This window comes from Battus philenor, unplaced genomic scaffold (assembly GCF_028537555.1).
Source record: "Battus philenor isolate CCGP_79_NKW_IND1 unplaced genomic scaffold, ilBatPhil1.0.hap1 SCAF_27, whole genome shotgun sequence".
Lineage (NCBI taxonomy): Eukaryota > Metazoa > Arthropoda > Insecta > Lepidoptera > Papilionidae > Battus > Battus philenor.
Window position 1 is genome coordinate 4,197,990 of NW_027181690.1, and position 513,447 is coordinate 4,711,436.

Sequence of the window (513,447 nt, forward strand, 5' to 3'; positions counted from 1 at the left end):
AATATTATTTTTGAATTTGGAATCTGTAATTTTTTTTATTATTGTTCACTGTGCACATATGTTGTAAAATGTTTTGTGACATTAAAATTGAGTTTGGTTATAAAGAGAACCGATACGTGATTGCATTACATAAAGTGGGTATGGTGCCAAATACAAGTTTTAAAATCCTCCTTAAGCATGGTATTAGTCAAATGTTTGTGTACCGGGCTATTGATATGTGCAATGAAACATCCCCTGTTTGTGTCAGAAAAAGATCTGGCCGTCCACATATTTTGTACGAAAATGGCGGTTAAAGCAGTAAGGAAGAGAATTCGAAAAAATCCTGTCCGAAAGCAAAAGGTTTTACCTCGGAAGCTGAAGATTGCTCCTCGAACCTTGTTGGGTATTGAAAAGGATAATTCAGGACTTGCAGCCTGTAAAAGAAGCACTGATGGGTACGCAAAGGGCGGTCTAAGAAAAATTTAGTTAACAGATGAATTTTTTTTTACAATTGAGCAATATTTGAAGAAATGTTCGTATTTATGCTGAAACTTCTAATTGTAACTTTCTAATTTGTCAACAGACTACAACGTGGGCATTATTTTATTTCAGAGATGGTTTGGTGCGGTGTTCGCTATGAAAGAGTGACTAAGCCATATTTTTGGGAAAAATGTATTAAAATATCAACATAAGTGGGTCAAGATACCACTTGTGAGAAGGTAATAAAACCCCTTAACAACAACATGTTCAATAACAAGCATCCTTCCAACAAGACCTGGTCATAAAACTCGATCCACCGGAACTTAGTTAAAAACGAATGTTCCAGAATTTACGAGAGCTTAAGACTTGCCGTCATCTAATCCTGATTTTAATCCTCTGAATTATGATTTATGGTCAGTTTAATAAAATAAGGCATGCTCTAAACGCCATAATAATTTGGAGTCCCTAAAATAATGCATGCGAATATATGAATAATGCGGCCGTGAAGAATTATCTCGTAGAAAGGGTGCGTGCTGCTATTAATTACTAATCTCAGCGTTTATGGGACTGTATGGCAGCCAACGTAGACCACTTCGAATAGGCTTTATACATGTTACAAAAATAGAGTAGTAAAACAGTGTAACAGAGTAAGCATAAAACTGTAAATAAAAATGTGAAATAATGTAAACAAAATTGTAAAGTAGAGAAATAAGAAGGTGATGTATGAACGAGAATTAGAACGAAAGTGAAGGATAGAATGAATTGTGGAAAGAAAGAATGGAACGATAGATTATGTGAAGCATGACAGTAGAGAATGAAATTAAAAAGACTGGAAAAAATTTACCACCCTGTCCTTACCAAAGATATATTGTTATAAGTTTTTTTTTTAAAAGGCCGGAAAGATTAATTTTTCATACTACTTTTTGTGTGAGTGCATTTTCTGGCGCATTTTGAGTCTTTTCACACTGTTTAAAAGGTGCTGTTGTAACAGATACTATTTAAAATAAAGCGCACTAACTGTTTTTATTACTTATTTAAAAAAATAAACTGTGAAATAAGATATGAAGCTGATACGTTTGTTTGCACACGTATGAACGGCTGCCAGCGGCATGCAGCGCTCCATTTTTGGCCAATTTCGCATACAAAATGTAGTTTCATCCTTTGGCTTGTGTCGATATTTCTTTTATGTACCAATTAAATTGTAGGAATAGTACTGAAATTCGTTTTATACAACAGTTTACGCCCTACTCATTACAATTTGCTGCCAAATCTACGTCTCTTAATGGAATATAGATTATATTTTATGTTTTTCGAGCGAGTACATTGCACCAGGGCGCTTAGGGATGATGCCGCCTCTGTTGATCAGCCTTAACATTTAACGGGAACGTAGTCAATAAAAAGAAACAAACTTTTGTTAAAGCTTTTTATTTTGTAATTTTTAGTATATTATCTATTACACTTTTATGACAATTAATATTGACAAATGTTTGTATTATAATAGTGTTAACGACTGCGTCACAGACAATCAAATTAAAATACATGCGCCTAAAGAAAATTAAAAAAAAAAATTTTTGTCTTCATATTATCATGTTAGTCTGTTATTAGAGCTCATATTTGGTATGTGTACCACCAAGAGTTGACGTTTCACCCGAATCTGTTGATAGAAACATAATCAGATTTATTAAATTTATGTCAGTTTTCAACATTGAAATTGCGAGTAAACATAACATGACATTATTTGAAAATAACGTGCAATACTAACTGTGGGTAAATATGTCTACAATAATGACATGACAATCTAATGTTCAAATTGACTTTTGACAGCAAACGTCACCTGTCAACTCTCAACCGGTTTTTCGGCTTTGCATACAGTTGGGCCAATTTGAATAATTTATAAAAAATTATAAAAACGCATTATACAATGGTCTTCTACCTTTACGTCTAAATAGACTTTGACCAGTTATCATAAAGACGCAGGTCCTGTGTGTGTGGATCACCCCCAAACCTTTGCCAAGTTCTAAATATGGGGGTTGGAGGGTATTGGAGGGGGCTAGGTATAACCTACTCTAATAACCAGATCTCTCAGGAGTACTTTCGCTGGTCTCATCTATTAACCACACACTCTAAGTTTTTTATTAACACATACCTAACCTTAGACATCTTTCATGTATCTTTTGACTTGTACTCTTTTTATTCCTGTTCCTATATCTTCATGATTATAAGACAAAATTAAAAATGGTTTATTACCATTCTCTTGGACGTCCTCCTGGTCCGGCCATTGTTCGATGTGAGGCATGAATACGGCCTCCTTGTAATTACCGTACCCGTCGCACTCCACGTCGGAACCGGTACGGCATTTCTCGCGAGCGCAATCTGATAATATAGTTATCATACTAATTAATGCAAACAAGAAAATGTTAGTTGAAAATTTTGGTTACATAAAAGTTACACAAACTTTTCGCCTTTTTAATGTATCTAAGAAGTATAAATCAAAATTAATCACAATACAAAGTGTTTTTTTCTCACATTACTTGTTCTTGGAACAGTAAAAGTTATAGTGTCTCAAAACAAACAGGAAACACACTGTTTGCATTAAAAACTGTTTATTTTAAATTAATACTGACAAATATTTATGTCATGTAGATATTATATTAAAAGATTGTTCTAGAAAAAGATATTATAGATTGAATTAAGATAAACCACGTCCGGTGACGTGATCTATCTGCGTGTGTTTTTGTTGAAGATTATTTTAAAGCGTTTTAACAAAGTTATGAATATTTATACATAAAGAAGCAGAAGTCGATTGACTATTTTACTGGTATCATTGATCGCCTCATAATTTCAGCATCTGGACGTCCACTGGTGGGCATAGGCCTCCCCCATATGAAGAACCGGCTCAAAGCTGCCAGAATCCGGCGTCTTCTGATGACATTTACAAGTCCATGTCGTCCATGTCGTCTTTCCACCTGGTGGCTGTCCTACAGTACTCTACAGTACTCTTGCCGGTCCATAGACTCTATTCAACAATCCGAAGGTCCCACCGGCCACCTGTTCCACACGTTGTATGACAATTGCTATTTCAGCTTGCACATCAGCACGACTATGCTAGTAACTTTAGTACAATGTGGTCCAAAATGAGAGACTACATTTCACTGCTGCAGGTCATTATGGAATATCGTCTTCCGCTTTGGTGCAATGAAACTAGGATAATTGACGATGACTTGTATAATGTTACATAGATCCACATTAAAAATCAGCTTGATATATCCAATACGTGTCTAGTATTTACAAGTAGTGTACGTGAAGAAGTGACGACAAAGATGTTTAGGAACGTTGATTGTGAAGGAGTCGAGAGAGTGGCCATAATTTTCAAACTTATTTGTATAATATGATTGTATATAGATGTAAAACCTCTGAAGGGGTAAATTTATAGGTCATTTAATAATAAAGCCCTTTATTTAAATCTTTCATAAGTAATATTTCACGTGCCTATTAAAATAAAAATATATTGTAACATATAATTTCTTGTTTATTAATTTTTTGTTGGTCTGGTTGCTAGAGCAAAGGCCGGTCCAACCGCTCCATTCCATTCTATTTTGAATCACCCTGTTCCAGGAACATGCGCCACATGCTTGATGTCATTAATGATGATGTTGTATAGGTCTTTTGCTACCTTTTTCTACGGTACACCGTATTAATAAATGGTTTCTAATAATCAAATCCTAATGATAATACAGTAAGTAGGGGTTACTGCGTGTTAAAATTAATTAAAACTTACTAGGTTCTTCCTAGTTCAATCGAGAGATCAATTTATACAGGGGAGCTATATATAGCTGAAGTTGTAAAAGCATTAAAGCTTTTTCGCTGACAATTAAGCTATACGTTAATTCCTTTAAAGCGTGTAACAAAGTAAACAATACATAACAAAGACATACAGATACATCTTGAACTATTAGGAAACTAAAAATAAAACATATGATCGTCATGTTGATACCTCTTTATCATCATCATCGTATTAGCCAATGGAGGCCTATCACAAGGCATAATCCCCTACCAAAGATCGCCACTATTTTTGATCCTTCATACCCACCGAAAATTTTATGAATAGCATGAAGTAACATTATTTAATAGCCTACATTTTATGACCACCATTGTCTTTACTACTTTTAATATTTTGTACCTAGATTATTCTATTTCTTTTAGTACTGTAAAAATATCACACTGATATAAACTGTTAACTTATTCGCAATCCACTCTACGAGACAAGAAGTGTCTAGTATGTTGTTCTGTTGTTATGAAAATAAAAACATATATTATAATAAATATAATTACTAGCCTTATAGATTTACCCGTTTATATGCCATCACGTTACACGTACGACAAAGTAAGCCTGATCGTGTGTTTTTAGTACTTTCCACATTCACGATGAAAGTTTACATATAACAAAAGTTTTAATACGGGCATTATCTCCATTAATCGTTAAGCGCGACCGCCATTTGGATGACGTCACATTAGTTTAACAATTAGTACAGATAGTAAAAATAAAAATCGGTAAAAAAACTTTTAAGTTAAACGGTTTTTTAAACGGTTTTATTTGATACCCATATTGTGGTGGTTGTGGAAAATTATGTACCTAGTCCGCCATATTGGAACGGCGTCCATCTTAAATTTTAAATTTTGACATAATCATCGTGTTTTACTAGTGTAGCCCTTTTATTTGATACCCATATTGAGGGGGTTAAGGAAAAATATGTAATCCGCCATTTTGTATCGGCGGCCATCTTAGATTTATAATGTTATTTATTTTATTATATTGTATTGTCATCTAAATTAAATGTGTGTACCAAAATTCAGGTCAATCTGACAACGGGAAAGTGCTTAAATTTCAATTTCTAATTTTGACCCAAACAAATTCCGTACGGGTCGAACTAAATAAAACCGTTTAAAAATACACAAAACATTGTTTTTTATTTATCTGGCTATGTCATAAGAAATTAAAACTGAAAGATCAAACTATTAAATTCAATTAAAAACTATAATTGTAACTTAACTTAAAAAGAATACAGCGACGTTCAAAACGCAATAAAACTGGTTTCTGTTAGTTGTCGACGCTGTTACAGTTTCGCTGGTCACAAGGATCACAGATCCACGAGCTATTATTGAGCTATGATATGATATGATTGCACTACCACTTCTACTGCCCGTAGTAGGTACATCTAAACTCTGTACTGTCCTACAGTTGATATGTGACAGATGTAGTTATGTAATTTTGTCAAGACAAGCATTTTGTATGGAAAAGCTATAAGATTTGATTCACATATCAGAGCTTTATTCCAGTTAGCTTAAAGGACTACCTCTCGACTCTTAAATGAATATTATAATAAGAAAATAACGAACCACAGTTCATATTGGACACCTCAACGCGCGGTACCTTGATACCTTCTATCTTACTGCCATCTTCCAACGCGCAGTAGCAGACGAAACGACGGCACTGTGAATTAAATATGATAAATGAATGAATTTATAGCAGTTTGGCTATTTGGAACCCACGTCCCACTGATGAGCAATATAATTGTTAAGGAAGGCATTTCGAAAGTGGACTCGACACGAGTTTAACCCTTTCACTTTAATATAATAAATATATATGTTACATAGGGGTGAGTAAAAATTTTAGAAAGGCTATAATGGGCTATGGTACATATAAGGTTGAAAAATACTAATTTATAGGCTAGTTATAGAAATATTATTCGTATATTTCAGGAAAACACATAAAATATATAAGTTTAACACCGATCTAATCTGTATTCATGTCGTGAATAAATTAATAATAAAAGGATTTTTTAAATTAATAAAATAATGTACCTGCACAGGTGCATACAACCACAGGGGCGTACACTGCGGTGCTTCGTAATGCAGATGGCCTCTATCGCCGTATTTCTTCTTAAAGTATTTCATCTCTTGTTTACATGGTTCTGTTTAAGCAATAGATTAATTATTTACAATACGATATTGAGATATTTCTTTTAATGCTCTCATTTGTACCAAATTAAATTCATAAAATTTGCGATTCGACGTAAACGAAAAAAAATTAGGTTGCGTTTCTTATAACGTCATATATTTGGCTGTTTACCCATACACATCCATAATCGTACTCTTTCAAATTGTAAAATAAAGTATAAACAGGTAGACAATCACACACGAATACGCAAAATCACACTCGCTCTCATACACAGATACACTTCTCAGCAATGTATAGACTTGTTAATTTTCTGTAATATACAGTACAGATAAAATATTTTTTAAAAAATACGTAATTATAACCATCCTGAACGCAGCGATACAGACGTTCGTGCCTAATGCAAAAATACATTAATGATACATCACCTACAGATAACACTACATTTTTACACTCCTTAGGTGCAAAATATAATATTGCTATTGCAGCAATAGGCCGTCCCATTGCTATTAACCATCTTTTCCAGAGAATCACAAAGAAATCAAGTAGAGGTAAGTGGGAGTTCAGATGTACCTACTAATATTTATTAAATATCAGTGACATCAGAAATATTGGAAATAAAGTAAATAATTAAAAAAGTTACAAAATGATAATGTAGCGTAATGCTCTGTCCCATAAATAGGGGTGAACAAGAGGCCCAAACAGCGGAAGACAATATAAAAAAACGGTATATTCCTGCATGTATTTGTGCATGATTTAGAAACATTAAATTGCCATATCGTATAAACTTGATTAATTGTTAAAAAGAATGCAAGGGAAGAATTTGCTCAGGATATCATTAAATAACTATTAGTTCCACGACCGGTCAAGTCACTGGTGATGTCCAAATTGACGTTACTTGATGATTTCCTTACCATATGCATCAGCGTAGACCTGATCCCTCTTTGACCGAGAAGCAGCAGTAAGTAGTGTGTGTATATCCTGGCAGAAGCCTTCCCGGCACACTAGTCCATCATCACATCCGGGCTCCAGGAACTCCTCTTCGATCTGCGATAGAATATAAAAATAAATAATTGCTTCCAAGAAATTCAACTGTAAATTACATATAACTTTTAATAACTGCTCTATCAAACAACATCAACATGTAATTAAATTTTAGAATATAGCAACAAATAACATATTTAATCACTGTTAAATTATATACTCGTAGTATTGAAAAACGTTGATAAAATAAAATTATTGTCGAAAATGTACATATTATTTTATTTTATCGTATTTCTCATATGGTTTAGAGATATAGTCGCGTATAATAGGTCTTATAAATAAAGGTTCAAGTTCATCAAGAGTACAGTGGAATATGCACTGATATTTGCTGCGAGATCTAAACAGAAATTAGAAGTTTTGCAGACGGACCAAAATTGTCGTGAAAGCTAAATTTCTCGTCTGAAGTAACAATCAGCGAAGCATATCGCTCATGCAACCGACGCCTGTTGGGAATTGAGGGAGCTCGGGAGAGAGCCACGCGCGGTAAACGCAGTATGGGTAGGCAGGCCATTCACTCAGTTATTAGGTGGACTAGGTGGTGGTTGCGGGCAGCGCAAAACCGATCATCGAGGCAGTCCTTGCAGGTAGCCTTTATGCCTGGTAGTGGAAGTCTACCGACTGATATGATGGTGATGAAAACCAAAAAAGGCATGTTAAATTATAATCAAACAAAAATGAAGTAATTACAAGAGAAATAAAAAGAGAAAGTTAAAGATAACGCTTTTGTATCCTAACAAACTAAAGAGAAAATTAAACCAATCAGTTAAAAACATTTTTACTAAAGTCGTGCATTGTACGAAATTAAAAAAAATAGTTTTTTAAACAAACCCTGTTCATTACTAAGTTATTAAACCTATATATACTAAGCCTATTGCTCTTTAAAAGGTTTTGTTGTTTCTTTTGTATTGCGACAGGCCTTTTCACTTACTAGTATAAGGTAAGTTGGTACGATCTACGTTACATTTATAACGTATAGATACAATGCTTAAACACCTATATCATTTACTATAACATGACGGTAACCAAAGTATAAAAGCTTGGCTATAAATAATTTAATTTACAAAAGATTGTTTGTGTCTCTTTTATTAATATGATTGCCTATTAATTCTGCTTTCTGTTCTATTCATTCCTTAACGTTTAGATATAATCTAGCATAATTATTGAATGGCCTGTGAAAGCCTTTCGATAATACGAAACTTATGCAAACATATATTATATTTTAATGTTGCACAGCTTGTTCAGAATAAACAAATTACCTAAATTAATAATAATAATAATAAATTACTTCAATTTCTTCGCTTCCATTCACGTAGTGCAACGTCTTCTTAAATTCAGCACATTTTTGATTCAGTTCTGTGAAACAAACAAAGCACTGAATTACCGATACCACAGACAAGCCTAATTTTCTAAATACTTTACGTAAAAACACCACCACGTAATAGGTTTTTCTGTTATTAATTAGAATTAGTAGTTAGGTATTTTTTATATAAATCAGTGTTGTATGAAGTAGATGAAATTAACAAAATTCCCTTGTTCACAATTAAATTTAGGAAATAGATTTGACATAGTTTCACCGCAGCCGAGTGCAAGCAGGTCCGTACATATCTGGTCAGTCCCGTGACTGACTTTCTCAATGATCATTATTCGACATCTTAACTAAAAATGGTATTTCTTCTTCACTGGCTACTTACACAACCGCGTGAATAATACCACTAAGCGTTCCAACAGACGCGCGGGCATATCAAGAAAGCACACCGTCTGCTGTTATGGCGTTAGTTAAAGCGCGGTGTAAGTTACGGCGGTGTTCCTCGAATCTTAGTGACTTTATTCAATACCAATTGTAATTAATACAAGATGATTCCGATCATTCTAGATATCTATCTAGAATCGCATCTGCGTTGCTGAACTTCTTCCACCCTCACTTCTTCTCCAAGAGCTAACGCTTTCCGAAGTAATAGTAATGTTTATCAGGTAATCAACCGACCAAGTCGTAATTCCGTCCTTTCGGTCAATTCTATGTCGGAATTTCGGTTCGGTTCAGTCGGAGATTACATAAAGGAGGCCTTTGTGTGTCTGCCTAGGCGATCTAAGAGTTTTGCGTCGAGCAGCATGTAGCGGAGCCCGCGAGCTTCGGTTTTAGGCAAAGTGCCCACTGCATCTACGAACCGGGGAAATTTGCAATTGCCACTTAGACAGCAATCTAAATAATATAATAATAAACAAGTTGTTTGCGACAAAGCGAGTCGACTTCTCTCACAGCAAGCCATCACTCAGGGTCCGCGGGTTAATAATTGGAAGATAAGTGTATAAATATAGTGTTTTATGAGAAACTTGATAATTAATATTATAACGAAACGAGATATCTAAAAAAAATCCAGAAACGTGTTGGATGTAGGGATACGAAACTTACGGAAATAGGCACTGCATTTTCCGCAGCAATTGCATAGGTTCTTATCGGGAAGGAAGGCTCCCGGGGGGCACTGATCTTCATGCACCATACCCTGGCACTCGAAGCCCCTGCATGACACCGGACACTCCTCAGCTGTCGGTGGTTCATATCGGAAACTTCGACGTCTATCGCAAGAATTAAACAATCATTTTTTTTAATTTTAAATTGGTTAATTATATAGTAAATTCATTCTATTATATTTGTAACAAAAGGATACAAAAAGGTAAATAAGAAATATAAAATTATTTAGAAATTAAAATATAAATTAATCATATTTATATTACATACAGGCTCTCCACTAGATGGACTGATGGCATAACCAAGTTCGCAGGAAGTCGCTGGATTCGAACAGCGCTAGACCCGTCACTGCAGTATTTGGGGGAGGCCTATGGTTTGCAGTGAGCGTCTGTCGGGTGACTTGAATGAATATATCTGTACATACAAAGCAATGCTCAAAACAAGGTAGTGAAGTCGCGTGGGAATAATTATGATTTAGGAGTGATTCTGATATCATAAACATAAATGTAACGAGTTATCTCGTGGTATCGATTATAAAAAAAAATGATAGTAACTCCTTACAGAATACAAATTACATTAGACTTTTGAAATGATGTAATATAATAATTTACTATATTTGTTTTCTTCTTCGAGTATCAGTAATTTTAAAGCATATGTAAACATTTTCAGGCCATTGAGGCTCACTGCAACGTCCTCCATGGTCTTCTAAACAAATGTTTATGGGAGGACATACCATAATCACCACGCACAGGGTGGTAAGCAGAGGATGCTGCTGCCCATCCTCTGGAAACTTGTTTGGGAGCATTCCCATACAATTAATGCACGACGTGTGAATTATATAAGAATGTGTTCTGAGAATCGAACCCGCGATTTTACGGTCGTAAATCTCACTCCTCTACCGTTGGGCACGACTGCTTAAAGTTTTTATAGTAAAAATGAATAGAAAAAAGGCTTACACATTCAACGAATCATTTGGCAGAGTCGGTATTGTAACAGGTACACCTGTTTTAGCAAAGTTCAAACATATTAATTTTATGGTAGATATATAAATGCCTTTTGTAGGTGTGATGTCATAAAATTCTTTTAATTCTTGGTAATTTTTAACATGTGATATAAAATATTATGGCCAAGTTTTATAGCTATAACAGCAATACCGTTCTCTGAAACCGTTCTTGTAGGAGCTTGGTTTCGGTTGAAGTTGATGCTGTTAGTCTAGTGGCTTTTACAGCTTCAACGGAACTGAGTTCACGGAGCGGAAGGGTCCGTGAACTTAAAAATAAACCGGAAGCTCGACAGACGCATTCAAGTCATACGATGACAACAAAATTAAGTTACGCTGGTTGTCAAATTCGCTTCTAGGAAACTGTTCTATTGGAAGTTTCGTATTATCACCAAAATTATGTCAGTGATTTTGGAATAGCTGACAAGCTTTCTAAAAACTCTTCTCAAATATATCTGACGTCGACGTCTTTCGCGGATATTAAAGAATCTGAAAACCATCTTAATAATTTACTGTGTCCATAACAGATTATTATGTATTTGAGTACTTATAGGTATACAGCCTTGAAGAAAATTGTGCGCCTGAAGAAACACTTTAAAAATTGGAGCTCTTTTGGTGTCTAAAGTCGTAAGCCAGATGTTTCTTCTTATGTGCGATCACTTTTTTATTTGTGTATTTAATATTTAAGGGACTTTTTCTCATAGTGGTCATATCTTAAATTTCGACGAAAATGTGATAATGATCTAACAATGGAAATTTGCATTGTGACTGAGTTACAAACACGGATGAAGAGTTTTCCTAAAATTTCAACGTTTTCCGGCATACCTAATATGGAATGTGCGCATCTGTATTTTATAAGTAAGTTTCTGAGCTTCTCAATAAATTATCTGTCTATATTGACAGGAGAAGCTGAACCGACATTCATCACAATACTTACATCTACGCAACACTTGGTCACATCGTAATGCCTTCACCTCTTGCTCCGGATGCCCCCAGTACGGATTGCAGCCGGCTCTGAAATCTATTCATACAAATATAATTTATTAATAATTATTATAGTGTCAGCCGATAGACGCTCTCACAAGGCACGGGCCGCCCCTAAAAAGCGTCGAGGATAGATTTATAGTCTCAATACAAGCCGGTCACAGTTTGTGGGCAGTGTGATGTTATTTTATCACTGAATCGCATTCTAAGAATTACCCCTCCTTTTTTGTCTGTTTTTGTCCAGCGGAGAAATTTGGCCTAGGATACTTCTGGCGATTAAATCCCATGGTATTTTTTGTCCCTTTTTATTATCGCATATTATAGTAGTTTCAATGGCGCTGGCCTAGTTCTTTAGCGTCGTAGAGTAGAGCTGCAGCGTCTCACCAATTATTTTAAGACGTGGACAGAATTAGCCCAAGCGCTTCCGCAGGACCTGGACATAAGTTCGATGGATCACTCCGAAACCGTCGCCAAGATCTCGTTATATCCCCAACCCCCCTTTTGAAAATTCTATTGATTCGTGGAGAAATTTACTGGATTTTCAGGATACCCTTTGCAGAGAAGACAGGATTATGTGGGATTTCTCTGTAGTAAAACTCTCTCTACAGTCGCCCTTTGCTCTTTTTGAGGTTCTCTGGTATCACCATAAGGAATACCCACAGTCCCTCGTGTCACGTCAGTTCTATTCTGGATAGCCTGTGGTGCTATAACGATGGTTCGACACTACGCTGATGCATCATCCGTCTCAGATTCGCTAAAGTTATTTGGAGTTTAAGTCTTCCCCCACCTTTATCCAACCTACTAGTGTCAATCACTCGAATTGATTACTTCATCATTATCATCATCATTTCAAGTCCCTGTGATCAGTTCCAGCCCTAAGATGGCAACTGCTGGACAGGCCTCTCCCTGAAATTTCTAATGGGACTGGCTGGAAGTGGTCCCGTTGTCTTCCAACTGTTGGCAATAGTACCAACCAAAAATGTTTTAGGTAAGATCTTGTCTATGGTTTGGCGAATTTGTAAAATATGTTTTTATCTGTGCTCTCTCTCTGCTCCCTGCCGCCACCGAGCACAAGTGTTTTCGCTTCCTTGTGAAATTAAGTCTTAATAAATTAATTCATTCTCTGGACCAAGGCCTTTTACAGTCCACTATAGTCAATCCCAATCTTATACACCAACAACCTTAACAGATCAACCTATTAGCGATAAAAAAAATTAAAAGCTTACCTATGGTAGTAACAGGAAGAAATTCTTCGGTATCAAAACTATACTCATCTTCCATACACGACTGGTCTAATTCTGAAACATGGTTTTTGGACCTTAATATCGATATAAAGATAGATGAGTATCTTTAAAAGAAAATTTAGCGGTTATTTTCTTTTGTTGGTGACAGTAGTGTAAATTTTCATTCATGTCATGTATTGCATGTCATGTAATGCGGGGCAATATCGTAGCCATGATTTAGGTGAAGTTGGAAAACGTTTCTTAAAATTTTTATTTGTTTGGAACATAATGCGCATTATTAGTATTAGAAATAGGTTTACCTTGTGACGAATATTCATCAGCAAGCCGTGTTGGTAAGTGCTTTTTGAAATTTAAAAAAAAATATTGCAGGATCAATAAAATTAAATAATTGTATTTGAAACAATGTTATTGAATTAATAAATAGAAGACGCCCAATGTTAATTACATGGCACCGTGAGAAACTGCCTGTACCAAAATTTCGACTGTGGAATTAGATTTTTTAATAAAATTATTGGATTATAGTTATTTGACAGATACTAATCAAATAATGAATATTTAAAAGACAATAATCCTTGACTATGATGTCGCTTGATTATTTTGTTTTCATTTAGGCTATATCTGATAGAAATGTGCAAAAATCGTACTAAATAAAATATAGTTAAGCATATAGTTACACATTATAAAAATATGTGTTGTTGTAGAATTTATTCCTGCTTTTTCTCCAAGGCTATATACACATAACATATATACACATTTCGTAGAAGGATCAAAGCAAATTTGATGGAAAAAAAGTTGACGATCAATAAGAGTCCCTGAAAGTTTCAATAGTGAATAAATAAACTTTATATTTTTATTTTTTAAATCACAAAAATTACATATAGTAATTTTGGTGATTTAATTTTATCACGCATGTACCCAGAATACTGAAAGATCTCTATACTATGTCCATAGGATCGTCAAAGTTTTGTCACTACAACCAAATAAATATTTAATATACATACATTATATGACATTTGTTATTTTTATAAAACTTTGAAACGGCAAAATGTACTTAAGTTTAAATTATATATAACTATTCGATGTTTCCTAATATACCTTCCAGCCCACAGTTTATTTGAACCACTACTTCAAGTGACTTTCTTATTTAAAAGTTGCTATAGACTAAATCAATCTGATAAGTATGTAATACCTTGTATACACTTACATACATAATGACTAGTGAATATATAAAAAATATTTTCTTTCTACATTTCATTCATATTGTTGTACTATGTGAATCATAATTCCGTAGCAAGTGTTTAACTGTCGATTAAATAATATCTATTTTTATTAGATCGCAACAGATTGCAAAATATTCTAGAAATTTAAGGTCTAAATTTTGGCTTTAAATTTTACAATATCTCATAACTTATACTTTAAAAATTTGGTGTCATTATATCCAGCCGCACCATACCATCTCAGCCGCAGAATATCCACTGATGAACATATCCTACCCCAAAGATTCCCAATAGGACCCATTGGAAGCGGCTTGCATTCATCGTCGCCCGATAACAATTATAAGGTCGTTTATCCAATCTGTGAGTGGACGTCCTTACTGCTCGTGAAAGTCTTTGGTCTCCATTCCAGAACCTGTCTTCCTACAACCAGGTCAATCGACAACCTTAAGCCCCCAGACCCCAGCGATCATTTGTTCTACGCGCTGTCGCCTGCACATTGCCACTTACATTTCCCCACCTATAATAAAGAAATATGTACCTCTGTAAAATATACATTCGTCGCAGCATCTACATTGCGTATAATCAGCCGGTAGGAACATTGTCCGCCATTTTCCGTATTTATTGTCACAGTAAGTGCGATATTCGTTCGGGTGCACTCTTCTCTCACTGCGGATAGATTTCAGTATGATTTTCACTTGAAATATGTTCATGATATAATGGATCTTACAAAGCATTAATTTCAGACGATATTCATGGAACGAGCTGCGCTTAAAATTTATCTACAAGATTGAATGAGGAATAAGAATATCCGTAATCGAAAGAAAGTAACAGGCAGCTCAGCGGATAAGAAAATTGTAGAGGAAGTGGGCTAGCAACATAGCGCGAAGAATTGATGAAAGCTGAAATACAGACTGGCAAAAGCAACGTAGTGCCTCCAATCTCCAACTGGTTTACCGCTGTCGTTTGTTATTTATATGATCAATCACCTAAAGGACAAACTTTCAAACACAAGAAAACAGTTTTACCTGCACGAGTCTCGAAATAATTCGCATTCCGTTCTATTGTTGAACCGCGGACATTGCGGGCAGAGTTGGTAATCTGAAACGGCAAGTTATTCTAATGTATCCTAACCAAAACTGTATTTGATAAATGTCCATATTGGCATGAACATCTTTCAATATGAAATTGTTTTTTTTTTTTGGCATTGGAAAATGTAATTTGCCTGTTGGTTATTGCTTTACCGCAATTAAAACGATATTTAGTCATAGTATGGGTTATAGTAAAAACTCATGGGCATTTTACATCTTACACGCAAGAGGGGTCCTTGGTTGAAACTGTCATTTGAAATATCAGTTCAACCGCAGTGAATTGGCGCAAATTGTATACTTGCATTTATATACGAATATATGTATACTTATTTCCCATTGCTGGTACGCCTAGTTATATATCGCGTCTGCAATAATATTAAGGTAAGTTTTCCTTTAATTTTCTTTCTTTTTTAAAAAGGCAATAGGTATTACGATAACACAGTGCCCATGACGGCATACGGACAAGCTGAAGACTGCAGACTATTTGACGTACTTTTAAATTGATTTCTATCCTAATATTGCAACAAGTTGTTAGTACGGAGCTCGTATAATCCAAAATGGAACGCTGTGACCTAAACCTAGAAAAAATTACAGAAACTTTTCAATATTGATACAAGAAACCTAAACACTGCCAGCGTATAAGAAAGAATTTTTAGTATTTTATATTTTTTTCTGAAAACAATTGAATAACGTATTGACAAAAACAATCGTCTGTCTCTCTCACATGCTTACAAACTACGAACGCGATAAGAGCACAGCAACAGATACAATGAAATGTAACAAACATGAAGAGTAGGATAAATGTAAAAGGATATTAAAAAGCTCTTAGTCTTACCTTACCTCTGTACATATTATAAATGATTTAAATCAAGTTTCAAGTTACACAGTTGTCTGTTGTTACTTGTAAACTATGAATTATTTTATCATTATCATCATCATCGTTTTAGTCAGTGGACGTCTACAGCAAGGCATAGGTCTCCATCGAAGTTCAGTATAGCGCTACCCGCATCCAGCGATTTCGTGCGACCCTGTATAACTCATCGGTGCACTTCGCGAGGGGCCGCGGCTAGTAATTGTTTTTAATTATTATCAAAATAACGCAAGGCAACATATATCTCCTACTTCTTGAGTCCTATCCCTCATTACTAAGAATCGTGATCCTTAAATAACACAAACTTAATCATTCTGCAAATTTCTATTGGTGCCTTGTTGTAACAGAGGAATTCCATAGTCATGTACTATGCTTTGTACACCTAATTAATTATCGTCTACTATCAGCTTTAATATGATACATTGTCAAGAAAAGTTTAACGTAATAACTAACGAAGTCCTTACCGTACTGAGTTCTACAGATAGGCCTTATAGCTCTCATGCTTGGTATGTTAACGAGGGATGCTTCTGGAATGGTCTGTTCACACTTCTCGTAGTCAATTCCCTCTTCATCATTTTGGACCAGAGTTAATATCTCCGTTTCGCGCCAGTATTCACTTGTATCTTTGTCGCGGTCCACTAGCATTATGAATGGGAGGTACTAGAAAATGTTTGTCATATATTTAAATGAAGAAACATTTGTGGGCGAGAATAATTTTTTATTACAACTCTTTTTAATATTATCGTCATCATTTCAGCCGATAGATACCCAATTCCAGGTATAGGCCTTTCCAACGATCGCCGTAATAACCAGTAATGCGATGTCCGTCGCGTCAACAGTCGCCTTTGGTTGTAATGGACGTCGATTGCACGGGCGATGTACTCTGTACATTGTTATTTCATACAAACAATTCCTCGGACTACGCCGGTGACCTTGATTCTCTTACGGATCTCCTCGTTTCTAATCCGATCTTGCAGAATAAACCTCAGAGCATACCTTTCTCAATTATTATCTGAGCAACCTTGAACTTTCTCATAAAGTCCATAGTAAATAACGACGTCTTAGATCCTTTAATCATCACCATACCGGTGAAAAACTATATTCAACATTAATTATAATTTCTTAGGCTTGCCAGAATGTGATGAATCTTGCCAAGCTGTTACAGAAGTTTATGATACCGGCCCATAAAATGGCCATCACACTCGCCTGGTTGCTATAAGAGGATTTACAGCATTTCCTGAACACATTTCAGATATAAATTGCACTCCGTATGCCAAACGTAGCGAGGGTTCGTAAATAATGTTTATATACGAATATACCCGTATTCGTATATACCCTCCATATGAAATTGACACGGCAATGGAAGATGATATCTCTCTTCGGGCCTCATTACGAAGCTTAAGACGTCCAAAGTGGACAGAAGACACTGTTTACTACGGTCAAATTGACTATGATGATCACTAGATAGTGTGTGATGTGCCTGTATCCATAAAGACGTGTAAAGTTTGTAGTGAACGACTTGAGTTATAAGGTATCAATCAAGCTTTATTTCAAAATGAAAGACATAAGTTTAATTGAATTTTTCATTTAACTGTACGTGAAAAACTTAAATACTTGTTGAATAAAAATGACTTACTCTTCGTGTCCTATTGTCTGTTACATTTGCCAATGTTCTAGCCTTTGGATCGATTGAGAATAGCGGCAGTTGACTTTTGGAGCCAGCATTGCACGACGTATATACACACAGAAATACAAGATGCACCAACAATGTTGTAGTTATTCCCATATTTTTATTTCGTTTTGTAAAATTTATAAAATTAGACAGTTGATTGACAGCTGTTTATTCATCTAGAATACTATGTCTTGCAAGCGTAAAATGTACAATACTCTATTGTCTCAAATTATCTTGTTAAAAATTATTTCAGTATCGTGAACCTTACCTTATACCTTGTTTTATTATTATATAAACTGTCGCCATATAACTATTAAAGGGACCGGAAAGTAGTGTCTCTTTCTTAAGTTAAATTCACACGATTACATTTACATTACGTAATTCAGATTACATTAACAATATATTCACCTTCGTTATCAACAACCTTTTGCCATCTAGTATACAAATTTTCTATGCCGAGGCGGTAAAAAATAATCGGTTTGTCTGTAAAAAATGTCGACAGAAACGACATTACTTTTCAGTCCCCCTAATATTATTTATTAATTTATCCAAAATGCCGGCCTTTTCTTCTTCGTTTATGGCCAAATCTTTTACCACACAGGCCGCACGATTGAGAAATGTTTTACCGCTGAATATAAGACGTGCTAACCCACTTCCTATTTTTAAGAAAATGGCTAAGAACTATTTACTAGACCTATGATTGTTTATCCGTTAATTAATTTCTTTTGCTTCCTGTTTCTTTATTCTTTCTGGGGCTAGTGCAATCCAAATCAGTTTGATGTTATAATTTATTATTGTATTATACCTTATTTATTATAAGTATATATGTATGTTTTGTACACGTTAGTTACCCATATTACTACCTTACCTTTTCACTACTATAGTTGTCTGTAAGAGAACGCCTTGTGTGATAAGACTGCCTATTATACTTTCTTGTTTAAGAAACTATTTAAATGTATCCTAGCGTGTACAATAAAATATAATAAAGTAAATAAATAAAAATGTTATAACATGGCTTCATCATGTAACTTGTCATAAACAAATTGTTTCGGTTTAGTATGTACTACCAATTTATTACAATTTTTTGGCGATATATTGATGGGCGAAAGTCGTACAAAAATTTGGAGATGCTCCCATGGCTCGTTGAGCGAATGTGAGCTTGCCAACGAGCCTCAAGGCTGAAATTCAATAAAAGACGGAAATGCTTTGAAATATTTATTACGTCACCACACTTAATTATGACACATACGGGTGTATTTCTTATGTTACAGTCATATCTATAACTAATCAGCTTACTGGAAAGAGCGGGCGTACAGTCACTGGTGCTGCGGCCGTGTGTCACACCGTCCGGCTATCGAGAACTTATCTATTAAATATGTTATTGCGTATAAAAAAATAAATAAAAAAAAACTTGCCTACGTCCGCGCATTTTAAATTATTAAGCAAATATTACGCGAATTACGTTACGGTGTGACAAGTGGCCGCGTTCAGAAAACCAGTACTGTACATTGAAAAATTGTTCGACACGTTAAAGCAAAATTCGGATTTATTGCTACAACTAAGATCTATAAAAATTAAAACATTTAAAAAATCGCATCGACCCACACTAGTCCATCACAACCACCTAATCTGATCACAGGTTCACTTACCACAATGTACTTTACACTTACGAAATACCAAATCACCAAACGTCGGGCCGCGAGCGACGTGCCGAAGGCCTGACTACCTACACGTCCGCACAACCTGCGAACTTGTACCTAATCTAATACAATTAAAACAAAATAAGTTAAAAAAAAAAAACAATATTTTCATTTTAATTCTCGGTTATAGATATATAATTGTCATCATATAAATTCATTACGTATTGAAAGACTAAAATTTTTTATTTTGAATACTCATTGTAAATTTTTATTCTTAATTTGAAACAAAAGTTCCTATTACCGCGGTGTTTAAATTAATAGTCTTAACCCTTTCCTTACCGCAGTCCGTTCCGACGAAGTGACGCCACTGAACCGAGCACGTGTGTTTCTTATAATATATTTTTTTAATTTTGAATTTTAGTTTCCAAATACGCACTTCAATTCCAAAGAATTGTTTTCGATTGAAGGCGCATTCAATAACAAAATTGATTTTACTCTTAGAGGAATCAATTCAATAACAATGCAATATAAGTAACGGCAAATGGACGCCGACTACCTCCGGCGCTGGTTACGGAAAGGTTAATAACTAATGCAAATCAGAAATTCTTTCTTTGTGAATATTATGAAAATACCCCATAGTGATTAAAACCGATTTTGCTTATCGCGGTAATAGGAGCTTTTACATTGTTTTATATAAAGTCACATTATCTAACGTCACATACGGTCGCGAATTCTTTTTTATTTCAACACATGTGACATATATTTTATACACTGAGTTCTAATTGATTTGATATCACTAAATATTCTTTGTAAATTGCGAAAATATTTATGATTTAAATTTTTGAAATATCGATAAAGTCGACAGTACTGTATCACCTGTACAAATACCACAATACATACCGGTATGAATTACCACTAAGATTTTTTAAAATACGGTACGGTATATGGTTTGATTTATAGTTATATGTCGATAATATCAATTAAAAAATGAGGTAAACATAATTTCAGAAATTGAAATATACCTCTCATTCCATCAACCAGATGTTTAATCTTGTAACCATGGGATGTCGATTTCGAACAAGACTTGTTCAAGTGGCTTCCATTGAGCGTTTTCGACCTTAAAGTCTGAACTTTTTGGATAGTCATCCTAACCTGCGCTTCTGTCGGCCCATGGTCTCAATACGAGTACCTTGTGGTTCCAGCATCCAGTGACAATGTCTTTAGAATTAACAACGATTAATCCAAGTCATCTACAAAATCAATTTTAAAGTATGATGACTAGTAAAATACAATAAAGTGTGTCCCATAAATTAACGTCAAACAGAGGTAAGAATCAGTATGTAATACAAGAAATTAATTTAAAAAAAAATTCATATAACATATTTAAACTAGCTAGCAGTAGCTGTCTTTTCCATTACTATGACTCCAAAATTTTCTTTTTCTTCCAAAATTTAATTTTCCTATTGTTTTTTACTCTCACTCTACTGTAATTAACCGACCTATAAACGAGACAAAAATTCAAACAGCAATAGCCTTTTTAAACTATTGTCGTGGCAGTAAAAAACCTGCGTCCTACCTAGCCACACAATTTCAGCTTGACTTTGATTAATGGGAAACTTAGATTATTACGTGATGTTAAAAAGTGACCGAATTGTTCACTTTCCTCAATGTATGTGCCGTGTGAAAAATAGTTAAAATAGTAAAAGAATATTTAAGAGATTTCTGTGCGAAAGATCAGCCACACTTATGCCACAATGCTAGTGGGCCGTTAACAATTTAAAATAAAAATGTAAAGATGAGTTCACGCATGGCTATTTTCACAAAAGATGTGTTTTGTTGTAAAACGTTTCATTTTTTTTGGTTGCTCGGTTTTACGATGTAATTGGCATCAAAACAGTAAAAAAATTAATCCCAGAATACGAAAAACGAAGGCAAAAGAACCTTCCCGCACCACGCAGAAAACAGATACATGTAAACGTATCCTTAGTTCGTGCGATTTTTACATGGAAAAACAGAATAATTTTTGTTTAAATAACAAAATTTCTTTTTTTTTATTTTTGTTTATTTTAAAATTTTATTTTTAATACTATTGATGCCATGGCTAAAGTACAGGAAATTTTTGTTCCGCTTGAAATGTACATTAGAATTTCTATTTATCATCTCGAAGGCCATTGTAAAAATGTAAATAAAATGGAATGATCAATTTAAATTATTTAGTCTTATAACAGGTAATACGCCGAAATTTTCATGATTGTAAAGCCTTAAACAATAGAAATACGTCATAAATTGATAATTGCGCCTTTATAGTGCTACCGAAACCGCTGTACCGCGCCTTAGGTATGCGCACGGCGAGACGGGGAGAGGTATCGACCGCTCCGTTTCGTGAACCCGTTGTCAAAGATCACTTTCTTTTTCTCCTCCCCCCCCCCCCCCACTTAACCCACGGTTTCGATAGCACAACAACAACAATATACATTCATAATTACAATATATCGTCAATAGTAAATCAAGTTGTACTCAAATGGTATATTAATATAATTGTCATAAAAAGTTATTAAAGCGTTTTAACATAAATAACTTGTAGTAATAGATTAAGATAAAGTAAATATTACTTTGCTGCACATATAAAAAAACTGGGGCTTGGAATGGGCGAGTGAGATGAGAAACACCTGCTTGTGCACAAGTATATCCTACGAAAGTAATTACTTTTAATACATCCATAGTTATATTTCATATATAGGTATTTGAATATTGGAATTTTGTTTAAGTTTTCGTGACATTGATAAGCCATATATATATATATATATATATATATATTTGTTATATATATATATATATATATATATATATCAAATAGGATCAAAAAGTAAGATAAGTTTAAAAGAGGTAAAATTGTCACGTATAACTTGTAGACATTAAGGCAGTTAATTTTTTTTACGTAAGTTGGTCGGACTATCTATAACATTTAGGAAGCTTCTTGTTATATGTGTTCTTATACGCGTAAAATCCCGATTGGTGACAAAATCGCTTAGTTTTTGGTTTACCAAAAAGCGTCAAATACTCGACTAATACCCGCAACCTCCATGTTAGTCTGAATCGGCTCCGTGCGACACGAGTGGACATGATTGAGGAGAAAAAACCTAATTGAAGGTCTTGAAGGCTATACCAGAAAAAGACTATTGACTGTTTCAAAAACACAAAACAACGTCGGCATAAGTGCCTTTAATCGTACGAGGATTATTAGAAAGGAAATGACTTTGATTTGGAAAAATAAATAAAGAATTTGCATTTTATAAACTAATTCACATTACTTTTGGATCACAATAGTAAATAGTACAGGCGTTCTATATCAATAAGGAGGTAAATATAAGTATCCTTCAAGCTCTATTAGTATAATCATAACAGGTGAGGCAATAGATAATATTAACAAGTTTTATCAACACTATGAATGAATGGAGGTTTGTTTACAAAATAAATTTAGATATACTGCAGTGATATTCAAAATAAAAATAGATTACTCTTTTAATGTCTCTACGGTCTTAGTTTCCATGCGAAAATCAGTTCTTAAAAACGTGTTTTATAAAATTAAAATATTATATCAGACAGACTAAAATATTTTTCTTGTTATTATAGCGCAAATAAATTTTAAGAATGAGGGCAATGTTCCGGATTCCACTATGAGACCGAATAAAGAATGAATCGGTAGATAAACGAAAGTAACCACCACAGACCAGCGGAATGGCAAGTAGAAGTGGTAGCGGGCAGAACTTATAGCCGCAGGGACCTTAGGGTTCTGGAATGAAGACCACAATGTATTCAAGGTGGACAGACCTAGTGAAGGTCTCCATAAGATGCTAGATATAAGCCACTTCCAACCACTTTTATTGTAAATCTATGGGGAAGACCTATGTGCAGTGGTGGGCTTCCTCCGGCTAAAATTATAATGAAGCATTAATATAAATAAGGCTGCAAGTTGGTAAGCAAAGATTAGTTGTGTTGGAATTTTTACATGCAAAGGGAGCGGTAGTCTATAAACTTGGAAAAATATGACATAAAAATTTAATTATTTTAATTTTTTGAAGCAAAATAATTGTTAATAACCCTTTATAAGAAACTGTATAGGTAGGTTTTCTGAAGTTTATATTGGTCGAATCAACTTAACAGGACAATGTCTTAGGAAACTTGGAAAGCCCATTTAGTGCCACAAATTTTTATTTCTATTAAGTGACTGGCCCATCAATGATACCTCTGAATAATAATGTGAACTTCAGAAGTTAAAACAAAAACTATATAAAGATATTCTATCATAGTGTTATGAATTTTTAAATGATAATAGAACTTGAAGGAAGTCGAGGAATAAAAATAAACTTTCTGTACCAGCTATTAAGCCACATAGTTTCGCACTCATTCGTAGGTCAATTAATTAATACGATTTACCAAACGGCGCATTTAATTTACCTCTTTGTGAGTTTAATAATTTTATATTACACAGGTTCTGTCAAAAGGCATATTACTCTATTTCGGAATATGTCCACGATAAAATTTGTTAATGAATTGTTCTAATTTTAAGGGAATTTTTTTTTGTATCCAAAAATAATTAAGAACTAACTTAGACATAATTTTAAGCTGACGATTATAAATGATTGTAATGTCCTCATATAATATATAGCTTTGATTTTGACCACAAAAGACACCAAACTGAGTTTGTTGTAAGTTCCTTTTAGGACAGAATGTCATATGGCAGTATCTCTTAATTATCATGTAATAAATTAAAAAAAAAAAAATTAGACAGAAACTTATAAAAAATCCTATTACAGTAAAGGGAAGTGTTGTGATAGGATAATAGTTTAAAGTTATATATAACAGTCTAATATATATATATTGTACATTTACAAAAAGAGCTTTACGTGAAGTTTGGCAACTGAAACTAGATCTTTCTAGCGGGCGTTTGAGCTCTTAATCGGTGTTGTAAGCTGTCCAAAGAAAAATCCGGTATGGAATACCAATATTTTCGTGAAGAAAAAACTTTACTTGGGCGTTTGATTGATAATAAACGTATAAAATTAGAATATTTAACTATTTCGTAAAAGTAATAAAATTGTTTTCTTGGAAGGGGCCGGGTAGTCCAAGGTTAGGAGCTTATGATCTAGATAATTGTATGACGTTTATTTATTAGATAAGTGAAATCGAAACTATGAATATTTAAAAGAAACATGACTTAGGCCGCATTTACATTATGTTTTTTCATAAACAATAGATGAAACAAATATTAAGCTTCTATACCAGTATATAGAGACACGCCTATAGCAAGAACAGAGATCGAGGTAGAAAGAAATATATACATGAAAACCTCCATAATTATGGACATTGGAAATACATCATTTTCTTTGGAGCGAGTATAAAATTAAAGGCTTATTAACACCAATATATATTTAGACGTATTTTCTATGTGATAACTGTAAAGTGTTCGGAAGTAATGATTCTGGAAATGAATGAAGAATGTGGTCTAATTTTCCGCCGCTAGATGGAGTTAAGCATTGCAGGCTAAAATTATTTTCATTAAAACCTAATCCAACGATATAAATATATTTTTAAGTTTTTATTTACATATATCTACGTTTCTTTCGTACTGCGTCAATGGGTTTAACAATCGTACATTGAAAAATTGAAAGTAAAAAATGTAATTTACAAGTTCAAAGCTCAAGCATAAGATGAATTTTCTCTTCTTTTAAAACTCTACACTCAATGGTTTAAGTCTATATAATCTATGGCAACAGTGGTTTACACAAATCGAATTCCACATAATCACGAGCGATTCTTACAATGGAGTCGACGAGAAGACCCTGGGTCAGCCAACCCATCGCTTCTCACATCTGCATCTGTCGATAAAAAATACTTAAATAAAGTATATTCTAGTCCATGAATTATCATCATTATTATTTTAGCTGTAGAAAGTCTACTACTGGATTTAGGCTTCGCTCATAGATTTGCATCTTATGCAAAGCATCTTATGACCTTAAGAAAGTCGTCCGTCCACCAAGTGGGGGACGTCTTCCGCTACGCTTGTCTTCATTCCAGACCCTTGTGGCCCCAGAGGCCATCTGCATGCCTTGTGGCTTGCCTGCTATATGGATTACTTTTTATGTTCGTCTAGAATTCCCGAGCATAGCTCTTCGTGGCCTATTGAGTGACTGGGGGTTTACCAATAAGGCTCCAAGTGAGAGACCACGTTTCTGTGTAGTAAGTTATCACTGGTAACTCACATTGGTCGTAGATGTTCGTTTCAAAACTTTTCCTAACCCGATTGGGCAAAGTATAAAAATTTAAAGATGAGATTACCAATGCGGCTTGAGGTGAACATGAATGAACTACAGTACTATCACGCAACCCGTTATGGTACAAAAAGTAAGACGACCTGCTACTACCTTCTTATGTAATGGGTAAAGTAAAAAGTTTTGAGCGATTTTCGTTAGATAGCTTCCGTGAAGTTTTTCAGGAAGTTTAGGAAGTCATTACATTGCATATTGTCTAACTATACGACATGTTGACATAAAGTTTTAAAGAAAAAAACTGACATTTCAAGGCAAGCAAGGAAATTTAATAATATAATAATATATTCTTAGTTTCAAAACCAAAATAATATATTGAGAAGGTAATAAAAAATTGTAGTCTAAGGACAACCAACAACCAACATGGTATAGTGAACAACAGCAATGCAAAGTTTGCAATGTTTCCAACTCTTCCATGCACATGAAAGAACATATAGAATACATAGATCAAAAAAGCTTATTCTAATTATATTGTGACCGTTGCTTATCATTTTTAAGTACTGGGCGTTAACGGGAGTCTATATACATGTACCCTCTAACACAGACACTCATGCAATCCATCTCTGCACATAAACTCACTCACCTACAGACACCCATGCAACCCATCCCTGCACATAAACTCACTCACCTACAGACACACATGCAATCCATCCTCGCACATAAACGCTTACCCACAGACACACATGCAATCCACCTCAGCACAAAGACGCCCTCACCCACAGACACATGTGACTCACCCACGCACACATACGCACTTACCTATTGATAATATCGACGAAGCCAGTTCAGCGGCCGGTGTGGAACTCGTTGATACATAGCGCGCACGACCACGAGCCCTCGGGCGGAGTGTCGAGCGGCGGCGCCAGGCAGTACATGTGGTAGCCGCGGTCGCAGTCATCGCAGAACAGCAGTTGGTCCTGTTCACACGTTTGTAATAAGACCATCATTTTACCCAAAACGTGTACTGGCCATAAGCCTCAAAATGTCCTACGGCTGAAGTTCATCTTGTGAACATAGATCTCCAATCAAAATCTGTCCTGATTGGAAGCGATCCTGCGTCTTCCGATAACCTTAACAAGGTCGCCGGTCCAGCTTATGGGTGGAAAGATTTACGCTGCACTTGCAGGTTAATGGTCTAGACTTCAGAACAGTAGGACCCTAGCGGCTATTCTTTCTCCGCGCTTCGTGACCTGCATTTTGCAAAATTGCCTTCGTTTTCGTTCACTATGAGTAAAAAAAAACTGTTTCACTTACGTCATTATCGCTGGTACCACAGACGGAGCAGCACTTGCACTCGATGCACTGCCAGCGGTATTTGCGCACCGACACAATCATGTTCACGGTGAACTGCAGGCAGGTGGGGTGACCTGCATGCATAGACACGTTAACCAATTGTTATAGTGTACATATATCAGATGGCACTAAATGAGACATTTTGATATATAAAGGGATATTCAACAAGAATTTTGTTTCTCAAATCGAAATTTAACAAAAGACTTTACATGTTAAACTAGGTTCCCAAAATATTTTCTCATTGACCACTTTCAAAATTTAGCTGGTCCAACAGATACAGCTATGTTTTTATTATATTCTTTTCATATCTTTATACCATATACATAATATTTAAAGAAATGATAAATACCATACCATTACAAAAAATAATATCAGTGTACATTAATAGGCGAAGTCAAACTAACATTTTAGTCAGACAAATTTGCGCGAACCTCAAAATTTGTAAACCACTATTTTTTGCTACCGAAGACACCTAGAGGTCGACCTAGACAGCTATGAGAACTAAGGAGTTAAACTTTTCATTTTTATTACAAATAAGATTTTGGAAATAAATACCAAAATTTTTCAGACATCTTCCATGATTACAATTGCTAACCACTTAACCGGTTTTCAGTTTTAAGGCTTCGATCTATTCGATAGGCTCTATAGACTCTAATGTAGTTCTACAATATAATAATCCGATGGTGTTAAATAGCATTATCATGATTATCAACCAATTAATAATAATACGTGAATTTTGAAAAGTTTTAGAATTTATACGTTATAAAATAAATTCTCTGTTTCAATGATTGCTTTGTTGGAAACAAGCGTAAGTAATATATTATCTGTTGGAAGCCAAACAGCCAGCAAACTTTTTGTTTAAAAAACCTAAAATAATTACAAAATACATTTTTGAATATTTTCTAACAATGTTTTATAAAAATAATTAGGAATATCATTTAATGCCATCCGTATTAAGTATTTTCACGTATTGTAAGGCACATTTCTTACCTGTATTGAATCACATCTTCTCCCGTCTCGTATAAAAAGTATCAATCAATCACACAAAGGTACATTACTGGTAAGGGACGTATGTGCCGAACAATAGTGAAAATAAAGAAAAGAAAAACTTGCAACGACGCAACGCACACGCTCCTGTTTATTATTCAAAGTATCACAATATTTGTAAGGAAGTGCACTATTCACTATTCTTCAGCACAACACAATGAAAGGCCAGAGACTTTCAACATTTCGTTTTAATGTTTATAAAATTCACGGTGTACAAAATTAGAACAGCGCTATAACGGACCTTAAACTATACGTACAGTCTGCAAAAACATCTTAACTTTTACAACATCAAACTGTATACCGATATTTCTCTGAACTAACGTATTTGCAAACAGTAAGCAAAGTGTCAAAAGCTAAGATCATTTTACAGACTACACGAGGTTCTCTTCGAAAATAAAACTTCAAACTATAACATATCTTTGGGCGTCGCTACAAATGCACTTCCGTACTAACATTTTTGATACTTTGGAATATTTCTAATAATGATCTAAGTATAATTGTGGGAGACATCAGTTACATGAGACCATCGGATATATAGCTTATATTTAATATATATTTAACGCTACATTTACTACTCTACTAATTTTAATCCTTTAACATAAATTTAATAAACAATTAAAGAAAAAACATATAACGCCACAATAAAGAGAGAATTGACATAAACTAGAGAACTGTTACATAACAAAAATACACATTTTGTGAAAAATGGCTCTTCTCAGCAGTACTGTCTTCCGAGCCGGTGGTAGTTTCCTGTAGGGCTAACATTGCCGACATTTTATGGCGATTAGCGATTCGAAAGTGCTTGTAACAGCCTATTCAAAAAAAAAAGATTGTTTTGATTGTAAACCAAAATCAAATAAAAATGTTAAATCCTGGAGAGGCACTCCCTTTTTACACATGTACTAAATAATATATTTATTTCCTCTTAATATCTTTCATACTATAACATTCTTATATTTAAACCAAAAGATAATATTTTAAAAGATTATCAAATTATTTCAATAATGGTCCTTCAACATCCCTCGAATGTAATAACCAATACTTTCACATTTATCTATTATACCTTTGATATATTAAACAAAAATTCAAATGAATCACCACATTATTAAATAAAGCAACACCGACATTATTAAGCCAACGACTAAAGCATGGCAACATTGTGACAATAGAATAAAATAGGTAATCAAGCAAAAACTTAATGCAACATAAGTCAAACATCAAGTGATGGGAAATATCACAAGGCTTCCAATGCATATATTTTATTATTAAACTATTTTAACATCAATGCAAGCGGCATACATTGGTAACTAACTAACATTCAACCTTATGCATATATAGATAGAGATATATTTCGAATTGTCATTGTATAGACTTTAAATATAAACATATAACATAATTAAAAACTAAAATTAACATATATTTAATTAAAATAGAGAATATAGGTTAAACTTTGAGAAACAAAAACATTATAAACTATAGGAATGATAAAATTCAATATTAATCAAACAACGACATACATTTTTATTAATTTTGTCTACTTTTTGATTCATGTTTAGGATCATAGCACATTAAAATACTCTTCGACTGACATCATTTATATCTTCTTATAATGTAAATAAATGATAATGTACTTCCAAAAGTAAAATGACAATATATTCTTACAAATTTGTTGGTAAAATTTTAAAACTGTCTGTCTAATGTACACAATGTGAGCACAGAATCTAGAATCTATTTCAAAAAGATTTCAAAAAGTCTATGATAAATCATAATTTATCTTTGGATTAGCTTCAATAATTCTCGAGAATAAATAACAATAATCGATAATTAAAAAGAGATAAATGATTTTCTTAAAATTGAATCATTATTTCTTTCCTTGGAAGTCAAATTTAAAAACGTCGATCACACTCGAAGATCCACTCGCACAGAACTCATAAAGGCACTTCACAAGCTCTCCTTTTCTTTTAATAATCAATATTGCTTTACTCATGAATACCTTTGGTTTTCGATATGTTTTTTAAACGATATGAAAAAGTTTCAAAAAGCATAACTACATTAAATTTATGTAAGTGATAAACATCGAAATAATTCTATAAATATGTATCTAACATATTTTGTTTATGGTAACAATTTTTTATCGAGTTGCCAGTAAAATAATTTATGAAATAAAAACCCTACGTTACTAAGTCATGTATGCAAAATGAAAATATATTTAGTTGTTCTATCAAATAACGAAATATAAGGTGAACCTATTATAGAAATTCAGTGCGTGCTTGTTGAAATTTGGTGAGTTGTGACTAGAAAAGCTAGGATTATACAATTGGTACATGATAAAATCGTATAAACACGACAATATTGCTACATTATTTTGTCTCTGATTTGAATCTCCAACATTTATATATTGTAAATCAATTAGCTTCATTTGCATATAGGGGAAACCCCTAGAGCCAGCCTTTTCATAAATTGTTACAATAAAACTAGATGATTGGAGATTAGATTGATGTCCACCAACCGCTTAAACTAACCAAGGATTAATACTACAAAAGTTAACATCCATATTTGGACTTTCCCTTCCCAGAATAAGTTTTCACAAATCGAAGGCACATTTCCACTCAAGGGAAGACAAAGGAACGTCTAAACAGACAATTATCTTAAACATTACAGTGTATAACATAATAGTTTATTATTTGGCATTTGATTTCACCATTGTTTAAATTATTTTTCCACCATGGCATCACTTTTTTTATTTAACCAAGGTAAATTTTAATATATTTAATTTAATTTAGACCTAAACAATTTGTTAATTTTTGGCAGTCAATAGGATTAATTTAAAATTCAAAAAGAGTGATAAAATTTAAGTTTAAATCCACCATAATTTGGATATAGTCTTGTAAATCAAAAATAAATATTTGTATTGAAAATAACAATGTTTTTTTACTTTACGACGATTCTGATACCAATGTATGTTGTATACACATATCCCTTTTTGGATATATACATACAAGAAAATGATTAACATTTAGAATGGTCAGATTGTAAATGAAAACGTGTATATTACATACCTAATACTATTTCTATCTTATGATAAATGGAATGTTCTTTGAATGTATGTTTGTCAAATGAGATGTCAATAAATTATTTTTAATGCATAGGTTTACGACCAATTTGAATTGAAGGTGTCTATAAAGCTCCGTAACATTTTAATTTGTCATATTGTAAGTTGCTATCATTTTCAATTTAGGATTTTTTACTAAATAGGAAATGTACAACTAAATTTTCTATATGATTAATAACGTCAAATGAAGTAATTTTTTTGAGACTCGTTTCTTTTGCTTCTATTAAAAACGAAGAAAACCTTAATTTTTCAAATAATATCTTTGGTAAAATGGAAAGGTCATTCTTCAATTTCATAGCCATTTTAATAATTAATAAGATTGATCTCTGAAAATATAATTTGTTAATAGCAACTTACGTTACAATAGTGACTGTCACGGAAAATACTGTCACAAAAGGATTATGATATGGATTTCGTAAACTGAATTTAACTGCCTTTAGTGAGACAATGTATGGATTGTGGGATCATTTTAAATACAATTAAATTTAAATATTTTTCCCAAGCATATATACGTTTAGTTTATGGTCATAATATTCGAGTATACATAGAGTAAATATATCAAAGATAAAACTCGATCATAGCCGATTCGCTTGGAAACGACATTTTACAATTGTGAATAAAATTCACAATATGGTTTCAGTTAAAATGGTATATTAGTGCCATTGATTGGACAACTGTCATAGGCGGGGCTCTGGCGTGAAGACGGGGGTGAAACGGGATACTCTCCATACTCATGATTCTGGAGGAGCTTGGTCTGGCTCGCGAAGGTATCAAAATCGTCAGCCGAATAGGACATTGAACTGACAATGTCTACGACCCCGTTGAACTTTACGTTGTCCTGCAAATGCCTGTGGCGTTCACAGACGCGATTCACGATGTGGTAACAGGGTATGGGCCTGCGGACTTCATTCCGCGGTGGCCGCCCGCGCCGCTTACCTGACCGACCGCAATCGGAGCAGCTGACCAGTTCTTCGGGCGTTCCTGTCTTCTTATTTTCTCGATCATCTCCGAGGCAGAAATCGCAGTATGGCGACGGTGAAGCCTGGAATTCAATTAAAATGTAAGAATTTTGGAAATTTATAGATAGATTATTCGCTAGTAGTTTGGCAAAAAAAAAATTATTATTAAATTGTATTAATAGACAGATTCATACTCTAAAAGTAATGCCAACAGATTATTAAGTCTTTACTATTTATAAGTGTATCAAGAAACATGAAAATGTTAACAAAGGGGCTACATCGTTTATTGATTTAATTTTTAAGACAAAAGTCGCCTTTTATCTACAAAAAGTAACTGACGGTAAATTAAAAAAACATTAGGTTGACAACCTTAATAATTCTATTCTGTATATATTTATTTTATTCTATATTGTTGAATATTAACTAAGTGTAGTCTACTCACAGGTTTTGATAACAACACAGTTAAAGCTAATATATATATTTTCAGGTGTTCAATTGATATGAGACAATTGAGCAATTTACTTATTTTGAAGTAATCTTCACGATGTTTCTTCATTAAAATTCTAGTTTTTTAAAAAAAAAAAAAGATTGTTCTAATTGAGAAATTCAGGTAAAGTACATGTCGACAGCCTTTTCTAACATGTCCAAACCTAAGCTATGAAGAATTAAAGAATGAATACCTTAGTCTCAGGTTCTTTGAGTTCGGGCATAATAGGGACTGACACCGACGTGGAACTGGAAGCAGCGGTGGCGGCCGTGGCAGGTAGGGTCACGGAGGCTGCGGCTGCGGCAGCCGCGGCAGTTCCTGGTGGCACGAGCGGTGCGTGAGCAGAGTCCGACGACGATGTGTCTGCCGACGCGGGCCGAGGCGGGGGCGAAGGCTTACGGGCTACTGGGGTTGGAACGCCAGCTGATAACAAAAATATTTCACATTGATAGCTTGCATATATTTGATCACATATATTTTTAAACAGGTCCAAAGCAATAACAGCCAAATAGTGCCAAACACACAACAAAATATATCTCGTGGGTAGTATGCCAACGAGTTTAAGCTCATTTGCCATTATGATATAAGCTGGTGAATGGTTATATATCATGTCATAAAAAGGAACTAATAAGTGGTCTGCAGATGAATACTAGTGATAATTTACTCAGGTATCTGGGTAAACCATCATCATCATTTCAGCCGTTGGCCGTCCATTGCCGGTCATAGGCCTCTCCCATATTTCCAAAAGGACTGTTAGGAATTGGCCATCCAGGTACTTCTGATGACCTGAAAAAGGTCGTATGATGTCGTCCGTCTAAGATGGACATTCTAAGCTGCGCTTACTATTCCTTCATCACCACTCCGGAACATTCCTATTCCGTCCGCTATGTGACCTGCTCTTTGACACATGTTGTTAATTAGCTTGGCTAGATTGGAGACTAGTTTTATTCGTTTACGGATCACCACAATCCCGATTTGATCTCATGTTAAAAACTCTTTCCATGGCTCGTTGAACGATTGTGAGCTGACAAGTGTATTTTGTTAGTTTGGCCGACCTCGGATCATAAGTAATCAAGTTACGTAGCATTAGTGCGATTGCTATCTATTAAAAAGTTCTCGGTCGTCGTTAGTACAATAAAGGGATACCGGCACCCTTCAATCAGTCCCAAAGGGAGGTTTAAAGTCTCTTGACGCCGTTGTGTCAAAGAAACACGGGGAAGTGTGAAATGCGTGCGTCGATGACACTAAATAGTGAAGAAACAACTCACAAGTGCCAACGGCGGGGTTATTCAGAAACGTCACGTAACTGTCTTGGTACTCGGTAGCGGGCTGTGGCGGCGCCGCGGGGGGTGTGTGGGCGCCCGGCCGGCTGTCTCTCGAGTCGCCGTCACTGCAGGCGGCGCCTACGCCTCCGCTGCCGGCGCCTGCGCCTCCTCCGCCGGCACCGGCCTCCTTGTGCGTGTGCGTGAAGTGGTACGTCAAACCAGGCCGTGTTTTATATTTCGCCCCGCATACTGAAAATTATCAGATATTACAAAGCTATACGTAAAGGTCGACAATGAACAAAAAATTATTTTGACTACTCACCGTTCGCGGTGCCTCCGTCTGCTTTGCTCACTCGTTTACCCGACAAAACGTAACGCGACCCGATCAGAACAAATATTTATATTTAGTTTAAGGGGACGGTAAGAGGCCTTCGTCATCAGAACAGAGCATAGAGGAGGCACCACGACGGCAACACATGTATGGACAAAGGAACGCAGTTTTTCCATAATTATCCGTCATCAATCAATACCTTACTTTTAATCATTTAAGAGCGAAAAACGAGAATTTAAGACCTAGCTTATAACATCGGACTAAATCCATTTAAATTTTGCCTGACAACTACAAGCCAATGATTAAATTTTAAGTTGTCCAGAGATTTATAACTGCATTGATGGCCCGTCGTGATAGATCTATGTTCAGTTCTAAGGACGCAGTCCCCCGGGAAAAAGTTTGATTGATGACTTCAAATCAATGGATCTGTGCTGTGCTAGAAACACAAACATACAAAAAAATACATTGCAATATCTTTTTTTATTTTTAGAATAGACAATAGATCCAAACTTTAAAGTCCAATCAAATTGCTCAGTAGCTATATATTTCATCTAATAAATATTTTCTTCAAAAGAAATATATGCCAAAGAGCCACTAAAACTATAGGAATAACGCACATTTTACACCTTGAATAGTTTTATTTCTTATTCAACATAAATATTTTTGTATAAATTCATAACAATCTTTGGGCGCTAATAATAGTTTGGATCTAAGAACAATATCAAATCCCTAATACTTCGCTGCTTCTTCGTTAATACAATAAATTATTACTTTTAGCCAAACTCATTAACATTATAATGCAATGACTAAAATTTCACCACAAATGTATGCCGACCATATTTGTACAGACAATTCCATTGTAACTTCAATCCAAGTACTAAAAAGCATTATACAAAATTATAATATTCGCAAAGTGCTGGTCACCTTCTGAGGTATGTGAATGTGCGGGAACGGACACACACGGCACAGACAACAAGCTGTCTGCTTTTAAAAATCACTTGTGGGTCTTGTCAAACGCGTTTGAATAACAAAAGATCGCAGTCAATACAAACGACAAAGTGTCTGTTCTCAAAATCTGGTGTGCGTCTAGTTAAACTCGCCCTTTCCAACATCACCACTGACATACCTCAGAATGACCACCACTACCGCACACACTATATTCCCACCTTTAACGTGTATATAGAAACATATTTCTCGATTATATAAACGTTATATTCAAATTTTCAATACTCCTCCAACCCATGACTTATAAAATGGAAGACAAACATTCTTTAACATTCCAAAAGATTATTCACATCAAAACCAGAATTTCATAAGCAGCAAACACAAAACGTGAGGGACATGGGAGAACTTTAGCCATTGCGATGATGAAAACCTAACAACTAGATCTTAAAATAGAATTAAAAAGTGAAATAAATAGGCTATCACAGACACATGAGTCAAACACATTCAAACCAATCAGTGCAAAGAGATTTAATTAACATTGTGATAAGAATTGTGATTACTTCATAAGACTTCGTTTAGAATAAAGTTCATGTAGGATCTGCGAGTGAGCATAATATAACGTACAAAACAATTTCATCAAAATTTACAAACGCTTACGTTATGATCATGTAATGTCAATGTAACCCTTTATGTACAATTGCGACCTTCCTAATTACCTTTATTTTTGAATATACATTATTTCTTTTTCCAAATACGATATAACAATTAAGGCGCACATTTTGGTCAGTCGTAGATCCTAATTATATTATATTTAAGCTATATTGAAATGTTTAATAAACATGCATTATGAATAAACGACCTCATCTTTCTTATTTATCTCCAAAACAATTGAAAATATTTACAGTAATTTACTATTGGCCACAAAAAATAACCGCATGTAAAACTTGGAAGACTCCAGACATATTATTTTATAGATTTACCAAAACCGCTGTACCGCGCCTTAGGAAACTAACGGCGAGGTGGGAGCCGAGGAATAGTGTCGCAAGCATTGACGGCGGAATAATGAGAGCAACCGATACTTCTCTCCCCCCTCCCCTTACACCGTGCGAGCCTATACCTAAGAAGCGGTACAGCGGTAACAGATACAAAATATTTTTTTATTATTCCTCAAGGGTACCCCGTTTCCGAGGAGCTTTACAATGTGATTTTTTTCTATACATCCAAAATGTTTATATTGTTATTATGGCGTTAATAAACAGTGAAACATTAAAACTGTTTTGTTTGATGAGTTTTTATGATTCTTTTCTAGTAAAGAGGAACGAAACGTATAATTGAATTAAAGGGATTTCATAAAAATAGATATAATGCATGCCTATTAAACATTTTCAACACAGCACTTATTACTATTAAACCTACTTTAGCCTATAAAAAAATTAAACAACAAAGTTCTATTCTAAGCTTGTCCTAAATTGGTACGTTGTGGCAGTGTTTCGTATCATACATTTCCCTTTAAAAATTACTCTACAATAATATACATTGGTGTTTTGATTAAACTTCATCCACTTATAAAGATAATCTTCATCATAGCTATAATATAAATTTAATCATACAATTTAGAACTTTTTTAATTGACTACTGTTTTTATTGGCAAATTGTATACGATACAAATCTAACAGTTTTTGTATTACAATTATTATTCATTACAAAATTGGCGACAATGTGCTTTACTATAAAGTACATATTTTAGGTTTGCAATTATTTTAACAAATGTTACGTATAAAAATAGCGTAACAATATTTATACTTCACACCATTGAATTCTAAAGCACATTGGACGATAACCATTCTGTTCGCTATTCATAAATGCATCAACAGACATTGGTTAATCAGATGGATTTTGCCTAGATATTCTATGATTAAGAAATTATGGAGTCAGCTTCAATGAGTAAGTCATAGATAATTAACCAAAGGAACTATTATCTGTGCCATAAGACCAATTCTACCAGTGATGACTTACGTCAGTAAAACTTGATATCACTCTGGACCTCATTGGAAAACTGTTGCTCAAGGAGATATGGCGAGGGCTAAGTTCGGGATTTCGATATGAGATCATATCAAGGTGGAGGGCAGATCCATAGACGAATGAATGTAACCATAACCATATCGCCCGCAAAACAGATCGCAACTAGAACATGGTTCTGGAAACCACAGATCGACCCATCCTGTGAAGGTACATCCTCTACAGCAGATATACAACCTGGTTGAAGTCGTTTGAGGACGTTAGACGTAGGCGGTTTCCAACCAAACAGTCATTGAACACCGATGGGGGAGGTCTATGTCCAGCAGGGAATATCCTACGACTGTAATGATGATGATCTGCGCTCGGACAGGAGTATATTTATTTATTCGATTCACTGACCCATAAGCATCTAGATTTTCAGAAGTGCTTTCCATATTAAACAAACTATACTTTAACTAAATATGCACCTGAAAATCTAATCTCCGAGAATCATATATTAGAATAACTTAAAAAAGATGTATTTATGATCCAATTCAAATTACACACCGATAGCTTCTAAGAGTATCGGTCAGATGTTAGGATTTTAGGAACTGTAAAATGTTATAACAGAGATTAAAATTAATTCTAATTTCATCTCTTGCAAAGATAAAGTAAAATAAATTGGAGATGTGAAAGAGAATAAAAATAAGCAATTTACTTTAATTTGCCCATATCTGGACTATATTACTGGACAATATCCTGACATCCGTAAATTAAACAAAAATATATTTAATTGAATTGAAATGAACTTAAGAGAATACATATAAAACGGTTCACAAGTGTTTTATGGTAATTATTGAAAGCTTAATTTCAATATAAGTCAATGTCTTTAGACCCATTCGCTACTAGTATCACCTAGTGAAAATCATCACCGATGATGATTTTTCTTGACCTTTTTCGTGATAACAAACTTTTTTAAAAAGAAACTGGCATCATAAAATGAAGCGGGCTACATATAAAAATTAAGGTAGCTAACCAGTTATATGTAAAATTAGTCATAAATATTATCAAATACGAATGATGGGGCTTGCAGTAGCTCTAGCCCCGGAAAACTAATTTAAACAATATGTTATTAAAAAAAGTTGACGCAAATTAATATTTTTTTCACTTTTATGTTATCACAAGAATCCCTTCATAAAATGACAGACAAAAATATTAATTTTATTAATTGTAGACTCTCTCTGGAATTAGAGAATTGATCTTGAATGATGAATACTTTTAATCAAACCATGTAACTAAAGTTTTTACTATTCAACCTTACTTCTTTTCAGCTGATAGACCGTCCACTGCAAGATATAGGCCTCCCCTAAGATCGTCACTATGCTGACTGCACATCCAGCAACTTTCCACGACCTCAACGGTCCACTTAGAGATGGGCTCCACCTACACTGCGTCTACCTGCTTGTGGTCGGCAAACGTAAACCTTTCGGCTCTAACGGCAATGCAATCGGTTTGCACGAGCGATATAGCGAAACGAGCAATTCTTCGAGCTACGTCGGTGACTTTAGTTTGTCTGCGAGTCTTCACATTTCGGATTGGATCCTAGCTTTCTGGGTAACCTTCGAAGTTCAACAGACTACTTTTCACCATGATAGGTTATATAAATTATTTAGCTATTAAACTAAATTATTTAAAATCAAATGTTGAATTCGAATCGATGTTTATTTATGGGACAGCTCCTATATATACTTGGGTAAGTATATATATGAAACTGATTCAGATATAAAATCGAATTTGCAAAATTTTCCTAAAATTATTTTAAAATTAACATATTACATAGAAAAAGCTATCCAGAAGGATATGCTAAACTATTCTTTCTAATAACTTACATTAGAAGTGCACATCTTTCGCTAGTGTTAGTTCTGCTACACACTATCTTTATACTAACTGCTAAAAAGACCAATCAAGTCATCCTTCTCACCCCATAGTCAGCTGTTTCAAAAATATAGGGGCATCTCTGACGAATGATTTATACATTCATAGCCTTAAACTGCCAACAAAATGTAGATAACAAAAACATACCACGTTTTTTTAATTCACATAGTACACAGTTAAACATTTTAGTACTAAATAAGTCTGATATTTCCAAAAGAATCTTGAAATATGCTTAAATTCTTCAAAACGTTTTCATTTATGTCCCAATAACAATGATCAATTTTAATAAAATAAATATTGACATGTATAAATAGCATTCGTGCTAAAATAATATTAAATGTTATCATTTTTTTCTATTTAAAAAATGAAGTTCCTTCATAGACTCACAGTGGGTACTCTGACATTATGAAAACTGATATCTGGGCTACAGACAAACCGACGGATAATAGATTGAATACCTATGTCAAAGATTTCTTTTTATTTATAAAAACAATATCGTATACATACAGGTTGAAAAGTCATAAATTCGGTTATATGGATTTTCAACTTGTCTGTAGACAAAATTTCACTCAGGTTACATGCCTATTGACCAAGTATCCTTTAATTATGTCCAGGCACCATACAGCGATGGGCTTTAGTTAATTTGAAATTGTTTTTCAATATTGTGAGAATCATAGAGGTAACTAAGTATACAGTAGTATATCAGGGGTGGCCAACCCGTGGCTCGCGAGCCACATATAGATGGCTCTGTGAAGGATTATTTGTGGCTTGTTAAATTTACTCGAGTTCGCTTTACTTTTCGTTATTATATTGTAAATTACTGAGAATAAATAATTATCAACCAAATTTTAGGGAGACACATTTTATACTTTTATTTATATTTTCAAAAAAAATAAATACGTTTTTAATTGCTGGTGAAAAATATCAAATATTTATAAAATGGCTCCAACATTAAAGAGCTTAGGCTCCCCTGCTGCATATCAGGAACCTTTCCTATCTTATAATGGTTTCTTTAATTATTTCCTGAATATTATTACATCGGGCATTATCCCTTGCTCTTTGTTTGTTTGTAAAAAATGTTGTTTGTATCGCTATTTAAATATTCTATTGTAGTAGAGCAATACAAATGTTTACATCAGTCCAATACTTCAGTTATAATGAATTGAACAGTTACTGTAAAGAACTAATTTTATACCAAGTTCTTTTAAAACATGGCAGAGAACATCTATGTTCTACGCTTCATGCTATAACCAAAGTCCTTCAATTATTACATAATGCATATATACTTAAAATCCTATTAAAAAATCAATTTATACATATTTATGTTCTCAAAACTCAAAAATCAATTTATAGTTAAGTCAGAGAACATAACATTCAATTACAAATTTTCCTAAAACCTTATCAAAAGCAATTTTTTTATTTATTTTTTTTATTTTTTATATCAAACCTAGTTTCTTTCAGCACTACCGGCCAGAATTTTTAACTAAACTATTTAAATGAAGTTTAACTATTTACAAGAGTAATAGTAAACTCCTTTGAAATGACGTCACCGAAGGAGATTTATCAATTTGGGAATTAATAACCAAAGTGTTAATAAAGATTAGTAGTACTTAAATTCTCTTCAGAGTTTTTTGCATTATCTGTGAATTTTTTTTTATTTTATATAATCTGTAACATGGGTATCGCATGTTATTTTATAGAGACAAATTATAAATACATCCAAATGTATGTTTTCAATTGATAAGAAAATAAACTTAAAAGTCATAGGAAACTTTAATTCCTAACAAAAGGCAATTTCCTTATGATGAATTAAGTTTTCCAAAATATCCTCTGTATAGAGGTAAAATAGTGTGATATTATTTTAGGGTAGTCATTATGAGATAAATTGAATAAATCTAAACTACATGTTTTGGTATGTATGCACACCTGGCGTTGAGAGTGAAACATGATCATACACATTAAACCCAGGTCCTATCAGAGCTAGTAACTATTGAGCAAATTTATTACTATTTTCATAGGAGGTATAAATTCCTTTTAAATATAAATACAAGAACAATTTTCTATGGATTCAACAACCATTCAGTTTCATACTTTTTCAATTTCATAACTAAGGCTTCCCAATGTTATATTACTACCCACAATGATACTATTTGGCAACAAAATTCAATAGAAAATTGCTCTGGCAACGACTAATAACAGCAAACACAGTAAGTCTCAATTAATTTTTATATATTTTCAATCAGGGACTATAAACATCAAGTTTAATACGAGGCATTTGGTTTGGCACATTTGGCAGAGCAAGACAAATTACATGTGGGTTCCATTTTGAAGACATTGAATTTGAATGGGTCTTTATTGTACAGTGCTCAGAAAACTTGATCGGCATATGTAATTAAGGTGGTGTTTTTTATGATTAAAAGATACTAATGTCATGAATTAACTCTTCGTGTGCCGCAACATGTGCATGTCAGTGTCGGGAACGAATTTTTTTAAATGATAAATGAAATATTGTTGTTTCTGATCCTGCAGTCTGTATTTTAAACTGTAATTTAAGGTGGTTCGATATAATGTAGCCTGCTTTATTTCAGTCAGACTTGATTTGTATGCACCCGGGGAATTCGGACAGATATGTCCATAGGCAGTTGACAGGTTAAAATTGTTATACAATATTACTGTATATTTTTATCCTTTATCCCAAATTACCAACTTTAATTGAATTTATAAATCTTTTAATAAATTTCTTAAACTAACATTCAAATCCCAATGCTAAAAAGTAATTATTTTAACAATTCATATTATTGAAGGCTCCTATATTCCCTAATGATCTAGGAGGGAATGACTGATAAGATAAGTGCAGTGGACAAACAATGGTTTACAATAGCTTCTGACGTGCCAAATCTAATGCCGAGTACTACATAAGAAACAGCAAGGAAATGTATCTGGCAATAATTACAGTAATATAAACACAATGTTATTTAAAAAGGAGAAACATTTCATTATCCTTTCCATAGAAGCCATGTTTTCCACATATATTTCTTTTAAGGCACTACAAACATTCTCAAACAGTGAAAATAGGTTTAATACTCCGCGAGTATATCATATGAAGTGAGACTACTGTGTAAACTGTCAGACATAATATTGCACACTAGGTAAGACTTTTATAAAAACTAGCGGAACTTTAAGCTCTTGATATGGTCACTAATTCTTACAGACAATATGAGGTCAGTCTATGCATGTATTTGGTATTACAGTGACTGTCTTGTGGTACTGTTCATTTACTTCATAAAGCTAAATGCCTAAAAATTACTTAATATTCTCACATTTTAACTATGGGTAGTTATTATTTGAAAGCATTGCATCCTGCTTAAGTATTGCAGCAATTAAACATGTTCAAATAATATTTTTTGGAAAGAATGTCCCTGGATAGCTAGAAAATCATTTGTAAATTTTAAAAGACATTTTTAACTAAGATTTTATCAATCTATTATATTTGAAGATTTTCTTCTCATTTAATTGTTTAAACAAAAACAACATTATGAATGTTTGTAAATTTAGACATTTAGCTATGACTTGTCAGACAATAAGGCAGACAAAATAGTGAATAATTCCTAGGAAAAAGGACCTGTGGGTGGGGGCTGGGAGCTAGTGTTTCCTCCTGGAGGACTTACGTTCACATCCGTACGGCTTCTCGCTGTCGCCTGGCACCTCATAGGGCAAAGTGCCTTGTCCAGCTCGCTTTCGGCCACGACCCTGATAAAATACAAAATGTACATTAAATGACATGTTCATGGGTGACTTTATGGGGGTTCACATTAGGGTGCACAAAAAAATTGAGAAAGATACTAAAATGTTGGCTTGACTTCACCTGTTAATAGGGGAAAATAATATTTAAAGACTGCTACTCATAGTTGTAAAACTTACTTATTTCATATTTGTGTTGAGACTTGCAAAGCATAACCAGAACTTTACTGCAATGCAAATTTCATAGTTAAAACTAATAGCTCTAAATTTCTAAAGTAAGATAAAACTTTTTGTAGAATATTAGGAATATGGGAGAAATATAGTAGCAGGGGACTAGTCGAAAAATTTTCAGTGTTTTATGAAAAAATCTGGGAACCTCTGGCCTAACATGACATATTGTTATATGTATATTGCATCTGAAAAATTCTTTTAACTTACTGCACGGCCTCGCTTGGCAGGTGTGTCATCTGGCTGCTTATTGCCTCTCCGTCCGCCACGTGAACCTGGACCTGTTGGCGCTACACCCCGTCGCTTGCGTCGGTTCGCATATGTATCATCATAATAATCCTCATCTGACTCTGCTTCTGGTTCCTCACCAGTTTCCATTTCTTCTATCGCCAGATCATCATAAAACCATTCCTGGTAATCCAGGTTTAGCTATTATTAATTTAACAATAAACTGTGTTTAAAAATGGTACCAAACTATAATAGTACAGAACTTAAAAGCTAACAAAGGGATAATCCATGGAATTCCTACAATTTGTCACATTTTCAGATTATACAACTAATGGCTGACCCGGCGAATTTCGTTCCGCCTAATAGTCAATGAAAGAGCAGATTTAGGATACTCAAGTTTATACAAAAAAACTCAGTTTAATTTTGATGGTTTTGATTGACATCTGTTAAGTTACAAAATCTTGCAAATTCCGATACTTGTAATTTATACAGGTTTGCAAAATGTTGTAGTCAATCTGATAGAGACGGCTTGTTGTCACAAATTAAAGTAAATTTGTTTGCCATCAGAACATTCACTTGCAAGTGTGTCGTTTGAAAAATAGACCCAAAATCTTTTACAGTTCAAAAGTTTGCAGCCAGTTACAAGCTTAGGCATAGAATTTCATATTAATAATGGTTTAAATTTTTTTTAGTTTAAGAATAATAATAAGCAACGCAATTTTGATTTATATGTAAATATGGATAAGTGTAAAGTAAAAAATAAATACTTTTGGATCATCTTTGGCAGCAGTCTGTGAGCCATCTCGGCTATCATCTCCTGCTAATGCATCTCCTGGTATTCCAGAACTGTTTTCACCATCTCCAGCATTTTCAGCCGCATCTAAGGCACTCCAACCCCAACGTGTTGATGACATTGTTAGGTACTGACGTCGGGCTTTGCGCCATCTATCAATATCAAAAATAATGAGGTGTCAAAACTGTCCAACATCAATACTAAATAGCCACTGCTGTAATTTTAAATGAAAAGAACAGAATCATTGATTAGAATTGATCAATTGAACATACCTTTGTGAAGGGTATGTGTACACCTGCCCTTCCCTTGCACCAGGCATACGCTGCTTTCTTGTCATAAACAGATTGCAGTGACTTTGGGCAACACCTAAAAAGTAAATACTTTAGATTTATAAAAGGAAAAGTTTGTAACAAAATGGATATGTTTTTTTTTTGTGCAGTTCTTATATTTAGGTCATATTTACAAATATTATTTAGTGTGATTTTGTTAAACTAAAAAACATTTGATTGATTACAAGGCATGGCTACAACAACATACAATTATGATTTACTGCATTTTAATGCAAATTGGCTATTCTGCTTTTTAGCCATTTTAGCTCCCAACAGTTAATAGGTAATGAATGCACCTAAATTTATAATGGTAAACATTTTCAATCCAAAAAACATAAAAAAGTTTCATAAGACTGTTTTACTGTAGTTTATATGCAGTGATAAGATATTTAGATGCATATTTACCTAATTTACAATTAAAAAATACATGAATAGATATGGTTTCAATGAGTTCTTATATACAGAATGATTGATTATATGTATTCATAAATAATGTAATTATTGGATTACTGTCTATTAAATTAAATAGTTTTATATCTGCCCTACAAACTTTATACTGCCAGATGTTATTGGCCGCCTATCACATTACTATAGGTAAAATTAATTGATGTAACATATTTCAATGTGATACTTTAATACAAGGTGATTGGAATTAGTTGTAAAAGCTTAAGGTTTTTCCTAAAAATGAGCTATACATTCACCACTTAAACACATACACCCAAAACCAATGATATATAAAAAGACATTTCACAGAATCAGGTATAGTTATGCAATTATTACCCATTCACATCCAGGAAGTTTTTCAATTCACTCTAGCGAGTGATTTCGATATGCATCTGAATAAGTGATCTTTATTTATAATTTATTACTCCAAAATAAATTACTACTATTTTTATGTATATTTTAATTCAGAGACATAATAGACATTTTTTCAAAATACATTCCTGCAATAAATACTTACAAAACAAATGAAAAGTATATCTCATTTGGGCTTAAGCAGTTTGTAGTATATAATTGTAGGGATTGGAGCAACATTTTTTCTTTAAAAGAACAAAATGCAGAAACTTTCAGAAGAGTTATTCATATTTTATTGTCTCCTTAGGATCAATTACATATGGGTACATTACAATAAGAATGTCAGACATGTGCGATTTGATGGAATCTAGAACTACATTGAGCTTAATGGTCTATGTGTATATGTGTATATGTATATATGTATATAGTCTTCACATATAATGGCTTCCTTCAACTAAAGCTATAAGAATCCTTAATGCACTCTACTCTGAGAGTAGTCCTTAATGAATCCAAAAAAATCTTTATTTGAAAAAAAAAACCTTTACAATAATACTATACAGTTGTGGAAGAATTTTTTCCAGAACCTTAATCATTTTCAACTAAACTAAATAAAGTTCTTCCTGTTTAAAAAGTCACAGGTTTAAAATCACAATGATCAGCTGAAGGCCTACCTCCAAACACATCTGCTATTCAGGAAGGATTTGATTAGTTTCAAGGTGTGACTTGAGATTAATTATCTATGAATTCTTAAAACAAGTGGACTGTAAGACATTTTACATTGAGATGATAATTATATATACAATGCATCTGAAATTGCTATCTTGAATTTCAGATATCAAATACACTTCAGGATACATTAGGACAATTGGATATTTTACACTGTTTGATGATTATTGTATATAACAAAGAGATTTTATTTTGTTATAATTCAGTTTAAATTTACTATTATTTATAAAAAGCAATAAAATAAAATCATTAATTCCTTTTGCAAAGTTTTTGTTTACAAACTAGACCCTGGAGGCTCTTTTTGAGCATTTGTATTAGGAGACCATGCTCTTTCATACAGGTATAGGTAGATAGGTATAAAACTAAGACAACTTTTTAAGCTCTATATGCTATTCGCATGTTACGTTTTCATTGTGGTTATAGGCTATGACCAGTAAGGACAGCATGAAAATTCTATGTGGACAGAAAACCTTGTAAAAGTTATTAAGAGACGCTGATTATGGTCGGCTAGTCCTTTCAGAAATCTGTGGGGTAGGCCAATGTCCATCACTGATGTCTTTCTGCTGAATCAGGATAATTGCAAATTTACCAAAACAATAATATTTAAACATTAATATAAATGTATATATATACTTATATATATACATTTATATTAATGTATTAAGAAAAAGCACTATTTACAAAGTGTCTAAATGTACACATGCAGGTGCATCTATCACTCACACAAGACATTCTGCGAATTTTTAAAGGCCCAAGTGGTTTTTGAATTTAATATTTTTTTAGCAGAACAAGAAAATTAATACAAAGAAAACATTCCTACAATAGACACTAACTTAAATAGATAAAAAGTATAACAAGATAAATAATAGATATTTGACCAACCATAACAAAACAAAAGTCGAAAAGGAATGGGCACTCAAACATCCAAAATGTAGAACCGCCCCCTCAGGGGTGGACCCTTATTGACCGTACCAGAAAAATTGTTAATGAATTTTTGTCTGAATTGTTTACACAAAATTTTAAAGAAATTAAATGTGGGAATACATCTATACCGGCTATACTGCCGCAACATGCGGAAATAGCAAAAAAGAAACATCAAACACTAATTAGAACTATTTCATACAACTTACCAGTTTGTGTGTCGATAAAAGGCATGCGCATTCTTCTTTCCGCACATAGTCGTGAATTAAACGTAGACGAGTTTTCAATTATCTCTTTATAGCTAGGATCGTTGAGGAAGCTAGAAAAGAAAATTCGGAACATAAACAAAACAAACCATTGCGCTTCGTGGAAGTACACAAACAAATTATCATTATACACATATCAATGGTAAAATTAATATATACAATACGTTTTTTAGAATAACAATATATAGAACCTTTCTATTTTTGCTAAATTTGATGGATTAACGACTTGAATCTCCGCGGCCGCCATTTTATAAAGCAGACCGCAACGCTATGTTGTCGACGTCACTACGCTTGACATTACGCTGTTATACATATCCTCTATTGTAGATGCTAACTCCATCTCGACACACCTTCATTTTGAAATTAATTATGCAATCCAATCTTGCCATTATATGTCTTTGTAAACAAATTCGCTAGTCTGTATGCAAAATACATTGAAAAATAATATTTATCTAGTTACTTTATCGCCTATAGGTTTTTGTATCAGTGAATATTAAAGAAAAGTCAAGATAAATGTAAGTTTAAAATTTATTATTTTTAATCTTGTTGTATATTGTTGATACAGGAAATAAGATATTAATACTGAATAATATTTTAACACCTAAATACTGCGGTTACAGGCAATTTCATGAAATAATTTTAACATGGGAAACGTTAGCGACTCGTAATTATGTTGTTTAAATTATAAAACATACTCATTTTTCATTTCAATTTCCTTCTAGATTTTGATTCTGGTGTTATAAATTATCGTAAGTGATGTATAGACTAGTGTCAATAAAAATGTTAATCAAGTGACAATTTTTTACGAATTCAATTCCAACTTAAAAAAACTTAACTTGTTAAAACCTCATAAATCGTTTAATTTCAATTAGGAAAGTTAAAAATGGATAAGACGCTAGGTAAAGCAACTGTGTATCGGCATAGTTTAAATGTGATCCGGATATTTGAAGGAAGAAAAAAGATGTTTATTATATTATTGCTATAACTGAAAACTTGCGCAAAGTGGAAACAAAAATTTAAGTCAACAAAATCAACGAAACGTTTCAGGAGAAAATAGGATTGAGAAGTGTTCATGATATTTTTTATGAATAAGAAGGATTGTTCACGCTAGGTAAAAATTAGTAGTTTCCTAGAAAATAAACCGACCATCTGTCGTATAACCCTGGTTTGGGACCATCACACTCTATCTTAACTCAAAAAAGTAAAAAAAAAACAGCTTAACACATATATTGTATCTGTTACAGGCTGAAAATTGTATTAAGAAGACTGGTTCGGAGGCATAAAATTTTGTACGAATGGAGATAAAGCGTTCTTTCAAAATTGTAATTAAACGATGTATGCTGATTATATTTTTTTATTTCATTACTTGTCTGTCTTACGTAAAACATTACTTTCCTCGTTTAATTTAAATTAAACTTAATCCATGATCACATCATTCACTAGAAAATTTTATAGGCAAATACTATTGTACAACCTTTTATCAATCTTTTATTATTAAAATGTTCTATTTTTTTCTTATAGGAAGGCATCATGACTGTTAATATCAATACTTTTTATTTTTAGGCCAATTATTATGGCCAGTTATAATGATTGATGACAGTGTCTTCCATATTGGTACGAGGCTTGACTAGCAGCATAAGGAGAGGCCGCCGGAGAGGTCGTAAAAGTACACTTAAATTAAATTTCGACAATATATCGGGATAGTGCTGTTACTTAATTTTAAATTATTATTTATTTAAAATTATGTCAACACCTAAATAAAAAGGAAAATTAAATGCTCATCGTAATAGAAGACACTACACACGAATTTTATATTTATCTGTCAACACTGAAATATGTAATATGTACTGGTAACATTGATCTTACGTCAAGCTTGTGACTGGTCATCGGTGGACGAATCGTGGATCTGGCGCATTTTCAGTTATTGGTGATTGGAGATCTCCAAATATTTCACTCATTATTGGTTACCCTGTTCTAATAAGTTTAGCCGGGGACTAGTTCTTAACTCCAGCGTATAAATTATTATTTTGTAAATAAACAAATAATCAAAAGAAATATTTTCGTATCTAAGGACAGATTGGGTGCTAACAATTCAAGATGTCGGTATGCTTCTTTGTGCCAGCGTAAGTTATCGTTCTGTGTTATTTTATCGCGTTGTTAAATTTTATTATTATATTGTGTACCGTTGTTAAATTTTATCATTATATTGTGTATTTATATGTTTTCGCTGTGACATGAGGTGGCAGACCAACTTAAGAACAATTAAGAATGAATCTATGCTAGAAATATACTTTTATTTAACTTTTGAATAAAGATACAGTATTGGATATGTTGTAAATACTGCGTAGTTATATTTTTTAATCGCAGTGTGCTGGTTATTAACTCTGAATATGTTAATACATTTAAATACAGCGATTTAAATATAGTTTTTAACTTTTTTTATCTACTATATCCGTATGTAAATATCACGAATCATGGTCTGAATTATGCGCTCGTCATATTGGTGCCATTACTATTTGTAAGCATATTTGTATATAGTACCATCCATTTGATTTGGCACGTTGGTAAATAATTTTGCGGGAAATATTATTCTTTTATAAACACTTATGTACGCACGCGGCTACACACGAGAGGGGAGGGCAATTGGTCGCTCTGTTCTGTCAGTCTGTCGTCGATTGCGAAGGTGGCACTCAAATTTTTTTCTCTCACCTTACCGTCCTTTATTCAGGCGCAGTACATTAATTTCAGTAGCATTATGCAAAACGATTTTTTTTACTAATTTAATATCTATATGTGATTGCGAGAGCTATGCCAGACATTTTTTTAAAGACGAAACGGATTAAAATCTTAGTAGTAGCGTTCAAAATAAATAGTTGTTATATATTTGTCAAAACATATGGAGGAAACATGTTTGGGGTCAAATGCCTCATAAGATGAAAGAGTTAGTGGGGCACTGATAGACCGACTGATAAGTATAAATAATGCACTTAAGGCCTTATATAAATCCGTACGTCTGGAAAGAGAACTAGATTTTTTTTAATAATTGAGGCGAAGGTAGACTTTCTCGAATACCTTCGAATAGAAACTGTTAGCTCCAAAGACTTCCGATTCCGCCCCCAATATTGTAATCGTTCACAGTAAGGGCGATAGAAATTTGTATCCATCTTCCACTTCGTTCGAGTTCGAGTAGAGCATGACGTCACGTAGTTATAAATAAGTTACATTGGTTTAGTAATCGCGGCTAGAGATCGTGTATTTTTAGTTCGGTTTGTTAAAAATCAATTGGAAACCTCGGTGTTGCAAGTTCGTTAATTATAAAGCTATAAGGGCCGCAAAGGGTAATAGCATTTGCTTCATCCGAAAACATATAAGTTTAGAAGAACTGGGTTAAAGTGGGTAGCCCAAACTGAAGTTTCCTCTCGGGGATCCTTACGTCCAGTGATTAAGGATAGTCCGTCGAGAGCTTTGTGGTCCATTCCGGTGTAATAAATAATAAACCCCTTTAAGTTAGTTACTGTTTAGAAGTCTAGGCTAAGCGCTTTCGACGCTATAATACCTGACACGGCGAAGCTGTAAATGTCAATTTTCAAACAGTATTTATATTTAAAACATAGTAGTGAATAGATATGGAATAGTTATTAAATCAAATGCATTCGATTATTTATATAGTAGGGCGCCCACTGCTTTACTTTACAGCATAGATTTCTAGTAAGATCCGTTGATAGTGTGGTATACAGCGTCTTTCGACGAACTTAACAAAGTCATCTATCATCCACCTTGTGGATGGACGTCCTTCGCTGCGCTTGTAGGTCAGAGGTCTTTACTGCAGAACCTTTACTTTTTAACGCCTTTACTTTAAGATTTAATTTCTTTCCAACTTTACCGTAAATAGGAAACCAGTATACGCTGATGATAAGCAGCAAAGACATTGGTTCGCAATGGTTATGTAATCATTTGATAATATCAGATAACAGCCGACTGTGGTTGGTACCGAAACGTTCTTGACTTGCGATGATGAGGTGATACTCAACCGCGGGAAGTCGCTGGATACGGGCAGCGCATGATGGTTCATAGTGGCGATCTTTATAGGAGGCCCTTGCCTTTTAATTGGCGGCCTATCAGCAAACGTAATAGGGATCAGATTGAACGTTCTGAGGTTTTCTTTATTACGCTGGTTATTGACAATATGTATATATTACGTATTATATGTTATATATACCTGACACTCGTCTTTATCGTGTTACTAAATCTTCTACGAGAAAGCTCAAAAATTGTTTATGTGCTAAGGTAGAAGTACACTGTAAATGACATAAAGATAGCACACCTTGGGAATGGTTTTTTTGATAAATATTTCAATGGTAACTAAATATATAGTGTTATATTCTTATGAACAAAATTATAGTGTCACATAATTTCTTTCGTCTGTTATTCTAAGGTTTAGGGTATTTATCATATGAATAGGCGATAGACTCGATAAGAGATAATATCAATGTGTAAATTTTGAATTTGATACATGAATTGAATGAAATCTATAAACTAAACATTAACTTAACTAGGAATAAAACGGTTGACTGAATCAAGGAAAAAGTGGACAATCCACCGTGGGATACACATATATATATACACACAAAAAATTAAGTTGTGTAGTTATCCGACACCGATCTGCCCATTGACGTATTATTCAATGACAAAAAATTATGTAAAAACAGTATTCTGTTTCGTCATTTCAACCCCTAGATACCCAATACAAGGTTTAGGCCTCCCCTAAAGAAATCTATGGAGGATATACCATAATCGCCACGCCAGAGTTGGCGATCTCACCGCGTTTCGAGATAACAGCTCTGAAGGCGCATAGTCTAGACTTCCTTACAGTAACATACCTCGGGGATTCCCGATTACGCACCGTGTATAAGAAGTTCTGAAATGGAGTTGATAAATATTTATGTATAAATGTTTACGTCACCAGCGATCAGGCCGGTACGTCCACGGTGTCGGAGGAGGGTGAGAACGAGGATACGGGGGAGGAGGGATCTTCTTCAGATAACATCCAGCACAGTTTGCAGGTGTTCTGGAGCAAAATTTCGGAAGATATAAAAAAAGTTACAGCTGTAAGTATAAACTTAAAACTACCTTCATTTATTTATTAATTCATGTAAGACTATAGATGACCATAACGACCAGTATTGCATTGATCGTAACCAGCGACTTCCCGCGACCTTGGTCATGTCGTTGGTGCACCCAATGTAGGAGGGGGGAGCTACCCACGCACACCCTACTGGTTCTTAGTCGCCAATCGAGAACCTTTCAGCCCAACGTCGTTACCTCAGTCCGTCTCTGCTTTATGACCACACTTCTTTCCCTATGTGATTCCATCTATACAGTGGAAGCAGAGACAGACGTTCTCATCTCAACTTAAAAACGAACAGGCCAGCAGGGGCTTCACAGAACACATTCAGAGTGGCCGCTTTGGGCCCGCCGCGTAGGTTCCCCATAGTTGAGCAGTAGGTGACCAGGACTGGGGTTTGTGATAACCTACGTATGTTCACCCTTTCATACTATCTCAGTACTTTGTTGATTTCTGGCACATTCTGTATTCCTATAGCAACCTTGAATGCCGTGTGCATGTAAAGAAAATAATTATGTTAGAGAAAACTTTAATTCAGAATGACGTTATATAAAAACTTGGAAGAGGCTCATGCCAGCAGTTTAAAAAAAAATGTATTACTTATATTTCGCTATAAGCAGTTCGCTTAAAACTCCGTGTTTACAATTTAAATGATTATATCGTTTATCTGCTGCAGTCAATTTTTATCGATCACCAAATGGATTTATTTATTTTATATTTAATCATATAATATATGACTATTGTCAATATGTTACATTTACTTATTTTTTCTCTTAGAATATGATAGGCCATAATTTCCTCGCCGTACAAAAGACTGTCGGAACATCTAGTAGGATATAGTTCGTCATTATCATCATGTTATGCTGAAAGATGTCCACTGTATGGCATAGGTTCCCCCAAAGATTGCCAATGACTTCTCTCGACTATATCATCAGTCCTAGTAGGAGCCTACCCACGTGTCTACTGCCTTTTAGTCTTTTGTAATAGCGTATGAATTATATATCACCAGGAAGATTTCAAAACACAAGCGCTGCCGCTCGCTAGGATAAAGAAAATAATGAAACTGGATGAGGAGGTGAAGATGATATCCGCGGAGGCGCCTGTGCTATTTGCAAAGGCTGCGGAGATCTTCATCCACGAGCTTACCCTGCGCGCCTGGTCGCACACCAAAGACAACAAAAGGCGGACGTTACAGGTATAGTGTTTTAGTATTTGATAGCGGAATGCTTAAGGGTTACCCATGGAACAATGGAGATGGGTATGCTTGTTGAAGTTTTGCTGCGAGATCGAATCAGAAATGAGAAGATCCGCAGAAGAACTAAGGACAGCAGCTCCTTCATCGCTCAGCTGACGACCTTTGGGGCCGAAGGCATCTCAAGTGCTGGTCACAAGCTGGAAGATGCGCTACTGACAGCTGCCCTCAATAGTTGGACCGACGACATGGTCAAGATCAAGAGATTTAGATGTATACGGGCAGCGCTAGATTAGTCATCATTGAGATCTTTGAGGAGAGGCTTATGCCTTGCAGTAGGCGTCTATCAGCTTACATTATGACAATGATGAACGGTAGCGCACCATATTATTATTAATAATAAAACTGTTTTTACGATTAGTGGGGTTCTATATCCTAAATGCAGTAAAAAATTGTTGTGTTAAGTAAACCGCATGGCTGTTCCATGCATGCAGAATGCTTGTATTAACAAAGTGATCTTAATATAATAAAGGGTTCTGAGAGTCGCACGGCGTGTCGAATGACACGTTGTAACGATATTTGTTAACGCGCCGCCCTGTTACGGCGGTATTCCTCAAAACGGGATCCGTTGTACTAGCGATCTTGAAGACGAGTCGTTTGTCAAACAAGACGGCTGTTCTCTCTTTGATCAGTGTACCGTCGGTAAGTGTAATAAATAATCTAGCAGTCCATGAATAGGTTTTAGCTGGAGCTTAATCATTGTAAAAAGGATCGAGAGCTCTAGTCAGTAGCATTTGTCAGTAATAACATACTGTAGGATACGAGGGTTCAGTGTATTCACTAGGTCTACACGGCTATGGGAGATGGAATGAAAGCTTTTGTAATAGTTAAATTATCTTAAATTAACATACGAATATGTAAGTTACGCAAGACGCGACGGGAATGTGCGACACAGTCTGTCCGCCGCCCACGCGCTGCTAAGTATGCGGACTTCATAAAATGTATGTGTCCCTGCAGGACATTAAAAAATAAAAAGATTTTATAAATGATGTAAAATCATATGTTGTAATAATCGTGAAGCCCATAGACAAAGAAATGGACAATGTTAATACTTTTTGCTGAGTATTGGCGAATTGATTTTATTGATTATCTTCTTTAACGATGGTTTGATCATAGAAAAAGCTCTCAAGGCAGCCATTTTTAGTATAGCTATTTTTAGAGCAAACATAAAAAGAACTACAGCTGATCTCATATTAACAAATAGAATATTTTAAGTTAATCGATTGTCCACTATTGGTTAGTAATTAAAATAAAATATTTCCAGCGTAACGACATAGCAATGGCGATTTCGAAATCGGACCAGTTCGACTTCTTAATAGACATAGTGCCACGCCACGAAGTGAAACCCAACAAGCCAAGAGAGGAACCTCCGCGGCCCAGTCCCAACACTGAACAGGTGAATATAATTTTTCAACTACCGAGTAATAAGTAATGAAAGGAAAGACATCTATATGATGAACTGATAATGTTGTTAAGTCCGGAAGACACTGGATGCAGCTCGTCCTTCGTTAGAGGCCTATGTCCAGTTCTGGACGTTCTGTGGCTGAAATGATGGTGATGAAGAAGACAAACAAGGTGTTGGGCAAGTGAAGGGTAATAACAGCGCAGTGGTACATAAAATTATGTAATTTAAAATCTAATATATCGGAAATAGCTTCCGTTCGAACCAAAGTAGCTAAGTAAGATAGTAAGCTCTTTTTCGGGCACTAACGATTTAGAAACTCTCCTAGTCATTTAACACGTGTTCTATCAAAAGAGAACTATTAGGCATAAAGCATCGCCTGGTTATCGATATAAGAGGGGATATATTCACCTCCCAAGAGCAGAGCGCCAAAATGAGTCACCACACGGACTAGATACACATGGAAAAAAAAGAAGAAACTCGAGAAAGAACAACACTTGCAAAATGTCATTAACAGATTGCGGAACTAGTACTGCTTCCCCCAACAACAGCCGGAGGGACAATGGAACAGTGCACCAGAGTCACACAGACTGTTAGTCACAGAGACTATTAGTAGGAGAAATTTATTTTAAGCTCGTGAACTGAAGACCATTGTGACCGAAGAAACTGTTTCAGCTTCACAAGGTTAACAGCGCCTACATCTAACAGAAACAAGATGGGGTAAATAGAAGTACATCCCCCAGTAATGTTTCCCACTACTTACATTTACCATTAGTGTTCTTCGTCTATGACCCGTAAGATCCTTGTTAAGTAAGAGGGTGGTGGTACAGGACGTGCGTTTGACTGTGGTTAACGTGTACAGTACTACCTGCAGTTGGCGCAACAGCATCAGGGCGCTCTGCAGGGCGCCTCGCAGCCGCAGTATGTCCTGCAACCCTGCGCACAGCTTGTGCAGGTATGCCCCCACCTCACACCAATGCAGATAAAGTGCTTGTAGTAACCCCTCTCTCTCTCTATATATATAAGTAGTATATAATATATGTGTATATATATATAAATATATATGTATGAGGGGACACGGAAGGTAATGTCGTTTCTGTCGACATATTTTACAGACAACCGTTACCGCTCTGGCATTGAAAATTTGTTTACTAGATGGCAAAAGGTTGTTGGAAGGTGAATATATTGTTGATAAGAAATAAAAACTTAAGAATGTATTCGTGTGATTTTAACTTGAAAAAGCGACATTATTTTCTGGTCCTTCTAGTATAATAATATAACAAAAATTATTAAATAAACAACACACTTCTCAAGGTAGAAAAATTGTTGAAAAATGTTAAAAAGGAAATATAACATATAAAGAAAAAAACATATTAAAAGTATGTGTGTAGTATAATATATATTGTGGAGGGGGATTTCTATAAAGTAACGAATCAGGAATGGGATGAACCGTAGACCATAGGTGTCAAATTCAAACACTAAATTGGGTCAAATATTTAATTTTAGGTGGCCCCAAAAAATTAATGCTTAAAGAAAAAATATTTTTAATTTGACTAATACATTGTAATAAACATACAAAAATATTATATCTCTATTGTGGTACTACCTTTTCTATTTAAGGAGTAATTTTATTGGCCGATCATACTTTAAAATAGATCCAAGAGATATATAACCGTGCCGACGGACTTGATACCCCTGTCGTAGACGAACCAAAATGGTCATAAATTGACAGCGGATTACATAAGTTGAATTGTTAAAACCTCCGTCGGAGTGTCTAATGTAAGTTCTGAAACACGAATGCTTTAGTTTTTAGTATAGTTAACGCAAAAACATCTTCGAAACAGGACAATACAAGTTGAATTGATATCGGGGCCTTATGGTTCTGGAATAGAGACCACGGACCTGCAAGCGCAGGATATCCGTAAAGAAGGTTGACAGACGAACTTGTTAATGTCCTCTGATGATGTTGTAGATGCTAGTCGATTCCATCCATTATTAAAGATCTATGGGGAGAGGCGTTGCTTATGTGCAACAGTGAACGTTCTACAGCTGATGCGTGAATGAGATACTAATAAACTAGTATCCTAAGTAAACGTGGTGTGGTGGGGTTTGCAGCAATCTTCCAACGCTGGGACCTCAACAGCTGGTGGGCAGCAACCGATGACCATCGTCCAGCAGGTGGTCACCTCCTCCGGTGATCTCCAGCAGTTATCGGTAATCCATACTGACACCAACATATTTATAATTTTTACCAATTATACGATTTAAGATTCTGTCGACGTATGTTTCTAAATAAAATCTCAGATTTTGTTAGAAAAAAATAAGCTTATTTCCACTGTATTTGAGAAAACCTTTTTCAGTGCAAAATCTTATTTACATACCTCTAGGTGATCAGTGTAGATTAACTGTTATCCATTTTGTTTTAAATGTTTGTATTTTCACACATTCACGTACCTTGGTTTTCTATCGCTAGATGTCGCTATAAAGAATTGAATGGCGTTAGTAATGACTTTAATTTTAATTGAGTGATGTATTGATATTCTGAAAATGATGATAACTAGCAAAGTAGAAGGCAAAAGATCCTCTCCATTAGAAATGAGGAACAGGTCATCTAGTAGTGATTTTAGTGTCAATTGAAAAATCGAAAAATATTCTGATATCTTCATTCGACAGATCCAGCTCACACAAGCGCAATTGAATATGGTTCGGCCGCAGCTGCAAAACAATCCGGGCCAGCTGATCGTGATCCAGGCGCAACCGCAACAGTCACCGCAGATCATCCAGGTGATGAACATTTATTAATCAAGACTCCAGCTTATACTGGATTAGTCAGTGGCGTAGCTAGGGGGTGGCGAGCGGGGCGGCCGCACCAGGCACCACAAGCAGGGGGAGCACCAAAGTTGAAAATATTTTTTTTTATTTTATTTTTTTTGAATGATGAATAATGAAATGTTAAAAGAAAAATGAAAACCATAATTTAAAGTAAATAACATAAAAAGAATATCGAATTTTCCTGTTTTTGTGCTAAAAAGTTGTTAAATAATATCAACATTAAAAAAAGGAAACCATTACAAAAATATAATATACACAGTGTTTAAGCTTTTAATTCGCAAAACACATAAAGTGTTTTTTAAAAGGGCCCTAAATGACATAAAAATAAATTATTACAATATTGCAAGATTATTTAATGATAAATAGATTAAATAATCTTGCAATAATGTCAATAGAACATGAACTAGTCGACACTATTTATTTTGAAAATGTGATTAATGACTTTGCAGGCCAAAAAGCGAGGAATGTTCGTTTTAAATTTTTCCAATAAATTTTATTATGATTTTATGTTATTTTATATATATTTATTATTATTTTGAACCAAAAAAATATATATTAACTACATTCTGTTCTGAATTTTGAAATTATTTAGACTCTTCAGGGGGGGGGGGGGGGGCACCAAGCCCCAATCTGTCCCAGGCCCCAAATACCATAGCTACGCCACTGGGATTAGTGTGACTCTTCAATCTAAGGCGTAGGTCTGGTATACATATGAATAACAGTGGTGTTTTTATTGCAGGTGTCGTCGCATGCGGGGCAAGGGCAACCGCAGCAGGTGTTCCTGGCGCAGGTGGCGAACAGCCAGGAGGAGTCGTAGCGGCGTGCCCCCTCCACAGTCTCTCTCCCCCCGTCCTTTCTGTATAAGAACGGTGTAACACGAACCGCGTGCGATGGATAATTGTTGATATAAGAATTTGTACATAAATTAGTTAAATTAAATAAATTTTATGTGATGTTTTTATTATTTTACCTAACGTTGATGGACAAACAGACGTCGTGGGTTTTGTTAAACATCGCTCTCATAAACTTGTACTATTTTGTTTCTGGTTAGTTTTAATTACATTTATAAAGTTACATTGAAAAAGGGAATAGGCAAAATTTTATTCAGAATATTTCATTTGTTTTATTATAATTTGTTTAAATATTAATCTAATAAAGAAATTAGATTCATTTTAAATTCCTTAATAAATAAGAAAACTGGAGAATGAGCCGCCAATTTTTTGACGTTTATGGATCTACGTTACAAATAAAAGATAAGATAAAGTTCATTTATTCAACATCGGAGCTTTTATGGACATTATGGCTGTGGAGACAAAGCAGGAAAAACCCCACAACATATCTTTTAATAAAGTTTAGCGATACAGATATATGCATGTACACTTCCTGTCAGGTATAGCCTAAACACAAATAAATTAATCAAGCGACGATATTTCGTCGCTTGATTATTTAGTTTGCATTTGCCAAGAATTGTTATTGTTTAAATATTCGTTTATTGTAATGACAGTGTTTCGGATCCGGAAGTTTTAATATCAAAGATTGACTTCACTCTGGTCACCCAGTTACGTATAAGAAGGACGCCATTTTTGAAAAAGTTGATTATCCCGAGTTAACGAATGGCCTAGCTTACTAGGCCATTCGCTAACTCGGGATAATCAACTTACGCTATTTTTTTGAACCGGACTTATAATGCTGCCCTAGTTGTATTTGCAAATTCCGCGAGGCGAGCGGGCGCCTAGCCAAAAGCCTCTTTTAAGATATTAAAACTCAAGTTTTGCGGCTCCTAGGTTTCTGCATTTCAACGACAAACGGTTGTGCGCTGGCGTTTGTTTTATTTTCTGTTAAATAAAAGAAAATATACATTTATTAATGAACGCCTCCCTCGCAACCTCAGTAGCGGCTTCTGTGAACCGGGCGTGGACCAGACCGTGAAAAATCTGATAGCCGACTGTACCGCATTCGGAGGAACATGGCTTAAGATCGATATGTCAATTTTGATGTAGCTGAAGAATTGAAAACTGACTACAAAACAGTTTTAATAAGAAAAATCTGGGTGAAAATATCTATAAATTTGTGTACCAAACGATACTTATTTGTAATTTTGTATGAAACTTATATGATGCGGTGTTGTCATTTAAAGTAATGGGAGTACCGCTCACGTAAGAACACTTAGTGTTGCCAGCAACTATGGTCACAGTTATTGTTGTTCTAAATTATTTATTATGTAGATGTTGTACCACAAACAAAATACTTTAGTTATTAAATAAACTGTATTTTAAAGCGGAAAATCCTCTTACCTTGGGTATATGTACAATATCTGTTCGTTTCACAGGCCTTTTCATACAATTGTGGGATCTCAAAAAGATCAAAATATTGATTAATAAACTTTTAATTACTTTGGTAAATATAAATACTTTGAAAAAAATATTTTTAATAACACTGCAACAATTTCATTTTTATTAATCACTTTTAAATATTAATGTTACTCTTTACATAAAGTTACTTAAAAATATTGGGACTACATTATAGTCAGTAAGTTTTTGAATAAAAGAAAATATTTTGAAAAATAAAGGATTGAGTAATAAAATTATGTTGATTAATTATTAGCTTAATTGTAGAAGTTTAAATTATCACACGAACCGCTGTTTCGAATGATAAGAGGAGCTTCATTGGGGCTCTGTCGTGAACACACGTTCGGATTCAGATTCGAAAGTCATTTTTTAGTGATACCGTCCGTAATGTTACTGCTATTTTTGCATTTGAGTTGATTTAGATGAATAAATATGCTATCGGATGTTAATTCATCTGTACCCCCTACACGTGTTCGTCTCCAGGCAATCTTATTTTTCTTCTTTCCACCCCACAGAGGCCCAACATATCTTCTCACCAAACATCGCCTCGACGATCGGTCTTGCGCTGCCCGCCTCCAGCGAATTCCCGCGACCTAAACTATGTCCTCAGTCTTCCTAGTGGAAGGCCGACCCATGCTACGACTACCAACTTGTGGCCGACACGCAAGAACCTTTCGGCCCCAACGGTTGCGCTTCAGACGAACAACTCTCCGAGCTACATCGGTCACCTTGGTTCTTCTGAGGATATCATCATTTTGCATTCAAACTAGCAGCAAAACTTCGAGCAAAGTCCTGTCCAATGCTCTCTGGGTTACCTTGAGCGTTTCTATGAGGTCCATCGTAAGTAGCCTATTTTAATGTTAAATATGTAATTAAGGTTCAGTTCGTTTCGTTCTAAGGGATTTTCCATCCAGAACAGATCATCAAATTTTTAATACACAATTATTGAAATTTAAGGTGTACTACTTAAATAGGTTTGTATGATAGGGTAGTAAATAAAAAGACATTTAATTAATCTATATTATATTAAAACAATTTACTACTTTGTATATTGCGATACCGAAGTGATACGGCTTTCGCAACAGAACTTAAACTAAACATTGCACATTTCTAATTCTCCTAAACTAAGTCAAATACATTTATATACCGCATGGAGCGGGCATTTCTTTCAACAGATCGTATCGTTTCTATAACGTATATATATTCAGATATATAATATAACAGGACACCACATAACAATAAAAATCATTTCGTAGCATTATTTAACCGTTTGTTATAAAAGTAACAAAAACATGAATCTAATTCAACGTATATATTAGGAAACAATTTATAGAAATTATTGCAATAAACTCCGATTCAAGTATTTTTATTTTTATTTACATAATTTAAAGTCCTTCCTTACGCACGATATTTTTTTTTTGGTTTTATTTCTAAAATATGTAAATTTTATTTTTTATTACCTTATATGGTAACATTTAATTTTTCTAAAAACATAATTCCTTTACATTCATTATGTAATTATTCCTATTGTGATCAGAATGTTAAAATGAATAAACATATTTAAAATGATTTTTCACTAAACACAGTATTGCTTAAAAGTAAGTCATGGATAATGCATTGTAGACAATGTGATGAATAATACCGCGGCATGGCTAAAACATCCGACACCGCAGCAGAAATGATCTCAAATAACCTAGACATTTATTTACTATCACTGACCGTAGTAACTTAACATATTTATTGCCTGAAATTCAACACATAATCTAAATTTTATTTAAGAAAAACTTATCACACTTTTGTGATATTCCTAAATAAATAACATTTATTTTACAAAATTGGAAGACAAATTGATTTTGTTGCTTCAAAATATAGATTTTTTATTTTTACTTAAATATTATGCCAATATCATAAAACTATATTAAACTCTTAATTAACTTCAAAACAACATGTATCCCCTGTAAGAGCTAGCTATAGGGCACGATTATCGCGTTAGTTACCGATTGGTCTCTACTTTTATAAATATATTAATTATGATAAACCTTAACACACAAATCAGGCATGATTTGAGTGAAAAGTAATATTTTTTTAATTAGCAAAATAAAAATAACTATTAAGGTATTTTATTATTTTTATAAATATTTTTTTTTGCATCTGGCAATACATCTAAGTAACATCTAATCCATATCAATTAACTTAGTTTATTGCTCGTTAAAATTCCGGCAAGAATTGTTAACTTAATCTAAATAACATAAATTTACTTTTTCCTAAATTATACATTTCGTTGGACATTTTTATTTGAGCACTTCGCGTATTAATGACCTTATATGTCATTGAGACCTTAATAACGTCGGTATATTAAAAAAATCTTGTGCATCAGCTTTGGTAAGATACATAATTGTTGCGGTGATTCGAAGAGGCTTGGGTCTAAACCCTTGCTTACATTTACGGACTATTCTTAAATTATGGCGATAAAATTTTCTGGTTGTTATTTGCTATTTAATCTAGTTGAGCTTTATCTTATTCTAACGAAATAGTCAATAGCGTAATATATTTGGTTTATTCTCTAAAAAAATAATTAACAAACAGCACCCTCATATCACTGTGTGTACGTTTGATTTTTAGGTAAACAAGAGACAAGTACTTCTTTTTATTAAAATAAATTAATGAAATTCTATCTGAAGGAACTTTGCACGCTTCGTAGTTCGAAGGTACCATTAAATATTGCGACATCTTCGTTAATAACATTTGTCTTCAGTGGTATTTGTTTATATTTTTATAAATGTCATTTTTGTGTTGTCAAAACAAAGAATGAATTTTTTTGTTAGACAAGATTGCTTTTGACGTTTATCAATAGTCGATAAAACTACGTACACATTTTCTAAATAAAAATAGAAATTTTAACGTCTTCGTTCTAGAGAATAAATATCAACATATCTGCCGAGGGACAGCCATCGATATTTTATAGCTTAAATATAAACATAGTTTATAAAATGTTATTCGATAGAATTTTGGACAAAATATTCCTGTTTGACTGTACTTCAAATTTTTAGTTTGGATTTAGTGGGATTCAAAAAATAACCGTGTTATTTTGAAGATATATCTAAAAACTAAAAAAACTATTGTCTAATTCAACTTCAACAACAGGCAAAACAAAATATATTGAAACTTTCATTAGATATTTAATTTATCGGATTAAACATTCGGCGAAAACCTGAAGACGTACGATGTCGCAATATTAGCGGTTAGTCGTTTGACATATTTACCTAATATTAAAACGGGCCCAATCCCTCTTTGGAGAGGTCAATAATTAAAACATACACATTTCTAGCCTAATGAAATCTTTAACCTCTTTGGGCCGCGTCAGGCTATAAGTAGATCATTTAATTGTCTCTAAAATAATATTTTATAGATTAACAAAGTAGACAATAGTAAAATGTATAACAATTTATATGAATAAAATATTTAAGCTTTCAAAAATATAATTATCTGTGGCAATATCAAATTTATAATATGAACAATAGATGTTTTAGTTTAAATTATATTTATATTCTGTTACTATAATATCACTAAATTGTTTGAGCCATTTCATTACGCGTTTATTTCGTTATAAGAGGTAAGCGGTGGTTACGACTAACAATATATTTTTTTTAGTTTTAAATACATTTTAAGCTGCGTGGTGGAGCTGAGTGAAGTTTTTTGTTAGAGGAGACTTCATTGTTTGTATTTGTACATGAGAGCGTAATAATCCACCGCTTGCCTTTGTAGTAGGCTGTTAGGTTCTTAATTCACCATGAAGATCGGCCACTCGTGGCACGCGGGTGGCGGGATAGGCAGAGGTGATCCGCCCCCCACTGACACCACCTCCGGGATCTGATGCCGAAGAACCAAAATGTTACATTATTGAATTTAATGACAAACAGAAGTTATGTTCTGTGTTATTCTCTCCTTATCAGCATATGCTTGGAAAACATAATATCAAAAAGGAATTGTTCGACCATTAAATCGTTTAATTTAGTTTCACCCTTGCACGTTATACGAGGGTGGATTGAAAAGTACTCGGCCTAACCAAGAAAATAAACACATACTAAATCAGTTATATTTTTATTTTACTACACAATCACCATCAAGTTCAATACACTTTTGCCACCTCCACTTCCAAGCATTTAGACCGTTGAAAAAAATGATTCTTCCTTAGAGTCAAAATATGCATCTACAGCTGCTTTGATCTCGTCGTTTGTCGAAAATCTTTGACCTCCCAAGTGCTTTTTTAGGTTAGGGAACAGAAAGAAGTCTGATGGTGCCAGATCAGGTGAATACGGCGGATGCGGTAACAGTTCAAGGCCACAGTTGTGAATTTCAGCCATTGACTGTACTGACGTGTGAACACGGGCGTTATCTTGATGAAATAGGACTTTTCTTCTGAGCATTCCTCGACGTTTTTCTTTTATTTCCTCTCGTAAACGACGTAGTAAGGTGCAGTAGTAATCATAGTTTATAGTATGACCCCTTTCAAGATAATCAATCATAATCACACCTTTCGAGTCCCAGAATATTGAAGCCATCACCTTATTTGCCGACAAAATCGACTTAGCCTTTTTAGGGGGTGGTGAACCAGGTCTTCTCCACGGTTTTGATTGTTGTTTTGTTTCTGGTGTACAATAATGAACCCATGTTTTGTCCATAGTAACAAAACGATTCAAAAAATCATCTGCATCGGCTTCAAATAACTCCGAACAGTCGCGTGAAATAGTCAATCGCGTCCTTTTTTGTTCAACTGAAAGCAGTCGCGGAACCCACCTTGCAGACACCTTGTGGAAACCCAACTCGTTGACAATTATGTTTTGAGTTCGTTCATAAGAGATGCCTATAATCTCGGCTATCTCTCTAATTTTTAATCTGCGGTCTCCCATTATTAAATCAAGTACTTTTTTAATATTTTCGTCAGTAGTTGACGTCGAAGGCCTTCCAGAGCGGGGTTCATCTTTCACACTCTCTCTACCACGCTTAAATTCTGCTATCCATTTGTTGACGGATGAATATGACAGAGCACAATCGCCTAATGTACTAACCATGTCATCATGGATGGCTTTTGATGACAGCCCCTTCTTATGGAGGTACTTAATGACGGCACGCTGCTCGATTTGCTCCATTCGCGGAAATTATGTCCGATTACTTTGTTAATAAATTTATAAAATCACAACTAATTATCGCACACGTTTCGAACTTCACACAATGAACTAGTCTGAACTGAACTAAATAATGTGTGTAGATTTGATTTTTAGAATTGAATGGATCTGTGTTAGGCCGAGTACTTTTCAATCCACCCTCGTACCTGAGTAATGATCGCAGGTCGTTTAATTTCGAAATCAGTTATAAATAAAAGTCACAGGGATGCCACGTATGGTATTTACTATTCTAGTCTATTTCTGTCTATACTTTGCTTTAAATAAAGTTACGATTGAGTTTTTATTTTCCATAGATAAATACTGTATGTCTTTGGAATTCACATCTTTACTGGCAAAAAGAGAGTTAAGTCTAAACCAAAATTGCATTACTACGTCTTAGATACGTGCGAAACGTAAGGAAGTATAGGCCACTCCCTTCTAACAGTTTGACTTTGCTAAATCTCGGTATAGCATTTCCGGTAGCATTATAAACTCTTGGGTTTCTTGAGCATGTCAGATAAATATATCAGATATCTCATTGGATGTGTAAGTCGCATACGTGGCAATGACAGATCCCAAAGACTCGTAGGAGAGATCCTCGGTTTAGTCAGTCAGCCGAGGCTAATTTTGCATTACGATTCTAGGTTTCCCCTGGTCTAACTTTGTTCATCAATTGAATACTATTAATAAAACAGATTATGTTTTGAGCGGTGTAACCTAAAACTACTGAAAAGTTGTCTTACCAAGGTCTGGGGATGATGAGGTGGGTGGTAGTAATGAGCGGGAGAAACCGGTGGCGTTGGGTAACCCCAGTACACGAGCGGCGGCAACGTCGGCCCCATCGCTGGATAGTAATACGTCAGCGGACCTAATAAAAAAAATCAATTACTCTGTGTTTCACATCGCACACGTACATTTTTCGTGTGCATTGCAGCAAGAATGATTCAAAACTCGATATATGGTTCTCGGAGACCTCAACGTTTCCGTATCTTCTCTGATAGTGACGTGGATCCAAGTTTTTTCATGCATGTTAGTCACGGTACAACACTAGCGCCGTCTGTTGTTACTCTAACTAAACTCCAGCTTTATTAGGCTAATCGACACCGAATACTTTTATTAGTTCAATTTTAATTTGCCAGTTTATTAATTTTTTGTGCAACATACATTTTATAACGATTAAACAAACATATAACGGGTACTGTGTATAGCAATGAATGATATAATTTATTGACCCACCTTTCCCTTGCGCCGATTATATAAAAAATGCTTTATATTCCCAAAAGATACTTAGTTTAATTAATTTGCGAAAATGTTTTCTCTGAATCAACGAAAAATTAGTAATAGATAATTTTGTCAAATGAATAAATTACCGCCGAAATGTTTGCAGCCACAGGTAATGTACAGATTCGTCAAAACATTCTCCCGCAATCGGTGAAACTAAATTATGCGTACACAGATAATGTATGTAAAGAGAATATATAGTATGTAATTAAAATCATGATAAACACTCACCAGGGTTTCAGAACGCATTAACAGTCCACCAAAGCAGTGCGCAACTTACACCAATACTCTGATATCGTTTGTTACACACGTCGCCGTTGCCGCCAACCACCAAGCTAGTCTGCGGACTTTACCAAACTTATGCTCGCCTAGTACCCTGGTACTGCACCGTTTGCTGCGATCTCAACTGAATTTGTTTTACTTTCTTTCTTTCTTTTTATTAGATAGGTTTTTTAATTGTTATTTTATGTTATTGTTATTTCATTTATTATCAGAAAATCATCGGGAATATTAAGACAAGATATGAATGGTATTTAAATTAAAATCTTAAATCTAAACAATCTTTGTCTTAAATTCTGTATGTACTGTGTAATCTTTTGTTTAATTAAATTACTATAAAATCAGTTGCGGCCAAAATTTAGTTTTGATAAAGATATGCATATAATTTTTGTCATTAAAATTATCAGTGCACCGCATGTTATAAAAGACAAGTCATTTATTATTATTATTATTTTAATAATCTGCATTTTTATAAAAATTATAAACATTATTTTAATAAATCGCGAAATTAAATCCAAAAAAAAAAGATTTAATGTGACCGTTCTTTCGAGTTGAGATCGCAAGTAAATATATAAGAATAAGAAGGATTTTTTTTATTATTTCACATGATCCCACAAGAAATGATAGATAAGTACTTACTGGCTCCTTGTTACATGATGATTACCGGTACACTAGACATTCAACCAGCCACTAATAGGGCGTTTAAACCTTGCACCCATGAAATCTTATTAATAATCTCTAAAGCACAAAAACATTTCGTCTACGACACACTTAAGCGCTGAAATTTGCCCATTGTACAAGACTTCTGTAACACTGTCACCGGAGATTCCATGCATTTTGAAGCAGAACTTAATATAAGATACATTTAGGATGGGGCAGAGCTTTTGATCGACACCCTACGTTACCCTGTTTTGCGATAATCTCTTTTATATGTATAACAGTAATTATGTATTTTGTTTATTTGTATATCTAGAATTCTTTGACAGCGTTTCGCTTTTTGTCGCATCGTTTAGACGCATTTAATTAAATGTATGAAAAATATTGTTTTCTTGTCTTATGCTCAATTCTTTCTTTATTGCTGCACAAAGCTTTCAAATACCTGACGTCTACAGTTCACTGATATTTATTTAATATTTTAAATAAATTAAAAAGAAATATGAGCGAAAATATGTAGCTGTAGATATGATTGATTAATTATTTAATTCCATTTTTTGTCTTAACCAAATAGGTCCAATGGTGGATTAGGAGTGCTCTTACAATAGTCCACTATTTACGATGTGTATAGTTTTTTTTTAAATAGAATATGCTCTGCCTCATCCCTAGTTATTGTAATGGATCCAAATAAAGCCCAAAATTGTGCTTTCCTTGAAGAAACCACTAGGTTTTAACCACTCGTGTACCCCATACTTAGAGACCCTCTGGTTCGATACCGTCTTCGATCACGATACGTGCTGTACGTATACATTAGTTGAAGCCAGGTTAGGAGGCGGGAAATGGGAAATGATTGTGCTATCGATGATTGTTAATATCCACTTGTGAAGGAAAGCTTTTCTGGCATGAAAATTACAAAAGTCATGAAACATTATACACTTGTTGCATTCCTCTTAAAACATATTAATGTTTAAAGAAAAAAAGTTGCAAATTAATTTAAAAAATATCAATTAGTTGTTTGCTTGCAAGAAAATTGTGAATTTTTTATGAATTTATTTAAATGGAAAGATATATATATATACATACAAAATGATTATTTTAAAAGTGTACATGTAAAGAGGTGCTAGTTGTCGAAGTGTTTTAAATAGGTTAGTAAAACATTGATACAGACATAACACGTCATAGACAACGCAAGCCATATTGTTAGCTCTCCTTCACAAGTATACCATAAATAAATCAGCTGTATCTACGTCAAATATGTAAAAAAAATAGCACAACCAACCATAAACCATAGAAACTCGCAATAATTATGTTTCTAATACGGAAACTTGTTTTTTTTATTTAATCTATAAACTATAATTAGGCAACTAAAATAACTATGATTAAAAAAAAAACTCGTAAAGAACAAATTAGCAAAACTTAATAGAGCTATTGGATAGTCCTCGGTTCTGTCGTAAGTCGTTATCAAACGATGACGTTTCTCACAACAGCGAAATATATGAGCAACCAGATAATTTAGTTCCAGGAATTGCCAAAAATGCCTACCACCGCATGTGTAGTTTACTGGCACTGAAATCGAAAAAGGAATACCGAAAATTTCAGTCTTTGATATTACCGCATGTAAAAGTTTTAACTTGTTGTCAATTACTTGTCTGATAACTTTTTTTCTGCCCCGGCATCGTTAGCTATTCCCCAAAAATTGTGTAAGATACGATTATGCGATATCCTCACACCACCTCCCCCAGTCACTACACATGTACGAGATATTTTAACTTCAGTGCATTCCCATACAGTTGTAAACACAATTTTTCGTTCCAGCAAACATTTGGTAAGAAATATCCTGAACAATATGCGCATGCGCTAAAAGTTAAGATATCCCATAGACAGTGAATATTAAAATATAAGAATTAAGCGAATAGTAGGCTCAAACAGCAGGAAAAGAAGAAGCTGTGACAGAAAAATAAAATAAAACAATGTGTTAATGACTGAGGGTAGATTTAAACTAATGGGTTCGGACAGGGTATAAGACAATTATTTTTTTAAAGCAAAGGTGGGTAGTTTTACTATTTAGTTGATAATTTTACGCTTGACGTGGGTAAACAGAGAAAATTCTTTCTTAATACGTTTAATATATATATAGATAACGTGATTTTGCATGAAGAATTTTCACTGTCTAACAAAACCATAGTACCAAAGTATAAAGCTTTTTACCGTGTACAGTTGGTATTAAACATAAAAGTAGAGCATGGCTGCGGGTACAGTATCCGTACGCGCTGTGCTTTGGAAACCATAGACATAACCGATAGCCGAACTGAAACCATGCAGTCGCCGTTAAATCATTACAGTAAGCTCATGCCAAACCCATATATCGTGATCAGTAATTATAACACTATAGTATATTCGCGTTAAGGAAATAATGTCTCATCGTTTTCAGTCAGCTTGGCCACGCCTTCTGATTAAATAAATTAGAAAGCCGAGTTGTAGTGAGCGCTTTAGTACAAACGCTTCTCTCTAATTTACTTTGATCTAATTGGCGAGTAAACAGACTAGCAACAATGCTTGTAAAGATCATAGACTATAGCTTTGCATTTCCAAATAAAGGTGCAACACTTACCGACGGCTTACACGTTTTCCACAAACACAACCCGTTCGGATACACCACATTACACTTCATATTAATAAACACAATATTGCATTGTAAACTAGACTAGTTTGAGTTGCAGCTGTGTTATTATATTATCACAGTTACAACTCCATCGTTATATTAAAGAGATGATAGAACAAAAGATTAGCCATTAAACCATGTACTTGTGACTCAAGCCCCCAATACCTATTTTTGTGAATATCGAAACAATGGCGACACCATAAACGATGACTTTAACCTTTTGTTTATCTATACAGAACCATAAATAACCGTCTTATATTTTTTGCGCAATAACCGATATTAAAATAGAAAGAAATGTCATAAAAATGGCGCGAACGCCATCTTGTCTGTCAAGTTTATTTTAAATTATGCGCAAAAAATATTTCAAGTTATAATTTTTATATGACTACATTGTATGGTGTGAGGTAACGCAGACGATGATTTTGATGGTTGCATTTAGATTGTTAGAGTTGTGTACATACGACAATTCACTAAAAGGTGCTGGGAAAGGATGGAATAGGATCATGGAAGACACGTTCGATATAATTCCGCACACGATTTCATTACATCTCATTTAGAAGTATATAATTATCAACGATTTTGTATACAGCAAAAAGCGCGTAATATAGACGTGTGGCAAAACCTATAAATAATTCATATTACATATAATTACAAAAAACTAACATAAAACACGTATCTAATCTAAAAAAACGGTGTATATAAAACGCAAAAAGTGCATTGTACGTAAAAATTGATTTAAGTACAGATGAAAAACACTTCTCATGAGACAATACATTAACACTTTCTTTTCTCAGACTTTATATCAGCCTTGAAACGATTGGCCAAAAGGTTTGTCTTTTCTTAAATGGAATGTCTTAATCATAATCACAACTAAAAACTCTCGAAAAACATTAAAAATAACAACCATAACTACTTGTCAATCATTAACAACCTCGGGTTCACTTATTTACGTAATTATAACAAAGTTAAAGGTTGGTGTAAATTCAACAAAGACACGATATGATTACGACTACTTTACAAATACGTAGCTGCAGCAGAAGCGCCGATTTCGCGCCTTCAACTCTCTATCATAGATTTATTTATATCAAACACTACAACGAAGGCACATTTCGGTTCAAATGATTTTTTGAGCTTATTGTCATTTTTATATACCCTGTTAATAGGTACGCCTCGAAGCGCGAATTAATAGCAATTCTTTAAAACTTTCATGTTTATATAATTAGAAAACACGATCTCTATACCTAATAATTAACCGTACTAATAAATTTGCACACAAACGGTCACGTGATTGCATTAAAAGTGTCAACCGTGCGGTTGGTTATAATGTCGGCAAACGTGCGAATTGGCGGGAAATTACTCTTGTATTTTTTCCTAAACGCCCGGGTAGTATTGATAAGTGGGGAACATTGATAACGTGGCCGGGAATGGCGAGGTGATCGACGGAGGGAGCGCAGCTGAGAGGGGCGTGCTGTAGCCCGCCGGGAGGGCCGTCGGTATCGCGGTCGGGAGAGCGTTTGCGTACGACAACATGGGACTAGTGTTCGCGTATGAAAATATTGGCGTCGAGCTTCCGTACGAGAACACTGGCAACGAGAGAGGCGTGATCTGTGGCGCGGTGTACTGCCTCTTATTGGGCGGGCCCTCTGCCTGGCTAAATGCGCGCTCGTACGTGCGTTTGGTTGGGAGCATCTGTTGTTGCGTGGGGAGCATTGGTAGGGGGTAGGAAGGGGCGGTCTGCCGGTAGGGCAGAATGGGCAGGATGGGAGGGCGGAGTGAGGCGAGCAGGAGGTTCTCGTGCTGACGCGCGAGGAGGGTCTGGTGAGCGATGTGGTGGGCGAGCAACCTCGGCGCAGGGGCCGGAGGAGGCAGCAACGTACCGGGAGACAGCACTTTGGGGGACGTGGACGGCGTCACGCCGCCGGTCAGCACTAGGTTCATATCGTCACCAGAGCACTGGAACACCTGCATCAAATAAACAAAGTTTTTAATATACTATTTTTAATTTATGTGTTCTTTTAGCCACCTGAAGTCTACTTTCATCATTAGGAAGTGACCTTTAAAAGCTTTTTATAATTAAAATATTTACTAAAAGTACATGAAGTATATTTAAGCCTAAAATTATATCGAAAAGCCTTATCTACGACTACAATTACATTTTATGTATTAAGTACCACGTTGAACTGATGCAGCAGGTTTATGGGTTGGTAGTATTTTTTCGCACTGTGGCGTTAACAAATATCAAAATTATATTATCCACATATGAGATTTTTTGGATATTTACAATATTTAATAAATGTCTTTTTATTACAGGACAGTGACATTTAGTATAGAATTTAAAAGTAGTAGTCGTCGTCTTTATAAAAGCATATTACACCCACTGTGCGGCCTCCCTTAAAGATATTTATGGGATGATGTACCATAATCGCCACGCTTGACCCGCAATTTGGCGGTCGCAGTGTTATAATTGCGATATACTATTTATTGGCGGGTGCTTCGTAAAATCCTTATTTATATATTTATACGTTATTGTACATTAAGATATCAAAGAGAAAATCAAAGATATCAAAGAGAGTAGAAGTCGATTTCTATCAGACAAACAATGAATGACTTTGGTTTGTTTTTGTTGTTTCAGCCTTGGTATATACCAAAATCGCCACGCTTGGCAGGAGGGTTAGCGATTGTAGGGTGGTATTATAATACGCAGAGGACGCTGCAGTTCATCCTCTTGAAACTTGTGAGCAGTAGCGAGCCTTTATAATTAATGCACATAGTGTGAATTACATAAGATTTTATTTCCCGGATCGCACCCGCGACCTATGAGTGCAAGACTCGGCCCATACAACTCGGCTACCACTGCTTAGTTATATTAAATATAAATGAATACATAACAATACCGTTATATTTAAGATGTGACATAAATAATGTTTTTGGTGAATCTTGCTTGTGGCAGTTATATTTATTGCGATCGACTTATGAGTCGGATATCGATTCCCACAAAGCAATGCTAAGACGATGAGCCTTATTGTATGTATCATTTGCAACTTACAACTATAGACGCAATGCTTTTATGTTACTTATTGTAGGTAAACTCAATGAGGTTTTATGCCATTCAGACGTTAATTTATCCTGCCCTAGTATAGCTTGACAGTGAGGCGCAAAATGTGCACATTATCTTTTGATATATACTGGGTATGATGTTAATGACACTATGCTGAGCAAACTGTAGGCTTATTTATGTCTTCATTTAAGTTTCAATCGGTTTAATTTTTTCCATTCTCAATCGTTCTGTTCAATCTTTACCTATGTTAGTTTTAAGATAAGAATAAGTGGAAATTTGTAATCAGTAAACAAGTAGCTAACTATTTTTATCATTATTAGTCAACGCTTTTATTAAATAGTAAAATTAAAAGTAATTTTAACTTATCAGTATTGCAGGTAAATAATGAAATAAAGAAAATAATTAAACCGTATTTAAAATTGAATATTAAAAACGTTTACCTTCTGTAGATAAACGATTTGTTAGAATATATGCCATGTTATGAATATGGCCATGATTTTGAAGCACAAAATTGCTACATTCCTTTAAACCGAAATATTAATGTATTATTATATATTATATTAATATTTTATTTTAGGACATATTTACAAATAACCAAGCTAAAAACGTTGGCAGAGGCTGGATGCAGGCTGGTAGAAACCAGTCTTATTGGAAATCTGACGACCTCTTTCTAGCAGAGGGTGAGTATAGGCGCGGTGGTATCTGCCCAGACTTGAAAAGAAGATCTGATACCAGTATACCGTTCATCACGACTACGTATTACACAGGTGGTGACTTGGATACCACAGCATATGAGCACTTACCTCAATGTAGCGCTGTTTCTTGCCAAAGGTCATGTAGCGGTGGTGTTTCTGCTGAGCGCAAAGATAAGCGCTGGTCTCGCTGTCCATCTGTATAAAAGCTTCACCGCTAGGGTGACCCTGATGTAAAAAAATTGATCATCTATGTACATGTTGAAGTAAAAATTGTATTTATATTAACATATTAGATTACTATTTACAATAAAGCAACTAATTATAAATACACAAATAAACAACTTCCCCTGCCCGCTTCGTGTAGCCCGATCTGCTGTTTGTAGGTGTAAATTTTTGGTTGTTTTTTAAAAATGTCAATAAAACATTCTAACCATGTTTTATACCTGCAAGAGCTATCATTTCAAAATATGCATTATTATTATTATTTTAAGTGAATTTCGTAATAATGTTCTTAGCTGATTTTTACTTGGCAAAAGGTACATTTTTTCTGAATTTCAAGCCTTTAAGCCTTTTTGTTTCAGGGATATCGTGATGAGCCAGTACAAAGGTGGATATTTCTTATATGGACAAAAATCAAAATTAAGATTTTCAACCTTATTTCAACTATTATTTAGTTTCAGTGTTTTTGGGAAAGCATAAATTACTTATTTATTTAAATTGGCAAAATATTTACCATGTGAGTTTGTCAGAAGTATCTAGGTTTGTTTATCGCAAAATAAGGGATTTTGTATGGAGTAATTAATTTTGTAATTGCTAAAATAAGTGGGTCAGTAATTAAGTTTATAGTATCGTATAATTTTTATCTTAATTTCTTCATCTTCTTAACATAAATTAACTTAAAATTACCTGTGCATTATAAACCATATGTACTCCTTGAACAACTATGTTCTTCGCGAAGTCGTCCAAGAATGTCAGAATGTGTTCCACCTGTTGAACATGTTAAAATATTTATCGCATTCAGTTTGTTAATATTTTGGGTTAAACATAATGACAGATTAAGAAATGTAGTAGAATAAATGACTGTACTAAAACTAGAAATAGCGAGAGACTGAAATGAATCGATGCAAATCGATATTTGTACTACTTTCTTACATGCAAAAGGCTAATATTAGCGCCATCTAGTGCTGAATAGAGTAGCTTCGCATGTCTTAAATTAAATGTGTCCTTAGCAAAGATGTTCAAAGAATATTTAACGAAAATAAAGATAAATTGAAAAAAAAAATGATAATAAATATTAAGTGTTTTTACCTGAGCTTCATAGGGCAGTCCACGAAGCCTAACGCAATCTTTAGCTGTACCCGAAGTGATGACGTGTTGAGGCACTAGGGCAACTGGGAGTAGGCCTTCGGCCGGTGCGCTCGCGGTGGACGGAGTGCTGGCAGTGCTGGTACGGGTCTCCAGAGACCGGTTCAATACCTGTAGATACGCTTCTTATTGGAGGGTACTTCAAAAATTTATATATTTTGACTATATTGTACGATATCACAATATAAAAAGTCAGACGAAATAGGCAAAATAATAAAGTAGAAAGAGCGGTCTTATCGTAAAGCTATATATACACGCACACTAATTGATTGGGCATAAGTTTAAAAGTTTTTGAAGTCTTGAATGTATAGTTCATTTGTCAGTAAAAAACCCTCAAACATTGAACACTTTTAACCAATCAACCAGTATTTTCAAATATATTTTGTTTATATTTATGTCTCGTGTTTAGAACGTTATATACGAAAACTTAAATATAATTTGTCATAAAAAATAATAAATATTTATACAAAAAAAATCAAATCATTGTTTGCGTAAGGGAAGGTCATAAAACATTTACCCAACGACTCACCGTTTCACAAAGGCAGGCTGCGGACATAAGAGGGTAATTTACTTGGAATAAGTTGTCATACTTCACGGTCAAATGATTTACGTCATGTACAGTTAAGTTTATATTTACAATTCGCGTGATAAATCCAGAAATATTGTTTAAGTTAATAATAGTACATGATATTTATTAAAAATTCATAGACCACGTAGTGAACCAGACGTTTTCTTGCTTGTTAATTATCATCAACATTTCAGCCGATAGATGCCTACTCCTAGGCACATGCGTAACGCTTCGTGGTCACCATTCATTATACTTTCGCCCCTCACAGCCGTCAGTTTTCCGAGCACAATTGAGCGCGCTTTAATACCATAAGTTATCTTCACTAATTCTATTTAAACGTAGTGATATATGATTATCCGTTTAAAGACGTAAATGTTAATGTATCGCTGCACCATCTAGTGACGGGCTACAGCAATAGGAAAAACATATAAATCTGCCCCGTGAAAAACTACATGAACATATTTATAGTGTTCAGTAAAAGCGATTTCGTGTATTAAGTATCTTTTATATTGATTGATATATTATGATATTTTAATTGTTTACAGATTAAATAATCACAATCAGTTCATATTGCACTCGTAGAATGTAAATATAGACATCATACAAATGGACGATATATAAAACTGTTAGCAACTTCTGTACTGTAAACCATTGTTAATAAGTCTACATATACAAAGGCTTTTTTTTATATCCAATATAACAATGTCACAATTTTATCAAGTATTTTCTGGTGATATAGTTTACTGCCGGTTTACGTGGGATCACTCAGAGACCATTTCTCTTGTTAATTACCAAATATCTGTCAAATTGATAACAATTTATCAGAAGGATATAAGAATTTATCCATCGTGACAGCCGAGAATAGAGCATGCGATCGATGAATATAATACCATTGTCCCCACATAGTAGTCTGCCCATCATTGTTAGAAGAGTTATGACACAAATACGCAATATAATGTAGACAAAACCAAGAAAAATGAGTATATATAAAACTAGTGTTCATAAGACGAGGCAAGGTTAAGTTACGCAGCAATTTATGTCCGACATTACGTTATTTTACTGCCAGAGATAACATTGTTCCCTCCGCACGATTATTGGTAATAAAAACTTTAAACTATGGATTTCAATAGCCAATACTAATTTTTGTTATCTTAATACGTGTTTAATTAACTGTTTATTGTTAGCATTTTGACTTTAACTGATGACAGAGATACACAAGACGAGATATAAAAAGAGAAATTATACTTTTCTTAACTATTTGTGAGGTGACATTATTAATGCTCATAGCATGCGATGCATAAGACACAGTCTAATACAACCAGTGGGATACTGGTTCTCTTTTTAATTCTTTCGTAGATAATTCGAATTTAACTGCATTTTTCTCAAAAGTCAAAGATTTTTGCACTGGGTTTACTAAGATATAATTTAAGTAGAAAATTATGAAATAACTTCTTTTAAAAAGACTATTGTAAGAAATTTAGGGGTGCCCTTTTATTTTCTACAACTCTAAAAGTATAATACAAAATCTTTCGCTATTTAAACTTGTTGTCAATGTCTGCATGAGTAAAGTTCTATTGAGAGGAGAACCATTTATGCTTAAAAGAATAGATATATGTTGTATATATAAATAATATTAAAAAGAATTATGCCCAGTTGTTTATAAGTTGTGATTAGTCTGTGTATGTTAAGGTATTTTCACACCTGTTGCACCTCCGCTGTCGTCGACCTGAACAGTTCGATGTATCTCGCGCCGATCAACTTGCGGTGTCTGGAGAGAGCCTTAGGCGAGTCTTCCTCTTTGGCGAACAGGACGAATGCGTCACCCGTTGCTCTGCCATCTGCGCGCCGCACGAACAAGACCCCTTCCAATCCGTCCAGCACTTGTACTGGATCGTCGCCGGTTGAGAAGAAGTCCAGCTGAATTAGTAATGACACAATTACATTTTATTAGAATAGAGAATGTAGTCAGTATTTATTCAACTATTGTTACTATATACACGAGTGTATACGATAAAATAATATCATATACCATTTTATTTGTCATAGGGAGTAGCCCACGAATAAATGAGTTTCGTGTTCGTGTGTAATTTTTCGAAATTCAACTGGTGGTTGACCGCTATGGTCATGTAAATTAAAGTTACTGATTGTATTTTTATAGAGCTTTGTTAAAAATGTATCTATACAGACGACAGCAGTCTTAAAACTCAATATCGGTGATAACAGAACAGGTTTTGCATTTTTGCAAAACGTAGACATTCACTTAGGTAGAAATGTCGACGTCTGTAAAAATCATTGTGACAAACGTAAGTCCACTATTTTTACAGATATAATTTGGCCAAATCTTACTCCTTCCATTACAACAAATACTTTTATGTTTTTCATGTAGTACTTTAGTTTATGTTGATTTGAAAAATAAAGTTGTTATTGAAAAATTTGCTGATAGGCAATAAATTAATACTGACGACTTGTTGCGGCGTTGCATCGTAAGGTAGTCCGCGCATGCGCACTATGACCTGCGCGCCCCGCGACAGAAATGCGGCCGCCTCGCAAGTGGCGCCCCCGGCAACAGACAGGAAGTCTTCACCGCTCGCCCGATACACCTGAGACAATAAAGAACATTTGAATATTTGAAATTTTGTGGGAGGTCGGAAACAAACATGTCACGTCGGATACATCCTTCTGGGAGACTTAAAAAGGATGACTCGAAGCTATTCCAGCTCTTCAGCCAATCCAAAATAAGCCCCTGAAATATCCCTAGGAGTCAAAAGTAGGTGTATGTAAGTTTGTCATTTGTTAGAATATTCAAGAAGTAAGTTTTAAGTTTGTTTATAATGCCAAACAACATTTATAACATAAATTTAAGAATCTTGGAATTTCGTAGGTAATCCGCAGAGCAATGGCGGTTAAAAAATGGAATGTATTTTTATATATTATGTCTTACGATATTAAAGCTATATTTACCTCTATGTATCGGGGGCCGATGTGGTGCTTATGTCGTTTGAGCGCCATGTCCCTGTGCTCCTGTGACACGAATCGCACCAGGGCTTCGCCGTTACGTCTCCCCTGTGGCGAAAGGCACAACGCTACGCCGCCTCTGTCACAACAACAAAAAAAAAATCTTGTATCTATTGCGGAAAGTTATCCTAGATTAAAATTTAACGTACAACTTTGGTTAAAAGTATAAGGCACATTTATGAATTACGTGCACCATAAAAATTATTTATTTATTACATTTATTTATGTAATAATAAATACTCAACAGCTTCTTGTAACCCACACTGAGTAAAAACATGTAACAATTTTCCAAAAACAACGAAATAGAGTGTGTGGAACAAATTTTTTATGAATCCCTTATAACTTACGTATTCTTAAAATTGTATTTCATCGTCGCTAATTGTATAGTTAAACAAATAAGTAATTTTTAATAAGTGTTTTTTAATACTTTTGACCAAGGCTTGGATATCACAGTAATAATTTTTTTTGTTATATGTTAGTACTTAATTACGCTGGCTAAAATCAGGAAACATGTCCAATAAAACTAAAAATTGCTCAATTATTATCACAATCACAGGCGTCATAAATATGTCTCCATTTAGTCCTGTTTTAAACGCTTGGATGGATCTTTTTTGCCGGGTTATGTCAAATCTAGCACTAAGTCAAATTATTAAGTTCACATGAATACATAATCGTTATATTTTCATTAAATCTATAATTATATGTAGGTGAATATAACTTATCTAAATCTTCTTCTAAATTAAGCCCCTCTCACTTCACCCTCTCACTCTCACTCACTTGTATCCATAAATTTTCGTGTGTTTTTATATGTTTGCTAAATAGTTGTGTAAATAAATATTTTTCATTACATTGTTCACTTACTTAGCGACATTTAGACCTCTGAAGAATTTAGCGATATCTTGGTCGGAAGACTGCCACGGAAGACCTCGTGCGCGCACGATGCAGTTCCCGTCTATTTCATCGTCTTTTGAGCTGAAACAAAATAACAATTAGAAATCACGTAGAAAAAGTTTAGCTAAAAAGGTCTCCTTTACCTCAATGAATGTCATTCATGTTATTAAAACAAGCGTCGTGGGTCCATTCGTATTTCATGGGTATTACTCGCATTCGACAGATACGTTTTGAAGTCATCAGGTGCATTCATTATAAAGGGTAGTTTCATCATTTGTTCATAAGTTAACTAGTCTACCAAGAAAACAACTTGAGATTTATCTTAAGACTATATTTAAATAGCTGACGTATAAAACATGATTTCCTATTACTAGAATTTAATTACGAATTGTGACAATCGCCAATCTCCCCTGAAATTTATAGATCAGGGGTGGCAAAACTGCGGCTCCTGAGGCATATCTCTATGAACGATCATTTTTGGCTCAGATTGGTTATCGGATTATTTCATTATTTAAATTTATATAACCTATGTCAGCTCCTGGGAAATTGCAACAAATCACTGGTGTGAATAAAAATTATTATTATTCCACCATAAAATTAACGAAATCCGAACACCGATCATAATTAACTAACCGGCATCTTGAGTGTTATTAGGAGAGCTGTCATACACGTGTGCTATTATATCTAACTTCAATACACATATTTTGTACTTTTGTTTAAATTAATATAATTTTTGAAAAACAAAACATTCTTTTACGTGTTTTAAATGAATATTCAATTGCGGCTGGCAAAAAAAAAAATAGAATTTCGAAAAGGCTTCACTATCAAAAAGCTTTGCAACCTCTGGTATAGATCCGCTTTAAGTTTTCCTTCGGGCAATGTCGATAATTTTCGTTCATTTACAGAGCTACTTATTTCTAACTCGATTTTGTAAAGAAATCGCGTGCATAGCCCTCTCCATGTATTTTTGAGCATCTTTGAGCTTAACATTAGAGCAAACAATGAGAGATTGATGCGTTTCTATGATAAATGTTTTAAAATGTCGCAATCTTTAAATGAATAATAATAACTACGATATAGTGATTCAGTCTAATAACGTAGTAGTTATTAAGTTTATGCAAAATCTTGTCAAATCATAAATGAACATCCTTTAACAAGATGATGATGATTTTATATTTAGCCAGGCAATTACAGCCGGTCAAGTTGAGGATCCGGACCTCTTGGGCGCCCGTTTGTTGGAATAGTAAGCGGGTGTTGTTGATGAGAGACAGCCTTAGCTGATGACCCGTCGTGGGGGCCTTTAAGTTTACTCACTACATGGAGCGTTCAACGAAGGGATCTAAGAGGTCAGTGATCTCCCAATCTGGTAAAATAGTAGGAAGTAATGGCCCGAGTCGGGACTCTTGAGTCTTCGAGCTTCGATACTTTAATAGATGTCTTAAGTTAGGCACTGTCTGTGCGCTGTCACTTCAAACCCGCCCAAAGTGCAAATGCCACTTGGACAACAGTGAGAGTCCGGTAAAAAATGAAAAGAAATTTCAAAAGATGCTATTAAACCTGCATTATTAATAATAATATGACGTTACGTATGTCACTGAAGATATATAATCTAAGACAAACAAAAACAAACGAGGTTCAGATAGTGAGTGAAGGTAAATAACGTTTGTACCAATTATGATAAAACAATTATCGATTTACCTTTATCGAAGAATTGTACCGATTGTGCGCTAACAATGGCCTATAACTAGGCGATATGGTCGGCTAGGGCAGGTATGCACGACTTCAACAACGATAAATTTTTATATTCCATTAAGTAAAGTATTCACAGCCTTATATTTTGTTGGAATGACCTTTTGGAGGTTACAATTTGTGGTTAAGCAGAATGCATTCGATTTTATCAATTCGATTGTGATAGCGTTTAAACTTTAACTGGACCTTAAATAAAATGGATCAAAATGACTAATCATCGTCATCACCCCAGCCGCAAGACTTCAATCACCAGACATAGACCTAGAATGATGAGATTCATAGACGATCCAAACTACCCATAAAGCAAAACTAATTGGCAAGTTCGAAAAAGAACTGGCAATAGGACAGCCACATAGCGATTATAAATGCCCTGTGGTGTCCAAAAGGATCTGGAAATCTTTATACTTAAGTCAATTTTTGTCATGAGTTACGGCTCGTTCAGAGTTAGAGAGAAAGAGATGGGCTTATATAGCAATTTACAGGTAAAAAGAGAGAGAGACAGATTGCTATTGTATTTTTATATTAAAAATGTAAACTACGGATTTTCGAAACTACATCACACGCGCAGGCGTTTAGCTTTTTTTGTGATTTATGACAAAGACATAAAATGCTTAATAGGAAACAAATGCAACTGAAAAAGCTCACTAATTCGCCATAATTTATAAAATTCTATTATTTCAATTTCATCGTTTTATTCCGCCTTACTGAGTTCTAAGTCTGTGCTAAAAGTGTCGAAGATATAAAGGATATATTTTCAGTCTTAGCTGCCGTATTCTCTTTCTGAGCCGTACTGAGCTAAATGAGTTAAAAATATAAAAGAGTGATATATATCCCAAGATCGAAATGACTTAAATCACTCTTTACTTGTCAAGGATATATTCTGCCAAACTCTCCTGCTGAAGAAATACTCAAACTTACTGTAAAAAGATTTAGGCTATACGCACTCTGCGATAAATATATTCAAACCTGTTAAAGTTGTAAATGTTTTAGTGTACAACTTTGTCAGGCACTAGTCGTGTTCAATGCAATATTCAGCAATAATATTAACCCTAAACTGACCTCTTTATCATGTTTTACATCTCCTCTTAAGGTTATTACTTACTTCTCTAGGTTATTACTTAAGGTTGATACCAGACGGTAGAGATCGCCTCGAGGGAGGCGAGGAGAGATAAATACCTCTCCTCTACTGCGCCTCTTATACCTCTTTATAAATTATTTCTTTCTTTAGTTAATATCTATGATGTACAATAACTTGTAAATAAACAAATCAATATATTAACAATAATGATTTCAACCGTAAGACGCCGTTTTATGAATTTTTAGGTGTCCTAAGCAGCGCATGTCCTAGCCGCCATTCGTTCTGCAATCTATGTGGCTTGCCCACTGCTCCTTCAATTTCCCAACTCGCTTGGCTGCATCCGTTTATGGATCTCATCTTTCTAACAAATGCATTTAATTATGTAACCCTAGATGAGACATACCTTATCAATAAGAAACAAAGTAATGACATTTATAATTACATGGTTATATCTTTATCCGTTATCAATACTAAGATAAGGAAAGTGTAAGACGACAAAGTAACACAGCATTCAATACTTAAAGATCTCCTCCCAGCAACACAATGGAATGTTTTGAAATGTTCAAGAATATAGTGTGTCGTAAATACTGCGAGTTTAGTCGGCAAACCGCGCATTGAGTAGATTTTTTATAAGGAAAGTGGGTAAACGACCACGCCATTCATTTGTCATCTGAGAACGAGCACTCAAAATCATGTTTACCTAAATTTTCTTCATCATCATCTTTGAACCTAGGCCTCCCTCATACATTTCGAATAAGACAGGTTGAAAGCAACACATTCATTTATGATTAGAAATGGAAGTCTAGTCAGTTTATGTTTAACTAGAAAAACAAAAGTCAGCAGCTAGTAGGTAAGTATGTTTTTAAGCATATGTTTACTAAGAACATAATAATGCGATCTCAATGATTCATTAAGGGTAATTATACACCACACCGGAAAGAGCGGTGACTTGAGAATGTTCCGCACCTACTTCGCATCTCTATTTGCAAAATCATTGCACCGGTGCGGTGTGCAAACAGCGTATGTTGTGACGTCATCGTACGAAGGAATTTCATAATATTCAATGGCAAATTTGTATTTATATGTTCATTACAAAGTATGCAATGCTTAATTAAATACTTCAGATAATGGACATGAAGTCGAGTATTGATTCAGGCGTATTCGCAACTGGGTCTGGTTAGTTTTACACCAGTGATTTGTTAATGATTTTTAATATTCTGATTCATGGGTTTCCGAAAGGATCAAATCTTGACTTGAGTGAATGTTGTTGTCGGGTTATTTATACCATTTTGTAAAGACTAGGGCTTGTGGACGAAATGGCGGTACTCCAGTTAGGTCTCAAACTATGGTGGGAGAAAACCGGGTTCATGGTGGTATCTCATGTAAGTTTATGGACGTTCCTTCTTATGAAGACGGTAGTCTTGTTTGCCTGCGACATGTTTATATTATTTAGGAGCATCGCTGCGAGATCAGAACCAGAAATGTGAAGATCCGTAGAACAAAAGTCACCGCCATGGCTCGAATTGCTCATTTCTCATCCGTTGGGCCTTAAAAAGGCTCTCTAGTGGTGACCCAGAAAGGTGGTCAAAGACATAGTCAAGACTGAGGGGAGTCGCTGGATGCAGCGCAAGATACATCGTGGCGAGCTATGGCGGAGCCCTATGCCTTGTGGCGGCTATCGGCTGACATGATGATAATGGCATCAGAAAATTTCTGAAATTTTTTTTCTTTTAAAACTACTACATGTGTATTTCTGATATTAATTTCACTACCATAGTAACGATTATTAATAATATTATGTTATATTCCACGTGTTACGTAAGTGTCGTCGCATAATTTTTATACTCACGATATTTTTATAGGCCATGTTTACGATCAAGACACGACCACTACAATTATGTCGCTAAACTGTTAAATCATATCAATTTTATTACAATTTACGTACGGAATAAGTATCTTATATTAAATCATACATATATCTGCATTTGAAATTGATTTAAAAGGGAATACGAGATCGTGCGATAGTGATATACCAATGCTAGTTTGTACAGCTATCAAGGTTGTTTAAATGGGTATTATAGCGTTACCAAAATCGCTGTGCTGCGCCTTAGGTATGTACCCTGCGCGACGGAGGGGAGTATAGCACTGTATCCTATTGCTTTCAGTCTGTCGCGCTTATGCTCTTTTCCCTCGCATCGTTTTTCTAAAGCGCGATATAGCTTTTTTGCTATTACTATAATGCATATACTTTTACTGTTCGGAACATCTAACTGTTGGGACAAGGATCTCTTTTCCGAGACGTGGACCTGCCCGAATAGCACACGGTTCTAGTGCGAATTGGTTATTGGTATATTGCTCACGAAGAGTGCGTTCTCAGGAATCGAATACGCGAAGAACGATTGTTATAAAAAAAACGAATATCAATAAATTACGGAATCAATGAACGATTGATGTAATTGATGGAATCAATGATGATTTAAATAAAAAAGTAGAAATAATTATATGTAAAAATAATATGTAAATATAATAAAATATGATATGTAATAAATGAACAAATGAAATCAAATATTAATAGTTACCTTCATAATTGTATATTATATATGGTACACTTTCCATAAATTATTTGCTTTACACGTATAATCAATCACACTGTATACTATACTTAGTTTAAACACTTTTGTAACAAAATATAAGTGACTAAATAAAGGATCAATGTCCATAGACGTGAGTCAATTTTATCGACCAATCCGACGTTCAGTAGTCAGCGTGCTTGGTTCAAAGTAATGAAGAAGTTTAGACGTAATATTAGTCATAAATGTGTTAAAATTGACGTATTTATATTATCTAAATTCTGCTGAGATATTACTTAGTAATGGAAATCTAGAAAGAATAAGGAATGAATGAAGGATGTCATGCAAATCACGCATACTGCAATATCATTGCAATATTGCATGAATGTTTATAAATCTTACGACCGGGCCGTGAATGCAAGATAACATAAATACTACCTTTCAGTGTATTGTAGGTTCGATTTTCGGAAACGGCAAATGTGTATTACCTCCTTAATGAATGTTTATATAAAAGTACGTGTCGCTTCAAGGTTAGATTGTACCAGAAATATGGTATAATAAAATTTAGTATTTTAAATTTTAATCATATTCCGTATTTGATTTACACTTGTAGATCACGCGCATACGTTTGGGCCTTATTAAATATACATTTTATTGTAAGAAGATTTTTGGTTTAACTTTTGCCACCCGTCATATTAGGGGAACCGGAAGTAGTGTCGTTTCTGTCAACACATTTACCAAAAAAAAAAAAAAACAGATTGATTTTTATCGCTCCGGCATTGAAAATTTGTACACTAGAAGGCGAAATGTTGTTGATAACGAAGGTGAATATATTGTTGATTAGAAATAATAATTTGTTAAAAATGTAGTCGTGTGAATTTAACTTAAGAAAGCGACGTTACTTTCCGGTTCCCCTAATATGACGGGCGGCAAAAGTTAAACCAAAAATTTGCTTACAATAATATGTATATTTAATAAATATACAAAACTGAAAAAATATTTTACTCGAATTTGTAATATCTTTGCACAAAGGATGAGAATAAGAGGCGACCAAAAACGGGGGCCATTAAAGAAAAAACAAATTACGTATTTTTTTGTATATACAATATAAAAAAAGGATGTGCAAAATTAGTGCTATACTCTCTAAAAGGAAAGTTTCGTGACGAAATTAATCCGTGAATTGTGATAGTGGTCGACCTTTATGATATTCTAGTCAATTTGTATAATTTCTTCTCTGTTAACGCGTCCCATTATAGGACAACATGAAGCCTCAGATGTGATTACTTTGTTTATTTTCGGGCATTGTTTAACCCTTTCGCTGCGGAGCGCCTAAAACTGAATTACTCTCTCAGCAGCCGGCACGATAGTAGATTGTCTCTACGAACGACACGTATTTGGTTATGTGACAAAATATCCGCACAGGAAGTTTATGTAGCTATCGCGTTGGTTACAAACAAATTAATGACCGTTACCATGACCAATTATTGACACAATTATGGACATAAAATTAACCGTGCCACAAGGCGATGTTCGCTGTGAGAAAGCGTTTAAAGCAGAGTGCCAGGCGCTATTCGCTGAGAAAAAGTGTCTAGTCGAGCACTAAAATGCGCTGTTCGCAGCGAAAGCGTTAACGTTTATATAGTTTTAACTCCTTTGTAAAAATGATAATTGGTAGAAGAATTAACTGGCGAAGAGTCACATGTCACATAAATCAGTTACGATAAAAGTTGAAATGTTTTATTTATAACCGGGTTCAGTTAGCGATTACCGCAATTCGTTGTTCCTGCTTTTAAAATAAATAATTTAATTGTACAGCTTGTATTTTGGTATTTTCTACGGAAAAAACACAGAACAGTACGATACGAAGATTGTGTAAAAAATATAATATTACATTCAGCAATCATTTTATTTAATATATATCAGAAAATAAAAGCTAAGTTTTAGATAACCTAGGTTATTACTCATAGAAACTTAGCAATTTAAAGTTCAGTGTGGTGTAAGAAATTAAAAAAAAATATGTTAATGATAAATCTATGTGGAATTGTACAAATTACGTATTATAGTAGCTTGGGAATTAATTACTATTACTGTATTAAGGATAACGTTAATTTGACAATAAAAACAACGTAAGAGTTTGTTATGGCCACATCTTAGATCATATGGCATTTTTAATTCTCGTGTTATAATGATATGCAATTATAGTGACCTTTAAAACTTGTAGAACCTCAATCTTCTTCCAAGCTTTAATAAATCAGACTTCGCTGTTCTTTTCATGACGTACAGAAAGAAACGATCGGTATAATTGGAGTGTAGATGGATAATAGAATGGCTAAATTCTTCTTATTCTTATTTTCAGTCGCTAGACGCCCACTGCGACGCATAGGCTTCCTCCAAAGACGACGGCCAATCTCGCCCGCATCTAGTGACTTCCTAAAACCTTAACTATGTCATACGTCTACTTAGTGGGGAGCCTACCCAGGCCTCATCTACCGGGTGGTAATCGTCACTCGAGAACCTCTCTGCCTCAACTGCCATCGGTTGCATGAGCGATGTGTCGTGCACACTGCCTATCCCATTGTTACTGACAACACACATTGGTGAAAGACCTTCGTCTCCAGACATTGCGTTATTTGGGACGTGAAGATGTTTTGAAAATAATAAACGAATAAATTAATTAACCTAAAGTATTTTATAAATTTTATAAAGATTATTTTTAATAACACAATAATTGACTCTTTACATTGAAAAAAAATGGTGTAAGTTGGTAACTAACTATGCGGATATAAACTATATCAAAAATAAATATAGCTCGTAAATAATTATATTTATAGAAAGATATCAATACGAAGTCAAAAGAGCAAAGAGTTAGCAAATCAAGTAATTGCAGGCAAGTCTTAGAAAAGTTCCACTAAGGTCACATTGGCGTCTTCGATAACGCAATCAGTGTCTCTTTGACATTGAGTTGCTGACGACAGCCCAACGCGATGACGCCGCAAGGGGATTAATGCAAGAATAGGTCATTGGGAGACGAAGCGAGCTACTGGTGGAATGTGGTAGAAAGTATTCAGAAGGTTTGAACTGGCTTTAAATGCTATAATTGCCACAGGAGACGATTTAGAGTTGTAGAAGTCATTGTCGGTCGAAAGCACCGATGGTAATCTTATTTGTATTTAAAATGTGAATTTTCACGGGAAAGCAAAGAGTGGATAATACGTTTAACGCATTGTCTTGCGCTGCCCGAATCTAGCGGACTTCCCGCGATCGTAACCTATGTAAGCTATATGATCTACACTTAAAGTTAAATATGTACAACCTGTACCGGTCCTATTGGAATTTTTTGTAGGGAACACATGTCCAGTAGTTGACGTTCTAAGGCTGAAATGATGAACCTATACCTATTACATGACATTAAATTTCTCACGGTCACTAAAATCATTATAGAACACAAGCTGCACTTGTCTTGGTAGAGTGATCAAATCATGCAATTTGAAATCCACGTAGCACGCCGCTGCAGCGCGTCTTATCGATTATCGCTCGCAAGTACATTCGTAAGGTTGTTTCGTTGTACATTGTTGATTGATACGCAGTGTGGAAATTTGTTGAGTATTGCGCGTAGATTGTGGGTTCTAAAGTACAGAATATATATCAATGCGATGTACATTAAACATACAATATAAATACAAGAAGCATAAATAAATATATACGCATATATATATACGCATATATAATAAATATATAAGCATAAATAAATACGTGTGTGACGTGGAGTGGAATTTGTAGATTCCGAGAGATCGAGATGGTAGAGTGCAGAAAAATTCTAGTCTAAGACATCTTTTAAAGTGACAAAGCTTGAGGGTTCTAGGAAGAGTTTCGGCTCCGGCCGCAACATACCGCTTCGGTAGAAGCTTTATAGTGTGACTTGGCTCTGGATAATAGGACCGGTTGGTTTCGACTTGCCCTGATCTTCTTAAGTTCGGAAGACGCGGGAGTTCACTTAGTAGATGGCAGTCGTACGTTGCGCTTGCTGGTCAGTGGTCTCTTTTCCAAAAGTTACTCTGTGTGTGTGGCTCTGCCCACTGCGACTTTAATTTGTCATTCCACTGGCCAATGTACACTTTGGTTCATAAAGACTTATGGGCTGGTTTTGTCGCCTCTGTTAATTATCAGTTTCTGGGAATTTAAAGAGGAAGGGTGCTACACCTAGTTTAATTACTATGCTTACTCTTTTAGTACATAGATTTTTCAATCATAGGACAATAAAATTGCTCTTCTGATATAATCTCATAAGGACCTGTAAGTTAACTAAATCTTGTGTGATCAGTGCTGCGAAGCTTATATTTAGCAGTGGACGTTCTGCGACTGAAGCGACGATGATGAAGAAATACAAAGATAAATTGCATACGCAATTTACATTCGTAAATGATGTAAATATTTACAAAAGACGTCACTTTAAATATTACGCCATTCACTAAACTTTGACACACATATAGAAGTAGATCGAGAACAAAATAAGTTTATCAAAATATTTGTCATGACCCGATTGATCCCGTTCCAAAACGTTATAAACGCAGAACGACTGATGATCGCGTGAATATGTCACTAGTTCAGTTTTTATGGAGACGATACATTCAAGAGTGAAATAAGTCATTAAAGATTTTTATCGGTATGGATCCATATTGCTTGTTTATCGACATTAAAGATTCTGCTTTTTATTTCTGCTTCTGTTTTTTTTTATTTATCAACATTGGAAGATTGGCTTGGGAGGGTAGAGCGCGGAAGATTTTAACTTAAACCTTCTGTTTCCTTCTTCTTCTGGGTTGTTACAACACATGTCGATTATTAAAATTAATAAACGATCGGGTAAGACCAAAGGAATGCAAAAATATTAAAGAATAGAAAAACAAGTACCAAAAGTGAATTACAGTAAATAAGTTGTAGAATATAACAAGATGTAAGATACAAAAGTCAAAATACAAAACTAGGAAACAATAATTTGATAAATAATCTGTGATACTTAGGAAATGGAGAAGAAGGATGAAACGCGATGGTTGAATGATGTTTACGGAGTGAAAAATTTTATGATGGATGAAAGAAAGAAAAATCATAAAAGGTACTGTGGAGGAAGAAAGAAGTCAAAAGTTAATAAAAAATTTATCTGAAAAATTATTAACCGAAATTGTATCGTCCCACAGGTGAATAGAAAAAAAAAACACAAGCCGATTTCAAATATTATCGATTAGGGAGGCCATCAAGTTCTGAGATCGCTTAGGTGGGTGTGTTAGTGAAGGGACTTCGACTTGTATTGTCATATAATACTCGTTTAGCATTCAGAGTCAAGATCGCACGAGGAGTCCGGACCTCGATTTGGTTGGTTGTTATTGTCTGATTAACATTATTAGCTTCGAAAAGCATTAGCGCTAGTAGAGGTAGCAAAACAAACTTCAGCAACGCTTCTATTTAGGATGATCACTAAAAGATATGCAAATTACGACGGTATGAACAGTATAAATAAATAAAACATTTGCATAACGCTAACTGATACATACACTTTAACATTGCAATGTTGTCAATTTAATTGATTTGAAACATTGCGTTTATTCTATTTTTATAGATATATAATATTTGCCAATTAGAAGTGTTGGCTTCTCCGGGTTCGCGGTGCAGTGCTGAAGACACAACGAAAACGTCATTTTTGTGACTGCGCTTGAGATCTCCTCGTAAGGTTTTGGAGAGGACCACAGATCGACAAGTGCAGTAGGGTGTCCATTCACACGGTAGACAGTCGACCTTGTTCAGGTCGTCGGACGACATTGGATGCAAGCTTATACCGTATTCTTTTGGAAATTTATGGGCATATGTCCAGCAGTGGAGCTGCAGCTGAAATGGTAATGATGCTAACATAACAGAACGCCACGGTGCATAGTACATACATTTTAAAATTATGAAATCACGTACAATTATAATTAAGGCCATCGATGACTATCGGATTGTACTAACGAAATTACATGATAACGTGGTATCTACATAGTATTAATTGATAGACAATCATAGAATGTTTTAACAAGGCTACTGACTAGCTTTAATAACAGCTAAGGTGATTATAGAAATGACTAGATATTCTTAAATAATTATTTTTTGGCTTAGATTTTTTTACATACATCCTTTTTTAATCGGATATTTGTTAACAACGCCATCTAGTAGACAAACGAAGACGAAAAAACCTAAACCAAAACCTTCACCGTTCTGTGTATTGAAATGAAGATTATTAGGAAATTACCATACAGTTAGTATATGTATTTTAAATATACAGTTTAGCGATATCGACTTTGTCAATACATTTTTTGACATTTTGACAATTTTTTATATTCTTGTAATTCTTCAATATATGTATATTCGATAAGAAATATAAGTGCGTAACGTTTCTTTCTACCGACAAGGATAAAGATATAATTATAATCATTTAAATATGTAGAAATTAAGGGTAGGAAGATTTAAATGCTTTTGAATAATCCTCATCATTATTATCCCATTGCTGAGACACGATCCTTCATTCCACATGTGCCTTCCACATGTGCACACTGCCCGTCTGCTCACCTGCTCACTTTTGGATGAAAACTAAACTTAAGTGCGCAAACTTGCGAAAGAAGGCAGCCTTCGTTCCCAGCCTCTATCCGTCATCAAGCAACCGGAGTAAAAAGTCATTGTCAAATAAAATGACACTGTAAAGCTGGAACCGGCCCTCACATACACGAATCCGTGCAGTTGGGCTGTGAATCCACTGTTATTAACAAGTTATCCGGTCAACCTGACGTAAGTAGCAGCACGAGCCGAGGTTTCGTGGGAACCCACGAGCTATGCTATTTTAATAGATTTTTTGACCTGTTGAACCTGTGGAATCGACTGATGCTACCTGGGTAGCAGTGTAAGCTAAGTAAAATAAACAATATGGTCAGTACATTGTCAGTTCAGTATTCCGATTTTAAAAACAATATCGACAATTTGTAGTACACTTCCAAATTTTGATTAAAGTTAAAATCAAGAAATAAATGAAAACAGTTTTCAAAAAATACTTCATTATTTGAATATGCCATAGACAATGCAGTACGGCGGCGGTGGTGAATCAAAACAGGGGTCAGAACAATAGCGCGTTTCTCCCATCAATGCGCGCTTCTCGCCACATATTTTTTAAATATGGACGCTGAATATAAAAACTGAACAATCATTTATAATTGGCTATTACTTTAAAACAATCAGCGTGTACGCCCGCGGCACTACAAAGGGCTGTAAAGTCAAAACATATTTCAAACAATTCGTTAAAGTTTTTTACCTTTTTAAAATATCTATAATGAGAAAATGTTAAATTTAAAAATTACTAAATGACGTCATGCACTAAATGGTTCACCTCATAGTTTTACAGCAATTTTGATTCAGGAGAAGGTATTAAATACGAGAATTTAATTAAAACAAACATTTATGGTTGACATTAAAAAGAAATTGACAGATTGTCTATATTAACTAGACAGATGCATTGATATTTGCAATATTACGTCAAAACGTGTAATTTGTTAGTCATAGTCATCATGTCAGTCGGTAGTCACTCTATCAGGTATAGGCATGCACTGCAGATAGTCATAATAACCAATAGCGACGTTATGCGATCTCAACTACGTCATTGGTGCACCCATTGATCTGCTGCCATCTGTACCACGTCTACCGGCTCGTGGTCATCGGGCTTCAAGCTATTCGGTAATATTACAACGCTACATGTAATTTTTTGCTCCTTTGTATCTTTATTTTAGTAATTCATCAAACGTTAAAGTCTGGTTTTTTGTTGTATTGAACGTTGTTATTGGAAATGTTACTGAACTAATAATTTCAATATATATATTGACCTGTTGCTTAAAGTGCTATAAACTTTTCATTTAAAAATCAATAATATAGTCACATATTGTAGTATAGTTCGAATATACAGGTGATTTGTGATTTGTTATAGCTTTAACATAGTGAATGTTTACCTTATTTACTGTTAATTAATGCTATATACACCTTATCTAAAAATGAAAGGATTTAAAAATATTAAATAACATACATTACCTAAAATACATTATTATTTATTTGTGTCTCTGCAGTTTGTATTGTCAGAAGTCATTGGACTGTCGCCTTCCAATAGAAAAAAATAATGTTAACATATTTCAGAGTGATGACATTATACAGGTTGATCAGAAATGGGTGTAAAAGTTGACAAATGTAAAACACACCAGACTGACATCTTAATGTTTGAAAAATGCATCTGATATATTTAATTTAAAATTAGTTCAACATATTTTACGTATTCGTTATACATATATAAATTTATAACAAACATTGGCAACAGATGAAAGTTATTTATTTAGATTTGATACGGCGGTAGAACCTAATGTGTGAAATATACAAGGCGGTGTGAATGATAATCCAACAATTTGTTTTTTTTTTTTATGGATACATATTTGTTTTGCTATTGATATACGTTTATTAAGCAAAGGTTGTAAGTGGGTCTTCATGGCACTATCAAGCAGTAGTATTCAAACATTGCAGTAATAAGGAAAAGTATAATAATATGAACAATTGTTTCAGCCCATAGACGCCTTCTGCAAGACAAAGGATTCCCCCAAAGATATGTATAGGGGATATAGCACAATCGCCTCGCTCGGCAGGCGGGTTAGCGATCGCAGTGTGGTGTTATGGTACGTAAAAAATGCTGCTGCCCATCCTCTGGAAACTTGCTTGTGAGCAGTGACAATCCTATGATCGTAAGTTCAGCCCACGTTCGAACGAGAGCGGTCTGGAGAGGCCCGTGTCGCTCCCGACCGCTGAGTAGATAACACACTATACCTCATTCACTACACTGTACACCTACACAGGTATAGTCACTCTTCGTGCGTGTGTCTTCGATGTAACTGGGATACGATCACCCAGCGTAAATATTTAGTCCGCGGACTCAATTTCGATGAAGCTGTACAAAGCCTAAATCGGCTAGCAGTATAAATTCAAACACATCAAACGCAATATGATTGTAAGTTTCAATCTTCTGTTAAATCTACGTCTGCTCAAAATTATCAATGGTACTGCTTAGTATTTAAATGACAAATCAAAAGCTTTTTTACTTCTGCTTATCTGCAATCAGTTTCAGACCATAACCAGATTTGTTCCATGTCTTATATCATGTTTAAATCGCTTCTCAATAGGAGGTACCTATCCCTCGTTCACCATCTGTCACCAAGTTTTTGTATGTTTCAGTCGTTATAGCTGATAGTTACTAATGCGGTAAATAGGTCGTTTGAATAATATTCTAGCCGCTATATTATTCCATATATTTAACTTATCTTTAACAGTTCTTATGAATGTGAAAAAAGTTAATAAAAGAGAAATAAGAACCCTGTTCTAAACAAATTAAGGCTACGAGAGGATCCCAATAGCTGGGTTATAAAAAAATAGTTCTTATCTTCAGTGCTTTGTGGATCCCTGTAATAAACCATAGCGCGCTTGACATTTCTTACGATACAATTTTGCAGCCATTAAATAATGTTAAGGTTGGAGGCACTAGCACTTCCGCAGTTGTTCACCATACATTCATATTGGTTTCAGAATGGTTTTATATATTAACAGTTTATTGTCCATTTAAAGATACTAATAATGATTGAATAATACTTATATTTGTCGACGAAATAGAAACAGGAGCGTTTTAAAAAGCATAGGCGATGTTAGTCTTGTCACTTATTGCAACTTGCAAGTTCGGAGATCTAACTAACCGTGTTTTGTGCCGACAGTGCCTCAGTATAGACGCCATCAATAACAAATATACGTCCAGCCTCAATAAATTATTTTGTAATTATCACGTGTTTAAAATATATGAAAACTAACCTATAAAAATTAATTTTCAAGAATAACGCGGTTTTATTGACAGCTCATAAAGAAAGTTATAGAGAAATTTTGCTTTATGGCATAAAAAGAAATGTAATTCATTCTATAATGATTAAAGAATTTTTGATTTGTAGTTAATCTCGAATTAGATTTATAAAGAACGATAAGTGCTGGCTATTACATCACTGCTTTTACTGCAAAATCTTAATGGATTTATTCTGTCGTGCACAATTCCCTGAATAGCCTTATATAGTTTCGCATCTCCTGTCTATTCATACTCTTATAAATAATAGTCTGTACCTATGAGAATAGATTATTCATTTACGAAGGTTATACTTGAATTACACAACCGATAGCTAAGAGGGTTTGCGCAGCTACTGCATTTGTCATATTAAGTCTAGTTGATATTATGGCTTCATAGTTTACTTCTCTCATTTATATAGTCCTTTCGTTCCTGGATTGCGGCTTAGTATGACGGCAACGGCGGAGATGAGGCGTGATTATGCAAGAATAGTCAAAAAGACCAGAGATTAATATTATATAGGAGTCTTAAGTCAATTAGGAAGACCTTTAAAGTTCAAGATTTTTATGTTGATAGATGAGCGCTGGTGTCTTAAGTTTCTGGAGTGGAGACCACGGATTGGCAAGCATAGCGTATGGCGTCCACCCACAAGGTCATCACTTCTTATCGCCGCTATTGGGGAAAGCCTATATCCAGTATTGTACTTCCTATGGCCGAATGTATAATGAATGTAACGTCAAGTACTATACACTTCAACACCGTGCCAAGGACATGAGTAAATTTTTTTCGTGACCGTATGTCAATGTTTACGTTATCGGCATTGTACCGTAAAGAATAAAATATGTATAAAAATGGTTAGAATTAGTAATCTCATCATGGCATCAAAAGGCAGGCGCTAGTGTTGGTAATTTTGTTTTAATTTAGTAAATAGATTAACAATATAATACAAAGAAAAGATATATACAATAAATGTACGGGTTTCCCATATATCAACGTCAAGATGACGTCTAGTGAAAGGATGACTAACCCTAGAGATATATTTTAAAAAAACACCTGACTTATCACCACGTTCCAGTTGACGTTGATTAATGGGACATGAACCTTACATATAAGATAGCTTTTTGGAAAGTCAACAAATGACACCAACCAATAGAATTGTAGCACAAACTTTTGATATAAAAAGACATTAAACGTTTATTGTTAACATATTTCCTTCATTGCACCTGAAAAAAATATGTTTTCATACTAATTTCTGAATTCTTTTTTCATTGCAGTTTTATTATCCGTCATTCAACAAAAGTTAGTAAAAAGCATTTTAACATATTTGTTTTAAAATTATTATCAGAAATTATCTTTTAAATTTGAATACATATATAGTAAAAAAAGGGATGTAGATAAATATGTAAGTAATAAACGAATAACTAGCATAAATGTTTTCAAATAATTCAGAACGATGAAATTAGTTGAAGTTATTTTTCAACGTGTTATTCAAACGGATTGGTGTCGCATGCGCGGTTGATTATTTAAGCACATGTTTCGTATAACGTGGAGTCAGCATTGGACGGCGATGTTTGTTGAATGTAGCGATTCCGTTGGAAGTTTTGTTTGAGTGTGCGGAACGTGGTAACAGAAGCGAGCGGTGGCAGAGTCAAATTACAAGCTACGCTTAAAAATTCAATACGCTGAAAGTCGAAATATGATTTCGAGAATTGGACTTCTGTACATTCAGCATATTGCTTTGTACACGTTTCACAAGACACTGACCTTAATAAAATTCTTAAAATTAAACAATTATTTATTTGTATTATCATATTCGTGTAATAATGTAAATTGCGTTATCTGAATAACTATTTGATATTATTTTAGTCGAAAAAAGCTCAGGAGTATAAAAGTACATTTTGTTATTAATCAACTATAAATGATATAACTGCGCATGTTTTCAGTGTTAAAAGATATAACAAAGTAATAAATCATAACTACCCAATGTTAGTTTTCTAAATCAGTAGTCTGTAAGAATGTTATTGGCAAGAAGTCATTATCGGTCGTAAGGCGAACTAATTATCTAAAGCTATCAGTATAACTCACCTCCTTATCTTAAGTTGTCGTGGAGCAGCGATAAAAGCGCCAGAGTCCCGAAAGCGTACGGTATTATCACAGAACAAACACTCGGCGGTGAGACTCAGGAACACATAATCGAGTTACGGCGATTTTTATTAGCAGAACGGTCGAAGCGTTTCAAAACATAAAACGCGTGATAAGCGTTTGTTGCTTTATAGCTGAAACGCGAGAGACGTCCGCACCGTGCAGCCGTTTGAGTAAGAATGCGCTCAGGCGAAGGCGCGCGAGTCGATTCGCCTTTACCAAGGAACTCATCGGTATATTCCGATGTACGGTGTGATTTGTTTCATAATATTCACTAGTTGCATTTTATGCTCAACTGAAATAAACAGCTCCTTCTCTTTTTATTTGACCGTAGTTTAATTTTTTTATGTTCTCATTACGCTTGATTGGCTTATTTCAGAAAAACGTATTATCCATGATAAAACACAGTCTTTCAAAAAGTCTTTCAAAACATATTTTATCATTGTTTAAATAAATTATAAATATTTCCACAAGTATATTTCTACCGTTCCAAGTCCACAAGCTTATCTGTCGGTGTATATTAATTTGGTAATTGCCGATATCGCGACGCTTCGAGTCCTAATTTGCTGGACGATAAGTGGAATAATTGAGAAACAATAAAAATTAGATTAATACGATCATTACATTAATTACTCGAAAGTACGTAAATGAATAATATCATCATTGCCTTTAATACTCAGATACACATTTATTTTAATGATAATTGTACGTTTTAATATAAAAGATGTTAGGATCTTTTTAATGAAATTTTATGTATTATATTTCTTTTTAGATCCATAGAAGCAAATATGACGTAGTTATATCGATATGTAAACGATATATTAGCCGCGGCGTCTCATGGTAAGGGCTCAGTTTAGTTAGGTCAGCACTTCGCTGAGGTCGTATCAAGTGGCATGGGGTTGCACACTTTTTGTCCACGTAGGAAAAAAACAATTGCGCATATAAAAACGAACAGCGGGACAACGAAGTCGTTTTCTTGGTAATTTTGGCCATTTGCCGATGTTTTTGTCAAAACGCATTAGTAGTTTGAAGTGTATTCGAACAATTTCATTTCTTTGCGTATGGTATTTCATCGACCCAGCTTCTGAATATCTGATTGGGTAAATAATTCTTGATTGACTTTTATTTAACGTTTTAAAGGTCATGTTATAATATATTAAATATCTTTTGAGAAAATTAGGTCTAACAATACTATGTATTAATTAATACGAGGTAATGAAAAACTTTATATGACCTGTCTCATGAAATTCTAGAAAGTTTCGCGAAGTAATGGAAGGTAATAGCCATTTATTGCAGAGCAGGAGTAGCTCCGCGGTAGAGGACTGAGACTTACGATTGGAGTTCGTGGATTCGATTTCTGGAATACAGTTTTATATAATACACACTTTGGGAATTAATAACATATGATTGCCACTGCTCACACAAAAAGTATCCAGAGAGGCAGCGCTATCTATGTAACATAATACCACACCGCAATCATGCCAAGCAGGATGGCAAGTGTGGCGATTGTGTTATATCTCTCCTAGATATCTTTGGGAGAGGTCTATTCCTTGAAACGACGTTGAACCATGTATTGTTTGCACTCTTAGGTCTTTCACTTCCTACCTACTCTTTCATTCCTTCCTACTTTTTCATTCCTTCCTACTCTTTCACTTCTTCCTACTCTTTCACTCTTTCACTCCTTCCTACTCTTTCACTTTCTTTCAAAGAAGAAGAAGAAGCGTATGGTTCTTGCGGAGAGCTGATATTTTGGTTTTAATATATTTTCCTTACATAATTTACACTTAATGTATTCCTTATGGGGTTCGAACCCGAATTTCACAAACTTAAGTCGCTTCGTTCGTAACCACTAAGCCACCTTCTAATGCTCGCTATAGTATTGACACAAAAGATACACTGAGCAGTATTAAGGCTTGCCTCTTGTGGTATGTATGCATTTCATAGTAAGTATAGTAATTTCACCAAATAGAAGACAGTGATACCTATTTTAGATAAATAAGATTATGCCTCTGTTAAAGAAATATTCAACTAACAAACTGTTAAGAGTTGCCTGATTTTATGGAGCCACCCAAACAAGTTGAAAAGAGCCACCCAAAGAACTTGATGGATTGTTACAGAAACCAGTGTACCGCGCCTTATTTATGTGTTAATAGACGAAGGGGATTATCGGTTGTTTCATTCCGAAAGTCCGCCGTCAATGTTTGCGGCGGCGGCGTTGAAGATCTCTTCTTCCTCGGTCTCCACCTCACCGTTATTTTTTGTGACGCGGCACAGCGTTTCCAGTAGCACTATGGCATTAGGTATATGCAACTGTTCCAGCCGAGGCTCCCAAGGTAGCCTACGAGCTTAGACATTATAATCGTGACATACATATATATATATATTTATATATATTATAGCATTAGGCTTATTTGTCTCATGTATTAATGTAACTCTTTTTAAACGCAAAATGTTATAATTGTATGCTGTAAATATAAAGTCATTTCTGATTCTAGTTTCTATGAAATTTACATAATTCCTCTTTTGGCATTTTTCTCTTGATGCACATAATCATTGAAGATTCAAAGTGAGAGAAATTACTTGTGTTTTTTGAATTATACATGAGCATAAATAAAAAATATACATATTGATGATTGTTTATGATGTTAATTTAAACCTTTAAATACCTTTTCGAGCAATTTCTGTTTATTAAATTTATACTACGAATCAGCCCACACTTTCGCTGCAAATTAATATTTATTAGCTTTGCAATTATCTCGTTATAATTAACATCCGAGTTCGTTTTTTTTTTACTTTTGCACAGAAATTGCCAAGTTGAATGAATAAAGTTTTGCTGCTATTATTTCAACAGGCGCTTAGTTTCTTGTGGTTTAATGTAAAACGTTACGAGCGCCTGTATAACCAGTATTGTGCTATTGCGGGCTTGTTCCACTTCGGTCAAATTCAGTATCTACAGGTAATATTACACCTTGTGATTTTTTTAATGTAAAATGAAGAAGATTTTTGTAGCAGTTAATGTGTCAGTCCATTATTATTTTCACGGTAAAAACAGTATCAGTATTTTACGAAAATAGTTTAATGAAGCTCAAACGGTAAACCACTATTACGATATACTCGTAATTTGCAAGTAGAATTGTTAGAGCGAATACGATATTATTCGCAGGAAAAATGTTCGATAGGTTTCGAGTCTGGGTATTACTTACTATTTTGTACTTATTTGTGAATAGAAAAAAGAACTATTGCAGTGAAGGAGTTAGTAGAAATGTACATATGAATAATATCATATTGTGACTTTACTGATGACGGTCATTATAAAATTTCGCACGAATAACATCGTAAAAGATATTACTCTCAAAAACGTTGAAAACTAATTTAAGTAAAAACTATTTTCCGAAAAAACTCAGATAATTACAATATACATGGATGCAGAAAAAATAGCTTTAATGTGGTATATTATCCTTTTAGGTTGAATATAGCGGTAGTTATTAAGGAAATTCGGTTTTTTGTTTCTCTTTGATATCTTGATTTTTGCGATTACCAGTTTATTCGGTGGGGGACGAGGATATTTAGTTCTTTTTTGAAAGTCAGTTTTTAAACAATTTTTTTATTATTTGAAGATATATCAAATAACATATGTATGAATGTATGTTCTACTATAACTGAAAAAAATGAGAAAAAAATTTTTTTGGCCCAATAATTATTCTATTTTGGATCCTCTCAAATACGTATCGCCTAGAAACAATATAGATGTTGAATTAGATGGCTTCTGGCATGATAGACTATCAGTAAATCTCCGAGTGAAGTATCGCATCATCTAATGAAACGTAGAAATAATGAAAATGTTGTGATTTTAGCCTATACTTTACGGTCATCTCTTCAAATGTTTAAATAAGGCAATGAATTTTTAAATTATTTTTACTACTCACCAAATCCCTGTCTCTAAAATTAGATCAATTGTTTCGGGCAGCTCCAGCCGGAAACCTGGAATCAAAAATAAAATGATATTATGGTTCATCATCATTTCAGCTAAGGGACGTCCGGGGGCATACATATGTATTTATAGATTAGATTATACTGTAGATTATGTCGGTTTTATTTTGTGATTTTTCTAGATTATTAATAATCACCAGACATTATTACATCATGAATCGGAATTCGTGATTATGAAAAATAATAAAAAATATCAACTCACCGTCCGCAATTATCCTCTGTATTATGCTGGCCATATCTTTCACTTCTGCTGTGTAGAAATTGTCTCCGGTGTATGGTGTTATTCCTAAATCTGTTTAAATAGCTAAGGATCTATATGGTATTATTACAATTGAGACTTATGTTAGAAATAATTAAAATTACACAGTAGAATGTTCTGGATGGAAGTCTACTTAAATATTATAAGCTAGCACCGATCAATCGAGCAATATGTCTATCTACATTTTCATTTTCTACGTCTTCACCCAGCGCTAACGTTTTTCGAAGTAGTAGTATTGATATTAGCCAGACAATAGCAACTAATCAAGCCGAGATTCTCCGCTCACGGGTGCCCTTATGTTGGAATGGTTAGCGGCTATTATCGACGAATGAGGCGAGGCCGAGGTTCCTTCCTGGGAGTCTTAAACAGTAGTCACTCCATCGAGAGTCCACCGAAGCAATCTAAGTACTCGGCGACCTCCCCATCTGGTAAAGTAATTCTATCTAGCGGCCCGAGCTCTTTAGCTTCACTAGCAAAAGTAAAAAACATAAAACGACGCGTCATTCTATATTTAAATTCATTTCAGCCCGTAGACGTCCACTGCAAGGCAAAAGCCAAGATATTTCAAGGGGGAATATACCATAATCGTCACTCTTGGCAGGAATATTGACGATCGCAGTGTAGTATTTTGGTACGCAGGGGACGCTGCTGTCTATACTCAGGAAACTTGTTTGTAAACAGCGGCAATTCTTCATAATTAATTTTCAAAGTGTAAATTATATAAGATTTTATTCTGGGAAGAGAACCCGCAACCTACAATCGCAAGTCTCAGATCTCTACCGCGGAAGTGTTGCACACGTTTTAAAACACTGTTTTAATACATCGACTTTTAATGCCCAGCTCCAAACACTTGAAGTTTAATCACCATCATAAACTAGGTTATGTCGTATCCCCCTGATCTTCGAGTGATTAGACACATTATTTATAGTTAAGTGTGTTATTACAAAATCTAAATTTAATCATTGATAACAAATCGATTATTTACCGCTAAATTGCCTCAATCTACGTTTTACTATCTCTTTTTAAAATTATGTTTCACAACTACACTCATGCGATACTTATCCAAACAAAAACACCAGACAGTATTTTTAAAGAATTACTATTTTTTTTTAAAGAATACTTTTGAATAATATTTGACATGATCCTTCACAACAAACTTCTTAATAAATTATGAATATTAATATGCCTTATTACGAAATAATTAATAACTTTATCTTCCTAATAACATTGAAATTGTAAAGCGTGTCTGAATATACTTAAGCCCTTTTTTTCGATCGAAAAGCCTTGAATTGGACAAAATTAAAGTTGTTAAGGTCAACAGCCTTTTGAACATCTCTCAATTTAGGAAGAAGAGCCAAAAAATAAAGAGATACACTTAACGCGATACAATATTTGTCTATACAAGGCAGGACAATTAATATAAGTACATTAATTAATATTAAATTTTTTAAATTTGCTATGGCCAAAGTAAGTTGTTAAATATATGAAATAAATACTCGAATAGATACTTTTTAATTTTATTTTTGATATCTACTAATAGTTGATTTAGGTCTGTGAAGAACGACAAAATTTTTTATGGAAACAAGCTCTTTTATGGAGCGAAATTTCAAAGCGGCATTGGGTAGGATTATTTTAAATTTGGTTGGAAGACAAGTGTGATAGGTGAAAGTGAAAGCCTATCCAGGAACGACTTCTAAAAGCTGCAATTCGGACGTCAGGCCCAAGCATCGTGACCGACCCCTGTCACTACTACGCTATGGACTCGGAACCAAATCCTTGGAATGTTGAAAAGTTACCTCTCGCAAGGCTACAATAGTTTCTACCAAAAATGCTTATATTTACAGCAAAAGGCCTTTAGAGCTATTAATGTGGTCACCATTAATAGCTCTAAAAAGTACAGCGCAAGAATTAAGTTTAGTTATTAAGAAAGACGATTTTTGCCGTTACAGCTTATATACGTTTTTTTATTCTTTTTCTCTGACAAATTGCATTTGCCAATATGTATTTACAGATTTATTAAGTTTGAAACAGTGCTAAAGGAATTGGCTACGAACTCTATGTTTGCGGCCCCCTTCGGTAACCTTTTGGCCCTTACATTAATTATTCAAACAGCTTGGAAGAACGTAAAAGCCTTAGATCGTTTAGGCCGATATTCTAATGAACGCTGAACTAAGGGTTTTAGTTGTAAATACGTGTTTAACATTCCTATCCGATGGCGCCCGAAAAGGGCTATAATCGGAATCCGATTTGTTTGTATTTATGTCATTTTTACTTAACTTACACTGCTACATAAATAAAATTGTTAATTCCGCACGTTCAATGAGCTAGAGCGTAGGGGGCGATCAACCTAGGACCTCTTTTAAGGCAGCTAAGCTTTATGGATCTCTGGGAGCTTCGACTCGCAACATGATACAACTTCATTGGATTGAGAGACTATTGAGGTCTTAGATTGCTTAAGCGAACGCTCGATGAAGTGACTGGATTCAAAGACTCATATAGTAAACCTCAGATAGAGGTGTCACTTGTCCAAAACTTTAGCGTTCCGACCAGCTTGATTGCTATTACTACAACTTCGAAAAGCATTACCGAGAAGAAGTAGCGGACGAAATTTTGGCAATACTTCTTTCTAGAATGATCTAGGGTTGGCAAGCTCTGTGATACACAAGCTGTCCAAGATTTTTACGAGACCGGTGGTATATGTATGTAGACGTAAAGGATACAGTTGAGCATGTCGAGCAGGCTGGAGGGGTGGTCTGGCGGCGGGGGCGGCGGCGCTTGTGGCCGCGGCGTGGCGACCGCCCGCAGGGTGTAGGCGCGCACGTACTCCTTGCGCAGGTCGTGGAACCGCGCGTAGTACGTGGGTAGGGAGATGTCTTTGCTGCACGCCTCCGGGTGAAGACATTGTCTGAAAACACCACATGATCTGTTTAATTTGCATATATTTTTCATTATACATATTAAAATAATGTTACATAAATCATACATTAACTCTTTACTACATCGTATCTCTCGTCAGGGTCTTAACCCTTATATAACACATATACTGAATCATTGAGCAAATGTCTATTTGGAAATATAAATGTATCCTCAATATATCAAACAGGTTCTGCCTAGTTCTAGCAGAAGGGTCAAATAGTCGAGGTTTTCCACAGCAAACCTAAAAGGTGATGGGTAGCCTTTTGTTTCGGGTCGGCTACGACTGACTTAAATATCTGTGCTATAAATAGACGCATCTCTTCTTCAGAAAAAAAGAGGATATTAAATTCCTTCTGATATAAAGTGACGTTGGGAGTAGTCGCTAATGTGCCTGAATATGTGCAAGATATAACACGTCCGGGATACGGGATGGGTTATATCTCGTATATAAGCGTCATTTCGTTAGCCTTATAGGGATATCAACATATTTTCAGAAGCGTCACTCTTTCATAAAATGAAGACAGAATTACTTGTCACTATTTTATTCTAAAATATGTATATAATTTTTTATACTAACTTAGTGGAATTATGTCTACATTAAAAATAACAACCAGTATTCGTACGTAATGGAACATGAGTAACTATATGAAAAATTTATGACAAAATTCGACACAAATTTTCCCGTTATAAATACATATAAATATATGTAAATAAAAATGTAACTAGCTAACGTTCCATGATTCAGTTGTGCATCTATTTAATATCTTAGGTAAAAGAAATGTTGTTGAAAATTGGATCTATTTATATTGTTATTACGTCAAATTTATTTTAAACGTCTCCTTGTTGATTAAACCGTATTTTTTTGAATATTTTAATGTAACATGCACACAGCACTATTACAGCAAATAATTTCAATTTGTGTGTTGTAAAATTGAACATAAACCTCAATAGTTTCATACAGCCTCTTGCAAAAGAAGCCTATATTCCGCGAATGCCAACCAATAAAATAGAATGATAAATTTTACAACTCGACTGTACATTTACGAGTATAATTATAAAGATAATTGATAATGATTAATTACATGGGCAATGTCGGATTGACCGGCCAACGAGGTTCTTGGGCAACAGAGCAAGACGTTAAAGTGATTATTGCGTTACCCTGAACGTTTATATGCTAATTAATACGGTATAGCAAATGATCGTTCTATCCTCCTAACTGCAAAGTAAGCATTATGCTCTGACGATGTAAGAAAATAGAGACTCAACTTTGTGCATCAGTTTAGTTATTTCCATTATCGAATCAGATCATAGCAAATTAGCAGTGTTCAAATTATAATAAATCTTTTAATTATAAATTGAATACATCGACTGAAAATTTACAAAAATTTTCAAAGTAATTTTTCTGTAACTCCGAAGTTCATTATTAATATTACATCATCATCATCATCATATCAGCCGATAGCCCATAGAGATCGCCATGATGACGGGTATATCGCTCCCGAGTCCATCAACTTCTCAATATTGTTTTTTATGGTCACACCATAACGATCGATTTCATTAAAATTTTATTTATTAATTTCCTAATAATTAATGGAAGGTTCTTATGAATTACAAAAATAAAAAAATTGCGCTAGAAATTTTTTTTGGAAGTTTAATATCGTAAATCTTTGCGCATATGGAAGTCAACGCGTTTGTCCTGTTCACTGCAACTTCAACTGGCCAATCCGCTGGGCTATATTACTTTCATTCTATTCTCCTCATATACTAGTCATATATATAAAAATTATAATTCGCTATTAGTACTCTTTACAGAACTTACATAAAATAATATTGTTATGAAATAATTTTCAGTCATCACGGCCAAAAGTTCACTGCTGCGTTCACATAATTTTCATTTATTACACTGTATAATTTTGTTAAAACAATAAAGTAAATGCGCAGTGGTCCAGTGGTAGTGGACTAAAACTCACGATCGAAGACGTCGAGTTCGATTCCCGGAATACAATCTCATATTATTCACACTGTGCATTAATTATATAGGATTGCCACTGCTCCCAATAAAGCCTCAAAGTCTCTAAGTCAGAGAATGGGCGGCAGCATCCACAGTTTACAATAATACCATACTGTGATCGCCAACTCACTTGCCAAATATGGTGATTATTGTACGGGATATATGGTATATTCCTCTATAGATATCTTCGAGGAAGGCCTATGCTATATATATTCCTACATATATTTAAGAAAAAATGTTTATTTTTTACATGAAGTTCATTGTGTTTTTTTACTTGTATTGATATAATTTTGCATTACTGTCAATACAAGTGCTCAGTCGATTCGGTCATAATTTAAAATGTTAAATTTATGTTCAATGATTGTTATGCAAAAAATATGTAATAACATGTTTGCAAATATAAACCAAAATTCACTGAATGAGCTTAAAGTGTATTTTCCATTGATCACGCCTCTTTGAAGGTTTTATATAAGAAATCAGGTTGTTGTTTCTCATATGAATTACTCAGTGACACTGCTTTTATCGTGTTCAAAATGAATGTACATGTTTGATTGCAGGACGACCTTCGACACATGTAGACGTAAAATGTGCAATTTGTTGAATTTTTACTTCCCCTTCATCGTTCTGAATAAATTATGAATTTACATATACAAGTAATAAAATTAAATGATCTAAAGATAAATGTAACAATTCTATCGGGGTCATGGTGATAAAATAACATTTATTTGAGGCTGCTTGCTCCATAAATACATAAAGATATAAATAATATTTCGTCAATTGTATCAACAAAACAATTGTCAATATGTTTTCGTAGATGTGCAATATTTTTGTTAATACTGTTTTCTTAGTGTAACAAGAGGTAACCCTAGGAAACGTTGGGATCTTCGAAAATGTGACGAGTATTGTTAAAAAGCTTTAGAGCTTATAATAGATATGTGAGAATACTTAAAAAAAACCCTTGGACGTCTGTAATAAATAAATGATTATTATTTAATGGAATCAGGCGTTATATTGCGGAATGCAGTGGTAGTCGTGCAACAAAGTGCATATATATATATAAAATTGCTCTGTTTTTTGTTGCTTAATATGGAGTTTCAGATCTGTTTTGTAGACATTTCTTTGGTTTCACGGCACCACTGTACCTCTTTATTGTCAGAAACATAAACTCTATTTTAAGAAGATTAAAAAGTTATCTTTTCTAAATCTCTAATTTGAATAGAGAAATGTTTGAAGTCATGACCAATGTATGACGTATGTGAAAATTTTACGACTGTGTGTTCTATGTATTAAAAACTTTTGACATCATCATATTAAAGTCGATTTTACATTGTATTTAAAATATTACATATTTAATGGATGTGCGGAAGTGGCTATATATTGGTCTTTTTCTTACTTAAAATATTACGTCAAAGTAATCGACATTAAAAATTTTTATTGATATGATTTCTTTTATTTTATGATTTTTATATTGATATTATTTGTAAACTTTTATTATTAGTATTATAAATTGATTTAATTTTTAGTTTACTTAATAAATTTGATGGTATTCATATTCCTTGGTTATATGGTATATTTCAGGTTTACTCGTAATATTTTTTAAGTGTCACTGTTGGAACTAAATAAATAAATAGAATCATTGCAAGTAGGCTGTCTTATTTCGAAGTTTCCTTTCTCTCCTTTTTCCTAATGGTAAATAGCTATGATGTTATAATACACTAAGGGCTTATTTACTTTTAGATGATCGCCACATTCACTACACTCTACACTGAAACTTGTAAAGTCTTCTACCTTCGTTCGATCGCTGTTGTTCAAATGGCATGCGATCGGGCTAGTTTATTTTGTTAAGTTCGCGGACCATTCCTGTTTGGCAAACTCAATTCTGATGAAGCTGCAAACCCTTCCGGGATATTGAGGATTACGATGGAATTCAGTAGACAATCTAGAGCAATGTAATGAAAACAACACATAAGAATTTGTGCCCCGTATTATATCTTTGTTTCCTGTTCTAGTATAATAAAGGTGGTATTTAAAGTTTATAAAAAAATTGAGGTTGACATTTGATCTCTTTGGTCGTACAGAGAATTAGATTCTTCCTTCCCGATTCGATTTTGAATAAATTACGTAAGCAAGCAAAATAAAAATTTCGTACAAGATCCTATACAATATTAAGTGAGCTAAAGGCTCGATGTATGCAGACCTTCTGTTCGATTGATAAAAAAAGTCACGAATTACGCGGTAGTTTTAATAAACATTTCATTAATACCAATGACACGCGTTGAGGACATTTCGTTTAACTGCTATGTCACGATGCGGTAACGCCAACCGCGGGGAGATCCGGAGTGTTTTTTTTTTTAATTTTGTCGTGTGGCAAAGGTCTTGCGACCTTTCTGCCTCTCAACGACGTTTAATGCTATTTTTAGGTTATCCTTTCCGGTTCGCGCTAAGTTACAATCGAATCGACGTCGATGTTTACATCTTGAAGTCTGATTTAAGAAATAAAGATCACTAAACAGTTTTGTGTATCGCGTGTCGAGTATAGCAATGTAAAAATAAAACGCTTGATCCATTACTGTCAAATACAACATGAAAGAACAAGCTAACAGTAAAATTCTCGTTCTGTTCATTGCTGTTGAACACAGCAGGGAATTGAAGGCTAATGATAAGATTAACATTAAAAGAAGTAAAAGGTTCGTTTTATAAATGGTTGTTAAATAAAAAAGGGAATAGCGAGGTAACAGTAAAAAATAATTAATAAACAATTTTAAAAAAGTAAAAAGTTAAAAAATAATTAATTATCACACACATACAGTGACAGACACACCCTTTCGTTTTAATGTTGTAAAATAGTGGAGGTAATGCCTTCGCACGCTACTGTCTTTGGGGATAAGGAAAACGTGGTTAATTTTGTAGCTATATATGATAGGTCGTTAAAACGCAAGAGGAACCGTTGGTTAACGGATGTAGCTGTTATTTAGCTTGGTCGGAGTTTCTCACAAAGTTATTACAAATACAAATGATGCGAATTATAATTTTTTAAATATTAAAAGTAACGTAACATACTTTCACTTATGATAAGTACGGCCTATACATAATAATGCGACCTTTATATTGGTGGCTATAAGTATACTAATAAATCTAAGAAAAATAGCGATGTATATAGCATTAGTATTACAAATAAAGATAAGCTTGTTATACATTTCAGCAATGATAAAGAATCCTGTGATATACGTTATTAAATTCAAATTAGCTGAGCATATTTGTATCCTATTATGATAAAGATTCAGTTGGTTCTTTATGTCAATGGACAGATGAATAGTTCGAGTAAATCGCGGAACAGCCACAGTAAGAGGGCTCCCCTGATAGAATTTACTTTTTTAAGTTTTATTTTTAAAGTATAGAGATTACATTCATTAATAAATACTAACAAGTATGATCTGTGAACAAATTTATTTTATTAAAACATTTACCATTTGTGATGTTTATTAGCACTTTGTTTTATTCCAGAGAACGTCAAAAACAATAGAGGGACTAAGGAAAAAAATAAAAGCATAATTTGTGGTCTCGCCGAATCTATAAATTTTTACTTTCATACTAACTCGGTCTGCGATTTTGAACGGACAGTAATTTTTTTTTACTATTAATATTTATTGATATACTTGTAAGTGTATTTATCAAACAATTTATGTTTATAACAGTGAACGGGTGAATTTTAAATTACCGGAACCAATAGGTAGTAAATACATTGGGCCTCGTATTAAGTTTACCGTGTCGGTCAAATTTCTTCTTTCTAATTTCGACCATATATCGTTCTGATAAATAATTCTGGACCGTCGACATGTATGGTAATTTGATATTTATAGTTGATCGTTATTATAATATGAAACGGTATCGTATAAACAGTTACTTATTTGCTAATTATGAAATTTTTCTGTCTGTGGTCAATATGGTTGTTTATAAGTTGTAAGTTAGGATATTGACCTCGATAATACGATACCGAAAAGTTCAAATCTCCGAAATATTTTAGTAAACATTGTTTCTCGTCTTTAGCTGCCTTTGACTATTTATTTTTTAGGAGCTTAGAGCGCTAGTTTAATGCGTTTAGATAAATAATCTTGAGGACATCCTGGCGTACTTCAGCTTTGCTCATTACACAGATATCTTACTCTTGAGAGACCGCAGAACTCGCTAGTTCTTTTAGCAAAATTTCAGCGTTTAAGGCTGGCTCAGGGCCTGTAACTGAGCCCACTTGCTATTATAGATCTAAAATCACGTGAGGATGTACTTTTTTTACCGCTCTACGTCTTTTTATGTTTTTTACTTTTCCTCTGTTACCTTATATTTGCCACAAAAAATGGACTTCCTGTCGTTTAAATACATTACCGGTAATATGTTTTTTTCTCTTAATATTTCATAGTTCTTTGATTTCTTCCTTATTCGTTCCGATTGCAATACATCAAAACTAAGTTAGTATTTATATCAAAACATTTAATAATTACATTTTAAACGCATTACCAGTAATATTTCTGTCTAGTGAATTCATGACACTTGAATCATAGAACCCCTCGTAAAGATCGGGTACCTCAAAGTCGCTTAAATTATTTGATATACCATATTCAAGTATAATATTAATTTAAAAATTAATAAAATTATTTGCATAAAATATACGGTATTTTACATATTAATTGCGACACCGTATGTCTAAAACCATATAGGATCGAACGCAAATGCGAGGAGCTTTCAAAATTTATGAGACTATTAGATTAAAAATAATGAATGCGAATATATTTTTTTTAAATTTGGAATATCGTACGTATATTGAAATGGTTGTTTTATAAGAACCAGTAGTAAATGTATGATATATTGATGTTATTGAAACTACGTCAAGTTGGACAATAATAACAATCTTCTTTCTTCTTTTCGGCCGATAGATGGCACCTGCGAGGTCTAGGCCTTATATCGTCGGTCAACTTTGTGGGGGTCTGCCCACTTTTGGCCCTAACAGCCATCGGTTGCACGAGCGATATGCACCGCTCACTGCCACTTAGGAGGAGCAATTGTTAGAACTACGCCGGAGACCCCGATTTTTCCTATTAGATCTCGAAGTGAACCTTCGAACATAACTCTCTCTATTGCTCTCTCGGTAACTGTAAGCGTTCTTATGAGCTCTGGCACCACACATTGGTCAAAGACCTTCGTCTTCAGACATTGCGGTATTTTGGACAAGAAGATATTTCGGAGTTTTCCGAACACTGTTCATCCGAGTTGGTAATACTTAATATTATTTTAAATTTAAAAATACCAGTAATGACCATTACAAACAGATAACATATTTTTGAAATTCAAAGTGATTTTTATATACAATGTATCATCACATGATGGTCGGGTTAAAATTATTATTATACTTCCAATACATTTCTTTATTTTGTACAATAACAAATAAAACATATTTTAACGCATAATTAAATGGAAGGCTTAATGCGTTTGATTACGTCTAGTAAATAAGGCGCTGTTACGTACAGGAAATGGTTTGAAACATATTTACTCGAAGAAGAGAACAGTTTTTGCGTATAGCACCAAAATCGCCACGTTTGGCATGCGGGCTAGCGATCGCAGTGTAGTATTATTATATTATATTGAGGACGCTACAGCCCATCCTCTGGAAACCTATTTGTGAGCAGTGGCAATCCTATATAATTAATGCATTAATGCGCAAAGTGTTAATTTGTACAATTCACATTATATATTATTATATAAACAGATTAAATATTACTATATAAATCAGATTGTATTCCAGGAATCTAAATATCAAGAATTCCAAGTATCAAGAAGTCGATGTGTAGAAAGATTAGTGCACGTTACAAGAGAGCATCGAGGTGTCAATGACATTTGTAATGCAAATATGGGTTTTAAGCCCGGAGTTCCCTCTGTGAATAGATATTTAATATTTACACTAGCTATTTTTAAACTACGACCAACGCTAATCGTCACAAAGAGACGGATGTTAAAGATGCAAATCGATTAATTCTATACAAATGTATACATTGTGAGGACTTGACTTATGATCCTGAATAGTCGGGCAGAGGTAATTCATGGCTCGTATTTTACTTTCAAGTACACGACTTCATTTTAACTCGGAATCTTTTAACTTTTTTTCATTTTAGTAGATTTCCCAGAAAAAAATACTTTTCTTTCTTATAATCTGTAAAACTAAGTATATATGTATATGTGTTTAAAAATTAGCAAATACCATCTTAAAAACTCATCAGATGTTTCAAATACGATTAGGCTCGGCTATATATAATCAAAAGTAGAAACATTTACATCAAATAAATGCTTTGTCTCGGGGGGCAGTGGATGTCGTACGGTTGAAATGATCATGAGATGTTTTATTTATTTAATGCAATGCACTTTGCGTTGACCTCTATTTAGTATTTACTTACGTTTATATTTTTAGCTCTGTACACATTGGAGATATTTCATTGGCACCTATGTCATTTGACGGGCTGTAGATATGATTGGAAAACCCCGAAATGTGCACTGCTCCACGTTTTACGAAGCGTAGACGGTTCTTAATGTATTTATTATATGTTATTGAAATAAAATGTTACACGTCAAGTTATTGTTATATTTGTATTACATCAAAGAGGCTTGGGTTCAATTTACGCTAATTACGAGCGCAGCAATTACAAACAAACACATTCACTCTTAATTTTTTTTTATTTTTATTAGCTACTTTCAAACCTCTTTGTTAGATTAATTTTTTTATTAAATTATTATTTATTTCTCTTTTTATTATCTGTAGCATCGATGCCTGTCTTACATTTTGTTTAATTTTGTTCCTTCAGTTGCTTATAGTTGATTTCTTACCATATTCACTTTGCTAATTTTCTACATCACTCTATCTATTTGTAATTATTTTTATTTTCTGTCCTATGCTTTCTCCAATTATTTAATTAATTCTATTAATGTGCCATCCATTTTTTTAATGGCCTCCGTGATTGGGGAACTGTCGTACACCCTATCTAATTTTTGGAAATAGAACGGACTTTTTTGTCTTTTCCACATTCCTTTTTATTGTCATTCTCTTTTATCGCTCTTTATAATACTATTCATTCATTCTCTATCATACATCACAAAATCTTACATTCTCATTTGTTCTTAATTTCTTTCTTTGCATCGCCTCTCATTTTCTTCTCAAATATCACAGTGCAGGGTTTTTATCACAGTTTATTACAATATTTATTATTCTAATCATTTAATTTCTTTTTTAATCACAGATGTTACATTTATCACAATACATTGTTTTCCTTTTGCTTTTTAATTTATTATCCTATTTTTGATACAGTTATACTTTATTTTTTTTCTTTACGTAAATCTGCTTACTTGACTCTATAGTAAATCTAATTTTTATTCCTCCAATTTACATTTTCAATGAATCTCCTGCAGTAGCTGAGCAAGGTTACTTTGTATCCTTCTTATATTATTATGGAGGCGATACATCCATTATTAAAATAGATGACATTGACACAAACTGTTACTCTCTAATTTTTTATTGTCTATTTCAATCAGCTCTAGATAAGGAAATTCAAGCGTCACACCGACAGCAGTTGATGCCAAAAGCATCTCAACTGATTCTAAGCCGGTAGACGTGGCGTGGATAGTCCCTCCACTGGATGAACAGTCTATATAGGTATTTTTCAACCTTTTATATGCCATGCTGCAACTAAACCTTTCTAAAACCCTTACCTCTTTTTAAATTAAAGCAAAATGGTAAAACTAGTTTCGAGTCCACTTTCGAATTACCCCTCTTAATAATTTTATTGCCCCCCTGTCAGACGTGGGCCCAATATTTGGAAACACTAGTCTATATAGTCAGAGTGATTAAAAACAGTTACCTACTAAGGAGGTTAGATAAAGGTCTATATTTTAATGAGCAGAGGTTGCTTAGCGGTAGAGGACTGAGACTTGCAATCTTAGATCACGGGTTCGATTACCCTGATAGAATCTTACATAATTCACACTTTGGGAAATAAATATATATACTTGCCTCTGCTCACAAATAAGTTTTCAGATAATGGGCAGCAGCGATCTCTGCTTACGATAATATTAAAACGAGCGCCGATCCCCCTACTAAGCGTGGCGATTATGATATATCCCTCTATCGTTTTTCTAATGCTTTCCAAAGTGGTAGTAATGGAAGTTTTAGAAGTTATTGAATAGGACCGAATTTGAGTCCTTTACAAATTAAAATGGATACGTAATATACGAAGGTTATAAAAAGCAAAAGTTAATATCTGTGGCACACGGCTTCAATAAAGCGGATCGGCGCAGGTTGCCTAGTTAGTGATACAGTATGTCGATGTACCTTAGCGGCGGCTGGCCATCCGTGACGAGCCTGAAGAGAGGCGAGTGCGGGTCCACCTGCAGCGAGCGCACGTACTCATCGAACTGAAACACAAGAATATTTTTTTTTAATTTAAAGATAATAGTCAATTGCCAGTCGCATTTTTAGGAATTCAGTAGTTAAAAATAGTTATTTAAATTGTAATATCTCTAAAAATAGTTTATATATGTTTAATGTGCATAAAATTTGTTCGAGATACGCGAGCGATAGACCTAATTATTTGTAAATTAGTTTTTGTGAAATATTGTTTTAATAAGAATAAGGAAGATTATATTATAGAGACTACAAGAGATGGGTCAAGTAATAAATTTGTTATTTTTTTTTAAATTAAGTCGTTAAAAAATTGTTTTATATGAGAAATGATGATTCGATCATTTTAGCGTGTACAAAATTCTAGAAAATTCATATGAAAACTCTACGTGAAATTTTGTTTTAAAATTGTCGTATTCAGATAAATTTTAAGCAATTTTTCATTTGAAAATAATATCTTGAAAATTGTTGAAAAGCTTTTAAGTCCTTGGTTCCGAAAGTCGACCTCCTTAGTCGTATCTTAGAGATTTCATGTACTAATTCAATATTGTAGAAGTTTAACATTAGGTTTTACGGAAAACGATGTGATGGTAATCTACGCACTCTTAAAAATAGTGCAAAAATTGAAATGCTCTATTATAAAAAACCTTCTAGCTCTACCGCTATTCATGTCCGCAAGGATTGCTGTTTTGATTTGTGAGGAGTTATATCTAGGGAATTCGGTAGAATAAGAAATTTATTATAGACTTGTTATTTGAAAGCGAGTCGCGGCAAACGCGCTTTTAAAGTTTCAGATTCCGCATCTACTACGACCCAAGTTTTTTTGAACGAATACGAGTAAGTAGTAACAGTGTGATGCGCAGTATTGTCAATTTCTAAACTTTGTAGCGTTGCATTGCCATAAATGAAAGCGTGTTGCTCTCGTTTTGATAAAGAAAATGTTGTCACATATTTGCCAATTTACACACTGTATTATTTAAAAGTATTATGCTGAAGAATCTGGACACAAATTGCTTTAATATCGTTTAATATTCGTTTCGACTCTAAGATCAAAATTGTACAAATTTTATAACGATATATGTTCTATTATATATTGTATTGAAATAAAAATTCAAAATATGGTTATTTAAATAGGCACTACATGCATTTTTAAATAGTAATAGTGAGTAAGCTTCTGTCGGAGCTAAGTAAGCGACCTTGAAATGTAATTTGACAATGCTCCATGTGATAATATGTTTAATCTAAGAGAATAAAGGTTTAGGATATCTAGTAAAGATTTTTCTATACGCTCAGACCCTTGAAATATTTGAAATCTTTTTGATGATAAGTCTGTGATATATAAACGAACCCGGCAGTAAAAGTGAGTGTTGGATAATTATTTCTCTCGGCGCTCGAAATCAAATTCAAATGCATTACCATAAATCGATAATCACATGCAGAAGTAATAAAAACTCACGGAACCAAGGGCAATAATATCACAAGCGTTTGCTGACCTTCTAACAAAAACCTAAATTATTTTGCTTCGCTCGACGGGATGGCGTTACAAACAAGATCGCTGCTTCGCGCATAATAGATATATCCACGCGGTAATTTTAGGTTCTTTTTCTGACGGACGGCCCGTCTCGTTTTTTGGTCGATGCGATAAATCAATTTGAGTGTGATGTGTTATTAGTTGGCGTATTACGTGCTTAATTGGACAAAATAATAAACATGGACGGGTTTTTGTAACGCTTCTGTGGCTTGTGGGGAACGTAAAGGTTGACCCCTTGCTATGTTAAAACAATAAATAAAATTAATCTTTTCATTTTTTACACCTATTGGGTTAACCCTGAATTTTTCAAATACAAATCTTACACAGTAGTTCATGTTTTTAATTATTTTTTTATGTAAAAACCAGACCAGGTAGAATAACGAAGTAAGCGAATTTTCCTCTGGTATTCTTCCATATGGTACCTTGTGAATCGAAAAAAAAATTCTTGGTTCACAACCGTTGAGGACCCCCTTCATCATCTCACTAGAAGCAAACCCGGAGAGAGTACACAGCGAGACAGATAGAGAAGGTTTGTAGAGTTCGGTGCGTAAGAGCTCTTTGTACCCTTCTAAAGATACCGAGACCAAACATCGAGTAACTCCGTCCTTCCCTGAGGGTAAGGTATCTTATACAAAAGATTTCCCCACGAAACAATAAGAGAAAATGTTTTTACTTCCTTCCTTTAGATTTAATCATTATTTAATCAACGGTTAAAATTTAAAAAGTTGCATTAATGTTAGCACAAACTGAATTAATATCAATAAAACGTCATAAAAATGTCTGTCCAAATGTCACTTTGGTCTCGTGTGTTTTGTCCACTATTTTATAGGCCAAATATCTGTTGGTAATAAGTGTTAGTGTAAGTTAACATGAATAGTGAAACAAATCGTCAAAACAGTAACAAGGACTTTATTACTACATATTATTATAACTATACAAAGATACGATAAAGTAAAATAAAAAATAAAAACTCACAGGAAATGTCATTGAATTTTTTCTAATATTTTGATTTACTATTCAATCAATAAATAAATAAAAATGTGTTCCTAAAGTAGCAATTTTCTGTGATTAGTTTTAATAATTATGAACCCAATGCAGTTAGTCGAAAGAAATAATTTCAATCACATGATATTACGAACACCTTCCTTGTAATTTCGTCAGAAATCTATCTTAACGTTTGTGCAAAAAATTATGTATTTCCTTATTGTATACAGCTTTAGCTCCAATGGACTCCTTGTCCTTTTTTAATTAAAACAAGACTCGAAGAGGAGTTACAATGTTTATTAATTTATTTACCTTCCTATCTACTTAAGATTATATACATTGATCCCCAGTGTACGTCATAACATAACGTCATCAAGTGTTATATATAAAATAATCAGAAAACAAAAACGACATACACACGTGCACTAATCATAACAAAATTTCATAATTAGATTGTTTTGAAATATTTTATCTATGACCAAATATTTGTAAACGATCTAAACACGTGTTTTAGTTATTAAAGAATATAGAGTTTTCTAACATGGGCGTTTACACGTAAAAGAAGGTGCTAGTCACTACTAGTTTCTTAACAAAAATTTTATAAAATAATAAATAAATTATTTTATTAAAAAAAGCTCTCAGGTGGTAATTGTTGAAATAGGGACTGTAATATAATCTAGTCATTTGAATAACAGGTAACGATATAGGTATTCTCTGTAGATAAGGACTGGTTGAACAGAACTGGTAACAGCTGGGACACCATGGTTCTGTAATAGTAACCACACCGTAAGATTATAGAGAAGTTTCCAAACGTTCCTATTGTAAATCTATGGGAGGGGGTTATGTCTAGCAGTAAACGTCCTGGGGATAAAATAATGAAATATTATCTCTTGTTTCAGTATCTTTAAATTTTACGTACTAATTTTTGGTGAAACACATGAACCAAAACAATTTTGGCCTCTCAAAAAAGAGTTTAGTACTTATATTAAATAAAAGCATGGGACAAGGGAATAGTAATTTATTTAGTTCAGCTTCACAGCGGTGCGAACAATCTATCGTCTTCCGGAGATAACCATGCACTTATGGAACCCGACGACGCAGTTCACTCTAATGCCGCGTGCATCAATCTTGTTTCCCAATCGATTGTCTCTTCGACTTTTTTGACAATTCGTTTCTGTCACTTTCGATCACGAAACCGCGATAAAGCCCGCCATTTTTACAAATTATTTTGTCCACTTTACAAATTGCCTTTACATCTTTTATTACTTTTAATTCGGCGAAGGCATCGGTTAAAGCCAGATGTTGCTTAATGCATATTTTAAGTTTTTTTTTTATTTTACATTCGATTTATTTTATCTTGAAAACAACTAGAAGTGGAGTAATGATGTACTTAATGTGTACACAATTTGTTTATTTTACTTTTGTTGTATGTTTTTATGCATTCAATTCTAAGAACACTGGCGACGCGCGTGATCGTCTTTGTAACAACATGGCGTCTAAAGAAATGAATGTTAATGATGTGCCCGTCTGTTATATTTAATAAAGTTTTTTTTTTAAATTTTATGTTATTTAGCCAGTATGTCTGTTTGTTAAAACTTAGCGGAATTATTGTAAATATTGCAATGGACTTTCATATTTATTTAACTCTTTATTTTAAAACAATACGGAAAGTTAAAATTAATCGTACTGATTGATTGTTTATAGTTATTAAAGCTCTAAGTTCGCAATGATAAAGCTTATTTATCAGCAAAAAGCTTTAAAGTTTTTGCATCTATTAGCGGACACCCTTTAATATAGAGAGTAAACTTATTATCTTTTAATCAATAGCTAAATAAAAGTAGTAACGCAGCCAGTGGATAAAAACTTGGTATGCACATCTGAGACCTCAATACTTATCTATTTTGACTGCGGTCACATGATACAGAAGGTCTTGTATTTAACTAGTTTGGAGCTGAAAATCACGAGCGGAGGCCTGGTAATTTTTTTGTATCGTTATGTTCTCCGAAAAGTCTAGAAATTTAAAAAAAAAATCACTATTTTTCGAATATCAGCCGAACCCAAAAATGCAAAATATACATGAAATGAATTGGCATTGAGCTATTCTATTCACGGGAAAAGTTTAATCCACCGTTTTTGGTCATGAACATCCGTCATGTTTACGATTCATATATACTTTGGAAGCTAGCGTCATGTATGCTTTTTTTGTAATATTTATAACTATATATCAATGTAATTGATTAAGTTATTTATGATGTATAAGAATTTATTTTTTAACAAAAATAAGAAGTGAACGGACACGGGGGAATAACCTAGGCTCAAACTAAATACAATTATAAACTAATTTACTCGTTTGTTGTTGTATAAAATAGTTGAAACGACATCTTGATATTACGAGTGTTATAAAAAATCGTTCCGGTCATTATATAATCATTTCATGTGAATGATTTATTATCATTATCGTTATATGCAATCCGCTAACGCTTTCCGAAGTGTAAATGCTGTACAAGTAATCTCGATACTGTGATAATAGCAAGCGGTCGAGATTCGCCTATCTCGGGCATCTTTCTTTCCATGCATGTGCTTTCAAAGCAGCCCCTAAGTTTATGTAAAGAGATCTAAGCTAAACAACTTTAGCGTTCTGCGCATTTAAACCTTGTAAAATTGATACGGAGTAGTAGTATTTGTCAGTGAAAAGTAACAAACTCATCATAATAAATCACGGATGGCCAGTTAAAATTTTCAAGCAGTTTTTAGATCTACGGCTTTAGTAAAGAATAAATCATAACAATAATAGAAATCTTTCGCAATGTAGTATTTTGTTAGATGAAAGATTATAGAAATAATCAGTTTAAAAGCAATAGTTAATTTTTTTGAAACACAGTGGAAGCTTTCATTAAAGAAGTGGGCCCAGAACTTTTAATAGTGATTTTAAAGAAAAAATGCACGGAATATCGATGAGACTTTGTTTTGATAAATTGTAAATAATGTTTAAAATAAATTAGTTTAGTCTTAGTACAATTTTTCGTATTCTAATAACTTAGAGTCACTCTCGTGTTTGCTATTTCAGTTTATATATCACCATATTATATTGTGTAATTAAGCAATAAACATGTTCGATATATATTCAGAAATAATATTTTTAATAAATTTTCGTATGAATATGGAAATAATGGAAAACGAACAGCGGTGAAAAATATGGCCCTCGCTATTGTGGGCCTCTCTTACCTCTAACTTTTTGGGATTAGGGAGTTTATTATCCAATAATTTTTTTTCAGTCTTTTCTTTATTTATCACTCTCTTTCACGCATCACAATATCTTTCGTTTTGCTCTTTTATACCTTCTGTTTTTACTCGCCTTTCTTCCATCATCTTTTTACTCTAAGGTGGCTAGGTACATTTTATTTTATTTATTTTTATTCTTTAAGAAAGATATCTTTGGGAGAGGCTTAGGCCTTGGAGTAAGGCTCTATAGGTTGAAACGTCTATATAGATAATACATAAACACTGCACTATGTTGTATATGTGTCTATTAATTTTACTAATTAATTAAATGTGTATAAGTATGTGCAATGGACGTCCTAATAATGTAATGTAAAGAAATATTAACATTACAAATACAAGTACAGGTACTGCTTTTACAGTAATTATATTCTTTAGGCAATGAAGCAGATTTTGGATCTTTAAATGTTATTAGATTCAGGTATTTAACTTCGTCTGTAAGAACTTTTTTGTTTATAAAAAAGTAACTGGCAGCTAAGAATAAAGTTAAAAGAAACGTAAAGAAATATAAAAGTCCGATGGCGACGTTCCCTGCCCATTCGCGCTTGTCGGCCGTCGAACCCGCACAGTCGGTTATGCAAGCAGCATCCGGGATACAGTTAAGAACTGGTTCCCGGTTCCGGCACGATGCCGCGGACCGTTCACCTGACAGTATTACATATTTGTCGAGACATTCTTAGATGCGCGCGTATTTCACGGATAGCACCTGCTCTAATGCCGTTAGCACGTCTTTTATTCATTATATTGATAAAAATCCATAATCAAATAGTAATTGGGGATCTAAGAAATACTATTCTTACATCTTTGGTATGTTCTACGCAATATAACATAACGAAAAGCTTCTATTCAAATTAAACTACGATTAATAATAATAGTACTATAGATAGATAGTAAATAGTAAAACATTTCAATTAACCAAAAAATATTATTACAGGTTTTTTAAACAACATCGATGTCATCAATTTATAGAGATTTTGCATCGATTAAAATATCAAAACACAAATGTTACATTAAAAAGTACACTGTAATATTAAATTTTTTGTGGCATTTCCAAAGTTTTTATGTATTTATAATTACTTATGCTTTCATAAAAATCTTGATGGGTCGTAAATCAAAGTGTCGTATGGTCAAGTTAGTTTTAATATTTTAATTCGTTTTATTATTCTGTTAAATCTAATTGATAACTAATTGTGTACATGTGCAACAAATTACAACTATCATCATGGTCGTATATTTTCAATGAAGGTTGCGTCCTTCTTGGAAAGTTTTGGTCCAGGAATGGACAATTTGCCGCCTTAAATATCTATATCTTATGTTGGTGGTGGTCGCTCACTTGGTCTTTTTTCCGCTACTTTTCCTTCGACAATCAGCTTATCTATACTCGTTTGTTGCTCCCGAGATTTATGACCGAAGTAACCAGAATCCGCTTGTAGCAGATGGTAAAGAGAGTGATCTTAATACGGAGTGATCGAGAACAGATCAGTTGGTAAAAACTATCAAATAAATAACAACGGTACAGAATGTTTGGCAATAGTTATAAAAGCTTTAAAGGCGTAAATGAATAGCATATTTGCTGTTAAAAAGCATATATACTGTACACCCTATCCAAGAATCAATAGTTTCAGAAATAATAAACAATATAACGATAATAAAGTAAGAGATGCAGATTTATTACAACTAAAGTGATTGGCATGTCGCATTCCAATAGAAATATTTTGTATCTGAGTAATCGCTTTACACAAGTTGATTGAAAATAAATACTTTAAAGCTTTTTGTTGACAAATGAGCTGTGACTTATTTATCAACGAAATACATTTGCAGTGTCCATACTTACATCCAATCACCCTGAATAACTCAATTACCAAAAATTTATATTACGAGTACATGGTTGACTTTGTGATCAATTCCCAGATATTCTCACCAAGTCTATTTAATATATAGAACTTTAAAGAAATAAATACGAAATAAATATGTCATACAGCCAAATTAACAACGTATTAATATTTGGTGAAAAGTTATTTAAAAAAAAATTATTTAAAAATTACAGTAACAAATATAATGAAACAGTGTTTAAAATATTCTACTTATTTATTAAGTTTTTTTTTACGGAAATTTGACAAGTGAAGTTTCAAATATCGAAGTAACTAATATAAATCATTAATTAATAAAATGAAATGAAGAAACCAATGGACCGAAGCATTTTTAACCACGAAAACCAAAATCTAATAGTTTTTTATAATTATTTTGCCCAACCGCTTTAATTTGGTTTTATTCCATCTTCATTAACAGGCATCGTCGTAATGCGCTTTGATACTTTTACTTAATGTATGCCAATAAATCAAATAATTAGAAAAAAAAAACGAAGGATTTTTTTTTCAATGACTACACGTTTTTATTAGGATTTAATTAAAATTTAAAATCCGAACGCTTACCAGTATTTATAATGTAACGTCAATTCTTAAATTGAAAAATGAGTTGTAGTTACCTCATCAGTGTTTGGTGCAAAAGTGCAAGTTGATATTTTTGTGCTACAAAGCCAATTTAAAAAGATAACTAAGCGAGGCATCAATAGTGTGTTTGTGGAACAGAGTTTTCATGAATAATTTTGTAAGCAATAAAAACTAATGTAAAAGCATTAGCAAAAAAATCTTCGCTTTCAATTTTGTGAATGATAATTGGTTTCAAGTGCTATAAGTTAAACACTTGGTTTCTTTTTACCTTCTCTTGTACAAATTTGTCTTGGTCGTATAACATCGTCTGAATAAATTGAAGGTTCTTCACAATAGCGACACGTCGAAAATAAAGAAGTCATTCCACAGTCCAATAACCAAAATTTTCTCTATTTATTAAAATGATTATCTCAAACCAAACGAACTTAGTAAAACCTAGCTTTAAAGTTTTGAAGCTTATTTGCTGTCAATTAATATATGGTACACGCTGTCTAAAAATCAGTGATTTTAGAGATACATTATGATAGTAATAAGAAGTTCATAAATAACATTAAGTATTTTTAATATGTGTTCCTCCAGACTTTGTATAACCCGAAGTAATTGTCATGTCGTATTCCAACAAGAATAAATTAACCTAACATGTTTCAGAGTGTATACTCGATGTATCGCTTCGCCGCCTCGTCAGGATAGGCTTCACATTTTCAACATCTTCCACAAATGCCTTCATTATTACCATAATGAATACGTTACTTTTTTCTTATTCATCGCTCTATCTTTTAAAATGTTTTAACATCTTTTATGTACGAATTTTAAAATTTACGAATAGATCATCGTCATCATAAATTTCTAATAGGATATATTTGAAGCCAGGATCTTCTGCGGACATTTATGAAACAATAAAATAGTTAATTTGACATTACAACATGTCTCAATACGGAAGAAAAGTATAAATCTGTAGCAAAAAAAAATAATAATTGAAGGAATTATTGTAACCAAGCGGTTCATTGTGACACTGAAATTATAATAATCCTATCAAAGTCAGCTTACATGTTCATGTTCAATTACCTGCATGAATTTAAATATAATTAGCATACAAACTTTACCCTTCTATGTGTCGAACAAAAAAAAAACAATACGTATATGTAATGTGCTTATATCCAGATAATTATAATAAAACTCATAATTAAGATTTTATTATAATGAACCAGTGATAAGTACGGTGGAGGTCGCCTCAATGTTAACAAGGCTGTGTAACAAAAAAAGTCCTTATAAATTGAATAAATAATTTCTTAGATTCCAAATTGAATCCCTAACGTAAGTACGTAAATAGTTACGAAAAAAAATTTGTTTTATTTGTTACATAATAACATCAAAAAATAAATCGTACGATCTTTTCACTAGAGACACTTTTTTACAGACAAACTTAGTATGGAAACAAAAGACGGACGTGTATATTGTACAAGATAGTTAATAATATGACGTATATATATACATACATACATTTATACATGTGTGTATATATATAACATTATATAAATAAATATAATGCACTCAAAAATACAATACAGGTACAAACGTTTACTTTACATATAAACTAGATGAAAGGTTATAATTAATATAATGACGTGATAAATGATAATATAGAGGGAAAAAGTATTTTCAAAATTCAGGTAACAAAACATTAAAATTAATTGTCGTTTACTACTTGCACCTGCAGATTTTGTATCGTAAAAATATTGTTTTGTCAGATTTCGATAGAAAACATTATGAATGTACTAGAAATATGTGTTAACAAAAACTTTTTGCTAACAAATGAGCTATACATTCATCCCTTAATAGCTTATACATCTATAGCTATATAACCTGCATGAAAGTATCCTAATGGTGTTCGTCATGTACTTAAAATACTCCTGTCCTCCGTGTCTTCTCTTGTTACACTAAGCGATCCTCTAACGAACGTATTTTATAAACTACCCTTTAGCTTACTACCCAAAAATTACAATATATCGTTCATCGTCACCATACCAGCCGATAGACGCCAACTGCAAGGCATAGGCCTCCGTCGCTTCATCTAGCGGGGGATTTATCCCAGCAGCGTGTTCCTGCTCATGGTTGTCACCCGGTTTGTGGAGCCACGCTCATTGACATTTCTGATGAGCAATTCTTCAAGCTACATCGGTGATCTAGTTTCTAAGATTTTCTCATTTCTAATGCGATCTCTCAGTAAGACTCGAAGCATAACCCTCTCCATTTTTTCTAGGTGGTATACCATTACCAGAATATATATAAGTCCCCTTACACGTCTGACAAAGAAAGGTAGAGTTATATAAAAATTACTTCCTATATTCGATCCTCACTTATACAATGTCTCATTACGTTATTGAGGTTTATTTTTAAGATGAATTATAGTGAACCAAGATAGTTCATAGATATGCTGTAATTATTTATATTTATAAGATTATGAAATAAGGAATAATGATTACGGTTTATTATAACCCCTTAGCCTCTATAAATTTAATTCAAGAATGTCTGTCTCTTTCATAACCGATCACAGATGTAGATAAAGCAAAAAATATTTTATATTAATGAATAACCAATTAATTTTAAACAAAAGAATTATACGTACATTTTATTTGCGTTTTCAAAACAGCGAATAATTAATATGTTGCAAACATCAAGGTAATGCAGATGAAAAAGATGTAAAGACGTAAGTAATGGACGCCTTTGCCCCTAAGATTGACAGTTATTAGTTAAAATTCATAATGAATGATAATCGAGAATCATTGAAATTGTACAAAGAGATTTTTTTTGTTTTTATCGGTGATGCAATTTCCGCTTGTCAATTCAAAATGCAAGGCGAACTGCTTCAGAGTTCCGTTGGCTCAATTATTCTTATATACTCGTATGACTATGTAGTCATTTACGCTATTTATATTTAGGGGGCGCGAGGATGTAACAAAACAAATCTTTATCTTGTTAAGGTTGACTCAGGCGGCAGGCTGCTTAAAATCGATGTTTTTGGAAATCAATGGGAGTAGCCTTTATCCATTTGTGGACGTTCTGATGAGAATTTTTAGCAGCCTCGTAATATTCCAACTGGAACAGCCTTCTCACTGTGAAAAAGTGGACACGTAATCTATCACGCGGGTCCAGTTCAGATAAGTGTATCACCCACCACTTTTGCTACATTTCAAAGTTACTTTCAACTTCTGAAGCACATAAAGTGCAAAAAGTTGCAACCTAACTAAACTGTACACTTTCCAGACTTTATTTATTGCAAAAAACTGTGAAGTTTCTATGTTTCTCAGGAGTCTTTTCATTTTTGATCGTCCTCACCGTCTTGAAAAGCTCTTTTTGAATTCATCGAATCCTCTGTCATTATTAATTATAGATACATTAAAAAGAAAGTAAAACATATAAGAAAGAAAAATAAAAATGAATCATTATTAATTAGATCACGGAACCGAAAATATAATTTGACTTCGCCGCGCTGCGTGCCATATACAGTTAGTTGAAACCTGTACCCACTTTTGGCGGCACGAAGGGCGAAACGAAACCGGAGAAAAGTGGACCCGTTCGACTTATTTGCATTTCGGTCGAGCGATATTTTCAAGAATCAAAAGTTGAATACTGAGATCTTGGATGATAAAATGCTTCAAATGTCCGCGGATATCTTATTATAAACATACAGTAATTAACGAAATCCACAACGTAATATATTCTTTTCACTTTGTATATAAACGTTTTTAACTTTTTATATGGGATCACATGAAAAGATTGTTTTCACTAAATCGATGTAATGCGTTATGGACTTTTTAGTTAAGGCTTACACTGTTACTCAAGCGATATTTAAAATTCCGCGGGTTCAAGTTGACAGAGCTTAGAGGGTGTGTAACCTATAACATTAGTTAAGGTAGCAATCCACCAAAATTACCTGAGGAGCCTTAGCTCGAGCCACTTCCCACTACAAAGAATTAGATTGTCCTTTATGTTAAGACCTTAAAGAAGGTTTCTACCCACAAAATCATCTTCAATCCTAGAGATAGACTAAAAAGTTCTCCGAGGAACGCAATCGCAACCCGTCTAGTGCTGTGCTGTTTTATTTATTTATTCAATTTATTTTCCTCCTTGGATTACAAATATCACTTATGTACATACAAATAAGAATACCAGAAGAGACTGATTTGGTAAAAACTAGGAACCAATTGAACTCCCCTCGTAAAACACTTTTCGAGTTATGATATAGCTGAGAGGGTTCCGTAAACGTACTCATGTAAGAAATTCATCAAATTTTTGTTATACCTTTTATAGCGGGTAGAGTAATTTATTTTTCGCTATATTTTAATTAAAAATCATTTATACTAGCTGTAATTTATATATGTTTTCAAATATCACTTGCAGCGGGTTTTCCGATATATGTATAACTTTGTTCATTGTGTAACTTACACTTGTGAACGTTTGGTTTAAAACAACTTTTTTTATTAAGGTTGAGGTAATTCTTTTGATATTTACTTAAATCAGATTTATTTAATTTTCATTTAAAACTACATAGAAGTACAGTTGGGCAATGGTATCTCAGCGGAGACTTATATAGTTAATTCACACTGTGCATTAATTATACAGGATTGCCACTGCTCACAATCAAGTTTCCAGAGGATGGACAACGTCATCTGCGTATATAATACCACAATGCGATCGCTTATCTGCCTGCTAAGCTTGGCATATATGGTATATAGCCCCATTTAGGGGAAGGCCTATGTCTCGCAGTGGGCATCTATGGGTTGAAATCACGAAATTAGGGAATCCTATAATCGGCCAATGTTAAAGTTGAATTTGTTCTAGTATTTTTATTAATTAACACAGTTTTTTTTAAATATAGAGAAAAAAACTATGAATCTATACAGGTTATTGGTTAAAGGTGTATTAGCTTTAAAAGGGGTGAACGTACAACTTATTTATCAGGAAAAAGCTATGAAGTTTTTCCACCTATTTCCAACCACCTCGTAAAAAGTGCTTATTCATAAATATGATTATTTCTGGAAGTACAAAGTATGTACAAGAGATAGAGATAAGCAGTAATTCGAATTTCGAATACGTTTTAAATCATTAAGTAATTTATTTTTTCTGAAACAGTTGATTTTCGTATCAGGTGTACCGTACATTAATTGACCGTAAATGAGCCGTATATTCATCTCCTTTAAAGCTTTTACACTTAAAAACAATCAGCCTGTATAAGCTTTCCGAGCGTTGTTATCCAATGAGGTCAATAGAAACTTGAACAAACGAAACGCACCTTGGCTCCGGCATCTTAATTATCCTTCGTGCACTATGCCAACAGAACCGGGTTCAAGATACACAGGCGAACAAGGCACCTGTCGCTTGTGGAGTAACGTGTTTAAAATGCTTATAAAGGTGCATGGACACTGGAGTGAAGCGGCATTAAGACTGTACAAATTAGGACTGAATTCATATATTCTGTCTCTTATTATTCAAAAATAAAAACCCATAATATCTTTATTCAAAAAGAGTTTTACTAATAATAAGAATTTACACGCAGTTTTGAATCGTCGATTATTTTAACACTAAGTAATAAGCTGCCACCGGCTTGGAATGATGACCTGCTGAGAAGAACCAGCCTCAAACTCAACAGTTGCTTTTTTATAATATTGTATAACATCTTTATCATCATCACCATTGCAGCCGTAAGACGTACATTGCTAGAGATAGGCCTACACCATAGATTTCCAATAAGATCAGACGACTTCATAAATTCCTTTACACATATTATGAATGAATGTCCTATGCCTAGTCATAGCAGCTATCTTGAATTAAATTAACGTTCGATATAGAAAATATCTTTCTTATATTAACAACTATTATACTTTAAGCTTGATTTCCACCGTAAAAACAAAGTTTTTTTTTAGTATTCGTAACATTTGCGTGCATTGGAATGCATTTTTATATCGTATCATTACATGAAAGATTTATTATAACAACAGTACATAAAACGAGTAATAAATTCTAACATACCTATAGGCGATTTATTTACGGTAAAATGGAAATATATTAAATATTAACATAATTAATCGATTAATTAGATTCAAATTCTAATGCCTGTAGGCGTGAGCGCAACATTGTTGATATTTGTATCAGGGAAATGACTTGACTGCTTTCCTAATGTGTAATAGACATAATCAATTCATTTATGCGTATCCAGATATGTGTGCGTAATTTCTACAACCTAACAACAGTGTATGCCTAGCTCACAAGCGGCCGCAAAAACCATATACACACGCATATATCAAACGGTTTGTTCATACGAATGTCCACCTGTTAATATGTGTATAACGATCGCTCTAGTCATTCTTGATATATCATTTATGGAATTTACTGCCGACGGATGTACCGAAGTCGTTATGTAAATAAATGATACACGCATGGTCTTTGCTTATAAAAATCTCGTTGAAATCAATACAACATATACATCAACTTTATAGTAATACTGCACGAATATAAATTATCTTAAATAGACTAAAAGTCGTAAATATTCCTGAGCGGGATGATTTGCTGTGATACCTATGTTTTTAGCCAAAACAAGAGTCGCGCAAAACAGATGACCACTGACGCGTTACGGTTCTGGAGCAGAGACCATGTAACGCATGCGTGGTGTGCGATTCGTATTTATTTACAAATTATTACGCTAATACGTATTACTAACGGGTAAGCAAATTGAAGACTTAAACATGGATATCTGTTCACATTATAGATGGATGTCTACAGACTCTTCTCCAGAACCTCATAGCTCAATCGTCCTTCTGTTCTGTGTACTGTGTAATCTATTCACTACTACATCAACTTGCCAATTCGTTGGGACCATGTCGGTTGCTTTAATAGTTAAGCCGCTCCTAACCAGTCCTATTGAAAAACTATGCAGTAGGAAGGGGTGGAATGGAGAGGATGTCTTGTAAGTAAGAAAAGGACCAATATTTAGCCACTTCCGCACATGCAGTGGTAATCGTGCAATAAACTGCACACTAATCAATAATGTTACACACTAATCGGTGTAACATAACTCCTGAAGATGCCCCGTGGAGGGGTGAAACACGTGTTGAGTAATTTGGCGGTGGCGGTTGTGTGATTCGCATTGTTTGCCGCAGTGCACTTTATTGCACGATTACCATTGCATGTGCGGAAGTGGCTAAATATTGGTCCTTTTCTTACTTAGGATGGACTTCCGCGAGGTAACGCCTGATTCCATTAGATGTCTTGTAATGTACATCCTGCGGCTCAAATGATAATTATAATTATTTATCCAACATAGAGAAATTCTTTCACATTAAAACAATCCTGGAAATACGAAGAAGGCGACACATAACTGCGTCACTCTTCAGCTATCAGTTTATTGCGTAGCATTGGACGACAGTACCACTGTTAATTTTAAAATAACCACCTCAATCTGGTATTATACCTAAGCACCATCCAGCAAAAGAAAAATACGACCTATTCCTGATTATCGATGTACAATCACTGTTTATAATTGAATTCTCAAATAGCGGAAGTTTAACCTTTATAAGCACTTCGTTTGCCTAGTTACTTACATAATTACGATTACTTTTATTTTTTCAGCACTATCATTAAGTGTCATAAATAAGTCACTTTAATTATTTATATTTACTTTAATCTGTGAAACATTAATAAATGTGATTTGTAATATAGCAACATAAAATAATGAGCGAAAAAAAATAATAATAACGCAATATTAATTATAATTGTGTACATTAATAATAAATATTTATTACGTGCTGTTATTTTTTAAATAATTAATATCCTGTTTTTGTAATATTTTGCAACTAAATCTGTTGTAATATTAAAAAAAAAAAGATTTCACTTTTTTACCGCTTAGTTTTAATCTAATGGAATGGCGTCGTATGAAAAATATTCTCATGTAATTTTAAAACTTCTCGTGTCATTTTAATTAATTATAATATGAATTAAAGCTCTGTAAAACTTTGAACTGTTTGGATGTTTTTTTTAAAATAAAAGCCTTATTTATAATTAGTAACAGGTCACACGAAATCGTTGATTTATTACTAATTTATGTTTATGTCTGTTTTTTTTGTCAAAACAGCAAACCAATTGCACACACAATTAAAATTTATTGCAGTAGTCATCATTACAGCCGTACATGTCTGGCCGTACATAAATTTACTGGACAAAAGCCTTCTCCATTGATTTAAAAAAGGAACGGTTAAAAGCGGCCGGTACACTGTGTCTTCAGACGGTTTACAGTTACATATCCAGACGGATCTGCTTATTAAAATTGTGTACAATATTCACAATATGATCTGTTTACGACTGTTTGATTTACCTTTCTTTTTGAATTTCTCTAGCAAATTTAAATTAAATTCAAACTCAACTGTTGCTCTTTTTTAATAAAATTTAACAATGTTCTATATATACAATGTAACATAAACCATGTAAATAAGTCAAACCAAGTTCCACATAGTTCGATCAACTAAAAGCGTTTGAATGCTATAATAAGATTTATTTAATAATTTACTTTACTTTTAGACTTGAAACTAAGAATAGGAATATCTAAGATATATTGTGTAGCTTTAATATATGCGTATACTCAGACACATGAAGGATTTTTTAACATTTTGAAGCTGAAATTTAGACACCACGATTCTATTTCAATATCTTGTACGTCACTGTTTTTAAATAAGAATTTAAATTTCGGCGCATAAATAACTGTTGTTGTAAATGGCATCTATTAATAGGATACTATGCTCGTATCAGTCCTGTATATCATTTTTATAACCTTTATTTGTAACAAGTTTCGCTCGGATCAAACCCCAAACCCTAGAGTTATAAAATATGACTATTATTATACTGGGAAGATTCTTTAAAACATGTTTTATGAACCAACCTGTTGCACCACTACATCCAGAGGCTGTCCAGTCTGAAGTTCCTCTGACGGCCTCCTCGTTGGCCTCACAGCGTACTCGCGCTGGCCTATCACCTGCAAAGACAAATTTATTCTTTGATCAATCATTTTAAATGCTAAACAGTTACATAAATATTTATTCATACGTAAATTAATACTTTTTAATTAAAGTCTGAATTAAATGTTACCGCCTTTTGTGTACTTTGCTTGCTATAACTTTACTTTAAAGTATCTCTCTTCGCACTTTTGAGCCCGTAATCGCCACGCTTGGCAGATGGGTTGGCGATCTCAGTGTGGTAGTATGATACGCTGAGAATGCTGATGCCTATCTCCTGAAATCGTAGTTTTGGGAAGTGGTAATCCGATATGGTGAATGCACAAAGTGTGAATTATGTTAGATTATATCTGATATTTAAATTTAAATTATCGCTGTGCTTCTAATTCGGTTTGGATAAGTAAAATATCATTAATTTTGTCCAGAATTCTTCTCTGCAGTACCAATTTAACTACGGCTCTTCTGAAAGTGTTTCTAGTGTAACTAGTAATGTGACGCGATGTGAAGGAAATATAAGTAAAGCAGGTCTTTATATTCTAAAAAGATTGGTAACAACATATTTATTAGTAAAGGCCTTTACATGCTTACTTGCTTATTCTCTGTAGAAGTACGGGCCTATTATTATGTAGTTTTATAATAACGCTATTATCAATACAACTAGCTAAATTGTTACAACGTTTTATGCTCTAGTTTAGTAACAGGTTATTTATTCTTTTTATGAAGGCACAAATGTCATATTTTGACAGACAACCAGATAAAGGTAAAACGATCACAAGTATCAGTCCTCTACTGCTTGGCTATCACCGCACGATTATATATTTCGGATTCTTATTTACTAAGTAAGTTCATTCATTATGTTTTGTTCTGGCATTTGCAGTTTTAGCGGGTTTATGATGGCAGCTTAAAGAGCACTTAACCTACATCTTTTTATTGCCATTAGCGAAGTACGTGGGTTTCCTTGACAGCCATGACTCGGGATTTAAGTTGCTCAGACCTAGCATTTTACAGACTGACCTAGCGGAAGGCCCTTGAGAGGGGACTTCGACTTGGGTTGCCATTCTTTAAATGTATCCGTATAACATTCCAACTTAAGCTCCATTTTGTAGGTTGCAACGCTACCGCTAGGGAAAGCTTTGGCGATGGGAGAAGTGGCGACAGCAACGCTTTTATCCAATATGATCGGGATTAGCGTCCGTTGAGATATACAAGCCGACCTCGCCGTCGAGGCCGAATGTTTTTCGAATGGCTTATATAATACATGATATACATTATAGTTTTCAGCCAATAAGAGCTTGTAACTCCAAGATATGCAGAGATACATTTCATATCAATAGAGAAGTATTTAGAATGATTACTAAATTCAAAAATGTACAACGTATCTCATTACATAGTAATAACGTGGTGAGAATAAGTTTTCACACAGATTTTTGCAAGGCGCTGCGACTTAAGGATTTTTGGGGTAATTTCTTTGTAACCTGTAACTAACGTGGTGTAGTGTAATTTTTGCAAATATCAAAGGCAACATAGATATTTGGACGGCAGTTTTCATCAACCGAAAAACAATTAATAATAAAATCATAAAAAGTTACTCGCAAACCTTAGTTATTTTGCCCCGCTTTAATTTTTTTTTTTAATTCTCTACAATTGTCGACGCTCATTTTCAATTATTTGTTCCTTTAATTTGCCCACAAATCGAAGTCCAAACATATATATACCTAGGATCTCTTGATCTAAATAAAGCATTGGGTGATTAATTGTTTTATTCATACTAGTGAAAATTGTTTGAAAAAAAAAACAAATATAATTTGTTTCACTGTAGTGTTTGGTGACGTAAAAAAGTCGTATCATGTTCTTCTAGAAGGCCTTTGATGGGTCTACGTAGGGGAACTGTATTCCTTACGTTTTAGATGAAATAACTTTATGTTTGTGACAGTTTCTGGGTGCATTTTTTTATAAATAGATTTGTAAGACAAGAGGGAAGCTATTTTGTCTCAAAGAGCCACTGATACCGATCAATAAAACTGTAACTGCCCCACAAGACTAACAGCGTCGACATCAAACAGAAACCAGAGAGAACCTTCGACAAAATGGTTCTTTTGTGGAATTTCGAGTTAAGACACCAAAAAGCGTAACGCCATATTTATTACCTAACTTTATAGTACGAAAGAAATTTTTTAAGTAAATAACAATGAGTCGCTAATTTGTTGTTAAGCACAAAATTCGAAATCTGTTCAACTAATTCAGTTATTTTTGAAGACATAAATCAGATAAATAACCAACAGAGTAAATTAGAACACCTGTTCATAGCTGTCACACATTTGACGTCAATCAAAAGATATGTTAGGATGTAATAAAAAAATATCGTGTTCCATAAAATATAACGATGAAAATGTATATTATTACTAGTTATAGAATGCGAAATGATAAACTAATTTTTGTACTCGGGGTTTGTAATTAGAACATTTAATCGATAAATAAAGTTTCTATTGGAATGCCACAAGCAATAGCGTTTGAGAATACGAAGTCGTTCGAGACAGCGAGTGTGAACAATGGTAAATTAAATATGTTCAGTTTTTAGTATTGTACATATAAGCATATACATTCGTTTGCCTTGTTGTAAATCATTATTGGAGCGACCAACACCCATTGCTCTCGTGTTTCAATTGGATCAGAGGTTGACAGCGAATAAGACGTTTTAGTATCATGACGCTGCCATTCCCGCGTGCCATAAACCAATCAGGAGTCGGCCATTTTGTAAACAACTAAAATGGCGGTGTGCGTTACTCGTACAATACTGTTTTATGCTATTAATCGTTATTATAGTTTTCAGTGTGGCAATAATTAGTATATCTTTGAGATATTAAATAAAATCTTTTTTGTGTTATCAGAGATCGTAAATATGTATGTTTATCTAAACAATTTTGTTACTATTTATAATTATGAAGGACGTGCCATATTTATTAGAGCTGTCGGGCGTCTATTGCTATACATTATTTTTCCTAATAAATTTGCAATGAGAGATGACTTTTAAGGTAGCAATGAGTTTTTAAATAGGTCTCCCTGCTCACAAGTCATCTGTCCAAGCCATGAAAATTCAATATCGAATCTGAGAAAGACTTGGGATCTTAAAATATTGTTTTCTAGGCAACATAAATATATACCTAAAACGAAGTGGTGATTTTTGTGTTTTTGGATTTGTTTATAACAGAATAACAAATATACGAATATGATATTAAAATTTCATTGAAACAATTTCAGTCAAAAATATCTTTGTAGCCTTGTAAATAATTGGTGTTATAATTTGGTATAAAATTGAAATCTCACATTCGTTGACTGGTATGCGGAACGAAGTTCGATGGGTATGTTTATATTTTATTGTTGTCTAGAAGAGTCCATGTTATAATACTTCTTATTGATAAGATTACTTATAAATTGTTAACAGATTGAAGCTTATTGTATTATAAGAGAAGTATGCGCGACACAAATTCAAAGGGTTACCCTGTATAGTAGTGTTTTTCAGACTGCATAATGTACTTAGAGACAGTCGAAACAGGTGTAGGATTTCAGACGATAGACTAGATATGATATAGTTAATCAATGATACAATGTCCATTTGCATCTCGGAATATATATCATCACTTCAACTGCGGTGTACGGGGTAGGCAGCGCTTCATCGTCCAAATGAATCCACAGAAAACGTCCCGATTTACTGGAACACTAATACTTCAACTTGCAAATCGATCGATCGTTCATGGCTGGAGTATGAACTTTCAAATGAGGCCCGAAGTAAGAAACAAAGTAAACCTGCGGTAAATCATCAATCGAGACACATATTGGTCGAAGACCGTCGTTTTCAGGTACTTATTGATATTGGAGCAGAAAACGTTTTGTACTTTCGTGAGTGCTACCCAGCCAAGCTGGATTCTTCGTTATAAGCAGTGCTTAGTACATTGCATATTTTTAATATGTAATGCTGTTAGTATGAAAATTAAATTATTTATCATTGTTATATAATTTTTAATGATGACATTATAATGCATAGAGTAATTAAAATATCTGTCTATAACTCCTACAATGTTACGTAATAGATTTTAGTTTGACAAAAACTATAACCTTTTTGCTGTTTTAAAAAAAAATTATACATGACATTTTTTTTATTGTTCGTTGTCTTACTACGGTTGTTATTTTTCCACATTGTATGTAAACTAAGATTCCGTAAGCGCGTAACAGGTCGCGACACGCATTGCGCATGCGCCGGTCAAATGTCAGCGACGACAATGGCGGGAAAACGCCAGTTGCGAAGCTAATTTGACGTTTGAGTGGAGGTCTTTTCGACAACGCTTATGAGATTCGTATAATTTTCTGAAGGTTGTCTTACAATAATCTTACAAAGCGTATTTAGTATCAGATTTTGCTATTCACTGTTTTGTAGTCTCACGATAGTATTTTGAAAATTGCGCCCGTAATAACACTAGTAAAAACTGAAATAAGTACGAGGTTTTTGTTAGTGTTTTATCATTACTTAACGATAATAAATTTTTATTGTACTAAACTTACAGTATTACTGCCTGGTTATAAGCCTTTACCAAAAAAAAGGCGTGCAGAAAATTTTTGAACGTAAAAGGTAAAAATAAACTATTTTTAACTAGATGATGTTTTAAAAAAACAAACCAAATATAAAAATATTAGTTAAATTTGAAAGCGATAAATGAATAATTTTAAATTCTTCATTTTAAATAAATTAGAACACAATTATTCATCAAAAATTATATAACCTTTTGAAAATCTGTATTTACCAAAAAAAACACAACTTATAAATATAAACATTAATGCTTAATAATATCAGCATCAGCTACATCTCATTATTTTTTTTGAAAAAAAAATAGTCTATAAGAATGTTAATCAACTTGTAAATTGCCGAGGTTATAAAGTTTAAACAACGTATAGTGCTCAAATATTTTTTTTTTAAATTTTAAGCAGTTTTCGTTTTGTTCGGCCATTTGCCGTATAATTATTTTACGGGGTCACTTACATATCATTATTTCCCTACACGATTATAAATATACCTTACAAAAATGCCATTGTTACTGTTCGTGTAATAAAATAAATATTTATTTCTCATAGCAGACATCCTTTACTTGTTTTAAGTCATTGGCTAACCTTAAAACTTAACTACAATTTTTGTCCTATGTGCGTTTACAACAGTAAAAAATTACTACTAAAATTACTAATTACGTTAAAAAAATAACAAGAAGTAAATTTAATTGATTAGTTAAAGAAGGATTTTGATTTTAATGACATAGCTGAAGCTTCTGTTATTGTTCTATATTCTTTCTTTTAATCATAGTTACACAGCAATAAGCAATTGGTACAGCGACATCTATTGGCGCGTCGTTACAATTCATTGTTACAAAGTCCAACAAGTTGGTGTTTGTGATGCAACTGTTTATATGAGAGTCATTCTGAACATGTTATCCGCAGTATATTGTCTATTCTTAGAGTTGTCTTTGAAATAATAACTGTCTGTGATTACTAATTGCCTTTAGGATTGCCGTCCAAATATTACATAATACCTTTGTCAAAGTAATATTAAAAAAAGAAAAGAAAAAAGATCTTTACTGTTGAATTCCATATGTTTTTTTTTAAATAACAAAAATAGACGTATCCAAATCACGCAGTGATGGTAGGTTGAACGACTTTCGTCTAATTAATTTAAAAAAAAAACTAAGTTGGTCAGTAGGCAAATGGCGGCGAAATAGAAAACAATGATTTGCAAATTTGTTCCGCGCGTCACAGATCTTTTTTTGTTTATTTCTTTTTACGATACTGCAATGTCAATATTATTCATATACCTATGAAAAGATTAAGAAGTCATTGATTTAAAATTATAATCTCGTATTATACATAAATGACTTGTCTTGTATTATCCTCAGATAGCATGACTTTGGTTTATTGTGTTAAAGGGTTTATTATTAATAAATAAAGAAACTTATCAGATTATCACTGTTGCTATAATAAATATTCTGATTAAGAAAGTAAAACATACATAAGTGTAGTGCTTTTTTCTTTTGGTAGAAATGATTGTTTGCCTTTTGAGAGCATCTAAAGGCTTATAACGAAATTTCGTTTTTAGATATCAAGGTTTAGGTTTCTAGGGCTGTCTAGGGAACTCCGGTTCGGACTCTAATTTTTACTGGATTGTGAGACCACCAAACTCAGATGGCATTTAAAGATCTGGCGCAATTGTCTCCTTCAGGAGAACTTTGGATGTCAATTAATACGCTTTTAAAATTCCGATGAAAGTGTGCTGAAAGAGGCCGAACCCCGACTTGATCGGTTTGTATTATTGGGTTACCATTGCTATCAATTCGAAAAGAGTTGTTGGAACAGTCGTCTTTTTACGTTCGATATGGTATTAAAGAATTATTTCCTATTAACGGCAAGGCAAGGTCTAAATGTTAAGAAAGAATCTAAAAAATATATCGATATATTACGGTGAGATAAGCTTATTTTACCTTTCTCTAGAAATGGCAACCCAGCGGTAGAGGACGGATATTTGCGATCGCAGGTTCGATTCCCGAGATTCAATTTTAAACAATTGACACTTTGTTTTAATTATACGGGGTTGTTCACATACAAGTTTTCAGAGGATGAGCAACAGCGTCCTCTGCATACACCACACTGCAATCGCCAACCCGCCTGCTAAAAGGCGATTAAGGAATATCCACTATATCTTTATATATCTATCAAATTTCCTTTGGGGAAGTCTATGCCTTAGTAACTGTGTACGGTATTACGAAACGGAATGCATTTACACTTCCATGTTTCTATATCAACATGTGATAAATTTAAAAAGTTGATTAAACAAATACTCGAAAATATCCTTTGACATTGAAAGTTTTTTTAAGTAATAACATAATTACGGAATGAAGAACGCTCCTAATATGTAAATATATTAAAAAAATATTTAAAAAAAACGGTTTGAGTTTGTTGTGAATTTTTCTCAAATCTATCGTATCCACGTACCTTTAAATTGAATTGTAGATCAGATTAATTAGATTCTAGTTTGTACAAAATGGAGCTCTTCTGGAAATTTCTAAATGACGTATACAAATGGCGGCTGTGATTCTCGGTGAAGAATGTTGGGAATAAATGAATATAAAATATAGAAAATATGTCGTTAACATAAGAGACATTTCGAAAAACATTCCTCTTTCTTTTTCTCAACCACATCTCTAATCCTCTGGCATTACGTGGCGGGTATGTATTTAATTATTTTTTTTAAATCTATGCTTTGTTTATTTTACAGTTTTAACTTACTTATAGATATACGTAATTAAAGATAATTAAAATTCGATGCGTTCCTGGGCTTCGACGTAAACTGGTGTCTTTGAGTAGATATTCCCTAGTAAAAGAAAATATTCTTAATATGTTTAATAAAGTCAGTTCAATAAATACAAAAAATATTCTATCCTATATTTGATCTACAAGAAATCAATATCTCATCGTATTTAGAAGATTTAGCATAATGTTTTAAACATGAACAGTGTTATTAAAAAATATATAATTGCTTGGACGTCCGTAGTCGATTATTTACATGTAATTTAATTTTTTGCTACACACGAGATAACACTGCAACAATGTCTTATTGAATTAAAAAATATTTGTATCGGTAATCCCCATTGACGTGGTTCAACCGATCAAACGCAAGCAAATATTTCCACGTCCGATATGGAAATATACTCATATTATTTAAATAATAAGAGGAAATATTAACTTAATAACGTAAGCAGCGGTTGAAATGAGGTGACCGGTATTTGGCAGGCCAGATATCGCGCAAAACAAATATTCGTGTCAACCTCTGGTGTGGAGACCACGAATCAGAAAGGGTAGCGAAGAACGCACATTCAAAGGTGTACAGAAGATTTTGTAAAGATCGACGAAAGACACTGTATACATATGTATGGGAGAGCCCTGTGTCCACCACTGGACATCCGACAGCTGAAATAAAGATGTTGTAGAATGTTTTAAATGATGTAATAATAACAATATTTTTTTCTCCGGTTACCACAAATGACGGCCATTAAATAAAACAATTACGTTCAATTTGTAATAAGAGTCATCTTGGCGGACTTCGTACCGATTCAAGATAATCGATTTATAACAAGAACAGCGGTCACTTTTATAACTTCGAGTCTCTACACTACCCTTTTAAAATTCCTGAATCCAAATGACAAAATACAACAGTTTAAGTTTCACGTAAGTTTTTGTGTAGATACTGTACTTATCGCTTGATACTATATTTTTAAGGAAATAAATAGAGATATACTTAATGGTTGGCTTAGTTAAAAAATATACAAGAAAGATATAAAAATACAAACATTGAGAACACTTACTTGATTTAACCTAACCCGTAATACGGCGAGAATGAAAGGACGATTTTTGAGAAACACTTTACTAATTATTTTAATAAAAAAAAATTAATTACAGAGAATACCTATGGAACATTAAGTCACATAGCATGAAGTGTATAAAGAATAAAATAAATAATTATACCCTCTCACATAAAACGTTGTCATCTATTACTAAGCTTTTTTAATCTACGAAAGTATGATTTTGTTATACAAAATATAGGATAGCAATTAAGCTATTCGTCTTGTGTTGTACAATAATAATGATCTTTATTTTTAAATTTAACAGTAAATGATTTGTAAAGCACATGCTTTTGAAATAATGACTTTTTTTCTTTCTTATAATAATGTACATCTAGGTTTATATTACAAACAATTAAAGTACGCAATATTCACGAATTCAATAAAGTACCTATATAAAAAAGAAAAAAGGAAACTACATGTTTTTGTGTTGGTTTACATATGTGTGTGTTTTTCTACCTGGGTTACACTGCCCAAGTAGCATTTAAATATAGAACGTAGACCATCCCAAAGATCGCCACGACTAGCTGTCTTACTGCATATTGGCAGCGACTACTCGCGACTTTGACTATGTTGTCAGTCCTCCTAGTGACGGACCACGACAACAGTTTCAACTAATGCCTTTAGCGCACGGCATTTGTCAATTATATCGCTTGCCGTTAACATAAATAAAATGTAAGAAGCTTCTTATCGTGTTGACGGACAAAACGTCAATCACCACGAAGTTCTCACGTGCCTTCTTGTCAGTCCGTCCAAATTCATTGCTATTGCTACGCATCCGGCATCACAATAGCCGACATTCGCATTTACAAGGATGCATTTGCAAGCTCTGTTTAAATATGTATTGATATATTTACCTTATTGTCAATTGCAGAGCTGTATAATATTCAGTAAACGCTAATCAGTTTAACGCGTTACTTGTTTAGGAACTCCTAGACGGGAATGTTCTAACTTATTGTGGCGTCATATAAATATAATTAACATGCAATCGTTAAAAAGGCCTACCTTATTTGTTTCTAATAAAACCAGTCGGAAGCGGTCTCAATACATCGTCTTCCTACCACGTCAATCCTCTTATCCGGCTATATCAGTAACCTTTATTTATCTACGGATATTCTCATTCCTGACTGTGTTCCGTCCGAGCATAGCCCTATCTGTACCACGTTCAGCGACTGCGAACTTAATCAATGAGGCCCACGTTTCTGTGCTGTAAGTTATCACTGCTAACGCACATTGATCATCACCATCATCTTCTGGTATTGATGGATATTAAACATTAGAAGCGTTAGCTAGAACGTTAGAAAAAATGTTTAAATTCATTCTTTGTGTTTTATTTCGGCTGCTATAATCTTTTTTACATTTCTTTCGTAATGATTTTAATGTGTTCTTAAATATGTATATTTTATTTTAAAGGAACAACGATCTAATAGTTGGCACCTCCAACATATATAGCCACTTCTAGAAAATCATTGTTTCACAAGACATTCTTAAGTAAAAATATCGATAATTTCTCAAAAAAATTATCAACCTAATACAGACGACAAACGCAAACTTTTGTATTTTATAACCATAAAATAGTTTAGCTTCGGAATGATTTACTCGTGGGATGAATAGATAAATCTTTCGTTTCTTGAATTTAAAAAACACCTCATTAATGTTTAATTATAAAAAGAACTTATTAGATGTTATATATGTATATTTTTATTACTGGCCAGGATTAATAAATAAACAAATAAAGTTAGCATCCTTATTGCTTGGCCGACATCTTGAAACGTTCGCATACCTTTGCTTGTGATCATATACGATGCTATGACCAAATCAGGTACAACACTAACTTACTTCTCCGATGAAATCACGGAAATTAAACTTTAATTAATACAGATATCAATCACTAATTGATGATTTGTTTAAATATTTTTTTCCAAAAATATTTTTGTTTTTTAATTCGACGAATGTATGAAATGTAGGTATATGTATGAAAACTTCGCACAACAAATAACTACCAATCTATGAAACTATGGATGTAGCTTCTTACTTCACAGTTCGATTTCTGCAATTTTTCGATACTGCATACTTTTCGGTATAATAGATATTCCACTTATCGTAACTTATGGTAGATTCTGAGCAGTGTAAACTAACGGTAGAGGACTGAAACTTGCGATCGCTGGTCGCAGATTCAATTCCCCAGGATACAATCTTACATAATTCACACTTTGTGCATTAATTATACAGAAATGTCACTGCTCATAAACTAGTTTCCAGATAATGGGTAGCGGCGTTCTCAGTGTACCACAATACCACAGTGCTATGGCCAAATCGCTTGCTAAGCGTGGCGATTAGAGCATATCCTGTCATAAATATCTTTGGGAAAGGCTTTGGGCTGAAAGGACGACGATGGTAGATCAGTTAATGAACAGTTGTCTATGTCGATTAAGTGAATATTAAATAAGTTATTACCAATTATATTTCCTCTATTTTTAAGTAATAAGTTGAAGTAAATTAGCAATTTCAGCACTAAAACTTTTATGTGCATAATTATACACAAACATTGAATGCTATATAATAGGTAATAAATGTGCATATATAAATCTTAGAGAATAATAAAACGCGAATTTTCGAGGATTATTCATTTATAATCTGCACTTAAAAATCTATTAGTCTGTTGTATAAAAAAGGTTAATGCAGACAGTTTTAATGCAACTACGCTGGTATAAAAATGCATATAACACATAAAGTGTGGTCAATTTGAATTAATACGTAAATAACAATTTTAAGAGTTTTATTAAGGGTACTTATGTTAATTGAAAACAGATATTAAATTCGCGAAATACCGACATTTTAAGATGTTATTTATACATGTTACATTCATACAAAATTATAATTTTTTTAATTATATTTATTTATAGCAATAATCTTTTTTATCCTTGAAATACCATCGTCTATGACTGAAATAATAAACGTAGTAATTTCATGTAAATAATACGTTCATTACAGATATGTTTACTAGTCCTAATGAAAATCTATGAGAAAAACCTGTGGCTAGCAGTGAATGTTGAATGTTTATGCTGAAATGACGATGATATATTAGGCAATTTAAAGTAGCGGTTTGGAACTTCTTTATTTCGCATACAGTACTTTAATGCAGTAAACTCAAACCATTTTAGCATATATTTATCTACATATATGTGAAAGAATAGACACATGTTCTAAGACAAAAATATGAAACAAGCTTGACCTATTCAATTTTTTTATAATATTTTCATTAAACCATAAGAAAGGATCTTAACAAGTTCTATGCCGACAAAAAAAAAAACACTGTTTCCTGTCCATGCCGGAGCGGTTACCAAACATATAAACACATATAAACTTTCAGTTTAAGCGACGTCAGTCAGTGATCACCGCATTTTACAAGGGTTTTCGTTTCGTTCTTACAGGCAGTCTGTCAAACTAAATCACATTTTAATTGACCCGCGTAGCCTTCTAGTTTTTCCGTATCAATTTAGTTTTTGAAAAATTAAAAAACTTAAAAAGAAATAACAATTACCTTATACAGATATTTTAAAAAAACCATCCGTAAATAATTGTTCAAATTGACTTTTCTTATAACCAAATAACATTTGAGTAAGAGAATAAATGCATATAAGCGAAAAAACAATTTAGTAAATTTTAAACAGATTTATGATTTTTAATAGGCCTAATGGAAACTTTACTGATGGTCAGCACGACGCAACGTTTTAAGAAGAAAAATATTCAGAGGAAAATATTAAAAATAACACATTTCCTTTACCACTGAGTGAGCTTAAGCATCTGTCATCGTTCAAAACCAAAAATGGCGTGTTAGGATGACTGTAAAAATATTGGGTATCAAAAAGCATTTTAATGAAATCATATCCATATAAGCAAATTAATAGATCTGCATTGAACGAAATGGAAACCTTTTATTTATAAACATCCGTTCGTAATAAATAAAGTGCAAATAAATTATTAAATAAAGTGATCATCTTGAAAAGGGTTTTGTTTTTTATTTTATTTGATTTGTATGCAAATATATCATGTCACAACATGATGCATCATCAATTTTCATCATCGTTTTAGCCGCATAACACCGTCAAGACATGACGGCTGTGGTAATGAATGATCGATCCTATTCCATGACATTAGGGCATCGGCATAAGATTATGCCTCCCCCAAGTATTTCCAATAAGATCAGGAGGGAGCGGTCTGCATTTATCGTCTTTCGGTCACTTTATCTTATCCTCTTGTGGAAGGAAGTTCTACGCTGCACTTGGCGGTTCGTAGACTTCATTCTAGAAGCTTGAGAAATCCGCTAGACTTGTTACTACTTTCGATATTGTAAATATTTTTAATGCGCAAAACCTTACTCATAATTGCTTTTCGTAAATTAGACCAGCTGGCTAAACGACTGGTCATTAAAAATCGATTAAAGAAATTTGATTCGTATATCTATAAAAAAATAATAAAGAATAATTGACACATTACTAGAATATTCATCGCTACATTAAAAAAAATTGGCTCGACCTCGAGATTTTCCTTGGCAACAGCTTAACAAACGAACATGCTGTTTACACGATAAAAGCCATTATCAAGGTATGTAACCACTACCGGTTACCATCATTACGAACCTATTTGACGCATATGTTTACATCCAGACATTCCTATATATTCTCTTACTAAACAAACAACAAATGTGATATAAGAGATTTCTATGTATGTTGATTCATCAAGATATCTCTGGAATCATAAGGCTTGGAGACCTAATAAGACTTAAAACCTTGGAAGGCTCTGGAGTTAGCTTAACCTTTTTCAAATCTCGTAATATGCGGATGAATTCTTTTTATTCTCAGAGTGCAACTGAATAGGCAAGCCAGTTTCATATATTCTTAGTTTTTAGTCAACTAATCATCATTATTTCAGCTCTAGAACGTCCACTGCTGGAATTGGCCTCCCCCAAAGATATAGACCAGTATGAAGCATCCAAAGTCTACCGACAACCTCAAGCTCTATCGTACTTGAGTGGAGTTCTTTCGCTGCGCTAAAACTGACAAATTTTATTGTTAATATGTATAAATTTTAGCTGTATTTACCCATAAGAGAAAATTGTGTAAGAAAAATTAAAAAAAATTATAAAACGCTGTCGTGCCTCGCAGCTGGGAGAAGAAAATCCGTATCAAATAGCGGCAACCCTCTCCTGTCTGCGCTCGGTAAAAGCGGAAAAAAATATTGTAAAAAAAAAACAATAGCGATACAAATTAGAATTGATAAAAAAAGCTTGCCCTCTACCAATTCAACTTTCTTCCGATGACCATAACAAAGTTGATCTACTCGATGCACTTATATCTCTGTTCGAGTAATTCTTACACGAATACCAAAGCGATAATTGTATATAAAGTTAATAGTTGTGTGCGACCCGCCAAGGGTTGGCGCGTAATTAATAACAATTTTATTGCGGCATTACGTACGCAGGTCGGAGGTTCAAGTTTTACTGTTGGCCTTGTTAAGTCAGTTTTAACTAAGCAGCATTTAAAATAAACCCTGAGCATTTTAAGTATTAAACGATTATATGGAAGTAAATGTATTTAGTTATACATATCAAACACTAGGTTTCAAGAGTAAAGCATACGCAGCATACAATTTTGTGTTTAAAAAAAACTGTCAATAACAAATATGTTATTACTAATGTCTTATAATACACATGTAATTTTTTATATAAATATTTGGCAAACATGTTCCTCTCAAGCGAAGCGTATGTACTGAGTGACGGTCCGCTCGGAACGTGTCTTTTTGACTTTATTCGGTGGTTTTGATCACGATGCTTCTTGCTGTATAGTTGGTGGTTGCGGTAACTCGAGTTCAAGTAAGGGCGGTCTGGAGAGACTCGTGTCGCTCCCGACCTCCGAGTAGCCCTCGCTTCTCATAACTTACACTACACTTCACTACACTATACACCTGCACGGGTATAGTCCCTCTTCGTACTATTCGATGTAACTGGGGTACGATCACCCAGCGTAATTAAAAATTCAAGCAGATCAAGCTATACAAATCCTAAATCGGCTAGCAGCATGATTTCAGACAATTTAAATGACGTGTCTCCTTCGTATTCTGCGAGTGTGGTTTAAATTGTGCGATGGGTATGATATTAAAAGTTAGGTTAGTTCCGTTTTTAAAACATTTACAACCATTCGTATGTTATCGTAACAATAGAAACTAAATTATTGATAATTTCGTCAATTTTGATCTTCAATCGTTTCTGTCAGCAAAATGATCTTCAGTATAAAAAAGGGATATATCAACAAGGCATCTATCTTTCACCAGTTGTTCTTACAAAGTGGTTGCACTAGGCTTCTCTTAGAGCCTGTATTGGTTGTTCAAAAAGTACTCCCTAGTTTGTATATGTATCAATTACTAAATTTTTACATGTTACAATTAAAAAATGTGTCAAAAGTAGATAAGCATTCAGCGTATATGGTCGGCTGTCATTAAAATACGCTAAATAAATTTTGACTATTTTTTATTACATTTACGTTAGTTTGCTTCAGTCGATTTTAATATTAGATATATAAAAGCAGTGGTTGTGGTAAGTTAAAATGTGGTATTAAATTGTGAAAAGAAACCAGCTGTGTAAATTGCTTTCTATGGTGACTATTAAGGCGTATTCTTATAAAATTAGTAACTCTTTTGTTAGCAACAATGTACGGTATCAAAATACATTCTTCTAAATCATTATGTAATATATTTCGGAAGTTATTAAATAAAAGCTGGTAAAAATAATGTTATATTGGGTAATTAGTTCCTCAATTACTCTATTAAGGACATTATGAATTAACATGGCAGGGGGGAACCAGGGGTCCCCAAAAAGGAGGGTCATAAAAAAATATTAGTATAGCCGCAGTAGGCGGCGTAAGATATTGGAACACGAAGGTCGACGTTAAATGTTAGATTCGGGTTGCTTCCAACCAGAGCTATTAGTAATCGATGAGGCCAATGTCTAGCTGTTGACACGCTACGACTAAAATGATGATGAATAATAATGTAAAGTGTCGAATATCTAAACTCTGAGCCAAGTTCTCTAGTCGGCTATTGCTTCTACCTGTTGAGAGCATACGCAGAGATTCTTTTAGTTTTTATAACATAACGAATATCTGACTCTCACAGGCTCAACCGCTTTTGTATTAAGACATAAATACGTAACTCCGGGTAAAGTGTAAAGTTGTTTTTGCGTCTGTTTTTAATTGTAGCTTAAGCATGGAATTCACAATCACACCGGTGATTACGATAGAAAAAAAAACAATGGTGTTAATACGCAGGCAATTTAAGACAACATCTCATTGGACCAAACAAAAACTAGCATTAAACTCAAGGTGACGTAAATTGGGCTTGAAGACTATAAATTTAACGAAATTAATTGTTGGCGCTTGCAAAAAATAATAAGTAAATAAGTCCACGAATGTATTATAATTTTTGAAGTAATTTGACATATATTCGGCATTGTTTCGCGAAGTCCTGTTGCGAGGAAGGTAGAAATTCCAAATAATTAAAATTAACAGACGCTTTTGAAACGTCGATTATTTTAATACAATAAGCAGTAAGCTGCAACCGGCACGGAACGGTAATCGGTTCAGAAGAGCCGGCCCGAAACTCAACTCAAGATGGTCTTTTAAATGAAATTTAACAATATTTTTATAAGGTTGGAAAGTCGAAGGCATTCACGAATCGATTTCAATTCGCTCATGTGTCTCGAGTCATAACTTTATATCTTAATAGTTAAAAATATGGTACTATAAATTTATCGAATTTAACAGGTGAATATTTTTATTCACTATCACAAATTTATGTTTCACAAACCAGATATTCGTATTATATTGACGCCATCTTTATGATTCTAGTAAGAGGAATTTATTTCATGCGTGTGGCGAGATGAAAGGAATATCGGCCGCTCAGTTCCGTCAGTCTACCTTCAACGCTCGATACGACAGCTTTTATTATTTGTTTCGTCCCAATCCGATGTAATGTATGTTGCAGTCCAAGCCAAGGCTCGGAGCACTTGAGCTTTGCTGTCATTGAAGGTTCAGTCTAATAAAAAAAAATCTTTGGCCCCTACCTTGCCGCCCTTCAAACAGTATAATGTTTATTGTATAGATATCCTTCTTTATTATTACCATCTTTTACAGCTTTTCAGAATTCCTAGTTGATTAATCTATCATCTTATCATACACAGTTTGTAAGACACTGAAATACGTGTCATAGTTATTTCCCAAGACGTTCACTTCGTCGTGGATTCAGTCTATAGACGACCATTTCAAAGCATGGGTCTCTCCAAAAATGTATGGGGAGGAGGTATACTATTGTCGACACGTTTGTCAGGAGGGTTGGCAATCGCAGTTATGTTATGTAAAGGACGCTGCTGCCCATCCTCTAGTAGCTTGTTCGTGAGCAATGGCGATCCTATATAATTAATGGAAAAAGGGTGAAGTATATAAGATAGGATTCCTGAAATCGAACCCGCGACCTAAGAACGCAAGTCTCAATACTCTACCACCTGGCTGTCACTGCTCTAACATGATTGGCTGCGTTAAATTGTAACTGGAGGCTGCAACGTTCGTTGCTATTAAGGTTTATCGTCGGTAATCAAAGTGTTATTACTTAATTGCGGAGACAGATAAAGTAAAGGTGCGAATTGGCTGAAGATACCTCAAATCACATCTGACTTCTAATATGTTTTACTTTGTTTTTTTAATATATATATATATATATATATATATACATACTGTAAGCGCATAGGCTCGTGTCACTAGTATAAAAAAGCATTGTGTTTGACATATGTACAAAAAAATGCAACTCGATGTGAACACGTCTTGCATTAAAGTATTAAGAAATATTTCGTTATATTACATCTATGTTACACAGGGTGATAAGTTATAAGTGTAGAAGTTTGAAAGGTGTAGATCATTTATGACCTAAAAGCTTTTCACATTTCCAATCACCCTGTATAAAGTGACTATGCTGTTTCTCGCGCTATATTATTTCTTTCGCTACATTTTGTTCTGAATCCATTGGTGTTTAGATAGGGTATACACATTAATTAACAACAAATGAGTTTTTCACCCCTATAAAGTTTTTACATTTATAACCAATCAAACTGTATTTGTCGATGTAGTTAATAGGGATACCAAACATACATCAGGACCACTACCGCAAAGAATTGATTAGTACGAGAAAGTAAATTTGTTTTTATTTAGTACATATGAAAAACTTGTTAAATACTCCAAGATTTTTAAAACCCATCCAAGTCAAAATACTCATATTCTCTAAATTTCTATACTCTATCAGAGAATCGTGAAGTCCTTTCTACTTTTTTCACCCGATGTGCGCCCAATGCAAAGCTAGGCCACGCTAGGCCACGCTACAATGACTGACTTGCACTGCCCGCATCAGGCGACCCTGCCTCAACCTTAACTATGTCGTTCAGAATAGGTTTTCGCTGTCAAAGTTATTATAACTTTAAAAGCCATGAACACTTGGTGAATGCACTACTTCGGATAAAGATTACATTGGAAATCTCATCTCTCTACCATTAATGACGTACAACATACAGAACTACAGTAAATATTACAATCTGTATGAATAAAATTTCTATGGTTGTCTGAAAAAAACTGCCTTGAGTTTGTTCCCTATTGTTTTTTTTAGTTATTATAAATATATATTTCTTTTCTGACGTGTACAATAAATAATTATATGTAATAATAAATATGAATTAATATAATAGATGTAATTTAAAACACTGTGACAAACACTAAAAAAGCAAAATTCTAGCCACTTCCAGAGACCAGAGTTGTCGGTCTATTTGGTCTGGGACCTACCCACGTCACATCTACCGCCTCGTGTTCTCCATACAAGAATCTTTCGCCTAAAACACCAATCGAGCCGATGTGACCTGTCTACTACTACTTCAGATGAGCAAATCTACGAGCTACTTCGGTAACTTTGATTTTTTTGTGTATTTCCTCCTTTCTTCTTCGAACTCGCAACAAAACTCTTCATTGCATTCTCTATGACATATAAATTAGCTTATTAGTTTCACAAATATAGCGGACAGTGGTCAGTCCAATTCGTACAGGAACAAAACGTGATGAACACACTTCACACGTACCTACCATAAACATTTACCAGCGTCTATTTGTACGCCGAGCTCTTACAATGCTACAAGTGTATAAACACCCTTACGTAAAGGCATAGACAATATTTAACGTCATAAAACCGGGGAATGGATGGCTCGGTAAACACTAGAGATGAGGCCAAGTGTCAGGTGTCTGGTCGAAGCAAATAACATGGATGTTGGTCTGCGAGCCGCATCAAAACCAATAATCTATTAATAACTATTTCGTTTTTTTAACTGTGTGTTTTTTCACTGTGACAACTTACCGTAAGACCTATTTTTGCGATTTAGGTCACAAATCGAAAATGATTAAAATTAAGGAATGTAGAGATCGGAGTAAAAAAATCGAAAACAAACATAACAATAAGGTTTATTTATCGAAAAGAGCTTTTAAGTGATAAAATAGCTTAGGAACAAATTATTCCGACCAAAAAAACGTGTTGAGCGCTCTTCTCCGGTCAAGACATTGGGAACTTTTGGGGAATGTCATTGTAGTAGAGCTTAATTAGATACTGGTTCTTATCAAATCGGGCTTTTCTGGCATTTTTTTTAAGGTACAAAAACAATCAATATTTATGTATTCATATATTTTTGTACGGCATAAGAATTAGTAATAAGAATTATGCTATTAACAACGATATCGAAACTTAACAAAATAATAAAAATTCATACAAACTATGTTTAAAATTATACATCTAGAACTAGTCAAAACTAGTAAGATTGAATACGTTAAATATAAACGTTTTCTAAAGCCCATGATTAGTGTATTCATGATATTGCAACAAGTCGCACGCAATGTGTAAAAGGAAACAGAGGCTGCCAACCTTTGGAACATGTTAAGAAAACTTTTCAACTGTAACATAGATACAGGACGCACCATGACGTACAATTTCGACATTGCATCCTAATATGGTGACAAGGAGTCAAACAAAATATTACCAGTTTTGATACATTAAGTTATAAACAGACAATTTAAATTAGCGCTATTACAATTAAATTATTTTGAGATAAATTAAAAGTTGTAGTGCCAAATAAAGAAACCGACGCTAAGTTATAATTTACTTTGTTTCATTTAATAATTTTAGTATTTTATAAACGTGATATCGACACGTTTGAGAAGTAATTAAATATTTTTTGTGGTTATTTTTTAAATATCCCGGAAATACGAGAAGTCTAGTCTGTTTAAAAGCTTTGACTTTTAGTCGTAGGCTCGACATCCGGCAACCACTTTGCAGGTGCTATCTTACGTCGCCGCTGTTCACGCAATACTATCCTGTGATGAAAAATCCAAAAGATACATGACATGCCTCAAACATTGACATTATAAGGCTCGTAACAGCCTTCGGAAAAGCTCCGTAAAAGCCTGTTGGACGATCGAACTTTTATTTATACCGGGCGATTGGTTACAGATGTAAAAGCTTTAAAACGGTAAATACTTAGTTTATTTCCTGTTTACATATATGCTATAATAAATAACGTGATGATAATATAAGAGAAAAACATTATTAAAATTTGATTTACTGCGTATTAAAAATTAATCATTGTTTATAATCTGTTACTGCAAACTTTGTACTGCAAGAAGTTGTAGATAAAAAAAGAAAGGAGTATTTAAAACTTATTGCTGACAAATCACCTTGTGTATGACGGGATTTATGTAATTCTTCAATTAATTCCCCACTATTTTTATAATATTCGATTGGCTTGTCCCAGGCTTTACTAGATTTATCAGTGTTGGGACTAAGACAAACGTTTGCAATAGCGCGATGTAGAATACAATCAACGCCATCTAGTACAAAAAAGTAAAGATTATTTACTTATTTTAATGTAATATGTTAAAATATCTTTAAAAAGTATTTTTAAAAATGTAACATAAACTTAACATAAACTTTGTTATAATTTTTGTCAGTGTATAATGTTGTATGACATAGACAATTACTTTCATTTTGGAACAAGCGTGCGCTGGAAAAAGTGGCGAAAGAATCATCCGCAGCAGATATATGGCTAATGGAGAAATGCATCCCGGATACGTGACGTTATCGTGAACAGGTAAAGGGTCGTCCTTGTTACTTGTGTCATGAAGTCATTAATGGTAAGGACCTTCTCAGTTCCACATGAGGAAAATTTAAAAGAGTATTTTTATGATTCGTCAATTTGACTTTCCTATAAAATGTTTAAGCCAGGCCAGATTATCCTTGAACTTTAATTGGTTTAAGTACTCGGATAATCCGCAATGCCCGTAAAATTAGTTTTGGAGGATTCTGTTACGGAATCTAGAAAAAAACTTTTTCATACAAAAACTGTGGGTGACAATACAAGAGTGAACGAATCTATTCACGTGTCGAACAAACAAGCGGTCTGTTTGCGTAATGCTCAACTATCAATAATAAATTCCACCAACCTATGTTTAGACCATAAAGCAAATTATGACCTGGCATCTCAACGACACTTAATAACTTAAAGTCACAGCCTTGACACTAAAACCGGCGCGTATGAGAATAACAGATTAAATCGCCTTTCCTGTTCAGATGTAATTAGAGTATTTACGCGCCTAATTAATTTCCTTTTCGCTTTAACTGTTTATGACTGATCAGATCTTTTTATGTACATTGTGACATTTTTCACCATTTATCAGGTTTATTACCTCAGTAATTTATCTGTGGTTATTTAAAAATATTGCATATTCTCTCTTGCATTATAGGTCAACTTATGAAAAAATTTGCTTTCATAATAATTGGTATAGTATGGTCTGTGGCTGATTATTACATATACTGTATTTATAGTAGAAAATAACAAGTAGTTTATTACTACTTGAGCCACATCATTATAGATCTAATAGGTTTTAGTTTTACATTATCTAATACTATTTTCTTCAAGGAGAATGAAAACTAAAGAGAAGATGCATTTTATTGGTGGAAAACTTCGAGACTTGATTCCGGAGTGCTAATCAATACACTTTCCAGTCGGAGACGAGGTAATAAGAAGAATATATAGTACAATGTAAATTCATCGTTAAACTAATTAATATGCCTCTAAAAATACTTAAACATATATATATACAAAAATTTAAAATAAAAGCTCGTTCTGAAATAAAATCGGTTTTTTTCAAATATTAGCAGAAAAGACAACCTTTGTTTAACTTTTTGCTAACTACAGTACGATGTCCGCATATCTCTATGAATTTCTCATTACTTTTAGAACAGTGAAGCTTTCTGACAGTTATGACATATTCTTTTTCTTTTTCATCTTAGAATCGAATGGATAACAATTGTATCAGCTCTTTAGTGTGATCAAATAACATACCTACAAAGCAAATCTAATCCTTGTGCGCATATAAATGAGACGTATAAGGCGCCATTTAAGATTATGAATATCTATCTCACTGTGAAATCTCACGTGTTGTGAAATACGTTTATCAACTGGAAGATGCCTGGGCGACTCAAAAAACTAAATATGGCTAGTTTTATATTTTTAATACATTTATAAACTGGTATCAAGGTGATTTGTCGTTAATTGATTTTGTAACGTACGGCTATATCTAAATAATTTTCTCAACACTTTTCGGTGATGGAACTGTTTTTATGTCGCTTTTTGTTCAAGTTTAAAAGATGTAATATATATAAACATTAGCAGGTTGACACGATGTACCATCTCATATCTTAACATGGCAAGAGCAATGCGTTCAATATCCAGGTAGCTCGTCTTGAACAAATGATTCTATGTTTTATTCGCCGAACGAAGTAAATATAGCGCTTTGTCAACCACATTTTTATAATCAACTCGACAGTACAAATGATTTCTCTAATTTGAGCAAAATAATGTTATTTAATAATAGACTATAGACTTATAGGTATATAAGTTCATTGTATAACAATTTAATTTTAAAATAAACATATTACATTTTTTACAGCGAATAAATTAAAGTTATTTATGTCTTTTCGGTTGATGAAAATCATATGCCAATCAGAGAATCAAAATAACAGATTAAACAGGAATAGATGCAATAACACGCATGATTGCAGGTTAAACAGAAGTCAGTTACAAAAATACGCCAAACCTAAAAGCAAACAAGAGCAATTACTATAGGAGCAAGACGACTCGTCTACAACCATCTATCTAGGCAGTGACAGATACATTACCACTAACCAATATATTACACAGCCTTGTCTGGTGTCACCACTATCATATAAATTCAGTAAAGATACGAAATCTAGTGTTAATTGCTAAATCAATAATTTTATTGATATGTAAGATGTAATAATCAATGATCTAACATTAATATGCCAGAAGGTCAAATACCTTTAGCACACGGGAACAATACATCATGGAATTATATAAACACCAATATGTGTGAACAAACAAAAGATGGTTGTATCATTAAAAATACCGGTAAATTGAAGTTTTAAACATACACGTTGATGTAACGAACTAATGGTTGATTACGTCAGAGCAACACCCGCAATGCAAATACAGAAAGAATTCAATCTTATAACAATTCTTATAATGTTACCTAAATAATATTGTAACCAATGGGTTTTGTAATGAACCTGTGCGACCATACATTTGTGCTTGCCACCGACCAGACATGAAAAGGGAAATTTTAACCCCATGATTTTACAAGGCGTATTAAAATCAAAATTATACTTATAAACTGTTATATATGGTAACAATACACTGAAATAACTTATAAATATACGATATCATTTGGATTTGTTTGAATTACAAATGGCCGTGTCCCAAGTGCACAGAGTTTATGCATTAACATGCAACGCAATCGATGCGGAGATCAATACGTCGCGTTGACATAACAAAGTTTGTTCCTAACACATTTGTGGGATGGCAGAGGCAAATATTAGCTTGCACTTATTATAACAGATTTTCCTGAAACTACATCCTTAATGAACAATACTGTATTAAAATTAAATATTTTATTGGCATTTCAATATGGTATTTAATTTATTTATGGGATAAATTTGCTCATTTAACTCCATCAGCGACAGTTATAAAAGACGTAAAATCCCTCAAGACAACAGTAAATTTCTGTTTCAATTTAAATAATAATTTTATAATATCTGGGTAACATATCAGGTGAGTAGCGTTATTCTTAATAATCAAACATACTTGGGACTGATCTTGGCTGTCGCTAGAAGAATTTTCACACAATAAGAAATGTATTGCACCGTGCAATGATAGCCTTGCGGTAGAGGACTGAGAATTTCGATCGTATGTCGCGTGTTCGATTGCCGAGATACAATCTTACATAATTCACACATTGTGCTTTAATTATATAGGATTGCCACTACTCACGAGTTTCTAGAGGATAGACGGCAGTGTCTTCTGCGTACCATAATACCACACTGCGATCGTCAAGCCTCCTGCTGCCAAGCGTGAAGGTTATGGTATATAAAGATTAAGATGTAATTCGATTATTCAACTGTCAACAGAACTCTTATTAATCGTCAATTTTTTGACTCTACTCTTCTTCGCAAGGTGGTATAGTGGTGGAGAAGAAACAGGAAGAAATTCCACAACAACACATCTTTTAATTAAGTTTAATACAGATTTTTACATATACACTTTATCAGATATAACCTAAATTAAATGAAAATAATCAGGCAATATAACTAAGTATAATTAAGTATTCGTTTATATATAATAATATGCCTTTTCTGACAATTTACTTTTAAAATGCGTTTAGAATTTTGTTAATGGTAGTCCAATCATCTTTTAGGGAATTTTATAAACCTGACTCTGTTTCCGTTTGATAGAAATGGATAAGAGACTTTTTTCTATCAAAACTTTGGTGAATGCAGTTTTTCACGGTGTCTTGTAAATTCACTATGGACGTTTCTTATTTTTTGAATTTACTATAATTATTATAAAGATATAAAATGATTATCATAAATATATCGTGAGGCCACTTGATTTCTCGACGAGATTCGCGGGTACCCCCATAGATATTTTTGGAGGAAACCTATGCCGCTTTGTCAATGTTCTGCATTTAACTTAGGTAACCTTTGAACTAACTTATATTGACCTTTGTTCTTACTTATTATCACGACAATACATCTGGCACATACCTGAAACAAAAAATAATACGTTAATCATTTAGGTTTCAGTAAGGGTCTATCGAGCTGTAGAGGGAGGGGCTGAAAGATGTTTAGGGTTGACGACCCGCGAACCAGTTTCAGGAAGGTCCTTTTACAACACATTGGTGTTCACATTCACTGCCCACATTTCGCTCTCTACCTTACTAAATTTGATATCATTCTACTTATTCTGCTTTGCCCGTTCACGACATGAGTTGCTATTTTTTCTTGACGTTCCCAAATGCTTCAGCCGGCTATACAAAGATTTTGCTTTTTTCAAGCGTGGCGATTATGGTAAATCCCTCCACAATTATCTTTGAGGGAGTCCTATGCCTTGCAGTGGTTTTTGTAGGCTGAAATCATGATTGTAAACAAATAACGATGGATCTAGTAATTAGTCCGTGAACAAGGGTGGACCTTTTAAAGTTTTTGCACCAATAACCTTAGGTATTGAATTTTTAAAATTAATTAATGTTTTAATAAAATAATCAATTGTGTCCATATACAAAAGAATATTAATAAACAAGCCATAATACCATACTACGCTCGCCAACCCCTCTGCCAGGCGTAGCGATTATGGTATATTCCCTATATTTTTGGATGAGGCTTGTATCTTGCCATCAACGATATTGAATAATAAACCCTGAATTTTTTCTACACAAATATGCTTTTTAAAATAAACCAATACACGTAGTATTAGATAAACACACGTTTATACTCGTATATCCGATCTGTGATTATAAATCTCGAACAAGTGGTATAAAAAATTCCAACGTGACTAATTGTTTCAGATGACACATACAAATATCTCTTTAATGAGTCCTGTTTCTTTCGTAGTTATAGCACTAAATTAAAGGCGCCTATAATACAGTATAGCCTGCACACCAGTTGAGGTCTCAACCTTGACTTTGCGTAAACCCACATTCTAATCGGAAGCCTTGACGACAGGCTTAAAATGCCACCAGCATCAATGAATGTTACCTAGGCTCCTAGTTATATGTATTACACAATAATTAAGTATAAATGATACATATAAGAATTACATATTTATCATTATTATTTGTAAATTATGTATGTGAAAATAAAAATAAAAACTTGGAAAAGGAAAACCCTTAATTTTGAAATAATTTAAATTGAACGATAATTCTTTTGTGTCACAGATAAAATAATCATGTTTAAGTGAAGGTACGATATAATACACCTCATTTTACTAACCTTTAAAAGACAACAATTACGCATTTATAATTCTTATAGATATTTCAGTTTTTTTTTTTAAATTAAATTAAACTGAAATAACAGAGACATATATGTGTGATATTGGTGCAAGCATTGTTTTACATTGACAGTTCTAATATGAATAAAGAAATGCATGAACGAATTACTTGATTTAAACAAAACACAATCGTATTTGCTCAGTTGGCGCCTACAATTTTAAAAATGTTGATATTTTACGAGATACGACACAACAATTATCAGGATAACTAATTATTTATTTCTTACTGCTGTCTTGTTTTAATTGGCAAATACTGTCGTCATTTTTACTATCAAAATTTTCATCAACACTATCATCATATCACTTATTGATAGGACATAGACGTACCCAATAGGTTTACAATAAGACCGATAGGAAACCGCCTACATCAAGCGTTTTTCGATAACCTAAAAAAGATCGTCTGTCCATCTTGTTGGTGTACGTCCTTCGCTGCACTTGCCGGTCTGTGAATTCTATTCCAGGACCTTAAGACGACAAAAAGTGTTCCAAGCGCTACGTGGCCAGCCTATTGTTCCGATCTTGCCAATCAGCTGAGCTAAAGACCTACGGATCTCCTCATAACATAACATTTTAAGTAGTTGTAAACAGTATAGAAAGATCTATAAAAAATTAAGTGTAATTTTCAAAAATATATTGATGGAACTTAAAATGCATTACGCTATTTAAAATATTTATCTCGACTACACAGTACATATTGATAGCACAGCCCGAGTATGGAACGATCTGGCTTCTTTATATCCCGAAAATTTTAACCCAGGTTTCTTCAGTGGCAGAGTGAATAGATACCTACTGAGTCTGCGTGCTTCATTTTAGTCCGCATTGTCGCTTTTCATTAGGCGAGTTGGTGGTCGAAAGCAAACAAAAAACTGTTAAAAAAACTTTTGTCATAAAACTCTTAAAAACTCATTTATCTTCGTGAATTAATTAATAATGAAATATTTTACAAATCTTTTGTTACAGTATTTCGATGTGATATAGAGTGCTGCTTCTTTTTCATCGCCTTCCTTTATTATCGCCAAGAAACACAAGTCTATAAAAAATACTATACATATTTTAAAGATAAAGATAGAATTAATTTATTCAACAATAGAACTTTTAGCAGAACTCTCATTGATCGTCAAATTTTTTCAATTCATTTTATTTTTGACTTTACTTCAAAGTGTTTGAGTTGTGGAGAAGAAGCAGAAAGAAACTGCACAAAAACAATATATTTTAATAGTTAAACAAAACAAATTTATACATATAGACTTTTTCGGATGTAGCCTAAAAGTAATCAAAATAATCAAACGACATTATTGCCATGGATTTTTGTCACATAAATATTCGCTTATTGAATAAAAAGTATTTTTCATTAATTTACTTTTAATATGCGTTTTGAATTTTATAAATGGTAGTCCAAAAACTTTTTGCACAAAATTCTGTTTATTACAAATTAATTAGAGACTTTCGCAGTCGAAACTTTGGTACAGCTAGTTTTTCACGGTGTCTTGTAAATAAACTATGGACGTTCCCTATTTTTTTTAATTTATTACAAAAATTGTAAACGAATAAAATATTATCATGAAATATATTGTGAGAATACAGTAAGAATATTTATTTCTTTACACCGTATTCTCCATAATATTCACGGCCCTATACCGTACATTGCTTGGATGGCTCTTTTTTGTAAAACATATATACTTTCAATATCAACACCTCTACTTCAGGCATCCGTCCATGGGATATAATGCTTCGGAAAAACCTAAAATACAGTAACCTAGCAGTATCAATATCAGAATACAGTTTTATCTTGCTAACGGCATAAATCTTGCCCCGCAAGGGACTCAATTCATTTTTTGTTCATTGTTATTTCTCTACAGTCGGGCGACCTGCAAATGTCCATAAGTCATTGCTAGTAAGGAAAGAATATTAATATGTCGAAATAGTTGCAGTAGTGTTTTTAAAACGCGTGATGTCAGCATACCTACGCCTCTGACATTGTTGCATTGATTACGACATACTTCCAATACAAGACAATTTCGGAGAATTCTTATATTCGACTAATTGCGTAAAAACGTCTTAATAGATTAACGAGACGACTCTCTTAAGCCTTTGTTACGTCATTATTTATATCCACTAATAAGGAGAGTATAGAATTCTAACTTCTGTTTAATAATCTGATGTTAACAAAATATGTTTTTGCAACTATTACGCGATTTTATAATCCGTTTACGCCGACGTCTGATAATGACAGAAAGAAATCGAGAGACCGAATTTCCAAACCGTGAATAGATCAGATAACATAGGAGCTGATACTACCTAATTAATTTTACAATACATCGAGTAATAGAATTCAGCAGCGGGTTGAAGAAATGAGAAGGAACCACGGAAATTTCCACCCAGTTAATGACAAAACTTTTATAAAAACATATAATATTTTAATTGGAGCGGACATTCTCTTAGTTGTTGCTCAAGTGACATTTACAGTGAGTGCGAGTTCGAAAGATTTCGGGGAAATCCCGGCTCTGACTACATACCACTATTTTACCGAATATGGTGGCTGCAGAGCTAATAGATTGCTTCGATAGATACTCCAAGTGTCGAGGTTCAGATGCCCTCACGAAAAGATCTCAACGTGGACTGTCACTCCTCGATAACACCGGTTTAAAGACTAAGACGCTTGTGAGAGCCGTGCCTCGATTTTTCGATTGCTATTGCCATACGAAACACATACGTTTACATAATATTTACACATTACGTATGATTATTCATTACGTAATAATGCGTAGGAATTTGTATTGCCCAAAATAATTTTAATTCCTAATTATGTCATAAAGTTTCCTTTTAAAATCAACTATCTTATATATTCACGCTAAAAATGAATGTGATAAACCTATATACAGTTCGACACGAAACTGGTTCTGATTGGTTATTCCGTTCGCAATCGTCCAGGATGTACAAAAGGTTGTCGAGTTGCGCAGTAAACAATAAAGTTTTCCAGTCAGCCGGGAAATAGGTATTCTAACTGTTTTCTTATTGTATGTATATCGACAGTTATAATGGAACAAGGCACTTACATACTACACGTATACATAATTTCATATTAAAAAACTTCAGTGATTTTTGTAACGATTGTAAATTTTTGTGTTTTATCCATATAAACATTATAAGGGTCTATGATCATCAGAGGACGTTTAAAGCTGAAATAATGATAATGATGATAGCATTACAATTCGTAATTCGAATTACTCATATGTACAACAAAAGTCTAATTTTGTTTTCAAAGCAGGATCTAATCGTAAAAATCTGAAATAATGTGCCAAATCAAATGCCGCGTGCTACAGAATTTATTATGTTTTTGACCAACAATCAATTTTTTAAATTAAATTACTTATCCACTGTGCCACAAAAACTCGTGAAATACTAAAAGGTAGTTAAAATTAACATTCACAGAATGATGGGAATGTACGATAGTCAAATTATTAATTATGATAATTAATTAGCATACATAGGACCGTTTCCTGCTCGGACGTGCCGGCGAAAAGATTCCCAACATTGTTGGACCACTTTGGTACGTTTTTAATTGCTCACGTTAATGGCTTGCTAAAGAAGGTTATAGCTGATAGCTTAGTGGATAACTATTGACATATTCTCACAATAATACTGAATATTCTGATCCTTGGAAGTTAACAACACTTCTACAATAATAGAGACTTTGTTATACGCTTCGGTATCTTAATATCAAGTAGCCTATTGCTATAGCATATTCTTTCTCTGCTCCATACGTGGTGATTGGTTATATATGTAGATGTAAAAGAGGAGAATGTATTGTCAGCAAAAATATTTAAAGCCCTTTACCTAGTTCCAAACACTATGTATAAAGCGATCGCTTAGACACTGTTTTTAAATGTGAAATACCAATAACTCGGCGATTCTGAGGATAGTTCTCGTTGCAAATTGTCTACCTGAATAAATTTCGGCTTAATCCACAGTATCCCAATGTAATAAATTACTGTGAAATCCTTCTGACATGCAATTTTTTTTGCTCTGTTATTGACCTTATTATTAATTTGCGTTTGTACTGTTTGCTGATTCTAGCAATGGTTGCCGAACGGTAGAGAAAACTAAAATTTGCGATCATAGGATTCGGGTTCGATTTCCGAGATACAATCTTATATAAATTACACTTTGTGCGTGTATAGGAATGCCACTGAACACGAATATTTTTTTTTCACGATGGGTGCAATGGGCTCCACTTATCCTAATACCACACGACACGATCTCCCATCATACGTGGCGATTATGGTATATACCAGATATATAGATATCTTTAGGTGAGACTTATGCTTTGCAATGAACGTCTATGGGCTAAAACGATGACAGTTTGCTTGTAAGAGGTTGTGCAATCCATTTATTCCCTTACTTTATACATATTTATTGATGGAATCATAAAATTAAGAGACTTACAGATTGGTAAGAATATTCGTATTTAAAAATAGAGATCAGCCAAGAAGGGAAATTATTTCTTAACGAAATTTCACCCGTAAGGAGTATAAGAGGGCATTCTTTATGCCCGCCAAATGAACGAGGTACAGATACTTTTTTTTTAATTAATTTAAAAGCTTTATACATAATAAATAACTGTCAGTGAACTTAATTTAAAAAACAAAAATATCTTAAAGCCTTCTATTAAGATGTAGTACAGCTATGCAACTACTGGGAGGACGAGATTTATTTTTGTATATTTTAATAATAAAATATGTGCTCGCGCACATTCGTAGGCAGTATACTCACACACCCACGCAGACTTACACATGGTGCTATTAAACAAACTGAAAGAGAAAGCGAAATTAGACGCCGAAGATTCGTTTTGATATGTACTTGTGCCGTAGACTAAATGGTTATTTAACAAAATATTATAATATGAAATAAAATAGAAACTCATTACATACTTTCACTCGCCATAACGTCACCGTGTTTTGTGTGCGTTAACTTGAACGATGGCGGGTAATGGACGTTCGAGCTGCGCAAACTTAATGGCGTCCCACGTCATTTTACCGCATCGCATTACAGTCGAATTACCTATTTTCCATCCCTAAACACCAGGGCCAGTCGGTTAAACGATTTTGATCATTATCAGCAAGTCATTTTGATTCGCAAATCGCGTGACGACGCTACCGTAATAGCGATGTTGAAAACCTAAAACAATAAAGGAAATCGTCAAGATTTCCGTTGCATTCACCAGCGGTAAAAGAAAACAGAAAGGAAAAAGTAATATAAGTAATGTTTGATTCATTCATTCTTTCATGTCAGCTGATAGACGCCCATTGCAAGACATAGGCCTCCCCCAAGGAACATCATGATGTCTGGTTTTACGCTGCCCACATCCAGCTTCTTTCCGCGACCTGGATCATGATGCCTGTCCAGCTAGTTGGGGGCCCATCATAATATAGTTTAATATATTCATTTATTACCAAACGCCGTTACGAGTCAAAATATAATGGCACGTGACCAATTGAAATAATAAGTAAAACTATTTGTAGAGTGATTATTTTATATATTGATTTAATTTCTTAATAATATAAAAGAATTGCTTATGACAATAGGTTTTCTTTATTGTATAAAAATTGGAATGGCAGATAAATAATGCCTATAAGACATCAAATCCGCTATTCCAAATTGTAAAAAGTACACAGAAACACATGTATTCAAATAATTACAGTGATGCGTCATAAGCATTTAGAAATTCTGATAAGAAGCTTTTTGAAATGGTATATTAAAAGGAAATTTATAATATAGTGATTACATTTTTATTGTAAGTAAAACATTATTCGTTATTATTTCAGTTAACACACGTTAATTGTTTTGATAGACGTCAAATGTTTTTTTTTTAATTTAGTCTGATAAATTCGAGATGAGAAAACCTTCTTCGTGCGTAACAGAATTTATAGAGTCGTTTTTGTTTAAGCAACACGTATGGTGAATTTTTTTTATTTTTATAATTATATGCGTATTTCTATGACAAAAAATTTATTGCAAATTGATGTTTTTTATTGATCACTTGCTTAATTAACTTTATTTTAATACCAGTAGATATAATACATAAAGTAATTAAAAAAAACATAATTTTATAACATCAGAACATGATGCAACCAAAAAAAAAACAACAACAAATTACGCGCAAAATATTCTCTGCGCAGTACTGAAGTGATATGTCACGGTGCAACTTGCCAATACGACCTTTGGTAAGACACCTACCTTTTCGTACTGGTACATATAATTGAACAACATATAAGTACGTGGTCGTGGATTGTGGGTTGAAATAAAATAAAAGATTTTTGATAACAATATTAAATTTTTTGTACTTTTATTTCGGATTCGGAAGATCTAGAAGCCATAAAGGTTACCAACACCTAATGATATCATATATAATAAGGGGTAGAAATAAAAAATATACTTAGAAGTGCAAGTTCCTTGAAACGTAATTTTAATGTTAATTTTTGAATAGATTATAAATAAAATGAATACATCCATTATTATATATGGTTTAAACAAATTATCTGACAACTGTTCCATGTCCTGAATAAAGAATAATTACTGTACATCTTGATTACAAATTAGAAACATTTTAGATCTACTTTAGCTCTAATACGGTTATAAGTGATTTAATACAGCGACATCTAGCGGCTCAAATACTTAGTGATCTTAATCATCTGCCTCTTTTATATACGTCCCACACATAAATAAAGGTGTCAAATGATTCAGCTTATATGTTACACAAACATATAAATTTTATTTGTATACACATATAACATATGCATATGTAAAGATTTTATGTACTTTGAAAATAAAAAAAAATAAAACTGATATTGTCTTAAAATTGTTTCTTCTTTTTCTGTCATTTCAACCCGTGAAGGTCGTGATTCTCACTGACTATACTGCATTTTAATCTTCAATATTAACATGCTCTTCTATAATATCGCGTATCTAGAGTAGTTAGAAATTAATCCACCGCTTAGATCTCTTTTACAATCTTCTTAATCCGTTCTTGTTATTGATTACCTTTTATAAATAATCAAGCAGTTTTACCATGTGTTCAAACAATTTAAAATTGTACGAATAATTACTCAGTCTGTGCAAATACAGATCGAGTGTTGCGAAGTAGATCTGCAATTGACATTTACCTTGAAGGTGCCGTAACTCGGATCCAATAATTCACTAGTATTACAACAGCTACCGGACGGGGGTAATTGAAGTCCCCGTCTGGTGTGTAGCACACGAACTGACATCGAAGCATCTTAGCGCTTGTTGATTAGCGCTTGTTAACTCCGGAGACCATTATTTACATACTTAAATAATTCCAAATACAGTACTGTACTTACAGTAGTATTATTACGTATTGTATTCTAACAAAAATAAAGCTAAACTAAATATATAAACATGCATCAACTTCTGCATGCTACAGGGTCTTTTTATTTATATATACTGCTGGAAAAATATATATTTTCTTTCGTCTAAAAATCACCTCATTCCCGCTGTGAGAAAGCCCGAACTTGGTCCTCTCCATGGCCCGGTATAACATAATAATTATGTTATATTTTTGGGCATTGACAAATGCTTATTGGCCGTTGCCTTTCACGGCTTTATCAGGGGTAAGATAACAGAGAAAAAGCTGAAGGCGCTTGGCTTACACTTGTTTACACTAAGTTCAAGGACTACCTTTGAAGCTTTGTCGCTTGCCTTTACTTTAGATATTACACTAGTTATAAAGACGACAAGTTCGCAGGTACCTGGGCCTGGACTCCCATTGTGAGCTAGGGCACAAGCTTTGAGGAATCTAAAAACATCCCGACTTCAAAATACTCAAGAAGGTCGAACTAAGGCTCGATCAGAAATCCGCAGAACACGTTAATACTTATAAACGCTTTAAGAAAGTTAGATTTTTAGAGCACCTAACTGGAGGTTAGCCGCTCAGCTCCTTCTAAGGAGCTCTTCTTCTTTTTAGAATGGTACTTTTTGTCCACAGGGGGCTATCTTCAGGGGGTCCAAAGAAAATTTTTAAAGTCTTGAATAATATCTAGTGTCGGGCAAGATGTTATACGAAATAACAAACTTCGTCGTCATTATCGTCATTGCAACCATAGGATGTTCACTGACGAGCATGGGCCACCACCGTTGATTTCCAATAATATCGGTTGAAAATTTAAATTATTAATTTGGAATAACATAATTGAACACAACTTAATAAAATAATAATAAAATATAAATTATTTTGTATAAATACTTTTTCAATGACATTTTGTCATTTTAAATTTGTAGAATAAGGGGTTTAAAAAGTTTGAGAACCACTGTTCTATTCTATGACTCGTGTATCCAAAACACAGTGCAGCTTTGCAAAGCGTGCGGTATTATTTAACGCGTCGAGGAATGTCACCGAGAATTCTACATGAGAACGGTAACCGCAGAATAACGGGGACTCGTCTGGACTGCAGTTCGTACTAAGGCCTATTGCACACTACACCACACACATATATACTTTTTTTAAACAAACAAAGTGCAACAGCTGCTTAACCTAGTGTCTCATTGATTGCGCGATGGAAAGGGCTATGCTCGAAATTACGACATGCTCTAATTAGGAATGAGAAAATTTGTAGATGAATGAAAGTAGTATAGCGGATTGGCAAGTTAAAGTGTCAATAGGCAGGCCACATAACGCGCAGAACAGATGACTTGGACCTTAAAATGGAGACGGATTGGTAAGCGCAGTGAAGGACGTACACTCACAAGGTAGACAGGCAACGTAAGATAGACAGAAGACTTTGGATATAGATAGCTACCAAGCTGTCCAATGCGAGAGGCCTTAGCGGCATTGGCTGAAATGATCGTGATAATGATGATGATTTAAGTTCGGGTGAGTTCTACACATGTGCTTATTCTGTGCGTGCTCGTAAAGAGAAACTTTCCACTAAGAAACTAGTTAAAGTGCTTTATTAAACAGTAGAGACACGCCAGTCTTATTGACAAGGCCGTGCGCTCAATGGCACCACTGTTTGAAATGAGCTGTCAAGTTATTTTTGAAACTTTGTTACAACAAAATTACGTACAACCAGAGAATTTTTAACGATAGTAATAAATGTAAGAAAATTGGTAACGTACACAAGGCTAGCACTAGAAATAAAGATAAGCTTATTATACTTTTCTCTAGGGTCTTTGAAATTTGTAACTACTTCGATAGTATGTTTGTATAGTTTCATAAAGTATGTGCATTATCATGACCCTTGGGGCCGAAAGTGAACTCGAGTAGGTGATCGACATAGTTAAGACCACGGGAAGTCGCTGTGATCTTTGAGGGAGGCCAGAGTCTTGCAGTAGGCGTCAATCCGCTGAAAACGGGATTATTGTTCAATAAAAAATATCAAACTAAAACTAGTAAAAGATCGTGTTACAATGTAAAGAGTTTTTAAGTGATAAAAGAGGTTTAATGAAATTGTATGATGTAACTATCTAATGTTATGAAGCCTTTCGTTAAGCACCAATTCGTCTTAGCAGCCTATAGATGCCCACTGCAAGTCATAGGCCTCTCATCCAAAGATATCTCTGAGAGGATATACCATAATCGCTACACTTGGCAAGCGGGTTGGCGATCGAAGTGTGGTATTATGGTACGCAGAGGACGCTGCTGTCCATCCTTTGGAAACTTGTTTGTAAGCAGTGGCAATCCTATATATTTACTATCCGAGGAATCGATCCCGCGACCTATGATCGCGTCTCAGTCTTTTATCGTTGAGCTGTCACTGCTCTTTTTTAAGCATAAACTCTTAATAAAATCCTACTATAATTCAAAGCATATTTAGTGATAATAAAGCTTGGTAATTAATTTCTCTAACTACTGTACTACCAATATTGGTGAATCGATGTGATCACGAAAAATGACCCATATGAATTTGTTGTGATCGTATTTTAATTTGAAGCATATATCTAATCGGGAATTTCTGGCGTTTTTACAATTACGTACTATGATCCCTAGAAATGATCCAAAGGATAATGATATGTATAAATAAATTAACAATACCTGTGGTGAAAGTTTATTATTTGCAATCTCCCAATAAAGATTGACCAGACAAAAGGGACAAGCCTAGGGGAGACATTATTCCAGCAATGGACTTCCTACAGCTGAAATGATGATGATCATGAAGACAAGACAGATATTGTAAAATTTCCACAGATATTATATTTCCCTCCTACCCAGTTTTTAGATTAAAGCTCGCAGAATATTATGTTTTTTAAACACATCGTGGTCGACTAGGGTTAATGTTAGTGGCAAAAAACATTAAAAGTTTAAAGTAATCTCACTTTCTGGCTCAATTAAACTTTTTACTATATTGTACTACAGCAGAAACAAGGCGTGCCACTGATAAACACTCCTATTAAAGTGTCATACTTGGTGTTAAACAGTGTGGCTGGCAACATTATTCTTTTGAACACTTATTGCAAATGACAATGCAAAAAGCACAGATGTTAATAAAATTAAAATGTGATTTTATGTTATATCATAGTTTGCAAACGCAAGTTATGTTAGTGTTTGCGTGTATGTAAAGGTGTCAATAATTTAACACGTAAAAAGATTACGTATATGTGTACTACGGTCACAGATAATAAAAGCGTTTAGAAAAAGAATTCTATTGTTGTCGTAATGTCAAAACATCTGTCAAATGAGAAGTATATTTTAAGAATTAAAAGTTTCGTATTGTGAAATTTTATTCGCCATGTTGTAATATTTTAGAAAATAAATAAGTAAATGGTATTTCAAAGATCGCTTCATTTATTCATTGAATGTTTTATTAATAAACAACCATTATATACAAAAATAAGTTTTCACTTTTGTACACATATTATGTTAATGTCTTTATCGCAGCAATGCATTTCTTATAAGAGACAGCAATCAGTTCAACAATATGATGCAAGAGATGGATTTAGATTTTTCTTTCCGTAAAGGTTCTTTCCCCCCCCCCCCCAGTTCCCGAGACTCTCCGAGTTTATCTTAGAACAGTTTATCTTTTTTAATTTTATGTACATACCATACATTACCATAATTCTTATCCGGTATTTGATAATTAATATAGAACCAATTTTTAGTGTCTTAACTCTGGAGTATACTGCTTTCTTTACGTGAAAACTTTTATTTGGCCTCTATTATTAATATGTAATATAAGGTACTAGCTATAAAATTTTAATAATCAATAAAATTAAAAAAATAATGTGATTATACTTTCAATTTGATCAGGGGCAAACATTTAAAACCTAGGGACAGTTTTTTTTTTTAATTTAAGTGCTTTTTTCCTATTTTCTTCCCAATTAATTATTTTTTTCTCTACTTAAGATAAGTTATCTTATATAGAGTACCCTGTGATAGAATTCGTATTTCAAATATTTTTTTCCGTAACCGTTAGGTTAAAAAGCGTGGCACGGGTAGCGCTTGATTTGTTATTCGTGTGGGATTTTCAGTAATGATGTGTCGGTGTAATATTCGACGGTTACGTGATGCTCCGAGAGAAGATCTGATTAGTTCGTGGGTGCGAAGGCTTCGAGCAACGGGTTCAAACAACCCGCGGCGAAGGCCTGGCCGAACTTCAAGGTCTAATGAACACTTAGAACTCATTGTGAACATCTTACAACGATAATCCGGGTTGGTCTGTGTGAAAGAAAGCGACTGCTCTAGGGCTATGACCATTGTGCATATTAACAAAAATATTTTACTTTTGCACTGAACAGGTAAACGTAAAAGATATTACTGTTGTTATTGTTTTTTTGTGTTACTGTCATCGTTTAAAGATTTATTTTTGTTCGGGATATAGTTTCAATCAGGATAATGTTTATTGCTACTAATTGTAAATTAAATGTTGTACACATCTGTTTTCGTATGTACTAGTTTATTTTTTCTTTTGCCTTAAAAATAAAATGCAAATAAATGCTAATTCCACTGTTGTGACTTCGACTGCTCCAGTGTGTTTAACCTAACATACTAACGGACGGTATCAGGTGTATGCTTCTCGTTACTTCCAGTGCGCGTTATTAGTTACGAAATTCTTTTGTTTTTTTTTATATATACTTTTGAATGTGTCATTAAGAGTACATGTCCTTACAAAACACTTACAAATGGCGGGTGTCCCCAACGCTGTTCACACTGCTACTTCAATTTAGTAGACTTGACTTCACGTGCTTCAAACATTAAAATAACGAACCTTTAATTAAATATAGTTGTGAATGGCGTAGTTTTCTTACTTTATATTAATATTAACAAATCAGTAATACAAAGAAAGCGATAATTACCATTTTTAACAAAATCAAAATTAACTGTCTAAATATTTCTATGATTATGGCTCGAAATAATCATAGAAATATTTTGGGGCAAAAATGATGTTCACTATTGTTGTTAAATATCTTCTTGCAACAAAGGGTCCAAGACACGACTACTCCATGACTTGGTTCCACAAAGACTTTAAACGATCTAGACAAAAGTCGCTTCGAAGAAAGGATACATATGTACATATGTACACATACACAGTAACCGTACACTTTTCTTACAAAATTGTCACATATAAATTCTTATAAACATATATTTGGATGAACTCGATTCGCAGTGGAAGTGGCCTCTGCAATCTGCTGACGATTCATCCTTGTACTTTACCTTCCGATTTATAACATAAATTTAAACTTGAACTTTGTCATTTGTGAGATATTTGCCCTTAATCACTCTGCATTTATGTTACCCTTGTAGAGAACCGGCTTGAATAAAGCGGCATATGATTGTGTAACATGGTTGGAAAAGATATCTCAAGGTGCTGACTACCTTACAATCGAGGTTTACATGCTTTTAGAGGTCCAATACTGGACATAGGCCTCCCCAGTAGATTTCTAATAGGAGTTTAGTCGACAAGGTTCGTCGAAGATTGGGAACCTGATGTCTGGCAATTCTTGCCATGCTTGGCATTCAGGTTGACATGTGCAGTTTTTTTTACGGCGGTATCGCCACGGCAGATCAAGTCAGAAATTCTCCGAAATATTATTGCAGTAAATTTATAGTTAGAAGATTCAATGCGAAAATATTTGGTACATCGGTAATTAGTTGCGATTTTCATATCGCGGTAATAGCTTTTACTTTATAACAATCGAGTAACGTAGACATATGTATAAATTATAATATATAAAACGCCTTAGTTGTTAAAAAGTGTAAAGATTAAATATAAAAAATTATGAAATTACATGATGCATTTTAAGTATATATGTAGGCACTTCGGTAAAATATATAGCAACACTTTTAGATATTTATTTCATTAAGATAGCGACCAATGAATACAATAGACTGGTGTATTTAAGGCAGCCCAGAAGGTTGCTAATCTGTAGCTCTTCAAAGAACGCTCCAAATTGCATAACTGCTCCTCACTTCGGAATGGACAAAGCTAAGAACATTAAATTACACCGCGAAGAGCCTAGAAAATACGTTATTCCTGTAATGTTTATTGTTGAAATTTTTCTATAATCTTCAATATATTAAAGGAAACGGAAAGTAATTTCGCTCTCATAAGTAAAATTCACACGACTACATTTTTAACAAGTTTTTACTTCTAATCAAAAATATTTACCTTCGTTATCAATAACCTGTTGCCATCTAGTATAAAAATTTTCAATAGCGGAACGGTAAAAATCAATCGGTTTTTCTATAAAATATATCGACAGAAACGATATTACTTTCCGAGCCTCTAATATATGAATGCAAAAAAAAACTATTCTGTTATGCATTTTACGCAAAAAGTAAGACATGCAAACTGTTTGCATAGTTAATTAAATGACATAACAAACAATAATAGGAAAGCAGTTTTTCTGACACACCTTGAATAGTCTCGAACAAATAATTAGAATAGACCAGCGGTCACATGTATAGCAGACGTACAATTACTATGTATTATATTGTATGTGTAATATACATTATTTATGTTGCAAACCTTAAAGAAAAACCAACTCATTTTAAATATTTAATGGAATCAGGCGTTACCTCGCGGAAGTCCATCCTAAGTAAGAAAAGGACTAATATTTAGCCACTTCCGCACATGCAGTGGTAGTCGTGCAGTGAAATGCACCGCCCGCCAGCCCGCTGATAAATGCGTATGCAACTCATTTTAGGTTAAAAAATCGAGAACACTGAACTCAAGTCCAGAATTATAAACCTAGCCCTTTTTTTAAAGCCGTTTCTTCAACTTTAAAATTAAAAAAAATCTGGGCGTCGTTCACGTAGAAGTGCCAGTTCCAATTTTGAAAACAATAAAGTCTGCACTGTTTATGATACGTGCCTAATGTCGATTCCTGTGGAAGACTGTTCAACGGACGTGTAAAGGAAGATATCAAGGAGAATTTCGACAAATCTGTGGCTGCGGAACCACTTTATCGCCCTTTGATAGAAATCATAAGCTCTGCTAAGATCAAATTATTCAATCGCCTCAAGTTATTTCTATGACTCGATCGGTTTTTATACTATTGACTAATCGTTACACAATCGATATTTATTTAAATATTCAATTTAGTATATTAATAAAATTTAAATTTTAGGCCATGAATAGATTCGTTCTGAGGCCGTTAATGTGGCGGTCTAAATCGTCGTGGTTTAATATTATTATATTGGACATATATAGTAGTAACAATTATCAACATGCGCTTCATTTCTGTCTTCGTATAAAAAATCACATTAAAGAGCATTTTAATACCATTTTTCTTTTCATAAAGTATTATTTTATTACTACAATGCCGCTATAATACATACTATATTATTGTATTGTTTCTGTTAGCCTTTACAGCTTCATCGGAAATAAATTCACGGAACGGATGGGTCCGTGAACTATAAACTAAAGCATTCGGGTTTCCGAACGTACATCAGACACTCTAATGTAGGATGAGGCAGTTGAGATGGGGTTCTCTTGATCTAGTCTGTGTTGTTGTTTGTATAGTGAGTGTGGAGTGAAAATTTGAGGGCAGCGTGGACCACTCGGCAATCTATAGAAGGATACTGATCCTAATATACGATATTATAATTATACGTAATATATAATACGTAATTATTTCATGTCGACACGGCGCCCAAATTATTGGACTGAAGGCATATAGTATCAAGGTTGAGGGAAGTCATTGATTTCTGGCAGCTTTAGATCGATCAGGTTAGCAAACTTTAGTTGATGTAATGATAAATTTTTAGTGTATATTTTCCCCAGATTTTTTATCACGGGACCGCCAATTATTATTTTCAGGTAAAACTCGTCACGGAAATGAAAATAAACAAATATACATGTTGCTTATAATAAACAAAAGTAAAAAGTCAGTACATTTATCATATTACCTCGTTTTCCGTGTATTGCACTTGCGGATAAGGAAAATAGAGATCATCTTCTCTAATGTTATGTTACATAAAAATTATAAATGTAAAACATTTATCCGCTAATTTGTCTGCATGCTTATAAGCCTGCTTCTGTTACCTCTTTCGCTTTCAAACGTAACCAATGGAATTGAGCGGTTTTATTTCCGTTCGGTCATATTCCATCGCGTCTTTTTTCTTTAACGTCACGATGACGTCATCTGCATTTTTACTATATGTACAAACAAGAATTGACGTCTATATCAGTGATTCCCAAAGTGGTCTATATCGACCCCTAGGGGTCTATGACAACCTGCAAGGGGTCTACGTCAGCGAAAAAAAATTTGGGGGTCCATGAAATGAAAATGCGGGTCCACGATAGTGGATCTCAACACATACACTGATAGTACCTATTTACTTACATCATACTATCTTATAATATCAAAACATTTACATTACATTATTATATATGTTTATAAAATTGTGTAAGTTGTAGGATGTTGGTATTCGCTTTGTGGTCGCAATACATTTTTAACATACACTAAACTTCACTACAGTTAAAAATTTACAGAAAATCAATATCAGGTAGGTAGGGTGTCTACCCAACACGGATAAACATGGCAAGGGGTCTACGACACAAAAAAGTTTGGGGAACTCTGGTCTATATCATAAAACTATTAAGAAAGCTATGATATAAATGCTATGTTATATCAACCAATAAAAATCGCATGCTAACTTTTACATAATTTGCTTATTTTACTATGTCACCGGCATTTCTAACTGACGACGCATACGTGTTATATGAAAAGACTAGATACTTTAATAAATATAAAAATATTTAAAATATCTAATAAATGTTTTTAATTTATTTCTTTACAAAATGATACCTACTTATAAAAACAGATTGAAATAATAAAATTATGATAATTTAATATATTTGTGAGGTATAGAGGCAACTTTCTCGAGTATTATTTACTGTCTTAGTGACATTTGCAGATTACGTAGGTTCGAGGCGGTAAGACGCAATTGTCACTTGGGGTCTTTTTTATAAGTGACGAAACTCTAGGGCCGCTAAATAATACTATATTGACGGATTGGACCCACGCCGCCGTGCTCTTAGATCGTTATGGCTGCGGTTCCGTAAAGTGACCTGGCTCAATGACCCCGGATTAGGCTACCACTCGATACCCGTTTATCTGTCCGGCTCAATAGCACCCGAGGGCAAAACTTCGACTTGGTCAGCTACTTCTGCCTCACTAACAATGCAATCACTTAATGCTAGATGAAGAATTGGACGAGTGATCTATGATGGGGAATTGTCGTCATGGTGATTTACGGGTTTAATGGCTGCACATTATTTTGCATGTAGCTTGTCTTAATGTCTTTGTATTTTTCGGAGAATCGAGCACGTATCACGTTCTTAAGACAGGTGTTTACGTAACGAGAGGGATTGTTTGGTAAGTGGCGACACCTATAATTTGAGTAAGTAGTTAGTTAATGAATTATTTTAACAAATAGACCTTCGGATTTTAAATGTTGAATCTGTATCCTGAAGTTCTGAGATGTTTTCAGCAAAAAATTGCGATTCAAAATGATATTCATTAACATTTTATGGTTCATACGCTGCTAAATATCGGGTCGTTGTTTCAAATAAAATTAACTAAGGCAATCGTGGTTTTAAAATCAATGTGACAATATGGCGTCAGTTCAAATGACGCAAAAAGTTTCTCCAGCGCCGTCAACGCTAATTAGGTATGCCTTGGCGTCGGAAGGGGTCGTAACCTTGGCCGTACGCTTGTTTACAACGTTAGCAATATAAAAATTATGTCCCAGTAAGACTTGAAAATTAAAAGTTAACAATAAACAATATTTTGCGCGAGAGAGGGCAAAAAGGCCAAACCAATGACGTATATAAAAATTCCACAGAACTGTAACTCGAAGGAACAGCAATCAGTTAAATTGGTTCCTTATATTATAATACGCAATTACAGCACTTGCTAATTATACAATTAAAAGTACGTTAAACAATAATTCTACAGATATATTATTACACAACATTATTCCTTGTGCAATACCAGAAATATAAATTTATTACCTGTTCGTAATTAACTTTAATGTAAAATTATTTCTATCACCTACAGTATCGACAATAAATCAAGGTGACAGAAGTCATAAATCGGACGAAAATTTTATGCGTTAATGGCAATTTACAAATTAAAAAAATGACGGTTTTAATTTTTTTATTTAATTATGTTTGCAGTATAGTATATAATATAATATATAGTAAAATAATAAAGTTCTAAGATTTACATGTTTTCATCATTTCTATTTACACAGTTACTCATAAATACACATCATGGTTTTAGACCATAGACGCCGACTGCAAGGCATAAGTCTCCCCCAATATCTCTGAAGGAATATACCACAATCGCTACACTGGGCCGGCGGGGTGATTGCAGTGTTGTATCTTGGCAGAGGACGCTGCTGTCCATTCTTTAGAATCATGTTCATGAACAGTGGCATTCCTTTGGTATTCCTTATAATGCACAAAGTGAAAATTATATAAGATTGTATGGACCTACGATGGCAAGACTCAATCCTCTACCGCTCAACTACCAAAGCAGTCATAATATACATAGTGTATTCTACATAATGCTTAAGTTTTTATATCGGAATATATCATCATATCATATTTAACTCACAAAACGAAACAGGAATTCTTCTGATAATACCCAATCCTTAACTTATCTTATTTGCTTGCTGCTTAAATTAAAATACCATTATATTATTAAATATATATATAATCTGTATCATATATTTTTTGCAATTACTTTGTAAAATACACACTATTTACTAACTATTATCGAATTGGGCTTCGGTAAAATCCGGATATTAGGTATTGTAAGAGTCTTAAATATAACAGAAGAGACAAATTACGCAATGTTACCTTGTTGTTGAAAAGACAGACATGATATCGAAATACGCTAAATGCAGCTATCTATATTAATAATTTACTTTATTAGTGACATGAAGTTAATAAACGAATATAATTCAATGAATTGTCGTAAGCTTCTATTCAGATTATTGTAAAATGCCATGATTACTAAAATGTTTAGACGGCTGCAGAACAAATACGAACTGTACATATGCGAAAACATTTTTTTTACAGAATTCAGCATATTTCCGGAATATTGTTGTTTTTCTACATCCAAAATTTGCGAATGCATGTTTAAAACAAGTACCTTATACAGACCTCTACCAGAGAACCCAACAACTTAGTTTAATTTCAAGGAAACCATAAAGCTCCAATATTACTTATTGAATATTCTTAACAATTTTTTACAGTGAGTTATTCTATGACGATATAAATTACGCAGTACATAAACCCGTTTCTGATACTGTACTTTAAGGGTAGGGTTGCCAAACTAAACATTGTTTTAAAACGGACATACGTTGATGTTACATTCTCTATTACAATCAGCGGTTGGTATGGATTTGGAGATTTGGTACTTGCAGGATTATGTTGTAACATAAAGAAGAATTTTTCTCGCTTCTTGAATCTTCTCAGTAAGACGAAATTAAGAAAAAATAAATGAAATTTGATGAGTTTTTATTTCAGAGGACATATATCGTTTGTTATTAAATTTTGATTTTAACACCCTTTATATTTACAGTTCCCTCGCAGTTCTCTTTACACCGAATTTCAAATCAATCGATATATAAACAAATATTTTTTATATTCTTGGTTGTAGTAAAGACATCTATATTAAAATGTAGGCTTAATTTTAGATAACTCATATCTTTATATAAACAATTACATTTAAAGCCTCAATGAATTGCTACTCAATATATAACTTTTGGTTGAATTCAACTTCATCGACAAACATTATAAATTTTTTATCCGGAAATTATAACGAAATTCATGGAAACACTACTCGTACCGTAATATAATCATTATTTTAGAGGACGTTTAGATTTTTGGTTTGCCATCAACACATTTCGGTAATTATATTCCAATTATATTTAATATATGAATAAGTTTTCTGACGCCAAATGCGAACGTTTGGCCCCCGCAACTGCACCTGCATATTAAGATAGTACTCGTGATAGCGTATCTGATAACATGTATGCAACTGCTTACAGAGTTTTAAATGTCTTGCAATGAAGTTGAGGTAAAATTTCATGTCATCAGGAAATGTCCCAATCGCGTTGGAAAAAGCCATAGGCGCTCGTTGGCTGCGATTTTTCTACGCTCACAAATTATTTCGACCATATAGAGAGAAAATAATATAGAAAGTTATATTAAAAGTCAAATGAATAATTCTCATATTATTCATGCTTTCCATATAGAGTTCCCATAAAACGAAATCTCGATTTTAAAAAAATACGATCTTTGTCCGTATCGTAAAAATTAAAAAATATTTAAAGAAAATGTAGAGAATGTAAACACTTAAAAAGAAGTAGTGTTTTAGTCATTTTCAATTCTTATCTATCTCCCACGGCATTTTACCTCAAGTAAATAAAAATCATGACACAAAAATCATTTGCTTAATATTATTATTATGATACAATTATTGGATTATTAAAATCAAAATGTTGCACATTCTGCGTGCAAGTATTGACTTTTGTTACATAAAAAAAAAACTACTAATTTAAAATGCACAGTTGAGGTTGAACTATGCGGGAGCGACGTCATTTGGACGTATAATCGCAAAGTCAATAAACTTTTTGATATATTCCGCTAAAACACGTTATGTACATGTTAACTTAAACTGGTATTGGAAACGAAAAATTACGAAAGCTAAATGTTTTTACCTGATACAGATTCGATGTATATATTCAAAGGCTAGCCAAGGTCAATGCCGCTCTATCTATGCCTAGAATACTTAAAGAAATACATGTAATAGGGTTGGTAGGTAGATCTGTCTTGTGATAGGCTATCTAGGTAGATATCATTGCTATGATCCGGATTGAAAGCTATAGCATCTTTTGAAATATCTAATCATTATCATCGTCAGTATTTCAGCTGTAGGTTTTCCAGAGCTGAACATAGGTCTCCCACTTAAATTTCCAGCGACTTCCGATGACCCTAACCTGGTTGTCTGAAGACCTTACAACCTTGTAGGTGGAACTCCTACGCTGCTCTGTAGACTTCACACCAGAACCCTAATAAGATAATTAAGGCTGACGTTAATACTTTCTATGAGTGTTCATCTATAGATAAGGAGCAGCATTCAAGGTCATCCGATGACAAGGTTGTCTTTTCGCGGACAAGGTAACTTTATGTAATTTGTTTATGTTACAATACCAAATATCTGAATCTTAGCGAAGCCCAATTCGATAAACATCGATGACTTCAAAATAATTGCGGCGTATTTGGACTACATGAATATAACGACCTCATTTTCAAATTTTAGGCTAATCATATTTGCTTCCACATCATCTTTGCCGTAATACTGAAATTTATTTCTATTATATCATATTATCAGTCGATAAACGTCAATTGAAAGGTATAGCCACCTTCTTACCCAAACCCCACCCACCAACACCCACAGAGCTGTAGCACGATTAAGAAAAGGACCAATATTTAGCCACTTCCGCACATGCAATGGTAGTCGTGCAACAAATGCACCGCCCGCCAGCCCGCTGATAAATGCGTATGCGGCAAACAATGCGAATCACACAACCGCCACCGCCAAATTACTCAACACGTGTTTCACCCCTCCACGGGGCATCTTCAGGAGTTATGTTACACCGATTAGTGCCAAACACAGAGTCTATGACCGGTCTTCCACATCCCACATCCAGCGACTTTCCGCAACCGTAACCATGTCGGTAGTCCACTAAGTGGATGACCTACCCACGTTACATCTCGAATACATAATGTTATTTCCCCTTTACCTCCTTAACGTAAAAAACATTTCCACTTCCTGTCTAACATTCACGCTAAGAATTAAAGAATCTAGAATTATTAATTCCCTAGCATGCAATAATTTCCTTTATAAATCATTTACTCTTTTCGCTGCACGTTTGGGAATTGTCTTAACTGTTTCGATAAAAAAGGTTAACTGTCTAGCAGTTTTCAAAAGGTTAGTAAACCTTCACTGCTGTCTTGTCTTGTGTTTTCGCAATTATTTCTATATAACTTGTAATTAGGCGTATTCTCGCGTTGATTTCCATTTAAATCTATGACACTGTATGTTTCTTGTATAGTGTCGGCAAATCAATAAAAAATTAGGATCGCATTTTTTGTCATGAGACTATGATTAAAATAAATACAATTAGAAATGTATGTAAAACACAACTTTTAAAAAAGTAACCTTATGTAAACTCATCTTTACAAGTCGTCTCTTCATGTTGTTATTCAATATAAACGTCTGTTCCAATAAATTATGAAAGTGCGATTGGAAAATTGCAATAATTGTCATAAATCAACGTCAGGTAAAATTTACTGGACGTATAAAAAAACATAAACTTTTGTGAACGGCTCAATTTTTAAAAAAAAAGGATTTTTTTTTTCTGGACTTCCACCACCTGCCTTAACATCTGAATTCGGCTTGACGTTTATTTGTAGGTCACCTATATAATAGTCGTACCGGCTTGACAATGATGACATTACGTTCAAGCGTCTTCAGTGGAACTGTCTTAATTTTTTTTCCAATACCATGAGCATATCGCGTGCATAAGTTATTCAAAATGGCGCAAGCAGGGCCGAACAATAACTACGATTCAAGTAATCCATCAAGGAGGGACGCAACGTTCTTGCAACACACCGACGACAGAATAAAAATTATAAAGCTATACAAAAAATCTTTATAGTCACGGGGCACGCAATTCGACCGGCATTGTTGTGTTAATTTTAAATAAGCATAAAAAACACATAAATAAATATTAATTAAAAATAATTAAAAAAAAACTGAGATCTGACATCGTGGAAATAGATTACTTCAGATAAAGAAAATTATTCTAGTAATTTATTAATTGATAATTTTTTTTTCATGAAGAGTGAAAAGAGATCATAAGAACGAATAGAAGAATTGTAAATTTTCAACATCATTTCAGTCATTTAATCATGCAGTCAGTCAGACATTGGAAATCTTTGAAGGAATTATAGATTTTCAACGGGACCGCTAGGAAAAGAACTGCATCCAGCGTCTTTCGGCGAACCTAAGAAGGTCCGTGGTCTCCACTTCAGAACCTTATGACCTCAGGTGCAATCTTTTCTACGCACTAAATTATTCCCACACACAGCCTATTGCTACTTAAATGACTAATCCGCTAAGCTACATCCTTTACCTTTCATAAACATTTCTCTTTGCGGTTATAATCTGCGGTCTTTTTAAATTTAGTGAATAAGATCGCTGAAGGCATATAACTCTTTGGATTTATTAAGCACTAGAGCTCTCTCAAAAGCCTTAGATGGCATCTCCAGAACTTTTATTTACTTATTTATTTTAAATATTTATTAACATTTTTTTACACTATAGACAATAAATAGAGGAAAAAAAGAGACAATTCATATGGTACAAGAGGCGGTTTTAACAGTCGAGGCGATCTCCACCAGACAACCTTTGGATAGAGATGAGAGACATGAAGGAGAGGGCAGTTTAGGATGTACGTACATATAAATACATGTACATAAACATACCTATACATATATATATATATATATATATATATATATATATATATATATATATATATATATATTTCACAAATCAAGGTTCGTTAGGAAGTCACGTAGTTTTAAGATGCCGTTATAGGGAAGTTAAATCTGATTTTAGTTTCAGTCACAGTTTTTATGACGTACACAAGCGATCAGTTTAAATGATTCTAATTTGATAATAATGTGTATAAATGAAGTAACCTAATTAATGAACATTTATTTTATTATTGTTTAATATTTTATCTATTGCTCAAAGAAATAGAGTTCAATGTCGATTGTATTGACATCAGTGTAACTATAAACCACGATAATGTAGGCTATTGATAAAAATGTTCCTTTCCAAAAAACAACCCGTTCATTCAGACGAGACCGGACTCGTTGCTTTTTATTCAAGTCTACCTAGACGGACAGACGGAAAACAACAGTTTTTGTGGGTACTCTGTAAAAATCACCGAGCCCAAAGTCGATTTAAAAATAGAAGAGTCGACATACTAGGCTTGCCAGATTTACAAGTTAAACCGGATCTGGTGCCGCATGCACTGACACCTCGCACTTGATTACTGCCATCATATATATTTATTTTTATAAAATAAAATTATACAAACACACGTCGATAACATAAACGTCATTTTTAAACTCAATCAAGTGTATCGTTAAATTTACTTTATAAGATATTAAATAATCAATTACTCTAAATATATTAAAAGAACTATTTCTTTGGAGAAGGATTTGGTAGTATATATATAATGACAAAGTATAATCGATTCGAAAACCATATCTATCATTGTAAAATAATTATAAATGAAGAAAAATGAAACAATATAAAACAATATATTTATAAAAATAGTAGTACTAAATATAAAAAAAAAATGTTTTTATGAAGGACATAAATAACTCTTTAATTGGCTACTGAGTACTCTTTTGCGATATGCTTCCTCGTAATGACTCATGAAACAAATGTAAAAAGTTCATGCTACAAAAATAATCTATAAATCTTCCTACTGGCTTGGGAATGAATTGTTTGAGTTTATTGCGGGCTCTTTTTATTATATTTGGAATCCTTTTGTTTTTTTGTACTGGAATATCACTCCTGCTAAATTGAAATTTGCAGATTCGGCGAGTTCGAAGGAGGCAGAGCGAAGGCTATGCCTAGCTTGTCTAAGACCTCTTTTAAGGTAGCGAAGCTAAGATATTCCCAGAGAAGCCTCGGTTTTGGTCCCTACATACTACTATTTTACCCTATAGCGACCTTCGCTTAGCAGTTATTTGTCGATAATATATGCTCAGCATTCCGACACAAAGGAGGCCCAGAGGCACGAAACTTCTCTTGGTTACTTTGGAAAGCATTAGCGCTTGGAGAAGAAATAACGTAAGAAATGCATGTAACGTTTCTATCTGGTATGATAGGAGGTTGGAATACGGAATATATGAAGTTTAAGTTTTAAGTTGCGGAATCTACAGTGAATAGAGAAGATCAATTTGAATACTAGTTAGTAGCAAATTCGACCCATATACTTGTCTAGATGTTCACAAATGACCATAATAATGTATTGGATGCAAAAATTAAATCAAAGAGTAAAATTTAATTAATCTATAATGAAGATGTTACTAAGACTTCGGAAATGTGGCGGTGAACAAGTGACAAATAATCCACAAAAAGAGTTGGCCACTGGGGGCGTGAACATTCAACCTTGTTAAGGCTGGTGGATGCAAACTGCTTCCTACCGCTTCTATTGGATATGTCTATAAAAGCCCTAAGTCTAGAAGTAGATGTTTTACGGCTATAATGATGATGAAAATTTTAGGAATTAGGTGATAAGAAACAATAACGTAGTGCTTAAGAACTGTATTCTATTAACAAAGATCGGATATGTCGATGCATATTTACCCAAAGCTATTATTTAGATAAGAAATTATAAAGATCCTTCCGATAAGTTACTAATAAATAAATAAACAAAAGAATCTATTCTTATGTCCCCTACCTGCGTAAACAGGTGTAGTTTTTCATCTCGCTTGCACAAACAAGTATTGCCATCTGTCTCGCTCAAATGCACACCGTAATTTTTTCATTTAAAAAGTGCTTTACGTATTAATACACACTTAAACTATAAGTAAACAAGCACCGGTATTTCATACGTAGAATATAATAAGATAATAAGCATAGATCGCAGCTTAGATTATACAGAGATGATCAGGTATATGTGTTTTAAGAGAGTTAATATGTAGGTCATTTGTAAAATTAACCTTTAATTTTTTTACACCTATTTCAACAAAAATTTCAACTGACCATTCTAAAATATGTTATTTTTTCTATTGGAATGCGAAAAGAGCACTTCCGGCAGTCCAAAGCCGGCAGGGAAAGATAGTAAACAATAATTAATTTTAATATGTGTTATTCCAAATTTGAAAAACGATATTTCTTTCTATATTGTCATTTTTTTATATATTATTTCGGAAACCACAGATTTTGGAAGATACTATTTAATAATTGACAGTGAATGAGCTACACATTTACCTCTTTAAAGCTTTTACAGCTATAATTAATGACCCTGCGGACAGGCCCACGCGTTGTGTGAAGAATTTAATGTTAAAGATACACATCGGGACGGTACGATAACGTGGCACCGAAGGCTAAAAATGCTATTCCCACATTAAAATAAACTTGGGCAAACACATTTCGCAATATTTCGTGAATACAGATAAAACTAAGATAAGCGAATCTAAAAGAACATGTCGTATCGTCATGATTGTAGAAATGTTAGACTTTATACCCAAAAAAAAAAGTTGATGCGTAATCGAAACGTGGACTTTGACCGGTGGCCATTTTTAAAAATAGCTTCCTTTTACCTCGCTGTATGCTTTTTTATTTTTAGATGTGACATAATAATATTAAACAAATTTACAATTTATTTTTGATTCGCCATTAAACATCGTCAATATAACCGTAGGACACTGATTGACTTAGTTCTCCACCACAGATTTTGAAAAGAACCAGTAGAACCGCCTGCATCCAGCGTCTTTCGTCGATCGTAACATTGTAGTCTCTCCGCCATGTTGGTGCACGTCTTACGCTGTGCATGACAGTCGATGGTTTTAATTCCACAACCTTCATGCTCCAGACCACTGCAACTTCACTTACCAATCCGCTAGGCAATATCGGTTAAGGATCTTCTAATATCTGATTCGGTCCTCGATGATCAAATTGGTCAATTTAAAATGTCAATTGTAAAATTTTGGCAATGGTATGACGTCATTTAACCACAGATCACAGATATTTACAATTATTTAATAATAGATTATCACGAAAAAACTTTCTTGCATAATCCTTGAAAATGACTTGCAAATATTCAGTATTTGGACACAACAATTAGCTGATATGCTTATGTTACTAAACATATTTTTTATCTGCAAGATGGACAGACGACTTTTGTCAGTTGTCCTACGACGCCGGATGTCGCTTCCAACCGGTCTGATTGAAAATCTTGCAGCTAAAATTTGAGTGATGATAAGTGTAATTTTAGTTATAATGTTAACTTATTATCTTAACCTATCTTAATAATTAAACTGATATCTGACCTTAGGCTGATGGTTAAGCTCATTCCAAAACGCCATTACAGTTAGTTTAAAACCTAATTGTATCTTTGACAACGTTTACTTCAAGACATAAACCTTGCCCCAAAGATGGCTTGCCCACCATCGAGTTCCCGGAGCTTGGATTTTAATCGGTCCAACTTGTAGGCGGCCTAACCACTCTGGTTAACGCTAACTGTTCTTTTTTTATAAATCGAGAAATGTTATAACATTTATACGCCAACTTCTGAATTCTGGTAATAGTCCTAAATAAAAAGACAAATTTACTTTTTGAAAGCGTTCTGTGAACTATTTTATTCGGAAGTCGTATAAAAAGCATTTATATGTATTTTTTATCTGTTTGCATATTTTGATATATTAGTGCACGAATTGCGACATGCGCAAGTTTGTTTATAGGTGTAAAAACTTTAAATGGGTGAGTTGTCTGCAAAAAGCTTTTATACCTGTTTCCAATCATTCTATATAAAGTGATCACTATATAATATGTTATATTAAATTTTTTTTCATTGGTAATACGACAGTACAGTACTTCTGGCAGTAAAGTATGCGGGAGACACTAAACAATTACTAATTTTACATAAAAAAAATCATTAAATATATATAGTATTATGTAGTAATCCAAATATAGAAAATTATTTTTCTTACTTTATAAACATTATGTTATATATTTATTTCTGAATCCATTCTTTTTTATATAGGATGTTCCATATAATTGAGAGAAAATAAGCTAGCTATACATGGACCCCTTTGAAGCATTTACGCCTATAACCTATCACCCTGTATTTATATTGATAAATAGTTTTGTAGTGGTATTTGGTAAATTTCAAACTTCGTGTCATTAACCACTTAACTCGTTATGGTTTTGCGTCTGTTTGCTGATAAAAAAAAAACCTTTTTTTAAATAAATATTACGTAGTTAGTGTACTTTTAACGCATTCGTAAGCAAGTAAGGTAGAGAACCACGCGAGCCATCACGGAAATGCGACATGATAGGTAGCCACGTGTGACACGAGAGGCCCTATTAAAATGTGAAAGCAACTATTGATTTTATATACATTTATACAGTGGAGGCAGTAAAAACAGTTTTTCAATTTGTTATTTCTATTGTGTTCATGTAACCATAAAAATATAATTTGAACGCAATACCACTTTTTAAATACACATTTGATAAATATGTTATTTATTTATTTTTAAATAAATAAAACATAGATATTTTTCTTATTTATAACATTTTAATTCGTTTGTACATGTATAAAATATCAATAGTTTGCTTTTATATCACTTGCTGTGCCGATCATAATTAACGATACCTCAATACTTCGTATAAATCGAATTTCGTAAAAATCAATTTACACTAATATCTGCTTGGCAAAACGAATATTCTTACTAAATTTTAAATATCTAAGCCTTATGGTTTCGGAGATATTGTTAATGGGTCAGTACATGGGTGAAATTTTTTTAAATAAACATTTTAAAAATACATATGAAGATTATATTTTATAATTTTATAATGTCATTACCATATAACTAAAGATGCCTCAGCCAAGACGGACTATGACAAAAATACACACAGTTATACAACGTAATATAAAAAGTGCTCTTTTAACAGGACTCTCCCTGTTGCCCAAATGGAATTTGCAGATTCCTTGTATTTGAGGTGACAGGGTGCAGAGTGCGCTTAGTCTAAAACATAGTTGCACAGACTTATTAAGAATAAGGGCCACTCGGTCAAATCAAGAACTGACGGCGGGCCGGCCGCCAGAAGTATAGATAATAACATTTTTTTGGTTTTATTCTGAAATAGAATTCAATATTTTTCGAATGTACGAGAGTATTATTTTTGCTGTCGGCGGGCCACCAGTATTCGATCGGCGGGCCGCGGTCTGTGCATCCATGGTCTAAGACCTCTATTACCGGATTGGGAGGCTGCTGTCTAAGACCTCTATTACTGTATCGCTTCGGCGAACGCTCCATGGAATGACTCAGCTCAAGGGCCCCCACGAGGGGGGACATCGGCTTGGGATGTCTTTCAATAATACCCGCTTAGCATTCCGATACAAGGGCGCCCGAGACAGTCAAACCTCGATCTGCTATTGCCTGGCTAATATCACAATTACTAATTCCGAAAGCGCTGTGCTAGTGCTGGCAGAAGTGGTGGAATAAATTCCAGCAGCTTCTATCTAGTATGATCGGGGGTTTTCGTCCCCTGTGATATACGATCTGGTCTCGTTTCGATGACTATGACGGTGTGCGGTGTACACAAACAGCGTAATAACAGAATTAGTATGGACATTTGTACACAACGTCTCATTATGTCATTACAACGGTGCCATTGGGAAAATATGTTTGAAAATGTTTTATGTTCATTCTCGTATATAAAGGATATTATAAGAGCTGATATCATCATGATCTTTTCGTATATAATATTTTTACTAACTGCTCTATGTTATATATTCATGTTAAGCATGCAGATATTTATATATTTCTAACACATTTGTATATATAATCTATATTTCTTAATTACGTGCTCCGTGTATTTTATATTAAATGTGTACACGTCTATTGTGCTATCTATTTTTTTGTATTTTTCCCCGTAAATAAAAATAAAACATATATTTAGAATCTGTTTGCTAATCGTCCGGAATATTTTAAAGTAATTGCAAACGTTACTGTACATTTCTGTTAATGAAAGTAAAAGACATATTAAATGATATATAAAAAAAAATAGGTCAAATAGCAGATTGTTGATGATTCGTCGGGTGACCATTATCTTAAACTATTTTTGTTGGACATTATCTCTTGCAATTATTACAATATCTACAATACGTGATCTAACCTTTACGTGTTACAATGCGCATATAACTCACAATCCATTCACGCAGCTTACGTACTAGTTACGTTAATATCAAACGTGAATCAAATACAGAAATAATAAAATAACATGGCTCTGTTTACTATAAATTTTAGTTATTAAGTAGCTTATAACATTTATTATTTTATAGTTGTTTATCCTCATCTTCATATTAGCCGAGGATGCCCAAAGCTGGAGATACGCCTCCCCATAGATTTTCGTAAAGATCAATTGATTGCGGCCTGGATCTATCATCTTCAGACGACTTTAAAACAAGGTTGTCTGATCATCTTGTGAGTGGCTTTTTTGTCCAAGGTCTCCATTACTTTTAGACCCCACTTTGTGGCCTGGCCACTGACAATCTGCTGTGTTTTTTCAGTTACTTTCGTTCGTATACGCATCTCCTAATTCTTGAGTCACTAGTAAAAATTGCGAACATAATCGTCTCTATATCTCTGAGGCCAACACATTTTTTTTTGTTTATTTATGGCTCCGTTTTTAAGGCCTCTTGTTCAACCTTATCGTAGATGGACAGGGCCCTTGTTTACGTGTTTTTTTTTTGTTATTGTTTTCATTTTCATACTTATCTTTCATCCTTCTCAATGTCTTTCATTCTTTCCTCTAATTTCCTACATAAGATCACGGGATACACATAGGACATAAATCGTCTTACAGCTTTTTATAATAACATATTTAATTGCTTATGCATTATACAGACAAGTAGGTTCACCTTGCAAACTTTATATAAATTTAAAATAGCACCGAATTCTTAATCCATCACTAAACACTTCATGAAGCAGAGTAGAGAAAAAACCAAATACAGTTAAAAAATTCGTAGATCAATGAGAGTTCTGTTAAATGTTCTATTATTAAATAAAATAATTTTATCTTTTATCTTATATACAGTGGATTGCCTTGTCTTTCAAGATATTAGAGTATCTTGACCAAATATTACAAAATTTAATATTTATAGAAATTAAATGAAAGCAATGACCACAAGGTGTTTTCAAAATTGAGATTAGTACATGTTAAAATTACTTTTTGTTTACTATATGTCCTTGTAGACTTTTTTACTGACAGAAGTTATTGGCCTGTCAAATAGAAAAACATATTAAATGTTACACATTTCGGAATAATATAAAAACGAGGTGTAAGAGTAAGAAATATAATTATCATTTTAGCCGCAGGATGTACATCACAAGACATCTAATGGAATCAGGCGTTACCTCGCGGAAGTCCATCCTAAGTAAGAAAAGGACCAATATTTAGCCACTTCCGCACATGCAGTGGTAGTCGTGCAATAAAGTGCACCCCCACCCCACCCGCTGATAAATGCGTATGCGGCAAACAATGTGAATTACACAACTGCCACAGTTAACTCACTCAACACGTGTTTCACCCCTCCAAGGGGCATCTTCAGGAGTTATGTTGCACCGATTAGTGCCAAACACAGAGTCCAGGTGTAAAAGCTTTTAGTTGACAAATTATATATATACCCGTATAAATTTTTTATACCTGTAACCAATAACTCTGTACCGTTATAGCCTATAGATGCCCACAACAAGGCATCCTCAAAAGATGTCTATTGGGAGATATACCATAATTTCTACGCTTGGCAGGCGGGCTGGCGATCGCATTGTGGTATTAGGGTAAGTAGAAGACGCTTCTACCCATCTTCTGGATACTTGTTTCTGTGCAGTGACAATCCTATACAATTAATGCATAAAGTATCGTAATCGGAATCGAACCCGCGATCTACTATCCCAAGTCTCAGTCCTTTACCACTGGGCTTCTACTCTTCATTGAATACTATAAATATATAATTAAGCAAGTAGAAGTGGAACAAATGGCTGTATCCAATTATGTGTTAGATGAATTATAATAATTTTATTTAAGACAATAACAAGAGAAACAAAGACTTTTCTGGTACTATTATTCTAGGTTACACAATTAAAACCACAAATTACTTTAATTGATTGTAATTATTGACTTATTAATTGCGTAAACTTTTTATATATACACAAAAGAAGTTTGTAGTTACGTCTTAAACGATAAAAATAAACCAACGAACGAACTGGTTACCCCTCCCCCCCACTTAAAATGGAAATCTTTATGAGTGTGCACGGTTTGTTTTTTAAACTCCTTGCAGTGATTGTGGTTGGCAGTTATTTCGGTGCTGTAACTTCCGTTATTGTGAGGACCAATAACGGAAGCTGTGGAGGGAACTGCTCGAATCTTCAACCGAAGCTTTCCAGGTCGGGCGCGACCGTGAAGATCAACAACCAAGAAGAAGAAATATTAAAAGAGGGAGAAAGTAGGCGTAAAATTTGAAAGGTTTTTGCTGCTTTTAACCAATCATCCTATATTTTCTGTATTTTCTAGAACATAATTTGATGTAATAGTCCTACTATTACATCAAATTATGTTCTAGAAAATACTCGAAGTAAGTTCTGCTGCGTAATAAGATAATGTATTCCTCACAAAAGATCACTGTGTCACGTGTAAGTGTGTGAAATAATATATTTAATATTATCATCAGCAAATAATATAAATGTCCAAAGTCATGGGATCTTTATTATCATTTAGAGAAATCTTCAAATTGAATTGTCTGTTGCTTTTGTTTTTCTTATCGTCTCGCTATCCAAGGTTATATTTAATTTGAATCTTACTTTTAACCCTCTGTATATATTGAAAAAATCATATTTTTTATTCCACATATCATACCATATCTTTCCATAATTAATGCTATTATTATTCAATTAGTATTCAGTTTTTAATGACCTGCAAGACATACAATACACAGACCTTAAAAGGCTTCCAATTTATATGTCATTATTTAAGGCACAAGACGGCCACAGCTGCATATAGACCTCCCTCATAAATTTTTCAATAAGACTCACGACACCTTGTGCGTCTTTACTCTAGAACCTTAAAGACCCAGGGGCCATGTGTTTAAGTGCCACGGAGCCCTCCTACTGCCACTGACTCTTATACAAATCCTATATTTAAATAGATAAGAATGGATCAGCCAAATAAATTCGAATATTTGAAAAAAAAAGAATTAAAATTTCGATTAATTGAAAAAAAAATTGTTAACTTGGAAGTTTAATGTCATAGCAGGCAGTGATTATCTAAAGGCATACATACAAAGATTAATTAAATAATTTTTTGAGCTTTTTTACCAACTTTGTAGTTTTATATCAAAATCATCGAAGCAATCCGCTTTTGTAATCTTGTGAGTTATCGATTTAAATTACGCTATCTACACGTGGCACCTGGCCTTCTTGGCTCAAGGACAATAAAATAAGAGAATGACATTTTTTTTTTAAATTTTAAAATGACGTTTTCTATGATATAATAAAATACTGTTGTACTATCTAATAATAAAAATTTAATTTCGCCTTTAATAGTTATTATACATTATCTATCCATTTTACGTACCTCTACTATGCCTCTATTACCAATGTCTATTTAATTGAAGTAAAAGGCGAAAATATTATGTATTTATTATACTTCAAACTAATGTTCTGGACAATTCGATACATTTGATATTATATTAACAAATATTATTATTCGGTTAGGTTTACAAATTTTTGTTTATTATATTTAAAAAAATCAGAGTGAAGAACTGGAACTGGCAAGCGCAGTATAAGACGTCCACTGAAAGGTGAACAGGGTGCAGGCCACTTACACCTCTGGAGATGGTCTATGTCCAGCTGTGGAATATTTACTACCTGTCACAGTACCCAAGTGAACGTGATGTGATTTTCTTAATTACACAAATAGACTTATCTAAAATCGAACGTTGAAAACCTTAGCTTGTGAGGCTTTTTTTGGAAAGTGTTCCACCTCGGGTACTTTTAATCTAATGGACTGGATGGACTACCTACTACCCTTCTTTAACTTAAGGTATTTTTAATTTAGTAATCAACAGTAAGCAATGTAAACAAATGCTTACACGAACAAGTTGAAAATACGCAAGGAACCAGTGATAAACCGTTATCTAAGTGACGCGACGGTACGTGATATACACGACGATTTGCGTTTGAATGTATCCGTGAAATGTTGAAGGATATATGTTAGTATCAAGCGGGTCTAACATAGTTTTTTCTTACAAGCTATTTCGTATGAATAATTTTTTTTCTTATGTCTTGATATAGAAATAAAAGTTAAAGAAATGTATGAATAAATAGTTATTAATATATAAGAAAAATGCTGACAAATTTGAAATTTTTGTCCACTAGGAAATTGGACAGGCGACCACGAGGCAGGAGCTCCATGCGCTGGTTCGATCAGGTACGAACCACGCTTGATACCAGAGCAGTGGCGTAGCTAGGGGGTGGCGAGCGGGGCGGCCGCACCAGGCACCACAAGAAGGGGGGGCACCAAAGTTGAAACAATTTTTTGGATTTTTTTTTGAATGATGAATAATGAAATGTTAAAAGAAAAATGAAAACCATAAATTAAAGTAAATAACATAAAAAGAATATCGAATTTTACTATTTTTTTGCTAAAAAGTTGTTAAATAATATAAACATTAAAAAAAATAAACGGTTACAAATTATAATATACACAGTGTTTAAGCCTTTTCATTCACAAAACACATAAAGTGTTTTTTAAAAGGGCCTTAAATGACAAAATAATAAATTATTACATTATTGCAAGATTATTTAATGATAAATAGATTACCAGAGTAGTCAACGCAATACACACCGCCGCAGATCGGCACAGATGGCTTAGCATAAATGGGGTGACCCTAAGTATTAGAGTTAAAGGCGGGATACCATATATACTTTATAAAATATACGCTGACAAATGTTATTGACCTGAAGCAGTCTAGTAAAAAAAAACATATTTCAGATTTAAGAGTGTTTTATAACTTAAACATCATCGTCATCACCACCAGAATTTCAACCATACAATGTCCATTGCCTTGACATATGACTGCCACCTTATTCCATAGGGCTGGACTGAAAAAGTTTGCACCCAGTGTCTTTCGACAGCCTTACCAACGTGATAATAGTAAATAAAAATTACTTAGAAATATAAGTTTACTGTATGAATGTACGAAGAACAAAACCTTTGTTTATAAAGATAGTATATATTACTGCTCTAGATAATAATGCTATCATTGTAATCCTTTATAGCAGACCATATTTTTTGTTTAATTTATCACTCTTTTTAATTTATTATTATTGACGATAAAAGCTTGACAGATTGTTCCTATTTTCGTCTTCAAAAAGTAAAAAATCCTTCATAGATCTGAATGTAAGCAAATATAATAAAGTTCCACAAGATGTCTTAGACCTACTTTTTCTTAGTTTTAAATCAAGAATTAGAAGTTTATTATTAAATGGATATTATACTATACTAGAAAGTACTTAAGAGTTTTTAGTTCATCGAAATGTATGGAACTTTGTTTGTTGACTCATTTATATAGTTGATATGAAGAATTGTTAAATCTCATTTGAAGGAGCAAGTTTTGAGTTTTTGGCTCGTCGTAACATATCAGCATTCCCAGCCGGTGTTAGCTTACTACTGATAATAATAAAATATTGGACGATTTAAAAGCGCATAAAATATTTTTAATTGTGAATATGTAGCCACATAATGTGTACCAGTATTTTTTAACCTTTTATGTGCAACGCATCTTAATCTTTCTAAAATTCTTACGCCCCCCTATTTATCACATATATCTTTTATGCAGAAGCGAAAGAGTCTAACTCGTCTGGAGTCCACTTTCGATTTTGACGACGGATTGGGTGTTGGAAAACACTGGTCGGTTTGCAGTACCTTTTCGAAAAATTTTAAATTTAAAAAAGAATATAAAAGGAACACGACAGATATCGAAGCAACAACAAAATATGGACAAATAAAACGCTGTCAACATACCATCTTTTGCTGCCCCTCGCACACACGATTTATATACATATATATATATATATATATATATATATATATAATTAACAAAAAACAAGTTTTATATTATTATTAGCGAAATGTACGCGATTTTGCTGTTATATATATATATTTATTTTTGTTTTAAATTACTATGTTGTTTATACAAACTCATGCGAGTAGAGTGTAGGTTATATAATTTCCCGAACAGTATTTTTTTCAAGAACCTTCATAGTACTTAATAAAGAATATGATATAAAAATATTGGCTGAACTGGCCGAACTGTTTTCCGTTACGCAACGCTTTTGACGCCTGTTTTTTTAGTATTTATCTAGATCACTTCTGAAAGTTCAGCATAAATGGGGTTTCATATTTTACATTCATTTATTTACGATTTTCTTTTTTAAATAAATGAATACTATGATCTACTTTGGATTATTTAGAGCTGTGTTTCCATAAATGATCCAGATTCTGACAAAAAAAGCAATTTACAATTCGTCTGCGGGATTCAAGAAAATTTATCTGCTTTCAATAGTGAAGAATTAAAATGTTGGCTTGATATATGTATGCAAATAATGTTTTAAGAAGCTGAGCAACTGTTACTTATAAAAACTTGCATATTTCATATTTAATACAATATGTCTACGATCTTCATATTTTTATACCGAATTTTTTGAACATGGTAGAAATGTAGCAGCAGAGGGTTCGACAGAGCCAACTTAAATTTGAAAGTGGTCGATGTGGAATAAATTCTGGAAACCTCTAATTAAGAGCTTAATCTAAGAGAAATGAGAGTAAAATTAAAGCCCCCTTTGATATATTACAACTTGAAACAAAATTTCAAATATATCTTGAAAAGCCCATAACATTATCTGGATAATTTTTTTGTCATAACCTTGACAGACGTCCCTAATGAATTAATTATAAGAGAAGTAGATATAAAAATACTTTACACTGTGGCTTTAAACAAAAACAATTGCTCTTATTTCAAAACTTGCAAATAAAATACATGGTGAATTATATATCACCGAACTTTACGTGATCGATCCTGTAAAACACGGGGCCCGACTGAGATTAGCGGGAAAATTTTCATACCAAGGTTCATACATAGCGAGCGCGTAACAAAATACACTTCGCCCTTAATATGCAAATAAAAATGGATTTTTTTTCCTTTCACTGACTAACTTAATTAGGTAAGCACCGTGTCAATGCCGACACACTTAAATAAGACGCAATCGAAACAACAAATACGTCCAAGATCACTCTAACACTTTAGCTTTGCCTCCTGGTTTTATTCGCGTGAATCTATATATTTATACAACTATAATAGCACGCACATAGATTCATACGTTGCTTAGCAACCGTGAAAACAATGTAAATTTTTAAACAGTTTGAATTTATGATACTATTCTCTCTGCAAATTACTTTAAACAAGTCAAGTTCTTTTGCTACCATCATCTACAGACAAACAGATAACTACGACAAAGTACTGATTATAGGAAAAGTAGGTGGTATAATAAAAGTCCACGTGGTCAATCTATTTTTACTATTATTACTATGGTTTATACATATTTCATACATTCTTGTTTATATATTATACATACTTGTTCATATAATCTGAAGGATCTCACGGAGAACCTTGGCTGGGGTATTTACATCACAAGATTCTTTAGATCTCTTAGGTAGACGTTTTGTAGAGAAACCTGACTCTTGCGTCTCCAAATTCAAATTTTAAATTTCTTTATTCAAGTAGGCATTTCCATGCGCTTTTGAATCGTCGATTATTTTAACATTATAAGCAGAAAGCTACCACCGGCTCGGAATGTTGATATATTTAGAAAAGCCGGCCAGAAACTGTACAGCTTTTTTAAATGAAATATAACACTTTTACTCATGAGTGTACATATATGTACCATGTAAATGAGTCAACAAACCAAGGTAAACACATTTCGATTAACTAAACACTCTTATATGCTATGATAAAACTTATTTAATAATATGCTTTTAATTTTATAATTAAAATTAAGAAATGAAATCTTGTGAAGCTGTGTTACATATAAGTATATACATACACTCAAATCCATGTAGGATTTGTTGACTTTTTGAACAGGAAATTTAAGTGATACGATTTTATTTTTATTTCTTGTATTCATCGTGTATCTGCAACTATTTGTGTAATAATATATCAATTTATGGTCCATAAATAATATATCACCGAAATTGTATTGCGAAGCAACCGTTAAAATACCAATTTCTTTAAGAAAACATCTTTCAATTTCTAACTTCTAAGTTATAAAAAAGGAAATTTTGAAGTGATCTCGATTTGAGCGAGTTGAGAGACTCAATATGCAAGTGTTCAAGTTAAGGGCACCCAAGAGGACTGAAACCCCAAATTCTTTTGCTATTGCCTCGCTACCATTACTACCGTATCGAAAAACGATAGCACTGGGATAAGTTGCGAAAGAAACTCCAGCAAAACTTCTATATTGTATAATCCTATTACTACCGTCATAAAGAATGCAGAAGATAGAAGGGTGTGGAAACAGAAACAGGAAACTCGTCATCGATTCTGTGAAGGCTTTTCAAAACGGATACGCTTGTCAATGAAAAATACAATTAAGAAGATTGTTAATTATTTCTATTTATTTTTTAGAACATTGTAAGGATTTGCATATCGAATATTATCTCGTCGTATACTAATCAAAAGAACTATTATGTATTTTAACATATTATATCTATAACTAAAATTACATAATTCGCACATATTTAAAAAGTGTTAAATGTCACATTTGCACAAGAGTGTAAAGTAATTTTGTTTTTAACTTGCATTTTCGAGCCTCTACTAGCTTACTTAAGTTTGACTGGATGTCTTATCTTATTTAAAGTTACTACTTGGCTCTCTACCATCTGCTATAAGCGGATTTTTGGCTGCGACCACACACCGTCGTAGAAAAATTAGAGGGAAAAGACCATAAGTGCGATTACCAAGTAGATGGGCGGACTCTGTGCGGGTGGTGAAGAACCTCACAATACGCATGCGCTCTGAAAAGCTACTTGTCGAATTCTCGACCAAGGCTCTCAGGAATGGCGCGACGTCTAGCATAACCATTCCAGCGGATTTCCAAGTTAAAATGGCGCTTTAAGGTTCTGGAGTAGAAACTATTCAGAGTGGACAACAGACAATCTTGATATGGTAGTCGGAAGTTCCTGTGGGTACTCTATTATGACAGTTCGCTGTCAACTATTTTCTCCTTCGGCCACCACCTCGCTGCACTTTTTTAAGCGATTCAATGATTTCGGTATATAACTTAAGCGCACGAAACATGAAGCAACTGGACGCAGACCCCCGGAAAGGGATCTTGGTATGACCTGTCATTTCGTACGTATTAGCCTAACCTAATCCATCTGGTGCTTTTATACCTATTTCTACTAGTTCCAGCACTGTAACAATTTAACTGACATTTGAAAAATAATCCTACCACCAGAGAAAGTAAAGAAAACTTACTACAAACAATAAATGACTCAACATTTTAAGAGGTTAATTGAAATAAATATATTATGTACTATATATTTAGTTTCTTGCATTAAAGTACACAGGTATCATATGTTTACACAGGTTTCGTTTGTCTGTATGCAATTTCATCAGCAATTAATATCGGCCATGCATTTATATCCGATCAATATTAATTTTTATTATTTCACTATAGATTTCAATGTAATTGTGTTTTATAAAAAGTTTTGAATAACATGTTTATTTATATAATCAATATTGTGCAATGTTATTAAAAGAAAAAAAAGTAATTTGTGTAGAATAATAAACATATATTTGAAAACCTAAGCTCGTTTCTTTCCAGAAGTGATTTCCATTACAATTTTTATTTTTCAAAAGTACCTTGTGAATAAAATATTATTTGTAGATTTTTTTTAATTTATTGGGTCAAGCCTCGACTTCAAAGGAACTGTAAAAGCTAGAAAAGCTGACAGCGTCCAGCACTTATCGAATATAGCCAATAACATATTCACACTAGCGGTTCCTGCACATAACGAATGACCCCAAGTCTATTGCTGATAGAGTACTGTAAAATCCGTTTTTATTTTGTCCTTTTGGTTTTAGAGACATTAGTATAATATAGTGATGAATCAATATATAAATGTGTATATTTATATGTATATATATATATATATATATCATATCCTATTCATGATATGAGTGTCAATTTAAAGAACAATTTGTTGATAATGATCATGCCTTGTCGCAATTGTTTATTAACGACCTAAGCATTGTGTTATTTATTATTACGTAACAATGATATGACAATTTAATTATAAAACAATTAACGAAATTACACTCAAATTGAATCATTAATGTTTTTATTCATTAAAACCCTTTTTTATCGCGACCAACTTTTAATGATAATTTTTAATTACGTACGGATAATATTCAGAAATTCAAAAATGCTAAATGAATCAAGAAAAATGTCTGAATTTAGCGAATAATGATTTGCAAAAAATAGTTTATTTGTAAGTTCCGTGAGACGATAGAGACAGACGGGCGCCTTGAGATAATTATGTGAAATGGAGAGTTGTCAGATCTATCCTTTTTGCAAAATAATAAAACCTTTTTACTACCTTCAGGGCTCTACACGATTCCGATTTGAAGGTGTCTTAAAATTAGGTTAAAGATTCTAGTGTCATGGGTTAAGTCACTCCGGCCTAGCAGATCTAAACTAAACTTTATGTACTCAAGAGCCACCAACATAATATTTTTGGTTAAGTTTACGTTAAGTCTCATGATTAAGTTTTAAGTAATAGAAAGAGAATACAAGACTGTCTTACCTGGTTGGTGAGTACATCTATGATGACATAGGCCAGATAAACGATTTCCTCTTCATCGGAGCCGAGTGCCGCACCGCCCAAACCGGCGGTCCGCACATGCAGGGCGCACACCCAACCACCGCTGATCATCGCGCCATACACTGCTCCCGCTCACAGAAACACAACCCACCTCCACGCTCACGAGTCCATCCAGAGACCTATAGCTGTGATTGAATCGAGATGACTTGATGACTTCACGATCGCATACTAATTAGCCGAACGACGATTTCTAACGGGACATGTATCAAAACGCTCCGGGCGCGCTACACCGGACGGCCGATGTCCGAAAATTCACGTCCACGACGTTTGTTGTTTTAAGAATGCTTTAAAAGCACTTTAGAAACCCGACGTTAACCGACGCGAAGAGCTCGCGTGCGTCGCGGACCACGTTTTACCGCTAGTCGTGTACGTAAGCCGTTTCCTCCGCAAGTGAAAATCTTGAATTAACTCGCATCACAACAGGTACACGAATTCATGCCGAAACCCAGTCCGTTGGCGAGCGGGTTGTCTTTTGATAGATGTCAATGCACGTTCAAAAGTTTGGACGCCTTCCGTGTCCGAGTTACAAAGTTTTCATAATAATTTAACACAATTAGTTCACTGCGGCGATATACGTGTTGTCGATATGTTCGGTGTGAAGATTTGTTGATTTAAATAAGTAATGACGGTGACACGGACATGCGTGTCTGTTCGGTTCCGAGGATCGACTGCGCACCGCTGCTCGCTCGCCCCCCTGTTGACACTGCGCAGGTAAACGCCAGGTGAGCGGTGCGACGTTGCCAAACCGAGCATTATCACTGATGATGAGATAGCTGCCGCTTCTACCATCGAATTTTACGCATCGTTGGCAATGCAACAAAAATTTCAAATTTGCTCGTTCATTACCACTCGTATTGTAAAAATAAGGCTTTGACTCTTCAATGTACAATGAATATTATAAAATATCGTTACTATACCGCTTGTGACGAAAGCCTTATACAAATCTGAGTTTTGGTTAAGAGAGACCAATGATTTTACTTTCAAGTGCTAATGTCATTGACAAAACTATCTTATTTAACTTTAAGCTACATCGCACAAATTTTGTTTAATTTTAAATTAAAATAAGTAAAAAAGAGAAAGTTTCATACTGCTACGACATTAAAATAAAGTTCCACAAGATGTCTTAGACCTGCCTTTTCATGGTCTTATATATAAAATTAAAAGTATTTCATTAATCGATTGTAAAGTTCTTATTTGTTCGAAATGTGTGTAACTTGGTTTGACTCATTTATATGGTTGATATTAAATTGTGTACATAAAACATTGTTAAATTTCATTTAAAAAGAGCAAATATTGTGTGTGCTATCGACTCTTCTTAGCAGATCAGAGTTCTGAACCGGTGGTAGCTTACTAATTACAATGCTAAAATAATCGACGATTAAAAAGTGCGTGTGAAAGCCTACTTGAAAAAAGATATTTTAAAATTTAATTTTAGCAGTGGTAGTTTTCTATTCATAATTTTAAAATAATTGACCTAAATACATAATAAACCTAAATAAATAATAACATATTATTTACGCACCAAAATTTAAATACTTATATAAAACATAATGACAGACACATGATAATAACATCTTCAAAAAGTTACCATATCCTTCTCGAGCCTGGATTTACGCACATATAATTAAATTCTACAAGATATCTTGGACTTTCTTTTTGTTAGAAATAAATCTAAAATTAAAAGTATTTATTGAATATAGTATGATAGCATTCGAGAGTTTTCATTTGATCGAAATCTGTGGATTGTTGACCCATTTACATGGTTGATATTATAATATATACATTAAACATTGTTAAATTACATTTAAAAGAGTAATTGTTGCGTTTCAGATCAGCATTCCGAGTCGGTGGTACCTTTATATGTTAAAATAATTGACAATTCAAAAGTGTGTGTCTTAAATATTTGAATAAATATATTTCTAATTAGAATCAATGTACGTGATTATGTAATAATTGTATACATATCTGTTATTATTATTTGATTTTTTATCAATAATATATTACCGTAATTAAATAAACTTTTTTATTATCCTCCGTTATCAATGATAACGAAGAGAATCGCGCCTTCACATTACACTTACATAAGAGCTAACTTCTGTTTAGCTCTGTGTGAGAAGCAAGTGATGTAAGACAAACATCGGGTGTTATAAGGTAACAAATCAGTAGGAATCAAACTACAGTCTAGAACTAGATGTAAAATATGTTAATTACGCTAATAATAAACAAAGAAAAATCATCAGAACATCTTTTCAAGCAACTGGCAAGCGGGCACGGATATTGCTAGCAGTACCCGCACCATTTTAAAATAATCGACAGCGATGGCTGCCCACGTGATTGCTCTGCAATGCAAACATTTCAACACTTACTCAGACACTATTCCCGATTCGAATCCAAAAAACGTAACCACATTACTCTTTACGAAAACAATGATATACCTCCGTTCAACTTACTGGACCTCCTCAAGAAAGAATCAACTACCGAATATTTAGATGAGTTGGTGCGGCATATTATTTTTTGCCCTTTAAGCCTTCTCTTAGTGAACACGACATAACATATTGTAAGAAAAATGCCTTAGCGAAACAAATAAGAGTTAATAAAAGAAAACTGTCTACAAGTAACTGTCATGTAAACATGCAAGTGTGTGGTAGTTGCGGCAAGTGATACTGAAGGAAGCCTATATCAGTGAAATATCTATCGTAAATGTCCTTGCATAAGCTCCCACGGGGACCAACAAGATTTCTCATACAACTTTTTAAAATAACAAATCTCTTTTACATATATATACACACACACACACACACAGACATATATATATATATGAGAATATAGTACATAATTGCTACGCTTGGCAGGTATGTTGACGACAGTATTGTGGTATTATTGTATCCAGAAGACGTTGCTGCCCATCCTTTTTAAAACTTTGTTGTGAGGAGGGACAATCCTATTAAATGCATAAAGTGTGAGCTGTATCAAATTGTATCGGCAATCAAACCCGCGACGTACGATCACGGTCCTTTACCGCGCTGCCACTGTACCACTAGCGATCGTACGTCGTGTATTCGAATCCCGAACTCTGTTTCTATGAAGAAGTTTGTACTAGCATTGACTACTCCAGAGATTTATTTATATGTATATATGTAGAGATAATAAACTTTGAACACAAAATAAACTGAAAGTTAACACATATATTTATTTATTTTGTTTATTTAATATTCTTTATTGTATACGCTAGAATAGATTTAAATATTTTCATAATAATATATAAAAAAGTACAGTTGGTGGTCTTATCATACGAGGCAACAGAACACAATTTAATAAAAACTAGAATGAAATTGCGTTCCTCTATAATGACATCGTTTATTTTAAATACATTGCAAAGGTTTCTAACGCGCCCTGATTTTAGTAGAGCTCATAATCGAATCATTTTTTTTATTCATATTCATTTAATTCATTTCATAAAGCAACTAATTCCGAGTTGTACTGTCACTTTAAAAAATCCTTTATTATCTTTTGTTTCATAAATTCTTTAAATTTATTGCATGATATTTCAGCGGCATTTCCAGGGAATTTATTGTAAAAGTGTACCCATTTGCTTCCTAAGAGAGAACTAATTGTATGTGTGTACAGGTATGTATATATATGTATATGAATGTTTTGTCTATATGTACACGTTAACTACCCATTATTTATACTTCTACTGTTTCCGTACTATTGGTTATCTGAATGCCTCGTGTAATAAGACATTTACTATTATGCAACTATGTACATTCTAGCGTGTATAATAAAGAATATTAACTAACTAATCTCCTGATAATATTTAAAATGTATTAGCTTTGTAACGCATCTGATAAAGTATATAGGCCATAATCTAACGTTCGCATCCTATATATTGCAGGGTAATTCACTTTAAAAGATTTACATTAAATTAAAACAATAATAATTTATATAAAAAAGAATCAGACTTTTGACCAACTTTTTAAATATTCCATAAATTTTTTAACATTTTTATTTTTTATTCTTTCTTTAATTTTCAAGCAACTAGTATTTGAAGAAATATATTAAAACTTGAAAAAGTTACTGTATCGACACGAATAGATTACAAATCCAAAAAAAAAAGTTTTTATTGTCGATGTAACATTGTCTCACGGAAATGTTTACGCAATTCATAATTATAGGGTTCAAGTGCTTGCACGATGTGAATTTTAAAGTAAAATTTAAAATACTTCCTCGTTATTTCGTAAACAATGGGCATAGGGAGCTGAAGAGCAGCCGCTCTCTTGCGAACTGTCGCGACAAGTTCCATGTCTTCATTTGTCCTCGACTAAGCCACGCCGTGGGTTGTTTGCTGAAACCGTTACTCGGAACCTTCGCACCCACAAACTAATCAGGTCTTCGCTCGGAGCATCATGTGCACTCTGAATATAGCACTAAAAACAAAGCTGTCTACTTCCAATGACACACTAATCATTCGTCTTTATATACGCGCGTTGTTCTTCCGTTCAATGAGATATCATAACTAAAAAACCCTCACGAATAAAGATGCTGCTATTACTTCGCTCCTTGACCAAAAGGTCACAGAATAATTTAAAATTGGAATTTAACCACTGAACATCCTGTATGTGCTCTCAAAACACATAACTTATATTAGAACAAATTTAATAATACTTCCATTGTTAAAGACGCATGTATTGATTAAAAATCACTTAAAATAATTATTAAGGTAATATAAAAATTAATATTGTCTCAATCACACATATTATTTAATAAAATCGATTTTTCTTAATATGAAAGTAACTTGAATAATTCACACGATTAGTTATAAATGCATCCCTACTTATTCTTAATAAATATTCATGAATGCGGTATCTTGCGACCTTTGGGGTGCCTCAAAGGTCATATTCCAGACAATACGGACTTATTTTGGATTTACATTATGCCAGCTAAGTAATTTCTATTGACAGTATTCTATATTGTTATCTAAATAATTACTGTTCCGGAAATTCTCGGAATGCGAGCAGAGCAAAACTTGTCATCGCGGCGATTTTTTTTATTTTATTTTTTTCATTAATAATGGTTATTTATAAAAACAATGGTAACCCAGCGGTAGGGGATCGAGACATACGATCATAGATCGCTTTGATTCCCGGAATACAACAATCTTATATAATTTACTTTGTGCATTAATTATATAGGATTGCCACTGCTCACAAACAAGGTTCCAGAGGACTGGCAGCACCGTTTGCGGACCATTATTATGGTATTGGCAGGTATTCCTGCGATTGCCAACCCGCCTGCCAAACGTAGCGATTATGGTATATCCCCCCCATATATATCTTGGTGGAAACCTATGCCTTGCAGTGGGCGTTTATGTGTTGAAACAGAAATTTAAATATTCGCAATTTTCAAATAATCAAGTGAATAAATAACTTAAACATTGATATATGTATTAATATTTAAATCTAAAAGCAGAATAGAGTTTACAGGAAATATAAAAGATATTTACATTTCACTATTATAGATTTTTCTTATTTCATTTACAGATGCAGTTTGCTGTTGATAATTCAAATTCAAATTCGAAATTTTTTTAATGAATCTACCAACTGTTCGGACAACGGCCTCGGACCTGAGAATAACAGGCGAAAATATAGTTCGTCTCGTCATTCACGAATATGCTGTGTTCTATGAAGTAATATATAACTTTATAATACTTGCCTTATAAACCTTTTGAAGTAAAAGTTTGACATTTTTTTAAATCTAGGAAGAGTTTTCTAAACATAATTTATGATTCTATTGTAAAAGCTCACATGGCTTTGCTATAGAACGATTTACTTATTTGTTGAAGTTGAGTCTTATTATTATTCTTAATGACTTAAACAAACCTCTGTAAAAACCACTAAACTGTAACAATTCTTGAGAAACATCCTCAGGTGCCCGGTCTTGTACTCTTATATTCATTTGCAAGCTCTGCGAGCATTGCCGAGCTCTTTGACGAACATACCGTGTAATCATTATTCCAGCATTACAACGTCTACTAGTAAAAACACAGCCTCTCTTATATTTCCTATAGAACCAGTTGAAAGTGGCCTGTGTCCCCCGTCTTCTGGTGACCATAATAAGGCTATTTGTCCACTTTAAAAGTGGACGTCCTCCACTGCCGGTCCAAAAGTCTACTTCAGAGTCTTAAAGTCCTAGCGGCCATCTGTACAGAGTGATTTGTGGTCTACCTATTGCTACTTCAAATTGCTAATCCAATAGGCTATGTCAATTACTTTTATTCGTTTACGGATCTCCTCATGTATGCAAAAGTTTCAGGGATCTTGGTAATTTACCATTAAACCTATTACATTTTATAATAATTCTTAGTTTTTACTTTTTCAATTCAATTGCCTGTCGGTGTTATATATAATAATAATTATTAGGAGTTGACCTCAATGTAAAAAAATTATATACATAATGAAAGAATATAATGATATAATTATGAATTATATTCTTCCTTGCTGTCAAGGTTTATAAGCGCATTACAAACAGTAATACGAAGGTTGTTTCTTTGGTGAAAGGAAGAAGGAATGCATACGCAAAAAAAATAATCTACACTTTTAAGTAACTTTTAATGTTAAAAAAATATTCTTAATTAATCAATAATGATTATTTTTATATCGAAATTTTACAAACAATTCTTAAACTGTTTAAGTTCTATTTCAGTCAGGTGTATTTTTGTACAGATACATATGTTTAAATATGTTATTTATAATATATTATATTCACACTTTATATATATGCACAAGTGTTACGAATAAAAGGAATTAACTTTCTTTTGTGTATTAATTTTTGGCTTATATAAACTGTTTTGTTCCGTTTGTAAAAATACGCCAAAAAAGTATAGCTGAACCTGAAATTTTATACAATATGATGTGACATGTACTTCATTCAAAACGTTTGTCAAATGCTTGTGTATTAATTGTGTAAAGGAAATTTTATGTGGGTAAAAGTAATGACTTGACGTATATAATTTTATTAAATGACGTTATAAGATAACAACAGATAAGGTTGCTTTTATTGATTATTTTAAAAAATACATTAATTGTCTGGATTATGAAAAAAGAATGTCGCGTTTAAACTTAAAACCCGACGCAACAGGTTCCATTGCACCTTATTTAAAAACTAAATTAGCTTTATAAATTTCGGATTCCTGTTGTCTATCGCATACGGACGTGGCCATTGCTCCGTTACGGTTCATGACCACTGCTACCCAAAATACAACGATTATTCAAATTAGGAACGTAAATTTTTATAAGCATAGCTTAGAGGTAATAAAAGTGATTTAAAATTTAAGTATTTAATAATAAATATAGAAAATTAAAAACCATATATACGGTCAATTTGTAAAACAGTGATGTCGAACTTTTATATATAATATCTTACCTACCTGTTCTTAAAAGTTCAATTTATTTGATGGAAAATGCGTTCCTTATTATTACCGTAAAAATGAGGAGTAACCGATATAGTGCACAGAACAGATGGTCACTGACACCTTGGGGTACTGGAGTGGCGAGCACAGATCTGCAAGCGCGGTGAAGTACTTCCAACCAAAAAGTGGAAAGATGCTCTTGTTAAAGTCTACGGAAGATGCTGGAGCCCTATATCTAACAGTAGAATTTCTACATTTCTAATAATGATGACAAAGACGATCGTAAAAATAAATCTATCTTAACGTAAATAGTTTCAATAAAATGTTACATCAATGACGTGTACGTCGACGAAAAGACTGTCAGACGAAAGTCTATTAAAATTAATTTTAAGCACGTCATTTCGTTCAAAAGTTTAAATGAAATAATGAATACACTAATTTATTTACAATATTGTAATTCGTGTGAAAAAGTATTTTCTTTATTACTTCTTCTTCTTTTTTTTTTCAATTAATAGCAAAGTCGCCGGATGCAAACAGCACCAGACCGCATAACTTGGCGATCTTTGCCTTGGAGAAGGCGTCTATCGGCTGAAAATAAGAAATAGTGTGAAACATGTTCTGCGATGCAAAGTAAAATGACTTGATGAACACTAAAAAATACATTACTATTATATATCTTACTTATTTATGCAAACATTTTTTTTAAATATAAACATTTTTACATTTTACTAATATGTCATCACTTAGATTAAAAAAAGTACAAAATCATTTTCTGTTGTTCTTTATACATTAATTTATGGTTAATGTACCTTAACAGTTTTAATTAAATCTATCAGAATAGGTTATATTACAAATTAGCTAAAGTCAATTACTGGTAAGCGTTATGAACAAACATGAATAATTTCATAAGTAAATACTAATAAATAATACCTTTAACTTAGTAAAATTCTGAGATACGTAATGTATTGATAAAAAATGTAGAGTAAAAAATTCGAAAGGTTGTTCCAATTTCTACATTTTATATTTTATTACGTAATCATTTTTAGTGTCGGATGCCTAATAAAGTAAATAATGTAAAAAGGAACTTTTCTAATTCAAATTCAAAATAAATTTGTTCAAGGAAGCATTCACACGTCCTTTGAATCGTCAATTAATGAAACATATTTTTTTGTTCTAAAATTTCTTTGTTACTTTTACAATATTTTTGTAGTGCCTTTTCAATAATAAAATATTCATAAAACTAATGTATTTATAACATAAAATAAAACAAAACCGTTTATTAATCTGTTGAAAGCAACAAACGCCTGTCAAAGTTTGAAATTGGAACTAATCCAGGAACACGCGCCGCCTTCACCAGCGGATCGCTCTCATTGGCCGATCGCACCGTAAACTCCAAGATGGACGCCCACAACTCGGATTACGTCCGTCCACGTGTGACACAATAATAATCCAGGCGACGAATGACTGACCCATTTATTTTACCTACGACTTATAAGAGTGCCGAGTCGTGTATTTAATATGCAAGCAATAATAATTCTGCGAATTGATTAGTGTGTAAATTGAATTGTTAATACAAATATTTCTTTATACATAAAAAACTTTAGCATAGAGCTTTGTTTGCGTAACAAAGCACATTTTTTTATAAATGTTCAATTTACGAGAGTTTATATATTATTATCCTAAAATAAATAGGACGTGTACTTGATAAAAAGTGACAGACCATAGACAAAACAACGTGTGATGCTTTTGTTTCTGTAACAATCCTGTTATTGTTTATTATGTCATTACAATTGGGTAAGATTTTATTTGTTGAACAGTTAAAATAGTGACCTTCACATCAACCTACAAGGTGGACAGACGATCTTGTTCAGGTTTTCCACAGACGCTCTACGCTGATCAGCTCAAATCGGTTCTATGGGAAATCTATGGGAGCGGGAAATCTATGGGAGCGGCCTATCTCAGAAGAGGATGTCCGGCGGTTGAAACTGTGTTTATAGTGATATCAATGATAACCTCTGTCGCTTAGGCTGTGTGGTTACTATTGTAAACGACTAAACGAGAACTGCACGTCACAACAACACGCGTAGGGTCGGAAAGCTCTGCTTGCTTTAGTGACATAGATTTGGCAGATTAAAAGTGGCTGATCGTTGAAAGGCCTTATAACTTACTTGTAACGATCTATGGAAGTGGTATCTATACAAACCATATGGTTTACTCCACGATGTATAAAATGAATCCCCATTTGTTTTGCTGACGCTGTATCGTAATTTTCTTTTAAAGCTTTATAAATTTTTGAGAAAGTTTTTTTTAAAAGGTTAATTATATAAGTAAGGCGAACTAAAAAACTTCAGAAAATATACTGACTGTTACGTTTGAGGTTTTTGCAGGATGAAATGTAATTCACGCTTTTTTAAAGTAAATGCGCAGCAAATTTTTATTTTTGTTTAACAACTGCATTGCACTGACCAATGCAGTTGTTTTTATCAATTACAAAATCAATTTATTTATTTTAAATTCCATTAATAAATAAAGTGATCTCTCTAAAAATACATTCTAATTTTAAAGAAATTATTCGACATACCTATTACTTCTGGCAATACAAAGTAAAAGCTACAGCTGGTACTGTATCTCCTTTCTAGTGTAATTCGTCGTTTCACAAGTACAAGCAAATTTACTTTCGTTAACCTATTGGCATTTTCCGATATATCTGATACTAAAGTGATTTCCATAGTTACCCAACACTTATTCTTTAGTCAAATATACACCTGCATATATAATCTCTGTTTATAAGGTTTAACAGCTGGGTTAGTGCCACGGTGCTCAATGATTTTGATTCTCACCATCATTTCACCCTCAGGACCGCCACTGGATATAGACCTCTCTCATAGATTCCAATAGCTCCAGGTGAAATTTGCCTGCGTCCAGCGTGATCTGAGGAACTACACATGGACGCCTGTCACCTAGATAAAAGATGTTCTACGCTGCCCTTACTCCAAGGTCCAAGATCTCCTCTCGGCTTTAAAACGCCAGCGGTCATCCATTCTCCGGCTGTCTACTGCCAGATGAACTTGCTTTTCAATATAGGTAACTTTCGATAGTTTAAGGAACTTCTCTTTCCTGATTCGACCGTATAGAAAAATCGCGAGCACAGCATCTCCATGGCTCGTTAAGCGACTGGGAATCTCGAAGTGAGAGACCAAGTTTCTCGTTAACTCTAATAGCATCGGTTAAAATAACCTGCTGGAAATGTCTGGGTTATAAACGACCTTTTATAACATAGTTGTAAATAACAACGTTGCAATATTGTAACATTGCATGTTAAGTTTCTGTATCGGCTGTAATGTCCCATTCTATCCAATAATTATGACATAATTACCCAGTTCATTTGTCTATAAATATAGACCTTCGTAACGTTAAGAAATTGGCGCCAATACATAGTTACAACCGGTTGTATAAAATATCGTATCTGTGCAATTTAAAGCGTTACAATCGTCACTTAATAATCTGTAATCATTATAACGAAGTAGAATTTTTTATTAACAAACACGCCTTTAAATCGATTTTGATATTAATATTCATAGTTGAACTAACACGACCGTACGCGGAATTTGCGCAAATACTTTGTTTTTATTCGTTCGTGTATTATATCTGAACAATTACGCCATTAAAGGTGGGGTAGTTTGCATTTGAAGTATCGTTTCAATACCGTTTTTTACAGTTGCGTTGTATAAATCACTATTATTTATTTATCACGCCACTAAAACGTGGTATAGTTTGGGCACAAAACAGTTAAACTGGGAAGTCCAACTCCGAGAAAGACGTCAATCATCGAATCCAACTTGGAAATATCTTCTCGTCCAATATGCGGTAGAGGAACGTGCTCTCTCACTCTGGGCTTCATTGGCAAGCCTACTGTCGCTCCAAGAGTCATGGAGAGCTATGCTGGCAATGGTGATGGAATTCCAGCGTCCCAGCGAAATCCCGGACAATCATAGCATGGGCTGTTATATATATTTACTGGATCCGGAGGTCACAAAGCTTCTAAGTCAATTATGTAGAATTTTCATATAGTTACTTTGCACCGAGAGGAGTCCTTGGCTCAGGTTGTAACTCGATATTTTGCTATAAATATTAGTCTTGCTATAAATAATAAGAATGGCTACAGCCTTTTTCTTTGATTCCATCATAGTCCAGAAGGTGGCTAAATGGAACCGACAGCGTATGGACGCGCCTCGTGATGGCACTCTGATGAATGGTGCTTCCATACGATAAACGGAGTTGCGAGTGTTTAAGGCAGGACCCTAAAGTCCCTCTAGGTTCAGCGATTCTAAGCTGGAAGATAGATCGATGTGTTATCGAACCATCGCGATAACACTACGTGGGTTTGGGTAACGTGAACAGCGCCTACTCCGTGGCTAGCTATCCAAGACAACAAACTGCGGGTGATCCTTAAGTTGGAGATACCCTCACAGAAGGCAGAGGGCGACCACATAGAAGGATATTTTATCGTGTTGGTCCCACTTAATTCTACCCTCTGGCGGGATCTAGAGGCAATGTATCTTAAAAAGTCTGAAGATTTTCGCCTGAAAAAATTAAAAGACTATCTCGTTATGATAAGCCTTTAAAGGTCCGGAGAGTGCGGAATCTTAGCTCGATCGATTACTCTTCCCTTCCAATGATTATCGCATCATCGGTAAAGCTTCTTAAACTAACATAGATATCACTTCAAAGATTATTACCGCTCGGAAAAGTGGCGGTAGAAGTTCTAGCAACGACTCTATAATAGAGGCACGTGTTAAGTTTACAAAACAAACCTTCTTTTTAATAAAGCAACAAAAGCAAGTAATCAGTATAAATTTCTAGCAATAAATACGTAAACAAATCAACTTGTTACGTTTGAAATGTGCCCTTTAACCCTTTTTAAGGCAGAGGCGATATATTTACCACCAACAAAAACTTTATTTATCTTTTTATGTAAGTTATCAAATTAGCCCTAATTTGTTGCACTGGCAACTATGGATGTCTGGTTTATTATTACTAAAAAAAAAATTACGTTTGTGTGACATATTTTTTTTTTGGCGCCACTAGCTGTCAAAAATTGCGGTAATTTTGAAAGAAAATTTGTTACTCCGTGAATCTTCATATTTTTTTTTGGATAGAGGTAAGAAACTTTTTTTTTATTATGTATTTATGTTTATTCTACAAGTTGTTTGCTATACCTTACAAGTTACTATCGTATTTAGATGTGAGAAGATTTTTTACTCGGTGGGAAAAATATTCCCGCTGCCCGTGGCGTGTTATGTACATTTGTTGAACTAGTTCCTTCTTTTCTCAGATTTTCATGAAAAATGCCGCGCTATTTGAATAAAAATGATATTGAGCAGATGTTGGCTAGGGGCTAATGTCGTAAAGAAATTGTCAAGTAAATTAGCACAAGTAGATTTCAAGTCTCATGTTACATTCGATAACTTTTTTTGCGATTTTTCTCTTATGCAGTAATTGTATGAAAAAAATATTTATGCCACTGGAACAGTAAGAAGAAATAGAGCAATTTTACCTAACATAATAAAAAATAACACAAAAAGAAACGGCAGAAACAAAAGCCTAAAGTTGAAAATAGGTGAATTCAAGTGGAGAACTAAACAAGATGTAGCATTTGCTGTGTGGCAAGATACTAAAGAGGTTTTATTGTTGACAACTGCACTTCATTCTAAAGTGGAAGTAACAACTGTACAAAGAACGCAAAAAAATGGCACCGGAGAAGCTGTAAGTTGTCCTATGGTTGTGAAAGAATACATCAAAAGAATGGGCGGTGTCGACCGTTTTGACCAAGTGAAGGGGACGTATGCTGTCGGAAGGAGAAGTAAACGTTGGTGGTTGCGGATATTCTACTTCTTGGTGGACGCAAGTTTGACAAACTCTTTCCTTTTATATTCCCTAACGTCGAGAGTAGAAAAGCTTACCAACTTAGAATTTCGGGTGGCTGTTGCCAGAGGGTTGATTGGTGGCTATAGCAGCAGAAAAAGAAGATCAAGCTTGCCTATATATATCTGCAAGAAATCACGCATAGCATGCCCAGAGGTATATCAAAAAACTGTAAATGCTGTACCTGAAGAACTGCGGCTTGTAAACGTAGGTGACCATATGCCAGCAGAGTTGGAGACTTACCGACGCTGTAAATTGTGTAGCACAAAGGTCAAAGATAAGCGTAGCAAAATAAAATGCAGCAAGTGTAATGTCCCTCTTTGCATCACGCCTTGTTTTGCACAATTTCATAGAAAATAATGTCTCAAACTCCGCTTGCATGTGGCTCTGTTGACGGGCAGTGGGAATATTTTTACCACCTATTTTCCAAAACTTCCGAAATAATAAGTGTTTTTCTTTTAAGTTTATTTTTGTTATATCAATAAAAACATGCCAAATATATAAGCGCAGGTTATTTTATTACTCTGAATCCTTCTGCCTTATAAAGGGTTAAACGTACACAGCTGGTTGTTTGCCGCTTCGTTTCCCAAACTCATTGGAGATGGAGATATAGACTAACGTATTGATAAGAAAGGGACGGTATAAAGTACCTGTCATGAAAGCAAGTAAACAACGATTGTCACGTATGTAATTATTCTGGAAGAGACATTGAGAATTATTTTAAAAATTTACATCATAGTAAAAAGAATCGATTATTATTATTATTATTAAAGTGATAATTTTAGTTTTTAATCATTAAAAATACTACCTAGAAAATAAAAAATAATAATACCTATTTTAAACGGTTTATTTTTATATTTTTAAGGACAGGTTTGCACGTCCACATGTCAAAGATAAGATATATTTTAACCATGAAAAGTAATTTTTTTTAAAAAATAATATTTCTTTTAAATTATTTACGTAAATAAAATACTAGAACAGCCCTAGATTTGTTAATTAGATCCCTGTAACAACTAATAGGTTTCTTGATTTTATGTATATAACTTCGTATATAGAATTTTCGTCAAAACCCTTTATATTGTTACATTACATATTTAATATATTTTATAAAACAATAACAAAAGTTTTATTTGAGTTAATGCCACATTCAGTAATAATAATTCAATGTATTTTTGCTGAGTTGCCGTCTTCATTCAAATGCATTGAGTTAGGGTTAAGCAGTTCGTCTAATTAATCGTACGGTCGCTTATTTTGACGTATTTATAAAGCGAGACAAATTAATATTTTTATTTATTACACGTAGTAACTAACGAACGGCTTCTTTATTTTATGAGGAAATCCTTCGCGATGCAACTCTTGAATGCTTTAATAAGATTTATTTAATAACGTACACCAATACAGTACCCGGCGATAAATATTGCACTTCGGCCTTTGAAAAGAGACAATCGGCTAATTTCGGCTTCGTAGAGCGTTATCTCTGCCGCACGAAATACCACCGACAAAATGTCACATAGGTAGTATGGGTGTAAGTATATATATATATAATTTGCAAATATATATCTGTTGAACATCTTCTCACAAAAGTATTTGTGGGGTTGGATGTTCGTAAACTTCGCTTTCAACCTTTTCATATCCTATTTAATCTTCACCTACTTATAATATTCTCGTTCTTATTAACTTTTATTGTAAAAAATATCTATTGTTGGTAATATTACTAGTTTTGTCCGACCGCTTCACGTATGTTCGTGTATTCACGTATATTAATTACGCCTCAATCTTTCTTATGAATATAATTTCATATAAATCATTCTTAGTTAAACTCTACTTAGCGTAAGGAATATTTAAACCAAAATTTAAGTATCTAAGCCTTACGATTTCAAAGATATCGTGATGAGTCAGCACATAGGTGAAATTTTCTTATATATAAGTAAATACCATGTTAAAAAATCATTACCACCAATTGAGATGTAATACAGAGCTTGGAGGAACTGACAATGCTTCTGTTATAACTAATATGGGAAAACCTGCCTTTACGTGACGGCGTCACGCGTATGTAGGCCGTGAGATCTAACTATGAAGCTGTTTAATTCGGTTCTAAGCCATTGTTACAGCGGCCATAAAAACAAGAGAATTTGCGTATAAAGCTAGCCCTATGGGAACTATTCGGACACGGTGTATAAAATCTACGTTTTTTAACTTATCGTGATTATAGAAAAAATATTTATGAGAATATTATTTAGTATAAACAATTATCTTACTGGTACTATATATAGATAATAAGATTTCTCAATTGGAATTCTCAAAGGCTTAAAGTTTTTTTTATTTGAATTATTATAAACACTAACCAATTAACGAATAGATTATGTATTAAGTAAATATATATATATATATATATATAAGCTGTGACCTCATTCTGTGATTTCGTAATGGCCAAGAAGGAGGAGGCTGAACGGGTTCGATGCCGTCAACTCATAAACACGTATCATGATGGCACTCCGGGGGATTAATCGTGTTCCCCTAACATAAATGAGACCTTCGGAATCGCGAATGCTTAGGGTGGGGGTCCTTAACTTCTACTAGCTTCAGAAACTCTGAGGTGGACGATGAACGTAGTATCCAGCCATCGTGATAGTATCATAGGGGTATCAGGGGTAGCGTAGACTTTACATACCTCAGGACAGGCTATTCAGTAAATCGCGAAGAACAAATGTCGTCGTGATCCTTAGCAAGGAGATACCGCGGTCTCTCACGCAGGAGTCTCTCACATAAAACTGTCCCCCCCCCCCCCAGAGACAAAGTAATTTGAAGATTTCTCCCCGAAACAACCACAAAAAATGAAAAGAGGCTTTAACTCAATATACGTCAATTCAATTCAAGGTTCCAGAGAGAGAAGTTAAACGTAGGCACACAAGAACTAGTAGGCCACGAATAACCGGGAAAATAAACTAGACATGCCCCAACAAGAGAGCGAAGAAGATCTTCAGAACGATGCTCCATAAAAATACCGAAGTGATGCAAAAGGAAGCTAATTTAAGCCCTATGACTAATGACACTGTAACAGCCCTGCAAAAGCTAACATTTCAACTTCAACATATCTCTCTATCAGCAATCTAAAATATACCTATCAACATAAAATTTTAATTATATATGAATATAAATTTATAGAACCTTACATACACTTTCTTAATTTGCGGATTCCAATGACTTAGTCTAAAATGACACCTAGGTATCTCTTTTCAAGGAGGAACAATCACATAACCGTCACATTAAAAATATAGAACTAATGAGACATTTAAGACGTCATGTTGTTGAATATTGTATTATTTTTTTGTAAAAAAAATCCAGTTTAAACAAAATTTGTATTATCTGTACCTAAACTAAATAGCGGAGTCTACAAATTTCTTACTTCTTTCATTTTAATTAATTTAGACTGTTTATATTTTACATATTATATTTGGATACAAAAAAAACTTTCCCCATGAATATTAACGAGAAACCTTACAAACGTTAACGAGGGGACGAATAATTTAACAGATTAAAATGTTCAACTCAAAAGTATGGTTTGAAACCGGTTGGTATGAAAGAAGAATGGAGATTCAGCGAATGGACTAAGAACATAAGAACCGCGCAAGGTCAGTACTGAGGAATAACAGCACAGATAGTTCTGGCTAGTTCGTAAAGATCTAGACTTCTTACATGCAAATAGACTCACTTCTACACAAACCTATGTATATGTGTACAGTCACTTCTATGCAAAACTACTTATGCGTACAGTTACTTCTATGCAAAGCTATGTACACCGTTACTTCCATGTAAAACTACATTTATCTATATAGTTACTTCACCACGTAACTACGTATGTCCATGTAGTTACTCCTACACAAAACTAAGAATATGTATACAATTACTTCTATTCAAATCTACGTATATCTATACAATTACTTCTACACAAAACTACGTTTATGTATACAGTTACTTCTATGTAAAACTACATATATCTATATAGTTACTTCTACACAAAACTACGAATATGTATACAGTTACTTCTATGTAAAACTACATATATTTATATAGTTACTTCTACACAAAACTACGAATATGAATGCAGTTACTTCCATGCATAACTACGTACTATATGTACACAATTACTTCTATGCAAATCTACGTACATATATAGAGTTACTTATACACAAAACTACGTTTATTACTATTAGACATTAACAAAATAAATATAATATACTAAAATAATATATTTATTTTGTTAATTTTTTTTTGTAATTCTCCTGGCATAGACACCTATATGATATTTAAAACAATGTGTAAGAATAATTTAAAAACTATTAAAACATACCTTTACCACTATATCTTAGTAATTTATAAAAAATGAAAAAAATCTAATGACCTTATAAAACAAAGAACTTAATTATTTTTAGAACATCATATTAATCGTGTTTTTTTAATGTAATTTGAACTTATTGACTGTATGTGGAGCTATATGCATAGTTCGAAGAATTTCTTGTCTTAAGTGGCAGTCGGCTGGGTACATCGCTTGAGCGCCCGACGGACATTGGGCAGAAAGGTTCTCGTGTAGGTAAACACAGTGTGGGTAGGTGGTAGCCTAGGTGGAGCCTGGCAGCATAACCCGGTATTTTGGGCGATACTTTTGGGATAGGCTTATACTTTGTAATAAGAATCTATCGGCTAATATGATAGATAATATTGAGTTATGAAATGTGATACATAAACAAAAGATTAATCTGCCACTAGACATCCTATACTAGATTTTACTCATTGCCATAATTAAAATTCACAAATATTCACGGGCGCTTTCTTGAGCTTTATCGAAAATTGTAGCTCTTGTTTATTATATATAACCTTTTTTATATATTATAATTAACAATACGGACGATTTCATTATCTTTTAAAAAGTGTTTAATGTTTCTAGATATAAAACAAAACAAAAACCGATACAGTGATTTACAGTAATAATAGAAATTTATATAAAAGTTCATTTGGACATGTACTTATCGTTTATCTGTTACACTTCTTTATTTTTTCTGATCAGTAGTCTATGTTGATTTCATATGCCACTCAAAAATTTCAAAGATATACGCCTTACATGTTTTTGTGTGTTTCTAAAGTGTCAGGTTTAATATTTGAGTGCAATATACAGGTATATAACCTTCAACAGGTGACGAAGTTTTTTACATTTGCATATGCAATTGCTTTATTTTGATTGCGTTTTTTTTATAGATTGAGGTCCGATATTACGCGTAATTCTGGGTGATTGTTAAAATTAGCACTCTGAAGTATGTCGCATTAATTTATTATTTCTAATAAAATGCAATCGGCCAATAATTTCTGTCAGTACAGTGTTCAAAGACACACATATTCGAAATACTAAAACGAATTCTTGTGTTAACATTACGTTATTAACTATTTCTGAAACCATTGATTTTTTAATAGGGTATACCATATATTAATTGTCATCTTTAAAGCTATTACACCTATAATCAATCGCCCTGTATATATGAGAAGGTCCATACACGAACGAAAGAAACCGATAAAGCTCAGCGGATTAGTAAGTTTAAGTGGTAGTTTGCAGGATATATAGCGCGCATAACATATGTCATCTGGTCTTATAGGGAATCTATGGCGGAGGCATTTGTCAAGCTGTGATCGTCCTACGGCTAAATTTATGATGAATGATGATGCTTCATCAGACTTCGTACTGGAAAAAATCCATTTTTGGACTTAATAGAATAAAAAAGAAATAAAACGTGTTATAAGTTGATCACTTTATTTATTGATTTATCATTACAATAGTAGACGTATATTTACAAAAATAAGATTTCTAATTTTTATTATTATTAATTCTAATTTGTATCGCTAGTGTTTTTTTTTACAATATTTTTTTCGCTTTTACTAAGCGCAGACAGTTGGGAGAGGGTTGCCGCTGTTTGTTACGGATCTTTCTTCTCGCAGCTGCGAGGCACGACAGCGTTTATATGATTTTTACAATTTTTCTTACACAATTTTCTCTTATGGTAAATACAGCTAAAATTTATACATATTAAGATTTCTATTTGGGACACTGGAAGAGTCCCAATGTTCATTGACCTCCAAAAAAATTATTTCGTGCTATAATAAAAATAGCAATGTTTTGGCAATACATATAATTATTGATTTTTATTTATATTCAACCGCTAGTATTATGTTCATTTTCGATGTACAATTTTTTTTTCGCTATAGTATATTTTACAATTACAAGACTTAGTATAAATGTAATGCTTTTCACATATAACTTTATATAAGAATTTATTTGTTTTTATTTATTCATTTATATTTATATTGCTCGTTATTTTTATTTTCTTTAGTATCTTTGAAAGAAACCTCAAACCCCAAAAGTCTCATCAAATCTCTTCTTCTTTTTCCAGACGTCTCTATCCTTAACTCTTCCTCCTGTTATTGCTTTTACATTCTGTGTCCACCTTTTTCTGAGGCGCTCCCTTTTCCTTTTTCCTGTTAGTACTTTCCATATAGTCATTACAACGTCCATTTTATTTAGTATATTTCGCTATATGTCCTGATCACTGCCATTTCTGTTTTAGGGCATGTTGTAAGGCTTCCATAACTTTATCCTCGGTTTATTTCTTCTTTTTTTTCTATGCTTTTCTTCGATGGTTTCTGGCACGCTACTAGTTTAGACTTTATTTATGTGTTGTATGTCCACGTTTGACTTCTGCATATAAGAGTAGGTATGGCACAGGTATCCAAGATAATTTTCTTTAGGTAAAGGGAAAATTTTAATATATTCTACAGAGTCGATATAATATAGACAGATATTTAGTATCTAATATATATATATACATACACACATATATATACATATATATATATAGGCTCGAATGATTAAATTGGTAATGATTTCAAGGCTAAAATGATTTCAGCGCACCACATTAAGATAAGTTATGCGAAATATAGGAATATAATTTCGATACTGCTACATGTTACAACATCATGTTGTATGAATGAATTGCAATTACACACATGAAAATACTGCGTATAAAAAAACATTTTTAATAAAAAAATATTCGTTCATTGAGTTCGAATAAAATTAAAAACAAATCTTTTAGTGTGTCTATCGTGTATGTAATATCTGTTATTATGATCGTTTTAATTTAAATTAAACACATTTATGGCATTATATGTATTTTGTGTTTTTATGACACGCCTAGTTGTATTTACATTAACAGCATTATATTTTTTTACCACAGATTGTATTAGAATTTAAAGTGCAGATTATAAACTGTAAACGTACATCGAAATATCTTCTCACCCAACATCATTCGGTGCCTAATGACGAAAGTCTCCAAAGAAATGCATTTTATCAGTTATGGTCTACGGTAAAGAAACGTGGTTTCCCTTTCTGTCTCATCGGCAAGTTAACTGTCGCTTAACGAGCAATGAGGGGGGAGGAATGAGGAGATTCGTAGACGAACTAAATTAAACTACATGCTTCAGTGAATTGGCAATTTAAAGTTACAGTAGGCAGGCCATATAGTGCCCAGAACAGATAGACGCTGGGTTTGAAGCCCCAGGTTCAAGGACCAATGACCTTGTTGAGGTCGTCGGAAGACACTGGATTCAGGCAGCTTTCTACCGAACGTATTGGAAATATATTTATAAGACCCGTGATCAACAGTGGGCGTTCTATGACTGAAAGAAATCACGATTAACTTAAACAGAGTAAATAAAATCATCTTCTGACGACAATATTTTTGTGTAATAATAACTTTTTTAAATTATTAATATTATTTGCAAAGCTAAGGAATAAAAATCCACATTTCGGCCATGCATGACCCAACCGGTTGCTCGCCCTAGTGCGACACGCCTCAGCTGTTCGACATCGGGTTTTTATCCATAGTTGCATTAGCAAGGCGGTACCTAGACAATATTAATTATTATATGTTTGCAAAACCTGTACCACTTGTATTTCCTGTACGTTCGATAGTGCAGTAGCAACTAAATTGTAATAGATATGCCAAAGTTATTATTTCAATTAGTTCCAAACAAAATTTGTTGACTCATTTACATGATTGATATAATATGTACTTCAAAAATTGTTGAATTATATTTCAAAACAGAAACTGTTGAGTTTTTTGCCGGCTCTTCCTAGAAAATTCCGAGTCAGTGGTAGCTTTCTACTTATAATGTTAAAATAATCGACGATTCAAAAGTGCGCGTAAATGCCTTCTTGATTAAAGATATATACATAATAGTGTACTTATAATGTACTAGAATACTGATGAACCTATCAAACAGTTACTATGTCCAGTGTTTAAAGTTGTACGTTGTACATAATATATAGTGTAATGTTGTACTTAATTTTGATATTCTGTAGACTAGTTTGTACCATATTACCGCGAGAGAACGCTTCTCTTACATAAGAGAGTAGGATAAAAGGGGCTCTTATATACAATGTTTATTAAAAATGTAAAATATTTAAAGGAATAATGTATAACACATTTCATATCAATTACTGTATTTTACACGCTATCCAAAAATCTAAAAAAAGATAACAGACCGATCGACCGAATCGTTTTTAAAATTCGAATTGAAACATATTAAATTTAATTATCGTAATTTGTCCCGTCGACTTTTTAGTGCCGGAAGTTTTTTGCTCGTAGCATTCCAATAGAAAAAACTAAATTAATGTAACATATTGAAGGCTGATTACTTTATACAGAATGATTGTAAATAGGTTTAAAAGTTTTAAAACTTTTCGCTGATTTATGACTTATACATTTAACACTAAAGTTTTTTTATACCTATTTCAAAACTACCTGGCGTCGTTGACCCCATAGACGTCCACTGCAAGGCATGAGACGTTGCTGCCCATCCTCTGGAATATTGTTTTGAAGCAGTGGTAATATAATTATACACAAAGTGTGAATTAAAATATTGTATCGCTGGCATCAAACCCTCGAAATTCGAACAAAAAACTCAGTTTTCTACAGTTGGGCTACTACTACTCAAACAGCGGGTACGCCAACTTTTTTGCTTTTGGCTTGCGGATGTGTAATACTGTACTATAATAATGCGAAAAAGGAGCATTTCTTATCTATGGATGAAAACACCTTTAAAGTAATTACATCAATATTAAGATAACTAAGGCTGGAGTGGACTCCATGGATGGGTCATCAAAGGTCAGAGCCGTCAGCCCACAAGGTTTCGGAAACCGCTGGATGCAGTCAGGTTACAACCGGACCTATTGAAAATCTGTAGGGGGACTTCTTTCTAAAAAGTGGACTTCCTTCAGATGTAATAATAATGATGAAAGATAATGAATATGTAAATGTTTTTTGGCATTATATACTAGTACGTGTGTCAATAAAAGATGTATATATACACCAACAAAAGGCTATGATGATGTTGGCGATATAATATACTGTTTAGGCTGAACTATGAAAGTGACAGTCATCTTGTCACTCAACATAAAAAAATAAACAAAATTAATGTTAATAAAATTCTAAAAATAACTTTTTTATACGTATATCAACCGCAACGAATAGGCCTCTAACAGTATGCTAGTGTTCATAGACCTGTAACAAAAAACTTTAAAACGCTGTTCCTATTTTTATAATGACGTTTCGAAATATATCTAGCAACAGGTGGACTTCAAGCTAGTGACATATGTTTTCTATATGTTTACTATTTCTATTCTAGTCTGTTAATAACTATCGTATGTACTAGTTTATTAGATATTTTAAAAACTGTGAAATATGTACTATATTTTATTAATTTCATAACAAGCTTATTGATGTTTAATCTTTTACAGGAATAATTATTTTCATCCATTTTCAATAGGGGGAATAAATATTATTATAGTAACATTTCTTATCGCTTCTTAAATAATTTCGTAAATTGCGAAAACTTTTGGAGTGTACGTTTTGTGAAAATAAAATTATAGCTTTTCACTTTATGCATAAATACGTTACGTACGTATACCAAAATTACTTTTTTTTTAAATTCTTAAGAATCTGTCTGTTTGTTTCGGCTAATATCGTAAATGGCTGGACCAATGTTGACGGCACTTATACTGTTAGGTATCTAATGTTATAGGAAGTAACTTAGGCTACTTATGTTTAAGAAAAATTCCAATTAAAAAAAAACTAATATGAACTAAATATTTTTTTGTTAAATTCCACGCGGACGAAGTCACGGACACGGCTAGTTTTTGATAAAGTCTATGATAAAGTTTTACTGTTTATTTTTTTCTGCTTTTGAAATAAAAGTAGCTTATTTTCACAAATATTTGATTAAATAACTAATTCTGCATTACTGTATCATTATTATCATTTCATAGGAAGTCCATTGCCGGATATATGCCTCTCCCATAGATTTCCAATAAGACTGGCAAGGAACGACCATAAAAGTTTTTTTATATATCTTTTGCATAGCTACGCTGTGTGATTGCTATTCAAGAACCACAAGACTTCAGCGACCATCTGTTCTATGCACTATGTAGTCTGGCCACTGCCACTTCAACTTGCCCATCCTGTCTCATCTCTAATCGATTTATAATACGAATACCAAAAATGGCGAGCTCCATGGCTCGTTGAGCGATTGTGAGCTTGTCAATATAGCAAGAAGTGGGACACTACGTTTTTATACCTTAAATCATCACTGGTAACACAAATTTTTAAGATATATTTTACATATCGGATGAGAAGATGTCTCGTAGGTTCCTAATCGCTCCCTGAAGCCGCCCGCCTCGAAATTTAATATCCTATGTTCACTGTTTGACTCAAATATATATGTACGACTCGACAATTTCAAATCGAGCCTGCAACTGATATTGGAATGGCCACGTCATAGGTGATAGACAAAACTTTCTTCTTATCCGAGTTGTCCGTGTTTTTGCCATGATTATGATATCGTCTTCAAACCGAAGAATGGATTCGCCGTTGTCGTTGATGCCGAATACTAGTCTTTCTATGAGCTTCACGGCCATGGCGGCAGGGAACATTTTCAGAGAGATAACGTTTCCCTGTCTCAGACCCTTATCAATGGTACCTTCGTGTTATATATATATCTGTTCCTGTACTCCGACTGATGTGGCGACGTTATTATAAAATCACTCCAACATTTTTATGTACCGATAGTAAATTTAGCATGAGGATAGGCATCGCTGGAAGGACTTGCACTTCGTTCATACTTCAACCGAATCAAAGATTTTTTCATAAGCCACAAACGGATATAAAAACTAAATTATACTCCTGGGTGTTCTGTATAAAGCGAATGCGGTTTATGGTGGTATAACCTTTTCGAAAACTAACTTGTTCGAGAGGTTGAAATTTAACAATTCATCGTGGGACGATTCCCGATAAACGTCGAGAACAGCTTGTAACACGAAAAATCAAAGTAAATAAATAAAATAAACATGACCTAAACACTTCATAGATCTGTAATAAGATGTTATCAGTTCTTGAAGAATAGCACCACGTTGGCTCTATTCCATTTTTCTAGCCTTATACCCTCCGGCAAGATGGAATTAAAGAGTTTCTGAAAGAATTTCAGTATTCATCTTAATATACCCCTGCTCCGCCGTTAACCTGGCTGTTATTTTTGCCAAGAATATCGGAGCTGAAGAAGATTGGAGACCTGGTCTTTTTCATTTCTCATTTAAGTACTATATGCTGATTTGTAACACGCTTGACGTGTGCGTAGTTTTTTTTTTATTTAGAATGTATTGAGGAGGTTCTGCTGACCATTATAAATATTTTTCTCTTAGTCGACTTATTGCAAACACGTGAGGAGAGGGTGGGTACTATTCTATACATCGGTACCATTACCTAAAATAGTAACCATTTATAATATATTGTCTTTGTTTATATTAAATAAAAGTGACTCTTCGTACAAATCCTTATTACGGTTGCGTCTTATTTCTCACTAATTAGGATTGTGACTCTTTTTGAACGGTATATAGAGCACTATGTTACGCCATCTATACCGGTTCTCAATAGTTTGTACTGCTTCTTCTACTAAGGTACGAGGTATGAAGCATGATTTTAACTTGATCGGACCAGCGCATAAGTCTCCAGTCATCCAGTTTTTCAGTGATCAAAAGCTTTTTCGAGTTGTCGCTGCTTTTTCTATAAATAACACACGACAATTAAAAATATTTCTGTTTAAAAAATATTCTCTTCATTAATGAAGTGCATGAATATTTTAAATAACATTGGCAATTTTGTTTTTGTTGCTTACTTTATGGAAATTTACCGCATTTAGTTTTTACTGTTATATATAATATAAAAAGGTTTAATATCTATTTCATGGTCATTGATTTATTTTCTCCATCGTATAATAATGGTCTTCCCTTAATTAATGTCTATAAAAAGCCATACAGGTCTAATTGCAAAAGACGGATGGTATTTGCTAAATTTGTGCATAGTTAGGAATAGCAATTATTCATATATTAACTTCATTTATCTTTTAAAACAAAAAGGTGTACACCATAAATAGGGGCATTAATTGCCAGTCAACCTTTGGATTGTGGATATAAATCATGGCATCCGTTATAAATTTAAAAAAATTTTATTAATGAAAGATACTAAATAATTATATAATATAGCAACGAGACTTTAAATAAATTGAAATAAAATGCTCAGTTATACTCAGTTTCGCCATAAATATTAATACAAAGAAAACCAACATTTGTTTCTTGTACGTGTTTTTTACTATTACGATGTGTTAGTTTAATACAAAATTAAACCTTATTCGAAGTAGTCTGCATTGGTTACAATGCAGTCCTTTAAACGTTGAGGACAGTTATCAATAGGAGCATGCACTCTATCTATGGGAAATTTCACTGGGAATCGTATAATTTGTTTTAGGTGGTCCAAATTAAAAAATCCTTTCTCTCTTAAACTGACCATGAATCATAATCCAGTAGATTCTAAACGATGGCCAGTCTTCAACTCTAATGAACTTCCGAACTGTTTTTAACCAAGATCGTGCTTTATAACACAGCGCTGAGTGTGCTGAAAGGTACATTCTTGGTTTCATTTTCATTGATCATAGTCTTGTTTACTACCTTCTCAAGAATGGTATCTTGATATATATGTACCGATGATTTGATACCTTTTTCACCAAAATTTGGTTTAGTCACTTCTTAATAGCTAACCCCTACCAAACCAACAATGAAATCAAATAACACCCATGTTGTACTTTGTAGACTATTTGGAAGATTCTTCAAAGCTTTCAGCATAAATACGGTGTTTTTGTTTCCTAAAATATTGCTCAATTGTAAACATTTTCTCATTCGTATACAAAATTTATCTGCGACTTCTCTTTACGTATTGCTTAAGTAGTTGTTTAGATTTTACCACCCTATTCTTTTTTTAAATTTTATTTACGAGATACCAGTGCGTTTCTTATAGGCTGCAAGTCCTGAGTCATCTTTTAAAATACGCGACATAGTTCTTGGTACTATCTTCGTTTCCCGAGATGAAATCTTTTGCATTGAGACAGGATTTCTACGAATTCTTTCCCATACTGCTTTTAAAGGTACATAAGCACCGTCCCTTCTTTATGTAATGCAATCACAGCGATTCGGTTTTCTTTATCACCCGTCCATTTTAATATCACAAAGTGTTAAAAAATATTGGCGTGAAAATTATTAAACACAACGACAAAACATTTAAAAATGACAGATTCCAAATACAAGTCATATTTTGTTAATTTTTAATTATTAATACTAAGTGTAATATCAATTTTAAACATAGAACTTTATATATAAACAAAGACAAATAAAACTAATTATTTACTTTATAAATAATACGTCGATAGATTTTGTTTCGAGTCAAATAACTACGAGTTTTGAAGGGATACAAAGTTAAGCATAAGAAACGTTTAAGTATCACGGATTATTACAATGTTGGATTAAATTAGATTCTTTGATACCAATAATTAGATTTAAGTGGTTAATAAGCTACTACATACAATGATTAGAGTGTAGAGTCACAAAGATAAATTTTCAAAACCTAATATGATATTTTTTGTAGTTGTTCTTTGCAATTAATAAAAATTGACCATTATTAATTTAATGAAAGGGAAGGCTCCCTACTAGATAGACTGACGACATAGTTAAGGTTTGGTTAAGGTATATAAGGATGCTGGCAGCGGAAGATCCGTCACCGTGGCGATCTTTGAAAAGAAGAATTTAGAGAAAATCTTTGCTTGCTAATTTATTAAGGCTGAATAATTATAAAATAAATAATATAAGGCCATCAAACAAATATTTCACCAAGTAAAGGTAAAACTGAAAGAAAAGGCTTAGAAAAATGAATTTGTCGTAACGGTTAACGGTATCAATGTACGTTATTTTTACTGTGGCAATTTTGGATTATGACAGATGTTTACGCGCCAAACAATTGTGGACAATGGTTGCATTTTAGTGCCAAATTAAAGTTGTTTATTAGTAACGTCGACTGATTTCAATTAGTTTCGTCGTTTGTTGACAATAGGGTAGCATTGTATCTTTTCTTTCAACTTTTACAGTAAATATTTGAAACACTTGTCGATCTTGACTAGAAATACTGAAAACTAAGACATGGAGGCGCCAACACCGTGAACTACCCGTGTGCTTAGTTTATTAACAGGTGTGATACGCTGTTAGTACAGAAAACTCTTTTCGAAATGGCTGCAATAACACCACGTCGTTCTTTGCGTATTCCCCACACGCATACACCGAAAATGATGGAGCGTAAAAAGGGGTTATTCCAGGATGAAATGCCTAAACAGTCTGATTCTCTGACGAAGCACCGCCGTCTTCCTGTTGTTGATAGTGAGAGTGATAGCGATGATTACGACCTTGGCATCATCAGTACGATAGATTCTAGCTCCGGTGAAGAAACTGAGCAAAATACTCCGAAAACCCCCGAGAGGTCGTTATGGCGTAAGTTAACTTTGAATTTACTCATTTAGTTTTTGTGTGACTTCTAAATTCTTAGAAGTTATATTGGTCATAAAAACTTTTTGGCTAGTTTTCTATTAACTTATTTACTGTATATTTTGGAACAACAACACACCTATTTCCTGCAGTGAAAAAACTGATTTGAAGACAGTTTAGCATTTAGCAAAATCATGTTACTTGCTGTAATAAATATAGCACAGTAAAATAGTATGTATATGGTATGGTATTAGTATACTAATTTAGTGAACACAATTCCATAAGTAACTATTGATAAACATGTTTCACACAAGTATTATCTATAATTACTTATAAACACCACATGCAATGTTTTAAATTTTTTGTGTCAATGCTTAATGAAAATGTCTCCAAAATTAATTAACATTAAAGCTTTGTATTGATTTTTGTATTCTAAGGATTCCTTTATAAGTATTTATGTAATGATTATATAGTGTTTACAGGGGCCATTTTAAAAACATACAAATTTTTATAATTTGAGATTCTTTTCACCTAGTTTTTAAGTACCAAAAATTTATAAGTCTTTAAGTAAGCATTAAAAATAATTGATAATGGAATACATTATATTAAAGTACATATATGATTGGTTATACATGTGAAAGCTTATTGGCTGTCAATTAATGTATAGTACATCTTTTCTAGAAATCAATGGCTTCAGAAATAATAAATAATCTATGATAATCATTTTCAAAATATTGATTACTGAATTTCAAAATTGATTGACACAGCATGTCTGGTCATCATGATGATTTTTGGAGACCTATGCCTTGCAGTGCACATCAATTGGCTGATATGATGATCATGATGATAATTAATTATTGTTTACTATCTGTTCCTGCAGATTTTATACTTCCAGAAGTTATTGAACTGCCACATTTTAATAGAAAAAAATGTAACATATTGTAGAGTTGTCACTTTACCTGTTGATTAAGAGTTGTAAAAGCTTTAAAGCTTTCACACCTATAACCAATCATCCTATAGAAAGTAATTTGAAAAGTTGAAACATGTAAAGACTTTTAAAATAAAAATAAACTGCTCATTAGTAGGTTGAAATTATATACATTTAGTAAAGATGTTAAACATAATAGTTAGAATGTTTTTTTATTCAAACAAGATTCTTATGTAATGCAAGTAATACTCAAATAAAACATAAATGGAGCCAAAACGGCTTAGCTTAGATGACATATTAGATGAATAAATATGAATTACTGACAGCTAAAATTTGTTTTGTCAAATGAAATTGTTTTTGTTTTATAATCTGAATACTTCATTATTAAAGCGAATTATCATTCATTATTCATTTAAATCTTATTTTTACACAGAGATGGCGTAAATAATAATATTGTATGATGTATTGTATAAAGTAATATTGTGTTACTATACACGTTTTATATTTTACCAACAGATGAAACTCGCCAAACAAGGAAGTTTAAGGAAACACATGACTTAAAGAACTTTATGAAATCTCCTTTCACACTTAAAAAGTATCAAACAAGGTACTCATGCCCGGAGTCCAGATGTGGTGGCTCTGCATCAACACCTGCTACACCACACCTTCGCAACCATCCAGTGACTCCATCATCAACTCACTCATGCACTAGTGTGCACACCAGTTCATCCACTTCAAGTAAAGCCCGTAAAAGTTTAGCTAGTCTAATAGCAGATACTGAAAGTTGTAGCAGCTCTCTAAAAGATTTAAATTTCGATTCCGACTCATTGGACTCCAAAGAAAATACCCCCACTAAAACTTTACGACGATCTACACGCAAACTTAAAACTACGCCCAATCTGCTAAGCTTCAAAGGAGTACTACTTGAACAGAAAAAAAATAATTCCCCTGTTAAAAACCCTGTTGTTTGCCTCACCAAAATGGACATGAGTAATCTCATATCTCCTACACAGATGCTTAAAACACCACACAACACATCTGATATTAAGGCATCTCCCCCAAAACTCAGCCACAATAGAAGATCAGTCATTGAAATAGAAGAGAGTCCAGAATCCATGTGTGAAAGTGAGAAAAGTCATAAAAGGTTACACTATGACGGAATGGTAGAAGGTGGTCCTAATTCTAAATTTCCGAGATTAGACCCAAGCATTGCACCTAAAGCTCGTCTCTCTTTATTTAATAGCGAAAGACTAAAAGAGATTTTGTCTACCAAGTCATTTTATGGTAAAACAAACCCTGACTTGAACACAAGTGTAACCACAAAGATATCAAATGCTATAGAGGTGTCTACAAGGCATCACCGCCGACTATTCTCGAATTCTCACTCGAGTCGACGCAAGAGAAAACCCGGGCAAATAAACTTGGGTGTTAAACATAAGATCCGCAAACCAAAATACTACAAGAGTAAAACAGTAACCGCTAAAGGGAACACAGCTCTCTCAGAAACTTTGAACAAAAGTTTTTCATCCAAGTCTAGTGCAAAAGAAGATACCAGCATGTTGAACTCTTCACAGGAAATGATGCAAGGTAAAATAGCAGTTTTTAAATGCAATAAAATCTCGTTAACTTAATCTAAATGCTTTGCAGTTAGAGAATATTGTTTCTTTTAGTAAAAATATCAAGACTTATTATAGCTAAAATAATTTTTAGTTGTAAGATTTACAGTAGCTCAATTTGATTCCAGTTTCTATTAAATGGTGCCTTTTAGCCATTTTTCTTGTAACATATTCAAGTAATGACTACAGATGACACACACAAAATAGAATAATTACATCAATACACTAAGTGTCAAATGCAAGAGACTTTCAATATTAATATCACATCAATAATATAGCATTACTTTGTTCTAGCTTGTAGGCATCATAATGAAATTTCTGGGATAATGGGTACTGTTTGAATTGTCAAGATAAAAAGTTCAGTTGCTATGTGCAACTGAACTTTATCTTTTTTTTTTGTTAGTCGTTTCCTTATGACTTATGGTTGTAGTTATCGTGTCAGACGTCTGGTGTAGGCAGCTATATTGTTTACCATAAATTGATTACAGTACTTGTTTTACAGAAAAAGGTGACCTATTTGTAGAGGAACAACAAACTATTGAGGCACTTTTGAGTCAATGGACTGAAGAAGAAGTGCCCGAATCAGAATTAATTTTCAAACCAAAATCAGACGTACCATGTTTCAACAAAACAATTATAGAGGAAACAAATCAAATATTTCAACCCATCACTGCTGTCCCTGTTGCAAGTGGAGTCCCACCAGAGGACACAGATGCAGTTATTGTTGAGTTAGGTGCAAATAAAAACGACACTAATATTCCAACAACAGAGGTCGTTAACATACCCCAAGATGTTGTGATGATTGACTCTAATGAAATGATACATGATGCATCCAAAACTCAAGAGTTTTTACCTGTTGATGGAGGATTTATTGTGGTGGGAGCAGAAGAACCACTAGGTATTTGAAACCTCATTATTAATTTATTTTAAGTATATAGATTTTTACGAGCCGGTAGACGCGGTGTGAGTAGGCCCTCCAAAAGACCGGTTATTGTGGAGATCTTTGGGAAGCCCTGTGTTGTAGTGGTCGTCCAATCGGCTGAAAGTAACATTTATTACTATTACATTGTGTTAGTTTAATATATTAACATAAAACCATTAACAACATATAAAGCCTATTCAAAGTGGTCTCCATTGACTGCAATACAGTCCTTTAAACATTGAGAACATGAGCTGCAACTCTTTTTCTTGGAAATATCTTCACTGCCAATCATGGATTGTTGTAAGAACTCCAAATTATCAAGAAGTGTAGAGCGAGGCTTACTCTCTAAAATTGTCTATAAGTCATAATCCAGTAGATTAAGGTCAGGTCTAGATAACGGCCAGTTTTTAGGTATGATGAAGTCTAGAACGTTTGTGGAGTACATCGAGCTAAGAGCCGGCGCCGAGTTTGTTGAAAGGACCATTCTTGTTTACTGAACATGGTTGTTAAGGGGCTGGACCACCTTCTCGAGACTGGTATCTTGATACACTTCTGCCATTGTTTTGATACCTTTTCACAATATGGCTGTCACTCCTTCAAGTGGAATAATGCCCATGTTGTACTCTGTTGACGGGACATCTTGTTTTTTAAAGATGGAAAAATTTTCACATCTATAAACAAAAAAATTTTATTACCTCCCTTTGGATATCGTTTAAGTACAGTGACTAAAGGCGTCTTTCGGCTGAAATTATGATGATGATGATGAAAGCGAATGAGCGACTGAAATCGATATAAATTTCTTGTGCAAGTGAGATGACAAGCTGCACTTGCTTCTGGGCAGGTGGAGGCTAAAAAAATAGTTGATTTTGTTAATTTATCTATTAGTAACTCATAGAAGAAACCTTCGTAATTTATGAGAAGAATAACATGACAAATATCCAAAATCTGGTTGTTGCTGTATATGTCGTCTTATTTGCTTTACAAAAATGAGTATAAATTTAAAACTTGATTTCTAGTGCAAGAAGACTTAACCGACTTGGATGAAATAGAACGCGAGTTGAAAATGTTGGATGAACAGATTCTGCAAATGGCACAGTCCAACAACATCAATGCGGAGGCAGTTCTCGCTTCTACAGAGTCAAATATGCCACCTGTTAGTCCAGGTAAATAAAATTACTATCTATAGTATAAAGATTAAAAGCACAGATGTAAATATTGTAGCTCGAAGAATTGCTCGTTTGAACTGGCAGTGGGTGACGCACAGCTGGTATTTATCGATTTGAAATATTTTATCAGAAATTACTGCAAAATACCATACTTTCTGAGTATCATGTTTTTATTACTGACAAGAATGTCCACTGAAACTAATCAGTATGTTTTATTTACAGACAAAACAACAGTGGAAAGTGAAGAAAAAATAACCAAACCCAAAACATCAAAAATGTTCCCCATATTCAACCAGCCCAATCCCGGTTTGTCCACTCTGCCCAAAGGTAAATTCTTTATATCAATTTAATTCTTAATTTTCTATTTTGAATTAATATCTGACTATTTATCTTGTATCAGTTAAGACCAGTTTATTGTTAATACGACGCGTCTTGCCTAAGTCGAAATTTTTTTAATTAAATTCCTTCTTTAAAACTAAATAAGCTCAATTGTATCATTTGAAACCACAAAAGATGTATGTCAATAAGATGTCTCAGCAAAAAAAAATGGTTACCAAGCAAATAAGCAATTCCTAATTTAATTTTAAAATTAACTATTATTGTGGTTAAAATTGTTCCTTTAGTGTAAAATTATTATTAGTAAACTATATTTGTGTTTCAATCCCAAAATTAATTAAAAAAATCACTGTTTCCGACGTGCCAAATCGAATGCCTGGTACTATAATAAGTAATTCCAATATGAATCAATTAATTTAATTATTGTTTATAATGGTTACAGGTTCAGAAAAGGGCAGAAAGTCAATTTTAAAATCTATTAATGACCAGTATGTGATTGATGCGGGACAAAAGAGGTTTGGTGCAACCCAGTGTACTGAATGTGGAGTTATCTATCAGGTATTGTACTATATGTTGTTTATATATTCTACAATAACAATAATCTGAAGTGACTATTGTAGTTTGGTTAACAAACTGCCCAAGTTAACAACACTAGCTTCTAGATTCATAGTCATTATTAGAAGTAATAAATTAAAATGAACTGAAAGTTATGATATAAAATTAACAGTTAAAAATGTGTGTATGAGTGTGTTTTCTCTCTACATTTGGTATTGGTAACGTCATAGTGGCATTACCAGCCATGGGGTGGGTTATGCTTAAGATTTCTCTATAAGATCGAATCAAAAATCGATCCTCATGAGAACCAAAGTCACCGTTGTAGCTCGAAAAATTGCTTGTCTGAAGTGGCAGTGGCCGGGACACATCGCTTATGCAACCAGAGATCTTTGGAGCCGAAAGGTCTCAAGTGGCTACTACTAAGCGGTAGAAACGGCGAGGATAGGCCCCCCCTAGGTAGACCAAGGACATAGTTAAGATCGCGAAAAGTAGTTGATGTGAGCAGCGCAAGATCGAGCATCGTTAAGCTTTCTGCTATTGAATGTATGCTGAATCATGGAAATTGTGAATGTTGAGAGAGGGAAGGTGAAAGTAGGAGAATGTATGCCCCTTTCCCTAAAATAAAATGGGGGAAAAAGTGTTTAAAACAAAAAAGCTTTCTGCTAACAAATAATCTATACACTCACCCCTTTAAAGTTTTTAATCCTGTAACAAATTGCTCTGTAGACAATAAATTGATTTTGTATAGGAGTTATGGAAAAAATATGTAATTAAGTTTATTTTTGGTTTGCAGATCGGTGATCCCCAAGATGAGCATGACCACTTAGTTCACCACAATGCAACGGATGTTCTTAAGTTTAATGTAAGTTTAACCATATTGCAGATGCTTATATTTAAGGCTTTTGATATATCTATGGCATCTATGGCGGCATTAATTGTCGACAAATAAAAATGTATCTGATACTGAACTTTCAAGAGCTAGTACCACTGCGTGCGACGTTACCTCAAGGTCCTGGTGACCCTAGTGCACTGGTATACATACGTAAAAGTACATAAATAACTTAAATACGCAACTTTTAAGGTTTGACGGATCTATTGAATTAGGGTATATAAAGATGCTGACACTGCAACACTGGTTATAGAGGCGATCTTAGAGCGAGACTTAGGGAATGTTCGACTAACATCATGATAACAGTGTTTTAGTCGAAAATAATTAATTATATCATAAATAGACATGATATAAAGTATTGTGCCTAGTTGATTTGATTGTAATAATAACATTTTTTGGTGATCACTCAGGGTTGGAAGGACGAGTGTGTGGTGGAACGCATAGACACCGCTCGATGTGTTCGTGTACGAGGTGGAGATACAGGCTGGAAGCGCGTTGCCACCTTACTGGCGCGCGTTGTGCACGTGCAGCTGGGCTACGAGCCAACCTTGCCCAACGATGTACATTCCTACACGGTCAGTATAATTCAAGACAAACTAACTACTTCTATTTATTCATATTATTTGTATGTTTTCATTTAATGACAGAAATGAGACGTGAGCAGTAGCTACCCAGTGGTAGTGGACTGTGACTTGCAATCATAGGTCGCTGGTTCTATTCCCGAAATACAAACTTATTTAATTGACACTGTGTATATTATTACATACCATAATACCAGACTGCAATCGCTTGCCAAGTGTAGCGATTATGGTAAATCGGCCCCAAAGATACCTTTGAACAAGGCCTGTGCCTTGCAGTGGGCGTCTATGGGCTAAAACGACCACAATAGACATGAAATGAATACCAGAAGAGTCCTATTGGTATTCTGAAGGTTGCTTCTCAATACTTATACAATAATGTATTATTTATGCACCAAAATTTAAATTCTTATATAAGAATTACTGACAGCACACATGATAATTATAAGAAATAAAATTAAACTCGTAACGCCTAAATTTCGTTTTCAAAAAGTCAAAATCCAAATCCCTCATGGGCCTGAGAGTACATATATATTGTAAAGCTCCTAAAAATATAAAGTTACTGATCTTAGTTTAAAATTTTAAATTTCAGTAGGAACTAGAATCAGATTTAAGTAATAATGGCATCCTCCAACTTAAAGTAACATGAGTTCAAAAAACACCCTGATCGAGGTGCCCACAAAAAACTAAGAATAAAAATTTTTGGGGCTCTTTTATGCTCACAGAGCTTTCATACTCCTCAACGAAAATCCCTAAAAAAATAATTATATTTATATCAATTTCAGATATTAAGTGACAAAATGATGTAATGTAACTATAAAAATTATGATTAGTAAAAAATTCTAAATTCGAATATAATTTTTTGGCTATCATTTTAAACTAGCCATTTCTAAATAATTATATTATAAATGTTTATGGAATCAAAGTGAGATTAATTATAATAATGTATATTGCCAGTTAAAGATTACATTCGCTGCTGGTATTTCAACATAGTAAATGCAGAACCAGAATCCACAAGTTAAAAGCCACACATTACAATTTAGAATTACCTTGCGACATTTGGGAGAGCGAGCATAGCTTTGATACAATCTGATTCTATTCGGATTTAGAAAAATATATTCTATTATTGAGTTATAGAATGTTGTTCATCCTTTTTTTGAGGTAAATAGAATAGCTTCATAGTCTTAAGATGACAAAAGATAAAACACTTAAAATAAATTACTTAAAATTTGTTGCCAGATATACAAGTATATAAAACTTATGAATCTTTGTGTCTGAAACCACATTCATATTTGTAATTAAATTAAATCTTTCGCAGGCTTACTTGTACATTGAAAAGAAGCAAATAATCGGGTGTCTCATAATGGAGCCGAAAGTGAAAGCTTACAAGCTCATACCCGGCGAGCCGGATTGCTGCAGCGTCGAGGAATATCCTGTCAAGTGAGTTGTCATGTTATTGTGTTTAATATTAATAATACGAGTGCAATAATAACTTATATTACACAATAACTTTAAAAGGATCTGTTAAAATTCAAATAATTTATATTACATATATATTAAAATATTAAATTGATTTTTTTAAGTAACAGTCCTAAATAGTAATGACATTTTGAAAATTGAAATTATGAGGGTGACAACACTACAAGTGAATGGAAGACAAAATTATATAAATAAATTGTAGATATTTTTCTAGAGTTATCTGGATATTTATTTATTTATATATTAGTAAAAACATTGAATTTGGAAATGTTTGCTCAAAATTTATGTTAGTTATTACAAGTGTTGGTCGAATAGAGTATAAAAGGTAATAAAGTAATGAATTAATAAAAAAGTAATAAAAAGTAATAAATTCAAAGAGCTATTTAACACTTTATGATTTTAACGTAAGTAATACGATATCTCTTATCGCAAATATTGTTATTTACTATTTAGAGCGCACACAAATTTAACAGTATTCCTGAACACAGCCATGTTCATGATCATAATCTAAAACATCTTTTAAATAAAAAAAATGAATCAATCGTTTCAATAAGCCGGTTGATCTTTATTGATTGATGGCTGGTTGTATTGGGAAAAGTAGACTTCTACTATTAAAAACAGCAAGAGGGAGATCGCCAACCCGATGGGCGGCCTATATGCTGGTGGTGACAGGCCGCACAATAATTGAAGCATTCAAAAAAGCAGACCATATCATAGAGATCTGTAAAGCAACTCTTTGAATCGATCAAAGCTTGCCATAAAGAGCATGATAATATATATTTTTTAATGGCCCCTGTTATAGGGAACCTCTTGTATTCGTTATCTTGTTGTAGGATAGGGTTTGATATTCTTTAATGATTTTTTTTTTCACTTTATTTTCCTTTTATTTCTTCACTCTTCTATCATTCTTCGTAAAAACTATCTTTCCTCTCATTTCATTCTACAATTTACTATCTTTTTCATATTTATTTCCGTTCATTCGTCGCCTCACAATCTTCGTCTCGTTACTCAAATTTTACAGATCTAGGTTATATTACATTTCTTTACCTTAATTTTCGTGACAATATATTGATAAAATGGCGGATTGTTGCAGTAATTACCTTTCGAATTTTGGGGTGATTAATAAATAATTCCTATGGCCGAGAGGTGAGCAGAGAACATAAATTTAAATTCCATCCATTAGGAGGTTCAGAGAGCATTTATTAAGTTCGCGAAACGGGTAGATGACAGTTAGTAATGTAAATATGTTTATAGATGCGGCGTGTCCCGGATATGGACGCACGCAGGATACCGACGACGTGGCGTCGCCTCACGATTGTTGGACTGCGCACGCGCTTCGCTTCTGCATGGCTCCGCGCTTCGGACCAGTGACGTTGCCTTCAGCGCCCCCACTGCCGCCGGAAAAGCCTTCGCCACAAAATACACTGGCACGCAAAACTTCTTCGTCTACATTAACTAACCCACATCATCATCATATCAGCCGATACACGCCCACTACAAGACACAGTGGTCAAGTCGAGACACTAGGTCGTCGGTCAATTTAGTGGGCGCCTACCTACGGTGCGTTTACCGGGAGAACCACCCGGCTTCAACAGGCCTCACACAAGCGACTTTAATATTCACTTCCATATTTTCGAGGTGATTTTATTGGCTCAAATAAAAAATTACAACTTATTTCATACTCTAACAACGCCCAGATTCCGAAAGGCCAATTGATCTATGATTAATCCCTTAGTAAGGCCCGTAGCAAAGATTAACGATGAACGGACGATATTTAAAAAGAAGTTTCCCGAAGAGATTTTTGTTCAGCGATTTGTATCAAAACTGACTAGCTAATCAGGGATTTTGACTGACTAATCGTTGTATAAACCATTGTTTTTAAATTCATTTTTTTAATTACCATAAATGAATTACAAGTAATACATCATAAAATATTTTAAAAAAGGGGTATACAAAAGATGATTAATATATGTTGACTTGAAATGACTTCAAACTAATAGTTAACAAGAGCTTAACAGTTGATTATTTTTAACATTTGATTGCAAGATTGACCTTTCAGAACACTGGGTGAATAAGATTATTTTATATTGCGTGACATATAGATTACAGGTTTAATTTTAGTATTAAAAAGTAAGTTGTTTTTAGTTTCTTTAACGTTCTATGAACTTTTACAAACTGCCATAAGCTTAGCATTTGGAACCATATATGTTAAGGTTTTATTTTTAAGTACTAAATGTAATAAAGGCTCATGTTGTCTTTGAGATTTAGATATGTAAATATAGTATTTTATTGCAGTGACGTTCTCTCGTAAGTTCTAGTTTGATTTTAATTTTAGCTTGAAGCTTTTAAAACTTTGACCGTTTATAAGGTAGTCGTTTTTACTTGTGGATTTCGTATTTGCACTAACGCTAGTCACGTATTGAGATAGACAGACGAAACCGTTTGTTCTTAAATATCTCGTGTGCGTCTTGTCACATTATAGTAACGACTATAATACATTAGAACAAAGCTTACAATTTTTAATGTTGTATTCTCAATAAGGTTTTATGGAAAGATTGATGTTCAGAGAACATAGTCTTAGGCTTTAGTTTGTTAGTTTAAAGCTAGGCTATCGCAAAACGTACAAAAAAAATACTGACAGTAGAATTAAATTATATTATTTTCGGGACCAATTATCTTGTAATTTTATAATACTCTATCATTAATTGGTTTTGCTGAAACTAAGTGCCAAACTAGTATTGATAATTGCACTTTAGTTTTTTGAAAAAAACTTCAAATTTGTCTAAACATAAGTTTTTTTGTGTATTTTTTAGAATTTTTTTCTGTTCTCAGTAATTAAGTTATTATATAAGTATATGCAATACCTTCTGCATTTTGAGATTTTACTGCCTATTTAGTTATATTCTAATATGTACATTGACAACACTGAAATTTATTTTCATAAGTTTTTTTTTTCTTCTATAATTTGCCTCTCTAATTAAAAGATAATTGAATGTGTGTAACGGTCTAGTTTATTTATTACTTGAGGTCGGATCTTCGATGCATACGCTTATTACTAGGAAGTTATGGAGACGGCTTCAATGGGCTACTACATGTTAATATATCCACAAAAGATTTACAGTGACTTAATGTCATGCAAAGAAATCCAGAAGATTCCAATTTGATAAAAATATGAATCAACATACAAGATGAGAGTGTTCCAACGCTTCCTGATCTAAGAGACTTCATCTTTCACGTTTTAATAGGATTTTATTCAAGATTTTGATACAATACATGAGAGTATATATTGTAAAACTAACAAAACATGCTAGGTCTATAAGGGATTTTGTCGATAAAAGCTCTTTCCATAATCAGCCAATACTTATATAATTGATTCTTTTATATTTGCATCCAAATATCCGATCTCTATGCATGCTTGTAATTTTTCAACGAATAAATAGATCTGTTAATATTAATTTAGGTTCTTTCTTTACCGAAGTAATAGCTGATTATAAACCTTTTTAAAGTCATTTTTGGTTAAGCTCTCCCATTAGTATTCAATAAATAAAGTTAAATACAACAATAAGACTGTATATTTATGTAAGATTTATAAATACCTCAATATCCAAATATACAGGATAGATACATTCAATAATAAATAAAATGTATGTATCACAAATGCATTGTTTACATACTGTACACAATATATGTAATACATTGAAGTGAGTTCGTTATAAAAGTACTTATTCTTAATGAAAATTTTACTACATTAATTAATTTTTGATTTACTTTTCTGTTTTTTATTTTAATTTACAAATTTAATTATTTTTTTTCTTAATTAAAAGTACATTTTGTTACTAAACTTAACTTTTACCTGCATGGATTTTTTTAAAAGCTTACTACAGCTTATAATCTTATACATTTGTATTTCCAATATGTTGTTAGTGTTTAATTGGCAACAAAGAGCACGTGTACTATATTCGTCGGACAGTTAATAGCGCTCTTTCCACCGAATGAGCAAAAGCAACAGATGATTATAATGGGCGTCAACAAAAGTGAAGAAATTTTGGATGCGTGTACATACAGACACTTTTTTAAAATGTGAAACTAACAATATTTTTTGACTGGCAGCTTCTGGTGTTCTTATGTTAATAATAAAATTATTTCTTTGGTCTACAACAGAGGTGGGCAACTTTTTTTTAACAAAGGATCGTTCCAAATTTTAAAATTTATTCATGTTATGAGTATTCAAAATTATATTCATATTACAAATTTTAGAAGGGAAAAATATTACACCACAAAAATTTATTTGGTGTTTCTAAATCAGCCTAAAATATTTAAGCGACCCGAGGGTTACCCCTTGGTCTATGCCTTCTATGCGTTTGATACAATTTTGTACACTTGTAACACCGTGATTTAGTAATTCACATAAAAGTTAGAGGATGTGCTTGTTTATTTATCTATAAGAGATTGATTGGAATTTAATTCTTATAAATGGCACAATTTTGTTATTTTGAACCGCTTATTATATTTTGTCTGAAGTATCTCCCTTTTCAAAACAATATATTTATCGATATTTCTCATGGTACTTTTATTAACATTTTTATTTCAATAGACTTTTTACTTATGTAAACGCATCCTTACATTATGACTACTAAATGAGATGATGCATTTTCTGGTAACAATTCTGTTTTGCAAGTACAAAATTAAATTTTAGTTAAGTTTAAATATCTTTTGTTTTTTTTTATAATTATAACAAACATTTTGCCACTAATGTAAACGCATCCTTAGGTCATTATGACGCTCCAATGAGATGGTTGTGTATCTTCTAATAAAACTTCTGTCTGACGAGTACAGTATAAATTAATTTTAAGTCAAATAGCTTTAAGCTGTTAGTCAGTTTCTTTACATAGATGTATTAGGCTAAATGAAAATGTGTCATTTCAAGATGTGTGTAGTGTTGTTTGTTTTGTTTATGTATATTTGTTTATCTTTGTTCAGATTCAATTAATATATTGGATAGCACATGAAAAGTTTTCAAAAGCGCAAGGAGCATTGTTTATTTGCCATTTTTTATTACCACAATTCCAATTTGTCGAATTATAATGCTCAAGGTTCGTTGCTGCTCTTCGATATAACCCGTGTGAAACTTATAGTTTGTTGGAATAAAGTTTTTCATTTTTGACTTATTTATTTAAATATATTCTCAAAACGTCATTTTTCCTAATGAAAGTAATGCTGAAATCAGTTTATTATACAACTACTTATCTGATTAATCTATTGACAGGTTTTAAATAAAGGGTAGGCCGATTATCTTTTCAGCCGCTCTAGACACTCGTTGCAAGGGATACTCCTCTCCGAAAGGTCGGCACGATGGCCGGTACTGCGCTGACCACATCCAATGACTTCCTGCAACTTTAACTATTGTCACGAAATACTCTCGATTTTCATACGCGAGGGTAATGCACTTAAATGTATTACTCCTCTTTTGTCACCCTGTCAATGTCTTGTCTCTGCTATTTTTTTAATGACGTGTTATGTCAAGTTGGTAAAAAAGAGGGACACCGAGCGGAGAGCAAAGGTGGTGCCATGAGAGAGTTTTGCTGTAACCGATTGGTAAAACGGTCACAGGTCAACGGTCCAGCCTTGTTATTCCAGTAGCCTAGGACGACGGGCCTACCTATTTTACATGCCTAGCCTGCCTCAGTTTCTGGAACTCCTGGGTAGGTCTGGGCGTCCTATGGCAGCCGATGTGCTTGGGACAGTGAGTCCACCTGTTTTATATGGGAGCCGTGCCCGGGTTTCTTAGACTCGTGGATAGGACTGAGTGTCTTAGGTAGAGGCTGATGTCCTTGGGACAGTGGGTCCACTTGTTTCACATGGGAGCCTTGTCCAGGGTTCTGTACTACAAGGTGTTACTCTGTACTGATGTAAATTGTTTGCCGTAAATGGCTGGAACGGATCTGACAGACGGCGTGCACCGTTTGGTAAATCCCGGGTGCAGTCGTGTGTCAATGCGGGTTCGGTTACAAGTGTTTACATTTGTTGGGTCTCGATTTATCATATACAATATACATCAATTTGATTTACCTTTGTCGTCAAATTAATTTTCTGTTCTAACCTAAACTTGATATATATAATATGTAAGGCAGCGACAACTATGTCATAGTTCCACCTATTGGAGAGCCTACTCAAGCCCAGTCTGACTCGAGGTTGCCACTCGAGAACCTTTCGTGCCCGCCCGCTGCCACTTCAAGCAATTTACTTTCGTTTTATAAATCACTTCTTGCAACCAAAATTTCTACAACCCACCAAGGATGACGTCACTTGTCAGACTAAATGCATGCAAGCACGGAGGTCGCACGAGTAAAATTTACAAGAAATATAGAAGAAACGTGACTTTTTGTGCCCACCAGAGTCCAAATTTGTTCTTTTTTTAAATATCCTATGGGACATCTCAATACCAGTCTTGTTTAACTCTCCATAAAACAATGAATTATAGGAAAATGTTCGATAAGAAATTACTTAAACTTGCAGGCGTAGTTTTGAAAACATTGTTTCGTTTAGAAGAATGTTCCCCGAGATGACGTATGGAGTGTTTATATTATTTTAACTTTATTATGGTAGTGAAAAGCGATGGCATCGTGCACATATTAAATATAGTTATATTACATGGAAAAGACCTTTTTCTATTATACTATCTATAAACAGTAGGATTATTAGGTTTATGAAATGTACTAGTTCTCTAGTTTAAGTTTTAACACAATGCTGCATAGGATTTTAAATATAAATATTTACATTACATTAGGTTAACACCCACTTTGATTAGTAACTGTTTTATAGTACGTTCCAAATAATCTGTAATTAGTAATTTCTTCTACGCATTGCTCTTACTCCTCGGCATCAAGTGACATCTCTCATGCTTAGTGTAACTAGAACAATTGAGCATATCCTTCTGTACGAAGTGAGAAGGAGACAGTGCTGCAATGAAACATCACAATTTTAAAACAACATTTATTTTTACATACATTAAGTCGGATTCAAAATGCCTGAAACATACTGATATATGTGTACACATCAGTGATAGATAATTATTAATTTGATGGACAGTAAACAATATTCTCTCTGCACGAGTCTGTGGAAACAATAAAATTATAAGCGCCTGGTACTTCGAGAATCGTCGCAGTAGGTACTACTATACACGTAAATATTAAAAAATTATGTTTTTTTAATCTTTAGGAATTTTATTAATTAGGTATACTTTTAAAATTAAATTTGTTAAAAATATAGATTTTCAGTATATATTTAAAGGTTGGTATTAAGAGTAAATACATCGCAATCCGCAGTCTGTGACGAATACAAGGCGGAGGAACTCGCCCAGCGAACCGAACAGCGACCCGCCGGCGAGCTCGCGGCCGCGTCTCTGCGCCGGCGTCGCTCGCGGATAAAACGTCACCAAAAAATATTTGCAGTTCCGCTGCACTCTGCGAGACGCGAGCCGGAGCCGCTCGACACCCACCCGCCCCACATACGTGTTGTGCGCAAGTACATTCACTTATCCACTATGAAGATATATTCAAAAACGGAGGAATCGATTGTTCAATACTATTTGCTGGCGTTGGGGCTCTGATCACGCAAAACAACTAATACACTACGCTACCCGAAGAGATCTCGACGCGGAGGAAATAAAAACCGTCGGACTCGAAGCTCCCGCCGGGAGACAGCTACGTTACATTAGAATTCATTATTCCACATTGACACTGGCAGTATTTTATCTAAATATCGAAAAACATAGAAAATATGCTATAGACTACTTTATACATATTACATGACTCACTTGTTATTGCGATTGCTTAAATTGTACGCGGGCCGGGCGCGTCGCGGTCGCCCGCGTGACCAGACGACGAATAAATACTCCCAAAACAAATAATACGAAGAGGCAACGGCGCGCGAGCCTCAGGATGAGATTCGTGGCACGCGGCCGGCGTCCCCGCCAGCTTCCAATAAGGCTGCGTGTACATTCGCACATTCGGGCGGACACGGGCGTTCGCTCTCTATGTTCACAGGTTCCCAAATCGATTCCCGCGGCAATAATTAGATTCTATAGTAATATCTTAGAAACATTTACACTGTTTTTCTTTATTTATTTAAACCGTTTTAAAAATAACTACGCCGCAAAAAAAGTTAGAAAGCCCTAGCCGATGATGGCCATCGAAACTGTTTCCATTTACCGACACGCAAAAAACGAATGTGTGACAAATATCAAAAGGTTTGAAACCTCTTTACACTAAATCCGAGATCCACAGAGCCTCTGGTCTGTTCGTTATATTATCTATGTTACTTGACCGGGAGGCCAACAAGCTTTTAGCCTAACCCTATTTGCTAACTAAACTCACCAAGAGATGTTACATTTGAAATTTCACCAAATTGAAAAAGGAAAACAGTTAAATTAGAAGAATATTATTCTAACCACACCAAACCGCCTCCTATTGCGCCTGAAGCTTTTCGCGGCAGAGGTAGTATAAAAAAAATTAAACTGTTCATGTTATTATTATGGCTTCAATAAACATTTAAAAAAAGCATTAAGTATAAAATTAATCCGGTTTGGACTGTTAGTAGAGAATATGCAAAAAAATCAGCCATTTGTAGTAAAAGGTGTTACTAATTTATTAAGAGTAGGGTAGTTCATAAACTTTGGGAACCTATGACTATAGACAAAGTTATTTTATACAGTGGAATTAACTCGCGTCATAGACCATTGAATGAATGTTAGAAATTTCGCGTCCACCCGTTACACGCAGCAAAACATCGACCGGACGACAAAACTGCGGGTAGAAGAAAAACTTCACGATTTCACCAGCCTACGTTATCAATATGTATATTGTTTGTTGCTTTTGCTTTCCACTTAGTTATCGCGATACGCTAAGACTTACTTAAATAGCTACCAGATAGTTTTTTTTTACTTTTTAAGTTACATGTACAATAAGTATTGAAGACGCCATGTTAATGTATAATTACACAGTAAACTCTATGGTGGGCCGACCGCGGAGGTCGCCCCATGCCGCGCTACAAGCGGAGACAGCTGCCTTTCGGTGCAAGCGAACAGACTAACAACTAAACTAGAAGTAAATTTCACTAAATTACCTAAAAAGGACCGCCTTCTTTATTAAAATAAAACAAACTCAAATGTCATTTGACGCACAGATAATAAAAAATAGTATTTATAATAGATAGCAATATCTGTAAAAATATAAATAATTTCTGCTTTGGCATCTTTTATTTCACCTTTACGGGAGATAACCTTCAAAGCATGTTTTTGGCTTACGATAGAAATAAATCTCTTTTATGTCTAATATAACAAAATATTCCGAAGTAAAATCGAGACAAAATACACACAATAAAGTGTAAAATGGGCGACCTCCACTGGGCACCAAATTGAAAATGATACATTTCGTTTCACACGAACAATACGATTCGCCTACTTACATTCAAATTTAAACTTAACATAAGAAGAAGAAAAAAAATACAATTTCAATAACTATATATATTTAAAAATAACCAATAAGTGTTTAAGTTAATGAAATCGAAATGGCGATTGCGTTTCACAATTCGCTGGAGATTATTTGCTTGCCAGTCACAGAGTAATTTTTTTTTATATGGTAACATTACAAGTATGGTGTTTCCGGCGGCAACACTTCATTATGGCACAAAATGCTAATATATTCTTACATTATTATATTAAGGACCATACACGGTTATATAACAAAAAATATCTAAACAACTCTACAAGTAAACATTCAAGCATGAAAAACAAAAGTCTTCCACGGTTGAATGAGTTTCATGACATTTTTGGTTAGGTTCTAAATAGATCAAAAAACGTTATTTAAACAATTATAAACGCACATGCGAATAATATATATTATCTAAAAATCTATATGAAGAATAATCAATAAGTAAATTAACAATAATTGTAGTAGACCTGAAAAAAAACTATAATAGCGTGCGTAACAAAATTCATAAATTTATAGCCAACTAACTAATAACATTGCATAAGATTCCGAAACATGTAAATATAGATCTCTTGGTTTGTAAGTACACGGACCGTTCTTACAAATATGTTTCTAATATTAAGTTAGCTTCGACTGTTAGTGACGTTGTACTTACACCTAATAAAATGAATAATATAAACTATAAACCGAATAAAAATAATGAAAAATATATTCCTTTAAATCAAATACTGCTAAATGTGACGTCCGCTACAGACACACACACGGCTAACTTTATCTTTGGACCTTACCATTAAGCTAGAAGCTCCATTAAATAACATTTAAATAACTTAGTATAAAATATAGCGAAGCTCGTGAAATTGTTACATCGTTTAGTCCACGACAGGTTAGCTGCTAACTCATTTGTTAATGTTACAAAAAAAATAACAGTATTGGAAGACCATACAATCAACACTAAAAAGTAACTTAAACGCTAATAATTAGAACGAAGAAAGTAAAACAATAGGAATCTTAGTAATCACGACGCATTGCATTCACGAGAAATAATATCCATATGATATATAAAAAATATATCTGCAATCAAAAATATACAAATAACAATATTATTGCAAAAATATTGTAAATGAAATAAAGCCCCCCAAAAAACTGTGTACTTCTAATATAAATATAGATAAAAGAAATACTTAATTTTAACTATTTTTTTTGAGCGTAGACGACGATATGTGATATTTATATAGAAATTATCGAAGTAAATGATAAAATTCATTAGTATGAAGCTAAATTGTGCTCTGCTCTAAGATAATTAAAGAATACTAAAGATAGCTCTCAATAAACAACTGTACACAAATGATCCTTAATATAAAAAATGGTGCACCGACTACGGCTTGCCATTCTCAATTGAAACCCGGTGCAACTTAAATACATATTCAAAAAGATATCCATTTCGAGATTTTAGCACAGTAAAACCATCTCTGTATTAAATCAATATCTACCACGCACTAAGTACGAAAGAAAATATAGTAACAATTCCAAATTTAAATAATTTTACATTCATTATGGCGGCCGTTCATAAAATATGTTTTCTCTGAAGTGGGGGGCGAGTGTGGTTGTTTATTAATTCATTTAGATTTCATCATCCATTATTCAGGGAATCTAACTTTTGTGACGTATTATTTATTTCCAGGGAAAAGGGAGGGGGGGTTCAGTGTGACATTCCACGTGACATATTTCATGAACGTCCCATAAAATTAATTAATCATTTAGTCAAAGTTTTACAAATATCTATGGTTATTAGACAGTATTAAACAGTGTTGTTGGGTCTAAAAGAGACGATTCTAATACAGTTAATATCACACATTATCCAAAAAGAAAGTAAGAGAAGTAAAATCCAAGGTTCCAATGACCGTTCGGAAACACCATTCGAACGACACGAGAAGGAAATCACAGTGACACTGTGATAGCGTCCACACGCACCGTCGTACGTAAACATGCTGTGTATACAATTATAATATAATCCGAGTGTAAATATTGCTGTGCCGTGTTCGTACATTGGTGTCATTCGGTGGAGGGCTGCGGGCAGCGCGAGTTATGCTCTTCTCCTCAATTTATCTGAAAATTATTTTTAATTATTACAACTACACACATTGCAACCTTTTTTTTTAAATAAAAAAAGATTTTTTCTTTCTATGCACTTTCGACATTCACCTAACATAATATGTATTTGTAAGTAGACTCCTTCCAGGTTTAGAACCTTGATTCTTTCCAGAAGAATCAAGAAAGTCGATAGTTACTCTTTTAACGTCAATTTTATAATTTTTGCTCATTGTCTACACACCAATACTTCGCTTTGCGTCGTTTCATTTAGCGTTTTTTCGAAGTTACATAGCTGCTTAATTAGTACTAATTTTCACTGTGCGTCGTAAGATTTTCGTGGTTGTGTTCATTTACCATTTTCATTAAGAATTCTCTAAAGGCAACTTCTATTGCAACTGGAATTGCAATTTGTTAATGAAGATAACAGTGACCGTTCTATAGAAATCTTCAAAGAACAAAATTTAACCTCCAAACAAATTTCCAAAACGATGTGTTTATGGAGATTTTAAAAAAAGTTCTTAACAGCAGAGGGAGTTTTAAAGAATCCCATCCCTGGTGGTAAGTACCAATATCAATTGCAAAAATTTATTTTATGTTGAAAATAAAAAGATCTTCAGCAACCATTGGACCAGTTTTTGTGAAATAAAGTAGACTTATGACAACTGCCATTATGGACTCATCAGACAGAAATTAATTTTAATTTAGTTTTTCATAAATTAATTAAATTTTCGTAACCCTGGAATCTCGATTTTTACATGGTTTGCTATAAAAAGTCTTAATTCACTTCGCGTCGTGTTTTTTTTTGGACCATATCCACGACGCATAGTGAGGCATTGGTGTATGTCTTTATGTGACAAACATTAACATTAGCTACAAATCCCCTACAAGTTAATCACCTACATAATCTTTAATACGAAATTTTAAAATAGTTTATTTGTTAATGATTATCTACTTTGTTCCTTTCAGTGTTTGAAAGTCCTGAGTTAACTAAGTATCAGCTTATAAATCATCATCATATAAGCCGATAGATGCCTACTGCAAGACCTATGTCTTGGAAGGGGATTTGATTTTTGATCTTTGGATGGATCCCTCTGCAAGACCTATGTCTTGGAAGGAGGGATGGAATTATGATCACCACAAATGACCGGTCTCGCGCTGTCTGCATACTGACTTCCCACAACAGAGTCAAGTTATTTTCTGGTTTTGCAAATTATTATTGCATAATCTATACATCATTGCATCCTATAAAATCAGAAGACCAATGGATCTACTCTTTGTTTTTTTTTTAAAACGTTTATGAATACTGCCAATTCTGCCTGCCATACTTACGTACCTTAAGAACATATTCCAAGTTTTAATATTTAATTTTTGGGAATAAATGAAAATCTCTCAATACAAGAAACAGTAAGGAGCCAACAATTCCACGCTTGTCATATCAAATACTTAGCTATTCTTTTAGCCAACAGTTACATATTGTTCTAATGAAGACTCGGGTTAATGTATGTTGTTCTGAAGCGACTTTCAAAGCAGATGCTTATATATTAACCTGCTGTTACTGTTTTCTTGTTTATGAGAAAAATTGTTGCGTAATAGCTTAGCAAGTCAAAATACGAGACCATCATCTTTTCCTTTACGCTTCTGCTTTTAAAAACCCAAATTAAAAAAATATGTCACATGCCGAAAGTCATAATTCGCTAGATACTCTTTCAACATACTTCATATATACAGAGTATCCCATAAATTTACGAGAATCAAGAAGGCAATAAAACAGGTGATTTTTATCTCTTTAAAGTAGTAAATGAATATAGTAAAATGTAATTAGCATTATCATATATGTGTTAGTGCAAACTATTACTTGACTATATTAAAACTAGTTTTTAAAAAAGGATTTAATGAATGAATGAAAATGAAAATGAAGTACACATAACAAAACACTGAAAATTATATAAAGGTTAAAGAGATCCTTAGATTTTTGATGGACTGCTGTAGCAGTGACATTTGGTGATAAACTGTGAAGTGATTTTAAGATGATTGATTGAGAGGAACTTTAAATATAATAAAAGGTGCTAATGTATTCTAAATGTCAGCCTGGAGGGAAAAAAGTTTGTGAAAGCATGTAAGCTTATTAGACTGGTTCATAACACGTGTGTTGGGGTACCTGATGCGGCTTGGTGCGCTGGTTAGAGCAGCTCGTACTGGCGCAGGTGCATACGCTGTATGATGTCGCGGCAGTCGTTGAACACGCGCTTGATGTTCTCAGTGTCCACAGCGCACGTGAAGTGCGGGTAGCAGTAGTGCTTGCCTTCGCCGCTCGCCGTGCTGATGCGCTGCGAACAACAATCTCAATTATTTATTATCATCATCTCGACATCATCAACATGTCATCCAATAGACGCCTACTGCGAGTCATCAACCCTCCCCAAATATCGCCACGACGACCTTTATCGCCAGTCCACCTAGTGGGGACTTCGTGGAAACTCAAGAACCTTTCGGCCGTCAGTTAAACGAGCTATGTGCCTCACCCATTGTTGCCACTTTAGGCTAGCAATTCTTAGCTTGCAGATCACCTAATTAATCATTTAGAAAGAAACGGAATTAATTATAATTCATCCTTTTATACGACAACATATGCGTTTTTATAGCTATATACCTACAAAACCGAAATCAGTTTTAAATATATCCACAAAAATCACAGAATATGTGAAGGAAAAATTGATTAATAAACCCTATTATTGTGTTAATACCTTGGATTAGTATAATTCCCTGATTTTCATGTGACAAATAGATAATGTATATAACAGAGAAAAAAATGTAAAATAATCCTTAAAAGAGTATCGAGTTTCATGCCAGGTTTTTCTCAATAGAATAAACATTCCGTAGCTGGCAGTAGCATATGTACAAACATATATTTAAATGTACGATGTTGTCTTGTCTTTTCGAAAGTGCATAGCAAAGTCTATTAGAAAAATATCAAAAAAATCTGTTACTGTGTGGTAGTTGGTTGTTTTTATGTCCAAATATTTTTTACGGTGAATATAATTCGCATAAAAAAACGTCTCACGTGTATAATAACTTAATAAATTACGAAATAATTGGGAACTGCTGAAACATATAACCTCTCCTCATTCAACAGACATTTCTTGTACTAAGCAAACTAGTTCAAAAGCGTTATTCTCACTTGAACTTATTTCAATAAATTTATTTCTCTTTAAATTCAATAAGCATTTTAAGCACGGGTTCTGCCAAAAGACACATTACTTTATCTTAGACGATAAAGGTATTTATAAATTAATTGTACAAATTTTAAAGGAAATAAAATTGGTAAAAAAAAATGATGGTCGTCATATTTGGCCAATAGACGTCTACTGCATAGGCCTTCCCCAATGATAACTATGGGGAATAAGCCATAATAGCTATGCTTGGCAGGCAGGTGTGCGATCACAGTGTGGTATACGCAAAGGACGTGGATGCCAGATGCCATTCTTTGAAAACTTGTTTGTGAGCAAGTGCAATCCTATATAATTAATGCAGAAAATTTGAATTATATAAAATTGTATCTTGGGAATAGATTCCTCGAACTACGGTCGCAAGTCGCAGTTCTCTACCGTAGGATATTGTTAAAAAGCTATCAAGAAGAAAAAATAGTAATTATGATAATGATCTGACATAAAAAAGCAGTTTTAACTATGACTTTGTACATATGACCCTTTCTTAAATTTTTAACGCGTTTTTATTTTTGTATGTGTATTCAAAATATATAATTGTTATTATATCAGCTGCATGCTCTATTTTCGTGTACAAGTGGCAAGGACTTTTTCGTAAGTACTAGGAAGCCAGGACTCACGAGGAACTCGTCGCGTATGAAGTACTTGGCGCGCGCGACCTCGGGGTGATCCCGAGCATCGGGCGCAGCGTCGGGCGGCGTCTGGTAGCGCGCGAACTCCGCGAAGTAGTCCTCAAGTCGGGACTTGCCGGCGAGCACCTTCTCCGCCAACAGGTCCTGCTTGTTCAGGAACAGGATCACCGATATCGTGCGCAGCCATCTGGTAATAACAATTGTTTATTTCAATAACAAAACTTATTTAAGACTTTTTCATGTCAAATTTATAAACCATATGTTCCTAATCATTGATGTAATTAAGTTTATATATGTACAGTACCCGGCGATAAATATTGCACATCGACATTTAGAAAGAGACAATCAGCTAATTTCGGCTTCGTAGAGCGTTATCTCTGTCCCACGAAATACAAACAGTCTGGTATCTATTAAGAGCTGTTACAACAAGTATTCATTTGCTTCTTTTGATAATTATTTTTATACTTTTCATAAAATACACCAATTTTTATATAAGTTTATTAAGTGGCGACAGTATTGTACTAAAATTTATAATACTTGTAAACATATGTTTAAAATATATATATATGATTCATTGTAAATTTCTGTGTTTCCTACATTAATAACAAAATCTTCAGTGATGCCTCACTGTATTTTTTGCATAATTTTTTTTATATTCATAATTATGTTACATAGTTGTAATGTTATGTTATGAGTGTTTTTAGGTTTTAAGCTTTTTAAAACGTGCCATATTTGTCCGGACTGGCAGGGCTCCGAGCTTTCAAATCACTTCGACGGACTCTCCATGGAGCTACTAGATGTAAGGGGACCTAGGTTTGGACATTCACTCGTCGATAATAAGCGGATATTATGGACATAATATACCGAAACCAGACGAACTCCTCAACTTAGTCTGTTGCAGAAGTAGTGACTAAAGAAACTCCAGCAATGCTTTTATTTATTTTGATCATAGGTATAAAACTGCTATCTTCTCACCATGCAAAACATTACCATCTGGAAATTGCATGGTCTTTTATGTTTGAAATAATTAAAAGTAAAAGTAATTTATGCAAGTGTTGGTCTATTGGTTAGTTTGTAATGTAAGAACTGTGAACTGACCTATTGTTCCATATGCTTTTAAAGAGGTCGAGGGACTCCCGGAGGCGGTTCTGCGTGGGGTCCTCGCGCAAGACCATGTTGTATGAGGAGCACGCCGTCACGAAGATGATGGCCGTCACGTCGTTGAAACACTGAATCCACTTGCGCCGCTCGTCCCTCTGACCACCCACGTCGAACATACTGCAATCAAACACATTTCATTTAAACAGTTATTTATTAAATATTTGAGTAAAACTTACAACAACGCTCGACGTAAAATGAAAACAGTGCTTTCAGAAACCGCTGAGACCAGACAAGAATACAAAACAAGCCTAATTTTAATTTGGAAAGTTTAGATTAAACGAAATATAAAATGAAATTAGTTTGCTAATTACACACTTCCAATGAAAAACATGGAAGTACAAATTAAGGTTTCTGACATACAGGTCAACTGGTTTTATTTGTAAAACCAGTTACAACATAACTCATTAATTCAATTAGTAACGAAAATTTACATCGGGTTAAACCTATCAAGAAGCTGAAGAAATGTTGCTAGCAAACTAATTAAATTGAATGTTGCCAGTTCAAATTTAATTTTACCACATTTTTTTTGTATATATTACTTATTTAAGTAAATTACAATAATTATCAGATTTATTTACTTCACTTGGGTATTTATATTTATTTGTTTTACAAATATTAATTTTTATGTATTGAACAGGCGCTGCTTGTTCATTAAATGAAAAATAGTTCATGTGACCAGTTTTTATATGATTAGACATAGTTATGAAAGCTTTAAAGCATATTGCTGACAAACATGTTTGTAATCCCCTTTAAAGTTTTTAAACCTAAGAACAATCTCCCTGCATAGTTCAAAAAAATTGGAAAATTGTATAAAATCATAAAACCATATTAAAATCGAGTTTTTAAAATCAAAATTTAAATTAAACAACTTTAGTAAACATTTGTGGGCAGCTAAGACTTAAAATATTACGGAAAAGAACTTAGTTTTTGTACCCTAAAAATAAATTTGTTCCTAGTAGACTTTTTCACGGAATTGAAATTGAAATTTAGACAATGAATCATACTTTTTAAGCAATCTTTAACTATTTTGTCTGTAACAAACTTTGTTAAGCCATCTGAGTTTAGTGGGAAAAACATTAAGTAAAATATTTGTTTAAATAATTCTTGTAGAAGAAAACCATAAGATGTCTGTTTGCCTATTAATAGTGTATGGTACTCGACCATGATTTTATAAGGTCCTCCATTTGTTCTTTGTGGTTAAAGTCTATGCTAAAGATTAAATAAACTGTCACTAACTGGAAGTTGACTTTGTCAACGACGAACTGCGTCTCGAAGATACCGGAGGTGAGCACTCGGCACCGCAAGATGTCCTGCTCCGTTGGTGTATAGTCGGGCTGCTTGATTATGTGCACCTGGTCCAGGAAGCTGCAAAAAAAACATAATTTTGTGCTGGCTACTGCAGTTCCTGAATTTATTAGTGCTTCCAAAACCAGTTTAACCCTAGGAAAATGAGATGAGGTAGGAAATTCGACGAGCGGCTGCTACACCCCACGTCTCGCCCCACGCACAGATCTAAAGCGAGGTACAGCGGTTTCGGTAGCTCAAATTAAAAGAGAAGTTTGCATGCGTATCGCTTAACAATGAACATAAATATTGAGTCATTTATATAAATAGAATCAATCCTTATTTAGTTAATTTTTGTAATATAACCGTAGTTAATCCTAAAACTTATCCCCTGTGTAAAATTAAAAAATACTTCTTTCATACTAACCCTTTGCACTTGAGGCCGTTTCCGCGCGGGCCTACCAGCAACTAGAGACTTTTTTTAGCGCTTTTCGTGACTTTACAACCGCTAACATAAAATTATTACACACGCAAAGTAACATACAAAACTTTTATATTTTAACACTTAATGTCTCTTTACATGTTTACAAGGATAATTTGTTTATCATTATTCTTTGTAATTCTGTTTTGTGTGATATTTTATGTAACAATTGCCAAGATGCATGCCCGGCTTATCGGAACAAGTATCACAATAGTACGTTGGTTTGATGTTTTTTGCCAGGTGTACTTCGTTATCACGAATCATGGTAATGAGGATCAAAAACTTTAACTTTTCTAGACTCTTTGCCACGGCTGTCAGGTTCGAACTGAGACCAAAAATGTACCCGGTTCGTGACTGCGTACTAATTTCAGATAAGAAAGTTTTATCTCCATTTGAAGAGATATCATTTTACACTTCATAAGATTATACAAAGAGAGCTAGGAACGCGCGTCGAAAGAACTAAACCAGTGATTCCCAAAGTGGTCTATATCGACCCCTAGGGGTCTATGACAACCTGCCAGGGATCTACGTAAGGGAAAAAAATTGGGGGTCCATAAAATGAAAATGGGGGTCCATGATAGTGGATCAACACATACACTGATAGTACCTATTTACTTACATCGTACTATCTTATAATATCAAAACATTTACATTATTTATAAAAGTACCAATGAAGTAAAAAAATTATTATACATGTTTATAAAATTGTGTAAGTTGTAGGATGTTGGTATTTGCTTTGTGGTCGCTACCTTGCACTGACTTGTTCAATTCGTCACTCTATAAATACGAATGTGGGACAAACAAATAAATTTACAGGAAATCAATATCAGGTAAGTAAGGGGTCTACCCAATAAAAAAAAACATGGCAAGGGGTCTACGACACAAAAAACTTTGGGGAACTCTGAACTAAACGTAAACAACTATCGCCGCGCATCAAGTTACCGCAGCGTACGAAGTGGTGAGTGAGACTCACCTCTCGAGTGCAAAAGGCTAATATAGTTTAAAAAGGATTACAACAAAATGATGGTATTTTGTTGTATATGTTATTGGAAACAACAACCATACCTTTTATTATTCAGCTTTAAGTATATATAATTTGTAGAGAACTTTAATTCTTTAGAATAATAAAAGTTAAAAGTCTAATGCTTTATACATATTTATTAAAAAAACCCCTGTACGTTCAAATAAAATCCTTAGTAGTACAATGTCTTCTCTTGTCGCTTTGCAACAACATGGTATGTATTTTTAGTTCAGTATAAGCAATAGGTATTGAAATCAGATCACAGTACACACACACACAATGTGCAAGACATTAGTATTATACTTAGCATAATTATCGCAGTGGTATGTATCTGTCTAGCTCACGAGGTTCCCACACTTTTTTCTCAAAGAACTTTCGAAATATTGCTGATTCTTATTGTACTGAATATTGAATATGCAAATATTTACAAGTCGCTGAGCTTCAATATTTTACTTTTTCACTATTGAAAGCACATAAATTTATTTATTCTAGTGAGATTGTTGTGAAGACCCTTTTTCTATCAAGCCAAAGTTGACCCCTATGAATCTCTCGTAGTCTGGAACACTTTGAAACCATTGGCCTAGCTGTATACCGCTCCATCGAGCGTCTTAAAAATGAGACCTTCCCACAACAGGTACCCCCTAGTACGTTATTTCTATAACCTAATAACCGGCATCCAGTAGAGGAGTCTGAAGCAAAGCCACTTACTATTTGGCGCAGTCGATGAGCTGGTACTCGTTGCTGCGCTCGTAGGTGCGCTGCACGCCGAGGTCCTTCCACAGCTGCTCCGTGTGCTCATAGAACTCCATCGGATAGTCGAAATCCGGCTGCGACGCTACATCCTAAAAATTATTTCAAATTGCTTGCCATTAAAGTGCTATTGTAATACTATAACCTTACCATTACTCTGAATATATCTTGTGGCTCAGTGAAATATATCTTTTATTTCTTTGTATATATGTCTTATACTATTTTTTCATATTCAAATACCACAATGCCTGAAGACGAAGGCCTTTTTCCAGTGTGTGTTGCCGGTGATGACTTACGGATCCGATACGTGGTTGCTTTCGGTGGCCTTATTGAGCAATGGCCTCAGAGAACAATGGAGATCACCGACGTATCTAGAAGTATTGCTTATGTAAAGCGGCAATTGGCGGGGTACATCCCTCATAAAGATGATGGTCGTTGGGGCCGAAAGGTTATCGAGTGACGACCATGAGCCAGTACACGCAGCGTGGGTAGACATACATGGATCGACGACATATTTGGGGTCGCGGGAAGTCGTTGGATCGGAAGAGCGGTCATCGTGGCGGTCTTTGAGGGAGGCCTATTTTGCAGAAGACGTCTATCGCCTGATATGATGATTATAATATTATTTTCATAAAACTAATGATCGCTAGATCCTTAAGGTTCTGGTGTAGAGATAGCGGTTTGGTAAACGCAGCGAAGGATGTCCATCCACAAGATGGACAGACGTCACTGTTAAAGTCGTTGGAAGACGTTAGACTGAGGCCGCTTCCTACTATTCCTATTGGACATCTACGCGTGAGATAATGTCCAGTAATGAACTATTTGTAAATCAAATTTATATTTAAGATTTATTTTGAAAACTTAAAATACGAGCCAGGTAGTACGCCGTACGTTTAAATAAGAAACAGAAATAGTCTCCCTCTTGCAGTCTGCATTTTGGAATGGTGAAGTTAATTAATAATTACTATAATATTCTTGCTCTCTCCGGTCCAAGGCCTTGAGGGTACTATTGTTATAACTTAAGTTTCGGCTTGAATGGCATACCTAATACAATTGTGGAACCAATGACATGAACTTATATATTTGATAGTTTCAATGAAAGCTACACTCAATTTTGAAACAGCTTGTGTAACATTACATCATATAAGCTATAGTGCTACAGAAACCATCGTATTGAGCTTTACAACTATACCTAAGGCGAGGTACAGCGGCTTCGGTAGCACTATATCTATAGCGCGTCGATATAGAATACTTCCGTTGTTACATTGAATAAAAAATTCCACTTTTATGTAAAAATATTATAAATTAAATATCACATTTCATAAACTATATCATCATCATCATCACCATCATGTCAGCCGATGGACGCCCACCGCAAAGCAGGGTGCATCAGCCGAAGATTCCCGCATCTAACGACTTCTCGCAACCATGACTATGTTGTCCGTCCTTCTAATGGGGACTGTAACTACCCTCATATTATATGATTATCACTATTTGATTCAGATTGCATTTTGTACACATGCATATGCCACAAGCCCGCAATATTCTCCTCAACTTATACATGCCCTGAACAGCTGCGATATCTCATGCAGTCTTTCCAGTAAAATCTTAATTCATTCATATGACATTAATTAGCTTGAATCCGTCGGCTAGTACAGCTTCGCTGCGAGATTGAATCACAAAAAGGAGGTCCGCGGATAAACCAAGATCACCGACGTAGCTCGAAGCATTGCTCGTCTGAAGTGACTCTGAACAGAGCATATCGCTCGGTCAGCTAACAGCCTCGGAGGCTAAACGGTTGTAGAGTGGCGACCAGTACTCGATGCAGCGTCGGTAAGGCCCTATTAGATAAACCAACGACATCAAGGCCAAGAGGTCTATGACTATAATATTTGACGCTAATCACAACCAATATGGGCGTGTTAGGATTGTCTTCGCTAAGCCTTCAAATTGATTAAGCTATTTGAAACAGATAAGAGACAGCTTACCTGAATGTAGTCGACGCGCACTTTGTTCTCGGGTTTCTCGAGTGGTATGGGAGGCGTGAGCGTGCTCATTGCGCCCGTGATCGTCTGAAATGAAATTTACATTCTTTTTTAATAAACAGAAAATAAAAGGCAAAGATACTTAAAATGATATTCGTCCACTTAGTTTAATAAAATCTATTGTTACGTACTATGTATAATATTTACAGCAAATAATGTAAATGACATTGAAGATGTTATTTTAATAAATTAATTTAATTTTGGTGTTACATGTTTGCTCTAAGTGAAATTATTATTACTAATATTTTTAACAAAAAAATCCTGTTTTTATACTATTGTGCATGCAAAATTTTGTCATAGTAACGTAATAGTAAAGAATAAAGTATAATGGGGGGTCTTGTCACACGAGACAATTTACTCTAGAAAACCATAGTATGGAAACAGTAGAGGTATAAAGTACAGGTAGTTAACGTGTGAACATATAGAAAAAACATATATATTTGTGTAGAAAAATATAAATAAACGTATGTCTATATATAAAATTTCTATAACACGTAATGTCTCTAACATTATAAATTAATTTTACCGATATAATATTGTATCGACCCACGTCTATTTTTACATGGGAGTAGGCCAATAATATACTCGATGCTGGCCACTTAAACAATACTGCGCTCTCAGGAATGCCTCCCGTTTCGAGAAAGTTACGAACAGAAAAACATATGGTACTTAAAATTTATTGTTTGAAAATCAAGACAGGAAATTTCACTAAACTGCTTTGACTCTTAAACTTAATATTTCTAAAAGATATATAGTGCCTCAATTGACTTTTTAAATATAGTCAACTAAGTAACTATATCGCTGACATGTTTTATTCGAAAAAAATTGCGCAATTAAAGCAATATAATTTTAACTCGCAGATTTCAGACTCGAATCTTTAGTTGAAGTGTGTAAACGTAATGAGAACAATATAGCAGACTGTCTAACAACAAATAGCGAGGGTTATAAGAAGCATAGCACATGGCATTTAATTTGGCACGTCGTAGATATCATTATTCAGAAATATTTATCTTTTCATGGATGCCGAGGTGCAGGAGCACCGCGCGATTAAAAAATCCTTAAGTCTTATTTTTCTAATGTTCCAAATCAAATGACGAGTACTATAAGAATGTTGAACTCACGAGGATAGCATCGCGTATGTTTTTCTTGATGTCCTCGATCTTCTCGCGGCGCTCCTTGTCGGAGAAGCCGTTCACGTGCAGGATCCGCATCTGCTTCACGATGGTGGATTTGCCCGACTCGCCGGCGCCCAGCAGCAGCAGCCGGTGCGTGGCGCGGTACAGCTGCAATATACCATTGCTAGCACACCTACTCCATATTAACAGCCCAATGCGGGCAGGTATACCGGGAGTATCATACTAACAATACCAACCGGAGGATAAGCTACGTATCTCCGTTAAGAAGCGTCTTGAATGCTTCAATGAGAGTAAAATGGCTGGACTGCAAAAAAGATCGCGCAGCGCTGCTCAGGACCCCTACGAAAAGCCAACGACTAAACAAAATCGACCGACTTTATTTAGTCGTTAACTGTGGATTACACTGCGAGCATCCTGTTTTAGTGCTAACGAAACAACTGTTCCGCTTCTTAGAAAGCCGCACAGTGAATCAAAAGGGGCAACTATACATACACTTCTTCCTCGGCCCCCATATCGCAGCAGTTTCCTTTCGCGCGACACAACAGTTGTGTTACTCGTGTGGAATGATATTGCTTTTTAAGTCTTGATTCACGTTTTAAAACATAACATAACATAAGCCAATGAACATAATTCCCTTCCAACCGCACTTTTGTTTAGCAACACATGTCAAATTTTTGTAGTAAGCGTACATAAATTAAAAATATGAAGATGTGTTTACACGAGGTTACTTTTTTTTAAACGTACAAGTAACAATTCATGCCTTTTTTAACATCAAACTCTCGGTTAACCAATGACAGTCCCAATCTCTACGTCGGTTTTACTATGTTAGCAAAGTGAAATTCCAGATAAGATATTTTATGAATGACCCTTAAACAGAGAATAAACTATTTATAATATACAACAGCAGATAAATACAAAACAAGATTATATCACTATCCAACTTTTTCTACCAAATTTTGAAAAAAAAAAACCCTAGGTTAAAAACATAATCCACAGAGCTTCTTCGGTGTACGCATTAGTAAATTATTTGTAAAACACTATATAACCCAAGAGTTTAAGTGCAGAAGCCAGTTATGTCTAGGTCACTAGATCGTTAAAATTATCGATGAAATTAGGTTTACCTGCTTATCCTTTTGCAGCTGCCGTGTGATGGCATCGCTGCGGCGCTTCTGAGATTTGAGGTCATCGCCCTCGCTGCTCTTGCCGCCCGGTGACCCGAAACAACCCATCGCCGACCACGCCGCCCACCTACAAAACAAGACATCCACACTATCGTAACTACACATGTAAGATTTATATTCACTTATAAACATATTAGCCGAGCTTTAATAAAATAAGAATAAACTGTGATACTTTGTTACGGATACACCTAAACTGTGATAATTGAGGAGAGGATGAAAAGAAGAAAAGAAGAAATTTCGAATGAATGGGATGATGTTGGATTGTGTGTGTAGAAGAGTGAATGAACGATTATGTGAAGACTGGAAGAAGAGAGCGAGAATAAAAGAGTTTTGAAAATTTATAAAAATATCAAAGTCCCTTTCCCATAATAAGATAAAAGTTTACGAGTGGCCCTCAAAAGCGGGGAAAAAAAACCATTAGCTGACTCCCGTTTGCTTTGCATGGCCCCCTCTGCATTTTTTGCGTGTAATTTTATAAAATCCAATAATTTTTTAATCTTGGTAATTTTGAACATTTATAGTGTATTGTATTAGTTTTTATTTAGGTGTAGTTCATTAAAAAAAAACATGCATTTTTAAATGATCACCCACTCTACCCTCTAGCGGATGGAATTACATGAGTTTTTAGCTAATCTCTACTAGGCGAAAGAAATATCCCTACAATTTAATATTTCGTCTCCAATCTTTTTGATCCCAAAGATATCGCGATATATCTGCAGATATTTATTCCCATTTGTGTAAACCTCATTGTCATTCAATCATCAATTTAAATGTTTATGTAAACCCATTAAATTCAATTATTTGGATTTCCTGTATTTAAATGACAAAGAACGTATAGCGTAAATAACTTCATAGAAAATAGAATTTCGGTAATTATGTTCGCGTCCAGATGGCTCCTATTATTATGCTAATACTATAATTAGATTGATATAAACTCAAGCGCGAAATCTTTATATACATCCTTCAATATTCCGAAGTCCAAGTTATACTTTATAATAGTCAAATAGAAGACTAATATTACCAAGGACAAACTTAATAATATTTCTCTTTAAACACTTACTTTAGAAATTTTTAAAAAAACAAAATTTTTAATTTATTAAAAGGAACAAATAAACAGCCGATCTAAACTCATTATTATGGCTTTGTATTATCTAAAGGTCAGTCAGTTCGTTGAGTATTTTTTCAAACTACCTTCATCGTATTTCTTCGGTTCAACAGGACCCTTATAATAAAGACATCATAACAGATTTACCTCGGTCATCGAGGCGATCTTTTGGGGGAGGCCTATGCCTTGCGGTGGGCGTCCAAAACAGAACCGATTAAAAATTTTTATTTCATGAGACAAACTATTTTTTTTATTTTAACACATTACCGACGGGTAGCGTTTCAACGGCATACGCAAATCCGACCGGCTACTACAGATTCTCCCTGGCGCCGGCTAGGTTTTGATTTAGCTTGTCGCGCCAGTATTTGTGATGTTCGTATCTTCAAATAAAATTGTCTACTTTCTGTTATTATAGGATAATTAAATATAATAAAATACTTTTATTTTAATGATATAAACGATAAATAATATTTATTTTATGTATTACATATTTACTACAAATAAGAAATATCATATCGTCTTCGACGATACTTATTTCGTCGTCCCCTGAATCACTATATATTAGTGGCAATACAGGTCTTCGTTTTTGAATTATGATATCACTACTATAACTTTCGTCACTATTGTCACTTTCTGTATAGCTGTCAGGACAATCTGACAAATAATCTAAATAAAACTCTCCGATGTTATTTTTTTCGTTCATTGCGAACGGTAAACTTTTCCAAAGGAAATTAAGTAATTTTTTGAGCCAACTACCGCAACTAACTGAGCAACATATTTACCTCAACCTAAATGATTACCTGTCAACAAGCGTTGGTGGCATAAAGCCGAATAATCGGCTACCGGTCGGCAAGCGTCGATTACAAAAAGTCGAATAATCGGCTACCCGTCGGTAACAAGACATTAGTCTTAATTACCCTATGTTACAAAGTTATAGAGTAAGAACAATTCAAACATTTAAACTATAAGATGTATATGACATGCGTCCCAACGTTTAGGTGTCAATACTAAATAATAGGTCACGGGTTGGATTCCTGCCATTCCTGTTATTACTTATGAACGCTGAAAAAATTATTGTTAACATAAGAAAACATATGAAGTATCAATCTGTACTTAACTCAAGTGTTAGATTACGTTCCTTATCTTAAGGAGGCTCGTCTTAACAGAGGGACCATTACAAGGCTAACAAAAACAATAAGAATGTATTCATTGCTATGACCAATAAATTATGTCAATTACGCACAATTGCGTACGCGACGGCTTTGCCGATCCACTAACGCGCGTCACGTAAACTATTAAGAGCCCGGTTAGCCATAGCGAGGCGTTGAAGATCGAATGCCGGCAGATACGACCTTAGTGTCATTTCAGCGCCTGTTTAGCTGTCGGCGCCGGCAAGGGTGACCACGGATCGACGGTAAATATTTGGGACAATATTAATATTGGTTTAAATTCAATTAAAAAATTTCCTTTAATGGCATGTTTAAATAGTTTCAAAAAGTAAATATCAGTATTATTTTTCACGTATACATTATAATATCAATCTTGTTAAGGGGTTACAAACCAAGTCTATACATTTCTAACAACTATAAACTCTTCAATGGTATAATAATAATTATTTCACGATACACTTAAAACTTTAGAATTAAGATTAAGAAAAGGAACGCCTCACATATCTTGTGGAGCTTTTATTATGTATGTACTCAGAAGTTTTTCATAGCCTCAGTTTTTCATATAAGATTTTAAATTACGGCGCATAAAATATATTTTAAAAAATAATGTTTCTTTGCATATATATTACAGATAGATTGATAAAAAAAAATTATGAAAAAAAAAAGTCCCAAAAAACTTTGGAAACGCATAGTTGCCGTACATAGGGCAATTCTATCCGCAATTGTCCCCGCGCGGTAATACAGCAAATATGCTAATGGTCTATTATACAACGGCCTCTGTCGCCGCGGATGTATGCAAAGTGATTTTGGTGGCTAATTTAATCTTACGCTCTGTGGGGTCAACTCGTTGGGATGGGTAACCGTATATCCTACCTTTTTCATTTTTAAAATACAACGTGATAAACAGAGTTCGTATATGTGATCCTGAACACATTTTTTCCCCATAAATTAGTAAAACGGATTCAATGAATTATTAATAAATAAAGAAAAAAAATATATATTCGAAGTCTAACGAACAAGTTGGTTTATTTTGTCTTGTCATTGGTTCATAAACCCTCTACAGAAAACCTTTAATTATAGTTGTAAAACATAATTAATTTTGAATATCTGATCTTTTCCGTAACAGCCAACATTTCCCGTTCTAGCGGTGCGTGTTATTCTACGGTCACTTTATATCTTTCAGTGTCTTCGATGTCACTCATCACGTTGTGTATTTCATAGGCTAAGGTACAAAGTAAATACAAACAAAATTCAAATACCTTAAGTGGTATAAACAATCTAAATAAGCGGTTACCACAAACTTACTTAAAAATCCACGAAGAATGTTATGTGACAAAATTAAGTAGCAAGATAGTATACTGGTGATTTCAAGTTGGCAACTGTTTTCATAATTCGTTGACTAACCAGACGGTGTTCAAGAATTCCGTTCAGTTTTCCTTCTCCTAATTCATTGAAGATTTTTTTTAAATCTAATGGCATCATTATCATTGTTGTTAAGCCTGATCAGTTCCTTGCTTTCTTATCCTTCACTGAACTTAGCGCTTGAATCTGCACCTCACGAACTACATGACTATATCTTGTTTATTACAATTTAATCACAAAATAAAATGATTACTACCCCTTACTATATCATGTTAGCCTTTTGTATCTTTTTTACATCTAGTAAAGGACCTAAACCTTTGGAATATATAACTGAGGCTTCCATTAATTCTTCTCGTTATTTTTTCTGGACGTGTTTACTGTTATTCATTGTCTCTTAACATATAGGCTTAACTATATACTTGTAGTAGCGCAGTACAGACGAATTAAAAGTAAAAACAATAGTCAAAACGTTGGTCAAAAACACAAAATGTGCTTCTTGAAGCACTAATATTTTCACACTAGAGTAATTTTAAATTTTACTAATAAGCGAGTCGAATAAGTTTTGATATATAGTCACGTAAATAGATACATGTTCTAGTAATTACGGCATATTAGAATAATTTAATGGCCACGCGTGGGTGAAACTATTTGTTGAAATGTACAATCTACGTGTTTTATAAGGGCAATGTTAAGTTTGTACATAAATTTTCTATATCAGTTTTGATGATTGAATTAAAGATAAAGATACAACTTATAAAGTACAATTAATTCTTAATATAATATTTTCTTTTCAGCCGATTTCTGTTGGTGTTTTGTTTAGGTAACAATAAGTTACACACGTCAAAAAGTTTTTTGTTTTTATAAGTGCTTGTGCCCTTTCATCATAGCAGACGAAATAGACGACACGATTATTTATGATGAATGCGCGGATGTCTTGTCTGACGTTCCGGACGATTTGGTCGATTCGGAAGAAGACATTGGAGATGAAAAAAGTGAAAGTGGAGCAAAATCGTCGGAAGATAGTGAAATATTCACAAGGCGAATTCGACGTTGCATCTTGGAGACTGTTTTGCTACATACCATACGAAAAAAAATTCTAAATACCAAAGAGAATGGAAATAAACAAATATATAAAACAAATTTTGTATTTATTTACGTATGTATATCTTCGAAATTTCATGAAAGTAAGGGAACAGGGTTGAGAACGCATGAGAACTAGCGATGAGTTGATTAAAACTTTACAATTCATAATTTCTCGTCAAAAACGGCCGGCGACAAGCCAAGTAATCCGGATAAGTGCTGCCGATGTCAAGCGAATAAATTTTTACGAAACGTGCGGCCGGCTTTTCAGCCGATGGACGCCGACTGCAAGGCAATGGCTTCCCCCAAAAACCGCCACGACGTCCGATCCTGCGCTGCTCGCATCCAACTACCCGCGACCTTAACTTTGTCATCAGTATATTATCTATCATTTAAATAATTAAAAATAGATTGGATTCAAAGTAGGATTAATTAACAACATTATTAATGAACTGTGTAAGTTTATTGTTTACAGAGATTGTTGAAGAACACAGCGTTCACATATTTTTAAGTGATAGGTCTTACCTAAATACAATGTGGAGTTATCGAGGTTATAAAGTAAAAAAAATTATGCTGCACTTTGCGACCAGTACTAATAATTAACTCAAGAATTGCACTAACAGTGCTGTTGATACATACAACATTATTTAAGAGAACACAGGTATAAGGTAATCCAAGCTCCCGATGACTCAATGAGCCACGGAGATGGCCATCTATGCCCGGGATATTTCTACAAGCAAGCTCTCTTCATTTTCTGACTCTACAATCAAAAACGAGGGTATCTGTGTACGAACGAAACTAACTGAAATAGTCCAACGAATAAGCAAGTTGAAGTGGGAGTGGGCGGGCTACATAGCGCGCAGAACATATAGCCGCTGAAGCCTTAACGTTGTGTGAGATCGGAAGTGCAGCGTAAAACGTTAACACGGTCCGTGCCACGAAAACTGAATATTTTCCGTTCAGGTCGCGTGGGGCGTATACTACCCACACTTTAATAATTAAAAAAGTCAATCAATTCGTATGAATTAAACTTTTTCAATAATGCAAAGCTATAATTAGCGGTAAAAGGTTATAAATTTTACTATACATTACGTACGCGCATACGTTATGTGAAGTTATCTATATTCGACTCTACAATCCATTTAAGAATCCTTTGTCTTTCAATGAGAACTGCAAATGGCCTGTACGGAAAGTGCAGAGCGGTCGTATACGCCCCACATAGCATGGAATGTGTTAATCCACAAGACGGTAGATGCAAAATGCTTTCAACTCATACTGTTAGAAATGGTCCATGTCCATCAGTGGATCTCCAACGTCCGAAATGATAATATAGAAAAATCTAGATTGATTCTGTAAATGTAATTCAAATTGCTGCAAACGCCTAATCATTTGGTATTAAGTTGCATTAAAATTTTAAAAAGAGAGTGATTAAATCGCAAAGTGAACTAAAGATAAAAATAAAATTTATTGATACTTTGACTACCAAAGACGTTAACGTTATAAAATGATAACAAAAAGTCATATAATTATCAAATGTTATTGTACTTGTGATATTATAACCGATAACCCCGCGTTGTAAAATTAAAATTATTATATTCTTTTTAAATACAGTATGAAGAAATGCCAGCAAGGATATCGAGTTTCACTAAGTTATTGCAAAGAGTTTACATATAAAACTTATGAACCCAGTGATACACAGAATGATTGGTCACAGGTGTGAAAGCTCATTTGTCAACAACAAGCTTTTACCGCTATTTCGAAACACCTTGTATAAAGTAATCACTGAAATATGTTACAATAATTAATCATTTTATTCTATTTGAATGCGACAGCCCAATAACTTCTGGCAGTACAGTCTTAGTAAACAATAAATAATTTTAATATGTAGGTAGACGAATTTTGAATACGATATTTCTTAGTATACTATCAAAATATTATTTATTATTTTGGAGACCATTTATTTTTGGAACGGGTGTACATACATTAACACGTAGAGCGCCACGATGATTTTTAATGAGAGTCTCCGTCAGGCCACGTGCGCCATATAGAAGCGCTAGTATTGTAAGGCCAATGTTTCTTCTAGATAAGATTAATTCAAAATGGATTCGTGGTCGGTATTCTTTTTACGGACAATCCAATTCATTGCCGTTCTAGGCCCTGTACAGTCAAAAATTTTCTATAGTCCTGAGCGACAAAATGTCAGTTCGAGAGTGTGAAAGCGACAGCAGCTGTGAAATTATTTTTGCAAGGAAACGACCTAGAATGGATGTATTTTTATCTTCTGACAAAGAGGAGGAGATTGTTGAAGAATAGCATGACCCGGGGGGCAATCAGCCGAAGATAGTGCCATTTACACACCCTTCGGGGTTTGTAAGGGAAAATTTGCATATAGTATCAGACAGCAATAGTAGCCGTTAATTGACAGGAAATGTGCTATACATTCACCCCTTTAAAAATGTTACAACTTTTCCCAATCACCCTGTATACGTAGATTTTTATTGTTTTCAATATAGGATGTACATAAAAAAGTAATCAGGAGGTCTCGGTCACACGTGAGCAGAGGGCGTGCCGCGTGACTCTCATAGTAAACCAGGACCTTATGACATGTACAAAACAAAATAGCCATAGCGCGCCTTTCTGCTTGCGATTCCAATCGTGACCTCACTCGAAACTCTATGTAATATGGACTGAATTGCTTAGTACGCACGGGAAAGCCGGCTCTCACTTTTTAAATGTAACTTATTTTGAAGTCAAACCAATATCTGTTATGTGCACTTTCATTTATTCATGTTACTATCGACATAGGGTCATTTACATTCACTATTTTGTACATAATACGTAGATTTCTATCGAATCTATATAATCTAACCTTAAAACCCACGGTCTCCTTTTGACGCCTATTTTGAAACTATGGAAATGCTTTAATTCAGCCTGACTTATTAGATTAATTAATTTATTTATATTATTCACACAGGATCATTTACAGTCACCGATTGTGTATGTGGTGAGAAGTCTGGTAGAATGGATCACTTTTATAAAGATTGTCATCGTTCAAAATACAGGTTACAATTTTTTGACACCAAAGACAGTAGTTCTGACTATATATGCAAACAGAAATTATTTCTACGAGCAAAACGTTGAGAATCTTTGGTACAACTAAAATGAGACTGTGAGGTGGAAGAACATAAGAACGCTGGTATTCGGAATTATTGAAGCTTGTGAAATATGGTGTTTGAAGAAAAATATTACGTTACCGTGGGCATCTACATGCATCAAGTCCATCCTCGCCCAACGAATTTAAAGAGTTGGCTCTTCGCAATATGGCACCAACAAATATTAAGTTATTTTGACTATATCGCGCGTAAGTAACCAGATAACTTCGACAAACTCTTGGACGTAGAAAAAGTAAATAATAGAATTCTTCATATTAGTTCTTTGAGCATTAGAAGCGCTGCGAACGGTTAAACAGATTTCGAACAGGCTTTCACAAACAAGTAGAGTAATGCAAGACGTTAACGGAATTGAAAAATAAATAAGGGAAGCTCTTTTCTAGTTTACTGACGTTCTAAGTTAGGTCAATTTATAAATACATTCATTGATCCCAAATGCTGATGCAAATCATAGACATATAGATATATGTTAAATATATTTATATTATTAGTGTGTTTAGTTCAGCCATAGATTTCAGCGAGAGGTAAGAACGAATTTTCTTTTCAATATGAACGCCGACACGAAAACAGAGTTTGATTTACATGACAAACATTTCCTGTGCCGAATTGCGAGCGCAACATTGGCTTCTGATGTCAAGGACAGAATTAACTCTAAGCAGCATACTTCCTCTCCGTACAAGATGCCATCTCAAAATAATTTATTGTGAACCGATCCACGTGGCTTAAGTTGCCGGAGCGAAAACATTTATATTTTTGTTAAATTTTCCTGCTATTTACTTACGCTATTTTTTGTTTACATTGCTACAACAGAAAAAAAGCATCTGCTATAATTAAATAGCAATAAATATTTAAGCCAATCGTGATAAGCATATACATATATATTTGAACATACAATGAGAGTTTACTGAAATGTACACTATTTTTTAAATGTAAATTACGTATCAAGGAAATAATGATTTCACGTAATTTATTGTTGATGGGAAGAAAAGGTAACAGGAACGGCATATGATTAGTCTCTCACAACAATAACTATCTATTACAATTGTGCTAAGTTATTATAGTTAAGTTTAGCGCTTGCAGATATGGAAAGATTATCCAGGGAGTAGAGTGAGGTCCTCCAGCTGATGGACGATCCATGTTCTTATTTCCTTAGCTGTTACACTATTTCCTTAGCCACCTCCCCTCAAGCGTGTGAATGGCGATATATGATTCGCAAAACCAATTTAAAACTTTGCGGAGGTTTCTAGTTTAGGGCCAGCTGCAAATGTGTGGACGTCATTCGCGGGGCACGAGGAATTATCAGAGCATCTGTATAGCTCAAAGGGAGTCCCCTCTTGCATCTGTTACCCAGCGATGGACCAGACCATTGTGCATGCAATTACTGGCCGTCCCGTATATGCAGGGATTTGATTCAATGGCTCGTCAAATGGAAATGGGTCGGAGCATTGCTTAGGGCAACATCTTTTGAAAGGAAGAAAGCCGCCACACTTTCTAGTGACTTTGTTGCAAGATGGTGTGTAATCTAATTAGGCATAACAAAACCGTGTAAGAGGAAGTGTGGCTAGGGGTGGGAGGTGATGCGTGTATGTAATATGGGTGAATGCTTTACGTTGAATGTATAATGAATGATAGAAAATATGAATGATAAATGAAAAAGTGTGAAAATACGAAGGTATATATTCCTGTCCCGAAAACAAGATAGGGAAAGAGTAATTAAAAAAAGGCGTGTGGACCCCGCATTCATTACCATTTTAGTAATAGAACGTTCACTGTTATACATTGGCCTCGCCTGTATCCAAAAAGAGATAGCGGCAAAGTATTTTCATTTTTTTATAGGATAGTATCTTATTTCATTGTGACGTAATATTTTTATATACTCTCATCAATTAATTTTGTAAGTGAGCATTGCTTTCTTTTTTTGTAAATGTTGAGTGTTGCATGTCATGTAACATTTTAGGCTGTACACGCCATCGTTTTATTGTTCGGAAAGTTTTATGAGCATCGTTATATTCAGTGTGAGAGCTTGTTTTTCTAAAAACAAAAAAATAGAAAGGAGATCTAATTACATAACATTTTTCAGTATATATAATTAGGTATATGGACAAGATTAACGAAGCCAGACCCGAGCGAGAGTCGAGCGGCGTGGAGGGTTGCCGAAACCCCGGCCTGTCTGCCCGCTGAGGACGCAAACTTTTTTATTTGCCATTGAATCAGAGCGAGGCGGCCGCTCGTGCGGAGTTTAATCCCCAATTGGGACCGCACTCAGGTTCAGTTTACTTTGTGGCGCGGGTTTTATTCGTTTTATTGACATTAGAACATATTACAGTACTAAGGATTGTCTACTCAGAAAGTTGTTAAGGGGTAATCAGGATTTTTATTATTTACTAGCCGACCCGATAGACGTTGCCTTGTCTTAACTATGAATAATCAATTCGAACCATAACAAATATAACAAAACCTTAATTCCAAAAAATCATTACTAAAATTGTGAACCTCCTCTAGATTTTCAATAAGCCCGGTTACAAGAGTCCTGAATCTAACGCAAGGTCATCCCCGTCCACCTTGTCGATGGTCGTCTCACACCAGCACATGCTAGTTTGGGATCTCCTCTCCAGAACCCTGAGAGCTCAGTGGCCATTTCTTTTACGCGCTTGAGCCATTCAGTGCATGTAAAACGTATTGGAAGCGACTTGCATTCTATCATTTTTTTATCTTTTCATTATTGCATTCTTTCATTCAAGTGTCTTCCGATGAATTCAACAAGGTTGTAGGAGCTTCATTACATCATCCTCAGCGGCGCATCGAAAAGGGTAATCCCACAGAAACATAAATCTTTATATAAATCGATATAAATATGGGCGAAGCTCGATTAAAATACACACTTCCATTTCGGACTTCATATTGTTTTAACCTACAATACATAACGGCCCTAGGAAGAATCCAACTTGGTTATTTTTCTATCCTTTCGGCCTTTCGCTGCGCGTATCCAAAACTTCTCGACCGGTCATTGTGACGATCTTCGGGGGAATACTATACCCTACAGTGGACGTCCATCATCTAACATGACGTGATGATCAAAAACTGGCAGAAATCAAGGCGCGTCGTCATGGATAGCACGCCATACTAACGATAATATTAACTAAAAATATATACATTTTATCGTGCAAGTATTCCGTCTTATTTCATCAAACGAAAATGCACAAACTCATAACAAATGACCTAACAAACGTCGCATTCAAGAACCTTTCAATATAATTAGCCTCTCCTGGGAGCTCTGAGAGTACTCAAGTAAGTCGAAGCAAATTCCATTTGTTCCGAGCTTCGAATTTTATATAGTGGACCTAAAGAGTACATCAGAATGCAATGTGATAAAATTTTCGTTAGAAATAAACTGCAACTCCTAAAATTTACGTTTTAATTATAATTAATAATGCTAAGACACTTAAAATATTGTAATTTTGCGAACAATTGAAGAACTAAACGCATCTTTATTTACATTTAAATATTATATTTATGAATATACATTAAATATCTAAATAACGCAGAATAAACCTGAAGTTTCAAACTCGACCCAATTGACGGCTTCAAACCTTTAACCAATTATCATGTATATAAATATATATAAAAACAAATATGTGGTGATAAATTAACAATAAACAAATGACAACACTCGTGATTTAAGATGTTATAAAAACCCTAGGTCCATACGAAGCAGGTCGCGTGAGTTGTATTTCGTCGGTTGATAAAAAAAAAAACAGGTGAAGAGCCTCAGTCGCACGATTGCGTATAAACCGGCCGAGTTACAAGCGATGGAGCCCCGCAAAAAAACCACTAACATTGTTACCGTGAGAAGTGACATCCTGACGTGCGTCTAAATATAGAAACGTTCGTGCCGAACTTTGTAATTATGAACCGCCGCCTCGTATGTCAACGTGTTATGCCTTTGTACTACACAATTCACTAGCTTCAACACGCGGCCGCGCTTGCATCACACGTATCTATACATATGTAATAAAAATGAATAGGCAAATATGCTCCTAATCGCAACATTCGGGACATCTCTACCAATACAGGCTAGAATTTTCTTTCATACTTTTGGAAAGGTGGTAAGTAAAGAATATAAAAATTGGACAGATAATACTAAAACCAAAGCTTTGTTACATACAATCCATAGATTATTATTAAATTTATAAATATAGCAATCACACAGAAACGTGATTTATTTTTTCGTAATGAACTGCGACAGGCCAATAACTTTTCGCACTACGAAGTCTGACAGGGCAGCTAGTATTAGGATATTTTCGTATACTAGATCACTATTTCTACATTTAATAACATTACAAATAACCGCTTTAGATTATTAGTAGTCATTAGTTATTTACGACAAAAGAAAAATATCAGAACATCATTTGAATAGGACACTGCTTCCCACAAAGACATCTATTCTAGCGATATACCAAAATCACCACCTAGGCAGGCGGGTTGGTGATCTTAGTTTGGTATTATGGTCCGCATAAGACGCTACTGCCCATCGTCTGGAAACTTGTTTGTTAGCAATGGTAATCCTATATAATAAATGCACAAAGTGTAAATTATAAGACTGTATGCCGGGCATCGAACCGACCTACGGTCGCTAGTCTTGGTCCTTTACCGCTGGGGATCCTCCTCTTCAACGTAAGATAAAGCTAAAAGGGTTCCAAACGCATCTTGTTCCTAGCGTAGCCCACAACAAATTTAATTACATAGTATACAGTAATCAGAGAAATCCATTTCCAAATTTTATTATTCCTTGTAGCAAACGTGGCGTGGCCCTAGCGTGGAATGGATACCAAGGATCGACAAATGCAACAGAAGACGTCAACCCTCAAGATGAACAGACAACCTTACGTTAAAGTGATCGGAAGACGCTGAATGCAGGTGCTTCCTATCGGCTCTGTTGGAAATCTATGAGAAAGGTCTATTGTACAGCAGTGAACGTCCTAATGCTAAGTAACGACGATTATTACTTAGAAGATTCGTTTTTTTAACCGTACCGCAGTAAACTTAGTCCTGACGAAATTTATAATATTTACATTACTTAAATACGGCGAAAGAAATATTGTCTACGAAAAATCCGAAAAACTTGTATAGTTCAACAAATTGCACTCAACCCGCATGGAACTTGCGGTGCCTCTTATGTTCAACAGTGGAAAGTTGGGGAAAAGTGGCGGGGTACATCGACCAAAAGTTTTTCGAGGGGTATAATGCCTCCACCGGCCACTTGGTGGACCAATGACAGATAATGATTCCGTTAATCGCTGTATGCGGAAAACGTGGCGAACTTTAGAGGAAGGCTGTGTTTTTCAGTGGGCATCTATCGACCGTAAAAAAGTGAATTAATTAGTTTTGATTTTTTTTTGGTAATTTTAGTAATTTGTAATATCTTTACTAATAAATCTATTACATACACCTTCTACCAATAACTCTACAGACATACATACATACAATTTCACATGAAAAGCTATGGCCTACAATTGTACACAAAGTTTACGTAATACATAGTAATAATGTAGGTCAATGGAGCCGAACCTTCGATCTCACTCGATTATTAGAATAATAAATAAAATTATATCGCTTCTTAAAAGAAATTGACGTCTTCAGTAATTATTTATTAAAAATTTAAACAAAATATTGCAGAGAAGTGTTAGTCTATATGATATTTTGTTCATTAATACTATTTTGCGTGTAAGGATTTTTTTGTTTAATAATTCATAGTTACTAATAACTAAATATCATTTTAACAGATAACCGCTGGTGCCTAAAGGTTCTGAAGTGGAGACCACGGCTCGGCAAGCGCTGCGTAATACGTCTACCCACAAGATGACCTTATTAAGGTAGTCAGAAGACGTTGGATGCAGGCCGCTTCCAACAGGCTTTAATATATATCTATGGTGGAGATTTCTAACAGTGAACGTCCTATGGCTATTTATTTATAAATGTAGATTTTCTATTTCTTACGTAATGAATACTGTTTACTTAGATTTTAGATAAACATTCTTTGGTACCATATTTTCAACGATAACTTATGATTATTTCTTCTTATCGTTTTTGGAGAACGTATAATAAAATAAAAAAATATTCCAGCTTAAAATACGATTAAAAACTGATATCTGTAGTTGCTACGTTCGTATGACCGCATTACCAGAGCCAATCGTCACATTTACATCAGGCTACAGTTTTGGAACATATTTCACGGAATAATATTGTTTAATTCTAGACTCGTGAATCATATATATGGTTCCCGACAAACGTACGATTTATTAAAGAGCACTACTATACATATTTTATTACAACATACGGTATGCATAAAACATTTCATAAATAACACCATTTTGAAATCACGTTGTGATGGGACCTAATCGTTTTTTTTTCAAAAATGCCCATTTTTTTAAAATACTTTTCGGTGCTATAAGACCGTTAACCGTGGAGATCTTTGAGGAAGGGTTATGGTTTTCTGTGCTTTAATCATGATGAAGAAATATTGTAACAGAAATTACTGCAAAACACTATACTTTTGGGTTTTGTATCGGTATATAGGCCGACATGAATCCCTAAATGTGAAATTGTCCTATTAATACCTAAATCATAAAAATAAGAAATATAACGCGTTCGCCACCAAATAAAATGATAAGTCCAAAAATGCAACATACTTTTCAAAAGAGACGAAAAACTAAATATTGGTTATGTCTCTTAAAATTATAATCTTCATATAATTAAAACATAATTGTATCTATTCTATTCATACAGACTAGGAGCAATTTGTGTCGTTTATTTTTTTTATTTTTACCTATAACTTTACATATCTCTGCCATTTTTAGACACAAAATTATAGAAACAATTGACAAGGTGTATTAAAACTCGTAAATTGCAATTATTTGCTTTAAAAACCCGATTAAAATAATAATGGCGACTGTCATTTTAATTGTAAACAATGTATTTCTGCTATTTCTTAAAGTTTATTGATTTTTTTGCTTAAAAAACTATTGGAGGTTTAATTAATACTTTGGAAGTAGTTTTCACTGTCTCATGAGTAAGTAAGATTTTTTTTTACGTAAAATCTAATCCAAATTATTATTCATCAAAGAAAAACCCTATATACCCACGAAGCGGTGATAATCAGCTGGAGCAAAGTCCTCGCTCCTTTAATTGAAGATCCGCTAGTCGTGCACGACTCGACCAGAACAACGTAAGGTTGTTCTGGTCGAGTAAGGAGCGTTGTTCTAATGGATTAAGTCTCGCATTTAAAAATTCTACTTAGGAAACAACTTAATATATTCTTTATTATATGTATATATATAATAAAGTATAATAACATATAATAATTTGCGAATTTAGCCATTGTCCTCCAATCACACGGTTTCAGTTTTAAGTTGTGTTATGTATGTGTTATATATACAGTACTTTTATATATATATATACACACACACACACACACACATATATATATATATATATATATATATATATATATATATATATATATATATAACGACGACCGGAAATTAATATCGATCGGTCGACATATTTTACGAAACAACCGATTGATTTTTAAAGGTTGTCGATAACGAAGGTGAATAGAATATTTTTGATTAGAAATACAAACTTGTTAAAAATGTAGCTGTGTGAATTTAAGTTAATAAAGCAACATAACTTTCCGATATATATATATGTATATATATATAAAAATGCTTATGAAATATGCACATTCCAGACTATTCTATGATGGATATTTAAAATCATACACAGCGACGAGCTAATAAATATTACTTAATATTTGTAAAAATACAAAAACCGTTCAAGGTACTGGTTGGTTATAAATCCTACGTCAATTCGACAGATGTGTAATAAACATTGGTCATTGATAAAATCACCCAACAAAAATACTGGTAAGCTTTGACGCGAAACACAAATTTAAAAATATAACACGAGTACCTTTTTTATAATGCAAAAGTAAACACGCATTTACGGATGATGTTACTTATATATTTCATTCACATATGACTTCGAAATATATCGTCGACATCCATATGACCATTTGAAACATGTCATGTTTAATTATTATTGATTCTATCTTTTTTATCTTCCGCTGTAGTTTTCTTTATTTATTTTTTGAATCTATATACCACAGTTAATGTTTGCTATTTTTTTTAGCTCAAGTTACTGCATATTACAACTAAGCTTTACACTTTGTCTAGTACTTAAACTATTTTATTAAGGGATTTATAGTAGTATTTATTTTCTTAAATTTTACTTTAGTTTTTTCATTATTTTTTAGTGATGTCTTGTCTGTTCTGTCTGTTTGTTTTTCACAACGCCCTAACAATGTGTAGTATTTAAAGTTACGGTTCGTGCGACCATTTTCACATCACTACTCCATATTGCCATTCTCAGATTGTACGGCAGTGTATCTGTGTGGTGATTTTACCACATTGCATGGTTTCGTGTAACACACACACGTGATATTACTCCTACCGCATGATGGATAATGTTATACAGCCTGAAGGTGTTAGTTCTTCGAAGAACAATGATGACCGCCTTGCTACTTAGCCCTTGAGCCCTGTGGATGGGTGGAAATGTGTTGAAATTGATTATTCGTTGCAAGGATAGGTAACGTCTTTCGAGTCAGATAGGTAATTATGGAGAAAACTAAAACGCCATATTATTCGTACCAGCTTATAGGTCGAAGTCTTGTGTCCTTGCCGGTACATGGTCTTCACTCCAGAACTTTAAGGCCCGAGTGGCCATCAGTTCTGCGTGCAATATGGCCTGCCTACTCAACTTCAAATTACCAAGCTGTTGGGCTATGACAGTTACTATTGACTACTGTGTTCTTCTACGGATCTCTACATTCCCGATCACGTAGAAAATCCCGATCATAGGTCTATAGCTCTAATACGAGCCTGCTGATAAAATTCGAAATAAGATAACTATATTAACACCAATGATATTCTCATAAAAAACTTGCGCATTTAAGCTGCCGAGAGGGGCAATATCTCACAGTAATCTAAAATGATCACAAATTGGTGGTAAAACAGTTTAACGCCAGAAATAATCAGTACAACCGCATTTCCTATTCCGGAAAGCCGAAGGTCGCCAATGGAGCTTGAAATTACCGAGCTACTTATAAATTACTTGTACTTTAGGATGGTGCGATGGACATGACGCACACGAGATATTTTAGAAATATACACACAGTTTTGAGTCTTCAATTATTTAACATTATAAATAGTAAACTACCACCGGCTCGGAGGGCAGATGTGCTGATAAGAGCCAGCCAGGAACTCGACATTTACTTTTTTAAAATAAAATTTAAACATGTTTGATGTACACATTTTAATACCAACCATGTAAATGAGTTAACAAACCAAGTTCCACTCATTTCGATAAACTAAATACTCTTGAATCCTATTAAATTTTATTTAGTATACTTTTAATTTTAGTTTTAAAAATAAGGAATGGAAGATATTTATAATATACGCATATGCTCAAAATGTTCCCGAGAACGATTTGTAAACATTTTGATGACGAAAGCTGTTATTATTTTTTACACAAGTATTTAAATTTTGACACATAAACGACATGTTATTAACATGATATTTGCATAGTTTTTAAGTTAAAAATCTGTACAATCATGTAAGTTGTTACCAGATTAGTCCCCTCATCATAAACCACTTCAAATGCCATATTATAGACACACATTGAACAGACGATCAGTAATGAAATTATTAAGTACCACATGCGACCTCTAGGACATCGAGAGAATCTTCGAGAAGTAGAGTCACTAGCGGCGCTACTCGCTGAATAAATGAATATGAATCCAAATGTGCCGGGATCGGTGCATCTTTCTAGCTGCGCATTTTAGATGAGACCTTCATTTGGACGAACAGCAACTGCATGTATTAAATATTATTTTTCAACTTGAACTATTATCCAATAAATATCGACGGCGTATGGTTTCAATAGGTCAGTCACATTACACGATCACCGAAACAATATTTTATATATAAAATTCTCGTGTCACGGTGTGCGTGATTGGACTCCTCCGAAACTGCTCGATCGATTTTCGTGAATCTTAGCGTTTATATCGGCCAGGGTGGAGAATCGGACATCTATTTTTCATCCCCCTAAATATTAAGGAAGTTCCACCCCTATTTTTTTATTTTTTAGACACTCACCCCTCTACGAACAACCCATATTTTTTCTTTGTTAAATAAAAACTTTAATTTTTTTGCAAAACAATGTTTGCGGGATCAGCTAGGGTTATATAAACCTTACCTATCGCCATTTGCAATTAACCATTATTATTATGGAACCCACAACAAAAAAAACCTGAAACTATAAGTGTGAAGTGAGATCTTATCTATTTATCCCTGATTATCTCTTAGTAAATTAAAATAAAGGGCATATATTACTGAGTTTAAGAGTTTTTTTACGATAAAGATGTTTGAAAATTAATTCATCTAATTTTATGCAAAAAAAATTTTTAATACAATCATCAAATAATATAAACCCAAGTTTATTGTTAAGTGTTCCCAGTAGGTGACGCGTTATAAATTAACGTAAACTTAATTTTAAGCTGGCGATTATATTTAAATTGCGTACCTCTGCTTACGTGAGTTAAATTCAGATGAAATTACACAAAATTGGCGAACAGCGTAACTTCAATTACATCACATTATCATTACGATTATAAATAAATACAATAACCTTTTTAAAGCTATTTTGACTTTGACTGCCGAGTATCGGAAGAAAGACAATTTTGACAAGAAGCGACAAAGAATATAGCCGGACGGAAGAGGATTGTGGCCGGGGCCAAGTCTCACAAAAGGTTGTAGCGCCACAGGAAGTAAGTATTTAGAAAGTTAAAAATAATATTACCTTAGCTCAGCTAAAACCAGCTAAACTGTATCTAGATCTCTTGCAAAAGAGACCTTTATCATTTTGTCAATAAGATCTAAAAATTACAAATATATTTGCCGACTTATCATTGTATTTTTTAATGGGAGACGAAAATGCGACCTTAAGTACATCACTTCTCTTAAAGGTGTTTAATTTATTTTTTAGAAAAAATGCGTAACATTCGTTTTAATTTATTAAAATAAGACCAGCTAGACATCCACTAGATATTGAGATGAAAATTATCCACGCAACAATACGTTCTGCTACACTTAAGGATATAAGATGATTATATATTTTTTTTAATATTATTTGTATAATTTAGTGACCAACTAAATACGTCGTGAAAAGTCAGAATAGCCAAATTTGATAAAATCAAGAATAAATATAATGGCAACTTTCAACTTGAGCTATGAGGTCTCCAAAGACGCTCTGTTCTCTGAAGAGCCTACATCAAACTCAGACCTTCTGTGCTGATAAATGGTAAACGCCTATAATTATATTAAATGCTGTCATTAATCGCAAGTTTGTGTTAGTTTTTAGAAGTTTTACATTAACTTAAATGGCAGTAAATGAGATATACATTCACCCTTTTAAGTTTTTACACTTTTAACCAACCACCCTGTACAAAGCAATGCGGACAGTCTGATATATAGTTTATTAAGTATACAGCCGCCTGTAGGGATTTCATTGTTTGCTTGATCAGCCAATAACCACACAACCACCTGGCATTACTCAATAATACAACAAACAATGTAGTTTCCAATACGGTTTCTACGACGTAATTTTGTTAAAAGATCGTAAAACATGATTTTAATGAAATAAAAATAATTACATTTATTTTCTACACACTTATTGCCAAAGTATACAGATAATGAATTATTAAAAACAAAGAAAAAAAAAGGCGAAATTCCATATACTTTAAATGAGACGAAAAGACGTCTAAACCGAAGAAATAAAAAAATATAAAGAAACAGACACACACATACATTTAAATGAAATAAATAGAGCTAAACACACGTCAAAGTAAAAGCTTTTGATTTACTTGGGTGAATTTTTGATGACAATTTCCGATTAAAATTTAATAGTTATAGATTATTAGCGCTTCTTGACGTTTCTAGTGACGATAATAACCTGTCAACTAATCAAATTCTCGTGTATAGATAATGCTATGTGAAAATTTTCCTAGAGAATGTTTACATATCCCAAAATCAGACTATATGTAGCAGTGGAAAAAGTGTGACATAGACTTCTCTCCAAAATAGTATATGACGTCGTGGCAAATGGAGGCGCATAAACGTGGGCGTAAATGACATACAAATAAATGACATAAATTTAAAAAATTGGCATGAAAATGTTTGTTCCAATCTTGTACAGGAAATTATGACAGTTGTCTTAGTGTAATGCCGAAAGTGGGGACACCTAAACAGGCAACCTTTCGGAAATAGATTACGATTTACAGTCTACATGGATTTAATGCTAATTAGTGAACGATGTACATTTTTTAAATTATTAGTGGGCATAGTTGTGTCTTAAAAAGTGTCTTGGTTCGAGATTAAAACCTTTTGATGATTATTATCAAAAGCAAAATTTAAACATTAGGCAGTCTCTTCGTAGCTGGGAATTATGTGTGTGTATATATATATACACTACCAGTTTTTATTATTATATTCGCACGTTTTTCAATTCAAATTCAACCATACTCTACAATCAATTACGGATACATCTCTTATTGACGTCAAGTAGATTCTATCACGTGTTCGATTGATAAATATCTACAGAGCTGAGAAGCACCTGCAAAAGTAACTTAGCGGAACTTGACATTACTTAAAAAATAATATTGAAAACTTTTTACGCCTTTTTAATAAACATTGTAACAGCCCGTAGGTGACCACATCATTTCGAAGGTGTGTCTATGAAGTCATTTACAGTGTTAGCATACAAACTATCTTTGACAATATTTTGAAATCTAGGTATATACTTTTTAATCTGTTATAAAAACATATACATGCCCTATAAAAATATTTGCTAACTGAAGGCCAAATCTTAAGTGTACGACACCATACGTTTAAAGTTTTTTTTTAATAATATCGTCCAAGAAGTGTTGTTATATATAAAAACCACTGTCATATTTTATATAGGCCAAGCTTACGTACATAGAATAACAGGTACGTCGACGAAAATTAAGTTACATAGCTCCTAAGGGGATAATAAACTACATCTGTTGCCATTCTATTCATAGAAACGGGGGAGCCGAACCATTCGGGCAGCAACTGATTTACTGCTATGAACCATTATTGATGTAACAGTTGTATACTGGGTTTAAATATCGAACAATTATTAAAAAAAAAAGTTATTATTAAGAAAATATCCTTGTCAGCACTTTACGTACCTGACCTGCGCAACAAAAACGCAAGTGCCAGATTATTAGTGTAAATCTGACTCAATGTTTACAGAAATTCCATAAGATTCAGTCGTTCATGAAGCAACCGACTGAATACACTCCGTAAGGAAAACAGATAGGTGATTTTAGGGTGACCATCATTCATATTAGAAAACAAGATATTCAATTCTAATTTAACTCCAGAACTCAGTTCACCATATATTATATACACGTCTAGAATTAGGTCACCATCTGTATCGTACACTTATTACAAACGCATTTCAAAAATCACTTCACAACGCATTTCAACAATCATTAAGATAAAAATATCTATTTAATTTATTTCATAAAATACATATGTAGTGTTGAAATGAAATTTAAGCACCATATCCAAATTAAATTCTAACATTATCAGGTGATAGGTCCTTTATTACAGAAGTATTGCTTTATTCCCGTATGAAGAATAAGCAATTTCTTTGATGACGAATGTTAAACCAGTATATTACTAAAAATAACTGTCAAAAACCTTAGTTTCCTCTACCAAAATGAACTGTTTTCTTTTGAGTAAATTATATGTATTGCCTTTAAATCACCAAGTATATAAGGATAAAAAAAGGCAAATATCCATTCAAAATATAGACACAAAAACATTTTTAATATATGTATTAATAAATCATAGAGGCGTAGAGAAGTAAAAACTAAACGAGCACAAATGACGAGGGTAGGGTCGTAGTTGTCATGAAATATTTGAAGCAAAGGAGAAAAAAAATTAAATGACATCTTACGCCAGTCTCCCTAATGTCATATTTAACTAAAAGACATGTTAGGTATTTTGATGATTTTAGCTTGACATGGTCACCCTATTACGACCAATCGCGAGGAGAAATACCGATGAATCATTTCGGTTTGCGCATATTCCAGATGTTGGTTATCTCCAATGGATTATGCACCGTAATACGTCTGCGGATCAAAGGAGATGATTACAATTACAGTCATAACTTCATAACTTGCTTAATAATAAGTTTGTACAGTTTGATAGCTATTTTCCTATAATATCTCTTTCGATACGTTATTACCGGCACACACGATTTAAATTTTAATGTCCAGACCTTAAAAGTATAAGGATGCCATTATGAAGAAGCTAAATTTAATCTTATTTGCTATCAAATTGGACTCTCCTGATGTTCCTATCTTTACGTTCACAAATGACAGGCAAACAACTATTAATAATTTAACCCTTTCGTTACCCGCGTCGGAGTTAGCCGGCGTCCACCTTGTAATGTGGGCTTATATGTAGATCCCTGTTTTAAGATTTATCTCAGCCTAATAAATTACTAAGAATTATCCTAACTTCTATTTTTAATTAATATACTAGTAAAATCATTAAATATACAACACAAATGAGAAAAATCGAACATCAGCTTACCGCCATGCTATGTGCACACTTCGCAGCGCAAATGCCTGGTTCAGTAGCGTCACTTCGGCAGAACGGACTGTGGTAAGAAAAGGGTTAAGATGGATAATAATAATATGTGGCAGCGTGATGTGATGTGTCGCAAAGAATTGTAGTGTCAAATCTTACGAAAATAAACACTTGCACGCGCGAGCCGTTTTGCTTAGCATCAGGTAAATTTCTTATAAAAAAAAGAATTAACTGGTGCCGCCAATCGGACAATTGTTTTTCACTTTTTTACGTTTAGGCACAAATAAGGTTCTTATATATAGTGATAATTCCAAGAAAAATATATAAAAATTATACTTCTCTTTTCTCATACAATCCGTATAGCAAAACACCTGGCTGACAAATATATGGTATCAAATAAAAACAAAAAAGTTGCATTAGGATGTAATCCAATAATAATGATATCGTGTACAACAAAGCGTTACTTCGTCTTGGTCGTTTATCTTCGTAGCTGAGGGTCGCGCTCTTCATGGAAAGCATCAGTCGAGAATTCAGCGAGTTGCTTCAGTTATTTTTAGGGCCGTAACTATTGTGTGCAGGTGCACAATACGCCCATCGGATTTGTGATCGCCCACTTGATTTCTTTCTCTTTACTTTTGCTTCGACAACTTGCTTATCGAGACTTTTCCAAGCTATGTGGTCGAAGTCGCCCAGAATCCGCTTGTAGCAGATGGTAAAGAGTTTGTTCTGTATACGGAGTTGATCTAGAGTAGATGTGTTGGTTCTCCTGGCAATCCACGGTATGCGGGGCATCCTTTACCTGCACCATAGTTCATAAGCGTCGATCTTCCTTCGATCTGCCTTGCGGATTACTCAGGATTCCGATGCGTACAAGAAGATCATAGATCAGTTAGAATATCAGAGTTCTTTCTGGTCTCATTTTTGTGGTGTTGGGAGACATTTCTATTCTGCTATATTCTGGCCAACTTCCTCATCGTATTTTTTGCCGTTAGAGTTCGTCTTCGAATCTCCTTGTTCATGATGATTGACCGAAGATATGCGATCTCCCTTACGTACTCTATTTCTGGGTGCATACACATTACTTAGGTTTACAAAGCATTGATAGATAGTAGAGGACTGAGACTTGTGATCGTATGTCGCGGTTTCAATTCCGGAGATAAAATCTTATATAATTCATACTGTGCATTGTTTATATAGGATTGCCACTGCTTAAACACAACTTTCCAGATTGCTATCGCCAACCCCTGCTAGACGTGGCGATTATGGTATATGTCAGTAGGCATCTATGGAGTGAAACGACGACAAAGCTTTATACATATACTCGCATTATTATTAATCTCACACGTATATAATGAAAAACTCGCTTGTGTAAGTAATAGTTGTTCATCGATAAGACATTAAATAAATAAATAAAGTAATTATATAGTAATACTTTTATCTTTATTTATTATTATTATATTTATAATATTATTATATTTATTATTATTATATTTATTACCTATTGGACAGTGACTGGCCAAACACATTTAACTGTAGAAGTGTTAGGTTAAATATAGAATAAATTTTGAACATCCGGAAAATTAACACGTTGAGTACTTCGTCAGTCATTAGTAAATGGCACTGAACTTTTCGATTAAAGCGCCAGTCATCGATGACTGACTGTCACGACATAGGATATTTATCGACGCTGAACGTTCACTATTTCTAACAAACATTTTGTATATAGAAATAAGATGTCCTGTTCATCATTTATTACGATTCTTAAAATTGGTCAACTGTACATAAGAAATTTAGATATATTAGCCATACATTTTCCAATGCTATACCAAAATACCCTCGCTTATAAAAAATAAGAGTGGAACGGCGGGGTATTTTTTTGTCATGTAATATAATATTAGATATAACTTTTCATTTTTAACCACCTTATACCGTGATTGTGTTCATTTATTTTACTAATTAGTATGAAAATTAGTATCTTACAATTATCAACAACGAGCTCATTTTAACTTAAATTAGAAATTGACATATATATATATGTATGTATGTATGTATATATGTATATATGTATATATATATATAAAATCATTAATTTTATTCCTTTATATTACTTTATTCGATATAATAACATATATAAATATATATTTAAAAGTGATGACTACATTCGTGTGTCTACACAGAGTAAATGTATTAAACTATTTTAATTGGAAGAAAAAGCTTTGCCAATAACGCAAGGTGGCGGACGCGAAAAGAAGCAAATGTTTTTTAGATATCGGGTTTGCATATTACCCGAACTGAACCAATAAACCTAATAAAATTAACATTTATAAAAGGTGACATATTTAATCAAACACATTAACACCCTTTTCATTTTTATTAGCCGCACAAATTTAGCAAAATTCCACAAATAAATCAGTCTATTAAGAATTAGCCGCTACGCCCAAAGACCGCCACGAAACCGGCCCTGCCATGCATCCTGCGACTACCCGTGACGTCGACTATTTCTTCGATCCACCTAGTAAAATACCCACGCTGCGTTTTTTACAAAAACTATAACTTTTATAATGGTCTAGTTCTATATTACCTTTTTAACCTAAACGAAAAAAAATTAATAACAAACGGACATTATTACTTTTATTTTTATATAGATAAAAAATCACAGGTCATTGAACTAAATTAATCGTGATTAATTGTGACACTATGTAACGTTATCTCTTACCAATAATTAACAGTTTCACCACTTGAAATCCAATTAACGCAATGATAATGTTTTCAAGTAGTACAACATGTAAAAGTGTGCTCGGCTTCTGTTAAAGATAGTGATGAAGTGATTATTTTCAAGATATGATTTACAGTTGTTGGCAGGTTTATTTCTGAATCCAGTTGGGTACCACCTCGTCGACTATTTCTGTCGCCAAGCATTACTTTGTTTATCGCAGTGTTGCTATGAAGACTGAAATTACTGGAATAATATGACGTAAAAAGCATTTTGGGGAAGAAAATATTTACACTTGTATAAGATACGGTGCTGTTTGAGGGAAGTGGGGGAAGAAAGGGTCATGAAGGATTCTTAACCATTAACCTTGTTTGTGGTCGTCTCAAGCATCATATATGGACAGGTGCACGTCTACACTGTAATTTTGTATGTCCGGAAGAAAAGCTGAAGCATGCCCTGGTAATCCCACAGTGACAAAGCACCACATTGCCATTCGGCGTCTTGATGTTTTTTCTTCTATTCGTAAGTACTTAAATTCGTCAACGAATATTCTTATTCCTCATTCGTTTTCAGAGATATTTTGGGCACAGTCCTGTCCATGGCTCGTTGAATGACTTCGACGTTCAAAGAGACATAGTGCGTGACCACATTTCTGTCCCGTAGGTATTTACAGGTAACACATTGGTTGTGACTTTTGTCTTAAAGAGTCATTGGGTGATAATAGTGGTAAAGGACAGATTAAACGTACACCATACTCGTTTTCAATTAAAAAAAGTCAATAAAGTATAGGAAAGAAAAAGTAAAATAAAATCACTTTTATCGAATACGGGTAAATAGTAATCTCGAGAACGTATCAAGTTCAAACACATTCCATCCCACGCACAGCGGGTACCGCCCGCGCTGTTTTACTTTCAGGCGGCATGTTTCTCTTTAAAATTATACCTTAGGAATATATTTTATTAATTTGCGTAGCGCGTTCTTTCTTAGAAATTATCGTCTGCGTTATAGTAAAATCGTACGGCGCACGTAAGCACGTCAAAACACGCTTCTAACAATAAAAGCGTGGGCGGTTGTACGACCCATGCCGCCTGAATGGGAAATTTTAAACAATCTTTAGGCACGTAAAGTATTTAAAACTATAATTATAACACGTAATTAAATCAATAATATTCATCTAATTAAATGCAATGTAAAACTATGTGATATTTCAAAAACAAAGAGCGGTAAAGATTTTACGAACTCTCATTACACTACTGTAATAAATAATTATAATTTAAAATGTAATTAATGTATTTTTAGAAGGATCAAGCTTTCAAGGAGTCATTAATAAACTTTTGCGTCCGACACACTTTGATGGCGGATCATAACTATTTCGCCAGGAATACATAAAGTACTTAATACAGCTATATATACCTTATATATATTTTTCTTATATTATATATGAAGCTCATTCATAATTATTTCTATTGAGCTTAATAAAGTCTTTTCAACATTGAGGCCAGTTATTAAGGAAGTCACGCAATCTCTACATGTAAAAAAAATTTCATTGCTACTGTTATAAATTGTTACAGATACTTCAAATTCCCATCAAATTCAGACTATGTCACACTCTTAAAACTAATTATAAATCATAAACAAGTGGTAAAAGATCGGTAGTGGGTAGTGGGTAGCGGCTATATTTCAATCACACTTGAGTGGAACGATCTTTATTGTTCTGTGCTGAGTATTGTTGAATAAACCATTCTTGGTTTTAAAACATGACGTAAATATTTACAAACTGTTAAATAATACCGGCATATCATATCAAAAATCAAAATGTTATATCACATTCGCCGATCTGTATCGGCATAGTGAACCAACTATCTCCCCGATAGGAACATTGTTCCCTCAATATAAACATAAACAATGGTATTTGTTATCCAGCTCCCAGACTAAACTAATACCGGAGAAGCGGTTGACGGGGGCAGTAATAAAGTGGATCCGCGTACGAGGCACATCCGCAACAATAGAGCCCGCCACCGGGCGCGAGGGGCGGATGCATCCGGCATACCTCTGCAAAACAAAGGCCCTGTGCACTGCCTATTACAATAATCCGTAACGTACAGCATTAAACTGTTTTATAACACTCTATAACGTTCAACAGGTCGCTATTGTTTTCATGTAACTTATATGTTTATGTATTTTAATAATACAAGAACGTAATAAAATCAACGAACAAAAGCTATACTTATCTGTTTACAAGTTTTCATTTTAGCTTTATATAATTAAATATTAAGCGTTCAATAATCAATATGTGTAATATAAAGTCAAATATATTAATCCGGCGTCCACTGACGGACTCTCCAATTGCTTTCCAATAAGACCAAACAGAATCGGCCCCCGTCTATCGTCTTCAACCATATCCGGATCGTCTGTCCACCTTATCAGTAAACAAGGAAGATGTTCCAATTTTGGATGTATCCATCCAGAATGTTGAGAATATCGTGGACTACTGACGGTGTCTGATTTAGAGAGTCAACAACAGAAAGTACATTTTAAAGACAACATAAATACAGAAGCTATATTTTGGACGTGTAATGAATATCGAGAAATATTATTCTTCGGTTATTAGAACTTGGTTCTTATTTAACGAAAGCGCTGTTTAGAAGTGCTCAAGTATCATATGATAGCTCGAATTAAAGACTTTTGTGTCAATAAAAAAATCTATAGTAACATACAGTACTTTTCTATGTTTTTTAAATTTTAACGAGATCTTTCGATCATTCTACAAAGAAAACCCCAAGAAAGTAACTGCAGCAAAACAAAACTCATATTAGCTAATATAGCTTTTTATAAACTTCGCACGTCCGCGCCGGTTTATGGTTTTATAGCAGTGGTCTACTGCATGTTAAAATTCGCACTGAACTGTTATAACGTCCGTTGTACTGATTTTTTTGATTTGTTAAAATAACCAATTGCATTGCGGTGTTAAAATATATTGTGATATTACCTACCCCCATAGACTTCGCACTGCAAAGTTATAGGCCTATAGTAGGTAAGTAGAAAAAATAAATTAATGCTGGTCATTGTAGCGATCTTTAAGAGAGGCCTATATACCTTACAGTGGGCGTCTTTCGGCTGACGGTGATGATTACTCTGGTTATTGAAATAAATTTTAAAAATAACACCTTATGATCCACAATATTATATGTTAAACACATCATATATTACTCTTTTTGTTTTGATTAACATCAAGCGTTTGACAGGTGATAGGTGTATTAATTTATTATTGTTAAAAGAAAAGAATAGAATTTTTGGGAATTTTTTCAAGAGAACCTTTTCCAGGGCTTGATGAAAAAAATTAGCAGAGTTATCTCGAGTACACTTAAAACACATTTGACGAAACAGTTTGTTTTTATAAAAAACTAGCTGATCCCGCAAACGTTGTTTTGCAAAAAAAAATATTTAATTTTCAATTTAAAAATAAGGGTTGATCGTAGAGGGGTGAAAATTTAGGGTTGTATGTATTTTTGTATGTTTTATCATAAAAAAATAAAAACAAAAAATTTCGTCAAAAAATAAAAAATAAATTTAAAGGGCAAACCCTTATCACTTAGGGGTATGAAAAATAGATAGCCGATTCTCAGACCTACTAAATACGCATATAAAATTTGGTAAAAATCGGTCAAGCCGTTTCAGAGGAGTTCTAGTTCGAACACCGTGACACGAGAATTTTATATATTAGAAGATGTAATCATTATAATAATTTTTCTCGGTTTAAATTCTTGTTTAGGAATAACTAATTAGTGATAACTTTAAGGAGTTTAATTGAAACTCCTTATTAAATTATTCGTAGTCGTTTAGTCTGGCGCTCTAAAAGCGGACTGGATTCAAAGCCACTATCGATTACCAGTTGACATTCACACAATTTTTATAGCGGTTGAGCCGTGTAGCATAAATAATTTAGCTCGCACGGAGAAGGACAGCGTCGTCCAAGTACCACCGGGCAAGTGCATACCGACCGACTTTCGTGTGGTCAATGAGCAAATGGAATCACTGAAGAAATCTCCCGTTTTTATTAAAAGTTTTCATTTTGTTTGCTTTAATAAATTTAAAGTATATAGATAAACTCAAAAGTAGCTTCTGATACATTTCGAACGCTGCATACAAAACGAATATCCAATAAATGAAAAAATATTTAATCACTCATTATTATTAACACCTTCCGTGCCGCGGCAATTTTTGAAGATTTTCCATTCAGGCTGCGTGGGGTGAATACGACCCACACTTTAAAAATTAAAAAAGTCATTTAAGTCGTATGCATTACACTTTTTTAATATTACAAAGCTATAATTAGCGAGAAAAAGTTATAAATTTTACCATGCATTACGTACGCGCATACGTGATGTAAAGTTATCTATATTCGACCCTACCATTCATTTTTTAAAAGCCCATTGGTTTTCAATGAGAAATGCAAATGGCCTGAATGAAAAATTCGGCGGAGGTCGTATATTCCCCACGTGGCAAGGAATGTGTTAATTATAACCTTACTGGTATTACGATCAGAGCGATTATTTTATTTCAAAAAAGGAATTCAAATTAAATAAATATAGTCTCTACAGAAATTATGCTATTGAACAGTTTCAATAAGAAGTTAGGATACATAAATACCACCAACATTTAAGGACATAGGACGTCCATAGTTGGATATAAGCCTCCCCCGTATATTTAAATTAAACCGAAAGGAGATGAACGTTCTAAGCGGCACTTCTCGGTTTGTGGTCTTCACTCCAAAATCAGTTCTATGCGCAATTGACAATGCGATGGGTTACGTCAGGTAACAAACAATAGGGTTAATATAACAACCCTTATATTGTCTTTTATTAATTTTATATAGTCAGTTTTGTGAAACAAACACGAGAGGTAATACGCGGTGCTTATATTTTATCCGCTGAACATAGTTAATATAGCGCTCTTTCAACCGCACTTTCACATACTAGTGAAAGGGACAGACATTCGGCATATCGAAACAATTATGGAAACATTAGGATTGTAGAAAAAAATTAAAAAGTCAGTTTACTTAGGCCTCTTAATAAATGCTGTCCGGGTAACAATTTATGTGTAATAGATTTACAACTAATTGAAGACGGAGCAAGCGTGCATACAAAACACCTAATATTACGTTCACATATTCACAAACGAGCCAAATCGTAAATAGATTTACTCTGTCAATCGTATAGAAAATGTGAATAAAACTCTGAACGAATATCAACAGGTGACCTCATGTCATTGAGATAAATAAAGCTCTCTTTACACTGACATATTTATTAACAGTTTTTAAATTTAAATTACATGAAATATGGGTTCTATTAAAATCACAATACTGAGAGTGATTAGTTCTATGTGTAAAATCTTTAAAGCTATTACACCTATTTCCAATCAGTCTATATATCATTCCGAATATCCGACCACTTGTTGATGTAGAAACATCGAAACGTGGGACAATGGGAGCTTTTTTGTAAGTGTACGTATGCAAATGGGTCAACGTTTGCACACACTACCCGCAAAACGACAACAACTGTTGTTATGTTAGGTTAGGAGATCTAAACTAAGTTTTCCTATACTGTACTGATTATCAAAAGATAATATAAGAAAAAAATAACTATTTATTTTACATCAACGGAAGTTAAAAATAAATTTTACGATATAGGAAAATAAAATTAAGTACAGGCTGTCTTATTGCAAAAGACGTTTTTTTTTTTTGCAAATTAGACATAAATATTAGGGGGACCGGAAAGTAATGTCGTTTCTGTCGACTTATTTTACAGAAAAATCGATTGATTTCGCGGCTTCGGCATTGAAAATTTGTATGCTAAATGGCAAAAAGTTGTTGATAAAGGTGAATATATTGTTGATTAGAAATAAAAACTTTTTAAGAATGTAGTCGTGTGAATTTAACTTAAGAAAGCGACATTACTTTCCGGTCCCCCTAATATATATTTCAATGTTCCTTATGGACAGTTTTTATTTATTTTTGACATTATTCTAGCAACATTCAGTCCATTTTCACCCACTCGTCTCATTAGTGACTAATTCAACGTTCAACAATATATCTACCTATTTGTATGTACTCTGTCTGGCCTTTGATACTTTTACAATAAAAATAACTAATAGTACATTTCAATTTGGAATTTCTCATTTTTTCTAATTATTTTTGTAATATTGAAATTGAACGGGGTGATAAAGAGAACCGAATTGCACTACACAATATCCACTAGCTATTAGTAGAACGTTTGTGTACTGGGCTATTAATAGATTAGATACAGTGAAACCTACTCTATTTTTGACAGAAAAAGACCTGGCCTTTTATTTTATAACAAAAGAGGAATAAAAAGTAAAAAATCTTGACCAAGATGCAAATAAAATGTTTTATCTGAGGAAAAGAATATAGCACCTATTGGCGATAGTGTGGACTGTATATGTATATTAAATAAATGAAAATGATGGTGGTAATTTAATTATAATTTTACAAAACTAGGTAACAGTAAAATAATACGTAACAATAGACTGACAGAACAAACCAACAATCAAAACTGCATCACGACACAAACTGTCAATATAAAAAGTATAAGCAAATAAAATATAAAGAGATTTTAAATGACCCTAGTCCAAAAGCAGCTTTTAGAGACGCAACGGTAATCATTATTATATTAATTAATAGAAAACTAACTTGACTAGACCAAGTATAGAACAGCGATTCCTGTAGTACGGAGAGATCAATGAGGTTACCTGAAACTATTGATACGTGTGAACAGTCCACAAGAAACAGTACAAAGTTAAGATTTGCAATAGACATAGAAAGGAGGCACATTTTCATTAGTAGGTTTGAAGTTATCAAAGGCTGTCTTTAACTCACATATTTAGAGGTATAAGCACGGAGAAAGGTTGGGAATTTAGATACGATTTGTTGAAAAATAAAACATTTTTATGTTCGCTTCGAACCAAATAACGCATCAAAATTTTAGGGATAGTTTCAATGAGAAGTAATTTCTCCCGCATTCCTTGGACTCACCGTATAGGTATTAGACCCATCGAGTTGTAGAGGCGCCGGGTATACGGTGCACGGAGCTGAGAACTGCATAGCAGGTTTAAGGAGAGGTCCTGGCAATGCTTTCTTGTTAACCTACACCGAACACACTTCTCTCTTAAATTCAAATTTTAAAGCGGCCCTATGCCGCTTTTGAAGCTCGTTCCTGAAATGTGTATGATGTTCGCCCCTGACAAACCCAAAAAAAAACATTCAATAGGTAGGAGGGCTTATGCTGTTATACGTTTCGAACCTACCTCCAACACATACAAATTCTCTATGAAATTTATACTAAAAATTTTGTTTACTAGGTCGTAGTTTTTATTTTTAACCTTAGATGTTTGGTAAAACGAAAAAATCTTGTCTTAAAGACGTCACCGCGATTTTTCAGCGTTTATAGTTTCTTATAATTAATAATGCGTTTTCTATCTGAAAATTACGGTAAATACGGCTCAGCTGTACCGACACTGCCGCCAAATATGTGAGAACGTATTTATAACCAACTTTGGCCTAAGCATACAATAGGATTCATACTTAAACCGATGTTTAATTTCTGGCACTATCAGAATCAATGTCATTATATGATAAATATTCTTATAGGACAATATTTTTAAAGATGAAACAATATTCCATTGCTTTAAGCAAGAAAAAAACTTCATTGATGAACGGATTAGAATCACCAGAGTTTATAATAACAAATTAATGTTAGATTTTATTCGTTATAAGATTATACGAGTGATATTTATCTGAACTTCGAACTTTTTCGGAATTATAAAATTTTCGGTAGTATAAAAAACTAATTTGAGTTCTAAATAATACACACGGCAGAACATATTTTACTAAGAAAACGGATACGTAGTGGTATCAAATTGATTATATACCATCTCCAATTCCAAGCAGATGCTTGAAAATATCACTGCGTTCCGTTTTCGCTGTGTAGTTAGTGAAATTAAACACCTAATTGGCGCGTTTCATTTATCTTTTGTCTCAAGGTGACGAGAAAAACTAATTGTTACAGATTATTTTATAACAGAAGTGAAAAATTCTGAGCGGTTTATTTCTATGATAAAATTAATGAGTTCGAATTTTCTGATTCAGACGAAAAATGCGCCGTAATTTCAATAACTTTAAAAAAACGAATAAGCAAATTTTGACAAGACACTCTTGAATAGAGCCGCTTGTAGAGTTTTGAACGGCCCGGGCAAAACAAAATTTTGTCTCTTTTTCATACAACAATTTATAATTATTGCAATTTAAATAAATGTAAACAAGACAAGAAACAAAGTAGTATAATAGAGAACTGTTTACAAGATTTTATTTATATAAAAAATAAAACAACAGTTATTATTTACAAGTGATGCAACATATGGAACAGTATAAAGAACGCATTCAAAAAGTTATGCTTTTTCTTTTGTATACGTAAATTTTTTTCGTGTATATTGTAAATTTTTTTGTAATGCCATTTATCAAAAAGTAATATATATTTCTTTAATTTTCATATCAGTTCTCCGGCGTTGCTATTGATGCTAATTTTTATAGTGAAGAAAATTTTAGATATGCTAAGTACATCGATGATTTACGGTTTTACGGTACACGTATGGGGTGTCGTATGTGCATTCAAGCTTTGCCTTCAGATTACATCCACCATATCGCCGTGTAATTCTTTATTTAAACTATCATATATCCGTTCTGTATCTTAAATCATTATGATATAAATTATATATAACTTGCACTGCCTTTGGTAGTTGTAGTTTCATAAAATTCATTCTTGGTTATTTCTAACAAGCCATTAAAATATTCTGGCCAAGTTTTTATATAAAGAAAACCAACACTGAAAATATATTTTTTTAAGGACACTCCTTGTACCCTCCGTGAATTTTATGAAATTCGTTCTCTAGGTGACCCCTACTGATGCCTTATAGTTCCAGAGATATCGGAGCAAGCACACGGGTGGAAATCTCATGAACAAGGTTGAAGAAATATTAATGTAAATATTTTATTCAATTCATTTACAGAACTTTTTATACTCTGATATCTTTAAATCCATTTTTGTTTCTTTGCTATATTCAATACTTGCTGTCCCGATCAGATTACTCTCAAGTTATTGGCCGATCGCAGACCAATAGAAAAAAATATTAAAAAGTATTTTCACTGTTTTTGTTATTTTTTTCAAGTTTATAATAAAATAAAAAAAAAACAATAATTGAGATCGACATTTTGATGTAGAAAATCGTACAACATTGATATTCGGCAAGAAGGATTACGCCGGCTATGGCCAGGATTTCTTCTAATCGATATGCAGGGCTATATATGTCTGGAGTAGCAAGAGGAGAGAGAGGAGTAGCAAGCAACAAATGAAGACGATTTTGTTAACATCGCCTAAAAAGGCCACCCAGTCCTATTGGAAATCTACGGAGGACTATGCCCAGCAGTGGACGCCTACAGCTGCTCGTATAGTTAAATTAAAAAAAAAATAACTATCAAAGAACGTTTATGTGCTATGGGTTACTACATTGTAAATGACTTCAGATAACACACCTTTGCAATGATGTGTTCGCACTTCATTAATTATTATTAAATATGCATTTTGAAATTTTTTGAAAAATCACGTATTAGAAATATATAATCCTGTTACTTTCGACTGTTCTAAGGTCTGAGGCAATTTTATCATGCGATTCTGGTAGACGAATATTGACGTCACTATGAGATGTATTAATCTTCCTATTTTGAATAAAAAATTTCTTAATTACAAATGAAATGAATATAACATGATACGATTACAAAGATTATAGATAAGACAGGCAACGGTTTGTTTTATGCTGTCGACTGTGGCGTCTAGAGTCTGGAATGAAATTATAAATGGATACGTAAAACTGCTTGCGTGATGTAAATTTGACACACAAATAATATTACACTGTGTTTCATATGTAATAGACGTTACAGGGATTATTAAGTTTACTTCATATATTGTTGATAGGAAAGACATCGAAAACGAACAAAATATTTTTTGTACCAACGCAGGAATTATATATCGGTTTGGCAAGTATGGCAGCGCGCAGAAGAGATGACTACTAGGGTCTTAAATTTCTGGACTGGAGACCACAGACCGTTAACAGATGAACTTGTTAAGGTTGTTGGGAGACGCTGGATATAAGCCGCTCCAACCAATCCTACGACGTCTACAGCATAAGCCTCTAACAGACTAAGTAACAGACATAAGCCTCTTCCAAAGATTTCCAATAAGACCAGCCGGACCTTGGTCGCCGGCAATGGACATCTATTATTGGCGACATGGGCTGGGCTATATCGGCTACTTCTGTTCATCTACAGATCTCCTCATTCCTAATTCGATCGCGTAGAGAAATCTCTAGCATAATCTTTTCCATGACATTGTCTCTCTTAGCTTAATGTTATTTTGTATTTTCTATATTGAAATCTCGTGTTATTTTCTAATGAAAAAATTAACAAACGCTTTGATAAATTCGTTGTTTCGTAATCTATTCATTCTTTATTTTAAACATTAATAAATTAAAGAATATTTATAAAGGTTTTGGTGTGGAGACCACGAAGCGGCATAGGTTGAGCGTCTGTGAGCGTACCAATGAAGCACGGAGCTTAGAAATTACAATATTATTTTTAAATTCGACTTTTAATGAATTTAAATAGTTTTATTATTATTATCAGTGACATAAAGTAAAGATTATATACATAATAAATTTGTTACAATAACTACGTTCGAAGAAGAACCACAACAGAAATGCAAATGACTTAAGATGGCGGGTTGCGCGATTTTTTTTTCGTACAAACCTCGCGAGTGACAATAATTTGTAATTCAGCGAGCCTATGTATAGAACATTAAACAGTGCGCTAAAAATAACTTCCACATTCATTTAAATACATAATTGGCGCTTCTGAATGATGTGTAAACATAGATAATGTAAGAAGGTAATTTATTTTAATTAAATGACAAACATATTATATCTGTTTTCCCCAAATACTTTTTTTTCTGTAATAATTATTAAAATCGAGCCTTGTTAAGTAATTATTGCAATGAAACTACATGCTAAACAAACTCTCAGAAAGTTTATTGAAAGAGGCTGACTAGGCAGATACCATGGTAGCCAAGAGTTGTGCAGTGTTATTGTATTTTGCTATGGATAGTGCATCTAATGTTACATTTCCACAAATTAGTCTAGGTGGACATTCTAGAATTCACAGGAGATTCAACCGGGAAATTTAATCTGCTTTAGTGAAAAACTAAAATTCTAAAGCTTAGAAATAGTAACTTGTAACATTTTGGGTATACGGTAGACAGGTATCTTTAGTGTGTCTACAAGAAATAGCTAAATTTTGAAAGCGGTGAAATATAATGTCTTTATTAGTTGGATAATGGTGTAAAAGCTATTAATGGAACTGAACATCACCAAATATAAGTGAATCATGTATCAAGGTTAGAAGAACAAGCAAGATTTTGTATCTCAAACATGAAGTTGAATTTAGTGAATGTCTCCTACCTGTTGCATGCAATGATTTCAAAATAAAAACTAGGAAGGTAATTAATATGGAAATATTTCACAAATGACAATGACCTAGAGAAAAATGTTTTAAATAGAATATTCATAAAACAGCTGCTAATTAAGTATTAAAATAATATATATAAACATAGAAGAACTTATCAAATATATTATTAATGTTCTCCATGTAACACCAGTTTTATATATTTTGATATAGATGAACAAAGATAGTTACACCTACTGTGTTTACACACCCCAGGAAATCTAAAATTTAATACATACATACATTTAGAAAACTAAATATCTCTAGGGTAAATTCTATTATGAGAATGGGTATTGTGTCTCATATAACTGTATATAAAACTTTATTTATATAAATAACAATCATATATTTCTAAAATTCTATACTTATCTACTGAAAAAAATTATAAAAACTGAGTAATACATAGATTTGTTGCAGGTTAGACAAATTTAAAAATATAAATGGATAGATAAAAGAACTGATAGTAATATTTTGTAGTAGCAAAAAGTTTGGTAAGTAACACTAAAAGTCTTCAAGGCAGTGGTAGTATTAACATATTTTCATTCCTTGATACAAAATCTTGCAATAGCCAAATAATTCTATAAAAACTTGGAGTATTTTTATATATGCATTATTTAAAGGCTAATGATAGAAGGGTTTGATCTTCATAAGCCCAAAGACCCAATAAGAAACACCTGCAAACAATATAGCAATCTCCGAATATGAATTACTGGTATTAAGTACATACTCATTAAATTTTCTTTATATCTGGCCTCATAGGAGAGATAACCTACTTTAAGATGAGAATATGACAAAGACAACCTGATTTTTTATAAAAATATATTTGAATTTGGAACATTAGTGAGATTAAGTATCTAATTATAATGGAAGCCATTGTAATTAAGTAAACACAATAACAGATGATTAAGTATATTGTATAAAAATAATAATTGTCAATTTTATGAGTTAAGATTCTCTCGTAATAAAAAAAAGTGTAATTAAAAAATGTAAAATAATAATATATGTTATAATTTTATAAAATTATACTCTATTTAATTTTTTTAATTAGTTACATTTCTAAGACCTAGAAGATATTTCTATAATACACTGCAATCACCACCATATTTAATTTATATGCTAACATAGTGCTCATTTAAAAAATAATACTCTAAAGATAAAAAGTTGTCTTTAAAGTTTTTCCAGTAAAGTTATCTGTGAATTACCAAAAACTACAAATAGTAAGTGGTATGGAATGTGCTCTCTTATCCAAACTGTAATTATGGTGCCAACTATCAGAATAGTAGAAATCAGAATGCCTAATATACTCAAAGTCAATATGGGTTGACTTATTCAGTATGTATCACTTTAGACATAAAGGTTATTTTTGTTTAAAACCAGACCAAATTGAATGGGAGTTCATTGTAAATTGGTTTTAGATAGTGGTACTTACCAGCAGGTGGGTGTGGCGTTATCCACGGTGTCTTGGTTGGCCTGCGAAGGAGACTCGGCTCCCCGCGCGCCACCCGCCACTGAGGAAGCCGTGGTGCCGCAGTGCTCGCTCACTGACCCCGCATCATCACTGTCCTCACAACCGCAACCGCACTGATATTATCTCGAACCTAATGATACCACTACTTGCATCTCTACCTGAAACCACCACACCACCGTTTAACTCACTATTGATGTGCGAACGACTTTTCGGGGAGCGGATTATGCGATATCACTGACACTCGGCACACGAGACTAGAGCCATGAAAAATCGGCTCAAAGTGCTGCGATCACGCCCAAAATCATCACACACGGTACAAATTCAGCGTAAAAATGGCAACCTTCAAAAATAATGACCCGACTAATCTCACAAGTCCACCATAGAATACTGTAATATTTATAAACTTTCACGGTTTAATTATAGAGCAGACGTTGCTATTAACGTTTGAACATAAGTAAAAGTTAAGAAAATAATATTTATAAATAGCTTGAGATTATTTTGATACAAATCTAAATCGGTCGAACATCACTTCATACACACCCCTGAATCGGGTGGAGCAGATCCTCTTCTTTCTTTTAATTATTCGTTTAACATACAGAAATTAGCACGAATTGGTTTATAAGACTACAATTAAATGACCTACACCCTGATAACTACAAAGACATTTTTGTAGCAATGACAGCGGCCCGTATCGGCTTCACAGAACCTACAGAAAAAAATCAACATGTCGCCGCTGTGATATTACGGAAAGGTGTTCTATAGTGGCGAGTTCAGTAAATCGAGATGAAGGGGCGTGGTCAACTGAAATCGAGATTGTTGCAACTGATGTAATCAGTGCTGTTTTATTGTTAATTACGGAAAATTCATTTCTTATATTCTAAGACAAAACATCTTAATTCTCAATATGAGCAAGATAGTTGAAAATTATTTGTAACTTTACAAGACAAGTAATTTTCATTTAAGATAAAAAATGTCTAATGCATCATCAATTAAAAAATTGTTACGTATATTATGCTAATTACGTAACAGTAATAGATTTTCTTATTTCCTATTACATTTAGATATTTTAATATATTAAAAGAGAGAAATTCTTCATTTGTTAGTGTTGTTTCCTTATTTTAATGGATTTTAACCAGTATTATCGCTCGATGAAGCTTAACACGAACAAATGTGTACATTGCTATTTTTCATCTATATTATATGTTTGTATTTGATTGTTTCATGTATATAATAGTAATTAGTTATTTTTAATTGCATTCTTACTAAATTATAAAAAATATTCTTAATTCGGATCATTAATTGGTTAAAATATATCACGAAAAACGAATATTTCGATGAAAGTAAATCAGTGTAGGTATTACTTTTTAATATCTTCATAAAACCTATCTCTGTTTTGTTCATAAGTGAATTATGATGGTTTATGTCTTTGCAACTTGGTCATAAAGTTAAAAAAAAAGTAATACTAACTGTCAGTACAAAATATGGCGCGTATTTGATTTTTACAAGTTGTTTAGATGTGTCGATTTCACTGAGAAAAATGTCTTCTTGCAGTAAAACGCTTCAATTACTAGCCTCGAAGTTAGGGCTTGAAAATGAGGAGAAAGTTTTATGGTAAATATGAGACAACGTATGCTGTGTTTATCAACGAATCGGCATATTTATAATTGCGCTAGAAAAGGAAACATTTAATATTCTGACAAGTACGTTTGTATGTGTTAGATACCACTTTTATAACAAATTTTCAGGAAAGCAGCAGAACTTGAACGTTTGCTTCAAACCAAGACAATTGCAGGAAGTAATATCACAGATACAAGTAAAGTGATTATTTGTTTAGACCTGGCGAGTAATGCTTGTGGAGTAGATTTGGACTTAGTAAGTAACTTAGTTTTTATGCGACGATGATAATTTATTATAACATTTATTATATTTACTATTTTAGTTACCATCAAACTAGAAAAGAGAGGTTATTATTTTATAACTAGGCGGATGAAATGGTAACTCCCTATGCAGTGATTTTTAATTAATTATATATGAAATTTAAACTGGTTTTAAGCGCACATATTATTAATTTTATTGTCGAAAATTATGAGGTATTGTAACAATTTCTTCTATAAGTAGAAATGGTGTTGGTGGATTTGGAAGCTTTTTTTGGAATAGGACATTTTGCTTATTGGCATTTACAGTATTAGTGGTTGTGTGATTATGGAGTGCTATAGGCAAATAGCTTAAACCTCTGAAGTTATTGAGTTTAGAGCTCCACTGGCAGTCTTGACACAGATTGTTGTTTTATGTATTTCACCAAATTTGAAACCTGCCACCTTTCTACCTTAAGTACAGGGTACATACAATAAATGGTGTTAGTTATGAAGTCAAAAATAACTCATTGATGATATTATATATCAGTTTTAAACTATGTGTATTATTAAAATTAACTGTAAGATGAACAACACCAGATGGGCAAAACGCCTAACATAATGGGTACCAAGAGACTTGAAAAGAAAAAGATGATGACCAAATAATAGGTGGAATGAAACCTTTTACCAGACACAGGGACCCTTATGGATGCATGAGATGCATGTCAAAGAGGCAATTACTATTTAGTAGTAGAAATTAAGGCTATCATTATTTATAAAAATTTAAATAGTCTTGATACCTCGGGAATTGAAAACATCAAGTGGTATTTAAAAAAAGTTTCCATATTATTTATCTATACTTTTGTCTTTAGGAATGGACCACCTTTAATAGAGCAGAAGATCAACACCCTGTCAAAAATCATATTTTCTCTAATGCCATCGATATAGTCAAGATTAAAGAGGATCACGGGCTGGCAAATGTAGCCATATGATTTATTTAACAATGCTGAATGACGGCATAAAATCTATGTGCCAGGCCTGTATTCGGTAGTAGACGACCTATGGCTGAAATAATGATGATTATTGAGTAATTAAGTAATCCAACTCAATGTTTTCAGCCACTGTGGTTATGTACAAGTACTCATATATTTCATAGTTTCTCATGACTTTAATTAAGCTAGTGTAGTTGATTGTTTAAATAAACATATAGATTTATATTTAAATATTTAATATTTACAGAAAATGGCAATCAAGTATTCAGGACTTAAACAACCAACATACATAAACACCAAAAAAATAATTGAAAATCTTTTGGAATTGGGCGGAGAAAAGATAACAATTTCATCCTTGTGTCTTAATCTACAATGCAATGTACAAGGACTGGCTGAGGAAATTCTTGAAGAGTATAGGAATAATGCTAAAATGGTAAAGGATATGAATATAAACATATTTTGCAGTATTGTAACATTGGTGTTAATTAAGCTTCACGAATTTAGTAATCACTCATTAGCCAAGAACTTTGCTCACAGTTTGCAAACAGACAGTGCTGTCCTCGGGAAGGCATTACATCTTTATAACTATACATACAATATGATCCAATACCATCCACAATACACAACACACAGTAATTTTTTAGAAGAACATACAATTGCAATTGCAGAGAAAAGGTAAAAACTGTGGGCTAAAGTTGATGCTGGGTTAATTGCTTTATTATCAAGGTTGCCAACTTAAGTTGATGCTCAGCTATGAGCATTCTTATCACTGATGTCAACAAAAGTCCAAACCTTTGCCTATGAGTCTTAATCAGCGGTTGTTAATTGCGCTCAATGATCATACTGAAGTGGTTACCTAAAATTTTTATGTTTACTGTAAAAAGTTTATTTGTACACAAAACAATTATGCAATATGTACATAATATATAGTCGGCTATTGGTCTGTTATATTTTTTGAACAATCAGCCTTAGATGTGATTCCATATAATTAGTATTTACATTCATGCAATAGGCTAATGCATTACCTTTGCCATCTTCAATACAAGAGAAACAGAATATATGTATCTAGCTTTTCTTTTATTTGCACTATTACAAATATCATAGTATTCAATGCTAAATTGGATGGTAAAGGAGGAAACATTGTCTCATATTTGCATTGCTAGAACTAAAATTATACTTCGGGATCTGCACAACATGTGCTGCAATGTGTAGTTGTAAATAAACCAGGTAATCTAACTTATTTAGTTTTCACCATATTAATATGTTATTTGTTTTTAGGAAATTGATCTAAATCTTCCACAATATGTTGCTATGGCTGTATTCCAGGCTGCTAGGTATGAAAGTGTAAATATTTTTCATTGTATTTAAAAAATAATATACTTAATACATGTGTTGTTTCAATTTCAGAATAAAAAAAGTAAAAATTTCTAAAAGTAAACTTATTGAGAAGTCTCGCATAAAACCAGCACAGTGGGCCAAATTGGATGCAGAGTGGACTAAATTTGTTGATGAAAATTTTGCCTCTACTAAAAGTAAAAAATCCAGTGCAAAGAAAGTGAGCTTAGGAAATGGTAGGTATTGCGAAGAGGTTTTACCAATAATATGAAATAAATATCCAATAAAAAATCCAATCTGATGAAATTGTACTAGGTAGAGACCCGTTCTGAGGCTTCCCAGGAAGCCCTTGAGCTTTGCTACCATAATAGAGGTATTGGGCTAAGCGGCTTTTGCTCTCTGCCCTTTTCAACCTGCAAAATCTACAAGATGCTGTAGGCTTTTAGACTAGACATCTTGACAGTATCTTAGCTGGAAGACATTCGAAAAAATCTCGATTCATGTCCTGATATTATTTAATTGACTACAAATGATGGCAGCTTCGGCTCGTTACTCAATATGCGTTCAGCACCTATCCATAGGTGCCTGAGAGTGTTTAATGTAGAAAAATTTCCCTTGTGCAGTGCGACTAAAGAATTTATGTTGATAACAAGAGCAGTGTATATAACAAAAAACAAAACAAACTTTAAAGGAAAATGAGAATAGTATATTTGTAACATTACTTTGAGATAGCCTATGAGAACAGTTAATAATAACTTGAATAGATCAAAATTAATGCTGTTATTCTAACAATTATTTAATTACAGATGTCAGTGAGAAAATGGAAATTGATGTACCAAATATAGAAGAATCGACAGAACCTCAAATAGAACCTTACGAAGACTGGAAAAGACGCATGCTTGAGGAAGCATACAAGGAATTGAGGGCACTCGAGGAGTTAGAGAGAAATCAGAAAAGTATGACTCCTAGAAGGTCTCCTCGGAAAACTCCACAAAAACATTCTCCATACAAGATGATCAGCAAAGGAAATGGTGTCAAATTGCTTTTTCCAACAGATTTATGATAGTGAATAGTGGGAAAACATAAAACATAAATGACAATAATATGATGTATATCAATGAGAATGTGAATTTTTACTCCACAAAATGAGTTTTAAATAACTTGATTACATGGTTTAATTAATTTATTTAATTATAATACGAAGTTTTTATTGGCAGATTATAGTTTTAATTTACTTTTCTTAACTTTGCAATTCAAATATAAGTCAACAACTTTAACATTATATTGAATTTATTAATTCTCACTTATTATTAAACAATCTTTTCTGATAAAACTGGGACAGTGTCTATAATTTTTATCTTTTAAAGAACAATAAAATCTATCAAATAAGGTTAAAAATAAAACTATACCAATATAAATTACTTGTTTTTTTTTTGTTACCATTGCTTAAATAATTATATTTTATTTGATGATAATTCTCTAAGTCATAAAAAAGGATCAAATCATCATAGCCATCAAAAATAATGAAGAAATTTAAAGAAGTGTTTACATGGCTTGTTTAAAGGATACCCAAGAAAATATTTAATTTATGTTGAATGTTCAAAAATTTAGAATTAAAAAAAATTAAATACTTGATTTAACTATCTTACTCAACTTTTGTAGTAATCTTTCAAACACCTTGCGTTTTATTAATTTTTGTAACTCAGTGCTATGAGATTGAGTGATACATGATCATGTTTTTTATGGCTTAGAGGACGACCTTAAAAGTAGACTCAAGGTCATACAGAGACCAATGAAAAGATCTATGCTCAAAAGTTTCCCTGTGATATCTAATTAGAAATGTGTTTCGCAGAACTAGGGTCAGCGCAACAACTACATAAGAGAAAATTTTCCGCACCGTGCAAACGAAAGACGGAGATGGTAATTTTTCTTCCATGTGAACACATCCTTAACTCATTATTACTAACCATAGAATATATATATAACCACAAAAGTTTTGCTTTTTCTGGTAATTCTTACCGAATACAATATTTTCATTTTTTTTTCAAACAATAAGGATTACAAAAATGTTATATGCTCGGTGTGTGGTGGTGGCCAAGGACTTTGATAGTCTGACTTATCTTTTAAAATTTATAATTTTTCGCGAGTTTCAATTGAATAAGAGTTTAAAAGATATTAAGTTTTTTTTTTAAATTATATATTTTAATTTTGAAAATTAAGAACTTAAATTCTAAAATATGTAGATTAAATTTAAATATTAAACATAAAACAATTTTTTTTTAAATTGAGTGGACAGTTAAAATTGGAGACAGCACTTTTCAGAAATTTTTCTAGATGCTGGTTAGGTTAATATAAATAAAATAAATACTGATTGAGGTATGAATTCCACGAATTTATAATTGGAATTAAATGATTCACTTTAGTAAATTCTTCGGAATTTTGAAATAATCCAAAATTAATCCTGTGAAGAGTCGCATGTGGCTAAGGAGCCGCTGGCTGTCATTTTTATTTGTTTTTTCATTGTTTTCTTATTTTCGCGTTAATTTATTATAAAATATTTTGTGATAGTAAAATGGAGTGAAAAAAAAATTTTATTTGTAGATAGCACGTACGTTGCCAAATACATCATTAAAATCGTTCATATTACTTTTTTGGTTACTTACATTAGTCAAATGTTTATGTTTAGGGCTATTGATAGTTACAATGAAACCTTTTCTGTTTATGTCAGAAAATGATCTGGCCGTCCACGTAAATCTTACAAAAAAGGCTATTAAAGCAGTAAGGGAAAGAATTCAATAAAATCCTGTCCGAAAGCAAAACATTCCATCAGAGGCGATGAACATATTGTAGCATATTTTAAAAGATGACTTAGAGCTTGCAGCTGTAAGAGACGCACTGGTTATTTTTTAACTGGGAATTTAAAAAAGAATATGGAGGTAAAATCCAAACAAATCTTTGTTGTTTACACATGAAAAAATATTTACAATTGAGCAATATTTTAAAAACAAAATGACCATATTTGTGCTTAAAATTTGACAGCCATGTTTTTGTGAAATAGATATCAAAAGATCGTCACAAGTGTATCAAGATACCATTCTTGAAAAGTTATTTAAGCCCTTTAATAAAACCATGTTTAATAATCAAGAATGATCCTTTTAGCAAAACTCGGCGCCGGGTCGTAAAACTCCATCCACCCAATTATGGTTAAAAACGATCGTTCCGTACTTCATCAGAGCTGAAGACTGGCTGTTGTTTAGACCTGATCATAATCCACCGATTATGACTTACGGTCAGTTTTAGAGAGTAATCTTACCTCTAAACGTCATGATAATCTGGAGTCACTGAAACAATCGATACGATTGGTCGTGAAGAATTATACCAAAGAAAGCGTGCGTGCTGTATTGATATAACTGGTCTTAACATTTAAAGGACTGTAGGCACAGCCAATGAAGACCACTTCGAAGAGCATTTATATTTTTAATGTTTCTGCATTGACGTATTAAACTAACACGCTGTAAGTAATAGTAATAAATGTTAAGTGCAGAAGAAAGATGTTGTTTTTTGTTACAATATTGATAACACGACTAAGTATTTCAGATGTGTACAATAAAAGGTATTTAATTAAAATGACGTCATAAGTCACTTGTTATTTAATCAACTGCTGTTCAATTAGGCTATGCCTTTTTGAGACGTCAACAAAATGACGATTATTTTTCTTAAAGTATTGCTCTTATTAAGGTTTACATTTATCCAATGCGAAAATCGGACCAATTTTACGGTTTTACAAGGAAATATGAGCGAGAGTGATAATATAAAATTCGGTGACCCGTCACGGCCAAGTCTTGCCTACCCTACTTCCTTAGCTTTCCTATTTATATTCATGACATTGTTAGTTGGTGTCGTTGTAAGAGCGATTATGCTTTGGACCAGCTTCGTTCTTCCTTACCGGGTTATCATGTTCTCTATTGGAGGAATCGCTGGTTTCTGTGCGAACAGGTATCCTTTATTTAAACCTTTCGTTGAAATCTGTTACATTGACATAGACGTTCTTTTAATATCTTTCCTACCCGTGCTTGTTTTTAGCACTTCCTATGGCGTCGATTCTCATTCATTTTGGAAGAGTTTTCCACAGGTTTTACTCGTCGGCGTTCTTGGTACGTTGTTAACTTCTCTTATGTTGGCGTTTATGGCGTATTATCTTATAGAGTCGTCATGGAATTTACCAACAGCAATTTTGTTTGGGGTTGTTTGTGCTCCAATCTATCCTACTGAAGTTGTTAAACAGTTGAAGGAGATGTCTAGAGGAAAGTATATTAGTGTGTTGTTGTTAGGTGAAGGTTTGATAGGGGATGCGACGACTATGATTGAGTTTACCGCTGTGTTTGGGTATTCTGCTATGGCTTTGACTGAGGCGTCACAGATGGCGCTACTGCTTCTAAGATTTGCTGGTGGTGGAATAATTTTGGGTGTCGTTATGGGACGGATAACTGCAGCTCTATTATCCATAACGTATAACGACCTGTTGTGTGCTGTAACAGTGACGTTAGCAGGCGCATATCTAACTTATTATGTAGGCGAGAAGTTCTTTTACGTTTCTGGATTATTAGGGACTGTTATAGCTGGTGTGACAGTCAGTAATAGGAAATCGACCGTCGCTGGAGATATTGAGCAAGTTATATCGCAGTTTTGGTCTATACTGTCGCATGCAGCGAATACTTTGGTATTTACAATGGTAGGAGTTGTTATCTTCGAAAAGGTCAGCTACGTAATGAGTGTTCGTCAAGTTTCTCTTGTCTTCGTGACGTATTCAACAGCTTACTGTTCGAGGCTCATGATGTATTCAATAATGACACCGATACTAAGGCATGTAGGGTATGGTATATCGTGGCAACACTCTATGGCTTGTGTTTGGGGAGGATTGAGAGGACCATTGTCCTTGTGTTTGGCGTTGATTGTACTACAGACTCCGGGAGTGGCGGATGCTGGAGAGGTATGTATAAACTAATGTTAATTGAGTACATCTGTTTGATTACTATTTAATTATTATTTTTCCCGAAGAAAAAGTTTCTACATAAATTATCCAAAAAGTACTAAGAATTGGTAGATGATTCGAAAAACATCTTTCGGCTTTAAGCGGGCGTTCCATGAAATCACTTGGTGCGAGATAGGACCTTGGCTTGTGCTATCACTTAATTAACTATAAATATACATAGTCGGTTCTCAAAGATTGTCACGGGCACAAAAACATAACTAAAAATTACATTGGAATTTCTTTATAAACACTCGATTAGATTATTCCCGATTAGATTATTTTGTTTGAAGTGATTTCTTCACACCATTGTGGTGACTTGTTTACTATGATTTTCGACTTGCTTAACACTTTAATAACAAGCAAAACGTGTTTATCGCACTATTTATTATGAGGTATAATGAAATTTCAATAAATTATTACAATAAGAGATTTGGCATTGAACCATAAGGACATCAGTAGTTTTTTTTTATTTGGTTCACTTAACTATTTTATTACACATTACAGACTACAATTAGAGTATATATAAAAAATTTAACCAAATAGGACGTTCTAGAAGTGAACACTACCTACATGCATGAAATCGAGACTAAGTTATACTTTAAAGTACAGATCAAGTTACACTACACAATCAAACATTTAAAGTAGTTCTTAATTTGAGATATTTTTACATTAAAAACTATCTTTTTCTTTATCTTAGTTATTATACAGTTTGCACATGCCCCACGTCTGCAGATGCTGGCCGTATTTAGTTCGCCGTGAAGGCAAGTCGAAAGATACCCTGTTATTCAGATGGCTCAATAGACACTTTACTTTTTACTGTGTAATGCGTTTTAAATGTGTAAAACAAATTTAATTAGTAATTACAGCTAGTAAGGCGCAATTTGCAATTCTGAAATTCTGTTCGCAAGCCAAAGGTGTTGGCACTTTAGGTACGTTTGAAAAAAGTATCTAATGAGAACCTAGCATTGCAGGCATACAGAAAAAAAACAGGTCACCCACTCACCCAGCGATTGAAGAAAATATGGGAGAAAAGAGCCAGAAAGTTATTGTATTAGTACAAATAATAGACACTCCGTGACATCCTTTTTCAGATGAAAAAAGTATGTTTAGAAAAATTTCCAATGGCCAAATTGACTGAGTGTACGCTATCAATTTAATGAAAGCCTACAACACCATTTTCGGACTTCTTAAATTAATTTTATGTTATTACATATTCCAGAAATAAAATATAAATTAAAAAAAATCTGGTTTTAGTTTTGTAGGCAACTAGTTGTACCCTGCGCGTGTAGCTACGTCATAGATTTAAATAAATTTCCAGGAAAGACATTACACAAATATTCAATTAATTTTGAGACATTTTATTGATTTTCCATGTTAAAAATTGGTCATACTAATATAGAAGTCTTCGTGGGTTCATGCACAACAATTTTGCTAAAGATCATCACATGATAAAATGCATAGTTTACGGTTCTATAAAGGACATACAGACAAACATTCTTTTTTATATATAAATTACACTTGTGACAATTTTTAAGGACAGATCATGTATATTTAATTTTCTTTTAAAATTACTTTTATGATAGGTGTATATATATGTAGGTATGTATTATAAGATATTTCAGGTATTACAAGTTATATATAAATAGTTCTTTACTTCTGTCTTAAATTTTTAATGTGTTGTTTGACTGAAGAGTTTTGGTGGATTGTTGAATACAATGAATTCCACGTAATGTTCAGACAATAATCTTATAATTAATATAATTAGTACTTGTAGATATTTATCATCCAAACCGCCGGCCTTGTTCTTCTATCCTTACTTATCAACGCCACAACCATGGGGAAGGTTCTCAAGATGCTAGGGTTGGCAGAGATCTCTCTCGCTAAGAAAGCCAACATGACTAACTGTGTCAAACGCATCATGTCGACACGAGACCGCTGTATATCCATGTTGAAGATGGACAAGTTCTTGGCTGATGCTAACTGGGATCTCGTGCAAGCAGGTTTCCTTTTTATTTTCATCTGCATATATTTTTATAAGGCTAAGTAAGTTATCAGAAGTTCTTTTAGTATATATGTGATAATATAGTGACAAAAAACATTTTAAAAATTTGTATTACTACATATTAACATTTATTATTGTTTACTATTTGACGATCCAGACTTTATATTGCCAGAATTTATTGGTTTGTCGCAATTTAATAGTAATAATAAATTAATCTAATGTTTATAACAAGGGTCACTTTATAAAGGGTAATTTCAAATAGGTGTAAAAGCCTTAAAATTTTTGGCTGATTAATGATAAAGCTATGCTTTAAACCTTTTTAAAACCTTCACATCTATAACATATCACTCTTTATACCGTTTCGAGCTGTAATTTAGGTCCTTTTTTATTAATAACACCGAAGTGTGAATATTTCTAATAAAACAGTTAGAAAGTGTATTTTTACTCTTAAATTATTAACTTTTTGTCGCGTTTGATCCCAAATTAGGATCAATGGCCAAGTGTGGTCAATAGGTATTACTACAAAGTAGTGGGAATATTCTACAGCCTTTGCATATTTATGAGAAGATTCGTAGATGAACGAAGTATAATAAATAGACCAGCGGATTGGAGCCTGGAGGCTATAGAGTGGATTATGGTCTGGCAAGCGCGGCGTATGTAGTCCAACCAGGACGTGGATATACAATCTTGTAAATATCTTTGGAAGACTCTGCAATCGGCCCATTTGGAAATATACAAGGGAGACCTAAGTCCAATAATGGTCTTAAGCAGTCATTCCTGAGCTCCAGATCCAGCTTCCGACAACACGATATAGCTGGCAAACTCACGGTGAATCCGTAGTATGCTGAGAAGATATATCTCTATCAATCTGCATTCAACTATTGTGGTGGATCTGTACCTTCTTTGACTCACTCTATCCCACCAATGAGCTTATTACAAGGTGAACCACCACAACTTGGTAACCAAGATAGGCTCTCCCTATTCATATAACTTAGACTTTAATGTAGAACTTAAATTGATATCTAATTTAAGGTACAACGATCAAACATCCGTATCAGATCCAAATGTCCAAACGTGACGAAGATTTTGAGGATGATACGTATATGGGTTACCACTATACCACATGTCCGGATTGCGAGAGGGAAATACCAAATGAACCAACCAAAAAGGAATTCGCAGAGATGATGCGGTGAGACTGTATGTAGTGTTATTAATTATAGGTGTGAATGGTTTAAAAGGGACAAAGTATATCACATTTGCTGTTAATAAATGTAACGCACATCCTTTCCAATGGTTTTAGAACTAATAAATAACGTAATGGTAATATAGTAAGAAAGAGTGTTTTCAAAATTTCGTTTGCTACATATTAAAATTGCCAGAAGTTATTGGCCTTTCACATTCCACTACAAAAATAAATACATTTCAGTGTGATCACTTTAGATTGGGTGATTGGAAATAGGTGAAAAAGATTTACAAGTTTTAGCTAACAAATGTGCTATACATTCATCACTTTAAAGCTTTTACACCTGTAACCAATCACCCTATATTACGATTTAATAATAGGACTGTTTGAGACAATGAAACAAATATTCGTTAGCGCATATTCTAAAGAATATTCGAAAGAATAAATATTTATTCTTTCGAATAGGCTTCGTGTTATAATTATTAGTAGTAAGAATACGTACAGTGGTTGCCCAGCGGTAGAAGACTGAGACCTAAGATCGTAGTTCAAAGGTTCGACTCCCGGGATACAATCTTGTATAATTCACACTTTGCGCATTTATTATATATGATTGCCACCGTTTCCAGTAGAGACGTTGCAGCATCCTATATGTTGTATATACCTCTCAATGACATCTTTGAGGAAAACCTAAGCCATGCAGTGGGTGTCTATAGAATGTAAAGAAAACAATAATGTAATCTAAAGTGTGTGTGCTACATAGTCTTGAGTGTTGGATCTTGGGGTTGTAAACATATAAACACAAATAGCCGCCGAGTATTCTTACGTCTTTTCGAATGCGAAGAACACTTATGTTAACTGCTATGCTGCTACATTCAATATCTTTTACATTCTTCTACATATTGGAAGTATAAACAACGAAACTCAAACTCCACAGAGAGGCAAATCAAAGAGTTTTAAAGGCAATGAAGATCTCTTACTGGCGACAGTTTGAACACGGAAAAATAAGCAAAGACGGTGTCAGGACTCTAGTCCAGGCGGTGGAGGTAGCTGCTGATGCCGATGACGGCAGGGTCAATCTAGAACTTCTGGGGACTTTATGGAGACCTAAAGTAACTTTCTCTGCACAGTATCGAAAAACTACTTTTCTTTTTTCTAGGTGTGATAACAGCGAATATTCCGATTTTTTTTCAGTATTTAATAAATTTTTGTTTTATCTTATACACAATTTTCCGTACATCGTTTATACTGATTACTAGTGATAAAATTTAGAACACGATTGGGCACTTCTGAACATGGTCTTACCCCATAGATTTCGAATAGCACCAGTAGGAAGCCTTACGTTGCGCTTGATGGTCCGTGGTCTCCAGAAACTTAAGGCCACAAGTGACCTAATCCGCGTGATATATAACCTGCCAACTGCCTTTTCAACTTGCCCATAGTGCCCACTATGCATAAATCATGGATACAATTTTAAAAATATCCTCCTCACAGATTTGCTCTTGAAGAGTTCCTCAACTACTCAATTACCACTTATTGCTTTAGCTTTTTAGAGTTTTATATTATTATATATCATTTTTAATTAGAGATTAATTGTCCAGGGTTAAGGTTCTGAAGCTGGAACCTGGTATCGGCAAGCGCAGCACGGGACCTCCAGTATTAAGGCCGTTGAAAGGCTTCAAACGGCCTCAATGCTGAAAGGCTGTTCAGATGTGTAGGCTCTGCAAATTAAATGATGATGATGATGAAATAAAAGTAGATAATATCTTTTCAAAGGTGCTTCTGAAAACTTCAATGTTAATATTATTTCAAGGCACATGCCGTGTGGTTACGTCGTAAGTTAGTTAAAATGATGACCTCGGAGACTGCAACCGTTCAGATGCCCCGCAACCGCTGGCGGCAACTGGCCCACCGCATGGTCTCGAATGTGTGGTTCGACGGCGTCATATATATTATGATTCTCTGCAACACTCCAGTTATACTCTGCGAGGTGGCAATGAGATTTCCTGCTCGGACTACTATTTACGTTATTAAGTCCTTAAATTTGTAAGTTAAATTCTATTAACTATCTTCTACTACTATTTCTTTTCCCTTTATTTCTTTGTGAGACTAATATTTATGTGCATATTAAAGACAAGAATTTTGGCTACCGATGGTCATTTATCATGGTAGGATTATGAAAGGCTTGTTTATATTTATTTATGAATATAAATATCAACTTGGGATTACTTATTGTGATCACATGTGTAATTGAAAAATCGAATTTTGCTTTAATATTTTGATAGCTTCTAACTTAACGTAACGAGGTTTTCAAAAGCTTCCTGATTTTTGACTAAAGGCCATCTAGGATTTTATTTCTATCTGCAAAGGTTTTAATAGCTAATGACATTCTTAAACAGTGAAATAACTTTCTTTCTTGTAAAGTTGAAGTATTTCATAGAACCTTCAATAGAATGAAACAAAGATAATATAGCGTGTTAACATATACCAAAAGGTATTATTACCAAATTACAATGAAAGTATTTATACCGGTTTTAAAATAACTGCAACGAATTTTCTTGAGTAAATTGACTGGATTATGTAGACAATTTTATGCTTTGTTGGCCGAACATTGTTAATTTCAGAAAATGCGCAATCTACCTCATTGTGCAGTAGGTTAGGATGCGTTTATATGGGGACAAAATGTCAGTAACAATCAGTTATTATGTTGATTGTTTTTTTTTTACCTTTCATATCTGGTGTTTTCGCACTGATTTCAATTTATGCAATTCAATTTCAAAACTAGTTATGTCGTAAAAATAAAATTTAATGACAATAGTATAGAAATAATGAAAGAAAATTTATTATTATTTTAAGAAACCCACAAACTGTTAATGATTTATATTATATTGACCAATTTAAATTAAATTAAATTATAAAGTATTAAATTATTATTAAATTATTAAGTATTTAAATTATAAAGTAAATATCATAGTAAAGTAAGATATTACTTGTCATTTACAGGTTCTTCTATATAATATACGTGTTAGAGATGGTAATAAAAATGCTGGCCCTTGGCATACATGGTTACTTCAAGTCACATTGGAATAAATTGGACTTTCTCATAATTGTTATGGCTACTGGAGGTAAGGGATATGTTTACAAAACAAAGTTTTTGAAAAATATAGATATCTGTCATGTTTTGAATGCAATAGCTTTGTTTCATTACTGGATCTATAAAACAATAAAAAAATACAGGTAAATAGGTCCTTCCATTTTGAGGGTACTATTAGTTTAAGCCAAGCTGTGTCAAAAAATGGAACGTGTTCTAAAACTGTTTGCTTATTGTGTGTAGTGTGTATAGTCATAAGAATTAATGTCTTGGTGATCGATGCATTGATTTTGTCAAACAATATTCGCAGTAATGTTTATAACAAAATATTACTGTACAAAATACTCCCTATTTCGTTTGACAAACAAATGAATTTAATTACCGTGTACAGATATATACAGGTTGATTTCTTATATGTGGAAAATATTTAAAGGAGTGAAAGTAAAGCTTATTTGCTGTCAAATAACGTACGAGGTACAGAGTGTACTCAGCCTGAGTGGGCTACCACTGCTGGGCAATAGAAGGCTGAGTGATACTAGGTCGAGTGTTTGATTTCCGGTGTACAACCTTATATAATTCCTACTTTGTGCACTAATTACATGGAATTGCCACTGTTCACATACTAGTTTCCAGACTATGAGAAGCAGCGTTCTCTGCGTACCAATATACCAGACTGCGATCGCGAACCCACTATCTAAGCGTGGCGATTGTGGTATATCTTCGCATAGATAATTTTGGGCAGGCCTTTGCCTTGTAGTGGGCATCTATGGATTGAAACGACGATGACCATGCACTGTCCAAAAATCAATAGTTTCAAAAATAACGTAATCCGTACAAAGCGTTTCCAAAATTCGGATTGCTACATATTAAAATGAATTATTGTTTACTGTCTCTGTTGATTTTGTGTTACTAGTAGTAATTGGCACGGCGCATTAAAATAAATATCCGAAAAAAGATTACAGGATGATTGAAAACAGGTGTAAAAATTTAAAGCTTTTTAATGACAGCTGAGTTTTATATTCACCTCTTTTAAGCTATTACACATAAAACTAATCACCCTGTATAGAAAAAGAAGAGATTTATAGATAAGATAAATATATAAGAAATGTTTACCAGCATAAACAGATACAGAAACATATTGTGTAATTAAGCATGCTGTGTGTAGATATAATTAATGATCCTGCTGAACTATGCACGAGTCGACTTGTCAGTCACAAATAATTGTAACTTGAAGTTATTTATGGGCAGGTTTCTAATGATTTGAAACTTAATCCTATATGCGATTAATAACCGTGCTATTTAAGAAAGACCTCGATCGATGACGTTTGTAGATGTAGAGAAAACTTAACTAAGTTTGTGATTCTTCGATTAAACAACTCAATTTTTATTAATTTACTCTATGTAAGGAATAATTAGGAATTTCAAAATTACTACAATTATTTCTGAAAACATATTATAGTTTATAAATAATATATAGTATATCGTATATGAATAATAAACATTTTATACTTTTGATATTATGATTGCAAATAAAATGCATTGGTTTATTTTTCTGTTTAACACCAGATCTGGTATTAGATATACTGGATACATTGACACCTTGGAACAAGTGGACTAATCTTAATTCCAGTGTGCTCACCGCAACAAAACTCCTTCGCACTCTACGCTTTCTTCGCTTATGCAAATTAGCCAGGTAAATTACTGTTGAACAATAAAACAAATTTTCAATTTCGCTTGACTTTATTATTCCTTGTTACATTTACAAAAGTTACTGTTTCCGTAGCGACTACTTCTCTTTTTTATACTCGTATATAGTAAGTTGGGACAATTAACCACAGGTTACATGACTTTAATGCACAAATGTCCGAGTTTTGACACTTTTGGAGACAACTTAGCTGTTTTTATTTTTTTAATAATTTAATAAAATTTATTTACGTATAGTTTAAGGCATTAGCTAGTTATAAACACACCAGACGGCTTATTGTAATTACACGCAAGCTAAGCCAGAGATGATATCTTTTTCTCAGACATGCCTTTGACAAGCTGTTTGCAACACTGTAAATATCCGACGTCCCTTCCAAGTAAAACAACTGAATCGAGGGGCATCGGATGGTAATAGAGGGAGTTCTGAGTAAGGCAGAAGCGTAATGCGAAAGATTTTATACCTTAAGATCATCAGGTTAACATATTTATTTATCTACATAATTATTAACCATTAAATACCTTTACTCGCTTCGTTTGTAACGGTATAGAAGTTTCAATCGTTTTGATTTTATATTGTTAAATAAAACACTCTCATTTAGATAAATATCAATCAATTTTAAAAATTCTTTTCGTACGACTTTCTATTACGACGTTTTTAAGCAGTAATGTAATAAACAATAAGTTAATGTATGTTATAGTTGTAACATGGGTGGAAGCGTATATCTAGGTCAACAAAGACACACAAACTGCGTCGGGGTTTTCGAGACAAAACAACATAGCGCTTTTACGTCACATAGCAGTCAAACCGTTAAGGCCCCAGTAGCTAACATTTTCGCGGGCATATGACCTGCCCACTGCTGATACTTACGTTTTTCTACGTATCACTTCATACCTGTTTCTATTCTATTAATATATCAATATTAATTAGCCAAGCTTTCTCCCAGGGTATCAGTTCCGAAGATAATGGCCTACATCGATAGAATGATAGATATACAATTAGCATTTGGATATGACGTTGGTAAGGTAAGTGTTAAATACAACCTTTTGAAAGCGTGTTAATTATGACAGTTTTTGGTGAAAATTAAAAAAAATAACCTTTTCAGGGTTTTGTGACAGCGGAACAAGAAGTTTGTAGTTTGCTGCCTCAGTTGGTGGACAATTTGCAGATACAAGAGAAACTCGACAGCAGATTGGAGGCTGATAGGTTCAAGAATATATTTTTGTATTTAAAAATACAGAATACACTCTGATGGGTACAGGCCTAAAATCTTTAATGGGTCGAATGTATAAATTATTTGCTGCCAGTTAGTGTACACTCTTTACAAAAATCTATAGTTTTAAAAATAATATATAAATTGTTGACAATACAGTACGTAAAAGCGTTTTTAAAATTCGAATTACTTGATTTTAAATTTATTTATTATTTACTGTATCCCTGTAGACTTTTTACTGCCAAAAGTCATTGGATTGATCGTATTACAAAAGAAAATAATAAATTGATGTGTCATATTTCTCAGTAAGCAATATATAGATTAAATGGTTATTGTTGTAACAGCTCTTATTCGAACTTTTAAAGCTTTCAGACACTCAGACTCAGACTTGCCAGAAGGCAAGTGTGCAATTTTTGTTACAGAAAAAAGAAGATACAAATAACTAATAGAAACATACTTAAATAGGAGAATATAATATATACGTATATGATACATACACATAAATTACTATATACAAGTAAAATGAAGTAAGAAAATAAATCGTCATTGTTTCGTTAATAAGTTTCGAATCTTTTCTTAAACATATACCAGTTTTCTAACTATAATTTTGCGGAGGAGTTTATTCAAAAGTATGATAGAAAAAGAAAAATGAATCGAAGCGGAATTTCAAAAACCTTTCACACTCAAACGTGTGAATTATATAAAATCACTGTTACGCCTTGGACCAAAATCAGACGCCTTGGGTCAAGATCTCTAAGATACGTGTGATCTAATAACGCGCATAAGTCTCCCATAGTGTATTAGTCAGTCAGTACAGTAAAATTGTTTTTTTAGATTAACAGTGACTCGTCAGCTAGGGTTGTTGCAGCGCGACCGACCGTGGACCGCCATCACGGTGAAGACCCGTCAAGCCACCACCTCCACCTTGAACATTATGATTTTAGATACGATGCAATTGAAAGAAGAGGGTAAATCTTGACGCTAACTATGTATTTTTAGGCAAATTGTATATTCAAATTTAAAACAAAATTTTTCAATCGTTTATGGATGAATTCAATTGTTTTAAAATAGAAGACAAAGTTGAAGTTACGCTTATTGTTATGTAATGTCCTAAGGTTTTTAGTTATACTGGTGGTAGATTTTTGTTTATGTAGCACCATCGCCCTCTGCACATATAATCAAAGTTTTATAGAAATGAGATACTGTAGTAACTTCCTCGAAAAAATCCTCTTCGGTGTAGCGAACTTTTAATATATGGAATAAAAACGGAGGAAAGACTTTTATGTATTCAGAATGATGTTAGCTATGAAACAACGAGACTTCGGCATAATTGTTGCATTAATTATATTTTATTTCGACCATTTTGAACCAGTTTTAATAAAAACATTGCAATACAAAATATCTGACAAACAATCTTTATTTTATAGTTCGCAAAATCGTTTACGAATATATTTGCCGCCAAGCAGAAACGTTTACATATTATTATATATTCATGTTCCGGTAAATAATTTTTCAGTTAAAATGTTTATTTCTCATTTTCCTTCTATTCTTCACTAATTCGTTAGTGCTTTCTTTATGTTCTTCAAAATATCTATCTATGTTCATTGCTTATATATCATCTGCCTTTCATCGCCTTCCCCATATTAGCTCTTAGATCACAACTTGATTCACAGGTAAATTTTGGTATCACAGCATTGACTAATTTTTATTCAATTTATTTCCATTAATTTCTAATTTTTTCATTTTTACAATTTTAGGTAGCATTGTTTTTATTTTTCTTTCTAACGGTATTTGCTACTTTTAACTGTTTTAAGGTCTTGCCCGAGTCCTGTACTACTCTTGTGTCTTATTTTAATTTATTGCGTACTGTACTTCTTTTCTGCTAAAACCTAAGAACGATAGGCACTGTTGGCCGTCGCCTGTTAGTTTAGCGGTATTGTCTATTTTTGCTCCTATTTCGAACTCTGAATCCGTATACCACCTATTCCATTCGTCAAGCATTTTCAAGTTGTCAAGAGGACCGATTATATTTCAGGCTTTCTCGACGAAATGGAGTATCGCATGTTATTAAACGCAATACAGGAAAAAGTCCAGATGTGCCGACATAAAGGAAGTCTTGTGGCTCCCTCTACACCAGAGGTAAGAAATTCATATCGGATGTTCGGAGGAAAAAACATCATCATGATTTGAGCCGTTGGACCTCCTATAGGACCGGTAACAAGCCATTCAGCATCTTCCAAAGATCTACCGGTGCGTTGGCGTCCACTCCAGAAAGCTAAAGTCTCTGAGGACATCAGCAGTTCTGCACACAATGTGGCCTGTCCATTGCCACTTTGACTTACTTATCCGGTATGGCTGGATTAAGATTTCAAATGTAAATAATAAGAAACTCCAAAAGTTGTACATTTATTTTAATCACTTTAACAAAACTTATGGTGATTTTATTTACTAAATATTATTTTGACCACACGTTGTCTTTCACGCTGGACGCACTGTAGGAATCAGTTTTCAGTATTCCGTAATACTCGCTGAAGTAGGAAACGTCGGGATGTCTTCAACCTAGAGAATTATATTTTTTTTTAGTGCTGAGATGGTCGCCGGTTTTGTCTTATTAACATGGTTTTTAAAGTACCTCCATAAATTTTTATGAGCTATAATATCTTTCGTAATTCAAGCTTGTCTTTTCAGACACAATTGCGAGCAGTATCGTGGCTCCAAGGCAATGAGAGAGTGGCAGATTTTTTTCTAGAAAATTCCGAAATTTTGAATTATAATTACAATGACGTTCTTCTATCTCGAGGTGAAACTTTACTTCATACACTTTATTTATATCTATAATAATATAATTATAAATAAATTCAATAAATAATAATTACCGGCCTGGAGACAAGTTTTTTGTCACCACTACTTGCTGTTGTATTAAACAATACATGTTCGATATTTAAATTAATTAAAGAAAAAGTAAAATATTTTAAGGTGACGAGCCAAAAGGTTTATACATTCTGGTGTCAGGTCTTCTAGAAGCAACGTACGAGCCCCCAGAAGATGAGTTTGACGAGGCAATTCCAAACTACGAATTCTTTACCGACTTGAAGTTCAGTGAACCGAACCAAGATTATATTGTTTCGGGAAACGCCATTGGAGTTTTAGGAGTGAGTACTTAATAATAAATAATGATGCGGTTAAAACATACATAACTTGTAAATGTTTATTTTAATTTAAGTTACAAATGTAAGATTTTTTCTAATAATCATATGCGTATACTTGCCTGTATTTTTCCCGGATTCTCGGGTTGACCGGTTCCTAAACAATGCTCCTTAGAAATAAATCCGTTTTACTCTCGGTCTATGCCTTGCACGGTTGAAAATAAAGTTATTTTGTGTACGAAGAAATTATTTTGTTAAAATTATTTTTAACAAGTAAAGATTGAGGAAAGAAGTAAAGAGAAGTTTTTGACAAAAATACTATTCAATATAATCTAATAGATTTTATAAATGTTCTACGGGCTTCATAAGAAGGCTCGAGAATGATCAGAAAACAATAGAGAGGGCTATGCTTGGAGTTTCGTTGCGAGACTGAATCAGAAATTAGGATATTCGCAGAAGAACCAAGGTCTTCAATGAAGTTCGAAGAATTGCTTGCCTGAAATGGCAATGAGTGGCAATGGCAATGAGGGCGCTTTTCTCATGTTACCAAAGGCTGTTGGGTTCGAAAGGTTATCGAGTAGCGACAACGAGGCGGTAGATGCAGCGTGGATAGGCTGTCCATAAGGTGGACCAACGATATTAAGTTCGAGGGTAGTCTCTGGATGCAGGTATCGTGGGACCGGTGATCATAGCGTTCTTTGGCGGTGGCCTAGGCCTTGTAGTGGGGGGTCAATCGGCTGAAAAGCAGGAAGGAAGAAATTGACTACATTAGTTTTAAGAAGATTTATACATGTATACAAAGTTTATGATTATTTTAGAATTTAATTATGAAAAATTGTATGACCAATAAAATAATCAGACAGGCGAGATTACTTCGGACTCTGAGGTGTGATGAGAATGTAGCACCAGGTACATATTAAACAGTACCCGGTGTGAGGGAGATTTGATACCTGACACTAACAGGTGAAAGTTATTTTTTCGAGGAAAAGTCTTCGGGACTGCAAAAGGTACTCTTTCCTCTGGAGGACGACAAGAATATCTCTATTCTGGCCAGAGGCTCTAGGAACTCCGAAATTCTGAAAACGCCTTCGCTTCATTTTAAGCAGATGTCAGCAGATGAGCAATCAGAGGCAGTGGTATTTTACTACTTATAATGTTAAAATAATTGACTCAAAAGTGCGTGCAAATGCCTACTTATATTAATAAAGATATTTCGAATTTGAATACAGAATCGTAACATGTATATTTTGATTCTAGGTGCTAACTAATCGACCATACAACTACTCGGTACGCTGCGATACCGCTGTCCAAGCATATTACATCAAGATGTCTGTCATGAAGGAGGCTTTCAATCTCGCTCCTCATCCTATTATGGGGTAATTAAACTATTTATATTCTAGATTCGAATTCCCTAAAACAGCGTTTCTCAATCTTTTTTACATCAAGAACCACTTTAAAAATTTTATGCCCCTTATGTAACATAATTTTTATATTAAAGCGAAAGCGTTAAACTCATGTCGAGTGTATTTTCGAATTGTCCCCCTAAATAATCAAATTACCCTACCCTACGTGGGCCGCACGTTGGAAAGCATTACCGTAGAATGTATGCTTGATCGGTCATGTCACGGGGAATTCCCGAACATCGCTACTCTCACCCGATTTTACAGACCTGAACTTATTAAGTTGGTTGTAAGTAACTACTATAGCGTACACAGTGTATTGTTTACTAATGTGTTGTTTTATTTGGTTTCTCAACTAATAAAGATAACCATTAATTAAGGATTATATTATATTTTTGGGATTAAACGAAGTACAGCTATATAAGCGCGAGTGTATATTTTTTTTTACCAATGATTAGATTCTTGTATGAACTTCTTTTTAAAATTATCACAGTTTTTCAAAACGAGCACTTGGCAAGCGTTTAACGAGTGATATTTTTGCTTAGTGGCTATGGACTTTTTTACAAAAGTTATATTATTACGTATCTAATGGATTCAGGCGTTATTTTGCAGAAGTCCATCCTAAGTAAGAAAAGGACCAATGTATAGCTACTTCCGCCCCCCGCTGATAAAAGCGCATGTGGCAAACAATATGAATTACACAACTATCACTGTTAAATCACTCAACACGTGTTTCACCCCTCCACGAGGCATCTTCAGGAGTAATGTTACACCGATTAGTGCCAAACACAGAGTGCGGGCGGTGCATTTTATTGCACGACTACTACTGCATTGGCGGAAGTAGCTATATATTGGTCCTTTTCTTACTTATATTATTACCTTTTCATCATCACCTAAGTCAATATAAGCCCTCTGCAGGGCATAAGCCTCTTTCTAAGATCATCACGATGACCGTTCTCGTGCCACCCGCATCCTGTGACTTTAAATATACAATGATATGTAATCGGTCTAGAGATAAGTCTCGAAGTGACCCTAAATAAATAACTTTCTAAAATTTACAGTGTCGTGTAGAATAAATTATAAAAAGTTCATTTTTATTGTAACGACCATTAAAATAAGTTGCAGGTAGTTGAAAATGATCCACCTTGTTGGAGGCAACCTATTATTTTCATACCGATAAAATAAAGGAATAGATTCGATAAACTATGAGCTTGTTTTTTTAAATATTTTTATAATAATATCATCAACTATCTCTAAATCTGTGTAAAAGATAGGTGAGTAATTTCGATAACTTTAAATAATTTTATGTTAACACTTATTACGTTTCTTGTAAGACTTGAAGCGGCGATGTGGCGGGAAATCGGCATCAAGCTGTCCCTGATGGTGTTGCCCAGCGTGCCCGCGTACCACGGTTGGTCCGTGGAGAAGCTTAGCATGCGACTAGAGCATGCTTTCGTGCCTTGTATTAAAGCATTTAAGGTTTGTGGTTTCTATAATTTAAAGTTATCCAAGATACAGTTTGACTCTTATTTTACGTCAAAAGTAATATTTTAAAAAATCATATATTTATATAGGGCAGTTTGGCTATAGGTGTAAAAGCTTTATGTATAGCACATTTGTTGGCAACTAATGTATGGTACTTCCTATAAAAAATCAATGACATCAGAAATAATAAATAGCGTAATGATAATATTATACAAAATACTACACATTAAAATTAATTTTAGTCTGTGGTCTGTCTTTACTGGTCTGTCGCATTCCAACAGAAATAAACTGCATAAACAAATTAATTTCAAAGTGATCTCTTTATAATGGTTGATTGATTACGTTTCAAAGCTTTATATTTTTTTACTGTGAAATGAACTATATATTCACGCCTTCAAAAAGTTACACTTATAACCATCATTTGTGTTGCTCTGCAATGAATCAATATTTGCTACTGCAAAGGTCGTCTAACAAATATTTTCTGTTGCGTCAAGATAAAATAAAATTAGTGTTCTTTTTGAATACCATAAATTAATAATTCTTGATTATTTTTGTAAAATACATAACCGTATTTATAAACTTGCGTAGAAAAGTGGAAATTATTTTTATTTTCTATTTCTGTGTAAATATTTTTATAATTTTCATGGTGCTTAAAAGATTTATGAACATTACCTACTTGGAATCATTTATAATGATAAATTGTGTACTTTATGAGAAGAATGACGGAGAAACTTAATTTGGTAGAAACTAGAATCAGATTAAGCTCCCTTTTAATGTCATCCAACTAAAAGCTTGGAAGGTTCGCATCTCGATCTGTGAGAGATCTGAAGAGTCCATAATAAACAGAGACGCAATTCTAAGATCCTTAAAGTGGAGAAATTCATTCCCTAGTCTTATTATCACTTAATAATGCTATAAACTGTAATAGAATTAATTCTTTTAATAGTTTTTGTTCAGTAATCTTTAAATTTATTACATCATAATTCGGGACGTATCTGAGGTACCAGCGGCGTGAGCGGTGGTGGTTGGTAGTCGGTGCTCAAAGCGGGCGGTCGACGGTCTTGGATACCCGGAATGTTTCTGATTATTATCATAATTCGTAGGCACTTACTAAAGTGTTACTAATTTTATGAAGTATAGAGAAAGATATCTGCTGCTGATCTTTATTTCTAGTACTAACATGTACATTGTCATTTTACTTATATTTATTATTATTATGCACATAGACAAGATATATTAATTTTATAATGTCACAATCTTTTCTTTACAAAACTTTTCTCTGTAAGTGTCAAATGTATATATTAGTAACATTAAAAGTAACCCCTAAAAGTTACTTGTATGTAGTACTACCAGTACATGGTTTAATTAAATTATAATATCGCTTGGTATTAGATATTTGTAGTAAATGAACTGATGGAGGACATCGTACTCATCGACGGCATCTGCCAGGATATGGCTACGAGAGAGGTGTTTCAGCCGCCGTGTTACATACCAAGGTATACATATGTATTTTTTTATATCATCAGATTCTTCAATATTTTCTTTAAAATAATTGAAGGATATAACACAAAATTCCCGTTTAGACAGGTAGGTACCACTAACGCGAAGACAGTTAACACATCGTTATCATATTAACAGCAGGATGTCCATCCGCTGGACATAAATAAGCCTTCCCCATAGATTTATAATAGGAACGTTTGAAATTGGCCCGAATCCAAACTTTTTCGATGACTTTAACAATTTTCTTTTATTTCCCCCTGTTTGGTGTGGGACAGCGACGTTACAATTTCGGATAATAAGTTTTTCAGATAATTTTCTTTTGACGTTCGTCTTCTTTCTTCCTTCACAGTATTTTTTATGATTTTTCTTTCTTTCATTCATCATAATTTTTTTCACTCTATAAGCATTATTGTCATTCAACCATCGCCTTTCATCCTTCTCCTCCTTTCCCAAAACATGACAGATTCCTGTTTCCTAGTTTTGTGTTTTCAGTCTTGTATTTTACATTTTATTATATTCTACAACTAACACCTAACAACTTGTGTATGCGCTTCGCTTGCTGGTCTGTGATCTTCACTCCGCTACATGGTGGCCCTAGTGATCATCTGTACTGAAATATTTAACTCCTGAAGTTGTTTCACCGCTCCACGGGGCATCTTCAGGAGTTACTCTTGAAGTTGCCCCGTGGAGGGGTGAAACACGTGTTGAGTAATTTGGCGGTGGCGGTTGTGTGATTCGCATTGTTTGCCGCATAAGCATTTATCAGTGGGCTGGCGGGCGGTGCATTTCGTTGCACGACTACCACTGCATGTGCAGAAGTGGCTAAATATTGGTCCTTTTCTTACCATCTGTTCTGATCGCTATGTGGCCGGCTTACAACCACTTCAACGAATCCGCTGGGCTATGAGTTCCTTTCGTTCGTCTACGGATTGTCTTATTCCTGATTCCTCATCCGTGGTTTGTTAAGCGAGTGTGAGCTTTCCAAGGAGGTCCTACTGCTGGTTCCAGTGTTGACGATAGAAGTATAGCTCGAATTTTTTCCCAGTGCTAATTTTTCGAAGTGATAATAATATTTTCTACAAAACGTCCTCATATAAACCGGTAACACTAAGCTATCCAGCTGTCGTTTGGCCCTATAGGACATCCACGAGTAAGTTAGTTAATTCGTTATTCGAAATGATTAGTAGATGACGCTATGTAACAACATTCTTTGCAAACTATAGGACCCACATGCACACCAGTAAAACGATGTTACTTACTCTTCCATAGCAGATACGATTATAAAATAATACAAAGTAGACATTGGTGTAATCCAGGACCGCACATAGACTGGTATTCCCCAAGTCCTCCCAGCTGCTGGTGTCTAGCACATGCCCAGAGACTAAGCTCCTGATTGTACCTGCTAAAGATACCGATGAACTGGATATCATGGAAGATGAAATAGACGATACGCAATGCGAACTGGTACGTGTGAATTGCATCATACATACTTTTATAAAGAAAATAAGATAATATTGTTCTAATGGAAACAAAATGATAAGTGTGCATTAAAATAAATAATGTGTTTGTGTGGAACCGAAGACAAGCAGTATTTGTGCATGAAAAAAAATACAGCAGTTCTAATTTTGGTTTCTTAAAAAGTGATCTTAAGTTAAAGTTACTAAGAATCTTAATGATGTAAATGTCGGAAATGTCAAAGGGAATATTGTGCAGGTATCAAACGCGTCGTCTCGTTGCCTGTACCACAAGGTGGCACGGCGCCTGTCGAGCGAGTCTCGCGCGTTGTCGGCGCGGCGTGGGCGCTCCAAGCGACGCCGCCCTGCTCGCCGCGTCAACTACCGCGAGTCAGTCTGGGGCAGGCAGTGTTAGTGATACACCAGCTGGGACTACACTAGCTTTTCTTTACTATAGAATGAAAAAACTCACACAAAAAGTAGACAATTCACCCAGTATTACATGTCCTTAATCAACTGCAACTAACTACAAATTGAAATTTAAATCTAGACGTGTTAATGATACACTAGCTTAAATTACACTGGCATTATTTACTATAGAATGAGACGAGTAAACTTGATGATATATATTGTCTTTGCTAATGAGCTACTAGAATTTGAAATTCAAAATTAGAATAACAAAATGGAGTTTTGCTCGGTTTTATTAAATAAACCTGTCTGACACATGGATATAGATCCGATCTGGCAAGGATCAGGGTAATTGTATACTGACTTCTCTGCCCTCCGTGACTTAGCGGGTTTGCATTGCGGATGCGGCGGTGCATTTGAAGGGGATAGATATCCTCCTCGGCCGAATTATGGTTTACGGCCGAGCGAAATACCGCATTCACAGCTGGAGGCTGAGAAGTATCTGTACTTGTGAATTTTATTCGTCCCTAGGTGACAGAACCCGAGATCAGATACTCTTGTTGTCGTAGAGGCCTAAAAGTAAGGTGTGCTAAGCTATGGTTTAGTCTAACTGTGTAGGAAAAGGGGATAATTTGCAACCCTGGCTGACGTAATTGGCTATCCCTGGCAGGACTGTAGAAATGTAAAAAGACTTTCCCAAGGTCTTGCCGTATTGTTATCGTGGCGTATGGTCCCGTGGGCGTTTTTGTTCATGCTAGTTCAATATAAACAGTCACGGTCAGTTATTAAAACTAAACTTCTTATTTAGCAACAGCAGTTTTGCCGGGAACACAAAGCGAAAAGGACTTAAACTCTAAATTCTACAAGCCGAGTGTAGATGATTTGGTAAGTGAAATATTTTTTTTTAAATACACCCATATAACAAAAAAAAACCTAAAAGCCGTTAATAATGACTACTTCTAGACATATCTGACGTAACTAATGATAATATTTATTATATATATATTTTGTTCCAGTTTGTAATAACAGTGCACACTTGTTTGAAGTAGCGATATGAATAGTTTTAAAATAGATTTTTATTCCTAATTCCCGTTTTTATTTTGTAATTCGTATTTATGAATTGAATTTTCACGGTCTTCATGTTCTTTTTGTCCACACGCTCCCTGCAAGTCATACGCCTCCTCCAAGGATATCATAATTTTTCGCGCTTGGCAGACGAATAGGCTATCGCAGTGTGGTGTTATGGTATACAGAGGACGCTGCTTATCTTCTGGAAACTTATTTAAAAGTAGTGGCAATATAATTAATGCGTAAAGTATGAGTTATATAAGATTTAATCCTGGGAATCGAACCCGCAATTTACGAACGCAAGTCCCAGTCGGCTATAGCTGGGGTAAATTATTGACTGAATTTAAATATTCACTGTACACTAATTTGTTGGTAATTAAACTTCTATAGCACTTTTTTTTTGAGAAAAAATTTAGAATTTTTTGACTTTACACGATTTTTAAAGCTTTTAAACACTTCCTCAAATCTACGACGAGTCAAATATATTTTGGTAAAAATTTTAGGCATTCTTTTTTAAGAAACGTATCCATCAAAAAAATTAGTGATGTCTAAATTTGCGACATCCAAGGAAGTTGTGACGAGTCAAACAATTAGCGATTACAAAATTTGTCGTCAAATAAAAAGAGAATATTTAATTTTTTTATTTCTCTTTCGTCATCATGTCATAAGCGCCCATTGCAAGACATAGGCATCCTCAAAAGATCGCCTCGATGACCAGTACTGCGCTGCCCGCACCCTCTACTGTCTACACGTGTTTTTACGCGCTATAAAACAATAATATGTTTATTAAGGAATTACTAGGATGTTAATAATGAAAAAAAAATAGCTTGTAGTTATTAAAAACCAAATCTATCAATTTTTACGCAGTTTTCAAAACTTGTCACTACAAGAAATACATATTATTTAAAAACCTCTGTTCTAATCTATTGTAAAGTTATCGTAGGTTACACAACCTAAGGTTATTTTTATGCACCTTTCAAAATGTTTATTTCAATGTTAATTAATAATTCTTTCTATGTTTTAAAGCCCGAAAAATTGGAACCGAGCAGAGACGGTAAGTACATGCATCTTCGAAGTTTTTTTTTATGATATCTGTAACTCTATATATACATGATGTTATGTATGAATATATTTGACAGTTTTAGGTCTGACAATGCATCACTATACTTAGTATTTGGTTACAGGTGTAAAAGCTTTAAAGGGGTGAATGTATAGCTCATTTCTGGTTAATTATTGTATAGTACACCCAAATATATATCAAAATAGATTACCATATATGATTATTAATTATTTATCGCTGTTGACTTTGTACTAACAAAAGTTATTGGTCTGTCGCATTCCAATGAAAAAATTACCCCTTTAAAGGTTTTCACTTTTTTATTTAATGGCCGTTTTTGGCCTTGCGTTTCTGAGTTATATGTGCACATCGTGACAATGTCCTTAAATCTAAGGATAAATAAGTTATATTACAATTTAAAAACTTGTTTGATGATGCTGAGTGAGCGCCTACATCCGAATGGAGGGTGTAATATACATGACACCCCTTCAAAAAGATTTTACCTTTGGTAGCATGGGACTGGGATGTTAGGACCGCATCTAATTTATAGGAAGTGATTAGTGATTTGAGTAATCGTATATTAGGAGATAATCCATTAATATTCCAGGAAAGTGTAGGCAATAAACAAAAAAATTGATTTTTATAGGTTTTATTGGCCATTTTTATTTTCCTATCACTGGCTACATTCTGGCATCACCAGGTATGCACCTGGTTTTTTTAAAAAAAAAACACTTCCGAATGATAAATAAATACTTAACTTTCTACGATTAGTCTTTACTTGCTCTATCACCTGATATCATCTGACGTTGATTTATTGGACAACTAATAAACATTATACAAGTTTGTTCAAAATCATATGAGTTTTTTCAGAAATATTAAAACACAGCCCAGCTGGAACAACGCAGTCACATTCCCTTCTGCCTTCCGGACCTAATCAGATTTTGGAGCCAGAGCGTGAGGTTTGTTTATTTACTACAATTATTTATTTTAAAACTTATTTTTCAGAATATTTCACTGTTGCAGCGATACTGACCTTATGGTCAAAAAATATTAATCTTTTTTTTCTTCTTCATTGGTCGTCAACTTACCGCATGTGTCCCCGCAAACAGTCTATCAATTGACGAAGTTCATTGGTTGCTTTAAAGGATTGGACCCTATATTTACTAAAACACAGGCACAGCGTATAATGTGACCCTTGGGATCCAAATGACATTTCCGACAATTGCGCTTTTCTGACTTATAAATAAAAAATCAATCCACGAAGTATATAGTATAAATAGCAGTCTGTTTTCTAGAATTTCAATTACACACTCTAATTGCAATATTTAAAAAAAAAACGAGTGCACAATCCTTTAAAAAACAAAATCAAATGTCACTTGGATCACTATGGTTCCTCCTTGCACTTGTAACATTAGAGAATATTCTGGGAATAAAGAATGGTCTAGTAGAGTGGAATTCCAAAGGGTATTTTGTGTACCAACCTGTGCTATTTGCGTTTATTATGCATGCATTCATAGTGACAGTGATGAAAATTTTGAAATAACAAAACTAATTTTTAAAGGTAAGCTGAATTAATAAGTAATATAATCCTTTCAAAAGCAGTATTCTTTATCAACATCATGTCAGCTGATAGATGTTAACTGTAAGGAGTCAGATCCATACATCAGGACTGGCAACACACTGCTTGTCTTGCCACATAACAATTTAAAATAGTCTATATATAATGTGCTTATATTTTTCAGTTGTATACAACCTCTTTAATGAAGCTGAGAAGATCCAGTGAAAACAAAAACTAAGGTGATCATTATAACAATGTACCTTTATAATTTTTTTTAAATAATTTTTCTTATAAAGTTTGTGTTTACACAAAGTAATAATAACCATTTACACTTCATCTATCAATTAATAATGATAATTTACTATATAACTATCAATGTTACTTATAGAGAAACAGAAGGAATTAAAAAATAATTGCTTTTTAATTTCATTTTATTTAAAATTATAAGAAAATTATAATCTTATGGTTGTATATGCGAAACAATAAAATAAAAGAGAGAATAATTCATTTCATAGTTTGTAGAGAAAAACTAAAATCAAGGAATGTAAAAAAATGCATCAAGTATATTTAAGCACCGAATTATTACAGCTGTTAACACTGCACGGTGCACAGATTATTAAATTATACATATTTAATATATTCAATTAATTTGTTTTACATCTCTTTTTACCGCTTTGATTTTATTGCAATCATTTTTACTTATATTAACTTTATAAATATTAATAATGTTATTGTACAACCATTAATAATATAAAACATATTGCAATATTTAAAAAGGGAGATAATTTTTTTTGCAATAAAGTACAACATTTCAGAAACGGGTGTTAATTTTAGAACATATTTTGTTTGTATAATTCCAGCCTCTTTGAGTTGCTATATATAAAGTAAAATTGTTGTTGTCTTTAACATAAATATTGACAACTTCCGTTTATAACACAATTTTTTCTTATATAACAACCCAATTTTTAGGTCCGATTTAAGCAAAGAACAATACTTGGCATTTAAAAAATATACCTTTTTGGGTTTTAAATATTATAATAGGATATAAAATTTTATTCACAAATTCTAAACAATGATTAATATTAGTAATGTAAATAAATATGTAGACAAAGGGCACAAATGTTTGTCTAACTTATAACATTAATAAAATCAAATAGTGAATACACATAAACATATTTCATTAATTGCAATAACAATATTCTATTTGTGGTCAATTGCTTTTTAATACACCAAGTATTGTTTTGATGTTGATATGCCTGGTTGTAATTGCAATCTACTTCCGAGGTTGTTGGATGTGGGGATTAGGTTTAATATTAATATGTGTTGGAGGCTTAGGACTGTGGGCGACCTGCGCAGCTTCTGGTGTAAAATCTGCATTGCCTCGGTTAGGTGCTCCAGTAATGGAGACAGGATTGGAAGGCACAGGTGATGGACCAGACAGACCTGTAAAGTCCTCATTGGTTGATTCCTTAACATCTTTAGGATGAGGAGTCTTATGTTGTGTGATCCTCATTCCACCAGCTTTCACTGAAAAATATGGTTAAATATTGATGTCTTTAGTTAAATAGTTTGATTTTTATAAACATAGTAATTAATAGCAATAGTTAAGTTTTTTCCTTATTCACATTAAATAATTCGATAACTACATATAACATATCCTGTTTACGCGAAAAAGTCTCATAATAAAAGTAACAATACGCAAAAGCCTTTTGTTTTTAATTTTGCCCCAAGGTCATAAACATAATTGTAAATGGATGTTGTTCAAGAATAGCGATCCGCCGGTCGTTTTTTGACCTTGAAATAAATATTCTTTGTTTGACAACATTCATTACATTTATAAAAATCTCATAATAAGGCGACATATTGATGACCGATGTATAAAAAACATTATCTTCGAACCGGATATAGAGTATGAAATAATAATAGCGATTATTAAAGCCTATCATTACATCAATAATGCTTACATAAATGTTCCAAGTTTGTAATTTTTTACTTAGCACAAAATAGTTGTAAACAAAAAACTTACCAGCCGGTGGGTGACCCGCTTTAAGCTGGGACGTTTCTTCGGTAGACGACATTTTCCTACGTACTTGAGAATATTACAAAAATAATGTTAACTACAGTTTGATAAGATTCTAGCGTAAATAATATGATATGCAACGTGTAAGCACACTAGGGTGACACGGCACAGGTGCACAAATACAGATAAATAAAATACAATGACATTTACAAATAAATGTCACTTTTCTGGTTTCGTTTAGAAACAAAGTTAAATTTAATTTAATTTTACATGTAAAAATAAAGAAAAATATGGAAGTCAAAATAATTTATAGTATTGAAAATGCATATATTTACTAAAATTATTAAAATATAAAAATATTTATTAGACATTTTTATAAACTTCAAAAATTGCTGCTTGCACAATCGAATTTGTTTGCATTTTGATTTAAAAAATTTTATGTGATTCTGATTGATTTGTCGGTTCAGCATATTGACGTCCACTGCAAGACACAGGCCTTTCTTAAAAATATATATGAGGGAATGTACAAGAATCGCCATGCTCGACAGGTGGGTTGGCGATCGCATTGTGGTATTATGCTATGGATAGAACGCTGCTGCTCATCCTCTGGAAACTTGTTTAAGAACAGCAACAATCCTATACAATTAATGCACAAAGTGTGTGACGACCTACGGTTGCAAGTCTCAGTCCTCTAACGCTGGGCTACTTACCATTGTTTGATTTCATTCGGTGTTAACTCTTTATTGGAATTTTTGTTTATTTTTTGTATGTTAAAACGATCCAGATTTAAAGATCTGTTACTATATTATTACGCTATACTGAAGCTGTCGTTCCGAGAGTTTGCAAATATATAGTTCAAAGAGAACACCTGGTATCATTCCAGTGACGGGATTTGTCAATAGAACGTAGATAAATATTTGAATAAGCAGCACATGAGAGTATATTTAGGCATTTGGAAAAATATGAATTATCAATAAACTTCTTGGTAACGATTATATTTATGATTATTAAATTTCTGACTCGAGAATTTGCAAAATGGCCGAACTAGAGCTTGAACGAATGAAAATGTCAAGATTAAGTTTTCGCCTACTAATAAAAATTATTTTAATGGTAACATATGCATAATGCCTAATGCTCTTGCTATATTGTGTGCATTGTCTGTTATATAAATAGTTAGATTTTAATTAAGGTCATCAGTTACAAATAAAATATATAAATAATGTAAAGTAAAAATTAATATTTACAATAGTATTAACTAACATAAACATTAATTTTAGTTTGTTGTGGGTTCTTCTCTGAACATCACGAATTTGTCTGGGCGCTTACTCAGTTATGTTAATAATTAGTATAAACTACATTGAGCACAGTCCAGCGATAGAGGACTGAAATTGGCGATGGTAGGTCACGGGTTCGATTCCCGCGATACAATTTTATATAATTTACACTATATGCATTAATTATATAGGGCTGCCAACGCTCACAAAAAAGTCCCCAGACGATAGGCAGTAGCGTCCTCTGCGCAATTAAATAGCATACTTCGATCTCCAACTCACCTGACAAGCGTGGCGATTATGGTCCCATCATAGATATCTTTAGGGAAGGCCTATGACTTGCAGTGGGCGTCTATGGGTTGTAACTATATGTTACGAAAACCAACATTTTTTGTCATTTCCTGTTCCTGTGTATTCTATTTTTAGTTTAGTTAGTTTTCATTAAAAAAAAATACTACACTACTGGTTTAGTTATTTAATATATTTTTGATACTTTTCTGATTATGGTTCCATAAAATTTGTAACTCTTTTTCGAGCAACTGTGTACGATTTGCATTGTGAGAGTAGACTCTTGTGTAATATCTCTTATTATTATTAATGACCATGTAATAAATTTAAAAATGTTTATTAATCTTATATTTATTTAATATTTACTAAGACTGGGGAAAAATTCGGTAACAGCGTGAAGGATTCTTCAAGTAAAAATAAAGCATAGGGGTGAATTGTTTTAAGTACTGCATTTAGAATATTTATGAACGTAATATGAAAAACGGTGTGTGTATTCTACTCTCATCATTTGTTTTGGGTTCTACTCTCATCATTTGTTTTAGTATTGATTTTAAACAAAAAGTTTTGTGATTAAATATATTCATGACATTTCTCAGATAAATCTGCTAAAATATATCGAGATATCTACTCTTACCACCATTATTTTATTCATGAGTTTTATAAAGTGTTTTAATTAATTATCATTTTAGTCGTAAGACATTCACTCCTTCCTAACAGGGCCGGTGAATTGATTTTCGCACATTTTAAACATTAATAAACAAACATTCATTTAGGATATTAAGAATAAACAATTTTTTTGTTTAATTTTAATCAACAACAATGCTTACATTTTCAATTTTAGAATTAAAAGAAAAACAAAACAAATTATATATTTATCTAAATCAAATGTCTAACTCAGAACCAGTTAGTAAAACACTTTTATTCCACACTGCTTCTACCATTTCCTTCTCATTGGGTAACTTAATTTCAACAAGCTTACAATCACAAAAATATCCTCCACTCACTTTTTCTATTTCCGGAGCAACGCACACATGTATTGTTGTCTGAGCTCCTTCTTTAGCTGTCTTGAATAAAGTTCCTACAACAAGCAAAAAGAAAAATCTAACAATAGGGTACATTCTTCGGAACATATTAGTTTTACTTAGTCCTGGGTGAACGACGTTGGCTGTAATCCCTTCGGGAAGTTTTTGAGCTAAAGCCTTCGTCCAAAGTATGATACAGAGTTTGCTATTCGCATATCTTCTATAGAAGTTATTAGTATGTAATTGCGAGAGGTCATTGACATTCAAATTTGCTACGCGATAAGCCAATGATGACACCATGACGATTCGACTCGGTTTGTACTTAATTTTCTCAAGTAGCAAGTTGGTTAGCAAAAAAGGTCCTAGATAATTAATTTGCATAACCATGTCGTTTCCATCTTCCGATATTTTGTGTTTGAGACCCGTACATCCCGCGTTGTTAACGAGAATATCTAATTTGTCGTATCTATTTATAAACTGCTCCACAAATTCTTTGATACTTTTAAATTTAGAAAGGTCTAAATATATAAACTCAACGTTCTTGTTTCCACTTGTTCTTATTATATCTTCCACTGCATCTTTGTGGGTTTCATCAATGCTAGCTACGACCACTTTAGCACCTCTTTCTGCTAGATTTCTTGCCGTTTCAAATCCAAGTCCAGAAGTACCACCGGTGATTAAAGCTAATTTGCCATCTAGCCTCGTATTGCAAGTACAAAGGCCCTTTGTTTTGTGAATACATTTTCGTATAACAGCTAAAGTTATCGCAACTGAGGCAATTATGCAGATTGGAAGCTGCAAGAAAGAATACAGCCGAAATATTTTCTCGTACATGTTCGCTTTTCAATGACTCACTTAGAACTAAAATCTGTATGCGGATATTTTTCGCATTATTGTTGACATTTGATGGTAATGTACTTATACATTATTTAAAGAAGTGTTTTAATACAAGGTTATTTGTAAAAGGTATTTTCTTATGACTAAATTTACTTCTGTCAAGGTTGGAATATATTTTATAACTTGTTTTTCCTTAGTGATGATTGGTTATTCACTTGATCATATTGGAGACATTTGATTGAAGATAGTACATCTTCAATTTTAGTTATATTTTTGTCTAACTCGAACGTAAAGTTATGAATCACGTAAGTCTTATGATTTCGACAAGGATGCAACGAAGTGAATACAGGATCACCTGTGGTTTACCAGAAGAAAAATGGAACCTGGTTGTTTCAGTGCGATCGAACTGCTGAACCACGCGCTACGTATGCGCACTTTACTTACGTGCGGTACTTCGCGCATACTGCTGTAGTGGTTCCGGTCGATCTCATAGTGAATATTTGGCTAAAATATTACAGCGTATTACAGATACACACACTCTTAATGCTCTGTAGGACCGAAGAAGCAAAAACTATTCACGATGATAACCACAGTCTTCTTTTGTGATTTGGTAGGGATACAAGAATAAGTAGCCGAGTGTAATCAAAGAACAGGTAGTAATTTAGCGCGTGTTTGAACCACCTCCTTTACTACACAATGAAACTATCATCATAAACGATATAAGAAAATTTGTGTTAAATTTTTATAAAGCTATTTAATAGCTGACAATAGACTGTGAAAGTTAATCGGGGTAGTGCATATATGAGACAGTTTTTTTATGTCAGAACAACCACAACAGGTTAATAGGTTTTAGATGACAAGGATTTCAAATATGTTTTCGTTTTTTCCCTCGATATAAGATAAAGTTAATTTATTAATCTATCTTATTATTAAAGTGTGTTGTTCTTAGTATCATTATCATTTTGTCTAACACCAGAACGGTCGTATTCCAATGTCGTTATTGTACGTTTCATGGCATTCATAACCGCATCCTTGTAAGAAGCATTTAGGACTATAGAATTAATTCTCATAACACTTGTACATAGTTACTGAAATGGGTCATTTTATTATACAGCATTATATTAACGATATTTAAAATCGGGCGGATAAACTAAAGCATGCTCACGTGTTTTTTAAGTTTGTTTATAAATATTACAATAACTTTACATTTCTTCAAATTGTCCTCCTCAAAACTGTCCTTCTTCAAACAATATAGTTCTCTCCGTAGTTTGTTCCGAAATTAATTAATTACAATTTGTCTTTTTAAAAATATAACTATGCTGTGGTTTTGTAAAATTTATATTAGATCGAATGGATTTTATGTAATTTTTTTATTGTAGTACATGTATAATATGTGTAAAGGTGCTCTAAGTTTAGTATTTGAGTTGTTTGATGCAATTCTGTGGTTGGTGTGCGATAATAGTTAGCAAATTAGTATTAGTTTACTAACTGACTTCCATCCGTGTCGCTTTACCCGCGACGTCTCTGTTGGTATAACTTCATAAAATTCAATGTTGTTAATTTTTAACAAGCGAAAAAATTTTCTGTTACATAGTACCTATAAGAGCTATAGTTTGAAAATAAGCATTTTTAATGAACGCCTCTGAATCTCCTGTGGTATTTTATAAAATTTGTTCTTACTGACCTGGTGATCGAAATAATTCTACCAAATTTCAAGTCTCTAAGGCTTGAAGTTCCAAAGGTATAGTGATAAGTACATACATGGAAATCAAGGTGATTAATAGTTTTAACAAGTGCACCATCCACTGAATGTAACATGTAATATGGGTTAGATAACATATTCGTTACATACAGTTTGATTGGTTACAGGTATAAAAGCTTTAAACGAGCGAATGTGTGGTTCATTTGTAAACAAAAATTTAAAAGCCCTTATACTTATTTCCAAACATCCTATAATAAGTCCTAACATTGTATTGTATTTCATTAGGTTATTTTTAGTAAAAAATAATCAGTTTTTAAAAGTATTAATCAGAATTTTGAAAACGTTTTTCTTACTATATCATCATTACATAATTTATAATTTCTGATAACAGATTTTTATAGGGTGTATCATACTATAATTAACAGCAAATGAGGAATACATCCACTCTTTTAATTTTTTTTTATCTTTAACCAATCACCATTTGTATAGATTTTATATTAGTATATTTAAAACATAGATTTTCTTTACGTTCATGTAAAAGATTTAAAGGAAACTCCATTTATTTCCAAGCTTTTATTCTTATCCTTCTAGGCGGAACGACAACATCAGCTTCGTCCTTACCAGGTTTTAATATATCCTTTTGTATCTCTACAATCATTCTTAGCATAAAGTTGATAACTTGGCTACAGGTTCCTTCTCTTAATTTGGGGAAGTCCCTACCAGTAGGCAGACACGTACTACCAATGAGGACAGTTTGGTGCGTGAGTGAAGCGAGTATTCTTTTAATAATGTCCACTTTCTTAGAGGCAGCTAGTGGTCTGAGGCGAATGACGAAACGTAAAAGATATTCAATGAGCAGCATATCCTCCTGAAATTTAAATATTTTGATTATCATCTTTACATTAGTGATTCATTACCATTATTTTAGGCTTGAACATAAGCCTTCTTCATAAATTTATAATAGGATCAATTAGAGGCCTGCATCCAGTGTCTCCCAAATACCTTAACAAGCTCATCTATTCACCTTGTGAGTGAACGTGGAGGTTGTCGACCCGTGGTCTTCTTTTATTTATTTATTGAATCTATGTAAAAGAGCAACTAGCGTACCTTTGTATCAAAAATTATAGTTTTTATTTCGTAATTTTGTTGCCTACGTTCCTGTGTCACAGTCTTTACAAAGCTAAGTTACTCTAGTCTCTTTTTTTTAGCTTTTTTAAATTAAATTAAACTAAACTAATTGTTTTAAGTTTTTAAAATTTTGGTTTTGATTTTTCTTATGTCGTGATTTCATGTTAGTTTTTTCACAACGTCTAGTTTTTAACATTACAATTCTTGCAATCACTTCCTCACTATTCCATATTGCTATCCTTAGGTTGTACGCCAGTATCTGTGCGATAGTTGCCGATTTCGCCATATCGATGAATCTTGTGATCGCATCTTTAGTCTCATCCGTGTAATACACGCACCAGTCCGTGTGATGTACAAATTGCTACTACTGCATGATGGACATTGTTATACAGCCTAGGTTTGTCTATTTCCACTCCTACTCTAGAATCTAAAGGTATCAGCGACAGTCATTATTGTTCATCAAATTCGCTCTCATCTTTACAATCTTAAAGTCCCAGCGGCCAACAGTTTTTGGAGTCATGTGGCCTACTCACTACTACTATAACTACTAAACATTACTAACAGTGGCGTACCTAGAACTTTTGCCGCCCGCGGTTATCTCCAGTTTGCCGCCCTTTCTCTTATATGTCAATCAAATAGTGGTTTTTGATTTAAAAAAATATTGATATACCACTTCAAAGTGATCATATAAACTTTTCAAAAGAAATGACATTTATAAACTGACATCAAAAAATTTTAGTTAGGAAAAATTGCCGAACAAAGTCGTAAAGATCCTTTTACGAATTCAACGAATTTTAATGAATACAATAAAATAAAATTATTATCTTGTTCTTGAATTGGAATCCAAAATTTACACTAAAATGCATTTATATACACCGAGGAATAATATTCGAAATCATGAAGTTAATCATAATTTATATGAAATGAATAAGTTGTTTTTTACAACTATAAGTAAATATAAAAATGCCGCCCCAAGGTAAGTGCCGCCCGGTGCGGACCGCACCCACCGCCCCCCCTAGGTACGCCACTGATTACTAATATAAATATTGAGTGATTAGTAAAATGCATATTTTAGGACTCGAAAGACAAACTAGTATTAAGAATTATTTTTTAAATTAGCTTTTAGGCGGAAAGAGACGTTGTTTTTTCTTTAACACTGATTGACGCTATTTGCTCTTTCAGCATTCACTTTTTGTGGTATCAGAGAACTGACGGCGAACCACAGAGCTCTTTAGAATAACCAAACTCATGGATTCCTTCGGAAGCCTTACTTATCAATTGACACGAGAAAAAAATTCTTACCATCTGTAAAGCTGTGATGCACCATTCGACGTTATGCGCCCGACTGACGATGATGGAGAGGTCCTCGCGGTCTAGCACTGGTTCCTTCAGGCCGTCCAGCCATTCAAACAGGAGACTTGATAACACCACTGGATCTTCCTGAGATTAAGTTAACTTGTATATACAATATTAGCTTCTTAACTAAATATTGTTTATATGTATAACACACTGGAGAAATACATTTTTTTCATAATTATTTACCTAGGAACATTACAGCGATCACTTGGGTACGTTATAAAAAGAATGCCAAAAGAGTTCAACTTTGCAGACACTAGAATTAGATTGAGATCTACTAAAGTGGAATATTTTAACAAAAGCTATGAGGTTTCAAACGCACCCTTAGCTAAGAAGAACTTATAAAAACCTTAGATAGGTTTTTACAATTATTAACTACTTTTATAATGTCTTTAAAACATTAGTGAAGCATTTTATTCTGAAGCACTATTATCGTTAATTTCTTGTAATCGATTCAGATTATTTTTCGTTTGTTTTCGACGAGCACTGTACACGCCTAGCTTTACTTTATTTCAAGACATGTCTTGTTGGTGTCTTTTTCTGCCAATTATAACTTTGTAGTTGTCTTTAAAAAACTATAGTTTTTTTTTTCAGGATTGGAGAGATATCACAGATATCAGCGATGTCACATTTTCAAGTTTCCGTTTAATTAAAGTCTTTGACGAAAGAGTAAGCAAATCAAGTAAAAAAAATCCCATTTTCATAACAGTAGAGTACCATGATGAGTATAAAGATATTTATAGACATTATTACAAATATAATATACATACATAACGGTAGGACGCTTTGATTAGAAAAAGAAGTATGAAGTCGAAATCGTGTGAAAAACAACGTCGTAAAATATTGTGAAATAATCTTTTAATTGATGTTTTCCTTCATGGAATTTGTCAATGTCCGCACTATCATTTTGGGAACAGGATGTGCCTTTACGTTTGTGCTCCAATAGACGTATATAGACGATGTTAACATATAAAAAAATTCCACGTGATTGAATTTACGTACGTATGTATAAAATGTATTTGTAAGATATGATGTTATATAATGTGGATTAAGATCTTTTTGTCACATTTGAATTAAACTCAAATGTCCTATATGTAACAGGTACTAACCTCGTCATGAATCTTATTGATAGCCTCTCGCCGCTGGTTGATATCATTGCGAAGCTGTCTGATGTGCTTCTGTTTTTCCTCTGTAATATCTTGGTGATCTAAGATAAACGCCTGGAAAAATTGTGAAACACTATTAATATTCCAATCTTCACGCTGTTAAAACTTATGCATTTTATTGTAGAGACATTGTGATCAAAGTGATTTTTTTTTCTATTTTAGGCACCGAGCTTCATCATTACTATCATTTCAGCCATAGCTCGTCCACCGCTGGACATAGGCTTCCCCATACATTCCAAAAAGGACCCGTTGTTTTTTCAACAACCTCATCTGTTCGCTTTGTGGATGGACAGCCTATGCTGCGCTTCGCTGCCCGTGGTCTCTACTTCAGGACCTAAAGGCCACAACAGCCTTGTTTTTCCATTATGTGGCCTATCTACTTTAACTTCAACGTGCCAAACCGCTGGCTTCGTCGGTTCCTTTCCATCGTCCACGTAGCTCCTCAATCCTAGTTCGATCTCATATAGATATCGATCATAGCTACCCGTGGCTCGTTGAGCATGCTTGTCAATGATAACAGTAATTCGAAGAAGAATTTTTAATAATTTACACTTTAGAACACAGTTTTCGTTTTGTAGGAAATTTTAAAACTCGTCACCCGTGTACTAGGTTTATAAATATCTAGTCTAGTGCCATTTAATTCACTTGTTGTCAAAGTGAATTCAGCATTGCTGGGTGAATTGAGATCTATTAAAAAATGTATGTCTTATTCAACGTAAGTTATTTTCATACCTCATGGATGTGTACAGCGGGAATGGAGCCGCCGAAAGCAGTACCCGTGATCCTACTAACGGACTCTAAACTTTGTTCCACATCTTCCTCCACTGGGTCGCGCCACTCCACCATCGGATGGGTCGTCACATTCCCTGAAATAAATAGAATTTCAATGACTTGGGACAGAATACTAAGATTTATTAAAATAATTACAGTTGTCGCCTTTACAAATACTTATGCACATGCTTATTGAAAGCGCTTAAGAAGAGAATTCGTAATATACTCGGGATTTCTTTACCAGATCGAATCAGAAATAAAATCTGTAGACGGTCGATAGCAACCATAGCTCAGGGCATGGTAGACCACAGGGCTAATTCGGATATTTTCTTCGGTTGGGAGGTATGAAATATTTAATATAAAGGGCATAAGATTTGTTGAATAATAAACCACTAATGTTTATTTATATCACTGTTAATTTCGATCATGATCATGATGTGGAACAAGCGCTGCGTGACTCGATTCTTGCTGTGCGATGCCCCGCGATACACTTGCGGTATTCACTGCGGCGAGAGTGAGTAATTTTGTTTAACTTGTGTGCATTGTTTGCAGTAAATATAATACTAGCATTATCTCTTGCACTACTGCTTATTATAATAAACTAAAGGTAATAAGTGAAACGCTATCATTGAGAAAAATAATATGTAAAGTATTTAATAAAAACATGAAATTCCTGTTCTAATAACCATTGATAAAAAAACATTATATATCGTAGAAAAATTTTCTCTCTTTTACAGATTATTTAATGTCAAATGAACGAGGCAGTCATTGTTTTTCGTCGAACAACAGACACCTTCGGGCTATATAACAGTATCCATCATGCAGTGGTAGCGATTTCACGTCGCACAAACTCGTACGTGCATTACACGGATGAGACTCAAGATGCGATCGCAAGATTCATCAACGTGGCCATCACGGCTACCACCGTACAAACAAGTTTGAGAAGTGATAAGGAAGTGGTTGCACTCAACGTAATAAAAATAAACACTAGTAATATAATACTAAAAACAATTAAATTGCACTATATAAACAAGGGTTCTTTATATTTCACTGCATCATCATTATCATTTCAGCACTAGGACTTCCACTACAGAACTTAGGCCTCTCTTACAGCTTTTCAATAGGTTGGAAGCGGTTTATTTCTAGCATGTTCCGAAGACTTTGTTATCTGTTTATCTCATAGGTGAACGTTGCGTTTGGCGGTCCGAATCAACTCCTGATCATTAAGGCACCAGCGGCTATTTATTCTGCTGCAATGAGGCCTTTTTACTGTCATATTATATTTAATGGAATCAGGCGTTACCTAGCGGAAGTCCACCCTAAGTTAGAAAGGGACCAATATTTAGCCACTTCCGCACATGCAGTAGTAGTCGTGCAACAAAGTGCACCGTCCGCAAGCCCGCTGATAAATGCGTATGCGGCAAATAATGCGAATTACACAAGTGCCACGGTTAAATCACTCAACACGTGTTTCACCCCTCCACGGGGCATCTTCAGGAGTTATATTACACCGATTAGTGCCAAACACAGAGTCATATCATAGTTACCTGTCGGAATTTCTTCAGGAGTGGTGGGGTCGGAAGGTTTGTTCTGCTTGAGCTTGTAGGCAAGGAATGTCTTATAGAAGGGTCGAATCCTGACGCGGTAGTCGCCACCGTTTTGGCACCCGCACAACTTTAACAGCCTCTCGCATATACAGTACACTATCTGTCGAAGTAATCACAGTATTTATTCACTTGACAATTTAAATTGAGTCTCAAAGAGAGCTTGGTGGTTTTTATTCTGGTTAAATAAATAACATAATGATCTGGGCCGTGGTTGTAAAGAGATACCTCGTTAGTTACTATGAAGAAGTTTAGACTAAGCACCTTCGGCGCCCTGCGTCTTTTGCTTTTTACGTCTTATTCAACGAAAATAATAATCTTTCCCAGTCGTCCATTCGTCTAACCTTCCTTCACAAAATTTTACATTAAATTTTCACGTAAGCATGTAAATATAGGTGTTCCCTATAATTGCTCTTGTCGTCCTTAGTTAAGTTGTGAAATGTTACATAAAACTTGTGACAATATATATTATGTTTTGCTATTTACATGGCTAATTGAAATAAATAAATGGAGACAAAACGGTTTACTATGAGACTCGCTATAAAATTCTTTTGTTAGTTTACTGCTACCTATCGGTAGTCATTTTATGTTTAGATGCCCTTTAAGCGTAACGTTACTATGTTATGTACTTTACCGCCGTACTTAGCTTGCTCAATTGGTTAATGAGAGGTATCATGATATCTGTCAAGGTGACGAGTGAAATCAGCTCAATGTTGTTTTTATCAATGTGTATTTACGGTTAAGGTTCGATGAATGCAAATTACAGCGATTTAGGTTTTTTTAATCTCTGTATAATCCACCTACATACTCACTCAATACGTAGGATATCTCTGGTTTAGAGACTAGAAATTTAGAACCAATATTTAATCTACCAACTGGGGACATTAATTATGTTCGTGAGGCGGGTTGGAGACATCTACGGTTAGAGAGGTTTATTATAATAAATTCAAAAAAGATTCCACAAAAATTAATTACATCTCAAATATACGCACTATTATATTTTATTATAGATATCACAAAAATATATATTTTTTTATTTATTTAGTTCTTGGAATCAAAATCATATCCGATGTTCTATATCGCAAAAAATACTTTCTTTCAGCTCAAATAATTATAATGTATTTGTTCAATATACATAAATTATCAAATTGTGGTAGTACCTAAAAGTTAGAAATAGAGTTTAAGAGAAGTAAGAGATAGAAGAAGAGAATAACTGTGAAGAAAAATTGTGTGAAGTAAACCGCAGTGCTTGTATTGTAAAAGTTATATGGCTATTTTTATATGTGTGAAAGTAATATCATAGCCGGTTTCCAGAGTTTGGTGAGCTGTAGTTTTCTTGCACTTTAGCTATAACTTGAAGTCCGTTAACAAGACAATTACTCTGGTGTTTGTAGGGACTCGAGGGTTAGCTTATTTATTATACAAACATATAAACATAATATAAAATATCTAAGTTTAATATGAATTAAAAATATTAATTTTAAACAAATACCTTAGGCAGCTCCCGAAACACCCGTTCGTCTAATCCATGCAAGGTGGCCCGCTGTCGGTGCAGGTATTGGCGGAGAGTAAATTCTGAACTTTTTCGATCCTTGGTCAACATTATTGGATCCCTGCAATAATCCATTATAAGAATTTTTATTTACTGACTTACTGACCGTGTAAATGTGATGATACAAGCAGACGAACAAAAGGAATCAATATGGCTGTGAGGGTTGATAGGCTGTAATAGCAGTGGGTAAGGGATACGGCCGCTGGTCCCTAAAGATTCTGGAGTGGAGACCATAGACAAAGGCAGCATAAGACGAATCAGATACGTTCTAAGTGACATTGTATGTACCAGAAATGTTATAATCTATGATGATAGTTACTGGCTAGATAGACCATCTTTTATTTAAAATTTCCTTATAAATTTTAGAAAGATATGAAAATCCTATAACAAATGAATTTTTCATAATAGTAATAAAGCTAGAGCATGAAAACTTCTGTCACAAAAATATCCTATTTTGTTGATGGGTCTTCCCAGACCATTGAGCGTTTGGGACCCTCGTAGCCTTAGGTTTAAAGGTGCTATTTTACGGTCTATAGTTTCGTATCTAGATTGGAATTTAATACCTATTCATTTTTTTTTTCATGTGTGAACGCAAGAAAACAATTGAATAGCTATTAAATAGTTAACTATAAGTGATTCTTAGTAGACAATAGTATGCATTTTTTTCTTACAATTGCGCACGGTAGGTTTAGTCTTCGCTAAGACTTTTTATAATGAACAAATAAACTGTTTTCGTTCATTTATAGTTATCCCTTGTGTATGTCATTGCGTAAAAAAAGCGCAATTAATTAGGAACAAGAATCAAATATCTATTAATACCTTTATGGCATCATAATCTGTCTTGTTGTTCGTATCATGTGCTTACTTGGAACTGAAGACGACTGTCTGCGGCAGGATGTAATGCTCGAACTGCTGCACGCACAGTATCTGACCAGACGTCTGGACGGCGCGCGGGCGTTTCTTCCGTACGAGTCGAATGGCGTCGTTGGCACGCACCCGCAGGGCATACACGAGGTAGCATGCTATCAAAACGCCGGTTCGCCCTAAACCTTTAAAAGCTTTCTCTGTCAAAATTGTTTGTAGAAAGAAAAATAAAAAAACTAGGTATATAATTTCTTCGTATTTATTAAATTACAATAACAACAAATTAAAAAGTAACATGGAGCAATAGAAAGTCGACGCGATCGAAAACAGATCTCATTTCCCCAAAAGCCGCTTTGCCACATAGCTATTCTACTTAAGTATGAAAATGTAGAGTAGTAGTGAATCACAAATATTGTAAATAGTTCGATTCCGGAAAATTTCCAGGAATATTTTAAAAGCAATGTCATTGTTATTAATAACAAAGTTGTCCCATCATTAAGGTTAAATATAGAACTGTATAATTTCACTGTTATTATAATTCTATAATAATTAACTTAACGTCATAATTGCTTGCATGACATTTTCATTTTTATCAAACAGTTTATGTACAACATGAAATAATTAACATAAACTTACTTTGTAATACTTGGTTTTTGTCCAAACTGTAATAACATAGCAAATAACATAAACTCAACAAAATTAACACTATTGAGTCATTATAACTTATTTTTGAGATGTAAGTAAAATACATTTATTCCAGAACTTCTCAACGTAGTCGTCGTCTCTGCATAATTTATGGTAAGGGTGTGGTTTACAGTCCTTGTAATATTCTCCGGTGACATCATTCAGGTCTGAACTAACACACAGATGTATAGTCGTCTGAGCACCTTCTCTAGCATTCTTGAACATTAAGCTGGTTAGATAATGCACTAAATTTTTAAAAAAAGGATGCATCCTTCTAAATATATTTGTTTGCACGAATCCGGGGTGTAAAGAGTTTGCCGTTACACCTTTAGGTAATTTTTTCGCAAGCGCCTTCGTCCAAAGTACATTACATAGCTTGCTATTGCAGTATTGTATGTAGTAGTTGGTTTTCGTGTATATCCCAGGCAGGTCATTAAAATCTATTTTCCCGAAATTATGAAGAAATGATGAAACTATAACAATCCGACTCGGCGCTGAAGCCACTAGTTTCTCCGTAAGCAAATTTGTCAGAAGAAATGGTCCAAAATGATTAGTTTGCATTACTACATCAAATCCATCTTCGGAGGTGTGCTGCGAAAATATAGCGCATCCAGCGTTATTGACCAAAATGTCTAAACGATCTTCAGTCTTATTAAATTCCTCTGCGAATTCTTTGATATTACTAAATTTGCAAAGGTTCAAATGTCTATATTCAACATTTTTGTTTCCTGTAGTTGCAATTATATCTACGACGGCTTCCTTGCATTTTAATTCATCTCTAGAAGCGATTATGACTCGTGCTCCCCGTCTGGCCAGATCTCGTGCCGTCTCCAACCCTATCCCGGAAGTAGCACCGGTGACGAGGGCAGTTTTCCCGAACAGTTTCGTCTTGCATCTGCAGACTCCCGATCTCGGCTCTAACCACAATTTTAATATTATGATTATACATACGCATAGAGTAGTTACACTTATTAACGCATAAATTACGAATTTAAACACAATTAACAATGGTAGTATGGAAATCATGTTGACTCGAGCAACGCTTGCTCAGCAATGATTGAATGCCCCGATAGCGTGTTGATTATAATGGGCATTTATATATTTTTTGACTCATCGGTCATTGCGGACTTTATGAGCCAGTGCGTTAGACCGACTAAATCTCGAAAACAAATCTCATACACAATCACAAACATAAACAATGTTTATCTTACATAATTAGTTCACAAATAATACTAACTAAAGGATGTTTATACTGCTAGGAATATATATTGATAGATTTATCAACTCTTCACATACAGTTCGTTCGCTATTTTCGTCTCTCCATTTTTCTTTGAAATGCATCTCAAAATAAATAATAAACTAAACTTTTTAAATTAAACGTGATTGAATTTTTTAATGTAGTTTTTAAGTCAGTTATCTGTTACTTCACTGTTAATTAATTGTTATCTTTTTCACCTATCATAATCATTTTAAAACCGTTCAAGGTCGATTAGCAGATAGTGATTAAAATGTGTCTTTATGGTTGAGTGTATCGATTTTAAATAATAAATATCAGAAACAATCACATGTACTGTGTCTTATCATATTAAGTTTATTTACACTATTAGTTGTATTTGCGTGTAAATATTACTTTTTTTTTTTCCCTGGACCGATGAATGGCAAAAGATAAATTTAATTTATTACCATACATTCTTGCGGAGATTTAAACAATGACGTCTTATTTCTTTAAAAGTAAAACGTAAAACTATAATTTATTAATCCTTGTAAATCTGTAGTTACCACCATGCAGGCTTTCACGTTATAACTTTTATTTAACTAAAAATTTTCAAGTTTATTAACATGTTTATGCAAAAAAAACTTTTAAATTTAAAATTTGTACATTAATAGATGATTAAATAAACATGTCATAATTTATTTTATTTACTTATCTATTTCTGAATTATGTTTTTAATCTGTCGAGTTATAATTATCAATGAAACAAATAAGAATTAAGTTCATCTGTGACAAAACCTCGTAGTAGAGAAATTATCAAAGAAATAGTAATATATTTTACAAAGAAATTTTGTTTTAAAAATACTCTTTTTTATGAACCGGTATTCTCTGGAGCCCGACTGCAATACAAGATGTCTTTCACAGTTAATTTTTAGATCAGTGATTCCCAAAGTGGTCTATATTGACCCCTAGGGGTCTATGACAACCTGCAAGGGATCTACGTCAGCAAAAAAAAATTTGGGGGTCTATAAAATGAAAATGGGGGTCCACGATAGTTGATTTCAACACGTACACTGAAAGTGCCTATTAAAGTACTTACATCATACTATCTTATTATATCAAAACATTTACATTATTAATACAAGTACCTATGAAGTGAAAAAAATGTTATATATGTTTATAAAATTGTGTAAGTTGTAGGATGTTGGTATTAGCTTTGTGGTCGCAATACATTTTGAACTTGTAAAAACCTGAGAGTCGCAGTCTCAGAGCTTCGCTACCTTGCACTGACTTGTTTAATTCGTCACTCTATAAATACAAATGTGGGACAAATATGTTTATTAAAATCGATTTTGAGTAGTTTTAATTTAAATTCAATTAATAAATGTATAAATTAACATGAAAACACATGTTTTTCCAATTTCACTTTAAGTTTTTAACACTAAACTTCACTACAGTTAGAAATTTACAGGGAATTAATATCAGGTAAGTAGGGGGTCTACCCAACACGCAAAAACATGGCAAGGGGTCTACGACACAAAAAAGTTTGGGGAACTCTGTTTTAAATCTATCTGTTTTGGGGTTTATGCTTTACCTCGTCCCATGTTTCACTTTTATCAGAAAAATGCCACACTAGGCATGTTTGGGATATGTATTGCTTTGTAGGTTCCAATTTTTAGCTTGCGTGGTATACGGTCAAGAGCCTTACACACGTCTAATCCAATTTCCATTTGCGTTGCTCGCTTTTTTGTTAGATTAAGTTTCGTGACACATTTCTAGAAGGACACCGTTATGATTTTATTAGGCTTTAAACTTCGAAGGAGTCCGATTTGTATAATAGTTATGTCTGGGATTAATCAAAATACAATCAGATTTTATTATAAAACAATCAAAATTTCATGATTTAGAAGCCTTCCTGTGATACCTGCCTGTCAACACTGCCATAAAATCATCAATATAAATAAATGTGTGGCAATCTCTAAAACTAATATGATGGCGCTATCTAAATTTATAATATTAACAATTTAGGATAAATAGTCAAGGACACGTTTACTTCATAGCAAAAATTGCATGCATTCAATTATTTTGTAATAATGCATGATAATGCATCATTTTAAACTAATCGTGGTCAGATAACTGGGGTTTTATATCGGTAGAAGTTATTAACAATATTTATCGTATACAAGATGATGGGTGATATATGTTAAAGTTTTGAAGGAGGTGAATGTATTCCCCATTTGCCGTCAAAAATGTTTGGTGCATCCAATCTTCGAACTTTCGAGCTTTCGATGCCATTTCGAAATTCTTAGTGACCTCGTAACTAGGTAATGATAGTGATATTTGTACAAAGTACTACTTGTAATTTTTATTCTTTTAGGCAGAAATCATTAGAACCATATTAAAGCCGCCCAAATACCACGTAATGTGATTATATATGTTTGAAGTTACCTGCATGACAGTGTATGGCAACCCTGCCCTCTTGTAAGGCGAAAGACAACACCTTGGCCATGTCTAGCAACCCACTCAGACTCGCCTCGCCATAATCAGGCCACGCGAAGTTATAGTAATATACTGAAAACAAAAACTGTATTTTATCTTTATAAATGACTTCATGTTTCTTTTGGTCATGTCACAATTTGTAAATGACTTTACTACTTACAACTTTTTTATATTTGCTAATACTTTATAGGAAAACAAAATTAAAAACTGTTCGCAATTGATTTCGCTCTAAAGGTTTATATCGTCGTTTAACATTTGTACAGGTTAAGTACATCGATTATAAAATGTCATTTTTTACAAGGTGTTCATTTATTTGTTTCACGTATGCATTAATTTATTTTTTTCATTGCCATACGACAGGTCAATAACCGACAGTACAAAGTCTGTTGGAACTGTTACAATAGTATTGCATATGCAAAAACAACCGAAAGTCGTTCATTATGTGAACGAATCAATTTATTTACTTAAATGGAACATGATATTTATTTCCATAAATGTTATATGACACATATTCCCTTAATTTCGACCAGTTTTTTTACTTTTTATATTACAGAATACATTGGTGATGGTTAAAATGTCCAGAAGAAGCTATTAGCGATAACTTCCACAGTACACAACAGACTGAAACATGCTGTACTGATTATTTATATGAGGTCTGAAGACTAGAAAGTTTCGTAAAAATAAAACTTATGTCAAAATACAGTCAACAAATAACTTCTTAAAAAAAACATATTAACTAATAAAAAATGACATATAGATATTATAAAGGAAATTTCTACTTTTCTCCGGGAATAAAATAGATAGCTTCGTTGTAGACAACTGTATACGCATCTACTATAAACTCCCGTATAAAGTCTCTGAATTAACATGGAAATATAAAAAAATCATCAAACTCAAACTTGTAAAAAAATAATAGTATAATTGATTTTAAAATTATAATAAAGCTTGTGTACGAATTGCTTTAGTAACTTTATTAGTGATATTTATAAAAGTGATGACAAAAAAAACTTAACTGTGTTTATGAGTTTTTCTCACATCGGTATGCGTTTGCTATTCCCGTTATATTTTAAATTGAAGGATTCCATTAGATAGATTCTGATTTTCGTACACAAGAAATTACTAAAAACTAGGAACTCACTGTCGTTGGCCATGAAGATGGCAGGGTCGTATGTGAACCCGGAGCTGGTGAGAGGAGGTCCGCAGCTGGCGTGTTCTCCAGGTGTCTGCAAGTTTATCACTGTCCGAATTCCCCAACTAATAAAGAAACATAGATCTTCAAACACGTCGCCATATAGTCGTATTTGATGCGACAGCAATTGTAGAGAAATTTAAAAATGCGTTAAGATGTTACAAAATTTTAAAATAGCAAGTAACAATTATTATATGTAATTCTATGTCAGTCACTGGGTTAATACTTTAATAAAAATTTCAAACGTGGTTTTATTTACTTATTTCCATACCTATACACAGTGCAATGGTGAACTTATTGCCGAAGGTATTCTCTACCAATTAACTATTTTGTGCGGTGCAGAGATAAATTAATAAAGATAGATGACATAAGTAACCGAAGACAAGGCCATCATTGCATCTCGTGATGGCGTTCGGGACAACGGTATTCCTCTACCAGAAACGAGACCTTCGAAGTAGCGGGTGTAAAAAGACGGCAGATCTACGTGTTCTTGAACCATCATAGTGGTATAACTAAAGTACACTAATTTAAACAACTTATACCGTGGGACGAGCTATGCACGAAAGCCGGGCGCGAGGGACTACAGAAATAAAAGGTTCCGTATGAACTTACTCCTTTGAGTGGTTCGAGAGGGACTATCGAGGGGGTTTTAGTGATTGGGAACTCCACAACCATATCCTCCCTCTAGAGGCAGAGTATTTTGAATAACCAGAAGAATTCTTTCCGTAACCAAAAAAATGGTGAGCAATGTATTAAAAACAAGGCGGATATGATAATGATGATAAAGATGACTGTTTGGTGGAAGACACGCATGGCGGTGGTTTTCCTAAGCGATCTACAAAATATATACAAGGAGAGGTGGTAGTTTTGCAAGAGCATAAATGTGCATAGATAATGCGAGTTAGGATTCAACGTATTTGAATTATACATCAAGGGTACTGTATAATTCAAATACGTTGAATAATGAATAACCTGTTTAAGTTTTAATTAGTTTAATGCAACATTTGTGTGTATTGTTTTCTAACGTGAATGTTGTTGTTAGCTAGAATATTAATACATGACGTTAAAGTTTAAAGATTATACTTGAATAAAAGGTAAATTTATTCGCTTTTTTAACATCACACTATTTAAACTTTTGGTGCATGTTTAGTAGACATGAAAGATGAAAGAGAAATTATTACATATCTTATAACTTATTTCTTTGGTGAGATTGAAAGATTTTGAAATAAATATATGTGACGACTTTTAAATTGGTATAGGGTTTTTCAAAACAGTTCTCTTGAAAATCTATGCATCGCTGCCTTAGGTCTACTCCTCTTTCGGTGTTTTTTCAAAACGTCCGCAGCTTTCTTTTAACAGCTTTCTTCATACTATAATCATCATTATTATTTCAGCTGTAGGATGCCCACGGCTGGACATAAGTCTCCTAATAATACCTCTTAGAAGTAGTCTGATCCAGCGTTTCCCGACACCCTTAGTAAAGTAGTACGTTGTGCTTGTCGATACACGGTCTCGAAATTTAGAAACTGTTTAACAAAGAGTTTTTTTTTTTGAGCGTAATTGAAAGCCGGAACATTAAAGATGACCAAACAGTTCCACAAATGCCATAGTAAAATATTCGGTGGTTTGTTTGGTGGAGTACTCCGTGGTCTTGATGAAAAAGAAAAACATGGATGTTGTTCACAAACCTTTTCTAAAACTATAAACAAACAAATGCTATTGTGTCACTCTTCTTACATTGTTAAGTAATATATATGCACTACACGTTATGTCTGTAAATGAACCGCTAACGAGGTTAAAACAATTTTAAAGCAATAACGAATGCATTTGGCCTTGTTAATACTGCAATTGTATTTATTAATGAAAAACGTTTCGTGAATCCTTTTCAACGGTTGATTTTATAAGAGATTAGGGATTCCCACATGAAATTTACGAGTATTCGTCAATATGACGGTGTCACTATTAACACATTATTGCTGTCTAAATTTATCGCTAGCATTACTTCAAAGAGTTCGTCTGTTAATTGCTTATCTTGATCACCTGAAGACAAGGTCTTCTCTTGGGGACCTTTGCGCCTGATCACTACACGTAACATTAGTCTAATGATCTGACCTAAGGACTTAGTTGCCTTCCAATGCGATCATGAACTGTGTCGTGACTCTTAAAGACGCCTTTGAGTTTAGTTACATAAAACAATGATTAACTTAAACGCATTCTGGGCTCTTTCCCTACTAACCTACTGGAACTAAAAATGCCAATGCCAACAGTGGCATTCTGCCAAAAAAAATAAACGCCTAGAGCCTATGTAATTGAAACAATTGTTGTCTTAAAACTTAAGATCCATGAATAACGAAACTTTGATTAAGCGACATCTGTTCATTATTATAATTACCTCTATAACTTTACTCTTTCCAAGAATATTTTTTGTCATAGTTCTTATTGAAAAACTTTTGACACGAAAAACGTTGCGTACCCGTGGAGATATTCACCCACAATGTGGAGAGATATCACGTTAAGGTTGTTGGAACACGCTGGATACAAGCGGATACCGACAAGTTCTAATAAAAATCTACGTTGGAGGCCTATATTGAGCGGTGGAAACCCTTCGGCTGAAATGATGATGCAAAGGAAGCGGTGATTACGGAGGTAAACGCTAAAGAAAAGAACCCACCGAAAGGAGAATGAGCCAGCTACTACTCACAATGTCTAATCTGAGACAGTCTAGTCCAGTAGAGAACGTTCCACGGTTAAATCGATCATGATGATAATAAAGTTTGTTTTAGAACACAAATTACCATCACGTGAATGCCTGACTTGTTTATTACTTATGTTATAAATAAAATTCTCGGTATAATATAAATACCTGTATAAAAGTAACGTACCTGTGAAATTGCTGTATGATATTCCTGGCAGCAATGGCAGCCGTGCTCGGCCGAGCCATCGCAAGTATGTCGTCCGTGACCCTGTTGATTTAATGCGAACGAATAAAAGGGAGTCATGTGGATCTGTTGAATTTTAAATCGAAATAAATTGACGGCATTGTATTATTTTTAAATACAATTATACGATAACTTTTAACAAGTATAAAATTTTGGTTTTCATTTTAAATTAAGTATTACATTTTATATATTAATTTCACACATATTTAGTATCTTGTCTTGGCACTTTCTACTTTGAAAGTGCACAGAAAATTACTAAATTATAGAAAATTCGACGAAATTTTGATTATACAAACATTTAAAGTGTTTAAGTTTTTATGAAATATTTTAAGAACGCAGTAAGAATTTGTTTATTTTATTTTAAGTTTAGATAAATATCGGTACTTACGAGGGTCAAACTGAAAGTTCTTAGAAAATCAAAAACTAAGCATTCTAGCAAGTTATTAGTTTTATTATAACTTTTCAAAATAGCGTCCATTTACATCAATACATCGCTGCATTCGATGGAACCATTGAGAACCTTGCCCACTCGGCCTTAGGGGTCTCTTCGACGGCGTTTTGAAACGCAGCCACTGCTTCTTCGGCGTCCATAAAATGTTTTCCTCGAAGTTTTTCTTTTATTTTCGGGAATAAATAAAAATCGCAGGGTGCGAGGTCGGGGCTATACGGCGGGTGACCCAGTAATTCCACGTCTGAGGTCGCTAAATAGTCGATCGTTTGCCTGGCGGTGTGCGACGAGGCATTGTCGTGATGAAGGAGGATCCTGCTGCGTGGTCGTTTCTCTCGAACTTTTTCCAAGACAAGTGGCAAACAGTTGTTAGTGTACCACTCTGCATTAACCGTTTTCTGATCCTCTAAGACAACTGTCGCGTAATGACCTGTCTTTCCGAAGAACGAGGCCACCATCTTTTTTCCAACACTTCGACCTCTCTTCACTTTAGTTGGCAACTCTTCGGAAGGAAACACCCACTGAGCAGACTGTCTTTTGGTTTCCGGATCATAACAGTAAATCCAGCTTTCGTCACCCGTTAGTATGTCGAACACAGCATTTGAGTCACCTCCGTTAAATTTTTGGATTATTTCTCGGCACCAATCAACACGGCGGAGTTTTTGAGCCTCGGTCCAATTATGCGGTATCCAGCGGGCACAAAGCTTCCTGACCGCTAAATGTTCATGGAGGATTTTGTGCACTTGACTCATACCTATGCCTAGACTTGTCCGAATCTGCTGATAGGTCACTCTTTTGTCAGTCTCTATCATACGCCGCACAACACTGATATTGTCTTCAGTCGTCGCTGTAGAAGGCCGTCCCTCACGCAAATCATCGGTGAGATTAGTTCGACCACGTTTGAATTCATTAAACCAGTTGTAAACTGTGGCACGAGATGGGGCTTCATCGTGAAAAGCCAATCGAAGTCTATCATAACTTTCTTGTTGACTTATATGACATCGAAAGTCATAAAAAATCATTGCACGAAAATTTTCTCGGCTTAAATTCATTCTGACGTGCACAGACAATTTTCAATTTGCCGCCAAATCGTAAAACAAATGACAAATGAATGAAATGTATACTCAATATTATTGGTAAAGAGTTCTATTTTCAAAATTTAAACTTATTTTTTTAATATAATGCTTTTAAGTTGCCAGTTCTAAAAACTTTCAGTTTGGCCCTCGTATGTAAGAATCTCGTGAAAACCTAGCTTTAAAATTATCTTAGTAAGCTAACAAAAAAGTCTAACTTAAATTCATAACATCCTTATTCAAGTAGGCATTTATATGCACTTTTGAACCGTCAATTACTTTATCATTATAAGTAGTAAGCTACCGCAGGCATGGAGTGCTGGCTTGTTGAGGAGAGCCGGCCAGAAACTCAGCAGTTGCTCTTCTTAAATGACATTTAACAATATTAAATGTATATATTATGTACTATGTAAATGATACATATATTTATTTAATAATATACTCTTATTTTGAATTTAAAACAAAGAAAAGGAAAGTATTAGACATCTCGTAGAATAATCATTTTAGAAAGTAAAGCATGGCGTATCCTAGATAGGATTCGCCCATAACAATTCTTGGATACTAAGGATTTGCTCAGTTAACTTTGTAATATTATAGAAAAATAATTGAAATAAGCAACTGACCTCAAACAGTACATTTTCGGAAACCAAACAATTACGACGGAAGCATATCGTGGCTGTAACGCGTCCATTAGCGGCTCGAGTCACACGCGATCCTCTGATTCGAACGCCTGGCGCACAATTAACCGTCAAATGTGGTTTTAAACGTTTTTTTAGTATTATTGTATAATTTTACTTACAGGGACGTATACAAAACTGTTATTCTTCGATATATACACTCATAGACATGTTTAAAGAAAAAAAGAAAACAAAAAGAAAGAGCAAAATCATTTAGATTCAGTGAGGTACCTTATGATGAGGTACCTTCAGAAATGAAGAACCCTTCCAATGCGGAAACAACGAAAGAATTATGCTTCCTATTGACGAAAACCCTAGTGTCCTCTTTGACGCCTTTTGTCAAAACTACAAAAACACGGCGGTGGCCCAGTGCCTCAACGTCTTAGGCTAGAGTCGCAGCCCCCTACCTGCTATCATAAAGGGGGGAGTAGATTAAGCTCGCACGCCACCGCGGGATCAGTACGTACGTGCTACGGATCACTAGAATGTACTATAAGATAAATGATTGCCACATCCGCATTTCATATGTGTGTTATTATTGATTACCAAAGTATTGTGAACAGTGATGGTATAATAAATAAAGGCTATGTTTACAATTTTGACTCGAGCATTCGCGTTATAGTTTATGTTAGACTTAAATTATTTGTATCATTTACGTTAAAACGCATCGTATTACTAGCCATCACGGCCACAATACTTTAAAGTTAAATTACTTTTTCACATTTCTAAAGTCAATTTGAATTCATTCGAAATTGTAAATAGTACAAAATTGTAAATAATGTACACACTCAATCTCTCCAGGCTCTCATTTCTAAAAATAGTCTAGGATAAGCTGCTTATAAAAAAACAGTTTGTTTATTTACTAAACCACAAATTTACGCTCCGTCTGTGTATTAGAAATCAGCCCGTGGCATAAACTATGTTCAAACAGCTGAAACCTTAAAAAAACATAAAAGATAATTTTAAAACAAAAACCTGTAATTTTTGTACGCTGGTATCTCTACAGTAAAACTACAGATATCTTTATTTGTGGATTTACACTGTGTCATATTTGTTATTACTTTATAATTTTTTTTTAAAACTTCATTCACACATTCGTACTTTTATTGTTTCGGCCTGAGTTTTTTCTGGGCGTCACTTTGTGTTTGTGTTATGTACTTTACTCTACTTATAAATATACGCATACTATTATTATGCAAAATACAAGAAAATTTAGATAAAATTTGTTATCGGATTCTATTTTTCAGATGGAGCCTGGGTCAAGCTTTCTCTAGATCTAGTTTCAGTTATTTGTTTTTATCATTGGTTAACCCTGTTCGCTTTTTCATTGATACCTTCACCAAATTTTAAGTATCTTAGCGCTGAAAGGGGTAAACACAGGCCTTTTTTTAAATTTAATTATATAAAACCTTTTTAAGGAGTCTGGGCTTAATTAATTTAACTTTTGCAGTATGCGACGACATTCTATATTTCTGCTAATAAATTGAAAAAAGACTGTGAAAGAAAAACGATCATTACAGCCGCACCGTAAGGTACCATGTACGATCTTTTCCACAAAATAAAAAAGGTCCGATATTGGTTATTTCATTGGATTCAAAGGCTGTCACTCTCGAAGGTTTTTAGGTATTTATAGGCAAAGGCTGAGTGAGACTCATGTGTTGTCACTTAATTCATATAATTTAGACAAAATCGTTTCATTATTCCAGCCGATAGACGCCCGCTGCAAGACATAGGTCTCTACCAAAGATCGCCACGATGACCGTCGAACGTCTCTTTCTTCTTTTTCTTTCTGTGGCGCTACAACCCTTTATGAAATTTGGCCTCATCGATGATCCTCTTCCATCTCGCTCTATCTTTTGCTGTTGTTTGCCAAGATGTCTCTAGATATCTTCCTCTACATATTCCAGCCATCTGTTTCTGGGTATTTTTCGTCGAATGTCTAGCAGAGTAACATTCATGAGTGATTTACATTGGATGGAAGCCACTTCCAGCCGGTCCTATTGAAAATCTATGGAGGAGGTATATGTCTTACGGCTGAAATAATGATCATTTACCATCTTAGCTAGTAAACGTAGGCGCTGTGCTATGTAAAATTTTTGGTCCGAAAACTTCGACAACGCATTCGAGTTAAAATTTTCAATAATCTGTAGATTTTCACTATTGGAAATTGTTGAGTCGGTCTGATGTTGGAAGCATTGAGACAATAAGATACAATGTATTGCTGAGGATGAATAGTTCTATGTTATTAATGCTATTTATATATTAATATTATCTATATAGTATTTAGCCACTCCCGCACATGCAGTGGTAGTCGTGCAAGAGTGTGACTCTGTATTTGGCACTAATCGGTGTAACATTACTCCTGTAGATGCCCCGTGGAGGGGAGAAACACGTGTTGAGTGGTTTGACGGTAGCAGTTGTGTAGTTCGCATTGTTTGCCGCATGCGCATTTGTCAGCGGGCTGGCGGGCGGTGCACTTTATTGCACGACTACCGTGTGTGCAGAAGAGGCTAAGTATTGGTACTTTTCTTACTTAGGATGGACTTCCGCAGGGTAACGCCTCATGACATTAAATAAAAAAAAAAACAATACTTGGATTAGTCTTAAAACAAAATACGATAGTTCCAAACGCCATTTGATCTGATAAGTGCCCATAATAAACTAATACGTTAACGAACTGTCACTGGATATTAATTATTAAAAGTTTGCAAATACTTTTTCTGCTTTTCAGCCGATGGACGCCTACTATGAGTACAAAGCATAGGCCTAACCCAATAAGTGCTACGATTATCTGTTTTCGCATCCAGCTACTTCGCTTTACTATATCGTCGGTCCACCTGACGATGGAGCCTATTCACATCGCGTCTACTGGCGCGTGGTCGCCACTCGAGGACCTTTGAACCTTCTGAAAATAAATACTATAAATTGGAAACCCAGTGAATTAAGGTCCTAAGTAAAGTTTAATTATTGTAGTACGCTTTCAATTTATACTTTACTATTGTAATAATTTTATAAAAGATAATTTTATTTTTCTTAAATGGCAACACTACTCGACCCCTTCACTCTTTTGTGACAACTTCCGGTAAAAGGATTGAGAGTGGTGGGGTTGAAACAGCGTTTTGATTATTGAGTCCGGAGCTCGGTCACTCGTTCGATAACCATCAAAGTGATAAATTGTCTAGTGAAAACTATGCTAGCTGGCCTATAAGAGTATTAAAAGTGAAATAAAAGTATTTACTATGCTGTGAATTGGAGTTTTTCTGATACTATCATCTCATTTTTAATCCAGAAAATAAATTGTCAGAAGCAATCGAATTTCTTCCCCATTATCTACTAGTTATACTCCTGTAACATAAATTGCATTAAGGACTGTATGTTTAATCTTATTGTCACCCTATTACAATAATTGACATAAATAGTTCGGGTTCAGGTGCGGTCAGTAAACGTCAGCAATCACGCTAACGATATATTCATAGTCGCAGCGTATCATTATCTGTTATTATTATTACAATTTACCGGTCCCATTAAACACGTGCCCATGACACACTAGCTGGCATAAAGATAATTATTTAGTTATTTATAACGGAAACCATAAATACTATAAATAAACACGAGTATAGATTAAACAAGAAACTAATAGGGAGATGCTATTACAATAACATGATTGATTTTACTACTTCTAAAAACTTGTGAGCTCCAGAAGAATAGCTTGAATATACATACGTATTATTCTATCAAATAGTTGACAGTGAAGTAAACATAGAAATATTTATATAATATATATTATATATTTGCATTAAAACCTTTTAGATAAACTTATGTCTAAAAAACCCGCTCACCACACTCGTGCTATATAAAATAGTCAAATTTTCTACAATTCTCTAAAACTCTGTTAAATATTTCTACGTTTAATATATTAATAAATAGAATGTATGTTTGTAAGTCGCTAATATAATAAAACATGAGCGAAGTTTACGTCATTTACTTTGGTAATATTAAATTCTAGTTTTAACCTTTGATTATACCTTTAAATAGCACACCTTATGTATTCTCGTTATAGTATTGGGTCTATAGGGGCCAGTTATTCGAAGTGTTCACACATGAATGAAACGTTCGCTAATATAATATACGTAATTCTCAATACATGGAAGAGTTATGTAAATAAAAAATAACATTTATTTGCTATAGAATGTGTTTTAATTTAAGTCGACTAATAGTTTTTCCATAACGACATTTTTCAAGGCTTGAAACATTTATATAGCAATCAATTTAGACTTAATAATATACACACCGTTCTCATTAACTGTGTATTTACACTATCTATAGCATCTCTCAAATCGGAACACAGTTAAATTAATGCACCATTATTTGACAGAAATAGACGCTGTGATGGTGACCATGTAGCTAGCCTTTAATGTGAGATTTACAAATTGTAATATCTATCATAATATTTTATTGCATGCGTTGTTTCTGTTTGAAGTTGATGGTGCTAGCCCTATTGGTTTTTGTGCAGCTTCATCGGTATTGTGCCCGCGGAACCAGGAGCTCCGCTAGCTAAAAAATTAGCTCTGAGTGATCGTATCCCAGTTTCAACGAAGACGGTTGCACGAAGAGGAACTAGGCTGTATAGGTGTATAGTGTTGATACTAGACGGGGCTTGATGCGCGATATGCGTCCTATCGTTGACATTATTGTGTAACTCAATGTAATGTTTTATTTTTAAAATGTAATAACCTCTCCTTATATGAATAGTCTAAAGGCAGGTAAAGAAAAAGCAAACGCTTTTGGGTCCCGTTCTTTTGTATTACACAAATAAAGCCACTCGAGAAGACAATTTATTTTTATTATCATCATTATGTTAGCCGATATACGCATTCTGCATGGCATATGCTACAAATGAACTAAATCTAACATAAACGCGAATGCGCGAGCTAAGACTAAACACAGCCCTTAACCGTTTTATTATCATTGTTCACATTAGTTTGTAATACGTAATATCCTTACAATAATGTGGTAATCAATAACAACACACATATAGAATGCGGATATGGCAACCATTTTGATCGTAGAACACTCTAGATATACGTCGCACGTATTATACTAAAAATCTGCACAATGCGGTCATTGTAGACCAGTGTCTAGCGTTGCCCGTATTCAGCGACTTCCTGTGATCTTGACTAAGATGCTCTTTAGAAGCGCAATTCTTCGTCTGTGGCTTTGGTTCTTCTGCCCTTTTTATTTGTGATTGAATCTCGCAGCGAAGCTCCATAAAAAGCCACCTCCGTTGCTCTTTACGTAATCTTGAACCTTCATAGAAACGCCACCGTAAACCGTCACGTCTCAGATTCATGTCTTCGATAGCAAAGCATTTGTCAAACAACTTCGTCAATTTAACCCTTAGTAGCCTGATTTACGAAAGTGATTTTTTTTAATATTACTGTATTTGCTTGAGGGTTTACATGAACGGAAAAATAGATTTTATTTAATTTCGTTGGAAAGAATATTATACAACAGTAAAATTCGTACAGCCAAGCTATAAAAAAATCTAATAGAAATGTGAACATTCGGTTTAAAAGATTGGTATCAAAATTGAAACTCTAGGTTATTAAGGGTTAAATAATTCCTTCTATTGTGATGCAGTTTTTACAATAGAAAAAAATAGATCGGAAGACTGTGATATGAGTACACTCATATCACAGTCACATATCACACACATCGTTTAAGTCAGGAGGGTCGGGATCTATCCATACGCACCTTAAAGCAATCGTTACTCGAAGATTTTTTTATCCCTACAATAGCATCCGTGGTATAGCAGCATGATCGTTAGGAAAATTTTTTTGCGAACATTTGTTTTAAGTATCCTCTTACAACGCATACTATTATTTTTTGGAATGACGTTGCCAAACGTTTTTTTTTTTAATTTTAATGAGTAGATATTAGTAAAACTATATGTTAGTGTTTATTTAATTGTGCGTTTTATATGCCAAGAAGTAAACGTAATTTTACTTTCTCTCGTGCTAGAAGGCTATAAATAATTACTGGTATACCTTGTCGCGAAACAGTGACCAGAAAGAATTATTCTTTCAGGAGCCTATGTGCTTAGTTACTTCTTGGAGCGTCCACCCAAGATCATATAATACTATGAAAAACCCTACTGTCTTATACTTGGCTTATTATTTTATAGCAGATAAAATGTTTATCGCGTTACAGTCTAGTATGTATAGAGTTCACGAGAAAACGAGAGAGTCACAATATGATATGATATTTAGCGCGTTACGGGTTGAATGCCAGTTTCGGTTGCACGAAATAATAGAAGAAGGGAATATCGCCTCATTGATAAATAAACAAGAAAGCTGTCTGATCTTCTTGGAGTAAAAAGTAAAGGTAGTAAATAAAGTGATAAATGGTAATAATATACAGTAGTAATTAAAAACAAAAGATGATAATGTAATATATACATAAGTTAAAATAATAAAAATAAGAAATTGGAATATAACGAAATGTGAAATAAAGTAAATAAATGAATGAATCGAAATTGTAAAGAAGCAATCAAGGAGAAACGGTGAAGGATAAGAGACAAGGTATAAAATGTGAAGACATGGACAGCAATGGAAGATAATGTGACGGATAAAAAAAGAAGAATGAGTGAGAGGTATTCGGGAGGGGGGAGGACGTAAGAAGAGTGAAAAAACAAAATGTTAATTAATGATTAAGCAAACTGTCCCTGTGAAGCCAAGACAGGGTTGTACGAGGAGAGATCGTCAATAACGGGAGCCATTAAAAATATGATGTGATAGAGAGTCGTAGTAGAAATGAGACTTAATTATGCAAGCAGAGGCAGGTAAAACCTCACATTTTTATTTTATTTATATTACAAAATAAATTGGTACATAGATCAGGTGTTTACAAATAAGAAATAAAAAAAAGACACGAGTAAAACAGAAGCTGTGACATAATGTATTTTAATTCCCAAAAATGAAAATCTGTGATAACTCAGAAATGATGGTGAGGGATGAAAGATGGCTGAAAAAAATGTAATACATGCATAGAATGTTAAAATTTGTGAAGGATGAGCGTTATTAAATATAAGAAGATATTGTGAAGCATGGAAGAAGAAAGTAAAATAAATTAAAAATTAAGACTTGAAAAATTATTAAAATTGTAATCTAAGTCCCTATTCTACATGTAGGTGTGAACGATAGGTCCCTAAAAACGAGGGCTTTAAAAAATTCTACAATAAATTATAGTGTTAATTTATTCCTGCACATGCGAACGCCGATTTCAATTCGAACGGCGTCAATGATGGAGTCACTGCCTTTGTCTAAATTGTAAATAGTACAAGATTGTAACTAGTCTCAGTATATATGTAATATACACAATTTCTATCACACATGACTCTATTTTCTTCTTCATTAAGTGGAAGTCAAGTCCGTGCACAAGTAACTTTCCTCCACCCGATAAATGTGTAGGTAAAGTTGTAATAAAATTAATTGAATGTGTAAGCTAAGGTGGAAATGTTTTATTTAATAAAGCTCGGTACACACTCGCGTGACTCCCGTCGGTTGTTTTTATTTTGCGTTTGCTATAAAATTCCTATTATACATTATTTTACGTTTCCAAAGTAATAAACATGTTTTAATTCTTTGAAGAATTTTTTTCTGTTTACGATGACCTTATTCTTTTTTTAAAATGCACTTTGTAATTATCAAAACCGTTTTCGACATTAAAGGATAAGGTGTACATGCTAATGCTTAAACAGTTAGCTAAACCGTTAATAGTTAGATAAGTAGTAACAGATGATTGGATCTATTTTATTTATTTACTATTTGTACTCTCTTCTATCCTCTACACTACTTCTGTCTTTTAGAAAGAATTTTTGTGAAAAAAAAATTGCGGTATGTTTATGAAGATCTTAAAATATCTGATAATCTAGTCTTTATGCATAAGAATATTAAATAGTAATATATAGTGAAAATAGTGATATAAATATGGTTAGAATATAAAAAAGATAAGTTTGTTATACTTTCCTTTGGGCTTAGACTATCAAGTCAACTCTAACAACTCTAAAGACACTCCACAATGTTTTACCAACCATGGATTTCGTTAAAGCATTTCAAGATAGACATGACTTTTCTGTAATTAAGAAACCATTGAGAACGAACGTTAATTATTTAATGGAATCAGGCGTTATTTTGTGGAAGTCCACCCTAAGTAAGAAAAAGACCAATATTTAGCCACTTCCGCACATGCAGTGGCCACTAGTAGCTAGTAGCACTCTGTGTTTGGCACTAATCGGTGTAACATAACTCCTGAGGATGCCCGTGGAGGGGTGAAACACGTGTTGAGTAATTTAACAGTGGTAGTTGTGTAATTCCCATTGTTTGCCGCATGCGCAATTATCAGCGGGCTGGCGGGCGATGCACTTTGTGACACGACTACCACTGCATGTGCGGAAATGGCTAAATATTGGTCCTTTTCTTACGAACGTTAATTTTCTTCCACCTCCGATTATGTTCGTATTTTTTTACGTTTGTATTTTTCCACTAATCTATGTCATGATTCATCATCATATTTTAGCTATAGTAAGTAAATCCACTGTTAGACATAGACCTTCCTAAAGAATTTCAATAAGACCGGTGGGAAGCGACTTACACCTAGCGTCTTTTGATGACCTAAGCAAGGGCATCTGTCTGCTTTGTGGGCGGACGTCTTACGCTACTCTTGTCGGTCCATAGACTCCACTACAGAACTTTGAGGCCATCAGCTCTAAGCGATATAGGCCTCATATATCCACTTCCACTTCAATTTGCTAATCTATTAGACTATATCGGTTACTTTGGTTCGGGATCTCTTTTGCTCCGATTCGATCTCGTAGGAAAGCCCCGAGCATAACATAGACCCATTAGATGCGCAGTGCCCTAGAAACGTCGACTAAACTTAAAAGTAGATATGAAAAGCATTGCCTTAATGATCGGCGACAACAACCTTTGCCCATCATTCCTATCGTTTGCTCGCAAGGTGGTAAGTAATGCTATTAAAAGGAACAAAACCAAATAGAAAAACTGGAATCAAAAATGAAATAAATGCACATGTAAACGAACTTATCAAATAATAATAGAATATAAGACAAGTCTAGCAATGTATTAAAAAGTTCAATTCCAAACAAATCTGTGATATCAAAATAAAGATAAAGATTGGAAAATAAAAATGTATCTAGCCAACTTAGGGTAAAAAGATGAGGAAAGGAAGGCGATGAAAGTAAGAAGGAATGAAAGAACAAAAATTACAAAATATTGTGAAGGATAAATGGAAAGAATAAAAGAAAGTGAGAAGTATGAAAGTAAATGTCGAATAAAAATAAAATTCTGAAAAAAATTATGTGTAAATAAAGTCCTTGTCCCAAATTAGATAGGTGGTACGAGAGGCTCCCAATAGCCTGGGTCATAAAAAAAAACATAGACCCATGATTCACAAGACCACGTGTCTTTGTTGTAATAGAAATAAAGACACAAATATTTAGCCACAGAAAAAGAGGCTAGGAACTCAGACCGTCTCTTCCAAAAGAAACCTCTTGTAAGTTATTACAATTTACATCTCTACTCACCAATCAGAACACAATCCTTGTATAGCTGTCTCCCGTTTCTGTGGTAGCTCATACTGGCATCCCGCTCCTCCACAGAACAGAGCACATTGTAAAGCAGCTGGGGTGCTGGTACGGAGCCTCTCACCGAGTGTACTGTATAAGGCTGAAGGTGGACGGTTGATCCTGCGACGTGACTCGCGACTCCTGTATGGAAAATGTTTCTGTTATTATTCACAATGCGGCTGCATAGACAGGTCGGTCATAATAAGACCATTTTTATAATATTTAGGTATCACCATGTCGACGGTAAAAGATCAAGTAAGCCATTACCTATAGTAGGTCCGATCAAGTTAAATCAATAACTCGAGTTTGTCATCAATTCCGTCAAGGCGTTTAAGACGGACGCGATTGAGAAGAAGTCGTGGCTTTCTTGGTAAGATTCCAATGCTGTACAGGTGCTACGGTCTGATCTAAGACTTTCGAAGGAGCCGCCGAGATTATTTAATAAAGAATGGTCTCTACTAAATAAGCATCTATGGAGTTGTAGCACCGTGTTAATGAAAAAATCTTTCGTGGTTTGTGTATAGGAAAGGAGACGAGTAAATACAAGTACTTACTCGATATTTTCCTTACAATATTTTTTTTTCGTACGTTTTATATCGATATTATGAAACTAAATATTGAGAAGGTATCGGTCAGTAGTATTCAAACGTAATTTCGATTTTGACCGAACGAATAATAAAGGAGCATCATAAAAACTTTTTTTTACATAAAATCTATAAAAAACTTTTGACTAAAGGCATTTATAAAGACTTTTATTTACTTCATTTTAAATTATAAAATTAATTAAAATGACCGATACATGTAAGTATCTATCAGTCAATACTGTATCAATTAAATATATCGATTCTCAGCGGTTTCTTATCTCTTTTTGTATATATACCGGCTACTAAAGAAGCTCTGTAGCTTGCTTATTACTGATAGGTTTAGCAAACAAATTGCTTTTAACGCTCTATCATCTCAAACTCGGTGAATATATGAATGCTTATGTTGATTTTTCCGTTAATAAAAAACACCAATAGTCATCATCTGTAAATGTGAGTAAGACCGATGGTTTGTCACATGTCACAATATATTAGTTGAAATTACCGTAGCGTTTTTTCTTTTGTATTTTCATAAACAACGGTGAAATAGTGACGGTCGGTAGCCATTGTAAAGAAACATGAAAAAGCATTTACAAATGGTTACTTTTTCGAAAGGCGAGCAAGTAACAATCATGTTTTAATAAAATCTAAAAATAAATGTATCAATGAGTTTTAGATAATACGGGTTTTATTTTCACTTTTAAGGCGATGCGAAAATGCATATTGAAATTTTTCTCGATAGATGTTTACTGACATTTTACCTCCAATGTGAACGAATCCTTAATTTTATATCTCTAACCAACTAGATAAGTTGCGTATTTTCCTGTAATAATCGTCATAGTTGTGGTACTCTTAGTCGAAATGTAGTAATGCATCTTCCAAGAGAGACCTGCTATTGAATTTTAAAAGAAATATTTTAACTGTGATGTAATACAAAAAAGTTCTAAGATATAAATAAATATATACATTTCCAAACCTATTTAAAAAATGAAACCGTTCAAAGTTCTGGAAATTGATGCTCGATCTGCGTCGATCTTTGTATTTCAATTTTGACATAATGCGCGGGAAACATTTTTCGAGACACAATTACTTTTAAAAGCTGACAATCGTGTACGTTGAACACGTCACAACTACTGCCACATAAAGCTTGGATAAAAAAGAAATGTAAACAGTAAAAACAGGTGCTTTCATTGTAAACAGAAGTGTACCGTCGGCATAAAAATAACAGTTTTCTCTGATAACGTAAAACGAAAAGAGAATAGTGCCTCTATACAATATAAATTATAAAGTCTATTAATAAAAAACAATGTATATAGCTCTACAGATGCAATGCATATAGTAATTAATACGTTTTAATATTCATTGATTAAAAATATTGGTTAATAATTATGTATCAAGGGGACGAACAATTTTTAGTTTTTTTTGTTTTCATCAATCCTTTATTAGTTTTAAAATGATTAATATGTTCAGTTTTATAACAATCAATGTAGTTTTTTAGTAGTAAATTGCCGAGGAGAGTTGATGCGGCGTTTTTATAACCGCACTTTTGTATGCGAGTGAAAGGGCCAAATAATTGTACTGGCTGTCAACAATTTAACTATTAAAAAATAAACTGTCAATGTGTAGAATATGGCTTCTTTTCGAAAAGATTCGCAAGTAAAAATTATTTCTTTTTGTGTATTTCAAAAATTCGTCATTACCATATCCACTATTTAATTTTGTTTTCGTGTTTGCTTTAATAATATAATACTAGTTTGATGGTGCCAGTTATTTCATAGCATTTATTTACGGTTCAACGACCCCTAAGATAGTATAAACAAAGGGTAATAAAAACCAGTGCCAAAACAAATCAAACTGTTAAGAAAGCAGAAGCAATCAATCATCATCTTAAGAGCAAAATACCGTGTCCGTGCCTTGTCAAAAATATATACGCGTAAACACAACTTTAGCTTGTTATTACTAGCCAATGAGATAAAAGATATTACTACACCAGGGTTTGAACTTACCCCTAACGTGAGAAAGAAAAAGAAAAAAAATTTTTTTTTCAAATACTTCGAGCTCTTTATTGTTATATTTAATTGACACAATGCGCAGTTTTTGATTGATGTTACGTCATATTTTTAAATTTAGTATACAGACTTTTTTGTTGTCGGTACTATAAGTGCTAACGACAACAATTCAACCGGTAGAATTATTGAATCAATAATAATAATGGCTGCCCCCGATACTTACCACTGTTTCCGAACGTAATAAATATAATTATATGTAATGTATATAACAAGATATAAGAGCGCATGTAATGATTAATGCTTTACAGGCAAATTAAATAAATTACACGTATATACAGGGTGATTGGTCGTAGGTGTAAAAGTTTTAAAAGGCTGAAAGTAGCAGGATATTTTTTAGCATCTTTAAAGTTTTTACGCCTATTATAAATCTCTCCGTATAAAGTAATTACTCTGAAATATAGATTTTTTCTATTAGAGTTTAAAATAGTTGAAATACAACTGGAACAATAATTAATTTTAAACACACAGTATACAATAATTAAATCTCATATGTGGTAGTCCGAATTTTGAAAATGCTCTTTCTTACTAGGCTATCATTAGCATAATGTTTTTTATTGTTTATTATTTCTAATACCATTAATTTTTAAAAAGGGTACCGTTTCATTCCAAAGGCATACAATGTAGGATTTCTTAACGAGATTAAAAACAAGGACTCACGGGAGGATAATGCAAAAAGTTACATAAGATTCCTGGAGATCGGATTGTCGACCGACAATCGCAAGTCTCGGTCCTCTTCCACTGGGCTACCACTGCTCAATAAAATCAGTTTAAAAATGATTCTCGCAATCAATTATAATTTTGTATTATCTTTGCTTGGCTTATTTTTTGGATAAATGCTTAGCAATAAATGTATTTCCCGACATTAAACAGAATATATTTATTTGAGATTTAGAATACACAACATATGTAGTTTTTTAGGATTGCCTGATGAGTTAAGACTAACATATTACTATATTACAGTTGATGCTGGGCGCTGTACGATAGATGCTGGGCACTGTTAGCCTTTCTAGCTTTTAAGCTTCTTCGAACTCAGGGCTCGCGGATCTAAAATCTGGTCAAAAAAAGCTCTAAAAGGGTCTCTAAAAGCTAGTAGCTTATACATTATTATTATTATTTAAACACGGTTTAGGTGTCGTATGTGGTCGGAACGAAGGTACTGTAAATCAGACATAAGTTGTTTGTTATATAAAAACCATTAAATATTAATTTAAAAATCTAGAGATAACACTTCTAGACCGTTGTTCTAGACATAGAAATTGTAAACGACACGTTAGTGATTTATTATAAGCAAAGTATATTTGTCCTTATTTTATACATATAATGTTTATGTACATATGTCATGTAAGACTTTGTTACACATTTCTATATATGCTAAAATCATGCTAAAGGCGAAAACTTGTGCTGACCCCTTATTATTTAAGTCGCATATTATTGTAAAACCTCAGTTTCCTTAATAAGTAAAATTATTAAAAAATTATAATAATAATCTTATAACAATGAAGCGTATATGACATATCAATATATAACTTAAAGATAATATTGTTTATATAATGACTACAGAAATATATTAGAAGGCAAAATGTTACTATTCTAAGCTTCTATGTGATATAATGGAGGGTTAAAACAAGTTAACTGATACCAGTACTTGAACTTCTTAAAAAGAATTTAAAAAATTATCATCTATTGCTTCCACAGTTTTAGCACAGTATTTTAAAAATCCAAGGTAAAATGGTACAACACCGCGTAATTAAATTCGTTAGTTTTATTACGGGCATTAACAAAGCTTTTCATTATAATAGCTTAGAGCTTAAAAACTGTGCTTCCGTTCGTGTTTTGATTATAACCTTTGTAATTAGCATTGCTTTATTTACACGAATCATTTTTTTTACCTATTTATTTAGACATTTTTTCATATTTTTATCACATATCGACTAATTCCGGTATTTTATTATTTGTTAAAAACAAGATATTTTATAACTTCATTACAGTGATGTTATAGACAAATGTGAATATCTAAAATCCGCTGTAATCTTACATTAACTTGTTTATTATTAATATAATGTCTATAATTTGTAACTGGCTGTATTATTTAGATAGCTTTATTATTACTGTTCATTGATTAACCTTTAATTAAAAGCTAGTAGGCAATTAAATAGTTTCGTGCAGTTATATGAAAGTAGAGAAAAATTCTGTTATGTTCATTTCTATTATAATACATGTTAAAATCAGATTATGATGGCAACACTAAATTCTTGTCATACACAATGATGTTATTTACAATCCAATAATTCCAATAAATCAAACCGTGGTTCAATCCTTTCAAACCCCCTCATCTAAATGCTAAATGCGTCTCAACTGACAGGTAAAAAGACAAAGTTGCCTGTGAAAACTAGACGCAAGAGATCATGCCCCTGTCTTTCCACGGAGTCTCCATCATGGTGAGCAAAGGGTCTGTCATCCGATCTGGTTGAATAGGTATAGTTTAAGCTTCCGAGGAAGCTTTCGAGCTTATTTACTGTGAAGAAATAAATGCTAAGCGCCATCAGCGCTCTACTACTTTGAACTTGATGATGCTATAATTGATTATGCCAAGGAGTAGAAGTTTATAGTCTTTAAGAAAATAATTTGCAAAATATTTTTTTTTAATAAACTTTTTTGCACTTATAACTTATTATCATATCATCATGGCTACATAAATATACGGGTGATAGGCTATAGGCGTAGAAATTTTGAAGGTTTGAATTCATATGTAGTATTCATTTTTCGTAATGTCGATTTGAATTCTGACGCCGAATCAGCGACGTAGCAGCTGACATTGCAATTTAGATAAATTTATGGAACAAATACTTGCACGAGGGGTCGCTCACCTCCGCCTATATAACGCGTGTATTGGTGATTTTGCATTAAAGAAAGAATTCGTTCCTGCTCAGGATTCCGCAAAAAGTTATATAGCTTTTGGACTTTTTTCTTATTACCCAGTATAAAGTTATGTTTGAAACTCTATTGGAATGCAACAGGCCAATAACTCCTGGCAGTACAATTTACAGGGGCAGATAGTAAACAATAATTTATTTTAATATGTGGTAACTCGAATTTTGCAAAACACTTTTTTTGCGTTATTAATTATTTCTGAAACCATTGACTTTTGGACAGATATATTGACCCCTATAAAGCTTTACATCTGTAGATAGTTACCCTATATCAATATAAGAGATTTTCAATTATGTACTGAATTAAAATAATTGGTAGAGTTCGTAAGAATAGATTAAACAAAATTATTCCGAAGTGCGTTCGTTTAAAAAATGCCCTTTTTTAACTACAACAGTTAGAATTAGAAGAAAATATTTTTGGTCGTGTTAAATAATACCAGGAATAAATTTTATGAAATTACATCCACAAAAGGCAGCGCGGGCCACACGAAGCATGCGGGGGACTTCTACCACTGTAATAAAATGAAACTCAATTATGGACACGTGACCGTTGGCATTTCGCCGCCATTAACAATTCGGTTTACACGACTTGTAATGAAATACACTCATTTTAATTTCATAGAACGCACCACGCGGGTCCGTATTTTATCCGTTCTACCTTTGACCTATAGAGGAAGCACGCACAGGCTCGCGTGATGTCCACTTCTTTGTTTTTAGCCTTTGTAAAATAAACGGAAGTGTAATTTAATAACTTACTATTTCGTTATTTTACGAGGTCATGAGTTTGTTGATTAAAAGCACACATTTAAAAGAAAATAAGTTTTTAAATGTGTTTTATGATCAACATGATTTGAGACGCAGGACTAACTGGTTGGAAGCGGCCTGCATCCAATGTTTAATGTTCTATTATATTCGACTAAAATTTAATGTAATGGAACACGTAAACCTACGTCTGGCTTATAGAATTCTAAAATAAAGTCAATTTAATTAATGTATGCTTCTGTCACTCGCGTTGTATCTGGTCTGCCTATAAATCTCCTCCATATGCCGTACCCCTACATTACTCAGAATCCTGACATTTTTAGGAAAGTTTTTCATGAACTATATTACGCCATCTCTGCCGATTTTTGGTGGTGTGTATTGCTATCTGCGGACTTGTACTCATCCACTACGCCACATTTGTAATAAAACCTAGAAAAAAATTTTTTTTAGGTGAACAATTAAATTATCATTACGTTAAAGGGACCCCTCCCAAAGAAACGCTGTGGTGTCACTTGAAATTGTGTCTGGGAATAGCAGCGAGAGTTCTGAGGGTTCTATCAACCAAGAACCCTAGTTAACAGCTACAGTAACACGAAACCTCTTCCTATTGCTGTCATCCATGGGTTCTCTTCGGTAGGTCATAATGGCCGCCACACATCCACGTCAAGTCAATTCATCACGTATCTTGTACTGCAGGCAGATTATACCTCAGCCATATTTAAGCCTCAAAGACTAAACGGTTACTGAGTCGTCATTTAATTTATTTAATTAAATCTAAAAGTTATAACTTAGCAATTCAGAAAAATAATACGTTACCTGGGACTGGACCTCCGTTCTGGTGCAACCTTCCTGCGGACGATGCGTCTACAGATTCTCGTGCAGATGGCCAACCGCGGGCAGCGGAAATAATGCCAAAGACAGCCCTGATCTTCATCCGAATCGTTCACCGTTCCATTCATTTTCACTTCAGTCATTCAATACAAAGTTTGAATGAGTGTCTCACAAATCAGTCTTTAAAAACACGAAAGCTTAAGTTTATCTCTGGTGTTTTTCGTTTAAATTTTAAATTAATTTCTGTATTTTGCTTTGTTTAGATGTTAAGAGTTTCTAACCAGTGAAATTTATGATTAAAATTCAAAATTTCTGTTAAATGAATAATATCCGGGAGAAATGTCCTCTACATTTCTCGTAGATATTATTTTGTTTATCTATATTAAAATAAAACAAGTTTAGATTAACGTGTTGCTTTTGTTTACACTTGTTCAATTATATACTGGTATTTTTACTGTAATAAGCCGTTTAAACTTCAATAGAAAAAATAAAATAATGTAACGTAAGAAGATCTACAGAAGAACTAAAGTAACCTACGTAGCTGAAAGAATTACCCGTCTGAAATGACACTGGACGGAACTCACCACTCGTGCAACCTATAGCCTTTGGGGTCGAAAGCTAATCGAGCGACGAACACGAGCTGGTAGACCGATGACATAATTAAGCTATTTTTAATGGTGTAATTAAGGTTTCTATTGTAAAAGCCTGTGTTATACTAATCCTGTATTAAAGTAGTATGTAGCGGTCCACGACCTGAGCCGAGGCTCTTGAGGGAGCCCTCGAACTTTGCTATTAAAACGAGGGTTATACACCATCAGCTCGTAGAGTCTGTAAAGCCAATACGGCAACAGTGATCATCTTTAAAAAAATAAAAAAATTAAGTCTGAGATTTGTTTTTTCTATTCATTTAAACTTAATAGTATTTTCTTGTTTTTCGTGAAATGACATGAATGTACATTATTCCATAGGGACTGGTAACTAATGTAAACATTTTAGAATTTATAACGATGGCCTCAAAAGTTAAACATACACATTTCGGAATGGTAGTGCAATGTAGGCGGTGAAGTGTTTCCATACTTTTCTTTTTCTTTCCTTGCATAAATAATTTATCGTCAAAAGGAAAATAACATCTTGGTCACTACAACCTTGAACCAATCAATGTAAAATATTTGACACCCAACATTCATAAAAGAATAATAATCTATCGATATCATATTCCGTATTACATTCCATTTTAAAATATACTCTTTCGTGACGAAAAAGTGAATTATGATAAATTCATGCAAGGAAAACAAATGTAAGAACATTTGTGAAAGAAGTGAAGGACCCGATTGTGTATTGCTCTTTTCAGAACAATTTCTTTTTTAACCTTCGTAGCATAACAGAGTGGATGCTTTGAAATATGTTCTTATTATTCTTTTCAGCCTCCCTCAAAGATCGTCACGGTGTCCGGTTTTACGCTGCTTGCAATCACCGACTTCTCTCAACCTTAATTATGTTTCGATCAAACTAGTCAAGGGTCTACTCTGGCCGCGTCAATCAGCTTGTCGTTGCCATCGAGAATCTTTCGACCTCAATGGTCTCAATGCCCACTGCCATTTCTGACAAGCAAATTCTTCGAACTATATCGATGACTCTTGTTCTTCTGCGAATCTCTTCACGTTACATTTTTTTTTATTGGACTACAGGCGAATAACTCCCAGCAGTTCATATTCTGCAGGTATATATAGTAAACAATAATTAATTTTAATATGGAACGCTTTTTCTTACTGTATTATAATTACATTATTTATTATTTCTGGAACTATTGATTTTTGGATAGTGTGTACATTAATTGCCAACAAATGACGTAACTGGTACTTTACTTTGGTATCATCACAAGTATCACTTGTACTTTTACTCCTTTAAAGCTTTTATCCATAATGAATTACATTGTGCATAAGTTAAAAATTCCGCTTGATATCTCGCTAAAGATAATAAAATGTTATATTAGTTTACACAATATACTTTTTGAATGCCTTTGTAATCTTGCGATTTTTCCGATAAAGAAATCTAACCCTCATTGCTCTGCCACTCCGACCATGTAAAGATTTATATGCCCACTGGCAAACAGCATTTATTAATGACAAAAACTAACAAAGAAGTGGAATTAACTTAACTCCAGTTTTTGATTGTACCATTGCCCAAGATTGTACAGTTATAATATTTATTTTAATTCACGAAACTAAAAACATATAGCTACTAGGGCCTTAAAGCTCTGGAGTAGAGATCACGGACCGGGAAACTCAGGGTAGGTCAGCCCATGGACAGACCCTGGATGAAGGCCGCTTTTAGCCGATACTTTTGTAAAACTCCAAAGAGCCTATGTCCAGTAGTGGACATCTTACGGCTGAAATGATGATAATAAGAAATCTACAAAAATTAATTATTTCGAAGAAAATAATTGTTTTAGTAAAGCAATTATTAATTTAAAAAATCTACTCAACCTTGTCATAAAGTTAATAGCAGCTATAATTATATTATTTGACGAAGAAACTATGAACTTACAAAGCGATAAGCGATTTTTTCAATTTTTACGTGTGTACGGTTTAACGTAATTAAATGTAGCGTAAAAACAATTTATATTTTCATTTTCAACTACATGCAACGTATTTTAATGGTCATTACAAAAGTAATGTACTTTTTAGGTTTATTATAATTTATTCTACACGACACTGTAAATTCTTAAAAGCAAATTATTTAGAGTTACTTCGAGATGTTATCTTTGGAATGATTACATATTGTCGTACATTTAAAGTCCTTGGACGCGAACTGAACAAGACCGGTCATCTTGGTGATTTTAAGGAGAGACCTATTCCTTGCAGTGGGTGCTTATAGGATCATAAGCATGGGCCTAAAGAAATCTCTTTTAAAATATTAAACATTAACAATAACCTTACACAGATACTACATTGAACATTTATTGTGTGTATTTGTTAAATATTTTTATTGTAATATATAATTCTCAAATTTTCATATTTCGTCACTATCAGAGAACTTTTATGCAAAATTTTGTTCTTTACTACGCAGCTTGGAATCAGTCATTACGATTGTACGGTATATATATATATATATATATATATATACACACACACACACATATATATACACATATATACACATACATATATATATACACACACACATATGTACATATATATATAAAGTGTCGTTATTTAAGCCCCTAGCCTCCCATTACAAAGCATATCCCGTCTCTAAAAGTATGTTTGGTGGATATACATATACTGTAATCACCATGTAATGTTTCGCAGATGACGCTGTTGCCCATCCTCTGGAAACTTGTTTGATAGCAATGGCAATCCCATGTCATTAATGCACAGTGTGAGACTGTATCCCACGAATTGAACCCATATATAATATTTGTAATAGTATTCTAACAACTAATAATAACATAATACTAAATTTTATGTGTTATAAATTTAGATAAAGTATTATTTTTTAGAGAAAAAGAGCGCTACGTAGAATAAATTTCACATATAACTTTTTAAAAACTAATTACTTCTATATTTCCGTTGGGTTTTTGAAATGTATTACCATCTTCACTTTTTTATAATATTTTCATTTTTGTATTTATTTACGCGTAAGTGAAAGGAAGTGTAGGTATAGTTTTTAAAATATCCGTGAAGCGTAAAACGTTATAGTAATACAACAAAATACCTGTACCAATGCGTTAAACCTCTTAAAATTATGTAAATCTTTCTTATATCTTATCTTATCGTAAATAAAATAACTGTTTAAATGATTTGAGCTTTGTATAAGCTATTACACAAGGAAATTTTTCGTTTATACTTTAATTTGTCACTTAATTAGTTCATTAATTACAGGTAAATGTAACTCGCGAAACATTTAAGTTATGTCGGCAACACAAGTCGCTCGTCTCGGCCGCCGCTAAGGAGTTACTGTTGCGTCCAAGGAGTATCGACTATACAGTGTATTAACCTCATTGGCGACCACTATAGGCTAGTGTCACACCGGAGCTTACGGGGCTATAAAAAAAGTTTTTTTTTTTCAGCAAATTTGCTTATTTTTCTCACTTCCAATTTTACAGAGAGTTTCATATATTCTTTTATTACTATCACTTACATTGACAATTTGTATACATCATAAGTTAAATTCCGGGAGAGCCTAGTTTGATACTTTGAAAAACGCAAATCAAATTGTGCCTATTAATAATTACATTCTTAAACTTAAACGTAAGAGGCTTTCAAATACGCTCTTATCTGAGAAGACTTTTCAAAAAAAACTCGTCCGATTTTTTTGTGATTACTTTGTTTACTACAGAAATTATAAGTAGCGGTAGAGCAAAAAATTAAAATAAAATATTAATTTCCAATAAACGATTTTTTTTCGATTCATATTTTCAGACACTTAATATTTTAACGACGAGATATTAGCATAGTTAACTTCTAATTATAAGTAATACCTGCAGCTGTATGTAGTTTTGAAAATATTTATAATCCGTACCACAGTATCAAGTTAGAGCAAGGTATATTAAGTCTCTTCTTCTAAGTTCCTTCTACCTATACACATATGCCCTTCAGAAGCTTCTGTAATTAATGTGATTTGTGTGTCTCTTTTATTATAAAATAAGGAGAGCTTTAATTCTACTTTCAGACGGAGCACGTGACTAGCGCCGTTAAAGATATGTTAACGTGTAAATGGATTTTAGATAGTATAATACACAGAAATGTTCAATTATTTATTGATTTAACTCTGAGGACTAAAAAATAACAAGTTGACGTTAATTCAGATAACCTATTTATTTCTGAAGTAGAGAACTGGTAAGTCCAACGTAGAGACAACACATAGGGTGGTCAGACAACCTAGGAAGTCGCTTACCCACGCCGCTTCATAACATACAAAAAAAATTATAATCAGGCACATATGCGAGTCTAATATGCATAGGAAGGTTTTTAACATTCGCTTAAGGATTATTTTTAGAAAAGAAACCCGCTATTTCTGGCTTGGACTTTACTCGTTGGCCTTCGTCTTTATCCAAAAGGTTAATTGATCTATTTTTAAGTATAGCGCTACGCTTGAGAGTTTGTGGAATAACAATATATAAAGCTTGTGTATACAATAGCACAATAATAAATGTATATTAAAATATAGTAATAAAGTTAGTTAGCTTTTCAAATCAATACTTATCATTGATATTTTATAAAAAGAAATAGTATAGTAAAATCAAATTTTTAAACCCATATAAAATATATTTAATGCGTCAAGACTTTACGAGTATTCCAAAGTCGCAAAGTTGCTAATTTTAAATGCAATAACTTTACTCGAGTAGCTAGGGTCCGTCACACAGTTGCTCGTGAGCTAAATGGGGGTTTTTGTCTACTCTTCTGCGCTTCTTTCACAAAATCTATAGAACTAATTAGAAAAATAATTAAATAAAATAATGAAAGATTTCACAAATTTTCACAAGAAATTTCAAAAGAACTTCAAAGACAATATTTTTTTTCAATGGGAACCCTTTCAATATTTATAAAAAAATACTTTATTATATCAAAAAGATTTAATTTTAAGTATTTTTAATCAAACAGCTAAAAGGTAAGGCAACGAGAGAACGTAGTTGTAAGTCCAATAATTTCGTCAAACGTAAACCTTGATTTTTAATTTTATATATTTGATATTAAGGACAAAACTGTGGTTTAGCTCTTATATAACATCCTGTATAAAAAACTGAATATTGTTAAGTACCAAGACGATTCTCTTCGGTTTGAAACCACTATCTAACTACTCTTTATGTATATATTTCACAAGCTACAGTGCACTCTAATTAGCAACACATTTATTTTTGTTCACTACAATTTTTTCACTCTGTATGCTTTTATAAAAAAAAACTCCCCCGCAATGCTTCTGTTAAACAACAAATTTAAAGTTTAAAGATTTTTTTTTTAAAAGAATGTAAAAGCTAGCTAATTTAAAGTGATAGATAGGTAGCTAATTACTGAATGAATACGAGTATCTTTAATTGAGAACTTGTGAGCTCTTATCAGAAAAACCTCGTAGCATTTATGTTATACTTGTTTTTACTTTTTATAAAATTCAGCTCTCCCGGAATTCTTCTTACGACACGCGTAATTGATGACTAAGAAATAAATTAAATATTAGGAATTTGTACTGCATCTATGATATGCGGTCTGGTGAATGTTGATGTATAAAAATAGAGCCTTATACGTTTATGATAAATTGTATTTTATAGTTACTAATCTAACAGAGTATTAGTAGTCTAATGTGATATACAAAATAAATAAAATGGAGTCTGTCAATTTAGGCACGCATGCATTTCATCCTCTTGGTGGCAGGATCCGTCTTGCATATTTCGAACGCGCTACATTTCACGTTATTGCAGTACACGCCGGGGCCGCCCGCTGTGAAAGATAAATAGTATTTTTACATCAGTATTCGAAAAGATAACGAATTTGATGACTATAATTAACGTTTTATCGCAGGACGTCCACTGTAGGATATAAGCCAACCCTATAGATTTCCATTTGGACCAGTTGGAAGCGGTCTACATTCAGCGACCTTCTCTTCTTCTTGCAATGACCTAAACAATGTCGCCTGTCTACCTTATAGGTGGAAGTCCATCGCTGCCCTTTCTGGTAGTCTCCACTGCAAAACCTTAACAACCCAGCGGCCACCTGTCCTTCGGCTATTTGACCTGTCCATTGCCAATAAAATGTACCAATACCCTATGAAATGCTGGTTACTTTTGTTCGTCTACGAATCTACTCATTTCTTATTTGATCTCATAAATAAATCGAACAAAAATTTCTTGTAAAATATTTTTTAAGAATATTATGATATCCTAGCGCTTTCTTTATTTATTGTCGCCATACTCCATTCTCACCATCTCTATCATAAACAGCAGAGAACTAATAGTCATTTACAATGTTTTTTGTTTCTTATTTAATTTCGTATTTACTACATGTTGTTTAACTCTAGCACTTATGAATATTTGTGTGGATCTTAATTTAAATGCATGTATGCGAGCCATTTATTATGTCTAATTGATTGATGGCTTTTAGCATAATGGTATAATTTGTATGGTTTTTTTTTGTTTTACTTGTTTATATCTAATTAATTTACTTAAAAACTTTAACTCTCGCTATCATAGCTTTATATCTTATACACTATTTTTGTCTATTTATACTATTTTATTTCTATTTGCCTATTAACATTTTTGAAATTTGTTCAGCGACGCCAGATCATCCGTTACTGGCCTGCACCGTACTTCGGCCAAGGAACCTTGTGCTAACTTTTCTGACCAGTACATCCTTCATGATCTGGTCTATGAAAGCAAGAAGGGGCTGTCTGAGTCTTTCGTGGGAGACATCCTAGCGTTCGATTGCTGTCCAGATGTAAAATCGTAGACGTTCAGTTCGCGCCCAAAATGACAGCTGTCAGAACTGACATTTTTTAGTAGGTCACAGAACGCGCTCAGAGCAACATTGGCTCAGAACAACTTTAAAAAAAATATTGTTGAAAAAATAGGGAGTTTTATATTATAATCTCCAGGATGTCTTCTTTATTCCAAGCGTTCACATGTATAGTTTGTTTTGGTAAAATTATTTTACGCTTAAAGTGGTGGTTAAATGTTTAAGTCCCTTAAGCCTATTTATAAATTAAATACACATCAATAAACGCGTCATCCAAAAGTGCCAGCAAAAATAATGTTATGTTGAAGTTTACTTAGAGTCATCTTCTAAAATTTTTTTAGTGGAGTAGAAAAGTTTTTTATATATTTATTAAAAATCATTAGAGAAACAACATAAACTGTAAAAATAAAATGGTTATGCGAAATTTCAACGACATTATACGGTTACAAAACTTAAGTTTCTTCTTTAAGTAAAGGCTTTAAGCCTGTGAAGTATGCCAGATAACAAAAAACGTTACGTAATTTACGAAGTCAAGAACCCGCATGCGACTTGCGAGCCACGTTGCTCTTGAGTTACCATGCAAATTCTTTTATAAATTTTACGATCAAATTATACTTAAAACTAGTGATTGTGACAAGATAACTTAATAAGATTAATACACAATTTTGTCAGGCTTTCATCAAGGCGTTTATAGCTCGCTATATATTTTCTTGATATAAAGTGTGGTCTTGTTGACAATAGCTGGTAGCTTTCTACTTATAGTGTTAAAATAATCATCGATTCAAAAGAACTTGTAAATGGCTAGTAGAATAAAATGTTTTTATTTTTTTTTATAAATATTTACTCTAATTGAAGATGACAAAGCTTACGAGGGTTTGTATAAACCAGGGTTGAACAAGACGCGATCCGTGGCCCGCCACACATTTCTAAAATTGAGTATATTTTATAGACTTTCTCTTATCAATATATTATTATAAAATAATTATAGTTAAATGGTGGTACACGCTAAACCGAAACAACTAATTAATAATAACCACCGATCAAAACTGAGCGATCCACGATTAGAAAGCTGCTAAATTTCTCATTAAAATATTTTGCATTAAAATTTGTACATATTGTTATCCTAGTGTTTACTACTAACAAGTTTTTTAAATTACTAATAAGTGTAATTTTATGTGCGGACCGCCAAAAAAAATTTAAATTTTGTGTAGCCTGTTGATTAAAAGGTTGCACTCCCCTGATCTAAACCTTTTTTGTAGTTATTAATCTCGGCCGGTTTCTTAGGAAACTGATTAAATGGCATTATTATAAATAACAAGCAAAAGCCTAGGATCTCACGGTAACTCTCTAGTTTCGTTATTTTTAAAGAGGGCAGAGGGCGCCTAGCATAAGATATGCTAGGTGCTCTCTGCGCCCAGCCGACTCGAATCCGTGGAATATGCAAATACCATTTGAAAAGCAGTGAAAGTTCAGTAAAAAAAATTGTGCATACAAGATTGATACAAATGGAAGTAACGGCTCCCGCATGTGCAATGTACCATTATTAAAAACAAATGTAGTAGCGAAAACAGCTGTGATACGTCTTATTATAATATAACATTGCTCACTACACGATTGATATGTTTTCTCGTACTGTAAGTAAAATCGATAAAGTTTTTTTTTTTGAACTTTGATTTGTAATAGAAAATAAATTCAATAAAAACAATTTAGAAATGAAATTCATATATGGAAATATTGGTATTGTGGTATTAAGCAGTGTAACGTATTCTAAAAGCTATTTTAGTAAATAGCGATATTATTGTGTTAAGTTCAAGGTACACATATTGTACGTTCGATAAATAAATAAATTTACTAATAGAGGAAGTCTACAAAATAAATCAATATTTTTAATTTAAAACTTTTCGTTTTATTACCGATTTATTAACCTTTAGCATTCTTTTCGCAAATAATCCATTATATTATTAATTTTATGCCGATGGCCTCCGTGCATAATCGATACGCACTTTGCGGTGAATTCGGAAATGTATATTGCGAAAGAGAGACGTCGGCTGCATATTACTATATGTTACAAGGTTAAAGAAGCCTTGTTCTTGACTTAATACAAATACATATAGTATTGGATGCGGGCAGCCCAAGACTGGTCATTGTAGCTATCTTTAGAGGATATCTATGCCTTGCAGTGCCTATCGGCTGACATTTATAAATGAAATTTTATATTATTATTGAAAAGTTATTTAAGTCTTATGTCTAAACCATCACTCCGTGGTGTTTCTGTCGACCAAATGCCTGTCGTGTAAATGTCATTATCATTTCACCCACGGAAATCTAGTGCTGAAAGTATGCCTGGATCAAATAAGATCGATTGGAAGGGGCCTGCATCCATCACCTTCGGTCAAATGTGTTTCTACGGACAAGTTATGTTACTAGGCTACTCACTGAGCGACGGACTACAAATAGGCGATCAAATGATTTTGAATGGTGATAATCTTTAACCTTATATATATATATATATATATATATATATATATATATATATATATATGTATATATATATATTTATATATATATATATATATATAAATATATATATGTATAACTACATATAACTTAGCTCGGAGACATCCAAAGTTGAGGCGTTACATAACCAACAATGTTAGGGTAGGAAGTCGCCTAACTTTTAGACAGGTCCGATCAGATTTGTATTGTTATTTTATACCACCTCTATAGTTGCGAATGAAGTTAGCCCTGGTGGCATTTACAACTTTATCGGAACAGAGTTCACGGTTCGGATGGGTCCGTGAATTATTCTATAATATATAAAAAATGTTATGGTATAAAACAGTAATATTGCTTAGACAAAATTGTGTTTAAACACTACACCATAATGGGAATATTTCATTATCTACATGTATTTTTATATATAATAGTTTACTTAAAAATTACATTTTAAAACAATATTTTGCTGAGAAAAAAATATATGTAAACATTACGCCGTAGTCGAAATATTTAATTATCTATACATACACAAAGTAATGTTTATGTTTATAAATTTTTGTACCTTAATAATCATTTTACCGATAGTAAAAGTATTTTAATAAGCAGCTTTATATGCTATGGGTATTGCAGTAACTCGCCACTACATAGTGTTGCAATTTGTTAGTAAAACACTATAAAAAGTTATGAGCTAGATTGGTGTACTGTCTATTAGGTTGCTTAATGATTTGACGAACCTCCAGTGTTTCTGATTAAGCGTATGCATTATTTGTTTTCGAGTAGTGGCAACCGGATGGTAGAAAAATTAATTTTGCGATCGTAAGTCGCGGATTCGCTTCCCGAGATACAATCTCATATAATTCTCATTTTGTGCGTTAATGCTACTCCTTGGTTTTTGATTGTCACTGCTCGCAAACAAGATTCCAGCGAATGGGCAGTAGCGTATTCTGCGTACCATAATACCACACTACGATCGCCAACCCACCTATCATGCGTGATATATCCCATCACAAATATCTTTGGGTGAGGACTATGCCTGGCAGTGGGCGTCTATGGGTAAAAATGATATTATTATTTCATTAATTTTGCATTTGAAAATTATGTTTTGATTATTTTTTCCCCGTCCTATTAATAAATCGAACTCGGTGTGTATAATAAATATTGAAAACATATTGAAGTATTACATTCATTGGCATGACAACGTCTTCTTGGTTTAGCTAATATCTAAAAAAGCTATTTCTAAATAAACTTGAAATTGACTGTGCCTGCTTATTGTATTATACTATAATTAGGAAGAAATTATTCGCTATTGTCGCTTTCAGGTTATGTAATGAGCTACCAGAACCAATAAGATGCGCTAAATCGCTGTAAGGATTTAAAAAATAGTAAAAAAGAGAAGCACATCCTTAGACTCTAAAATAGGATATTGTATAGAATTTGTAATTCATTCGTATTTATGTATGTTTGCATCGTATTGTATGTTTTTGCATAGACACCCTAAATTGCCCTCTTCTTCATGTCTCTCATCTCCATCAAAAGGTTATCTGGTAGAGATCGCCTCGAGCGATAAGACCGCCTTTTGTACCTCTATATAAATTGTTTCATTATTTTAGTTTTCTATGGTGTAGAAAAAAAGTATAAATGAATAAATAAATAAAAAAGTGAAAAAGCCTTACATTGATGTTTATCGTTTCCACTAGTGTTTCCGAAAGCGTTCGCTTCGATGCATGACTTGGTGTTGCAGCCGTTCGGGCAGCAGATCTTGCCGTGGCTGCAGTCGTAGTTCTGCTGGCATTTAGGGCTACAGCTGTAGATCTTGGACGGTTGCGGACAGGTCCCCGCTGTGGGTTGTAATGATAAGATATATATTAAATAATAGGTAGGCCTATAGGCAGACTAAAAAGTTTTGTCGGATTATGATAATGAATATTAAAAGTTTAAAAGACTTATATGAAATTTATCGGGATGCCTATATTCAGCAGTGGACGTCCTAAGATCATGAAGATGATGATGATGAATCACATCCGTCTTTCAGTGTATTTTCAGCCGAATCCTGGAACTAAGTTACTGTAAATGATTAAGATTAGCCTTAGCCTTGAAAACTTAGAATAAGTGACATTAAAACAATATAAATGTAACAAGGCCATTTAAAAGTTTTCACCTAAATGTTTAAAATACTAATATTATTATTTATACAGTCGGTACCATAAAATACTCTGTTTGAATAAACAGATCTGTAAAAATTTTTAAAAAAATTTCATTAACCCTAAATTAATGAACTAACAAACAAAATAAAAAGAGGGCTAAAGAAACGCAAGTTAAACAATAAAAGGTAAACTTCGTAGTTCGTAGTTTAGACTAACAATACTATTTAATTTATCTATGAAATATATTTAACTTTTATCTCATAATTTTTTAATCAGCGCCTGAAAAAAATGTTGTTAGTAGTTTATTATTATTACATCTGCAACAACAAAATTGTTTTATATTAACTAACGTAATAAGCACACTGAGTATTCTTACTTTTATTTCATTAGTATATTTGTTACATATTTGATTGGTTATATTATTATAGATATTCAAACGAGAATTTGATATAATATTTAGAAACTAAATTGTCAGGTGCCACAAGCCTAAAAAAAACAAAGAATGCTATATGACGAAATTAAGTAGTCTGATAGTATAGTATAGACTTTAAATCGGCAACTGCTTTTAAATTTCGCCGATTAATCAGATGCCACGCCGTTACACATTTTTGTCCAATGCGCGTATATTTGTTGTCTTCTTGAATTTTCTCGTTTACTTGTCAATTTTTTGAAAGTTCTCTATCTGATTCTTTAATTGTTGTTAAGCTAAACCATTTATATTTTTAAATATGTGATCTTGAGCTTGGTCCGTGCTAGACCAGATTGTTAAGTAAATAGAACGCTTAACTTCTTATGAAAATAAAATATTCATGAACATGTTTAAATATGCAGAAGATCCGTGGTCTAAAGAAAAATACTTGAATATAATAATGCAATAAAATGTTTAGTACTCCTTATTGTTTTATAATTACATTTACTTAAGTAAAATACTCTGTATTTTTTTGTATGTATGTTTATGTGTACTACAGCACAGTATATATACACTACAAATATAATAATAAAGTTATATACATACAAACACATACATATAAAATAAAAAGGTATTACACTACTTAGTAGTGTAGTACCTTTTTATTTTATATGTTTTAGTTTTTTATAAAGCATAAAAACAGTTATCACAGACCTGCGTTCACGCTTTCTAGAAGCAGAAATGCGGCAAAGATGCACAGGACTGTCGTTAGGGAACCTGGAGAACGAAAACCAAATATACATTAATAATAACATTAAGAGTAACAAAACCGTATAAAAAGTAATGTGGCGAGGAATGGAAGGCGATACGTAAAAGTAATGTAAATGAAAGCTGTGAGAATGAAAGAAAAGAAAATATGAAGGATGAAAGAGATAAATTGTGAAGTATGAGAGAGAGAGGGTGAAAACAGGAAGGTTCATATCCCTGTCTCAAAAATAAAATGGCGGAAAGAGAGACCCCCCAATAACGGGAGCCATTTAATTATTGTTATAATCGTTTATGTAGATACAAGTCTCACATAGTGGTTAAGATGTGTCTAAATATAGATTTCCATCTTCTTGTTCAACAGCCTTATAACGAAAGACTACTATTAATATGTGTTACCAATGACTTAAAAAGATTGATCCATGCAGAGGGTCATTCTCGAGATTTTTTTATTAGATCGAGCAAGGAACGAGTAGATCCGTAAGTGAACGAAATTAACTGCATAGTTCAGCGGATGTGCAAGTCGAAGTGGCAGTGTGTAGGCCACTTAAAGCGCAGTAAAGATGGATCAGCAAGCGCAACGTCAACCCACAAGGTACAGACCTTGCTAAGGTTATTGGAAGACACTGTACGCTGCCAACTGGTTCTATCGGAAATCTATAGACGAGACCTATGTCCAGTAGTGGACGGTATAAGGTTGAAATCATCTCTCAACACTCGCATGTAAGTAAACTCACCCCGGTCGTCATTACAAATAAAAAAGTAAGACAATTAACGGACGTTAATACTGCTCCATACGTATAATTCAGTAGTTTTTCATGGCGTTCTTTCTCAGGGTATCTTATTATGTAGCAGTGCCGCCGATATTAGTTCTATATTTATTTTACAGAGAAGAGCTATACATATAATATGTTCCCTATGAATGTTATGTTTGCTAAGAAATGTTTTAATATAAATTAGTATTCTAACGGTTGCTTCGCAATATATATTTATTAAGATTATTTATGCGCCATAGTTTTAAATATTATGTATAAAATAGTCACAGACACTTGAAAAATTAAGAAATAAAAATAAACTAGTAACGCCTAAATTTCCTCTTCAAAAAATTTACTAATCCTTTATGCATCTGGGTGAAAGCATATATAATAAAGTTCTACAAGATATTTAACCCTTCTTTGCATGATTTTTACTATTTTATTAAAATAAATCAGGGTGATGTAATTAATGCTCTAGATTAAAGGAAAAATATAAAAAAAAAATCCTAGTGTGAATAAAAATATGTATTATGTAAAAAACAATATGATGAAAATTTACATCATCATGCAATTTCACATATTTAGCCCGGTACTAAATAAATAAAAAAAGTTGTTTACTTAGTCTTCTTTTTTAGTGATAATTAAAAAAACAATAATTATTTTATTTAAGCACCAATTGACGCCACATTTATTACACGAAATTGTAGAATAGCCTTTACATTTGAGAAATTTGCACCGGGGTGACCCACCTACTTTTGGTCAATGTTCAGCACCATCTTTTCTTATGTCTTTTGGAGGTGGTGGAGCTGGAGAACCTTTATTTTTTGATTGTAATTCTTCTTCTAGTACACTGGTACCAGGACGCCCTCTTTTAGCTGCTTTGGTGGTTCCTTTGTTGCATAACACAAAGGACAATTCATTTCTGAATTGGCCCATTGTAAGTAGACTCTTTTTAGGTTCATCACTTTTTTGAGCATTTTTTTTATAAACAATCCAAGAGTTTATAATAGCAAGATCAAATAGATGAAAAAAATACGCAAATACCACTTTTTAGACCCCATTTTTATATGATTTCTGCCCAAAAAGCTATCCATGAGATCTACTCCTCCCATATGTTTATTGTATTCTTGGACAATAAACGGACAAGTAATATCAGTATGTATACCAGTATGATCTAGTGCTAGGAAATTTGATTACTGGCATGTTTAATAATATACCAAAGAACTTATACAAATCATATTCTGTAAATGATATAGATGAACTGGGATTACTCTGTTTTTTATATAAATTTGTCTCCTTTAGTAATGTTTTGATAAAATCTTCAGTGATAAAATGGTGGAAACATTGATATGGAGTTTCTAGGTGTGATAGACCACTTGAAGCAGCAGAACTCCCCAAGAAAGTAATTTTATCTGTGTCACACACCAGATTCCTTTTTTTCCAAATCAAGCTTCTTTTGTCAAATGGAAAACTGGATGAAGACTGCAAATTAGAAAAATTTGATGTGTGAGAGGGTTCTTGATCGTCTGGTTTTACAAGAGGAGGTTCAACGTCAGCATTTTCATCCACATCGTCATCATCATTCTCCTCCTGCAACACTTATAATTTCATCAGCATCGTGGTTTTTATCATCGTAATCTTGGTCATTAAGGCCATCTTCTGAGAGCCAACCGCCTTATAACTTACAAAGATAATCTGCAATATCTCTTTCATTCAAGTTTCCCCAAAAACAACATAAAATAAACATTTACAAAAAAAAATTCCCATACATTACAAGTGAAGTTACTGCATAGTGATGTAAATTTCTATCACAACGTTTTGAGAAATTCATTTATAGTGTTTTGATATAAATTGTACATAAAATAACAAAAACATGAAAACAAACCTTTTTTCCACTCATTTTCATTTTTTATTGTATTTTATATCTCCGTTTATTTCCATAAAACAATTTAAAATCTCGCTCCTTTCTTCCAGTCTCAACAAACAGCAGAATAACAAGTTCTAGGTCTGGTAATTCACAGTGACCTTTGCTATTTTTCGACAACCGCGTTTTGTTGTACGCAATAGTCGCTTAAAAAGTTGCGAGCAACAACAAATTTACGTTACAAGGGTTTTGAGTATCTTTTTTTGTTGACTAAATGTTATGATGGAAATTTCCATCACCATGCAAAGAAAGGTTAAGACTTTTCTTAGTTAAATCGAAAATTAAGTCTTTTAACAAATAAGTGTTATCTAAGCATTTAAAAGCTTTTTGATGATCGAGATATGTTTAATTTGGTTTGTTCAGTTGCTTACATGACTTATATTATAAAGCAGTCATAAACAATTCTACAATTTATTTAAAAGAGCAACTGTTGAGTTTCTGGTCGGTTTTTCTCTACAGATCAGCGTTCCACGCCTGTGGGAGCTTACTATTTATATTGTTAAAATCATCGACTATTCGAAAGCGCATGTAAATGCCTACTTGAATAAAAATAGACGTTTTGGAATTTGAATTTGAAATGATGATGAGATGTCCAAAAGGCTCACATTGTGCATTAATTATAGTTGGTGTATGATAAATATGTTTTCTTGATACGAGAAAAGCCCACTAAAGTAGGCGAGTAACACATTCCCAATTTTTAGTATCACAAAAAAAAATCTTTTCATTGTAATAGGATTATTCACAATTTTTTGTTTATCATAATTGTTAAATTTATTACATGATAACTCATGCATGAATATTACATGGGAGTATATTGTTAATATTTTTATGGAGCCCAAATAGGTATAACAAGCCTATCTTTATTTCTAATGCTAACCTTATGTAAGTCGTTATAATTTTATATTTATTAATAGGCAAGATTACGATATATATGTTGAATATGTACAATCACAATTATTCTTCACGAAGCGTTACTCTAAGAGTCTCTAGCTATCATATGTATATAGACTGCTCAAATAGCTCTTATTCTTAATACAAACATTGTATAAATATTAGTTTGTAAATGATAATTTGTTAAATCAATTAAAATATCATTACAAACACGTTATTAAAAGACAGTGAAAGTTCTTATATCAAATTTCATTAAAATATTTCCTACAAAATAAGGTCATCGTTACTAATAACTATGATAAATAATACAATAGGTTGGTTAGTAATAAAGTCGTCTTATAACCGTTCCGAAATCTGGAAATTCAAGTGCATACAACCACGCGTCACCGTGAAAAAGTCAATACATGTCAGAATTTTCCTAGTAATCTTACTAACATATGCACAATAATATTCTTATTCATAGATGATATGATGGAATTATTTTCAATTAATTCCAATTTGTACCTCTAGATTGTTTCGTTTACATAGTTTTTTTTTCTTGTTTACTGAGCGCAGACAGTAGGGAGAGATCTTTCTTTTCCCTGCTGCGAGCCACCACAGCGTTTTATCATGTACAATCTTTGTAATGGATAAACACAGTTAAAATTTATATGTATAAAAAAAAAGAATACAATCTCAAATAATTTAAATTTTATGCTTGAATTATATAGGATTGCCACTGTTCACAAAAAAGTTTTCAGTGGACGAGCAGCAACATCCTTTGGGTACCATAACCCCATAATACCATACTGCAGTTGCCAACCCGCCGACCAAACGTGGCAATAATGATATATCTTCACGTAGATATCTATGGCTCATGCCTTATATATATAAATATTTATATATATATATATATATATATTTATATATATATATATATATGTATATGTACATATGTGTATGTATATGTATGGATCTCAATGGAGTATAATTTATATTATGCTTACTTGCTCTATTCTTTTCTAATCAAACTCTTAAACTTCGCAATATCGATACATTACAAAAAAAAAATAATGCACTAGAAAATGAGTATGTTAAGTTTTTATTATTTTTAATAAATTTAAGGTTGGCGTGAGTAGATACATGCTAATTTTAAGAAATAATTTTTAAGAATGTATTTTCTTGTCTTCCGTTATTTAAGACTGATGAATATTAAAGAGCAACAATCGATACATATATATTGAATATTACAATTAGTGACATTTATAATGCCGACTGAGAGATCTGCCGAGGCTTCTAATCTGATGTTGGAAACTTTTTTAGTATAATGTTATGAACACTGCTTAAATTTTTGTGTACATACTGTTTGTTTCTTTAACCACAAATAATAAAAAAATTGTAAAGAGTTTAAGAGTTATAAAAAGTAGGTCTTTGTTCTTCAATGATTCGGGACTCCCCCGTATGAGAAATCACTGACGCCAGTAATATAATCTTTTATTTTCCTTATTAGACGTAGACTTTAATACACATATACTTTTAATATACTCTTACTCAGTAATGTTGTTTCATTAGATAAGTATTGACATATATTTTCTTAGATTAAATATTGCATTGCATTGATCATAAGGAAAATAGGTTAATTTAATAAAAGCAATAATTATGCAACTATTGAGTTGGCAGCTTGGCAGCAGATTTTGTTTTTTAAACATGAAGGAAAATTCAGAATATTTGTTAAGAAAAATAACTTTATTCAATTAGATACAGTTCGCTTTTGTAGATAACCTTTCGTTATTGTTCTGGAATTGTTAAAATTACTTTATAATTTATAATCCTATGTAAAGGTTTATCAAAAGCTCAACGAATCCGCTGGCTTGATCACTTGGAGCGAATGGGATCGGATCGGAGCGTGAAGGTAGCGTACCTGAAAAAACCGAGGGGTCGAAGACCAGTGGGTAGACCCAGGTATCGCTGGAGCGATCGCGTTGAGGCAGACTTGCGCGAATTTTAACTTATTTTATACTTGCGATGCGTTGTTGCTTTTTCGGAATTAATGCAATAAAATATGTCAGAAGTGCACGACCTTTCCTTTCATTTTTAATTGGAATAAAACAAGGCTAAAGCGACGGCATTGTTATATCGTTTTTTTATTAAATTAATGGTAGACGTCCAAATAATAAGGAATAAATCTAAGTTAAATGCTTTAACTATGTTAGCAATACATACAAAGAAGTGAACCATCCTTTCGACAAAATTTGCGATCACTTAGACGTCAACCTATTAAAACATCAATTATTCAAAAGAACACATAAATCGATTGCAACAAAGAAGGTACGAACAATTAAATCATTGGGATTATTTTTAAATTATGTTTCTATATTTAAATATCACATCATTAGAAAAACTACCATGGCGAAGTTTTATCTAGGTAAAAAATATATCTTCATTACTTTAGAAATAAAAAGCGGTAAAACCAGTTTCGTACGAGATCTCTACTAATGTTTAAGATAAAATTTTATACTAATCATTTGAGGACCTCCGAGATTGTTTCTCTTTTTTAACTAACTGTTTGCTATCAACTTTGAAATCCACTGATTCTGGAAGACTGGTTGGAAGCTACCTGCATCTTCCAAAGACTATCTACCTATAAGAAGGACAGCCGATCTTGTAAAGTCTGAGTTCTCCACTCCACAAAATTTTGGCTTCATTGCTGATCTGTTCTGAATGCTGTGTCCTGTCTGCCTCTGTCTGTCTTCAACTTACCACTCTGCTGGACGATGTCTTTTTAATATTGTTATTATATAATATTATAATACACATGTTAAAGATTACATCAATATGTAGTTACATCTAGATATTTGCAAAATGGAGCTTACAGATTTCTTTATCCAATAATTTAGTATTTAACTGTTTATTATTCTTTATTGTAGGATACATTTAAATGAAACAAATTGAATAGTAGTGTGCTTTTTAAATAATTCACTTCAATTATAATTTGTTTCATATCACCATTGATAAACACTTTTTATTCGTTCAAAAGGAATACGTTTATAAACCATTCAAGATCAAGATTAGTTTCTTCACAATGTAAAAAAAAGGTGGCAATATTAATATTATATTAATATTATTGCATTTTTATTCTCAAAAATTGTCACTGTAAATGATACTATGTGGATAAAATTATGCATAAGTAAATAGGAAACAATAAGTTACCAACGAGTTTTGCGTTATTTTTTACCACACATCCCTCGGGGAACTGATGGTAAGGGAAGTAGAGTAGCTAGCTGCTGGTCTGATCAAACCAAGTCAGTAACTGTACATTCTATTACTACTGTCCTAGGAAACCAGAGGATAAAATGGTATAATATGGTACATGTTAACGCCCTCGCGGTGTTTCAAAACCGACACGACCTTCAGTAATAAAGAAACAATTGGGAAAGGAAGACGTTTATAAAAGGAGCATTAGGCTATCAAGCAATACATAAATGTATATTGATATTAAAATATTATTGTTAATGTTTTGCGCTTGTGTTCATAAAAAACAAAAAGTCAGTTTCGTTTCATTAAACCATGTAACTGGAAGATTCCATTTGTGGTAATTTTATTCTTTGTTGTGTTTGACAGTCATTAACTGCTAAGTAGGTAATAAATTTAATGTAATCAGCAATAATGGAACCATCCGGGTCTCCATTTACAAGGATTTCTTTGTGGCTGAACAATTGACCGCACTGTTTTATCTGTACTTAATAATATATAAAAAAACCTATAAACATGTTTTGCATATATTTATTACTTTCACATAAAAAATTACGCATTTATTTCACATTAAAAGGTCTTTAAGATGTTTATGTTTTAAAATTAAATGATACGTAAATTTACTGTGGTTATTCTATTAGGCAATTAATAATATTTACGTCTTTTAGTAATATTATTTATAACATAAATTATTACATACCCATTATAGTAATAACACAAGTTTGAACTAGGTATGGATTATTTAACATGCACTCAGCTGAGGCGCTGTTTCAAGACTGGACCATCGCACAAAACCAGACAACTAAACGTGCGTCTACTCTTAAATGCCGTGAAGGCATAAACAATATTTAATATACTCGTACTTAACATATCGAGGTCTCGGAGAGAACTTTCCTGTTTTTCACATCAAGGTAAAACGATACAGCAGTTTTTGAATAAAATGTGCTAACTCTTTTTTTCAATTAAATTTTATCTATAAAAAAGTACAATTAAAAAATATCTATAAAAAACAACAAAAGATTCTTTGTGCAACTTATCAGTACATACTAGAGAGTATCAACTACGCACAACAGGAATTATAAATATATGGTTCGGTTAATGGTGAATCAAAACAATAAATATTTTTTATTTATAAATTTTAGTTATGTTAATTTTTATTATACTTAGTTTCTCTTAAATTGGGCTCTTTTAACATTCCTCTCTCAAGTATAATTATAATATGATCAAATAAATAAAAGAAACTAAAAACTACATGACTTAGAAATATCACTTACTGGTATAACGACTTAATCTCGCCATAAGTATTGTTACAAAAAAAACATTTTTTTTATTGTACGCAATATTTATTACTATTACAGCGTGTTAGTTTAATACATTAATATATAACCATTAAAGCTTATTCGAAGTGGTCTCCATTGGCTGCAATAAAGTTCTGTAAAGTTTGAGATTAGCTATCGATAGCAGCACGCACTCTTTCTGCTAGAATATTCTTCACTGCCGTATTCTACTGCCATTCGTATGGAATGTTTTAAGGAACTTAAATTGTCATGGCGTTTCGAATCAATCTTACTCTCTAAAACTGAGTATAAATCAGTGATTAAGAGTATAATCCAGAGGATTAAGATCGGGATAAGAAGACGGCCCGTCTTCAGCTTTGATGAAGTCCGGAGCGTTCCTTTTTATTGGCGCGAAAATAATAAAACAATGAAAAATTGGCTAAAATTGACAGATTTCAAATTCAAAAGTAATGCTTTGTTTATTTTCAGTTATAACGGTATTTATGGCCAGACTACGTGCATGTTATTATAGAAAAGTAAAGGCCGCAAACAAAAAACATAAGTAAATAAAATCAAATTAAATTTCATCGTTTATTTGTGAAAACAGGTAAATATTACAGGATTTTAAGATATTTATACAACGTTCTTACAATCTTTTTTCCTCAGAGGCGTACAAAATGTCATAAATACCTAATGAAATAACAATTTCATAATAAGTGTACAATAAATAATAAATAGTTCAATATTTATTAAAATTATTATTAAAATATGTGTACTTATAATTATTATCTTGTGTCTAACTTATAGGTTTATAAAAAGTCAATTTAAGATACAAGTAAGTAATAAAAAATAGTCATTTATAATAACGTCAAATACCTAAAGTATTGGATGCGGGCAGCGCAAGACTGATAATTGTGGCGATCTTTGGTTGAGACTTATGCTTGGCCTTGGGCGTCTATCGCCTGACATGAAGATAAAGGACCATATCGTACAAAGTCCTCCAGGCTCCTTCAAACTTCATGCTGTCTTGAGACCTTAACGCAATCTCGAGTTACGTGATAACGCGACAATAATAAGGCAAACATCGGTGTGCCTTGCCGTGACCGTCTATCGATATATATTTCTTGACAACCCGTTCAGTTTAAATCAAAATGTAGATTCTGTCTGGTTTAAGTTTTAGATGAAATATTCTAAAACCATATACAAATCTCATTCATTCAAAAAGACCAAAATAATTATGAATAATGATTACAAGTTGCATTAGATACGGGTTAGTGAAACATGTCGATATACAAATAACTGGTTTTACCGGAGCACAAGAGTGCATATAGAATAGCAAGTAGCACGGCTGTGATTGCGTTAGCTCTAAATAACGCAAACTGTTAAGATAAAGGTAAACAAAAATGACAAGAAACGTTTAGAAACATTAGTAACTACTAAATTGAGGTATCTGCCCACATTTTAATGATTTTATTATTACAAGTACTTCTGAGATAAATATTTTTGGTATTAATTAAGTAAAATGTTGCAATTAAACTGTTTGGTTATACTGAATATATTTCACCGGAGATTTAAACATAAAAATAAATAAACAAACCAGTTTTCCGCCATTTATATATTATTTATTTAATTTAATTTAATAATCTATATTGTACACGCTAGGATATTTTTAAATAATTTCATAATAATAAACAATAGAGTACAATGGGCAGTCTTGAGACACAAGGCAATCTCTTACAGACAACCATAGTATGGAAAAGGTAGAATTATAAATAATGAGTAGTTAACGTGTACAAAACATACATACAAACATGCTTACAAAAAAAATTTTTTTTTTCGTAACTATTTACGTCCCGCCATAAAACGTTCACAGCTGGACATATGTCTTCCTTGTAGATTTCCAATAGGACCCGTAGCAAGCAGACTTCTTCTAGCGTCTTCCTGACCTTTACCAGGTCGTCTGTCCGCTTTGTAGATCTTCGTACCCTGCGCTGACTGGTCCATGGTTTCCATTACAGAACCTTAAGACTCCAGCGGCCATTCTGCGTGTTGTGTAGCCTGCTCACTGGCACTTCAACTTGTCTATCCGCTGGGCTGTCTGTTATTTACATTCGTCTACGAATTTCCTTATTTTCGATTTGATTTTGTATAGCAACTACCTAGCAAAACCCTCTCCTTATTCCGTTGAACGACTATGACAATCGTTTGCATTTTTTTATTGCTGCATTACATGCATTTTTATTAAATATGCTTTTAATACAAATTTTGTGTAGTCCCCTGACTTCTGGGTTAGGTGTTAACCTTTCTTACAGAACTCCAGGTCCTCAGGTGGCAGACGTCCAGGTCTGCCCAAATAAGCAAATGCAGAGAAAGTAGATACTTTTTGAAATATAAAATAGAGAAATTTTCGCAATTAGTTTTTAAATCTCTATCCTTAGTCATCAATTTTTTCTATTTTCTATCATTTCCACCTGTATGCACATTAGGTGTAATTCCGCGAGTGTAAGTTTAAGATAAATTTGAATCATCCACCGAAAAATCCACAAGGCATCCTCTGGTTCTTCAGCCATTCGGTCTAACCTGGACCACGCACCGTATCATTTTTTGGCATAGCTTGACCAAAGTATGATAAAGTTATGAGCCTCTGAAGAAAAGAGATAGTACGACATTAAATGATATCCACACCATTCTTCAACACCTAATTATTTAGTTTTTTTGTAATCACTAAAATTATGTCAGTGATGTCGAGAGACATGTAAATTTAATAATATGGTAATATTCGTTACATATCTATAATCATAAATAAACGCTACTTTTTCTATGTTTCATATCGTCAACATCGTAAACATATTTGCCGCCAAACTTAATTACACATAGCGTTATGATGTTACAGTTTGAATGGCGACTCTTGTTATCAAAGTGGCAGCCCTAAACCAGGACTACTCTAATTTTTTTGTAACAAAACTCTAACGAGTAATCTTATGGATATGACATATAATTTACCACGGCATGAAAGCTTTTCTATTCATTTCGTGTAACAGAAAAAAATAATACTAAAACGAAATTTATTATTTGGACGATAAACTGAGTTACCTTTTATTAAAGCGCGCGTTAATACGCCACGAAATAAAACAAATTTATTAAAAAAAATATTAAAAAACAACCAAATTAGAAACCTTCGTGGTCTCATGCACAACAACTTTGCTAAAGATCATCATTATGATAAAATCAGTAGTTTGATTCTATAAAGGACGTACAGACCAACAATGATATATATGTGTGTATATTTAAATGAACATAACAACAGAACCTTAATGATACAATAAATACATCTCATTCGTTGGACACCACGTCAGTACCTCGAACAAAGCGAAAATTGTTAATTCCCTGTACGCTGTCATGACACTTGTATGAGTAATTTATTATCGTAATATTTATAAGGAAAACTTCAATTGTATCTTTGTATTTTATATTTTGATTTTACTTAATAAGTTAGGCTTCAATTTATAATGGTTTGTTTTTAATAATTATATGAGATCATTTCCTCGATTCAATATTACTGAATTTTGTTTTGAAAGAACCATAACTGTTTTTTTTTTAATTGACAAATGCTGTTTACTCGTTGACATTCAAAAGTTACAACGGGTTGATTTGGCAGAGAATAGATGGCGCTTTATTTAAACTAGAAGTTTCCAGACTATTTCATATACTTACGCTAGTAAAGTTCCTCTATGCTTATACATAACTTTCAAAATTTACTTCGTTACGGTGGAGACCCTGCTGCTACAACTCTATTATTTTCCCTATACGATAAAATGTGAAAATTTTAAAGTAGCAGTAGTTGGGCTTTTTAAAATATGATCTGCTTACATTGACAGGTGAAGTCAATCTAACATTTTAGTTCTTAAATATCGGAAGCGGGTAAATATTTGTAAATTCCCGCTTACTAACTGTAAATCCATATTAATTGTCACGCCAACGTATAACCCTGTCGTAGTCGGCTTACCCATGCCGCGTATCGGCTCGTATTGTCACCAGTCGAGAACCTTTTAGCTTCGACGGCCAACAGTTGCACCAGTAATGCCACTAGAGACCGTATATTATTTTGTCAGTATGATGTAAGTTTCTCCGTGCCCTTACGCATAAGCCTGTTCTGCATAACCTAAACTTTGTAAATCATTACCATCATCAAGTAAGCCGGTAAACACCCACTGCACGGCATAGGCGCCCTCAAAGATCGCCCGATGACCGATCTTGTGCTGCCCACATCCAATGACTTTCCGCAACCTTAACTATATTTGAATTGAGTTTGTATGTGATGGAAGGATTTGCGTATGTGAGGATAGATCTAATGACAAATTTATGAAGTATCATATTGTCCGTAAGTGACATTTTACTGTGGTTATTGCGTATTGGGCAAAGGCGGCCGTCTTTCTTGGCCGATTGACGCCTATGACGTGAGCTCCAAAATGAAGTTTGTTATCCAGGATACTTAGATGTCTTATTTAAAATGTTTAAGGAGAAAGTGCTTGTGTTTGGAAAAAAGCTTAGTTGTACTTTTGGTAAGATTGACCTTGCAGCTGCCACTTGAACCTTTATATTTAGTAAACCACTTGCCAAATCGCAAGTTTCGACTGATGCCAAAATTATTGTTTTGTTTAGAGACAATGCACTTCGAGCAATGGCCAAAGTGCAACATCACTATAACTACATTTTAATTAATTCCCGAAGATAAATAAACAATCATGTATTTTAATGAAATACAAGCATTCTGCAATAGCACTCCGCATGGAACATTCATGCGGTTTACTTCATTTTTTTTATTTCAATTAGGATTAGATCGCTAAGAAAGATTTCTTATGCATATAGCCGTCTGGCATACGGGAGTCATACAGAGACCATTACGATAAAATTTATCGCTTTGGCCACCCCGTGAAAAATAGCTAACGTACATTGTATAAATACTTACCTAAAAATCGTTTCTAATATTTTATGAAATGTCTGAAATAATATTTAATTTTACTATCATTACAAACGAGTAACAAATAAGGTACAATTATGGGACACTGATAAATAAAGCCGTTATTTACATAACAATTTACATTTTTTTTCCTAAAAAATCCAGGAAAAAATTAAAAATAATTGCGTATTGTTTGAAATAGTGCCATCTATTATGGAACGGTATATAACAAAGTTCATATTATGAAAAGACCTATGAGCCCACAAACTTTTAATGATTAGCTTAAAGTCAAACTAATATTATATATTATTTCAAACACCTAGTTCAAATTGAATTAAAATTTGCAATTTTAATCTACGAACCAATTAATATGCAAATATTGTTAATGCCAGTCATAGACTATAATAATGTATGTCGATTGGCGCACCCTCTACACGAAAATAATCGTTAACAATTTAAAAATTTCAGTTTGTTGTGAATGTCAAACGTTTAACGCTCAACCGTTGAAAGGGATGTAAACAATTTGCTAATAGGCGAATATTATAAAGTCGAACCTAAATAATAGTAACCATATCGTTGTAATAATAAACTTTTCACCAAAGTTATGTTAAACATATAACATATTAGATAAGTGTGTGATTTTATAACTATGGATCCATTCACGCAGGTAAGTCATATACATTTAAATAACGACTTGAAATTCCAATGGGTTATAGGTAATTATTGATTATAATTTTATTTGTACAGCGTATGTTAGAAAGGGCACGAGCGAGACAAGAAAAGATTGATCAAAAACTTGTAAATTCTGGACAGACGCCGAAAAGGAAACCTTTGGCTGAAAACGTTGGGATTGTAAAACCGCAATCATCTCCTATTAAATCGCCGGTTAAGGTGTCTAAAGAAACAGTATTATCACCGAAAAAACCTGTTAGAGAGTCTTTAAAGGCCGATACGCAGAGAAAGAGCATACAGAAGTCTGACCAAATCGTCGCTTCCCCACAGAAGCGTAATGATGTAGTTGTTACAAAAAAGGAGTTCAAAAGTCCTGGCAGGAGGAGCTTGAACAGACGCAACTCCGACGTCACTGTAGAAATCAACATTACCCACTTAAACGATATCCAAATTGAGGTTCAAGTTGAGGAAAGAGACGTCCCTATCAGCATCGTCTATGATCCTGAACTTGAAAAGGGCAGCAATGTGGTTATTAAAGAAATTGAAGGTTAGTAAGAAAATCGTTATTTACAAGTATGTAGTATATCATCATTATCATTTTAGCCTTTGATATCCACTGCTTGAGATAGGCCTCCTTTAGATTTTCAATAAGATTAGTAGGAAGTAGCCAGTGTACAGTGTCTTCTGTCAATCATAACAAGGTTCTGTCCACTTCGAAGATGAACATACTTTGCTGCGCTTATCATCTATGATTTCCACTTCAGAACCTAAAGGCCTTAGTAGCCAGTTGTTCTGCTTATTATGTGGTCTGCTTCTCGGTCCGCTGGCCTATGTAATCACATTTAAGTGGTTATTTCAGATTGTTTAGAGATCCTCTCATTCTCTAAAACTACCAATTTATAACTTTTACATCAATTCTTTTATCATAATTTATTGATATTTTCACTTAATCAAAAGTGTAACTGAAACATGTAGGATCTAATAAAAAAAATTAAATTTATTTTAAGCATCAAAATAGATCATTAATAGTGGTGTAAGTATTGTAACAAATTGCAAAAAATGTTATCCATTATTTGTTTACAATCACATTGACTTCACATAATTAACATTTAAGACACCAGTTTTAACTATATATCATTGATTAAATTCTGCAAGTCCTTTAGTATTAATACCTAAATTGGGTTTGATGTTGCAAAGCATTGAAGGTATCAAGCATAAACTTCTATTAAATAACTCTAGGGCTCGGAAGACAGCCTCAGCTCAGATCATTACATCATTCATTTCATGTGATTGGGGGAGTTTTCATTCTCTAAGGTTGCTCATGTGGGCACTTTTATATCTGTACATTTCTTAAGCTCTCACACTTAAGCAATTTTAAATTGCAAACTAATTGTATTATATGAGTAATTTAGTATTTATTTTTTAAAATAAAGCTATTTAGAGTTGTGGAATAGATTTGATATATCACATAAGATGCTTGCTATGTGTAATGGTTATTTTAAAAAAAGTATTATAAAAATTTACTCTTTATCTCAGATTAAAATCTGTAATTATCATGTAGAAATATAAATATTAGCTACTGTACTATTGACACTTTTTCTACAGAATAGATTCATTTATAAGATAACTTCATAAGAATGAATTGAGTAGTAAAACCCACAATCTAAATGATCTATTGTTGTTAATGATTTCTACAAACAATTTTGCAAATATCATAAATTGATGAGGATCTCTAATTCACATCCCAGAGGTCATTAACCAGAAACCACTGTTAATGATTGAACATTTTGTATTGTTTTCCTCTAAACATATCCCTATTTTGTATTACTCACTCAACTTGGCCATATTCCAAGGAAGCATTAGCAAACAATGTTTACATTTGTTTTGTAAATATTAAGTGGTTAAATTATTATCATAATAATGTCTTTTGCAGTTAAATTTGTGGTCTTGTGATTATTACACCTCTTTCAGTGTTATATGAGTTTTTTGTTTTATTTGAAATATGCCAGTAGTAACTACAGGTAATTATAAAAGTGATTGTAGCCAATAATTTGTATACCAAAATAATACTCTGAATAAAAAAATAATTCTCTGATGATGTGTCATAAAAGGCCTTTGGATTACTTAATCCAAATTCATGTAATTAATATATATACCTTACCCCTTATATTAATGTGTTGAGTGGAAATTTTTTAGTTGTTGTGGTTGTAAGTGTCAATAGCTTAGAGGAGTTCACCATGTGTTTAGCTTTTAATATAGAGACATTATATGAGTCATGCACCACTCAGAAAAGGTGACAAAAAATGACAATAGTAGAATAAGTTAAGTTCAAAAACCTTCTAGATATGTGACCAAACTTTTTGGGGCAGAATTTTAGTCCATCCTTGGTCTGGAAATATCCTTGACCTCACTTGTGTTAATGTTACATTTCAAATAGATTAACCCATGTATAAATTTAACTGTATTAAATTTGTTTTACAGATGACACCTCCAAAGCCATAGTGGAGAAGGAAACAAATGACAAGACTGATAGTAAAAATGACCGCCCAGCTCTGCGCCATAACATCAAATCACGTCTGGATAGATTAGGAAACCTGTATTCAGGTAGGTGATCTTTATTGTCATAAGTGTTATATTATCTTTGTAATTACCCACAAGCAACATTTATACATCTTAAATCTAATATTAAAAACAAAATTTATCACTTTAGGTGTAGATATTAAAACTACTAGATGCACTTATTTGCTGTTTTTGTCACGCAAACAAAGAAATCAGATTGAAACAAAAAAGTTTATGAATGTCAGTTTTCATTGCAAGAATAAATATTAGAGGGACTGGAAAGTAATGTCGCTTTCTTAAGTTAAATTCACATGACTACATTTTTAACAAGTTTTTATGTCTAATCAACAATATATTCGCCTTGGTTATCAACAACCTTTTGCGGTCTAGTATAAAAATTTTCAATGCTGGAGTGGTAAAAATCAATTGGTTTTTCTGTAAAATATATTGACAAAAACGACATTACTCGTACTTTTTGGTCCCACTAGTATAAATAAATTAAGATGAAAAAGATGTCAATGGATGATTTTATAAAAAAATAATTAGAACTAAGTAATTTCTAACTGCATTACATGCAATCCTTTTTTGCTGTGACTACCTAAATTCAATGCTGATATGTGATAAAACTACCAGCACATACATGCATGTAGTTCCAAAGGCAATTTGATTCAAAAACTGTTTTATCATTTTAAAATGTTTGTGATAAAATTATCAGTTTTGTTTCCTTACTACAGTCCCACATATATTTTAATTTACTTATGAATGTCACATTTTACAATAGATTTTTTTAAAATTAAATTTAATGTTATTTCAAAGTGATGAAACTGGATTCAACAATCAGCACCCACCAGGCTTAGTCTCCAGCACAGTGGACACTCCTGTTTCTAATCATTTAACAACAGTGACTGCAACATACAAATCTTTATCTAAAGTTAAAAGAGCAGTACAAATGTTTAATCAACAATATATTATGTAATTATTAATATTCCAGACCAAAGAACAGAAAATAATGTGTTTTTGTTTTTACATTGTTTTCAGATACACCAAACCTATCATCACCAATACATCGTACAGAGTTGGAGTTTAATTCTGCAACACCCCCTACAGCCTCACAGCCTGCTAAGGAAACGAAACCGGTGAATGAAGGAAAGAAGAAATTCGGCAGACTTGCAGCTCTGGCTGATCAGATCAACAACTGGGAAGATGACCTTTCACACCATGTAAGTTTTTTTTTAATAAAATAAATAGTCAACATGTCATTTTAAAATCTTTATGGTATAAACAAGACAGTAGCTTTGTGGTTATAGACTGAAACCTTTGATTGCTGTTCTGCAGGTTCAATCCCCAAGATAAACTATATGTAAACTATATTACATTACAACTGCTTATACGAGGGTCAAACTGAAAGTTCTTAGAAAATCAAAAACTAAGCATTCTAGCAAGTTATTAGTTTTATTATAACTTTTCAAAATAGCGTCCATTTACATCAATACATCGCTGCATTCGATGGAACCATTGAGAAAAGCACCTTGCCCACTCGGCCTTAGGGGTCTCTTCGACGGCGTTTTGAAACGCAGCCACTGCTTCTTCGACGTCCATAAAATGTTATCCTCGAAGTTTTTCTTTTATTTTCGGGAATAAATAAAAATCGCAGGGTGCGAGGTCGGGGCTATACGGCGGGTGACCCAGTAATTCCACGTCTGAGGTCGCCAAATAGTCGATCGTTTGCCTGGCGGTGTGCGACGAGGCATTGTCGTGATAAAGGAGGATCCTGCTGCGAGGTCGTTTCTCTCGAACTTTTTCCAAGACAAGTGGCAAACAGTTGTTAGTGTACCACTCTGCATTAACCGTTTTCTGATCCTCTAAGACAACTGTCGCGTAATGACCTGTCTTTCCGAAGAACGAGGCCACCATCTTTTTTCCAACACTTCGACCTCTCTTCACTTTAGTTGGCAACTCTTCGGAAGGAAACACCCACTGAGCAGACTGTCTTTTGGTTTCCGGATCATAACAGTAAATCCAGCTTTCGTCACCCGTTAGTATGTCGAACACAGCATTTGAGTCACCTCCGTTAAATTTTTGGATCATTTCTCGGCACCAATCAACACGGCGGAGTTTTTGAGCCTCGGTCAAATTATGCGGTATCCAGCGGGCATAAAGCTTCCTGACCGCTAAATGTTCATGGAGGATTTTGTGCACTTGACTCATACCTATGCCTAGACTTGTCCGAATCTGCTGATAGGTCACTCTTTTGTCAGTCTCTATCATACGCCGCACAACACTGATATTGTCTTCAGTCGTCGCTGTAGAAGGCCGTCCCTCACGCAAATCATCGGTGAGATTAGTTCGACCACGTTTGAATTCATTAAACCAGTTGTAAACTGTGGCACGAGATGGAGCTTCATCGTGAAAAGCCAATCGAAGTCTATCATAACTTTCTTGTTGACTTATATGACATCGAAAGTCATAAAAAATCATTGCACGAAAATTTTCCCGGCTTAAATTCATTCTGACGTGCACAGACAATTTTCAATTTGCCGCCAAATCGTAAAACAAATGACAAATGAATGAAATGTATACTCAATATTATTGGTAAAGAGTTCTATTTTCAAAATTTAAACTTATTTTTTTAATATAATGCTTTTAAGTTGCCAGTTCTAAAAACTTTCAGTTTGGCCCTCGTATACATACAGCAACCATTGTTAAGGATGGCATGGCATGACATATGATAATATCAAATATTTGGAAGATATATGACATCTGTCCATGGAAATAGGGCCTTTGTAATTGATAAAGGTCTTGTGCTGTCCTTAAAACATTCCTGAAAAAAACATTTCAAACTTTTACCCATATAGTGTTAACAATGACCTAAAATTCACCAAATGTGCATGCATGGCTTTTTTTACATATTTCAACAATTTAAAGCTTTTATGCATAACTGCATTATAATTCAAGTTGTTAAGAATTTGACAATATCTACTTTCAATAAAAGAAATTATCATCATATGGAACTCAAAATAGTGTTACAAAAAAGACTGAAAGTCCTTTACCTAGGCAACTAATAAGTTCGAATGTGTTCCACTTAAGTTATTTAATTATCATAAAAAGCTTACTTGTAAAATAATTTTATGATATAATTTCAGAATGCAGAAACTAAGAAGAATCAACCTCAGCCGAGAAAGCTTAAAGATGATAAACTTGAGTCTTCTACACTTGATGTCTCTATACACTCCTTGAAAGACATAAATAAAGTGTTACAGACAGCAAGTACTACTAAGGTTAGTATTTTGTGATTTATGAGTATATAACCATAAGCGTTTGTATATTAATTTAATTAATTTATGACATGTATTGATTTTGAAAATATTTCATTTAGTTTAACAAAAACATTATATCACCTATTATTACAAATATCATGTCACTTTTACCGTTAATATATTTTAATTTAGGATTGTACAATTAGTGTTATAGGATAGCCAGATTTTGATTATTTAGAAGTATTTAAATTTAAAAGAAGTTATGAAGGTGGACTTTAGTGAAATCTTCATCATAACATTAGCCAATTGAAACTCATTACAAGGCATAGACCTCCCGAACTATTGCCACAATGACAGGTTTTGCACTGCCTGCATCCTGCATGCAGTGACTTTCTGCAACCTTAACTAAGTTTTAAGACCACCTAGTAGGGGTTCTAAATTAAATACTTATAAATAAATTAATAAAAGTGGCTATTCTCTGAATATTTTTTTGACCAGAGTCTCTTTTTCAAGCTGTAGTTCTATAGTAAGCAAATATATAAACTTTAATTTTGAATTTTCCTCCAAAATATCTGATCTCTAGCTGTCTGTGAGCTTGTTTAGCAAATGATTAGTGTGGTTTTTTATTACTAAAATTATTTAACCACATAATATGATCTCTGACCTCATCTAAAGATGAGAGCCTTTCCCTTTTAAAACATAAATATATGTCTCAAATGAAACTAATATTTTTTGTGAATAAAATTATGTAGTCTAGAAACTAAAATTCGGTATTAGGGCAGATAGTGGGTAGTACCAAAAATAATTCACGAATTTTTAAGAATGGGTAATTATGGATATAATAATAATTTTAAGCATGGTAAGAGAAAAATGCTATTATCTTATAAAATCGAGCCATTGCAGTATAAATTTTTGTCCGCCGCTTACAGGAGATTCACTTATGCTAATATGAGATGTTTAACCATAATAGAAAGAACATCACAATATGCTTAAAATTATTTACTTTTTTATGTCAGTAAATTTGTAAATACATATCAAATCTTTTAGGAAACTACTATATTATATATACAAATACAGGTTAATTAAAATTATTTATGACTAGCTGTACCCTGTCCGTTTCGCGAACTTATGAACATCCTCATCAACCTCTTGCGGGTAGAATTTCGTAACATCTGTTCTCAGCTGACTTGTACTTGTGGAAGAGAATATTCCTTCCAAATATTTTTCTGAGACTAACAGTCCCATCAGTGTAGGCAGTACGTTTGTGGGAATCTCTTTTATTTTATTTATTTATTTTTCTACATATATTATTTAAAGAAATGCATTTACAAAATCGACAAACTAAACTTACTTTTTTGGCGAAAATAGACATTCTAATCAACTATTATTATTAAAACTAAGATAAATTTATATATTAAAATACCTTGGGGTCACATAGTTACATTATAAGTAGAATTTTTATTACTAATATTATATTTTTTATATATTTATAATATTATATTATATTTTTTACTTATATGTATTTATTATATTTTGTGTAATATCTCTTGGGTTTGTTCTTCAGAGATCTATCAGAGTCTATTTAGCGTCATGTAGTTGATATGTATGTATTTTTTAAGGTTTACATATTGGAATTAAGGATTGGTTTTATTTTATTTTTAGACTACAAAGCCTTTCAACCCCCACACGTTCACGAAGCCGACGAACGAGTGTCAGCGGCTAGAGAAACAAATTGTTGCCGAACTGGTAAGTCTTAGACATGTAAGATTGATAATAATACATTTCATTTTGCAGGAATTTTAATTATTAATATTTTATTTTATTGCAACGAGACCTTTCGCTTGTAAATCAATGTGTATTTTTTTTGTTAAAAATAAGTGGTTCATGGAAGATTTGGATGAGTTAAATATTTGTTGATGATTTTAAATTTGAACTAGTTCATTGAATAAGGTAAGTAATGTCCATTTTTTTTAATTAATACTTATTTTCTTTATGTTGCTTTTTATTATTTAATTCTGTTTCTTTTTAAGGTGAATAAATTTTAATGCACCCTCTGTTTTTAACTAACTCTATCGTTTTCCTATGATTGGTATGATGGTGGTGGGCAAGTAATTTATTTTTTGTTTTAACTATCTCGACCACGCGGCCCGGATTTTTATCATGGCGAAGTTGCATCTATTGAAACAATAACATAAACGTCGGTTTTTCTTTCAGAATTGCATAAGATTAATATTTTGTTTGATTGTGTAACGAAAATATTCAACGCGTTTTTTAAGCGGAGAGGTCTGACAAATCAAGGGGTTCAGTTATATCCCATCAAGTTAATACATCTGATTTTTCATTTTAATTAAAAGCCTCTGTAAGAAATAGGTTGGATACATTCTTTATTAAGTTAGATTGGAACCCGTTGTTCTTGTTGTGGATAGCATTCACATAAGAAAAAATATCAATTGAATATATACCTTAATTATAACGCGTCTAATTGTATTAAAATACAGTAATAATATAAAACGTTTAAACTGTGAAATATGTTACTTATATCTTTAAAATATACCTTATACGAAAGACAAGTGATCAAGCGCCTTTATTCGATATTTTCCTCGCAATTATTTTCGATTTATTTAAATAAGTTGTTTTTATTTTAAGTGGGTAATAACTAACTAAAATAAAAAAAATAAATTAGTGTTGACGAATTTTAAATAAATGAAAATTAATCTATTTATAAAATGTAATTATAAATGTTAGGTTTCAATAGAATTTTAGTAAATCAGGTATAATTTTTACTTAAGGTCTGTGTTAGTAATAGATTACTATTTTACACTATGTTCCCGTCAAAGTTAACATTAAATCGCACAATATTCATTGCTATTATAATATAATTCTAAATCATTTGTACGTAAACCTGTCAATGTTTATGCACTACTTGTATAAATCTATGCAAATTACGATCGTACTACAAATCGTGAACGGAACTCCTTCCGTATTTGTCAAAGTACGCGCGAAATTATTTGCGTGTCGCCATTGATATGTCACAGACTGTTAAAAGACAGTAGGTCAGCTAACGACATTAATGTCTATCGCTCTATTGTGTTTTAAATTTTATGCGGTTATTTTGAATGTAGTGCGATGAGAAATAAAAATTAAAAAATATTAAAAGGTATATAGGGTAAGGTAAGGTATATAGGCCTTTAAGAATATAATCAGAAAAAATCGTAGGTTATTTATCTAAAGTTAATGTGCTCGCTTATTTATAACGGGAAACACTTTAATATCAAATATGTTATGGATTTTTTAAATAAGAACACTTGTTAAAATTTTTAAGATTGATGTATCTCGTTTCGTTCTGCCCCTTCAAACCCTCGCGGGTTCAATATCAATTTGGAACGCGTGAACTTTTAAAAGCGTGAAATCATAGGGAACTATTAGGAATCTTTTAAATAAAATCTATGCTTTTACAACACCGGAAAAGACCTCAATTGGCGTCCACAATTAACTCAACTACTGCCCTTCCGATTTATTTATCGCAATTGCTAATACAAGCTATATTAGAAATTGTAACTTAAACGAAAATAGTATATATAAGGAACACACTTAAAAGTATAAGGAAGCTATAAAAAAGATAATTGAAATCAGTAATGTCGTGAATGTCGTCAAGATACGGAGTGGCGACCACGAGATGGTAAACGTGTTGTGCGTAGGGTTCTCTTTAGTTGTACTGACAGCTAAGGTCGCGTGAAGTCGCCGGACGCGGGTAGTTCTAGACAGGTCATTGTAGGGATTTTTAGGAGGCCTATGCCCAGCATTGTTCGTCTATTGGCTGATATGCTAATAAAGCAATTTAGTTATATTGAAACAATTTACATAGATGAAAATCTGCAATGAAAAATAAAAAATTTAAATGCGTCTCCATACCCGGCTTTGTTCGTTAATCATGCGTTGAGGCACGCGTCGACAAGTTGACGCATCGTGCCTGGAATACGTTGCCATTACTACTGAACCATTACTTGTGATTAGCATAATCGATCCATAGACAATGTTGTTTATATTGATTTATTCCTTATTATGTTTGTATAACGATTAAATATGTTATTATACCTCTTAAACTATAATAAATAAAAATCCAGATAGGTGTATATTTTTGTTATCGTGGTGTCAGCCCATAGATGCCAGGTCACATACATCAAGTCGGTTTTACGTTATAAATGTTATTAAAAAAATCAGCAGGTACGAAAATATATTTAGAACCATTCATACATTTTAATTATTTGGGGTTGTACAATTAGTAATATGGGTTAACCAGATTTAGTTGGTTATTTGGTAGTATTTGCTTAAAAGCAATTATGATGAAGGCTGACTAATGAAATCATCATCATATTCACCAAAAATAGGCGCTCATTTTAAGGCATAGACCTCTACTAAAGATTGCCATAATGACGGGTCATGCGCTGCCCGCATCCTGCGATACGTTGACTATTCCACCTGGCGCTATTATTATACTGCCACTTTTATCTCAAAAGAACTCTCTATATCTGAGAAACTAGAAAAAGCTTTTTAATTTTCCTTTTTTTTATCTTAAGGGAATATATATATTAACAAAAACGTATTTTTAATGTTTGCCTTGTCTAAAGATATAGGTCTCCGAACGTCTGATGCCAGTGGTGACTTACGATAGTGAAACGCGGTCTCTCACTTTAGGTCTCATTGGCAGGCTCACAATAGCTAACAGGCCATAGCCCTCTGGCTGTGAATTAAATTTCTCTTCGATATTGATTCAGGCATGTCATTGGCTAACAAAAGTGACCGATCTAGCCAAACGGATTGGCAAGTTATATATATAAATATTTCATGATTAAAGCAATACAGGTTTAGTAAATAAGAAAGGATAATAAAATAAAATAGCTATAATTGTATAAAAATAAAATTAGAAATAAGAGTTATAACAAACAATAAAATTGAAAATTTGACCTAAAACTGTGATAATGAAACAAACTGTGGTCTAGGAAAGAAGATGAAGGAAGGTAGGTGATGCACGGGAGATGATTAGAATGTGAAGAAAGGTAGAGATTGTGAAGGACAGAAGAGAGTAACATAAGAAGTTGTGAAGGATGAAAGAAGAAAGTTAGATAAGAGAGTAAAGTGAAAAAATTGTTACCCGAGTTGTTACGTCCTTGCTCCACACATGGCAGGGGAAACAAGAGTTCCCAAAGGTTACAAAAGGGGGGGGGGGGAGCATAAAATATGTAATCTACTATGGTCTGCTGATCGGTGCCAAATTCCACCTGTCTAGGTGTCCCGTAGGCCTTTACGCTAGTGCGTGTTAAACCTATCACTTTGCGGCACAAAAGTATCTTTACTAACAATTCTAAAGTAAAAATCTCCAGGATAAATTTTGAAGTGTCAAGTGTAAAAGCGTACGGGTGATTTCTCAAGTATGAAATAATTATCAGGTCACCAAACCGGATTTCGGTTAGTCCTTTCTCCTGCTTGCAAACTAGTTTCAAACGGAGTCAATGTCGCAAAGGCAGCTTATGTGTATATGTAAAGTCCACACATGGGCAAATACACACGTATTTAATATATGCGAGGAAACATGATTTATTTTGTATATGAACAGTGTAAAAAGAATACTAAAATTATTAATTTTATTGGCTTAAGGCAAATGACGTTTTAAAGTAACTGTAAAATATAACGGTTTACTATACTTTTAAATTGCTTTCCGCCCCGCAACCTTTAAATTGATATATTTAAATAATATACATTAGCTTTTCTTACTGGAAATTTACGCTTTGGAACCGGTCATCGTGGCGATATTTGGAGAAGGCTTACGGCTTGTAATTTGCGTCCATCGGTTGAAAATTCGAAGAAATAAGCTAATGTTGTTTTATGCGACAACAATCGTACTAATTAAATCTAATTACGAGTTCAATTCATACCAAATCACGCTACCCTATGTTTTGAAATGATATAATAAAAGAAAAAAAGTGACAGTCGGCGTTGCAAATCAGAAAGTTCTTGAGTGGCGGCCAAGAGCCGGTAGACGCGCCGTGGGTAGTGCCTTCCACGAGGTGATCCAACGACATAGTTACATTAGCTGAAAAAGTTGTACAGTTCAGAGTGTAAAGCTATTTCATTCATTCATTCATGTCAGCCGACTAACGCCCACTGCAAGGCATGGACCTCCGCTAAAGATGACTCCCGTCTAATTTATTTTTTTATTAGTCGTATTTTTTTAAGTTTAGACAGAGCTTAAGAAAGTTTTTATTAAATATTATTTCATGATGTTATTTATATAATTACATTAACTCTATGAACCCATGCGTATATAAAGCCTCAAGAAATTCACTTACAGACCCCCAAACCTGTCTCTTTTATTTAGGTATTTCATTAGTTCGACTCCACTTAACTGTAACATGTTACGTGTAATTTTAAAAACCAGAGAAACTGGATCTGGGACATGTAGAGTTCGTTGGCTTTTTATATAATCGTGATTATAAAAGTATCAAAAGATTTTTGGCTCTGACATATAGCTTATATTATTAACCAACTTACAAAGAAACCAATAAATTTTTGAGCACATTTTCAAACTCTACATTCACCGGATAGAGTTAACGTGGTGCTTCTTGCTACAATTTTATGAGTGAAAGGGACAAGATTGTACAGGGCGTTGATAGTAGTAAAGATGTTTAACCTTTAATAGCCTGATTTTAGAAAGTGATTTTTTTTTAATATTACAGTGTTTGCTTGGGGGTCTAGATGAAGGGAAAAATAGATTTTTTTTTTAATTTCGTTGGAAAGAATATTATACAACAGTAAAATTCTTACAGCCAAACTATAAAAAAAAAAAACTAATAGTAATGTGAACATTCGGTTTAAAAGATTTGTATGAAAATTAAAACTAGGCTATTAAGGGATAAAGATGCGTTTATACATGACTACTTCCCAAAAAAAAAGTGCAATTAACAAAACATAAATATTTATATTTGAATAATCCGAATTTTTACTATTGTGTGTTTCTTAATAAACTTAAAATAATAAAATTTTCCAACACATTTTCCTTGTAATGTCTATGACAATATTTTTTAACCCTATGACCTACAACATTTTACTAGAACGTCATGATTGTAGGTTACAGAAATAAGTCAACGGCAACAGTCAATTTAAATGTAATATGTTTTGTCTTTATGTAAACGCATCCTTACCTTGTTGTCTATTTTCAGGCACTAACTCTGTGCGGCAAATATACTAATAGGTTAGTAAATATTTTAACCTGCGTTCTAGTGGTACGTAGAACATAAAAATTGACACTGATATTTAGCAGTAAGGATGGCCGAAAAAATTTATATAATGATGTACTGTAATAATTCGATACATAACATTTGTTAAAATTTAATTGGGTACTTTAAATTCAATACGCGTTGATATGTACTACAGGCACGACATACAAAGGTTCGCCCTTCACGTATAACAAAGTGAAGGTACGCAGTTAAATATAAGGTTAATCTGTTTAATCAGGCTTAACGTCGCCGTTGCGTAACTAAACTCGGCTAAGTATAGGCGTTTCGAGGAATAATACTTTCTTGCATATTGTCGACAATCAAGTGTGAGCCGTCACAGAATTAATCACCTCAGAATCTGCGAAGCGTTTCTATATCAAAAGCACGCGTTTAAGAACATATGATTTCAGCTGATAGATGTACAGGACAAGGCATAGTTCTCAAAAAATCGCTGCCTAGTAGGGAGTAGGGGCCACACACCGTGTTAACGGGCTTTTTGTATTTTGTTTATAAATTACTGTAAATGATGATTATACTAGAGTATACCTTTCCTCGTGCAATAAGAAAATAATATTTAATTTTGCTTTATCGCTTACTTAGTATTTATTCCCGAATAGACCATCATTTTAAATTTGATGGTAATGCTGTCGTAACGTCATTTCAACGTCATTTCGGACGTAGGGCGGCAATTCCTAAAGGAAGACCTCCCACATATTCAATAAGACCGATTGGAGGCGGCCTTAACAAGATCGTCTGTCTAATTTATTGGTGACTTTTCTGCACTTGGATTTCCTCTGATATTTATTCTAGAACTTTAAGGCTCCAGCGGCCGCTGCTACTTGCTAATCCGCTCTGTTAGCTTGGTTCCTTTCATTCGTCTACGGATCTCTGCATTCCTGTTTTGACCTCGTAAAGAAATCCTGTGCATGGCCATCCTCTTTGAGAGTAGAACCTTTCATAAAACGAATGAATTAGCCAACGAGAACCAAAGGTGCTTACAATTGCCAATGAGTTCCTTGTATGCAAGACCACAATCATCAGACGAAAATATAAAAATCTCAACCACGACACATTAAAGTTGGACACGTTTTATTTTAGACCATTATGTGGGTCATTTTAAACCTCATTTATTTCCGCGACGTTTTGTGTAGCCGTAACAATGGAGTGGGATCGTGGTCTTATTGTGATCTGTCGTCCTGTTGTCAGATAGAATTTGGAACAATTTATTCATTACAATGTTTTTTGTTCCAGTTCCATCACATGTAAAAGTTGTTATTGTTGACAAAGAGAATAAATGTTGGAAGGTTTTAAGGAAAAGTAAAGATATAATACTAAATTTGAATGTGTAGGCTAATCAAGAGTGAATTTAACAAGTTAGTTAATCTTACGCAAATGTACTCTGGTTCGTAGAGTTGGACTCGCAATCGAGTGCATTCAGGTACAGGCCTGCTATTCTTAACGCCCCTAGCGACACCGACATCTCTTTTTTTAACCAGGCGTGTGCAACCTTTTTGAACAACGGGTCAATTTAAAAAAAAATTGGCGGGTCGCGCATAAAGAAACGCACGTTATTTACAAAACTATTTATAATTAACATTAGAATTAAGAAAAATATGAAAAGTTAGGTACTGTTTTTTGGATACAAGCTGGTTAATGTAAGTAGGATTTGAAGGGGTGGTTACACTTATGCAGCTTTCTAATCGTGCATCCCTCAGTCTTGATCTATGATAATTCAATGAAATTTCATTTCTTATTGTGAAATTTTTATTAACTGTTTCAGTTTTGTATGTACTACCATTTTATTTTAATTAGTTTTATCACAATGTATTGATGAGAGAAAGTCTATAAAATAAATTAAATTTTTGAAATATTTGACAGGTTGCGTAAGCATGTTTAAAGGGCCCGTGGGCCGCGTGTTGCTCATCCCTGCTTTAAACAATACACTGCCATTTGTTAAATTTAAAAATACCACGCGTCCTACAAATGTCAATTTATATTACATGTATGTTACCTCGCGTATCTCTTATTCACTTGTTGTTTTTCTAAGTAAGTTATTATCATTTAATCTTGGCTCTTCGAATTTTGTACATTGGGAATTTAAATTTATTTCTTTATTTTGTTTCGTATTTCGTACTAGATTAATTTTGTAATGTCCTAGAAAATTTAAATTAGAGCCCAGACTGTACAGCAATACACATTAATATATTCCGTAGAAATAATGTTTTACAAAACTAGAAGACTCGTAAGCAGTCTTAAAGAAATTATGTTGATGTCTAATATCAGTTTTGTATCAATGTAGAATATATTATCTTGAGGTAGATCTGAAGTACAAACATAAGACTTAAGTGTTTTGAGACTTCCCAGTAAGATACTTCCTTTGAAAAGAAAAAAATACACTGCTATACACTTTGATGTGTTTAAAATAATGACGCAGCATAAATAATATTTATTTTTCATAAGCTCCTTTTCCTTATCTTTTTTGCAACTAAAACTAGTCGTTCTATTGATTTTGCAATACATATATGTTATAAATCGAGGGCTGACGTTTTCTCGGAAAACATAAAAATCGCTTCGTCGCAGTTCTTCAAAGCGGTTTACGATCCGTTCGGAACTTTTGCCCTGTAAGTTGATCCCCGTTTAGCTGTCGTTTGTTGTGGGTGGCCGGGACAATGTGGTCCGGAGTGGTTTTCGTGAATTCGTGACCCAAAGCTATGTCGTTAAATCGAAGACGGAACGACTTCGCTCGCTCAGGTACAATGCCTTGTGCCTTCGCATACCCTTTGTTTCCGGGTCTGCGGAGACCGCTCCACGATTAACTTTTCTACAGGCTTTTGTTTGTCAAATTTACCGTAGTTTACGATCGGTTTGTAATATTCGTAATAAAAAGCTTAACCATTTTTTTATTTGTTTTTATTGTATTAACTTAACTTAACTTTTTCGTTATTTAAATGCGTGCAAAAATTACGGTTATTTTGCAATAACCGTAACTTAGGTTTTAACGATGCAAAGCTTAACAACAAATTCAAAATTCAAAACTTTAATCATTGAGCAGTAGTATATTTTAATATTCTTCACGCGTAATGGACACTTGTCAGTTGTGCTAAAACAAGAAAGAAACTACCAACAAGACATTATAGTACGTCGTCGACATTATTACTTTTCATTTGAACTGAATGATGTAAAGTTTAGCTGAAATGTCTCTCTACTCCTAGTCACCACTCTTTTCAATCAAGCGACAGGTCTAAGTCTATGGGCATGTCTACTGCTAAAAAAAATTGTTGTAATTTTTACAATTTCACCTATTAAAATAAAAATAAAATTAATTCAAGAACTATAATTACACCATTATAGTTAGTTCTAATTTCATATGGTAATAAATATTACATTGTTTGAAAATAAAACAACAATACAATCATAAATTTAATGTATCTATTTTATGCATCATAACATGTAAATAAAATTAAAAATAACCGGTCCTCATCACGAAATATTTTATATTTTAGTTCGCTATTAAAAGTGCCATGGAAAGATTTTAATGAAAGCCTATAATTAGTAGTCACGTAGAGATTAATAGGGGTTATTATGAAAGTTATAGCAATCCATACAGTTTCTAAGACTTGACTTTTACAATAGGATCTCAGATAATGTTCCAAAAGCTTCCATTGCAAGGTTTATAAAAATATTAAAGGATGTGTATGTGGATGGGTTGTTACTACACCGAAAATGACTTCATAGTAAATAGCAAAATGATGTGTTCGCCTTCATGCTGTATTATTTAAGAAATACGAAAGTGTGAAAATGAAACATAGCCCTCTTCTAAGTTTATTTGACGAGTCGTCATTAAGAGTTGTAAATTCGTAAGTTGAATAAAGAATTCTTAAATTTGAATTCGTTTTTTTAAATAAAGAACTGTAACAGTCAAGCAACTCGGGTAATAAACATCATTGAGTAACACAGTTGATTGATTATGGTGACACTGATAACCGGACGGCTCCAATGTGTCGTACGTGGGCTTTACGGCCGCGTGTCTCCGATAGATCGAACCTTTGTTGCGTAGATAACTTCGCAATGCACCCATTCTATTGCTTCTTTAATACTATACGCATTCAAATGTCACGTCCAACTCCGGCTATGGTTATTAACCAAAGTAACGAATACTATCTAAATTTTATATCTTAAACTCCTTACGGATTTAATAAGTATCAACGTAATTGAATTTAATTTCAAGTTTTACAATAGATACTTGATGTTTCTTTTGCAAGAGATCGGCTAGCCAATATGAGCAACAATACTTCGCCGTTGTTATATGTATGACAGTTATAAGTTGCGGCAGTAGAGTAGACCTTCTCTAAGTGCCAGCTTTACATAATAATGATCAGTCAATAGCAACCGACCAAATCATGATTCGGCTATGCTTGAGTCGAAAAGGTAAAGGCGTGACAGCCCAAGCGACCTTACGAAGCTAGGCCCCAAGCGAGCTGAACTGGACTCTCAACCTCAGATGATATTTTTTCCCATAGGTACATGACAGTCATTATCGTTCTGCAAGTGTAGCCTCTTACCATACTCGGCGGATAGTAGAGTTAGAATAAGGTTAGCTCTATAGATATAAAATCTCACCACCTAGACCTTATGAGAACTTGTTGTGGTTCCTATTCGAATAAACACTATGTGAGACAGTCCAGGCCAAGGCTTCCGAGGGAGCCTTCGAGCTTAGCTACTTAAGACAATGTTTAGGCAAAGTGCCATTTGCATCCACCTGCCTCCTTAAACACGCGGAACCTGTAATTGCTAAAAAGGCAACAGTGACCTTCCCTGACGAAAAAACGAGCATTAAAAATATGTATAATGACCATTCATTAAAATTTCACAGAAACTTTTTATCCAATGCCCCAAAGTTTACCTTTTTATCTTGACCGTATTGGTTTGGAAATTTCGATACCATATATTTTACGAGGTGAACGACTTGTTTTTGTATTCTCTTCAAAAAAGAAACTTCTTTTAGCATTCTATCTCATACCTTTGATTACTTTTAAATCGTTAATGAAAATTTATTTATATACTCGTATAATGCAGTGAGATCGGTTTGCTAGTTGGTTATCATTACATAGAAACCAAGCTTATGTATAGTTATATATTTATGTTATTAATACTATATATGCAATGTTATTAATACTCGAGAGTGACGACCACGTGCCGGTAGACACGGCGTGAGTCCCCCAATAGGTTGCCAACCGATGACATAGTTAAGACCGCGGGAAATCGCTGAATGCAGCAGCGCATGACCGATCATCGTGGCGATCTTCGGAGTAGGTCTGTGCCTTTTGGGCGTCTAGCGGCTGATGATGATAATGACGAAAGACCTTTCTAAGCTTTGTTCAGAAACATTTACAGATCTCTTGTATATGTCTATTCCGTTAATTACCAAATAAATCAATAGTCAAAGGTTACAGCACGCAGTAAATGTTTTGATAATACCGCAGACAATAAACAGCCGTGGATGCCGCACGCGGCGGCGCCCTATTTCTCAAACAAGGAAGCAAGTCCGATGATGCAAAGCGGAAATCGGGCTCGCTCGCCATTTGTATTTTTCGTTACGAAATATTTTGTCAGAAGAATTCAGTGACGTAAATATAAAGGTGTGTTTACATGTAGCGGTTTTGTAAAATCTTTGCTAAATGTTGGAAAGAAAAAGTTAGTTAAAACCAATTTTCTGGTTAGTTTTCTGATGTATTGTGCGTTTCTAAAACGCATATTACAATCCTTCTTGGTTAAAATATATTTATTATTGTACACCAGAAGCCAGATGCCTTAAAATTGTACAAAATTGAAAAAGTGTTATAATTAAAATCTGTGATGCCACTGCTTATTTAAGAATAGTGCAACATTCACGATATTTTCATAAACACCAGCAAAATCAGTTAAGGTTTGAAAAATCAGTTCTTTGGCAGCAGCTTGTGGATATAAAAACCATAAAAGCCATTATTATTTTATATCAGCGAAATTTACACTTCAACTTATATTATGGATATCACGTATGTTTCGGGAACGCAACTGCGCAGGATTCGAACATCGAACAAGAAATGATAACTAAAAGTTTAAACACATAAATTCTTACATTTTTATTAAGATGAGATCTGTGTTACACCCCACTCCTTCGTCTAGTAACAAAAAAATACCTGAGACCAGAGCGCACCGGTACTGTAGCGCGCAAAAACTTGGTTCAACAAACTCAAACGCGACCACATTTAGAATACGCGCAATTACTGTCAACGTCTATTTGTGGAGATGTCTACTCAAATCGACTCGGTTATAAGATGTCGTGATTCTGTGGTAATGATGATGCAATAGGATGCAATCCTCTGTTCACTGCGTTTGTGTGTTCCGTACACTACTATATTTTATGAAGTAATCCAGTCCTGAAATTGTGGCTTAGTTCCAAAATGCCTGTACATTTTTTTAATTTTTTTTATTAAAATGGTGCAAATGAGCATTATAACAATTATTTTAATGCACCAGCTTATTTAACGTGTAAAGTACATTCACAATTTTTAATTATATACAATAACAAATAAGGAATAAAAGTAGATTAAGATCATATAATCATATAAACATATATATTCACATACAATATACATACATAAACAAAAATAAAATCATTAATTAATTCAATAATGAACCCTCTGATATTAAAGCATATCTTCAAAATATAGACTATTTTAATAGAAGTTTTAAATATACGTAAACTGGGACGAACTAATGGTCAGAAATAGACAACATAAGAAAACAAACTTAGTCCAACCAATGACACCGCAGAGATTTTTAGTTATGATTGTATTTCAAAACGTCTACACTATTTAGAATTAGCATAATAATTCACGACATTCATCATCTTCATCATATCAGCAGACAGAGGCCCACTGCAAGGGATAGACCTCCCTCAAAGATCACGGTGATGACTGGTTTTGGACTCCCCGCATCCGGCGATTTCCTGCGACCTTTACTATGTCGTTTGGCCACCTAGTGAAGGGTTTACCCAGGCCGCGTCTACCTGTGAAGACAAGACACTAACCAAATCACAATACACTAATTTAAGATAATATAAAAATATTTAAATTTTGTATAGTAATTATCGCATTTCCCCTGTCGAACATTTTAGTGATGATCATTATTCCAGCCGTAGATCCATTATTGTACATAGGCCAAAATAACTAAACTAACAAAACAGCAATATAACTTTTTTTCTAACTTTTCACAGCATAGATCTCTCTCCTTTCATTACAACATGAAATTGATGTCATTAAACTTGTAAACTTTATTACTAATCATGTTCAGTTCGTCAGCCACCTTAGCCTAAACCATGTTATAAAAATAAGTATTTAAGATCACTTCTGTATGATATGGTTGGAATACCAAAACAGGCCCGATTTGATAGAAATTTTAGTCAAACAGTTCTTTTAAATTGACAACCCTCTATTTAAAGCTGCGAGGGTTGCACTCTGGTCTAATGAGATACGCAATTTTAGAGCTATCAATTATAAAGTTTTATTATCATTTTAAAAATGCTTCACACTGTAAGATTTTTTTTACAATATTTTGTTCGGTAAACTTTTTATATATATGATATTTAAAGTATAAGAAAGAATAAATATTACAGGGAAGGGTATCGTAAAATTTTACATAGTTGCCCACAGAAGAGTTATTAACTTTATAGAGCCTAGTGACAGGTATAGAGAAATATCTTCATACCTAGTGCCAACCTTTTATCGAAGTTTTTTCATAAGAAAATAAATAAAAATTTAATAATATTATGTTTATATGTGGGAGAAAAATAGTTATCGGGCAACATTAAGATAGAAGTATGTAAGGATTGACATTGACAGGGCACTCTTAGATTTGCGATGTACGACGAATGAGTGTTTCTGTTTAATTAAAGTTCTTGGTTTAAATCAATTGTTTTCACTGCTACATTCACACATATATACAAAGTTAGCACATATATATCGATTTGCTTATCCCAACTAACTTCATCGGTAGAATTTGCTTCCTACCTACAATATAATAGCTATGAAACAATTTAGGGAACCCCGGCGTTTACCGAGCGAAACACCAGACATGCCTATTGTCTCAGTGTCAATGACCATCAGCACTGGGGAATGTCTATCTTAATTTCGTAGGGCTCCGAAATTTAAGTGGCAACAATTATTTCAATAATCCATTACTAGGGACAACACGTCCTTACTTATAACTTGCCAAGTTCTATCCTACGTTTTCATAATGTCATCGAAGTCTTAAAGAGATAATCTGCTTTAATACGTCATATTAACATTAAATTCGTATATTTTTTTAATTTTTTTTTAATTAAGTTTGGATACGTCAAACCCTTTGGGACTATATTCGTCATTACAACTTTTAAAAATCATTATGGAGACAAGACGCTAATCTGCAAAATGGTTAGGCGGCTTCCGACTTAGGATCCGACAAAATAGATTGCGTAGTGCTAACATCGTATCTAAATATATGACGAAGCCCTATTTCCCTCGGTCACGCCATTACGGAGTCGAGTTGTCTATCTCTAACAATTTAAAAGATTCGTCAGGAAAAAAAAATAATGCTCAAAAACTTGACAAGTTCCAGAATTTCTTCTGACGGTACAAAGTCTGTCAGAACTAGTAGTAGGCGAAAGTTTAAAAAGAACTTAGTGTTTAGTTCTTAATATCTAAATACCATAATTAGCTATAGCAGTACATGCGTTCGTAAAAATTTAAACTACTGATTAATTCTGATTGAATATCATTTAATTTACAAATATTACCTTAGATGTTGTGATGGAATTTTTATTGTAATTATATGCAAAATATTTATTCATAACGTATACAGAAGGTTTTCAAAATCGGCTAGCTTTTAAGTGAAATATGTAAAACAAAAAACACAAAATTGTAGCTGTAATAAGTGACGTCATACTATTTTACTAAATTCATTATTTTTTTTTAATATACATCCATAAAATTTAAGTTTTAAGTTTTATTAACAGTTTATAGCAATTAATCAAAGCTCGCTCGATCCATCGTGAACTTGAACCCGGATCTCGGGGTATAACCAGTCCTGTTGCGAAGAATCTAGTTTCAAATATATAATATAACTATTGAATGAAAAGCTTTGCTATGTTAAATCTCATGTAGATTTAGTTCAAGGAAACTTCTCGATATTCTTTACTTATGTTTGAGATACTATTTCATATTCAACCGAAAAAGTTAATTTTACAAAATTTATGAAAAAATATAAAATTTTCTAATTTGTATATTAAATAAGATACCACCTAAAATTTCATTGTTTCTCGTCTTTCCTCTCTCGTTGTCTCAATGCTTTACACTTTCCGCGACTCCCTCTGTAATTATTACTTCTCAAAAGCTAGTAGCTAGCCCTTTACATGGAAAGTTTTTTTTTTATAATAACCGAATTAAGATAAATAAAAAATATATTTAATGTCCGATACAAAAAGTCTCGATTAACTATAAACAGTATTGAACTCCGTCCACCCGTGCCACTTGTGCCGTGCTCTTGTGTACTTATAATTGTTTATACTGGTAAGGCGATCCGTAGATTTATTAGCCAAAGGCTTATGAAATAACTTATCACGCTGCAAGTTAAGTTAAATTGCGGTTGCATCCTCTATCCATCACTGGATTGAAGGCATATCCAAATATTTATTAAATTGAAAATAAAAGACGCTAATAAAACTTGTGGCAATGGTAGCTCAGCGATAAAGGGCTAAGACTTGAGATCGTAGAACGCGGGTTCCAATCCCGGGACACAAAATGTGAATTATATAAGAATATAATTCACACTTTGTCCATTAATCATATAGGACTTCCTCTGCAGCTGCGTCTTCTGTGTACCACAATATCACACTGCTTTCGCACACCTGCCTGCCGAAAGTGGTGATTTTGGTAAATCTGCCATGGATATCAATGGGAGAGGTTTATGCCTTAAAAAAAAGAAAAAAACTTAGAAATCTTAATCTGTAAAGCGGCGACATTTAAAAAAAAAATTAAAATTGGAGGGAGTGTTTGTAATATTAAAATAACCGATATTATATCAAAATTACATTTTTTATCTTTTGTCTGCCACTTTTTCTGGTTCATCTCTGAAACGGCGGGAACGATTTTGACGAGACTTATACTGGTAGATAGCGGATGTAATAAGGAGTGATATGGGCTACTTTTAATTTAGAAAAATTCTTGTAAAATGCTAATAACTAATAAATCTAAATATTTTTTTGTTAAATTTTACGAGGAAGAAGTCGCGGGCACAGCTAGATTTACATATTATTTACTGTAAAATAAGTAATACGTGTAACCAAATTTTACATTAAGAGAAAAATATATTCATTTAATGATGTTACAATCAATTAAAAGATGTGCGTATTGTACCAGTAATATGGAGACGTAAATATTCTTAAAAAAGTCAATGGCATTAACAAATGATCTAGCATTAACGACTATGTAGGTTAACCTAAAACCGTTTAACCCAATTAAACTAAGACAGACAGATTAAGTAACCGTGTCACACAAAGTCGTCGCCGCGCGTTAAGATGCTGCTTAAGATAACCGCGTTATAACTTAAATCAACTTCTATGTTAAAGTTAAAGTATCGATCTACGCGATAGGATTAATACAATCAATAAGTTGCGGTAAATAGAAGTAAATAGAAGTGAATTACATGAAAATCATTCATTTCACAAGATGAATGATTATAGGTGCAAAAGCTTTGAGGAGTGAATGTATGCCTATTTGCTGATATTTAATATATAATACACCGTATCCAAAAATAAATGGTTTCAGGAAAAAAAACTTAATGATAATTTAAAAAGAAAAAGAATTCGGACAGAGATAATAACCAATAAATATTAAAAATAATTATTTTTAATTATCTGACCCTGCAGACTTTGTACTGCAAGTTGTTAGCCTGGTTATTGGAAATAGGTGTAAAAGTTTTAAAGCTTTTTACTGATTAATGAGCTATATATTCACTTCTAAAAAGCTTTTTCTCTTTTAACTAATCATCCCTCAAACTTTCCCTCGCGCGATTTGTGTGGACCGCAAGGTTTTTTTCTATGTGTAATTTTATAAAAACCATTTCTGGTAAACTTGCATCACAGAAAAATATTTTAGCCAAGTTTTTTATACCTTTAAGAGCTTTGGTTTGAAGACGTGCTTTCTTTTTAATGAATACTCCCACAATCCATTTTGCGAGTGGAGTTTCGCTTAATCTATTCTAAATGCTATGTTATTCTATGCTAAATTGATCGAATGTCATGTCTTCCTAATACAAGTGAATAAACTTTTGTTCCTCATTGATGCGGACATTAATCTAGCCAAGTAGCCAAATTCGCGATGTCTCCTAGAACATTAGATTATTGTTACGAGAGACGAGAAAATAATAACTTTGTTACTTATGAAATTATTTTAATTTTAAACTAAGCTATTCATTTATAGATAGATTTTATGCTTTAAAGTATATGTAATGAATCTCTGCTTATTTAATTTAAAAATATTGTCGTCGCTGCAATAGCGATATTTTATTCGATTTACGATGCGTTCCCAAGCTGCGGTTATTGTTTTTGTCTATTTATCACACGTGCATGACGCTGCATACTTCCTCAAACTAACGATCGCGAAAAGCAGCGTGTGCGCGCTGAGTGGCTACGAACTCCAAGCCGGTTCCCTGCACGTGTGATGTGCCGACCCACCCGCGGCGCGTCCGCCAGTCGCTTGCAAGACGCCGCCCGCGCTGCACGTACGGAGTTTGTGTCGCACAGACTCCCGTCGCCCGAAAGACCCCCCAACATTCGTTACAGACGTATCAGATAATCACGATTCCCGCTCACTAAATATATAACGTATACTGCGAACGAGATCGCTTTACGCAATCAAACTAAAAACAATGATGCAACTTCGCCACGAACCCTTTTAGCGCCGGCTAACCCACTTTCGTGAGGCCGTGTCGGACCGTTCCGGGCCGCGTCGATACACGAAATGAGAACACGTGCTCACCCCGCGCCGTCCAACGCCGCTGTCCAATCGTAGGAGGGCGAGGGGTTCCGCCGAGTCTCCGCCGGCCAATCGAGGCTCGTGTACGATTTTACAACGCCGGAAAACCACGATCGCGACCGACAGGAGCCGAAGCGCGCGCAGCCAACCCCCAGTGTCGCCGCAGCCCCCAACATGGCGACAATGGTTGTCAGCTCGCCGCCCGCCAACCCGGCGACCGTCACTAAAAAACCGTCCATCAAAAAGTACCGCGCACCGACGCCGCCACGACACCCCGACGAGCACAGTGACAGTGATAAAGACAAGGAGAATAATGCGCTGCCCACGGAACAGAATGACGACGCAGCCGACGCTTGTGTACAAACAAAAGCTGACGACGACAAGCCCAGGAGGTTCGCCCCCCGGCTGAACGGCAACGTCGACCGCAGTTCCGTGCTGTCCAAAGCAGCGATGTTCGAGGCCGGAAGCCCTAAGACTAAAGAGAAGGACCCCGCCGAGATGTCGCTGAGGGAACGTAAGGCGCTGTTCGAAAAGAATAAGGGTTCGGCTATTATTCCCAAGGCGCCCTTCGGTCTCGCACCCTCCGTCAAAACACTCCAAGGGGAGAATAAAGGTAAGAACTTTTTATTTATATTTCAATACTAACGTGTACACAGACAAATCAAACAAAACAAATAATAACCGCACGAAAGAATGACTTTTATTTAAAATATTTTTTTCTGCCACAGGTCTAAAATTCGGATAGTCGTATAATTTAGTTTTAAAACGTTGCATAGTATTTGTATTTTGTAGCGAGTTAATTTATTCGCATTAAGTCTTATGTAAACTTTCACCCTTGTATACAACAAAAAAACAGATTACAGCGAATGTACGTGAGTTTTATCGCTTAAACTGTCGATCGCAAAAAAAAGTTCCACGGAAAGCATACGTTAGCATATTCAGTTCGACGTCCATCGGCTTTTTGCTAGCGAATTTCCGACCGCAGGATTGATTAAAAGTATAAATTTAAAACGATACCGGTTCAAATGTGTGATCTCAATCACTACAGCGAGTTCAAAAACTCTTGTGTCGGATGTTAATTATGTATGTAGATACGTAACGGAGTTCAGATCCAGATGCATTTAATGAGATTACGTTATATTTTTTTCCTTGTCTGTTATTAAAAAATAGTCTAGTAATATGTTACAGAAGAATTAATACAAGAGTGCATCAGTGCATATCGATCGTCAGAGTAAAGACTGGTGTTGTATAGCTAATTTGTTATATATATATATATATATATATATATATATATATGCTATGTATATTTATTTATATATATATATATATATATATATGCTATATATATATATATATAATGACTAATGAAATATACATTCATAGCTTTTATATCTATTATCAATTATGACGTATACTTAAGCTATTAGTCAATTTAGACCAACATACAGCAGGTTACCAGAAATAGAGAGAGAGATACCATTATGGGAGAGCAGAATCTTATTCTAGTTTTTATGTAATTGGGCTTTTCTCTTTTATTCTCATGAGTTACACAAACGATAACTTTTGATATTTCTAAATGGACTGTAAAGTAATTAAATGAATCTATACAGTGCGTTTTATTTCTCAGTTTCTAAAAAACTCAAGATTCATTTTCCAAAACAAAATTCTACACACTTGCCACACGCATGTGCCACTCTGTGATGTGTTCGTCGGCCATTTCAATAAAATTGGAATACGGTACAATAATATAAAGTTATTGTGAAAACAAGCGAGAGTGAGTCAAACAGTAAAACTATATGAGTTATTGAATTAAAACATCATCATATCAGCCGACACATACGCCCACTGCGAGGTATAGGCTTTCACTAAAGATCGCTATGACGCTCGACTTCAAACTTATAAACAAACTTAGATAATATTTGAAAAAAAAAATTAAAGATAGCAATTTTTTTAAAATAATATTAGAATACTGCTTGGCAGTAAAAACAGCTCTGACGATGTGAAGTGGTATTTTCAAAATATATAACTTATTAAAATCTCTCGACACATTGCTCAATAAATTAAAATTCCGTATGTACAAAGTTGCAAGTAACATCTCGTCTACCCGCAAACGCATGTTAACCTCGTATTAGATTGCGGCAATATTATCATCTGTTTCCTTAAGGACCGTTCCTGCGTAAACACGTGCCCAAACCGCAATACACGTAGTATTCATTTACATTACTAGTTTTGCTTCCATGTAACTTAAGCTCGTGGTATCAATTGACGTCACTCTTCTGAATATAGTATACTTTGTACCATCGTATACTGCATTTATTCAGGCAGCCACAGCCAGCATTAAGTTAAAAAAAATCATATTATAATTCAGATAATAGATAGACCATATTACATATTAAAACGTAAATGTGTTCATAATTCTTTAGAACAAGTCGTTGTTTCAATACTTTTTCCAAAACTACCCTATGTTTGGTTTTCGTAAATAAATTCTATAATTACATTCTCTATATATTTATAGAGAATGTAGGTTCACGACACGTGTTTGTAAATATAAATACTCTGAAAACGAATAGTTTTGAGTACTCGATAAACTTCATAAGAATTTATCTCGTTTGATAAATTAGCCGGAATAAACCATGCGGTACAGTTTTGTGTGTTATCATAGTTAAAGGACCTTGAAATAAAACAAAAATTATATTTCATATACTTCATGCGCGAAAGCTATCAGTTTTGGGCTATTCAATTACGTTTTGTAAGTTGTAACGTAATCAGCTTAACCTACAAAGATGTAATAAAAACGCATACTACTTCCTAAAATCTAATTTAGAACTCATCATTAGCCGTACATCCACTGCTGGACATAGGCCGCCTTCATAGATTTCCAATTATACTAATTATTTAATTTATATTAACACGTTGTACGCCATGGCGGACACCATGTGTTCGACAGCATACTGTCCCCTGGGGCCACACCATTAAATCGAAAATCATCAATAATTCGTCAAGGTGTTTTTTTTGCAAATATTGTCAGTAAAACCCTTAAAAAAATGGGCGACTTACGGAAACAGCTATTTACCCATTATTTTTCTGCGGGGCCGCGGGGGTCACATGCCTTGGTAAAAACAGTCGAAACACTGTCCGTTGGCTCCCTAGAAGCTTCTGAAGTGATCGAGGGCATGCGGACACATGGTGTCCGACGCGGCCTCTTGGACCCAACATGATGGCAGTCACATGGTGTCCGTCGCGGCCCACTGAACTGAACATAGTTTTTAGTGTGGCGTTAAACGTGTTAAAAGAAATGGAATATGTAGATGTATGTTTATGACACACATACATATATATATATATATATATATATTGCAAAATCTATATTAGGTGTTTTTATCTTACTTTTATTTTTCTGTTCCTTTTGATTTTTGTAACTTTTTCATGACATTTACTTAATTTATCTATCTCCATTTGTTTATCATCGCACGGCCTATAAGATTAACTGGCAGAAAACGCCTTCAGCTTTAAGTTCGTCTTCATATTGTACTATAAAGTGTTCAAATAAATAACAATTGAAATCTATTCAATTACAAGCAAATAACACTCAGCGTGAAATATTAGCAGCTGTATTGTCTTTTGTCGAAGTCTTATTCACAATGTAATGCGCAATTGCATTCGAGGAAAATGTACTAAATTCGATGCTTACCGTTTCTTTGTTTTCCGATGACGACGAGTATTTTGAGGTCGTCAAGACTGTTTGTCGTTGGCGGCAAATTCATTAGCATTATGGGCTGAGGATTAAAAAAAACCTAATTTTTACTTCTTAGTCTTGTTTATTAATTATAATTATCTTTGTATCAATTTTATCGCCCTCTTGTTAACTTGGGAGGTAAGATTTTACGTCAAATTAGTGTAGTTTAAGAGCTACAGCACCTGTTGTAACATAATAATACTGTGTATTACAGTACGAGGCGATAAATATTGCACATCGACCTTTTGAAAGAGACAACGTGCGACAGAGATAACGCTCTACGAAGCCGATTGTCACTTTCCAAAGGTCGATGTGCAATATTTATCGCCGGGTACTATAAGACCAGTAGTAGTAGCGGGTCAATTAAAACACATATACTGCTATAAATGTTTAGGGAATATAGTAGAACCGAAAGTGCTGTACCGCGGTTTAGGAAGGCGCGCGGCGAAACGGGAGGCGTAACAGCCGCTCCGTTTCGTCAGTTCGCTATTAAAGCTTATTGCCCATGCTCATTTTTCTTCGGCCGCCACTTCGTGTTTTTTTAAGACGCGGAATTATAAAATTGAAGGGATAGTCCAATGTTACTTATCCGATCAGGCTTGCATTCTGAATTACAATATGTCACTCTTAAAAGGCCCCAACAGAAGGAATTTTAAAAAGTCTAACAACCTGTGATAGAATAATCCGATGCAAATATGTCTAAAGCAAATTCTTCGCTAAGAAAACATATAAACCGTTTTATAAAGTTACTAATAGATAAATTAAAAAAGTTAATTACTTCTGGAATCACTACATACGAAAGGTGAAGTAGTGGCACTCATCTATTCGTATCCCGACATTTTAATGATGCAAAACTGCTCATAATAATAATATAACTTGACAAATTTAGTTTGATATGCATTCTAATATCCGATCTCTGCTAATGACAACTAGTGCTAATAAAAATAAACATTATTGCCAGTTACGTCTCCTCTCCCATGTTGACGTCAACGATTTCATCGCGTTTGTAAAAAAAAAAGTCCTAAACTCACAGGCTTGATAAACCCCCTTATATGCAAGCTCAGAAAGTATTTATATAGACAATTAAAGATGCAATTTCAAGTGACAAAAATTTTAGTCACGAGATGCATAAAATTGTTGCTGTTTGTTCTAGCTATGTAATATAAGAGTATTGCAAACGAATAATTTTATCCATTTATACGAGTACAAGTCTTCATTAAGAAAATAACATGACTCATAACGCGGAGGCATCGATCTCGACGTAACGAAAATAGAATGTCCCAGTGTCCCATAAAGCAATATCAAACCCAAATGTGATAACTCAGGTAGTGGTTAAAATTAATTCTGAATCTTTTTCACGTATTTTTAAAATGTCTGCCATTAAACTAAATTAAAGTAAAGATTAAAGAAAATGCTCTGATCATTTTTTAGTGATTTTCTTTTACTATAATCTTTTATTGTTTTATTATTTATTACACATTCAAGCTATTGTGAATAATCCTTATATAACGAAACAAAAATTAATACTTACGTTCGATTTTAAAAGAGAATTACACTTTTTGTGAAACCACCTACTCTTCACCAATATAATTTTTAATCGCATTTTTAAAATATCTACTCCGATTTTTATTTAAATTTGTATACATATTTGTATATATATTTATATACATACATACATAATTTGCGATTCCGCGATATCTTTTATCGCAATCTTCTCTTTTTCCTCCCTGCGTCATATACCTCACGACTTAGGATCGTGACCCTTTTATGGAAAGTTTATGGCTCACTATGTTACGCCATCTGTCCATCTGTTCAGTTGTCACCGCAAGTTCGGACTATATTACCGAAAAACTCCAATCTTACGCAATCTTTTCTAAGCAATCTTCTAAATATGAGAATATTGTCGTAATACGACCGTATAGTCTTCTGTAAATAAACATCATGCTGTAACCTGATGATAGTGCAAGTACTGGTTAAACCAGGTGTCCGCAACCTTTTTAATCAACGGGTCAATTTAAATGTTAAAATCGTATGGCGGGCCGCACGTAAAGTGACACTCATTAATAATCTACAAAACTTTATTTACAATAAACATTAGAGTAAAAAAATATATTTTTTGAAATAAAAGTACACAATATCGCGTAGACGCGTCGCTTTCGCACTGCAGGTTTGGAAAAGTCTTTATGTGAAGTAATTCGTCGCAAAACAATTATTTTGGTTTAGTATAGTATTATCAATTTATTATAATAAAAGATCGTGGAAAAGTCGTTAAAATAAATTCAATTTTGGAAATGCTAAGCGGGCCATATAAACATGATTAAAAAAGGTCCCCAAGCGGCCTGCAGACCACGTATTACCTACCCCTGAGCTAAACCGCGAACTTGTCACTTTAAGCAATCTGTGATGTTCTTCCTGTTGCTGTGATTACAAATTCCCTTTTCATTTTCTTGTATTTGAGGTGATGATATTAATGTTACTAGCCGGTAGGCTTTGCACAACTTTGTCGAAATGAGTCCGCGGTACAGAGGTCTGACATTTTCTTGTTACTGTAAAGTAACCATTTTGTAGACAACGAATAGAAATTCACACTAAAATTGCCATGTAAAGAATTAAAAAAAGATATAGTAAAAGAACTTGTGGAAAATGACAAAAGAGAACGCTAATAAAAATGTACTGAAAATTATTTGAAACAGGTTTCTGTCATAGATTTAGATAGAGGAGCGAAAAAATGGCCGGATTATTAAAAGAAATCATAGTTTCTCAAACCATGTAGTCATATTAATATACATATAACTTAATCGACGGTGGTGAAAAAGATTTTTTTTTCTGCGGGTAGGCATTACCTTCCCGATCCTATCACCCGATTTCTCCTTAACTTTAATTCACGGAACACCTTTGAGCAGTAAAGAGCATAAATAAAATTTGTATAACATGAAAAACGTTTTTAAAACACTTGATTCTCTGAAATCATTCAGACTTTTTGCCTTCAGAAAGAGAGAGAGAGAGAGGGATAGTTCATGAATAAGTTAGTGCAACGAACTTTGTTTTTTCGTGCCACTGCAATGCACACAAATGTGCTCCACCGTGCAATTAATATTCTAAGTACCCATTCTTTTTTTGTCTTACGAAAATTCACATTTTAACTCAACTCGTGACTTTTAATTAAATATTGATTCCTGTCTTTAATGAACGATTTTATGCCTATTTGAATATATTCAATGACAAATTTTGCATTAAAATTCTAGTAAATCTAATAGAAATGGATAATGTAACAATTTCTTACACGAGACTATAAACCAGTAAAGCAAGTTTAAGTAATGTAAGTTATATAACGCTCCCATAACCGAGCGAAGCTTTCTATAGCCGATACACAGAAGTAGTATCACGAGCTAAGGTTGAATTTACATGCATCCGTTTTTTGCACAAAACAGTTTTGGACTGATATTTTATTGTTTTGGCAACGTAGCGAAGTACAACAGAAAAGCCAGCAACGAAGAGATTGGGACAGTATTTTGGGTCAAACGAGATGACTGTTATGAAAATTTAGTACATAAAAGTACACGAAAATGTAAACGCTTCTCAAAATTTATTTAACACCCTATACAATATTGTGTTTAATTCTTACTCACAAAAGTATTGTTGATAAAGCACTATATTAACTCTATCCGGCGAATAAACTACTCCCATTGTCCTAAAACTAACGGACTAAACTAGAATTGACTGTCGGAATATTTTATTTTTATTTTACATCCTACAGTGTTAACACAAAATCACAAAAAACATTATAGTTTATGGTAAAACAACTACATACTTTAAAATAAAAGAAGAGCACATTTTTTAAAATCAGTTATAAATTGAACAATGTTTCCTATTTGAATTTACAAGTTACTAACCAAAAATGAAACAAAAGAATGAAAAAAAGTATAACGCTACATAAAAAAAACATTTTATATTCACGAGTTTTTTTTTCTTAATGACGTAGTTCGACCACGATTATTGAAAATGTTAATGTGACCATAGAAATTCTGGCAATCTGTTTGCAAAGGAAATTCCCCACCAGTAGGATATAAACGCAAATCTTGTTTACCATTTTTAAACCAAGTTTACGTTTAAACATTAGCCTCTGCCACTTAATAACACTCCACGTTTAATTACCAAACCGGAAGTTGCATCTCGGACTGTCGCTTGGTTATAATTTTTAATGTTACATGTGTCCTTTCCGGTCCCCAGTGTTTCGTCATCAAACCGTGCGACCCCGATGCTATCTTTTATAAAATTACTCTGTATTCATAACGCGAACAAAATTAAAAGTACCTTGCACGCTTGTTAATTCTTTACCGGTCGTAATACCAAATTGGTAACTTTTGTGTGTTTTTTTAAAGTATGCTGTTTATAAGACAATTTGAATCGTTCACTTAATGGCAAATTTCGATGGCCAAACGGTCCTCGAGTTGCGACCAGGAGCCGTTAGACGCGGCGTACGTAATACGGGCCTATTAGGTGAATCGTGGAGATGGTCTATTCTGCAGGAAGTCGCTGGATGCGAGCCTCGAAAAAACGGTACTTAAACTCTGAAACTGAAACAGTACACTGTAATCCAGTAATATATTCGCTAGAACTATCCTATTTTGTTGTCTTTTCAAATCACTTCGAATCAAAATGCTAAATGATACCTTTACGAGAGCCTTTGCGCCCTATCAAAATCCAGTGGTAAATGTACCGAGGCTTCCAGTAGAGTTAAATAATCCAGCTGGGTTATTGCAAGGTGTAATAGTGCCTCAGTATTATTACCTTTTTTGCTAAAAAATAAATTTAGTGGATTATATCGCGTTCTATTATAATGTTCTCGAAGTTTCGAGTGATTTGTAGCACTTTGAGTCACGTTGGACTGAGATGCTTGACGCGTATATGTTATTCCGTGTTACCCATAACCGCGACATTATCTGTAATTTATATTGCGAGTTTAATTTTTATATAAATTTATGAACTGATTTCTCTTTGACAATAACAATAAAACAGCGGATTCAATGATAATTCACCGCTAATTAGTACCGCTAGTAGTTCTAACTTGTGGTAAATAAACGTTAACAAGTTTTATATTAATACTTTAGATTTATTTATTTAAAATAGTTTTTATATATTTTATGTATAACGGCGAACTTAATGCCAAAAGCATACTTTACCAGTTAACCATTAAGCGGTGCAGAGATCAATTAGTCAAGGGAGGTGAAACAATTTACCACTATTAGGAATGTATGATTGCGTTCAAAACAGTTTGCTTTAATTTTTATTTCGTTAAATGCAACGGGTGTACTAATATCGATACAATACTTCTGACTTCTTTATCTAAGCGCATCAACCTAAATCACTTAACTTGTTTTTGTTTTTATCTAAGAAGCTTTAAATACTAGGGTAAATACAAAGTAATTTAACTTATAAGGTTCTTACAGATTAAATTGTTTGATTACGTTGGACCTCATAACAAGGTTCTATGTCACCCAGATAGCAATGGAGAGGGCTATGCTCGGAATTTCGAATTAGAAACTAGGAGATTTGCAGGAAAACCTAGGTCACCAACATAGGTCTTAGAGTTGCAGTTGTCGGGGCACACCGCTCGTGCGTTTATGTCAAATTTATTATCACAAAAGGTTAACAACCCCTCACGTGTTAATACATTAAAAGTCTCCGTAGTGTGCAAAGGTTTCATCGATTAACCGCATGAAACCCCGTGTATTTACCCTCCGACAGCAAAACAGCTTAATCCCAGCGGAATAGTGAAACCTGTTTAATGCGTAATAGTTAATTATTTTTTACGTCACCAACGCCCACGAATAAGAATACTTTCATATCACTTCACCGCTTTTTTAGGTCTATAATTTATATCATTGTTTAAAATAGGGGTATATATTCAAACACTGCTAATATAATGTATAACAGTAAACTTACTGTCGAACGTAATTTCTACCAACTATTTTGGCGGTGCAGAGACAGAGACTTTATTAAATATTTAAAATTCATTGATAAACAAAGTATACATTTATTAGTTAAACGTTGCAAAAAAAAACTTTTATTTTACAGTTGCGGTTACTTACTAATTTTAATTATAAAATTGTTATATAACCTACGTTATATTTAGTGAATGGTGTCCACCTTTTGGAGTTATTTTCAGAAAATTATGTCAGACGTGTAATAAACACGACTGTTATTTTTGTGAAGTTGTTTAGTTTGTCTTGGAAATAAATATAAAGGCTAGGGGCTCGTAACATGCAATTCATATCAATATATTTTAGTGCAAGTCACAGAAAATGCTTCACATTTTCATTAGATTTTGACAAATACTTGTTCTAGCTATAACAATAAAAATGAATCACTTAATATTTTGCTAAGTTCAAAACTTGATAACGGCTTGACCAATTTCAGTGTTTTTTTACTTCGTATTTGAGGAAAAACATAAAATATGTAAGCAGTAAAAACTACAAGTTTTTTAGCTCCATAGTCTGCAGCTGTCAAAAATTTGACGTCAATTATTAAAAAGAAATCAATCAAAATAAGACTACGTTGTAGTACTTTAGAAGCATTACAAAGAAAACGTCATAATATTATTGGAATTTTGCAGCGTAAGAAAATAAATATACTTTTTATTATAAGGGCACTAAATCATTAAATAAAGTTATCAGTCTAAAATGCTCTGTGTTAATATTTTCTATATAGCTTCGACAAGCCAGTAGTAACAGTCAAGAGTTAGGGCCGCTAGTATAAAAATAAACACCTACTCTCTAAATTGAACTAATTTTGTAGGCATCATGAAATTTCCTTTTAAATGCATTTGTTTCAGTCACCAAATAATACATCCTTATTTGTTTCATTTGACTAGGGCTGTCACTTACACCGTTGCATTAATTGTTATTTATTTATGTAAACTTATAGGCATTTTCTACTAGTCAACTTACACACAACACACACACACATATATGTATATATCTATATATATAGTATTTATGTCATAAATACATATTAGATAATGGTTTATACGCAGTTACATATAACTCAGAAACATATAATTTAAAAAAAATTAAGTTCATAATAGAGAAAAAGGCTTGTGTACGTTGAAACATCTTTTTGGTTGTTGCTGTTTACAATACTATCAAAATATTTTCAGTTATTTAAAGTTTTATAGATAGTTATTTGTATGTAACATATGATGATAATCTCCAGTACTGTTCGTACAACGTCGCTCAACACTTGATCGAGTGAACCATTTGCCGGTTGACCAATTCTTCCCTTGGAAATTGCATCTATAAATAAACTATAAACATACGAGTACATCAAAGTGCTAGGCACGGATCTTGTCAAGTTGGGAAGTATATTTAATTTTAATAAGTCTTTTTTTATATATTTACCGTGTTTTGATATTTTTTTGTCTTGTAAAAAGAGTAATGTACGGATCTGCGTGGAAGTCTCTATGGAATAACGGGAAAGTTTGTATGTATTTAGACGCAAATAGACTACCTCGGAATAATTTACATTATTGTAAACTTTTAAAAGAAAATAAATAATAATAATAATCAATGATTTAAACGCTAATCAATGTCTTTATAGTCAAATCTGTATTATTTACGTGTAATAATTTATTTTAAAATATAATACTGAAGCGGGAACATATTATTACTAGATAAAATCATATCATATTGAACAGGCTGTAATGTTTCAGTCGATAATTTTTTAAGTGTCGATATTGCGTCATTTGAAGGAATAAATACGCTGATGTTAAATACCAACGTTCAAAGAAAGCAAGAGCCATTACGTACATGGCAGAGTGGAATATCACCAATTATGTAACTACCCTATTTTCCAATGTAATGCGAAGTCATACCTAACATATTATACTAAATATAGCTCGTTATTTAATATAATATGTTAATTATGACCTCGCATTGCCTTGGAAAATAGGGTAGTTTTAAAATAGTTAACATTCCACTGTTAAGGTAAGCTTTTTATTAACTTCGAACTATGTTGTAAACATTTTGTGTGAGAGCCGAAAAAGAGTAATAATAAAGCCTCATGTAGCTCATAAGACTGAACCGCCCCCTGCCGTATCATGTCAGCCGATTGTTGCCCCACTGCAAAGCATAAGTTTCCCCAAAAGGAGGCAATATATAATTATATTCTATTCATTTTGGCAACCCTATTAAGTATACCATTTATATTCAACAGTTTCCACGTGTTTCATACAATTGAATTGTTTTGTTCGTACATAGAACTGTGTCACCGGGTTTAGCTTTATGTAAATAAATGACTTCATGTTTACAGTATAGGTTTTAACGGTACTATTAAGAATTGCTCACTTAGTAGTCCCATGATTTGAAACTTATGTTTATAAATTTCGTTTACGCTAGCGTTCGAATAGTAAGTTTTTGATAAGAATGTGTTACTGGCTAAAACTTTTGTCTGTCCTTTATGTTTACATATTTAACTTCGCGTTTAAAATTTGTATAGTTAAGTTGACTAATAAATATTTTAGAGATAGGTAATTTGAAACTAATGTATGATAGACTGACTTGACAGACCTATTCAAAAATCAATGCTTGTATACATAAATAACATAATAATAATGTAATAAACATAAAAAACATCTTTAAAATTCAAAGTACTGTTCATTAAAAATAATTATTGTTAACTCTCTGTCCCTGTAGACTTTGTACTGACAGAAGTTTTGACCTGTCGCTTTTTATTAGAAAAAATACATATTTCTGAGTGATCATTTAATGTGATTGGCAATAGTACATCTATTTTGAATATTCCTGAAAAAAGGCGAAAATCATATCATATCCGTGTCATTGAATAAATAAATAGTGTATGCAAAAATTGTGAATAAAGAAAACAAATAAATAAATTTTGCGAAATAAAAACCCTAATTAAGAATGTAGACGAGGAAAAAAAGACAGCGTGTAGGAGAAGAAAAAGAAAAAATTTGTGAGAAAAGAAAGGAGAAATAGCAATAAAAATAAAATTTTAAAAAATTATACCGGCATAGTAATGTGACCTAAACAAAGCATGAGCACCGAGAATCTAGAAAAAAATATTCATGGAAAACTTTAAAGCTTTTATTATACCTATAACCTTTCATCCTGTATACATGATACTTTTTTAACGGTGTACCATTATGTAACAATATTTCCAACATTAGTTAGTGATCTAGGTCTTGCATAATCCTTGCAAAACCCAATAGCTAATACCATGGAACTAGGTCTCGGAAAATAACGGAACGAATCTCAGTGAACCGACGACGAGCGTCGGTCGACACGGGAGAAAGTTGGGGGAGGCCTCAAGGAAGTCGCTTGTTTGTTTTGTACCTAACGGCTGTTTGAACAGTGTGTCAAATTTGATGTGTTGATGAATCACACAAGTAATTTTGCTTTTGTACTATCAACCTAGATAAAACCCGGCAAATTAAACAAAGAATCTATTGCGGAGCGAAATTAAATTATTCCGTGACTTATCGTATCTCTTATAATCGTAATACACATCGATTCCGAATGCCGATTAGGCAAGAAGATTGAGGAGGCTGGTCGCCTCCATCATGTTAGAGGAAGAGGAAAGAAAATCCTTCTCAACTACTGTTAGAAGGTAGCCAAAACAGCAACAGAGTGAAACAAAACTTAATTATAGGCTCAAATATTGTCAAATAAGCAATTAAATAGTAAGTAGACAATAAAGAAAGAAATTAAATTAAATTGTAAATAAAAATAGTGCAATAAGTAGAATAAAAGATAAAGACTGTGATAAATATATGTAAATAATAGAATCTAATGCATAAAGATACCTAGAATGTAGTGGTTGCGGAAGAGAAAGACAGAAAATCCTTGAATGAAAGAAGAAGAAAGATTATGTGATGAATGAAAGAGGAAAAAGATAATAAAAAAAGAGCCTGAAAAAATCAATAAAATAAACGACCCTGTCCTTTCCAAAGATAGGGGTACGAGAGGCCCCCAATAACGTGGGGCCATAAAAATCGTAATACACGATTCCTTTAATTAATAATTTTCAAATTGTTATTTTTTCACATACACAATGCCATTTTTATATAGAAAAGATTTCAATAATATTGTATGGTTATAAATCTACTATTTTTAGGTTTTATTATTCGGCCAGAAACACGTCAATTTTTACAGATATTTCAATTAACCGGTAATTAAAGTAGCATATTGTAATTACACAATTTTTATTTGCTATCGCAGTGTGTTATATGATCTGTGGGCTTGATCAGTGAGATATCATTACTTGTAGTAAAGAATTAAGCCATCATATTAATTAATTCGATTCTTAACTGATTTATAATTTGTGCGAATTATAATATTTAGGAAATAGGCAGAACTAGGACAACAGAACACAAAATCCATTAAGGCTGCCGGGCGATCTGGTCTAACAGTAAAAACAAAATGAAAGCTAAATATTTCTTTTTTTTTTTTTCAAATAATGTCTTAAAGATTTTCGCTTACTTACTTCTAACTTAGTTGTCACTCATTGGCCTAACGCCAAAAAAATATAACGTATATCAGAGTAATACCTTTAACAATTGATGTCTTAATACGACACAATAATTACTTATAAATCGTCGTCTGTTTCATACATTGCGGGATTAACAATAATGATATGCTTATTAAGGTACACGAAGTGAGAGGGATACGATAACAAAAATAATACTTTTACGATTTTTCACTTATTTTATCCTTATTATTGCCTTAAAAAATTTGGAATAATGAGCCTAGATAATAGAAATAGTTTTAAGATTTGCGCTAAGAAACACTCTGCGATTATTTTAAATGTATTACAGAAATTGAACGTTTCGATACTTGGATTAATTAAACTTTTACTCGAAGCTGAACACAGTTATACGAGTAATTGATATGAAGATAACTGCCATACGGGCCGGCGCATGTGGTGTTGCCGTAAATATAACGTAATTGTAATATGATAACAACCATATCTGCTACAAAACCAGCACCGCTTAATTTTGAATTTCAATATAAATTTAATTACCACAAGGCAATAATATAAAAAAGCAAATATCTGAATCCGTGTATATAAAAATGTAACATATTTTGAGGAATTACATACGTAAATTCAAGATACACGACACACTGTCACACAGGTTTCATATTCGCTTGCAGAATAGACGTTCAAAAGAAATTAATTTTCTGTTTCATAAATACAATATTTTAGTCGCTCAAACAGCAATGCTCGGTTGATTTTATTTAAAGTTATTTATTGTGAAATTGAGAGTGAATTTCTTGATTATTACTTTTTATCTTGAACTGTCGATTTAATCGTATGATACTCTAAAAGGTTTCAGAAATAATAAATAACGTAATGATAACATTTGCTATGTTTTTTGTTGCAAAAAACGTTTCCAAAATTCTTATTACAAAATATTAAATCTAATTATAGTTTACTGTCTGACACTGCAGACTTCTCTTAAATATAAATAATAAAACCTCTCTTAAATTATGATTATCTCCCTCGATAACCTTCTGCGAAGTATTGGGTTGCTTAATAAGAAAGATGAATGTGATCGGTAAAGTCGTTTTCAAGTTATGGCGTGTACAAAAGAAACAGATATTCATTTCTATATTCAGGGTGATCGGTCAGAGGTGTATAATCTTTAATGGGGTGAATGTAAAGCTTATTTGTCATTACATTAAGTGATAAGTCGTGAACATTCATTTATTTATTTTTTATATTTGAATGCGACATGCTAATGACATCGGTATTACGTCTGCAGACAAACAACAATAATTATGTTAATATGATGTAATTAGAATTTTTATAACGTTAATTATTATTTTTAAAACCATTGGTTAGGGTGTGCTATACAATAAACAGCCAACGTGTTATAAATTTATTTTGAAAAATTTCACACCTATTACCTATGAGCCTGTATATACCTGTAATCGTCAAAATGAAGAATTTGATAATGAAATGAACGTGTTTACAGTCGACTATACGAATATTTCAAAGTAGGATCAGTTTAAAAATTGAGAGACGCATCGACATTCGCGTCGTGCAATTCTGCGAACCGGTTATTTGAAAGTTTCCGTGCGAAGTCCTATTATTATTGAGCAACTGAGAGTCTTTCTTTGTCGTGCGAGGCCCGCACGGCACCGTGTCATCAGCGGACAATGTGACCGATTTAATATTCGGTTGTATTTAGTCTGTGCTTTCTTATTACCTTTGTAATATTCCCACTGGAAAGGGCCTTGACTCAGTAAAACTCTTCTCAAATAGAATGCGGATCTTGATTCATTGTTGATTTTTTTTTTCGGACCGGTCTTACACTCCTGCTCAAGTCGCGTTTGCAGATTCCGCGGGTTTCTAGCCTGAGTTCTCTTAAAGTTGTAAAGTCGATAATACACTGTCAGTAAATGTCATCTTACAGATTTTTAAACCTAGAGTAAGCCGGGTATTATTAAGATGTCGCTGTGATGTTATATTAATAACCAACTGTCCCAACAGACTAATGCCTGAAGTAATATAGCTGTCGTATTCCAAAAGGAAAAATAAATTAATGTTAAGAAATAGCAATTTTTTTTAATTACTCAATCGCTGATGGTGACTAAACTATGAAAGAAACTTTCTTTTTGGTATTTGTTGAAAAAAATATTTAAATACAAAATGTAAATAATTTCGTATATAAGTCGACAAAACAGTGATATTCACTAGTTTGTCATCGTTTGATATCTCGTAGGTTTAACCAGAATGTGTCATCAAGAATGCGGGTGTTAAATAAAAATCGTAACATGCTGGTAACCTTAAAGCAAAACCTTAATCCCCAGGACTTTATTTAAATGTTATTTGTTTTATTTTGTTATTAAACATGATTTAACATTTGTGAAAAATAATAATAATATGCCGATAATAATAGTTGTAAGCTTCTTGTAAGATGTAATATTTAAATATGGTTTTTATTTATTGGTATTTCGATATAACGATTAGATTTTTTTTTTTTCAATATAAATAATAGTGTAGATAGTAGACCAGTGTATGTTATCACTGTAACAGTGCAACGTGGTTTTTCAATTCGGGCACCATTGGCAAGCCCACAGTCGCTGATGATGAGATTGAGAGAGAGGCTATGCTTGGGATCTCTACGAGATCAAAACATGAATGAGGAGATTCGTAGATTAACGAAAGTAACCGATATATTACCAGCAGTTTTCCTAGTTGAAGTCGCATTTTTGCTGGGACGTTGAAGTTCTAGAGTGAACATTACGGTTCGCAAAGCGCAACGTAGAACGTCTACTCGCAAGGTGGACAGACAGTTCAGCTGTGGGCCTCTTAAACGAAAAGGAGCTTGATGTAATTAAAAGTGTGACGGTGTACAACTATTCATATTTATTGCTTTAATGTTGCTAAAATAAATTACCACATAAACACAAAAACCGTAACATGGAAATTCGAACCGAATTGAAATTATGACTGGCGTAATAACAAAAGTACATCATTGTTAGAAAAAATGTAACAATCAGCGGGCGGCAAATCATTAGAGTGACGCCATTAAATCAACGCCAATCGACGCGCATGCGCCGGAAGCCGTTTAACTTGATCACCTTGTAACACCATAGATAAATACGAGGTGTGTGATCTACTTGACTCAAGTACAGTAAGTGGCTAATTATAAGCTGTGGTGTCTTACTTTGTGAAGGACGTTTACGTATTTTGTAACTTATTTTTATTCTTAATTAAGGACCTTAATTCCTTTAAATTTTAGTTATTGACGTCAGGTTAACATTAGTTGTAGCGAAGAATTAAAATATTGGCTTGACTTATCAAATGTAGACAGATAATTTTAAAAAGCTCAGAGGCTGTTAAATGTAAAAACATGTCCACCATATTCTGTATTCAGTAGTACATACAGTAAATATATATAATTTTTCTTTTTATTGCTATCACTCCAAATGGGGACTTTTCTGAATGAAACAAGTGAAAATTGATTGCCTCCTTGTGCTGTGGGTACATGTCAAAAAAGTTAAGTTTAAATTTAATCACGCTTTTGATTGACACACATTTGATTTTTGACGTCTACTCTTATCACAAAAGGTTAATTAAACAATATATTCTCACCATTGTTTTCGAAAGCTATTAATTCGTTGTTGCAAAAAAAGCCGTACCGCTTATATACATATATATATGTGTGTGTGTGTGTATATTTATATATACAGTATTTAGTTATACACATATGTATACATATATATATACTTATTCACATCTTTGTTGATTTTGCAAATATAGTAGTGGTGTAAAGGTGGGTATGTAGGAGAGGCGAATATACAATGCTGTGTACGATTTTGAATTGTTAAATTATGTTCAGTAATATACTCTTAGATACTTGCCAAGTTTACCTGATAATTTATTGAATGACGGTATGTAACCAGTATAAGTGATTCGTCAAACATGTTATAAAAGCCTATTGTTTTCCATAATTTAATCTAAGACACGTGAAAAGTTCTTATGGAAAGAGAAATATTAAAAGCTATTCCTAGTATATTCCATACCAACCACAAAAAAATTAGAACCCTTCTCTGTTAGTACTCTAATTTAAAGTCGGTCAAAACCAAAAAAAGACGAGTGACATTGTAATCAAACGAAAAATGTACATAAATATAACAATGAAAATGTTATTTCAATATTATTAAGATCCTTTTATTTTATTTAAATACACAATTATATTAAACAGGTAGACGAGAATAAATAAGTAAAGTCCCTCGAAAACACTTTACAAAACACCGACTCTTAGATTGTCTTAAATCTTGTAAATAACATGTCTCGCTAACTACTCGGTAAAATCCATGCAGACAAGAATTTGTCGGAAACTAATAATTACAATTTAAGTATTTATTTCTTAAATGAATGAAACAAAGTAATTCATATGGAATGTTTCACTGAGATTCTATTTCATTTTCATGATTTTCTATAAACTATTCAAGTCTATGCAAGTTAATTACAAGTGACGGACATGATAGCAAAAAGCCATGAATTTGAACACCCCATTGTTTGTAAATTTAATAATCATCATATCGAATTATGCGCTTGTTTATTATGCCCATAATTAGACAAGACACGATTCGTTAGAACAGACTCGAAGAATAGGTTTTATTTGTAGTAAATTTTTAATATTTAACCTGACTTCTAATTTAATATTATTTATTTAAAAACCATAACAAAAAATTTAAATTCACGAATAAAAACGACAAATTTTTCGGGTGTGTGTAATTATCAGGTGGTTACTGAAGTATTAAAATTAACATCGCAAAAAATTTAACAATTCTTATTAAGAATTGACTTGTAAAGTTGCAAAGAATTTTAAACATCGTTTTTTGTTGAAGCGTTTACGATTCAGTTTTAATATATTCATTTTTTTTTCGGGAAATGTCTTTAAATAAAGTTTAAATATCGAATTCGTTGCCCCAAATAAGCAGTTGTTAGCTGCCAGTCGCGTACTCTGCTATACGTTATAACGAGCGGACACTGTTAAAGCAGACAAAACGATCAGCTATACAAGGCATAAAAGCACGACTATTGAAGCGGATCGAAACGGTTGGCGACGTCTGAATCGCGGGCGTGGGATTCGGAAGCTATCCGCTTGTACTGGTTGCAGACGGCGCGGTGGAGGTGGACCCGTCTGGCCATCCGCTAGGCGCCATTCCGTTGTGCGCTCACACGCGACACTGGCTACTCAGATTAGCGACTGATATCTATTTTTTTTTAAATATCGCTCTTTTTATCGATCTATCTTTCATTTTGTGTCTGTATTCTTTTTATTTTTCAATTCAAATATTTTAATTTATTACCAGTGATTTATCTCGTATTTGTGATTAATATGTGGATCAGCGTAGTGTACATCAAGTAATATTTAAACGAACCTTTTATTGAATTTGAGAGTAATGTAAGTAAAGTTTTCTTTTAACATTTTATGTACCTCGGAGAATGTACCAATTGAAACAAATTATTCGACAATTATTTTTGCTTGTCTTTAAGACAGTATGCAAATGTGGCAATTAAACTAAAGTACGTGTGTTAGTATGTTCCTCACGCCCAACGTGTTAAAACGCAATTTCGTCACAATAAACAATGAACGTGCTATTAAATTTTCCTCGACAGTAAAAAAGCATTTGTACAAACAAATGTTAGATCCTTATTTGTATAGTCGCTTAGAAGATAATGACGTCAGACATAGATTTACGATCTCTAAGTATTTTTTTTAAATAAACATTTCTCACTACAATGGGCATTTATTTATGGTGTGTGAAAGACAATCATTTTGTGAAACATATACCAATATCCTAATTAATATTTAAAGAAAATTTAATTGTCATTAAAAATAACAATAAATCATGTTTTTAATAGTGTACTTATTCTTTCTACAATGACAAATCAAACATCGCTAGTACTCTAAAATATAGCGATAGTCAATGAAAATAGATGTTTTAAAAAAAAAAACTTTTACAAATTTTCTGCTTATATGATATCAAATTACTTTAAAATATGTCAACCTCACTTCGAGATCTGGATGAAAATTGCAGTTATTTATGCGACGTAAGTTGTTGGAACTCAAAGACAAGTTAAATTAACTTTAACACAGAAGGGCGAATACGATGTGAAGTCTCGCGGAAAAACCTTTTAGTTACGCTTTCAATAAACGATTTGTTAGTTTATTACTGTTTATATAATTGTAATAGTACAATCAGACGTTTTACTCCTTTGTGGTATAATTTTTAAGTAGGCGATACCAAATTACACTATACCATAGATTTAATTCGGAATTGTGTCAACATGTTATTAGAATTATTAGGTACATCATTTTTGTACTAGTAAGTTGAATTGATATTTCGTTCAATATTAGAGTAACGAAATATTAACTTCTTGTTATTCACCGCAACACAACATTTGGGAAAACGTGTTTATTTTAAAGGAATATTTTTTTAACCCAACAGTTTAAATCTGTTTTATAGGTTTGTTGTATTCCGTTATAATAAATATGTTATATATTTTTATAGAATCATAAGCTTTGACGCATGCCAACGAATCACCAAAATTAAAATAGGTATTTTTGAACTCTTGAAACAATTGTTCATAGTTACATTTGGTTATTATAAGTGGTGGTAGCCCAGCAGTTAATGGACTGAGACTTGGATCATAGGTTGCGAGTTTCATACCCGAGATACATCCTTAAATAATTCACATTTTGTGCATAAATTATATAGAATTGCCACTGCTCACAAACAAATTTCCAAAGGATGAGTAGCAGCGTCCTCTGTGTACCATAATACCACACTGTGATTGGTTACCCGCCTGCCAACTGTGACTATTATGATATATCCTCGCATAAATATATTTGGGGGTGGCGTACGCCTTGCAGTGGGCGTCTATGGGCTAAAACCAATTATCAAATTAAAGTAAACTTTCTAAAATGGATAATAGGAATAAATTCAAAACACCGTGTTTGTTATATGAATCCATGTAGGTATGACTCATATATTGGACTACCTTACTTTTTGATTACAGTATTATAGAAGTCTGTAATAACACACGCAGATACATTTAAAGAGCTTTTTATTTATTTTATATAAAACCACATTACATATGATCTATAAAATTTAGAACTCTAAATTTTATTATAAATCAAAAAATATGTTACTTATCTGATTAATATCAAACTCAACTATTTAAATTTTTGTGGCTGAATGGTAAATATATTAGATAATCAAAATAAATTTTTGTCATTGTTATTCGTTTATAAAAAAACTTTTGAAATTTCACTGACAGATATTTGTACGTATATTACGTATTAGACGAAGTAAGCAATAAGTTATGTTATATCGTGTTGTTACATGAACCTTGTTTGCGTGATTTTCAAAACTGTCTTATGTAAACTCTAACTGTAACGAAAGCGATGTGATGTCTGTCTGTGGCATACTGCGTTACTTTAGTCTAATTTGAAGTGCGTAGTTAGTTAATTCATCTCGGACACATAATCTTACTATCCAATAAAGCGTGTACAAATGTACAACTTATTACGTATGTTATATAAACAATTGTTTTGTGACGCCAGTTTTAGAATTGAAGGTGATACTTGAAACCATAATATATATATATATATATACCATAAATCTCATATTAATTAAATTCGAAGGCTTGCTGGGGAAACCACGGTTGCTACTAGATTATCAAATTAGAAGGTTGCACGGCTCTTAGGCTGAACGAACCCTCCATGGAGTGCTTTAGAAACCTAGATTCAATAGGTTGCTAAATTTATACTAAAATCCTAAACAGTGATGACGTCCATATAGTTACTACTACTCCTCGTTTAAGCAGTTGGTGGTTGAGCGAAAGAGGATTCCCGTTATACAGTCTTATATAATTCACACTCTATGAATTAATTATTTAGAATTGCTATTGCTCAAAAATAAGATTTCAGAGGAATGGCAGCAGCGTTTCTGCGTACCATAGTACCACATTATGGTATATCCCCCATAAATATCTTTGGACGAGTCCTATGCCTTGCAGGAAGCGTGGATCTATAGGCTGAAACGACGACCGTACGTGTAAATAAAGCTATGGTTATAGGCGCAAAAGCTTTGAAGGGTTAAATGTATAGCTCATTTGTTGTCAATTAGTGTAAAGTACACCATATTAAAAAAAAACAACGGTTTCAGAAATAATAAATAACGTAATGATAATATATTAGGAAAGAGCTTTTTCAAAACTCCGATTACTACATATTAAAATTATTTATGGTGTACTACCTGTCTATGCTGATACAATGAGCAGATGTTTTATTTTACTTTTCAAATGACAGCTGCATCTTATGCTGATGTAGCTCTAACGATCACTCCTTTCGGACCAACTGTCTCATGTCACCTGTTATACAAAATAAGACGAAGTTTGTTTTTATTTCTACACAACCACATTCACTTACCACTAAAGATAGCGACATGACTTTAAGCTTTTGAAATGAGATTATTTTAAAATATTTGAAAGCGTATGTCAATTAATATTTGAGAAAGGCAGTTACGAGTGACAGAGACAGAGACTCTTATATTTTATCTGGTTTTTAGACATATTTTTCTATTTTCTTTCTTTTTTAATTACTCGGTACACCTTTTGATCTGAATAGTATTAAACAAACCAAAAACACCAATATTTATTTTTATAACAAAACTAAATCTGTTTAATTTCATTACCGTGTTTTATTTCGATTAAATAATGTAAATTTCAGTAATGAATACCGGATTTCACAAATTATGTGTATGTACATTGCTCACAAATTAATATTTTAAGAATGCCTCAGAACAAAATTCCTTACAATGTTATGTTATTATTCAAAATCTAACATATTTTTTATTTATTTCACCTCGTTACACAGCTCACACAAGACTAACATATATTCACGGTCTTTTGAACTGCATTGGCAGATAAAAACAATGTTTATCATTACAGAAAATGATCTGTCTACACCTCACACAGGCTAAAAACATCATAGAACTTATACTATTTACATCGAAACACTAAATCCTTTTCACAATTTTAATGATAGAGTAAACTAAAAATATTACAGCTTCACGTTTACAATAATAACGCATCGCATGTTTCATAACGAACTATATCTATGTTCTTCATTTTCAGCAGAAAAAGCGCGAGTAGCTCAGAACACAAAACCAGATAAAACCGCCTCAGACACCGCTTCAATACATACAGCGGGTTCTAGAACAAATCTCGCATCCAACTCTAGAACGAACTCGAAGGACAGTGTCAACGAAGACACTATCAGTCAAAGCTCCCTTGGCGGCGGTATAAAGAACAAACTGGCGGCTCTCTTTAACAAGGAGCAAACTATTAGCGAGACAACCATCGCTAATAAGTTTAAACAGGAGAGAGAGAAAGAGATGGAGATGTTACAGAATAGATTCCATTGTAAGGTATGTTAACATAATATTATTAGACTAAATGAATAATGGCCGGTAATTTTCGGCCGACATTTTTGGGGCCGAAAGGTTCTCGAGTGGTGACCATGACGGTAGACACGGCGAGGATAGGTCTCTTATGAGGTGGACCAGCGATATAGAGTCGCAGGAAGTCGAAGTCGTTGGATGCGGGCAGCGTAAGTCATTGTGGCAATTTTTGAGACAGGCGTTTGTGAAGGAATAAATTCTATATCAATACTAAGGTATTGTAAATAAGCCAACTAAACTAGACAGTTACCCGACCACAACAACTTAACACCTCAATTCCGTATACGGCCACAACTCGTCGGTCAACACCGAGCTATCCATATCCCTGGCTCGCTAACGGAGCCGCTCATACCATTACAACTAGCATACCTTTACTTGATAAAAAAAGTACATGGATCTCCTTTGATTTAAAATATAAAGACAGAAGTAAATAAGCTCATTAAAGTGTGTAACGTACTTAAATTGCAATTTAAAATGTCACAGTCGTGACTTGAAGTGATGACTGGCTAAATAATTTAATTAAAGTTATCAACTTCGGACCGAGGTTGATCTATTTATTTTAATTCCTTATCTCCAAACCACATCGCTACAGCACCGCCGCTTCATTTGTTGAACGATAATGTATTTGTTCACCTACCTACGTATTATTGATCATTTATCCCATCATGCTCGTTTGCAAATAGTAAATTTCTTTTTACGAATAGCATTTAGGCTTTTAATGCCATCGTAGTAACCTTGTTTTATTATATATAGTTTACATTTAAAGACGATACGTATTTGCATTAGTTTCGTGTTTAAATAATTAATATTCTTTTTTTTTTAAGTACTTCATTTGGCCCAATGTCAGAAACAATGAAATTGTCAAAATACTGCACGTCATTTGTTGAATTATAATTTATTTTTATACCTACCTACATATTGTATATATATATATATATATATATATATATGTGTGTGTGTGTATATATATTATATTTAATTTTGTATCCTTAGGATGTGTACCACCCATAAACTATTAAATAATCACCGCGAAGATAAGACGTATATTTGTAAAATAATTTAGACGCTTCTGATTTTGGTTTTGATGAAATAGTTTGTCTAAAGAATAAGCGAACAACACGGGTAAAGTTAGTCTCTGTTTAAAATAGATACTGCTTAGTGGCACTTGCGTTCGTCTTTTATATCTATTTTGTTCATGGTTCAGTTAGTTGTACTGTCTGCACGATAAAAACGCTAATGTATTGAGTATTATTTAATACAATAAAGCGTTAAATGTTCAAAGTCCGATACATTAAAGTTTCCTTTAATCTCTTTGATTTATTATTTATGTATTAAAGTCCATCCTAAATAGATTAATAGGAGTATATTTTTTTCTGTTTGCTATAAACCCTACTAGTTCAGTTAAATGCTTACTAGTAAATTGTTATTTTTTGTTGTAATTGTTAAATATATATGGCATGAGAAATGAAATTTGTACGTAATATCATGACGTCACTTGGCTCTCTACCCATGACTAATATTTAGAGAGGATCTGCATACCATCGTATACATGGATATGTCTTCATATTTTTCTAAGAGTAAGTCGTGTTTAATTATCTAAACCTTCTCGAAGGTCCCCATGACCTCAGCATCTTTGGGAGCTTCTCATTGCGATAATAACTAATTTAATGACAGGAGCTGAGCCACTCAAAGGAGTTCTCAAGATTAGTTACAATCTTTTGGGTCCCCCTTATTGGGGGCCTCTTGTTCCTCCATCTTATTTTTTGGATAGGGATATAAACTTGCCTATTTTAACCTTCTATCTCCCAACCTTCACAGTTCCTCTCTTTCTTACCTCTTTCATCCTTCACATTTTCTATCATTCTCACAATATTCATTTACATAATTTTCCTCCCATCCGTCGTGACTTTTCTTGAGATTTTAATCGTTTACGTTTTCAATTGACTATTTACATTTTTCATTCCTACAATTTTTCCATTTGTGTTATTTTATACAATTTCTTCTCAAAATATATTACAGTGACCTCTTAGACGGTTTTGTTACGCTTAATTACATCACTTATTACCTTGTTAGAAAACCGCAAGAAAGTATGGCGGCTCTGTTCCTCCTCTAAAAAGGAAGCGATGCTGCCGCAAGCAATGATCTTACCCATTTCAAGTTTAGATACTGCTACAGTCCTAACTCTTAAGCTATATACCTTCAGCAATCTGCCACCACGAACCCATTGAAATACTAATGCCAACCGGCAAAAGGCATTTGTCAGTGACAAAAATGCCCGCGTAAACGTTAATAATGAACTAAAGTGAAATCTATTGCCGAACATTTTTTTTTTGTTAGTTCACGGCATCCAACGCTGCCTAACAGTGAGAAAACGCAATAAGTGATAATTTTTCTACGGCCTACGCAAGTGTCTAACCTCGATCCTATTATGTACTGACCACTTGTAGGCTATACTCGCATTCCCACTCCAATGTCATAATAAAATAAACATATTTGTTTACCTTAAAAGGCGATACCTTTGATCTATTTAGTAACAAGGCGTGTCACTCGGGGTTTTTCAATATTAATACACCTTTTAGTAATACACAAACGTATGCACCAAACAGTAGTAAATTCGAATTTGTTTAAAGTTTATATTGTTGATGATTTAAAACGATTTCTCAAAATCTTTGGGACACATTTGAAAAAATGTATTCTGAGATGGAACTGAAAGCAAATGAAAAATCAAGTTATAACCTCTATCTATTACAACATCTATTTTATTCTATTTATTTGCTATTCTTTATTTAAACAGTCAAAAGACAGTTTCAACCTGTGCCTGAATATTGCTAGGTTTAAGTACGTTATTGCTTATAAAAATCTGAATGAATGTATGCGCCACTTCTTAATTTGAATGCGTTGAAAAAAGATGGTCTTATCTTTTATCGGACGCAATAAAATTTTGAGATAGCTAGTCAAAATCAAAAAATGTCTATTTATAATGTTTATTTATTCTGTTAATTCAACTCTAGACGACTAGGACGTGTGTTAAAATTAAAAATTTATTATTGTAAACCAAATAGGATATAAATAAAAATAAGTATTTTATCTGTCATATCTATGCATACAAAGAACTTCAAGAGACGACGACTCCACGACAATTACAATGTAAAATATAAATAATAATGTAATGATATAAATGAAATTCTTACGTTACAGCCGCCCAAGCAGCAGGAAGACATTCAGGATCATACTGATTCTGACGACGATCAGAGCGAGAACGATCCGTCGGAGAAGGCTCCGTTAATGGGCAGTACAATGAGCCTATCTCAGTCAGGAAAAAAACCGGAGATTGTGTCCAACTTACCCAAAGTCACGTTTGAGGATAAGGCGGTGGCACCTTCCGTGGACAAGGACGACAAGGTTGTAGCTTCGCAGCCAATTAAAAGAAGAAGTAAGTGAATTAAGTTTATATTCATTATAAACAAAAATATTTTTTATAATTATCAATATTTTCACAGTGATGAAACTTCAGTTGTGGTTGAATATTTAGTTCGTATTAGAAGTTATGCTTTAAGTCACTTAAAACATGAAAGTAAAGACACAGTTCTCAGTTAATTTATTAATTGGTCCAGGCAGTTGGTGTGTTAAAATACCTGCCATTTAAATTAAAAAAAAAACTACTGCACTAAAATAATAGAATTTTTGGAAGCGCAGTGTAGGGCGTATATACACATATAACATTATTAGGGTCACCAGAAGAGGCTGGATGCAGAAGGCTTCCAACTGGTCTTATTGGAAATTTAGGGAGGATATACGTAAACGTCCTGCGACTGAAATGATGATGAAATAATAATCGTATAATAAGTTAAAAATTCAAGTCGGGTGATATCATGTATAAAATATCACTGAGTGTATGAGTCCCTCCTGTAGAATATTTTATCTAATTCAATCACCAATTGACAAGTGTGAAACGGTTGTTTGAATAGCGATATATATAGATGTAAGTTTTCGCTTCAAAGGGAAGTTTTAACGATCGTAACATTTGTGTTTTTGTTTATTTTTTCAGGTTCTCAAGACTCGCAAGTCGTTCTCTCAGTATTAGAGGATGTTAAAAGGATAAAAGTAAACAACCCTAAAGAGACAAATGGGTCAGCCCTGCCGCAGCCGAGCATCTACCCGCACCTGTCGGATATTGAAACTGACCGTTCCAATTCCCAGGAGGAATACTCCGACTGCGGAGGCTCCAGGTGTGGACACTACGCGTTAGAATGCGTCTTCTTCTTCCTTTGTATTTGAATGCTTGGTCGGATGTTTGCGTTGTGTAACTCAGTTTGCGCTTGCCCATGTTTGGACAAACATTTGGTTCAAGCTTTGATTGGATAAAGGTTGCAGTGGAGCTGCATTAGGATTAAAATGTTTTCTTTTTAAACGGTTTCACTTGTTCTTTTTATAAATTAAAAAGTAGATCAAGGCCTTATAAATTATAGTAAATTAAATGACGCACAGTTGGGGAGAGTATATATAGTATTAAATATTATTTATATAGTATACACGTATACTTGTAATTTTTATATCGTTACAATTGCTATTTACAATTGATTACGTTGACAGTTTTGCCGGCAATATTATTATCTGCACTCGAGATAAATATGACAATAATCGTTTTAAAATAGATTTTTAAACGAGGCTAAATCCATAACTAGCTTCGTATATACCAGTTGACATTGACACGTTTGATTTGTAAACAGTGCGGCCGAATGTACGTGTGCGCAAATCTCCGAGTACTCCATAAATATTATAATATATAATATTAAACATCGTAACCTTTTTACATGCGTCTATAAAAGATAACAGAATTGTTGGTGGTATATCCTTGCGGATTTAGGTAAATATATAATTAACTAGGTTTTGCACGATGTTTTATTGATTGACGTTAATGTAGGACCCATTATAATTATTTACTTTTTAATGTCATTAAATCATCAACAGTTTTATTCTCAAAGCTAATCGAAGTAAAATGTTGCTTAAGTTATGTGGTCTTGCCCTTAATTTAGCGTATTTATGTATATTTTTAAGATATTAGAGTCATAAAAGAGTAGGTCGTTTACAATTTTGCTATAATGAATGTTAATGTACCAGCACGCAATTAATAATACCTATTTAAATCAGACTTACCCGTATGAGCATCGTGTAACTCGTAAATCTTTATCTAGAATATTCTTCAAACAAGGCCGACGCCCCGGACCAGACCGGTTTTTAAACCAATATGTGCCTAGGACACCGACACGGAGGAGTACTTGCATTATGACTTAAAATGTACAGCGACTATTTAAATTGAACTTTTAGTATATTTCGTAAATTATTTTTATGTTTAGGTCTTACGAAAATTTTTAAGAGATTATTTTACTGGTCGTAAACGATGAAATTTTTAAAAAAAATTATAATCACATATTTGTTGATAACATTTTATTGAAATGGTACCAGTGATATGTAAAAATACAGAAATGAAATATATGCATACATGCGATTTCCAAATAACTCGTAACGTTATACCTTCGTAAGTGACCACAAACTCAAGCAGATCATATATCAACTGTTAGTCAGTTTTCTTGTTAATTGAAACCGTATGTCACTGCAAAACTGGCCGATAGACTGTTCGAGGCTTCTTAGTAATGTTTCCACTCAACAGCATAATTAAAATTTAGTTATCTCTAAACCAAATATAGCAGTGTTTACAATACTTGAATTAAAATTTCATCACTATATTAAAAATTAATTAATGAATACAAAAGATGCTTTTGCCATTCGTAATGACACGCGATATGAAACTACTCGAGTAGCTCAAAAGCCTTGTTTCCATTTATAGAATTCACGAAGCCTGTAGAGATGAATAAACATATTTGCAGTCATTAATTTTTTAGTTAACAAGTTATGTGGATAAATCTATCCTGCCAATTTAAAGCACATATTAAAGTCATTTTTATTTTAAGTCTCTGGTACCCTTGTTAAGCATTGAAATAAAAATAAAATAACAATATGTTGAAAATGTCAAGGATTATCGACAATACTGGCAACACATGCTATTTAATTTATTGGAAACAAAACATCTTTTTTATTTTGTAAACCTCAATGTGACTCATTTCGAACGTATGTATTTACGTTTCAGACATAAAATACATCATGTCCATTTGACAGAATAAATGTGTGGATCAATTTTTGGCATATATATTCATAAGAATTACTATCAGAAATACAGGTCAAATGTTTTATATACATCAAAAATTTTTATTATTGTATATTATTGTAGTAAAATGAACATTCACACAAAATTGGATATAGTACATCGTTTTGTATACATATAAAAAAAATTGGTTCGCCCACAGATCAAAAAATAACTCGTAAAAAACTTGATGAACTTAATAACTTGAAATCTAATTTTGTAAAGATTACAGTAATAAAGAGTTTGCGCTGTGCGCAATTAAGTTTGCGAAATTATCCGAAGCGTTTACGAACGGTTGGCATGCAAATGGCCGAAATGCCGTGCGCATGCGCAATCCAGTTGCGGTATACGGGTTCGTTATCTCCCGAATGTTATGCATTTTTTGTGGGTAATTATAAAATTAAAATAGCAAAGATTCCTAAAAAGAATATACGTAATTATTTATGTGTTGATCTAAGTACTCCGAATGTCACAGTGAAGAAGTTAGTTTGAACGTATCCTCTTGGTTGTCAATGCCCAGAAAAAAGAAAATAAACATGCATAAATCCTTTTTAAAAGTTTTTATTTTGGAAACATTATTGGTAGCTAATTTTCAAAATTATTATTGCTATAATCTCAAAAATGCACAATTCACTCCAACTGAGTTAAGATTTCTTTGCTCAAGTTTTCCCATATAACTAATATACTACACTAGCTATCTATCAAATATGCATGAAAATTCCTTTAACGTTAAACACGTTCGTCTGCAGTGTAGGATACATACATACGGAGCCCTTAACATTTTAAAATTGTAAAAAAGTTCATAACAGAGCATAGGGAGTCTGTATCGAAAACAATTACACGGAAATCATATTTAATTTTTAATGCTAAGTACAATTTTGTAACAATAAGCAATAAGTTCGATGGTCAATGTAAGTCGTTAAACTTGACTGCGAAGTCGTAAAGATATCATTGAATACTTAAATAAGACTGTAATGTTGCCTATGTATTGTTAGCGTAGTGTTTACATTGAAAATAAATTAGGCTAAAGGTCAATCTTAGGTTAGGTATCATTTTGCTGATCTGAAGTTTTTTGATGTCTTATTATTAATGAACATATTAAAATGTTTTTACAACATTTATGACATTTCGAGTACATTCTTAGCATAATACTAAAGAATACTTGAAAATTGCCGGTTCTCAGTTAAAGGCAAATAATTGAGATTTACGAAAACAAAAAGGAAATTTATATTTTGTTTAAATTTTTTCTATGAGTATTTATTGAACTATTAATTGAACACCTTTGTTGCTCAGAAATCATATATTCGGATAAATAGCTACAATTAAAGCTATTTTCCATTTAGTAATTATGAAAACAATCGCAGGGTAGAAAGTCCACCGATAAACGCTAGATGCAGGCTTTTAAACAGTTCTATGAGAGAGGTCTATGTCCAGCCGTGGACGTACTTTGGCTGAAATAATGATAATGAACTATGGAAGCGGCTTCAATAAGACAGTAATAGATACATTAATAAAAGGAATTGTTTACTAAATCTCTACTTAAACACGAACATAAGTGCCGTTGGACGTTTCAACCATTCGCATTCCGAAATATTTATCTCATAAAAAGTGCTTTCCATGATAGCCAACCATTTCATAATTAGCTAAATAAATCCGAATATATGATAAAAAAATCTCGGTATATAAAATATGTAACGCCCCGATTCTAAACCTCCATAATTATTTCAGGTCAGCTTTGTTACGCTACTAACATTTCTCCCCGTAGAGTTACTATTAAATGGCCTTTTAATATATGCGTCACTTAAACTACCTACTTATTTAAATGAAACTTATATATAGCCAGACTAAACCAGATAAACTATTGTATGTACTTATAGAAGTTTAAACGGTAGATAGAAATGTTTTGTCCAGATTACAAACCATGTATAAGAATAAATACAGATATATCACATATATTATTTCAAAAAGTCTGCATACTGCAACATAATATATTATAAACATAATAGCAACGTATCAAACACGTAAGAAGTACGACAAGCCTTACTATGTCCACTTTTTCCTTACGCTTTTCATATGATAACCCATAATACACAAATAATGCTGTCCGATTTCTTTGTATTGACATGTATGATATAACACCCACTAGATCAGAGGATCCAAGACTTTTTTCTTATAAAACACCTGCAGCAACATTTCTACGTATTCATTGCTTAAAATATCTGCCTACATATACAATTCACTATCGAATGCTAAAAATTTTTTATGAATCCTTTTCTTACGAATTGTACAAATTTCTTTGTACAATACCCCATCGAGTTTCCCGTGGACCCCTTGGGGTTCATCCGAAACATTTTAGAAAATAATGTACTTGATCTTCTGACACCGACCAATTCTTCAATTTTTGGGCGATACGTTCTTATTACGATCATAATATGGTACGTTGCAATGTGCGGAATCCTTAAAGTATTCATCTTAACATCATCGTATAAATAGAGCGCCGGGAATATCCTTGTGTCGAACTTAGGAGAAATAGTACCTATTTAGTAGTTTTTCCTATTATTTTTAAATGTAAAAGTACAATATATTAACTACATCATTATCGCAGATATTAGGTATGTTCATACCAAGTGATAAATAACCTTATTTCAAAACTGTAGATTCAAAATTTATTTTGTGTGAACATACCTTTAGATATAAGTATTTGTCTTTATATAAATTTCTGGACGTCAGTCACCCTCCATATTAAACAACCATATGATGCATTGCATGACATAAATAGTATATCGTGTACACCATGAACAAGACTGTAATCTGGTTTGACAGATGATATGCTTTCAAAATCAAATATGTTTTTGGCATAATAACATTTCTCTTTCAGGAAGCCTTCGTTAAAACTTAAGTTAATTTGTCTGTGATAATAGAAAACTTTTCTATCGGATTTTTGTAAGAATAAAATGTTAAATACAAAACTTTGTCTTTCATTCACTTACTTTGCTGTTTGCCTTTTCAGGAGCTCTCAATGTGTCTATATATACAACGATATTATATGTATCAAAGAAAATTGATTTTGCAACCGTGTAATATTTTTTTGTACATGCTTATACATTTCAGTGGGAACGAATATACAAAGCGTATCTAATAAAGAGTATTTATCATTACCAAATAAATGTTAATTTAAAACGTATATTATTTATCAATCCTAAATTACAGGGCACACAGGGAGAATATTCAAAATTTGTCCGGAAATTATTGATTTTTACTAAAGGCAAACGATTTAAACATTACAAAGGTCTAGTTTAACCCTTAAATGCTTGACTTATATATTTCTCTTGCAGAAAAGTACACTACAATGCAGAGAAAAATAAATATAAATAATATTTTTTAAACTTATTTATTTAAAAAAAAAAACTTATGTTGCAGATATACAACATTATGTATTTACTTTTAAGTGTAGTACGGTTTTGACGTTGAAGTGGTATATTGCAGTTTTTTATCATTATGCATTTAAGAGTTAATGAAATGTGAGGCAGTCTGTCCACTACAATTGTATTCATTCAAGTATACACAAATATTAAACAGAATTGTTCTCTTGTGTATCATTCGCGAGTATGAATGCAGAAAATTCTCTATCGGCTAGTGGCTAAGTAAAAACAAATGTATGTTGACAGCATGCTTGTAACGTAAACCATTTGAATTCACTTGGATTCAGAAATCTTAAACTTGTTATTCATTATCTTAAAACATTAACTGTGATCTATTTAAACTTATCAGTAAAACCGATGTACAGTTATAGAAAAAAACCATGTTAATATTTCTAACACGTTGATGTGTTTTTATAAGTGTATTATTTTTATTAAACATTTATGTATGATAGATATGATAAATTAATCCGTATATCCTAATTGCACATATTATAGCCAGAGTCAAGCTATAACGTAAGGACGACTTTACCAAGGTTTTTATAAAAGTGCACATAAAATTGAAAATATTCTAGGCACATTTGACACTACGCTATGTATTCATTATTTATTTTATCTGTTGAAATACGATAACATCTCGGGGCAGTACCAAGTCTGTCAGCAAAAAATTACAATATAAATATGAATATCCATTTTGGGAAAAATCAGTACGACTTAACAATGATAATAGATGGCGTTGATGCTAATAACTACGTACGTTGTCTGTTTGCTTTTGCTAAAAAGTAGACTTATACATTGCTATGGTGTACAAATCAAACAAATTATATATAAATTATTTTTAATCAAAATACAAACTAGATTAATTTTGCATAAATTAATAAACAATATGTATACATATATAAAACGTCACTTTAAAATATGTACTAGTTAATGAAATCATCCCCCAATAAGTCTTTTGGTGTATATATAGTATTCACAAAATGGATACCTAAAGTGCGGTGCAGCGGTTTCAAAATTAACAAATAACATAAATGGTTTCGTAAATCTTACTTAGTGCAAAATCTACTATTTCTCTCGCTATTGCACCTTAGAGACGATGAAGGTTATAAACTACTGCTTATCGCCAGACTTTAAAGTCGTCATAACTGCTTAGATCTTTAGTCACATTAAATCTGAAGTCATTGTAGATTTTTCTTTTTTTTTTCTGGTCAGTCTTTTATTCACCATAGTCCTTGTGCATTGGTATCCTCGAATAGACAAATTGTCTCTATTGATTGTTTTTGTTTATTTCAATGTTTTAGAGAATATCCCTTTTAAATGTATCTTCTAGTAAGTAGAACTTATTAGTCAAGAGGCATACTCTTCGTAAATGAATAATAAACTGCCCTCTCCTTCATGTCCCTCATCTCCATCCAAAAGTTGTCTGGTAGAGATGGCCTCGAGCGATAAGACCGCCACTTGTACCATATGAATTGTTTACCCACTATTTATTGTCTATAGCGTACATACAAAAAAGTGTTTAAATAAAAAAAAATTGAACTTCACAGTCGTTTATTTATTTTGAGAGATCTTGTCTGTTTTATAACGCCTCGACGGAATTATTGACAAGCTTTTTACATACCATCTTATCTTTTGCTTACCTTAGGCAGAGTATTAGTAGATAGCCTTTCTTATTGACTTTATCAGAGTGATCGTGATGCGGTCTTTTATTGTCGACTTTCCCTACAACCATTAATTTGTCGAAGTTATCAAGTTGTCTGCGAGCGTTATGGCCAGAATATTTTAGGACTCCTTGGTAACATATCGTGGAGAGCTTAGTCTTAATCTTTAGTTTATATAAAAAGTATAGTTATAGAATTGAATACTAAACGTACCGTGGTTTCGGTTCTCCAATTACAATCATTGATTATTAGAGTAGAATTTATTCATGATTTGGCCTTTTCTGGCACTCTCAAATCGCAAACGTGTCGATGCCACGTCAAGGTCCTCTCACGTGAATCTTTGCGCATGGTCACTGCATAAAATCGACCACTTAAATGGCCTAAGAACTAGGATTTTAACTCCAATATAAAACATAACGTCTTCGTGTTTTGGAAACCTTCGAGCTTAATTTCCAAACAGAGGTCTCGGCTGAGTTACATTCTCATACTGCACCCTGTCCCATGAAACTGTAGATACTACTAACGTCAACTAGCAAAAAGTATCAATCAATAACCAAAAAAACGGTAACTTTATTCCACGTTACTTTATTGCACGTTATAAAAAACCTTTGGTCGAACTATACTATGCTACGCTGTACTGTAGTACGTAAAAGATGCGACTTCAACTAAAAAATGACAATCGAGTCACTTGTAGCAATTCATAATTGAAGGTTGCTAAGAGGAAGCTTAGAAGGCGTGTCAAATAAGTAATGAAAAAAATTAAATTTATCAGGTCCTCTTTTCATAAGTAAAATAATTTGTTCTTTCACAAAATTAAGTAAAACTGATTTTTAAGTATTTGACAATTAAAAGAGTAAAAAATAAATCGTTAAATATGTAAAAGATGGAATCATAAATTCCTTAAAGGTAGATAGCTGATAAAGGGCCAAAATAATTTTAAACTGTACGCATGTAATAAAAAAATGAAGTCCGGCACTTCAAGGAACTCATGCGTTAATACAATTTAAACCCTAGGTCTTTTAGAAAGGTATATATTGCATATAAATTATATGCAGTTTATTATTTCAACTGCAATGAACTTAAGAGTGATCACTTTATTTTTCGTTTAAATGAAAAATAAATAAATTAATTTTGTAACTATTAGCAATATTTACATAATGATATAAAAATATGTTAAACGACGAAATAAATTTGCAGCACGCGAACTTCATAGCACGCTGTAAAATACAATAGTTATTTTGTTTTGAAATGACTCTTAGCACTTTTCTGTTATTTTCATATACCTTCTATAAAATATTAGTAAAAAATAAAAAGGTACTTCAATTCTGATGAAGCTGTAAAAGAATCCAAAAAAGCACTTAATACATGTCCGTATAAAAGTAGACTTAGAGTAGAATAACCCGTTACATTGTGCAGTATATGTAGGATATATTTATTGTTAACTTTTGACACCTGACAAACTTTCTATAAAGTAAACTGACCCTAGTTTACCTATAAAACATTTTGCATGAAAATTTATGAAAAGCTGCACGTTTGCGTCAAGATTACTTACGTAAAATTAGACATTAATTGTAGGTCTTCAATTGTGTTTATTAAAATGAAAAATAATTAAACCAATATGAAATAAAAAATTACAACAAAATACTAGTAGAAAGTAAGACAAAAATAAATAATTTATATATCATATTGATGGCACACTCTGAGAGCTCCAATAACATCAAACAACAGCAAAGTACGGTGAATGAATGACGTTTGTTTTCCGCGTTAGATGATTTGAAATATAAATATAGTTTGTTTTTCCAGCACCAACTTCAAGGACAATCTAAACAAATCCGACAATTGGGCCGAAACGTCGTTCGGAAGGGAGGTAATGAATGTAAGTATTAATGTAAAGTTTTTCCTTTTATAAAAAAATAAGAAGACGCAACATGCTGTCAAAGGTGAGTGACCTGGTAAGTGAACTAAATTACGTCCTGGACATAATATAAACGTAAAAGTAGTGTAAACGTAGTCATCATCATCTCATGTCAACCGATAGACGATGACTGCAAAGGCCCCTTTAAGATCGCCACGATGACCTGTCTTGCCCGATTGACCCTCATCCAGCCATTTACCGCGACATTAATTATGTCGACGATCCACCTAAAGGGGATCACCTGCGCCACGTGTACCTTGCCTTGTGGTCGCGACACTAAAACCTTTTCGCTTCAATGTAAATATAGTATCTAAAGGTATTTAGAGGAGACAAAGCACAGATGCGATATTTTACGTATGTCAGTCAAATATCACTTCGGTCTTGTGACTGTTGGTCAAATGTCTGTCAGAGTGATGTCAGGATAGCAAATGATACTGCAAATAATAGTGTGATTTTTATAAAAGGTTTTGTAATATTAACTGTTATGTAATGTCACTCCAGCTCGTTACCTGGAAACAGGAGATGACGTTTATTTGTTTTTAATTGATTTATTCACATAATTATATACTTTGTATCATTATCAATGAGCACTTGTATACATTCTCTAAAAAAGGATTCAAATAATCGGAATTTAGGAGTTATTAAATAAGCCTATCATTTCTCCAGGTCGTGAAGAAAAACAATACAAGCTATAAAAAGGCCGTACGCGAAGATGACTCGGACAGCTCCCACAGCGCCTGCGACAGCGAGCTGGACGATCTACTAGATGAGGCGCTTGAAGACAGCGAGGGACCTACGCCGCCTAAACAAAATAAAGTGAGTACATAAACATTTATTTGAAATAGAACAATACATTGAGAAACAGCGTTAACGTTGAATATTAACTAATTGTCCATAGTAGTACAGATTTTAATCTTTAACCTTCTAACTGCCAAGCTGTTTTGGCCATGACTTCCCCAGGTGCCAAATGGAAATATCAAGTGTAGGCTTTCCTTATGTGTAAATTTGGGATCTTTACATTCTATGAATGAATATAACACATTATGTATATCATTGTGTACTGAGACCGCCGGCGACCTTCATGGCACTTAAAGGCAACAGAGTACTCGGTGTGCCATGAGGTCGCCGGCGGGTCACGTTTTTGTAACATAGAAAACACGATAGGTTTTTAAAGCCAGCTTTGAAATATGAATAAATTGTGAATTCAATACAAAGAAAGGTTTCTATATACATATTCTAATGTAAATTTCATATAAAAAGTGAGGCCGCCCGCGGTCTCATTGGCACCCATGGTAACCGCTTCTAAAACATGCTGCAAATCGTATACCATCCCGTGATCCAGTTGCTAGGTGCGTAATGAAGCTAATAATTACCGGAGGGTCGGAAAAAATAATATTCCTTATATGTACAGAAGAAAAATTGTGAGGTAGCCGGCGGTCCTCATGGCACTTAAAAGGTTAAAAATAGAGTGTAGAGGAAACTTTCAGGTCATACAAAGAACATCTGTCTCCGTCTTATAAATTTCCTTTTCAATAATAACTTAAATTATAAAGTTGACAATGCCAAACATCGCCGGTATCTTTCTTTATACTTTTCCTACTGCCGCGTGCAGCAGATGGCTGTATGAGTAGCATCCTTGGCCAGCACCACATTTTGATCGTTGTCGATCAATATAATCTTATGTTCCCTTTCCGGGAATTATTTACACGGCTGTTACCATATTCATAGCATTGCATGATATAATATTAATAAGTTATAATCACCGACCGATTCAATACGACCGAAGTTTCAAAAGCACACGAGAAAGGACATGATTTTGTTTAAAAAATATGTTAAAGTAACAACATGGTTATGATCTCAACATTCGTATTGCAGCAAGGACTATCATCTGATAGCTTTGTATTCGAAGAACGAGCGAAGTTTAAGTCGCCGGTCAAAGTGCCTCCAGCGAGTACACCGTCCAGGCACGACCGTGGCGCGGAATTAGTGCACAGCGTCAGTTTCTACAGGAGGATGCAGAATGCGGTAACTTTTTACTACTTTCTTCTCATTTTGTTTACCCTCTACCAGTACAACTTGACTATAATATAGTAAAAACATATTGGAACAGAGCCATCGCTGATTCCAATTCTATTATATGTCGATTATATTAAGGGGACCGGAAAGTAATGTCCCTTTCTTAAGGTAAATTTACACTACATTTTTAACAAGTTTTTATTTCTAATCAACAATATATTCACCTTCGTTAGCAACAACCTTATACCTGTATACAAATTTTCAATACCGAAGCTGTAAAAAACAATCAGGATTTCTGTAAAACACGTCGACAGAAACAACGTTGCTTTCCGATCCCCCTAATACAATCGGTCTTTGGGACGAAGTCACGCGAACATCTGCTATTACAGTAGCTACAGCCTACTATTTTTATTATCTAATCTAGTCTAGATTCAAGATAAATTGTCATGTTAATGCTATGTCTTTGTTATGTTATTGTTTTCATTTAATATGTAAATCGCTATTGTAAACATCATTATGAAATAGAAGACGATTAGCGGGTAATTTTTTGTAAAGGAAACTGTGAATCAATTAAAACTGACTATGACATTGATAAACTAAACATAATTTACATTCGTATGTATCAATTGAATCGTAAATAAAAAGAGTCATAAATATAAATATTAGTAATAATAATGTATATATCATTTAATTGACAGTCATCGACACCGACAACGCCGCTTCGCGTTATACGGCACAGGTCACCAGAGAGAGAGTGTCCGCCCACTCCGGAGCAGCCCGTGGTCAACGTGACCACTGTCCGCGAGCGCATTAAGGAATTGCAGAACGAGATTACTAAGCAACAGACTATCATATCACAGGTATATACTTCATCTTTCGAAAGTTAACAAACAAGAAATACTTTATGAAAAACTACAATGAATTTAAGATATTCAATCTACTATACACTTTACAACAATACACCATCATCATATCAGTGGATGGACGCCCACTGCAGAGCATAGGCATACCCCAAGGATCGCCAAGGATGAACTGTCTTGCGCAGCCAGCATCCAAAGACTATCCATCTATTGCACCCAGAAGTACACTCATAACATAACTATATTTCTAGAAATAGACGCAAATGTCAATCAAGTTATATTTAAAATAATTATGCAAAGAATATTACGGGATGAGCAGTAATAGCACAGCGGTATAGAACTGAGACTTGCGATAGAAGGTCGCGGAGTTGATTCTTCAAAATTTTCTACATTAATTAAATAGGCTTGCCACAGCAATGAGCAACAAGCCTGCCAAACGTGGCGATTATGATACATCTCCCTTAGATATCTTTGAGGGAGGCTTATTCCTTGCAGTGGCCGTTTAATGGCTAAAAGTACGAGTATGGGGTGGTTGGTTATAAGCATAATAAAAGCTTTAATAAAGTGAATGTATACTGTACACAATCATTTGCTGTCAATTAATGTATGCTATACTCTATTTAATAATGGTTTCAGAAGTAATTAAAACTGTAATGATAACATATAGAGAAAAAAACGTTTTTAAAATTCCGATTACTACATATTAAAATAAATTATTGTTTACTATCTGTCCCTGTAGACTTTGTACTGTCAGAAGTTTTTAGCCTGTTGCGTCCCAATACAAAAATTAAATTAATGTAACACATTTCAAAGTAATCACTCTATACAATATTATTGAAAATTGGTATAAAAGGTTTTTGTTAACAAATGAGACTACACCCCTTAAAAGCTATTACACCTATGTCCGATCATCCCTGTATATTAAGTGGTGGAGTTCAGCTGTGAAATAGCTTATCCAATGCACTGAAGGAATGTAAAAATTTGTAATTTTTTAAAAATTAACTTAAAAAACATGTGTTTGTAACTAATTTTAATTTAGTTTAAAATGAATTAATTTTTTTAATACATATTGAACTGTTCCAGGCCAGCCAAGCTCTGAATCTATGCGCTGCTACCATAGAGTTTAGCGGCTCCACAGAACAAGCAGAGGGAGAACGTTTGCTGCTTTTAGCCAGTAAGTAGCGCTTGTACTTAATGTTTTATATCTTAAGTTATTTTGTTAACTTCACTTCACAACACAGTCCTCGAACCTCTGTGTTATTTTATCTAGTCTATTATGGATGCCGACTTAGTGTTTAGAGATATTCAGACCTTTCTTATCTTGGCACATCTTACCTTTATTTAAGATATGCCAAGATGCCTTTTCACTTTAAGTACAACAAAAGGATTACGACGGATTCCTGCCATCTAAAATTTCTGCGAACTTTTTTGGACGCGTCGTGTCAAAATTATGGAAAATTTTTTTTTTAATAATTCCCACTTCGCTAGCTTTCTGCTTTTAATTAAACTGGATCATCCCAACTTTCATAATAAAATGTCACGGTGACGACCTTAATTAACTTAACCGATACGTGTATCCTCTTTAGATTCCAGGTTTTCGATTATTTATAAGGAGTTCTGTTGATCTTTCTTACTTAGCCATCTTCCACGACATTACAACCCCCCAGGCGTTTCTGATATCTGTAAATATCCATCAATAGAATCTCTATATTACTCCAGGTCTGCTAGTCTAAATTATATCACGCCTTCCTAAAAATTTGCAGCACACCGGAGACAGGCATGCGTGCACGAAGTGCAGCGGTTGCAGGTGGAGGGCGCCGGGCCGGCTGCAGCCGCTGGCATGGCTTCACTTCATCTGCATGGCGTCGGCGTGCCCCTCAGACGTGACTACGTGCGCCATCTTAACGCAGGTAACTCACATACGTCTGCAAAGTTAACGAATTCTTCATGAGTCTGATTGTGAGCATTATAATAAAGTTCCATGGTCTATGGTTCAAATTATCTCTGAACATTCGCTTTTAAACACAGTACGGTCGTCTTTACAATTAAAAAAGTAAGACAGATTAGTGCCAAACAGAGAGTCTCTGAGAGGCGGTCTATCAGCGGGCTGGCGGGCGGTGCATTTTGTTGTACGACTACCACTGCATGTGCAATATCAGTAACGTTTTCCGTACGACGTTTAGTCAATAAATTCAAAATATCTCTATGCAAATAGGTATTTACACGCATTTTTGAACAGTCAATTATTAAATAGTTACTGATATTCTCGAATAGACTTGAAAAATTTTCTCTAAATGATTATCAACTTCTGCTACTAAAGAGCTCTGCTATGTCGTGAATTTGTTGAACTAATTGTACAATAACTCAGTCCTAATTTCATATATAAATGTGACCTTAACATAAGACTTAGTAGAAACAATTTACTTTATTTATTTACTCTTATACTATGTAATAATGGCGGACTTATTATAAGTATTTTTAAATCGAGTAATTAAAAATGTATATCGTACTTTTAAATTTTTTTTACTAATATATTCATTTATCATTGATTTTGTCATATCCTGCACAGATGGCGCTATCGGTCACCATGCTGTGTGCCTTTTGAAGTGCCGCGACCGCGTGCTGGCCACCAGCATGCAGCTGACGCAACCCACCAGCAGTCTCCTACATTTCCCTGACGAAATACGCATGGACGGACTCGCGAGCGATTTCAAGGTACAAAATTATGTAAAATTATGTACAAATATTTCAAATCTATTTTGTTGTTTAAATCTTTGATTTTATAAATTTGACGCATAATATTTACAATTTTCATTATTCGAAATAATTTTTTTTTCCAATTTAATACTAATTACAAGCAGCTAAAAATGTTATCATACTATATTGTAACTTATAATTACATGTTTGTAATAAATTAAAAGAAGCTTGTTTTGTAAGTGAATTAAGACTATACTTCAAAGTGCAGGAATTGATTGATGCATATTCAATTTGTTTATGTAACAACTATGCCTATGAAAGTAATTTCCTTCAAAATTGACCATATTTTAAAGGACTGGTCAAAAGGACGAAAAATAATCCTCACTATTATAACATTTTTTTTAAGAGTAATATATAGAAATGAACAATTGAAAGCATAATAAATAAATATAAATTCATCCAAACTGTTAATTTTTTTTATAAAATAATTATAATGTTTCCAAATCCCTTCTATTAATTGATAACCTGCTGTATTTTTCCTTATTAACCAAGTCCATCCAATGGTTATCTAGATGAAATCAAAAATAGATTAATAAATAAATCGTAAATTAATTGATGAAATTCCTTGATATTATTCTATGAAAATGAATTGTTGTTTCAGGTCACTGTTGAAATATATCTTTTGCAAGCGTCAAAGGAAATACTTCCGCATGATGTCAAATATCACATCTCAAACAAAAAGGTAAAAGTAAATTATTAACTTTTTAAAATTAGTTTTTAAGCTATAACCGAATTTATATAAACAGTATTTAAATAAAAATTGTAATATGCTAATAACTTTTACAGTCAAACTCCAAGCTTCTGACTCCAAAGTCTAAAGTATCGGAGTTGAAAGCGCCGCGCGTGCAGAGTCCAGCCGGACCGCATTCAGTTAGAAGTCCTCAGTTCCAGCTGCACGGCTACTGCATCTTCGCACTGCAACAGGCGTCAAGAAAATCCTTCACTCTAAACAAGGTATGATAACAATACCTTTTGATGCAGCGTAACGCGAAAAAGATTTTAGTTTATTAATAAGATAACCAATACACTAATAAAGGGATTTCTAGTTGGCGTACTTCGGATTAATTGCACTTCAGCAGCAACACCACTGTTTATGTCTGCATAAAGTTTAAATTTTGCTTCAGCCGAAAATATATATTGGCTATATAAAGTTGCAGCCTTTAATTTTAACTATTCAACAAGTTTTTTTTTAAAGTGTATTTACTTGCCTTTAACACTAATAACATTAGAATTAGAAAACTGTGACAAGGCTTATGGTTTATGAACTGATAAAAAGCCGAATCTCAAGATCGTTATTTGAATAAGGCTTCTTGCAGAAAAATAAATTATAGCAACAGATTTAAATATATCTTATTTATTAGAATATATAATATATTATAATATATAAGATTAATAAATTCTGTGTAAAAATGAAACTTCATATCAGCCGAAAGACGCGCACTACAAGGTATAGACCTTCTCTAAATATTGCCACTATTAATTATATCATTGTTTCGTCTGAAGGGGGTGCGCATAGAACATAGAATTAGTATTATAATTTTATTTCTTTGCCTTATGCAATGAAATAAAAGGCTTTTCTTTTTATTTATTGTGTATTATGGTGCCGGCAGGTGCCGCATGGCAGTCCTCTTGAAGGTTCTCTGAACGTGGACATCCGCGCTAGGCTACGCGTGACGGCGCCGGAGCCTCACTCGGCATTCCTTACTGCATTCGACGACGTGTCGGGCCTGGGCGCCTGGCACCGTCGCTGGTTCCGCCTCGTCTCGCCGCGACTGCAGTACTGGAAGTACCCCGATGACGCCAATAGGAAGGTCACTAATCCTTTTCATTCCATTTTACCCTGATATTCGTAGCTATGCTCCAAAAATAATAGCATTACTGGACCGATTACAACAATTATAATTTAAGTATTTCATATTAATTGATTAATTTTACTGTATTTAGTACGTTATAACTTAACTTCAAGATTAAACTAGCATTTCATTTAAATTAAAAGAAAACCTTACTTCAAATTTAAAAAAAAGTTGGATTACACATCTTGCAAAAAGAAGGATCTTTTTGGAGCAAAAGTTGGGTAACAGTTTCTCTTCTGAGAAACTTTTTAAAAAATGCATTTATCAGAAAATTTAAATTGTTTTGTTCATCATACCCAGATCCCAGATGCGTTTGTTATAGAAATTTACAAAAGATGCACAGCGCCATTATAACAAATTTTTATTTTATTTATTTCTTTTGTATTCTTAAATAATCTTTTTATTCTTTTTCTAAGCAGACCGTTTAATTTCTTATATGTTTAACTTATCCTTATACAATTATATATCAAATTATGTATGTTACAATAATATATCTGTAAATACAAACAAGTTATGGATTTAATTTCTTCTTTTTATTTCTAGATGCCAATTGGTGACATTGATCTATCAACGGTAGTATCAGAAAGAGTTGTAAAGGCGCCAAGAGATCTTTGTGCCAGGCCAAACACAATCCTACTAGAGACCTCTGTACCTGCCGGAATGGCGTGTCCAGACTCGGGCTCCCTCATCTACGTGCGACGGCCTGACGGTCAAATTGTAAGGAGGCACCTCCTGGCGGCTGACACCACCCAGGACAGAGACGAGTGGCTTCAGTGTCTTAACAAGGCCCTAGAGTATGTTAGGTGCTGTGGCACTGATGAAGACTAAGGCTAATGGCCTTTAATTGATGTAACAATTGAAATAACTATGAAACATATTCTTTCAAATAGACTTTGTTAAGTATCTTCAAAATGAGTTGTAATCCCAGGCATGTTTATCTCATTTATAACCTTTAATACAATGATTTACTTATTTGAATGTAAGATTCCCCTGGAAGTTCTGGGGTTATATGAAAAGATATAATTTACTAGGACATGCCTGTTCGTTGGTTTGATTTACAACTTTTTTTGCAGTCAGATTATGGTATATCATGAAGTTGTACCAAGTTAATATAAATGGATTTACGTTATACAAATTAAAATACAAATTCAAAGCGATTGATCGAATGAAGATAGAGATTCAAATACCTTATTACAAGCAAACTGCAAGACAGTTTGCAGAAAAGTTTATCACATTAAAGACACAATTTTCATTACAATGTTTTTTAATCACAATGATCATTGATGAATTTAAGTACACAATCCACATAGTTTTAATACGTTTTGCTTTAATTTTTATTAAGATTAGACTAAAATATATAGAAAGAAGAAGAAAAGGTAGAAGTTACTTTGAGGGAAAAAGAAATGGATATTTTACAGCATTTCAAGTTTAATAACAGACCACATTAGTTTAAATATTTACATCTAGGCCAATTTTAATCTATAATTGTTGTACTTATAAAATACAGGGTTCCTTTAAAACTTAACAGGCACATCATTTCTTTCTACAACTGAACATAAAAATTGGTTATAAACAAAATCTTGATTTAGATTTCGTTCCTGTGTAAAATAGTGATACATTGTATGTAGAGACATACTTTCTGTAGCAATTTCTTGGACTGGTTAAAGTGAACACAGCTTTATAAATTAGACATATCCATTTCATTGGGACGTAACTAAGTTGAGTTACAGCGACGAGTTTCTATTTTATTAACACAATGTAATGTTTAATGTACCAAACAAAACAACATTAGAAGAGAATTAGGCATAACTATGTTTTAGTATTCTTCAAGTATTTTATTATATAACGAAATGCGTACTGTTTTTGATATTTATGTCTTAATAACACCTGACAGACTTAATATATCTAATTAAATTAATGGTTAATTTTGTTTGTGCAAAATTATCCAAAACAGAATACATGAAATTTTTATCAGAGGGCTTTTATTATTTCAATATGGTTTTTTAATATACTCTTTTTAGGATAAACCATAATTTTTAGTGAATATTATAATTTAAAGCATATAATCTTAAATTTTAACACATTGTCCATTTCTATAATTATGTTATTAATTTTAATTACTATTATCGTACCAATAATTTTTAATTAATCCTTATTACTTTATGTACATTAATCTTATTCTAATTTCTAATGTAAATGCTACCTGATTTGATATTACCGATATCTTTTGCAATAATTATTATATAAAGTAAGTTGTGTATATAAAATCAAATGCGTACAATAAAATTTGTGTAAGCTTTTGTTTTGATTTCATTTATCTCTTTTGTTATACTCCTTCAATGGACTACATGTAGAAGAAAAATAATATTTATTTTGTTTGAATAAAAACAGAGGATAAACCCTAAAGTGTTCTGTTACTAATAGTCAATGTACAGGTTCACTTAATTGTTATAAGAAGGAGTTAGTCCAAACATACATATATGCTGCTGGTTTGCTAAGTTCGTGTATTGTTCAACAGGAATACAATCTAGCCAGTAAATATTGTTAAATTTTGCGAATTCTTCAGTTCCGAAACTCAATTTCGATGAAGCTGTTAAAGCCTCCCATGCAGCATTTATTATATATCAACGAAATAAATACAGGATTTTTTTTGTGGCACGCTTATTTTCGAAAGTAAGTCCATAATTATTATTATCCTCCCCCATTCCTTGCCACAGTTTTGTGTATACATTTGAATTATTTTTTATTTTATAAAAACAATGTTCAAATTAAATTTAATTATTTTGACCTACAAAAAATCGATTTTTTTGTAATATATAGATTTTAAATGCTACATTTTTTACACAGAGTCTCAAATCTACAATGTTATTTTAATCACAGATAATAAATAGCATAACATTTTCAATCCGTAAAAAAAAATTAAATATTTATTATCTAAGGATTTATCAAATAAATGAAAGAGGAAAATAAAATGTAGTGATAGTGTCTTGAAAAACCCTTTTATTATTAGTTTAGCTATAATTAAAATTAATGGTTATTCATTGTTAAAGAGTATATTTTAAAAATATGAGAGTAATTAAAAACAAGCTGTTATTTATTGAAGATTGCGATTGGTTTCTATATTCGAAATACATGGTTTACGAGGTGGTTCAGATTTTATGACGCGCTATTATGTTCGTATAATAATCACTTGTCTTCGTCATCGTAATCCGGGGAAGCATCTTCTATTTGTGTTTTCCGATGTTTGCTCAGTTTCTCTTTGCCTAAAGAGTGTTTCAAATCATGCTAAAATTAAAAAAAGACATTTTAATTTGGCTATAATACTTTGGCTTAATTAAAAATGTTATTATTTTTTTATTAAGTATAAATAATTAAATCTAAATTCCACGTCAGTCTCTAGATTACTAACGTTCGATTTCATTTATTTTACAATAATTTAAATAAGAAATATTATGCAATTTCAGTACCTTGGAACATAAAATCCTGTGTTACAGGAAAAACATTTTATTCTAGTACTATAAGCATAATTTATTAATTAAAAATCACGTTAACACGAAATTTATTTTCAGCTTGTTAAGATTTAAGAAAAGACATACTACATATTGTCGTTTGGTTTTTCCATGTCAACGATGTTTTAAACACACTAAGTCATAGATTTAAAGTCCCTAAAAACACGCCATTCATGTTTCGATGTCGGCTCACTTTTGTTATGTTGGATAGATAACAACATTATACCACCATTCATATAATATTTGCCAGTTTAAAACAATTCCCAAAAATTTGACTGACTTCGATCTTTTCTTAAATTTTCTTTGACAGAACTAGTCTATTAGCATACCATCTACTATCGCTTAACCTAACCCTCTTTTATAGGTAGCAAAGCTCTAGAAAGTTTACTCAAGAGAGTTTTCTCGGGTCGTCACATTCCACTGAGATAGTCCGTCCAAAAAGTAACGAAGTATATATTTAACACAATTGCTATTAGAGACAAACAGGTGTTTTAAAAATACCCAACTAGAAGGTTAGCAATTCATTCAAATCAGATCCGTACCGTGGTATATTATTAAATATATAGAACTGCTGCATAATATAATAGAATGTCCATCAATAGGGTGGACAGATGACTAGGGTAAAATCGTTGAAAGAAGCCTGGATGCAACCTACTTCCATGCGGTCCTGTTGGAAATCTATAAGTTATGCCTATATCCACAGTGAACGTCCTACAACTGAAATGATGATAATGATATAATCCGATCATCATTATAGCAAATAATTAGGCCCCTGGAAAGCTATCGAATGTATCGAGTGATAGACAAAAAAAAGTAGCAGCGAGTTCAGCGAGCTCCCATTTTATTTATATGGACCCCGCTATTGGGGACCTCTTTTAGTCATATCTTGTTTGGGACAAGGCTTTTATTCCCCTTTTATTAATTTTTTTCACATCCTTTTTTATATTTTTGTGCTCCTCTGTCATTTCTCTTTCGCGTTTGTGTGATGGTAGGTAACGCAGTAAGCTATAATTACGTGCACACAAACATTTATCGTGAAAAAAATAAGTGTGTGACATGGATTAAAAAATCGATTAAATTTTTTCTCGAAATAAATCGATTATCACAATACTCTTGAAAAAAATTGGACATCAGCTTTCCACAATAGACTTACAATGAACTGGCGACAGATTTGGGCGAATTGACTGCAGTCAAAAGCCACGGGCGAGGCTCGCTTGCCACCACTCCAGTCGCGGCTGAAGGTCAGCTGGGCAGACACCAGCGCCACCACCAGCACACACACGCCCACCACGCGGATACCTCTAAACATATATACACCACTTGCATTGTTACAGCTTGTATAAAGTAATTAAAATCCTTGAAGCAATTTTGAATTTGTCACCAAAAAAATCAAAGCTTATTTTCAAGCAAAATCGATCCAGCAAATATCTATTACATAACTATCAGAACTTTAATTTGCACAACAAAAGGAGATTCAATATATAAAATTTTATTCAATACATTAAATTTTATTGTAGTAATCACACAAGAGAAATAACCATCAAAAGCAAAAATACTTATACTACATTTACATTTACACTTATATATTTTATGATCAAAAGCGATGTTAACAAGTTTAAATGTGACCAGATAGCAAGCTTTTTTTCTTATAAAGTGCAACTGCAACTATTGTACCGCGCCTTAGGAAAGTGCGGCGAGGTGATGGCCGAAGAAAAGAGCATAAGCGACTTCGCTGCCAATACTTACTGCGGACTGATTAAACGAAACGCCTGATTTACCATGCGCATACCTAAGGCGCGGTACAGCAGTTTCGGTAGCACTATCTGTCTTAGTATCTTTCACAATATGTCATAGTTTGGCCTAGAGGAATGGCGTGGTAGGTTTTATCATGCCAGTGATTTCCTCAGTTCCAGTGTTTTTATAGGTATATATAACTAAGCAAACAAAGAACAAGACAAACAAATATTATATATAATTGCGCTATTTATCTTAAAGCTAAATCTTTCTTTAAATTTACTCGCCTGCATGGAAAGGTACTCATCTTCACATTTATTTCTAGTACGAAATAGTTAACGAATTTTGAATTTCGACCAGTACATCTTTCTATATGAACATTTCTTGCCAGTTTCCGATTCGCATTTGCAAGAATATAGCGCGTGTCCCTTTTTATATCGTTTCATTTTGTATCTGTCCTGCGCACTTATGAAGTATCCAACATGAAGTAGGCGTGGATTTATAGACGCAACGTCTTTTACAGATTTCAAAAGAATAATAGGATTAAACACATTGAATACATGAGTGTATGGATCTATATATTTCATATACAATTCAACTGATCCATTGTTCAATTGCCACTTGAAATGTATTTGCATATACTAACGGAATTAAATTTTTATATGATATAAATAGTTTATAACATTCAAAGATTTTTTTATAAGGGGGACCGGAAAGTAATGTCGCTTTTTTAAGTTAAATTCACATGACTACATTTTTAACGAGTCTTTATTTCTAATCAATAACATAACCTCCGTTATTAATAACCTTTTGCCATCTGGTAAACAAATTGTCCATGCCAGAGCGATAAAAATCAATCGGTTTTTCTGTAAATATGTCGACAAAAACGACATTACTTTCCAATGCCCCTAATATATTATTAAACTATGAACTGAACACGCCGAACTAAACGTTTTATAGGTTCATGTGGTCCCAGTGCATTTAAAGTGTACTTAATAAAAGACAATTTATCCATAGTATTTGTTTTCTTTTTCACCTTTATTTTCTGCTTAGATCGAAATTTATTAAACCGAAGCGGAGATTCTTGACACCGCGAGTATTATGTATGTCTACTTTAGTGCCATCTAGAAGCCCACGTGGGAACCACACGGCTAAACGTTTTGTACTATAACATTACCAATATTATTACATCATTGAAGCCAAAATTTGCACGAAATATATAATGCACAAAGGTGCCAATCTATATAACAAATATTCTAAATATATTATAAAACCAAAATCTACTTACACATTTAAAAGACTTATAAAATACTACTAAAAATAACTGCCATCATTTCACAGAACCAATCAGAATTGTGAAACACATTAAAAAACCATGAATTATTATTTTTGAACATAGTTGTCAATTTTTTTGATCTGGCTTACACTGCTTGAGTGATATTTGCATATTCAGTAGGTTTGAAAGGACAGGGCCCAAAGAGTACTTACTAAGCCTAAATTCTGTGTTAAAATAACGAAGCCCGAGGGCTACCTCGGAAGCCTTGGCTCGGGCCACTACGTTACAATTTTACCCGATTGGAAGGCCGCAAAACTTTTAGATCGTTTTGGCGGACCCTCTATGAAGTGACTAGGCATCAGGTCCTTGGGCTGGGCTATGAGATGTTGATAATACTCGTTTTGTATTCCTACTCAAGGGCTTCCGAAAGAGCCGAACTTGGTCGGTTTCTACCTGGCTAACGCTTTTACGTCTTCTGGAGGCGTTAGCGCTTAGAGAAGTGAGGGAAAACATGCCTGCAACGCTTGTATCTAGAATTATCAGGAGTTGACGACTCCTGTGATAGCCGAGCGGACCTTGATTTCGACGAGACCGGTTAGTTTTCTAATGGCTGATGCACTACGGAGATTCACAAAACAGCATAAGCGCTGCCAAATTGACGCATTTTTAATTATATTTATTTAGAGTTACTTGCAAATTAAACGACCACCCTATGTCCACGTACTATACTGTATTTTACGTACAATACCCATAGCCCATATAGTAATTTCACCATAGACGTCAACTGCAAGACATAGGCCTTCCCTAAAGATATCTATAGGATACCATAATTGTCACGCTTGGCAGACAGGTTGGCGATCGCAGTGTATTAACATGAACGCAGAGGACGCTGCTCACCATCATTTGAAACATAGTTTGTAGCAGTGGCAATACCATAGTTAATGCTCAAAGTGTGAATGACATATAAGACTGTATTCCAGGGATCAAACTTGCGACTTACGATCGCAAGTTTCACTACTACCACTTGACTACCACTGCTATTAGCCCATATATTTTAACTATATTTATTTTACAATTCGTATAAGTAAATCTATATTCTAATTATCTGGCTGGTCGATATGCATTTATATATGTATTTTCGTTGAATCAAATGCTGCTAATGAAAAACATCGTGTAGAAATATAGACGTTTTTTGTAATATAAATTAGATACTTTCATACTAGCCCATGCAAGGGTTATCTTGATATAGTAACAACTAAAACCAAACACTTTCGGTCAATCGCAACTCCGCTGCGTCGGCCGTCTACGCAACCACTTCTGCGAAGGTGATGGGGACAAAGGCGATGACCTTGTAAGTCCTTAAACTACATTACTACTGTCCAATCTATTTTGTATTTCCTGACGACGTTGATATCTTCGTAATTTATGGGCAGTTGTGACAGTATGATTGTTCATACGAAGAATATACGTAATTAAATATTTAACCTAGTATGTCAACCCCTAACCACCACCTACATTAATATCTGTTGGTGTGTACTATTATGATTCCTAATATTAACTTTAACATTACTTATTGGTGATTAAGTTCATACGATATATATAATGACTACATACATGAATAAATAAATAAAAGCTTATAAAATATTTACATTTATTATCCAAATTTAGTGCGATTGTGTTCTCGTTTTAGTAAAAAGAGATTATCCTGAGAAGAGAGAGCTTAGCCTGTACTGGAAATGTCGTGTGAAAATGGTCCTTTTCGCTAGGGTGTCCATGCTTTTGTATTTCTGTAATACTCCTTTTTTTTTACTGTGTTTATTATATATGTCTTTAGACAATCTTATGAATGAGTCGAAGTTAAGTGACGAAATACTTTTCATGCTATTGCGGTATGGTTATTCATTCTTGACTAATAAATAAGGCAAAGTGTTATCATAAAGTAAATTTATTAAAGAAAGTTTTGGTGCCATACACACCTCAATTTAAAAGAATTTCAAGTTGCATTATTAGGAGGCTGTTGATTAATTGGTTACTTTTAGAATGTCACAGAAAAGCTCCTTCTATTTTTGATTTAAATACTTGGCGATTAAGCGTACATTTGCTGTACCAATACCATATTCAGAGTCGGGGTATTTATGCGCATAATTTAAAATCTAATATATAAAATTCTTGTGTCACGGTGTTCGAACTTGAACTCCTCCGAAACGGCTTGACCGATTTGTACCAAATTTCATATGCGTATTCAGTAGGTCTGAAAATCGGCTACTATCTATTTTCTATACCCCTAAGTGATAAAGGTTGTTCACACTTAATTTTTTTTTTATTTTTTTAACGAAATATTTTAAAATATCAATTTTATTTTTACAAAACAACGTTTGCGGGATCAGCTAGTATTATATAGAAATAGTAACAGACACATGATAAACACAAAAAATAAAAATAAACTTGTAATAAATATAAAATCGTCTAAATTTCGTCTTAAAAATTTAACAAAAAATAAATGGTTAAACCCTTTATAGGTCTAAGTATACACACACACCTAGTCTGGCCATAAATACTGTTATGATAAAAATTAAAATATTACTTTTGAATTTGGAATCTGTTATTTTATGATTGTACATTGTGTTTTCTTATTTTCGCATTATTTTAAATATCTTGTGACATTAATATCGAGTGGTGTGATAAAGAAAATTGAATAGCTCCGGTTGCATTACATAAAGTAATTATAGTGGCAATTACAATTTTTCAAATCTTCAGCAGTAAGAGAAAGAATTCGTAGAAATCCTGTCCAAAGTCAAAAGATTTTATCTCGGGAGATGAAGACATCAATCAGAACCAAGCCTCGTATATAAAGATGATTTAGTACTTGCAGCCTTCGAAAGACTCACTGGTCATTTGTTAACTGATAATTAAAAAAAGCAGATGATGGTAAAATGAAAACAATTGTTTAAGCGGTACACAAAGGAAGGTCACAGAATTTTTTTTATTCTTTAATTATTTAATAATTTAGCAATATTAACCAACAAAATGACTATATTTATCCTAAAAGTCCTAAAAACGCGTTCTAGTTAGTCAACAGAGTATAACGTGGGCATCATCCGGCTTCAGTAATGGTTTGGTGAGGTGTTAGCTATGAAGGAATGATAAAGCCATATTTTTGTAAAAAGAGGTATCAAGATATCAACATAAGTGTAGGTTGTTGACAGGGTTGTTGAGGTCCTTAACAACACCATGTTCAATAACCAAGAATAGATCTTTTAGCAAGACACGGGGCCTTAGTTAGAAACGAATGTTCCGGACTTCAGCAGAGCTGAAGACTGGTCGTCATCTAGTTCTGTTCTTTGTGCGTTAATTATTTAGGATTGCCACTGTTCACAAGTTTCCGAAGGATGGGCAGCACTGTCTTCTGCATACCAAAACACCACACTGCGATCGCCGATCCGTCTGTCAGGCATTGCAATTATGGTAAATCCACCCATAGATATCTTTGGGGTAGGCCTAACTCTCACAGTGAGCGTCTCTTGGCTGAAGAGTGAAAGAGATGAGAAATATGTGCTTATCACTACTGTACTAAGTAGGCTGTATATCGGAATATGAATATTTGTTATACTACACCTTTGTAAATTTATTATATAACCTGCTGTAAAGCCTTTATGTAAATAAATTCATTATTGTTTACTTTAATTCAAAAATAAATATGTTGTAAATAAATTATCCTGTTTTTTGATAATAAACGATGGTTACAATAGTGCTACAGATATGTTATCAGACATAAATAAATTCCTTTGATCGGGTGTTCCTTTGACAGGATACAGGTATCGGCGTGGACAATGGCGTGAGAGCCGACATACGTCGCCACCGTCCCGTGCCGCGCGCTTTTGTGTGCGGTTATTTATGAATTTACCAGCTGTCTCCAACTGTTCAATATATCGCAGAAAATTTATAAAACAGATATACAATGTTATGATATACATTATTATGCACATATAGGACATACACAGTTGGCATTTGATGAGAGAAAACCTGAGAAAAATTATGGAAGATTCCAAATATAACAAAAATACAACACAAAATACACAAAATGGGGACAAAAATAAAATAAAAATGCTAACAGAACGAACTAAAGCATTGAATTAAATAAATTAGTTAAAAAAACTAAACAATTATAATTATTTAACTAATCAAAGTTGTAAAAAAACTACAATGTGTAAACACACAAAAACTATTTTTAAAAAAAAGGAACAATCAAAGGATACATTTCTTTATAATCGCGTACGAAATTGAGTCTCTTTGTGCGTTTGTGTGCGTGTATATATACTCGTATTTGACAGAAACTAAAATCAGACTGAGCTCCTCTCTAAACCTATAAAGCTATAAGGGTTCCAAATGCGCTATGATTTGAGAAAAGCCCCCAAACACAAACGGCTTTTTTGTGATCACTTTTTTAATATACTTAATACAATAGTAGAAAAATTTATTCTCAGGCTTTATTACCACCTTTTTTTTAAACAAAATATTTTTCACTATCACTTTTATTAAAAATACTGCGCGTAGTGAAAGTTTTTTTTTTAATTAATAATTATAGAACTGAGCCGTTGTCTGCCTGTCTGTCAAAAATTTAGTATTACAATAATTGTCATTAGCAGATGAAAATAAAACGCCAAATGTAGAGAACAGGTGCAAAGAAAATGCAAATAAAAGAGTAAATCTAGAGAATAGCCCAACCAATTCGGTTAATTTTTTCATGTTTTCACGAGTTTTCATTTCAAATTTACTATTAGCTATGCTATTTCGTTTCCTTATTTTATACATTCTTATACTTATATATTTAGATGAAATTTAGTACTTATTTTGGTATTCCATATAATATTATTTATAATATATCGCGCATTATGTACCTAACTTAAATCTTTAGTAGATTGATCTTTGATAGGATAATTACTATGTAATTTTATGCCATTTTTATTAGATATTGTTTTAACCTACTTAACAAGTAACTTATATCATGCCTTATGTTTCTTCATCTACTACTACTACTGCGATATAAACAGAAAAGGATATCTCCCTAGCATTTCGTCCTAATTGCAAAGGTTAGTGATTCCCAGGACATGGAGCTATCTTCATCCTCGTTATGCTTTATACCAGTTTTTACCTTAGGATCGCAGCATGAAAATTAGTGTGAAAAGACGAGCGGACCTAGTCCGACCAACTAGTAGGGTTACGAAGTCTTCAAAGTATATCCTTGGTTTTTTTTAGTCACCATCAATTTTTTACGGCTTTGGCTGTAATAATCTTCATCTTCTAGCGCATCATATGTAGCATCAAGAGGCGCAACATGAACGGCCTCTTGGATGTGTGCTCTCTTGTTGGTAATTTAATCCGTATTTCCTGGCTAAGTGGCCAAAGGATTTCAGTATTTAACACAATGAGATAGTAGAAAGGCGGTTGACATAGAGATCGCGCAGAATGGACTTGTTGATATCGTCCCTCTGGTCACGGGGCTATCGTCATCTATATTATGCTGCGCGACCTTTTGACCAAAATGAAGGTTGTGTCAAGAAACACCAAATCTTGGTCCAGTTCGTAATTTTATTCATTTCTTTATTTAAATACTTCTTATACAACGCCGAAGGCATTTTCCACCAGTTAACGATTTAGGAACGCCCAAAGATAAATTAATAAAGGTAGGCGAAACAAGACAACATAAAATATAAAGAAAGGAATAATCAAAATGATAAGTAAATCACTATCATATTAAATTTATACATTTAAATATTTACAAATACTATTTATGTAAATAATAACGTTTCAAAAATTTGACCCTACTTACTGGTAAGTAAAAAATTCCAGTACTCAGCTAAGGAAGATCAAAGAAAGCCCCGCTTGATATGAAGATCGTTTGTTGATCGATTCGTATATTGCACTATCTCCCAGCACCACATCTCAAAAGCATTTACCTAATCTTGATCGGCCTTCCTCAAGGTCGGAATAGGATACCAGTTGAAATAAACACGGAACTGTACCAGAATATTGGATGTAACAAGATGTCTGTTTAGATAGTATGTTATCATTTACCGTTTGTGAACAATAGATGTTATAATCACAATTTAAATTAAAATAATTCTATAGAAATTATTCTATAGAAATTACAGTGTAAAGATTTGAATTAGTGATAACACATCTTGCAATGGATATGTTTCATTTTATGTCCGCTTTTGGACACAGGCCTCCTCATAAATTTCTAGTAGTACTGGTCGCCAGCATCTTCTATGATGATGACATCATAATCCATCATAATGACAAAGTCTAGCTACTGTATTGAGATGCTTATAAATGTGATCACGAAAAAAACCTGTCTGATCTTGTCGCGGGCTCTTCGCAGATCAGGACGCCTTTGACTTGGCCTTTGCCTTGTTGAAACAATTTTGAGTTGTTGTTTTGTTGTATTTTTTGTAACGCTAATATCAATAAATGAATTATTGAATTGATGAATAAATGAATTTACTTAATTTTTTTTAATACTAGTTTCTGTCAAATTACGCTTTTTACAGGACTCTCAATGCTGTCCAAACGGCATTCATAAATTCCGCGGGTATGAACGTTTCATGGAGTGACTTGTTTCAAGAGCCCTCACGAGGGTGTCCCCTCTAATGTGTGTGCTAATTAGAGATATTTTAACTTTTCAGAGAGAAAAATAATGTAAATGAATCAATATAAATTATACAAACTCTATGTCTCTAGCAGAAAAAACCTACAATCGCTTTAAACACATTTCTCTCCTTTTGACTACGAGTATACTATTATTAATAATAATTAGAAAAATAATATTCTATCCATACATGTACATACGGATGGGTAAAACAGACGTATATTTTTCTCTTCTTTTCTCATCTCATTGCATACGCTGTATTTACATTGACCATTTTTATTTAATAAACATTAAAATAAAGTCTGCAAGAAGTACGACTACGTCTCTATAGAAATGAATAAGTGTATTTTATAAAATAAGCAATATAATTTATTTCATTGTGAAAAAGAATGTCAGAAAAAAATTTAAAGTATATAAAGTCAATAAATATTAATTAGCAGTTAAATCAGCGTAAAGTCACAGGCGGAAGAAATTACACACTCAAAATTATCGCAAAATAATCGAGTTAATACCAATCACCATTTCCGGTAACTTACTTATCGTAATGACTTTCTTCCGGTAAAGATAAACTTTACCGTTATTACCATGAACTCAACGCTCGCCATTTTACGTGACGTTCATAAAAAAACTGAAGTTAAATATTGTAACTGTTGCGAAATTTAACTGGTATTTCGTAAAAGTAAAGATACATCCATCGATTAATATTTATTAAATAATTGATTAAATTATTTTCGTGTATAAGCAACTCGTGTATTTTTGTTATACAAAAATTTAAAATCCATCAACCTGAATCTGAAGAAGGATATCTTTAAGAAGTCAAAAGAAGAATGTTGAGTCTTGAAAGAAATATTACCCCTGCGCCCAAGTACATTAAAAATGCATTTAGCATCATACTTTATAATAATACCTTATCGGAGAAATAGTCGCTTCAGTATTTTAAAATGTGTGAAACGTCGGCTTTTGTTGTTTTAGCGCATTAACGCCTATTGTTAGGTATAAGCCACCCCCAAAGGTATTAATGGGGGAATATACCATAATCGCCATACTTGTAGGTGAGTTTGGAGATCACAATGTGGTATTATGGTATACAGAGGATGCTGCTGCCCAATCTCTGGAAATTTGTCTGCGAACAGTGGCAATCCCATATAATTAAAGCAACACAAAGAGTGGATTATAAAAGTGTTGAGGGGGTGAATGCATAGCAAAAAGCTTTAAAACCTTTTCACTTATTTACAATCACTGTGTACAAAACGATGAATCTGAAAAAAGTTACTTTTGTTAATTTATTCCATTGAAATCCGCCTGATCAATAACTTCTATCAGTACAAAGACTGCAAGGACAGATATTAAATAATAATTAATTTTAAAATGCAGTAATCCGAATTTGTAAAATGATTTATTCGTGTTATATTATCACTGCATTATTTGAAACCATTCATTTTTAATAGGATGCATTGCACAATCGTCGTTTCAATCCACAGACGTTCACTTCAAGGTATAGACTCCCTCATAAGATATGTTTGAGGGGTATATCATAATAGCCAAACTTGGCAGGCGAGTTGGCGATCACAATGTGGTATTGTGGTACGCAGAGGATGCTACTTCCCAACCCCTGGAATCTTGTTTGTAAGCAGTGGCAATCCCAGATAATCAATGCACAAGATGTCAATTATATAAAATTATATCTCAGGAATCGAACCTTCAACCTACGATCGTAAGTTTCAGTCTTTTGCCGCTGGGCTACTGCTATCTATAACCAATCTCCTGTATAGAATACCTTACCTGATATAAATAGATTGTTCATGGACATGTGTTTAGAAGTTTGTCTAGGTACGTTTATTACACAAGGCTCCGAAGAGGGAGTGTCACCTTTGCGCGAATTATTTTATTAAACTGCTGACAGGTGTGATAAATAGTCATTGGCTTACAGGGCAGGAGCGAGAAGTTCCGAGAAGTTATTATTGTTACAGCCAGACGAGATGATAAAGATTTTATATATATGCTGTAACTGTTCGAATACAAGTCAATAAACATTAATGTGTTCAGTTTGTAAGCGATGTAGAAGTAAATTAACGCATAAAACGTTTTGCTAATGTTTTTAGGAGTTTTTAATCTTCTTTCTTCTATCTTTCTAATATTTTAGGAGTATTTAAGACAACTGTGAAAGAAAGTTTTTACTGGCAAGCATGTACCATCATAAGCCTCGTCATCGTTTAAGATCATGTGAAACAACGTTCAAATGCTTCGCCTATAAAGGATAAAAAAAACTATAGGCGTACATGCACTGACGGAATGACATTATGCTACAGGTCAATGCACATTAGCTGTTTATGTACTGTTGCCAACCGAGACCTCCCACGATGTGCTCTGCATGCCGTCACATTATAGTCTTGCCTCGATGAGGCCTATGGGAGACTGCTTACTGATCGTAATATACCATGAACGTGATAGGAACGTGCCAAGAACGTAAAGAAGCACGATACACTTTGCTATGTCCACTAACAAATCAAAAGCGGTTTGTTCAAGTATGCTATCTGTATGTACGTAAACATTAAGTATGAAGTATATTCTTTGTGTTGAAATATATAAAATGTTTTTTGTCTAAATTATTTTTGTCCCGTTTTGTCTACAAACACCATCGGGTACACGGCAAGAAGCGACAACAAAATGTTTTTCGTAGTTAGAAAACCCAAACGAAATAACAAAGTTTGATACAAAAAGTACAAGAAATGTACATGTATATATAGAAATTTTTAAAATAATGTGAAATAACTGTTGGATGCAGGTCTCTTCAGCCAGACATCAGACACTTCAGATGATGAATGTGGAATCACTACCCTTCCCTAACAACTGCTTCTTCTAGAGAAATGATTTCCAAAACAGTTCCCCTGAGAACAACATAAAGAAAAAGTGGCTTCGGAGATCAACAAAGTCTAAAAACCAAACTATTAATTAAATCAAGTTTCGTGTACGACTGTTATTCTTCTAAAAACTCCACAATCGGCTTGACGCGTTGCAAAAATTCGGACAAGAAGAAAGAAAATAATTACATAAATTTTGTTGAGCTTACTCAACCAACAGTTTTTTTTATTGATAACTATTTTTTATCAACAAGAAAATTTAAAGAGGATTTTTTAATATATTCTATATATTCACTATGGAGATTTGAAGTATCAGTTCATTGGTAAAGGAGTCTCTAGGGAATTAAAAATCTTAAGTATTCGTTTATCGAACCTAGATTAACAAATAAGCCTTCATAGACGAAAGAAATAGCGAAGACAAAAAACATAAGCTTTACAAAACAAATCAACGCAATCATAAGATACAAAGTCGCAGAAAAATATGTTTGTGATATTTTAATCGTATGTAATGTTTTATTTACATCATTATATTTGTTATTCGACGTCATAATGCAGATAAAACTCACGCGAACTGTTGGAGCAAAATCAGAAATACATTCTATGTAAACAAGATATATCTTGTTATCGTATATATCACACTAATTCTAAAACTGGTTACGTGTTAATAAATTTAAATCCGTTTTAAAAGTAAAAGTTTAACACTTTTCTTAATGATTCTTATTGATAAATTCATCTTTTTGTTTATTTAATACATTTTGTTTCTGACATTTTATAGGCATTTTATTAAGTTGTATATAATTATTATAACAATAACATTATATAAGTTCATACCCAAACATCTTATTCTAGACCTGTAAAGGATATTTTTACATAAACTAATTGGCTGTAAAATTAAAAACACCAATACAATTACTAACTTCTACCCGTGAAGCTTACATTTATTGTTATTATAATGTTCCATATAGTAATTTAGAGTGTACTAGATACACTACGATCCTCACAGGCAAATTTACAATTGCTCAAGGAGCCTTAGAAAAAACTGCTTGAGATATCTCGAGATGGAATCAGTAATGAGAAGACCGGTAGTAATATCTGGGATAGCCCAGCGGATTGGCAAGTTCAAGTAGCAATCCACAAAGCACGAAGAAGTCATCTGAGCTGCTAGAGCCTTAACGTTCTAGAGTTGTGACGTACACACTTTAGGTAAAGACTGATTAACTTGATGGCTGAAATGATGATGATGGTACATATCGGAAAAGCGTTCATTAAAAAAATCTTCCTATGGGACCTTTCAATCAGACCTGGACTCTATAAATAGGCTGGTTTATTAAAAAAATTGCAAACATATTTCATAAGAGCCGTAATAAACAATAAAATTACGCACATAAGACAATGTAATACGACACTTCACATCAACTCACATCAGTGGGTATTTAGACTTTCAAATTCCAGGGCATCGTCTCATTACAAAGTAACATTAATTGACAGTTAGCTCAATGCGAGCCTGTTTTTAGCACTCAAGATATGTTTAGAGCACTCTGTCAAAAGTCAAAGTGTCCACAACTGATTAATTCTCAAGTTTTAATCTAATAACATATATAAAATTCTCGTGTCACGGTGTTCGAACTTGAACTCCTCCGAAACGGCTAGACCGATTTTTACCTAATTTTACATGCGTATTCAGTATGTCTGGGAATCGGCTACTATCTATTTTCCATACCCCTAAGTGATAAGGGTGGTCCACCCCTAAATTTTATTTTAAATTTTTTAGACAATTTTTTTGGTTTTTATTTTGTTATGATACAGCATACAAAAATACATACAAACCTAAATTTTCACCCCTCTACGATCAACCCTTATCTTACATTTGTTAATTAAAAACTTTAATTTTTTTTGCAAAACATCGTTTGCGGGATCAGCTAGTATTTTAATAAAAATCAATAAAATCTTAATAAAGCTTGGGAATAAATTACTACAGTGCTGTATTAGAATATTGTAAAAGTGACTAAAAATATATACCCAAAATATGTGGAGATATATTTGGCACTAGTAACTACTAGTGCAATATATGTATGTTCTCTCTCTCTCTCTCTCTCTATATATATATATATATATATATATATATATATATATATATATATATAAATATATAATTAATTAATAAATAAAGATCCCTTTCACTATTGTAAGGAAGTAAAAGTGACAGATTACTGTAGGCAATCTCGTATAATTAATGCACAAAGCATGAATTATATAAGATTACATCCCAGGAATCGAATCCTCGACCTAAGACAGCAAGTCTTAGTCTTCAACCTCTGGGTTACCAGTGATTGTGCAGATTGTTCATAGTATCTGTCAAATTGGGGTCTTGTAACATTCTTGTCATAACTGAGTTGATATTAAATAATATATATAAATGAATAAATAAAAGATTTACTACCAATACAGACTTATTCCTAGTTGTCAAGTAGAATGGTGACACTCTATCGTGATGTCGTAATGGCGTTGGTATACCGGTCCACAGTGCGGGCTAGCTAATAAAATTGCATAGAGAACGGAGCGCCGGCTAGCAATTCGATGCGCCGTCGGTATAGCTCGCGCCAAATTTCTAGTACAATCTGAACATCGCGACAAGCTATGTTGCAGGTACAAATAATACTTATTAGCTGAACGAAGTCATCTTCCACACGACTTTTTTTAGAGTTCGCTTGCTTTTACTGTTCCTGGGAGTTACACGTTTATGTTCGATAGTACAGTTACGTTAAACACATTATGTGCATTGTTATTGTTAGTTACAGTTTTACATTGAAAACGCCCAGTCGTAATATGGTTTTGACTATTGAGTTAGCTCAAAAATTACAAGATATAAAAATATATCATTATCATCTTCTCAGGTGTCCGACGTCTACAGCTGGATATGGGGCTCACTTATACATTCCCAATAAGACCTGTTAAAAGCTACTTGAATCCAGGTTTTTCAATCTATTTTAACAATTTCTTTAGTCCACCTTGTATGTGAACGGCTTGCTCTGAAAAAAGTAAAGCTTTTAGACTATTTTCTTTTACATAATCATAGTTAATTTAATGATTATTTATGCAATTACTCTCACTTTGCGAGAGAGATATAAAAAACATTACAAAAATAAAGATAAAAGCATTTATATTTCGAAGTATTTATTAAATGTCGCTTAAGTATCAAAATGATAATTGTCTCTCTGGATGTACCTCTGTGCACATAAACTTCATAGTGCATTTGATGTTTGGCGCGAACTATACAAGAAATTTCATACGCGACTAAAATCACGTAGCTCACGACGGAATGCACACACCGGTATAGATCAGCTTATGCATTCGGCAATAAATAAAACAATAAATCTATAGCCGCTCTGTTTTGTTTAAGTATTACAATGCCTATTATATTTCAACGAGTTCTAATACAGACTGGAACAAACCTTCGAAATTTAAATACAGCTAAAGATTTCGGATTTGTAATTTTGTGTGCAATGCAAGCTACTAGAAAAAAATACAAATAGACTAATGGAATTCAAAGAAAAAAACTATCAATTTCTTTTATTATAGCTTATATATGCAAAGCCTAACATATGAGGAGATATATTTTGATACTCTGATTTAAGCAATGGGAGCCCAGCGATAGTTTGTGACCTGCAATTGTAGGTCGTTAGGTTCGATTCGATTCTTGGGACAGAGTTATTACAGAGAGTTATGACATTATCTATAATTCATTGCCACTGTTCACAAGTTTCCAGAGAATAGGCAGTGGCGTCGTTTGCGTACTATAAGACTTTCGTAAATAATACACTTTTATAATTTACTGTTTTTAACCTCGCATACTCTACCATTGTGGTAGAATCCATGTACAAGGGTTATTTTGCTATTTTTCTACATTTCTTAGCTAAGATTGTTTTTCATCTCATTGTAATTATTTTTTTATTAGCATTTTGACTATTCTGTTTGTTAGTTACTGTCTACTTTCTCCTTTCTATATATTTAGTTTACATGTAGTACGTACTTCGCTATTCATATAATATTAATTGTATTATTTCGTTTACTATTTACTTAAATAAATATCTAAGATTTTCTAGTTATCATACAATTTTTTTATATAATATTGTTAACCTACATTCCTACATATACAACAATTATCTTATATCTTTCCTTACCTTTCTATTACTAATTGAATTATATCTTTATGCGTTTTGTTTTTATAAGACTTTGATTATTATATTTTCATCTCTGCCCGTCGTTTACTGCTTTGGTTGACTTTGGAACCATCTTGTCTTCCGTTCCTGGCCAGCACGTCTTTCACTAATACCTCGCAGAACGAAAATAGTATATCGTCAAAGAGAATTTTCTGCAAACTGCTGATATTTAATATCTTACCCATTCCGAAGTCTACCACGCATCATCGGCCATACTTTGGGTAGCCTAGCAAGAGGCACATTCCGCCCTCTTTCACATCCGGGTCGCACTACCACGCTGGACTTTCAGAGGGAAGAAACTTCCGAGTCCGAAATGCAATAAAGTATTCAATTATAATACATTTAAAATTATTGAATTATATTTTACCCGACATCTTGATACTACTATTATCCCAGTAATACTACTAGATATAATAAGGAAGCAGAAATAGGCAACAATAATACTAGAGCAAATGTTTATTTTATTGCAATTATCACAATTCAATTTACATATTTCTTTAACCATTATTATATTATCAACCAAATAAAGTTTATCTGTATGTACATATACAGGATTAAATTTAATAATAATATACAAGACTGTTCCTCGCTCCTTTGATAACTTAATGAACGGTCAACGGAATTTGTAAATTCCGCCCTTAGCTGACCTATTTGGCAAAACCAATATATGTATCAAACTTCAAGTCTCTATGGCCTATAAATCCAGATACATCGTGTTGAATCAGTATATAGGTGATTTTTTTTTTATTTATGTTTAAGTATAAATACGCGATTACCTAGTAAAGGTTAGCTACCACCTGAGCACGTATATGCTCTTTAAAGGCCAGGACTTTGACGGAGGTATATTTTTTTATACATAGACTATTTACAATTACGACTCTAGCGGAATGGCAGCGACCACATCACTAACGGCGTCCGAATTCAAATTATTGATTGATTTGACACAGATGTATTGTAGCCTTTGTCGCCAACATTAAGAAGCTTAAACTCTACGTATATAAAATTTTCATTAAAATTAAAATTATTTGCAGGAGCACTCATTTCGGCACGTGCATCATTTATCAGGATAATTAAATTAGCTTATACGCAGCATGTTCTGTTTATTTTCTATTTATTCTCGTTATCTTGTTAAGAAAATGTTTTAAGTGTTACTCCGATGTTTTAGTCGCTGTGGTCGTTTTAATCAAGCAAATGACATTAGTCACTGATTTTGAATTTTATATCATACTATATCAAGGCTTTTGACGAACTATCTTACATTAATCAGAACAGATGTTTTAACGACCTAGGAAGTTATTATCAGCTTATGACACGACACACTGCCCAGATATATTGTCTATTAGATTATCAGTTTACAAACACAAAGTAATGTCCGTTTAGCGCGATATTTCATAGACGAATCAATGCAGTAGCGTAATCAACGAATCCTTTTAAGTTGACGTCGGCTGGCTAGCTGTCGCAACGAGTTGCGAAACAGGCTTCTACTCTATTTATATCTGGTTCAATACAAAGCAGAGCACGCGGGAGTGATTTATAAATTCGTCAATGCGATCTTCACCTTCAAATCGAAAAAGTTCATTATAGACAGTGATAGTCGAGCATCACGAGTGGAAAATAACATTCAGTTTGCAACCGGCAACAGCGTAGCACGTCGCGATATATTATCTGTTTGTTTTTACCGCGGGAACATTACGAGAGGCGTGTGCAGCGTGAAGATATTCCCTTTCCTTACGCACCGTGAAATTTACTGGCTGGCGACAAAGACACTTGACAAGCAAAGTAAGTTTTTTTTTAATATATACTAGCTGGGAAGATTTTTTTCTGTCAAAAGTTATTGGTCTGTCGTTGTTCAATAAAAAAAAATAAAGAAAACACATTTCAGAAAGAAAAATTTATTTATTAATGTAATTAACGATTAACATAAAAAAAAGTTGTTTTCTATAACATACCTAAGTCTTTAGTATTAATGTAATTACATTTTCATTGTAATGCTTCCGACATGCCTGTTGCGATCTATATTGTCATCAAATATTTGTCAGTTAGAGACAGGTGGTTTCATTTACTCTGTGGTCTGTACAGGAACATAAAAGTTATTTCAAATTATTTATATTAATGATTACTTTTTATTAGTCTTCCTCGTGCTAAAAATATGACAAAATATTAGCAACACATTAGGCGATAATTCTATTTATTTCCAAAAATTAAAATTTTAATATGGACTAAAAAAAATATAAAAATTATTAATTAGTTCCTTATTCAAATTGTGTTTTTTTTTAATTTAAAACAAGTAATAAATATGGCATTTATTTGTGCATTTGTGTGTTACTGTAAATGTTATTTCTCATAGAGTAGATTGATTACCTTGCGTTTCAAAACACCAGCGAGACGTGGGTTTATTGGAGCGATATAATTTCCATTCTCAACCTACTTTCGTACTGTGTTTTCTACTACAATGTTAATATTATTTTTTATATGACGTAAACAAAAAGACATTATATATTACCATATATGTATGTTCAAAGATTAATACCCTCCCAGTCATTAGATCTATTATTGATGACTGTAAAATAAGGTATAACACCCTTTACATAATATATAAAGTTCGTTGTTTTTCTCTATACATACTTATATATATATTATATAAGGCAAGCAAGACGTAATAAGGTTTTGTTATACATAAACTTAAAAAAATATTTTTCATCGCTTACTATATCAGTAAAACGTCTAATTAGCTTGATGTTTAGCTACTGATTGACTGCAGAAATAGGCAGTGCAGGAGGGGGGGGGGGGATTTCTAGACAGTGGCTTGTAAAAATCAGTACTTGTAATCACAACAATTGTCGTTGACGTCATTTCAGATCATAGACGCCCACTGCAAGATATAAACCTCCTCCAAAGATATTTGTCGATATACCATAACCGCCATGTTTAGCAGGTGAATTGGCGATCGTAGTCCTAAATCGTTGTACTAAAGGTACCCAGGTAACGCTGCTGCTCTTCCTCTGAAAACTTGTTGCTGAGAAATTCCCGATCTTGTACAGACTTATTTCCGGGACTTCTTTAATGTAATGTCGGGACAGTTCACGGAATACTTGGCTTCCCCTGTTTTCTTCTATTTCAAAAGATGAAATCATCTATTTCAGGGGTGACTTCTCAATTCCCTGAGTTATTTTTATAAGTTACAAAATTTTCGTAACCGCAATTTAAAACACATTTAAAAATTGTTAAAAAAAAACATTTTTTTTATTAAAAACGTAAATAAATATGCATACAGGATTTAAATATTAAAAATAAACACGAATTATACCACTACTGATAATTATTTAAATTTTTGTGAATAATTGACGACAACACTTCTCAGTATTTTTTTCGCATGCTAGTTATTTAATATTGTTTTTTTAATTTCAAGATAATTTATATTTTTAATATAATAACACAAAGATAAGAGAGCTCTGATACATTTATTGAGAGCTATATAATCCTAGAAAGAGCATGTGGCTCGCGAGCCGCAGGTTGCACGAAGGCAGGGAACACTTCACGACAATCATCACCTGTATCGTCAAATGTATTTGTAAAAATAGGTCGGTTCTGTGTTACAACTATTTTCTTTAGTCGACTCTTTCTTATTTGTTATTTACTATAATGTACGTATTGCAACTTATTATATCGCAATAAATGTCTTTATTGCGATATAATAACTATATATTTGAATTTAAATATATGTAAATAGTTAATTTTAATTCCATATCCGAAATTATAGGCACAATCGCACTAGGCGCTATACCTGTAAACACATAAAAATAAAAAAACTCATTAAAACTTTTTATATAATTTTCTAGGTTTCATAAAATTAGTAACTTTTTTCCGGACGATTGTGTAATGTATTAAAATGGCTCTGAATTATAATAAATTAAAAAACATTATTATTTCAAAAATATTATTTCACTGTAATGGGATTTTTTTAAAATTATCACTGATGATTAAAGACTTGAGAACGAGCAATTGATCTACTGCTATATTAAGGATGCAAAGAAAGTGATCCAAAAAATCCATTCGCATATATAGCCAACGTTGTCAAAGTATACCATTAAAGGGAAGTTCAATCTACTTCTTGTTTGTTTTTAATTTGGCTCTTCTGGTTTACTCTCCATGACGTAGACATATGGTCATTGTAAATTAACTTAAGTGTACAACAATAAATGAATATAATAGAGAACATAACAGCACGCAGGTGCAGCTCTATACGATGATCCGATCAGATCTGCATCATACTGGCTTACGATATATCAGTTGTCAGCAACCTTTCTCATCTACGGCACACTAAAATCATTCATAGAATTTTGCAGTACACCGAAAGCTATATTCGAGAGACAAGTGAACGTGACGTCCCACTGTCTCAAATACAAAACATGTATAATGAATTTAACATTTAAAAAACTTTTAAGTTAAACGGTTTTTTGATAACCATATTGTGGTGGTTGTGGAAAAATATGTACCTAGTCCGCCATATTGGAACGGCTCCTATCTTGAATTTTAAATTTTGACATAATTATCGTGTTTTACTAGTGTAGCCCTTTCATTTGATACCCATATTGAGGGGGTTAACGAAAAATATGTAATCCGCCATTTTGTATCGGCGGCCATCTTAGATTTATAATGTTATTGATTTTATTATATTGTATTGTCATCTAAATTAAATGTGTGTACCAAATTTCAGATCAATCTGACAACGGGAAGGTGCTTAAATTTCAATTTCTAATTTTGACCCAAATAAATAAACAAATAAATTCCGTACGGGTCGAACTAAATAAAACCGTTTAAAAATTGTAAAATATCAATTTATCAACCGCGCCACATTTGTTTCCGACCTACGGCACATCGGTTGCGGATCACTGCGATGTATGACGTCAGGAAGGTGGCAATCGCAAACGATGACATGAGATTACACGGATATAAATTGAATAGAACTTCGCAAGGAGAAGCTATAAAAATACATTTCTTAATTGAATTAAAGAAATGCTTTTTAAATTCGATCGTGTTTAGTATACATACTGGTAATATTTACAGGTCTTAGTTGTAAGTGAATATTTAAATGACTGATGCTGCAGTCTGTTGTAGACATATTTTTAGGCTTTACACATAAATATGTGATACAAACGTAAAAAACGCAAGCTCGTTTGAAGCTGACTGTACACCGCTTCTAAAATATGTGGTACTTTTAAAATATGTGGTAGATGGTCCAACTGTGGACGTCCAGAAGTTGAAATGATGATGTTAAAAAGTAAACTGCATAGCAAATTTAATTTTTTACAAAGCTAAATTTGTTACCGGTTAAAAACATTAATAATATTAAACTAACTAATGATATAGCGTAACGCAACAAGCCTTGTTTACCAGTTCTAGAATCACGCACGTCGTCATATTATCGTATGCACATACTTACATATTTACAAACAAATATTAGTAAATATTTGTTTGTAAATATGTTAGTATGTGCATTTTATGTATATACAGTAGTATATATATAAACTGTTTCTAGAGCATTAAAATTTTAACACAGACAAAAGGAAGAGAAGAATATAATATATAAGAGGTAGTCTTTATTATATTAGGGGGACCGGAAAGTAATGTCGTTTCTATCGACATATGTTACAGAAAAACCGAATGATTTTTACCGCTCCGGCATTGAAAATTTGTATACTAGACGGCAAAAGGTTATTGATAACGAAGGTTGTATTTTTGATTAGAAATAAAAACTTATGAAAAATCGTGAGAATTTAACTTAAAAAATCAACATTACTTGCCGGTCCCCCTAATATAGAATAAAATAGCTTTTAAAACTTACATAAAAAGATTTTTCATTATTTATATATAACTTCGTGTGTAATAGGGCACACACGTGTTTATTTTTTTAATAATTTTTGTGATAATCGAAACTCGATTTACACTGCAAAAGTGGACGAGTATTTAACTTTATTAAACTAATAAATAAATAAATTACTTTACATGCAGCCACATGCTGTTTGCCCATTGACATTAACAACTTCACATTTCAGTTGGCTGAGTGCCAAAAGTGCTTAGCATAGACCTTTTTACAGTAACTAAGCAACTGGCTCGGGAGGATCCCAAGTCCAAAGATCTTTTAGACGAACGCTTCATGGAGTGATTGAGTATAAGGGTCACTAAAAGAAGAACTCGGCATAGACTGTCACAATAAATGGCAACGTCTCCTGCTTTAGTTATAAACTAAGTTTGCTTTGCAAACTTATTGAACGTTCCGCCAAACCCCCTTGCGGGAGGAATATCTTTCAATCCATTCTTAGCTCACTTTTGTTTAGCGAAAGAAATATTACCACCAAATTTCAAATCTTTAAGCCTTATATTCCGAAGACTTCGTGATGAGTCAGTACATCTTTCAATCATCAAAAAATCTTTTATATTAATGCATGTATTGTATATACGTAGAAATGCTAGTTACCTTTATCGTTACAGTAATTAAATTCTGTGTTATTTTCTGATCATTTTAGTTTTATATATTTACGTCTACATGTTTCAGAATTCTTATACAACAACATAATCATCATTTTGACTTTAAGACGTTCATAGCTAGACATATTGACATGTCTCTCACATTGATTTACGGTTATAACTTGCCTGCATCCAGCGTATGTGAATCCTAAATAGATCGCCAGTCCATCTTGTGGTATATTACTATTGTTTTTAATTTTGTTATTCTTATAAACTTTAAAAATCTGAAGCAATAATAATATTTATATGAAATGCGTCTAAGCATTTTTCATCATTTATTTATAAATGATACTTCACGCAGAAATTGTAAGAAGTATATGTTTTCAGAGTCGTCATTTTGCTCTATTGTAAAGTATTCGTTTTCCTGACGTCTTGGCATGTTCAAGAATTGATATCTATTTAACCTGTGAACGAATTATGTATAATATAGTCGACTATTACAAATTTATACATTTGTAAACACATCCTTATACTTCTTCACAATTGTTGATAAGTACTATAATCATCTGTCTTCTTCACTTATCGTCATCTGTCACTTGCTAACAAGTGTGGTTGTAAGAAAGCGTAATTAGCTCTGACCGAACTCTCTCTCTCTCTCTCTCTGTCCTATTAGAGATTATACCCAGTATTTATGAAAAAATATCTGAAATTAATATGTATCGACCGAGCCGAGACTGTCGAGGGAGATGTCGAGGCTTGCTATCTAAAACAAAGTCTAAGCTAAGATCCTGGGTACCGTTTTGAATAATACTATAAGTGTTAAACTACATTAGTACTTCTTATGTAATATATTGACGAGTCCTTATTCAGTACAGTCTAACAATTTTTTTAATCTAGTTAAAACAGGAATGTAAAAGGCGTAACGCATAAATTTATAAATGATATTAAATTCAGCTCGTGATGTGGAAACATAAGTTGCGTAATTAAACAAGCTGTTTATAAAGTTTTATTATTGGCAATAAATAACACACCCTTCACAATTTCACCGTGCACCTTGACCAGTTGAGTTTACGACCTGCTTATTAGTAGACCTACTTATAAACGACTATATTCTAACAAGAAATAGGTAATTAATACCGACAGAATAGATGTACATTCACAGCGAAATATATGATATTCAAAGCTATATTTACCTATAATTGTAGTTTTGAGATCTGATATAAAACCCTTTGGTATGATAAAAATATACAATTGAGAAACAACTAGAGAATAGAGTAGGAGAAATAGACACTTCGAAATTAATTTAGTTTATATTAGTAACTTATTAAAAAAGTTACATATACCATAAACACTAAGACGCATCAAAAAATCGCGGTAGGCTCAGGATTAAGAAGAAGCTGTCCACAATATGCTACCAGAGCGTTTTAAGTTATTATAACAACTTCGCTCGTAGACAACCAAATAACTTCAATAACCTTCAATAATCAACTGTGATTGTAGTAAAAGTAGACAGTAAAAGAGGAAATGGGTGATCACCTAACCCCTGGTCGGATCAAGTTAAATCAATAACTGGACTCTCTACCACTGCTGCCCGGAAAGCACAGCACCTCCATCAAAGCCTTTCAAGACGAAAACGACATTAAGAATTGAAAGGTGACTGAGGAAGAAGAATTTATTAAAGCCGCCTCTATAGTTTCTATGTACAGAATGAGAAAATAATTTTTAGTAAATACGCATCTATACGCCAATATCGAAGCTCTGACGTGAGTCATTCTCCAGGGAGTTGTTTATATTACCATCGTTTTGTCATACAATATATAAAATAGAAATATAGTAAGATTTTCGTGAGCAATAAATGCACAAAGGAAGTGCTAGAGCCGACAACTGAAGCATCAACAATATTTTTTACACTCTGAAACATGCCGAACTATTCGAACGTTTCTATGTAGATAAAATAAATATTAACACTTAGCATAGTAACTATGTTACAATATATTATATGGCTAATAGCCATCAAACCGCCTATCATACATTTTTAAATATGTGTTTCCTTTTTTATTTTTTATACAATATATTTAATTATATATATATATTATTATAAATTGATATGTACTTCTCAGCACATATTCTATTGAACAGTGGTAGCTCAGCGATAGAGGACTGAAGCTGGTTCAATTCCAGGGAAATTCACACCTTGTGCCTTGATTATATAGGATTTCCACTGCTCATAAACAAGTTTCAAGAGGATAGACAGCAGGGTCCTCTGCGTCTCATAATACCACACTGTGTTCGCCAACCTTCCTGCCTAATGTGGCGATCTCCTCATAGATATATTTAAATATTCTATTTTAATCTAAATATATTTGATAATTTATAGAAATTGATGAATAACAAAAATCTATGACACACGTGTTAAAAACACGAATAGGAATCTTAAGATGTCATTACATTCCCAATAGGCAAGCTTATCGATTGAAAGAAACTCTTCAATAGCACTTGACTGTACTTGATCTAAATATTACAAGTAGCTTAATGTATAGTAAAACAAACTAGAAAAATAGAATAACTAGTTTCAAATAATTATTAAATTTTAGTTTTAATTTGGCCATGACGAAAGTTTTAAATTAATTATATACGCTATAATTAAATATTACAACACTGATAATCCTTTAAATGTAAGAAGGGTCCTTCGAAGTTTTAAATAACTGCAGTAACAGTACTACATTTATTTAAAAAGGTTTTTTTTTACAGTCAATCACTGGCATAAAACAGATTAAATGTTATATTTTTCCAACTTCATACAATCCTCTCTAAAGATATCTATAGATATATATTCGTATTATTGTACTTTTATATTGCAATAAAAGTACAATAATACAAAACTTCATTCGTAATTCATTTAAGTAAAAGTATTGACGACAGAGGTAATACCACCTATATGAGTAAAAAATAAAATTTATTACGTAAATTTGTTATATAACTATACCAAATATCAACAACTTCATTAAACATATATTGACAATTGTAAATAATTGACAAATATGCTTGTCCATCTTGTTAAAAGCCTTCACGTCTACCATATTTAAGATGACATACTGGAACAGGACAAAAACATAAACGAAATCGTTAGGTAACTAACTGGAGATAATTAATACTTTGAACATTAAGGCATTTAAAAAGGAATCGCACATCGTACTAAACTACATAAAAAATATAACTGTAAAACAATAGACATGAATTCAACTGGACTTAAAACTTAAAAAACTCAAGGCACCAGAGTTAAGTCGACTATTGATTATTAGGGTTAAATAAGATAAACAGAAGAAAATAATAACAACTACAGTAATTAGATAATAGAAAATTAATTAGTTATAATGATGGAAAATATCCCACAATTGCACTAAATCCTTTCAAGCGCATATGGAACTCTGTATTTTGAAAAACTTGAAAGCAATTACAGACCCGAAAAGCCAAAGACATCTGATGATCCAAACTCTGGTGTTTATTAATTGGCTATGCAGGTAAATCATACCGTCATTACGTTTTTGAGTTAGTTTCATATATTTTCACTCTTATTCTGCGGATACATTCTATATCTTATAATTGAGATAATGAGACAAAATCCTTGTTTAAAAGTCAAAAATCATTTTAGCAACATACAATGATGGATCAATCGTACTTTATGTTATATAAACAATGTGTTACTTACATGCCCTATCTATTTAAATAAACCCATATAGAACGTGTTATTAAAAGCATTTTTATCTGATAATTATACATAGAAAAGCTATTCAGAATTCGTATTCACGGATTCGTGGATTAGCTAACAGATGTTAAACAGTATTATGTCGATATTTTACTTTGTACTCACATACAATAATATCTAAAAAATTAAATAATAAGTTGTCGTAAATATAAAAAATATATCATAGATGTCGCCTCCTATAAAAGATTATCTAAACAAACATATTTACGAAAACACTTGCACGAAAACCTCGACTGCTGTTTACATTGTTCACGCTTACTTTCGTTATTTGTCTGCGTTGTCATCGATATTGACATCTCAAGGATGATGTAATGATGTTGCTGGCTCGACAGCTGATGCTCCGGGGACCTGCAGATAAGATATCGCTCTCACTACAAACGGGGGCTCGACCTGTGCAACGCCCTTGGTTTCGGTTTGATGCGATTAGCTACATTATTTCGTAAGCCGAAAAGAACAAAATGTTATTCACTTATTAATTTCTCCACGTTTAACCTGAAGCTTTTCAATTCTTTACATAGATATATAGAACACAAAACCATAGATAGAATGATTTATAATGGTGTATTTAAAGACATTGTGCTCCGTCTCTGTCATACATACATAAAATATGTATAGCATACGTTATCATGATCGTGCAAATACGTTACTATTTTCTCTGTCTTTAACTGTGCACCAACATTGCCGAAAATTCGAAAAAGCATGCTATCTGGACGCATAAAAATTCTCGTAACGTATAATTTCGTTCCGGAAAAATTACAACAATATATAAGCACATTAATAAATACGAGAGAAACATGCATGTGCTTAGCACTAGAAACAATGATTAGCTTGTTATACCTTTCTCTATATTTTATTAAAATAATTAATGTTTAGTGAACAACTATGTACGGATTTACAATACACTTCCGTGTAATGTTTTTGAGTTATCCTGTAGTAAATTCAATAAAACATTTAATGAAAGTTGTAAAAAATTAAGTTATTTTATTTAAGTAATTACATAGCTTGTAAATTAATTTCTCTAACCACTGTTTTAAAGATATTGTAAAAATAATCACACGAAAACCATTTGAGTTTGTTGCGGCTCGCTTTGAGTTGAAAGCAATAAAAAGTGAAATAGGGAACTGAATCCGAGTATAGTTAATACGCACACTAACAACGACACATAATATAAGTTTACATTAGTTTAGTATGATGTAATATAAAATTGAATATGTTTGGCTATTGTTGTTAATGTCCAATTAGATTCTTTTCGATGGGACAACAGTTAAAATTATACATTACGCTATGCAAATAATCAAGTCAGATCATAAGAGCATAATATCGAAGGGCAATAACGTGTTTTGTCGGAGTGGAGACATAACATCTCGATAAGACAAAATGCATCATGTTTATTGTGTGTAAATATTAACTTTGTAAGGATTTATAAAAAATTTCCTATCGCCACTTGCAGGGACGGCTCTTGCTCGTGTAGCGCCCGTGTGCAATGAAACCCTGGCGCCCTCTAGGCCTGACCTCCCTCCCCCGTGGCTATAACTATTAGTTTTGCCGTCGTAACAAGAAAGTTTTTTCATATTCCAACAAGCTATTTTATAAGTAGGTATAGCTTACAGTATGGTATTAGGTACGGACTTTCTTGTCAAGACGGCAGAATAACACTCATTGTTTTTATGCCTGTAGCACATCTCTGTTGCGAAACCAAGCGGCGAACCGCGATAGGTTCCAAGACGATGCTTTTAGCTGTCTCAGGGAGCGCTGCGGCGCCCGTGTGCATAACACACCCTGCACTATAGGTTAAGCCGCCCCTGGTCACTTGTCACCTTAAGCTTTAAGTTTAATTCTACTGTAAATGTCTTTTCAAGAAAAGATACAAATTGTAAGCCAATACGCGGATTCAGTAAGGATTAGTTACATCTTTCGGATTTTCGATCCTGGAACATTCCAATTAGCTAGCGATGTTTACTTTACCATCTATTAACAAAGTTTTTAAGGTTTTAAATAATTGACAAATTATACGCCAGTAACAATTATCTGGATTTTAATTGGTTCAAAGTTATTAATTAATAAACAATTAAAACTGTGAATGAATGCTTTCACTTTGCCAAACCAGTGTAGCTTGGTAGCTACATTAAGAACAACGGAAGCACCAGAACCGATCGGATCATGACCACAACCCCTCTAACAGGAGTTCGCGACTGAGGAAAAGAATTATTAGGCTTCCTATGTATTATGTAGTATTTTCCATAGTATTTTCAATTCTAAAACTATACTGCCGCAACACATGTAATGTCAATATTAGACATAAAACGTATCTTACTACATAATTATTATAATAAAGTAAAAAAATCAGTAAAAATAATTACTAAGAAAAAAAATATTCCCTCTATATCGCCTTTAGTAATAATATGATTATATTGTCATTGTAAAAATTTATGATACAAGATATTTTTTCAATTACACACCTGTCTTGATTTTAATTGACATCCAGTGTTTGACATCGTTTATTAATTTACTAGATGATTTTGACAGTAAAAGGAAAACATCCTTTTTACGAGTTTCCATATAAAACAATCTTGCTTTTGTTTGTCTAAGTTTTAGGTTTAGGTTTAGGTTTAGGAATACATTTGCAATTATTTTTATTTACATAAGTATTGTCGATGCCATAAAAATGTTTCTACTGTGAAACATAACGAAACATTACCATTTCCTTGAATTATCATTTGTAAGGTCGTTGTGCAGACAGGTAGCAACCGATTATCATAAGAATGAAACGAACGCTTGCAAAACGCACTCGTTTACGTAAATCACAAGCTATCTGCGTTGACGTCAACGCAGTGCAGTTATTGATACAGAGAAAGTTTGTAATTAATCAAGATAAATAATAATTACTTGTGTATTTGTACTCCATATTAATGCATATTTGAACTTCAGACTGTATTCTAAAATCACAGTTTTATTCCTCTGCTAGGTGACCTTCTTAAATGCCTTCCGGCACAGGTTACCTTCTGTTTTCTTTATTTACATACATTTGGCCGCTGTTCCCAGATCTTCGACTCATTTTTTTTTTATTTTTCCAAAACATCCACTTTAAAAGAGGTTGGCTTCACCTTTTAGTCTCATATCTGACCTTCACTCTAACACAAGACAAGGCACATGTAAATGGCTATCGATATCCTTCCTTTAGGATTCGACCTCTTATAGAATTGCCATGTATTCCTTCTATTCATCGGTTTGATAGTAGTGATATTTCATTTATCGTTTCTATAACAAAGTAAAGTTTACATCGCTTTTATTGGATGATATGATCTTCCTGGAACGCTACAATCCATTACGAGCTTATCTTACTCTTTTACATCTTTCAATAAAATTTCGGTTGATATATGTACTAAGGTTGTGTCGCAAATATCTGACGGGTTATAATTTAAATAGTTTTTTTTGTCGTAGGTATTAACATGTACTATTAACTTATTCTATATATCATTAATTAAAAAATTATTATAAATAATTTTTATTTTTACTGGGTAAAAAGAAATGACAAGTTTTGTAGCAAATATATCGATAAAATACTCATCAATCGTTTAGTTTGCAAGAGTCTTTATATGTTAATTTATTAATTGCATATAACATCAACATACAATAACAATCATCATAGCCAATAGACGTTCACTGCAAGGTATAGACCTCACCCAAAGATTGTAATGGTTACCGGTCTTCCGCTACCTGTATCTGGATACAGGAATCGCTGGCGATTTCCCGCGACCTTGACTAAGTTGTCAATCTTCCTGGGGAGCCTACCCATGCGTCGTCTACTGGCTCGTAGTCGCCACTCGAGCGCCACGCGTGCCCGCCCTGTGACCATCGAAGTTGAAAAAAAATGTTAACAGCGTCGTCTTCAAACAGAAACAAGACGGCTCGAGAACCAATAATAATACAATATGCGGTTTTTTATAAGCGTAGCGTTTAGGAAGCGCATAGTGCAGGGTGTGCAATGCACATGACAACCGAAATGTGTTACAGGCATAAAAACAATGAGTGTTATTCTGCCGTCATAAGAAGAAAGGCCGTAACTAATACCATACTGTAAGCTATACATAGGTACTTATAAAATAGCTTGTTGGAATATGAAAAAACATTCTTGTTACGATGGCTAAGTTAATAGTTATAGCCGCGGGGGGGGGGGGGGATCAGGCCCAGGAGGCACCACGGTTTCTTTGCACACGGGCGCTAGACGAGCTAGAGCCGCCCCTGCCGATGATATGAAAAAAGAAAATGTGTGTGTGTGGCTATCGATCTTAAATTAACGGTTAATGTAATAAATTATGTAATAAAAAACATAATAGAGGTAAATTTATATCAATAAGGTTGTATAGGATGGATGAGGTATTCACCTGTTAACAAAGAAATCGAAAAGGGAATTTCCCGAGAACAGTAACAATAATTTAACATAAACAACGTATATGCATAAAGAAATTATGTTAATCCCCGCGCAGATAAATTGTATCATCGATGATTCTTCATGATGGAAACTTCCTTTTACAATTAAGAGCAAACACAAATAACGTATTTACGTTTTGTGTCACAGACCTAGATAAAAGGACGAGTTCGTAATCATAACTTGAAAGTAAATGCGAACTTTATCGGAAATTATATGGAAACCTATTACAACTTGTTATTATGAACGATAATTGGAAAACATTCGATCTTGCGTCAGAAAATAGTAATTTTGAATAGATACACCGTCTGCTTGTGGAATGCAGTTAGTGATTCTGCAATCGGAAAGTTCTTGCGGAGGATGTACGGATGCAGGATGTTAACATATTTTTCTTCTACTTTACATACAATTTATTTATTGACAGAATTTCTATATTTACATATATATGTATTTCATTCCTACGTTATTACCACGGGTCTATATTCTTTATGTAGAGTAGACAAGTATTAATCTCAAAAGTTGAAAAAAAAATGAGTTCACGGCATTGAATTGTTCGCAAAATTTATAAAATGAAACTAGCCCGATTTCGCTAGTTAAACATAGATGTTCGCACGAAGATAAACTGGACGCGTGTGCGAGTAGGGTGTAATGGATCTCTGATCTTCTTTAAAAGGAAACTTCCTAAAGGAGTCTTTAATGAAGATCTCACTTGTTTTTAAGTAGCGGAATAATAACACTTTAAACTGTGCGTCACCTTTAGCCATAAACTTTGTTATTAATCACTTTAAAATACGCCGACATAAATAAACATTTTGTAGTGTTATTTAATATTATATCGCGGTTTATCTGCGATCAAGGATTATATTGATAGTAATCTTTTTCCTATCGATTATTTTCGAGTGGTGAGGCCTTGGTTCTTTTTAAAATAAAGTATGTTAGATTTAACAAACGATAATTGTTAATGGTTTTAAAAAAAATCTACGTAGAAAATAGTGTAAAAAGTATTTTTGATATACAGAGACACTGGGTGTGGTGCTCTATATATTCATATAAAATCAACTAGATTCGAAAAATCAATCATAATACAAATTAAAAGAATTACCAGTATTACGCAGGGCTGGTCTTAGTGGCGATCTTTTGAGAAAGCCTATGCTTTGCAGTAGGAGTCCATCGGCTGCAGAAGAAAAATGACTGATGTAATAAGAGTAATTAAAATATTCGATGACTAGGTTTTTGCATTACAAAAACCTTTGTATTACCCCCCTCTCTGTAGCGCTGATTATGTTTTACCATTCTTCAAATACTTTGCTTATCACCGTGACATTAAAAAGTAAATGATGACGTCATTTTACTTCTCTATTTAATTAAAATTTGTACACAAAGATAGTCATTTTCAATGTCACAAACGTTGTCTACATAGGTTATATTATAACGTTTCATATTAATAGACATGGACATGCTATTTATTCTTAGCCAAGAGCTACCTGCCAACGTCTGCGCGACAAAACACTTTAATGATATATGTTTTTCTAATTGGTTATTACATTATTCAAACTTTCTTTTAATTAATCTTTAATTTTTAATACCTTGCTTCATCATTATCACTTTAGACATAGGACGTACTCAGCTAGACAAAGGCATACCCGTCCATATCTGTCCGCCTTGTGACACGCCTTGGACCTCCAACGCTGCGTTTGCTGGTCCGTGGTCTCCACTTCCAAACCTTAAGGCCCCAGCAGCTAGCTGTTCTGCCCGCCATGTTGTCTTTCCGCTATCAATTCGATACGAGAGGCTATGTCAGTTGCTTTCGTTCGTCAGCGGATCTCCTTATTCCGGATTCTATCTCACAGCCTATATATTTGGCTTATAATTATTTCCATCATTTTATACAAAGACTAAAACGATCCTTTAATTGTTTTGTTTCATACTCTCATTCATTATTCTTTCAGAGGCAAGTGCGATCCAAATCAATTTGATGTCTTTATTTATTATTGTATTTATAAAATGCATTTTACCGTATTTAATAGAAGTATTAATGTTAAAAACATACATATATATGTAATATGTTTGTTTTCATATCTACTGTTTCCATACTATGATTTTCTGGAGGAAACTGCCTCTTGTGATAAGACCGTCGCATTGCACCTTTTTGTTTATTATTCTCGAAACGTTGTATGTGTTTCCTAGCATGTACAATAAAGAATATAAAAAGATGTCTCTTATTAAAACAACTATAAGTTATTTTATTCTTTCTTGTCATTGTTTTGGTATCATTGATATTACCAGAAAAACTTTTTAAAGTTAAAGTAAAGGAGCTAAAGCTAGATTATAATAAGAATTGTCTTCGCTTACCTAACAATATAAAGTTTCATAATATATACACAAGACATACATACACATAAGCCCACAGGCCAGGCATCCAGTGCAGAGAAAATGACGTACCACCAAGCATAGTGTATAACTTCCACCCATAACGTGTATAGACCAAAACCTTCTTACGGCCTACTGCTTTCTTACCAGTCCTATTGGAAATCTGTGGGAAAGGCCTGGGCCCCGGCCCATTGAAATTTTTTTGTAAATTTTAAATATTAAGTGACAAAAAATGAAAGCGTAATTTTTCTTATGTTAATGGAAGAAGATATGAAAGTAAAATGTAACCTTCGTATTTTATTGTTTCAGGAATCATCATAGAACGTTCTAAGCGACAGTAAAAATGGTGTTTATTTTATCCAGGATAACTAAAAAGTAAGTAATTTATTTACTCTATTTTATATACTTAAAATTGTCAACACTTTGCATGTGCGTGTTATCTATAATGCAAGTAATCGTGCAAAACATAATTCATTAATTGACGTTAATATATAATCTATTCATTTTGTTGAAAACATGTCAAGAAACTGTATTTTAGATTCCCTCAACAAATCTAGGTACAAGCTCGCCCATATGCAGAACAGTTTAGCAAATTCTATACCACACAATCTCTATCTTTTTGATGGTCCCGTGACCTCTAATAGTGATGTAAAAATTCATTTGTTATATGAACGCAATTTTTTTGGTTTTTTCTTATTTTATGATCGTAAAAGATTAAAAACTTATTCCGCAATGTAACATGTCCAAGTTATTTACATATTATGTAGGTGTCAATAATTGTGAAAGTAATTTATAAAAGATATCTTTGCTATTTATTATTCTCATATGCGCCTATTGCAAGGCATAGCCCTTCTCCAGACATCTATGGGGAGATATATCATAATTTCCACCGTAAGGCAGGCGGGTTGGCGATCGCAGTGTAATATTATAGTATGTAAAGGGCACTGCTGCCCATCCTCTTGAAAGTTTTTTTGTGAACAGCGGCAATTTTATACTAGTACTGCACAAAGTGTGAATCAAAGTCTGTATTCCGGCAATCAAACCCGCGACCTGTGATCGCAAGTCTCAGTCTACCGCTAGGTTACCACTGCTCATTAATAAATAATATTAATAAATATATTGAACAACAGTTTTATATAATAACTAGCTGATCCCGCAAACGTTGTTTTGCAAAAAAAAATTGATATTTTAATTTACAAATAAAAAATTAGGGTTGATCATAGAGGGGTGAAAATTTATGGTTGTATGTATTCTTGTATGCTGTATAATAAAAAAAAAAAAAACAAAATAATTCGTTTAAAAAAATAAAAATTTTTTTTCAGTGTGAACAACCTTTATCACTTAGGGGTATAGAAAATAGATAGTAGCCGATTCTCAGACCTACTGAATACGCATATTAAATTTGGTAAAAATCAGTCAAGCCGTTTCAGAGGAGTTCAAGTTTGAACCGTGACACGAGAATTTTATATATTAGATAACTAATAACAATAATATAAATAAAAAAGTCAAACTTGATCGGAATTCTTATTTCTTTTTTAAGAAATCAAAAAATAATCGAAATTACAAGGAATAAATTCGTTGTGAATTTGTATGCGATGGAGATAGGATCTAAAATCTCTTTGAAAACTGGTGCAGGATTATTTTCAAGAGTCAAGGGTGAATATCACCTCATCTCTGGAACGGGAAGCCGCATCAATAGGATAATTTAAAATTGCATTCGGTAGGGAGAGGAGTCTGGTTGATAACGCCTACGAATTTGCTAGAAGTACCTTTCGTTTTTTAAACCTACTATGCTGGGCATCACACCCAAGCACCGTACCCGCCCCTCTTCCTACAACGCGATGGACTCGGCATCAGCATGGAGAACCCAAGGAATGCTGAGAATCCTTTATCTATCAAAAAAGTAACTAAGTACACCGTGGATGAAACAGTTAAAACACTTTACAACAACAACAGAAAATATTTCTTATTCTCATTTGGACTTAAGTGTAATTGATGTCAACAGTAGCTGTGTTGTCCTTCGGGTACAGAACGATTCAATTTAAAGAATTATTTTATTATTAATTTATAATTTATCAGATAAATAGAAATCTTTATAATAGAATACCGAAATACCTTATTTCGAATTCATTATAATAATTTCATGGACAATTTTAATTTAATTTTAACGAACTTAACCCAAGAATTTTCCGTAATGGCTAGGAGTAGAATGTAATATATGAATGTATATTGCCTCGTCACTGCACTACTATAATTTAACAATATAACAGGATACTACGAAAGGGGAAAATTAACAACATAGGTTAACTTTACCATATTTTACCATTGCAACATATACTTTATAAACTATACAAGGCTATAGATGTCTAATGTCGAATAAATTCTAAATATTACAAGGATACTTCAATTTACTTCAGATCGCCGGAAGACACTGGATTCCTAGACCTATTGGCAATTGACTGATGGCTGTAATGTTAAAAATAATGAACGCTATTTGATATTCCAAAATGCTAAAATCTTATAGCTCGTTGACTAGAGACAAAAGACTAATATAAAATTATTAATAAATGAAATAAAATATACATTTTATCATAATTATTACTCTATTATCTATTACATTTATTTTCCTTATTTTCAACCCGGATTTGTATTATGCGCAACCTTTACCGAAATTGATAGCTACAAGCTTATCATCATACCAGACAAGTAGCGAATCATTGTGTTAAATAAATAAAACTAGTTTCCATATTCCAGCTTTGACCGGAATATAGTTTACGGATCCGTGAAATAATGTTTTACTTTTTTAAATGTTAAATATAAAAATATTACTATTTCTAATAAAAATATTAATCTAAATATTTGCACTTCATTGACGAATTGAAAATGAGGGCATAAAGTAGAAATTTTAAGTAATCTATGCCAATTTTATCATTATATGGCCACCGAACAAGAATATAAAATTTGGTTAAGAGCCAAATTCACTAATGTAGCTCAAAAAATTACGCGTCCAAAGTGCCGACAAATTTACGATTGGCGACTACAAGATAGTTGACACGACCTGATCCGTTTCCTCACTAGGTGGACAGACAACATACAACAAGCTGGATGGGTGCTGGGTGATCTTTGGGTGTTACCGGTATAAACTGATATGGAGATGAAATTATGTTATTCAGCTTGTTATGTTACCACAGTTGAGCCAAAAGTCTCCTCTGGTATAAGACACAAGTTCCGCGCAGTTACAGAGGTCATTTGCTAACGTAACAAGTCTTTAAAATTTTTGGTCGGTTGTAACCACGGCAACTGCATAAACGAAATGTTATTATTAGATGAAATGTCGTTTTAAAGATCAAATAGATGTCATGCGTAAAGTGGCACGTGCCACGGTGACGTACGATATTGATTTAATTAAGCGAAGCGAATGTTCGCAACTTTTTTTATGTTTTCAAAACCTATTTGTTCTTTTTTATTTACAATACCACCAAGTTTAATATGGCAGAAGTGTGAAGATGCTTAGCTTAAATCATTACCATCGTTTCAGCTATGAAACGTCCAACATTGGAAGTGGCTTGCATTCAGCATCTTGACGACCTTGACAAGGTCTGTGCTCGTTGCGCTTGCCGGTCCGTGGTCTCCACCCCAAAACCTTAAGGCTCTAGCGGCCATTTGTCTATGCGCTATGTAGGTCCATGTTTATACTTAGGTCACTTTGCAATAAGTATGCGTATGTTTAATTATGATACAGAAACTTATACTCATCCCAAGGTGTATGACGGCATGTATTTGAGTTTGCATGCGATTGCTAGACCGGTCCAATAGACAATAGTTATTAAGGTATAAGGTATAGGACTTTGACCTGTCAAATATGCGGTCTTTTCTGGAACAAGCTTCCAGGTTTTTTTAAATTTGATTCCATGGGGAGAGTAGTCTGGTATATAAAGGTAAATGCCAAAGCATTAAGCCCCTTTAAACCTGTTAAGCAGATCGTCAGCTTCTAGTACAAGACACGGCTCATTTTTTATGTAACGCGTCGGACCCGGCACCCGCAACGAATCCATGAACTTCTGATAAATTGTTTAGTGAATAATCTATTAGACAATATCAAAAATAGTTCTATTTATCAAGCATTAAAAAGATACGATACAGATTAAAATGTGACCAAAATAATTTATTTATCTGTATAACATTGACAGTTTCTAATATTAGCTATTTACTTTTGAAAATCATTCCGTTATTTCACCACGAATAATTAACAATCTCTTCGTTTTTAATTATAACGCGTAAAAACTTTATGTCCTGGAGATTTCTATGTAGTATTCAAATTTTTTTATTTGCTTCACAATTCAAAATATACTCCAATCTTACTGAAATGTTCTATTTACAAAAGAATAAAAATTGTATATATAAAATTTTATGAAACCTCTTAAAACGTAGTGAATAAACCATGTATTTTTAAATTTGAATAACTAATACGTAAGTTATATATAAATAATTACGAATTAAAAAAATTAAATTAAACAGGTATAAAAATTAAAATTACAGAAATACTAGAAATCTTATATCAATCATTATTAATACGACTAATTTACAATATATATACAAAAAAAATAATTGACAAAAAAATCATTTTAATTTGGAACTATTTTTGTGTAAACAGATTATCTTAGTGAAATCGCACCTTAACGATATCAGCTGGTCAAGTAGAGTTCATGCGACGGAGGCACGGCCACACGCCCCTATTTCATCAGAACCCGTTATCGCTACGCGCCATACTCACAATTATTACCACGGCCTTTGACATTATTAGCTCCTACACGGACCTCTCGGTATTTATCAAACTCTGCGTATTTATATCCACCATACCTAACAACTGACTGCCTACTTGATTGTTGATACTTCGATACAGAGAACCTAAATATTGTTTATAAAACGATACTTTATTTTTGTAAATGTTATGATTTCCAAATTCAAGTTTAGAAAATATAAATATTTTATATCTTTTATACGATAATGGACAGTTATCGACTTATGTTTTTTTCGATGTGTTGTTTGCGAATGATCTGTTTTATAAATAAAATATATATATTCCTTTTATTTAATTGATTGAACCAAGATTTTGCCCTTTTTTTGGTTGACCCCATCTTTATAATTCGTGTCTTCAAGATTAAGCATCTTGGGTTCAATTTATTTAGAGGCCTTTATAATGTTATTCGTGTTTTCTGCGATGTGTCGATGAGCATTCCGAGTGCCTCCTTTTTCCAGGCTTGGTTCTCGGGATCTCTTTCTGGAGGCTTGTATATTTATAAAACTCTTTATTTACATTAATAACACTTAAATTACTTAATAATACGTAAATATACCTTAACAAAGTCGTAATTAATGTGTTGTGATAGTTTTCACTGTCATATTTTAATGATTATAAAACATGGTTAATTATAAGACAATAACGAAATAGGCCGTAAAAGAATCGTGTTACACGTGTCTATGCCAGTCTTTACATAACCACTGACCCGGTCGATGCGATCTTGGAAATTGCCCAAATGTTTCATATCAGCACAGTTAATGAGCAGTAAATATTAACAAACAGTATAACGTTTGGAATTTTAAATTTAATTAAGCCTTTAAAAACCACTGCGTTGTGCTTCTCATAAATTTGACTTCGTTCCGCTTTTCCTGTCCAATGCGTTATACTTTGGAAAAACTTCCTCTTGGAAGGAGTTGTAAATCGTTATATGTTAAAAAAGAAGGTTTGCAACCTCAAAAAATCAACGTAGCTTCTTTCTTATAGCAAATGATATAATATATGTACGTGTAATTTATGTATATGTATGATATAATTAAATACTGTTTACCAGTTGACCTTTACAGCTTCACCAGGTTTGATTGATAGCAGAACTCTGAAGGTGTTTAGTCTGGATAGATCTCTTCACAGTAACTATGGTTGAGGGCTATCTTAGGAGCCTTATCATGGTATATTAAATTCACCGGACCAGACAGCTATCAAGCCTCTAACCAACTAGCATATACAGGGAAATCGTTGGACAAAATAACGTTATTTGTTTATTTAACCTTTTACTTTAAGTTTATCGGCAGACACAGCCCTCCTCATAGACTTCCAGAAGGACTGATTGGAAGCGACCTGTGTTCATTCCGTTACTTTATTCTGTTGCACAGGGCCTATTAATATTTTCCTTAAGATGTTATATTTAATCAAAACTATATAAATATCGATAGGGGCTTCCTAAACTAGGTAAACCGCCATCTTGTTTGCAAGATGTTGCTTGGCGGGAACGTGAATCCCTACAACTTGTTTATCTTGGCGAGGGCTACACTGGGTCGCGAACCCGGCAAATTTATTATTCGCTTATCTGTCTCGGAATTGATTATTGATTCCTTTAAATTTGGTTTTTATGTTTGTAAAAAATTATGTTTATACCCAAATAATTATAAGCTATGTAGTCATACCGATATAGTAAGTACCTATTTATCTTTGACAGCGTCTAGGTGAAATTTATTGTACATTTATGTCCAAATGGATATTTTTTTTCAAATTCGCTAAAATAACTAATATAACGATTTAAACTAAGGCTCCGAGAGATTCGAGATTCGAGAAGTTAAATGATTGTAGAGCTTTGTCGCCTCAAACTCAATGAAATAACAATTTCAATAAGCTAACGTTTTCATCATCATTTCAGCCGCAGCACGTTTACTGCTTGACTTAAGCCTCTTATAGATTTTTAATAGGAAAGGGAGAAAACCTTAACAAAGTCTGTTCACTTTGTGGGTGGATGCCGTACGCTGC

The 513,447-nt window shown here is 33.5% G+C and overlaps 13 protein-coding genes and 1 pseudogene across 18 annotated transcripts; 5 read left to right on the plus strand and 9 right to left on the minus strand.

Moving 5' to 3' along the window:
- Positions 1-2,029: 2,029 nt before the first annotated feature.
- On the minus strand, positions 2,030-18,124 carry LOC137925611 (uncharacterized). Its single transcript, XM_068769079.1, has 14 exons — positions 17,967-18,124; positions 16,795-16,990; positions 15,397-15,469; positions 14,910-15,037; positions 13,137-13,208; positions 11,864-11,947; positions 10,883-10,928; positions 9,870-10,033; positions 8,745-8,812; positions 7,330-7,462; positions 6,322-6,431; positions 5,857-5,950; positions 2,707-2,832; positions 2,030-2,113 (listed from the first exon to the last, which is right to left on the minus strand). Exons 1-14 carry the CDS (start codon positions 18,114-18,116, stop codon positions 2,061-2,063), a joined length of 1,497 nt encoding a protein of 498 aa, XP_068625180.1. The 5' UTR covers positions 18,117-18,124; the 3' UTR covers positions 2,030-2,060.
- A 4,384-nt stretch (positions 18,125-22,508) lies between these two features.
- Positions 22,509-47,657, minus strand: LOC137925620 (zinc finger protein ubi-d4 A-like). Of its 2 annotated transcripts, XM_068769092.1 has the most exons (12): positions 47,562-47,657; positions 47,314-47,423; positions 44,606-44,699; positions 44,308-44,485; positions 43,523-43,723; positions 43,012-43,093; positions 34,138-34,383; positions 33,063-33,292; positions 32,360-32,465; positions 27,226-27,338; positions 26,731-26,888; positions 22,509-25,521 (listed from the first exon to the last, which is right to left on the minus strand). In XM_068769092.1, exons 1-11 carry the CDS (start codon positions 47,615-47,617, stop codon positions 26,757-26,759), a joined length of 1,548 nt encoding a protein of 515 aa, XP_068625193.1. In that variant the 5' UTR covers positions 47,618-47,657; the 3' UTR covers positions 22,509-25,521; positions 26,731-26,756. The 2 variants fall into 2 exon arrangements, with proteins under 2 accessions (XP_068625193.1, XP_068625192.1); XM_068769091.1 differs by lacking the exons at positions 22,509-25,521; positions 26,731-26,888; positions 27,226-27,338 and having other exon boundaries at positions 28,523-32,465.
- Positions 47,658-49,256: 1,599 nt separating this feature from the next.
- Positions 49,257-59,054, plus strand: LOC137925493 (nuclear transcription factor Y subunit gamma-like). Of its 3 annotated transcripts, none has more exons than XM_068768943.1 (8): positions 49,257-49,493; positions 52,337-52,478; positions 53,505-53,690; positions 55,012-55,143; positions 56,012-56,104; positions 57,265-57,363; positions 57,829-57,933; positions 58,721-59,054. In XM_068768943.1, exons 1-8 carry the CDS (start codon positions 49,468-49,470, stop codon positions 58,796-58,798), a joined length of 861 nt encoding a protein of 286 aa, XP_068625044.1. In that variant the 5' UTR covers positions 49,257-49,467; the 3' UTR covers positions 58,799-59,054. The 3 variants fall into 3 exon arrangements, with proteins under 3 accessions (XP_068625044.1, XP_068625043.1, XP_068625045.1); XM_068768942.1 differs by having other exon boundaries at positions 57,823-57,933; positions 58,721-59,051; XM_068768944.1 differs by having other exon boundaries at positions 56,024-56,104; positions 57,823-57,933; positions 58,721-59,048.
- A 2,281-nt stretch (positions 59,055-61,335) lies between these two features.
- Positions 61,336-199,199, minus strand: fus (fusilli). 2 transcript variants are annotated; one of them, XM_068768952.1, is made up of 16 exons: positions 198,466-199,199; positions 132,207-132,299; positions 114,965-115,047; positions 104,393-104,577; positions 101,616-101,705; positions 101,350-101,404; positions 79,933-80,043; positions 79,018-79,150; positions 78,519-78,656; positions 77,758-77,973; positions 75,432-75,599; positions 75,030-75,110; positions 74,232-74,348; positions 72,248-72,332; positions 66,238-66,362; positions 61,336-64,199 (listed from the first exon to the last, which is right to left on the minus strand). In XM_068768952.1, exons 1-16 carry the CDS (start codon positions 198,592-198,594, stop codon positions 64,110-64,112), a joined length of 1,899 nt encoding a protein of 632 aa, XP_068625053.1. In that variant the 5' UTR covers positions 198,595-199,199; the 3' UTR covers positions 61,336-64,109. The 2 variants fall into 2 exon arrangements, with proteins under 2 accessions (XP_068625053.1, XP_068625052.1); XM_068768951.1 differs by lacking the exons at positions 61,336-64,199; positions 66,238-66,362 and having other exon boundaries at positions 69,815-72,332.
- Positions 199,200-226,324: 27,125 nt separating this feature from the next.
- eco (Establishment of cohesion) lies at positions 226,325-237,007 on the plus strand. The gene is made up of 10 exons (XM_068768909.1): positions 226,325-226,838; positions 228,277-229,347; positions 229,879-230,274; positions 231,315-231,461; positions 231,687-231,791; positions 232,243-232,358; positions 233,149-233,217; positions 233,655-233,819; positions 235,141-235,262; positions 236,556-237,007. Exons 1-10 carry the CDS (start codon positions 226,580-226,582, stop codon positions 236,758-236,760), a joined length of 2,655 nt encoding a protein of 884 aa, XP_068625010.1. The 5' UTR covers positions 226,325-226,579; the 3' UTR covers positions 236,761-237,007.
- A 5,307-nt stretch (positions 237,008-242,314) lies between these two features.
- On the minus strand, positions 242,315-298,974 carry Galphas (G protein alpha s subunit). 2 transcript variants are annotated; one of them, XM_068768802.1, is made up of 11 exons: positions 298,866-298,974; positions 298,188-298,380; positions 259,736-259,862; positions 258,600-258,761; positions 257,422-257,505; positions 255,392-255,525; positions 253,134-253,262; positions 251,835-252,014; positions 250,725-250,923; positions 249,039-249,207; positions 242,315-246,895 (listed from the first exon to the last, which is right to left on the minus strand). In XM_068768802.1, the coding sequence occupies exons 3-10, from the start codon at positions 259,841-259,843 to the stop codon at positions 249,061-249,063; spliced, it is 1,143 nt and encodes a 380-aa protein (XP_068624903.1). In that variant the 5' UTR covers positions 259,844-259,862; positions 298,188-298,380; positions 298,866-298,974; the 3' UTR covers positions 242,315-246,895; positions 249,039-249,060. The 2 variants fall into 2 exon arrangements, with proteins under 2 accessions (XP_068624903.1, XP_068624901.1); XM_068768800.1 differs by having other exon boundaries at positions 298,188-298,384; positions 298,767-298,974.
- Positions 298,975-299,723: 749 nt separating this feature from the next.
- Positions 299,724-303,616, plus strand: Orc6 (Origin recognition complex subunit 6). The gene is made up of 6 exons (XM_068769038.1): positions 299,724-299,837; positions 299,972-300,098; positions 301,319-301,504; positions 302,350-302,405; positions 302,479-302,642; positions 303,213-303,616. The coding sequence occupies exons 1-6, from the start codon at positions 299,764-299,766 to the stop codon at positions 303,467-303,469; spliced, it is 864 nt and encodes a 287-aa protein (XP_068625139.1). The 5' UTR covers positions 299,724-299,763; the 3' UTR covers positions 303,470-303,616.
- Positions 303,617-306,199: 2,583 nt separating this feature from the next.
- On the plus strand, positions 306,200-329,940 carry LOC137925671 (sperm-specific sodium:proton exchanger-like). The gene is made up of 21 exons (XM_068769144.1): positions 306,200-307,396; positions 309,213-309,438; positions 310,473-310,629; positions 311,558-311,732; positions 312,434-312,666; positions 313,624-313,745; positions 315,278-315,404; positions 316,360-316,438; positions 316,519-316,619; positions 317,461-317,594; positions 318,662-318,765; positions 319,315-319,426; positions 319,603-319,778; positions 321,030-321,148; positions 322,507-322,651; positions 325,871-326,019; positions 326,710-326,720; positions 326,828-326,904; positions 328,114-328,141; positions 329,015-329,103; positions 329,887-329,940. Exons 1-21 carry the CDS (start codon positions 306,200-306,202, stop codon positions 329,938-329,940), a joined length of 3,615 nt encoding a protein of 1,204 aa, XP_068625245.1.
- A 777-nt stretch (positions 329,941-330,717) lies between these two features.
- LOC137925454 (death-associated protein 1) lies at positions 330,718-331,896 on the minus strand. Its single transcript, XM_068768897.1, has 2 exons — positions 331,729-331,896; positions 330,718-331,229 (listed from the first exon to the last, which is right to left on the minus strand). The coding sequence occupies exons 1-2, from the start codon at positions 331,778-331,780 to the stop codon at positions 330,976-330,978; spliced, it is 306 nt and encodes a 101-aa protein (XP_068624998.1). The 5' UTR covers positions 331,781-331,896; the 3' UTR covers positions 330,718-330,975.
- Positions 331,897-334,162: 2,266 nt separating this feature from the next.
- On the minus strand, positions 334,163-335,137 carry LOC137925673 (retinol dehydrogenase 12-like). The gene has a single exon (XM_068769145.1). The coding sequence runs from the start codon at positions 335,135-335,137 to the stop codon at positions 334,163-334,165; it is 975 nt and encodes a 324-aa protein (XP_068625246.1).
- A 2,264-nt stretch (positions 335,138-337,401) lies between these two features.
- LOC137925455 (uncharacterized) lies at positions 337,402-373,036 on the minus strand. The gene is made up of 12 exons (XM_068768898.1): positions 372,809-373,036; positions 365,609-365,791; positions 353,750-353,830; positions 350,817-350,932; positions 349,628-349,750; positions 345,285-345,468; positions 344,360-344,480; positions 342,811-342,970; positions 341,225-341,358; positions 340,436-340,546; positions 339,273-339,410; positions 337,402-337,710 (listed from the first exon to the last, which is right to left on the minus strand). The coding sequence occupies exons 1-12, from the start codon at positions 372,964-372,966 to the stop codon at positions 337,402-337,404; spliced, it is 1,818 nt and encodes a 605-aa protein (XP_068624999.1). The 5' UTR covers positions 372,967-373,036.
- On the minus strand, positions 345,780-347,494 carry LOC137925453 (retinol dehydrogenase 12 pseudogene; annotated as a pseudogene).
- Positions 373,037-379,060: 6,024 nt separating the features above from the next.
- LOC137925549 (waprin-like protein) lies at positions 379,061-393,695 on the minus strand. Its single transcript, XM_068769008.1, has 4 exons — positions 393,587-393,695; positions 386,035-386,097; positions 384,441-384,605; positions 379,061-379,260 (listed from the first exon to the last, which is right to left on the minus strand). The coding sequence occupies exons 1-4, from the start codon at positions 393,633-393,635 to the stop codon at positions 379,160-379,162; spliced, it is 378 nt and encodes a 125-aa protein (XP_068625109.1). The 5' UTR covers positions 393,636-393,695; the 3' UTR covers positions 379,061-379,159.
- A 5,945-nt stretch (positions 393,696-399,640) lies between these two features.
- On the plus strand, positions 399,641-471,579 carry LOC137925625 (anillin-like). Its single transcript, XM_068769097.1, has 21 exons — positions 399,641-399,790; positions 399,871-400,342; positions 402,277-402,399; positions 403,393-403,574; positions 405,498-405,632; positions 407,274-407,357; positions 424,975-425,551; positions 448,358-448,650; positions 451,882-452,116; positions 452,732-452,912; positions 461,769-461,841; positions 462,547-462,696; positions 463,756-463,905; positions 464,595-464,756; positions 465,840-465,930; positions 466,520-466,666; positions 467,326-467,471; positions 468,115-468,195; positions 468,300-468,467; positions 469,124-469,324; positions 469,910-471,579. Exons 1-21 carry the CDS (start codon positions 399,773-399,775, stop codon positions 470,192-470,194), a joined length of 3,954 nt encoding a protein of 1,317 aa, XP_068625198.1. The 5' UTR covers positions 399,641-399,772; the 3' UTR covers positions 470,195-471,579.
- The last annotated feature ends 41,868 nt before the right edge of the window (positions 471,580-513,447 follow it).

Bases quoted from the DNA above. Each gene is read 5' to 3' on its own strand.
- LOC137925454 (XM_068768897.1), bottom strand. From the start codon at position 331,780: ATGTCGTCTACCGAAGAAACGTCCCAGCTTAAAGCGGGTCACCCACCG. The intron at 331,230-331,728 runs GTAAGTTTTTTG...CATATTTTTCAG, and splicing joins AGCGGGTCACCCACCGGCTG to TGAAAGCTGGTGGAATGAGG.
- LOC137925455 (XM_068768898.1), bottom strand. From the start codon at position 372,966: ATGACTGAAGTGAAAATGAATGGAACGGTGAACGATTCGGATGAAGAT. The intron at 349,751-350,816 runs GTGAGTTCCTAG...TTTTGTTTTCAG, and splicing joins CATCTTCATGGCCAACGACA to TATATTACTATAACTTCGCG. The intron at 342,971-344,359 runs GTATTTGTTTAA...TTACTTCGACAG, and splicing joins TGTTTCGGGAGCTGCCTAAG to ATAGTGTACTGTATATGCGA.
- Orc6 (XM_068769038.1), top strand. From the start codon at position 299,764: ATGTCTTCTTGCAGTAAAACGCTTCAATTACTAGCCTCGAAGTTAGGG. The intron at 299,838-299,971 runs GTAAATATGAGA...ACAAATTTTCAG, and splicing joins AATGAGGAGAAAGTTTTATG to GAAAGCAGCAGAACTTGAAC. The intron at 301,505-302,349 runs GTAAAGGATATG...ATTTGTTTTTAG, and splicing joins ATAGGAATAATGCTAAAATG to GAAATTGATCTAAATCTTCC.
- LOC137925620 (XM_068769091.1), bottom strand. From the start codon at position 47,617: ATGGCGGCCGCGGAGATTCAAGTCGTTAATCCATCAAATTTAGCAAAA. The intron at 43,094-43,522 runs GTAAGTTAAAAG...GTATTTTATCAG, and splicing joins CTGCCAAGCGAGGCCGTGCA to GGTCGTGGCCGAAAGCGAGC. The intron at 32,466-33,062 runs GTATTCATTCTT...ATTGAATTCCAG, and splicing joins TCAAAGAACCTGAGACTAAG to GCTTCACCGTCGCCATACTG.
- LOC137925671 (XM_068769144.1), top strand. From the start codon at position 306,200: ATGAGCGAGAGTGATAATATAAAATTCGGTGACCCGTCACGGCCAAGT. The intron at 316,439-316,518 runs GTAAGTGTTAAA...TAACCTTTTCAG, and splicing joins TTGGATATGACGTTGGTAAG to GGTTTTGTGACAGCGGAACA. The intron at 319,779-321,029 runs GTGAGTACTTAA...TTTTGATTCTAG, and splicing joins ACGCCATTGGAGTTTTAGGA to GTGCTAACTAATCGACCATA.
- LOC137925625 (XM_068769097.1), top strand. The intron at 405,633-407,273 runs GTTAGTATTTTG...TTTTATTTTTAG, and splicing joins AGACAGCAAGTACTACTAAG to ACTACAAAGCCTTTCAACCC. The intron at 467,472-468,114 runs GTACAAAATTAT...TTGTTGTTTCAG, and splicing joins GACTCGCGAGCGATTTCAAG to GTCACTGTTGAAATATATCT.
- fus (XM_068768951.1), bottom strand. From the start codon at position 198,594: ATGATCAGCGGTGGTTGGGTGTGCGCCCTGCATGTGCGGACCGCCGGT. The intron at 132,300-198,465 runs GTAAGACAGTCT...TTGTCTTTGCAG, and splicing joins TAGATGTACTCACCAACCAG to GTGATAGGCCAGCGCGAGTA. The intron at 75,111-75,431 runs GTAAAAACACTT...CATGTTCAACAG, and splicing joins GACTGCCCTATGAAGCTCAG to GTGGAACACATTCTGACATT.
- LOC137925549 (XM_068769008.1), bottom strand. From the start codon at position 393,635: ATGTTAAATAATCCATACCTAGTTCAAACTTGTGTTATTACTATAATG. The intron at 384,606-386,034 runs GTCTGTGATAAC...TACAACCCACAG, and splicing joins TCTAGAAAGCGTGAACGCAG to CGGGGACCTGTCCGCAACCG. The intron at 379,261-384,440 runs GTAAGGCTTTTT...TATCTTTCACAG, and splicing joins TGGAAACGATAAACATCAAT to CGGGCGGCCCCGGCGTGTAC.
- LOC137925673 (XM_068769145.1), bottom strand. From the start codon at position 335,137: ATGTACGAGAAAATATTTCGGCTGTATTCTTTCTTGCAGCTTCCAATC.
- eco (XM_068768909.1), top strand. From the start codon at position 226,580: ATGGCTGCAATAACACCACGTCGTTCTTTGCGTATTCCCCACACGCAT. The intron at 229,348-229,878 runs GTAAAATAGCAG...CTTGTTTTACAG, and splicing joins TTCACAGGAAATGATGCAAG to AAAAAGGTGACCTATTTGTA. The intron at 231,792-232,242 runs GTAAATTCTTTA...TAATGGTTACAG, and splicing joins TTTGTCCACTCTGCCCAAAG to GTTCAGAAAAGGGCAGAAAG.
- LOC137925493 (XM_068768942.1), top strand. From the start codon at position 49,468: ATGTCGGTATGCTTCTTTGTGCCAGC. The intron at 56,105-57,264 runs GTATGCCCCCAC...TGGGGTTTGCAG, and splicing joins CCTGCGCACAGCTTGTGCAG to CAATCTTCCAACGCTGGGAC. The intron at 57,364-57,822 runs GTAATCCATACT...TTCATTCGACAG, and splicing joins GTGATCTCCAGCAGTTATCG to ATCCAGCTCACACAAGCGCA.
- LOC137925611 (XM_068769079.1), bottom strand. From the start codon at position 18,116: ATGGGAATAACTACAACATTGTTGGTGCATCTTGTATTTCTGTGTGTA. The intron at 10,034-10,882 runs GTAAGCCTTTTT...TTCTTGCGATAG, and splicing joins CCAAATGATTCGTTGAATGT to ACGTCGAAGTTTCCGATATG. The intron at 2,114-2,706 runs GTAATAAACCAT...TTCTATCAACAG, and splicing joins GGAGGACGTCCAAGAGAATG to ATTCGGGTGAAACGTCAACT.
- Galphas (XM_068768802.1), bottom strand. From the start codon at position 259,843: ATGGGTTGTTTCGGGTCACCGGGCGGCAAGAGCAGCGAGGGCGATGAC. The intron at 258,762-259,735 runs GTAAACCTAATT...GGTATATTGCAG, and splicing joins AGCTGCAAAAGGATAAGCAG to CTGTACCGCGCCACGCACCG. The intron at 252,015-253,133 runs GTTAGTGACAGT...GTTTGATTGCAG, and splicing joins GTTGACAAAGTCAACTTCCA to TATGTTCGACGTGGGTGGTC.